This window comes from Pinus tabuliformis, chromosome 4_1 (assembly GCF_031772625.1).
Source record: "Pinus tabuliformis cultivar Carrire ecotype Pingquan chromosome 4_1, CPIR1, whole genome shotgun sequence".
Classification (NCBI taxonomy): Eukaryota; Viridiplantae; Streptophyta; class Pinopsida; order Pinales; family Pinaceae; genus Pinus; species Pinus tabuliformis.
In genome coordinates, this window is record NC_142303.1 from 336385051 (window position 1) to 336864294 (window position 479244).

General features: G+C 39.2%; 1 protein-coding gene and 4 pseudogenes across 3 annotated transcripts; 4 read left to right on the plus strand and 1 right to left on the minus strand.

Moving 5' to 3' along the window:
• Positions 1-26056: 26056 nt before the first annotated feature.
• On the plus strand, positions 26057-26577 carry LOC149175648 (adenylate kinase pseudogene; annotated as a pseudogene).
• Positions 26578-36692: 10115 nt separating this feature from the next.
• On the plus strand, positions 36693-40645 carry LOC149175649 (putative adenylate kinase 6, chloroplastic pseudogene; annotated as a pseudogene).
• Positions 40646-116224: 75579 nt separating this feature from the next.
• LOC149175650 (putative adenylate kinase 6, chloroplastic pseudogene) lies at positions 116225-117386 on the plus strand (annotated as a pseudogene).
• A 28484-nt stretch (positions 117387-145870) lies between these two features.
• On the minus strand, positions 145871-146571 carry LOC149175651 (protein PELOTA 1 pseudogene; annotated as a pseudogene).
• A 16634-nt stretch (positions 146572-163205) lies between these two features.
• LOC149175652 (alpha/beta-Hydrolases superfamily protein) lies at positions 163206-393167 on the plus strand. 3 transcript variants are annotated; one of them, XM_089419730.1, is made up of 10 exons: positions 163210-164352; positions 191641-191917; positions 192057-192242; positions 230512-230670; positions 283674-284201; positions 329021-331917; positions 332024-332179; positions 389784-390018; positions 391299-391615; positions 392367-393167. In XM_089419730.1, the coding sequence occupies exons 1-10, from the start codon at positions 163466-163468 to the stop codon at positions 392677-392679; spliced, it is 5955 nt and encodes a 1984-aa protein (XP_089275856.1). In that variant the 5' UTR covers positions 163210-163465; the 3' UTR covers positions 392680-393167. The 3 variants fall into 3 exon arrangements, 2 of the variants coding, with proteins under 2 accessions (XP_089275856.1, XP_089275857.1); XM_089419731.1 differs by lacking the exon at positions 163210-164352 and adding an exon at positions 168430-169567; XR_016258018.1 differs by lacking the exons at positions 391299-391615; positions 392367-393167 and having other exon boundaries at positions 163206-164352; positions 329021-331925; positions 389784-389877.
• Positions 393168-479244: the final 86077 nt, after the last annotated feature.

A 479244-nucleotide genomic window follows, 5' to 3' on the forward strand; every position in this document is an offset into this window, starting at 1 on the left:
AATTCCATGGATTTCATTACAGGTTTACTGAGGACGTCTAGATAACATGATTCCATTATGGTTGTGGTTGATAGGTTGACAAAGGTAGCTCACTTCATTCCAATGAAGTATAATAATTCATCCAGTGAGGTAGTTCAGGTCTTCATTAGGGAGATAGTGAGGTTGCATGGTATTCTTAGGAAGATTGTATCTGACATAGATGCCAAGTTCACTTAGAGGTTTTGGAAGGAGTTGTTTGTAGGTATAGGGACAACGTTGGATTTCTGTACAACCTATCATCCATAGAAGTATGGAAAAATAGAGAGGTTCAACAAGATTATTGAGGACATGTTAAGGATGTATGTCATGCATCAGCAATAGAAGTAGGAAGAATATCTTCCACTGGTAGAGTTTGCATACAACACTGGATATTAGGAGTCGTTGAAGATTATTCCATTTGAGGCACTTTATTAGTGGAGTTGTAATACTCCTATCAGCTGGAGTGATCTAGTGAACATGTTGTTGATTCGACCGGACATGTTGGCAGAGATGGAACATGAAATTCAAGTTATCAAGAAGAATCTAAAGGAAACACAGGATAGGAAGAGTTATGTAGATTAGCACAAGGCATTTAAGGAGTTTGAGGTTGGGGAACATGTGTACTTGCACATCAAGCCCAAGAGGAGTTCCTTGAGGATTGGATCATGTGCTAAGTTGGAACCTTGATATTGTGGACCTTTCAATATCTTGAGAGGATTGGACCAGTGGCCTATCAACTTGCACTGCTTTCGATAGTGAAAGTCCATGATGTTTTCCATGTGTCATTGCTGAAAAGATATGTGAAGGATGTTGATCATGATTGACTGGTCTATATTGCAAGTGGAACGAGAAGGAAAACTCTAGTCGGAACCTTACTAAATTTTGCAGTGAAAGATGCTCATGCTCCTAAATCGATCAATCGAATAAGTTAAAGGGCAGTGGAAGCACTTTAGGCCCGATGAAGATACATGGGAGATGGTTGATCATATGCAGGTTATGTATCTATCTCTATTCGTTGGTTGAAAAGATGTATTCTAATATATGTGTTTGATGTTGTGTTTCGGTTATGTATATATATATACATATGTATGTAAATATCGCATCAAGCTATGTTATAAAGCTCCAATAAGTGGTATGGTGTCATGTTATGGTGTTCATGGTTTCAGAAGTATGGTATGATGTAAATGTTGCATCAAGTTGTGTTAATAAGCTCCATGGGCAACATGTGTTTTGTTGGTTTATAAGTGTCATTTAACATTGAGGACGGTGTTCCCCCAAGGGGGAGGGGTTGGTAACAACCCCTGGTTGATTTTTCCATGTAAATATAAATAAAACTAAGGTCATGAGACACGTATTCCAAGTTGAATGTTGGGAATAACATAGTGATGGGTATCACTTGTGATTAATTAATGGCTATGGAAATTGGCAAAGGCAAAGAAGCATTAATTGGAACTTATTTATGAAAATAAAGGAAACTAGGAGAACAGGAAGTTGAGAGACACAAATTTGCATGAGAGGGAAATTGAAGGAAAATGAAGGAAAATGGTGAAAGTAGAGGTCTCAATGATAAAAAGGCTTCTAAGGATCAATTGTTAGCCTTTTGACAGTTTTTGGATGGAGCCCTCTTATATTCTCTCATTCTCTCATACTCCTGCACACTTAGATAAATCTTGGAGTATTCTTGGAGTACTTTGGTACACATTGGATTTAGAGAAAGAAGGTAAAGGAAAGCAGGAAAGCATAAGGGAATAAGTGGATCAACGGCTACAGCTGGATTGATTTGCAGGTAATAGGTTGCAAGTATGTTTTCTTTGTTGGTTTATGGATGCATGGTATATGCATGTGATTTTATGTTTATGTGTTGTCATTGGCATGGAGGATTGCCTAGATTGACAGTGGTTTTAGCCATTCCTTTCCATTTCCTAGATATCCATGGTGTTGCATGTTTTACACTTGATTGTTTTCTCATTGGCGCTCATAATTCCTTATGGTTGTGGGTTGGAACAAATGCTCTGGAAGCCATGGAACATCTTGGGTTGAGTTACTAGTCTTGGAGCCTAGGTTGGGACAAACACTCTGTAGCCCTTGGTGGGTTAAGTTACTAGTCCCTAGAGATGGGTTGGAAAAATCATCTAGAGCCCTGGAAGATTATGGTTTGAGTTACAAGTTCATGGAGACTGTTATCACTAGGAACTATAGTTCATGTATATAAGATTGTCCATAAGTTTTTATAAAGTATTGAGGTCTTGTAAATAGGTTTGTTAGTTGATGTCAATTTCAAATTTGAAATTCAAGAGTTGTGGATGAGAATTCGTGTAAAGGCAAGATCATTAGACACCCTCCATCATTGTTAGTTATGTCATGTCATGTCATTGGTACTTTGCGCAGTTTCGCAGCGCGGGTATGATGTCTTTGGTACTTGCGCAGTTTCGCAGCGCGGGTGTGATTGGTCAGTTTTGCTGCGAAATAATGTTTGCGTGTTTTCGTAGCGCTCTGTTTGTCAGCAATTTCGTAGCGCATCCTCTTAAATTTGAACTGCCCGCGCTACGAAATCGGAGTTTCAGGGTTTTTTGCAGCGTTTTTCTCTGAATGTCTAATCCGAGAGTAGTGAGTCACAAATCCGGTCATGATTGTCTTTTCACACCCTTTCTATGTCATGATTAGCCATTATTTTGCCATAAGGTCCGAAGTCATATAGTTGTGTGTCAGTTTGGAGGACGTTATAGGGGGTGGTCATTCCATAATGAGTTCTTCATATCATATGAATGTTTTTGCTCTATGAAAAGCCTGAGCTTTGTTTTAAACGGACTACTGCAAGCGAGCCTGCTCTCTACAGCTAAAGATTGTTTTCGTGCTGCAAACCACCGTCATTCCCTTGTGTAAAAATACTCAAAGAAGCATGGAAAGAAAGGAACACCGTTCGGGTAAATGTGTGAGAACAGAGCCGGAGGGGTTAGATGTAACTCTCAGAGATGAGGAGGTAGCAAAGGCATTTCGAAGTGCTGGCTGTTGGCGATTTTGTGAAAAATTAAAGGGTGGACATGCAGAAGTGACCAAGGCATTTGCATTGAACTTCACTGGACTGAATTCGAAGGTGGCCATGTTGGAGTTTTCGGTGTCCCCTGAAGTCATTTCTACTGTCACAGAAATCCCGAGGGGTGGCCAAGAGTGGTTCAAGAATTTCAAGTTTGACATGGGTCCGTGTAAGGAGTTCTTGAAGGCACCTTATGTAGATGAAGATCTCACTAAAGCTGTCCCAAGGAGCTATCTAAAGGAGAATTATGCTATGCTATTGACATGTATCCAGAAGTACCTGACATGTGAGGGTAGGTACAACAAAGTCTACTCATACCACTTCAAGCTGCTGTTACACTTCACTGGTAAGAGTTCAATAGACATACCTTTTTACGTGTTCAGGAGTATTAGCAAGATGTGTGATAAGATTCAGTTAAAGAAAGATGCTTATGAAACATCTCTTTTTCATCATGGTCTGGTTAAATTGCTGGTGTTGGATAGCCTACATAAAATTGGTAAAGACTGGGATTCATTTGTGTTTATGGCCGGTTTCCCAAGTAAAACGGGCCTCACTCCATTACCTGTAAGAGAAAGAGAAGAAAGGAGTGAGGAAACTACTTTGGCTGAAATTAGGAGAGAAATAACAGACCATAAGAAGCCCAAAGCTAAAACAAAGAAATCAGAGAGGTCTGTAACAGTTAAAGAAACACCTGAAGCATCAATGAAGAAAACTCCTAAGCCAGCAGTTAAAGAGATACTTGAAGCATCAGTAGATAAAACTCCAAAATCATCTAGAGTATCTGAAAAGGAAACACCTCAGTCATCAAAACAGAAGACTCACAAAAGAAAAGATGAAGCTAAATCCAGTGAAGTTGAAAGGGTTTCAAGGGTGAAAACTAGAGGCCAACTAAGCAAAGAAAAAGGAAAGTCAGTCCCTGTGGAAGAAAGTCCTATTTCAAAGGGTAGTTTAAATGACTTACTTGAAGCCATTGAATTGGAACAAGATCATCCAATCCAAATTGAACCACTTGAACTTGAGCAAGATCAATTGGTACCACCAATGCATATTGATCTAACACAATCCTCACCTGAAAGTTCTAAAAGGTCAAGGGCTTCTAAAAGATTAAAGTTTGAAGAACCAAGTGAAGAATATGCCTTTAAACCACGCAGACCAGTGACTAGAAGGCAAATTAAACAAGTAGAGAGAGCTCAGAAAGAGAAAGCACCTTCGGAAATGCCTAGGACAGAGGCACTTGAAATCTTCTCTGAAACAGTCCAAACAGCTAAAAGCAAGAACAAGGATAATAAGGTTGTTATCAGTCAAAGTGGAAATGTGATTGCCATTAAGAAACAAGCTGGAGCAAGTAAGGAAATACCTCAGGTTCAAAATGTTTTTAAAGAAAAGGTAGTAAGATATACAAGCTATAAGAAAGCTGTAATGAAAGGTAAAACAAGTTTGATCAGTCAAGCTAGCTCAGTATCTGATGCCTATGTATGGACAGTGCCAGCTCTGAAGCAGGCAAAGATTATGAAACAAATGAATGCAAGTCTAAGAGCAGAGAACAAGAAGTTGAAGGAAGAAGTCATCAGCCTGAAAGGGAAGCTAGACAAACTAGCTAAATGATCCAAGGAGGAATGTGCTTCCCAAATTTTGATATATTTTGGTTATCATCTTTTTAAAAGCTTTTTGAGACTTTTTGATGTCCTTGCACCTGTATAGAATGACTGAAGAAATCACAGACTTGAGTTATTGTTGTTGTAAGGTTCATGTGTTTAATTTTGATGACCTACAGCAGTTTCGTAGCGTGCTACGAAACTACTGTAGATGACTGGTTATGTTGAAAACTTGAGTTTGAATGCTGAGGTCAGCAAATATTTAAAGAGATGTCTTAATGCCAGCATGGAGGTTATAGAAGGTCAGTCAGATATTTAAAAAAGGATGCCAGGTGTAAATATTCGAAGAAAAGGTGAAGTTTTGTCTTTTGTTGAAAGTTTCACTTTATGTCCGAGTTTTTAGGGTTATGATAAAGCTGCTGAGGTGTTAAGTGATACACTTGTCTAGTTATGGGATGGCCAGATCATGAGTTTTCTTCAGTCACACGGGATTATCCAAGGATTAAATGGCTTGAAACTGGATCATTAATACATGAACACCGATGGGAGGCAGCAACCGTGAATATAGGCTTCATTTTCTTGTTGGTTGATGAATCATCTTTGCATCAGGCATCCGAAGCCGTTCATACATTGAATCTGCTTTCAGTTTGGTTTGGTTATTATTGTAATGCTACAGGTGGCAAGCTCCAAGAACGCAGCAAAGTATACGAGGAGAAAGACTTAAAGTGCCAATGTGATGGAGTCCTCTGTTTTCGTAGCACCATATCTCTTGTAATTAATTAGTTTGTTTATGTTATAGTTAAGGTCATTAATGTCAAAATTCCGAGCTCCCTTCATGCTTGTTGAGGAGTCTCATGCAGTAGTGTTTTGATTGGCTATATATAGGAATAACTTTTATGTAAAAAAGGTTGGATACTTTATAGAAAAACAGTGTTGTTTTGGGCCATTGTAAGACCTTTTTTGACAGTAATAGTAAAACAGAGTTATTCTCTTCTCAAGATTCTCGAAGGATTGCCATGTTCAAATGTAGTGATGGTGTTTTATACTTTATGTTCTTTTATAGTCTTGTTGTAATGCAATCACTCAGAATTCATAATTATATGCTCTGACTTCCTGTGTATTCAGCAAGCTATGTTTTGGTGGAGTATGTTTGACATGTAATGCTAAGAGCCTTGATTTCCATGAGATCACTGTGTTTTCCTTGTTTACTTAATATTATAGACTCCATAGCCCAATGAGAGCCAGTTTGATGTGTTTCCAACCAGTTATGCTTTTATAAGTGAATAAAGAGTTAGCCATCTAGTGTTTGAAGGATTTTATCAAGAGTTGTGAGAGAGCCCTCTCTGGTCAAAGAGGCTAATCTTTGGTCTAAAGATAGGTTGAAATAGTTACATGAAATCTTACTTGGTTGCAGCCCTCAGTAGTGATTTTGTGATAACAGAGCCCTAGAAAGAATTGGTAGAGACTAATTTGGTTGGTGTTAGTGATGTCTGACCATGAGGTGGAATCACTGGTTGAGGGTTGAGGTGGTTTTTCCTCTGGAAGCCCTAGTTTGGTTTTGTTTTGGTTTATTCTATGAGATCCCACATTAATTCTTGGAATGTGGTGCAGGGGTGATTGGATAAAAGAGATATTTGGTTCATCCCAATCTATGGTCAGGTGGTATGTCGAAGTCCCTGAATTGGTTGGTAATTTCATGCATTAATAAGAGTTATTGTTCTATTTTGTTTCACGTATATTTGTAGTGATTATGTTGGTGATATTATGGTTGATTTTCCATGGTTTATACGTTGGTTATTTTCTTATTATATGTTGTTCATATGATGCATATCTTCTATGGATCTTGTCATGAATGATTTAGTTATTGATCAGTTGATTAATGTATGAACTAATAATTGTTGTTGCAACTATGTGAAGAGAGCATAGGGCCTTCTTGGTGATTCTCAGATGAATCTCATACTTTTATGATCATGTATGCATTCATGACTTGTAGCTTACATGTTTGTTGTGTGTTTGACAAAATGCCTAGTATGTTTTGGTCGGTCTAGGTCAAGTTTTTTATTCGAGTTTGAATGTTTTCATGTCAATAATGATTCTTAGAAGTCTCAGAAGTTCTTGGTAGTGGTTTGGAGGCTGACCTAGAATTGTAGCTTAGATCTCTGGACTGCACCCTCTGAACTGGACAATTTGGGTCACAACCGCACTCCGACAGTATTGTGCATCCAATTGGAGGCCTTCAACCGCAACCATGCCTTGTCATGCATGAAGTTGGGGGTCTAGGTTAGTGAAAAGGAGCCCCATATTAGGTTTGGTCACCTGTGGTGGTTCTTTGGCCCCTGAGTGTCTTGTAGCCCTAAGAGATGAACTAGAGCAAGAAGAAAAAAAAAAGTAAAAATTAAAATAAAATAATAAAATTAAAATTAAAATAAATTAAAAAATTAAAAATTAAAAATTAAAATAAAAAATTTGTCAACCAGGAAGAAAAAAAAGATAATCGACATGCACCTTCTAAAGCACCTAAACGATGGTATCATAAGAATCACTCGTCAAAGCATATCATTGGAGATATGAAAGAAGGAATAGAAACTAGAAGAATCCAACAAGTACGAATGCCAAACGAATGACATCTTGCATTGTTATATATAGTTGAGCCTAACAATTTTGGAGAATCTAGCCATGATGAAATTGGATTAAACCATGGACGAAGAACTAAATTAGATGAGAATAATGAGACATAAGATTTGGTTCCAAGGCCTGAGTAAAAGAACGTCATTGGAAAAAAATGGGTTTTCAAAAACACGTTGAATGAAGATGCATAGGTAACCATAACAAGGTGAGATTGGTATGTAAAGGATATGTGCAAGTTGAAGGGATAGATTTTGAAGAAACATTTGCACCAATTTCTATAATGGAAGCAATCAAGATTTTTTTGGCCTATGCTTGCTCAAGAAGGATCAAGGTATACCAGATGGACATAAAATCATTTTTTTTAAATGGAGAGTTAGAAGAAGTCTACATAGAAGAACCATAAGGGTTTCTACGAACTAAAAAGGAATATTATGTCTACATATTGAAGAAATCCCTGTATGGTCTCAAGCAAGCACCTAGAGCCTAGTACACAAGATTGGAAAAGTATTTACAACAACAAGGATTCAGAAGAGGAAGTGCATACAACAATCTCTATAAAAGGTTGATTGAGACATATTGAATATCATTGAAGTATATGTGGATAAAATCATCCTTAAGAGCAAAAATGATAGGTTGAGTTAGAATTTTTCCAAGGATATGAAAAATGAGTTTGAGATGTCCCTTCTTGGAGAGTTGAACTTCTTCTTGGGACATTAGATATCTCAAGAATATGAACGCATATTCATTTCCCAAACTAAGTACATCAAGAAAATGTTGAGAATAGTTCGAATGGAATATTGTAAACTTGTAAACACTCCCATCGTGACCAGTTGCAAGTTCAGCAAGGATGATGAATCTAAGGAAGCATGCCATAGACTCTATAGATCAATGATTGGAAACCTACTATATGTGACAACAAATATCAAATGTGATGCAGGTAGTTGGATAGGTGGAAAGATTCCAAGAAGCACCAAAAGAATCCCATGTTGTAGCAGTAAAAAGGATCTTCAGATATCTCAAAGGAATAACAAAATTTGGATTGTGGTATCTAAAAGGGAATAAATTAACTATGATAGCCTATACATATGTAGATTGGGTAAGTAGTGTTGATGATAGAAAAATCCCCAGTGATGTAGCCTTCTACTTGGGTGATTGTCTCGTATCATGGTTGAGAAAGAAGCAGTGTTCAATATATTTCTTTAAAACATAAGCATAATACATAGTAGCAGTAGCATGATGTACTTAGGTCCTCCGGATGAAGAAAACTCTGCATGATCTTGAAGTGAATTATAATGAGCCCATTCCAATATTCTATGACAACATCAACACCATAAGTCTCTCCGAGAATCATGTCATGTATTCAAAAACCAAACACATTCCTATTAAATACCACTTTCTTTGGGAACATGTTACAAAGAAGACTATCAAGGTAGAGTACATTGGGACAAAGGAACAGATAGCGGACATATTTACCAAGCCCCTTCCATGGGAGACATTTGAGTATATTTGGCAAAAGCTCGAGGTACTCCAAAAATCACATTGATCAACATCCCATTAGGCCAAGAAGACAAGGGAAGAAAGGCATATTGCGGGAATACAGGAAAAGATATTTCATCGGGCGGAGTTATCATTTGCAATTGATTTCAAAGGGGGATAGAAATCAAGGAGGAAGATCAGAAGCATGGAGACAGGGGGAGCAATAATTACAAAGGGAGCATGTGTGTTTCCATCAATGCCAAAGGGGGGTATTGTTGAACATTGGTTGTCATTGATGTCAACCCAAGCAGTACCCAGAAGAATCCCCACTTTCCCCACTCATGTTATGGAATATGACCATGTGTTTCTAGGCAAGACCATCATAAGATGATAGTACTTGCCATGCCTTTTCCAATGGTAGGTGGCACATCATGTAACTCCTCACATTTGAGGAGATATTCCTTCTCAAAGATGAAGCCCCAAATGTGTGATTCTAGTGCCAAAATGAATGATGAAAGGCAACCTTATTATTGGTCAAAATTTGGATTAATATTTGAGAAATCTTGGATAAATTATGTTGACCAAGTCAACCCTCCATAATTGAAAATATTAAATTTGAAATCGACTTCATAAGAGGAAAATAAGGTTGGCCTACAAAACAATTGAATTTAGTGAGTTATAGTATTATGTGAAATAAGGTCGGCTCCATGGGTTAAGGGCAAGTCGCCCCGCCTTCTTAACCCCCTCCTTCAAGTATAAATAAAGGATTCGACTCCTCTCCAAAGGCATCAAATTATCATGCATTATCTCAAGTAATTCATTCTCAATTTGTTCTAAGGCCAGGGTAGTCATGCAATTATGAGGAAGTAGGTTGAGTTTTGAGGATACTTTGGGCTAATAATTTTATCTTTCTATGGTAGTATTTCACTAGAAAAAGGCTTTTTCTATGGCCTATTGTGGACCTTCTTGATGAACCTTTTCAACCCCTTCTTGAGGCTAATTTTTTTCCTCTGAGGTAGGATATATCGAATTCCTACGACCCCCTTTTAGGCCTATTCTGAGACGTCATTTCAACATTTTTTTATCACGACTAGCCTAGTGTTAGGACTAAGTTTGAGGATGAATCTGAAGCAATTTTTGGCCTAAACAAAAGCATTTTCTAAGGTAGATTCCAAGTTTATTTCTAAGGAAATTTTGAGGCAAATCAAATCTCTATTTTGAGGTAGATATGAGGTCCAAGTTTAGGCTTCTCTTATTTTTTTGGGAGCTCGAATTAGATCACAATTCAAGGGAAAATTTTAGAGCTATAATAGGGTTGCATTAGCCCTATGACCAAAGGTTGAATTAGGCCTAAACTTTCCACGAAGAAAGGTCAAATTCAAGTCAATTCTAAGCACAATTGAAAGAAGTAAGACCATTGAGAAGGACTCCATTCAGACGCATGCATAAGGGTTAGTTCTGATTTGATTAAGTCATTCAAATAAGGCCGGATTAGGCCTACTTAGCATCATTGGCATAAGGGCTAGTTTAAGGCTAAATAGCCCACAAGGTATGTAAATTATTGAGTTTGTATTTGAAATACTTAAGTTGATTGTTGAGGAAATATTTTGGATAGAAGACCTACCAAATCAAACTTATCTAAATTCAAGGAGTATATTATATATCAACGGAGGAGGATTTGAAGTGCTTTCGCTTGTGATCAAATTCTATTGTAAGTGGGTCATTGTCCTTGGTATGGGAGCCCATATTTATTTTTATATATCTTTTATTTGAAGGGTGGAAAGGTGGTGCAAGGCGGAGAGTGAAGTATCCTTCAGGTTGGAACCTAAGAATACTTCAGGGTGACAAGGTGATGTTAGGGTAGCAGGGTGGTGTTAGAGTGGCATATTGATGTTGGCAGGGTGTTGGAGCATCCTTCCAGTTGGAGCTGATAAAACTAGGGTTTTGGAGAATCCTTTCAGGTAGTTGGGGCTTCTTAATAAAACATAATTATTTTCTAATTTAGTACTAGGGAGTTGGAGCTTCCCTTCAGTTGGAGCTGATAAATTATTGTGCTCATCACTTATATTAGAAAGCGTTTAGTGTTTTTTCTCACATATGGGTTTCCACCTAAAAAATTATTTTGTGTTGTTCATGTGAAGTGATGTTGATTTATGTTTTGATTTGATGCTAATGATATTTAATGCTTTGTAAGTTCAAAATCAATTAATTGTAGTGAAATAATTATTCACCCCCCTTTCAGTATTTCCAAAAACCATTTATATGTAGAAATCAATTCCAATTGAAAAAGTTTCATGGCCTATGCAATTGTTACAACATTGATTGAGGGCGTTCCTTACACTTGGAACTTGAACATGCAATATTCTCTTACTTCTATTGGAATTCAAGTGACTGAACATAGATGGAATTATTGTTGACAAGAATGTAATCAATCCATCCTATTCATTCCTTCTTGATAGTCATCAAAACTGTATAATACCAACCTAGATCCATCTTAACTCTGGATCTATCAAGTGTCGAGAGGGATCAAATCTATTTTCACTTTAAAAGAGGTTTGCACCTCAAGAGATTTGATCCCTCTTGGCACTTGGTAGATCCGAAGTTAATATGGATCTATGTTGGTTTAATTATTAATAATTTATAATTATAATTATTTATTTATTTTATTATTATTATTATTATTATTTTTTTTTTTTTAATGTAATCTGATTGAGCCAGAATGTTTACATAAATAACACCACTTAACATAACATAACCTTACAACATCTCTTCCATATTGCATTGGAGAGTGCCTATAGGTGCAATCATAGAGCAAAAGTAATTTTAAGGCGATTTCAAGCATTACTTACTTCATAATTTCTAGCATTAAATATTTTAGTAATTTTTTTAAAATTTGACTTCTAAGATAAAGATCATTTACATTCACCTTTACTTTCAATTCAATATAAATTTAAATAAAATACTTTTTACAATGAATTAAAATATCTTGAAAAAATATAAACATCAAATATAATTGATTATATTTGAGACATCATTTTTTGGGATTCAACTATGCTAAGAAAGTCATTCATCTATGACCATTTCCATGAGAGGTAGTGGTAGCTGACTAATTTTTCATGATTTTTGAATAGTTCACTTAGCACTCATTGCATAGCATGATGCTCACAGGGGTGAAGAAGTGGGATTGAAACTAGCGAAATGAATCACATAGCGTCAATCATCACTTTCGGGGCTTGCACCCGTTAACGAGGACTTCCCAGGAGCTCACCCATCTGAGAGCGCCTCTGGCTCAAGCACGCTTAACTGTGGAGTTCTCCCCACAATCAAGCCCACTTAGCTTGATTAAATTAATATTAAGTTAAAAATAAATAAATAAATAATTTATTATATTTCCAATTTAAAAAACTTGAACTACAAAAACACTAAGACTATAACTACTAAAAATAAAAACCACGCTTAAAAATAATATATACTAAACAAGGAGAGTTGTGAAGTAGCAATTCCATGTGAATGTCTCGAATTGGGAATGATCGCTTTAATTGATCAATAGGAAACATAGACATATATTCCAAGGTTGTGCATTTTGATTGTGGCCTACAGTCATTGTTGAGGGGATTTCACTTATAAATTATATATGTCTTGTTAATGCCTTGTGGCTATGGTGTTTGAAAACATGATCAAAGTGGCGTGGCATGGCATGGAAGGTTGCTTGATTCTATCAAAGAATGGGTAGATCGGTTGAGTGTTGGTTTTTTAACTCTTAATATAAACATAATTGTTTGGTTGGCCTCACATACAGGAGACTAGGTTGGCTCTTTTGTTGAGCACTGATCATGAGTACACCATAAGAAAATAAGCAAAGCCTTGAAATCTAGATGTACAAATATATTCATTCATGGCAATGAATTTGTACAAAAATAAGAGAAAATATGATTAGAATTTCTGCAATAAGGTTTTTAATGTTTCTAGAGATTACAAAATTTTAATACAACAAAAAAAAAATCGAATACAACAAAAACCTTGGTTGTAAATGTTCTGACAAGAAGGAATCTTCATTGGTATACTTTGTAGATATCAAACCAGAATGTAAGTTTAACTCGGATGAGCACATGTAGTCCTAATAGTATAATGTGGGTCTGCTCCCAACAAATTGCCCATACAAAACCAAATACTCTAGCCCAACTCCATACTCTATTTCCAGACATTCATAAACTGCTTCTATGTTTGTATAGGTGTGGTGCTTAGTAGGTTGTAAAAAGCAAAAAGCTATATCAAAAACTTGAGCTTCAACTTTATGCAGATAAATCATAAAACAAGTGCAAGTAACAAGAGAAAATAACCATGCTACCATAATCAAGCTATTGAATCACACATGGCATGATAATTATAGTGATTATGCCAGTTGAATCTATCAAGAGGTGCCAAACAGAGTTTTTACAAATTGATTGCAAATGGACAACTATGACAAATTTTAATCTCTAGGCTATTCAGACTCCTTAGGGCATCAAATAGGGTTATTATGAAGACAAGTAAGTTATCGATTTTTAGTGTCCATTAAGCTACCAATAGGTTAGTCCAAAATCAAACAATAGATATATATATATATATATATATATTGAAAACTAGATTAAGCAGAAAAACAGAATCATTTTTCTTGTGAAAATAGCAACAATTAATACATCTTTTGGCACACCCAAAAGACTACTAGAAATTTGTTTAATAGCAAAGAAAGAATGTCCCTGGGGGGCAACTCAATTGGTTAATCCGAGAATTGTGAAATCATTGAAACTCAAAAGACCCAAGTTCAAATCCCCCCTGTTGTTACCCGGGCTAAGGGGAGGAGGACATATCGTAGTCCCCCAGAGGTTTACTGGTAGTTACGTGTGAAGCGGGTTGTTAGGTTCCTCTAGGTCACAAAAAAAAAAAATAGCAAATAAAGCACTGGAATTCTTTACAAACCCAATGATCTTCTTTTTCCTTGAGCCATGAAATTAAAGAATCATTTTTCCCTCAAGATAATCCTTACTGAATACATGTATGCATGGTGCAATCTAAGTGAAAAAAAAAAACACAAAATTCCACCAAAAGTAAAACAGAGGTGCTGCATAAAAGTAAATTATCTTACTAGCGGAAGCTCTATATCCTAAATAATCATAACTGCACAAAAGAAATCCATCATAACAAGCCTTTGAAAACCGATTCAACAGCTCCAATGTATAATAATTTCAAACATCAACATGTTCCCCAAATTCATAAAAATAAAACCAACTTAATAAAATGTATAATAATTTCAAACATGATCAAATAGTCGTTCACACATTCCCTACCAAAAAAACTATAAATAGATGTACACTTGGTAAATACATTTGCATAGCAAAAGGGTGTAAATAAAATTATAAATAAATGAAAGGTATGCATTTGGTTTTTAATTTTCATGTAATATTGGTCAGTGAGTGGAATCGCACTTGTCCTTAGTTGGAAAGAGATCCATGTTGTGTTTTGCATGGGAATACCCATGTTGTCACCTAGTAAATGAGCCCATTAATGCATTTGACTCCTCGTCCTCTCCTGGGAAAATGTTTGATGGCAGGGTTGTTTATTCACATTGATTTTCGGAAACAACCTCCAACCTTTTAATTGTGCATCAAAATATGGTGGATTCTATGAATTTGCTCTCATATACAAGGATAACCTCCAGGGTTTCAACAGAGGATCAAAATCTGGTCACTTCCATGAATTTTATCTCAGTGACAGGAGGTTGTCCAGGTGATGTCAATTGTGCAATACTAGAATCTGGGGGCAGTGAGAGTGTCCAATGTAGATATCATCGGGGTTAAAGCAAGCAAAGCTTTGAACTATACGTGCAAGTGAGAGAGTATTTTTCCAGCTGATCAATTTGCTTAAGTTTTCTTTTCCATCATCCCTAGGCTTCATGAATTCTGCAGCTTTTCTTCGAGCTACTCAGTAGAAAACAAAAGTACAATTGTTGAGGATACTTATTTAGGAATTCTATGAAGTCATGGAAATTGGGGTTGTAGGAGGTGTAGATGAAGGAAGCAGATAGCTCACAAGCCTCCCAAAAAGCTACCCAAAATTTATTCTTGTGCTATTGAAAAATCCATTCCCTCCCCAGTAGCAAGGGCAGAAGAGAACCTGTACTCCTTTGCCTCTTCAGATTACAATTAATATGCTTGGTTTTATGCTTCTTTAATCCAACTACTTCACTACTCTGTCCCTGATTGGAAACCCTGGTTCAGCGTTGGTATGTCTTTAAAGAACAGAAAATTTTATTTAATTTAGCTTTCTGTGGGCAATTATAATTTCTATATTTCTTTTAATTTAGCTTTATGTGGGAAATTATAATTTATGTGGGGAATGTAGAGGAGAAAGACGAGTTTATGTTCAGTAATCTGGTTTTATGAATCTTCTCGTCTTAGGCATTGTCTGAGGATCTAGGGTACCCCATCATCACCGTTGGAGAGGACACTAAAATGACTTTTGTATGCAAAGGTAAGTAGGGGAATAACTTATGCAGGAGAATCTGGCACTCCTCATTAAAGAGGAATCCAAAGCGGACGAAGCAAGGAGGACGTGGACCATCAAGCAAAATAGGGGATAATTCTGTTTAAAATAGAGAAAATGATGGAGCGGATAAAGTCTCTCGAAGACTTAATTCAATGTAATTTTCCACATATGCATGTATGCATACAGGGAGAATTAAGGGTAGTTGAGTAATTGTGGGGAGAAATTGTGCATCTTAAATGATCCACGACTGTTGTAATCTCTTATAAAAAGATAAGCCTCTGTGTGTGATAGAGATAGAGAGTAATAGACAAAAACCTGTGAAAACAGAGTATTCCCAATGTAGTCGAGAGGATAACTGTTACTAAGGTTGAAATGCCTTAGCATGTAACTATGTCGTGTATAATAGAAAGTGTGTGTTTAAGTGTGCATCTGTGTGTTATGTAATTATGCCTTTTTCAATTATGTTATGTATATGTGCGTTGAGAGCTTGAATCCCAGTTGTGAGTGTGTTGATCGACCATTGATCACTGAAGGATCGATGGTGATCCAAAGATATATATTAATGAATGTTGTGTGTGTCGTAGCAGAGCATGGCAGAGAACTGTGTTTAACACAGAAATCCATCAAAAGAAGTGTGAAGGGTTGAAGAATGAATGCACAGGAGTCATATCGCGTCGGTGAAGTCATTTGACATAGTTTTGGTTCCACGAACGTAAATCCAACTTACACTAAGATTTAGCGCAAAACACAGTCGGATTTGGAAATCCGGACTTGAAATTTTATAGACAGGAACCTATACCCTTATCGGGTCCGTAAGGCTTTATCGCATCGGTGAAAGGCCCTGGTTATTAACGGAACCAGCCATGGGGCGATTGCGATGATGTGATAGATCATGAACCATCGGATCGAGATTCAAATCAATGGTCCAGATCTAATCGATAATCGCATATCGAGGCAATCAAGGGACAGTGCAATGGCAGACTATGGAACACCGATAGTGCGATGGCCGAAATAGCGATACCCCGATAGTGATAAAGTGGCGATCAGAGATCAGAGCAATCGCTTATCGGAGGTCGAAGGAGTGGCGCGGTGGAAAGTCTAGTGATGAACGGAACCACCGATATTTATAGAAGCAGATGGATAATATTTGAGATCTGGCTTTGTGTTCTGGAGGAGATTTTCCGTTGTATTTCCTTTTTTCTCGTGTATTCCGATATATGTATTGTCCTGGGGTTTTTAACGTAAAGGAGCAATGTAATGCTCCCGATAGTATAAAAGGCTCCGACATGTTATATGGTCACGGTTTAAAGGCTAAAGGCCTCAATAATGCTTCCAATAGATTTGTGGGCCCATAACCCACAGGTCTAGGATCGATTATTTGTAAATGAAAGGGGATTTTACCTAACCCCAAGATCCCTTCTCATCAATAACCCAATTTCGAGCAAGAATTGAAATGTCGATATCCTGATTTCTGGTCCAAGTTTTGGATTATTGGCCTATGAATGATCTTCTTATCCCAGGCATAGCAGCAACTAACCATGTTGTGATGGATGGGTCTTTGCTATCTGTGAGACCTAGTAGGAATAGGTATGGAATGTGAATCATAGCCCCATGTTTGGGTTGAACCAACGACCGAATATTGAGTTAGTGTGTGTTTATCTTTATGTATTTAAACTTGAATGTGAAAAATACAATTGCACTCTGTCCAATTTTGCGTGCCTTTGTGTTAGCTTCAGAAAGGTTGGTCCGGCTTACCCCATCAGTAGCGAGATGATAATAGCAATGAAAATATCAGTAACAGGAATAGGAAGGGGGGGCAGAAGCACCAGGTAGACTCGTTGCCTACCAAGTAAGGTTGCCCTACCAGCTACCTCATGCCAAGCCATTGTTGAGAAATGGCAACAAGAAATTCCACTTTAATTTGTCCTTGAATTAAACTTTGAATTAAATTCGAATTCTATTCTCATAGCAACTTAAAATAGTTAAATTTACTTAACTTAGGAAATTCGAGTTGGAAGTCTTTTGGAAGTCATGTATATGTTCTTCCTACTTTGTATGAGTCTAGCGTGAGTTAATTATGAGTTGTAAAATATAAGACTCAGTTTCATGAGTCAGTTCAATTAATTAGTTCTCAAACTAATTGACAGAGCTAATAGTGAGTTAACAATCAGTGGTGACACTGATTGTTACACAAAATTTTGTCACTGTCCCTATACTCCCTGTTCCTTGATCCTAGAGGACCTCTACAGTGAACCCTGCATGCTTTGACTTCATCGAGAAACTCCCATTATGTCCCTCTTCATGAGCAGATCATTTCCCTTTTGTACCATTTCCCCTGAAACTTCTGTTTTGCCCAATTTACAAGATCAGTGCTAATGGCCTTTGTCTCCCCCGTACCGATGTGCAGAGATTAGCACTATTCCTTGTGTTGATCGGTGTGACTAAGCTGTGTTCCAATCGCACCAGTCCTGTTATGGAAAGTTTTTAAAATTAGAGCCTAAGCTTCCATCTCTAGAAGCTTCGTAACAGAATTCTGGTAAATGGTTTGGCTGGATGGGGTTGAGGATGATAGTTTAGGCTCCTTTCCCCTATAATTATGGAACTACCTCAAGGGATAAGTCCTTCTCCCATGAGAAGTGGATCCATCTCCCATCCATCTTTCCTATATAAACCTCCCTTCTTCCCAAGCACAAGCTAGTTAGAGTGTTGGTTGAGTGTGAGTATACTATTTTGATTTGACAAGAAAGCTATTACTAGTTGTAGCCATCTAGTTGTGTGAGGGAGAAGTGTGTTTGGTTTGGAGTGAAGCCTAAACGGAAGAGTCTTTAAACTATTGTTGTTTGAAGTCATCATGAAGTGCTAACAGAAGTGTGTGGGAACCTGGTCTTGTCAGAGGAAGGCTACGATGTCAAGACGAACGGTTGTAATCTCTCTTTGATATTAATATATGCAACTATCGATTGATTTCCTACATGTTTTGTAATATTACATATTCATGTCTTGATGCTTCTTGACTCATTAAGTAGGTTGAATTGCAATTTGTCTATTATTATGTTTGTGTGTTGTTGTTGTTTACTTGTTTCAAGAGCTTGAAGAAGGAAGCGAGAGATTGCTGGAGCGAGCAAGTGAGGACATCATCAAGCAGGATAAGCAACCAAGAGGTAGGCCCTCTTGATTGATTCTAACCTAAGGAAATCTTCCATAGAATGTACCTGTTGTGGCTAGACCCATTATCGGGCTAGAGGAATTCGTTCAGGTCCGCACTTATAATTTTACGTCACCACACTAATGAACTCCACCAGTGCTACTCTAGTTAACTGAATATTTACTCATCAGAAACTCATGCATGCCGATTCTAAGAAAGACCTAATTGAGACTAGAGTGCAGGGACAATGTACTATTTGTTTTATATTTTCTGAGTTGCATTGATAGTGCATGTAATCAGGAACTAATCCTTGAAAAGATTGCACAGTGAGGATTTCCCTTTAAATACGGGCTAATTCCCTCAAGAATTGAGCAAAGAATTAGAAGCTTGGAGGCTTGGAAATTTGGCTAAGTATTGGCCAAAGGAAGTCATCAGGCGGAGGATAGGAAATACTTGTGCAGTTTAAGCTCAAGGTTGAGCAGAGCATATTGTATTTATCCAAATTCTTTGACCAAGGTTGCAAGGAAATAGGAGGCTTGGAGAGTAGAGAAGAGGCCTAGATTTGGCTTGAGCTTGCTTGTGAGCTAGAGATTGATTTTACTACGTGCTGAAATTATACGCTGTTGAATGTATACGCTGCTCATGGTATTTTTTTTAATGTTGGCCTGCTCCACATATACACAGTTGACATGGTATACGAAGCTCCTTGGAAAAAGCACCGTACACATGCCATTTTGGGACTTTAAACACTTTATTCAAAGCCAGATAAAGTAATCAGTCCGTTGGGAGGAGGAAGGTCTTTGTAAAACATAGAATCTGCTCCAACCTAAATGAAACATGTGTTAGGTACGATAATGAATGCGTGCCCTATATATTTTTTCCAGAGTGAAAGATAAACACAATGTAGTTGATTTACATTGGCTTGTCAGTGTAGTTTTTGCAGCAGCGACTGTTGTGAGGAGCTATAGGATGAAATGTCGTGCCCGTACTGGGTAAGCAAACAACAAAATTTGGCGTTTTCTTGCTTCCTGTACAGTGGAGAATAGGGTGTGGGAGAGAGATTTAGAACAGAGTTTTGACACTGATGAATGTAAAACAGGGTGCTGATTGGCTTTGCATTATTGTTTAACAATCTGCACTAAGAGTCAAAAGTTTTTAAATTGTAATTTTTTTACCACCAGAAGTACAATTTTACTGTATATTGGCAGAAGTATTTTTCTATCAGCAGAAGTATTTTTACAGTATGCATTCAATCATATCCATAGTGGGCATAGTTCTCACTAGCAAGGAGAACTATCCTGAATGGTCCCGGATGATAAAACACACCCTCATTTTCAATGAGTTGTGGAAAGGAGTGTGTGTCGGAGACGGAGACAATGAACCAATACAACCTACCTCAAATAAAGAGCACATCATTTGGAAAAACAAGAACAGCAAAGCTTATGCATTAATCACAACATCTGTAAATGAAGAGGTGAGTCGCCATATTTTGTCATATTCAACTACCTTTGAAGCCTTACAAAAGCTGAAAGAACTCTATGACTCACATTCTGCACTTGAAGTTGTTCAACTCATGATTAAACTCTTCACTCTTGAACTGAAAAATAATGATCCTCTTGCTCTTGCATCTGAAGTAAATTCTATAATGCATGATATCAAATCCACTAAGGTTGAATTGGATATTCCTCTTATCACTTTTCTCAAGGCACTTTATCCTACTTACTCCAATTATCTTGAGTCATTGCAAGCAAATGGAAATCTCAAAGATATCACCTTTGACTCTCTTGTGAAAAAGTTTGTTGAAAGAGAGAAAGCTTTTGGAAATAAGACAGCCCCTGAATCTTCTGAAGAGGTTGTGTGCCTTGCTCATAAAGAAAAGCATCCTACTCAAGATTCTTCAAGAGGAAGAGGTGGTCGAAGAGGAAGAGGAAGATATTTCAGAGGCAGGGGGGGCAAACATTCTCAAGGAGAAAAGGCATATTTGCACTGCATTCGCTGCAAAAGAAATGGATCACATGATGCCTCTACATGCAAGCTACCATGGGACAAAATTGAGCAGAAAAGAAACCAACAGAAAGGTAAAACTGATGATACAGACAAAGGTAAAGCACCTAAATCCGCTCACTATGTTGTGGAGCAATGTAATATTGGAGTAAATGAAGATTTATTTAATGCTTCACTTGCTTCTTGGAAAAATGATTGGTTGCTTGATTCAGGAGCAACCTGCCACATGACTCATAGAAAATAATTTTTTGAAGAATTTACTGACAATTTTGATGGAGCAGTATACTTTGCAGACCAATCAAAAATCAAGCCATCAGGGCTTGGCACAATCAGGCTTAAACCTCTTGGTCTTCCAGACATTCTTCTGCATCATGTTCTATATCTCCCACAGCTCAAGAGAAACTTGTTGTCCTTAGTCCACATCCGCCAGCAAGGTCACTCCATTCATATGTTTGATGGCAAGCTTGAGGTAAGAAAAGCATCTGACCACTCACTTGTCATGAGGGGAATAGAAGAAGAAAGACTTCTCAAGCTGCAAGGAACCTCTGCTCATGCACAACATTTCTCATACAATTCTCATCATGAAGAAGGTACACTTCCATCAAGTTTATTATGGCATGCTAGATTTGGACATTTGAACTATGACAGCCTCCGCTTGTTGAAGAAAAATGGTGTTGCTGGTTTGCCTACAATTCCTAGGAAATTTAAGCAATGTGATGCTTGTATTCTAGGAAAGCATAGCAAACAGTCTTTTCATGATTCACATTCAAGAGCACATAGAAAACTTGAACTCATTCATTCAGATTTATGTGGTCCAATGCCTATTCCTTTTGCAAATGGAAACAAATATATAATTACATTTATTGTTGACTACACCAGAATGTGTTGGGTTTATTTATTAAAGAACAAATATGATGCTTTTCAAACATCCAAGAACTTTCATAAATGGATTGAAAATGATGCACAATCTCATATTGGGTCTATTCACACTGATAATGGAAAAGAATACACATCAAATGAATTTGAAAACTATCTTCACCAACATGGGATCAAACATCAAACAACTGTGCCTTATAATCCACAACAGAATGGTGTAGCTGAAAGAATGAATAGGACAATCTTAAATATAGTACGATCCATGCTCTTCTGCAAAAATGTAAAGATAATGTTTTGGGCTGATGTTGTTCTATGTGCTACATATATAAAGAATAGATATCCATCTAATGCTATTAGAAACAAGACTGCTTATGAAATGTGGTATGGGCATGTTCCTTCAGTAAAGCATCTCAGGGTCTTTGGTTCCACCTGTTATGCCTTGATACCAAAGGTACATAGAAACAAACTTGGTGCATGAAGTCATAAGTGTATCTTCCTGGGGTATTCAAACACCTCCAAAGCATATCGTCTCTATGATGAAGTAAATAAAAAGTTTGTTGTATCTAGAGATGTAATTTTTCTTGAATCATCCAAAACTGACAATGTTGTTGAGCGGTAACTTGATTGCTTGGATAGATTCGCAAAAGCAAAATCATTTCAAGAATTTGATAATCAGATTCCACATCTTAAAGGGGGGATTCCTATACTAGATCAACATGTGGAATCTTCTTCTGAGGAACACTCTCCCCCGCATGAAACTCCAACAACAGATGATGCTTTAAGTGATGTGATTGATAGAATTGGGAGACTCAATCTTGATTCAGTCCCAACTCAATCAACAGAACAGACTGGACCATCTAAGAAAGGTCCCCCAAAGTGGCTGACAAAGGCACTTGAAAGTGTTCATCCTGATGAGGTTGGAAAGACAGGAACTAGAAATTCAAACCGGAAAAATGGAGGTGATGTAGATAACTCTAATTCACCTGTTGATATGGATGTTTCTTATGATTGTGAATTGAACTTGTCTACAGATTTTGAACCAACTTCCTTCAAAGAAGTTGCTTCTGATGATGAATGGAAAGAAGCGATGCAAAAGGAGTATGATGCCCTCATAAAGAATGGCACTTGGAAGCTGGTTGATCCCCCATTAGGAACCAAACCAATTGGCTGCAAGTGGTTCTACAAGAACAAGTATAAAGTTGATGGCTCACTTGACAAGCACAAAGCTAGGCTTGTGGCAAAAGGTTTTGCATAGAAGGAAGGGGTTGATTATGAGGATACTTTTCCCCCACAGCAAAATGGGCTACCATCCGGACAATCTTTGCACTAGCAGCTCAAAATGGTTGGAAAGTCCAAATGGATATAAAAACTGCTTTCTTAAATGGAGATCTAAAAGAGAATGTTTTTATGTCTCGGCCTGAAGGATTTGTTGTGAAAGGACATGAACATAAATTATGCAAACTTGTGAAGTCCTTATATGGCCTCAAATAAGCACCGCGAGCCTGGTATGAAAAACTAACTGAGCATCTTCTGAAACTCAATTTCAAACATTATGATCTTGATGATGCAACTTTATTTATCAAGAAAGTTGGCAAAACAGTTGTATATCTTGTGGTATATGTAGATGATCTTTTGATGACAGGGAACAATGAAAGCTACACTGCATCTATAAAGAAGGAATTGGAGAAAAGTTTTGAAATGACTGATTTGGGCTATGTTCATTACTATCTTGGCATTGAAGTAACCCAACATCTGAAGTCCATATTTCTTTCTTAAAAGAAATACATTGAAGATCTGTTGAACAGGTTGGCATGACAGAATGCAATCCTCTTACTACTCCAGTGGAACAAAACTTAAAGCTCACATCTATTGAAGGAAAAGAATTTGAGGACACAACAAAGTATAGACATCTTGTGGGAAGTCTCAACTACCTAACTACTACCAGACCGGACATTTCATTTGTTGTTGGAATCCTCTCCAGGTTTATGCAAAATCCTTGTGAGGGACATTGGTCTGCTGCAAAAAGAGTTCTACGGTACTTGAAGGGAACTCAAGACTTTGGAATCATGTATACACAGGTGGACGACTTCAGCTTGATTGGATACTCTAATTCAGACTTCGATGGAGACAAAGAAACTGGGGTATCTACTTCAGGATATGCTATGAGTCTTGGATCAAGAGCTGTCTCCTGGAGATCACGCAAACAATTAGTTCCAGCAAATTCCACAACAGAAGCAGAATACGTGGCAGCAGTTGAAGCAACAAAAGAAATTGTGTGGCTCAAGAAAATTCTTAAAGATTTGCAAGTAAAACAAGTACAATCAACTCCACTCACGATTGACAATACCTCTGCAATAAAGTTGGCCAAGAATCCAAAGTTCCATGATCGAACAAAGCACATCAATACTAAATATCATCTAATTCGACATCATGTTGAGGCCAAAACAATCCATCTCTGTCATTGTTCCACAAATGAGCAAATTGCAGACATCTTCACCAAAGCGCTTGGAAGAGAAAAGCCTGAACGATTCAGAATGATGCTTGGACTCACCAACATCTCTTCGGATTAAGGGGGGGAATGTTGACACCCTATCCTCATGATTAGGTGAATATAATGTAAATAGATAAATAATTAATATGAACAGTCATCGGGAGATGAACTAAACAGTCTCTCCCTCATGTATTTAATGAAGACCTACCTAAAGGAATAAACACGAATCAATTTTTGGTTGAGGAGTTACTTCCTGGTCTGACGGTTCTTGTGAGAACAAGCATTGTATTATCATCTTGGATTTCTGATTAATGCAATACATATAGTGGGGTTTTGAGTTGTGGCTTCCCCAGATACTTATTGTGTTATGTGTCATTGATTTGTCTTCCTCTTGTCAATTATTGTTTTCTTGATCTTTATGTGCTTCCGCTCTAAAGAGTATAAGTAGATTCGTGTCTCTTGTTTTAGTAGATTACATGAGCTTGTGAATCCACAAGATTTTCTACAATGATTGCCACCTACCTAGCTGACCATTGTGTTGTTATGCTTATGGCTTTCCTCAGTCAATAAAGAATCAATTCATTCAGTCTCGTACCTTAGATCTGGGTAGGCAAGAGATATATTATAGTCAGTCATCCAAATATGAACACTGATGTCACTGAAATCGCATGGAAATTTAAAAACAGAGAATATCTTCATGGAAATTTAAAAACAAAACATAGAAATAACATATGTGGTCTAAGAATAAAGAAATTAACAAGAAGTTTGTATACAAATTTTCTAGATCAATTTTTTTTGTATCTTTAATTCTATGTCAAAAAATTCCATCAAATTTGATATATATCAACTAAATTATTATATGACTAGTTCAACTCGACTAGTTTTTATGCAAACATGTGACTGATATAATTCAATTAATTCAACTCAGTTAGTGTTAACACAAAATTGCACTTACTAATAATTTTCTTAGTAGTAGTTTTTTTCTTAAACAAGTCCCTCTGCATAATTATATCTGCAGGAAGTAGGAGACCTTTATCTTAATTCTGACATATTTGTATATGTATGAATTATTTATGTAGGAAGCAGAAGAAACAATGTTGGAAGGGGAATATGAAAGGAAGTAGAATAAACAATGCAAAATGAAGCAAAAGAAGTGTATATCTACAAAAAGTAGAAGCAACCGTGTGGAAGAAGGGTTTTCTTTCTAGAATACAAGTGTCCTCATAAAACAACAAGTGTCTTCCTAATAAAATGAGATATATGATACATATTTTTGAGATATCAATTTTTGAGAATCAAAAGAATTAAACATTAAATATTTCAGAACTAATGCTAGTATTAGTTCTTTAACATCAAACTTCATGATGTGGGATGAAAAGCAATTCCTCATTAGTAGCCAATGGTCATCAATCCATTCAGTAGGGAAATCATGCAAATTGAAGAAGCATAAAGCTTATGCTCATATTGCCGCGAGAACAGAACAACAGGGTCAGCTACCTAGCCAACCCTAGAATTACATGTCGTATTGTTCATTATATTTAGGTAGAGCCCCATTACCTTTTCTTAAAGGTAAAAGTGATGAAGACAACAATGGCTGTTTGGTGGCTGGTTTCGCATGGTCCTTTACGAGTTGGCCCTTGACAAGTCTTTCCCCCCCCCACCTCATGCAAGGAGCTTTACTTCCTCGATCCATAGTAGTGCCGGAACCTCATAGCATTAGTTCTTTAACATCAAACTTCATTTAATGTTTTAAATGGTTCCTAACTATGGCTTCATATCACCTAAATGAGGCCAAATAAGATCTCAAAAAATTTGATAAGATAAAAAAGCTATTTAGCGAGCCATGAAAATTATTAATTTTTTAATATGAAAAACAAAACCAAAAAAAGAAAAAGCCTTCATAGGTTTCAAATTAATATGCGCTTTAAAAAAATGGTTACAAGAGCCCCGCAGCGCGGAAGGGACAGGGACTAATAAGAGAGGGCATGTGAAACCTTTGTAACGGTTGGAACCAAAAATCCATTTGAAGGCACCCTAGTCGGCCCATGATCAAGTCTTGACAATTATAAAACCCCTGTCAATGGTAAAAGGGGCATCGGCGAACAATGAAGGAGCTGACGATTACAAACGTAGAGCAGCATTGAAATTTTCGGAGATTTATTTGGTATTTTTTTAAGTGTTTATGTGGTGTAACTAGCGAATTTCAACCCCAAAATCTGTAGAACAGAAGAATCTAGTAATTTAGGTTTTCTTCTATCTTAACAATGGCGTCAATCAACCACCTGATGAGACCTATTTATCGCATGGGTTATTCCACTTTGGCTTCCCAGAAACCCTCAAATCAATCAAAGGTATGGATCAAAGGTCACGGAGCCAGGCGCTTAAGGGAGATCCCAAAGGAATTGATATGCAGTAGGTTTTTTTGGGTTGCCCCGGTGTTGGTAAAGGAACTTATGCTAGCCGACTTTACCAATTTTTGGGCATTCCTCATATCGCAACAGGGGAGCTTCTAAGAGAGGAGCTTGCCCAGTCTGGGCCTTCTGCAACCGAGCTGGCAAGTATTGTAAATCAAGGGAAACTGGTACCAGATGAGATCATTGTTAATCTATTATCAAGGCATCTTGAAAAAAATGTTGTGAAGGGTGAGCCAGGGTTTATTCTTGATGGGTTTCCAAGAACCAGAAGACAAGCTGAGATTCTAGAAAAAGTAACAGAAATCGATGTGGCTGTCAACCTCAAGCTCTGAGAAGATGTGTTGCTTCAAAGTGTGTTGATTCCCAGCTGAAATAAACCTAACAAGTAAAGACTATGTGTGGAACCAGAAACTCGATTACGAAAGTGTCCTCTTCAGATGTCGATCCTACTTTGAGACAGGGCATCTAGCCAAAAATTGCCCAAAAGCCTCCCAGAAAAATTCTGTTAGAAACAACCACCACAGATCTACATGGTGGGAAGGAGCACCAAAAAAACACTACACTGTCATCAAAGAAGAATACTCTAGAGAAAACTCTAAATCACAAGAAATCGGGCAGGAAAGAAACAACTCTCAAGACAGGTAGGGAGAAATCCCCACCCAACAAATCAACAATTATGAGGATTCGACTGCACAAAATAAATCTTCATTTAACAGCAAAGCAGATCTCCTAGACCAAACTTCTTCTCCGACTATCTTCAAAAGGACGAACATAATAAATCGCGAAGCTAAGACACCAATGTCCCAAGAACAAAAAGAGATGAAGGGGATGCAAGATAAAGGAAGTTGGAAGACCGCAGAGAAAAAAAAGAAAGCTACAGCACCAATCTCGCTAAGAAAGACGAGGAGCCAAATAATTAAAAACTAAGAAAATTATAGGTCTGATAGACCAATTTGATCTCAGTGGACATTAACCATCATCATCATCATCATCAAATACAACCTCAATAGGAGCAGAGCATAAACACTTTCAACTCTATATTGAGATCTAAACATAGGTATATCCTTTCAACTCTATATTGAGGTCTAAGCATAGGTATATCCTAAACATTAATGGCATACTTCGGCCAGTGGCTAGCAGATAATTCAATCAGCGAAAAAGTCAACTGATAAGTCTTGAACTAGCGTAACTCTTGAGTGTTCTAGAATTTTGTTTTTAGGAGGAGTATTTTATCAGTTAACATAATTTTAAAAAGAGCATCCGAATTTTATATCACTACTACTTTGTAGGGCCTTTGACGATAATCTTTACACCTGTAAATTAAAGGTTGCATGTTTGCTAAGAACAGAATATTTTAATAACCTGAGAAGAGCACCATGTTCACAAGTCTCAACAAAAGGATGCAAGGGATACCTTGCTATTTTAACTTTTAGCCATTTATTTAGCCGTAGTCTAACAAGGCGGAGGAGTTGTTCGAAAAGTTATGGAAATTCTGGGTATATTTAGAGAAAATCCAGTAAGGATTTTTGCAAATCCAAGTTATAGTTGTTAAATTTCAAAATTTTAGGTGTCCTAGACATTTTTTATGGTGTTGAATCCATTTTCACCATCAAAAACACAATTCAAGCACTGCTTCTATAAGATTTTTTTGAAATTTTTTTACCCAGATTTCGACCACTTTTCACTGTTCGGGCAATTCCTCTGCTTCTGTAGACGACTCCATTCATTTATATCTCAAGGCCTATTTTCTAAAATATGACTGGCAGTTCATTCATGTCATTCAGTAAAGAAAGATACATTTAGGTTAAAGAGTGGTTAAAAAAGTAATGGCCTTGGCTAATTTTCTTTGGCTAAAATAAGAAATGGGGATACACAGAGACAGGAAAAATGGTAAACTTTTGTTATCACAACAGAAGTATGTGGAAAGAGTACTTGAAAAGTTCGGTATGAACAGTGTGAACCTTGTTAATGTTCCATTAGCCTCCCATTTTAAGTTTTCTTCGGTTTTGAGTCCTAGAACTGATGAAGAAAAGCAGTATATGTCTCATGTACCATATGCAAATATTGTAGGCAACTTAATGTATGTGATGGTATCTACAAGACCTAACATTTCACATGCAATTGGAGTTGGAAAATCTAGGGGAAGAACATTGGCAAGCAGTGAAATGGGTGCTTCGGTATTTAAGAGGCACAAATGACCATTGCATCATCTGTAATTGTAGTGAAGGATCACTCTATGGATATGTGGATGTTGATTATGCAGGTGATTTGGACAAAAGGAGATCTACTACAGGTTATGTCTTTACTCTTGTAGGTGGAGCAATTAGCTAGATGTCAAAGCTTCAAGAAACAGTTGCGGTGTCCACTACCGAAGCAGAGTATATAGTTGCTTTGGATGCTAGTAAAGAAGCAATATGGTTAAAGGGTCTACTTGATGAGATTGGAAGGATGCAGGAGAAAGTGTATGTATTCTGTGACAATCAGAGTGCTATTCATTTGGCTATAAATCCAACTTATCATAGCAAGACCAAGCACATTGATGTAAGGTATCGTTTTCTAAGACATGTGATCAATGGCAGAAAAGTAGCTCTCAAGAAGGTCCACATGCGGGAGAATTGTGCAGACATATTCACGAAGCCAATTACAGTATCGAATCTACGATGGTGTTTGGCTTCTCTTGGCTTGCAAAAGAGATGATGAATGGGCATGGGCAAGGGATTAAGAAAATTGATGTCAAGGTGGAGTTTGTTGAAATGTGACAACAAAAGAAGTAATTATGGGTAAAATCTTATTTTTTTACTGCTAGTTAGTTTTGTAACGAGATTCATAATGAATAACAGTTATGTAATGGAGGAGAAGCCCATATGAAATTGGTGAATGCCTCAGAGGATGTATCATGGAGAATCACTCTTGATTAATAAAGATTTCCAATCCTTTGCCCCGTGGAGGTTTCCTTGACACATTGTCAAGGTTTTACCACGTAAATACATTGTGTTTATTTGTGCATGTTTATTTTTCGAGTTTCCTATTCAGTTTTTATATATTTATTTCTTGTTTAACGAACTCCTGCGACCAACAGAATTATCGTTGCTGTTAGAAGAGGCAAAGGAAATGGAAGAGTATTTCATGGGGTCGGGGTCTCGCTGCCTCGTTTTCTTTGTTTTTCCTGCAATCGTAGATGGGTGAAGGCTCCCCTTGGTACAATAGGGGCAGCAAACCTGGCAGAAATGGCGGGGCTGCAAGAGATCGTACTAAGACCACGTGACAGATGGTACGTTCAGACCACGGAACAGATGGCAGACCAGAGGAAAAATGGAGACAAATATCTAGGCTGACCATTTTAAAAAAGAGAAATCTACGGGCTTAAATATAATATTTAATATTGACATTGAAATATTGTATAGGTTGACAATAACATAGTTTTTGTTATTAATATATTTTTTTCTTAGATATTACATATACACTTGAATAGAGATCCTGTGAGATCAATATTATTATTTTCTTTCGACTATATATTAAATAATGAAGAAATTGCATATATTTTTACTTGCAATTAATTTATATTAATTTATTTCTTTATATAAAATTGATGTAAAATTAAGTTGGAAATTGAAGTATTTTATTTATGGCCAAAATTAATTTTTTTGTTATTACTATTTTTTTAATTTGTTAATGTAAGTGTTATTTATTATTTTTATATGTAATTGTTCTGTAGAGTGCCTCTTGGTGCAATAATCATAACTGGTAGAAGTTTATTTATTTTTAGTTTAATTTTTTTAAATTGAGTATGCCAAATTTTGACAATATTTGACTTTGTTATTGTAAACGTGTGGTAATTAAAATATTGTTGATGTTTAAGCTTAAAACATTTAATCTCTAGAGAAATAAAAAAGTGCCTAGGCTAACTATTAGATGTTTTGAATTTTTCTGATGATATTTTCTAGTAAATTTTGTTTGAAATTCGTACGGATTTTTTGGAATGGTAACTTTGAGCTCTATAATTTGAACTATGTGAGTGTCCCAAAGGAGTTTGAGGGTGTTGAATCAATTTATGTATTTGAAAACTCATTTTAAACAGATGTGTAATTTGAACTATGTGAGTGTCCCAGGGGGGTTTGAGGGTGTTGAACCAATTTATGTATTTGAAAACACATTTTAAATAGTGACCAATCCACAATCTCGCAAACTTTTTCATCATCAAATTCCAACCAAAAAGTTAAAAATGTGTAATAGCTGGATTACTCCTTAAAATGGTGAAATTTGTAACCTCTGCCATCTTAGATATCTCAAATTTATCTCATAATTATTTGAACCAATCCTTGGGCCTACAAGTGCTTTGTATTTGAAGTGGGTTAAAAAATGGACAAACTCGACCTTTTCATGGAGTTTTTGTTTTTATTCATATCAAGCAAATTTTTCACTATGTGGGTCTTGTTAAAATGGGCTAAAACCTACTAGCAAAGTTTCATGGTCAAAATTTGCTTCAATCAAGAGGAAGGATAACTTGTAAATTTTAATTGAATTTGGGAAATAAATTTGAAAGAATAAAGGTTGAGTTTGTCCATTTATTAATTTACTCTATTAAAATTTATCCATTAGTAAAATGTTATCTTTTATCATATTTTAGTGAAAGTATAATATATTTAATATGGTATTGTTCTATTTAGTATAAGTGGTGTAGTAAATTGGTTCAAGCATGATATTAATGGTAGGTAGTTAGATTTTGACTATTGTTATTTATAATTAATAAATGATGAAGTATTTATGTCCCGAAGAAAAAATCAATAGATTTGATATTTCAAAAAGTGAAATCAATATGTACATCAACTAAGTCTCTAGGCTCCTAATTAACATAGATCATTGAGAGTCTTGTTGATATCCTTTTCTAGGACAAGAGTCAACCTCTTAGGGAATTGTTCGAATTCCCTCGCTCTCACACTATGATTTTAAAGATATTTTGCTCATATACATAAGTATAATGTTCGAGACTCCACATCCATGAGTGGACCTGGTAGATAGTAACCTTGCAAACATAAAAAAACATTTGAAAAAGATAGTAACCTTGCAAACATAAATACCCAATTCATCACATCACATTCTTCCATTCATACCATGACAGAAACATATTTGAAGCGATGTAAATATGCATAAATAAAAACAATGGCCTAGATGTTTCAAAAATCTTTCAATGATTCCATTCATTTAAAACCATAAGATGCATAAGATAACATTCACGAGATCTCATGCTTTCAAAAAAGTCTTTGACATTATAAATGTCATGAACCCTTGGAATGACTATCTGCAAGAGTAAAATAACATTACAAATTGATACTTAAATGATAAAAGAAATTCATTTGTCCTAAATAGATTGGGATGGGGCACTCGTGGACCAAATAAAATGGTATAGTAACCTAAAAGAAAAGAGAAATGCATTTAGTGATTGACTTTACAAATGGATACCACACTTAATTTAGTTGGATGATCAAAGATTGGGAAGAAAGACGGGAAACTGGATCAAAAATAAAAATACACTCACAAAATTATTGGAGGGATGATGGATGGAATGATCTCCCCTCAACATTCAAATGTTGGAGTACATATATCATGTGCTTTTGAATGTTCTTGATGTAATTACCTTTAGCAGTTATTCAAGATTAACAATTTCTATTAAGGATATTTTAAGACGATCTTCTATATACTCCTCCACAGGTGGCACTGTAACATCTTGTTTTGCCTTGAATGCAAATATTTCTTCCTCAGTTTCTTTAAAATCTAAGTGTAATTCGTCAATAGTTTCCAATTGTCATCATTATCATTAATAAAAGTACAACTAACCACCTTTTAATCTCCTCCTCTGGAAAATTAGTGAGATTATCATATTCATTAGCCCATGATTTTCTTATTACAATGAACTTTTCTTCTAATTGGTCTTTAGATATTAGTAGGAAATCTCTTAATAGTTGCAGCGCTTAAAGGTCTTCAACAATTTTAATTGCTTGAAATAAAGTATTGTTCTTCTTATCATTGGTCTTAACATAACTAGCAATAAAGTCTTGTGGTATTTTTATTCTAGCAAACCATCCCGCTCTTATTTTATTTATCCTCTAATTCAACGACAACCCTTCTTGACTTCTTTGAAAGTTGTTGAGAGTTGAAACTCATGCAATAAATGTATTCAATTTATTTTCAAAAAAATGTTGATCATGTTCCAAATCTTTATTCAAATATTCAATAAAATAAGAAATCATCTATGAGAGGTTTCTTAAATCTAAAATGATATCCAAACTTTGAAAAATAATGTTTAGTCACTTATTGATGTTTTATGTGACATACATCCTTAATCCACTAAATAATTTGGTTGTTTTCTTTATCTTCCTATATGTATTATGTGTAGTTTGGGGTGTTTGATCAAGCACAACTATGGCTAGTGGAGTTGTAAATAGAGGTCTAAGGCTTAAAGCCTCCTCTAATTCATTTATCTTCCTCTTCAATCTTATATTTGCGAGTTGTAAATAGAGGTCTAAGGCTTAAAGCCTCCTCTAATTCATTTATCTTCATCTTCAATCTTATATTTGCTAGCTCTTGCTCTGGAACAAAATGGACAAGGGTGTTTCTAAGTCATGTGTAGTTTCAAGAGTCCTGTAGGTCTAACTTCTGAAACATCGACCTCTAATCTCCATTTCTTTGTAATTCACAATTTTCTTTTTGCTTTATTTTGCTTGGAATTTTGCATCGTTAAAGATTGTTCTTCAAATACCATTGGCTCTTCATGAGCTAGTTCCTCTACAATCTTCTAACTATCAGCTATGCTCAATGCCACCTAATTAGGTATTGTAGAGCTACCCACTTCCATATCAACAAGGTCTTTAGGTTTTTGTGAATCCCTTTTACTCAAACATTTCTTATTTTTTTTATTGCAAAATGCCATCAACTTTCTCTAGATCAATGTAAGGCAGCTCTTCATCATCATACCTTCAGAGTGGTTTTCATTACTCTCTCCTCTAACTATGTTTATTTATTGTTCTTACGTGTAGAAGAGGAACAATGGTTTCCTCGAGGAGCATATGAAGACAATACATTGTTTGTAATTTTCCCTCTTTGCTTTATCTATGTCTGCTGCTATTGAGAATTTGTACCAATTTTAGTGGCCAAGTCCTCATTCCTTATCACTTTTGTTTTTTTTGTGTGTGTTAGGTTCATTATCTCATATTCCCTCCACAATTCCGATAAATAAATTACCATACCTCATAAATGCTAAATGTTCTAAAATCACCCCTTTCAGATCAAAACTTGTAATCAGTTCAACCATTAGTTTTTGGTAGCTTGAAAGTACTTCTGCATTTGTAGAAGTGAGTGAGCACAATTCACTTTCTGGATACTTTACTTTATCAAGTAGGAAAGTGTACTTTTTATATTAATGACTAAAACTTGTTTTTTATAAAGTGAGGGTGACATTATAAAGTTTGGTCACTTAAGTGATTTAAGTGGGCCCAATGAGAAAATAAGTCATGACCATTAATCTTGAGATTGCCAGACTGGATCTCAGCCATTGAGATCTCTTGAGATTGCCAGACTGGATCTCAGCCATTGAGATCTAGGGTTAGGGATTTTAGTCATTGATGAGAAATAAAAAGGAGAAAAGGAAAAAGAAGATGTACATTCTTTGAGGAGAAAGGAGGAAGAGAAAAGAGCTGAGAAAAATGTGAGCAGGAGGCTGAGAAAGAGGGTGCATTTCCAACAATTAATAGCAACAATGAGTAGCACAAATCCCAAGGAAATTTCCAACATTAAATTACAAGTTTGTAATGCCTCCTCCCATATCTACCCACTTTAACCGGCCTACCTGAGGTAAACATGAGTTGAGGGCTATTATGACATGAATCGGCCTTCTAGGTAACCTCAAGGAAATGGAGCCGAAAAAACAAGACCTTACTAACTTCCCTCAAGTGTTACAGGACCCCTGAGTTAACTTTATTTTTCACTGACCTAGAGCCTCGGTCGCTCCCATGATAAGGCCTCCATGCAACCAGAACCCTTCAGTCACTCCCATGGGCCTACTTCCCAGCGACTGTAGTCCTTTTCACTCAGTTTTTTGCCAGTGACCCCAAGATCTGAGCCACTTTTTCAGGGCTAGGATCCGTACTTCTACCCAGAACTTAATGAAACTCCCATAAATGATAAATAACATAGAGACAAATCCTCTAGCCAAAACTTAATCAAGGACTTGACCTAGCTTGGCCTAACTGTGACAGTCATTCCATCAAACACATTGAGAACATAATATCTATAGGTCGTGAATGCATATCTGAACATAGATATATGAAACTTATCTAAGGTTTACCAAGGACTAATGCCCTCTCACAATAGTTTCAATAACATTCATTAGTTCATGCATTCATTAACCATTCACTCGTCAATCAAACATGATAAGAGAACTAATCTTTCAATGAGATGCAGTAAGTGTGTGACAGGTGGAGTGACACACCACAAATGATATATCTTCGAATATATATATATATATATATATATATATATATATATATATATATATATATATAACCTTGAAAAATTAAATCACTGAATATGACATATAATATTTGACAAAAAATTGAAAAAATGTTATTTGGCATCTAGGTTTTTGAAGGGGTTCTCATGAAATTATCAAGTACCTTTTGGATCCCAATATGGCTAATCCAGTGTATGCCTCGACTTAACCAAAGTTGTTTGAAACATTTCCAAATATGAATATAAAGAAAACATCTGCATCTGGCTTACTTTGAATATAATAAGACAATATTTGATTTGGATCTCTATAACCTGCATGTGGGCAACCAACATCTTATATTATCAACCCAATAACCCTTGAATTAAGTCTGGATTTAAAATAGGCATTTTTCCCTATAATTCTGATATTATGGATCTCTTAACCCACATGTGGGCAACCGACATCTTACATTATCAACCCAATAAACCTTGAATAAGTCTGGATTTAAAATAGGCATTTTCCCCTATAATTCTTGATATTATTCACTTTAAATTGTTGATTAAATGAGTAACTAAGTTTTAAGGAAAAAACATTAAACTAATTAAAAGAAAATTTATAAAATTAACAAAAGTAAGTATAGAAATATAGAAAACAAAGAAAATTTGGAAGGGTCTCGATTACTTTATGAAGAATTCATATCATAATGATGGTAGTTGTATAGACTACAATAGGTAGTCAAAATGAAATGAATTCTTTTAAGAGGAAAATGCACAATTTGAAAGATTTCTTTTACCATTTTATATGTCCTTTTACATAGATATTATTGAATATAGGTTAAATGCACTCGAATGTAGAATAAGCTTTAATAGTTGACCTCTGTGGGCATGTAGAGAAGCTAAGAACCAAGAAGTTCGAATTTATGGATTTGCAACAAGCTTTCTGTTTACCAAATTTTCCATACATGTGTCATGTTTTCAATGTCATGTCTATTAAGTGAGTAGAAATAATGTTAGGTGCAACAAAAGCAATGCAAAGGGAATGTTATTAGTAGCAAACACGACTATCATAGTTGATAGCCTTCACTAACAAGCTAAAGGATTGACATTATTTTTACAGTGGGTTGTGTTTTAAGTGGTGAATGTATCATATTTTTGATAAATTTTATTGATTGTGGTTGATACCCTTTGTAAGCAAAATTCATCCTCTTTTTTGGTTTTACAAGTTTTTTTTTGTATGTAGAATCTAATTCCAATTGAAAAAGTTACATGACCTAAGCAATTGTTACAATATTGATTGAGAGGGTTCCTTACACCTGGACCTTGAACACGGAATATTCTCTTACTTGCACTGGTATTCAAGTGACCAAACATAGATGAAATCATTGTTGGCAAAAATGTAATCATTCCATCATATTCCTTCTTGATAGTCATTAAAATTTCACTCTAAAACACAATAACATTATAGAGCAAAATTAATCTTGAAGCAATTTCAAACATTACTCACTTCATCATTACTAGCTATTAATTTTATTTTATTTTTCAAATTTGACTATTAAAATAAAAATCATTTACATTCACCTTTATTTTCTGTTAAAAAAAATTGATAAAATATTCTTTAATTAATATATTTTTAAAAATATACACATCAAATATACTCAGTTATATTTTTTATCATTAATTAATATTAAGCTAAAATAAATAAATCAATGTTTAATACTCCAACTACCAAATTACTAAGACTTTAACTACTAAAAACAATGTTTATAAATAATAAATAAGAATTAAGCTAAAAATAAATAGATCAATTTGCGGCTTAAAATACTCTAACTACCGAAACACTAAGACTGTAAATACTAAAAAGTTAAAACAACGCTTATAAATATTGGTTGGAGCAAAAATTGGATTTGACGCCGCCCTAACGCCGCCCTAGTCAACTCATGATCGAGCCTTGACAAATATATAAAATTATTTTACATTGTGAAGGGACATCCACCAACTATCAAGGAGCTCACCAGACAATTGCGAAGGCAGAGCAGCACTGAAAATTTCGGAGATTTATTGGGTATTTTTTTAAGAGTTTATGTGGTGTAACTAGCAAATTTCAACTCCAAAAACTGCAGAACAGAAGAATCTGGTAACTGAGGTTTTCTTTTTATCTTAGCAATGGCGGCGATCAACCGCTTCATGAGACCTATTTATCGCATGGGTTATTCCACTTTGGCTTCCCAGAAACCCTCAAATCAATGGGGCGTGGCAGGTATGGATCAAGGGTCACGGAGCCAGGCGCCTGAGGGGGATCCCAAAGGAAGTAATAGGCAGTGGGTTTTTCTGGGTTGCCCTGGTGTTGGTAAAGGAACTTATGCTAGCCGACTTTCCCGATTTTTGGGCATTCCTCATATCGCAACAGGGGACCTTCTGAGAGAGGAGCTTGCCCAGTCTGGGCCTTCTGCAACCGAGCTGGCAAGTATTGTAAATCAAGGGAAACTGGTACCAGATGAGATCATTGTTAATCTATTATCAAGGCGTCTTGAAAAACGTGCTGTGAAGGGTGAGTCAGGGTTTATTCTGGACGGGTTTCCAAGAACAAGAAGACAAGCTGAGATTCTAGAAAAAGTAACAGAAATCGATGTGGCTGTGAACTTCAAGCTTAGAGAAGATGTGTTGCTTCAAAGATGTTTGGGAAGGCGAATCTGCAGCCAATGTGGGAACACTTATAATGTGGCTCCAGTAAATATTGAAGCAAAAGATGGACAACCAGCGATCTACATGCCTGCTCTTCTAGCGCCACCGAGCTGTGAGTCAAAGTTGATAAGCAGGGAGGATGATCGGGAGGAAGTTGTGAAAGAGAGGTTTCGTGTATATCACGATAAGTGCCGACCTGTTGAGGACTTCTATGGCAGCAGAGGAAAGCTACTTGAATTTGAATTGTCAGGGAGCATTCCTGAGTCATGCACAAAACTAGTGGCTGCCTTGAATATTGAAGAAAGTGACAGTAAACATGAATTTGCTGCTGGAGCTTCATTACTAAATCCTGCCCTGAATAATTACGGTTCTTGTAGGTACAACATCCAGCCCAAATAAAAAATTGTCTATTTAACTCTGATATCCAGGTAGGTCGGCTAGGTCGGCTAGGTCGCCTGCTTATCCAGGTTTTGGCTCCGTCAAATTTTTAGGGGTTTATATACTCAAATCAATTTTGACTGTCTTGGCCCACTGGTTTTTTCCAATAACCCATTATTTTTATCTCTGCAACGCATTTTCGGCGCAATCTCTGAGCTTACTTTCTCTCGCTTTCTCTCGCTTTTATTCTTTACTGGGTCTATGAAGTAGATCCAGTAGCTGGGTCTACTATACTCTCGTGACGCTCGGCTGCCACCGTCTCGATATCGAGTTTCCACGTTTTATTGTACCGTGGCCAAGCTGTTCATTGCTTGTTTGCTCTGAGTTTTGAGAAGCAGTTTGTCTGGTGCTGTTCTCTACCCGCGGCTCCACAACGGCATCCTCTCTGCACACTAACGGTAGCCCGCAGCGTTCCACGCACTACAACGGAGGCCCGGATCACTTCCACGCAGGCCGAAAATGCCCATTTCGAATCGCTGTCAGCCGATTTACGCGCAGAAAGACAAACCCGATTCGGAACGCCAAGTCTACACATCTGTAATTTTGGTGACAGCACCGAGATATATGCTCTGGTTCATTTCGAGTTCTCATTGTGAACTTGCAGGTGCGCTGAAAGACGGCAGGGACAACAACAGAGAGCGTCTGTCATTTCTGAAGTCTGTTACTACAGAAGTGTACACAGGATTTTACATCGCCCAGCAGGGGAGCAATGGGGGCTGGGGTTGGATTCTAGGCACCGACTGAAGACAGCAACCGCAGAGGCACAAACCAGGAAAGGAAGAGAGGATGCACGCTATGTGTTTGACGAATTAACTGTATAACAACTGAAGTTACAATCCCTGTTTGTGCAGTATTTTTACAGGACTTTTGATGGACCTAGGCATGGAGGGCAACCAATTTCTTGAAATCTTTACAGAGCCTCCAGCTTCGCCTGAACCCGCAGTTACACTGGCTGAAGGTGAAACTGGGTCCATGAAAAAACCATGGAGTCGAGTTTTTCATTTTGGACAGCCCAAGTAAAACAAATTTTGCAGAAAATGGAATTTTTGGAAACTAAAAACAAGAAGCTCCGTTTAAATACACACTGTTTTTACCAAAGTTTCGGAGGTGGAAGGAGATAATACATCCATTAAGAAGATATTACATGAAAGCAAAGAGTAGGAAAATCTCCATCCTCCAAATGATACGTTTCATGAAAAAATTCTCGACCTTAAAAGCAAGCAGAAAGAAATTTGATCCCAACAGGCCACCTTCAAACAAGAAATTGAGACACACATCAATTCTTGGGCACACGTGGTTCGGGCAAAGAATAAAACTCCTATCCCTCTTGTAGCAGTTGAGGAGGTGGTGCAAGCAAAACTTGTGGAAGAACGCACCAGACGAGCGAGAGAAATGAATCTCAAGGTGAGAGATCATCTCCCCTTACCTCACTCCTCTCCTGATCCTATGGAAGTGGGTGCTAGGTTCCTTCAAGATACCTTTAGCCTCCCTGATATAGCTCTGCACAGAGACTTGGTTGGGCTACGATTCCACTCTCTTCCTCAGGTTTCAGACTACATTTGATTGACTTCGCGCCCTCTGGGCTAAGCAGAAGTTGTTTTCTCTCCCCAGCAGGATTTTCTTGGATGAGTGCCTCACTCGAGCAAAGGTTGCGGAACTTAAACAATCTAGAGAACAGGTTATGGCAGCACAGCAGGCAGGGAAATGGGCAGTGATCAAGAATCTTTGGTCAGTCATTCGACACTCCTTCCCACCTGGGTGAGAACACCGAATTGGAGGTTCCAAATAATGAGCCCGCTTGGGGAGACAACATGTTACAGGCATCTCTATCCGCTGTTGGAATGGCAATGGATCCTTTTGGTCATTGTCGGGAATTTTGTATGACACTCTCAAATCAGCAGATATCCTCTTCGTGACCGAGACTCATGTAAGCCTTGTTTGACCTCTCCTAGATATTGCAGGTTACCATTGGTTCTCAGTTTGGGCACACGTGGTTCGGGCAAAGAATAAAACTCCTACTCCTCTTATAGCAGTTGAGGAGGTTGTGCAAGCAAAAATTGTGGAAGAACGCACCAGACGAGCGAGAGAAATGAATCTCAAGGTGAGAGATCTCCCCTTACCTCACTCCTCTCCAGATCCTATGGAAGTGGGTGCTAGGTTCCTTCAAGATACCCTTAGCCTCCCTGATATAGCTTTGCACTGAGACTTGGTTGGGCTACGATTCCACTCTCTTCCTCAGGTTTTAGACTGCATTTGATCGACTTTGCGCCCTCTAGGCTAAGCAGAAGTTGTTTTCTCTCCCCAGCAGGATTTTCTTGGATGAGGACCTCACTCAAGCAAAGGTTGCGGAACTTAAACAATCTAGAGAACAGGTTATGGCAGCACGGCAGGCAGGGAAATGGGCAGTTATCAGGAATCTTTGGGTAGTCATTCGACAATCCTTCCCACTTGGGTGAGAACACCGAACTGGAGGTTCCAAATAACAAGCCCGCTTGGGGAGACAACATGTTACAGGCATATCTATCCGCTGTTGGAATGGCAATGGATCTTTTTGGTCATTGTCGGGACTTTTGTATGACACTCTCAAATCAGCGGACATCCTCTTTGTGACCGAGACTCATGCAAGCCTTGTTCGACCTCTCCTAGATATTGCAGGTTACCATTGGTTCTCAGTTTGGGCACACGTGGTTCGGGCAAAGAATAAAACTCCTACCCCTCTTGTAGCAGTTGAGGAGGTGGTGCAAGCAAAAATTGTGGAAGAACGCACCAGACGAGCGAGAGAAATGAATCTCAAGGTGAGAGATCTCCCCTTACCTCACTCCTCTCCAGATCCTATGGAAGTGGGTGCTAGTACTGAGACTTGGTTGGGCTACGATTCCACTCTCTTCCTCAGGTTTTAGACTGCATTTGATCGACTTCGCGCCCTCTGGGCTAAGCAGAAGTTGTTTTCTCTCCCCAGCAGGATTTTCTTGGATGAGGACCTCACTCAAGCAAAGGTTGCGGAACTTAAACAATCTAGAGAACAGGTTATGGCAGCACGGCAGGCAGGGAAATGGGCAGTTATCAAGAATCTTTGGGTAGTCATTCGACACTCCTTCCCACTTGGGTGAGAACACCAAACTGGAGGTTCCAAATAACAAGCCCGCTTGGGGAGACAACATGTTACAGGCATCTCTATCCGCTGTTGGAATGGCAATGGATCTTTCTGGTCATTGTCGGGACTTTTGTATGACACTCTCAAATCAGTGGACATCCTCTTTGTGACCGAGACTCATGCAAGCCTTGTTCGACCTCTCCTAGATATTGCAGGTTACCATTGGTTCTTAGTTTGCAGGCAAGAGACGAGGAGCTCGGGAGGGGTCAGAGGATTAGGTGGAGTTGCTTGTTTGGCTAGTGACTCACTCCAGAACAGGGTATCTTTGGTAGCCGAAGACGAGTTTGCCAGGTTTATGTGGATTCAGATTAGCGTCGGAGTCTCTCATCCGAGAGACATCTACATTGCAGTCTGTTACTTTCTCCTAGCCTCTTCACCATTTTCCATCCATAATGGCTCAAATGGGGACCCCTTTATAGACTTGTACACTGGCATCACCCAATACTCTGTTGTTGGGGAAGTCATCCTCCTAGGTGACTTCAATGCTCGTACTAGAGATCTCCAGATCCCTCTCCACGATCGATCAAAGGATGTGTTTTGTACCCAGGGGATAGATCCAGATTCAGTTGGGCTTCACCGGATGTTAGATGATGCTTTGGGGCCCACAACAGTTTATGGTAAGCATCTATTGCAGTTGGGGGAATCACAAGAATTGTTAATTCTAAATGTTTCCTAGACTCTCGCTTTTTCTCGTGTCAGCCATATGGCAGGGGTGCGAGTGTAGTTGATTATGTTCTCGCTAGACAAAACTTGCTCCCTTTTATTCGCCATCTCTCGATCTTCCCCATCCCCCTTGCTGATCACGCACTTCTTTCCTTCTCTCTTAGGTTTGACCCTCCCCTTCCACCCCATCCTTCCCCTCGGGGCCCACCTCGAACCACCTTTTGATTTGACGAAGGTGACCCTGACATCTTCTCCTCTACCTTATGCAAGATGCTCCCATTGGAGACCCAATTCTCCTTGCTCGATTCTACTTCCACTAAATACACCTGTCTTTCATCTGCCATTTGGGAAGCAGCACTCAAATCCTTCCCTCACTCCACTCGTTCCACTTCCACCTCCTGAAAAATTGGATCTTTCCCCATGAACAAATGGTACGATGACAAATGCAAGAAAATACATTGAGAACTTCGATATGCTTTCACCCACTCTCAACCCTTCTACCCTGACCTCAAAACTTCTTACCATCATCTCCTTCGTCGCAAGAAACAACTCTTTGTCTCTCATAGAAGATGAGAACTTTATGCTCTCCTTGCCCACTCACCTAAACAATTTTGGCATACCATCCTTCCCTGACACTCCTCTCTTCCGTTTGACCTCATCCCTACATCCATGTTCTCTCACACTTCCAACCTTTATGATATTCTGATTCAAGGCCAAATTCATGTTACCTCCCCACCCCCTTCCTATTACTTATTCTCAGACAAAGATATTAGAGAGACCATTTGGGTGATGAACAACAGCAAAGCAGTCGATGAGGAAGGCTACCAAGTAGAGTTCTTTAGACCATTTGGGTGATGAAAAACAGCAAAGCAGTGGATGAGGAAGGCTACCAAGTACAGTTCTTTAAACACGGTTTTTGTGTTTTGGTTAGTTACTTGGCTGATCTCTTCAACCATGTAGTCCGTGAAGGTTTTTGATTGGCGTGGTCACACCACATCATCCATCCAATCCACAAATTAGGGTCCAATTCAAATCCCAATAACTACAGAACAATCATGGTGGGCCACATGTTCTCGAAGTTGTATGTCATTGTTCTACATATGAAGCTCTCTAGTGATCTTGAGCAGAGACAACTCAGAGCTAGGGGACAGGCAGGTTTTCGACCAACTCATTAGACCATTGACCACATCTTCACCCTCCGCGTCGTGATTGAGGAGGCATGACATCGCTCTTCGAAACTATATTGTTTCGTAGATTTTCGGAAAGCTTTTGACTTTGTTCTGAGGGAAGCCTTACTCTAGAGACTCAGAGATATTGGCATCTCGGCGACCCTATTGACAGTTATTACGCGCCTATATGAGTCTGTCCTTGGTCGTCTTTGCATGGCTCATGGGATGTCTGATTTCATCCGAAGCACTATCGGGTTAAACAAGGTTGTCCATTGTCCCCTACCCTATTTGGGATCTATATTGATGAGTTGGAGGCTTTTCTACACGAGCATATCCAAGACACCAATCGTTGCCTTCTTCACTAGGTCTTGATCTCTATTCTACTCTTTGTTGACGACGTGGTCCTCCTCTCCTCATCTCCAGAAGGATTACAAAGGCAGATGGATGCCTTAGCTTTGTTTTGCGATCTTCGACAATTGACGGTCAACCTAGGTAAAACCAAGGTTATGATCTTCAATGGGGTGAAGAAAACTTCGGACTTTTACTTCCTATTCAGAGGGGAGAAGGTTGAGATCACCAACACATATACGTACTTTGGGGTGCAATTCTTAGGTCCTTGCTTTAGTTTGCGACCAGTGCTTCACCCTCGGATCAACAAAGGATATCGATCCTTAGCCCTTCTCGAGAGACAGTGCTTTCTACATCTTGTCCAAAATGAGCCTCATGGACACCTTGATCCGTCCCACTGTTCTACATGGCTCATGGATTTGGGAACCGTCTTTACTTGAGTTGGATTGGGCTTCAATTGAGAGAGTCCATACTCTTCTTCTCCACCACATCATTAGATGCAAACAAACAATACCTCAGCACATCATCCTTGCAGAGTTTGGAGCTCAGCACTTTCGGCTTGAGACAATCTTTATATTGGTCTCATCCTTGCATCGTGTCTAGGGATTTGCAGACTCGATAAAGAGTAGGGACCGTTACCCTTACTTGGTATATTGCTCTTCTGAGACTATTGCTCGTTCTACTCCCTCGGGCCAGGCTAGATGTTGGTTTACATGAGTTTCAAATCTCTTAGAGTCAGTGGGCATTCAGTTGGATCGTCTCCCTCTTTTCTGATATTCCTTAGATGCTCTTCGGCACCTTCTACCTCCTAGACAAGAGTTGAACAAGATAATCAGTGAGGACATCTACAAGCAATTTGTCCAGGTCACCTGGGTCAATCCTTCGAGAGGGTTGTGCCCAAAGATGGCCTTCTACGTTGAGCACTTCTTGGAGTTGAAAGACGGGCTCATTATTCGACCCTAGTATACGTTTCACCATTGGATGCATGCTCTTCACATTCCTCTCGCCCAGTTCAGAGTAGGTTCTCATAGACTTCGGATAGAGACAGACCACCGGATTGATAGACCAGATAGAATCTGCTAGGTATGTCACTTACAGGAAGTAGAGACGGAGGTGCACTTCATTTTTGGATGCCCTGTCTACTACAAGATTAGAGGAAGGTTCCATTGCTTGTTCAGAGACTCTCATACCCTCGCAGACTTTTTCAAGTATCCCGATCAGAGATGTTTGGCCCTATATATGCAGAAGGCTCTCAGGTTCCGAGCGCATATTCTTCAGCCTCCCATCAAACCAAACCCTACACAGAGGATCGTGACATTTTTGAGGGTACTACCTTTGGACAGGGGCACAAAGAGAACGATTGATATTGTTTCCTATCCAGACTCTAGACCAGTGAGGATCTATGGGACCTCACCCCGCCACATGAGATCTCAGCAGCAAAATCGTCTCAGATCTGTCCCTGGAAGAGGGACTAAGTCCTCCAGACCTCAGCAGTGTGCGAACTCCCCCAGACAAAGAGTTAGTGGACAGTTTGCACCTCCCACTGGCCCTTCATCAGACCAACAAACTTGATGAAATTTTTTTCAGTGTTCTTCAGTCAACCTTAGATGTTAGGAGAGATGGGTCTAATCCTCAAACCCATTAGCCCCTGGATCTTCTTCGTCAGGGCATTCCATACATTGTGTCGTTTATGTTCTTGCATTGTACTTTTTATATTCATGCATTGTATTTTTTTTTATAAGAAACCATTTGGTTCTCTCACATTTTATGGACATCGTTGTACTCAATAGTCCCTTTGACCTACTTTGTGGTCATTAGTTGGACATAAATATAATTATCTCACTACCTCTTACATTGGATGAAGCAATCATGAAGGAGGAAGAGGAGAGAGAAAAGGAGATTGAGATTGTAAATATTATTTTAATATATTACATGTAATGTATTTAATTGTTTGTTATTTTTATTATATTTAATATTTATATTATAATTTAGTTTTTAACATATAGTATATGTTTATTAAGTATTAAGAGGATCAAATCTTTACAATGTGAATATTTTTTTGAGTGTAAAATTTATATAATTTATATTTAGTTGACATGGAAATATTTTATTTATGATTCACATCTTTTACATTAAAATGTTAAGAATATACATATATATTCACATTAATACATTATACATGTCCTCTCATATTTTAAGATCAAATACATATATTTGTAGAATATACACACAATATATATGTATGTGTTATTAATATTTGTTTATCTTTCCATCTATATATATAATTATTTTTTAAATGTTATATATATGAAAATGTATATTTTTATACGTGTGTGTTATATTAATATCTTTTATCTATCCATTTTGTTTTCAATGAAAAAATTTAAGCGTTGAACCTGAAGGAAAGAGAGAGGTTGCTCATATTAGGTCAACCCATAGTATAGACTCGCTTAATAGTGCAACAAAGTTACTATCCACATGTCAACTTAACTTGAATCTCCGTGGGGAGAATAACAACTATTATTCCCAACTAAATTCAATTGACTTTTTATATATCCATCTATACATATTATTATTTTCATTAATATATATATATATATATATATATATATATATATATATATATGTTTTGTTTAACATGGACAATAAAATATTTTACCGTTTAAAATATTTTTTTTGTTATTAATGTATTTCTATCTTAGATACATATAAATTGGACATAGAATAAATTACACATAACATTACATTTAAAAATAATAATAACAAAAAAAAAAATCTCATACTAGGCCAAGTAAAAAACCATTACAAATTGAAGTTTAAGCGAATAAAGTGTGTGCCTATAATACTATATAAAATGTTCATGATACTTAAATGATAAAGAAAAGTATTCATCTTAAAAGGATTTGGATGGGACACTTGTGGACCAAATAAAATGATATCATAACTTAAAAGAAAAGAGAAATGCAATTCGGGATTGGCTTTAAAAATGGATAACACACTTAATAAAGTTGTATGATCAAAGATTGAGAAGAAAGAAGATAAATAACATCAAAAGTAAAAACACACTCACAAAATTTGCAAAAGAATGATGGATGGAATGATATCCCCTCAGTGTCCAAATGTCCTGTAAAGATTTCTTCCTCAGTTTCTTTAAAATGTTAGCATAATTGGTGAATAGTTTCCAAGTGGTCATCATTATCATTAACAAAAGTAACTAACCACCTTTTAATCTCCTCCTCTGGAAAATTAGTGAGATTATCATATTCATTAGCCCATGATTTTCTAATTACACTCAAGGTCTTCTACAATTTTAATTGCTTTAAATAAAATATTGTTCTTCTTATCATTGATCTTGACACAACTAGCAATAGAGTCTTGTGGTACGAAACCATCCTGCTTTTATTTGCTTTATCTTCTATTTCAATGACAATCCTTGCTAACTTCTTTTAAAGCCATTGAGACTTGAAACTCATGCAATAAATGTATTTAAATAATTTTCAAAAAAATATCAATCATGTTCTAAATCTTTATTCAAATATTCAATAAAAGAAGAAATCCTCAATGAGAGATTTCTTAAATCTAGAGTGATACCCCATGCTTTGAAAATAATGTTTAGTCACTTACATATATTCTTACTCCACTAAATAAATTGACTACTTTATTTAGTAGTCAAACATCCCAAACCACACATCTAAGTGAATGAGCACATTTCACTCCCTTGACACTTTACTTTATAAAGTGATTTTTTTAAGTTGGAAAGCGTACTTTTTATATTAATGATTAGAAAGTGACTTTTTATAGAGTGTGACTTTATAAAACACGGTTACTTAAATAATTTAAGTGGGCTCAATGTGAAATTAAGTCATGACTATTGATCTTGAGATGGTCAGATTGAAGCTCAGCCATTGGATCTACGGTTAAGGATTTCAGTCATTAATGAGAAATAAAAAGGAGATAAGGGAGAAGAAGAGCTATATTCTTTAAGGAGAAAGGAGGAAGAGGAAAGAGTTGAGAAAAATGTGATAAAGAAGCTAAGAAAGAGGGTGCACTTCCCAAGGAAATTCCTAGCAATTAATTGCATCAACAAGTTGCACAAGTCCCAAGGAAATTTCCAACATTAAATTGCAGGTCATACAACAAGAATTTCAACATCGTACAATGCATTTATTGTGTTAGTATTACATCATTGTGGGAACAAAAATCAATATAGGTTTGCACAAATTTTGAGGCAACATTTATTGTTGTAGGAGTTTTGTACAGGCAATACTTTCCAACATTGAATTTGGACAAAAAAATCAAGGCAAATCATAAAATATTTAATGTTGTCACAGACCATACTGTGGTACAAAAATTATGGCACGAATTTTCAAAAGAATTAGTGTCATCTGTCAATTCAATGTACTTGAGTCAAATTCCTACTTGGACTCCTTGAAAAAGATGTAAAATATTTTTTATTTGATTCAAAATAGTCAAATTGTCCTCCACAAGACCAAGTCAGCCCACAGAGACACTTATTCGACCTCTTGGAAGGGTATAAATACATTGCAATTCGACCTCATTTGGAGCATCAACACACACTTTGATTTCGTGCCAAGGAGAGAAAGAAAAGGAGCGAAAAAGTCAAGAGAAAGATAAAGTCAAAGGAGAAAGAGCGAGGGTCTAAGGAGAGATAATTTTATGTCACACGTGTGAATTCTACCCTAGTTTCTGCCACATGTGCAAAGGTACAAGTCTGTTGTAGGGGCCGAGAATTTTAGGAAGAATTGCAGGGCCAAAAATCATAGTTTGACTAGATTTGTTGACCATTGACCAACATTGACTTTGTTGATTTTGACTTGGTTAAGGAAGGTTTAAAAGAGGGGTTGACTTGGGGCTTGTGAAAGGAAATTGTCTCAAGGTTTAGGTGTTAGGTCCTTATGATATGAGTGTAGCCCCCATATTGTTATTTGTGTGCCCCATAGAAGCCCACTACCATTATTATTGTGCCCCATAGAAGCCCATTATTGTTATTGTTGTTCGCTTACATTCTTATTTTTATGTAGGCCCTAACTAAATTGTGGCCCCTTAGACTCCTATATTTACCAAGGAGGTCTTGTCATTTGAATCAACAAAGAACTGTTCATTTTTGTGATGTAAAAGGAGGTTGCCCCCTTGAAGAGACCTATTTTCAAGTCATTGATCTATCATTTCTTCTGTTTTTGTGAACTAGTTACATAACATTTGGTATTAAAGCTTTGGTTCTTAAGGTTTTGCTACGTTAACAGGCCATATTGGTACTTTCACTATAATTTTTTTCTATGAGGTTTTAGAAGCTGAAAATTTTACCACATGGAGTTTAAATCTTGTTGAACTTCATGTAAAAATTTTAGATCTTTGTTCACTATATTTTTAGAGATATAGTCCAAGGAATTTAGGGTTTCTGCATGCTCCAAAATTCTGTCTGAAATCGGTGTCTTGGGGAAAATCATCATAAATTTCATTTTGGGAATCTAAATTGAATTTTGTAAAAAGTGGCTAAAATTGAATGGACTTTGGTTTCTTGGGTACTATTTTGAGGGTTGAAGGTTGAAACAATGACACGTGGAATTCCGTACAAGTTCGCTCTACTGAACTAGTCCATAAGCACGCCATATTAGTAGATTGGGCCTAACTTTACCTTTAAGAATCCAATCTTGGGCTAATTGGTGAGGTGGAAAGAGGAAACAAAGGGCTATGACTAGATGTAATTTTGGATCTTGGGAGGCCAAAATCATATAGATACAACAATTTCAAGATCAACCTAACAACAAGCTCAAAATCAAGCTCTAAAAAGTGTGTAATTTTAATTTTTCACAAAATTCATTTGAAAAACCAATTTGAAGTGATTCAAATAGAATAGTGAAGCATAGATATCGTTAATTAGTTCCTAAAGGCCTCCTAGACAAAAAAAAATCTACACCCATTAAGCCCTTTGAAATCTTACTATGATGCATGAAGAAGAAGAAAGGCAACATGAAATATCAAAATTGCGAGAACAAGTGCAACAATTTTCGCTCTCACTGTAACACCCTCATCCCACATCTACCCAAGTAACCGTTCAACCAAGGTAAATATGTGACGAGAGGCCACTATAATGGGATTCAACCTCCTAAGTGACCTTAAGGAAGCGAAATCAATGGAAACACACCACATAAACCTTCCACGTCGGCAACAAAACTCCCAGGAGCCAACCCAACCACTGAGGTAGCCAACCCGTAAGACCAATTGAAGTTTTATACCATTAAACCCCCAGATTATCCCTTGATATGGAAAAGCATGCATATAGGAGGATCCATACGCTCTCACAGCATGGGTATGCATGCGTCTAGGGAATTTTCTCCTCATACCTGTGCCTGTGACTCCAGGATTTGTACCACTTTTCAGGCCCAGGGCCCAGGTCACTGCCCAGAACTCAATGACACTTTCAAAACTGAAAGATAACAACAGAATAAGGATACAAATGTAATTACTTGAACAAGTACTTGACTGGACCCCTACTAGCCATGATAGAAATTTCATCAAACATATCACAAATATGTTATCTACAAGTTTAAACAACAGCTCTGAGCATAGGGGTCTCATACTTATCTTAGAATTGTTAAGAAACATTGTTCCCTTATATTATTCGTTGCATTATCATCTATTAAGTCATAGATACATTATTCATTCATTTACAAATCAAAACATGAGGAGAGCCATACATCATCATTGTCATAATACATGCTTATAACTAGCATAATAAAAACATAAATATCAAGGATACATCAGCCATAGAATCCATATATAAACCAGTACATTTACACATAAGATACCAAGGAAAGAAATTCTTATTAATGAATGCAAAATCCAACTCGAGATGGGACTACCATGTTCCACCCACCATAGAATGGCTGAGCCAATTCTCTCTTCAGCCATTCATCCCCGTGCCATATTGCAAGCATGAATGTGGCACTCAAACCAAAAGAACCAACTAGGGCATCCCAAGGCTAAACCACCTCACCCTCATCAATTGAAACCAAGCTTTACCATGATCCACACCGGATCACTAGGCCAAAACAATAAACATGTAATAACAAGCTTTACCATGATCTCCACTAGATCACTAGGCAAAAACAAGCATGGATGCCATCGGACTTCTCCACCTACACCGTGAAGAATTCTCCTATCTCCTAATATCTCAGTATTTACCGCAATCCACACCAGATCACTAGGCCCTAAACCGAGACCCACTCTCCAGGCTTTACTGCATATCCCATCTTGGGATTACTAGGCCTGATGGAGAGCACCCACCTCTAGGATTTATTGTATATCCCACCATCCACCAGTTGAGGATTCCTAGGCCTACAAGGCAACAAAAAATCTGGTTTTACCGCAACCCACAATCTGGTTCAAAGGTTACTAGGCCATGTGTTCTATTATTCACATATCCACCTCACTCAGCTTCAAATCCATCTAGCAATCCATCTCAACCAAAACATGAGAACCTCATCACACCATGGCTATCTGGAAATGGCAAGGCTAGGTTGAAAACATTGTCACACCTCATGAAACCCATGCCATAACATCAAAGAACCACATGCAATACCATGCATGCCAAATCTAGAAAGGAAAACACATATGCAAATCAATACCTGCAAAGAATCCTGATGTAGCTACTTGATCCTTCTCTTCCTTGCTTGTTCCTTCCTTCCTCTTGCCTCCTTTGCCTTTCTTCATCCAATGCCAAAGAGATCCAAGAAAACTCTAAGTTTCTAAGAGTGAGAGAGAGAGAGAATAATGAGAGAGATCCAAAACTAAATTGACAAAAGGTACCAACTACCCTCAAAAGTCTTTTTATCAATTAGGCCTTTATTTTCTTCATTTTCCATTATTTTGCTTTATTTTCCTCCTCACTTGCAACCTGTGACCTTTCACCTTCCTTTTCTCCTAATTTCCATTATTTTCATAAATAAATGTGCCAAAAATTCTATTTTGCCTTTCCAAATCCTTTTTCATTACCTTTGCCAATTTCCTTAGCCATAATAAACCAATGAACACCCACACTAGGATGTCTTGCCCAACATTCAGCTTGGAATAAGTGTCCCATCAACCATGGTTATTATTTTGCCTTTATTAACTTTTATTACATGGAATTTTCACTAGGGTTGTTACATAACCCTCCCCCTTGGGAGACACCTTCCACGGTGTTCAACCACACCTATACCTCAGAAAAACTATTGAAAAGCAAACATACTACCCATGGAGCTTTATAACATAGCTTGATGCAACATTTATAATGATCAGCTTGTTGAAAAGAAAACCAACATGACACCCATACCACTTATTGGAACTTTATAACATAGCTCATGGTGGTATTTACATCCATATACATATGTACATATACCAAACATCACCAAAACATGTACCAAAACATATACCAAAGACATATACCAAAACATCGACTCAACCAGTGAATAGGGAAGGATACATAGCCCGCATATGATCCACGATCTCCCATGTAGCTTCATCGGGCCGAATGTTCTTCCACTACACTTTAACCTGCTCAATTGCTCGGTTTTGGAGCATGAACAACTTTCTCTGCAATACACACTGAGGTTCCAACTAGAATTCTCCATTTGGCTCCACCTGCAATACAAACCAGTCAATCACATGATCAACATCTTTAACATACTTCTTAAGCAATGACACGTGGAAAAAATCATGGACTTTTATTGGTGGGTGTAGTGCAAGTCGATAGGCTACTGGCCCAATCCTCTCAATAACCCTAAAAGGTCCACAAAACTGTGGTTCTAGCTTGGCACATGATCCAATCCGCAAGGATATCTTCTTCGGTTTGATGCACAAGTACACACATTCCCCAACCTGGAACTCCTTGAACAATCTATTCCGATCTACATAGTTCTTATGCCTATCCTATGTTTCTTTCAAATTCTTCTTAATTACCTACATTTGCTATTCCATTTCCACCAACATGTCTGGTCCAATCAACACCCTATAAATTGGATCACTCCAACTAATGGGAGTGTTGCAACTCCTCCCATACAATGCCTGAAACGGACTCATCTTTAAATATTCTTGATACCCATTGTTGTTAGTGAACTCTACCAGTGGAAGATGCTCTTCCCACTTTGGTTGTTGATGCATCACGTACATCCTCAACATGTCCTCCAATATTCTGTTGACCCTCTCACTCTATCCATATGTCTGCAGATAATAAGATGTACTGAAGGCCAAATCCGTGCCCAAACCTGCAAATAAATCCTTCCAAAACTTGGAAGTGAACTTTGCATCCCTGTCTGACACAATCTTCTTTAGAATGACCACATCTTTGATGAACACTTGTTCCACATCACTAGCTAAATACGTAGTCTTCATTGGAATGAAGTGTGCAACCTTCGTCAACCTGTCCACCATAACCATGATGGAATCATGTTGTCGTACTTTCCTCGGCAAACCTATGATAAAGTCCATGGAAATGACCTCCCATTTCCATTCTGGAATCACAATCTGCTATAGCAGTCCACCTGGATGCTTACACTCTGCCTTTACTTGCTGACAGTCCAAACATCTAGCCACAAACTTTTCTATGTCTCTCTTCAAATTCGATCAATAATAGAATTTCTTCAATGCAGTCAATGTCTTCTGATAGCTTGGGTGACAGGAATATGGTTTTGCATGAAACTCCCTCAAGATCACCTTCTTGAGCTCACTGTTGTCTGGCACATATATCCTGTCCCTAAATCTAATTAATCCATCTGTCGTGAGACAATAGTCCACTTCCTGTGAACCTGTACCTACACCTACACCTGTACCTTTACCACTAACTATACTTGTACTTGTACATGTATTTTGTTGTAACCTGTGCATAAAATCTCTATAACTGTCATCCTGTTGACTTGCCTGCAAGATCTTATCCTGTAAATCTGTCCCATAGGAACTCATATTTGCTATATGATTTACCTGTATTCGCTGGCTAAGAGCATCTACGACCCTATTCTCTTTTCCCTTGATGTACCTGGTATTGAAGTCAAACTCACTAATCGTGGCCAACCATATAGCTTTCCTACCATTCAGATTCATCTGGTCAAACAGATATCTCAATCCACTATGATCACTCATGACTACAAACCTCCTGCCAAGAAGATAGTGCCTCCACATCTTCAATGCATGTATGATTGCTGCTAGCTCAAGATCATGCGTCAGGTAGTTCTTCTTGTGCTCATTCATTTTCTGTGACTCATAGCATACCACCTGTCCATCTTGCATAAGGACTCCACCAAGTCCTCTCTTGTAAGCATCTATACATACTACAAACTCTTTGTTTGGATTTGCAATTTTTAACACTGGTGCTTGTGTCAACAGTTGCTTGAGCTGCTCAAAATTGGTCACACACTCCTCTGTCCATTCAAACCTCTTACCTTTCCTTTCCAATGATGTGATAGGTTAATAAATCTATGAGAAGTTCCTGATGAACCTCCTAAAGAAACCTGTTAGCCCTATGAAAGATCTCACTCATCCACATTCCTAGGAGCTACCCACTCCATGATAGCTCTTATCTTTGCTGGATCTACTGCTATGCCCTCTTTGGAGACAACATGTCCCAAGTAATTTACCTCGGTCTGAAAGAAATTTCACTTGCTGAGATTAGCATACAATTGATGCTCTCTCAACAACCTCAAAATTGTTTCCAAATCCTCAGCATGCTCTTTTTCATTTTTAGAATATACCAATATGTCATCAATGAACACAATAACAAACTTATCCAAATAGGGACGGAACACAATATTCATCAAACACATAAATGTAGTTGGATAATTACTCAAACTGAGTGGAACCACAACAAAATCATAATGCCCATACCTAGTCCGGAAAGTTGTCTTGTAAATGTCCTCCTCTTTAATGTGTACCTGATGATATCAAGATCTTCGATCAATCTTCTAAAACATTGTTGATACCTTTAGCTGATCAAACAAGTCATCAATCCTCGGCAACGGATACCTATTCTTGATGGTCACTTTGTTCAACTGCATGTAGTCAATGTACAATCTAAGAGTACCATCCTTCTTCTTTCAGCAACAACTTTAACTCTACCAACTCAGGTGTGCTCATCCTATATGGTGCTTTTGATGTTGGTGTTTCCCCTGGTACCAACTCAATATAAAAGTCTACTTCTTTGTGAGGTGGAAACTCTAAAATATCTGTGGGAAACACATCCTGAAACTGTTGTAGAACTGGGTACCTGCCCACTCCATGATAGCTCTTATCTTTGTTGGATCTATTGTTATGCCCTCTTTGGAGACATGTCCCAAGTAATGTACCTCAGTTTGAAAGAAATTTCACTTGTTGAGCTTAGCATAAAATTGATGCTCTCTCAACAACCTCTACATTGTTGCGAAATGCTCGACATGCTCTTCCTCATTTTTAGAATATAACAATATGTCATCAATGAACACAATAACAAAATTATCCAAATAGGGATGCAACACACTATTAATAAAACACATAAATGTAGTTGGAGCATTAGTCAAACCGAAATGGAACTATAATAAACTCATAATGCCCATATTTGGTCCGGAAATTTGTCTTGTAAATGTCCTCCTCTTTAAAATGTACCTAATGATATCTGGATATCAAATCAATCTTCGATAACAATGCTTCTCCTTTCAGCTGATCAAAAAATTCATCAATCTTCAACAATGAATACTTGTTCTTGATGGTCACTTCGTTCAACTACCTATGGTCAATGCAAAATTTGAGAGTACCATCCTTCTTCTTTACAATCAATATCGGTGTGCCCCAAGGTGATACACTTGGCACAATATATCCCTTTTCAAGCATTTCTTTCAACTGCAACTTTAACTCTACCAACTCAGGTGTGCTCATCATGTATGGTGCTTTTGATGTTGGTGATGCCCTTGGTACCAAATCAATAGAAAAGTCTACTTCCCTATGAGGTGGAAAATATGAAATCTCTGCGGGAAACACATCCTAAAATTGATGTAGAACTGGGTACCTACTCAAAACATCCACATCCTCAAGTTCCTTACCTTTGTCACTAGAGATGTGTACTGCAAATAACACACACCCTTTCCTGCGACTACGCTTGGCCTGCGTAGTTGTCACCATCCTAACTGATGTGGCTTTCTTGTTTCCATGTAAGACTCTTGGTTCCCCATTGTCATCCAAGCACTCAATGGCTTTATCATAACAATCCACCTTGGTCCTATGAAGGTACAACCAATTGATGCCCAACAACATAATTTATGATCCCAATGGTAATACATTCAAATGTGTTGTGACAGGCATACCATTAAAATCAAAGGCACAAGCTCTTACTCAATGACAGACTCGCTTCTTTGTACCTGTAGCCAACTGCACTGACCAAGATTCTGCATGTACTTCTTTATTCAAACCACACTTATCCACCAAGTCAGAACTAACATAACTATAATTAGATCAAGGGTCAATAAAAATAGAAACAACTTGATCACAAAGCTTAACGTCCATCTTAATGATATATGCCTGATGGTCTACATGTTTGTTGTCCAACGCTACATATATACGAGGAATGCTCTGTCCAACATCCCCAACATTCTGTGCCTCCTGTTCACTATATATCTTAGGCCTACCACCCTGATTCTGTGGACAGTCTCTCTTAAGGTGTTCCTTACCACATGTCCAACACTCCCACCGTCCAGTACCATCACCTCTATGTTGTTGTTGTGACTCATGACCCTATCTAGCTGCATTGAAATTCTTCTGTGGAGCAACATTTTCTTTCTCTTTTGCATTTTAAGGCCTTGTTCTTTTCGGTTTCCATTTACCTTTACCTTTATCTTTCCCTTTCCATCCTTGTTGGGATTCATTCTTACGCTTTCACTATTCATAGCAATGTTTCAATTTCCCAATAACTTCCTCAAGTGATCGAGGCTCATCATAATCAATCTGATCTCTAAATGCTAATGGAAAACCACTGAAAATTCGTTTAACTCTAGCCTTCTAATCTGTAAGATACAGTACATACCTCAATTTCTCCAGGAACTTAGTCGTGTACTCCTCATCTTTCATTGATCCCATCTTTAGCTCATAGAATTCTTTGGCCTTACTTTCGCAGTACCTTTCTAACAAGTACTTCTTCCTAAAAAGCCTCCTGAACTCATGCCAACTCAAGGCCTTTATCCTGATGTCCCTGACCTGCTTCACATCTTCCCACCAAATGCCTGCTTTACCTCTCAAGTTGAAGATAGCTACTTTGGTCTTCATATTATCTTTGTAATTAGGCAACTCAAAGAACTTATTCAACCCAAGTATCCAAGCCTATGCATCTTCCGGATTCTTCACATCTCCATCAAAAGTAGGTGGCTTTTCTTTCTTAAATTCATCTGGCAAATATCCCCTATCACTCCTCCTATAAGGATGATAACAATGACAATCATAATTCCTATCAGAACCAGAACTAGAGTAGTACATGTGTTCATCACCTCTCCTATCTGGAGTATCCAACAACCTGCCATCTCTCACTATGTCATATTTATCCGACCTATGACCACCATGAGACCTACTGCCATATGCCCCATTTCTTTTTTCCTCCTATCCATGGTTGATACAAAGTGGCCCCTATCATTGCAATTCTAACAAACTCTGAAGGAGTATTGCATTAACCTCTGCTTATTTCTCTTGTGCCTGCATGATTTTGTCATTGTTCTCCTTACAACTCCTTATTTCTTCCTTAAAGCTTCTTAATGTGTCTGCTAAGTCAGAAGAGTGCCCAACACCACACTTATCATCTGATTCATAGGGAGAATCTTTGTAGTCTACCATCTTGCTAGTCATTTCGATCTCTTTCCTGCAAGGCATACTATGTCAACTAAACCAAATCACAATAAACCAACGTACCTTAGCATAGTTTGGGAAGGATATCTCATTTGTAGGATCATCAAATCAGTGTAATACATGTATAACATAACCATTGTAGCCTATATACATATAATACATAAGCATATAACCCTCTAACCATCAGTTTAGCTAGAGTCTTGTCATCAATGCATGACCATATCAACTACACATACCCTAACCACATGCATGACAACAAAAACCATATAGATGTACACTGACAATACGAAAGCATAAAAGACATGTAACCAATCATACACTCATGACGACACACTTCACAACAACAACATCCTCTTTCACATGGCGACATCACTACAACCATGACTGACACCATGCATATGAAACAGGCATATAGACCATAGTATGATTAACACATGTGTAACCGACATGAGTCATGACCAACATACACCACCCATCTAGTCCAAGGGATGAACCATGCTCTGATACCACTTTGTGGTATCATATATCACAAAGGTAGAACAGGAACGAGAAACCACCCAAAAAGAACGGAACCTGCTCGGTTACCACTTTGTAGCACCCTCATCCCACATCTACCCAAGTAACCGGAAAACCGGGGTAAATATGTGATGAGAGGCCACTATAATGGGATTAAATATCCTAGGCGACCTTAAGTAAGTGGAATCGACGAAAACACACCACACAAACCTTCCACATCAACAACAAAAGTCCCAGGAGCCAACCCAACCACTCAGGTAACTAGCCCCTGAGACCAACTCAAGTTTTAGACCATGAAACCCTCAGACACTCCCTTGATATGGAAAATCATGCATCCAGGAGGCTTCAGAGACTCTCACAGCATGGGTATGCATGTGTCTCAGGACTTTTCTCCTCATACATGTGTCTACGACTCTAGGATTTGTGCCACTTTTTCAGGCCTAGAGCCCAGGTCACTTCCCAGAAATCAATGACACTTTCAGAACTAAAAGATAACAATAGAATAAGGATATAAATGCAATTACTTGAACAAGGACTTGACTGGACCCCTACTATCCATGACAAACATTTCGTCAAACATGTCACAAATATGTAATCTACAAGTTTAAGCAATAGATCTGAGCATAGGGGTCTCATACTTATCTTAGTATCCCTAAGAACCATTGTTCCCTTATATCATTAGCTGCACTATCATCTATTAGGTCATTGATACATCATTCATTCATTTACAAATCAAAACATGAGGAAAGTCATACATCATCACTCTCATAATACATGCTTATAACCAGCATAATAACAACAGAAATATCAAGGATACATCAGCCATAAAATCCACATATAAACCAGTGCATTTACACATAAGATACCAAGGAAATAACCTCTTGTTAATGAATCCAAAATCCAACCTGGGATGGGATTACTACGTTCCACCCGACCATAGAATGGTTGAGCTAATTCTCTCTTCAACCATTCACCCCCGTGCCATATTGCAAGAATGAATGTGGGACTCAAACCAAAAGAACCAACCAGGATATCCTGAGGCTGAACCACCTCACCCTCATCAATAGAAACTAGTTTTTACCGTGATCCACATTGGATCACTAGGCCAAAACAATAAACATGTAGTAACATGCTTTACCATGATCTCCACTAGATCACTAGGCCAAAACAAGCATGGATGCCACCGATTTCTCTATCTACACCATGAGGAATTTTCCTATCTCCTAGTCTCTCAATATTTACTACAATCCACACGAAATCACTTGGCCCTAAACTGAGACCCACTCTCCAGGTTTTACCGCATATCCCATCCTTGAATTACTAGGCTTGATGGAGAGCACCCACCTCTAGGCTTTACCATATATCTTGTCATTGACCAGTCGAGGATTCCTAGGCCCACCGAGGAAACACAAAATTCAACTTTACTGCAACCCACAGTCTAGTTTAGGGGTTACTAGGCCATGTGTTCTATTATTCATAGATCCACCTCACTCAACTTTGAATCCATCTAGAAATCCATCTCAGCTAAAACATGAGAACCCCATCACACCATGGTTATCCAAAAATGGCAAAGCTAGCCTGAAAACACTGTCACACTTGGCAAAACCCATGCCATAACAGCAAAGAACCACATGCAATACCATGCATGCCAAATATAGCAAGAAAAACACACATGCAAATCAATACGTGCAAAGATTCCTATTGTAGTTGCTTGATCCTGATCTTCCATGCTTCTCCTTCCTTCCTCTTGCCTCCTTTGCCTTTCTTGATCCAATGCCATAGTGCTCCAAGAAAACTCTAAGTGTCCAAGAGTGAGGGAGAGAAAGAGAAAATAATGAGATACCTCCAAAACTAAACTGACCAAAGGTACCAACTGATCCTCAGAAGTCTTTTTATCAATTAGGCCTCTATTTTCCTCATTTTCCTTTATTTTCCTTCATTTTCCTCCTCACATGCAACATGTGACCTTTCACCTTCCTTTTCTCATCATTTGCATTATTTTCATAAATAAATATGCCAAAAATTCCATCTTTCCTTTTCAAAGCCTTTGCCATTGGCTTTTCCAATTTCCTTACCCATAATAAACCAATGAACACCCACACTAGGATGTCTTGCCCAACATTCAGATTGGAATAATTGTCCCATCAACCGTGGTTATTATTTTTCCTTTATTAACTTTTATTACATGGCATTTTCACTAGGGTTGTTGCACTCACAAAGAGCAACCAAAAACGAATTGGAAGCAATGATGAATGTCAAGATGGATGGTTTAAAATCAGAAATGAAAGGTGACATGGATGGTTGAAAATGTGACATGAACTGTCTACAAGTAGACATGGATGGTTTGAATGAAGGTTTGGAAAAGTTGCTAAAGAAAGGCTTCCTAGTGGTGATAAGGTATTTCATGAAACACATGATGAGAAAAAAGAAAATGTTAATCATGATTTTAGAGCCTCCAACTTTGGTTTGAAGACCAACGATATTCCAAAGATCGATATGAAGAAGTTTGATGGAAAGGATTCAGTAATATGTTTACTACAAATGAAGCAATTCTTTTATCTACATTATGTGAAACACGCACAAAAGGTATGCATTGCATCTTTATATTTAGAACTCAATCAGTTTATGTGGTATCAATGGCTTTGTTCTCATAAAGCACTTTTCACTTGGACAATTTTTACAGAGGAATTCATAGCACATTATGAGGATACAAAGAGTAACACCTTCTTTAGCCAAATTATAAATCTCAAACAAAAGGATTCAATGGCAGAGTACATTGAGGACTTCCATATATTGAATATCAAGGTAACTGATATTCCAAAGGAGCATATTATTGATGTCTTCATAGAGACATTAAAGGATAATATCCAACATGAGGTTCACCTTCGGGAACCTAATTCATTGGAGAAGGAAATCAAGGTGAAAAGAAAAGTTGAAAGAAAAATTATGGCAACAAGGAGGTCTACCACTCATGACTATAAATATGTAAGTGTTGTCGATCCTAGCCTTTCACAACCTACAAGGTTTACACCACAACAACTAGAGGAAAAAAGAGGAAAAGGGATTTGTTACAATTGTGATATAAAATAATCTAAAGGTCATAAGTGTGTTGAGAAGAAATTATTTTACATATATTGTGAAGACAAGGAAGAAAAGGAACAAGAAACATCAAAAGAAAAAGAGATACACCAAGAACCTCTTGAGAAATCTAGGGCAGCTAGAATAGGGTGGTTTCTCAAACTTTGATAACTGCTTGTGATGTTCTTTTAGTTAACTTGATGTACATGTAATTAGATTCTTCTTTCACTTGACTATTATTGCGTTCTTATCATCAAACATCTACCAAAATATGAATATCAATGAGATAAGAGGACACAAAATATAGGCTACTAGCTAGGGCCAAAACCTCCCTTTGAGAGGAAACGCCACACGAATTCCTCTCTTCTTATAAAATATTCAAATGATGAATTCCAAGACCTAAGACCCAAGATAAATCTCCCTCCAAGACCAGGTCAACCTCTCCTTAGATGAAATTTCTTATTCCTAAATTCAACCCAAGTCAACCTGCTTCAGAACTGCTTCAATTTCACAAATTCGGACCTGCAATTCCTTGGTTGGAATTTTGGTATAACTGCAGAAACCCTAACTTTGCACAAGTGAGTAAAGATGGTGAAATATGTCTCCTTTATCCTTAACTTGGGGATCTCCTTTCTCTTTAGTAACTCGACCTTCAGTTTGATTATTCTTTAAACTTGATCTCGGCTCCTTTGATGACTGTAATTTTCCACAACAAATTATGCCCTAGACCCTTCATACGTGTGGGAGAATGTATCACTAAAACAGTCCTTGAAACTTTGATTTTTCTTCTCCTTTTTGTTCTCCTCCTTTCATTGTCTATTAGGCTTCTTTTCTTGGTGATCGAACTTGCTTCTTGCTTCATCAAATGTGTGTTATATAATTGAGGTCGATGGCTTATATATAGGCTTTCCTTAGGGCCGAATTGTCATCATGAGGCCGACTTGTCCTCTCTTGTAGGCCGACTTGTTGATGGCTAGGCTGACTTGACCTTGGATAGTATTTAGACATGATTTTGACTCAATTAAATACTTTTGACTCTATACATGATGCCCAATAGAATCTTTAACATATTACAATGACTCTTAATCTTCTTTGACTCTATGACACAGCCCTAGAAGCACGCAATGGGTGCTTGACTTAATAACAAAATGACCTAGAACATAAAACCCATGCTCAAAATAATAATAATAATAAATTTTATTTTTCCCTTTACATTAAAAACATAAAATCAATAGTACATACAAATGAAGACCAAACCTAGTTACATTTTCCAACACTCCCTTTTAACTAGAGAGGTATTCATAATACATACATGGTACATGGATATTCTCATACTAAATAATTCTCATAAGAATAGTCGGATTGGTAAGCCATCTCATAAGCTATCTTCTCGTTTTATATCAATGCATCTCATCATATCAACCAACGGCTTCATATAGAAATGCCTTGACTAACAACTTTATATATCCACAAGATTAGAGCACAATGTTGGGGAGACAAATGATTTATAGACACCTTCATCATTGCCTCTCAAGGCACATACCCCATCTAGATGTTCACAAGGTATGTCCTTTTAGGACAATTCCTGTATTGGATTTCCACATCCTTAAGGAATTTCCTCTTCAACTACTCTTTCATGTTGGATGCTCTACCTCATCCCAAAAGAGTATCAAAATCAATCTTAGATGTGTTTATCTCTCCCTCTACATCCTCCATTATTTCTTCATAAAATGAAGACAAGAATGATGTGTTTATCTCTCTCTCTCAACTGGGAAGGACCTTACTCATTCATATAAAAGGAATGTACCCAAGCTCACTCTTAAATAGGGACTTGTTTCGAACAACAGTTATCTGCTCTTTGGTGGAGATCATGATACTATCAGCTGCTTGTAGGGCTCCTCTTTTTGCATCATCATGTCATCAATGAAATTTAACTTCTTCATCATGGATCCATCTTCTTCCAAAACTTCTTCATAGGGCATGGGCCATCTTGTACATCATTTCCTTCAACTAAACATTGTATAAAAACAATAGTCATGTTATCCTTCTCTTGTAACATCTCCCTAGTTGATTTTTCCATGTAAATAAAATTAAGACCAAGGTCATGGGACACATATTCCAAGTTCAATGTTGGAAAAAACATAATGATGGGTATCACTTGTGATTAATTAATGGCTATGAAAATTTCCAAAGGCATTGGAAAAGGCAAAAAGGCATTAATTGGCATTTATTTATAAAAATAAAGGAAAATAGGAGAAAATGAAGGTGAAGAGACATAGATTTGCATGAGAGGGAAATTGAAGAAAAATGAAGGAAAATGGAAAAAATAGAGGCATCAATGATAAAAAGGCTTTTGAGGATCAATTGTTAGCCTTTTGATAGTTTTTGGGTGGAGCTCTCTTCTATTCTCTCATACTCTTGAACACTTGAGAAATATTGGAGCATTCTTGGAGTACATTGGCACACATTGGATTTGGAGAAAGAAGGCAAAGGAAAGCAAGAAAGCACAAGGGAACAGGTGGATCAATGACTACAGTTGGACTGCTTTGCAGGTAACAAGTTGCATGTGTGTTTTCCTTGTTGTTTATGGATGGATGGTATATGCATGTGATTTTATGGTTATGTGTTGTCATTAGCATGGAGGATTTCCTGGATTGACAGTGATTTTAGCCTTGCCTTACCATTTCTTGGATAGCCATGGGGTTGCATGTTTTCCACTTAATTGTTTTGTGATTGGTTATCATAATTCCTTATGGTTGTGGTTTGGAACAAACGCTATGGAATCCCTGGAACAACTTGGGTTTAGTTACTAGTCGTGGAGCCTAGGTTGGGACAAATTCTTTGGAGCCCTTGGTCGGTTGAGTTACTAGTCCCTGGAGCCGGATTGGAAAAATTCTCTGGAGCCCTAGAAGGATGTGGGTTGAGTTACTAGTTCCTGGAGCCCTGGACATCTTGGGTAGAGATCAATTTGGTTGGTGTTAATGATGTCTGATTATGAGGTGAAATCATTGGTTGAAGGTTGAGGTGGCTTGGCCTCTGGAAGCCCTAGTTTGGTTTTGTTTTGGTTTATTCCTTGAGATCTCACATTTATGCTTCGAATATGGCACGTGGGTGATTGGCTGAAAGAGAGATTTGACTCATCCCAATCTATGGTCAGGTGGTACATGGAAGTCCCTAACTTGGTGGGAAATTTCATGTGTTAATAAGAATTATTCTTCTATTATGATTATTGTATATTTGTAGCGATTATGTTGGTGATATTATGGCTGAGTTTGCATGGTTTACATGCTGGTTATATGTTGTTCATATGATGTATATCTTCTATGGCTCTTGTCAAGAATGGTTTAGTTACTGATCAATTGATTAATGTATGGAATAATAATTATTATTGCAGATATGTGAAGAGGACATAGGGCCTTCTTGGTGATTTTCAGATGAATCTTGGACTTTTATGATTAGATATGCATTCATGACATGTAGCTTACATGTTTTCCATGTGTTTGATGAAATTCCTAGTATGTTCTAGTCAATCTAGGTCAAGTTTTTTATTCAAGTTTGAATATTTAACCCTGTTATCATGTCAATAATTATTTTGAGAAGTTTCGGGAAGTTTTGAGTAGTGGTCTGGAGGTTGAACTGGAATTTTGGCTTAGATCTTAAGACCTCACCCTCTAAACTAGACAATTTGGGTCACAACCACACTCAAGCAGTGTTGTGCATGTAGTTAGAGGCCTTCAACCACATCCAGGCCTTGTCATGCATGATTTTGGGGTCAAGGTCAGTGAAAAGGAGCCCCAACTCAAGTTTTTGTCACCTGGGGTGGTTCTTTGGACCCTGAGTGTCCTATAGGCCTGAGGGATGAGGTGAGTTGTCATTTCGTGGTCAGTCATCGACCCCACTTCCATAACTAGATCTCGGAGGTTGTGTCATTCCATAGTAACTCTTCGTCTCATGTTGACCCTGGCAGGGTGGTGAAAGCAAGTAAATGTGGGAGGGGTGCTTTGCAGATTGGTATTAGAGCACCCAAGTTCAACACTTGGACTGGATGGGCAGAATGTGTTTGTCATGCATGTATTTCATATTTTCTATGTATTCATTATGCATGCATTGTGTTGGTCATTGTTGTAGTTGTTTCATCATGATGTTGATGTTGAGATGATTGATATGTTGATTTCATTATATATACACATGTTGTGCTAATCCGGATTAATTGTACATACGAGATAACCTCCCCTAAACTTCATTGAGGTATGTTTGATCATGTTTATGTTTGGTTTATCTAACGTGGTATGTTTGCAGGAAGAAGAAGATCAATATGACTAGAAGAACGGTGGAATGCAGTTCATGTGATTCTCCCTACATATTAGATGAACAACATGGTTATGAGTACTCCCCTGACATAGCAGATACATTGAGAAGTTTGAAAGAAGAGATCAGACTTTTTAAGGCGGATAATTAAAGGATCATTTAGTCACAGGAAAGACTTGATAGAGCACATAAAAAGCAAGTGGAAGTTGATGTAGTCATCCTTCAGGTTCTATCAAATTTGTAGAGACAGGGACTGCTTAAGATTAGTCATGGGTAGGAGGAAAGGACCAATGGATCATATGACAATAGGTCTCAATCGGGATATAGGTTTGACAGGGATGACACAATTAGAGCTGGTAGGTTTTTGGATACACCTAACCGGAGCGGTAATGACTATGGGTTATATTCTAGTTCTGGTTCAGAGAGACACCATTGTCATCACTACTGGCATCCATATAGGAGGAGTCAGAAGAAATACTTGCTAGAGTATTTCAAGAAAGCAAATCCTCCTACATTTGATGGAGAAATGAAGAGGTCACAAGATGCAAAATCTTGGCTGATGGGATGAATAATTTTTTTAGGTTGCATTATTATTCAAAAAATATCAAGGCCATGATAGCTACTTCCAGTCTTAAAGGAAAATCATACATTTGGTGGGAAGATGTAAATAATGTCAGAGACATTCGAGAAGAGGAGCTAACTTGAAGTAAGTTCAAGAGACTTTTCAGGAAGAAGTGTCTATTCGAGAGATACTATGATGACAAGGAAAAGGAGTTCTATGAGTTGAAGATGGGATCTATGAATGATGAGGAGTATACTAACAAAGTCTTGGATTTGTTAAGATATGTGTCTTATCTTAAGGAGGAGAAATCAAAGATTCATAGATTCATCAGTGGGTTGTCGCTATCATTCAAAGACGGAATTGAGTTTGATGAGCCTTGATCGTTGGATGAAGCCATCATAAAATTGAAGCACTGTTATGAGAAATTGAAGTGCAAGCCTGAGTATAAGGAGGATTGGAAAGGTACTAAGAAGAATAAAGGAAAGTGGGCTAAGAAGAGAATAAAACCTCATGAAATTGACGACAAGGAGAATGTGATTCTGCATAAGAAGTTCAATAGGAAAGTTGAAGCATTATTATGAGAAATTGAAGCGCAAGAATGAGTCTAAGTAGGATTGAAAAGGCAATGAGAAGAATAAAGGAAAGTGGGCTAATAAGAAAGGAAAACCTTAGGATACAAATGGAAAGGAGAATGTAGTGTTGCACAAGAACTTCAATACAGCTGATAAAGGATAGGGATTTCAAACGAAGGATCAGAACAAGGGTGATGGCTGGAAGTCTTTGCAATGTTGGACTTGTGGCAAGGATCATCATAAGAGAGATTGTCCACAACATCAGGGTGGCAGACCACAAGTTTACAGTGCTCAGGAGGCATAGATAGTTGGGGATGTTGGGAAAATTATTCCTTGGATTTATGCAACATTGGGCACAATGATAATCAAGCATCTATTATCGAAATGGAAGGTAAGCTTTGTGATCAAGGTTTTTCTATTTTGATTAATGCTAGATCTAACTATAGTTATATCAGTCATGACCTGGCGGATAAGTGTTGCTTCAATAAAGAAGTGCATGTAGACTCTTGGTTGGTGTAGTTGGCTACCAGTACCAAGAAAAGATTTCATCATTAGGTAAGATATTGTGCATTTGAGTTGAACAGTATGTCTACATCAACGCATCTAAATGTGCTTTCGTTGGGATCATATAGTATGCTATTTGGTATGGATTAGTTGTACATTCACGGGACTAATGTAGATTGCTATGGTAAGGCTATTGAGTGCTTGGATGATGATAGAGAGAGGAGAATCTTGCAAGTTAAGAAGAAACCTATGTCAATGAGAATGGTTACAACTATGCAGGCAAAGCATAGTAGTAGGAAATGGTTTGTATTGTTTGCAATTCATATTTCCAATGAGAAAGGGAAGGATATTGAGGATGTTGAAGTCTTGAAGAGGTATCTGGTTTTGCAGAAATTTCAGGATGTATTTCCAGCAGAGATTTCAGAGTTACCGCCTAACAGGGAAGTGGACTTTTCTATTGAGTTGATGCCTAGAGAAGCATCGATATCGAAGGCATTGTACATGATGAGCACTCCAGAGTTGGTGGAACTAAAACTACAGTTGAAGGAAATGATTCAAAAGGGATAGATTGGGCCAAGTGTGTGACCTTGGGGTGCACCAGTGTTGTTTGTGAAGAAGAAGGATGGTACTCCCATGTTGTGTATTGACTACAGGTAGTTGAACAAGGTGAAGATCAAGAACAGGTGCCCTTTGCCATGGATTAATGATTTGTTTGATCAATTGAAGGAAGTAGTAGTGTTCTCGAAAATTGATTTGAGATCAGGATATCATCAAGTACGCATCAAAGAAGAGGACATTTACAAGGCATCTTTTCAAACCAGGTATGGGCATTATGAGTTTGTTGTGGTTCCTTTTGGTTTGACTAATGCTCCATCTACTTTCATGTGTTTGATGAATAGTGTGTTGTGTCCTTATCTGGACAAGTTTGTGATAGTATTCATTGATGATATATTGATATATTCTAAGAATGAGGAAGAGCAGGCAGAACATCTAGCAACAATGTTGCAGTTGTTGAGAGAGCATCAGTTGTATGCCAAGATTATCCAATGGAATTTCTTTCGGATAGAAGTTCATTACTTGGGGCATGTTCAAGGAATTCATAATAGTGGACCCGAAAATGATTAGATTTGTCATGGAATGGGAAACTTCTAGGAATGTGGATGAGGTCAGATCATTCATGGGACTAGCATGTTACTACAGGAGGTTCATCAGGAACTTCTCACAGATTTCCTATCATATTACATATTTCCAGTGAAAAGGAAAGAAACTTGAATGTACATAGGAATGTGTAGCTAGTTTTGAGCAGTTGAAGCAGTTGCTTACAAGTGCTCAAGTTCTAAAGATTGAAGACTCAGATAAAGAGTCTGCGGTGTGTACAAATAATTGCAAGAGAGGACTTGGTGGAGTCCTAATGCGGGAAGGATAGGTAGTATGTTATGAGTCGAGGAAAATTAATGAGCACAAGAAAAATTATGTGACTCATGATCTTGAGTTGGAAACTATTATTCTTGCATTGAAGATGTGGAGGAATTATATTCTTGGTAGGAGGTTCATTTTGATGAGCGATCATAGTGGGTTGAAGTATTTGTTTGACCAACCTAATCTAAATTCGAGGCAAGCCAGGTGGTTGGCTATGCTTAGTGAGCTTCAATATCTGGTACATTAAGGGTAAAGAGAACAAGGTTGTAGATGCTCTTAGCAGAAGATTGTAGGTAAATCACATTGGAACTATATGTTCTTATGGGATAGACTTGCAGGAGTGGATCTTGCTGGTGAGAACATGATGACAGGTACCAACAAATTAAGCACAGGTTACAACAGCAGGGTACAGGTGACAAGGATGTGGATTATCATCTCATGGTAGATGGTTTGGTCATATTTAGGGACAGGGTCTATGTGACGAACAATAACGAGCTCAAGAAGCTTATCTTGAGGGAATTTCATGCTAATTTGTATTCAGGTCAACTGTGATATCAAAAGACTTTGAAAAATATGAAGAAGTTATATTATTGGTTAAATTTGAAGAAACAAGTGGCTGAGTTCGTCACTAGGTGTTTGGATTCTCAGCAGGTAAAAGTAAAGTGTGTTAGCACTCCTCAGCGTCCCAAGGCTGAGAAAGGAGACCAATGGAGGTAACCTCAAACCACTTAGGATTTGGCAACTAGCCCTACTAAACCAGAGAGGGCTCTCTCAATGAACTCATGGCCAATGAATGACTGGAGAAGGAAAATATTTTAGGCTAGGTATGTTCAGTTCTAGGGTTTTTGAATTTTAGGCTTTTGCTCGATTAGGAGTAGAGGTTAGGGAACTAGGTCAGGTTTCAAAAGATTTAGTTGCAAGGGATATAGAGGAGAAAAGTAGGTATGTTTTAGTGACACTTTGAGGTGTATCGATGTAGTGTATGGTTGAAAAAGAAAAGGTTCAAAATGAGCGTGAATATCATGAATTCATTTATCATAAGATAGATAACATAAACATGAAATTCCTAACAAAATTGATGATGAGCCCCAAATTTGGTAACATTTTGGGCTCATTTGGCCTAACTACCCTTGCTCAACCCTTCATTTTTCATAACTTATGCATCATTTTTTAGTATATTTATGTCATTTGTACGAATAAGGGCAGTCACTATTCCTAGGTGGCTAACACGTGCTTATTTCAGGTTTTTTGACATTTAATGGAGCAAAACCACGCAGATGAGGGCTAGGAAACAGCCAAGATGGGGTTGAGGATTCGTAGGAGGGTTGTCCACAGCATTAAATGGCCTTCCTCGGGATTTTCACCCCCAACTCCGAGCTCTGACGGCCACCACAACCGGATCTAGAAGGCAGCCAAACAGATTTTGAGGAAGCAGCAGTTCACTCTTAGTTTGGTCAGCCAAGCCCCACTGATTTAGGAGGCCAGCTTGGGGCCTCGAGATGTATAAATGATAGGGCTTTAGCCTTCGAAAAGGACTTTTGAAACATTGTTGCACTTCCTGCATTACGAGCTGCTAGCTTAGTTTTGCTCTTTTGTAGCCATTATTGGCATGCTATGTGACTTATGATTATTATTTTTTAATGGAAGACAGTCGGATTTGATCTCAGTTCTGAGCTTTTAAAGGAGCCATAGCTCTCGGGGTTGGGCCCAACCTGAGAGCCTAAGGCCTACTTCCTCTGTATTGTTATCTTTTTCTTTCAGCATTATGGTTTTTATTTACATGCATTTGACACGCAGTTTGTTGAGTTAGAGTTCTTGGTGTGGTTAAGTAGGTCATTCTCATAGGACAGAATTGCTTTAGCTGTTTAGAATAAATTGAAGAGATTGGAGTTGATAAAAGTTCCAGAAAAGGGTTGCTTGCACACTCATTTTCACCTCTGTCTAGGGGCTGGAATTGCAGACAGTGCTGCCCACCAAAAACATTGGTTTACGTGTTCATGCAATCTTTGATGCAATATTTTTGTTTGTAGAAGTGTCCATGCATTCAGATCTCTTGGAATGTTTCTTTGTTTCAGTACCATGCATGATTCTCCTTAGAAATAACGCTGTTGTTCATTGGTTTTATTAAATAGTTAGAATAGGTTAATAATATTTCGGTTATGTGCAGGACGTGGATGATTTGTTTCGTTTACACTGTGCAGCGCTACTCCCTCACTCTCTTGTCTTTCTAAGCCGTGCCCAGGCCAACTACTCATCTTCCAATTAGGCCCCTTGTCTCTCAGCTACTCTACCACCCACGTTATCCCACTTTCTCGGCCTTCCATTCCCTCTACCCTCCTTTAGACAAACCAGCTTAGCACACCCCCTCATCATCTCATCTCTCTGTCACTAAGCCATTCCAAACCTCTCTCCTACCTCCCTATCCACCCATGCAGCCTCTTCCACTCACCCATCACCCAAAAATCCGATTGTAGAACATCCTGTAGGAATTACTGAACATCCTGTAGAAGTTCTGAAACATCCTGTAGAACCAAGCTCATAAACACGGTTTCTTGGGAGCCAAACTTTGTGAGACTCTCTGGAAGGGTGTTAGGGACCCCTTAGACCCTCTCTGAACTTTCCCAACCTCTTCCAAGCATTTTCCCCCTTGATCTACCCCTGCACAGTAAAGATCCAGTTAGAATCACATGCATAATAATTCCAACAACTTGAACAAAAATACAAAAATATGTTCTCTTCAGATCAAAGTAGTCTAGACACATGCATCTCACCTTCCTAGAAGTAATGGCATCTCTTTCAGTAGTTTTCATTCCCACCTTTGCATCAGTAGGACTAGCTGGTAGAATTAGGGTTTGCTAGGGTTTGTGTTTCTTGTTGGCTTTCAGTTCCTTTCTGCAGTAGGTTAATTTCCTTTGAGTTAGCTTTCGTTCATCGGTTAAAAATCTTCTTCTAAGAGCTCATAGAAGTTGGCTTGAGCCCTAGAGGACTTGTGCCAGCTGACCAAGTGACAGCTGCGGCAAGAGCTAGTACTTGTGCATACAGCACCGTCGCTTCCAAGTTTGTTACGAACTACCGGGTTGATAAAACTAAAGAAGGAAGCTCCAGGAGTTGTAGCATTATTGCTACAATACTGGAGCCCACCATCTTTTTGGCGCCGTTGCCGGGGAAGCGTCAGAGTATTGGTGATTGTTGCTTTTCTTCTACTTTCCTACTCTCGCCTTCTGCTAAGTAGTATTTCATTTCCATTCTGCAAAAGTAGCATAGACATTTCCTGCTTTCATAGATTAACATTTCAATTCCGCAATTTCATTCCTGCAAGCGTAGATTAGCATTTCAATTCTGCAAAGCATAGCTTAGCATTTCATTCCTGCAATTTCATTTGAGCAAAATAGATTAGTTCTTTCATGCTTTCATTTCAATTCGCATTTCCATTTCAGCAAGATAGTTAGTTGCAGTTCAATTTGTTTTAGTTTTGCAGGTACCAGAAAAAACAAAAGCAATCAGAAGTTTTTCATTTCATGCCTCGTAGAAACCGAGATAAAACAGGCAAATTCTTACCCAACACCCCCACCACATCACTAAGTCACCCTTCTCTCTTCTTTGGTGACAGTGATCCAGAAGAACCTATAGGCGAACCTCATGAGATATACGAAGATCCTATAGCAGAAGAAGAGTTAGAGACCACTCCATCTGAAGCTATGGCTGACAATAGGGGAGAAGATGAGAGAATTGAAGGTGCCTTCCCCATCCGAGAGACCAATGGAGACATGAAAATGAAGAACATCAGCCCCTCCGCTTTACCTCACTTCCATGGACTGACTACTGAAGACCCCGATACCTTCCTATTTGAGTTTGTCGTCCTGTGCCGAACCTATGACTATACCGAGGATGAGCAAAAACTGAAACTCTTCCCCTCTACCCTTAAGGATGCAGCACTACGCTGGTTCATGGGCTTACCTGGGAACAGTATCACCACTTGGGCCCAGATGCAGCAAGCTTTCAATACCAAATACCGGGACTACTGTAGGTCCAAGGAAACCAAGGGAGAAATCTTTCGGATGACCATGGGAAATGATGAGTCTTTAGAAGATTACGAGGAAAGGTTCCAACTCAGCTATAAACGGGCCAGGTGCACACTTGACCCTGAATCCCTCAAGTTGGTCCTGCTCCGAGGAGTCCCTGAAGACCTCTTAGATACCCTTCACATGCTAGCTGGAGGAGATATTTACCAACTACCTTATGAGGACATAAAGACTGTGTTTAGAAACCACTCTAGGGCAGCCCGGAAAAGAGGTAGAGGGAACTCCCTCTCAGCTGGTATTCCTTTCTCCAAACATGAGTTTGCAAATCAATTAGAGGATCTCAAGAGTGAGGTGAGACAGACCATCGCCATGCAACTTGATACATTCCGAATCCAGCAGAAGAAGGAGGAAGCTGAGAGGGCTTTGGCTATCTTCTGCCCTAGGTGTACAAGGAAACACCCTAAGAACGAGTGCCCATTGCATTCAGTTGAGGTATGCTTTGTCTGTGAGGAGGACCACCGCACAAACCAATGTCCAACCTTACCTGGGCTTAAAGCCATGTATCAAGGGACAGAAGCGCCCACTGAACCTCTCTATTTCCTCAACCAAAGAAGGCCACATGGACCTAGACCTTACGAACAGGGGATGCAAGGGACACCCCAAACCTATTACAGCCCCAACCAATCTGCTCCTATGCCTTCCTGGGGACCCCCTGTTCATCCTTCCTGGTCTATACCTCCTCCATGGTCTTACCCACCTCAGTACCATACTCAGCCCACTACTCCTTCGTTTCACTCACATGCCCAGCCACAGCCTCAGTGGAATGCACCTCAACCGGGGTGGAGGCCCCAGTACAATACTCCTCCCGCCATTTTGCCTCCACCACCGGCTCAACCACAACCATTACCTCCTGCTCCTCCAAGGCAGCCCCAAATGCCTGCTCAACCGAACCCGAACCCCAACAACAGACAGGCCCAGCAGGTATATACTGGGGAAACATCATGCCCTACCTATGCTGTGGAGATCCAGGAGATCAATCTGCGATCTGGAAAGACTCTTCCGGATCGCCAACCTCCTCCCCCAGAGGACGAGGAAGATAAACAGGAAAGTGAACCAAAGGCTATTCCACCCTTTCCTGAGAGACTAACGGCCACCACACAACCCAACCCAGAGGAGGATGAGCTTCTGGGGGAACTCAAACAGTTGTGTGTGAGAATACCACTTCTCCAAGCCATCAAAGATGTACCGATATACAACAAACTGGTTAAGGAAAAGTGTTTCAGACACCCAGGCAGGCGAAAAAGAGATGCTTCAACCATCAATGTCATAGGACAACTGTCTGATCTTATGTTGGGACAAGTCATCTGCCCAAAGTATTTGGATCCTGGGAGTCCTGTAGTGGATGTCCACATCAATGGCACCATCATACCTCATACGTTGATTGATCTGGGGGCTGCCATTAATGTGATGACCAGAGATACCATGCTCAAACTCAACCTTCAGGGTTCCTTGAGAAAGACCTCGACAGTCCTACAACTAGCAGATCGCTCCACTGTGACTCCCAAAGGGATTGTAGAGGATGTCTTGGTCTCTGTTGACTCTTGGGAGTACCCTGCAGACTTCTTGGTTCTGCAACCAAAGGCAAAGCTTACTGGATACCCTCTCATTTTGGGAAGGCCTTGGTTAGCCACTGCAGATGCTTACATAAGCTGCCGTGCAGGAAACATGACCATAAAAAATGGTCCTATGTCCAAGCAGCTAGTCCTGTACCCTCCTGCCCAACCCTTATTAGAGCATGACTTACCACTTTGGTTGGAGGAAGGAGAAGAAGATGAGGTGTACTCAACACCTTTGTGCACCCTAGACACCACTAGGGGAGGCCTCCCAACAGAGGATGATTTGATTGAGACCTTGATCCAGACTCCACCTCCCAGTGCATTGTCCTTAGAAGAATTGGTGGAGGACGCCCAAGCCAGCACCTTAGTGGACCTTTGTGTGACCGACCCTGTCACTCCCAGAGTCAAAAATGTGGAGTTCGGTCCTGAGAGAACATTAAAGATCAGCTCCTCCCTATCTCCTTCTCAGGAAAAGGAGTTGTGTAGTCTGTTGGCCAGTCATCTAGATGCTTTTGCTTGGAACTATAAGGAGATGAAAGGAGTTCATCCTTCGGTCTGTACCCATCACATCTACATCAAAGAAGACTGTAAACTGGTTAGGCAACCCCAAAGGAGAATGAATCCAGCCCTTAAGGACATCATCAAGGAGGAATTACAAAAACTGTTGGATGCCGGATTCATTTACCCCATCTCGGATAGCGAATGGGTGTCCCCTTTGGTGTTGGTTCCCAAGAAAAACGGGAAGTGGAGAATCTGTGTGGACTACCGAGAACTGAACAAGGCCACCAAAAAAGACCATTTTCCTCTACCCTTCATAGACCAAGTGTTGGATGGACTGGCGGGAAAGAAGTTTTTCTCTTTCCTGGATGGGTTTAGCGGGTATAACCAGATCCAAATCAGCCCGGAAGACCAAGATAAGACCACCTTCACTTGTCCTTGGGGTACCTTTGCTTACCGAGTTCTTCCCTTTGGACTATGCAATGCTCCTGCCACCTTCCAGAGAGCCGTCTTGAGCATCTTTTCTGAGCTGGTCCATGATTCGGTGGAAATCTATATGGATGACTTCACTCCTTATGGGTCCAACTTCCAAGAAGCGTTGTCCAATCTGGGAAAAGTCCTAACCAAGTGCATTGAGATGAACCTGTCCCTTAGTCCTGAAAAGTGTGAATTCCTGATGACTGAAGGGACCGTGCTAGGCCATACCATTTCTTGCCAAGGGTTACAAGTGGATCCTAACAAAATTGCTCTCATCAAGAAGGTTCCACCTCCTCAGAAGGTAAGAGATGTTCGAAGTTTCTTAGGATTAGCAGGGTATTATAGGAGATTCATTAAAGACTTCAGCAAGCTAGCCTCGCCATTGTTTGGCCTCTTGGCAAAAGATGTTGAGTTTAAATGGACTGACGATTGTCAGAAGGCTCTGAATGAATTAAAGGACAAGTTGGTGTCTGCCCCAATCTTGAGAGGTCCAAACTGGGCCCTACCTTTCCACATCCACACTGATGCCTCGAACAAAGCCATAGGGGCAGCCTTAGGACAAGTTGAACAAAAACTTCCATATGCCATCTACTTTGTCAGCAAAAACTTATCCAAGGCAGAACTGAATTACACTGTAACTGAGAAAGAATTCTTGGCCGTGGTCCATGCACTGAACAAATTTCGACATTATATCACTGGATATCAAACATTTGTACATACTGATCATGCTGCAATTAGATATTTAATGAATAAACCGGATGTGAATGCTCGTATTATTAGATGGTTACTTTTGTTGCAGCAGTTTGATTTGACTATTGTTGACAAGCCAGGTAAAGAAAATGTTGTTGCTGACTTTTTGTCTAGATTGGATTTACCTGCAGGAGAGGATGGAACAGTGGATGACCAGATGCCAGATGAACATCTGTTTGCTATCTCAATACTCTCTCCATGGTTTGCTGATATAGCAAACTACCTTGTCTCGGCACAGTTTCCTCCGCACCTATCCTCAAGAGAGAAGAGCAGGATCATACGGAAGAGTGCCTCATTCACTTGGATCGGGGGCAACCTGTTCAAGCTTGGCCCTGATCAGATCTTAAGGCGTTGTGTAAGGGAGGAGGAAGTCTTTGATATCCTCCTCACCTGTCATGACGGGCCTTGTGGAGGACATTTTGCAGCAAAGAGGACTGCCTTCAAAATCCTGCAAGCAGGCTACTATTGGCCCACGCTTCATCAAGATGTCAGAAGGTATATCAGCCAGTGTGACCGGTGCCAGAGGATGGGGAAACCGACTCCAAGGGATGAAATGCCTCTCCAACCTCAAGTGACTCTTGAGCCATTTGAGAAGTGGGGTATGGATTTTGTGGGTCCGATCAATCCTCCTTCGAGGCAAAGGTCTTACATCATTGTGTGCACAGACTACCTGACAAAGTGGGCAGAAACCAAGGCAATCAAAGCAGCAACAGAAGAAAAGGTGGCCGAGTTCCTAAGAGAGAACATCTTCTACAAATTTGGCTACCCAAGAGAGTTAGTCACCGATCAAGGAAGCCAGTTCACCTCCAACTTAATTGAAGACCTACTCGCTCATCACAAAATCAAGCATAGGACTTCCACCCCCTATCATCCTCAAGCAAATGGGCAAGTGGAAGTCACCAATAGAGCATTAGAAGGGATCTTGACTAAGGTGGTGAGCAGCAGCAGGAAAGATTGGGCAGATCGCCTGGTTGAGGCCACATGGGCTTACAACACCACTTGGAAGACCACAACCGGCTTCACACCTTATGAGCTGGTCTATGGGAAGAAAGCTTTGCTGTCAATTGAGTTTGAATACAACACCTTGAGGATGGCAGCTCAGCTGGACCTGGATCTCAGCCATGCCCAACAAGAAAGATTATTGCAGCTGAATGGATTGGACGAGCACCGAATGCAGGCCCTTCTTCACTCAGAAGTGGTTCAACTTCAGAGGAAGGTGTGGCATGACCAACACCTCAATGACAAGCAATTTCAGCCGGGAGATTGGGCATTGTTGTATGATTCCAGGCATAAAGATTTCAAGGGGAAGCTGAGAACCAGATGGCTGGGACCATATGCAGTGGAAAAATGTAATGACAATGGATCTGTTCTTATTCGGACCATTGATGAGGAGGCCATCCCTATGCTTGTCAATGGGCATCGACTAAAGATCTACAGGAAACCTCTCTCAAGACAAGAATTCATCAAAACTGTGGAAAAATCAGTGCTGGTCATAGATCAGGGTTCTGCCTCTGTTTTGGGCATACCTTGAAGATCTTAAAAAAAAAAAAAAAAAAAATAAAGATCCTTGGGTGAAAACCTTTATGAGGCTCCAAGGCAGATGGTAGGGGTGAAAACCTCATTGAGGCGTCCCTACTATCTTTCTGAAAATGGTTGAAAAAAATACCCTTGAGTGAAAACCTCTTTGAGGCGCTCAAGGCAGATGGTAAGGGTGAAAACCTCATGGAGGCACCCTTGCTGTCTTTCAAAAAAAAAAAAAAAAAAACAGGGACAGCAAGTTCACAATGTGGCAATGCATGCAGGTTGCAGGTATTCTATGAAGGAAAAGAGGTCCCTCAACTCAAAGACAAGGGTCCTTACTATGCTACCAGGTGACCTCACCAGCACCCCCTCCGGAAACACTCATCTTCTCCAAGGTCTGGGCACGATTTGATCACAGTTTAGTCTTCTACAGGAAGCTACAGGACTTTCTACAGGAAGTTCTGTATTTCTACAGGAAACTTCCTGTAGAAGTTTTGGACGGCCCAGAACTAATTGTGTGGGGAGATCTAATGCCCGAGGTCCAACACGGAGGCATGCAAGTTAATATTTTCTCCATCACGCACTGCTGTCACCTCCTTCTACCACCCCAGTTGCCATGCAATGGAAATACCTGCACAGTCAAAACAGCACATTGAATTATCAGAGGAAGCGCTTCTCAAATAAATAAAAAAAAAAGTTGCAAAGACACCATGCACTAATTATCAAAGCCATCTGAGGGTCCTGCGATCGTGACTGTGATGCCACCGTCTCCACTGTCTCAGCATGCACCCGAGGAGGAAGAACTGCTACAGTACATCCTACAGGAATCCCGTAGCAGTTCATCCAGCTAGAGTGTACACCATCAAAGCGCCTGCAACACACAGAGCGGGCACATGCACCACCCGCAGCCGAGTCACAAGCTTCGTCATCAGCAGAACTCTGCAAGGAAGGACCCCCGGGCCTGTGCATGAAGCAACAACGAGCAAATCTAATCACCATCGTCCTGAAACCTGAAAATCATGTCGCGGCCACACAGGTAAGTGCCTCGCCCTTTCTTTCGTCAAATTACATGAATACTACTCTAGAATGTTTGCAAGTATGGAAATGAACGGGTTGAGCAGTCGAATGGCCATTCAACTGGCCACGACGACCAGTCAGATGGTCTAGTCGGATTTGGAAAGTGGTGGTCGTGGCAAGCAAAACGGGTAATAGACACGTGAGGAATGTCCAGTCGGGGAGAAGCGGCGATTTAACGGAAATGGCGGCGGCGGATCTGCGGGGAATGATGCGGCAGTCAGGGAGATTTGCAGTGAAATGAGTAGGTGACGTCGTCCAACGGTCCGGCAGGGACAGCTCACCCCCGCGCCACGAATTCCGCAGGGATTCAAATCCACCGGCTAGATCGCCACTCCACTCATTTATCATCAGTCGTTTTGAAGTCGAGTGAGCGTCCGAATTTCTCTGAAGCTCGTTACTCCAAGTCTTCGGCTTGTTCGAACGTCTGGTAGCGGCACAGAAGGCGCAGCACCACTGCCGTGCTCTCCAGAACCCGTGCGCTACTTCTACAGGAAAGCTACGCTACAGGAAGCTCACTGCCACGAGGAAAATTGGTCCCTTCACGTCAAAGGTGGCGAATTGGAAAAGGTAAGCCTGAACCTGTTCCTCCCATGCAATTGGTTTAAAGGGTGGCGAAGTCGACGTCTTCAAAAATGTAAAACTACAGTCTGAGCATAAAATTGCAAGCGTCGTCTTCCTTTTGCATGAATTGTCGTCGAAGTATATGTGGGGTTTTCTACAGGATGTGATTTATAATTGAGCCCCTGTCAAGGCTCATCTGTAGAATGTCTTCACGAATTGTGTGTGTCACAGAGGCGTAGTTCTACGCTCTGTCCCAAAGAAATCTAAAAGGCCATCTTTTGATACGCACCCGCCACCTCCAGCCAACATAGCAGGTTTTCACCATGCCGGGTGGATTCATCAGAAAGGAACCGACAGACTCGAAGAAACTAAGGGAGAACCCTGAGGTGGTGGAATTGTTCACTCGTGCGCAATGGATGTCGTTCTGCGACAAACTTCAAAGTTGTGATGATGAGGTGGCAGAGGAGTTCTTTGCGAGCTCTGAAGCCAAAATCAAAAACACTGGCCACTGTCAATTTCAGGGGTTTGAGTCTCAGACTCACCCCACAGTTCATCAGCAGAGTCACTGAGCTCCCAATGGGGGTACCGTGGGACAAGGAGGAGAGGAAATTAGGCCAAAAGGCTAAAAAGGAGTTCTTCCCACCAGAGGAGCAATTCTCAGAGGATAAGAACGGGGTGCGCAGAGCTAGTTTACAGCCACTTTGGAGTGAGGTCAGCCTCCAAATTATGAAATACATCACATGCGAAGGACGGTTCAGCATTGTATATGGGTACCATTTCCGGCTACTCACAAAATTAAGGCATTAGATGGACCTACCTACAGAAAGCAAACTAAGTATTCCCTACTTCCTCCTGCAGTCTATGACTGAATGTGCCACCAAATTACGAGAGGGCACGCCAGACCAGGTAGCTCATCATGGGCTCATTAAGCTCCTCGTGGAGGATGCACTCCACACATACAAAGTCCCTCTCTCGTGGGAAGCCTTCCGAAATCTGACTAAGGATGGCGATATCAAAATGTTGACCGAGGAGCTCACCTCCTCCAGCAGCGAGGAAAAGGAGTCAGTACGCACAGAGAAGAAAGGGAAAGGCCAAGAACCCACGGCCAAAGCACCGAAGAAAGAGCAAAAAGGGAAACAAGAGAAAAAGGTTGCCGAAGAGAAGGATGACAAATCCACATTGACACCCAGGGAGAAAAGGTTACAAAGTAGGGTGGACAGGACTGAGCAAGTCCACGTCAGTAAAGGCACCTCGACAGCAGCCTCAACCAAGTCAAAAAGCAAAGCACCTGCAGTCAAACAAGCTAAAACGGTGCCACCTGTTTCTACAGGAAAACCGAAACCGGCTTCTACAGGAAGCCAGAAATCAGCTGATACAGGGCCTTCTACAGGAAGCCCTGAGAAAGGAAAACCAAAGGAAAAGAGAGCCGAAATTCTTGCAAGGGAGGCAGCAGCCGTGCTGGCCGCCCTTAGTACACCTCCTAAGCCGAAGGAAAAGCGAAAGAGGGAGATCCCTCTGTATTTTAAAGCCCGGAGAAGTGTGAGAATCAAAACAGGTAGGCCACAGCCCCCATCCAGCAGCCCAATTACTATAGAGGATGCTCCTACCTCGCCAAGGGAGAGGTCCCCCTCAAAGATATCAGTCACTTATGAGAGGGGGAGCCCGAAGACAACTACTTGGAAGGAAAGAATGGACAGGTTGGCTTCAAAAGACCGGCTACAGGATGCTGAGGCCGCTCTACAGGAAACCTTGGCCCGGCTTAAGGAGACAGAGAGGATGGAGGGAGAGGCACCCTCGTCACCACCTAGGGAAGACGAAGTAGAGCCACCAAGAGAAGAAGAGAAAGAGCATATTCTGGAGCCTAGTCCCCAGCCAAGTCTGAGCTCATATTATAACTTCTTAGAAGCTGGAAAAATTATACCACAGAAATTCACTGTGCCACTTTTCTTCGCGTTGGAGGAAGAAAGAGTGAGAACTCACACGTGGATGAAAATAGCTAAATCAAAAGGAGTGGCTGATATAGGCCCCTTGGAGGAACAACTCAAGGAGGCACGAAAAGAATTAGCTATGGCCAAACACGTGGAAAACTGCCAGCGGGTGTTCCTACAGGAAGAGAACGAGAAACTTAGACTGCAGCTACAGGAGCTGAAGAAGGAAAAGGGCACATCCTCAGGGGACACTACAGCAGAACATCAAGGCAGAGAAGGACTGCAAGTCGGTCTTGGGGAGCCAACCTCGCATCTACAGGAAGGGGAACTGCAAGCACAAATCGAGATACAAGCTCTCAAACAGCAGTTGCAGCAAAAAGAGGCACAACTGGCTTGCATGGCCAGTTGGGCCATGGATGCTCTACAATGCAGACAGCTGGCCAAATCCTATGGCCTGTACCTACGAGACCAGTGGCTGCAATTTCAGATAAATGCATTGGCACAGAGGGGTATCTCCCAACTCCAAGACCCCCAACAGTTCACAGCGTTATGTAATAGCAGCTCATCAGAGGATAAGGCCAAACTCTCGGAGTTCTATCTCCATAATTTGGCCCTTCCTAACGTGACTACATGGGATCCCAACACATTTGTAGAGGATATGCAATTGATGGCATTTGCCTCATGGTTGAACCATGAAGAGAAGAGGGCAGCAGAAGTCAAGGAAGTCATGGACCGAGAATTACATGAGCCACTGCTGATCAGAGCAGAGCCAGGGGATCCCACTGCATTGATATCGGCCCACCAACACTTAGCCACCAACCCTCAAACTTTATTGAAATATATGGATCAGCAGGCACAGGCCATAGCACATTTCGAGGATATGGAGCGACTATTAGGGGACAACTGTGTTCATGCTTGCACCCGCCGATGGAACTCATTGTCCCACAGCCTTAAAATCAGAGAATACCATACTCCAACTCGAATGAGGGAAGCTCTAGCACGGGTGCCCCTCTACAAAAAGTCCATACAGAACCTTCAAGCCAGCTGGATTGGCCTCAAGCTAAGCCCACCTCTGCTGTTAGGATTGATGGAAGGCAGCACAGAAAAAGAAGAGAAAAAGCAGTGGGAAGAGGTGGAAAGGAAGGCTGGGTTCCATGCCAGTGAGGAAGAGACCACTTCAGAAGCCTGGGATGTGAGGGTGGCAGTGAAAGCAATGAAGGACGAGGAGCTGGATTAGTTGCTCAAGGATGAGCAATCATTTTAGCTGGGGGGTGATGATGAGCCCCAAATTTGGTAACATTTTGGGCTCATTTGGCCTAACTACCCTTGCTCAACCCTTCATTTTTCATAACTTATGCATCATTTTTTAGTATATTTATGTCATTTGTACGAATAAGGGCAGTCATTATTCCTAGGTGGCTAACACGTGCTTATTTCAGGTTTTTTGACATTTAATGGAGCAAAACCACGCAGATGAGGGCTAGGAGACAGCCAAGATGGGGTTGAGGATTCGTAGGAGGGTTGTCCACAGCATTAAATGGCCTTCCTCGGGATTTTCACCCCCAACTCTGAGCTCTGACAGCCACCACAACCGGATCTAGAAGGCAGCCAAACGGATTTTGAGGAAGCAGCAGTTCACTCTTAGTTTGGTCAGCCAAGCCCCACTGATTTAGGAGGCCAGCTTGGGGCCTCGAGATGTATAAATGATAGGGCTTTAGCCTTCGAAAAGGACTTTTGAAACATTGTTGCACTTCCTGCATTACGAGCTGCTAGCTTAGTTTTGCTCTTTTGTAGCCATTATTGGCATGCTATGTGACTTATGATTATTATTTTTTAATGGAAGACAGTCAGATTTGATCTCAGTTCTGAGCTTTTAAAGGAGCCATAGCTCTCAGGGTTGGGCCCAACCTGAGAGCCTAAGGCCTCCTTCCTCTGTATTGTTATCTTTTTCTTTCAACATTATGGTTTTTATTTACATGCATTTGACACGCAGTTTGTTGAGTTACAGTTCTTGGTGTGGTTAAGTAGGTCATTCTCATAGGACAGAATTGCTTTAGCTGTTTAGAATAAATTGAAGAGATTGGAGTTGATAAAAGTTCCAGAAAAGGGTTGCTTGCACACTCATTTTCACCTCTGTCTAGGGGCTGGAATTGCAGACAGTGCTGCCCACCAAAAACATTGGTTTACGTGTTCATGCAATCTTTGATGCAATATTTTTGTTTGTAGAAGTGTCCATGCGTTCAGATCTCTTGGAATGTTTCTTTGTTTCAGTACCATGCATGATTCTCCTTAGAAATAACGATGCTATTCATTGGTTTTATTAAACAGTTAGAATAGGTTAATAATATTTCAGTTATGTGCAGGACGTGGATGATTTGTTTCGTTTACACTGTGCAGCGCTACTCCCTCACTCTCTTGTCTTTCTAAGCCGTGTCCAGGCCAACTACTCATCTTCCAATTAGGCCCCTTGTCTCTCAGCTACTCTACCACCCACGTTATCCCACTTTCTCGGCCTTCCATTCCCTCTACCCTCCTTTAGACAAACCAGCTTAGCACACCCCCTCATCATCTCATCTCTCTGTCACTAAGCCATTCCAAACCTCTCTCCTACCTCCCTATCCACCCATGCAGCCTCTTCCACTCACCCATCACCCAAAAATCTGATTGTAGAACATCCTGTAGGAATTACTGAACATCCTGTAGAAGTTCTGAAACATCCTGTAGAACCCCTGCAGACTTCCTGTAGAAGCTCATAAACACGGTTTCTTGGGAGCCAAACTTTGTGAGACTCTCTGGAAGGGTGTTAGGGACCCCTTAGACCCTCTCTGAACTTTCCCAACCTCTTCCAAGCATTTTCCCCCTTGATCTACCCCTGCACAGTAAAGATCCAGTTAGAAGCACATGCATAATAATTCCAACAACTTGAACAAAAATACAAAAATATGTTCTCTTCAGATCAAAGTAGTCTAGACACATGCATCTCACCTTCCTAGAAGTAATGGCATCTCTTTCAGTAGTTTGCATTCCCACCTTTGCATCAGTAGGACTAGCTGGTAGAATTAGGGTTTGCTAGAGTTTGTGTTTCTTGTTGGCTTTCAGTTCCTTTCTGCAGTAGGTTAATTTCCTTTGAGTTAGCTTTCGTTCATCGGTTAAAAATCTTTTTCTAAGAGCTCATAGAAGTTGGCTTGAGCCCTAGCGGACTTGTGCCAGCTGACCAAGTGACAGCTGCGGCAAGAGCTAGTACTTGTGCATACAGCACCGTCGCTTCCAAGTTTGTTACGAACTACCGGGTTGATAAAACTAAAGAAGGAAGCTCCAGGAGTTGTAGCATTATTGCTACAATACTGGAGCCCACCAATAGAGCTTAAGCTTAAGAATTCTATCTAAAAACTCATAGGAAGATCACTGAAATCAAAGATATGGAAAGAAGGATAACTAATCATTTATTTAAGTGATTTACAGAAGAAAAACAATGTCAGAAAATCATACCACAAGAATCCTAAATGATAGTTGCAACTGGCCTGTTAATTTCCTGTAAAAAGATGATGAATACAAGCTCCAAAGCCTTTTACTCTCTGATGTCCAACCCTTCCCTTGAGTTTGATTTAGGTAGATATAGACCAAAAAAACTCTTTCCCCCTCTCAGGGGTCAAATCCCTCATGATAGGAATAGTTTACATGATTATCTCTAACCAAACCTAAACCTAGGGAAGTTAAAAACAAACTCCCTAATTAGACCAACTGATTCATTTTGACTTTACAAACATAAGTAAGCATGAATCTACATGAAATTTACATTGTCCACCTCATTTACATTTAATTACATCACATGATTACTCTGGAGGATTAATTTGACCAACATCTTTGACTTTGAAATGAGAAAATTCGAATTCCTATCTTTCTGGGAAAAGAGCAACGAATTATGGGAAAAGCGCAGTGCCAACTTGGAGAACAATTTTGAGTGACTTCTAGTGTTCCAAATTCTGATCTGAATGCATAATTGGAAAATTTAGGACGTCTATTGTTCTGTAGAATCCTTAAGCATGCAAAATGGCCTCTCCAAGGCTGAGAAAAATGGATTCTCCCAAGGTCACTCTAAAAGCACAGCGCCAGGGTGAAAACAGTGGCAGAAAGTGGTTTTTTGGCATGTTTTTGGCATTTTTCTTCCAACCAGAAGGCTGACATGGCACACAAACTACATGGCTGATATGTGTAGATCACAAGCTATCCAGGTATATAAACCTTTTATGATTTGGAGGCCTCAGGGAAAAGTGCAACACTGCTTTTGGCTAACTGAAATTTCCTGTTATAGCCAAAAGTCTCAAAATTTCAAAATTTTCATTTTTTTTTTTTCAAAAATGGTTCTGACTTGCTCTTTTAAGTTGGAAAATGATATTCTAGACAATGAGTGAGGCATCAGCCAACAAATCAAGGCTATCCCTCTTCCTTAGCTTAATTAGGGTTTTCTTGAATTTCCTTTTCAAGTTTTTGACCATGATTTTACTGATCTAGTGCTGAGTGTAGTAATTCATTTCCATGTGCCTCTGTAAGTTGGTGTTCCTATTTTCCTTATTCAGGAGCATTTCCAAGTGATAATTAATGGTGTCAAGCCAATACTCCTTGTTTTCTTCAAAATCTGCTTCAAATGATTTTCCAATGTCTTGCTGACCTAATGGAGGAGATGACTCACTCCCTTGCCCTTCTTGTCTCTGTAAACCTCTAGTCTTTGGTCTTTTGAACTTGACCTGAAACTCTATGTCTTCAATCTGTTCTAGATCAATCATTGCCTTTCCTTTGTCATGCTCTGCCACCACATCAATTTTAGGTTTGTTGAGCAAGAGATGTTTTACCTTTAGCTACATATTTTCCTGTTGTAGGAATGCAATCATATAGTTGGCCTTTTCCAAGTCATCCTTTAGCCCTTTGATTTCTGCCTCTTTCTCTTTGATGATTTTCTCATGTGACTTTTCCTCCTCATGCATTGCTAGATCTTCCATATAGGTGTCAAAGTCTACCTGTTCTTCCTCTTGCAAAGGTGCCTCATGGTGATGTGTTGATGTCTCTTTCTCAATTGAAGTAGGCTTGGCCCTTTCCACACTGCTAGGAGAAAACACAAGCCTCTTTCCTCTGGTATATGTCTTAGTCACCTCATCCCTAGATGTTCTTGTTACAGGTCTGCTTGTAGAACCCACTTCTTGTGGTCTTGGTGATGCCAAAGGTGTAGACTGACTGCTAGATTGAGTTGGAGTAGGCAAAAGAGAGGCTGACTGCATGAATGCCTCCCAAGACAAGTTGACCTATGTAAGCTGATGGCAGACAATGATTTTCACCAAGCCATGATGGAACAAGCTTGCTTGATGGTCTTTCCCTTTGCTATGTACCTTTTCTGCCATTTTGACCAAGCTTCTGTAGAGGTAGTGAGGTAGGTTAAGAGGTTTAACACCTGTGAAATGCATCAGTAATCTAACATGGTACTGATATATCCTTGAAAACCTACCCTCACATGTGAATTATTTCATGATCATCTTCATGAGAGGGGCATACTTATCAAGCAAGTGTCTAAAAGGAAAAATATGCTTTGGAGCAGCTTTGTAAGGAGGCTTCAAAAACATTTTATAATTTTCAATGTCTAGGTCTGTCCTTTTGAACCAAACCTCTCCATGATTTAGGAGCCCAGTGGCTATGGAAATTTTCTCTCCTAAAATGGTAAAAGTGACCCCTGCAATAGTTTCCTTATCCCTCCTTAGACTGGTGGCAAATGTGCTTGTTAATTTATCACTAAAACCTAGTTCTTCAATCTTTTGGCAGAAAACAAGGCAACTTGCATCTTGGAATGACTTCTTGAGAAATGGTGAAGCCATGATATCCTGTACTTTGGTGGGTTAATACCTGATAATATGACCTCCTTTATGCTTCCTTTGATCAGTGGTTTTGGTCTCTATATCCATTGTGAAACCCTAGCTCACTAGGAAGGGGAATTAGGGTTTAGTGTTAGGAAAATAGGGGATTTGGGAAGTTTTGTGAATGGAGGGAGATAAATGGGTTTGAGAGTGTATAAATTCTTGAGGAAATTTTGGGGGCTAGGAATAGATTTTAGGGATTGTAGGGAGGTGAAAAATTGGGAAATGAGTGAGGGGAATGGGCAGGGAAATGAAAAACACAGTCCTAGCCTAGGAAAGTGTAGTGGAGGCTAGGGTTTGTAGGGAAATAAAGGAAATGAGGGAAATGGGTGAGGGGAAGTTTCAAGGAAGGTGTATGGAGGGTGAAGGAGGTTGTTTGAGCATGATATTTAGGGTTTTTCATAGCAAATGAATTAAAAACACTATGAGACCAAAAGCGCATCAAAACCCTAGGAGAGGGTGATTTTTGAGCTTTCAAGAATTAACTGAAGAAAAAGAAAGGTAGAGGAGGGGAAAATGAATCCCACTTACTTGTTACTGATGTGATGGAACCTATGGTTGATGAATAAAACCCCTTGAAAAGTTATATTTTTCACCCTTGAGAAAAAAACGCAGCAATTTGGAGAAAAGTGCAGTGCATCTAACAAAAGTGCAGCGAGGGGGGAAATTTGGCACTTTGTTGGCAATAAATTTATTTTCAGAGGGTGGAAATGCTTCTTGCTGGTGGAGTGATGTATTACGGGGGTGAAATGAGCAAATGGTTTGCTCCTTTGGTCTTCTTATAGGCTGTGGTGTCAATTTTCTCTTAGGTGGTGATGTGGCCCCACCTTGTCTTTTCACAAAATGACATGAAATGCTAGTATATTGCAACTTCAAACCTTATTATACATAATTATATCTTAATAAAGATCAAAATGCACTTTAGAGATCATTATAGAACACTTTTCCCTATTACTATTCCCACGATGATGATCTAGATGATGTCATGACTCTTTTTTGACTTTTTTGATGACTTGACCTAATGATGACATAATGGATTATGAAACTGATTATTTGGACCTTAAAACATGATTGATCATGAGATGATGACTGAGATGGTGATAAAGACACTTCACTGATGACTCATCACAATGAGTGATGGCATGATTGAGATGAAAATTTGACTATGAAATGAAGGGAGTGGCAACATACCTAGACACACTAACCAGTAATCAAAATTTAATTTGAAAACCTATTGAAACTGTAAAAAATTGACCTAGGACCCTATCAACCATATTGAAAAAGTACATTTGATCACTGGTGACTGACAAGACTGACAAGATCCATAGCCCTGTCCATCTCACCACCTTGGTCGACATAGCATTAAATGGTGTCTCGAAGGAGTCACCAACCAACTTGCATGTCTGTGGCACCCTGTGGATATTTTATTAATTACTATTGTCATTTTTATTTTTATTGGTTATTTTACAAACTTAAATAACTTGTGGCTTGGTGAAAGGCCTAACAAACAGTGTGTTTAATAAATGGAATAATTTAAATTTAAAGAAAAAAAGTTTTGTGTTAAAAAAAAAGACTAAAAAACAAACTCTCCAAATAGTTAGGACGGTTACCAAGCTCTCTCGCTTCTTAGAGGAAGGGATCTAAGGATGGCCAGAGAAAGGAGGGCCAAAGGAGAAGAGTAAGAGGATTGGGGAACTGATACCTTGCACAGGACGTTGTGCAGGTGAGCACAACACTACCAAAATTAAGGAGTTATCACTAGTACAAAATAGCTAATTAGTTACTAAAAAAATGACTAAAATTCGCATATATATGACCATTTTTCAATCGGTGACCAATAGTGGCTAATTTACAGTATCTTATATTGCAACCAACTTTTAGTTGATTTTAGCTTAGTCATTAATTGGTTGTCTCAATTTTATCGTCTAGTAGTATATTTAGTCATTAATTTAGTCATTGATTTAGTCATTAGTTGCCACAATTAATGACCAAATACACAACAAAATATACTACTATATGATCACCTGAGAAAATCAATTAATGACCAAAGAAATATGACCAAAATGTTGGTCGCATTATAAGATAGTTCTTGGTCGTGAAGTTGTAATACTCCTATCAGTTGGAGTGATCCAGTGAACATGGTGTTGGTTGGACTAGACATGTAGGTAGAGATGGAACAGGAAATGTAGGTTATCAAGAAGAACCTAAAGGCAACACAGGATAGGCAGAGAGTTATGCAAATCAGCACAAGGCATTTAAGGATTTTGAGGTTGGGGAACAAGTGTACTTGCACATTAAGCCTAAGAGGAGCTCCTTGAGGGTTGGATCATGTGCCAAGTTGGCACCTCGATATTGTAGGATTTTTAAGATCCTTGAGAGGATTGGACCAATGGCCTATCGACTTGCACTGCCTTCGAAAGTGAAAGTCCATGATGTTTTCCATGTGTCATTGCTTAAAAGATATGTGAATGATGTCGATCATGTGATTGACTGGTATGTATTGCAAGTGGAACGAGAAGGAGAATTCTAGCCGAAACCTTAATGCATTTTGTAATGAAAGATGCTCATGTTCCTAAATCGAGCAATCGAGCAACTTAAAGTGCAGTGGAAGCAATTTGGACCCTATTAAGATACATGGGAGATGGTTGATCATATGCGTGCTATGCATATGTCTCTATTTGCTGGTTAAGCAGATGTATTTTGGTATATGTGTTTAATGTTGTGTTTTTTTATGTCTATATATATACATATGTATGTAAATACCGCATCAAGCTATGGTATAAAGCTCTAATAAGTAGTATGGTGTTCATGGTTTTAGAAGTATGGTGTGATGTAAATTTTGAATCGATTTGTGTTAATAAGCTCCATGGGAAACATGTGATTTATTGGTGTATAAGTGTTATTGAACATTGAGGATGGTGTTCCCCTAAGGGGGAGGGTGTTTGTAACAACCCCTAGTTGATTTTTCCATGTAAATAAAAATAAAACCAAGGTCATGGGACATGTATTCCAAGTTGAATGTTGGGAAAACATAGTGATGGATATCACTTGTGATTAATTAATGGCTATGGAAATGGCAAAGGAAAAGAGGCATTAATTGACACTTATTTATGAAAATAAAGGAAAATAGGAGAAAAGGAAGGTGAAGAGACACAAATTTGCATGAGAGGGAAATTGAAGGAAAATGAAGGAAAATGGCAAAAGTAGAGGCCTCGGTGATAAAAAGGCTTCTACGGATCAATTATTAGCCTTTTGACAGTTTCTGGGTGGAGCTCTCTTCTATTCTCTCATTCTCTCGTACTCTTGCACACTTAGATAAATCTTGGAGCATTCTTGCAGTACTTTGGCACACATTGGATTTGGAGAAATAAGGCAAAGGAAAGTAGGAAAACGCAAGGGAACAGGCGGATCGACGGCTATAGGTCGACTTCTTTGCATGTAATAGGTTGCATGTGTGTTTTCCTTGTTGGTTTATGGATGCATGCTATATGCATGTGATTTTCTAGTTATTTGTTGTCATTGGCATGGAGGATTGACTAGATTGATAGTGGTTTTAGCCTTGCCTTGTCATTTCCTGGATAGCCATGGTGTTATGGGTTTTACACTTGATTCTTTTCTGATTGGTGGTCATCATTCCTTATGGTTGTGGTTTGGAACAAGCACTCTAGAATCCATGGAACAACTTGGGTTGAGTTACTAGTCTTGGAGCCTAGGTTGGGACAAATACTCTGGAGCCCTTGGTGGGTTGAGTTACTAGTCCCTAGATATGGGTTGGACAAATTCTCTGGAGCCCTGGAAGGTTGTGGGTCTAGTTACAAGTTCATGGAACCCTAGACAGCTTTGGTAGATATCGATCTGGTTGGTGTTAGTGATGTATGACCGTGAGGTGGAATCATTGGTTGAGGGTTGAGGGGTTTGACCTCTAGAAGCCCTAGTTTGGTTTTGTTTTGGTTTATTCCATGAGATCCAACATTCATGTTTGGAATATGGCACAGGGGTGATTGGCTAAAAGAGAGATTTGGTTCATCCCAATCTATGGTCGGGTGGTACGTGGAAGTCCCTGAATTGGTTGGTAATTTCGTGTGTTAATAAGAGTTATTCTTCAATTTTGATTCAAGTATATTTGTAGCGATTATGTTGGTGATATTATGGTTGATTTTTCATGGTTTATATGTTGATTATTTTCTAATTATATGATGTTCATATGATGCATACCTTCTATGGATTTTGTCATGAATGGTTTAGCTATTGATCGGTTGATTAATGTATGGACTAATAATTGTTTATGCAACTATGTGAAGAGGGCATAGGGACTTCCAAATGAATCTCATGCTTTTATGATCATATATGCATTCATGACCTGTAGCTTACATGTTTCTCGTGTGTTTGACGAAGTGCCTAGTATGTTCTTGTCAGTCTAGGTCACGTTTTTTATTCGAGTTTGAATGCTTTCATGTCAATAATGATTCTGAGAAGTCTCAGGAAGTTTTAGGCAATGGTCTGGAGGTTGACCAGGAATTGTAGCTTAGATCTCAGGACCGCACCCTCTAAACTAAACAATTTGGGTCACAACTGCATTTAGGCAATATTGTGCATGCGATTGGAGGTCTTCAACCGCACCCATGCCTTGTCATGCATGTGATTGGGGGTCTAGGTTAGTGAAAAGGAGCTCCAACTCAAGGTTTGGTCACCTGGGGTGGTTCTTTGGTCCCTGAGTGTCTTTTAGCCCTGAGGGATGAACTAGAGCAAGAATAAATAAAAAGAGAAGAAGAACAATTAGAAAACGAACCAATTGTCAACCAGGAAGAAAAAAGATAATCAGCAGGCACCTTTTAAAGCACCTAAATGAAAATATCATAAGAATCACCCATAAAATCATATCATTGGAAATATGAATGTAGGGATAGAAACCAGAAGAATTCGACAAGCACACATGCCAGATCGGTGACATCTTGCATTGCTCTCTATAGTTGACCCAAGTTGTTTTGAAGAATCTAGCCATGAAGAACATTGGATTAAACCATGGAAGAAGAACTGAATTACATTGAGAACAATGAGACATAGGATTTGGTTCCAAGACCTGAGGAAAAGAATGTCATTGGCAATAAATGGGTTTTCAAAAACATGTTGAATGAAGATGGATAGGTAACCATAACAAGGTGAGATTGGTATGTAAAGGATATGCGCAAGTTGAAGGGATAGATTTTGAAGAAACATTTGCACCAATTTCCATAATGGAAGAAATCAGGATGCTTTTGGCCTATGCTTGCTCAAGAAGGATCAAGGCATACCAGATGGACATAAAATCAGTTTTTTTAAACGGAGAGTTATAAGAAGTCTACATAGAACAACCATAAGGTTTTCTACTAACCGAAAAAGAATATTATGTCTACAGATTAAAGAAATCCCTATATGGTCTCAAGAAAGCACCTAGAGCCTAGTACAGAAGATTGGAGAAGTATTTACAACAACAAAGGATTCAGAAGAGGAAGTGCATACACCAATCTCTATAAAAGGTTGATTGAGGCATCTTCAATATCATTGAAGTATATGTGGATAACATCATCTTTAAGAGTGACAATGATAAGTTGAGTTAGAATTTTTCCAAGGATATGAAAAATGAGTTTGAGATGTCCCTTCTTGGAGAGTTGAAATTCTTCAGATATCTCAAGAAGATGAAGGCATATTCATTTCCCAAACTAAGTACATCAAGAAAATGTTGAGAAGATTTTGAATGGAATATTGTAAACCTGTAATCACTCCCATGGTGACAAGTTGCAAGTTAAGCAAGGATGATGAATCTAAGGAAGCAGACCATAGACTCTATAGATCGATGATTGGAAACCTACTATATGTATTAATAAATATTAGATGTGATGCAGGTAATTGGATAGGTGGAAAGATTCCAAGCAACACCAAAAGAATCACATGTTGTAGCAGTAAAAAGGATCTTCAAATATATCAAAGGAATAACAAAATTTGGGTTGTGGTATCTGAAAGGGAATAAATTAACTATGACAGCCTATACAGATGCAGATTGGGAATGTGGTGTTGATGATACAAAAAGCCCTAGTGGTGCAGCCTTCTACTTCGGTGATTGCCTCATATCATGGTTGAGAAAGAAGTAGTCTTCAGTATATTTGTCTAAAATAGAAGAAGAATACATAGTAGAAGTAGTATGTTGTACTTAGGTCCTATGGATGAAGAAAACTCTGCAAGATCTTGAAGTGAAGTATAATGAGCCCATTCTAATATTCCGTGACAACACCAACACCATAAGTCTCTCCAAGAATCATTTCATGTATTCAAAAACCGAACACATTCCTATAAAATACCAATTTCTTCGGGGACATGTTACAAAGAAGAATATCAAGGTAGAGTACATTGGGACAAAGGATCAGATATTTGACATATCTACCAAGGCCATTCCATGAGACATATTTGAGTATATTTGGCAGAAGCTCGAGGTACTCCCAATATCACATTGATCAACATTCCATCAAGCCAAGAAGACAAGGGGAGAAAGGCATATTGTAAGAAGACAGAGGAAGATATTTCATTAGGCAGAGTTATCATTTGCCATTGATTTCAAAGGGGGAGAGAAATCAAGGAGGAAGATCAGAAGCATGGAGACAGGGGCAGCAATAATTACAAAGGAAGCATGCGTATTTCCATCAATGCCAAAAGGGGGTATTGTTGAATATTGGTTGTCATTGATGTCAACCCCAAGTAGTGGCCAAAAGAAGCCCCACTTTCCCTACTCATGTTATGGCATATGACCATGTGTTTGTAGGTAAGACCATCATAAGATAATAGTACTCGTCATGCATTTTCTAATGGTAAGTGGCACACCATGTAAATCCTCACATTTGAGGAGATATTCCTTCTCAAATATGAAGCCCCAAATGTGTGATTGTGGTGCCCAAATGAATGATTAAAGGCAACCTTATTATTGGTCAAAATCTGGATTAATAATTGAGAAATCTTGGATAAATTATATTGTTAACCAAGTCAACCCTCCATAATTGAAATTATTCAATTTGAAATCAACTTCATAAGAGGAAAATAAGGTTGGCCTACAAAATAATTGAATTTACTAAGTTATAGTATTATGTGAAATAAGGTCAGATCCATGGGTTAAGGGCAAGTCGGCCCCCCTTCTTGACCCCGTCCTTCAAGTATAAATAAAATATTTGACTCCTCTCCAAAGGCATCAAATTATCATGCATTATCTCAAGTAAATCATTCTCAATTTGTTCTAAGGCTAGGGTAGTCATGAAATTATGAGGAAGTAGGCTGAGTTTTGAGGATATTCTAGGCTAATCATTTTATCTTTCTATGGTAGTATTTCACTAGAAAAAGTCTTATTCTATGGCTTATTGCGGACCTTCTCAAGGAACCTTTTCAGCCCCCTCCTAAGGCCAATTTTGGTCCTCTAAGGTAGGAAATATCAAATTCGGGCTAGTTTCAGGGCAAATAGTGCATAAGGAAAGGGTCAGTTCTTTTCCTTAATGAAAGGTTGCAAGGCTCATACTTGTTTTGTACGATAGAAGGAGGGAAAGTATGCCTCTGGAAGTCGCTGCAAGAGAGGGGAATCAAGGTTGCAGACAAGGGCTTGATTATGCCATAGAACCGATCCTATTTCAAGGTCAATATTTAAGGGTAATTTTCTGTGGCTAAAATAAGAAATGGGGAGCCAAAAAAATATGTTATTAAGGGACTAAGTTAAGGCATGATTAGACCACAATGGAAGGACTGCTACAAGAAGTTAATTGCTAATTAGGGGCATCTCCAAGGTCAAAACTCTTGGAAAAATCTAAAGAAATTAGTAGCAGACAATAAACTTATTTTGAGGTATGTAAATTATTCAGTTTGTATTTGAAATACTTAAGTTGATTGTTGAGGAAATATTTTGGATAGAAGACCTAGCAAATCAAACTTATATAAATTCAAGGGTAGATTATATATCAATAGAGGAGGATTTGAAGTGCTTTCGCTTGTGATCAAATTCTATTGTAAGTAGGTCATTGTCCTTGGTATGGGAGCCCACGTTTATTTTTAACTATCTTTTATTTTAAGGGTGGCAGGGTGGTGCAAGGCGGAGAGTGAAGTCTCCTTGAGGTTGGAGCCTAAGAATACTTCAAGGCGATAGGATGATGCTAGGTCAGCAGGGTGGTGTTAGGGCGGCAGATTGATGTTGGTAGGGTGTTGGAGCATCTTCCAGTTGGAGCTGATAAAACTAGGGTGTTGGAGCATCCTTTCACGTAGTTGGGGCTTCCTTATAAAACATAATGATTTTCTAATTTAAGACTAAGGAGTTGGAGCTTCCATTCAGTTGGAGTTGATAAATTATTGTACTTGTCACTTATATTAGAAAGCGTTCAATGGTTTTTCTCACATAAGGGTTTCCACCTAAAAACTTCTTTTGTATTGTTCATGTGAAGTGATGTTGATTTATGTTTTAATTTGATGCTAATTATATGTAATGCTTTGTAAGTTCAAAATTAACTAATTGTAGTGAAATAATTATTCACCCCCCTTTCATTGTTTCTAAAAACCATTTATATGTAGAAGCCAATTCCAATTGAAAAATTTCCATGGCCTATGAAACTATTACAACATTGATTGAGGGTGTTCCTTACACTTGGAACTTGAACATGCAATATTCTCTTACTTCTATTGGAATTCAAGTGACCAAACATAGATGGAATGATTTTTGGCAAGAATGTAACCATTCCATCCTATTCCTTCTTGATAGTCATCAAAATTGTATTATATCAGCCTAGATCCATCTTAACTCTAGATCTACCAAGTGTCGAGAGGGATCAAATCTATTTTCACTCTAAAAGAGGTTTGCACCTCAAGATATTTGATCCCTATCGACACTTGGTAGATCCGAAGTTAAGATGGATCTATGTTGGTCTAATTATTAATAATTGATCATTATAATTATTAATTCTATTAATTTTAATTTATTTTATTTTATTTTTATTGTTATGTAATTTGATTGAACCAAAGTGTTTACATAACATAACCTTACAACATCAGCCTAAATCCATCTTAACTCTACATCTACTAGGAGTCGAGAGCGATCAAATCTCTTTTCACTCTAAAAGAGGTTTACACCTCAAGAGATTTGATCCCTCTCAGCTCTTGGTAGATCCGGAGTTAAGATAGATCTAGGCTGGTTTAATTATAAATATTAATTTAATTTTAATTTTATGTAATTTGACCTATTCAAAATGTTTTAATTAATAATTATAATTCTTTATTTTTTATTTTTTATTTTTTATTTTTTTTAATTGTATTTTAAGTTTATTGTTATTGTTATCTAATTTGACTAAGTCAAAATGTTTATATAACATAACACATAACATAACCTTACAATATCTCTTCCATCTTGCACTGGAGAGCGCCTATAGATGCAATCATAGAACAAAATTTTTCTTAAGGCAATATCAAACATTACTTAGTTCATAATTTCTAGCATTAAATATTTTAGATTTTTTTTCTAAAATTTGACTTTTAAAATAAAGATCATTTACATTCACCTTTACTTTCAATTCAATATCAATTTAAATAAAATATTTGTTTACAATTAATTAAAATATTCTGAAAAATTATAAACATTGAATATAATTGATTATATTTTATTAAATTAATATTAAGTTATAAATAAATAAATTATTATATTTCCAATTTTAAAAACTTGAACTACCAAAACACTAAGGTTGTAACTACTGAAAATAAAAACGAAGCTTAAAAATAATAAAAACTAAACAAGAAAATTTGTGAAGCAGCTAGTCCCTACAAATGTCTCGAATTGGGAATGATCACTTTAATTGATCAATAGGCAACATAGACATATATTCCAAGGTTGTGCATTTTGATTGTGGCCTACAGTCATTGTTGCAGGGATTTCACTTATAAATTATATATGTCTTGTTAATGCCTTGCGGCTATGGTGTTTGAAAACATGACAAAGTGGTGTGGCATGGAAGGTTCTTGATTTTATCAAAGAATGGGTAGATTGGTTGAGTGTTGGTTTTAGAACTCTTAATATAAACATAATTGTTTGGTTGGCCTCACATACAGAAGACTCGTTTGGCTCTTTAGTTGGGCATTGGTCATGAGTACAACATAAGCAAATAACCAAAGCCTTGAAAGCTAGATGAACAAATATATTCATTCATGGCAATGAATTTTTGCAAAATAAGAGAAAATGTTATTAGAATTTTTGTCTAGGGTTTTTAATGTTTTTAGAGATTACAAAATTTCAATACAACAAAAAAAATTTCAATATAACAAAAACCTTGGTTGTAAATGTTTTGGCAAGAAGGAAGCTTCATTGGTATACTTTGTAGATATCAAACCAGAATGTAAGTTTAACTCGGATGAGCACACGTAGTCCTAATAGTATAACATGGGTTTGCTCCCAACAAACTGCCCACACAAAACCAAATGCTTTTGCCCAACACCATACTCTCTCTCCAGACATTCATAAATTGCATCTATGTTCATATAGGTGTAGTGCTTAGTAGGCTGTAAAAAGAAAAAAGATATATCAAAAACTTGAGCTTCACCTTTATCCAGAGAAATTGTAAAACAAGTGCAAGTAACAAGAGAAAAGAACCATGCTACCATAATCAAGGTCTTGAATCATACATGACGTGATAATTATAGTGAGTATGCTAGTTGAATCTATCAAGAGGTGTCAAACAGAGTTTTTATTAATTGATTGCAAATGGATAGCTGTGACATTTAATCTCCAGGATATATATATATATATATATATATATATATATATATATATATATATATATATATTTTTATATTTTATTTTTATAAAACTAGCTTAAGAAAAAAAACATAATCATTTTTCTTTTTGAGGTGAAAATAACAACAATGAATACATATTTTGGCACACCCAAAAGACTAATAGAAATTTGTTTAATAGCAGAGAAAGAACGTACCGAGGGGGCAACTCAATTGGTTAATTCGAGAATTGTGAAATCATTGAAACTCGAAAGACCCAGGTTCAAATCCACCATGTTGTGACACAGGCTATGGGGAGGAGGACATATCGTAGCCACCCAGAGGTTTACTAGTAGTTATGTGTGAGGTGGGTTGCTGGGTTCCTCTAGGTCACAAAAAAATAGAAAAGAAAGCACTGAAATTCTTTTCAAACACAATGATCTTCTTTTTCCTCGAATTATCTTACCAGTGGAAGCTCCATATTCTGAATAATCATAAGTGCACAAAAGAAAGCCATCATAACAAGCCTTTGAAAACCGATTCAACAACTCCAATGTATAATAATTTCAAAGATCAAAAACATGTTTCCCCAAATTCATAAAAATAAAACCAAGTTAATAAAATCTATAATAATTTCAAACATGATCAAATAGTCATTCACACATTCCCTACGAAAAAAAAACTATAAATAAATGTACAGTTGGTAAATACAGTCACAGAGCAAAAAGGTGCAATTAAATTATAAATAAATGAAAGGTATGCATTTTACTTTTAATTTTCCTATAATATTGGTCAGTGAGTGGAATAACAATTGTCCTTATTTTGAAAGAGATCCATGTTGTGTTTTGCATGGGAATATCCATGTTGTCACCTAGTAGATGAGCTCATTAATGCATTTGACACCCCCTCCTCTCCTAGAAAAACGTTTGATGGCAAGGTTGTTTATTCACATTGATTTTCGGGAACAACCTCCAACTTTTCAATTGTGCATCAAAATATGGTGGCTTCCATGAATTTTCTCTCATATACAAGGATAACTGATGGGACCAGCCCGTAGTTCTGCCCAATAATGATTATAAACAACACAATATTACACTAATCACTAATTAAATGATTAAGCAATGATTTTTGAGGACTTAGCAGTTGTGATTAGCGATTAATCTTCAGATGATTCTGGACTTTGTTTGGGTGGCATTTATGACAGTCTTTAATGTTACTACACTGGCGGTCCTTGCCTTGGTTTTCATTTTCCCGGTCCTCGGTCTATGCCAAAACCCTACCTTCTATTGTCACTCTTTCATTTTTGTTGTGCGACTCTGTTGTGCTAAGGGTTTGGTCTGGAAACAAGAATTTCGTGCTGCAAATGTGTGATGTTAAGCCACGACTCTGCGTGCGCCGGCTATGGACTGTGCTGCCTGTGAGTATGGCACCTGCATTTGTCCTGGTGACTTATGGGCTCGGTTCCTTGAGCACAAGGTGATGGTTCTTCTCGCTTGCATAAGAGAATAGCTATAGTATGTTCTGTTCGGTTACTTGACTTGTATTTGCTCCACTGTTATTGTTTTATTGTGGTTATCCTGCTGGTTAGATTTGATTAATGGTGTGCATGCTATAGGTCACAGCTACGGTGGCCTCCTCCTGCTCGCAATTTCGCTCCAGGTAAATTATCCCTCCATGATTTATTTTCCTCCTCGTCTTTCTCCAGTTCTAACAACGTTTGCTCCTCGGTCTCAGGTTGTCACCGTGGATTGTGGCTCACTGGGTTTTCTTTCTTCCCGCAGGGCTAAACCTCCAGGTAATTTTTTTCTTCACTGTGTAAACAGTTCTCTACCCTTCGTTTGCTTTCCTCTGTTGACAGTTGGGCTAACAGTGTTGCCCTGTTTCGATTTTGCAGGTCGGGGGTTTACTCTTTGGCGTGATTGGAGTGAATGCCATGGTCCTTTCCCGGTAGGCTCTGCCACTGTTTCAACTTGTTTTTATGGTTATTCTCTGTTGATTAGGTTGGATTGAGTCCCAGTACTTGTTTTCTCATACGCCTCTGTCGTCGCTATGCGACCTGGGTTAACTTGATACAACCCTTGTCTGTATTTCTCTCTTTTGTAACTATAAAACTGTATTGAAGGGTGGCTGTCCCAAAACCCTCGTCTAGGGTTTTGCTAGTTCGTTGGTTTTTTTTTCACTCGGTCTGATGGGTTAACCCTGGACTGTCATATGTAAACAAATGTATTTCTTTTTCGTTGGAATGAAAAGAAAATTAGGATGGATTGGGTTATACTTGTTACCTCTGTCCTAGATTTGATTACTTAGCGTTTATGTACTCGTACTTGCTCAGACTATTTGTAATGCGCTTGGCTCTTTCGGTCATGGTCTCCATTTCCTGATTGCCAGCCTTCGTATTGGAAACTCTGTTGAGATTGCAACAAGATGATGGAGCTTAGTGAAAAGAGTCGCCTTCACTAAGTGGGCCCGCAGGCTATTTTTGGCGCAAGTCTATTTTTAGACTATGTCTATTTTTAGACATATGGATCATGTCTATGGATTGCAGGTTGCTGTTTATGGATGATTGATCAAGTTGGGAAAAAATAGATGGACTTCTATTTTTTATGAAAGTGTGAGTGATCACAGTGTGAGTGATCAAAGTCTATTTTTAGACTGGCTGTCAAAAATAGAAAAGTCAAATATTATTATCTCACAATAATATTTGGACTATAAACTTAATCTTATTCTCTTGGAGCACTTCAGTTTGAGCTACAGAGGTGGCACATGCAGCTGTCAGAAGGAAATACGCTTTTCTTATGAGTCAGTTGAGTTGTTGCATGCATGACTTCAGTTAGAACTCAATCAGTTGAGTTTGGTGGAGTTGATTGTGGAGTTGATGGAGTTGTGTTCAGTTTAGCTTTGTTAAACTGGTTGTATTTAGTCTAACTGGCAAATAGACTAGAGATGAGTTGGGTGAATTAGTTATTAATTAATTCACAAGTTATTAACTCATAATACAACTAATGAATACATTAGTTAACTCAGTTGCATGTCAGTGCATGTTCAGTTCAACAGGGACAGGTGGTAGAGAATCAGATTGCTATCAGTTGTGACTATAGTTGTGCACCAGATCTTGCACAATCAAGGGATTGAGTATGCCAATGAGTTTGCTCACGTATTTGCCCACATTATAGCTTGTGCTCACGTCCAACAAAGAGTGAGTGACTATTTTGCAGGTGAAAAACGAGTTTGGTGAGCCATTCTCATCAGTTCTTGAGCAGGTATTGAGCAGTGGAGGCAGGCAAGCAGCGGAAGAGATTTGGAGATCAGATCTGAGCTGTATTGTGTGTAACATGTGGAGATAGTACTGAGTACTTGTGAGGAGTATTGTACTATGTATTGTTACATGATTCAATCAATATAATATACAGATAGTTGGGGTTTTTAGCGAGATGCTTTCCCCGGGAAAACACTGTGTTGATATGTTTGATTGATGCTTCTATGTGCGCCTGTGAATGTTTCTGCTTCTGTAAATTGATGATCAACGTAGAGGAGGTTATGTATTATGCATGTTCCGCTTATAAGTGTATAATCAGGATAATCTCTGTGAATATGTGTCATATTATTCAAAATTTCTACATGGTATCAGAGCGAGCTAGATAATTGTAGAAAAAATTTCTACATGGTATCAGAGCTGCTTGATTTGTAGAAGAGTTTTTTACAGGATATCAAGCGAGGATTGATCATCAGATCTACTATTCAGGAAGTGTTTACATTCTATTTCTTCAGGCAGAGTCTGTAATCGGGCCAGGTAGCCTCTGGATTCATCCTTCCTTTGGAAGGTGAGATATCCGGTGAATGCCCATACAGTCAATCTCTGTACGAGAAATATTGTGTTCTCACGAATTCTAGATCGGAAGCAGTTGAGTTGGAGCTGGTGGAAATTCGAATTTGCAGCAGTGTTGTTGAAAATGTCTTTCAACGGATTGCAAATGTTATTCCAAAGCAAGAGCGACCTGGCGCTCAAGGATAAACTCAGAAACAATAAAGGTGAGAATGGATCTTCATCAAAGGTATCTGATGAAGAGAATTGCGCTTTGGCTGCCAAAGCAAAGAAGGGAAAGAACAAGAAAGCTTCTCATTCCGGTGCGAAAGGCAAGAAGCAGGATATGTCCAAGGTGAAGTGTTTTCACTGTCACCAGCATGGACACTATGCCACAAATTGTCCGCAGAAGAAGAAGAACAAGCAAGCTGCTGGATCTGCAGGGGGAAAGGCCTTAGCTTCTCAGTTTGAGCTTGATTTTTCATTGATCGCATGTTTGGTTTCAAGTGTGATGGGATCAGTGTGGTTCTTGGACAATGGTGCGTCTTTTCACATGACGGGAGATAGAGATTTGTTCTCTGATCTGGAGGACAAAGATCTTGGAGTGCACATCGAGATGGGCGATGATGGTAGATACAATGCGACCGGTATCGGTACCATTTCCTTTGAGAGGGAGTCTGGTAAACCCTTTGTATTGAAGGAAGTCATGCATGTTCCAGGATTGAAGAAGAATCTCATCTCAGTGGCGATGTTAGAAGACAAGGGGTATGATGTTGTTTTCAGCGAGGGAAAGGCCTTCCTGCGCAGCAAGACAACTGGTGAGACCCGGAAGATAGGGGTTCGAGTGAGGAACCTTTATCAGTTGCATGTAGATGGATGCGCAGCAATGGCAGGCAAGGAAGAAGGATTGGTGAGCCGGGATGATGGTGAGTTGTGGCACAGGAGATTAGGTCACCTTCACCATGGAGCCTTGAAGATACTGCAGCAGATCACTACAGGGCTTCCTAAAGGCACACTTGCGCAGTCAGATCAGTGCAAGGGGTGTACTTTGGGGAAGTTTGTGAAAGCCACCTTTCACGAGAAGGATAGTCGCGCCACGACGATCCTTGAGAGAATTCACACAGATGTGTGTGGACCTTTCTCAGTTGCTTCGACAGCAAAACACAGGTATTATGTGATTTTTGTTGATGATTTCTCTCGTAAGTGCTGGATCTTCTTCATGCAGAAGAAGAGCGAGACATATTCAAAGTTCTGTGAATTCAAAGCACTGGTCGAGAAGGAGTCGGGGAAGAAGGTGAAGGCTCTTAGGAGCGATAATGGTGGTGAATACATCTCGGACGAGTTCAAGGATTTCTGCAAGACAGAAGGGATTCGTAGAGAGCTCATAGCTCCCCATAACCCACAGCAGAACGGGGTAGCTGAGCGGAAGAACAGAACGATTGTGGGTGTTGCACGGGCAATGTTGCATGATCAGGGCCTACCCCTTCACTTGTGGGCGGAAGCATGCAATACAGCAGTTTATGTGCAGAACCGTTGTCCTCATAGGATACTTGGCATGAGTACACCTGAGGAGACTTATTCTTGTAAGAAGCCTGATCTTTCTCATTTGAGGATTTTTGGTGCTAACGTTTACATGCATGTGACGAAGGATGCCAGGAAGAAGTTGGAGCCGACCGCAGAGGTTGGGATATTTGTGGGGTACACTGATACGCCCCACAACTATCGTGTGTATTTGCCAGACAGTGGTAAAACTGTTGTGCGACGGGATATAAAATTTCAGGAGGAGAAAGCCATGAAGTGTTCGCTTGAGAGGGAGCTACACTTGCATGCAGATGAGGAGCTATTAGTTCCTAAGGATGAGCTTCAGGACGTGGATCAGCCACAGGACGAGGTTCATGGAGTGGAAGAGACCACTCATGCAGCGCCAACCATCAGAGGGCGAAAGCGCTTGACAGAAGCTGAGCGACTGGCTCAAGATGCAGAGAAAGTTGTAGGACCACCTACAGCCCAACGCAGGCAGAGACAGTCACCTGATCGGTACACTGGATACATGGCTCTGATGAGCAAGTGTGTTGTGACTGAGCCATCCTCTTTCGAGGAAGCTGTGGAGGATCCCGCATGGGTAGACGCCATGGTGGAAGAGTATGATTCTATTGTCAGAAACAGTGCATGGGAGATTGTTCCTAGACCGGAAGGGAAATCAGTGGTGGGTTCGAGATGGATCTACAAAGTTAAGCAGGCAGCTGACGGGAGTGTGGAGAAGTACAAGGCAAGATTTGTTGCCCGAGGCTTTTCACAGATTGAGGGGATCGATTATGAGGAGACCTTTGCACCTGTCGCAAGGTATTCTTCCATACGGACGATTCTTGCTCTCTCAGCGCAGATGGGATGGCACATTCATCAGATGGATGTGAAGACTGCGTTCCTCAACGGAGTCATTGAGGAGGAGGTGTACATTGAGCAACCCGAAGGCTTTGAAGTCTTCAGCAGCGAGTCGCATGTGTGCAGGCTCAAGAGAGCGCTGTATGGGTTGAAGCAAGCACCACGTGCTTGGTACACACGGATAGACAGCTATTTCACAGGACTTGGATTCTCCAAGAGCGAGGCGGATCCGAACCTATACCAGATTGTGGTGGAGGGTAAGTTGCTTATCATTGTACTGTATGTTGATGATTTGATTCTAACGGGTGATGAGCTGTTGATACTGTCATGCAAGAAGGATCTTGCTACAGAGTTTGAGATGAAGGATTTGGGCCTCCTTCACTATTTCCTGGGATTGGAAATATGGCAGCGCAGTGGTGGACTGTTTGTTTCTCAGGTCAAGTATGCTCGGGAGATACTGGAGAAGTTCAACATGCATGGCTGCAAGCCTGTTGATACTCCTCTTCCTGGAGGTTGGAGGAAGGAGGATGCCACTTCGGGAGAAGAAGTGGATGCCACTGTTTATCGACAGTTGGTGGGGTCGCTGATGTATTTGGTCAATACACGACCTGATATATGCTATGCAGTTAACCAGCTTTCACAAGCTATGGTTAAGCCTACCAAGCTCTTCTGGAAGGCAGGCAAGCATGTATTGCACTGCATGTGAGGCTATATGGATGAGGAAGATCCTAGTTGGTTTGTTCGGTTCTCATTTGGATCCTACTGTGCTTTACTGTGATAACCAGAGTTGCATTAAACTCTCAGCTAATCCTGTATTTCATGATAGATCTAAACATATTGACATCAGGTACCATCATATCAAAGATTGTGTGCAGCGGAGGATCATGTTACTTTCGTACATTCCAACGAAGGATCAGGATGCTGATATTCTGACGAAGGCTCTCACCAGGAGCAAATTCGAGTACCACCGAGGCAGGATAGGGGTTGCTGATAATCCATATCTTGTCGAGAGGGAGTGTTGAGATTGCAACAAGATTATGGAGCTTAGTGAAAAGAGTCGCCTTCACTAAGTGGGCCCGCAGGCTATTTTTGGCGCAAGTCTATTTTTAGACTATGTCTATTTTTAGACATATGGATCATGTCTATGGATTGCAGGTTGCTGTTTATGGATGATTGATCAAGTTGGGAAAAAATAGATGGACTTCTATTTTTGATGAAAGTGTGAGTGATCACAGTGTGAGTGATCAAAGTCTATTTTTAGACTGGCTGTCAAAAATAGAAAAGTCAAATATTATTATCTCACAATAATATTTGGACTATAAACTTAATCTTATTCTCTTGGAGCACTTCAGTTTGAGCTACAGAGGTGGCACATGCAGCTGTCAGAAGGAAATACGCTTTTCTTATGAGTCAGTTGAGTTGTTGCATGCATGACATCAGTTAGAACTCAATCAGTTGAGTTTGGTGGAGTTGATTGTGGAGTTGATGGAGTTGTGTTCAGTTTAGCTTTGTTAAACTGGTTGTATTTAGTCTAACTGGCAAATAGACTAGAGATGAGTTGGGTGAATTAGTTATTAATTAATTCACAAGTTATTAACTCATAATACAACTAATGAATACATCAGTTAACTCAGTTGCATGTCAGTGCATGTTCAGTTCAACAGGGACAGGTGGTAGAGAATCAGATTGCTATCAGTTGTGACTATAGTTGTGCACCAGATCTTGCACAATCAAGGGATTGAGTATGCCAATGAGTTTGCTCACGTATTTGCCCACATTATAGCTTGTGCTCACGTCCAACAAAGAGTGAGTGACTGTTTTGCAGGTGAAAAACAAGTTTGGTGAGCCATTCTCATCAGTTCTTGAGCAGGTATTGAGCAGTGGAGGCAGGCAAGCAGCGGAAGAGATTTGGAGATCAGATCTGAGCTGTATTGTGTGTAACATGTGGAGATAGTACTGAGTACTTGTGAGGAGTATTGTACTATGTATTGTTACATGATTCAATCAATATAATATACAGATAGTTGGGGTTTTTAGCGAGATGCTTTCCCCGGGAAAACACTGTGTTGATATGTTTGATTGATGCTTCTATGTGCGCCTGTGAATGTTTCTGCTTCTGTAAATTGATGATCAACGTAGAGGAGGTTATGTATTATGCATGTTCCGCTTATAAGTGTATAATCAGGATAATCTCTGTGAATATGTGTTATATTATTCAAAATTTCTACAAACTCGCGTGCAGTTCTTGCTGTCTGCATTCTGTTCTTTAGGAGAGAAAATAAATGAAAGTATATGCATGCACCATATCTACTATTTTGGTTTGTTCAATGATTAGGAAAAAGTAGATAAATGTTACAAGCTGTTACAAATGGACTCAAATGAAAGAAAATTTGTTCTTTGTATTCTATTGCTATTCTTCTATTACTGTACTCGTATGTTGAACCCCTCAGAATGATTTACATTTTGTATTTGTACTTGTTTGTCCACAGTTACCTGAACTGTGCACAGTTACTTTTCAGTTGTTTATTCTATTAGTTACATAACTGTTAATTCATTCGGTTCTTCTTGCACTGCAAGATTTTACATTTGACATGATTGTCTTTTTTTTTTCTAAAATGGAAGAAACAGTTATAAGATAATTATTCACTAAAAGACAGACAATTGTGACAGTGACCCTAACTAACTATATTGTTCCCTAACTAATAATGAAATTAAAAAAAAACAACAAGTCCCTACATTCTGCTTTGACTAATTAAACATAAAGAAACCAAACACTGATAAAACTTTCCACCTTGGCGGAGACCAACACCCGGTCATGGTGCCCTTAGCTAGATGCTCCTGCATCAGGCTCCTAGGGTAAAAAGAAATCATGACTCCGGTCCATGAGCTTCTCGACTGAATAACCCGCCTGCTCTATCTGCTTGGCGTCAAGCCACGAACTGTCCTCAATAGGACAGTTCTTCCACTTGACCAAATATTGCAGATACTCTTTCCGTCGAGTTCGCTTGGCCACCTGAGTGTCGAGGATCCTCTCGATCTCGGGGGGCTGAACATAAGGCATTTGTCTCATCCAAGTCTCACTTCCGTCTTGGGTGTCCCATGTAGGCCATGTGGTACTGTCTTCCTCTGAACCAGCAGTGTATGGAAATAGGTCTGCTACATTAAAGATGGGCGAGATGCATATTCCTGGTGGCAGTTGTATTTCGTAGGCATTCACTAAAAACTTTCAGAGGACTTTGCAGGGGCCTATCTTCTTGTATTTCAGTTTGTTATACACGCCTCTAGGGAAACGCTCCTTGCGCAAATGCATGAGGACTTCATCCCCCACATTAAACTGCACTTCTCTCCGTTTCAAATCTACTCGCTGCTTATATTTTTGACTATTGTCCTGCAACTTGACTTTCACCTACTCGTGCAAATCTTTCATCGCGTTAGCGAAATCTTCCCCATCAGCACTCCGTCTTTCCTGCTATCCTAGATCTTGCAACTCATGCACTCCGCGAGGATGCATGCCATACAGGATCTGAAAAGGATTGTAACCCGTGCTGCGGTTGGGCGAGTCGTTATAAGCGAACTCCACCTGGGCAAGTACTCGATCCCACATTTGCGAATTTTCACCAATCAAACTTCGTAGCAGGTTCCCTAGACTCCTGTTTACCACCTCTATTTTCCCGTCGGTCTGCAGGTGATAAGCAGAGCTAAAACTTAACTGCGTGTCCATCTTTTTCCACAGGGTGTGCCAAAAGTGCCTTGTAAACTTCACGTCCCTGTCAAAGAGAATGGACTTAGGTAGACCATGTAGTCTAACGATCTCTGCAAAGAACAAGTGGGCCACGTGAGTGGCATCGCTGGTCTTTCTGCAAGGGATGAAATGCGCCATCTTCGAAAACTGGTCCACTACTACCATCACCGAATCATAACCATGCTGTGTCCTTGGTAGACCTAAGACGAAGTCCAAGCTGACTGAGTCCCATGGTCTACTTGGAATGGGAAATGGTGTGTAAAGACCCGTATTTTGACTGTGTCCTTTTGCCAACTGACACACTTTACATCTGGTCACAAATCTCTGCACATCCCTTTGCATTTTGGGCCAATAATAAAAATGGTTGAGCTACTCTAATGTTTTGTCTATGCCGAAATGTCCAGCTAGACCTCCACTATGCTTCTCCTGAATGATATTCTCTCTCATTGAGCAATCAGGAATGCATAACTGTCCTCCTCTAAACAACAGCTTCTCCTGCAAATTATAGTCCAACCACGGACTATTGTCTCTCACCAAAGGATTCTGACACACTTCGTAAGCCTCCTTAAAATCCATGTCAGTCTAATACAAATCTTTCAAGTGCTCAAAGCCCAACACTTGTATAGTACTCTCCTGCAAGAGTAAGGCTCTTCTGCTCAATGCATCCGCCACCTTGTTGGCCTGCCCGCTGATGTGTTTCAACACAAAGGTGAAACTCTGCAAATATTCAACCCACTTAGCATGTTTATGATTCAGCTTGTGCTATTGCATCACATACTACAGTGCAGAATTATCTGAGAACAAAACGAACTCATTCCCCAGCAAATAGTGTCTCTAGTGCTTCAATGCTTGGACGACAGCATAAAATTCCTTGTCGTGGGATGAATACTTCTACCTGGTTTTGTTCAACTTCTCGCTAAAAAACGCAACAGGTTTGTCTTCTTGGCTAAGTACAGCTCCAATGGTCGTATCGCTTGCGTCATAGTGAACCTGAAAAAGCTTTTTAAAATCTGGCAATCTCGGGATCGGTCTTTCTATGATCTTCCTCTTCAGTAGCTGAAAACTCCTTTCTGCTGCCTCGGTCCAATGAAAAGGCTGACTTGTCTTCTTTATAATGTCCAACATAGGTGCGCAGATTTCACTGAAATTTCTTATAAATTTTCGGTAAAAACTCACTAGCCCATGAAAACTACGTACCTCAAACAGACTTTTCGGGGATGGCCAGTTGACAATCACTGCAATCTTCTCTGGGTCCATCTTCAACTCATTTTCTACAATCACAAAACCCAGATAAACCAATTCTTTTTGCAAAAAAGTACACTTTTTTCAGATTTATCAGCAGCTTATTTTGCTGCAATTTTTCCAACACTTTTCGAACATGTCGAAAGTGTTCCTCCCTCATCTTGCTGAAAATTAATATGTCGTCCAAGTACACTATTACAAACTTCCCAATGTATTCTTTCAGCATTTCATTCATTAATCGCATAAAGGTACTGGGTGCATTGCTCAATCCGAATGGCATTACCAGCCACTCATACAGTCCCTCATTAGTCTTGAAGGTTGTCTTCCACTCATCCCCTTCTCGAATTCGAATATGATGATACCCACTCTTTAAATCAATCTTGGAAAAATATGCTGCCTCGCTCAGGCAGTCCATCATGTCGTCCATCCATGGCAGTGGAAATCTGTACCGAATGGTGATCTTGTTGATGGCCCTCGAATCTGTGCACATTCGCCATTCTCCTCCTTTCTTGGGATCGAGAACTGTTGGAACTGCGCAGGGGCTCAAACTTTCCCTTATCAGCCCTTTATCTATCAATTCCTGCACCTGTTTTTTGATCTCCTCATTGTCTTTGGGGCTCATCCGATATGTTTCCTTATTCGGTAAACTTGCTTCCGGTATAAAGTCAATATGATGACTTATACTTCTCTTAGGGGGCAGTTTATCTGGCAAGTCATCCACCACTATATCACTAAACTCCTACAGCATCTGCTAAATTTCCGTGGGTAAATCTGACACCTCTGTGTGTAGCAGCACCGTCTTTACTCTTCTTACAATAGCATAGCTTACTTCACTGTCTTCAATCTGCTTTAAAAACTGTTTTCCGCCCATTAACAACACTCTCGTTCCACTTGTTTCTGTTGTCTCTTCCTCCTTGATGGGCACAAGCGTGTGCTTGATCCCACCTTTGACAAACTTATAACAGTTTGTCTTCCCGTCATGTACTACTTTCCTGTCAAACTACCATGGCCTGCCTAGCAGTATGTGACATCCATCGGCATTATGTCACAAATGACCCTATCCTTATATCTGTCGATATGGAATTCCACTTCGCATTGCTCATCTACCAACAGATGATGGCCTTTTTGCAGCCATGATACCTTGTAAGGAGTGGGGTGCTTCAACTGCTTCAACCCCAACTTCTCCACCATCTCTGTGGCTACCAGGTTGTCTGTGCTCCCACTATCGATAATCAGCTTACAACACTTACCGTGTGACTTACAAACTGTCCATAACAAGGCTTTCCTTTGAGTTTGCTCAGCTATTTCCTTGGCTGGTTTTAGCAACACCTTGTTCAAAACTAAGGCTTCCCCTATTTCCAGCACATTTTCTGCTTCTTGGGGAGGTGCCTCTGCTTCTTCTGGCTGTGCGACGTACACACCCCTCTATCCAGCTTGTTCCACCTCAGGACACTCAAAAGATCTGTGCCCCCACTTGTGGCACCTATAACACTGATAGTTAGCTCCTCTACCTCAACCATTTCCCTGCCTCGCTGATATGGCCTGCCACCTCTCGTGTTGTCATCTTTTTTTGCCGTCCCAGAAGCTTTGGAACTACTACCTTCTTCATTACTGCTGGCAGTTCGCCCTCTGCCATAAGACTGTCCTCTTCCTCTGCCGGTTCCCCGTCCTCTCCTAGCATTTTGTTTTCTGGCGATCTTCTCCTCTACTTTCATAGCACTCTGATATGCTTCTTCAATGTTTTTCGAGGAAAGAATACTAATTTCATCTAATATTTCTAACCTCAAACCATTTACATACCTGGTTGTTTTCTCCGGGGTGTCCTTTGTATAACCAGCTCTCAAATTTACCCGGTAGAATTCTTCAGTGTACTCTCTTACTGTCATCCCTTTCTGCTTCAGATTCTGCACTTGCCGATGTAGTGCAATCTGGTAATCCTTAGGCAGAAATCTGCCTTTCAACTTGGCCACCATCCTTGACCATTTCTTGATTGGCAACTTGTTCATCCTCCTTCTCTCTGTTTGGACACTGTCCCACCACAGGGCTGCATGTCCCTTCAGCTTCGTTGCAGCGAACTTAACTCTACGGTCTTCACTGACCTCTTCACACTCAAAATATTTATCCAGCTTGTTGATCCAGTCCAACAGAACCTCTATGGACAAGCTGCCATCATAATTTGGGATTTCTGGTTTAGGCTTGCTGCTCGCCAATAGGACCAACCTCAACAGTCTCATTTCTGGCCCTTCTTCATCCGATCCATCTGTTGTCACTATGGCTTCTTCTTCGCTGTCATCTCCTACCTCTAGATCCCTTCTCCTTCCTACTTCAACTGCCTCCAAACGGGCAGTAAGGATCCTGATCTCCTCTCTCAATCCTTCATCTGCTGCTCTCCGAGCACCTCTTCCACGTCCTCGTCTTCCAACTTCCATTCCTCAAGAAAACACTAAAACCTGCTCTGATACCACTATGATGGGACCAGCCCGTAGTTCTGCCCAATAATGATTATAAACAACACAATATTACACTAATCACTAATTAAATGATTAAGCAATGATTTTTGAGGACTTAGCAGTTGTGATTAGCGATTAATCTTTGGATGATTCTGGACTTTGTTTGGGTGGCATTTATGACAGTCTTTAATGTTACTGCGCTGGCGGTCCTTGCCTTGGTTTTTGTTTTCCCGCTCCTCGGTCTATGCCAAAACCCTACCTTCTATTGTCACTCTTTCATTTTTGTTCTGCGACTCTGCTGTGCTGAGGGTTTGGTCTGGAAACAAGAATTTCATGCTGCAAATGTGTGATGTTAAGCCACGACTCTGCGTAAGCCAACTATGGACTGTGCTACCTGTGAGTATGGCACTTGTGTTTGTCCTGGTGACTTATGGGCTCGGTTCCTTGAGCACAGGGTGATGGTTCTGCTTGCTTGTGTAAGAGAATGGCTACAGTATGTTCTGTTCGGTTACTTGACTTGTATTTGCTCCACTGTTATTGTTTTATTGTGGCTATCCTACTGGTTAGATTTGATTAATGGTTTGCATGCTACAGGTCACAGCTACGGTGGCCTCCTCCTACTCACAATTTCGCTCGAGGTAAATTATCCCTCCATGATTTATTTTCCTCCTCATCTTTCTCCAGTTCTAACAACGTTTGCTCCTCGGTCTCAGGTTGTCACCGTGGATTGTGGCTCACTGGATTTTCTTTCTTCCCACGGGGCTAAACCTCTAGGTAATTTTTTTGCTTTCCTCTATTGACAGTTGGGTTAACAGTGTTGCCCTGTTTCGATTTTGTAGGTCGGGGGTTTACTCTTTGGCGTGATTGGAGTGAACGCCACGGTCCTTTCCTGGTAGGCTCTACCACTGTTTCAACTTGTTTTTATGGTTAGTCTCTATCAATTAGGTTGGATTGAGTCCCAGTACTTGTTTTCTCATACGCCTCTGTCGTCGCTATGCGACCTGGGTTAACTTGATACAACCCTTGTTTATATTTCGCTCTTTTGTAACTGTAAATTTGTATTGAAGGGTGGCCGTCCCAAAACCCTCGTCTAGGGTTTTGCTGGTTCGTTGGTTTTGTTTTCTTTTCACTCTGTCCGGTGGGTTAACCCTGGACTGTCATATGTAAACAAATGTATGCCTTTTTCGTTGGAATGAAAAGAAAATTACGATGGATTGAGTTTATACTTGTTACCTCTGTCTGGGTTTGATTACTTAGCGTTCAGGTTCTCATTCTTGCTCGGACTGTTTGTAATGCACTTGACTCTTTCGATCGTGGGCTTTATTTGCTGATTGCCAACCTTCGTGTTGGAAACTCACGTGCAATTCTTGTTGTCTACGTTTTGTTCTTTAGGAGAGAAAACAAATGAAAGTATATGCATGCACCATATCTGCTATTCTGGTTTATTTAATGATTAGGAAAAAGTAGATAAATGTTACAATATTGTTACAGATGGACTCAAATGAAAGAAAAATTGTTCTCTGTATTCTATTACTATTCTTCTATTACTGTACTCGTATGTTGAACCCCTCAGAATGATTTACATTTTGTATTTGTACTTGTTTGTCCACAGTTACCTGAACTGTGCACAGTTACTTTTCAGTTGTTTATTCTATTAGTTACATAACTGTTAATTCATTCGGTTCTTCTTGCACTACAAGATTTTACATTTGATATGATTGTCTTTTTTTGTTCTAAAATGGAAGAAACAGTTATAAGACAATTATTCACTAAAAGACAGACAATTGTGACAGTAACCCTAACTAGCTATATTGTTCCTTAACTAATACTGAAATTAAAAAGAAACAACAAATCCCTACATTCTGCTTTGACTAATTAAACATAAAGAAACCAAACACTGATAAAACTTTCCACCTTGGTGGAGACCAACACCCGGTCATGGTGCCATTAGCTGGATGCTCCTGCATCAATAACCTCCAGGGTTTCAACAGAGGATCAAAATCTGGTCGCTTCCATGAATTTTCTCTCAATGACATGAAGTTGTCCAGGTGATGTTAGTTGTGCAATACTAAAATTCGGAGGCAGTGGGAGTGCCCAATGTAGACATCGTCGAGGTTAAAGCGGGCAGAGCTATGAACTATACGTGTAAGTGGGCGAGGATTTTTCCCAGCTGATCAATTTTCTTAAGTTGTCTTTTCCATCATCCCTAGGCTTCATGAATTCTGCAGCTTTTCTGCGAGCTACTCAGCAGAAAACGAAAGCACAATTGTTTAGCATACTTATTTAGTAATTCTCCATATCCTGAATAATCATAATTGCACAAAAGAAAGCCATCATAATATAAAACATCAAAAACATGTTTCCCCAAATTCATAAAAATAAAACCAAGTTAATAAAATGTATAATAATTTCAAATATGATCAAATAGTCATTCACACATTCCCTACCAAAAAAACTATAAATAAATGTACACTTGGTAAATACATTCACATAGAAAAAAGGTGTAAATAAAATTATAAATAAATGAAAGGTATGCATTTTATTTTTAATTTTCCTGTAATATTGGTCAGTGAGTGGAATAACAGTTGTCCTTAGTTGGAAAGAGATCCATGTTGTGTTTTTCATGGGAATACCCATGTTGTCACCTAGTAGATGAGCCCATTAATGCATTTGATACCCCCTCCTCCCCTAGCAAAACGTTTGATGGCTGGGTTGTTTATTCACATTGATTTTTGGGAACAACCTCCAACTTTTCAACTGTGCATCAAAATATGGTGGCTTCCATGAATTTTCTCTCATAGACAAGGATAACCTCCAGGGTTTCAACAGAGGATCAAAATCTGGTCGCTTCCATGATTTTTCTAATGGTGATGGGAAGTTGTCCAGGTGATGTCAGTTGTGCAATACTAGAATATGGAGGCAATGGAAGTGTCCAATGTAGACATTGTCGGGGTTAAAGCGAGAAGAGCTATGAACTATACATGTAAGTGGGCGAGGATTTTTTTCCAGCTGATCAATTTGCTTAAGTTGTCTTTTCCATAATCCTTATGCTTCATGAATATTGCAGCTTTTCTTCGAGCTACTTAGCAGAAAATGAAAGTACAATTGTTGAGCATAATTATTTAGGAATTTGATGAAGTCATGGAAATTAGGGTTGTTGGCAGTGTAGATCAAGGAAGCGGATAACTCACAGGCATACTAGAAAGCTACCCAAAATTGAATCTTGTTGTATTGAAAAATTCATTCCCTCCCCAATAGTAGGGGAAGAAGAGAACCTGCACTCCTTAGCCTCTTTAGACTACAATTAAAATGCTTGGTTTTGTGTTTCTTTAATCCAACTACTTCACTACTTTGTGACTGATTGGAAACCTTGGTTCAATGTTGGTATGTCTTTAAAGAACAAAAAAAATCTTTTAATTTAGCTTTATGTGGGCAATTATAATTTTTGAATTTCTTTTAATTGAGCTTTATGTGGGTAATTATAATTTCTAAGGGGAATGTAGAGGGGAAAGACAGGTTTATGTTCAAAAATCTTGTTTTATGAATCTTCCCATCTTGGGCATTGTCTGAGGATCGAGGGTATCCCATTATCACAGCTGGAGAGGACAATGAAATTACTTTTGTATGCAAAGGTAAGTACGGGAATAACCCAATTTCGAGCAAGAATTGAAATGTCGATACCCTGATTTCTGGTCCAAGTTTTGGATTATTGGCCTGTGAATGATTTTCTTATCCCAGGCGTAGCGGCAACTAACCATGTTGTGATGGATGGGTCGTTGCTACCCGTGAGACCTAGTAGGAATAGGTATGAAATGTGAATCGTAGCCCCGTGTTTGGGTCAAACCAACGACCGAATATTGAGTTAGTGTGTGTTTATCTTTATGTATTTAAACTTGAATGTGAAAAATACAATTGCTCTCCGGCCAATTGCATGTGGCTTTGTGTTAGCTTCAGAAAGGTTGGTTCGGCTTGCACCATCAGTAGGGAGACGATAATAACAGTGAAAATATTAGTAGCGGGAACAGGAAGAGGGGGTAGAAGAACTATGTAGACTCTCTGCGTACCTGGGCGAAAAGCCTCGCAACTACCCTGATATCTATGCATACTAGGCTAGGTTGCCCTACTAGCTACCTCATGCCAAGCCATTGCCACCTACCTGGCCAACCATTGTGCTGCTATGCTTATGGCTTTCCTCATTCAATAAAAAATCGATCCATTCAGTCCCTTACCTTAGATCTGGGTAAGCAAGAGATATATTATAGTTAGTCATCAAAAGATGAACACCAATGTCATCGAAATTGCATGGAAATTTTAAATAGAGAATATCTTCATGGAAATTTAAAAACAAAACATAGAAGTAACATATGTGGTTTAAAAATAGAGCAATTAACAAGAAGTTTGTATACAAATTTTCTAGATCAATTTTCTTTTGTATCTCTATTTCTATATCAAAAACTTTCCATCAAATTTGATATATATCAACTAAACTATTATATGACTAGTTCAACTCGACTAGTTTTAATGCAAACATGTGACTTTCAATTAACTCAACTAAATTAGTGTTAACACAAAAATGCACTTACCAATAATTTTCTTAGTAATAGTTTTTCTTAAACAAGTCCCTCTTCATAATTATATATGTAGGAAGTAGGAGACCTTTTGTCTTAATTCCGACATATTTGAATATGTATGAATTATATCTACAGGAAGCAGAAGAAACAATGTGTTGGAAAGAGAATATGAAAGGAAGTAGAATAAGAGGTGCAAAATGAAGCAAAAGAAGTGTATATCTACAAAAAGTAAAAACAATAGTGTAGTAGAATGGTTTTCTATCTAGAATACAAGTGTCCTCATAAAACAACAAGTGTCTTCCCAATAAAACGAGATATATAATACATGTTTTTGAGATATCAATAGAATTAAACACTAAATGTTTCAAAACTAATGCTAGTATTAATTCTTTAACATCGAACTTCATTGAATGCTCTAAAATGTTTTCTAACTATGACTTCATATCGCCTAACTATGACTTCATATGTTTTCTAACTACAACTTCATATCGTCTAACTATGGCTTCATATGTTTTCAAACTATGGCCTTATATTGCTTAACTATGGCCTCATATCGCCTGGATATGATGGCCTCATATCGCCTGGATATGAGGCCAAATAAGATGTCAAAAATTTTAATGGAATAAAAAAGCTATTTAATAAGCAATGAAAATTATTAGTTTTTTAATACGAAAAAAAAAAAAAACACAAAAAAAAAACTTAGTTAAAACGAAAAAGCGGGTTATTACAGGTGGCTTGGTTTTCCTTGATAGCAGTGATGAGTCAAACTGACATTCGCGGATAGCAGCCAGAGATGGCTGTACCTGAGTTTGATAGATTTTGCCACCTTCGGAAAAAAAAAAGTCTTTCACTTGTTTTGGGCTAAAAGTAATATGCATTTTAAAAAACGATTACAAGAGTCCCTGCAGCCCCGAAGGGACAGGGACAAATAAGAGGGCAAAGCATGTGAAACCTTTGTAATGGTTGGAACCAAAAATCCATTTGATGGCGCCCTAGTCGGCCCATGATCAAGCCTTTGACAATTATAAAATCTCTGTCAATGGTTAAAGGGGCATCAACAAACAAACAAGGAGCTGACGATTGCGAAGGCAGAGCAGCACTGAAAATTTCGGAGACTTATCGGGTAACTGGCAAATTTTTTAGGGCTTAAGTGGTGTAAGTAGCAAATTTCAACCCCAAAATCTGTGGAACAGAACAATCTGGTAACTGAGGTTTTCTTTTATCTTAACAATGGCGGCGATCAACCGCCTGATGAGACCTATTTATCGCATGGGTTATTCCACTTTAGCTTCCCAGAAACCCTCAAATCAAGGGGGCGTGGCAGGTATGGATCAAGGGTCACGGAGCCAGACGCTTAAGGGGGATACCAAAGGAAGTAATATGCAGTGGGTTTTTCTGGGTTGCCCCGGTGTTGGTAAAGGAACTTATGCTAGCCGCCTTTCCCGATTTTTGGGCATTCCTCGTATTGCAACAAGGGACCTTCTGAGAGAGGAGCTTGCCCAATCTGGGCCTTCTGCAACCGAGGTGGAAAGTATTGTAAATCAATACCAGATGAGATCATTGTTAATCTATTATCAAGGTGTCTTGAAAAAAGTGGTGTGAAGGGTGAACCAGGATTTATTCTTGACGGGTTTCCAAGAACAAGAAGACAAGCTGAGATTCTAGAAAAAGTAACAGAAATCGATGTGGCTGTCAACATCAAGCTCAGAGAAGATGTGTTGCTTCAAAGATGTTTGGGAAGGCGAATCTGCAGCCAATGTGGGAACACTTATAATGTGGCTCCAGTAAATATTGAGGCAAAATATGGACACCCGGCCATCTACATGCCTGCTCTTCTGGCGCCACCGAGGTGTGAGTCAAAGCTGATAAGCAGGGAGGATGATCGGGAGGAAGTTGTGAAATAGAAGTTTCGTGTATATCACGATAAGGGCCGACCTGTTGAGGTCTTCTATTGCAGCAGAGGAAAGCTACTTGAATTTGAATGGTCAGGGAGCATTCCTGAGTCATGCACAAAACTATTGGCTGCCTTGAATATTGAAGAAAGTGACAGTAAACATGAATTTGCTGTTGGAGCTTCATTACTAAATCCCTCCCTGAATAATTACTCTTCTTGTAGGTACAACAACCAGCCCAAATAAATCAGCATAAATTACTCATAACTTATGATAACTTAATGGTGAAACCAGCAAATGGCTTTTAACGACTAATGCAGCACATGGAATAACTTGCTAGTGTTCTTTTCCGAAGGTGGCAAAACCTATCAAACTCAGGTGTCAAACCAACAGTGAGGACAGCCATCTCTGGCTGCTATCCGCGAATGTCAGTTTGACTCATCACCGTTATCAAGGAAAACCTGAAATAACCCGCTGGTGGTCCGTAAGGGAGCAGGCTTTCACTCCTGCCAGATGCCTCTAGGTCTTGGGCCGTTAACCTGTTTCCTTAAGTCCGAGGAAGACGAGCTCTTATAAGGACAGGGTTTGTATTAAATATTTATTATTATATTTATATTATAATTTAATTTTTAATAGATTTGAGTTAAAATAGATTTATGCTCGTTTTAAGAAACACATTAATAAAAAGTTTTAATTATAATAATTATCAAAAAAAATTACGGGTTTATCTAATATATATTTAATTGACATTAAAATAATTTATTTATGATTCACATTCTTCACATTAAAATATTAGTACATGTTTTCTCTTTTATTATGAAACAGTGGAATATACTCTTTCTCATTATTAATATATATAATGAAATAAATGACATATTTCTCTAAAAATGGAATGTAAAAATAAAAGAAATTTATCTAATTTAAATTATTTTACTTTTCTTGATATAAAATTATATTATATAATATGGACATTGAAATATTTTACAGGTTTTGCTATTTTATGTATTTGTGTAGGTATTTGTATCTTCTTTATATCGCTTGTTTTTACTTGTTTTTCTAAGGTCATTGTTTAATAATCTTTTGATTGGTTTTTTCATCAATTAAGTTTTATCATCTTGATCTTTCTTAGATTTTCTAAGTATTTTTATCATCTTGTTCATTCTTACCTCTTTAAGTATTTATTTTATGGTAGACTTTGTTTATTTTATTGATTTTTCTTGGCTTCTTGAATTATTTGTAGGACCTCAGCCATACTTTATGGTTGACCCTGATTCATTGGTCCTTATTTTGATTATTTTAGTTTGAATTTAGTTATTTACACTATGTGAATATTTTATGATTATGTCATTGTTTTTCATTAAATTGTTTTTATTTATTAATAGGTCTTGACTCCATTATTTATTAAGAGGGCTTTGACTCTTTTTGTTATATTTTTTTTATTTCCGTTATATGAACTAAGGGTCTCTACATTTCTCTCTATTTAAGCGTGTGCCATAATCTGCTTCTTCATCTTGTACTGGCAGTGTGCCATAATCTGTTTCTTCAGCTTGTCTGGTGATGAGTCACTTTGGAGGATGGTTGGAAACGCGTCGTCAAAAATTCTCCTATGTGATTTCTACTAGAAGATTTTTCTTAATAACATATTTTTTGTTATTAATATAATTTTTTCTTAGATATTACATTATACTGAGCATTGAATGAATTATACCTCATGTCACATCAATACTATTATTTACTATCAACTATATATTAAGTAATGAAGAAATTACATATCTCCCTCGTACTAAGGAGTATATGTTTTTACTTCCAATTAATTTATTTCTTTATATAAAGTTGATGTAAAATTAAGGTGGAAATTGAAGTATTTTATTTATGGCCAAACTTAATTTTTTTGTTATTACTATTTTTTAATTTGTTAATGTAAGTGTTATTTTATTATTTTTAGATGTATAAAGTGCCTAGGCTAACTATTAGATGTTTTTGACTTTTTCTAATGATATTTTCTAATAAATTTTGTTTGAAAATCAGTATGGATTTTTTGGAATGGTAAGTCTAACCTCTGTAATTTGAACTATGTGAATGCCCCAAAGGTGTTTGAGTGTGTTGAATCAATTTATGTATTTGAAAACACATTTTAGATAGCTTTGTAATTTGAACTATGTGAGTGCCCCAAGAGGTTTGAGGGTGTTGAATCAATTTATGTATTTGAAAACACATTTTAAAGAGTTACCAATCCACAATCTCCCAAACTTTTTCATCACCAAATTCCAACCAAAAAGTTAAAAATGTTTAATAGTTGGATTACTCCTCAAAATGGTGAAATTTGCAACCTCTATGATCTTAGATATCTCGAATTTATCTCATAACTATTTGAGCTAATCCTTGGGCGATGAGTGCTTTGGATTTGGAGTGAGTTAAAAAGTGGACAAACTCAACATTTTCACGGAGTTTTTATTTTTTATGGATATCAAGCAAAGTTTTCACTATTGGGTCTTGTTAAAATGGGCTAAAGCCTATTAGCAAAGTAAAGAGGAAGGATAACTTCAAATTTTAAATGAATTTGGGAAATAAATTTGAAAGAAGAAAGATTGAGTTTGTCCATTTATTAACTTATTCTATTAAAATTGATCCATTATTAAAATGTATTTATCTTGTGGTATATCTTAGTGAAAGTATAATATATTTAATATGGTATTGTTTATTTAATATAAGTGGTGGAGTAGTAGATTGGTTGAAACGTGATATTAATGGTAGGTAGTTAGATTGTGACTGTTGTTATTTATAATTAATACATGATGAGGTATTTATTTCCCAAATAAAAAATCTATAGATTTGATATTTTAAAAAGTGAAATCAATATGTACATTAACTAAGTCTCCAGCTCCTAATCAATACAGATTATTAAGAGTCTTGTTGATATCCTTTTCTAGGACAAGAGTCAACCTCCTAGGGAATTGTTCAAAGTCCCTTTATGGTGACACTCCTCTTTCACACTATGATTTTAAATATATTTTACTCTTATACATAAGTATAATGTTTGAAACTCCACATCCAGGAGTGGACATGGTGGTCTAATAGAAAGAAAGGTAAATGAAAAAAATATTTGAAGAATATAGTAACCTTGCAAACATAAATACCCAATTCATCCATCACATTCATCCATTCGTACCATGACATAAATATATTTGAAGCAATATAATATGCATAAATTAAAACGATGGCCTAGATGTTTCAAAGATCTTTAAATGATTTCATTTATTTAAAACCATAAGATGCATAAGAGAACATTCACGAGATCTCATGCTTTGAAAAAAGTCTTTGAAACCATAAATGCCATGAACTCTTGGAATGACTATATACAAGAGTAAAATAACACTACATATTGAAGTTTAAGCTCGAATAAAGTGTGTGCCTACAACATTATACAATGTTCTTGATACTTAAATGATAAAAATAAATTCATTTGTCCTAAATGGACTAGGATGGGGCACTTGTGGACCAAATAAAATGGTATAATAACCTAAAAGAAAAGAGAAATGCAATTAGGGATTGGATTTACAAATGGATACTGCACTTAATAAATTTGGATGATTAAAGATTGGGAAGAAAGAAGTGAAACTGCATCAAAAATAAAAATACGCTCACAAAATTTGTAGAGGGATGATGGATGCTATGATCTCCCCACAACATTCAAATGTTGGAGTACATATATCATGGGCTTTCGAATGTTATTGATGTAATTACCTTTGGCATTATTCGAGATTAATAATTTCTATTAAGGATTTTTTAAGACGATCTTCTATATACTCCTCCATAGGTGGCACTATAACATCTTGTTTTACCCTGAATTCAAATATTTCTTCCTCAATTTCTTTTAAATCCAAGCGTAATTGGTCAATAGTTTCTGAGTTGTCATCATTATCATTAATAAAAGTACAACTAACCACCTTTTAATCTCCTCCTCTAGAAAATGCGTGATAATATCATATTCATTAGCCCATGATTTTCTTATTACAATGAGCTTTTCTTCTAATTCATCTTTAGATATTAGTTGGGATCTCTTAATAGTTGCAGCCCTTCAAGGTCTTCGACAATTTTAATTGCTTGAAATAAAGTATTGTTCTTCTTATCATTGGTCTTAACATAACTAGAAATAGAGTATTGTGGTACTTGTATTCTAGCAAACCATCCCGCTTGTATTTTCTTTATCCTCTAATTCAACGGCAACCCTGGTTGACTTCTTTGAAAGTTGTTGAGAGTTGAAACTCATGCAATAAATGAATTCAAATTATTTTCAGTAAAATGTTGATCATGTTCTAAATCTTTATTCAAATTTCAGTAAAAGAAGAAATCCTCTATGAGAGATTTTTTAAATCTAGAATGATATCCCAAACTTTGAAAAATAATGTTTAGTCACTTATTGATGTTTTATACGACATACATAAGTGATGTTTAATGCGACATACACCCTTACCCCACCAAATAACTTGGTTGTTTTTTCATCTTCATAGATGTATTATGTGTAGTTTGGGGTGTTTGATCAAGCACGGATATGCCTAGCGGAATTGTAAATAGAGGTATAAGACTTAAATCCTCCTTTAGTTCATTTATCTTCCTCTTCAATCCTATATTTGCTAGCATTTGCTCTCAAAAAATGGGCAAGAGTGTCTGCTAAGTCATGTGTAGTTTCAGGAATCTTGTAGGTCTAACTTCTAAAACATCCACTTCTAATCTCCATTTCTTTGTAACATTTATATATTTTACAGGAACTTTCATAATTTTCAATTTTCTTTTTGTTTTATTTTGCTTGGCATTTTGCATGGTTAAAGATTGTTCTGCAAAGACCATTGGCTCTTCATGAGCTAGTTCCTCTACAGTCTTCTAACTATCAACTATCCTCAATTCCACCTAATTAGGTATTGTAGAACTACCCACTTCCATATCAACAAGGCCTTTAGGTTGTTGTGAATCCCTTTTGCTCAAACATTTCTTATTTTTTACTGCAAAATGCCATCAACTTTCTCTAGATCAATGTAAGGCAGCTTCTCACCATCATACCTTCAAGAGCAGTTGTCATTACTCTCTCCTCTAACTTTGTTTATTTCTTGTTCTTACATGTAGAAGAGGAACATTGATGTCCTCGAGGAGCGTAGGAAGACAATACATTGTTTGTAATTTTCCCTCTTTGCTTTATCTTAGTCTGTTGTTATTGAGTATTTGTACCAATTCCAGTGGCCAAGTCCTCATTTCCTATCACTTTTGTTTTTTTTGTGTGTTAGGGTCATTATCTCATATTCCCTCCACAATTCTAATAAATAAATTACCATACCTAATAAATGTTAAATGTTCCAAAAGTACCCCTTTTGGATCAAAACTTGTAATCAGTTCAACCATTATTTTTTGGTAGCTAGAAAGTACTTATGCATTGCTAGTGCCTAGCATGTAGAAGTGAGTGAGTACATTTCACTTCCTCAACACTTTACTTTATAAAGTGATTTTATAAAGTTGGAAACTTTACTTTTTATATTAATGACTAAAACATGTTTTTCTTTATAAAGTGAGGGTGACATTATAAAGTTGTGTCACTTAAGTGATTTAAGTGGGCCCAATATGAAATTAAGTCATGACCAATGATCTTGAGATGGCCAGATTGAGACTCAACCATTGAGATCTAGGGTTAGGGATTTTAGTTATTTATGAGAAATAAAAAGGAGAAAAGGCAGAAGAAGTACATTCCTTGAGGAGCAAGGAGGAAGAGAAAAGAGTTGAGAAAAATGTGAGCATGAGGCTGAGAAAGAGGGTGCATTTACCAAGGAAATTTCCAACAATTAATAGTAGCAGTGAGTAGCACGAATCCCAAGGAAATTTCCAGCATTAAATTGCAAGTGTGTAAGGCCTCCTCCCATATCTACCCACTTTAACCGGCCTGCCCGAGGTAAACATGAGTTGAGGGCTAATATGGCATGACTTGACTTCCTAGGTAACCTTAAGGAAATGAAGCTGACAAAACAAGACCTTACTGACTTCCCTCAGGTGCTACAAGACCCCCAGGAGCTAACCAACCACTCCAAGTGCCCAACCTCTAATTTAACTTTCTTTTTCACTAACCTAGAGCCTCATTCACTCCCATGACAAGGCTTCCATGCGATTAGAACCCTTCAATCGCTCCCATTGGCTTACTTCCCAACAACTGCAGTCTTTTTCACTCAATTCTGTGTGAGCGACCCCAAGATCTGAGCCACTTTTTCAAGGCTAGGATCCAAACCTCTACCCATAACTTAATGAAACTCCCAGAAATGATAAATAACACAGAGACAAAGCCTCTAGCACAAAACTTAATCAAGGACTTAACCTAGCTTAGTCTAACTGTGACAGTCATTCTGTCAAACACATTGGGAACATAAGATCTGTAGGTCGTGAATGCATATCTGAACATAGAGATCTAAAACTTATATGAGGTTTACCAAGAAGGACTAATGCCCTCTCACAATAGTTGCAATAACATTCATTAGGTCATGAATTCAATAACCATTCATTTATTAATCCAACATGATAAGAGCCTTAACTTGGATCTGTCATAAAACCATGCTTAGAACCAGCATATAACCAGATATAAAAACCATTAGTATTTTCTATCCTCTACCTAACTAATTGCCTTTGGCCAATACTTAGCCAAATTCCTAGCCTTCCAAGCTTCTACTTCCTTTCCCTTACAAGATCCAAGCACAAACTTGTGCTTCCTATTGCTTGGTCTCACCAACTTGTGCTCACCAAAACATAGATTAAACTTGTGCCTTCATTCCTCCTTTCAAAGGCAATTCGAATGGCTAAAATTAGGAAAGATTTATTTTAGGACTTCTTCTCACTACATGCACCATTGGTTTAATTTAGATGATTTTACAACTGATAGTACATTGTCCCTGAACTCCAATCTCAACTGGTTATTTGTCTGATCTGACATGCATGTGTTAATTATGAGCGAATATTCAGTTTAGTAGTTGAGCAGTGTTGGTTACACCCCAATACTATATCTCCCACTAATTCCTCCATCAGTTGGAACTAGTTTAATTGAATTTAACTAAGTTAAGCTGAAGTAAATAATTACAACTCAAAAGAACTCAACCTAGGCCCCTAAAATTTAGGAACCACTCTACATGACTCTAGATAGACTCCCAACTTGAATTAACTGAGTCAACTAAGTCAAATTAACTTAGTTAACTATTACAATTTGCTATGAGAATTAGAATTACAAGTTAGTTCCCAATTTAATTCAACGACAAATTAAATTAGGATTTTTCTTGATGTTATTTTTAACATTTCTTGTTGTTATTTTCAACACTCCCTCTCAACAAGAAAGGAATTGAACTCTATCTCAATCTGGTACCTTTGCAATGTTTTGCATGCAACTCTTGTCATTGTTATTGTTGCTACTGCAACATCTGCAACCAAAAAGTATCCAAAAAAATTAAACTGAATCAACTGTGTCTACAACTGTCTACTAGGAAAATTATACTGTTATTGACTCTGCTACTAAGCCTCCTGCTCTGCTATCAACTTTGCTCTGTACTTCCTCATTATATTACTAACATTGATCCTCCTGCTACTGAATATTATGGGCCCCCCATAGCAAGGTAATGATCCATGAGACAAAAAACACCTCAATGGACCCTAATTTCTGCACTCTTGGGACTATGGTTTTATATCGCCCCACCTCACACCTGGATGTATGGATGCATGTGCTCCCTTTGCCTACATGGCTTGAAATTTTCCCCTACTGGAGGTCTCTGCTTAAGTGGATGTCTCCACTCGGTCTCCTCTCTGCTTCTCCAATTGTGGTTGCTCCACAACTTGCTGAGGATGCTTCTAAGGTTGCATCTGAGGTTGCATGTTGAGAGGTAATTCATGCTCCCTCTCAACCACCAAGTCTCTAACATTTTCCTTGCTCCTCAAGAATTTTCATGCATCGTGTACCTCAAGTGCATACAGTTTCTTGACTTGCACACCAATCTATTTCACTTGTCCCGTGGCGATGTATCTAAGGAAAACCTTTCCTTCGCTAAAAATCACATCATAGCCATGGTCTTCAAATACCACGATGGAAACAATATTTTTCTTTAGTCCTGGAACATACATCAAATCTGTGAGTCTAAGAAGGGAGTCAGACTCGCTCTGAAAAGTAACAGTACTGATGTTGGTCGCGCTATACCTCCCATCATCTCCAAACTATATGTTATGCTTGAGGTCTTTCCCCTCCAAGTCACTAAAGAGATCTCTATTCCCCATCATATGGAATGAGGCACCACTGTCGAGATACCACATGCTTCCCATTACAGTGCTTGCCATGCATGCTGTTATCACTCCAAAATTTCTTCTAAGTTGTTGAGAAAAAGAAATGATAGAGGTAACCACAAACCAACTTTGGAGATCAGGATCTAGCCTTCCTAATCTCAGAGAGGGATCTCTCTTTTTCATTTAACTTTGTTTTAGTTAATGGATTTTAGGCTAGTTATGATTTTGCTTGGTTTTTTTATTTGAATTGGGTGGTGGGATCACTTACTTAGATGAAAAAGGGTTGTCTTTTACCATTGGGCTATGGGGTCAAATGTCAGACAAACAGGACAGGATTAAGTTCTAAAAACAGTGTCTACAGGGCAAGATAGAGGAGTTAGTATAGATCTCAAAGACTTGATGGTGAAATGGTTTCTAATCAGATCCAAGGAGAAATTAAGGGTTATCTAGGCCGGATTATGAAGAGAATGAAAGAGGTCAACCGGGATGCGAGAGCAATTAAGGGTTCTCAAATCGAGATATCAGAGGAAAACATATAAATTATTAACTGTGCAAAACAAAGTGTACTTAAACAAATTCTAAGTTAAATTTCTAGTTAATTCATTCAAATTTAAAGAACATTTAAGTTTATGAAATACACAAGAAAGTAACAAAATCAGACAAAGAAGATACTTCACTACAAATAGCTCATCTCATGAATCATGTAGTGCAATCTTTTTATTACTTGCTCCAGTATCTTGACTTGAAAATTGGTACAATAACCCTCAGGTTTAAGATCAAAATAACTCTACAAATGTATAGAAATCCACCTTGAATACTTCGAATTATGAAGTATTTATACAAAACAAACTTATGAAATATCTCAAACTGCATTGAGAACTAATCTAGGAAAAGGAAATATCTTCATGCAAGAAGATAGAGACAACTATTGAGCTGTTGTTTGTTGTCCCCGTTATTTAGGTTCTGATGTATTTTAGTCTCTGATGTTTTGCCCTTTAAGTTGCTCGGTTGTTTGGTCTTCACGCTGGATGTCATATTTACTTATGACCTTTCATCTAATACACTTTCATCTGTTTGTTTTTCAACTGTATTTTCTTTATCTGTCTCCTCTGTTTAGTCTTTTACTATGAATACTTTGTCACCTGCTTTTACTTTTACTTTTCACTGTAAATCTTACTCACTCTTTCATGCTTATGTGTTTTTAGTAAAAATGATTTTTACTAAAAGACACATGTAGAATACAAAATGTTTCTTGGAGAGTAGTTTGTAATAATGTCTTGTTGTGTTGGTGAAAATGATTCCATCTCTGTTTTAACCATTATTGTCTCAGTGTAAATGATTTCCTCCTGCTTTATGATAATTGTCTTTTCCTTCTAAATTAAGGATTTTCAATACATTTTGCTTGCGAATATTGAAGTAAACAGGTTTTGGAACTAGTATCAAAACTGTTTATCCAAGTTCCTGTTCTGCTAATCACCTGCAAAATAAAACAATTCGTTAATAAAATCTAGGTTTGAGAGGAGGTGACTGAAGGTTGTATTTGAATTGGGAAGAACTGTGGACAAAGTCTGGAGCGTGTTTGGGAGGTAATCCATGGTGAAATTCGGTCGCAGAGGCTCAGGGTGGTGTAAATGGCTAAGGCAACTTTCACTGAAAAACGAGCAAAAAGAGTGAAAACGAGGGTCTTTAGCGTTTTAACGGGTAACGGCTAGAATTGGCGCGGAATTTCATAATATGAACAGTGAGTGGTTTCGCCTTTAGCGGGGAGGTGGTATTAAGGTTCATCGCACCACTTTTGGCCATTGGGTGGTATTTCCTTGAGAGCACATGAGTTCACTTGGTGCCGCCACGTCGCCAAAAGGGGCCTGAGCAAAACCACGAATCTCGCGTGCTCTCGGGCTGGTAAAGGTCGGACGTCAAGAATGCGCGATATGGATGCGCACCATCAGATCTGGGGTGAAAGATCTAACGACTATCGAGCAGTGAAGTTGCACGGAGGGCAATCAGGCAGAGATTTACGGGGCCGGGGGGGATTAATTACACTTAACTGTAATTAATTAATGAATAAATGGGGGTTAAATATAAGTGGGTTTAATAAAGTGGGACCAGGGTTTAATATGGTGGAGGTTTGTTAACCACACCATGGGGGTGGGTTAAAAGGTTTTATATCGGGAAAATGTGAATTTGTGGAGTTAATTAAAATAAAGCGGGGGGAGACAAAACTTAGGATAAAGGGTTAAAAGGGTTAAAGGGTTTTGTCAGGAAATAGGTGAATGGCGGAGTTAATTGAGTAAATGCGGAGGGGGAAAAAAACTTAGGATAAAGGGGGTTAAAAGGGTTAAAATGGTTTTGTCGGGAAATTGGTGAATGGCGGAGTTAATTGAGTAAATGCGGAGGGGGAAACAAAACTTAGGACAAGGCGGGTTTTATGGGTTTTTATGAGTTTTTAAGGAAATTAATAAGGGGGAAAGTGATTTTTTCAATGGAAAATGGGCTTCACACTAGGGAAAAGGGGTTTTGGGTAGGGAAATGACCTTTGGAGGGTAATTTGCTAGGGAAATGTGTGAAACCAAAGGGTAAGGGTCAAAATGAAGGGAAAAGGGTATTTTCTTAAGAAATTATGGGATAATGGGGAAATTAGTAAGTATGTAATGGGGGGTGAAATGAAATGAGGAGAAGTTAATTAAATTAGCTTGTGAACATCCTTTCAGTTTCATAGCTGCTCCTGCACACTGAAACATTGGATTAAGCATGATAAATGTGCTTATGCTTTGACAACCTTGTATTTTTGCAACCTTTCTTCTACCTACCCTTTACTTACCCTAACATTTTTTCTTCATTTTATTGGGTGCATTTAAGCTAGCAAACCCTTTCTTTCCTTTTTTTTTAACAAGTAAACTATCTAATTCTAACCTTATATCTTCCAATGGCTCAAATTAAGCTTATGAGCACATTTTATTTCTCTACCTAACTACTGATCTGCCAAGATTAAACAATTTGGCTACATCTTTATTCTCTATCTATAAACATGAAATTTAAAACATGAACTAGTCAAGATTAAACAGTTTAACTATCATTGGTTGTGGCATTTATGACAAGCTGCACACAACCATTATTTTGCACAATAAAGTAAAAAGTAGTGGCACTTAGACTTGCACACTTTCATTATCTGTTTTTGTTTGGGGTTCATATTTTTCACTTTTTTTATCTTTTCTTATTCTTTTTGTCCTTTGATATTTATTTTAGGACATACCCTCTTTACGTTTTTTAATTTTTTAATATGGAAAACATTTTGCGGAAAGAAAAAGTATGTACAATATTACAAGGCTAATTATAGTCAATCCAAAATTATGAATCCTATTATTATAAGACCCTAACAGTGGCTCCACATGGGGATGGCATTTCTTGGTGAAATGTCAAGAACTTTAAGATTAGTAGCCTTTGAATTGTGACTACAATTACCCTGTAAACTGTTATTCTGTGATTTCTGCCTTATTCATACTTATGATGGTGAAACCTTCAAATCTCAGGGCCTTCTCTCCGGGCTTCAACTTCAAAATATCACCATCCAATCCAATCTAAACTCTGCAATGTTATGTACAATGATCAAAGTAAAATGAACTATTGTTAATTAGTGGAAAAGTAATGCTTCAACATTCTACCATTAACAGGTCCTCCTGGTAGATCTGATCCGTTTATCTCTCTCAAGAAAAAAACATTATTACCCCTGTAACCATAAATGACATAAGGCCCTTGCCATAAGAAGTCAAATTTGCCATGTTTTCCCTTGTCTTCTCTTCTTGAATCCCACTTAAGAACTTTATCACCTATGTAAAAATCATCAGCTTTGGTCTTTTTATCAAATACCTTTTTTATTTTGTCATGGATTACCTGTGATTTTACATATACTTCTTCTCTGATCTGTTGCACGTGTATGGTCTAATTTATCCTTCTCTGGATATCATTTGGTTCTACCTGCAACTCCTAGATGATCTTCATTACTAGCACTCCCAAAGAGGATGGAAAAATAGCGTCCATCCCATATACTAACTGATAGGGAGATGTGCCAATGGACTTCTTGGTAGTTAGTATGTCTGCCCATAAGGCATTGACCAACTTTTTGTTCCATATCTTTTTGTTGTCTTCCAGTAATTTATTAATGATATTGACCAAGCTTTTGTTAGAGGATTCTGCAAGTCCATTACCTTGAGGGTAATAGGCAGTGGAGTGGCCAAGGGTGATGTGGTATTTGTTACAAAAGTCTATCATTTTCTTGGACTTAAAAGCAGTTGCATTATTAGTAATGAGCTTTTGGGGGCATCCAAATCTTGACAGGATATTATTTTCTAGAATTGAGATAATGACAGTGTCTGTGGCTTGTCTAGAAAGGATGGCTTCTATCCATTTCGCAAATTAATCAGTGGCTGTCAAAATCCACTTATGTTGGGCTGAGGAGGCTGGGTGTATTTCTCCAATGAAGTCTAACCCCCATTGTTGAAATGGAATTTCTATGGAGATTGGTTTAAGTTTCTGTGGAGATTGGTTTAAGAGGTAAGGGTAAAAGTTTTCTCTTTCCCTCAAATATCTGGCACTTATGACAGGAGGTCACGTGTTTCTTAACATTTGCAAAAAGAGTGGGCCAGTAAAAACCAGCCCTCAAAATTTTGTCAGCAGTAGTCTTCCAATACAAGTGTTTTCCACAATCTCCTGCATGAAATTCTTGCATAATTTTATTAGCTTCATCTTTCAGTAAACAATTCAAAAGAATACCACTAATGTCTTTCCAAAACAAAGCATTATCTATGATACAATACTTTAATGACTTCATTTTCAAAAATCTAGCTTTAGTTCTTGTTAAACCAGGGGGAGCTTGTAATTTTAGTAATACAAATATGATATCTGCATACTAGGCGAATCCGTAAAAGGTTCGCTAATCTGTGGAGTCGCCATCTCTTCCTGATCATCAAGGGCACCAATGAAATTAATATCTAGGGCCTGAGAGTTCGATTCAGCCATGAGTTTTGCTAAACCTTAGCCTTTTATAAGTTTAGTAGGATTTATTTCTATGTCATATTCCAATATAGTGGCAATCCATTTGCCTCTTTTTCCTTCAGGCCCATTTTGTGTCAAAATGTCCTTAACTACTAAATTTGGAACATAAGCAATAATGTGAGAATACAGAATATAGACTCTGAAATATTTGATAGCCTTTACTAAAACTAATGCTTGATAGCCTTTACTAAAGCTAATGCTTGTTTTTCCATAATGTTGTATTTGAGTGTGGCATCTCTTAAGGATTTACTGAAAAATGCAATTGGTTGTTCATATCCCTGGTCATTCTTTTGCAACAAGACTGCTACAATGGTGTGTTCTGAAGCAAAAGAAAAAATTATAAAATCTTTCTGAAAATCAGGACTTATAAGGACTGGAGTTTTGGTTAGGGCTTCCTTGATGGCTTCAAAGGACTGTTTGGCCTCCACTGTCCATTTAAGTGTTGAGTCCTTTCTTAACATGTTATTTAGTTCTCTAATTAATTCTGCTAAATTTGAAATGAATCTCCTAAGAAAATTAATTTTGCCTAAAAATGACTGCAATTCTCTGATGTTTCTAGGATGGGTGATGGTCAAAATGGCCTCTATTCTAGCAGGATATATTCTAATTCCATCTTTAGATATGATATGTCCCAATAGCTTTCCTTCTTCTAGACCAAAGAGTGTCTTTTTGGGATTTAAAGAAATACCAAATTTCCTGCATTTAATGAAAAATCTTCTCAAGTGATCCAGGTGTTCATTGTCAGATTTAGAAAAGACTGTGGTGTCATCTTAGTATACTACTAAGAAATCATGGATCTCCTTGGCAAAAGCTATATCCATAGCTCTTTGAAACGTTGCTCTTGCTTTCATTAATCCAAAAGGCATCTTCAAATACATGAAGGTACCCCAAGGAGTACTAAATGTAGTCTTGGCTTGGTCCTCTGGCTGAACTAAGATCTGGTTATATCCAAAAAATCCATCAAGTAGTGAAATTCTGGATGAGCCTACTACCCTCTAAAGGATATGGTCTATTTTTGGTAGAGGATAGTTGTCTTTTAATGATACCTTGTTTAAATTTCTAAAATCAGCACACAATCTGATTTCTCCAGTCTTTTTCCTAGTACTGACTAAGTTTCAAATCCAATTTGAATATCTAATAGGGGCTATGATTTTGGCATCATACATTCTTTTAACTTCTTTCTCAATAGATGGCATAAGAACTGGATTAATTCTCCTAAGTTTTTGTTTAAAAGGCTTATGATCCTCTTTGAGAGGTATTTTGTGTTGAATTATGCTCGTGCCATAAGACTTTAAATCTTCATAACTCCATGCAAATATATCTTGGAACTCTTTAAACAGATTTATGTATTTTACCTTTTCCTCTGGAGGTAAGGCTTTTGATATTTTTAATGAGTTTTGGTTTTCCCTCAGTTCCTATATTACATTCTTCTATGTTTTCTCTCAAAGGTTCCATTTTCGGCTTCCTAGCTACATCGTTTGAGTCAAACAAATCTTCTAAGGGGACTAATCCCTTAGGCAAAAAATTATTTTTAAGATTAAGAATTTCAGGATCATCATTCATTATTTCTTCTATTTCTACATTTCCTAAGTTATCTATTTTTCCATCAGAAGTGGAAGTTTCCTCTTTTATTACGACTCTCTTTTCATTTCTTATTTTGGCTTTCTTGGCTAATAGGTTGGCCTCTACACTAACAACATTACTTTGCATTTGTTCCAATGTTTCAGGGTTTATTTCTCTTAACTGATATGACATGTCAGTGTCAAAACAATCAGGGAATTTGATTAATGCTAGGTCAGGTGGAGGCTTAAGATTAGCAAGGATTGCATTGTAGATGCTATTGAACCTAGTACAATAATCTTGAACTGACTCATTAGGAGCTCTTCTAATGTTATCATATTCAGAAAGTATTTGCAGGGGTTTTTCTTTCTCTCCCATCTATCAATGAATAATCTATGAAAAGCAGCTAAGTCTGCAATATGGTGGGCAGGTAAAGATTTGAACCATTTCTTAACATCCCCAGTTAATGTTTGAGCAAACAACCTCATTTGGACATCTGATTCATCTACCTCATGCAACTCAAAATAGTCAATCATTTTGTTCACATGTTGTTGGGCAGTGTACTAACCAGTAGCATCAAACAAAAAGATTTTGCTTTGATAATCTTGGGGCATGGCATGGAGTTGTGTAGGTAAAACCAGAGGTGCATATCGGTCTGCCATGGCTTGGATTCTAGCTTGACTAGGGGGTAAAGTGCTGGTACTTGAGGAAGGGCTTGAACTGGATGGAGATGAACTAGATGATGATGAGGATGGTTGATGAATAATTGGTTTAGGGGAATGGATTGTGGTGGTTACTATAGGTGAGGTTGTGGTAAATGAAGGTGTATTTACAATGATTGAAGATTGTATAGAAATTTCAGATGCAACAGCAGTAATGGCATCTAGTTCAGCAGATTGTTGAAGGTAAGCATCATCTATATTGCTTATCATTGTAGAGGTTAAAGCTTCTAACTTGTCAAAAGTCTCCAAGACAAATTTATCTAAATCTGGATGGATAATCACCCTTTTTTATTCAATGAGTTGAATAAACTCAGGGTCTAACATTGTTTCATGGATTGCATTCTTAGATTTATTTCTAAATAATGAGAGGTCAAATGAAAAATCAAAAGGAATTTCCTCTAAAGTTGACAAGTCCTCAAGGAGTGAATTTTCTTTGACTAACTGGCTAGTACTTGCCTGAGTTTCTACCTTTTTTGGTTTTCTTAAAATTCTATCTGGGTCATCAACTATGGTAGCAAGGTTTGGATCTGGGTTTGCCCTGGTATAGTGAGTCTTCTTAGGAGCCAGAATTCTAACTTTTTTAACTATTTTTTTTATGAAACTTTTTGAAAAACAACTTATAAAAATGACCCTAAGGGGCTCAAGATGAAATTTAAGGTTTCCTTAAAGTTTTATTAGAATGAGGATCGAAGTCCCCAGTATGGTTGCCAATGATGTTATCACTCTAAAATTTCTTCTAAGTTGTTCAAAAAAAGAAATGATAGAGGTAACCACAAACCAACTTTGGAGATCAGGATCTAGCCTTCCTAATCTCAGGGAGGGCTCTCTCTCTTTTATATAACTTTGTTTTAGTTAATGGATTTTAGGCTATTTATGATTGTGCTTAGGTTTTTTATTTGAATTGGGGTGGTGGGATCACTTACTTAGATGAAAAAGGGTTGTCTTTTACCACTGGGCTATGGGGTCAAATGTCAGACAAACAGGACTGGATTAAGTTCTAAAAACATTGTCTACAGGGCAAGATAGAGGAGTTACTACAGATCTCAAAGACTTGATGGTGAAATGGTTTCCAATTGGATCCAGAGAGCAATTAAGGGTTCCCTAGGCCAGATTACAAAGATAATGAAAGAGGTCAACAGGAATGGGAGAGAAATTAAGGGTTCCCAAATCCAGATATCAGAGGAAAACATATAAATGATTAACTATGCAAAACAGAGTGCACTTAAACAAATTCTGACTTAAATTTCTAGTTGATTCATTCAAATTTAGAGAACATTTAAGTTTATGAAACACATAAGAAAGTAACAAAATTAGAAAAAGAAGATACTTCACTGTAAATAGCTCATCTCATGAATCCTGTAGTGCAATCATTTTATTACTTGCTCCAGTTTGTTGACTTGAAAATTGGTACAATAACCCTTAGGTTTAAGATCAAAATAACTCTACAAATGTATAGCAATCCACCCTGAATACTTCAAATTATGAAGTATTTATACAAAAAGAACTTACAAAATATCTCAAACTACATTGAGAACTAATCTAGGAAAAGGAAATATCTTCATGCAAGAAGATAGAGACAGCCATTGAATTGTTGTTTGATGTCCCTGTTATTTAGGTTTTGTTGTATTTTAGTCTCCGATCTTTTACCCTTTAAGCTGCTTGGTTGTTTGGTCTTCACGCTGGATGTCATATTTACTTATGACCTTTCATCTGATACACTTTCATCTGTTTGTTTTTCAACTGTATTTTCTTTATCTGTCTCATTTGTTTAGTCTTTTACTATGAATGCTCTGTCACTTGCTTTTGCTTTTACCTTTCACTGTAAATCTTACTCACTCTTTCATGCTTCTGTGTTTTTAGTAAAAATGATTTTTACTAAAAGACACATGTAAAATACAAAATGTTTCTTGGAGAATATTTTGTAAGAATGTCTTGTTGTGCTGGTGAAAACGATTCCATCTCTGTTTTAACCATTACTGCCTCAGTGTAAATGATTTCCTCAGGTTTTGGAACTAGTATCAAAACTGTTTATCCAAGCTTCTGTTCTACTAATCACCTGTAAAATAAAACAATTCGTTAATAAAATCCAGGTCTGAGAGGAGGTGACCGAAGGCTATATTTGAATTGGGAAGAACTGTGGACGGAGTCCGGAGCGTGTTTGGGAGGTAATCCATGGTGAAATTCGGTCGCAGAGGCTCAGGGTGGCGTAAATGGCTAAGGTAGTTTTCACTGAAAACCGAGCGAAAAGAGTGAAAACGAGGGTCTTTGGCATTTTAACAAGTAACAGCTAGCATTGGCACGGAATTTCATAATATGAATAGTGAGTGGTTTTGGCTTTAGCGGGGAGGCGGTATTAAGGTTCATCACACCGCTTTTGGCCCTCAAGCGATATTTCCTTAAGAGCACACAAGTTCGTCTGGTGCCGCCACGTAGCCAAAAGGGCCCGAGCAAAACCACGAATCTCGCATGCTCTCGGGCTAGTAAATGTCTAACTTCGGGAGCACGCAATATGGATGTGCGCCATCAGATCTCGGGGTGAAAGATCTAACAACTATCGCGCGGTGAAACTACACGAAGGGCAATCGAGCATAGATTTGAGGGGCCCGGGGGGATTAATTACACTTAATTGTAATTAATTAACGAATAAATGGGGGTTAAATATAAGTGGATTTAATAAAGTGGGACAAGGGTTTAATATGGTGAAGGTTTGTTAACCACACCAAGGGGGTGGGTTAAAAGGTTTTATATCGAGAAAATGTGAATTTGTGGAGTTAATTAAAATAAAGCAGGGGGGGCAAGGGACAAAACTTAGGATAAAGGGATTTATGGGTTAAAAGGGTTTTGTCGGGAAATAGGTGAATGGTGAAGTTGATTGAGTAAATGCAGAGGGGGAAACAAAACGTAGGATAAAAGGGGTTTTAGGGGTTAAAAGGGTTTTGTCGGGAAATAGGTGAATGGCAGAATTAATTGAGTAAATGCGGAGGGGGAAACAAAACTTAGGACAAGGGGGGTTTTATGGGTTTTTAAGGAAATTAAGATGGGGGAAAGTGATTTTTTCAATTGGAAATGGGTTTCACACTAGGGAAAAGGGGTTTTGGTTAAGGAAATGAACTTTATAGGGTAATTTGTTAGGGAAATGTGTGAAACCAAGGGGTAAGGGTCAAAATGAAGGGAAAAGGGTATTTTCTTAAAAAATGATGGGATAATGGGGAAATTAGTAAGTATGCAATAAGGGGTGAAATGAAATGAGGGGAAGTTAATTAAATTAGCTTGTGAACATCCTTTCACTTTCATAACTTCTCCTGCACACTGAAACATTGGATTAAGCATGATAAACGTGCTTATGCTTTAGCAACCTTGTATTTCTGCAACCTTTCTTTTACCTACCTATTGGGTGCATTTAAGCTAGCAGACCCTTTCTTTCCTTTTTCTTTTGACAAGTAAACTATCTAATTCTAACCTTATATCTTCCAATGGCTCAGATTAAGCTTATGAGCACATTTTATTTCTCTACCTAACTACTGATCTGCCAAGATTAAACAGTTTGGCTAGATCTTTATTCTCTATCTATAAACATGAAATTTAAAACATGAACTAGTCAAGATTAAACAGTTTGACTATCATGGGTTGTGGCATTTATGACAAGCTGCACACAACCATTATTTTGCACAGTAAAGTAAAAATTAGTGGCACTTAGACTTGCACACTTTCATGATCTGTTTTTGTTTGGGGTTCATATTTTTTCACTTTTTTGATCTTTTCTTATTCTTTTTGTCCTTTGATATTTCTTTTAGGACATACCCTCTTTACATTTTTTAATTTTTTAATAAGGAAAACATTTTGTGGAAAGCAAAAGTATGTATAATATTACAAGGCTAATTATAGTGAATTCAAAATTATGAATCCTATTATTATAGGACCCTACACATGCAATGAGAGTGAAATCAAATTCGAATTGTGAAGCTAGAGCTTCACCTACTGCTGCTACTGTAGGCTCCTTCTTGTTTGCTTTCTTCTGTGGGCATTTCGTAGCATAGTGCTCGAACTCATGACAGTGAAAACACTTGATGTTCAACAAGTCCTTGCCTTGATACTTCTTTCCCTTAGCTTTATTTTCTTGGCTAACTAATGTAAAGTCCTCTTCCACTTCTTTGGATGAGGTCCCATCTCTAGTGTTCTACCAAATCTCTTATTGCACCATGTCGGACCACAACCTCTCCCACTCTGGTAGCTTCTCCCTCCCATTAACTGATTCATGGTAGCTATGCCAACTCGTGGGAAGGCCTAGAAGTGCTAGGCTCATCATATCATCTTCAACAACTATAACACCGACACTTCCAAGCTCATCCCGACATTGGGTGAACTTGGTCAAGTACTTCGGGATTGTGTCTCCCTTCTCCATCTTGATATTTCTGAGCTTGTCCTTCAGTGCCAGCTTCATGTGGTCACTATTGTTTTGAAATAGGTCTATCAAGGCCTTCCACATTGCAAATGGAGTTTCCTTACCGTGGAGGTTCGAGACAATATGATCTCGAACTCCTTCTAGGATAATCCTTCTCGCCTTTGCCACACACTTTCTCCACTCTGCCAAATCCTAAGCATCAACTGGCTTAGGAATATCTTTGTCTATGAATTCCTTAAGCTCGTTGTCTTCCAACACTGCCTCCATCTTGTCCTTCCAAGAAATATAGTTTGAACTACCCTCAAGGGCATATTCGAGTCTCAATCCATAGAACGACATCTTGCTGGCTCTAAAGTATGATACTGCAAATTCGATTTCTCCTGCAAAAGACAATCTTGTATTTTCCTCCTCTATAGTGATTGCAACTCTGATACCATGTATAAATTCCTTGTAGATTCAAACTGCAAATTGTAATATTCTAAAACAATTAACTTGAATATACTCTACTCACCAACAGAAACAATAAATGATCGAAACCCCAGCTATCCGTATATTGCATTGGTCAAAGAATCTGGATGAATGGAATATGCTCTGCTCAACCTTGAGCTCAACCTCCACAAGTATTTTCTATCCTATACTCGACTCGCTGCCTTTGGCCAATACTTAGGCAAATTCCTAGCCTTCCAAGCTCCTACTTCCTTGCTCTCGCAAGCTCCACGCACAAACTTGTGCTTCCTATTGCTTGGTATCACCAACTCATGCTCACCAAAACAATGATTAAAGGCATTTCAAATGGCTAAAATTAGGAATGATTTATTTTAGCCCTTCTTCTGACTACATGCACCATAGGTTTAATTTAGATGATTTTACAACTGGTAGTACAATGTCCTTGAACTCCAATATCAACTAGGTCTTTCTCTAATCTGACATGCATGAGTTAATTATGAGTGAATCTTTAGTTTACTAGTTGAGAAATGCTAAATACACCCCACTACTGCAGGTTACACCCCGCTACTGGATCTCCCACTAATTCCTCCATCGGTTGGAACTAGTTTAACTGAATTTAATTCTATTAAACTGAATTTAATAATTGCAACTCAAAAGAACTCAACCTAGGTCCCTAAAATTTAGGAATCACTCTACATGACTCTAGATAGACTCCCAACTCGAATTAACTTAGTTAACTATTACAAGTTGCTATGAGAATTAGAATTACAATTTAATTCCTAATATAATTCAAGGACAAATTAAATTAGGATTTTTCTTGATATTATTTTTAACATGTCTTTTTGCTATTTTCAACAATGCGTAGGCATAATCTAATGTAAGAAAGATGGTATGTCAACATTTTAAAATATTGGCCCAATAATGTGATCAAATTATAATCAATTATGTGTGTATATATATATATATATATATATGGTGAAATCTAAATTACTCTTTATAAATTAGGTTTTGATAAAGAGTTAAAAGAGAAGAAAAAATTGTTATATAATTCGACATGATGGTCGGGAATAAACCTTTACATAAGTGGACCTTTAGGATATGTATCTAGTTATTTTTATACTCCATTTTTTTAGATAACTCGTGGGTGGAGGGTTGGATCCTGTGAGATCATAGCACACTGAAGGTAAATTCATGGTGTTAGAAGGCACCACTCGAACAGAAGTGCAAAGGTTTCTGATCCGAGTATGGGAACATGGAGAAGGTGGGAGGGTGTTTGGAGATTCAGGAGAGATGTATGGAGAAGTTGTGCGGTTGTTTCTTTTTCTAGAGAGCTCTATACGTTCACAGAGCTTTTCTTTCGCAACATTTTCTCATCATTCTGTGTGTTACACAATGGCGCAACTATATTTTTATAAGCAGATCCGTGAGAGACACGCCCATGTGTAACACGCAGGTCTCGAATCTATTCAACTCGTCGTGAGGGCAGTGGATTGAAGTTAACAATGGTGTTGGAGACTGAGATTTGATAACCATATTTGCAACAACTGTGGAGATTTGAATGTAGTGAGTTGTTCCACCTGGCTTTTGAAGTCATATTTTTATATACTGAAGTGTTTATCCGTTTAATAAAAAGAATTATAAAATTTAATTAAATTATATATTGAAAATTTAAATTTTATATATTTATTGTAGCCTGAGCTTTAATGTGGATATAATGGTTATGAATATGCATTTTTAGTAGAGTAAAATATGTATTCTTCTTTAATTATTTTATTTTTTTATTTTAGTTTTATTAACATATTATGTTTTTTAATTGTTTTAATTTTTGCTATAAAAAATAAAATATTACAAACTTGCTGATATGAAACTCACCCAAAAAAATCACAATTTCAGTTTTTAAGGTTTTTTTTTTTTTTTTTTTTTTTTTTTTTTTTTTTTAAGATTTACACTTAATCTTATCAATGAGTCTAGATCCATATTGACTTTGGATCTACCAAGCACCCACAGGAATTAAATTTCTTTTCGCTCTAAAAGATATTTGCACCTCGAGAGATTTGATCGCTCTCGGAGCTTGATAGATCCAGAGTTAAGATGGATCTAAGCAGTATATATGCATTTATATTAGAAAAAACAACAGCTAGAGAGGGCTAACACCCATACATAGAATCTCAGTTACATCATGTGCAATTTTATCCAAGTAAACTAAGAGTTTACTTATGAGGGGAGAAGGGGTGCACCAATTTACACAAAATATTTTGCAGCTATAAATCTTACAAAATGTCCCCAATAGCCATATACAATTACAAAAATTCATACTAAAAGGAGAAGTAAAAAAACAAAGCCTGCCACAAAATACTTATGAAGTCTGCGATAATCAACTAACGCTATGACCGCCCTCATCAGGGCCACGGGGATGACAAACTCTTTTTTCACCTAAAGACAAAATACCCACAACTTGCGTGTTATTTGAGCTGCCGCCAACCGCATACGAAGAGACTTCCGAAGTCACCACCCTCTCAATGAGGAAATGTATTTCTTCCTTTATATCATCCAGTGAGTCCTTTGTTTCTATTCGATGAGTAAGAATTTCCATCTCCATGAAAAGTTGAAAATAATTTCTTTGCCACTCCACCATAACTTCAAATCTATCAATGGAGGTTAACATGGCCTCAGTTGCATTGACCATTCTCTCTATTATGTCGGCAAGGTCCATAAATCCCTTGTGTTTGCCCTCCCAACTACGCCAGTGAATGATGATCTCGGGTTGGCTTTCCTTAATTAAGAAGTGACCAGGGTGATAATGCAATAACTTAGAAGGCGACCACATGTCTCCATCCATTAAACACTTGTTACCCAAGATTGATTTATGATACTGAAAAAGGAGAGAGAGGATCTGGGAGGAAGGATCCCGACATCCCACCATGTTAGCAGGTAATACTACTCTTGTCATGTCGGCCTTGAAATACAAATTGATCCTACTTTTCATATTATGGAATTGATATGAAGAAACTCCTTTGGTTCAAATTTATCATTCCTTGAGCCATCAAGGAGCCTTTTTTTGCTAATGTGTCAACCTCCGAGTTCAAGAGTTGAAGGATGTGAAAAGAAAATTACTCCTTCAAACTTGATCCACAAGGAGATGATTCTTTGACTAGTTGGAGCCAGGTCATTGCCGCTTAATGTTTTCCCTCTTGTAAATTTCTAAATGACCAATAACGAGTCTCCAAATACATTTAGCTTAGATATTTTATGATCACATGCAATTTGAGCCCTTTGCATAATGGAAAAAACTCTACTTGGTTGTTGGTTTCTCTACCAAGTCCCCATGCAAATTAAGACACTATTTTTTTGCTAGGATCGAAATGATCCCTCCTGCTCCAGCGTCCTCTGGATTATATTAAATTCAACATAACTTAGTTTCCAATTTCCAATCGGAAAAATCAAACAAATCTTAAACTAAACTAATCTAAAATTAAAATAAATTTATATGTATTTTATTAGTCTCAGTCATAGGCAGCATGGACTATTGTAATTGATATGTGTTGGGATATGAGCCATATGTACGGACTAAAAATGATTTAACCAAATTCTCTTTATATATGTTGTAATTCACCTTTTGTTGAGCCTATTAAACACCGAAATGGTTTCCTGTTAGCGAATCAAACATTCAGAGGTCTTATTTAGCCTCTTCCCAAGGTGAAGAGGCACATATTGTACCAAAAACTTAGCTTAAAAATGCATACTATCAAGTCATTTTTCCATAATCTAGTAATGCTAACATTGGGATAACCTTAAATGTTTTGAGTTTGCACTTGCTGCCATGCTGCCAAGAGTTTGCACTTGTTGCCACGTTCATAATCATGCAATGTTGCCACCTGCACGGAACAAAATATGCAATTGGTTAGCTATTAGAAATCCGAGAAGAGGAGTTCAAAATGGAACATGAGTGTGAGAATCATATTGCAGGTTCTGCAGAACTAGCTACAAGTTACCAAAGGATGCCAGTGGTAACAAAATCAACAAAGATGCATACAAAATTCAGAAATATGCATACAAAATTCAGGTTTAATACTTACTTTTCACCTTAAAATTCTTGGAGCCACATGCATGATCTTACTCTATGAAAGAAACAAGAGAAAATTGTTGAAGATGTTTTTCACTCCGTGTTTGTTTTTGTAATTGAAAGTGCACATGAATAAACAAAAATAAAGGATTGTGGAATAGATTTTATCACCATACATGAAAGTAAGCTAGATCTCTTGCTTTTGGAATTGGTACCACAACTACTAGATTTGATGCTAGATATGCTAGCAGAACTGGAAGGGGAACAGAAAGGGATGTTGCTAGTGTTCAAAATGGAAGGGATGGTGGGAAGGATGTTTGGGGTGTTGAAACCATTGCCTCTAGATCTACATTTGTCTTTGTTCTTGAAAACCTTGTCCAGGTCTGTAACCCCGTTATAGAGTAGGAGACGATTCTATAAGTCCATTGTTGGCCAAATGCAAAGTACAGTGTTGACGGTGTTGGATCTGCCAACATTCAGGGGATATCCCCTATATGAAGTCCCAATTAGACCTCACACCTTTTGGTGTATGAGTCCCATTTGGTATAGAGGTCTGGTTGCCAAATCCTTAAAGATTTTCCTTGGCTCTAGCTGTCAACACAAGAGAGTGATGTAACCGTGTCTTCGACAAGCAAGGGGAGTGTGCCTGGTGAGTGTGCAGTTCAACTATGTCAAGGTTCTTCTACTGCAAATGGGGGGAGACAAAAGTGAGCCTCTAAATGAGAGGTAATAGTACCACCCAGGAAGAGACACACATGAACCAAAAGGGCCCATCTAACATCCAGTGGAATAGTCCACAACGAATGTGACGGTCATTGCAACCAACAAACAAGGAAAGATCTCTCTAGTACCCCTTGGAATATTCCACAGGGATGGGACAATGATAACAACCATTACAACACATTTTCAATAAGATAAGCACTAAAATAACCGAAATAGTTCAACTATCTTAGTACATGAGAAAGAAAACATGAAATACAAACGTCCACAGAATAGTCTTACACACATTCATAGTCCATGCTTGAAAAACTTGTTGGCCTTAAAAGGATTTTGTTATTAAGAAAACGTTCAAAGACACATATTTACAATGTACATCATTAGCCCTAGTAGTGGGAGATTGGAGCCACTCCTTGCTCCTCAAATAACTAGCTGATCTCTCTAATGCCTTACGGGAGGAGCCAAGGTGAAAAGTCATTTTCTCATACAATGAGGGGGTATATATAACCAAGGGGTGATGCTTCTCCCTTGTGACTCTTTGACTACCCTCATGACTGTTCAAATTCCTATGACTTTTCAACTTACATGACTCTTCATATTCATGTGTGTCCTTTGGACTTCCACTTTACAATACATTTGATTACAATATACATGGTCCACAATAGTGATGTGGCATATGACAACTCATTATATGACTTGACATGACACTGCTGACATGGAATGGCTTGATGTGGCAATGTCGAGTCACTGTTGATGTTGAGTGCTAGATGTGTTCTTGGATATGCTTTCTCTTCTCCTCTACATAGCTTGTTGATGCAGGGTCTTCAATGATCTTAAGTATTGGATTGTAGTTGCAAACTTGTGTCCCTTTGATTCCTCTTGATAGATCCACTTTTAAGTTTTGCTACAAGAGAATCTTTAGGCATGCTTCCCTCCTCCTTCTCCTTCTTCATCATCTTACCATGACTTAATAGTGTACGTGTTTTTGCAATTTACTCATGGCAGGACGACATCAATCCGAAAACTCCCTAGTTTAAGATGATGCATTATTATCCATGAACTGAGCCCGAGACAAGTCACGGTCTGGGAGAAAGGGCCTAGTGACTGCGCATTTCGCAGTTCCAGCAAACAGGGAGAGAGCTTGATCCCTGAGACTGCGTAGTGCACAACTTAGGCTTGACTGAGGAACTTTTCTGCACAGTCCTCACTGAGGAGAAAAATTGCACAATGCCCACTGAGGTACAAAATTGCGCAGTTCAAGCAGGCAGTGGCTACTGCAGGATGAGGCCCTGGGAGAAAAAACTACATAGTTTCAAGAGGCAAGGGGGACTGGGCAGCAAAGAGACCTGAAGGGTAGATCTACGCAGTTTCTGAAGGCAATGATCTCTAGCTTAGAGAAGGGCATTGAAGGAAGCATTTATGCAGTTTTGGAGGCCAAGGGAGGTTGGGGTCTATGTATTATGTAGTTCCATCAGGAAATGGAAAAGGTTAAGGGTTGAAGATGTGAAGTGCACAGTTCAAGATAGACTGGGAGGCACAACTACGCAATTCTGGAGGTCAAGGAAAGCTGTTGGACTCTTGAATTGCACAGAACAACAACCCTGGAGGAAAATGACTATGCATTATGTAGTTCCATGCAACAGGGTCACATCCATGAGGGCTAAGACTGCGCAGTGCACAACTTAGTTAGGGCTCGGTGAAGCTAATTTGCTCGGTCGGGAATATTTTCTGAAAATGGCTAAGTGCAGAAAGAGAGATGCACTCATGATGAACTTGAACTATGATCACACACTTATCATACTTTGACAACACGACAACATAGATCATCAAAACACACAAGAAAAAAATTCCCCTCTGTGTGACTGCCTCATGACAAGATGCGACAAGTGTGACACTTAAGATAGACTTTATGATGACCGTGACGACACTTGTGCGACAACGCTCAAGACTTTGTGTATGATTGCAACATATGTGTACATGGTTGGGAAAACTCATATACACAAAGACTAACTTTTGAAACCACTAGAAAAGGCTCGAAAACATGCCAAAAGACAACAATTAATCCAACAAGCAAAAGGGGATAAATAACTTCAAGAAAGCTCATGGAATGAGCTTGAGTGTTTGAAACAATCAAGAAAAATACCAAAGAAGGCTTCGAAATTTGAGTGCAAGCCAAAATTTTGGAGTGTGTTGTAGCAACTACAACACTTGGCGACACACTGGTTGAACTCCAACTTCTCTGTCTTAGTTACTTTCTTATGTGCAGGGCCTTAGTTTCTCAAGGAGTATTGATTCATCGCGCATATTACTTTGGCCTTCCCACTTACCCCATGGGCATACAGGTTCCCCTCTATACCTTCTCAGTTGAACACAACATAATATTAATCATAATCACAAAGTTTTGAGTTGGGAAGGCTAGTTTATTTGTGGTGAAGTAAAATTATAAGTGCGGACACAAACGAATTCCTCTAGCTCGATAATGGGTCTAGCCACAATAGATACATTCTATGGAAGATTTCCTTAGTTTAGAATCAATCAAGAGGGCCTACCTCTTGGTCACTTATCCTGCTTGATGATGTCCTCGCTTTCTCGTTCCAGCAATCTCCCGCTTCCTTCTTCAAGTTCCTGAAATAAGTGAACAACAACAACACACAAACATAATAATAGACAAATTGCAATTCAACCTACTTAACAAGTCAAGAAGTGTTGGACACCTAATCCTCTAAGGGTTGGTGTGGAATCCGAATAGACTAAGGAAGTCCAAGAGGCCTTGGGATGTGGAACCCAACGGTCACACGAATGTACTATAAATGTATATCATTGTCAAATAATAAATGTACTCTCCTGCTTATCTTTAATATTTTGTTGCTGCCATGTGTGTGTTTGACATGGTATCAGAGCGGGTGATCTCCTACCCTGCTCAAGTATGAGCCACTTGTTTATGTGAGCTTGTTTTTCTATGGCTTTTCTATACATGTCAGTCTTGTACCTTTGTTCTAGACTGCCATATCTGTCAAATCTCTGTTGTTGAATGAGTTGGTCGAGAGTTGAACATTATACCATACCTTGAATTTCGTGAACCACCTTAATACGCTTTGAACGTTGCTCTTGACGCTGGGGCCCGAGTGTTACAGTGGTATTACCACGCTGCGTGCATGTACCATGCTACTCATACCTCCGTTCCCACTCCCGTTGTTTAACAGCTGCAGTTTTTAACTACGTTTTTTAATATATATAATTGCCATACTCCGTTGTTTGAAGATCATGAGTCATTTCAAACGTTACAACAGATAATTCATCATGGTTGTTTTCATCGTGCTCAACTCCAACAACAGTAGGGGTGACCTTTGAATTGAATGTTACAATGTTGAAGATTAAAACTAAAAGGTTCAAGCTATGTCGATTCCTTTCCTTTGAAAAAAAAACGCTCCTTCCTGCTCAAACCTACCGTCCCTGATATGTGTGACAGTAAATAACTCTAGTGTAACTCCTCTGAAATTTCTATGTTCCGTTGCTGGGACAAATGGTGGTAGAATTTGGTTGAAATAAGAGAGGGATCTTTAAGTGCTTTTACCTCCTGGGCTGCTTTGGTGTCTTTATCAAAGACATCACATTAGGAGCATCAAGAAGCTCTCCAAAACTATTCTTGTATCCAAAAGAAGCATGTGCAAGAACAATCTGAGACTTGTTCTCTATCATCAATCTTAATTCTCATCTTTCGGCCTCAAGCAACAAATAGCTATAGAATTGATCCTTTGTAAAACCTGGACTTGCAATTACAAGACAACGGACAATACTGAAGTCACAGTGTCTCAAAACTGCCTACAAAATATTCTCAAAAAAATTATTTAAAGCCTTCTCGTAGCCAGCAATAGCTGGACCACGTTTGTGTGGAATTTATGTTTCTATCCTGGCTCTTGTTGTCGTCACACTTTTTCCAACAAGAAGAAGGTTTGCTAGACCTTCTTGCATTAAGATCATTACTAGATCAGTGCTTGCTCCAGGATCACAAGTCTGCTTAAGGGTGTCCAAAGCCATGGAATCCCAAACATCCTTTCTTAACACAAAGGGTCGTTTCACATCAATTTCAAGAGTATTAAATGCTCCAATCTTGACGTGCTCATTCTCAACAACACTTTTGCCATGAATCCTCAATACAGCTCCCACACTCTGATCCATTCCGGGAGAATAATTCAGAGTATTGCTTCCCAAATAGTTATAAGGTCGTTGAAATTTGCATTGATTCTTTGAGGCTTTGAGAGTTTGCTTCGAAATCTTGTATAACCAGGCCTACATCAAGTGAGCCCGAGCGCAGGACTCATGAAGGTTAAAGCTACATGAATATTATCAAAGTCACGTAGTTGAAGCTCCGGTGGTACCCTTACCATGGAGAACATGCTCAAATTTCTACAGTATTCTACTGAGTTACATCAACCCTGCGAATCATAGATGAAGCAATGGTTGTGGTACTTTTTATTGAAGGGGTTTGCGTCCACAATGAGACTGTTATTCATCAATTTCTTGAAAAAAAAAAGAATTAGGCATGTGCTTCCTTGAGTTACAGATTGATGGTGAGCAAGCTAACCGATTTCCCACTGCAACCAAGTGATTCATTAGCTTAATATTCTGTATGTAAGCTTAGTTTCGTGACAGGGAATGCATGGCGACCCTTCGGTGCAGCGTGGTGGTATAAAAGAGGACAGTGGGAAGAGCTTCTTCCTGTGGTTGGTGAGAGGTGGTGCTGAACGTTGGTACGTGATTGAATGTTTCCAGTGAACCTTGTCCAAAGTAATAACTCACTATGCCTCTTGAATTTTGTGTGTTTGGTGTGAGTCTCTTCGTATTCCAGCAAACATAGTCCCTTCATATTTCAGCACGCGTGCCTTTGACATCAAATCTCCTGGTATCTGTAAACTGTGAAGCTATTGCTTTGCCTAAATTCACTTGAACATTTGTATACATAATCCCATTAAAAGTATGGTAACATCATAGTGGAATGTTCTCTTGCTGGAAGTTGATGGACTGTTGGTTATTTTAAGGAGTCTTCAATCAGTAATGGGATTATCCTTCTCTTCAGTGGATTTCCCTCCTATCATTAGGCACATTTTGAAAAATATTGCATTTCTAGTTATCTTCCTTTACAATTACATTTGTGGTCATTTATTGACTTGATTTGTTTGAATAATGACAAAAATTCATGGATTATTGGAGTTATTAGGAACTCTAATCGTGTCCACTGATGAAAACATAGTCAAAATCAACAAAACGACTCTTGTTGACATTCAAACATGTTTGCAACATACCCACGAAAAGGTAGAATTTTTGGAACTTGAATCTCAGCTTCAGCAAGAAGAATTTCAGAAGTGGAGTTAGCATTCTAAACCTGTTTTTGTTCAGAACATTGAAACAGGCTCCCATCAAAAACAAATTGATGAGATCATTAAGGCCCTCGTAGGAGCAGTTGTACATGTAGATGCAGAAATTCAGCCTACACTTCTCAAGTCGGTCATCAGACCTTGGGAAGAGCTTGTCCACAACAAGCACATAACTAGTCTTGGATATGGCAAGGACCTGTCCTTTCATATTCCAAATTACTCAAAGCCCATCTAGTTTCAAAGTGTTGGATTTCTTCATGACAGTTCACCTTCAGTTGTTCCAAATTCTGCTCCTCTTCCAAAACAACAACAAATTGTGAAAGTGAAATGCCAACACTGTGACCAAGTTGGCCGTCTGAAAGATCACTGTTTTGTTCTTCATCCATGTAAACACTGTCATAAAACCAGTCATTCTTCAAACACATGCTTCAGAAACAAATCCATTAAGACATGGATATGTAATATTAAAAAACATGTAGGAAATCAATCAATAGTTTCATATATTAAATATCAAAGAGAGATCACAACCATTCGTCTTGACGTTGCAGTCTTCCTCTGACAAGATCAGGTTCCCACACACTTCTACTAGCATTCCATGATGGTTGCAAACAACAATAGTTTAAAGGCTCTTCCATTTAGGCTTCACTCCAAACCAAACACACGTCTCCCTCACACAACTAGATGGCTACAACTAGTAGTAGCTTGCTTGTTTAATTCGAAATAGTATACTCACACTCAGCCAAAACTGTAACTATGACTAGCTTGTGCTTGGGATGAAGGGAAGTTTATATATGAAATATGGATGGGATATGGATCCTCTTATCATGGGAGAAGGACTTATCCCTTGGGGTAGTTCCATCATTATAGGGGAAAGGAGCCCAAACTGTCATCCTCGACACCATCCGGCCAAACCATTTACCAAACTTCCGTTACGGAGCTTCTAGAGTTGGAATCTTCGGCTCTAATTCAAAAAACTTTCCATAACAGGACCGACACAACTGGAACACAGCTCATTCAGTGCGGTCGGCTCTAGGATTAGTGCTCGGCGCGGGGGAGACAAATGCCATTAGCTTCGGTCTTGTGAACTGGGCAAAACAGAAGTTTCAGGGGAAATGGTGCAAAAGGGAAATGATCTGCTCATGAAGAGGGACATAATGGGAGTTTCTTCATGAAGGCAAAGCATGCAGGGTTCACTGTAGAGGTCCTCCAGGATCAAGGAACAGGGAGTACAGGGACAGTGACAAAATGTTGTGTAACAAGCTACAACACTTGGCGACACACTGGTTGAACTCCAACTTCTCTATCTTAGTTAGTTTCTTATGTGCAGGGCCTTGGTTCCTCAGGGAGTATTGATTCATCGTGCATATTACTTTGGCCTTCCCACTTACCCCATAGGCATACAGGGTCCCCTCTATACCGTCTCAGTTGAACACAACATAAGATTCATCATAATCATGATGTTTCAAGTTGGGAAGGCTAGTTTAGCTTGCGAGGTTAATATTTTCAGAGTATATTTTTTCATATTTGGTGTTGCTCCGCTGTCAGCAAGCCTAGACAGTACCCCGATGGAGTCACGCAGGAACACAAACATTGTTCTACTTCCAGTGAGTCTGGATAGTGCCCCGGTGGAGTTGTTTGCTTCACCTCTCTGCACAGGAATCCTTTCTCTTCTTTCACCTTTATTTATTTATTTAAAGGGAACTATTCATCGATACTTATTTATTTTGGGGCGAAAGAGGGATCTCGACTTATTGAGAATAAAAGAGGTTGTTCCTTTAGAGAATCATATAGATACCTCTGATTTTTGTTTTCTTGTTTAGATTTTTCCCCTTCTCTGATTCTACTAATTGGATAAGCCAAGAACACAAACAAAAAAACCGAGTATAGGCATGAGGTTTTCGGACTAGCCACGGGTTCATATTTGGACCAAAACTCTCCTAACGAATGGATCATATTTTCCGTCAGAACTTCATCGACCAAAATATGTAACCAACACAAGGAAGACAGAAAGAAGGCTAGCCAAATGTTGTAGTGTCACAATACTCTTTAGACTTCAGCCACACACACACACTTAGAAGCCACAACACCATCAAGCACAACACTTATTCACATAACAAAATCAACACAAAAGCAAAGAAACAAATAACAAACAACAAAATACTATGTACATAGTGTGGGCCACAACCCCAAATCTTCATTGAAAATATTATTTTAAGTCTTGTCCATTGACAGGGAGAGATTCAATCTTCTCGTCAAGTGATTGAAGACAATATGTGTGCTGCCCAAGCTTCTCATGTACCGTGTATGATCCAATCCAAAGGGACTAAAACTTAGTGTGTTTGCCTTTGTCCTTGTGGGATTTATCCCACTTTAAGACTAAGTCACCCACACTAAAGTTTTTTCCCCACAGAATTCCTGTCAAACCCCTCTTGATACAACTCTGGTGAAGTGAAAAAATTTCCTTAGCTTTCAACCTTTCTTCCTGTAGCTTGTGCCAAGTGTTCGTCCTATGCTAAACTAAAATACAGGGCTTGCCTTAGGACTCTTGTGACATTTGGAGAGCGTGGAAGTAGATGTTCGATGGGAGGATGGCTTATTTTCTGTACACCACGAAGTAGGGGGAGGTGTTCAGAGAAGGTTTAGGCTTGATTCAGTCAGCCCATAAGGCATTCACCAAAGCAGAGTGCTAGTTTTTTTGTTCAGAGAATATGGTATTTTTGATGATGTGGATAAGGTTCTTATTCGTGGATTCAATAAAACCATTCCCCTGCAGATAAAGTCTTAACAATGAAAAATATGTTGCATTGTAAAAAGCAAGTGACGTAGGAATGTCGAACCTAGAAATGATGTTTTGCTACAGAAAGTTGATGACTTCCTGATCGTTCACTTGTTTTAGCGAAATTGCCTCTGTCCACCATGTGAAATAGTTTGTAGCGGTTAGAATATAGCGACGTTGCTTTGATGAGTGCGAGAAAATTTTCCCAATGATGTCCAAGCCCCATTGTTGAAAAGGTTCTTCCACTGCAACAGGATGCAGCAAGCCTGTTGACTTCTGATTTATGTCGGCACACATTTGACAGACCGAACACTTGCAGGCATAGGCATGAGAATATTTTAGGAATGTAGGCCAGTAAAATCCGACCTGCATAACCTTATGTGATGTAGTGTTTCCTACGAAGTGTCCCCCGACTGGTCCGTCATGGAGATCACACAATACCTTTTCTGAATCGTGCGCCTCCAAACACCTAAGCATTACTCTATTGTGGTGCTTGTTGAACAACTCCCCATGCACCAACTGATATGATAATGCTTTAAGTTAGAGTTCCCTTTTTTCCATGTGGAAAAGTGAGAGGGCATTGTGCCATGCTCAAGGTATTGGCGCATATCTGTGTACCAAGAGTTTATGTCTGTAGTGGGGGAGGCTCACTCAACATTATACATTTAAATTTCTTGCTCCCATTTGATGAGTTCTTCTTCTTCCTCTTTCACGTTTACTGCGTCTATTATTAATTGGAAAAGACCATTACCCTTAATTGTGTGAACTAGCTTGATGTCTAGATCATACTCTTGTAACCCGGTCATCTAGTTCACCCTCCTTTCACCCAAATCTTGTTGAACAAGTAGTGATCTGACTACTGGGTGTGGAATAAATATAACACAATAGTTCTTTAACATATAGGGTCTGAAGTGCTTTACCACCTTGTACACTGCATAAGCTTGATTTCCCACGATGAGGTAATTAAGCTTCGATCCTTCCAAACTTGCACTCATGAAGGAGATATGTCATTCATTGTTCAACTCATACTTTTGAGTAAGTACAACAACAAGAGAGGTATCCGAATTAAAAGTGTAGAGCAAGAAGTCTTTATCAAAGTTTGGGATGTAAAACACTAGTGCTTCTGCTATAGCTTGTTTGATATGGGAAAACTTGTCCTTTTCCCTTTTATCCCATTTGTAAATTGTGTTCTTCTTCACCATCTCTTGTATTGGTTTAACAATTTGGGCATAGTCGGAGATGAAATTGCAGAGGAAGTTGATCTTCCCCAAGAAAGACTACATAGCTTTCTTATTCACTAGGAATGGAATCTACGTGATAGTCCTGACCTTGTTCGGGTCCACCTTGATCCCACTTTTAGCAATGATGTGTTCCAAGAGATTACTCTCGGACACTGCAAAGATACTCTTCTTGGGATTCAGGGATATCCCATTCTTGCTGCATCGCTCAAATATCTTCTTCAAATGGCGCAGGTGGTCTCACCTCTGTTTGGAGAATATTGTCACACCACAAGATATACCACTACGCTCTGTCCAATAAGCCCACGGAAGGCGATGTCCATTGCATGTTGAAATGTTGCAGCAACATTGAGTAGCCCAAACGACATCCGTCAAAACGCGAATGTGCCCCACTTCGTTCTAAATGTAGTTTTAAGTTTGTCAGGATCTTCCACCAAAACTTGCTTATATCGTGAATATTCGTCAAGCAAAGAAAACATTTCGGACCCCGATACTATTTGCAGTATTTTCTCCATAGACAACACGAGGTAGTTATCCTTGTCCGAGGCGCGGTTGAGATTCTAGAAATCTACACACAAGTGGATCTCCCCAGACTTCTTCCTCACAACAACCAAATTTTACACTCGCATCGAGTGTCACACCCTGTATATGATTTGAGCATCCAACAATTTTCTCAACTCCTTTTGTATGAGAGGATCAAGCGTTGGATGAACTTTCCTCAGTTTCTATTGAAATGGATTGGCCCCTTCCTTGATTGGTATTACATGTTGGATGATTTGCGTGTCATATGTTTTGAGTTCATCGTAAGTCCATGCGAAGACATCACGGTACTGCTTGAATAAGTGGATGAAGGCTTGCTGCTCTTGTGGTGTGCACAAGTACCGAGATTGACATATTTCGAATCCTTATCAGTTCCCAAGTTGATTTTCTCATGTGACAGAGTGGAACTGTGGGTCTTGGCATTAACGGGTCCCCAAAAGCAGTTCTGCAGATCATACAACTTCTCCAATGATACCACACCCTTGGGGATGAGGTTCCCTTTACTTGCATTGGCTGCATCCTGTAGTGCCTTTTCATGCTCGTCCTCATCGATCGTTGTGTCTTTTAACACATCAACATTTGTCATAAAATACAGTATCTATTGGTTTTCATAAAAAATGCCTAAATTAGGGATATTATCCTGGACGAAAGGTTTATACAGAATTTCAATAGGAAAGTCGTCCCTCAATGGTGACATTCTAGTAGCAGTGTTTTCCAAGGCATCCGCAGCTGCATTACGCATTCTTGGAATGGAAATAATATTAAAAGATTGGAAATGTGAGATGAGTCACCATACCTCTTGTTGATAAATTTTAAGATGACGCGACACATAATGTATGGTGTTATGTACCTGTCGCACCACGATTTATGAGTCACCTACCACTTTCATAATGGAAATGTTGAGGTCGATGACCTTCTGTCAACCCAATATGAGTGCTTCGTACTTTGTAGTGTTATTTGTGCACTCAAATTCCAAGCGGCTAGAGATTAGATGTTTCCTCTGCAATGGATCTATTAAAACGCAACCAACTCCAGAGCCCTCTTGTGTTTTGGATCCATCGAAATACATAGTCCACATATTGTATGTACGGGGACTGCTAACTATACTAGTACTACTACTACTACTAATTGTACAGAGTTCATTATCACCAGTTGGACAAGGAAGGAGATCCAATTGTGTTTGGCGAGATTAGGATGGCTTTGTAAGATAACACCCCATTTGAGTTTCCAGAAAGTAATTTCCAAATAATAATTCTAGAAAAGCCATTAGCTCATTATGTCTGTTCAAGGGAGTAACCATGTGCTTCATGTATCTCTCTGATTCTACCTGGATCTGATTGTTCCTGCTCCTATACAGAAGCCATAGGTGTGACCAGTATATGGTGAATTACCCTTGAATCTTGCTAGACCAATCTCTGCTCAGTAACACTCTATATGATTTCGAAATTTCCACAATCACTATGTTGATACATTGGTGAACTCATTCATCAGATGATAAATGGATGATGGCATATCTAAGTTCACCAATTGCTTGGACATGAGTTCTGTCCAATTGAATAATATGTGCATCTATCTTTTCTTATTTAGCATTGATTTTCTTGGCAACAGATAATGGCATGACATTCACCAATGCACCCGAATCAACCAAGCAATTGTGTACATTGAAATTGAAAATTTCGAACGTTAACAAGAATGGTGAGAAGAGTGTGTTTGCATCCATCGTGAGTGCATTAAGTACAAATGCAAGAGTATCAGGAGACTTACTAGATCCCTTGTCCGAAGAGGTAGCATTACCTAAAGAGGTTTTCCCAAGTGCCCGTAGAAGGATGTCCCGCTGACTCATGATCTTTGTGAGTTCGAACATGGAGATGTTTGCACGAATCTTCTTCATATCATTGAAAATGTTATAATCCACAGCAAGAATGCTGACCGAGGTGTCCTAGGATGGAACTTGGTTTGTGGTTTCCAGAGGGATGGTTCTGTCTTTACTACATTCGGAAACAATTTTCGTTGAGACTGCTTCCCAAACTTGCTTTGAGTGTTTTGCGCTGAGTTAGTCAGTGGATTAATTTTGATTTTCCTTAATAGGTTTTCTTTGAATTTTTGTTTCGGAAACTCAATTACAGTGGTCAGCCCTTAGCTTCTTAGGTTGTATCGATTGTTCTGCTTCTAGGCCAGACAATCACACAGAGGCTACTTATCGACAATACTCTTTTGGGTCGTGAGAACACAATTAAACATGTTCACTACATGCCCAATAATTGGAGCTTCATCAGTTGTAGTAGCTTCTTCCTTCCCTTCATGAGGCTCAGTATGCTCCTCAGTCATGATTGAATCAAAAAACTGTGAAGCCATCCTGTTCATGAGTTGGTTCCACTTTCGGCATGTATTTTCTGAATGATTCTCTTCATGAAACATGCAATATGAATCCATGCCAATTTTCTCGATGTTCAAGAAACGTTGGAACTCTGCGTAGACTTTGTCAGCTGGTTGTTGCTACTGTTAGAAGCTGAATTCTTTCTAAATAGGTACTTGGGGGGCTTGTTTTTCATGGTAGTCTTTCTTGTCCTTTGTTTGAGTTTTTTCATTTCAGTGCTCAGGGACTTGATGAGACAAGTCAAGCTTTCAAGATCATTTGGTTCTTTCTCCTTAGCCTTGCTCACGGAGCCCTGAGACCTCTTACCCATGTCCTCGAAATCTTTTGTCAATTCATCATCTGAGATGACTCCAATAGCACGCAAGTCCTTCTCAACGGCAATAGCCTCTTCGTAGTTTTTTTTCAATGTTTGTCTCCTTGTTCGCTTTACAAACTATGCAATATTTGTTGGCATGGCAAAAGTGTAGTAATCTATAGTGATGGAGTCATGAGGTTTTGTATTATCAGAAGATTTGTTCAAGATGCGATTGAACCCCTTATTGAGATCTTTCACTTTTCCCTTTTGCTCCATCTTAATATTACCTAGCTCCTTTAATAACATGGCAGGGGTTCAATCGAAATAAGATAAACATTAAAATTACTGAAATAGTTCAACTATCTTAGTACGCGTGAAAGCAAACATGAAATACAAACGTCCACAAAATAATCTTACAAACATTCATAGTCCATGCATGAAGAACATGTTGGCCATAAAAGTCTTATGTTATTAAGCAAAAGCTCCAAGACACATGTTTACAATGTACATCACTAGCCCCAGTAGTGGGAGATTGGAGTCACTCCTTGCTCCTCAAAGAACTAGCCAACCTCTCTAATGCCTTGCAGGAGGAGCCAAGGTGAAAAGTCCTTTTCTCATACAATGAGGGGGTATATATAACCAAGGGGTGATGCTTCCCCCTTGTGACTCTTTAACTACCCTCATGACTATTCAAATTCCTATGACTTTTCAACTTACATGACTCTTCACATTCATGTTTGTCCTTTGGACTTCCACTTTACAATACATTTGATTACAATATACATGGTCCACTATAGAGATGTGGCATATGAAAACTCATGATATGACTTAACATGACATTGTTGACATGGACTGGCTTGACGATGTGGCAATGTCAAGTCATTGTTTTTGTTGAGTGCTAGATGTGTTCTTGGATATGCTTTCTCTTCTCCTCCACATAGCTTGGTGATGCGGGGTCTTCAATGATCTTAAGTCTTGGATGGTAGTTGCAAACTTGTGTCCCTTTGCTTCCTCTTGATAGATCCACTTGTAAGTTTAGCTGCAAGAGAGTCTTTAGGCATGCTTCCCTCCTCCTTCTCCTTCTTCATCATCTCGCCATGACTTGATAGTGTACCTGTTCCTGCAATTCACTCATGACGGGATGACATCAATCCGAAAACTCCCTAGTCTAAGATGATGCATTATTATCCATGAACTGAGCCCGGGACAAATCACAATTTGGGAGAAAGGGCCTATTGACTATGCATTGCGCAGTTTCAGCAGATAGGGAGAGAGCTTGATCCCTCAGATTGCACAGTGCGCAACTCAAGCTTGATTGAGGAACTTTTCAGCACAGTCTTCACTAAGGAGAAAAATTGCGCAATGCCCACTGAGGGAAAAAATTGTGCAGTTCAAGTAGGAAGTGGATGCTACAGGATGAGGTCCTCGGAGGAAAATTGTGCAGTTTCAAGAGGCAAGGGGAACTAGGCAGTGGAGAGGCCTGAAGGGAAGATCTGTGAAGTTTTTGAAAGCAGTGAGCTCCGGTTGAGGGAAGGGCACCGGAGGAAGCATCTACACAATTTTGGAGGCCAAGGGAGGTTGGGCTCTCTGCACATTGCACAATTCCAACAAGCAAGGGAAAATATTGAGGGTTGAAGATGCGAAGTTTGCAGTTCAAGGAAAACTGGGAGGCACAACTGCACAGTTCTAGAGGTCAAGGAAATTCATTGGACTATGGAATTCCGCAAAACAGCATCCCTGGAGGACAATGACTACACACTGCGCAGTTCCAGGCAACAAGGTCATATCCATGAGGGTTGAGACTACGTAGTGTGCAGATCAGTGAGGGCCTGGTGAAGCTAAGTTGCCCAGTCGGGAAGATTTTATGAAAATGTCTAAGTGCGGAAAGAGAGATAGAATTGTGATGAACTTGAACTGTGATCACACACTTAGCATACTTTGACGACACAACAACATAGATCATTGGAACATACAAGCAAAACGTTCCCCTCTGTGTGACTGCCTCTAAACAAGATGCGACAAGTGCGACACTTAAGATAGAATTTAGGATGACCGTGACAACACTTGTGCGACAATGCTCAAGAATTTGTGTGTGAGTGCAACTAATATTTACATGGTTGGGACAACTCATATACACGAAGACCGGCCTTTGAAACAACCAGAAAAGGCTCGCAAACATTATAAAACAGTTAAACATGCCAAAAGACGACAATTAATCCAACAAGAAAAATGATTTGAACTTAAACAGGAACGCAACAACTTACATATATAATCATAAACACATAGATGCAGCAGAAAAACACTTCATTTCATTAATAGAAAAATATTGAACTATGCTTACAAACAAAATGGAAATAAGATAGCTTGAGCAATGGTAGCTTATCTCTGAGAAGAGATGTGGTGGCTACATGCCTCTGAACTATGTTACAATGAGGCTCAAGGGCCTATTTATTATTGGAAAACATGAAAAAACCCTAAACAACCAAAACCCTAACTCCAGGATATGTAACACCAAGAGTTTGTAGGCCTTGTTGGGGTTAGTTGGGCAGCCAACTTCCCGATGTTGTAACTTGGTCATATTATCTATGTTTGGTGTGTATTATGTAACATATTTGTCCATATTTTCCTGATGTTGAATGTGAGTTTAGGGTTGGTTTGTCATTCTCGCTAAATATTCAGTAACAGAAGGCATCATTCAACTATTTTCTTTCTTAATCTCAAATATAGAAGTATGCCTCAGAACATATGAAGATCATTTCTTAATAATGATAAGGATGATATTTCCATCCCTTCAAAAGAGCAAATCATTACTAAGTTATCATTGTATCAAAATACCCCCCTCTTACATCCCCATCCAAGTGAAGAACCTGTAAAGTCATGTTGTGTAAATGATGTTTAGACATTTCATTTGTGGAGTAAAGAAGCTACATATGACAACAATTATTTACAACCTTGCTTGTGAGGCTTGACATCAATAATTTTATAATTCCAATAAGATTTTGGAGGAAAGGCCATGTACAGTTGCAGAGACTAGAGGTTTGCTGACGAGGAACCATGAGCTACCTACTTTTTTGGTATACACTTGGCCATTCTCACCATACAAAAATATATTAATCTAAACTAGTGTTTGGCATACCTATTAATATGCACGGGAAGCTGGAAGAATGAATTTCCCAATCTGCTCTTTTGTAGTGTTTCCTTCCAATTCCTCTATTGGTGTAACGCCAAAAATTATATCTAGTGCTCTTGAACAAATTGAGGAAGGAGCTAGATTCAAGATCAAAATAATCTGGGCAAGAGGACCTAATTGTTGGACAATGGATTTACAGATGACGAGGACACAGATTTAGAAACACGCCTCAAGTACTTTAGCATCACAAATAGTTAAAGAGAGTAGGAACTGGAAAGAACATATGGAACTTGTTCCTCTATTGATCGTGGGGAGGTTAAAGTCTTGTCAAATTAAGGGTGTAAAGTGGTTGATTTCTCTATGGAAAAATGGGCTCAATGGAATTCTGGCAGATCAAATGGGTGGAAAGACAGTGCAAACTATTGGTCTCCTTGCTCATCTGAAGGGGATGAGCATCCATGGGCCCCTTTTAATAGTTTCTCCTCTTTATACTCTCTCAAATTGGGTGAATGAAATCAATAGGTGGGGTTTTAGATCTCTGTGAGTATTGATTTTCTTTTGTCTTGCCCCCGTTCTTATTCTTATGAATGTAAAAATTTTGAGGGTATATTTGCAGGCTTGTTGCAAGCATGAATGCTATGATCTATCATGGATCCAAAATTGAGCGACAAGAGCTAGGGAAAATCGACATGCCTCAAACAGTTTGAGGGTCCAACATTCCCTATTATTGTCACTTCTTAAAGAATTTGAGGGTCCAAAAGTCCCTATTATTGTCACTGCTTAAACAATTTGAGGGTCCAACATTCCCTATTATTGTCACTTCTTATGGGGTTGCTTTGAATGATAATAAGGCAATTGTGTTGTGATTAAGGTGTCTTGTAGCACTTTCTATTTCAAGCTAGTAGCCAACAATGTGTATTACCCTTTTCAACCCTAACTATCAATGTCATATTCAAACCCTTTCCACAATAAAGGATAATCCATGCTCCCCATCTTATATTCTCAAACTAGGCAAGAAAATCATGATGAAATTGGTCATCCTTGAGTGACAAGATATATAAGTAACCAAGAGTACCAACAGAATGGATGCAAAGTGCACAAGAGAGAAAGACCTGTAATAGATTTCCAAACTAATATGTGCACACAGTCATCTCCTTTAGGGAGTTTTGCAAGTCCGAACCCAACATGATTACACAAGAAGGTTTGCAAGATTTGTATCTTTGCATCTTTAACATAATGGGCAGAATTATAGGGCTGGTTATTGTTTCATTTCTAGCGTGATGAAATTTCTGAGCAACTGTATCATACAATGCCTAACCACATAGACTAATGATGATCATTGATGATATGAATTCAAGCCTTCCAAACTGCATGCCTATAAGGATGAACAAGAACCTTCAAGGAAGACTCAACAATGCTTAATTATATTGAATTGATAAGGGCTTGTTTAACTAGTGTACCTTGGAATACTGCCATGCAGGAATCAACACTATTGTTATCTATTATGCCAATACAAAATATGAACCTTTCCGAAATATGGTAGCACCAATAAATATAGCAAGTGGATTCTTTAGGAACTTTGTGTGAAACACCACAAATGAAATAGGATTGTAAAGAATCCTACTGGACATGTAGGAGGAAACTTGGTAGGGAAGGGAAAATATTTGTTTAAAAGTTGTGAGGAACATTGACTGCACCATTTTTTCAAAATTAGGTGCTCTTTTTTTCATTTTTCTTTTTAAAGGACAGGTCATTGAAGGCTGTGGAACATTCATTTATTAAAATGTTAAATTTTCATAGTGATTGGAAAAAAGTGATCAACATATAGTGGATATGGACTTTAAGACAACCTTTAGGACAAAATGGACACTGACATGCCTTTTGACTATTAAATTCAAATCCTGTTTCCATGGTAAACTATTTAATCACTTAAAGTATCTATGACATCTATGAATGAAACATCAAAGTCCATGCTATTTTCTGTAATTTCATCATTAGAATATATTTAGTGTGAGATTTCCAAGCTTGACTCTCCAAGCTCAATTGTTCGCTGAAGCAAATGTTTATTTAGCAGATAACATTTTAAGAAGTGTGCTTTTCAGGGATGAGAATTTTAGCCATTGTATATAACAATAATCAATGTTCCAACTACAATTTTCAAGGCCTCCTCTCACATTAGTTTGCTTCTGATTGGGTATTTTGGTCGCGGTGCTTAATTTACGGTTAATTTGTATTCTTTCTTTTTGTCATTTAGTAAAATTGCTTGACTGGGGAGAAGAGCAATTCCTGAAATTCGAACACTACATGACAATTTTCAGTAGGTTCGAACACTGCATGACAATTTTTAGTAGGTGCTTAGTTTCAGTGTGTTCAATAGTAGTAAGAATTTTTTATGTTATTGTTTTTCACTTTGAGATTGAATTGTCTATGGCCAAGTGTGTAACCAAAATCTGACTGATCCATATACCCCAAAATAGCCCAGTGTTTGTTGATACAAACTTTTAAGAATGTGCCTTGCCATCTTAGGGAGAATTTATGAGATGCATGAATGGGGTATGTATATAAATGCATTGATTGCATTCTTTTATATTGACTTTTCTAATATAGGCATGTTGTGGACTCTTATCATGAGTGAAAATATCTTGGTACATGTGTTCGTGTGGATGGAACAATTGGCGAGTTAGTTGTGTGCTTTCTTTGGGTATTTAAAACTTTCATTTGCAATAGCAGTAAGAACATGATCACCAATCAGAATTCTGAATGCAGTGTGTATTAATTTGTTGTTTGCATATCTACTTTCTTTGCATATACAAGTGGATGACATATGGAGAGGCAGGCACTGCACGAACTGCATTAGGTTCTCGTCTTATTTATCATGGCATTCCAAAAGTAAAGATACTCTCTTTCACTGCATGCAATAATTACTACAAACTTGTTAAATATAGTAGAATAAATTTAAAGGTTGGTTCAATAATCCTTGGAATACGGAGAATGATGGAAATGCTGTGCAAGTATATGCTTGATTTCAAAATGTGATTTTTCCAGAACCATGAACGTATATGTTTTAGTACGATCTATTTTAACATTTTGAAATTATTGATAGCAGACCATAGATACAATTTTCTCCAGTGTAATCTTATATTTGATGTTGGTGGTTATTCATGCATACTGAGTCATTTTCCTGAACTTAGGGAGCTTGCATTGTATTGTACTTAATCAACAAACCTGAATGGATTATTACTGAACATGCATGCTCCTCATATTCTTACATCTCGGTCCCTCTATATGACACTCTTGGTAATTGTCAAACTTTGTAACATCACAAAAGCGCACTCTAAGCATGCCTTTCAATTGGTGTTGCAGTTTTTGGGAGATTCAATGGGTTCCTTAGATATTATAGTGAATCCAAATGGCACTGAAGGTAGCATGGAAGGTCCACCCAATGCTTATTGCGTTGGTATGTCATGGGTAACCTAATTACCTTGGAGTAAGGCTTTCACTACTAATGTGAGGTAATCATCTGAGAATGATAAAGCTCTTCAGAATTATTTATGTTGAGTTTGTTCTTGCTTCTTGAGCGAGATATTATTGTTTCATAGTTTCTAGATTCGTTTTACAGGATCAACATTGCTAAGATATTTGTAGTGCATAAGAATATGTGAAACAAACACACACAAAATGTTTTTCCTTTAAAAGAAAATCATAATTATCTACCTAGAAAAATCATAAGACTGACCATTCATTTATCATTCAAATATAATTTTTTTATGCCTATGGGATCCATGCAGACTCTTTCGACATAATTTAAAAAGCTTTTGGGATATGACCGCATCCTCGAACATATAATTAAAGATTTGAAGTTTGGGAAAAACAAGATAAATTATACAACATCCAAAGATGAGACAAGACCTGGAATAGTAAAGCCATCCTTGGTTTCAGACTTTATCCACTTTCCAATATCAGTGTCAATTTTATATTTATATGAAATTGTCGCACCCCTCAATGTACATATACCCCACGTCCAAATTTCAAAACCAATGCACTTGTACCCACATATGCACCCACACTCTACCAAGTCACCCTTACTATCTAAGCACATAGTTATGTTTGAGCCTCAGTAGCATCTACCAAGTATGTGTTTCAAATTATATTGGAAATTTAAGCTTCAATCTTTACATCATAATTGCCCAGTCCAAAACATATTGATTGTGGAAAGACCCACGACTTAATATATGTCACTTTAGTTACAAAGGCAAAAAGCCAAAGCTTTTTGATTCTATTGATCGAGTTGATGTTGATCCACCAGATGGAAAAGCAGCAGGGGTTGTTATGCCAGCTAAAGACACGGAGCTAGGATCCTTCTGATCAAGCCTAATCCCATATTAAGAAAACCCGAAGTTCCAATATCACCTTCATCATTATCAATCAATTCATTTCCAAGGTTTTGAGTTGTAATCAATCTTACAATAAATTCCGATTAAAAATTAATGTAAAAGTCCTAAAAAGATACACTACTCAACTCAAAGTGTGAGTCAATTTGTTAATATTTCAATTCAATACAATGTTAAGAAATATTCAAAAACTTATATGTCAACAAATATTCAAAACCTCATTGACAAAGACTTGCTGCTTAGCAATCCCCTTGTTAAGTATTAAACCATTTAAATGAATTTATTTAAATAATAAAGGACGGAGAGAACAAAAACATCTGGAAAAAAGGAGAGCAAAGAGGCTCCACCGGAAGAAAGAACGCAAACAAGCCAAGAACAAAGACAGGAAGCGTTGGGCCGTCAGCCACATATGACCTCAAACATAACTATCATCCCTCAATTTCTACCCGTCATTCATCCCTCAAGTCGTACTAAGTATACGTGGCCGGTCAGAATCGATCCAAGTCATCAAATTCCTTAGTGTCGCGACAAAGCACATAACTATCATCCCTCATTTTCTACCCGTCATTCATCCCTCAAGTCGTACTAAGTATACGTGGCCGGTCAGAATCGATCCAATTCATCAAATTCCTCAGTGTCGCGACAAAGCACAACTAGATTTGTCCACTCTTGCGGCAACCTCCGGACGAACGCAAATGGGTTATTCAATCCTCTGCTCTACTGTTAACCATTGGAATTCCGTATCTACCGGCGCATGCAAGCCCCAGCGTCCAAGGTTCGATTCTCACGATCTCGAATTGATTCTTTTTTTGAGCTTCCTGTGCCACTACTTCGTCGTTTCCACTGGGACAGTGGGAACGGAGCCGAGCTGTTGCAGGCAGCTGAGCCTTGAATTTTACTTTAAATAAGTAACTTCATGACTAGCTGAAAATCGATGAAAGGGAGTTAGCCATGGCGTCGATGGATCTCAGGACGTTGCCATTTAGAGCACCATTTTCTCGTAGGAAGAACTTCTGCCATGGCCCGACGAAGGTTTCAGTAAGAATTATTGTCATATCGGCATCCAATTCATATGGCAGGAGACGAAACACTATTTTTCGGCCGCTGAAAGTTTCGAACGCAGGACCGGTCGGTTCGCTGCTCGATACAGGAATTCAGTTGGTCAAGAATTTAAAGATTTCTCCTGAGTCCAAAATTCGGGAGTTGCAGGACTCCTTTTTAGGTGTTAGTGATGATTTCGTATCCAATTTGATGCCCGCTGTAAATTCTTTTGATATATTTGCAGCATCTTTAGGTTTTCTAGCAGGATTGGCAGTTCACGTGTCCCGCTCTCAGAGGCCGCAATTGGCCGAACCCGGAGAAGCAATTACAGGTGACTGGTTTTTGTTCGCAAATCCTACGCCCTTTAATCGGTTCGTGGTGCTGCGTTGTCCGTCGATTGTGTTCGAAGATGGTGCATTCTTGGAGAACGTTGACGAGAAATTAAGGAAAGACAGTAAGCATTTTGTTAATTTATCGGGATATTCGTGGAAAGGAAGGATACCGAATACATATGGGCGAGAGTTTAGGGATAATAATGAAGGGGGAAGTGAATTTATGTATCAGAGAATGTGTCTTAGTGCGGAGGATGGGGGTGTGATCACTCTGGACTGGCCTGCGAGTTTGGACTTGGCGACGGAGCAGGGACCCGATAGCACAGTCTTGCTTGTCCCGGGAACAGCAGAGGGAAGCAATGACGAAGTTGTCCAGGATTTCGTGCGCAAAGCGCTTCAGCAGGGTTATTTTCCTGTTGTTATGAATCCCCGTGGATGCGCAGGCTCGCCTTTGACGACACCGAGGTGTGTTTCCCTGGCTCTTTTTTGCTCATTTGACAAAATGTAATCTTGGTGCTATATCTCACTAATGCACTAAGGTCCTCTTGACACTTCTGTGAACTTCTGAATTTACCGCAAGTCTCTGAACCCTAAAATTAACTGCATTTGTCAAATTTTGCTGGAGCTTGTAGCTAATTGTTTATTTATTTGGTTTTATTGAATCAGTTCTTCAAAGTATTCCCTCAAACTCAGCGAGCTTACCGATAATCAAAATGTCTCTGAATTTTAAACTTACCGAGCTTCCGGGAACTACTTGCCTCACTACTCCACAAAAGACAAGTCTTAGGGCAATGGAGGTTGTCCACTCTCACTGTAGAAGTCTGTCTCCACACAGTGAACTAGGGCTGAATACTGAGCCCTCTTGGCTGCTTCCTTTGTTCCTTCAAGGATCAACCCTGAGCTACAACAATTCTGCCTCTCCAACTAGATTTGATGTCCTTCTCAAATGCTGGACTTAGGGCACGAAAGACACCTTCTAACTACCCTCCAAACAATAGATGTCCACCAAAACTGTCCTAAATTTGGACTCAAACACTTAGCAAAAACATCAACATTGGAAGAATACAAACGTACCTTTGCTCTAGACGATTACTTCTGTCCCCAAATCAACTCAACCTGTGCATCTAAATCTAAAGCTTCGATTCTCTGGTTAGGGCTAGTGATTGTCCACGTCAGCTCCCCTAAACTTGGTCCAAAACTCCCTTAGGAACTTGTGGTTATTCTCCTCCTACAAGCCTTCTATATGCGCTGGACTATAGGACTGTTCTGTCACCTGTTCAGACCTATCAACCCCTCCAAACCAAAGACTACAGGGCTCCACCCTCCTTCTAGAACACAGAAAAATCCATGCTTGTGTAATTGAGAAATCCTCCGGAAAACAACTCATACATCTGCCCTCTACACTGCCTGGAATCTGCCAATCTGCCCTTAACTCAACCCTGTGCAGTCTTCCAAAGTGACACCTCTTGCTCCTTTCTGCACCTGAACTAGCTCATCAAGTGCTTGCGGCTACCTTACACCAAATGCCTCTTCACTATGAGAAATTTTCTCTTGTATGTGCTATCTTTATTATGATCCACACTTTAATACCGCGTAGAAAATCCATGAAATTCTTATCTACTATTGTGAACAATCCGAAAACTAAAAAACTAGTTTCTTTTCACTAAAACACAAAATTTCTCCACTTCAAATTTGCTGCTGCATAATAACATAAATAAAAACACAATTACACAATTTAACGACACATAATTGTGTAGGAAACTCCACTGGGAAAACCTTTTGCTTGTTACTGAGAATTCTATTGAAGAAGGTTGAACAATGGATCTTTTACAATACAATAAAGTTTCATTAGAGAACAACCATGTTCTTTCCATTTACACTTAAATTGAAACACCCTTGCTTGCACCTTGATCCCTGATTCCTAACCCAAGGAACTCGTCCTTCTTCAAACTCGCACAAGCCTCATTTAGGCTCGTTCTCTTTCTACCACAAGCTCCAAGCACAAACTTGTCCTTCCTATTGCTTGGTCTCACCAACTTGTGCTCCCCAAAACAATGATTAAACTTATGGCTTCATTCCTCTTTTTAAAGGCAATTCGAATGGTTAAAATTAGTGAGTTCTATACTATAGGTAAGTCGGATTGGTGGTTCACAAGTTAACAAAGGCTCACTGCCAGTGTTAACTAGTCCTTCCTAAATTTTAGAAGGTTAACTCAAACTCTTCCTCTTGTTCCCAATGCAACTCACACTAGAAGACAAATAACTCGACCTTCTATTTTAACACATGGGTTAACTACTTCATAACTTGTCCTAGACTCTTATTTTTAGGAACTCGAGCATGCTAGAGAAGAAATTAGTTTTGGTTCCTATGATTAAGGCACAAATGAAGGAACCCTTTTTTCACTAATATTATCAACAATGTGAACAAGAAGTAATAAGTAAACCATAACATCACATCAACACATATGGACACCACATATAAGTGGAAACCCATAAAGCAAGAAAACCGTGACTTTGTTATTGTTGTGATGCAAAGGCAAGCTCCTACTCCCTTATTACCTTTGATTTTTTGTAGGCTCCAACCTCTCCAACCTATAGGAGGTTGCTACCTCAATTTTTCTGTTAGCTTCAACATTACTCTAAGAGTCTAAGGATGTGAAAAAAATTTACTCCTTCAAACTTGGTCAACAAAGAGAGGATTCTTTCACTGGTTGGAGTGAGGTCATTGGCCAGTCATGTTTTCCCTTATTTTCTGCAAGCTCCAACATTACTCCAAGAGTCGAAGGATGTGAAAAAAATTTACCACTTGAAACTTGGTCAACAAGGAGAGGATTCTTTCACCGGTTGGAGTGAGGTCATTGGCGAGTAATGTTTTCCCTTTTATAAGTTGCCGGATGACCAATAACGAGTCTTCAAATTTTTAATGTGGTTCACGGAAACTGGGTGGCCGTAGCGGACATCCAAAGGAAAACTGGGTGGCCGCCGCTACATCCAAGGGAAAATCTAGGTAAATCAATCCAAAGGGATCTAATTTTTAATGTGTTTCACAGACACTGGGTGGCTGCCGCTACATCCAAGGGAAAATCTAGGCAAATCAATCCAAAGGGATCTAATTTTTAATGTGGTAATCTAGGCAAATCAATCCAAAGAGATCTAATTTTCAATGTGGTTCACAGACACTGGGTGGCTGCCGCTACATCCAAGGAAAATCCAAGCAAATCAATCCAAAGGGATAACGAGTCTCCAAATTTTTAATGTGGTTCACGGTCACTGGGTGCCCGCAGCTACATCCAAGGGAACACTGGGTGGCCGCTGCTACATCCAAGGGAAAATCCAAGCAAATCAATTCAAAGGGATCTAATTTTAATGTGGTTCGCGGACACTGGGTGGCTGCCGCTACATCCAAGGGAAAATTCAGGGAAATCAATCCAAAGGGATCTACCTGCCAGCCAAGCTAGCAAGGCCTAATCCCGAGGGTATCAAGGAGATTTGATACCATGACCACCCGATTAGCAAGGTGCCAAACTAGCAAGCCCTAACCACAAGGGTATCAAGGAGATTTGATACCATGACCACCCGATTAGCAAGGTGCCAAACTAGCGAGGCCTAACCCCAAGGGTATCAAGGAGATTTGATACCATGACCACCCGATTAGCAAGGTACTTAGCAACGAGAACTCGACCAATTAAGCTATCCCTTGGGGCTTAACGAGTCTACAAATACACTTAGCTTAGACATTTGATGATCACCATAATGGCAAAAACTCTACTTTAGCTTAGACATTTGATGATCACCATAATGGCAAAAACTCTACTTGGTTATTGGTTGCTCTCCCAAGTCTTCACGTAAACTAAAACACCATTTTTCCACCGAAATAAAAAATAATCCCTCTTACTCTTGCGTCCCCAAATTATATTAAACTCAACATAACTTAGTTTCAGGGAGAAAAGTTAAAATTTAAAAAATATAAATCATTTTAATAATATATAAATTGAATAAATAATTTAAAAAAAACTTAAACGAAATCAATCTAAAATTAAAATAAATTTATATGTATTTTATTAACTATTAAACCATTTTAATGAATTTATTTAAAAAATAAAGAAGACAACAAAAACATATAGAAAAATGGAGAGCAAAGAGGCTCCACTCGAACAAACAAGGCAAACATGACAAGAAGAGAGAGAGCGTTGGGCCGAGTTATATATGACCTCAAACAGAACTATCATTCCTCAATTTCTACGCGTCGTTCATCCATCAAGTCGTAATAAGTATACGTGGCCGTTCAGTATCGATCAAGTCATCAAATTCCTCACTCTCGCGGCCACAAAGCACAATTAGATTTGTCCAGTCCAGTCTTGCGGCCGAGTTATATATGACGTCAAACAGAACTATCATTCCTCAATTTCTACGCGTCGTTCATCCATCAAGTCGTAATAAGTATACGTGGCCGTTCAGTATCGATCAAGTCATCAAATTCCTCAGTCTCGCGGCCACAAAGCACAACTAGATTTGTCCAGTCCAGTCTTGCGGCAACCTCTGGACGAAAACAAATGGGTTATTCAATCCTCTGCTCTATCGTTAACCAATGGAATTCCGTATCTAACGGCCCATGCAAGCCCCAGCGTCCAAGGTTCGATTCTCAGAATCTCGAATTGATTCTGTTTTTGAGCTTCTTATGCCACCAGTACGTCGTTTCCACTGGGAACGGAGCCTAGCTGTTGCAGGCAGCTGAGCCTCGAATTTCAGTTAAAGAAGTAACTTCATGACTAGCTGATAATCGATGAAAGGGGGCTAGCGATGGCGTTGATGGATCTCAGGACGTTGCCGTCTAGAGTACCATTTTCTCAAAGGAACAACTTCTGCTATGGCCCGACGAAGGTTTCAGTAAGAATTGTTATCATATCGGCATCCAATTCATATGGCAGGAGACGAAACGCTATTTTTCGGCCGCTGAAAGTTTCGAACGCAGGACCGGTCGGTTCGCTGCTCGATACGGGAATTCAGTTGGTCAAGAATTTAAAGATTTTTCCGGAGTCCAAAATTCGGGCGTCGCAGGATTCCTTTTGCGGGGTTAGTGATGATTTCGTCTCCAATTTGATGCCCGCTGTAAATTCTTTTGATATATTTGCAGCATCTTTAGGTTTTCTAGCAGGATTGGCAGTTCACGTTTCCCGCTCTCAGAGGCCACAATTGGCCGAACCCGGAGGAGCAGTTGCAGGTGACTGGTTTTTGTTCGCAAACCCTACGCCCTTTAACAGGTTCGTGGTGCTGCGTTGTCCGTCGATTGTGTTCGAAGACGGCTTGGAGAACATTAACGAGAAATTAACGAAAGGCAGTAAGCATTTTGTTAACTTATCGGGATATTCGTGTAAAGGAAGGATACCGAATACAGATGGGCGAGAGTTTAGGGATAATAATGAAGAGGGATGTGAATTTATGTATCAGAGAATGTGTCTTAGTGCGGAGGATGGGGGCGTGATCACTCTGGACTGGCCTGCGAGTTTGGACTTGGCGAGGGAGCAGGGGCTCGATAGCACACTCTTGCTTGTTCCGGGAACAGCAGAGGGAAGCAATGACGAAGTTGTCGAGGATTTCGTGCGCAAAGCGCTTCAGCATGGTTATTTTCCTGTTGTTATGAATCCCCGTGGATGCGCAGGCTCGCCTTTGACGACACCGAGGTGTGTTTCCGTGGCTTTTTTTTGCTTATTTGACAAAATGTAACCCTGGTGCTATATCTCACTAATGCACTAAGGTCCTCTTGACACTTCTGTGAACTTTTGAATTTACCATAAGTCCCTGAACCCTAAAATTAACTGCATTTGTCAAATTTTGTTGGAGCTTGTAGCCAATTATTTATTTATTTGGTTATATTGAATCAGTTTTTCAAATGTGTTCCCTCAAACTCAGCGAGCTTATTGACTATCAAAATGTCTCCGAATTTTAAAATTAACTGCATTTGTCAATATTTGCGGAGCTTGTAGCTAGATATTTATGTATTTATTTTTATTAAATTATTACGCCACATGTATCTCCTCAAATTCGCTAACTTACCAATAGTCAAACTGTGTCTGGACTCTGAATCCCCTGCTGTCAAATTTTGGTGGAGCTTGTAGGACACCGACGTATCTTTCTAGCCTTATTTGAGAAAGCAGAATCTGGGCAAACTGTTTAATATTATGTCAATCTCACTAATGATGTAGAAAATCCACGAAATTCTGATCTGCTAATATGAACAATCTGAAATAAAATTTCTTCTCAAATAAACACAGAATTTCTCTACTAGATACAGCCGAATAGGAACGGAGTAGTCTTTAACGCGACTTTTTGAAAGCCTTTCCGGCGATTTTTTCCGGTGAAAATCCGGCAGTAATTTATTGGAATCCAAGTTTGATAGCTAATTTCTTCACAATGAAACCGTCCCAGGGGTTTTTCAGGGTGCTGAATCCGAATATGCAGTTAAAAAACCATTTTAACTGCAACAAATCATGATTTCATCTCAATTTCTTCCGCCGGATTCCGTCACCGGAATCTCAAAAAGTCGCATTATAGACAACTCCATAGGAACAGAAATAAAAACACAATCACACAATTCAACAATACAGAATTGTCTAGGGACCCCAACTGGGAAAACCCTCTGCTTGTTATTGAGAATTCTATTGAAGAAGGTTGAACAATGGATCTTTTACAATACAATAAAGTTTCATTAGAGAACAACCATGTTCTCTCTGTTTACACTAAACTGAAACACCCTTGCTTGCACCTTGATCCCTGCTTCCTAACCCAAGGAACTCGTCCTTCTTCAAACTCCCACAAGCCTCACCTAGGCTCGTTCTCTTTCTCTCACAAGCTCCACACACAAACTTGTGCTTCCTATTGCTTGGTCTCACCAACTCGTGCTCACCAAAACAATGATTAAACTTGTGCCTTCGTTCCTCCTTTTAAAGGCAATTTGAATGGTTAAAATTAGTGAGTTCTATATTAGGTAAGTCAAACTGGTGGTTCACAAGTTAACAAAGGCTCACTGCTAGTGTTAACTCGTCCTTCCTAAATTTTAGGAGGCTAACTCAAACTCTTCTTCTGTTCCCAATACAACTCACACTAGAAGACAAATAACTCAGCCTTCTATTTTAACACATTAGTTAACTGCTTCATAACTTGTCCTGGACTCCTATTTTTTAGGAGCTCGAGCATGCCAAAGAAGAAACTTTCCATAGGAGGGTCTTTCCATGACTGCAAGTCTCTCTCGGAAGGTTAAGAATTTGACCTTTCCCAAATTCTTCGTGAGGATATCTGCGACCTGCTCATTTGTCTTGATGTGCTGGAGCCTTATTGCTCCCCATTGTACCGTGTCTTGGATAAAGTGGCACTTGATATCAATGTGCTTGGAGCGGCGGTGGAACACGAGATTCTCTGAAAGGCGAATCCCACTTTGGTTGTCGCAAAAGATCACGGTGGTATCCAACACATGCTCAAATAGCTCACTGAAAAGCTTCCTCAACCAAACAACTTCACAACAAGCCATGCTAGCAACAATGTATTTGGCCTCGACGATGCTTAAAGCAACCGATTTTCGCTTCCTGCTCATCCAAGATATTGAAGCAAATCCCAATGAGAAGTAACATCCAGACGTGCTCTTACGATCCACCACACTGCCAGCCCAGTCAGCATCTGTATATCCATGCAGACTCAAATTCCTGACAGTGTATCTCAGTCCATAATGGATTGTGCTTTGGACATATCTCAAGATATTCTTAGCAACAATCTAATGAATGCGATGAGGCTCGACCATAAATTGACTCAACGTGTTCACAACGAAGCATATGTCAGGATGGGAGTTTACAAAGAACATCAGGGCCCCCACAAGTTGTCGATACTCTGAAGGGTTCGCTAGTCTGGGCCCAACAACACTTCCACATAGCTTCTTGAAGTTGAGTTCCATCGGAGTAGACACAGACTTGCAAGCCAACATCCAACATCTCTCAAGCAACTTCACAATGTATTTTCCTTGAGAGAGGAAAATCTCATCCGCCTTTTGCCAGACCTCCAGCCCTAGGAAGTAGTGCATCAATCCTAGGTCCTTCATCTTGAATTCGGAAGCGAACTCCCTCTTGCATTGATAAATGAGAGGGTCATCACTTGTCAGAAAGGGATCATCACATAAAGGACTAGAATGAGAGGCTTATCCTTTTCAACCTTGAAGTATAGTTTTGGGTCAACATCGTTCCTTGTAAATCCCAACTTCATAAGATAGCTATCAATCCTCTCATACCAAGCCCTAGGGGCTTGCTTCAACAAATAGAGGGCCAACTTGCATACATGTGTCTTACGATCTTGAACTTCGAACCCCTCAGATTGTTCTACATAGACTTCCTCCTTGAGCGAGCCATGCAAGAAAGCAGTTTTGACATCCATTTGGTGTAGGCTGCATCCTTGAGAGGCAAAAAGGGCTATGATTGAATGAATAGTGGTATATCAGGCAACCGGTGCAAATATCTCATCATAATCTAGTCCTTCCTTTTGAAAGAAGCCTCGAGCAATGAACCTGGCCTTGAACTTTTTATCTCTCCCTTAAGCTCCATGTTTGATTTTGTAAAGCCATTTTGAAGTGACCACTGACTTGTCCTTGGGTCTAGTAACCACATCCCAGACATCATTCTTCATAATTGATTCATATTCCTCATTCATCACATCCTTCCAAACTTGGTGCTTCATGGCTTCTTCGAATGTACATGGCTCAGATTGAATTATGGTATTCATAGCAGCTAAGTACCCTTGGTACTTGTTCTACTTCTTGCTTTCACGAAACGTCTCACTTGGTGCAACATGTCTCTCAGCATCTTCAAGAGTATCTTTGAGCTCGCAAGTCTTGTTCTTGAAGTAGAGGGCTCACTAGGAGGTGGATCCATGGGATCCATCGGACCTTCAACATCGGGCATTGGATCACCTGTCGGAGATTCATCTTGCTTTCCTGCATCTTCGTCATTGTATAGTCATATGCCATCCCTGAATGGTATTTTCACACAAGGAATGTCTCATCAATCTCCAGTCCGTCCACCTGATGAGCGCGAGTGATTCGGGAGACATGACTGAAACCTAGGGGGCATGCACCCTGGTCTGCTTCGGCAGAAAAACTTCGGGTATAGGGTAGGTTTCCGCGAGAGATATATGACTGGACTGTACTCCCGTCCGTGATTGGAAGAGGGGGTTAGACTGGAATAAGATTCTCTCGTCAAAGCTATGTCAGTGGATTGTCTCACCTTTGTCTATTTTGGTAGACATCGCCAAAGAAGTGTTTTGTTTGCGCTGTGAATAGAACAATTGTTGGTAACCTGAAAGAGGTAGACCAAGGCTTCGAATGAGCGAAACCATTTGAACACTTCATCCTTCTTCTTCAAGAAATAGATCCATGTTTTGCGAGAGAAGTCATCCACAAAAATTGCATAGTTCATGTATCCTCCTAAAGATGTTACAGTGAACATACCCGATAGATCAGAATGGATCAATTGAAGAATATCGGTAATTTGACTTTCACTTGAAGGGAATGGTTCCCTTGTATGTTTTCTAGCTGCACAATTCTGACAAACTCCTTCATGATCTAAGTTGAATTCGGGTATACTTGTGATCATCTTCCTTACATCAGGTAAGGTTGTTGGAAATAATACTGAGAGGGGGGGTGAATCAGTATTATCTAGCAATTTACCAAATCTTCCTTATTTGATTCTTTTGAAATATTCTTGTATATCAGTACCATAAAACAATGAGCATGAATAAAGAAAATAGACAGTCACACCAAAGAACACAAGATGTAAGGTGGAAACCCAATGCGGGAGAAAAACCACCTGCTGCAATATGTCTCTATCTTCTTTCAAGAAATTCTTTTTACAATGATTTTGTACTGGTGCAGTCCTTTACCAGCACGCAGGCTGCAACCTGCAGAGAGCTACAACTCTCTCTCGTTTTCCAGACTCTCCTGGAAGGGAGCTACAACCCCCTACTTCTTTTCATGAAGAATCAAATGATCAACAAGTATACAACAGATACAGTCTACGACAGATATCAGATCAGTAATTACAGAAACAACCCAGAACACCTTATGAACAGAAATATACAGTCAACAGATCATCTTAAGACAGGGACGCATATTTTCTTTCTGTGGCCTGCGACTGGACGCAGTGTACCTTATGCTGTTCTGCGTGCAGACGCACTGTTCCTCTTTGCTTTTCTGCGACCGACGCACACAGAAACACTATCGCGCCGCGTCTTTCGCTTCAGAGACGCACCCAATACCACAGTCGCGCCGCGCCCTTTGCCTCAGAGACGCACCTGAGCCTTTACTGTACTGCGTCCCGGCGCACTTTCCCTTCACTGAATCTGCGTCCCTTCAGATATAGAAGATAAGAGGACTTCAGAACCAACCCAAACACTCAGATCCACAGATCTTATCATGCGCCATATAGATCGTAGTCCATTAGAAGATTCGCCCTTATAGATTTGGACTAGATCTCACCAAGAGATATTCAACCAAGATGATGCTTAATCCAAATGAACTCCTTTGCTTTATATAGGCAAGCTTCTCCCCAAAGCGTGGAACAATACCACGAGCCGACACCATAGAAACACAAAAACCGTCGGTTAGATACCACACAAGAAACCCCCACGTGCTTTTCTCTGCCTTGAAATGTGTGCACTGGGCGGACGCACCTCCTGAACGGCTGGCCTGCGTCCCTGGACGCGGGTTCTGTATGGTATACCTGCGGGGACGCACTTGCTGAACATATTTCCTGCGTCCTTCTTGATTTACCACCTGAATGAGTTTGCCATCAAGGACAACACCTGAATCATAATGCCAACAAACTCCCCCTTTGGACTTGATGGCAACCACATAATCTTCAGCGTCATCATTCTCCCCCTTTGACATCAAGGGCAAAGGGTATGCTCCCCCTATGCTCATGCTTCTCCAGATCTGTAACCAGAAATCCATCATGAAGGAGACAGAGACATATTGCAGCTATTTCCAAGATCTCCTTCTCCATAATGCCAACAATGCATTATGTGCTCCCCCTGAGCCTATACCATCAATAGGAAGATGATCAACAGTGAGATGATGCATCAACAACCCCCAGCTTTTGCCTGAGGTATTCAAAAGTGTCCCTGGGCAACGGTTTGGTGAAAATATCAGCAACTTGTTCCTTAGAAGGAACATACTCCAACTTGACCTTCTGTTCAAGTACTTGTTCCCGGAGAAAATGGTACTTGATTGGTATGTGCTTGGTTTTTGAATGCATAACCGGATTCTTTGAGATGCTGATTGCACTTGTGTTGTCACATAAGATAGGAATAGGAGGTGTACAAGTGATTTGATAATCCTGCAAAGTCTGCATCATCCAAAGAAGTTGGGTGCAACAAGATGCGGCAGCAACATATTCCGCTTCAGCTGTAGACAAGGCAATTGAACTCTGTTTCTTGCTGAACCAAGATACCAGTCTGGAACCCATAAAGAATGCACCACCACTTGTGCTTTTCCTGTCATCCACGCTTCCGGCCCAATCTGCATCTGTATAAGCATGAAGAGTGAGATCTGTATCTCTAGGATACCATAGGCCATAATTTTGAGTCCCTTGAAGATATTTGAAGATTCTCTTCACTGCTTGAAGATGAGTCTCCTTTGGATTTGCCTGAAATCTTCCAACTATTCCAACTGCATGCATGATGTCTGGTCGGGTACCTGTCAAATATAGTAGACTTCCAATCATAGATCTGTAGGTTGGTTGATGTACTGCTGCAGATTCATCATTTGCACTGAGACTACATCCTGTGACCATGGGTGTACATACTGGTTTTGCATCTTCCATGCCATATTTCTTCAAAATCTGCTTGAGATACTTGGTTTGAGATAAAAGGATTCCTCCTTTCTTTTGTTGGATTTGCAAACCAAGGAAGTATGTCAGTTCTCCTAGCAAGGACATCTCAAATTCTTTCTGCATGACCGAGGCAAAGCTTTGACTCATAGCTTCTTCATTACTGCCAAAAATAATGTCATCTACATACACAACAAGTATTAGTAATTTGTCATTTTCAACTTTTATATAAATATTGCTATCTGCTGAACCTTTTGAAAAACCTTGTTGATGAAGATATTTGTCCAACCGGTAGTACCAAGCCCTTGGAGCTTGTTTGAGACCATAGAGAGCCTTTTTTAATCGGCATACAAGATTTGGATCGTTTCCAAGAATGAAACCATCTGGCTGTTCAATGTACACTTCTTCATCCAAGTCTCCATTCAGAAAGGCTGATTTCACATCCATTTGAAATACTTTGAAGTTTTGACAACTTGAGAGAGCAAGAAACATTCGAATGGCCTCAAGTCTTGCAACAGGAGCAAAAGTTTCTTCAAAGTCTATTCCTTCTTGCTGTGCATACCCTTTACAAACAAGTCTGGCTTTGTTTCTAATTACTTCTCCATTTTCATTTAATTTATTTTTGAAAACCCATTTTGTTCCGATAACATTCTTATCCTTTGGTCTAGGAACCAGCTCCCAAGTGTTGTTCTTTTCGATTTGCTCAAGTTCTTCATCCATTGCTTTCACCCAACATTCATCTTTGCATGCCTCTTTCACATTTTGTGGTTCAGTAGAGGAGAGTAATGCCAAATAACTTGAAGCTTCTGCAACTGTTCTTCTAGTTTGTATACCTGCTTCTTTTTGTCCCATGATCTGAGATTCTGGATGGTTCTTTTGAACATATCTGGATGGAGTCTTTTCTTCTATTCTTGTTCTTTCTTCTGCTTCTTCGTGAGGTCCGTCTTGAGATTGTTCTTGCGGTTCTTCTTCTTCATCATTCTGTCTTTGAGGGTAGCTTTCATCTTCTTCAATGTCTTCACGATGTATTTGCCTAGGAATGTATCCTTTCTCATCAACCACTACATCAATGCTGTCAACAATTCTGCCAAGTCTTTTATTGTAGCATTTGTATGCTTTGCTATGTGGAGAGTAGCCAAGAAGAATTCCTTCATCTGCTCTAGGATCAAGTTTGCCAAGCTGCTCCTCAGTATTCTTGATATAGCATTTGCTCCCAAAGATTTTGAAGTGCTTTACCGAAGGAGTTTTACCACTCCAGAGCTCATGAGGAGTTTGAGTGCTGTTCACTCGGACATTTGTCTTGTTGAGAATAATAACTGCCGCATGTGCAGCTTCACCCCAGAAGGTTGCAGGAGTTCCTGATTCATCAAGCATAGCACGAGCCATTTGCTGAATTGTTCTGTTCATTCTTTCCACTACTCCATTTTGCTGAGGAGTTCTAGCTGTAGAAAATTCTCTCCTTATCCCATGTTCATCACAGAAATCGAAAAATTCATTTGAAGTAAATTCTCCACCTCTGTCGGATCTGAGGCACTTAATTTTGTGACCTGATTCATTTTCAACCAAAGCTTTGAAGGATTTGAATTTTTCGAAAGCTTCATCTTTGTGCTTCATAAGTCCTAACCAAACAAACCTGGAGAAATCGTCAATAAATAATATCAAGTATTCCTCTCCTCTAGGTGTTCTTTTTTTGAATGGTCCACATACATCTGTATGTACTAGCTCAAGAGGCATGCTGGCTGATCCTTCTTTCTCTGGAAAGTTAGTTTTGGTTTGTTTTCCAAACTGACATGATCTGCATATGGTGTTGTCAGGAATTTTGATATCTGGAAGATCGCGAACTGCCTGATATTTGCAAGCTTTCCTTATTTGTGAGAAGCTTAGATGTCCCAACCTTCGATGCCATAACCAGTGCTCTTCATCCTTGCTTAGATAGCATTGTTGTTGTCCTTCATCAAATATGTATAGATTATTTGGAGTTCTTTTTCCTTTGAGAACTGTTTTACCTGTATCAAGATCACGAACAAGACATCCATTTGATCTGAATATAACCTCGGTTCTTTGATCACACATTTGGCTTACACTTAGAAGATTATGCTTTAGTCCATCAACAAACAAAACATTTCCAGCCTTAACATCTTCTTTTAAAGGAGCAATACCTTTTCCTTTTATAGTTGCAGGAGTATCATTTCCAAAAGAGACTTTCTTTCCCTTTTCTAAATTAGAATAAGATTCAAGTTTTTCTTTATCACCTGTCATATGCTTTGAACATCCACTGTCAATGTACCATAGATTTTCTTGTCCTTCTGCATAGAATGCTATCCCACATCTTTCTGTTTGAGGTTCCTTTATTTTCCATGTTTTGGTGCCTGAGGCTTGTTCTTTTTTTTGTTCTTGTACCTTTCTTTCCGGAAACCTGCTTCTGCATTCAAAGTCTTCATGTCCAAAATTATTGCAAATAGAGCATTCAACTTCATTTTCAAGAGCTGAAAAGTTGTTATAGGTCCTTTTTGTAATCCCTGTCATACTTCTTTGTTTTTGAGCTTCCCTAGTCATGATTGTTTTATACGCAACACATTGAGCTGCTTTGTGACCAAAGTTATGGCAAGAAAAGCATTGTCCATTGAAGAAGCTTCTGCGATTATTGAATCTACCAGCCAACTGATTGTAATTTCTATTTTCATCTATTCTTGAACCAAATTGGGAAGATTTTACCTGTGGCTGGTTGTGGCTTTTGTTCACCCTTAAGCTGGATTGCCCCTGATAGTTTCTGTTTGACGTTTGTCCCTGCTTTACCTGATGATCTTCCTTGTGCTCTTGCTCATTTCTTCTTGCTGCATCAAGATAACTTTTTGAAGTGGATGCTTGAGAAGTTTCTCCATTATAGCCCAGACCTGTCTTATTTAGTGGAGACCGCTGCACACTGATAATCTCATTCAAAGTTTCAGATCCTTTGACAAACTTGAGATTGATAGTTTTTGTTTTCTCAATTTCTTTTCTAAGACCAACAATTTCACCTTCTAATTTTTCAAGATGTTTTTCCTTTTCATCAATTTGAAATTGTAGAGTATCAATAATCATGTTCTTTTCTTCTATACATCTCTTGAGTCTAGTAATTTCATCATAAAGGTTATCCACATCTACAGCATCCTCATAATCATCATCTTCAAATGCCATTAACAATCTGTATTTGTTACCTTGTTCATCTTCATCACTGTTTGATAAGCCATCACTATCTTCATGGGTGTAGTAGCTTTTCTTATTTGCACTCTGTTTCTTGTTCCATCTAACTGGTTCCTTTCCTTTATCCTTATAAGAGCATTTTGTAGCATAATGACCTACTCTTCCACAAGCAAAGCATTTGAAAGGTAGCTTACCTCTGAACCTTCCAGAACCCCTTTGAAGATTTCTGACAAAATTTGATTCTTCTTCCTCTTCTTCTGGAACATGACTTGCTTCATAGTGATCTTCTTTGCCTGATGCTTTAAAAGCAGCTTCCCTTCTGTCTGATGGACCTCCCTTTCTCATTTCATAAGCAGTTAGAATTCCATGTAGCTGAGACATAGTGAGAACACGGAGATTTTCCTTTTCCTCTACTGCAGATACTTTAGATTCAAACTTGGGGGATAAAGATCTTAGAATCTTTTGAACTACTATAGTCTCTTTTATTTCTTCACCCAAATTTTTCATACAATTAACAATCTCATCTACCCGAAGAAAATAATTAGCCACACTTTCATCATTATACATCTTGAGAGTCTCATATTGAATCCTGAGAGTTTGAAGTTTAGCTTCTTTTACCTGTTCATCTCCTTCATAGCTAGTGATCATTTTGTCCCATATCTCTTTTGCTGATTTGAAGTGCATGACCTTCATGAACTCTGTTTGGGATATACTTCCTAATAGAGTACTGACTGCTTTTGCATTTGTTTCATACTGCTTTTTCTCAGCTGGATCTGTAGGAGTAGCTGAAGGAAAGGCATAGCCTGATTCTACAATGTTCCAAACTTCTGTACCAAGAGATTGAAGATATGCAGTAACTCTTACCTTCCAATAATTGAAGTTTGTCCCATCGAAGACGGGTGGCCTGATTGATGCTTCTCTCTCGTAGTTGCTCATGATGAACGATCTACCTTCAAGCGATCAAGCTTTTCAGAAGGACCTGCTCTGATACCAATTGTTGGAAATAATACTGAGAGGGGGGGTGAATCAGTATTATCTAGCAATTTACCAAATCTTCCTTATTTGATTCTTTTGAAATATTCTTGTATATCAGTGCCATAAAACAATGAGCATGAATAAAGAAAATAGACAGTCACACCAAAGAACACAAGATGTAAGGTGGAAACCCAATGCGGGAGAAAAACCACCTGCTGCAATATGTCTCTATCTTCTTTCAAGAAATTCTTTTTACAATGATTTTGTACTGGTGCAGTCCTTTACCAGCACGCAGGCTGCAACCTGCAGAGAGCTACAACTCTCTCTCGTTTTCCAGACTCTCCTGGAAGGGAGCTACAACCCCCTACTTCTTTTCATGAAGAATCAAATGATCAACAAGTATACAACAGATACAGTCTACGACAGATATCAGATCAGTAATTACAGAAACAACCCAGAACACCTTATGAACAGAAATATACAGTCAACAGATCATCTTAAGACAGGGACGCATATTTTCTTTCTGTGGCCTGCGACTGGACGCAGTGTACCTTATGCTGTTCTGCGTGCAGACGCACTGTTCCTCTTTGCTTTTCTGCGACCGACGCACACAGAAACACTATCGCGCCGCGTCTTTCGCTTCAGAGACGCACCCAATACCACAGTCGTGCCGCGCCCTTTGCCTCAGAGACGCACCTGAGCCTTTACTGTACTGCGTCCCGGCGCACTTTCCCTTCACTGAATCTGCGTCCCTTCAGATATAGAAGATAAGAGGACTTCAGAACCAACCCAAACACTCAGATCCACAGATCTTATCATGCGCCATATAGATCGTAGTCCATTAGAAGATTCGCCCTTATAGATTTGGACTAGATCTCACCAAGAGATATTCAACCAAGATGATGCTTAATCCAAATGAACTCCTTTGCTTTATATAGGCAAGCTTCTCCCCAAAGCGTGGAACAATACCACGAGCCGACACCATAGAAACACAAAAACCGTCGGCTAGATACCACACAAGAAACCCCCACGTGCTTTTCTCTGCCTTGAAATGTGTGCACTGGGCGGACGCACCTCCTGAACGGCTGGCCTGCGTCCCTGGACGCGGGTTCTGTATGGTATACCTGCGGGGACGCACTTGCTGAACATATTTCCTGCGTCCTTCTTGATTTACCACCTGAATGAGTTTGCCATCAAGGACAACACCTGAATCATAATGCCAACAAAGGTTTTGTAATGAAGGCGAGCGAATCTTCGATGCCATAATTTAGATCGAAGAGAAGTATCACAAGTCATTGTTCCCAAAGGACTTCCTCCAACTTGATAGAAACCTTCAACCCTAAATCCAAGTGTAAATGCATCTTTTGGGTTCCTTTGGCAAACACCAACCTTCCCATCAATGAAAGTCACCGTGAATCCTTTGTCTTCCATAGTAGAAATAGATATCAGGTTCTTTTTCAGATCAGGTACTTACAGCACTTTTTGTAAATGAAGGGGTTGGCCTTTATTTAAGTGAAGAGTGACAGTCCCAATCCTTTCGTGGGGTAGGTAGTGTTGTCGCATAGAATGTATAGGCACTGCGACAATGGTTTAGATCGGGGGCCGTCACCCTGATCCCCAATCTCTTCGTTTAAATTGTCTCTCCGTTTAAGTTGTCTCCCTACAACAGACTAAGGGGGGTGGACCCTATGGAAATGGAATGAAGGAGGACTAGTTGGGAACCAACCAGTCCGGGAGACACAGTTGGGCGACCAAATACTTGTTTAGATCTAGCAAGACTTAAATGATTCGATTTATACAATTGATACCAGTGTCTTGTGGAGTCAAATATCTTGCTAAGAAATTTAGGACCAAGTACATGATGGACAACTGCTGCTAAGGAAAATGTTATTATGATGAAAAGAGATGCAAGATGCGATTAGCAAAGGGATGAGTGAGTAGTTTTGAGGTAAGATCGTTTAAGACTCAAGTACTTAGTATTGATTAACTTTATGACAAGAAGAGACAATCTTATACAAGACAAAGTGCCAAATATTTCAAGTGCCAATAAGATACACAAGATATATGCTCTTAAAGAAAGATCACTAATACGCCAAAAAATTATAATAACCACAAGCCAATAATGATATTAATGTCAAGAAAGAGAACTAGAGCATTTATCCAATTTATGCTTCAATGACAATTACTTGAAAATTCCAAAACTACTTAAGAGATATTCAAATAGCCCAAGTTTTCTATTAGATCCAAATCGAATGCAAGCCTTTTCAATGATACTTAGCTCAATAGATTTCAAAATATTTACCATTCACCAAACAAGAAAACCTTTGGGCAATTTAAAATATTAGACTTATTTGCTCCAAGTGTGTGAAATGAATTTCCTTTAGGCAATGAGCTTGTGTGTATGTGATTCAGAAACTCAGAAAATAAGAGTTTAAACTTGGATTTTATTGCCAATAATTGTACCAAAATTTTGTTGACCTGAACTTATGCAAACAGTCATCCAAAAGCACTTATTTTCAAAGATTAGATTTATGACAGCAACAAATTCTCTAATGACCATAGTAAAATGAGAATGCCAAACGAAGCCAAACATGTCAAACAAATTCTGAATTGTGTTATGAACTCAAATCACTTGAAATTTCAGAATTCAATCTATGGTAGCCAATATGTTTTAGTGATAAAAAAAGAGTAGCAAAAAAAAAAACTTTATGACAGCAGGGAAATGCTTGCTGCAATCAAGAAGATCACCCTTCTAGATTCTTATGACAGTTAGTTCCACAACGATATTAAAACTCCTAACTTTCAGAGAATTTTTATAGGACAGCAGTGAATTGTTTATGACATCATCAAACAAATGTTATGACAACAACAATATGACAATGAAAACAGTAAGCTATCAATGCTATCTTTAAACCAAAAATTTAGCGAAAATTTTCCAAACTTGCCCACATGAATTATCAAAAAATGTCAGCCGTTATGATGTGATTTCCAAAATTATATCAGATCTGATATACTTATTACAGTCAGCGATTAAAATATGAAATAGGCTTAATGATGGATTCCCAACTCAAGAAATTAATTCCTTAATATATTAGACAACTTAGGAATTGATTTTAGGCTAACCCATATGAAATTTTGCCACCATTAGAAAGATATATGATTACTGTAGCAAACAATGAGGAAAAAGAGGGTTTAGAGATCAAACCCTTAGGCCCTAGGCCTTAAATATCAGTTGTCCAAGTTGCCAAAAAAATTTCCAATACCTGAAACACAAATTTTTACTAATTTTTCTGCAAAAGATCACCAATGATCAACTTCAGAAAATTAAATATTCAGATCAGAGATGGAGCAAGGGGAATTTAAGGCCAATGAGGGCGAGCACTAGGCCCAATAGGGCTAGGAGAAGACAGATCTGGGCTTAGGAGCCCCAAAACTTGAAACTCTTTTTTTGAAAAAATTATTTTGCTTAAGATCTTCAAATTTGTTGCAAAATATTTAATGGCTGACCCTGCAAAAAATATTTGGGACAAGATCTTGCCCTCCAGGGTCTAGATCTCTTTGAAAAAAATCTCAGATTTGAAAATTCCCTTGGATGATTTCTCAGATCTATTTTTGCACAAGTAAATAACAGATCTATAAAAATAATTTACAGATCTATCAGATCTGAGGAGTATGAGTGCAACTCTGCTCCTAGATCTGATAATCTAAGGCTCTTGATAGCCAGATCTATCAAATTTTCCACAAAAAATTAGTTTTGTTGTTGTTGTTGTTGTTGTAAGGCGGTGCTAACTCGAAAACCTCTGTGTATCACCAACAAAATCTTATGATAAGCTCGGAGCTAATTTAGTTGGGCTCTTCAGAAAACACAGATCGGGAGTTGGCTGGTCCAACTGAAAACTTCCCCTAACGCCCGAGGATCTAAAATCAAGATTTCCCTGCAAAACTCAATCTAGCCATAAAAAATAGAGCGAGAAAATAATAATAAAATTCAGACAAATAGAGATACCTACTATTACATTCAAAATTTAAATTATTATTCAAACCCCAATGACTGAGCGAGATACTTGTACTCAGATCACTCTTCAGAAGCTATCATCAATGGCTTTAAAAAAAATTATGCATGAAAACAACACATCTTACAGTATTCCCATGAAGAGTAACATCAATAGAACTTAACCCCAAAGTTCTTCTTTATTATCCAGAAAAAGATTACACAAGAGCTTCTTGCTAAGCACACTATCAAAAGATCGGATCCATCGACTGACAAATGACTTCTTATTTAAAGATAAATCCTCCAACGGCTAGCTCGAGTGATCTTCGTCAAAGCAATTTCAATCGTTTGAGGAAATTTGAACCCAAGAGTAATAGCATCTTTAAAATTTCTTTTCCAAACATGTACCTTTCCATCGATGAATGCCACCTTGTAACCTTTGTCTTCTATTGTCGAAATGGACACCAGGTTCTTCTTGAGATCAGTTACATATAGAACTTCTTGTAAGTGAATCGTGTTACCTTGATTCAATTTAATGGTAACATTTCCTACACCCTTTACGGGATAGGTGGCATTGTCTCCAAGAATAATCTTCAAGTTTGTTTCCTTCTCTATCAGATTAGAGAGAGCTTCCTTGTATCCGGTGAAGTGCCTTGAGGCACCAATATCAATAAACCACTTTCCCAAAGTGTTTGGAGGAGAGGTAGTGGAGAGGGCCGATATAAGATAATACTCCTTTTGCTTATTGTTAACAACATTCGATTCTTCATACCTGGAGTTCCTTGCTTTCTTCGAGGGTCGACCATTTCCTTGATGACCTCCATTCCCTTTTCTTTGCCATTGCACCTGTCATTCCTTCTATCATGGTTGTTGAAGTTGCCCCTGGAATAATTGTGATCATCATCATCTTGTGATGTTCCTTCTATTTGGACACTCCCTTGCATAGTGGCCAAACTTATTGCAAACAAAACACCCACCTTTCCTTCCACCCTTAGATCCGGGCTTTCCATTGAAGTGACCTTTAGACCCTGCATTATTTCTCCTTTTGGCACGAGTGGAGAAAGAAGTAGGGTTACTTCTATTAGAGGGCACCTCTTGCTCCACCATCTTGGTTTCCTCTTGAATGCATCTCGACATCAATTCTTCAAACCCTGGAATTTGATCATTATTGAGAATAGTGGTTCTAAATATATACCACTCAAGTGGGAGTCCTCCAAGGGTAGTGATAGTAAGTTCCCTGTCAGATATGATTTCTCCAATCGATAGAAGATCATTCTTGGTTTTAGTGATCCTTAAGAAGTAGGATTGAATATCCTCGTCCTTGCCCCCCTTAATATCCTTCAACTTATTTTTGAGAAACTTAATTTTATTTGCATCACTAACCTTGAACATGCTTACCAACCTGTCGTAGATCTTCTTGGAGGTATTTAGATCGGAGATGCAGGCCACCAGACGCTTGTCAAGGGAATCTCTGATAATCTTCTTTACTTTGACTTCACCCTTGGTGTACTTGATCTTTGTGGCAGTCGGTGCATTTGATGGAGGCTCAGGGATTTTACCCTTCACATAATCCAACACTTATTGTTCTTCAATGTCAAATCAAAAGACATCTTCCATCCGTGATAGTCAAACTTTTCACGGAGCTTGTCTTCAGCCGGGAAGTGGGATGAGGAACCCATTGAGCCTTTGACCTTGTCCAACTGTTTTCGGTGATTGTTCTTTCACTCTTACTTGGGCTTTGTCTTCACCTCAGCTCTGAAACCATGTTAAATTTTGGTATGTTCTATGCTTAAGAGCAATTTACTTCAATTTTCTTGTTAGCCCAATATCAATGTCTAGTTTAGTAATCACATCAGCATGATAGTAAAATGCAGATAGAACATAAGCATAAACAGTAGAAGACAAGCCAAGACAAGAGGACACAAGATGTGGCACCAATGAGGGACAAACCCCAATGCGGGGAAACCCTTGATCAAATCTTCTTATATTCTTCAATAGTTCAACAGAGAGATATAGTACAAATATACAAAATTGATATTTTATGACAATAGTAGTAAAGCCTTGACCAGAGAAGTCAATGCTGGTCAAACTGGATAGAAATCTTCTTCTAAGTGGCTTGGTCAAACTCAACCTTCAACGATGAGCTCAATGCACCCTACACAACTGGTTCTGCTCCTAGGAAGATCATCCACATGGCAACAAGAGGCTACTGCAATCACGACCCCATCCGGTCAACACTTTGACCCAACACTCCTCCACAAAATGCTACTGTCCTCCACTGTTAGCTTGCTGCTTCTGCAAATCTGGTTTGGGCATAATATGCAACCCTAAACCCTCTACGTTATCAACAAACTAAGTTTCTATGCTGTCTCTTTTAGGCTTCTTTGTGCTTATGTCAATGTGGTTGCTTGGAAGGCTTCCCAAAAGTCGATGTGGGTTCCTCCAAATAATTTCTAATGGCTCCTACAAGTTTCCCATCAAACTGACCCAACACATACAAGATGCACTCCAAAATGTGTCTACTAGCTCACTGATCTAGGGTATCTTGACTGCTGCAATTTTGGACTGGTTAGGGCCCCCAACCATAGTCCCTAACAACCCTCAAACTAACCCAGAATTGCTTCCCCTTGTTGCGGCTGTCCTCCAATAGGGCGCTGCCCTCCATGCTGCTCCTTTAGGGCAGTTTCAAGCCCAATGCACAAACTTGTCTCCCCAAAAATGGCTGTGACATCCTCTTAATAGGACTGTTCACCCTTCAACAAGGCTCTAAGACAATCCTCTCACCCTCGGCCTTCAAGATCAGGACTACGGCCCTCAAGACAACACCTCGGCTTGCCCAAAACAGTCTTCCATTCCTTGTTGTCTTGTCCTTTGCTTGCTATGCATATTAGGGTCTCTTTGCTGCGGAATTAGGGCCTCCTTTTGACAGCGGATGAGGACTTCCTTTGCTGTGTATAAGAGCTTCTCGAGACAGTGGATTGGAGCTCCTCTTGCTGCGAATAAGAGGCTCCTTTAGGCTGTGTATTAGTGCTCCTTAGATCTGCGGCTGGGGCTTCTTTTAGACCTGCGGCTAGGGCTTCTTTTTGGATTTGTGGCTAGGGTTAGATCTCCTCTCTAGGATTGCTGCTAGATCTCCCTCTTGACCTCTCTTGCCACCAAACCCAAACGAGTGGAGATAGATCATGAGAGATGTGTGTAACAAATGACTTGAGGCCTCCTCTATTTAAATGCCATGTTGAGGTTGAGCTGGGGGTAATTTGGTTGTTGGCTGACCTTGACAAATTGTGAAATAATATAAATAAATTCATATCTCCATAAATACATGTTGGAATTGGATGATTTTTAGATCAATCCTACACCTCTCGAAGAGAGGAATCCAAGAAAGATATCAACTGCCATAAATAAGATGACCCACATGGAGTTTGGCCATAGTTGCCAATTTTAACATAGGTGTTGCTTCTGCACTTCCACTATATGCTTGCACTAGATTGTAGTCTTAAGTCACCAAGTCTATGTTCATTTGTTGTACATTAATAAAGTTTATCTCTTTATCTATTTTGCTTTTTTGTATATTATTGGTCGGAGTTGCTTTTGCACTTCCATTATATACTTGCATTTTATTGTACTTGTTGTAACTTATTTTGACACCTTAGAAGTTACAAAATTTTCAAAAATTTATTTGCCACCTTCCTTCAATTTTATCCTGACCTTGACAAATACTTTCCTTTAAATATCATTCCATCTAACCCTTTCCATTGCTAAAGCATGAAGTGTATGAGGTTTTTATAAATGTCTCTGAGTTATTTTTAATAGTTTTTTATTTTAAATAAAATTTAATTTTATATAAAATATATATTATTATATTTTTATAAAATTATTTATTTAAAATATTAAAACTTAGTTTAAAAATAACAAGCCCAATCTCTAAACTATATAAACCACATTTATTATCATATACGTCAACCAAGCCAAAAAGTCAAAATAAGCCTATGACCCACCTCGCACTTAATCATTAAATTTCCCTAATCTTCATGCCTTGAGATATGTAAAAATTTAAATCAATGGTTATTGATGAATTTTTGGGGGGGGGAGCGCTTGCCTATTCGACCTTTAACCTACCCCCCTCTCCGAAAAGTTGTTTTCACCTTTACCGTGTTTTTCAACTGTCAGCGTCTGGTTCATTTTGGACCCCCCCTCGAAAACCATTATTCGTATTGATTTAAAAATTATGAAATATTGCGGGAAAGGAGATAAAGGAAATTTCATATATTTATGAAATGAGTTTACGGATGGGAGGCTAATTAAAAATGACATTGAGGTAAAGGACACTGAAGTAAACTTACAGGTTACAGGTGAAAGTAAAAGGAGGCTGAGTAAAAAAGGGAATTTTACAGAGAGAAAAAAACTTGTTTTTTTCTATGGTATAAAGAGGAGAAATGCACGGGACATAAATTTGGATAAATATTTATCCAAAAACTTTTACAGGAGTAAAAAGGGAAAGTAAAAAATACTTTACCAACCATGGCAAAACAAAACATGGTTTTTAAAATCCATGGGGAGGAAATCAATCAATGGTTTTTATAAATATGTTTATGAATCCATTTATTCATCAATATATTAATTCATGGCAAAACAACACATGGTTTTCAAAACCATAGGAAGGAAATCAATTGATGGTTTTATGAAATATGTTTATGAATTTATTTATTCATAAATATATAAATTCATGGCAAAACAAGATATAAAATTCAAAACAAGACATGGATTTCAAACAATGGGTGGAATTATGGGATGCAATTATTTGAGGAGATATTTTGAGAATTTCATTTATGAAATTCATGAAAAAAGAGAAATATAAATTTACAGGTTTAAGCAAAATATCCCCAAATATTTTACGACAATGGTGAAACATTGTAAAAAGTGACATAAAATCATTGGCTAATTCAAGCATTGGAGATGCAAAGGACACCTAGTAAAAGAGATCAGTCAACCATATTATAGACATGATTTTAGCATTTGAAGGAGGAGGAAGATCAACAGTCATTCTTATTCAGATTTAGAGGCAGAGATATCAACATTCAAAGGACACCTAGCAATAGAAGATCAACAAACTGGGATCAAAGTGTAGTTTTCCAGCAGACAGTTTAAGCAGCTCAAGAGTTCAAGGCAAAAGACTTGCAAACAACTCCAAATTTCCTGTAGTTTTTCAGAGATTCTTTTTATTTTTAGTTTATTGTTCAGATTTTTATTCCAAAAAGCTAGACACAGTTAGCTTAATGTAATGTTTTATATATTGTTTCAATTGTAATGTTCAAGGGGTTGGCTTTTGATGCCAAAACCCTATCACTTTGTAAAACTTTTATTACAGAATTCCTAATTGAAGTATTCTAGCTCTAGTTCTTGACAGAAATTGTTTTTCCTATTGTTTTTCCAGTACTTTCATATCTTATTTCTGCACATGTTCAAAGTACCATAGGAGATCTGGGTAAGAATAGATTGAGTGTCAATCTCTCTGAAATCCCCTGCAAAGTTATAATCATTTAAAGAGATTAATTAACTGAACTGTTTGTCTTGGTTAATTCCTCTACATCTTTTAATTATTGCCTTCTGTCATCTTTTGAATGTGTTTTGTTTGGCTGTAGAAATATTCTATACGCATCCATTATGTCTGGTTGATTAAGTATTCAATATGACTGCTTAATTATCATGAATTCTCTTATATTCTTCTGTCAAATTCTTTAAAAGTCATGTTATTCTGTCAAATTGGATGCTGACACTTTGACCAAGGACTCTGCAAGAGAGGGATTTATTCATGGATAGAGATTGTGTAATCATCAGCAACCACCAACAATAAATTATAGATCTGGCCGTTGTGCTCCGTAGGCTGCTGTCCAGTGCTAGTGAAAAACGTTAAAAAAAGGCCTCGTGACATTCGAGTTGGTTTCTTAGCGTAGTTTTTGTAGCCAAGAACTGCCTATGAGAAACAAGTACAACAATACTCTTAAATCCCTGTTAAATTTTGAATTAACATGTTCTTTGCATAGGTCAATTACTTCATAAGCCCACTATTAATTCCATTAAACATTATCAATCACATTAACCATTGACTTATAACAGTAACTGATGAAAGAACATCCAAAGTAATTGTAGAAGACAAGTCAAGACAAGAGAACACAGGAATTGGCTCAAGCTAGGGAAAAACCCCAAGATGGGGAAAACCCTTTATCAATTCTTCTTTCATTAATATCAAATGTTCAACAGAGAGAGAGAGTACAATAAAGATTTAGATCTAATGACCTTTGTGCATCAACAAGACTGGTTAGGGCACATCAACAACCCTAAACCAATGCTCTAAACATGGTGTATCCTCCTCCCAATGGTCTGCTCCCTTGTTGTCTACTTCTAGACATCCATACACTGATCTAGGGTTTGAGGCTCCTCCTCAATGCACCCTACAACAACCCTGTATCAACAACTATATGAAATAATCCCAAAACCAATGAAGAAGCCCCTGATCTACTGCGCTGTACCTTCTTGTGACTGCGGCTTGAAGGGAAGAGCCTTCCTAGGCCTTATGGCCCCTCAAACAAGTGACCCGATCTACTGTTGTAGCTGTCCCTTTCCTGCAGCCTGAACAGAGATATAAAATATACAAAATTAGCATAGAAGGCCTTCTTACCTCTCCTCTGAACTGCAGCCTGAGTCAGCAAAGGATCCGCTGCCCTAAACAGCATTGAAAATCCCTCCAAGCCTCCTTGCAGGCTACGGCAGGCCTCAGTCAATTGCGGCCTCTCTCCCACAAGGAAACGACACCCAAACAGAAGCAATCCCCTCACAAACTCGGCTCCTTGCTCTTGGATGTCCTAGCCTCAGATCCGCACCCTATTTCAGAAGTATTTTGCACCTTAATGATGTATCAAATGAGGTTGGAAGCACCTCTATATATAGGAATTGTTGGGGTGTCAAGTGACGTGACCATTGGGCTTTATGAGCTTACATAGAGGTGAGGCCGACCTTGATAATGTACATATGAATGGCCATAAATTCAAAAACCCATTTCTCCTCTCCAAATTTTTATGACCTTTAGGTTGATTTTGGTCCTCTCAAAAAGAGGAATTCAATGCCATAGTTATTTTCTTCAAAAGACCTGCCCAAAGTGGAATTTTAACAGTCCCTAAGTCTATGTTCATTTGCTGGACATTAATAAAGTTATCTCATCTATAGAGGTTTTCAAGTTTCTTCTATCCAGATTCACTGGTTTGTTGTTTCACTTCACTTTACGTGCTGATAGGAGACATTATCTTTTCATGGACAGAAGCAAGGTGTTGTCTCTCTTTCCATCTCTTATGCATGCACACAGTTGTACATATATGTTTCTGGACTTACATTCTATTATCTTTCTTTTATTTTTCTGTAAACATGGCAACTGAATGAATAAGTACACACTCAATATCAATGATCTCTTCTTAAATTGTTTTTATTGAAAAGTGTTGCACTAGATTTGGCTTGGTCATAAACATGGAATAGAGAATCATGTAAATTTTTCTTTATTCTCGTCTTTTTACTTATTATGTTTACCAGTTTTTGCACTGTTTTTGAATGAAGGCTTAGTTACAAAACCACATTTTACTATGTAAGCACAGGGTGTTTATTTGCAACTGCTAAGAGTTCCATAATACTTCCATTATAAGAAGGGGAAGTAAAGGTTTGAATCTATGACTGATTGCATTTGTTGGCTATTCAGGTTATTTACAGCAGCTGATAGCGATGATATCTGCATTGCAGTACACTTCATTTCAAGGTTACGGCCATGGTCTACATTGATGGGTGTTGGTTGGGGATATGGAGCGAATATGCTAACCAAGTATCTTGGAGAAGCATCTGAGACAACTCCTCTAACGGCTGCTGTATCTATAGGGAATCCATTTGACCTGGATGAGGCCACCAGATCATTGTCTCATTATTCAGTTCTTGACAGGAAACTTGTAGAGGGAATGAAAGATATTCTTCGGCGTAATAAGGTTTGTGCATTGGTAAAATTCTCTGATATCAGTAAAGTTCTGATTGTTACAATTGCCTTCTCTTATTTTTGGAAGAAGAGTAATTGTTTCTTATCTGGGATTCAACATGCATCATATTTTTTTCACCCTTCAATTATAGGTTATATTTCAAGGGAGGAAGAAAGGATTTAATATTTCAAGAGCATTGTCAGCAACATCTGTTAGAGAGTTTGAAATGGCAATATCAAGAATTGCCCATGGTTGTGATACAATAGAGAACTTCTACGCCAAATCAAGTTCTAGGGAAATAATAAAGAAGGTGAAGGTCCCTGTACTGTTCATACAGGCAAGTTGAAATTGACTTTATTCTCCTGCAATCCATTCTATGGTTGGAAAATGAATGATTTTTTCATGGATGTTGTCAAAAACTATAATTCGTAATTTCCAGTATTGCTGTTGTGCGCTTAACTATAAACTGTATCTTTGTAGCTTTATTGACTTTGAGGTGTGATTTCAAATTGTCCTATTTTAATCTGGTTTTGTTTTAACTTATTATTCATATTTGATGAACTAAGGAGATTGGCCACTTGCAATTGATTCATTGACTTAATGATAGAACTGATCTGTCTTTTATTTACCATTTTTTAATAGAAAAAAATGCATGATAGATTACTTCATGAAATAGAGAGTTATATCACGGAACAAAGAGTTATCAAGTGAGCAACAGAATTACCAGGATTATTTACTAAAGAAATTGTGCTTTGAAGCCTTCCTTCATTTACGCCCGTTGTAAGATGCAAACAAAGGCCCTACTTGGTCAAAAGTCAAAATGTTCTCCTTTATAGCTTAGAATAATCCTTTTGGACTCTCTTGTTACTTGATTCTATAAGGTGCAAATAAAGACCCTTTGTCAAAAGGAAAAATATGCTTTCTAGTTCTTGAATATTTTGAAATAATGATTAATCCTTTTGGGATTGTTGCCGCAAAATCTAGCCGTTCTTGTCTAAGGGTACCCTACAAGGCAATTACTAGACCAAGTGACAACAATAAGGTAGTAGGCCACTATCACCATAGCTACTACCCACTGCTTTTTATGGGTTTTCACCAATCGAAGGAGTCCCAATATATAGGTCACCTAAGAGATTCTAGGTTTATAGGTATGAGGTGACACAAAAGGGATGACACAACTTAGTAACAAAGTTCAAGCAATGAAGAAGAGGCAAATCACATCCTTTGGGGAGGCCACACTAGGGCATGATAGACCTAGGTTTTTAGTAATAACATGGAAAAAGGAATGTCCCAAGGTCAAGGTGTAAAGATAAGGTTTCCAACAATGAGTATTAACACAACAAAGACACATGAAACCTTCAAGAAGCCCGCAAGTTGAAGCTTTAACCAAGCTAAGCTTTTCTATTAGGGAAAACAACTAGGGCAAGAGAAATTATGGATGAGAATGGAAGGAATGGCCACCAAGAGGAATAGTTTTGAAGCAACCACTACAACCCTTGATGTTGAATCTTTCAAAGACCCAAAATTCCCTTTCCATGTCAATTCGCATGAAGCCCTAATTGGGTTGCTTGGCCTTAAGAGGGTCGAGTTAGAGAAGTGTGAGAAAGAAAAATTAAATTTGTGGTCATACGTTGACTTGATCACCAGCAAGTCATGGCCAATGCCTAGTCCTAGGGTTGATGGAGTCTATGGATTCTTAAAATTGGTTAAAACTTGCAAAGGAGTAAGGATATCTTGATGCCCTAGCAACAAAACCCTAGCTATTACCTTTGTAAGGATCAAAATTCACTTGGGAGAGCTAATGTAAGATTCACCAAGGGGATTGTCATTCACATATCATACAATGGGTAATGCATGCAATAACGAGGCCGAACTTCCATACAATTGATATTCAACAAATTAGTGCACATTAGAAAAACCTAGATCATTAATTTATTACATACATTAGACATAAAATCAGAAAAGTTCAATAATAAAGCACTTACAAGACAATACGCATGAACAATCCATTTATTGATCCAAGGCAACTTCTCCAAAGACAAGAATATAGCTCCAATACACAAAATGTTCCATAGATCACCTCTCTCCAAATGTACAAGAAGGTCAAAATTCTCCGAGAGGCCAAATTGTCACAAGTGATGATGAACAACAATGATCCTCTCCTCTATTTATACAGGGAGGGTGAGTTCTAATTATTAGCCTACAAGCCCCTAATAACAAGTAAAATCAGAAAAATGCCTTGGGTTACAAGCTAACCCGCTAGCTTTAGACAAATGCTAAGAAAAATCCACTCGTATGAGCTGTTAGGCCTCTAGTGTTGATGTCATCCATAAAATGAGCTCCAAATTTCAAGCATTGATGCTATTGTTGGAAAATCAAAAAGGCAGAAATATTTTCTCTAGTTGATAACTACTTGTTCATCAAGCATTTACCAAAACTAAGACCTCTTCCTTCAGTGGATTCATATGACAATGAGACAACCAAGACCTTAACCAACGAACCTTCCTCCTCCAAGTCAGCCTTTCAATGAGATACAACAACCTTTAATAGTCTCTTCTTGTCTAGCAACTTCAACGCAACATCAACCCAAAAATTTTGGCCCAACTTCACCAATAACTTCAGAATTTTGGCCTCCCTAGCAACTGCAGAATTTTGGCCCCTCCAACAACTTCATAACTTCGACCTTGATGCAAAAACTTCACAACTTCGACCTTGATGCATCAAATTCACAACTTTGACCTTGATGCCGCTGCTTCACAACTTTGACCTTGATGTAGTAGCTTCACATCTTCGACCTTGATGCAACAACTTTAGAATTTCGTTGCACATGAGAGAGAGAGAGACCCAAAAACTTCGATTCCAACTTCCTTCTTGAGCTTCACACTTTTTTTGCTTCCCAGCTATTGCAATTCGAACTTGTGTGAGATGTCCTCCAAATGAGTAGAGCTGCTGCTTCTATATAGTCATCTTATGTGATCAAATTCTTCTAATGAGGTCGAGTTGGTGGAGGAGGCCTAATTGACCTAATTTACATTAAAATAATTTTCTTTCTTGACAAATAATTCCCAAAAAGGGTTCTTTACATTGTGACATGGACAAAGACACTTGACATAAACCCTAGAAGTTTTCAATGGGGACTTTGACCTAAAAACAATTGACCCAAGCATGAAACCCATGCTTTAATAAGCCAATTTATTTAATAATAAAATTTATTTTTATTTCTTTTGACAAATACATTTCAAGTATAACTATGAAGACCGACACTAGTTACATTCTTCAACACTCCCTCTTAACTAGGGAGGTATTCATAATTACCTATATCTATAGAGGTACATGGAAGATCTCCAAAATGAACTACGAAGAGTTTTGGCACACTCAGTGCCTCGGACTAGATTCCTGACTAGGGTAATCTATCCGGGTGGGACTAAGATGGACTAAAGCTTTCAGCCAGTCTAGGTACCATCAGGCTTACTAACTAACCATCAACCCAAGGATCTAGGTGCGTATCCAAGGTCAGAGCTCCAAGACCAACGACACCCTCCCTCTTCGGGATCTAGACATCAAAGACACAAGGCCGACTAGATGTCCTCCCAAGCATTCACCATTAGATGCTTCAACTCTCTCTAATGAAATAGATATATCCAAGCATGCTTAACAAGTGTTCGTCCTTTTTTATGGAGAGATTTACCTATTCAAACACAATCCCAATCAATAATAAACTTTCAAATATACAAGTAAACACAAACCTTCGGTGTCCTCATTCATTCGGATGCTCTTTGCATCGTCAAGTTATCCATATACAATTTTGTTGGACGCTTTCTTCTTCTTCCATTTTTTAGCAACACCAAATACATTCTCAGTACTTCTTAGGTATTTTTCTCGAACGCTCATCTATATCTTTAATTCAAAGTATTTGCTGTCATAATGTGCCCTCTCTCTCAATTGGGGAGATATACCCTTTCTTCTATCTGGGATCCCTCTTAACTTAGGGAGATCAACTAAATTTTGTCAGAAGCTTTCTTCTTTCATTTCTTCAACAACACCAAATACATTCTCAGTACTTCTCAGGTCTTTTTCTCGAGCATTCATTTATAGTTCTTTAATTCAAAGTATTCACTGTCATAATGTGCCCTCCCTCTCAATTGGGGAGATACACCCTTTCTTCTATCCGGGATCCCTCTTAACTTAGGGAGATCAACTACTTTCTTCTTCAATAACATTGGAGAAGCTTCAACCTTCCACAACTTCATTGAGGTCATCTTGATCTTATAGCTTTTTTCATCATGCTTATACTAACATCATGTGTACCTGCAAAACTTTAATAGCAAGTACAACCCAATATATATATATATATATATATAGAAGCATGGAGTTAACAGTATCAAAGTAATGTCAATATAGTGGAACCATCAAAACAATCAAATACTTTAGACATCAAACACCTAAACCTAGTTAGGTTCATAATCAACAAGACATATGCTTCTAAACTTCAACTTCTTGCTAGGGTTTTGTTACAAACCCTAGACTACAACATAAAGGAACTTAAATCAATCTCATTCTATCTAGGGCCTTACTATTATTTCCAGAGATATATGACAGATTCTACTATGATCCATTACAAACCCTAGATTCTATCTTATAGAAACAAAGCCTTAGATATTAGTAATTCAATCAAATAACAATTCTACTATACATTTTAGACTCTTTTAGGGTTTGTTGCAAACCCTAGATTTAATCATCATATCCTAGAATATCAAACTTCTACTAGGGCTTTGTTACAAACCCTAGAATTTACAAACTATGAGCATCAACAATTAGGTTAGCATATATACATATCTAGCATGTCATAATCATGCACAAGCATAATGCAACAATATCTACTAGGTAAACCCAAGTCACAAATATCAATACATTAAAGTTAGTCATACAACAATTTTGACCAGGCTAGGGTTTATATCAGATAGATGAACATACACCTAGGGCTTCATTCCTAAGATCTTAACTATAGATATTATAAGGGTTTTTCTCATAAACCCTAATTCATCAAATCCTAAAGATCTGGGGATTCAATGCATAACTTTAGATAACAAACCCTGAAGGACTAGGGATTTTATCGTAACAAGACCAAAACATCAAAAGAATAAGAATTCTAGATTTCATTAATAAACCTAAGTAGACTAGGGTTTCCATATTATCATCGACATACACCTAGGTTAGGGTTTTACGGTGAATCGTTTTAGGTTTCCACAAGAATGATGATATAATGAGGGTAGATTCTGTCTAATGATTAATCATCCTAACAAGAATCTTTGTGATTCAAAACCCTAGGCATAACGATGTCAGTAATGTAAAGCAAATTTTTAAAAGAAAGAATGGCTATACCTTTTGCATGAAGAGAACTTTATAACAAAGTTTATAGTTTAAGACATACCTCAAATTTTTCCTTAACAAACCTTGAGTATTCAACAAGCTTTCCTAAACAAGGAAAATATAAAAAGAAAGGTTACTAGTATATAATACAAAGACATCTTGATAAGAGAGGAAACCAAACATAAAAGATAATACAAGGATTAAGATACTTATCTTTGGTAAAATGGTGAGGGCTCCCTCTTAATCCAATCTTGAGGGAAACTTACAACTCATCAAAAATGTTTTAACAAGGCATGTTATACCTACAAGTTCTAAAACATAAAAGAAAAATAATTCAAAACTTAAACAAAAGACTAAGAGGGATAAGAGAGAGAGGACTTAGTAGTGCAAGTCCTTGACTTCCGATTCTTCAGTCTTGCTCTTCTTAGGTGGAGCTTCGTCGATAATATTTGCTTGATCCCTACCTCTCTTCTTATTCATTGGATTCTTTGGACAATGACTTTTGTAGTGACAATTGTAACATTCGATCTTTGATAGGTCAACCTTCTTCTTTGGTCCTTTGTACTTCTTGAAGGCTCCCTTCTTTTGATGAGTGGAATAGGCATTTGAAATTTTCTCCTCCCCATCCTCCTCCTTGTTGCTTATTAACGATCTTCTGGCTTCTTCTTGACTACATGCATCCAGCATTTGTTTAAATGTTGGAGTATCCTTCCAACTGTTGATTCTTGATGTAAAGGCACTCCAAGATGTTGGTAGTCCTAGAAGGGCAGTAAACACAAGCTCTTTTTCTAGTACAATTTCATCTATCGCCTGAGTTCATCTCTGATTCTAGATATCCTTATAAAGAAGGATGCCACAGTTCCGTCTTTTGTCGTCTTCATACTTCTTAATCTTTAAAATTGGAAACTAGGGCAAAATTCCACCTTAGGACAACTCATATGATGGAGATGATTATTGCATTGGATTCCTGTTTTCGAGAGGTCAAATTTTGATATTAAGATCATCTCATTCTGACAAGCAAAAGTGAATTTTTGAATTTATTCTCTCTCATGCACAAACTGTCAAGGTCAGCCTCAGTGAAATGTAGGCTCAAGAAGCCCAATGGATGTGTCTTCTCACCCTCAACGAATTGTATAAATAAGAATGACCTCTCTCCTCATTTGGACATCACTCATCACATCATTCTTCTCTCCCTTGTCTTGATTGGTTCATATAGCTTGGGTAGTCTCTCTCTCTTCCACGTGTGGCATAGAAGGATGAAAATTTCAGAATGAAGTGCATGCCGAAATTTCAGAGAAACATACCAGTGTTGACCAGGGTTTGTTTGACCATCTTTGACTACATTTTTCTAGGAAGAATTCTGATTTCTTGAGGCCACATTCTTTGGCATAGAAACTAAGGCATTTGAGGCAGTTTGACCTACGTTGACCGCAGCACTGTTTGACCGCAATGTTGACTAAAGTTTGATCGAATTCCACTGAGGTTGGGTGGACTATTTTGGGTTGACTTTGACTCTTCTTGAAGGTCGAATTGGATTGCTGTTGACCGACCTGCTTGGAGAAAGTTTTGTTGCTGATTTGACCAACATTGACTTTGGTTAGGGCTGCAGTTGACTACTGTTTTTTGACAACACTATTTTCACTGTGTATTGGGCAAGTAAATTTGATCTATGTACTCTCTCTCTTTGCTGAACTATTGAATAATAATAAGAAGACTTGATCATAGGGTTTTCGCCACATTGGGGTTTTTCCCTGACATCCACCAAATCTTGTGTCCTCTTGTCTTGGCTTCTCCTCTGCACTTGTTTTTATGTTCTATCTGCATTTACTGTCAATGTGATTAAGTTAATGTGATTGCTACTGGAAATAGCTAGAAATTGAACATTGAAGTAAATTGTGCTAAAGCATAGAACATACCATTGTAATCTAAAATTAACATGGAATCAGTGCTCAAGTGAAGACAAAGTAAAAGAAAGATGAGGCCAAAGCTAAAAGAATTATCATAGACTCCATTCAAAAGCATTTGGTTGCCTATATTTCTGATTTGGGAACATATAAGGAGATGTATGACAAGCTGGTTGGGATGTTCAAAGTAAATAATGCAAATCAAGTTCTCTTTCTTAAGAACAAGTTGAAAGACCTAAAGATGGATAGAGGAGAATCCATTCAATCCTATTTCATGAGGATTACTGAAATCAAGAATGATCTCCTACCTCTTGGAGAAGTCATTGGTGACAGGGAGCTCACTCTTATTACACTTGGAGGCCTTACAAGAGAATGGGATGTGTTTAATGTTGGAGATTAGATGCACAACAGATTCAAACATATAAACAACAAGTAAATCATGCACATAAACACAAAGGAATTTAACGTGGTTCACCCAACCAATCTGGGCTACGTCCACCAAACATAGGCATCGACAATTCTTTATTAATCAAACAGGAGATTACAAACTTAAATTAAATTCTCACAAACTCTCACACCCTCATCAAAAACAATCCGTATGGATACCTGTTATATAGCAAAGAGAATCTAACTGCCTCTTAAATCCTCTCAACTCAAATTTAGGATGCATTAACTCCCTCCCAACAAACTGGAGCTAATCTAGGAACTGATTCCTATTGTTGTCATCTACTGAGATTTTGCCTATTTTATGCAAAACAGAAAATCTCAACAATCTCCACCTTGACAACAATTAGCCTGATGCCCTGTTATTATTATTTTATCTTTTTTGCAAGCCAAGAGAAGCCAAACACCAGCGTAGCTTCTCTAACAAAACTGGTTTTGTGAACATGTCTGCACAATTCTCCTTTGTATGCACCTTTTCAAGAGAGACTCCCCTTTCAGTGATAACCTGTCTTACAAAATGGTACTTGATCGGTATATGCTTTGATTTACTATGATAGGCCGGATTCTTAGCCAAATGTATTGCACTTTGACTGTCACAAAATAATTTGATGTTGTCCTGCAACCTACCAAATTCACCAAACAAACCTTTCAACCAAACCGCTTCTTTGCAAGCATGAGAAGCAGCAATGTATTCTGCTTCTGTAGTGGATAAAGCAACAATGTTCTGTAGCTTTGACATCCAGCTTATAGCTCCACCTGCAAGAGTAAAGACATACCCTGAAGTTGACCTTCTCTTATCCAAATCACCTGCAAAATCGGAATCAACATATCCGCAAACAAATTCACTACTCTTATTGTAAGTGATACAATAACTACTTGTGCCTCTCAGATACCGAAGCACCCATTTCACTGCTGGCCAGTGCTCTTTATCCGGATTTGCCATGTACCTGCTGACAACCCCAACAACATGTGAAATATCTGGTCGCATACACACCATCGCATACATTAAACACCCTACTACATTAGCATATGGAATTGGAGACATATAATCCTTTTCTTCATCTGAAATGGGAAGCGAGAGGGACTGACACAGGCTTCACGTTATTCATACCAAACCTCAAAAGTATTTTCTCAATATACTTTTGTTGTGATAGCCATAGCTTACCATTGCTTCTGTCTCTGAAAATCTCCATGCCCAAAATCTGTCTTGCTGCTCCTAGATCTTTCATATCAAATGTCCTTGCCATCTGAGCCTTCAACCTGTTGATTTCTTCTATGCTTTTGCTTGCTAAAAGCATATCGTCAACATACAATACTAAGATAATGAATATGCCATTTTTCAATTGTTTAAAATAAACACAATGATCATATTCACTTCTAACATATTTTTGACTCAACATGAAAGAATCAAACTTCTTATACCACTGCCGAGGGGACTGCTTCAGGCCATATAATGACTTCTTAAGCCTGCAGACAAATTTCTCATTGTGATGCTGAACAAACCCTTCCGGTTGTTCCATATATATTTCCTCATCTAAGTCTCCATGTAGAAATGCAGTCTTAACATCTAATTGCTGCAACTCTAAATAAAGCAAAGCCACTAATGCTAACACAATTCTAATTGAAACAATTTTAACCACTGGTGAAAAGATCTCATGAAAGTCAATACCGGCTTTCTGAGAAAACCCTTTTGCAACCAATCGTGCTTTGTACTTGTCTTCCGTATCATTCACACCCCGTTTCAGCTTGAAAACCCATTTACACCCCACAGTTTTCCTGTCTTTCGGAAGCTCAACCAGATCCCATGTGCCGTTTTTACTCAAGGCCATCATTTCGTCCTTCATGGCTGCTTTCCACTTGTCACTATTTGAACCTTCTATTGCTTCCTGATAGCACAGAGGTTCATCGTCATTAGCAGTAAATGCAATTGAAGTAACATAATCATCATACCTTCTTGGTGGCCGTTTGATTCTTGTCGACCTCCTTAAGGATGTTTCTGGCGCTTCCTCGATTGGCTGACTACCATCTGTAGGAACTTCTTGCCGATTAGTATCTGAGACCTGTTCATAATCTAAACCTGAACCCTGTTCATGTTCTGATTTTGAAACCTGTTCATGACTAGTATCTGAACTATGGTCATCATGACTATCATTAGAAATGCTATCAAACTGAATGTGCTGAAAGTCAGATACATCATCCTGTTTCAATCTACTATCTACATCTAACTGTACAAGAGAGGATTCATTAAACTTTGAATCTCTGTTGATGATGATTTTGCGGGTAGTAGGATCCCACAATCTATATCCCTTTGTTCCAACACCATACTCAACAAAGATATACCTTTTAGACTTTGGATCTTATTTAGTTCGCTGATGTTTAGGCACTAGAGCATATGCATCACAACCAAACACTCTGAGTTTAGAATAGTCACAAGGGTGTCCTTTCCATACCTCTTGCGGAATTTTGCAGTCTATCGCCGTCGATGGAGATCGGTTTATCACATAACAAGCTGTTGCCACTGCTTCCGTCCACAACTCCTTTTGCAACCCGGCGTTACTCAGCATACTCCTTGCTCTCTCTAGAAGAGTCCTGTTCATGCGTTCAGCAACTCCATTTTGCTGAGGAGTATAAACCGTGGTCTTATGTCTCTCGATCCCTGCATCCTTGCAATAGCTGTCAAACTCCTTGGAAGTAAACTCACCACCATTGTCAGTTCTTAAACATTTTATTGTTCTACCAGTGCTGTTTTCTACCAATGCTCTAAACTGCTTGAAAACTGAAAAAACATCAGACTTTCTTTTCAACATGTAGACCCACACCTTCCTAGAAAAGTCATCAATAAATGATACAAAATAAGACGAACCACCATATGAGGTTGTAGGGGCTGGTCCCCAAACATCTGAATGGATATAATCAAGTATGCCTTTACTAGTATGTTTGCCTGTTTTAAACTTTTGTTTACTTTGTTTTCCAAACAGACAATGCTTATAGAAATCTAACTTTCCAGACTTTAGATTTGGAAGTAACTTTCGATCAGCCAAAATTTTCAACCCTCTTTCACTCATATGCCCCAATCTTTGATGCCATAAGTGAATGGAACTACTGTCATGTTCAGACACCGTAGACACAAAATCTGACCCTGTACCACAATATTACATGTTACATCATTACCCATGTACACAACTCCATCATTAATTGATTTATATTCCTTAAACCATTCTTTATGGATACACATGTGGTTTGATGCACCGGAATCTAACAACCAATGTTGACCATGATTTGACACATTAACTGATAATACTTCATCACTCATACCTGAACCTGATGCCGAACCTGTATCTGTCGTATTTGCCTCCTTCTTCTCTGTCGAAGAATCTGCTTTTGAAGTTTGCTGCTGTCGCTTCCAGCAGTCCTTCTTTAAATGCCCTGATTTGCCACAAAACCAGCACTTTAGCTTACTCTTCTTCCCTTTTGACTTTGAACGTGAGTCGCTCGGCTTCCTGGGGCGTCTTTCTTTCGAACGACCTCTAACCATCATAGCTTCTGATGTAGAGGTTTCGGAATGCGACTTCCTCCTTGTTTCTTCCGATAATAAGGATGCAACTACATCATCAAACTCAATAGTTTCTGATGAACTAAGACTTATAGAAGTAACAAAATGATCCCATGACTCGGGCAACGAGCACAATAAATTAATAGCTTTATCCTCGGATGGAATTTTTACTTATATACTTTGTAATTGCACAAGAAGAGTATTAAAAGCATATAAATGATCGGCAATCGATGTACCTTCCTTCATTCGCAAACTGTACAACTGTCGCTTCAGGAGAATCCTATTGGTTAAGGATTTGGTCATGTACAGTTTCTCCAGTTTCGTCCACAAACCAGCAGCTGTTGTCTCCGACACGATATTAAACAGGACATAGTCCGCCAGGCATAATCGAATAGCACTTACTGCTCTTTCATCCATCTCGTCCCACTCATCGCTTGTGATGTTGTAAGGTTGTTTGGATTTACCCATCAATGCCTTTACCACGCCTTGTTGGACAAGCAAGTCATGCATTTTCGCCTTCCAGATCTCAAAATTATTTTTTCCATTAAACTTCTCAATTTCAAACCGGGCACTCTGAGTTTTCGCCATCTTGTATCAACCAAAAAAACACAATAATCTCCAAAAAACCAACTTTAAATAAATGAATTTTGTGTTTAAAAAAAAAGATGCCTTTGCCTTTAAAAAACAAACAAATATCTGCCTTTTGTACTTCACATACAAATTTCTGCCATATGCACTTATATGCCTTTGTTTTGTTTTAAAGTTTCTGCCGTTGTACAATAATGGCGACAAGCATGTGAACAGTGGCGTGGAAATTCTCCGCACTTGCTGCGTTAATATATATGCATTGCCATACACTTTAATGACATTATCATTGTCGTGACAATGTTCAACCATAAGTCATATACCTTCACCCCACCATATGCGTTCACCCACTTTAATATTAATCCACCATGTAACATAAGTGTATAACCCATGTAACATATTAATCCACCATGTAACGTAAGTGTATAATATATGTTTATATCTCAACAACCAAAAATGGCGGACGGGAGTAATAGAGACGTTTATTTTATTGCCTTAATCCAAAACAACAAAAAAAAAATACCTTGAAGCTAAAAAGCTTGGATTGAACACCAATTCGGCAGCGGGACTCACCCTTCGCTCCAAATGATTTCACGCCGAAGACAGCAATGAATTGGACTCCCACGCAGCAATCAAAAAACCATACGCAACACTCCAGGCAGCACTCGATCAATACACAGCAGCAACAATCGATCAATACTCAGCACTACGCAGGTTATAAGATGCTCCACGCAGGTTGGACAACACCCTCCAGGCAGCACCATTCATTGAAACAAATAATCGGAATGTAGAAATCTTTTGCGCATGGAAGAAAGCTGGGAACTCTGAGCGCTGTTCTTCCAAATCAGTTTGTTGATTGCTGCACCTTCAGAACTCCACGCAGCACCAGCAACCAAACCAACTCCACGCAGCCAGCAACCAAACCACGCAGCACCACGCAGCACCAAGCAACACCTCCCCGCTCCAGCGCAACAGCAACGCCTCCACGCAGGTCTCCACGCACTAGCACGCGCTCCACCTCCAACTGCTCTGATACCACTTGTTGGAGATCAGATGCACAGCAGATTCAAACATATAAACAACAAGTAAATCATGCACATAAACACAGAGGAATTTAACGTGGTTCACCCAACCAATCTGGGCTACGTCCACCAAACATAGGCATCGGCAATTCGTTATTAATCAAACAAGAGATTACAAACTTAAATTAAATTCTCACAAACTCTCACACCCTCATAAAAAACAATCCGTATGGATACCTGTTATATAGCAAAGAGAATCTAACTGCCTCATAAATCCTCTCAACTCAAATTTAGGATGCATTAACTCCCTCCCAACAAACTGGAGCTAATCTAGGAACTGATTCCTATTGTTGTCATCTACTGAGATTTTGCCTATCTTATGCAAAACATAAAATCTCAACATTTAACACTACCATCCTCAACAATTATAGGATTCTGGGATTTGATGAATTATTGGCTAGATGCATTCAAGAAGAAATAAGGATGATGGAAAGAGAAAAGCCCTCAAATGGAAACAATCCTACCGCCTTCTCCGCTCATGCTAAGAGGAAGAACAATGTTGGTCCAAGAAGACAAGGTCAAGGGTTCAAGCTGGGATTCAAAGAAGGAAGAAAAGGAAGATGCTTCAATTGCAATAGGTTGGATCTCCGACAGATGAGCCCATGCTCGATGTTGAAGGCCCAATGGATCCCATTGATCCACCTCCTGGTGATCTCTCTACCTCAAGGAAAAGACCTTCGTGGCTCAAAGATACTCTTGAAGATGCTGAAAGACATATCGCTCCAAGAGGAACATTATGTGAAAGTAAGAAGGCAAACATGTATCAAGGGTACTTAGTTGCTATGAGTACTATTGTTCAATTTGAGCCATGTATGTTCGAAGAAGCCGTAAAGCACCAACTCTAGAAGGATGTGACAAATGAGGAATACAAATCAATCATGAAAAATGATGTCTGGGACGTGGTTCCTAGACTTGAGTACAAGTCAGTGGCCACTTCAAAATGGCTCTACAAGATCAAACATGGAGCTGATGGGAGTGCTGAAAAGTTCAATGCCAGACTTGTTGCTCGAGGCTTCTCTCAAAAGGAAGTAGTAGACTACGATGAGATATTTGCACCATTTGCCCGATATATCACCATCCATTCGATCATTGTTGTTGTTGCCTTGCAAGGATGGAGCCTACATCAAATGGATGTCAAAATTGCCTTCTTGCATGGCTCGCTTAAGGAGGAAGTCTATGTAGAACAACCCGAGGGGTTCGAAGTTCATGATCGTAAGACACATGTAGACAGGTTGAAGAAATCCCTCTATGGATTGAAGCAAGCCCCCATGGCTTGGTATGAAAGGATTGATAGCTATATTATGAAGCTGGGATTTACAAGGAGTGATGCTGACCCGAACCTATACTTCAAGGCTGAAAAAGACAAGCCTCTCATTCTGGTCCTTTATGTGGATGATCTCTTTCTAACAGGTGATGACCCTCTCATAATGCAAGGGGGAGTTGGCTTCCAAATTCAAGATGAAGGACCTAGGACTGATGCACTACTTCCTAGGGCTGTAGGTTTGGCAAAAGCCAGGTGAGGTTTTCTATTCTCAAGGAAAATACATTGTGAAGCTACTTGAGAGATGTGGGATGGTGTACTGCAAGTCCTTATCTACTCCGATGGAACTCAACTTCAAGAAGTTATGTGGAAGTGTTGCTTGGCCCGGAATAGCGAACCCTTCCGAGTATTGTCAACTTGTGGGGGCCTTGATGTTCTTGATAAACTCTCGTCCTGACATATGCTTCGCTGTGAACACGTTGAGTCAATTTATGTTCGAGCCTCATCACATTCATGGGATTGCTGCTAAGAATCTCTTGAGATATCTCCGGGCCACAATCTGCTATGGACTGAGATACACTGTTGGGAACTTGAGGCTACATGGATATATTGATGCTGACTGGGTTGGTAGTGTGGTGATCGTAAGAGCACGTCTAGGTGCTGCTTCTCTTTGGGGTTTGCTTCAATATCTTGGATGAGCATGAAGCAAAAATCGGTTGCTTTAAGCACCGCCAAAGCCGAATACATTGTTGCGAGTATGGCCTGTTGCGAAGCTGTTTGGTTGAGGAAGCTCTTTAGTGAGCTATTTGAGCACGTTCTAGATACTAATGTGATCTTTTGCGACAACTAGAGTGGGATTCAACTATTAGAGAATCCCTTCTTCCACGACCGCTCCAAGCACATTGATATCAGGTACCACTTTATTCAGGATATGGTACAATGGGGAGAAATAAGGCTCCAATACATCAGGATTGATGAGCAAGCTGCAAAAATTCTCACAAAGCCTTTGGGGAAGGTCAAATTATTAACCTTCCGAGAGAGACTTGGACTTGTGGAAAGACCCTCCTATGAGGGCCCGTATGTGTTGGACACTGAGCACTGGGAGCTCTTGGGGGCTTGGGGTACTTCTTGGAGCTATGAGCGACTATAGGGTGAGTGGTTCACCTCCCACTAATGGTGCGTTAGATACAGGGTGAGTGGCTCACCTTCCTCTATGATACCCCATATCATGGGGTGTGGTTCACCTTCCCCTATGATTGCGGACACATGTATGTAGGGTGAGTGGTTCACCTTTCCCTACGATTGCAAAAACATGTATGTAGGGTGAGTGGTTCACCTTCCCCTACGATTTTCATATGCATAGGATGAGTGGTTCACCTCCTCCTATGGCATATGAGCAGGATGAGTGGTTCACCTTCTCCTGCCGATGCCTCAACACACATCCTACCCATGGAGTCCGGGACTCATGGAAGTACATCTCATCTGGCCAATGAGTTGGGAAAAGTGGTTAGGACCATAGCACTACCAATGGATGCATTTTGTACTGCCGTACTCCCTATGACTAGGATGCATGGTGTTCAACAACTTGATCTGGGATCAAGGACTGACTTTTGTCAGTGGAGAGTGGTAAGGTGTTGTGTCTCACTCTTGATCACTTCTTTTCCATTGTTACTTCGTGGCTCAGCAAAGTAGAGAAAGGATGACAAAGATGGTACATGATGACAGGATGGCATGATGATGACAGATGGATTGGTAGGTGGAATTCTCCCTAGTTAAGAGGGAGTGTTAAAATTGGCAACTAGGGCCAAATTCCACCTTAAGACAACTCATATGATGGAGATGATTATTGCATTGTATTCCTCTTTTTGAGAGGTCAAATTTTGATGTAAAGATCATCTCATTCTGACAAGTAGAAGTGGAATTTTGAATTTATTCTCTCTCATGCACAAATTGTCAAGGTTGGCCTTAGTCAAATTTAGGCTCAAGAAGCCCAATGGATGTGTCTCTTCACCGTCAACAAATTGTATAAATAGGAGTGACCTCTCTCCTCATTTGGACATCACTCATCACATCATTCTTCTCTTGATTGGTTCGTACAATTTGGGCAGTCTCTCTCTCTCTCTCTCTCCCCCACGTGTGGCATAGAAGGACAAAAATTTCAGAATCAAGTGTGGACCAAAATTTCAGAGAAACAAACCAGCTTTGACTATGTTTTTATGGGCATAATTCTGATTTCTTGAGGACGTATTCTCTGGCATAGAAACTAAGGAATCTGGGGTTGTTTGACTTCCGTTGACCACAAGACTTTTTGACTGCAACGTTGATTGAAGTTTGACCAAGTTTGACTGAGGCTGGATGGACTATTTTGGGTTGACTTTGACCCTTCTTGTAGGCTGAATTGGACTGCTGTTGACCGAGTTGCTCGGAGGAGGTTTTGTTGCCGATTTTACCAGCGTTGAATTTTTGGTTAGGGCTACAGTTGACTGCGGTTTTTTGACAGGGTTTTTTTGACTGTGTATTGGGCAAGTAAATTTGATCTATGTATCCTCTGCGAAATTCCTACACTCTGAAGGAACCCCTACTGCAGCAAATTTGAATCTACTTCACCTACTTAATTTTTAAATTACATTCATCAAGTTATTCTTCTGAATACTGAAGCAAATTACTTCTGCAGCCTACACTAATTAAATATTTGACCTCATGAAACAGAAAACAAAGCAAAGAACAAGATACATAGGGCACACTTATTTTTGGACACAATAGTCCTCGGAAAAACCCAATGCGGGAAAACAGGTGCAATAGCTCTGAGGGTTTTATTATTATGCAAGAGAAATATCTGAATACAAATCTAGGATGCTCATCTAGCAATCCTTTACAGAGAAATTACTGGCGGAAAATCTGAGTGAGTTTTACCTCACTTCTCATTGCAGAATTCTGGTTGATTCGACACAAGACTAGCTAACCCCTACTATGTCTGTGCTGGCTCTGCCTCAACCCTGCGTCACCTCCTCTGCCCTCTGCGTCAGCTCTCCCGGCAATTTCGGCAGTTCTGGGCAGTTCCGACATTCTTGGATTCTGCCTGAGAGACATCGTTTCTGCTCTGTGCTGGCCCTTCTAGCTTTGCGTGGGGCTAGACTAGCCCAATGTCAACTCCCTCGGCTACTGCGCTGCTTCTATGCAAGCTCTCTCTGCCTCTTTGTTATGTATTTTCCGGGAAGTCCTTCTCCCGGATTCTCTTTGCCCCTCAGCTGCAAGATCTCCCCAATTGATTTTCCTCGTGAAAACTTCTCACCTCAGAAAATCGATTTCTCTATCTCTCTGTGTGTATTTTCAATCTCCATTTTATACTTTTCCTGTTGAGTCTTCAACGACCGAGATTAAGTCTCTAATCAATGGCTAAGATTAAAACATGACTTGATCCGCCTTCTAGATCATTCTCACCCATATTTTGATTAATACCCATAAATATTTTAATTTCCCTAAGTTTTAGACTTGGGAACCCCATTAAAAATATTGATTATTTTAATAAAATACAATCCGGGTGGAATTTTATGAAACAATTTCTGGCTTCTTTAGAACTCATGTGCCTTAGGTTCTCCACCAATTTTCAAGGCTAGAGGACTTCCGATCCTATCCACATGTAGTCCTCCTGAGTACAGCTCACTATCGCCCCATCTCCCTCTTGGAGATGCGTGGGCACTCATGGAAAACTCATCCTCGTCAATCTTTGCGGAAGCAGCCTTAAGATCATGTTTTTCATCCTTATCCTTTTTCTTCAAAGGACACTGGGTTGCATAGTGGCCCATATCGCCACAACTGAAACATTTCACCTTCAAAATGTCCTTGCGCTTCGGCTTCTACTGTCCCTTCGATGCTAGAGCTGTGTTCTCCTCCTCCTCCTTCGTCTTTGTGCCACTCCCATTGCTGCCACTAAGGTTGACCTTCACTAGGTCCCTCCTTAACTCCTCTTGTTGAAGAGCCGCCCACATCTCCGCCCATGAAGGTAGTTTTTCCTTGCCCAATATGCTTTGGATGAAAGCTTGCCATTCATCTGAGACCCCATTCAGGGCTATCCTCACCATCGCGGTTGGTTGAGGAGTGGACCCCACTGCAACAAGCTAGTCTCTAGTGTCTTGAAGACATTGAAGATAGAGGTTAACCCCTTCTCCTTTTTGCATCAATGTCCGCTGCAACTTCTGCTCTAAATATATCTTCCCCTGTTCGTAAGAGCCTTCATACAGAGAAGACAAGGCCTCCCACATCTCTCGAGACACTTGGATGCATAGTGGCCCATCTCGCCACAATTGAAACATTTCGCTTTCAAAATGTCCTTTCGCTTCAGCTTCTACTATCCCTTCGATGCTAGAGCTGTGTTCTCCTCCTCCTTTGTCTTTGTGCCACTCACACTGTTGCCACTAAAGTTGACCTTCACTAGGTCCCTCCTTAACTCCTCTTGTTGAAGAGCCGCCCACATCTCCTCCCATGAAGGTAGTTTTTCCCTGCCCAATATGCTTTGGACGAAAAATTTCCATTCATCCGAGACTCCATTCAGAGCTATCCTCACCATCGTGGTTGGCTGACGAGTGGACCCCACTGCAGCAAGTTGGTCTCTAGTGTCCTGAAAACGTTGAAGATAGAGGTTAATCCCTTCTCATTTCTGCTTCAAGGTTCACTGCAACTTTTGCTCTAAATACATCTTCCCCTGTTCGTAAGAGCCTTCATACAGAGAAGACAAGGCCTCCCACATCTCTCGGGTTGTATTCTTGCCTTGCAAGTGTGAGACCACTTGATCTCGAACTCCATCGAGAATGAGCCTCTTTGCCTTCCCCTGCTCGGCCTTGTACTTCTTCTTTTGATCGTTGTCAGCAAGAACAACTACAACACTTTTGACGTAGGCTGCGAGATCATATTCCTTCAGAACAACTAAGATTCTGGTCTTCCATATGACATAGTTGGAGGTTCCGTCCAACCTGTCTTGATCTCTGAGCCCATGTGATGCCATTTCACCCAACTGTCGAACTGACTCCTCTAGTCATTGCTTAGCACTGCTTAGCTGCTCAGCAAGTGAGAAATTCAAACTTTTTGCCGGAAATTTTTGAGGAGAAAATTCCCCTTCTATGTGTCTTCGTTCTTTTCCAGCGGATTTTTGCCACGACAGAAACTGCGCCCTTCAAGCACTGCGTTGAGGCTCCGTGTCACTCCCTCTGCGTCTGTAAACTCACGAACTGGAAATCGTACCTCTCTGTGGTCTCACTCAGAGAGAGATTTCCTCATATCTGCGTCTCGACAAGGACTGCGCAATCCCTTCAAGGGGATTCGAGTTGCTGCCAAGTGCAGCTTTCGGACTCACTGCTTAGCACTAGATCTGCTCTTCCTGTTTCAAAATCAATGCTTTGATACCATGTGAAAATTCCTACACTTTGAAGGAACACCTATTGCAGCAAATCTGAATCTACTTCACCTACTTGATTTTTAAATTACATTAATCAAGTTATTCTTCTGAATATTGAAGCAAATTACTTCTGCAGCCTACACTAATTAAATATTTGATCTCATGAAACAGAAAACAGAGCAAAGAACAAGATACACATGACACTTATTTTTGGACACAATAGTCCCCGGAAAAACCCAATGCAAGAAAACCGGTGCAGCAGCTCTGAGGGTTTTATTATTATGCAGGAGAAATATCTGAATACAAATCTAGGATGCTCATCTAGCAATCCTTTACAGAGAAAATACTAGCGGAAAATCTGAGTGAGTTTTATCTCACTTCACCCGACAGAATTTCGGTCGGTCCGGCACAAGACTGGCTAACCCCGACTATTTCTGCGCTGGTTTTTTGTCAACCCTGCGTCACCTTCTTTGCCCTCTGCGTCAGCTGTTTCGACAGTTCCCTGCAGTTCTCGACAGTTCCGGCAGTCCCGACAGTTCTGGCAGTTCCAGTAGTTCTGGATTCTGCGTGCCAGGCAACTTTTTTGCTCTGCACTGGCCCTTCTGGCTCTGTGTCAGGACTGCATGGGCCTAGACTGGCCGAGCGTCTACTCCCCCGGCTATTGCGCTGCTTCTCTGCAAGCTCTCTCCGCTTCTCTGTTTTGTATTTTCCAGACAATCCTTCTCCCAGATTCTCTCTGCCCCTCAGTTGCAAGATCTCCCCAATTGATTTTCCTCCTGAGAACTTCTCACCTTAGAAAATCGATTTCCTCAATCTCTCTGTGTGTATTTCTAAATGAACCCCCATCTAATCAATGGCTAAGATTAAAACATGACTTGATCCCCCATCTAGATCATTCTCACCCATATTTTGATTAATACCCATTAATATTTTAATTTCGCTAAGTTTACACTTAGGAACCCCATTAAAAATATTAATTATTTTAATAAAATACAATCCCGGTGGAATTTCACCAAACGGTTTCTGGGTTCTTTAGAAGTCACATGCCTTAGCCTCTCCACCAATTTTCAAGGCTAGAGCACTTCCAATACTACCAAAAACTAACACTCTTTCTCTTTGCTAAACAATTGAATAATAATAAGAAGATTTGATTAAAGGGTTTTCGCCACATTGAAGTTTTTCCCTGGCATTGGCCAAATCTTGTGTCCTCTTGTCTTGGCTTGTCTTCTGCATTTGTTTTTATCTTCTATCTGCATTTACTGTCAATGTGATTGCTACTGGAAATAATTGGAAATTGTCATTGGGCTGATAAGGAACATTGAAGTAAATTGTGCTAAAGCATAGAACATACCATTGTTATCTAAAACTAACATTAATTCATTCTTGAGGCCTGCAATTTGACCAATTTTCTTGATTGTGAATAATTTGGATAGAGCCTCAAACATTTCTTGAGCCGAATCTATGTTGGATATATATGGAATGAGGTTGTCCTTTACTCCATTCACTATTAGGTTCATGGCCAATATTTCAGTTTCTCTAAACTTTGCTTTCTCTACTTCAGTTGATTCATCTGTAGGCTTCTTGACATATTCTTCGAACTAGATCCAAAACTTTATTCTTCTTGAGAATGAGATCTATCCTCTTTTTCCATGCCCTGTAGTTGGAGGCTCCTTCTAGTTTGTTTTCTCCCTTCATTGAGTTAGACATAGTTCTTGTAGATAGTAGGCTTATCCCCTTATATGATCCCTTTTCTTGATGACCCTTATTCAACTTCTTAAGATTCCTTATTCTCCTTTCATTAGATCTTCAGGCTTTCTTTTTCTTCCTTTCTTCACCTTAGCTCTAATACCATGTTGGAAAATAAAAATGGTAGAAATATTTTCTCTAGTTGATCATCACTTGTGATTTCCTTGGTTTATTATTATCTTTTTTGTGTTCTTTTTATCTTAGTTCATCAAGCAATTATCAAATCCAAAACATGAAGATCAAGGACACCAAATGTAGGCGCATAGCCAGGGAAAAATCCCTTTATAGGGGAAAACCTAGTCAAGAACTCTTCCTTCAGTAGATTCATATGACAGTGAGAGAACCAAGACCTTAACCAACAGACCCTCCTCCACCAAGTCAACCATTGTTAATTTTTGGTATGTTCTATGCTTAAGAACAATTTACTTCAATTTCCTTATTAGCCCAATATCAATATCCAGTTTAGCAATCACATCAACATGATAGTAAAATGCAGATAGAACATAAACATAAACAGTAGAAGACAAGCCAAGACAAAAGGACACCAGATGTGGCACCAGCCAGGGACAAACCCTAATGCGGGGAAATGCTTGATCAATTCTTCTTATATTCTTCAATAGTTTAGCAGAGAGAGATAGTACAAATTTACAAATCTGATAATTTATGACAGCAGTAGAAAAGCCATAATCATAAAAGTCAACGCTGGTCAAACAGGGCAAAATTCTTCTTCTAAGCAGCTTGGTCAAACCCAGTCAACTTCGGCCTCCAATAACAAATCCAAACAGTCCAAAACAGTTCGAAAATGTCCAGTCAAATCTGGTCAACAGAAGTCAACCCTGCATCCAGCCCTAGGACAATCAATGTAGGGGTCAAACAACCTTGGAATTCATGCCCAGAATTGCAGCCTGCCCAAACAAAATTTCCTCACTCAAATCCGCAGTCAACGCTAGTCAACACAGCCCTAGAAAGCCTCCTTGTAGCTTGGTTAACGCTGGTCAATTCTAGTCAACACAATCAACAGAAAACGTCCTCCTTCGCACGTGTGAGAGAAAGCTGCCAGATTTGCGTACCCAATCAAGTGAGGAGAGAGAGATGTGTTGAGATGAGATGATGAAAGAATGACTCCTCCTTTTATATGTAACGTTGAGGATGAGTTGGGGGTTAAAATACCTGTTTTGTTTGCTGGCCGACCTTGACACTTTGTCAATAATACAAATAAATTCATATCTTCATTTTTACATGTAGGAATCAGATGATCTTTAGATCAATCCTACACCTCTCGGAGAGAGGAATCCAAGAAAAATATCAGCTGCCATAAATAAGATGACCCATGTGGAGTTTGGCCCTAGTTGCTAATTTTAGCACTCCCTCTCAACTAGGGAGAACTCCATACGCTAATCCATCTGCTAGTCGGTACTATCTCTGCCATCAATGCACTGCTCTGCTCTGCTGAACTATAAAGAAGAAGTGATCGAGAATATATCATACCATTCCCTACTGACCCAAAGTCAGTCCCAGATAAAAGAGAGTGTCTCATACCACTCTTACTGACCCGAAGTCAATTCCAGATAAAAGAGTGTCTTATACCACTCTTACTGGCCCGAAGTCAGTTCCAATTGATCCTAGATCAATATCAGTCATCCTAGCATAGGGAGTACATTAGTACACGATGCTTCCATCAGTAGTACTATGGTCTCTATCCTTATTTCCTTACTCATTGGCTAGATGAGAGGTACTTCCCATGAGTCCTAGACTGCATGGGTAGGATGTCTCAGCAGGAGAAGGATGAACCACTCATCCTGCCGACATGTCGCCATGGGGTACCACAGGGGAAGGTTGAACCACTCACCCTGTACACAACAAACCACTAGGGGAAGGCTGAACCACTCACCCTATGGTTGCTCATTGCTCCAAGAAGTACCCCAAGCCCCCAGAGCTCCTAGCGCTCATTGTCCATATCATACAGGACCCTCAGAAGAGGGTCTTTCCACAACTCTAAGTCGTTCTTGAAAGGCTAAGAATTTGACCTTCCCCAGAGGCTTTTGTTAGAATGTCGGCGACTTGCTCATCAGTCCCAATGTGATGGAGCCTTATTGCTCCTCATTGTACCGTGTCCCGGATAAAGTGGTACATGATATCTATGTGCTTGGAGCGATCAGGAAATATGGGATTCTCTAATAATTGGATCCCACTCTGGTTGTCGCAGAGGATCACGGTGGTATCCAACACATGTCCAAACAACTCACTGAAGAGCTTCCTCAACCAGATAGTTTCACAAGAGGCCATACTCACAGTTATCTATTCGGCCTCAATGGTGCTCAAGGCAACTGACTTCTGCTTCCTGCTCATCTAGGATATCGAAGCAGCACCCAAAGAGAAACAACACCCAAAATTGCTCTTGCGATCCACCACACTGCTGGCCCAATCAACATTAGAATAACCATGCAGCCTCACATCTCGGGCAGTGTATCCCAGTCCATGAGTGGTTGTGCCCTGAAGATATCTTAGAAGATTCTTGGCACCAATACAATGTATATGATGAGGCTCAATCATATATTGGCTCAACGTATTAACTGCAAAACATATATCTGGATGGGAGTTCACCAAGAAAATTAGTGCTCCTATGAGTTGACGATACTGAGAAGCATTTCCCAATTCAGGTCTGGCAACAATACCACATAACTTCTTGAAGTCAAGTTCCATCGGGGTAGTCACAGGTTTGCAGTCCACCATCCCAAATCTTTCCAATATCTTCACAACATATTTTCTTTGAGATAGGAAAATTTCTCCTAGCTTTTGCTAGACCTCTAACCCTAGGAAGTAGTGCATCAGTCCTAGGTCCATCTCAAATTCCAAAGTCAACTCCCTCTTACATTTGAGAATGAGAGGGTCTGCACCTTTGAGAAAGAGGTCGTCCACATAAAGTACCATTATGAGGTTTATCATATTCAACCTTAAAGTAAAGGTTTGGATCGGCTTCACTTTTAGTGAATCTCAGCTTCACAGATAGCTATCAATCCTCTCATACCAAGGTCGGGGTGCTTGCTTCAAGTCATAGAGAGCTTTATTCAACCTGCATACATGTGATTCTCGGTCATGAACCTCAGGGTTCCATATAGACTTCCTCTTTAATTGAACCATGCAAGAAAGCAGTCTTGACATCCATCTGATGTAGGTTCCATCCTTGTGAGGTAGCAAGGGCTATGATCGAGCGGATGGTGGTGTATCGGGCAACAGGTGCAAATATCTCATCATAATCTACACCTTCCTTTTGAGAGAAGCCTCGAGCAACAAAGCGAGCCTTGAACTTTTCTACACTTCCATCAACCCATGCTTGATTTTGTAGAGCCACTTGGAGGTGACAACCGATTTGTCCCGGGGTCTAGGAACCACATCCCAGACATCATTCTTCATAATAGACTCGTATTCTTCATTCATAACATCTTTCCATACTTGTTGTTTCATGACTTCTTCAAATGATGAAGGCTCATTTTGAATGATAGTGCTCATGATGGTCAAGTATCCTTGATACCTGTTCGGTTTCTTGCTCTCACAGAAAGTCCCCCTTGGTGCAATATATCTCTTAGCATCTTCGAGAGTCTCCCTAAGCCATGAGGCTCTCATCTTGGAGGAGGAAGGCTCTTGAGGAGGAGGATCAATAGGATCCATAGGTTCATCAACATTAGGCATCGTCTCGTCCTCTTTTTCACCCTGTTTTCCCGTGTCTGCTTCTTTGGCCTTCCTTGGGATAGGAAGGTTGTTGATGTTGCTGAGGGCCATATCTTTATCAAAGGTGACATCATGACTTATTTCAACTTCCCTTTGACCAACCACATAAATTCTATAGCCCTTAGAATTTTCGCTATAGCCCACAAAGATTCCTTTCATTCCCGATGCACTCAATTTGCTTCTTTCCTCTTTTGGCACATGAAAATATACGAGACTTGCAAAATTTCTAAAATGAGAGACATCAAGTTTCTTACAAGTGAATATTTCTTCGGGAATCTTGGGGTCCAATGCTTGATGAGGGCATCGGTTTTGAACATACACGGTGGTATTTGCAGCTTCAGCCCATAGAAGCTTCGGAAGCCCTTGATCATGAAGCATGGCACGAACAACTTCTCCAATAGTATGATTATTCCTTTTAGCCACACCATTCTACTCAGGAGTGTATGGTGTTGTAGTCTCCCTCTTAATGCTAGCTTCTCTACAATAATCATGGAATTCATTTGATTTGTACTCAGTCCCATTATCAATCCTTAATATATTGATTCTCTTCTCGGATTGGTTTTCGATCATGGCTTTGAAGTGACGGAACCAGGTGAACACTTCATCCTTATTTTTGAAGAAGTAGATCCAGGTCTTGCGAGAATAGTCATCTGTAAAGGTGAGATAAGATAAGTATACTTCCAAAGAGTTTACGGGCATCATACCAGATATGTCGGAGTGGATCAACTGCAATATATCTGTGGTCTTGCTATTACTTGAGGGGAATGGTCCCCTTGTAAGTTTTCCTTCGGCACATCTTGGACATACACCTTCATGCTCTACTTTGAACTTGGGCATACCTGTCACCATCTGTCTTACATCGGGAAGAGCCTTATAATGAAGATGGGAAAACCTTCAGTGCCATAGTTCAGATTGTAGAGATGTGTCGCAAGACATGGTTCCCAATGGACTTCCTCCAACTTGATACAAAGTGTCAACCTTGAACCCAAGAGTAAAAGCATCTTTAAAATTCCTTTTCCAAACACGTACCTTTCCATCGATGAATGCCACCTTATATCCTTTTTCTTCCATTGCTGAAATGGACACCAGGATCTTCTTGAGATTAGGTACATATAAAACTTCTTGTAAATGAATCGTGTTACCTTGATTCAATTGAAGGGTAACATTCCTACTCCCTTCACGGGATAGGTGGCATTGTCTCCAAGATTAATTCCAAGTTTGTCTCCGTCTCTATCAGATTAGAGAGAGCTTCCTTGTATCCGGTGAAGTGCCTTGAGGCACCACTATCAATTAGCCAATTCCCCAAAGAGTCCGGAGGAGAGGTAGTGGAGAGGGCCGATATAAGATAGTACTCCTTTTGCTTATTGTTAACAATATTTGATTCTTCATACGTGGAGTTCCTTGCTTTCTTGGAGGGTTGACCATTTCCATGATGTCCCGCATTCCTTTTTCCTTTGCCATTGAACCTACTATTGCTTTGATTGTTGTTGAAGTTGCCCCTGGAATGATTGTGATTATCATCATGTGATGTGTCCCTTCTATTTGGACACTCCCTTGCATAGTGGCCAAACTTATTGCAAACAAAGCACCTGCCCTTCTTTCCACCCTTAGATCCAGGCTTTCCATTGAAATGACCTTTAGACCCTGCATTGTTTCTCCTTTTGGAATGAGCGGAGAAAGCAGTGGGGTTGCTTCTATTAGAAGGCATTTCTTGCTCCACCATTCTTGTTTCTTCTTGAATCCATCTCAACATCAATTCTTCAAACCTCGGAATTTGATCATTATTGAGAATAGTGGTTCTAAATATATACCACTCGGGTGGGAGTCCTCCAAGGGTAGTGATAGTTAGTTCCCTGTCAGGAATGACGTCTCCAATCGAAAGTAGATCATCTTGATCTCAGTGATCCTTAAGAAGTAGGACTCAGTATCCTCGTCCTTGCCCTTCTTAACATCTTTCAACTTATTTTTGAGAAATAAAATTTGATTTGCATCACTAACATTGAACATGTTGACCAACGTGTCATAGATCTCCTTGGAGGTGTTCAAAACGAAGAGATAGGCCAGCAGACGTTTGTCAATGGAATCTTTGATAATCTTCTTCGCTTTGACTTTAGCTTTATTGTATTTGGTTTTCGCAGCAACCGGTGAATTTGAAGAAGGCTTAGGGATTTTCCCCTTCACATAGTCCAACATTTCTTGTTCTTCCAATGTCAGATCAAGAGACATTTTCCATCCATGATAGTCAGAGTTTTCACGAAGCTTGTCTTCAGCTGTGAAGTGGGATGAGGAACCCATTGAGCCTTTTTTCCTTGTCCAACTGTCTTCGATGATTGCTCTTTCACTGTCGCTTGGGCTTTGTCTTCATGTCAGCTCTGATACCATGCTAATTTTTGGTATGTTCTATGCTTAAGAGCAATTTACTTGAATTTCTTTATTAGCCCAATATTAATATCCAATTTAGCAATCAAATCAACATGATAGTAAAATGCAGATAGAACATAAGCGTAAACAGTAGAAGACAAGCCAAGACAAGAGGACACAAGATGTGGCACCAACCAGGGACAAACCCCAATGTGGGGAAACCCTTGATCAATTCTTCTTATATTCTTCAATAATTCAGCAAAGAGAGATAGTACAAATTTACAAATTTGATAATTTATGACAGCAACAGAAAAGCCCTAACCAGAAAAGTCAACGCTGGTCAAACATGGCAGAATTCTTCTTCTAAGCAACGTGGTCAAACCCAATTAACTTTGGTTTCCGAAAGCAAACCCAAACAGACCAAAATAGTTTGAAAATGTCTAGTGAAATCTGGTCAACAAAAGTCAACCTTGCAGCCAACTCTAGGACAGTCAACGCAGGGGTCAAACAACCTTGGAATTCATGCCCAGAATTGCGGCTTGCCCAAACAGAATTTCCTCACTGAAATCCGCAGTCAATGCAACCCTAGAAAGCCTCCCTGCAGCTTGGTCAACGCTAGTCAATGCTGGTCAACGCAGTGAAAAAAAAATGTCCTCCTTCGCAAGTGTGAGAGAAAGCTGCCAGATTTGCGTACCCAATCAAGTGAGGAGAGAGAGATGTGTTGGGATGAGATGATGAAAGAATGACTTGAGGTCTCCTCCTTTTATATGCAACGTTGAGGATGAGTTGGGGGTTAAAATGTGTGTTTTGCTTGCTGGCCAACTTTGACAATTTGTCAATAATACAAATAAATTCATATCTTCATTTTTACATGTCGGAATCGGATGATCATTAGATCAATCCTACACCTCTCAGAGAGAGGAATCCAAGAAAAATATCAACTGCCATAAATAAGATGACCCATGTGGTGTTTGGCCCTAGTTGCCAATTTTAGCAACCTTTCAATGAAATACAACAGCCTCTAATAATCTCTTCTTGTCCAGCAGCATCAGCCTAGCATCAACCTAGAAATTTCGGCCCAACTTCACCAACAACTTTAGAATTTCGGCCTCCCCAACAATTGCAGAATTTCGGCCCCTCTAGCAGCTTCACAACTTCGACCTTGATGCATCAGCTTCACAACTTCGACCTTGATGCATCAGCTTCACAACTTCGACCTTGATGTAGCAGCTTCACAACTTCGTCCTTGATGCAACAACTTCACAACTTCGACCTTGACGCAACAACTTCTGAATTTCGTTGCACATGAGAGAGAGAGGCAGAGACCCAAAAACTTCGATTCCAACTTCCTTCTTGAACTTCACGCTTTTTTTGCTTCCTAGCTACTGCAATTCGAACTTGTGTGGGATGTCCTTCAAATGAGTCGAGACGCTGCTCATTTATAGTCATCTTAGGTGATCGAATTATTCTAATGAATCTGACTTGGTGGAGGAGGCCTAATTGACCTAGTTGTTGGAATTTCTAAGTCTATCTGTTAGAAATCCTTCCTGTACTTTCTGATTTATTTCTTCCTACTTGTTTTGTTAATTAACAAGTTATTTACCATGTAAATACTGAAAATAAATACAAGTACAGTCTCAACACATACAGATCATCAACTGAAGGAAAAACAAGCACACAATTGACACCTTTTTTTTTGGACTAATGTCCTCGGAAAAACCCAATGCGGGAAAACCGGTGTAGCTATCTGAGGGTTTTATTATTAAGCAGTTTCAGAATACAATCTGGGTGGCAGAAATGGCTCACCCAACAGAGAATGCCCTTGGCAGTAGTACCTCTCAATTGGAGACAGATATCAGTCCCAATCTGCCCCACGAAATCTCCCAGTGTCAGCGTCTAGGTCCAGCATCAGCCTCTCTAGGCTGTGTCAGCCTCTAGGCCCAACATCAGCCTCTCTAGCCCAACGTTAGCCCAACTAGCCCAGCGTCAGCCTCTGGAGCCTTTGCATCAGCCTCTAGAGACTAGAGCCTCTGTGTCGCCCACGCTGGCTCTTTCTGGCACTGTGCAACTCCTGGCTGCCTCTGCGTGACCTCTAGCTAGCTCTACGTCAACCCTCTCCTGACTTCTGGGCTGATGCTCTCGGTACCCTCTTTGCCTCTCTGCTTCTATATTCACTGCCCCTCAGCTGCAACTCAGATCACTCCTTCGATTTCCTCAGCAAGCCCTGCCTCAGAACATCGAATTCTTGATCAACTCAGTGTGTTCTCCAAGTGACCCTCAAGCCTCTTATAATTTTCTCGTTGACAATTCAATGGCCGAGATTAAGTCCCTAATCAATGGCTAAGATTAGATCTAGATTGATCCATGACTTTTGGACCGTTCTAACTCAGTTTTATATTAATTCACATTAATATTTTATTTTCCCTAAGTTTAGACTTAAGGACTTCATTAAAAGTATTAATTATTTTAATATCTCCGAAACTAGTTAGATTCTGCCCAAAGCATTTCTGGGTATTGGAGATCTCATGTACTTAAGCCTCTCCACCAGTTTTCATGGTTAGAGCACATCTGATGCTACCCCAAATCAACACTCCCTCTTAGCGAGGCATGTGCTCTAGTAATACTCCTCACTGAGTATCACCATGATCATCTGGCATCAGTCCCTGTGCTGATGCCCAACATCCTCTGCACTGCTGCATCATGTACTGCTACCCATGGCCCTGCCACTGCCATTGATGCACCTATACGGCAGCTCCATGTGCATTCGTGCTGCTGCCCATGGCCCTGCCACTACTGCTGCTGCATCTGCACCAGTGTTGTAGGAAATGCCCCCCCTCCTTGGATCAAAACCTCGATCTGCGATCCGTACAGATGCGTGGGGGAAGCGCCGTTTGAAGCGTGTTTCGCGAAAACTGAAACGTGCTTCGGGCTGATAAACACTCTTCCTGGAAATTTTCAAAGCGTGTGACCGAAACACGTTTCGAATTTTCCGAAACGCTCTTCGTACGATGATTTGGACGTACGAAGCGTCACACTTCGGAGTACGAAACGTACGAATCGCGAGCTTCCTCTGTGTTTTTTTTTGTATGAATTTTTTGAGAGATTCCAGAATGATGATGATCGTGTTGAGATGCCACCCCCATCTGGTCCCTTGGTTCCTAGGTTCCATGGTTCAACACCAACAACAGGGGGTTTGTCTTCATCAGTTTCAGTGCCACAACTTCCACAGGCACCATCTTCTTCATTGCCACCATGTGGAGGCCCTTCGCCATGTTCTGTTTGTGGTGGAAGGAGGAGAGATTAGTAGATATATTCACAATTTACCACTTTTGTCATAGATTAATCATTAGACTTGTAGGCTTGTGAATTTGAACCTTTTTGTCTTGGCGGTGACCAAGTGACCTATTTTGTAAACATTATTATTTGAATTTTGGACATGACAAATGTTGACAGTTGCTCACTTGCTAGATAAATCATAATATGCTTAAATGTTTTATGTTTTTAATATGCTTAAAAATTTGATGTATGTTTGTAATTGCTAGAATATAGATGGTTGATGCTCGAATAATTAATCATTGATGTACATACTAGTAACTACAATGGAATCATGGATGCCATATCTATCTTTATTTATGCAAAAATATGCATGTTTTCATGTCTTCTACAACTAATTTGGTATTTGGGATGTTTGTTTTGAATATAAATGCAAAAAAAATATAAAAAAATAATATATATATATATATATATATAGTAGACGCTTTTGCAGACGCTTCACTTCCTAGATTTTTGGAAAATGACGCTTTTGCATCCTCGCTTCTAAAAAACGTCCCCATTTCGTCCCTGCTTCGTGCAACATTGATCTGCACCATGATGCTTCATTGCGTTGCCCATAGCATTGCCGTTGCTAACTGCTGCACTGCAACTCAGTTACTGAGAAGTAAGTAACTGATCACCCAACTTTGACATCTCTGTCAGGCTAAAAACACTCCCAATGCTGAAGCTCCCTTTGTCATTGACATGTGCTCCCTCTCTAATCTTTGCACTGCTGCAACAACTTTGTGCATCTCACATTGCTGCCTCACGCTGTCCTAGGACTCCTGCACTGTATCTCCCTCTGTTGCTCCATCTGCATTCGTCTCTACCGACATCCGTTAGTCCTACTACTCCTCTTCAGGGCTCTCGTAGCAAGGTATAATTCAAGAGGTTGAGTACCTTGAGGACCCTACCCCTCATCCCCTGTAGTCTGTCTGACTACAGCTCGATGTCTTCCCACTTCCTCTCAAGTGGCTCATGAGCACTCATGGCACACAGAACAGACAGGATCCTGACCTTCCAGATGACAAAGTTGGATGCCTCATCCAGTCTGTCCTGATCTCTCAGCCCATTCATGGCCATCTCTCTGCTCTTCTTTCGACTCTTCCGAGTCTCTCTACTTCCCTCCTGGAAGTTCTCACTGTGACTCCCTCTAAGCCTCAATTTCCTTCCTGGAAACGCTCTGCCAATGTCGAGATGCCCTCACTCTGATCCTTAGTGCAGTGACACCACTGATCTAGATTTCTTGGCTAGAAATCCTCGGCAACAACTCCCTCCTCCTTGGTCTTGCCCTGTTAGGTATTGTTATGACCACAGTACCCCACCAGCTTCACTCTGCAACTTACCCACAACCTCCTATGCCCGAGCAAACTGAAGGTTAGAGCCTCTAGGTTCTGCGCGATCCTGGCACCAACAAAATCCGCACCTCCTGGCCACGGGCGTCAATCCTTCTTGACTGTGAAAGATGACTGCGCACTGCGTAGTTCTGGTCTGATCCTCTCTAACATTGCGCTGATCCTCTTCCCGACTCGAACTAATGACACAGGCACTGCGTCACCCCTTCCTTGCTGCTTTTCCGCTAGGAACAACTTCTGTCACTCGGACAACTATTTCTGCTGCTGCTGCTCTGCTCGGCTGATGCCCTTAGTTATACTGTTATCTGCAACCACCCTCTGATACCATGTTGGAATTTCTAAGTCTATCTGTTACAAATCCCTCCTGTACTTTCTGATTTATTTCTTCCTACTTGTTCTGTTAATTAACAAGTTATTTACCATGTAAATACTGAAAATAAATACAAGTACAGTCTCAACACATACAAATCATCAATTGAAGGAAAAACATGCACACAAGTGACACCGTTATTTTTGGACTAATGTCCCTAGAAAAACCCAATGCGGGAAAACTGGTTCAACTATCTGAGGGTTTTATTATTAAGCAGTTTCAGAATACAATACGGGTGCCAGAAATGGCTCACCCAACAGAGAATGCCCTCAGTAGTAGTACCTCTCAGTCGGAGATAGAAATCAGCCCCACGAAATCTCGCACCATCAGCCTTTAGGGTTTGCATCACCCTCTCTGGCCCAGCGTCAACCCAACAAGACCAACGTCAGCCTCTGGAGCCTCTGCGTCTCCCACGCTGGCTCTTTTTGGCATTACGCAACTCCTAGTTGCCTTTGCGTGGCCTCTGGTTGCCTGTGCGTGGCCTCTCGCTGGCTCTGCATCAACCCTCTCCCGACTTCTGCATTTATATTTCTGATCTCTGCTTCTGTATTCACTTCCCCTCAGTTGCAACTCAGATCACTACTTCGATTTCCTCAGCAAGCCTTGCCCCAGAAAATTGAATTCTTGATCAACTCGGTGTGTTCTCCAAGTGACCCTTAAGTCTCCTCTTATACTTTTCTTGTTGATAATTCAACGACTGAGATTAAGTCCCTAATCAACGACTAAGATTAGATCTGGCTTGATCCATGAATTTTGGACCATTTTAACTCAATTTTATATTAATTCACATTAATATTTTATTTTCTCTAAGTTTAGACTTAGGGACTTCATTAAAAATATTAATTATTTTAATATCTCCCAAACTAGTTCGATTCTGCCCAAACCATCTCTAGGTATTGGAGATCTCATGTGCTTTAGCCTCTCCACCAATTTTCGTGGCTAGAGCACATCTGATGCTACCCCAAATCAACACTAATTTACATTAAAGTAATTTTCTTTGTTGATAAATAATTCCCGAGAAGGGTTCTTTACATTGTGACATGGACAAGGACACGACATAAACCCTAGAAGTCTTCAATGGAGATTTTGACCTAAAAACAGTTGACCCAAGCATGAAACCCATGCTTTAATAAGCCAATTTATTCAATAATAAAATTTCTTTTTCTTTCTTTTGACAAATACATTTCAAATATAATTATGAAGACTGACACTAGTTACATTCTTTAATAGCTACTAGGTTCCAAGTGTGAGGTAGTAGGATCTAAAATTCATGATTTGAGGGTTGGCCCTCAAATCTTCATCAATAGTTCTTTGTGGTCCCAAAATCTAGTTGGGGCACCACAAAGGGGTCTTCATGAGTCTCCAACTGCTCATAATCTCCATCTTTGCTCCAACGATGAGGGCTTTCCAAGTGCTACTAGTCCTCCCAATTCTCTGAAGGCGAGACCATCCTCATTTGGGCCCTTGTTCAGCTACCGTCCCTCATATGGTGCTAAGGCTACCTTGGAGGTAGGTTGGGTCTAGGTTTATCATCTTGAAGAATCATTAAATTTACTCCAAAGAGGTAGAACGTCTTGGGTGCAGGAGGTGCCTAGGGTCATGTAGGATGTACTACTGCTGCTTGGAGGCCCAAGGCTCTCAACGCTTAACCTGTGAGTGCGAAAATACTTATCTAATGGCCTGGGTACCTGCGGGTAAGGTGCCATAGTCTTCACGAGCCAACACATAATAACACGATCGACGCACACACCCAACCTCATTTATTGCCAATTGCGTAGAGCCTATCTGTGAGTAACCCTCCTTGGATATATCCTCAGCTTTCCTGTGGCGGGCTTCCCAACCTTCCGCAAGTATTAGGACATCTTATTTTTCCATAATATTCATCACCGTCGTCACAAAAATTGCAAATACCATCATTGAATTGTGATGACGACATTAGAATTGGTGCATGCCCAGTGTTCGTGCAATAAAATTTGTCTTTCGGACAGGCAGATGTTCTTGCGTGAACTTGGGATTTGGGCGCCATCCAAATAATTTTCTGCCCCTGCTTGCCTTTTCTTTATGTATTGGCCTTGAGACAAGGGTAAAATTCTCAAAACTGATATTGAACTCTCAGACAATGTTGGATGGTGGAGATTAAAAATTCAAAACATTCAGAATCATACCAGGTTGAGAATAGAAAACGATCATGTCTTAAAAGAACATGAAAATTGATTTTTGGTCTTATGAATTTTGAGTCAAGCCTCAATATTTTGCTTCTTCAAAAGTTCACGCTTTAAACAATTCTTGAATAGGTTGAAATTATGAGATCTCTCTTCGAAAACTGCTCATTAGTTTTCTGCTAAGTTGCACTGAAACAGATACGGATACGGATATGGGGTTCGAAACAGATATGACAAATTTTCAAAATATCAGGATACGATATGGCAAGGAAATGACATACATACATATATATATATATATATATATATATATATATATATATATATATCATATTACCATTCATCTTTTAGAATCTAGAATCTATATCTAAACATGCATAGGCATCGTCATGAGTTCAACATAAACAAATCATCATCATCAATTCAGCATAAACATTGTCATCATCATTAATAATGTAATAAAAAATGCTACAACCTTTGTGCTTTCGGGTCCAATTCCTTCAAAGAACGTGTCATGCATGGCAGATAATATCTATCTTCCTTGCATGACAATTAAAAGGCCCATGGGATCATTGGGATATTCCATCAAGACCTATTTGAACATTTCAATCTTCTCAATGTCAATTTGGTCTCATGACTATATGCAGACACAAGATTGGCTAGAGAAGATTTGTTATATTGGAGGGATTTATGAAATCAAGAGCAAAATCAATGACAATTTACAAAACCTTAACCAAAATGAAAATTAATCGCTCAAATAAATCTCTTTATGAAGACATTCATCAAACCCTTTTATTTGCATTTTTGAACATCTATCTTTTTCTTAGTAAGAATCCTTGATATTATATGGAGTGTCGTTGTTTCTAAAGATTTAGAAAAGACTTTATGAGACTCTGTTTATAGTGAGTTTATTTGCAAATCCAATTTCTTCATTTTTATTATTTATTTTTAACATTTTAAGGGTGGATTCTCATCACAATTTTCGTGGATCCGTTTCCGGAAATCCGGAAACGGATCCAAAAAAATTTAAATCCCTTGGAAACGTATCCAATTCCAAATCTAAAGTTTCCGATTTTTTGAAACGACACAAAAACGTTTTTACAACGTTTCGGACAAGAATCGTATCCGTTTATATATCGGAAACGGGGATCCGCGTTTCTGGAAAATTCTTCAGGAGTTCCGGTAACTTAGGTTTTTTGTTGTTCCAATGACTTTCTACTTGGGCTTGAAGTTGTATTGATTATTGTCATAAGGCAAAGTTTGATCATATTTTCTCTAGATGGCTGAGTCAATATTGGTCATAGCGATCCTATAAGAAAATGTGGCCTTTGCAATATTCCTTTGATAAAAAAAATATATGTAAAAAACACTCCATGACACCCAATGATATATATTATAATCTGACTGAATGCTGAATACAAATTACATCAACTTGTTGTTTTACAAGGTTATAATGGGACAAAACTCGCTGTTGTTTTTGTGTGAAGAAGGCTGATTGTAATCCTCTCATGTGAAAGAATTTGCTATAGGTACCCCTGCTAGGAGAAGGGGTAATAGGGTGCATAGCTTAGGAGCCCAAGCTTGATTTTGAGATTTTCTATTTTCCATGTGAGTCAGTTTATTGCTCATTAGGGTGGGGACAATACAAGGGTTCTTTTTATAGATGAAGCTTCACATGCTTGAGGAACTGGGTGATGGCTAATGAGGGGGGTAGAGCTCATGCTAGGCTTTTGTGCATGCGTTAATCAAATGTCCCAACCATCTTTTGCAGTTTATTTTTTTATTTCATGGTGGCTTGCTTATGCTTTTATCTTTCTTTTAGCCACATCAAATTAAGGCATATTTTTTCAGGCCTAGATTCAAGGATGAGGATGAAAAGGTGCCAATCACAATGACCGATGATCACCAGCCCAAAGAATGCAGATAAATAAGGGGCAAGATGGAAAGTGGTATGGAATATCTTGGACATGCTACTTCAGTTAGAGCCTCCCTAGTATTGCCCTTTCTAAAACCCTAAGGCCTTAGAAGAGGTCCCACTAGATTGGAGTCAAAGATGAGCCTCCTAGGTGAAGTGAGGGAACAAGAATATAGTCAAGATCAGTCAATCATCAAGTTTTCCCCTTGATCCATACTAGTATGCCCATAATATTAAGTGAAAGCACATGATTGCAAAATTATTAAAGTACTTGCTGATGGAAGACCCACTTTCCTTTAAGAAGGAATGCCAGATGGGAGAGAGAAATTTGAGAGCAAGAAGTGGAGGATCATGGCATCATATTATTTGCTGATCATATAGGATTCCTGGTTGGCTGGCTGTCCAAGGAGGAGAAAAGTTTTCTCCTATGGGTTACATACTCTTTGGTGGGTAACAATCACCAAATCATTGAATAGGACTAATGAGTCCATTGATTATGCTTATGCATGTATAAGAATGATGGGTATCACGTCAAACCATTTACTTGAGGAAAATGATAGTGCTAGTTAACATAATGTGTCATCAGCTGCTTAGAAATCAAACATGCCACCAGATTCAAAACAACTCATTCATTATAAAAGAAACATCTCATTTCTCGTCACCATGCAATGATTTACAACAGATTTAGGACAAGTTTAGATGAGATTCCATGCATTTAAGCATTTTTCAATTTAGAGACATCAAACCATCATTGGACCACCATGAAACATTGAGTATTGATATATTTAGAGCATGCCCAGTGTGCCAATTGTTAAGTGAAGTTTGCCTTGCCATTATCACTGTTTCATATTAGATTTTGGAATAGTAATTAACTTCTCATTCAACCATCAGCATGGATTCAGTCAATGGATTTAAAACCATAAAATTGTCAACCAAGTGGGGAAAAGGAAGGGTGATCTGGGAAGAGTACAGTAGACAATCACCTTTACAAGGCTAGAAACTGAGTGGTCCCATAAATCATGGGTCCTAATAGATCCACTTCCATGATGCCCACATACCACCTCAGGACATAAAGATGCCCATCAAAGCAGGGAGTTGTCGCCCACCAAAGGGATGTCAGCAGTGCCACAAAACCAAGCACCATTGAAATGAAGCTAACAAGACTAGCCATCTGCCCACACCACTGGGGATCTAGGACACTCTCTCACCCAAGAACATCCCACAGGGCTAATAGATGGCTTTTGACTTGCATTCCTTTGGCTGACAATAGTGCTGCCAGAAAATGAAAGTGCTCATATGTACCCCTGATAAATGAGGGGCAACAGGCTCCAAAGCTTGGGTCCATATAATGTGCTTGGTGCATAGAAAAACCTCCCGCACTAGAGATTCCATAATTTATCATTAATTTGACGGAGAAGGAGAACTGTATTGAGTGTTTCTAGATAGAGCCATTGTGAAAGTGCCCAGATGTTAGGTTTTCTTGCCTCTCGCATCGCTTCTATGGACCTCTGAAGCTACTCCATTTGTCAGCATGGAAGCCCTAATCCAAACAAATCTTCTTATATAGCTTTAAAAATTTGTCCTGAATTATTCATCGCAAAGAATTAGTCGCCGAGGAAGAAAAGTAGTTTTTATGTAACCTCCAATCTTAATTCAGGTTGGAATTTATTATTTTTTTGAAAATGCTTCTTATACTACAGAAGTATCATTGAGTTTGAACAATTAATTCTCACCTTCTATGTAGCATCAATTATCATGAAATAATTCTGACCTTCTCTGTCAGATGAGAAACATTGGAATTTGTTATTGATATTTAATGATAAGAATGTTCAAAATTCTACAGTTTGTATGCTGTGCTGAAGTTTGTATACTAGTATCTGGAAATCAGTTTTCGAATCAGCCATAACTGGTTATAATATATGCTTTTTTGACTCTTGTTTGCAATTTCATTCTAACATCAATAGCCAGTTTATCTTTATTATTTGTATGGTGTTATAATAAAACATATGGCCAATTGCAAACTTTTTAGTCTAATTCGTGACTATAATTTGAATATGATTAACAGAATGATGGCATCATGGCACCAAATTTCTCTGTTCCACGGAATACAATAGAAGAGAATCCATTCACAAGTCTTCTAATATATTCTTCAATTCGAACTGAATATGCCAGTGCAAGTGGGAAGAATGCTACAATACAGTGGTGTGACAATCTTGTGATAGAGGTAATTGATCAATTTCTTGATAGTCTATCTGTCTTGTCCTTTTGTTCTGTTTTAATATATAATTTTGAAAATATTTTAAATTGCATGGAAACAAGCTATTATTTGCAGTTCTCTGAGTTGAGCCTAATTACGTGCAAGGTTTGAATGAATTCTTGAGTTTCAAGTTGAACTGTTTTGTATATGTTATTCTTCGAAGTTCGTCAGTTCCCAGTTTTTGCTGAGTTCTGCGAATTAAAACTGATGCTTATAGGGCTGGATCCTTATGAAATGGTCCTAGATGTCATATCAAGATTTCATAAGATGTAGCTGGCTCTTGTTAATGAACAACTAAGAGAGAGATTAGTAACTGTCCTATTGGGATTATGCTCAACTTTAGTTTTGTGGCTGTTACCCACCATATTGGCTGGGTGCTGTCAAAGGAAGTTTTTTGGCATACTCTGCAAAATTTATGAGACCTCTGGAGAAATTTCTATCATTAGTATGAGTGCAGCTGTGTGTAGGAAGGATTGTGTGGCCCAAGATCTTTTGTTTGGGAAGATAATGTGTGCCCTAACTTTTATCTTCTTTACACCTGTCTGGATGGTTCGTTTTTCATCATCATGTGCCCAGCTAACTGTGGATGGAACCTAGAGATCCAGCAGTGTGGTGATGGTGCTACAGCGTCATTTTAGATGGCTGTAACAGCCCTTACATCAGATATTAGGTGGCAAAATGAGAATGATAAGTGTGGGTCAAGTTAACCATACCCTGAGACAGGAGAATGTAATATAACAGCTTATGCTTCGATCTCATGCCAAATGCCATACAGCAGTAGCTGTGGATGACTCTAGCGAAGCCCATAAGTCTCCTGTTAAATTATGCAACTAGATTCAAATTCCACTTTGGACAGCTCATTTGATGGAGATAATTATTGCATTAAATTCCTCTTTTCGAGAGGACCAAAATTGACCTAAAGATCACTCAAATCGGACAAGGAAAAGTGTGTTTTTGAATTAAAGCCCACACATGTGCAAATTGTCAAGGTTGGCTTCAACATCATGTAGGCTCATGAAGCCCAAATGACATGTCTTTTCACCCTCATCGATTCAGATAAATACAAGAGACCTCAAACCTCATTTGGCACTTCATCACCTCACATCAGAACTTCTCTCTCCTGTTCTTATTGGTTCGTAGTACGTACAGCTCAGAAGTGGAACGTTTTCCTCTCATGTGAAGGACAGGTGGCTGATTCTGACTGGGCCGAATTACAGGACTGTTTCTGGGCATTGACCTTTCTGCAATGGAAGTTTGACCAGCGTTGACCAAGGGTCAAAAGAAGCCTTTTGACTTTGATTTTCTTGGAGAAGCTCTGTCTCATCAGGCTGCATTTTTGGGCACTAAGATCAAGGCTATTTGAGGAGTTTGACTGCTGTTGACCAGAGGTTTGACTGCAGAACAGAGCTGTACTTTTTCTCCCTCCATTGACCAAGTTTGACTGAAGTTTTGGGAGCTGTTTTGACTGATCCTTGACCAGAAAAAGAGGCCACATTGACTGGGCATTGACCGAATTAAATTGGAGCAGATTTGACTGCTGTTGACTTGACTGATTAGGGAAGTCAACTGTTGTTGACTTTTTGCAGATTTGGGAGTTGACCATATTTGACTCTTCCTCGTCATTTTTGACATTGGTATATTGATTTGACATTACATTGTTTTGGTATTGGATATTGACTTTGGATATTGGCTAGTCAAAGTTTGACTTTGACTCTTGGATGATGTACTCTCTTTATTGAACATTCGAAAACAATCTAATAGAAGAAGATTTGCAAGGGTTTTCCCCCTAGTGGGGTTTTTCTTTGGCCATTGACCAAATTTTTGTCTCTTGTCTCTTGGCTGTCTTTCATTCTGTGTTTGTCTAATTATTCTATCTACTATTGCTCTACTGTCATTGGATAATTGAAGAAGTTAATTGTTAAATTGGATGCCACTGGATATCGCTGAAGTGATAGTTGCAACATAGAACAAATTGATGAAAAATTATCATGGTATCAGAGCAGAGGTGAAGACAAGCCCAAGAGACATCGAGCAAGAGCATCCATTTTCTAGCAGCTAACGAAAAAAAGGTAAAACCTTTAATAAAAATGTTTTCCTCTTTCTTCAAGGAGCATGAGAAGTTGGGTGACTCATCTAACTTTGTTGAATGGAAAGTCAGGTTGCAGATCATATCTGACAACAATGATGTTTTGGACTTCATTCAAGGAAGAGTACCTGAGTGTCCGAAGAATGCTTCCGCTGTTGTTAAAAACAAACATAAGAAAGGTGAATTAAAAGCAAAGCAATTTATAGTTGATGGCTTACAAGATAATCTTTACTCGCGTATGTTGGAAATTTGAGAAGGTTTAAGAATGTGTATGATAAGATAGCTGGCATGTATTAAGTTAACAATTTGAATGGAATCATCTCTTTCAAAGATCAACTCAAAGACACGAAGATGAACAAAGGAGAATCTGTGCAATCATACATTATGAGTACATCTCATCTTAGAGATCAATTGCAAAGAATTGGCGAAACCACACCTGACAGGGAATTGGTGATTGTAACTCTTAGAGGGCTTCCTCCCATTTGGGAAACCTTCATTACTACTATAAGTAACAACAATAGCTTCCTGTCATTTGATGAGCTTGTTGGAAAGTTCACTCAAGAAGAATCAAGGATGATATCTAGAGGAAGAATTCAAGGATCAAATGAAGGAGAGCCCACTACCTACGTTGCTCAAGGAAATAAAAATAATGCAAAGAAATGAAAAGGAAAACCATCAAAATCAAGAAGACCTCCTCAATCTAATTGAGATTCTAAGGATTCAAGAAGGCAAGATAGAGATGTTGAGTGCTACAATTGTCATCGAAAGGGTCACTATGCTCGAGATTGTCCCAAAAAGAGAGATGCTCCAAGAAGAAACTCTTCAAGGTCCTACAACAATAATTGTGGCTTCAACAACAATAGGTCATATGAAAGAAGAAACGATAGAAGAAGGAATGAAGAAGAGTTATTATCTTGAAGATAACTATCGTCCTCCAAAGAGGTCAAGGAACTCCAAATATGAAGGAAATGCTACTAATCAATTTGAATAAATTCTTATTTCTGCATTATCTAGTTCATCTCCTCCAAATTCTTGGGATAATTGGTTGGTTGATAGTGGGGCCTCTCATCACTTCTCCGGATATAAGGAGGTTCTCTCTAATTTGGTAGAGAGGGAGACCAATTTGAACATTATTCTTGGTGACAATATCACTCATCCCATAAAGGGCTTTGGGTCTGTCAAATTTCATTTGAGCTTTGGGGTATCTGTCTTGCTTCAAGATGTATTATATGTGCCGAGATTAAAGACAAATTTGGTTTCAATATCTGCTTTGGAGGATAAAGGAATGAGGGTTGCATTCATTAAAGGAAAAGTCCTTACTTGGCCTGCTGAATCTTACAGGAGAAATGCCTTCACATTGGGATCTAGGTTTGAAGGACTCTATAGAATCACTTGAAGACCTCTTCTAGCTATGGTCCATAATACGAATCTTCAAAGCGAGCTCTGGCACCAAAGGCTGGCCCATCTACATTATGATGCTCTTCCAAAACTGAAAAATTTGGTCTTCGGGATCCCCATTGTTCAAGCTCAATATGATGAAGTATGCCCTGGGTGTGCTAGTGGAAAGAAGGTGTTGTCGCGCGGATTGACACGACAACGCTCGGATCGGGGGCTGTCACTCTGATCCCCGATCCCTCCGTTTAAGCCTATCTCCTACTGGCTAAGGGGGGTAGTCCCTGGAAAAGATTGAGGCCAACTGCCAAGCAGTTGGGCCAGGAGACGAAAAGCACTAAAATGACTTGACGAATTGAGCAGACCAGTGCCTTAAAAGATCTAAATGATTACTAGCTAGATGATCGAAGAACATGAACCACGACCAGCAATCATCAGGAAAAGAGAGCAATGCTTTAAATATTTAGTAAAACCACAACGCTCTTCAAATAACGATATCCAGCAAACTAAAAGAAATAAATTGCTTCAAACAACAGAGAAACCAGATATCAATTTCGTGTTCAGATCTCAGCGTGAAAGATACAGCATGCATAAAAAAAAAAAAGCTGAAACTGGCAGGATAAATTTTCCACAAATTTTATAATTTTTTTTTTTTTTTTTTTTTTAAAATAAAAATAAAAAAATTCTAATTTAAAATCTAAGTTAAATTTAAAAGACCCTAAAAAAAAATAAAAAAAAAAATATAAAATCTAAAACCTAAATTAAAATCTGAGAAATTTAAACTAAAATTTATCTAAAACAAAAGGTTAAAACTAAGCCCTAAAGCTAACTAAAATAAAACATTTAAATCAAATTACTAAAAATCAAATTAAAATCCTTTTTTTTTTTTTTATATGATTAAATCTAAAACAAATGAAACTATAAACTAACTTAAATTTTAAAGCTAAAATCTAAAATATAACTATATGCTATCCGCTACAATAATAACCTAGCCAAAAACATTAAAAAAAAAAAAAAAAAAAAAAAAAAAAACAAAACAAAAGAATACAAAGGCCGCACCCTAAAATAACCTAACTAACCATCCGACTATGGTAAAGGCAGCGGATTCAACTCATTCGAAGCCACAACCACAGCTTGCAAACGAAACAAAAACCCGACGCTGAACACTTAGCCCGACCCAAACATGTCAATGCATATGCGATATGGAGTGATACAAAGCGGGAGAGAGGGCGTGACAGAATTCGAAGGGGAACGAGGTCTGGAAGAGGCCAACGTTGAGACGGCAGAGACGGCAGAGAAGAAGTGACCGTCTAACAGCTGAACGCGTGACCCTTTTGATATATGCACAGTCAAATAAACCGTGATTGCAGGTATGACTATAAACCAGCACGACAAGAAAACGCATCAGATTTTCGTGACAGGGTTCCCAGCATATGTGACGGCGAATGAAGGAAAAACGAACCAGTTTTGAAACTTAACCGTGATAGATGCACAGGTCTATGAACCCAAAAGCAAGGTGAATACGATTTTTCGAAATTCGTTTGACACACAGAAATTTGCTTGAGGATGGATGACGCAGCAGCAAACTGATTTTCCTTAGATTTCCAAATAAATTATTGAGGAAAATCAAATGCGATTCATGACAGCAGGTCCTTAGCTTCTGAGAGGAGAAATCGATGCATAAATGAGAGAAAAAGACAGCCTTTTGGAGCAAATCGATTTAAGCTTGCTTGGTTTGATGAAATTGCTGAATAAGTTCCACCAGAAATCAAATCATAAGACACTCAAATCTGAAACCTAAACTGTGTATACATTCACACTTCCATTTTGTTTCATAACTTTCTCTGTCATTGTTCAGTGTTGTGCTTGCAGTTTTAAAAGAACAGCAGGGTTTTGTAAATACCTGGGATGGTTTGGAACCTGCAGAACGCACCTTTTCACGCTTGACTTTCACTCTGGCGCAATGTGTTTTCAGCAGCAGCATGGGCCTTTGAAACCCTGGAAAACAGATAAAACAAGAGCCTAGCAGGGATATGCAAAATTTTCAGCGTAAAACCTTCAAAATTTACCCACAGTTACAGAAATTCTACAGCTCTTAGAACAGCCAGATTTAACCATGATTACAGTAACATTTTCAAGATATCAAACATTTGAACTTTACTGTGAAATAAAGAAAATCCCTCATGTAAAACAGGAAATAAACCCTAAAAGATTAACCCAGGGCAAAAACAGCTGGGCTCTGCACAGAACAGCTTGTGGGAGTCGGCTGGTTCAGCCCAGAACTTCCCCAAACGCCCACAAATAACCTTCACCTAAAAGTTTCCTGCACACCTCAAGCAAGCATCAGCAAAAGAGGGCAAGAAATGCTGCTAGATTTCAAGAGAAAATGGAGATACCTGCCATTTTCCAGAAACCCTACAACATTCAGACCCTAACACATGAGCAAGATACCTGTACTCACAATGCTCTGAAAAAAATCAGCTATTTTAACTGTTGAAAACTGAAATATGCAGAAAAAACAAACACCTCACAGCGATTCCAGAGAGTAACACCAGCCAGTTTGAACCCCAAAGTCTTTTTATTAATCAGAAATCAGTTTACAAGAGAGCTTTCAGTACAGACTCACAGATCAGATCCACTAAAAATGACCCCCTAAGACCCTACATAAAGGAAATGATCCCAACGGCTAGTTTTGGGTGATCCACAAAAATATTATTATTTTATTGCTTAGGGTTTTTGCTTTATGCTTTTATTTTTTATTATTTTAAATTTTTATTTTTTTATTTTTTTATATATGAATTTATTATTTTTATTCATTAAAAAAAATTTAAATTTATTTTAAAATGGATCATCAAACCCAGCCGTTGGAACCATCACCTAGCACCTAGGACCTAGGACTCGTGAGGGGATTTACAACATTTTCAACCCTCAAGACACATTTCATCATGATTTTTTACAATTTTTACAATTTACATCTCAAAGGGATGAATCCACTTTAACATAGACCCTCATAGACCACCCAGATCTGCGACACAACTATAATCTAGCAGAGTAACACGCTAGGATTCTCCTAAAGTCCTAATGACGAAATGCATCCCGGCTTTGAGGTCGGGTTTGAAGGAAAACTCTGCTGATCCATGGATCGGTGAGACTAAAAACCTCCCGGGACGCAGATTTTCATTAGAAAGTTAGGTCCACCTAGGCAACTTTACATACATGACTCTGATCTGCTTAGATTATTTACAATTCAAACGTGCAGACTGGGTTTACAACAACAATGATCAAGCTGTCGATGACTGTAGGCTGGCACGGACATGTTGCTCAGGAGCTACCCTTCTCTGCCAACAGGAAGGAGGTGTACTGCATGGGTAGTTGACCAATAGTGGTCAACATCTGGCTCTACTTGGGGACACGTTGCTGCACTGGTAGGAATGTGAGAATCCAGAATCTGCATCCATACAACACACAAATAAAAATAAGTAGCGTCCATTCCCAAATCATCATATGCATTAAGTACAGGAAAGATAAAAGCTCTTCATTTATTGACTAACTAATAACATGAAAAGTAAATCTAATCCTAAAAACAGAAATGAAATGCTGAAAAGACAAGGAGTAGGGATAGAAATACAATACAAAAGATGCCCCATGGCATCAGATATCATCTCTGAAGAACAGCTTGAGCATTTGGCCGTTCACTGGTAGATGAAGTGATTCACCATCCAATCTGCTCAAGTGGAATGAGTTTGGTCCAGCTATGTCTCTAATGATGTACGGTCCCAACCACAAGCTGTCAAACTTTTTATGCTTTCCTGGTTTTTCATTTTTGCGATCCCAAAGTAAAACCATATCTCCAACCTGCAAAGATCTAGATCTAGAGCATTTATCAAAGCTTTTCTTAATATTAGATTGATTTTTACATGCAGTTTCAAAAGCTGTCCGACGAGTCTCATCTAACTCCACAATCTGATCTATCCTATTCTGAACAACATCTTTATCAGTGGAAAATTTTTGGAGAAGCTGATAGGCTGGCAATTTTAGGTGCACAAGTAAGGTAACATCCAAGCCATAAACCAATTCAAAGGGAGATTTACCAGTAGATTTCTTCTTAGTAATTCTGTCTGCCCACAAAGCATACTTGATTTTGCTGTCCCAAGACTTCTTGTTATCTCCTACTATTTTCTTGATAATGGTTATGAGATTTTTATTACTTGATTCAGCCAAACCATTACCCTGAGGATAGTAATTCGACGAATGAGATAAGACAATGCCATATTTGAAACAAAAAGATGTAAACTCTGAAGAACTGAAAGCCTTGGCATTGTCAGTAGTGATCTTAGCGGGGACACCAAATCTAGTAATGATATTATTCTCAATGAAATCCATAATCACCTTTTCAGTGGCATTCTTAGCAGGAATGGCTTCGACCCATTTAGTGAAATAATCAGTAGCAGTCAAAATCCAAGAGTAGCCATTGCTAGAATTTTCATGGAACTTCCCTATGAAGTCCAGACCCCAATGCTGAAAAGGTGCCTCTACAATAACAGGTTGTAGAGGAAGGGCAGCAAGCTTCTGTTTCCCAGTGAACAGTTGACAGGCTTGACACGTTCTAACATACTTGTGCACATCAGAAAAAATCGAAGGCCAATAATAGCCAGCTCTCAGGATTTTGTGGGCAGTAGTTCTAGCGGCATAATGACCACCACAAAATCCTGAATGAAATTCGGAGATTAATCTTTTGGACTCAATATCGTCAACACACCTAAGCACTATGCCCTCAGGATTTCTCCATCCAAGGCCATCCTTCATAAGGCAATACTTAGTGGCCTTTAGTCTAAGAGCCCTTCTCTTATGAGCGACTAAATGGTTAGGACACGCAAGATTTGTCAAGTAGTAAACTATGTCCTTATACCATTCATGCTCAGCTAACCTTCTTAATTCAGGTGAAGAAAGATCGTCAAGGCAAAACAGACCAAGAGTCTTTTCATTACTTTCAGCTAACATTTGAGCTAAACCTTGGCCTTTGATTAGCTTAGTGGGTCTAATCTCTAAATCATACTCCTGTATCTTAGTAACGCACCTAGCACGAGTCCCTAAGCAATCAGTTTGAGTTAATATGTCTTTAACAGCAGAATGTGGGACGAAAGCGATGATCTTAGAATAACCCACATAAGTTTTAAAATGCTTAAGAGACTTGACTAGGGCATAGGCCTGCTTTTCCATGGTATTGTACTTCAATTCGGAATTTTGAAGTGCTCTACTCATGAAAGCGATAGGCTGCTCGTGACCCTCTCTATTCTTTTGAAGTAAGACACCGGCAATGGTATCCTCAGAAGCGAAAGAAAAAATCATGAAATCTTTGGAGTAATCAGGACTAACAAGGACAGGAGCCTTCGCGATAGCAGACTTGATTTCTTGGAAAGCCCTTTTGCCCTCTTCTTGCCAGACAAATTTCACATCCTTCTTCACAAGACTTTGAATGGGCTTAGCTATTTCCGCATAATTCGGGATAAATCTTCTAATAAAATTTATCTTTCCAAGGAAAGACTGAAGGGACTTGAGGTTATGCGGGAGAGGAATCTTTTGAATTGCTTCAACTCGTTCAGGATCGACCCTGACTCCTTCCTTAGAGATGATATGACCCAGGAGTTTCCCTTCAGTTACCCCAAAGACAGATTTAGCCGGATTCAAAGAAATTCCATATTCTCTACATCTATCGAAAACTTGCCTAAGATGATCTATATGACTGATACCATCTTTAGAGAAAACAGTAAGATCATCTTGATATATTTCGATAATTTTCCCGATCAATCCTTTGAAGGCATAGTCCATGGCCCTCTGGAAAGTAGCTCCAGCGTTTGTTAACCCAAATGGCATTCTGATGTATTCAAAAGTGCCCCATGGTGTTGTGAACGTGGTCTTGTGTCGATCTTCCTTTTTAACCCAAACTTGATTATACCCAGAAAAACCGTCTAGCAATGACATCATTCCAGACCCAGTTACTCTTTGCAACAAAGTTTCCATTTTTGGCAAAGGGTAATTATCCTTCTTGCACGCTAGATTAAGGTTTCTAAAATCGACACAAAGTCTTATTGTACCATTCTTCTTCCTGACAATCACCAAATTCGAACACCATGTCGAATGCCTAGTTTGAGCGATGATTCCTGCTGCAAGCATCTTCGCAAGCTCTTTTTGGACCAGGGGGGCTAACTTAGGATTAATCTGCCTAAGTTTTTGCCGAAAAGGTTTAGCATTTTCGTCTTTTAAGGGAATAGTATGCTCCATAATATCTTCCCTATAGCCCTTCAACTCATCATAGGAAAAAGCCAAAACATCTCGATATTCACGAAGTAAATCAATCAACTTTTTCCTTTCCTCCAGACTAGTACCTTTACCGATTTTAACCATTTTCGGATTTTCAAAAGTACCAATGTTAACTTCAAGGTACTCGCCTGGGTCCGACTTGTCTTCTTCTCTCAGCTTCGTGGCATCATGCCGATCAAAATATTGCTCTAAGGCAACTACATTTCTGGGAGTAGGATTTATGATATGTCCTTGATCTAAAGACCCATCCTCGCCAGAAACTAACCGGAAATCCTCAAACTCATCTAAACTATTGAGAAAACGAACGACTTGCTTTTCATCATTAAAAATTTGCCAATGCTCTGAGTTGTCTGGAACAGATGGTCTGAATATTATCTCCATTTTAATTTTATCGTTGATTAACTCATCAGACAACTGGAAAGTGCTAGCAGCTACGGCAAGTTCATCTGCCGAACTATTTAGCTCTCTAGGAATTGCTTCAAGGTTAAGGGCATCGAAGTGCTCCATAGTATCCCACACAGCATTTCGATAGTTTCTTAATCTCTGATTTCTACATGTGAATTTGTTCTTAAGCTGCATGATAACCAGATCGGAATCCCCCTTTATGTTAAGCAATTTAATCTTCAAAGCTTTGGCCAATTCAAGGCCCAACAATATGGCTTCATACTCAGCGACATTGTTGGTTGCTTCAAATTCTAGACGATAGGCAAACTTGAATACGTGACCAAGGGGAGACTTAAGCACAATCCCAGCACCCTTACCATGACTAGAGAAAGCACCATCGAAATACATATACCAGACTTCATCCTTAAGATCTTTAATCTCATCATCGGGAGGAATTATGAAATTGGACATGATAGCATAGTTCCCGATGTCAGATTTTTCTTTAATTATCTCGTTACGAGGCTTTTTAGGATTTTCAACATGAAATTTCCTCTCAGGCTCTCTATTTAGTCTAACAAAACCGTCACCGCTAGGAGAAGGAATCATAGCATATGACCAATTCATCTGAATGCTTCCCCTAGATCAGAGGCCCACTTCCTAGATAACAGCATACCCCAAGCATCAGGTACATCAACGACAACAATATCCATAACAACCATGATGTCTGGGTAGACCGAAAGATGAACTTGCAAATCCTTGATTAAACCATGTACCTCGATCTTCTTAGAATCCATGGCGCATATATTATAGTAGGGTCTGGAAACTCTTAAGTTAAGCTGTTCCATAACCCTTTTAGTCATAACACAAGCAGATGCGCCTGAATCCAACATGCAGTTATTCAATTTATACCCATTGACTAATAAGGTGATAAAGAAGGGTTGATGATCCTTGTTATCAGCATCTACGCTTTGCAGATAAATAGGAGCATCATGATAGTCAACCTCACGAATCTTCTGCTGAGAAGTGTTGACTTGAGGACCCTGAATTGCTTTTAGTAACTTGTCCCTTTGGGAAGGGATTTTAGCGATCTCAGAGACGGGAACCCAGATTTTAGCATTATTAAACCAACTCCCCAAATCGACATCTATTCCCGAATTTATACCAGGGTTTAAAGTTCGAGGAGGAATTTGATTCCCGCTCTGATCCTTATCCCTTCTCTGGTATGTCAAACCCTTATCTCTAGCAATTTCCAGAATTTTCTCAGGAGAAGGTTTCTCACCATATAACCTAGCCAAAATGTCATCTTCGTCTTCAAGGTTATTTATGCTAAAAGCGGATTGAGGATTCACAACATCATAGCTCCTTTCCTTAACCTCTATCCAATCATTCATGGGCAAAGGAAACTTGCTCCCTACCACGTTTATTTGCTCACCTGTCCCAAACATTCCATTATCAAAAAGTCTTTTGATAACGGGACAAGAGGATTCTTCGTGAAAATCAGCACAAGCACGACAGTAGGGAGGAGCATCATCCACCAGATTGGTAAGCGGATTAGGGGGCCTCTGCTCACTAGTTTGACCCTTTCTTTGCCAGTTACTATTTCTGTTATTATTATTTCGAGGCTGAAAATTTTGCGGTTGCGCTCTTTCCATTTGAATTAACCTATTCTGCAAAGTGTTTATCTCCTTATTATGATTGATTTCCATGGTTTCAATTTTCTGAAGCAATTTGAGAACAAGTTCATTTTCAGGCTCTTGGACTGCTTTTCCCTTAGGTTCCTTTAGTTTCGTAGCAGCCCTATCAAAGCCTGGGATTTCAGATTTCCCAGACGCTGCCTTGTCCTTTTCAAGTTCTACAGCTAAGGCTTGGCAATCACGATAATCAGTAAGTTTAGCACGCCTTAACTCATAAGATGGTTCGGGACCAAAGGCATCGATATAAAAATTTTGGAGAGTTTTATCTGAAGGTTTATAGTCTTGAGGTAATTCTCTAATAATACCATTAAACCTTCTGTTAAATTCTTCAACAGTTTCGTCTTCTCTCTTTTTCATCAGAGTAAGAGCTCTTACAAGATGTCTTCCCTCTCTCTTATCTCCAAATTTTTCTCTAAATGCAGTAATGAGTGATTGTAGAGAGTCAAAAGTATTAGGAGGTTTTTCTGTATACCAATCATGAGCATCACCTCCTAGAGTCAAGACAAAAAGGGTCATCCTGACATCTTCATGATCAAAATCAGGAGATCTAGCATACTTAGCCATCCATATGTTGAAATCTCGTAAATGGGAATTAACAGTAATGGCATTATCTCCATGAAAGCTAGGCAATTTGTCTATCCCAACAGATGGAATATCATTGGGGGCTCCAGGAATGTTAGAAAAATTACAAGGGGCAAACAGACTCATGGTGCTGCGCTTAACTTGACCTTTAAAGAGCAAATGAATATCGGAGAGGGCTTCTTGTCCAAGATTTCCAAGAAGTGTACGAGAAGCGAGTTTGTGTGATCGCACCCTATAAACCTTTTCAGGATCAGGAGTAGGATTGCACAGACTGCTCGGATGTCTTCTAGTGTACACTCTTGCAGATAATATAGGAAGTGGAGTCGCCACTTGAACAAGAAGTTAAGCACAGGAAAGCTTGCAAAGCAAGAACCAAGGACAGAAAAACTCTATCCCCGGCAACGGCGCCAAAAAATGTTGTCGCGCGGATTGACACGACAACGCTCGGATCGGGGGCTGTCACTCTGATCCCCGATCCCTCCGTTTAAGCCTATCTCCTACTGGCTAAGGGGGGTAGTCCCTGGAAAAGATTGAGGCCAACTGCCAAGCAGTTGGGCCAGGAGACGAAAAGCACTAAAATGACTTGACGAATTGAGCAGACCAGTGCCTTAAAAGATCTAAATGATTACTAGCTAGATGATCGAAGAACATGAACCACGACCAGCAATCATCAGGAAAAGAGAGCAATGCTTTAAATATTCAGTAAAACCACAACGCTCTTCAAACAACGATATCCAGCAAACTAAAAGAAATAAATTGCTTCAAACAACAGAGAAACCAGATATCAATTTCGTGCTCAAATCTCAGCGTGAAAGATACAGCATGCATAAAAAAAAAAAAGCTGAAACTGGCAGGATAAATTTTCCACAAATTTTATAATTTTTTTTTTTTTTTTTTTTTTTAAATAAAAATAAAAAAATTCTAATTTAAAATCTAAGTTAAATTTAAAAGACCCTAAAAAAATATATATATATATATATATATATATATATATATATATATATATATATATATATATATATATATATATATATAAAATCTAAAACCTAAATTAAAATCTGAGAAATTTAAACTAAAATTTATCTAAAACAAAAGGTTAAAACTAAGCCCTAAAGCTAACTAAAATAAAACATTTAAATCAAATTACTAAAAATCAAATTAAAATCCTTTTTTTTTTTTTTATATGATTAAATCTAAAACAAATGAAACTATAAACTAACTTAAATTTTAAAGCTAAAATCTAAAATATAACTATATGCTATCCGCTACAATAATAACCTAGCCAAAAACATAAAAAAAAAAAAAAAAAAAAAAAAAAAAAAAACAAAAGAATACAAAGGCCGCACCCTAAAATAACCTAACTAACCATCCGACTATGGTAAAGGCAGCGGATTCAACTCATTCGAAGCCACAACCACAGCTTGCAAACGAAACAAAAACCCGACGCTGAACACTTAGCCCGACCCAAACATGTCAATGCATATGCGATATGGAGTGATACAAAGCGGGAGAGAGGGCGTGACAGAATTCGAAGGGGAATGAGGTCTGGAAGAGGCCAACGTTGAGACGGCAGAGACGGCAGAGAAGAAGTGACCGTCTAACAGCTGAACGCGTGACCCTTTTGATATATGCACAGTCAAATAAACCGTGATTGCAGGTATGACTATAAACCAGCACGACAAGAAAACGCATCAGATTTTCGTGACAGGGTTCCCAGCATATGTGACGGCGAATGAAGGAAAAACGAACCAGTTTTGAAACTTAACCGTGATAGATGCACAGGTCTATGAACCCAAAAGCAAGGTGAATACGATTTTTCGAAATTCGTTTGACACACAGAAATTTGCTTGAGGATGGATGACGCAGCAGCAAACTGATTTTCCTTAGATTTCCCAATAAATTATTGAGGAAAATCAAATGCGATTCATGACAGCAGGTCCTTAGCTTCTGAGAGGAGAAATCGATGCATAAATGAGAGAAAAAGACAGCCTTTTGGAGCAAATCGATTTAAGCTTGCTTAGTTTGATGAAATTGCTGAATAAGTTCCACCAGAAATCAAATCATAAGACACTCAAATCTGAAACCTAAACTGTGTATACATTCACACTTCCATTTTGTTTCATAACTTTCTCTGTCATTGTTCAGTGTTGTGCTTGCAGTTTTAAAAGAACAGCAGGTTTTTTGTAAATACCTGGGATGGTTTGGAACCTGCAGAACGCACCTTTTCACGCTTGACTTTCACTCTGGCGCAATGTATTTTCAGCAGCAGCATGGGCCTTTGAAACCCTGGAAAACAGATAAAACAAGAGCCTAGCAGGGATATGCAAAATTTTCGGCGTAAAACCTTCAAAATTTACCCACAGTTACAGAAATTCTACAGCTCTTAGAACAGCCAGATTTAACCATGATTACAGTAACATTTTCAAGATATCAAACATTTGAACTTTACTGTGAAATAAAGAAAATCCCTCATGTAAAACAGGAAATAAACGCTAAAAGATTAACCCAGGGCAAAAACAGCTGGGCTCTGCACAGAACAGCTTGTGGGAGTCGGCTGGTTCAACCCAGAACTTCCCCAAACGCCCACAAATAACCTTCACCTAAAAGTTTCCTGCACACCTCAAGCAAGCATCAGCAAAAGAGGGCAAGAAATGCTGCTAGATTTCAAGAGAAAATGGAGATACCTGCCATTTTCCAGAAACCCTACAACATTCAGACCCTAGCACGTGAGCAAGATACCTGTACTCACAATGCTCTGAAAAAAATCAGCTATTTTAACTGTTGAAAACTGAAATATGCAGAAAAAACAAACACCTCACAGCGATTCCAGAGAGTAACACCAGCCAGTTTGAACCCCAAAGTCTTTTTATTAATCAGAAATCAGTTTACAAGAGAGCTTTCAGTACAGACTCACAGATCAGATCAACTAAAAATGACCCCCTAAGACCCTACATAAAGGAAATGATCCCAACGGCTAGTTTTGGGTGATCCACAAAAATATTATTATTTTATTGCTTAGGGTTTTTGCTTTATGCTTTTTATTTTTTATTATTTTAAATTTTTTTTTATTTTTTTTTTTATTTTTTTTTTTTATATATGAATTTATTATTTTTATTCATTAAAAAAAATTTAAATTTATTTTAAAATGGATCATCAAACCCAGCCGTTGGAATCATCACCTAGCACCTAGGACCTAGGACTCATGAGGGGATTTACAACATTTTCAACCCTCAAGACACATTTCATCATGATTTTTTACAATTTTTACAATTTACATCTCAAAGGGATGAATCCACTTTAACATAGACCCTCATAGACCACCCAGATCTGCGACACAACTATAATCTAGCAGAGTAACACGCTAGGATTCTCCTAAAGTCCTAATGACGAAATGCATCCCGGCTTTGGGGTCGGGTTTGAAGGAAAACTCTGCCGATCCATGGATCGGTGAGACTAAAAACCTCCCGGGACGCAGATTTTCATTAGAAAGTTAGGTCCACCTAGGCAACTTTACATACATGACTCTGATCTGCTTAGATTATTTACAATTCAAACGTGCAGACTGGGTTTACAACAACAATGATCAAGCTGTCGATGACTGTAGGCTGGCACGGACATGTTGCTCAGGAGCTACCCTTCTCTGCCAACAGGAAGGAGGTGTACTGCATGGGTAGTTGACCAATAGTGGTCAACAGAAGGCAAGGGGACCATTCCCCTCTAGTGAAAACAAGTTGGAAGACATCCTTCATCTTATTCATTCTGATATATATGGTCTAATGCCCGTGCATTTTCTTGGGGGTCATCTTTATTATATCACCTTCATCAACGATTTCTCAAGGAAGACATGGATATACTATTTGAAGCACAAGGATGAGGCATTTAAAATATTCAAAGAGTTCAAGGCTTTGGTTGAAAATCATACAGGGAAGAAAACTAAGTTGCACGAAACGAGGAAACGGGTACGAGTTTCCGAAACGGGAAGCGATACGAAACGTGTCCTCCCCAAATTTTGGAAACGGGGAAACACGAATATATATATATATATATATATATATGTGCAATCATAAAGCACAAGTGATACATTATAATTTATTACACATAAACATTAAGATTTAATTTACATCACATTTACTCATGAATGATCACATAATGAAAATAAAAATATCGGAATATCCAAAAGCAACCTTTATTATATATCCAAATCTCAAAATCAGCCTTTATTTATATTAATATATGAGGCTGCAAGTACAATAAAGACTTTAAGGCTACAAGAGAGAGATCCAAATCAGGGTTTTCTGCATCCACATCCCATTCTTTAGAAGGACCACTGTTGTATTGGGAGTCTCCTCCTACATAGTCGAACGACCTTAGTGCTCTTGATTAAATACAAGTTTCATACCCTTGTACCCTACATGATCTTGATTATTGGGAGTTTCCCCTGCATAGAGGGCTTGGTTCTCTTGATTAAATACAAGTTCCATACCCTAGTACATAATAAAATCCAATGGAAACATTGCAATCCCCCCAATCCTGAAATCCTGAAAAACAGATAAGTCCGCTGGATTTTGAGTCAGATCTAAAATTCTACTTTCTCCGTATGAAATCCAATGAGGGCGAAACCACTCTCAAACATCTTGAGTCATTTCATGGTAATGCTAAAAATTTAAGTAAAAGGATGAAAATGAAAAATAAAGGAGAATATCACTTTTACTTTAAGAATTTAACTATGTTGCCAGCAAACGTGGGTGCGGGGACGGGGACGGGGACGGCATTTTTGGAAACAGGGTGCGTGGGTTCGTCGGGTAATATAATAATATTAAATTTTAATAATTATATTTTATAAATTATAAATTTATAATTAATAATATATATGAAATTTGAATTTGTATATTTTTTCAACTTTAAACAATAAAAGTTTAATGATAATCATTTAAATGGGACAGATTTTGTCACACACAGCTGACTGAGATACACTAGCCAAGTTTCTTACAAACTCAGGAGTACGCTCAAAAATCCTAAAGTATTCTGAGTTCTCAAAGACTCAACATTTTAAACTTTATTTTATTGGGCTGCCTTGTGTGTTTGGTGGGACAGCAGTGAAATATATGCTACCAGCAACCATAATTTATACTTTAATGTAGCCACAAGCCTAAAAAAAAACCACAGAATTTATATGTTAATGACAAATGTAATGATTCAATTTTTCAAAAATTAAAATATATATACTATGAACTGTTTTTCCTGAACAAATTCTGAACCATTTAATTGGATTTTGTTGATCCATGGTGAAATTACATTGCAAGGGCAAGCAACACCATTGTTAGAGGGTAGATAATGAACTGGCTTGAATGTTGTGTAGATGATTGAGTTGAAAATTTGAAATACATTCTCACTGAACGGTTTATATTGTAAAGAATAGCACAGAGCTATATTCAGTGTATGAATGCAATTATGTAATGCCATTCATTAATGCAAAAAATGATGAAGATTTTCTGCGCTTTATTAATCTAATTGCAACTATTTCAGGTTAAAAGAACTGAAACGTATACTTCTCATATTATAGTATATAATATAAAAAATTAAAAATTTAACAAGTTTGGGCTGAGTAGAGGTAAGTTTGTGGCATTGTCATCTCTGTTTAGGGCTTCGGTTGGGTATAGGAGTCTGCATAGGGAGGCCGAGGTCTGTTCCTTAGTGAACAGTGAGCTGTTTTGTGTAAACAGTGGCATGAATCAAGCCCTACAGCTCAGCGTTTGACAACAACAAGGAGGAGGGACTATGCCGCAGCTGTAGGAGGCAAATTGAGTGTATAAAAGTGGACTGACAGTTGTGGCTCATGTTGCAGACAGTCCGAAACAGCAAGAAATTGTGACATTCATTCCGACAATTCTGCTTAATGTAGTTGAGCCCCTGTGGGTGTTCACTGTTCAAATGTGTAATATAATGCACCTATATTTTTCACACGCAGGTCTTGTGAAACTTTTTCATGGGATAATAAAATTGAAAACGAAAACTTGTAAATACCACTGCCGCTGAAGCTGCTCTATCCACTGCCGCTAAAGCTGCCCATTGCTGCTGAAGTTGCCCACTGCTGCTGGAAATGGTAAACGGGGACGGCTCAAGCCTCAACCAAATGGAAAAAACTTAAAAGTTAAATGAAATTAGTAATCACGTATCAGATATTTTCTTGTGTGCGTTCATAAAGAGTTAAAGTCTTAAAGATTTAGGGTTTTTAAAGTTTTTTACCTTTGTTATAAGTTATTTTTTAAATTTCAATAAAAAAAATTATTTGAAAATTAAATTTTTAATATAGTTTTTTTTTATGAAGAACCCAAAGAACCCAACCTGAAGAACCCGAAGAACCCAAGAACCCGCTAAAGGAAAAGAACCCAATTTTTTTTTTTTGAAGAACCCGGTTCTTCATGGAAGAACCCGGTTCTTCTGGGTTCGTCTGGGAAGAACCCGTACTGGAATTCGGTACTTGGGTGCGGGAACCCGGGACGGGTTCGAGAACCCCACCCCCGGGTGCGGGTACCCGTGCAACATAGGAATTTAACATTACCATGAACTGCATATCAACACTAGGGCAAAAATTCACTTTTATAACTTTAGACACGCATCTAGAAGTCACTAACATACCCTAAAAAAAAGTTAATGAGGAAATGTGGGTCGTACGGCCGTGCAACGCGTTTCCAGCTGTATTGGCCATGTTTCCGTTTCGGGAAACGTGGCAGTACGGCCAGACACACGTTTCACGGCCGTACCAAACGCGTTTCCGCGTTTCGTACCAGTTTCCGTACGGAAACAGACCTCTGTACCACGTTTCCTGCAACATAGGAAGAAAATAAAGATCGTTAGGTCCGACAATAGCGGGGAATACATCTCAAATGAATTTATAGACTTTTGCAAGATGGAAGGAATTAAGAAGGAGACCATTGTGCCCTACACTCCTGAGAAAAATGGAGTGGTTGAGAGAAAGAATAGGTCCATTGTAGTGGCTGCCTGAGTCATGCTCCATGATCAAAAGCTGCCAAAGTTCCTTTGGGCTAAAGCAACAAACACAACAATATATGTTCAAAACAGGTTGCCTCATCAAGCTTTGGACAATAAGACTCCCGAGGAAGTATTCACAGGTGTCAAGCCCGATATTGGTCATCTTCAAATTTTTGGTTGCCCCGTATACTTCCATGTGCCAAAGGACAAAAGAAACAAGCTAGAAGCTACAGGAAGGAAAGGTACGTTTGTTGGATATAGTGAAGATTCTAAAGCATTTAGAATATATATTTCTAGTCAAAGGAAGGTTGAAGTTAGCAGGGATGTAACATTTGATGAAGATGTTGCACTTAGAAAAGCAAGGGACCTCCCTTTGCCTCCTCCTCCTAAAGACAAGAGTGATGATATGGATATTCTAGAAGGTCCTTCTGTGCCTGAATCCGAGGTACCAAGCATATGTTGTAGCTATGTTGTAGGTACCAAGAAGACATGCAGGTACCAAGCATATGTTGTAGCTATGAGCAATATGATTCAAGATGAACCTAGTACCTTTGAAGAAGCCATGAAGGAACAAGTCTGGAAGGATGCAATTGCCGAAGAATATGAGTCTATTATGAAAAATGACATGGGATATTGTGCCGAGACTGAAGGGAAGATCTGTGGTAACCTCCAAATGGCTCTATAAGATCAATCATTGGGCTGATGGAAGCATCGAAAGATACAAGGCAAGGTTCATAGCCCGTGGATTCTCTCAAAAAGAGGGAGAAGATTATGATGATATATTTGCTCTAGCGGCCCGATATACAACCATTCGTTTGATAGTAGCCCTTGCTGCAAGTCAAGGATGGACTCTCCATCAAATGGATGTGAAGACCACTTTCTTACATTGTTTGCTTCAAGAAGAAGTGTACGTTGAACAACCTCTAGGATTTGAAGTTCATGACAGGAAGACCCATGTATGTGGATTGAAGAAAGCTCTCTATGGATTGAAGCAAGCCCCTCGTGCTTGGTATGCTCGTATCGATAGTTACTTGATAAAGCTGGGATTCACAAGGAGCAATGCTTATCTAAACTTGTACTTCAAAACAATCCAAGTTATGTGTCTCATTTTGGTATTATATGTCGATGACTTATTCATGACAGGTGCAGACCCCTCATTCTAGAATGTAAGAGGAAGTTGGCTTCCGAATTCGAGATGAAAGACCTTGGTTTGATGCACTATTTTCTGGGACTTAGAAGTATTGCAAAAGTCAAGCGAGATTTTCCTTTCAAGGAAAATATGTTGTCAAACTTCTAGAAAGATTTGGCATGGTTGAGTGCATGTCCTTGCCTACAGTTATAGAGGAAATTCAAGAATTTGTGTGGAGAAGTTGCTGGACCGGACCTAGCAAATGTTAGTTTTTGCAGCATCAGATGTGTTGTAGCCACAAAATTTGGTGGAGAGGCTAGAATGCATGAGATCTCCAAAACCCAGAAATCGTTTCTGGAAATTCCACCTAGAGATGACTTAATTAGATTATTAACCTATTTTTTAATGTTTCCTAAGTCTAAACTTAGGAAAACTGGTTAATTAATCATAATTAATTAAGTCAAGGTGAGAATAGTCTAGAAACTCACACAGATCGACTTCAAGATGATCCTAGCCCTTGATTAAGTTTTAATGTTGGCCATTTGTGCTCCAACAGAGGGTTGTAAGAAGAAGTTGATGGGCACTTGGAGAATACACTTCAATAGTTCGATTTCCTTGGCAGATCGATTTCCAGAGAGCAACAACAATTGTCGGAGAGCCAGAGATCGAAGCAGAGATAGTGAGGCTGGAGGAAGCATTCTAGATCCAAAGAGTGTATTGTAGAGAGGCATAGATAGCCACAGTGAGGCTGACACAGGGGCTGCACAGAAGCCTCTAATAGGCAGTTCGATTTGCAGATTCGGGAAGTCGTTTCAGAGATCTAAAGGCAGAAGAATTTCGCAGAGGTCGGGAGAAACGTTTCCAGAGTTAGTGGCAAGCATAAGAGGCAACTCAGTGTTAGATCCAGGATGTACGGATTAGTGCCTGCTAAAGCCCATGCAAAGGGTGACGTAGGGCAATTTGTAGAGGGGTTTCAGAGGTCAGTCATTAGTGCCAGATTGCTTGTGGCGTGAGGAAAATTCCTCACAAGATTTTTGCCAGTATTTTCTCTGCAGGATTGCCAATTTTCAGCATCTAGATTGTACTAAGAATTTCTCACTGTTGCATAATAATAAAATCCCTCAGCTGCTGCACTAGTTTTCCCAAGTTGGGTTTTCCAGGGACTTTTGTCCAGAAATAATTATCTTAAATTTTATGTATGTGCTAGTATTTTCTTTGTTTCCAATGCTATTATTTCCATAGTTTTATTTGTGAAAATAAAAGTGTGAATTATTTGATATTTTCCGTTGTAGACAACATATAAATTGTTAAATAAATTAACAATTAGAAAAATAATTTCCAGTTGTTGTGATAGTTTGAAAATTTCACAGCGAGCCCTTCTGAGTATAGAAAATTGGTTGGTGCTATGATGTTTCTCGTGAATACTCGCCCTGACATATGTTTTGTAGTTAACACCTTGAGCCAGGTTATGACCGGGCCTCACCATGTACATTGGGTTGCTACCAAGCAAATGTTGAGATATGTACATGGGACTATTAACCTTGGATTGAGATATGCCGCTAGAGACATTAGACTACATGGATATATAGATGCGGATTGGGCTGGCAATGTTGTCTATAGAAAGAGTACTTCTGGATGCTGTTTTAGTCTGGGATCTGCCATGATATCATGGACGATCCAGAAACAAAAATCTGTAGCCCTTAGCACTGCTAAGGCTGAGTATATTGCAGCTAGCCTTGCGAGTTGTGAAGTAGTTTTGCTAAGGAAGCTCTTTGGAGAGCTATTTGAGTAGTTTTCTGGACACAACAATTATCTATTGCGACAACAAGAGTGGGATTCATTTGTCAGAGAATCCTTTTTTTCCACGACAAGTCCAGGCATACAGAGATCAAATAACATTTTATTCAAGACATGGTGCAGAGAGGAGCCGTGAGACTCCACATTTTGATAGATGAGCAGATAGATGATACCCTCACCAAGGCTTTGTTGAAAGGGAAGTTCTTGGTCTTTAGAGAGCAGCTTGGACTGGTTGATATGAACCTTTCAAATAAGGGTTCGGGCTGATCAAGAACACTGAGCAATGCTCTTCCCCCCTAGTTGAGCTCCCAGGGTGAGGAATGGAGCTATAAGGATACTGGGGATGAGAGATCTCTAACCGATAGGATGTTGAGACCTGGGATATCCCCTAGTCAGAGTATGCCGCAGTTAGCGTCCCGCCCACTTTGTGGGATAACCTCTCCCATCTGGCCAATGGGTTGAGGGACTTGGGATAGAGTGTGATCCCAACCCTTTGCAGTAGGTGGATCTCGCCCAAGTTGGTGGATGCATGTGTTCAACCATCTAACTCTTCAGGGTTAAGATGGATGATCAGGGATAATAGGGTAGAGTGTGATCCTTATGTTGATCTTGTTAGAGTCGGTCTTTATATCTCTCCGTCAGAGATCAAACTCTTTTTTGCATTTCATTTTTAGGTATCTCGCTCGATTCACTCAGTTGCATTCCGCTAGGGGCATGCCATGATCTGACGGAAGGGCCTTGTTACTCATTCCCCTCATGCCTTATCCTGTTGGTTTAGGCCTGTTTGTCGAATCAATTTTAAGGTCATTTACAGTCCTGTTTGATGATTAGATCAGCAGAGGCATTTCAGTCACTAAGTCTAGGGTTTGGTCTTCAGAGTGTCAAATAATGCCAGCAGGCCAGAGGGAGGATCAGAATAAGTTTTTATCACAAAATTTCGTTGTCACACTGATTGATCATGACTTTTCTTCAAAACTCTGTTTTGAAGAAAAAGTCATCTTTTCGCCTTTTGAAATAATTGCCATGTATATTTTCAAAGTTTTTCAGTTGAAGATGTTCACACGCAGCCTCTCCTGATCCTTTGCCGAAATCCAATGTCATCATCCCTGCACAAAATTGAAAGAAGCCATCATTTAAGCTCAGAAAATCAGTATGGAAGCAAGCAGAACAGATGGAAGCGAGAATTAAAATCCTTTTGATACATAAGATGTTTCCACAATTGTCAATTCGTTTGCATGCCAAAGACATCAGAGAAGCCAAAGTGAAACGTGGAGGAGCGAAATTGAGTTGGAGAGCCGAAATTGTGGTGAAGACAGTGTGCGTAGCGCATAGAGCAGGTGGTGCGGCGCACTGGAGGAGCGCGGTGCATTGGGTGCCTCTGCACAGTGTAAATTTACTCCTGCGTGGCGCACACAACCTGCGCGGCGCACACAACCTGCGCGGCGCACACAACCTGCGCGGCGCACAGAGCTAGAACCAAATTTTTGCCACTATTTATGAAATCACAAATCGACTTAACGTCATATGATTCAAAAAAATTTTGTGAGCCCTTACAATTGCTTGTGAAAAGTGTCGGTGTGGTTCGAGAGGAGGCATTGAGTTCCCTCACTTTCGTTTATTCATTCTTGTCCCTCAACAAAAGAAAGCAAAGCATACCAGCAACTCGAGAGTTTGGTTGTCGTTCCTCTTTCCCTTGCATTTTCAAACGATCTGGGCGCCACCTTAACAATAACATATCAGTTTATGCTTTACCTATAGATTTTCAAAGCTCTAGAAATTTGTATGGCGCAAATCTGAACCTTGGCCGTGGAAAATCCACAGAGCTCCGGCAGAAAACAGAGGAGGCGGCCTTGAAATGCTTATGAACAGGCTTGGATTGCCATACTGACTGGTGTATAGCTAAGTTGCACGAAACGGGGAAAAGGGTACGAGTTTCCGAAACGGGAAGCGATACGAAACGCGACCTCCCCAAATTTTGGAAACGGGGAAACGCGAATATATATATATATATATATATATATATATATATATATATTGAAAGCATTTAAATATATATATGTGCAATCATAAAGCATAAATGATACATTATAATCTATTACACTTAAACATTAAGATTTAATTTACATCACATTTACTCATGAAAGATCAAAATGAAAATAAAAATATCGGAATATCCAAAAGCAACCTTTATTATATATCCAAATCTCAAAATCAGCTTTTATTTATATTAATATATGAGGATGCAAGTACAATAAAGACTATAAGGCTGCAAGAGAGAGATCCAAATCATGATTTTCTGCATCCACATCCCATTCTTTAGAAGGACCACAGTTGTATTGGGAGTCTCCTCCTACATAGTCGAACGACCTTAGTGCTCTTGTTAAATACACGTTTCATACCCTAGTGCCTTACATGATCTTGATTATTGGGAATTTCCCCTGCATAGAGGGCTTGGTTCTCTTGATTAAATACAAGTTCCATACTCCAATGGAAACATTGCAATCCCTCCAATCCTGAAATCCTGAAAAACAAATAAGTCTGTTGGATTTTGAGTGAGATCTAAAATTCTACTTTCTCCATATGAAATCCAATGAGGGCGAAACCACTCTCAAACATCCTGAGTCATTTCATGGTAATGTTAAAAATTTAAGTAAAAGGATGAAAATGAAAAATAAAGGAGAATATCACTTTTACTTTAAGAATTTAACATTACCATGAACTGCATATCCCTCAAACTTCCTGATGAACTGCATATCAACACTAGGGCAAAAATTCACTTTTGCCCTAGTGTATAGCTAAGTTGCACGAAACGGGGAAAAGGGTACGAGTTTCCGAAACGGGAAGCGATACGAAACGCGACCTCCCCAAATTTTGGAAACGGGGAAACGCGAATAGATATATATATATATATATATATATATATATATATATATATATATATATATGTGCAATCATAAAGCATAAATGATACATTATAATCTATTACACTTAAACATTAAGATTTAATTTACATCACATTTACTCATGAAAGATCAAAATGAAAATAAAAATATCGGAATATCCAAAAGCAACCTTTATTATATATCCAAATCTCAAAATCAGCTTTTATTTATATTAATATATGAGGATGCAAGTACAATAAAGACTATAAGGCTGCAAGAGAGAGATCCAAATCAGGATTTTCTGCATCCACATCCCATTCTTTAGAAGGACCACAGTTGTATTGGGAGTCTCCTCCTACATAGTCGAACAACCTTAGTGCTCTTGTTAAATACACGTTTCATACCCTAGTGCCTTACATGATCTTGATTATTGGGAATTTCCCCTGCATAGAGGGCTTGGTTCTCTTGATTAAATACAAGTTCCATACTCCAATGGAAACATTGCAATCCTTCCAATCCTGAAATCCTGAAAAACAAATAAGTCTGCTGGATTTTGAGTGAGATCTAAAATTCTACTTTCTCCATATGAAATCCAATGAGGGCGAAACCACTCTCAAACATTCTGAGTCATTTCATGGTAATGTTAAAAATTTAAGTAAAAGGATGAAAATGAAAAATAAAGGAGAATATCACTTTTACTTTAAGAATTTAACATTACCATGAACTGCATATCCCTCAAACTTCCTGATGAACTGCATATCAACACTAGGGCAAAAATTCACTTTTATAACTTTAGACACGCATCTAGAAGCAACAAGAAGTCACTAACATACCCTAAAAGTAAATTAAAAAACAAAATAAAAAAAAAATAAAAAAAAAACACAAGTTAATGAGGAAACGTGGGTCGTACAGCCCTGAAACGCGTTTCCGGCCATACTGGCCACGTTTCCGTTTCGGGAAACGCGGTAGTACGGCCGGAAATGCGTTTCACGACCGTACCAAACGCGTTTCTGCGTTTCGTACCCGTTTCCGTATGGAAACAGACCTCTATACCACGTTTCCTGCAACATAGGTGTATAGGCAAGGAGGAATTCTGGATCCTGCACTTAGAAGGTTTCCGTCTTTTGTTACACTTTAATTTTCACCAGAAGGATTAATCACCTGCGAGGTGCATTTCACCCTCTTTTGGTTGGAAACATTTATGGGATAAATTGTGGCGTGTAAATGGTGACACAACTAATTTCTTCAAATTGAAAACACGTGTTGAGCTTGGCAAATGCGCAGTTGGGACTGTCCATTTACAATGCGTTTTTCCTTCATTAAAGGACAAATCTTTGTTCAAAGCTATTTTTGTTAAAAAGTTGGTTTTCATTCAAACGGCAAAAGTGAAACGTCCAAGACCGAAAGCCTAAATATAAAGCGAAGATATCTACAACAGCAGGAAGATAGGTTGGATTGCCTATGTTTGTCTTTAGTTACGAGATCTACGCTACAGGTGTTGCCTCCTCGTGGGTTATCAAACAGATTTCAAGTGTAACGCAACTCTTCCTTTTGAAGATTATTTGGCTTTTGTTCTCTATCTTTAGTTTTCAGTTCTTGAGCTGTTGTAACAGCTCCTCTGTCTGTCGATCTATATTCTGACAAATTGGTCCTATTTATGGTATTGTAAATCATTTGTAAAGGGTCTGAGTTCTGGGAGTAGTGTGGAGGAAAAACCCAATGCTTTCACTGTACAGTTTTGGTAGGAGAATTAATGACATGATGCAGCTCTGATTCATGAGATCCCTATGGTGTGAGTTTAGCAATATGTTTCTTCTCTGTTTCATATGTATCTTGTTATGTTTTACAGTTCATTCATAATCATTTCCAGTTGAATGTTTTTAAGTAAGAAAGGTAGAATTCAGTTCATTGCTCTGCCTTGGAAAGCATTCATCCTCTGTGTGTCTTCTTCTGTCTGAAAAGGATTCATTATACATGCCCTTTTCAGCCTCTCAACAGTCTTTCCACTCCATATTACTGCAATTTGATTGCTAAACTTCCTGCCTATCTTGCCTCATGAAACACTCTGTGTCTTTGATTTAATTTCTCAGCTCACGCTATTCTTTGTTCCATACAGCCTTGAAAACTCAGTCATTTATTAAACTACCTCTTTCAGATCTATTGACTAGCCTAAAATCAGTTCCCATTTTAAGTCATCTCAAGCCCCATTGAAAAATTTTTCGCTGAGATTGACCCGGAGAGAGCCCTCTCCTGTCCTCGTAGGGCTAGCTACGAGGCTGAGCGTGGTTTGATGTGGACCTAGAACCTTGCCTTTCAGCCTGAGGCAAATCTAGGCTCTAACAGATCTCATCTATTGTCAGGGACTTTGGGATAGAGTGTGATCCCTACGCTTGTGGTAGGTTGGTCTCGCTCATTGTCTTTGATTCCGGTTGGTAGCCATGGCTCCCCGGCGACGATGATGTTGATGATTCCGAGTGGTAGTTTAGTCTCCCCGATGGTGATAGAGACAGGGTGGTAGCTGAAACTCCCCTGCAACATTTCTTCTTCTTTAGATTTGAGAATGTTCAACATGAGATGAGTGGAGACAAGCGGAGATGGTACATGATGACAGGATGACATGATGATCGATAGACAAATATTGACCTGTGGAATTCTCCTTAGTTGAGAGGGGGTGTTAAATTATGCAACTAGAGTCAAATTCCACTTTGGACAACTCATTTGATGGAGTTAATTATTGCATTAAATTCCTCTTTTTGAGAGGACCAAAATCGACCTAAAGATCACTCAAATTGGAAAAGGAAAAGTGTGTTTTTGAATTAATGTCCTCACATATGCAAATTGTCAGGGTCAGCTTCAACATCATGTAGGCTCATGAAGCCCAAACGACGTGTCTTTTCACCCTTCTCAGGGACTTTGGGATAGAGTGTGATCCCTACGCTTGGGGTAGGTTGGTCTCACCCATTGTCTTTGATTCTGGGTGGTAACCATGGCTCCTCGACGACGATGATGCTGATGATTTCGAGTGGTAGCTTAGTCTTCCCGATGGTGATAGAGACAGGGTGGTAGCTGAAACTCCCCTGCAACATTTCTTCTTCTTTAGATTCGAGAATGTTCAACATGAGATGAGTGGAGACAAGCGGAGATGGTACATGATGACAGGATGACATGATGATCGACAGACAAATATTGACATTTGGAATTCTCACTAATTGAGAGGGAGTGTTAAATTATGCAACTAGAGTCAAATTCCACTTTGGACAACTCATTTGATGGAGTTAATTATTGCATTAAATTCCTCTTTGAGACGACCAAAATCGGCCTAAAGATCAGTCAAATCGGAAAAGGAAAAGTTTGTTTTTGAATTAATGTCCACACGTGCAAATTGTCAGGGTCGGCTTCAACATCATGTAGGCTCATGAAGCCCAAACGACATGTCTGTTCACCCTCATCGATTCGTATAAATACAAGAGACCTCAAACCTCATTTGGCATTTCATCACTACACATCACATCTTCTCGCTCCTATTCTTATTGGTTCGTACAACTCAGAGGTGGAAGGTTTTTCCATGATGACAGGATGACATGATGATCGACAGACAAATATTGACATCTGGAATTCTCCCTAGTTGAGAGGGAGTGTTAAATTATGCAACTAGATTCAAATTGCACTTTGGACAACTCATTTGATGGAGTTAATTATTGCATTAAATTCCTCTTTTTGAGAGGACCAAAATCGACCTAAAGATCAGTCAAATTGGAAAAGGAAAAGTGTGTTTTTGAATTAATGTCCACACATGTGCAAATTGTCAGGGTCGGTTTCAACATCATGTAGGCTCATGAAGCCCAAACGACATGTCTTTTCACCCTCATCGATTCCTATAAATACAAGAGACCTCAAACCTCATTTGGCACTTCATCACTACACATCACATCTTCTCTCTCCTATTCTTATTGGTTTGTACAACTTAGAAGTGGAAGGTTTTTCTCTCTCATATGAAGGACAAATGGCTGGTTCTGACAGGGCCGAACTATAGGACTGTTTCTAGGCGTTGACCTTGCTGTAGTGGAAGTTTGACTAGCATTGACCAAGGGTCAAAAGAAGCCTTTTGTCTTCGATTTTCTTGGAGAAGGTCTGTCTCGTCATGCTGAATTTTGGGCACTAAGATTGAGGAGTTTGACTGATGTTGACCACAAAACAAAGCTATATTTTTTCTCCCTCCACTGACCAAGTTTGACCGAAGTTTTGGGAGCTGTTTTAACTGATCCTTGACTAGCAAAAGAGGTCGCATTGATTGGGCATTGACCGAATTAAATTGGAGCAGATTTGACCTTGATTTGACTATTGTTGACTTGACTGGTTGAGGAGTCAACTGTTGTTGACTTTTTGCAGATTTGACAGTTGACCAGATTTGATTCTTCCTCATCGTCGTTGACGTTGGTATATTGATTCGACATTACATTGCTTGGATATTGGATATTGACATTGGATATTGGCTAGCCAAAGTTTGACTTTGACTCTTGGATGGTGTACTTTCTCTGTTGAGCATTTGATGACAATTTAATAGAAGAAGATTTGCAAGGGTTTTCGCCCTAGTGGGGTTTTTCCTTGGTCATTGACCAAATTTGTGTCTCTTGTCTCTTGGCTGTCTTTCATTGTGCATTTGTCTAATTGTTCTATCTACTATTGCTCTACTGTCATTGGATAATTGAAGAAGTAAATTCTTAAATTGGATGCTACTGGATAATGCTGAAGTGATAGTGGCAACATAGAACAAATTGATGAAAAACTAACATCTCCTACAGAGCTGGAAGATGATGCAAAAGATAGTGAGATGCAACAATCAAACAAGCTAGAATTTTCTGCCGTGACTTTCTCTTCTGTTGAGGTTCCTTCAAGAGGTGATGACTGTTAGTTTTTGTAGCATCAGATGTGTTCTAGCCTTGAAATTTTGTGGAGAGGCTAGAATACATGAGATCTCCAAAACCCAAAAATCGTTCTGGAAGTTCCTCCTAGAAATGACTTAATTAGATTATTAACTAGTTTTTAAATATTTCCTAAGTCTTAAACTTAGGGGAATATGGTTAATTAATCAGGATTAATTAAGTCAAGGTGTGAATGATCTAGAAACTCACACAAATCGACTCCAAGATGATCCCAACCATTGATTATGTTTTAATCTTGGCCATTGGTGCTCCAACAGAGGATTATAAGAAGAAGTCGGTGTGGTGATGGAGAACACACTTGAGTAGTTCGATTTCATGAGAAAATCGATTTCCTGAGTAGCAACAATTAGTAGTGGTAGAGAGAGCTTGAGATCAAAGCAATGAGAGAGGCGCAGAGATATTGAAGTAGGAGGAAGGTTTCCAGATCCGGTGAGTGCTTTTGCAGAGAGGCAAGAGATCCACAGAGAGACTGACATTGGGGAAGCGCAATAACCTCTAAAGGCAAAGTCGATTTGCTGGGAGAGATTGACGTTTTCAAGTCCAGAGGCTTGGAAGGAGTCCCAGAGTGCTGGAGAAGCGTCTTTTTGGTCAACAGAAGGCATAACAACTTCATCAGAGTCTAGTCCGAGGCTAGATGTCCAACCAACTATGTAGAGCAGCGCAAAGGCTGATGCAGAGGCTCAGAGGGCCGAAATTCTGAAGGCAAGTCATGTTGGGAGATTGCCTGTGGGGTGAGAAAAATTCCTCTCCATATTTTTGCGAGTATTTCTTTGTAGGATTGTCAATTTTGGCATCCAATTGTACTCAGATTATTTCACAGCTGCTTAATAATAAAACCCTCAGCTGCTGCATTGGTTTTCCCAAGTTGGGTTTTTCCGAGGACTTTTGTCCAAAAATTACTGTGTTATTTTATGTGTGTGTGCTAGTATTTCTTCCAACGTTTATTCTTCCGCAGTTTTATTTTTGTAGGTTGCAGTGTGATTTATTAAATATTTGCTGTAGCAAACAGTAAAGAAATTGTTAAATTAAATTAACAATCAGGAGAATAATGTCTAGTTGCTGCAATAGGATACTAGTTTGGAATTTTCACATGGTATCAGAGCGCAGCTGATCAGCCACAGAGCTCAGAGGCGGGGAGAGAAGGAATTTCGTTGTTCAGTGTGAGTAGTAGATCGAAATTCCCAGGGGCAGCGCAGTCACTTGGCCAAGAGGTCAAGTTACTTGAGGAGATTTGATTTTTTTGTGTGGGGTAGAAAAATTCGATCTCTTCAGATCAATTGATTCCAAAGTCAAAGGGAGCAACTCAATACTTTTCGTGGCGCCGATCTCTAGCTGGACTCAGTCGTTTTGCAACAGTTTTCTAGAGTAGAGCTAGTGTCGGGCGGAAGGAAGAAGAGCACACATTGAGGGAAAATTTTCCTCTGGGAACTTCTTGTCTCAAGAAGTTCAATTTTTCCTTGCAGATCAACAGTCGTTGTGAGAAACTCCTCTCACTCCGGAAGGGAGTGTGAATAACAGAGCAACAACTAAGCAGAAGGAAAGAGGAGATTTTCGACATTTTGTTGAGATGGCCAAGGTTGGGTTGAGAGATCGAGATACGTTGGATGGCTCCTCCAACTATGTCATCTACAGTGTTGCGGGGGAGCGCGCCCCCCCCAATCTCTCTCCCAATCTGCGCTTTGGGCGGGAGCGACTAGGGAGCGGGTCAAGAATGCGCTCACGAAAAAAAAATTCAGCTCCCTGCCTATTGCCGGAGCGAAGTAGGGAGTGATCGCTCTCGTCGCTCCGGGAGCGGTCGGGGAGCGATCGCTCCCGATCGCTCCCGGGCTATAAAAAACGCTCCCGGTTGGTGAGCGACAAAAAAAATTCGCGCGTGGAAAAAAATAAAGCGTCGCCGATTTTGGGGATAAAGAGGGAGGGAAGGGAGGCAGGGAGGGAATATAAATAAACCCTCCCTCCAATCAATTTCATTATTTTAGAAGAGAGTGAGAGTGAGAGCAAGAGGAGAGTAAGAGAGGGTGAGGAGCAAGAGAGAGTGAGGGGCAAGAGAGAGCAAGTGAGAGTGAGAGCAAGGAGCAAGGTGCAAGGAGAGAGCAAGTGCCAAGGAGCAAGGAGCAAGAGAAAGCAAGGAGGGGAGATTGGAGGCCAAAGAGGTAGGTTCTAGCAATTTGTTTTTAATGTTCATGAATCATTACTAAATAAAATTATAAATAAATAATTTTTTTTCTCCCATTCCCATTCCCATTCCATTTTTTTGCAGATTCAAACATCATGGTTATATTTCTTGGCATTTTCTTCTTCTTGGTTCCTTTTTTGGTTATTATGGTGTTGGAGAGTAGAAAAAAGAGGGTTGAAAATGAAGAAGGGGGTCATAGTGGATTTGATGAAAACCCCGGTGAGGAGGAGCTGGAGGAGAGTGAACATGAGTCAGCTAAAAAAACTAAACAAGACCAAACTCCATTGTGGAAATATGTTAATAGGTCTGAAGTAGGGAAAGGGGGTGGAACCACTAAATTTCATTGCCTCCATTGCAACAATAATTACACAGCTTCATACACTCGTGCCAGAAAGCACCTCTCCGGGAAAAGGCCATGGGATGGAGATGAACAAATAGGAATCAAAACTTGTTCAGGTGTGTCAGCAGCAGATAGAGCCAAATACATAAGGGAAGAGGAGGAAGCCCAATACAAATCTAAAAAATCAAAGGGTTTCTTTGAACCAAGCTCACAATCACATGCACAAAGAACTCCTTCAGCATCCTCCCAAGGCAGTGGATATGGAGTCACAGGGTCAGCAGGTTTAAGGCGTAGAAGCATATCATATTTCCTTGATGAAGGGTGTAGGAATGATGTGGATTTAAAAGTTTACCGGTTTCTCTATGCATGTGGGATACCATTCAATGTTATTCGCTCACCTTATTGGCACGAAATGGTTTTTGCCATAAATGATGCCCCTAAAGGATACAAGAGCCCTGGGTATGACAAGGCAAGAACTGTCGGATTTGCTCATGAAAAAGCAAAAAATATCACATTCTTTGAATAGAATGACAAGTTCTTGCACTGACCATGGGGTGTCCATTGTATCTGATGGATGGACAAATGTTAAAGGAAAGCCATTGATAAATGCTCTTGCTGTGTCTGTTAGTGGTGCCATCTTTCTTTCAGCATATGATTACTTAGACAAGTTCAAGACCGACATCAACATTGCAGAACCATTACTTGAAATAATTGAGCGTATTGGGCCATACAATGTCATCCAAGTCATCATTGATAATGCTCCTAATTGTAAGGCAGCGAGAGCAATTATTGAGGATAAATACCCCAACATATTTTGGTCTGGGTGTTTGGTTCACACAATGAACCTTTTGATGCATAATATTGTTAAGAACAAAAACGAACAATACAAATGGATTGGTGATTTGTACAAGAGGCAAAGAAATGATAAAATTTATTACAAATCATAGCAATACCCATGGCCTTTTCCACAGTCACTCAAGATTGGAGTTGTTGAAGATTTCGAGGACTAGATTTGGTAGCTAGTACCTCACCTTCAGGCGCCTTTTGAAGGTAAGAGAGTCATTGGCTAGCATGGTATTAAAGGAAAGGGCTACAAATGCAGCTGACAGGCAAGGTTTTGAACAGGTGGAGGAGGCCGCTCTTGATGGTATGTTTTGGGCACGTGTGAGGCAAGTATTGGATTTTACCAAGCTCGTTTATCACATGATTCGGTTTGTAGATACAGATAAACCAATGATTGGCGAGGTGTATGAGCAGATGGATACCATGTTGGGGCAAATAAAAGATATTGTTCATAACAATGATCCCAACTTGTGTACAACGATTTTGTGTGTATACAGTGGGATAAACTTAATGTTGCACTACATTGCTTGCCAATATCCTTATGCCAAAATGCTACCCTGCATCTTGGTTGGGCCAACCTGCACCAGGGGGTGGGGTTAGGGTCAAACCCCATATAGATGAAGAGGTATCTACAAGATATTTGCAGGCATTAGAAAAGTTGATACCTGACAGGGAGGAAGGTGCTAGTGTGCGTCTTGAATTAGGCAGATACTTCAGTTGCATTGGTTTGTTTGGTACCTTTCATACAATGGAAGATAGAGACAGATTTGATGCTCTCACATGGTGGGAATCATATGGTGGCTAGGGACTTTTGCCAAAATTGTCAAAAAAAGTTCTCTCACAGGTTGTTAATACTTCTTTTGCAGAGAGGTGTTGGAGCACCTACAACGTCATACATAATGTGAAAAGAAATAGACTCAATGAAAATCGGGCAGAAAGCTTGGTTTATGTGCACTACAACTTGAGGTTGTTGAGTCATTATTGTAATTGGGCTTATGAGGATCCAACATATAAAATTTGGGACAACCACCTAGAGGATGGTAATTTGGAGGATGGCACTATACATCTTGAAGAACTGGAAGTGGAACTTATGAGAGAGGAAGATGAAGCAATAACCATGCCACCTCCACCATCCAGTAGTAGTGCATGAGTTCCGAGTCTTGTTCCTTTCCTATCGCCGCCTCCATCTACACCCTCACGTGGAGGGCATGTGCCTTCTAGTTCTGGTTGTTGGTCTATGCGAGAGGAGTCTCCTAGAAGACCACCACGGCCTGCTCATACATCAGACACTTCTCGTGGCAAGGGCCACATGAAGTAGTAGATAATAGATTACAGTTTACTTGTCTTTTCTAGTTTCTATTAGTTTTCATAATTGTTGAGTCTTGACTCTTTCATATCATAATGATATTTTTTGTAAACAATATATGACTGTGACAATTTAAGTTTGAAGTTGGCAATTATAACTCATTTGTAATGATTTTGAATTATGAATATGATGCTTCGTGAAAGTTGTTTCATTTCATTTCATAATTCATTTTATAACATTTCATTTCATGTTAGATATTATTTCTTGTAATCGTTAAACTTAGCTTACAAGTACAACTTTCGTGATCAATGATGATAAATGTTATATATTGAATTTTCAATTTTGAAAGCTTGAAGTTGAAACTTTAAGATTGATGAATCATGATTCATGAGACTCAATATGTTGTATGTTACTAACTTGTGGACGTGGTTGATGAAGATTATAACTTCTAGATGATTGATGTTATATGGTTCAATGATCAATCTATGTAATTTTATGTTTTTTATAACTAATTCATCATTCTACATGTTTTTGTTGACATATATGTATCAAAATATAAAAAATATATATATTATATAAAAATCGCTCCGGGATTTGCTCCCAAACCAGGAGCTTTTGAAAATGTCGCTTCCGCACCCGTTTTCGCTCCCACTCCCCACTTTCGCTCCCGCTCCCAAGTGACACTGGTCATCTAGAAGGCCAGGATGTCCTTCCTATTGTATGAATATGGCATGAAGCTCTATATAGACAACGTTGTGGTAGTTCCCTCAGATGCAGATCAGCTGAAGGAGTATAGAAAGACCATATGGTCTCACACATAGCTGGGAAGGATACTACCAAAGAGATGTGGGATGCTCTCGCTATGCTATATCAGGGCACTTTCGAGTAGCGAAAGATGTACTTAGAGGAGGAGCTGACATGCATTAGGATACAGAAGGGCAAAGGCATAGACCCCTTCCTCACCAGTATTCAGGAGGTCCGAGACCAGTTGTCAGCAGTTGGGGCAGTGCCTCAACCCACTAAGCTTGTGAGATTGGCACTTAATAGCGTCTTCGAGGATTGACAAGTCTTTGTCCAAAGCATATTGGGCAAAGACAAGCTACTAGATTGGGACAGGATGTGGGTTGACTTGTAGTAGGAGGAATTGAGGTGAGCTCTTCTAAAAATCTCTATCAGTGACAGCAGCAACGGACAAAAGCAAGTGAAGGAGGAGGAGAATGTGGCCCTCGCATTGAAGGGGCCCAGTCAGGGACAGGGGGAGCAACGGAAAAATAAGGAACTGTCAAAGGTCAAGTGCTTAGATGTGGTGAGTTTGGTCACTACAATACCCAGTGTCCTCTCAGGAAGAAGGATAAGGAGGAGAAGCAAGACTAGCAGGCAGCATCTACTGAGATTGATAGGCTGTCCTCCAGGCTGGAGGAAGACCTCGCCATGTTTGCTGATGTACCCCCAGGAGTGAAGTGGGGTGACTTGGTGCTGTAGCTCCAGAGTGCTACAAATGGGCAAGATCCTTGAGGAGTCCACCTCTTGGAGCAATACCTTGCTACTGGGGCCCACAATTTTTAGTAGCAAGATGGATTAGTGACAGTTGATGCAGTCAGATGCCAGAGTGATAGTTGCATAGATTAGTAGAATTCATATGTTGGGGAGCATAGTGAAGAGTTGGTAGCAGTGCAAAGTTAGCAACAACGCAGATTCTTTAGTGACAGTGCAAAAACTATCAACAGTTACGGACTCAGGTGACAAATGCATCATACTCATCACAGTTGATTCAGTATTTTGGATGCTTTTTAGTTGCAACAACAACAAATGAAGAGGGAGTTGCAGTGCAGATGCAACGTTGGCAACAGTTCAGCAGAGTCAGCAGCGACACAGATGCAACATATATCAGAGTTGCGCAGTTGTTATGAATAAAAATATATATAAAATAATATAAATGATGTAAAACTATAATAATAATAAATAATGATTAATTAGTAACTAGTTAATGAAAAGGTATGTCCCTAAGGACATAACCGTTGGTGAAATTGTACATGCCTAGGGTATATAAGGAGGCCCTCTATATTATTGTCCTATCATTGATGTTTATATATTTCAAATCTTCTGAAGTAGTCCGCCGTGTATACGACTTTTGGTTGTTACATTGGTATCAGAGCCACGTTGGCAGACTCCGGCCTTTGGCCATCAACTTGTGTCACAACTAAAGCGTTTCACTACACGAGTTGGAGTTTCTCCATTTTTGATCAGGCCCTTGGCCACTAACCAAAAATTTAAAAAATATAAAAGAAAAGGAGCTAAAAAAAGAATTGGAAAATGGATTTTAAAAGAAAAGAGTTAATATATATATATATATATATATATATATATTATTTCAGGGTTTCTAGGGAGCGCCCCCCCCCCCCCCCCTCACGATCCCGCTCCCAATTCGCGCTCCAGGCGGGGGCGACTCGAGAGTGCGCTCCCGACAAAAAAATTTCGCTCCTTGGTTTTTTCGTGAGCGAAGTCGGGGGCGCTACTCCTGCCACTTAGGGAGAGATTTTTTTAATGGGGGAGTGGTGGGGAGAAATCGCTACCAAATGCTCCCCCATTGAAAAAATCGCTCCCGGCGGGCGGAAAGGAAAGCCCGTGTGACCGAGAGGGAGGTCGGCGACGACTTAGAGAGAGGGGGAAAGGGAGGGAAATTGGGAGATGAGAGAGGGAAGGGGAGGATGGAAAAATAAATAGACCTTCTCCCCTCCCATTATTCACTTCATCCCATTGAGAGAGCAAGAGAGTTTGGAACAAGAGAGAGTCTGAAGCAAGGAGAGGAGCTTAGTGAGAGAGGAGCTTGCAAGGGGAGATTGGAGCTTGATATTCGAGGCCAAAGAGGTAGGATCTACACTCTAATCTAGTATTTTCTTTTTATGTTCATTGCTAAATAAATAAATAAAAAATTCTCTATTTCCTGTTCCCATTCATCTATTTTTTTGCAGATTCAAAACTTCAAATTTCAAACATCATGGTTATATGGCTTGGCATTTTCTTCTTCTTGGTTCCTTTTTTGGTTATTATGGTGTTGGACAGTAGAAAAAGGAGGGTTGAACATGAAGAAGAGTTAGAATGGCCCAATGAGCCACTAGACCCACCTAGGGTCACTGCTCTAGAATCCAAGAAGAGGCCATCATGGCTTAGAAGCACATTAGAGGAAGCAAAGGGGCATGCTCCCCATGGTACTTTCAAAGAAAGCAAATGCCTTATGAAGTACTCAGTATATGCAATATTGATCCATAACATTCTTAATTTTGAGCCATCCAACTATGAAGAGACAACAAACCGGCAAGTTTGGAAGGATGCAATGTTGGAATAATATCAGCCCATCATGAAAAATGGTGTGGGAGATTGTGCTGAGACCTGAGAGGAAGTCAATGGTGACTTCCAAGTGGATATACAAGATCAAGCATGTGGTTGATGGTAGCATAGACAAGTACAAAGCGAGATTCGTGGCAAGAGGGTTCTGCTAGAAAGAGGGAGAGGACTATGAAGACACTTTTGCTCTAGTTGCCAGGTACACTTATATTAGATCTATTATTTCCATTGCTTCTATTATGGGTTGGAAATTACATTAGATGGATGTGAAGACAACTTTCCTCAATAGAGTGATTGAGGAAGAAGTGTATATTGAACAACCTCAAGGCTTTGACGTACATGAGAGGGGGGCTCATGTTTGCAGACTAAAGAAGGCTTTGTACAGACTCAAGAAGACACCTCGGGCTCGGTATTCTTAGATTGATGGATACTTGATGAGTCTTGGTTTCACCAAGAATGATGCTGATCCAAATCTATACTTCAAAGTTGTTAGAGGCGAGTGTTGAATTTTGGTTGTCATTGATGTCAACCCAAGTAGTAGCTAGAAGAAGCCCCACTTTCAATGACAAAAATGACAATGAAGATAAGAATTCTTGGGCTCAAGATCATTGTCATTTGATGGCCTCATCGTGCCGATTCCAATGGTAGGTGGCACGTCACATAACTCCTCATAGTTGAGGAGACATGTCTAGTCAAAGTTTGTGCCCCAAAAATTGGTCAAAGTACCCAAAATAAGATGATAACGGCATATTGTGATGGTTTTGTCATTGGCATTGTTAATTTAATATGTTGGGGAATATCCTAGTAAATTTGGAGAATATATATCAAATAATATTTGAAATTCAAATCAGCCTCCAAGGGAAAATATTTTGGCTCCAAAATATTGAAATTTGAATTTCAAACTTAAATTTTTTAAGGTTAGTTTCCCTCCATTTTGATCAAGTCGGCCCCTTCCTAGAAGCCTCCACAACCTCTATAAAAGGGAGCTTGTTTTCCCTTCATTTGCAATGATCTCTCACGCATTAGATTAGTAATATCTATGCAGTGGTTTTGGCCTTGTGCAATCACACGAAGCTTAAGGGGAGGTTAGACATTGAAGAAGGTTTTGGGTTTATTTTATGCTTTGGTTATGGTTCTTTGTTGAGTTTTTTTTTGAGCACCTTCTGAGGCCATTCAGCGCTATTCTGAAACAGATCTGGTGTATTCTCTAAGGTATTCACACATATCATCTAAGGTGTATTCTTTGGTGTATTAACACATATCATTTGAAGCATTTTCGTGGTTTCAAGGAGTTTTGTGCACTGGTTCAACCTCTCTTTCGGCAAAATTTCGACCTTCCAAAGTAGTCATTTCTTGGATTATTTTGGTCACTAAACAGAAAATTTTGAGGCTAATTCGAATTATTTTTGAGGTCTGTTGTGGGTTACTCCAGGTCTACCACACGCACATTTGAAGGTTGTTTAAGCATACCCTTTTGTGTTATTGTTAATAAGGTAAATTTGGACTCCATATGGACATATTATGAAGCTTCGTTTTGATATTTGGCACCATACATTTTTGAAGTACTATGATCTATTTGAGACTCAACCCTAAGGGCTATTCCGTGGTTATTTTGATGCCAATGTTGAGGTGTTATTTCAAGATTTTTTGTTGCACCAACAAAGGATTATTGTAGCCGAAGTATAGTGTTGATTTGGGTTAGCATCGGATGTGCTCTAGCCATGAAAATTGGTGGAGAGGCTAAAGGACATGAGATCTCCAAGACCCAGAAATGGTTTGGGCAGATTCTACCCGGTGAAGGAGATATTAAAATAATTAATATTTTTAATGGGTTACTAAGTCTAAACTTAGGAAAAGTAAAAATATTAATGGGTATTAATATAAAACTGGGTTAGAAGGTTCTAAATGACATGGATCAAGCCAAATCTAATCTTAGCCGTTGATTAGAGATGTAATCTCGGCCGTTGAACGACCAACAGGAAAATTAGAAGAGGAGGCTTGAGGATCAGTTTGAGAACACACCAGAGTGATCAGTCATTCGATTTTCTAGAGCAGGGTTTTCTAAGAGAAATTGAATAAGTGATCAAAGTTGCAGCGAGGGGTAGTGAGTATGAGGCAGATAGGCAGAGATAGTGCCGGAAGACCAGCACAGAGGTAGAGAGGCAGACACAGAGCCAGAGGGAGTGACACAGAGGCTAGCAGGGATTGCGCAAAGGCCAAAAGGGCTTGCATCATCCATGTAGAGGCTGCAGGAGTGACGCAGAGAGCCAGAGAGGCTGCGCAGAGCCTCAGAGGGCTGATGCAGAGGGTTTCAGGCTGACGCAGAGGCTAGGAGGGCCGACGTGTTGGAAATACTGAGAGGGGGGTGAATCAGTATTTCTTTTTCTCACTATTGTTTTACTAGTTAAAACATATATGTTTAGAACACAAAATGAACAGCATGAATAAATGCTTTTATTAATATAACTGTGCAGTAAAATAAATACAATAAATAGATTGTCACAATTGGTTGCCAAGCTCCAACTTGGACTTTGGTGAGGCTCCAACCTCCTGAGCACCAACTCTATTTTGCCAAGACACCAATCTTGGACTTAGGAGCACCAACTCCCAAGGACTTCAATCCTGTTCAATTCTGAGGCTCCAACCTCTTTGGTATACACTGGTGTGCTGCTGCGCTCTTTTCAGCTTCCACTGCTTCTGCTGCCCCCTTTTCTTCTGCTGCTTTCACTATCTCATGCTCAGGTTATACCGTTCACGAACAACCACTACAGTTCTCTGTTTTTGCTGCTTTTATATGCTCCATGCCCCTGTCCATTCGTTTCCTCTTACATGCTGGCTCTTTGGCTTCCTCCTCACTTGATCGCTTGACACTTCGGCTTCCATTCCTTTGCTTCTTCTGTCTATACAAGTGTTCCAAAATCTGAGTAGAAAAACCCAAACTCCCCTTTCTTAAATAAAACTCGGCCCTTGACCTGTGGTTAATACCTTACAGGCTTTATCGGAGGCGTTTAATCACCCATCGGAAGCCACCACCCAAGCGTTTTAATCAACCATCGGAAGCCACCACCCGAGCGTTTTAATCACCCATCGGAAGCCACCACCCGAGCGTTTTATCAACCATCGGAAGCCACCAACCGAGCCTTTAATCAACCATCACCGAGCGCTTTAATCAACCATCACCGAGCGCTTTAATCAACCATCACCGAGCGCTTTAATCGACCATCGGAAGCCACCTTTTATTCGGCGCTTTCTATCAATAATCAACCATCACACAGGTTTTAATATATACCTTAACCCCGTGGCCATGTATCATATAATACACGGAAAACATTATAAACCCCCGCTCTAATTCAAATGCCGGACTTCAATTATTATGCACCCGCATTTACAATTATCGGCGGGTCCGGATTTCGGCGGTTGCAATAACTCTTAAGCCCAGACCTCCGATGAGGTGCGGACCCGATATGGCTTTAGACTCCCTTTAATATTGTTTCGGGTCCGATGAACATCGGCGTTCTCTGTAAACAATAGACCCATTCCTCCGATGTAACGCGGACCCGATGCCTCCTTACATTTCTTCCTAAACTGAATTCGGATCCGTCATATCGGCGGATTCCTTATTGGCGAGTCTTGATGGGTTGCGGACCCGATCTCCTTTAGGCTGCTCCAAATATAATTTTGGCTCCGGATGATTTCGGCGATCGCTACCTCCGCTGCTCCGATGCGATACAAGAGTTCTGCGGACCCGATATGATTTTACACTTCACTTGATAATAGTTTCGGCTCCGGATTTCGCTGATGCGATAAGGATTCTCTGCTTTGCGGACCCGATATGCTTTCTATTTTGCTTGATAAGAGTTTCGGCTCCAGATTTCGGAGCTTGCACCTTGAACAGTTCCGACATTCTGGATGCGATATATTATAGACTGTTTTTAATAAGTCCATCGGGTCCATGCCTCTATCGCAATCGACAGATTATAGCGCCATCCCTTATGACTTGCGATCACTGCGGATGCGATATGATATTAAGCCACAGTCTATATTCCCGTCGGGTCCACAACCGTATATCGCAATCGGGGGTTTCGGGAGTGACAGCCCTTTGAGACCAGCGACATAGCGGATGCGATATTACATTTAGCCAGTTTATAATGGAGCCGCGGGTCCATGTTATTATATCGCCTCTCTCTCTCTCTCTATATATATATATATATATACTCCTCAGTACTCCCGATAGTTCTTCCTTTGGCATTGTTGTTTGTAATATGTGCCCGCCGATAGTGTTAAGGCATATATATATGGGTTTTCTCCTCCGATGGCCCTATTTGCTTGTAATATATATATGGCTCCTCTTGCTCCATCTGCTCCTCTCGGTCCATTTTCTCCATTTGCTCCATATATATTGCTCCTCTTGGCTCCTCTTGCTCCATCTGCTCCTCTTGGTCCACTTTCTCCATTTGCTCCTGTAGCTCCTCTGATGGCTCCTCTTGCTCTGACACTCCTTCGATATGGCTCCTCTTGCTCTGGCACTCCTCCAATATATGTGGCTCCTCTGGCTTGGTCCGCTCCTCTTGGCTCCTTTTGCTCCTCTTGGCTCCGATATGCTCTGTCTCCTCCTCTTGAATATTGCCATATTGACATCAATGACAATCTGTGTCCAACAATTTCCCCCTTTGTTATTGATTGCAATATTCTTCTGCGTTCTCCCCCTTTGACATCAATGGCAAAGGAATGCGTACGAACTCCCCCTGTCGAACTGCTCCCCCTGTCCTGCTGCATCTTTATGAATGAACTTGAGTGATGATAAAGAAATAACCCCCATCTTTTGTCGCAGATGTTCGAATGCTTCCCGAGGAAGAGGTTTTGTGAAAATATCAGCTATCTGCTCCTTAGTACTGATATATTCCAGAGCGATGTTTTGTTCAGCTACTTGCTCACGGAGGAAATGATACTTGATTGGTATGTGTTTGGTTCTTGAGTGCATCACTGGATTTTTGCTGAGACTGATAGCACTAGTGTTGTCACAATAGACGATAATCGGTTGATTTGTACATATGTCGAGATCTTTTAGCGCTTCCTTCATCCAAAGTATCTGAGAGCAACAGTCTGCTGCAGCAATATACTCTGCTTTGGTTGTGGATAATGATATGGATGACTGTTTTTTTGCTGAGCCAGGATACCAAACAGTCTCCTAGGAAGAATGCATTCCCACTAGTACTTTTCCGATCATCTATGTTTCCAGCCCAATCGGCATCGGTGTATGCAGTTACAGTCAATGTTGAACTCTTTGGGTACCAGAGACCAAAATCAGAAGTTCCCTTCAAATATCTGAGAATTCTTTTTACAGCTAATAAATGAGATTGTTTGGGAGCCGATTGAAATCTTCCCACCATTCCTACTGCTTGCATTATGTCTGGTCGTGTGGCTGTTAAGTATAGAAGGGCTCCAATCATTGACTTGTAATGAGTTGCATCTACTAGAGGGGAGTCATCATCTTTGCTCAGTTTGCAGTTTGTGGTCATGGGAGTGCTCATGGGTGCACAGTCCCCCATTCCATATTTTTTGAGCATGTCTTTTAGATATTTGGCTTGAGATATACACAATCTTGCTCTGGTTTGAGATACTTGAAGTCCAAGGAAGTGGGACAGTTCACCTATCATTGACATCTCAAATTCTTTTGCCATGCTTTGAGAAAATTCATGGCTCATTTCATCATTATTACTAGCAAAAATCAGATCATCGACATAAACAAGAGCAACTAGTGACTTACCTTGATCTGTCTTTATGTATAGATTGCTTCCAGCCACTCCCTTTTTGAAGCCTTTTTGTTGGAGATAGTTATCCAGTCTTGCATACCAAGCTCTAGGAGCTTGTTTCAACCCATACAAAGCCTTTTTCAACTTACAGACTAGGTCCTTTCCTGTTGTCAGATCAAAACCTTCTGGCTGCTCCATGTAGACTTCCTCCTTGAGTTCCCCATTTAGAAATGCTGATTTCACGTCCATTTGATAGATTTTGAATCCTTTCGAGCAAGCAAATGCTAAAAACATCCTGATAGCTTCCATACAGGCCATTGGTGCAAACGTCTCTTCAAAGTCAACTCCTTCAATTTGCGAATAGCCTTTGCAAACAAGTCTTGCCTTGTTTCTGATAACCTTTCCTTCCTCATTCATTTTATTTTTGAACACCCATTTGGTTCCTATTATGTTTTTGTCCTTCGGACGAGGTACCAGCTCCCATGTCTTGTACAGCTTTGATGTTGCTGATATTGACTAGATTTTCGAAGCTGGTATGTCCAAGTCTCTTGTGCCACAACCAACTCTCATCTGCCTGACTCAAGTAGCATTTGTTTTCCTGAATTTTGTTCAGAACGTAAATATTGTCTGGTGTTCTTACTCCTTTTGCCACAAGTTTCCTTGAGGCAGAGTTCCTTATTTCACAGTCTTTGGTGCTGAAAACAACCTTATGTCTTTGATCACAAATTTGGCTGACACTCAGAAGGTTGTGTTTGAGTCCGTCAACCAGCAGAGCATCTTGAGCTTTTCCTTTTCCATTGATCAGAGTAACTGTTCCTCTTCCTGCAATTTTGCCAGTTCCGCTTCCAAAGGACACATTCCCTTCGTTTTTGCTCAGTGACATAAATTTCCTTCTGTCTCCTGTCATGTGTCTGGAGCACCCACTATCCACAAACCACTGGTTTCCATTATTTTGCGCAAATAGAGCCAGGCCGCATTTGTCCATTGTAGAGATCTTGCTGCTCGTCTTTCTTCCTTTGAGTGGGCAATTTTGTTCATAGTGTCCATTATTGTAGCAAAAAGAGCAAGTCAGATCAAATTTAGTCAAGGGATCGAATGAATTGAAGGTTTTGATTTGTCCCTGTCTTTTGGGAGCATATGAGTTGATTACTCGGTCCTTTTGCGTTGTCTTCTCACTTCTGCGAGCCATACAGTGTCTAGCTTGGTGACCGAAGTTTTTACAGTGAAAACAGTGTCCAAGAAATATGGTTTTGAAGTAACCACGGTTTAATTCGCTTTCCTTTCTGAGAATTACTCCTCCCTCGTCCTTTGGATTTTTGATGGGCCCTTGGTGGGGTACAGATTTGTATTTGCTGTAGTGTCCATGATTCGACTCCACATTCTTCTTTGGAGTAACTCTTTCTTTATTCTTGGAATCTGGGATGCACTTTTGATAAGATACTTTTTCATCTTTTGGGTTGCAGGAAAGTGCATCGGCATAGCTTTTCGCACTATTCTTAGTGCTTGAGGATTCTCCCTTGAAACCTATTCCAAACTTATCATGTTGAGGTTTTTGATTTTTCATAATAGTATCAAGTATTTGAGAGCTTTTACAACCCTTTTTAATTTGCTCCAACTCCTTTCTCAGAGATACTACTAAGGCCTCACGTTCTTCACAAGTCTCTTCTTTTTCCTTAAGCTATGTTTCCAAGAGATCTTCTCTCCTTCTTATTTCCTCGTTTTCCACTTTGAGAGAGATAATTTTGTTCCGCAGTTTCTCGTTCTCTTCAATGGCACTTATTAACAGTTCATCCATATTTCCTTCTGGCCCCGAGTCATCATCATCTGTGAGTGCCATGAATAATGCTTCTTGGCTTTCATCATGATTGCTTTCCTCATCTGATTTCTTTTTGATGACCATAAACTCATCCTCATCAGACTCACCTTGCTTGGAGAGAAGGTTTTTCTTATTGAACCCTTTTTTTTTGTATGTCATTCTTTTAGAATTTCTTTCATCATCACTGTCTTGTTTATGAGGACATTTTGCTACATAATGACCTATTTTACCACATTTAAAATAGATAAGAGGATACTTGCCTTTAAGCTTAGATCCTCTCTTCAGCTTTCGTACATATTGAGCCAATTCGGATTCCACATCTGACTCATCACTACAGTCATTCCTTTCTTTCCCTTTCTTTGACTTTGAGGCCTTGAATGCTGCATCTTTGGAGCTAGGTCCACCTTTCCTCATTTCATAGGCAGTGAGAATTCCATGGAGTTCATCCATTTTGAGGGTGTCAAGATCCTTTGATTCTTCTATAACACTTATTTTGGAGTCAAATCTGTCTGGAAGGGACCTTAATACCTTTTGTACAATAGTACTTTCTTCAACCTTTTCGTCCAATCCTTTCAGGGAATTTACCACTTCAGCTACTCAGAGGAGGTATGCTGCAATATCTTCTTCCTCTTCCATCTTCAAACTTTCAAATTGTCTTCTGTGAGTTTGAAGCTTTGCCTTTTTGACTTTTGAGTCTCCATCGTACAAGCTAACTAGCTTCTCCCACATTTCTCTGGCAGAGTTACAGTGCATGATTTTTGTAAACTCGGAATCAGTGATTCCACTGGTGATAGAGTTCATGGCTTTTGCATTTGCAATGTAGGCTTTCCTCTCGTCTTGGTCTGTTGGAAGAGTGGAAGTCGCTCGGTATTCAGTTTGACAAAAATGCCAGACTTCAGGTCCAAGGGACATTAAATAGTAAGTCATTCTTTTCTTCCGAAACCCAACGTTAGTGCCATGAAACAGAGGAGGTTTTCCTGATGCTTCATGATTTCTCATCATGGTTGCTGATCCTTCTTCAAGCTGTTAGGCTAGAATGAAGAAGCCGACTCTGATACCAATTGTTGGAAATACTGAGAGGGGGGTGAATCAGTATTTCTTTTTCTCACTATTGTTTTACTAGTTAAAACATATATGTTCAGAACACAAAATGAACAGCAGGAATAATTGCTTTTATTAATATAACTGTGCAGTAAAATAATACAATAAATAGATTGTCACAATTGGTTGCCAAGCTCCAACTTGGACTTTGGTGAGGCTCCAACCTCCTGAGCACCAACTCTATTTTGCCAAGACACCAATCTTGGACTTAGGAGCACCAACTCCCAAGGACTTCAATCCTGTTCAATTCTGAGGCTCCAACCTCTTTGGTATACACTGGTGTGCTGCTGCGCTCTTTTCAACTTCCACTGCTTCTGCTGCCCCCTTTTCTTTTGCTGCTTTCACTATCTCATGCTCAGGTTATACCGTTCACGAACAACCACTACAGTTCTCTGTTTTTGCTGCTTTTATATGCTCCATGCCCCTGTCCATTCGTTTCCTCTTACATGCTGGCTCTTTGGCTTCCTCCTCACTTGATCGCTTGACACTTCGGCTTCCATTCCTTTGCTTCTTCTGTCTATACAAGTGTTCCAAAATCTGAGTAGAAAAACCCAAACTCCCCTTTCTTAAATAAAACTCGGCCCTTGACCTGTGGTTAATACCTTACAAGCTTTATTGGAGGCGTTTAATCACCCATCGGAAGCCACCACCCGAGCGTTTTAATCAACCATCCGAAGCCACCACCCGAGCGTTTTAATCACCCATTGGAAGCCACCACCCGAGCGTTTTATCAACCATCGGAAGCCACCAATCGAGCCTTTAATCAACCATCACCGAGCGCTTTAATCGACCATCGGAAACCACCTTTTATTCGGCGCTTTCTATCAATAATCAACCATCACACAGGTTTTAATATATACCTTAACCCCGCGGCCATGTATCATATAATACACGAAAAACATTATAAACCCCCGCTCTAATTCAAATGCCGGACTTCAATTATTATGCACCCGCATTTACAATTATCGGCGGGTCCGGATTTCGGCGGTTGCAATAACTCTTAAGCCCAGACCTCCGATGAGGTGCGGACCCGATATGGCTTTAGACTCCCTTTACTATTGTTTCGGGTCCGATGAACATCGGCGTTCTCTGTAAACAATAGACCCATTCCTCCGATGTAACGCGGACCCGATGCCTCCTTACATTTCTTCCTAAACTGAATTCGGATCCGTCATATCGGCAGATTCCTTATTGGCGAGTCTTGATGGGTTGCGGACCCGATCTCCTTTAGGCTGCTCCAAATATAATTTCGGCTCCGGATGATTTCGACGATCGCTACCTCCGTTGCTCCGATGCGATACAAGAGTTCTGCGGACCCGATATGATTTTACACTTCACTTGATAATAGTTTCGGCTCCGGATTTCGCTGATGCGATAAGGATTCTCTGCTTCGCGGACCCGATATGCTTTCTATTTTGCTTGATAAGAGTTTCGGCTCCAGATTTCGGAGCTTGCACCTTGAACAGTTCCGACATTCTGGATGCGATATATTATAGACTGTTTTTAATAAGTCCATCGGGTCCATGCCTCTATCGCAATCGACAGATTATAGCGCCATCCCTTATGACTTGCGATCACTGCGGATGCGATATGATATTAAGCCACAGTCTATATTCCCGTCGGGTCCACAACCGTATATTGCAATCGGGGGTTTCGAGAGTGACAGCCCTTTGAGACCAGCGACATAGCGGATGCGATATTACATTTAGCCAGTTTATAATGGAGCCGCGGGTCCGTGTTATTATATCGCCTCTCTCTCTCTCTCTATATATATATATATATATATATATTCCTCAGTACTCCCGATAGTTCTTCCTTTGGCATTGTTGTTTGTAATATGTGCCCGCCGATAGTGTTAAGGCATATATATATGGGTTTTCTCCTCCGATGGCCCTATTTGCTTGTAATATATATATGGCTCCTCTTGGCTCCTCTTGCTCCATCTGCTCCTCTCGGTCCATTTTCTCCATTTGCTCCATATATATTGCTCCTCTTGGCGCCTCTTGCTCCATCTGCTCCTCTTGGTCCACTTTCTCCATTTGCTCCTGTAGCTCCTCCGATGGCTCCTCTTGCTCTGACACTCCTTCGATATGGCTCCTCTTGCTCTGGCACTCCTCCGATATATGTGGCTCCTCTGGCTTGGTCCGCTCCTCTTGGCTCCGATATGCTCTGTCTCCTCCTCTTGAATATTGCCATATTGACATCAATGACAATCTGTGTCCAACACGACGTAGTGCTTCAGATTGTGCCGGAGAGGGTTTTGTGGGGCAGACTTTTTGAATATCTGCTTCCGAAGAGAAGTAATATATCCAGATTTTGTATTTTTGTCGGGTGAGCAAGTTTGGGACCCAGTGTACTTAGAAAAGATGCTTAATAATAAAAAGCTTTAGAAATGCTGCACCAGTTTTCCCAAGTTGGGTTTTTCTGAGGATGATTGTCCAAAAATAAAGGTGTCACTTGTGTGTTTGTCTATTTCTTTCAGCTGTCGATCCGTAGATGGTTGAGACTGTGTTGTGTTCATTTCAGTGTTTATATGGTTAAATAACTTGCTAGTAATTAAACAAATAGGCGAAATAAACCAGAGAATACAGATAAAATTTCTAACAGGTAATACTTAGAAATTTCAACATATAGCAGATCTGTGGGACGATCTTACTAAAGCTCCTCATGATAAAGACTAGCAAAATTGATTCGAGTCTATCTGAAGAAGTCTTTCTAAGGCATACTATAATTGTGAAGGCACCATTGGAGGCTTAGTCCCGAGTATCATATTTTTGGACATTAAAGGGGCTTATTTGGGTCATCTTTTGTGCTGGACTAGTTTGAAGTATGGCTGCTTGGAGCAGTGGAAACTTTGTTAGTTTGAGGCACAATAATAACACAAGATAGGTAAACCAACAAAGGTTAGATCAGTGGTGCTGGAAGACATCCTCAGGCATATCCCTAACAACCAACAAATTTGAAGGCATACATGAATTGTTCAGATTAATAATTGAAGAGAAGGCTATTGTTATTCAGTTACATTGTTGTATCATCTAGAAGCAGTTCTGAAGTTTGTGAAGAAGTTTGATTCTCCATTACATATCTAAAGCACATATTAGCAGAAAGGGTTTCATTGGATATCTTTGTAAGAGGGTCATTGCCCTTGGTACAGGAGCCCACAAATTGTTTCCCTATTTTTAAGTGTGGTTGGGTGGCACAGGGAAGGGGAGTGAAGTCTCCTTCAGGTTGGAGCCTAAAAATGCAAGGCATCAAGGTGGTGCTAGGGCAAGTTGGAGCTTGCAATGTGTTGAAGCATCCAATTAGTTGTAGCTGATAAAACGAGGGCGTTGGAGTGTCCTTCCAGTTGGATATGGTAAAAGCGGGGTGTAGGAGCATCCTTTCAGGAGTTGGAGCTTCTTGATAAATTGAATGTTTTTCTAGAGTACTAGGAATTTAGAGCTTTCCCTTCAGTTGGGGTTGAATTTTTTTTTGTACTCGTAAATTATTAGAAAAGCGTTTGGTGGTTTTTCTTCTGGAAGGGTTTCCACCTAAAAATTTGTTGTGTATTGCTCTTGTGATGTTTTGATGATTATTGTTCTATTGGTTATGGTCTAAAATTTTATAATTAACTAATTGTAAGTGAAATTCTGATTCACCCCCTTCTCAGTATTTCCAACAGTAAGCCTCTGATCTTATTGCTATATGTTGATGACTTGTTTTTGACTGGAGCAAAGAATCTCATTGATCTGTGTAAGAGGGAGGTGGCCTCTCATTTCAAGATGAAGGATCTAGGTTTGACACATTACTACTTGGGATTAGAAGTATGGCAGAAGCCGGGTGAAATCTTCCTTGGTCAAGGTAAATATATTATTAAGATACTTCAAAAATTTGTGATGATGGATTGCAATTCCATGGCCACTCCCATGATGACCAACTTGAAGAAGTTGAGAGAATTTGAGTCATGTATCTAGTTAATACTAGATCTGACATTTGCTCTGCAGTAAACACTTTGAGTCAGTTCTAGGTGGAATCGGGGCATGATCATTGTATTGCAACAAAACATGTATTGAGATATCTACATGGTATAGTCAGTTATGGATTGAGATGTCTCAAATGATGAAGTACAACTTTAGGGATTCACAGATTCCGATTGGGCAAGAAGTACTGATGACAGGAAAAGCGCATTGGGATGATGTTTTAGTTTGGTTTCTGCTATGATCTCTTGGATGCGCTAGAAGCAAACATCTGTCAAACTCAACATTGCCAATGATGAGTATACTGTAGCTAGCTTGGCAAGTTATGAAGTAGTGTGGCTTCAGAAGCTACTTGCAGGATTGTTTGATTAGGTGCTGGAACCGACTATGATACATTGTGACAATCAAGTGAAGCTTTAAGAAAATCCAGTTTTCCATGACAGGTCAAAGAACATTGAGATTAAGTACCACTACTTCCGGAACATGGTGCAAAAGGGACTACTGATGAGCAAGTTGCTGACATTCTCACAAAGTCTCTGCCGAGGACGATGTTTGTGAGAGGGAGTGTGGATGTTGTAGCATCAAAGGGGAAAATATTCTCCCTAGGTAAAGGTTATTGACCAAGGGCCATGTAATGTGGCTAGGGAGATTGGCCCAGAGAGCATCAAGGCCTAGAGTGCTCCCCCGGTCAGGGGTTACATGACCATATTGCTGAGGGTTACTTGGCTAGTGGGTTGAGTTAGAGCCTCATAGCATTAGACACATATTTTACCATTCAATAACATGTGACGACATGTGGGAATGGTAATTGGCCTAGGCTTTTGCCATTGGTCACGGGGGGTACCAGACATGACTCCAAGTGATGGCTTGGTAGGTTGGTGGCCGAAGGACTAGTTTTGTTTTCACTTCGGTCGAGGGGTTACCTAACCATATCGCTAAAGGTTGTTTGAGTAGTGGGTGACTAGTTCCTTTATGTGATGCTAATGCAAGATGCTTTATGGTTCTGGAATAGAACATGAGGTTGATGGATTCATCAACATAGCCGAGCCATTTCAACCTTTTCTTGGGATGGAGAAATTTTTCAACAAAGAGGACATACGAAGAAGTCAGAGAATACCTCCTTGGCTAAGAGGGAGTGCTGAATTTTGGTAGCTGTGGTTAGTATTCTTCAATTATATTAACCCACATAAATAAAAACCGGGTTTTCTGACGAAGAAGTTCTTCTGTGGCAGCCGAGTTTATCCACCTTTTAACCTGTGTTGACCTCGCATTTGCAGATGCAGCAGCAGACTGTTTGAACGGAATTCTTCTGGGCAAGTTCTGGGAAGTAGACCAAGGTTTCTGGGCAGCAGCAGGAGGCCAAAATTCGGCCTGTTTCCTGGAAGTTGACTGCAGGTTGACCGAGGCTATTTTTGCGCAGTTTGACCAGGTTTGAACTGTGCTAGTTTGCTGGTCTCGTTTGACCTAATTTGACTGGCAAAACAAATTGTATCTCTTGTTGAATTGAACAATTTCCCCTAAGAAAGGGTTGCTGTTTTTTCCCTAGTTAGGGTTATTCCAGGGTAAATTTCTGGTGTTTAATGTTCATTGTTTTTCCACTGTGATCTTTACTGTCCTACTGCATTTATGGTTGAATTTTCTAAAGTATAGTTGCTTAATGATAATCTGGAATGTGCTAAAGTAATATCAATATCATTGGAAGTAATTATCAGTAGCAGAAATTGTGCTTGTCTATATTGCACTTGAAAAATCAACAAATACAACGTGCTTGCATTCGCGTTGTAGGAAATAGATGTAGATTTTGTACTGTTGTTCTTTTCTTGAAAATGCATCTCATATTTTGTTAATGAACAAAGAGAGACATTGTACAAATTACATTATCAGGCCAAACGCTGGGTATGAAAGCTGTCTCTCCTCAGATAGGCGAGGACTGCAGCATGTCTACTTTGGCTTCAATGTCATGATAATCTGTTGATGGCTGACTTTTCTTAAAGAATTTCTGCATAAATACTAACTTAGAGCTGCTTGAAGTAGAATACTCTAAACCTTTCAGTCAAATGCTTAACATCATTATCACTTGAAGGAGTGATAAATTGTTTGTAAACCAGCTTACAGTACTTTTTCTATGCAGTGGCTTGTGGCAGTAGAGCTTGCTCTTTTGAAGGGACGGCACCCTCTTTTGAAAGATATTGACGTTACAATCAAGCCTACAAATGGTTCAATCATTAAAAGGCGCTTACCAGAAGCTGAAAGAACAAATGGGCATGGGGCACAGAACCATGTTATTGATTCAGCACTTGCCTCCAGTTTAGACAAATTTCTGGGTTCTAATGACAGGGAGGCATTTGATGTTTTCAATGAAATGTATGTCAATGGTAAAGATGGAGCCCATAAATCTCAAGTGAAAAAGAAATCAACTAGTCTAAATATGGTTCGGCAAAAAGAACAGGAAGAGATCACAAATACAGAACTTGAAAAGAGAAAGTTCACAGGCTTGTCCGAAAATGGACACTCAACAGGGACAACAGCTACAGTTGAAGAATCACAGAGTGCCCAAGAAGAAGTCGAAAGAGGTCAAGTTCTACAAACAGCAGAAACTATCATGAAGATGCTTGATGTAACCATGCCTGGTACTGTAGATGATGAACAGAGACAACAGGTATTTTTTAATCACCTATTTGCTTTTTAAGGTTGCTGAGAAACAAAATCTGAAAAAGGATCCTAGTTTGGTTGATTACTAGAGCTCTGCTGCTTTGATTTTTACAAACTAATTTGACAAAGCTTTCAATTCTGAGTTGCATGTAGCTTTTCTGCAGCAATGTTTACGAGAATGTTTTGTTTCTTGAATTTTGTTTATGATGTCTTCTTTATGATCTGTATCTTTACTGTGTTGATGTTTGAAATTACAAGTTAGACATGTGCGGAAATTTTTGGACATATTTCAGGAGAGAATAAATGCCTATATGTTGATTGCATTTTACAAAGAAAATCTGGGTTCAATTTTTAAAATGAATAGTTTGCAGAAGTTACTAATGCTATTGTTTTTATTCCTGGTTTTTCTAAAAAACATGCTTTTGTCATTCTCCTTATTTTAAATATCTATAGGGGCTTTGAATGACGTGGAATCAATCCACTCGTGAGCAGAGTTCTACACCAAAGTGCGAGATACAGTCTCTGACTGATTTTCATTAAGAAAACATAGGCTTATATAGATTTACACGAAAAGAACTAACTTAACAAACTAAGAGAGGAAATCTCAACAAGATCCTAAAGGCTAGCAACTAAGTACAAGTGTGCAGTGAAGTCAATCACTATGTGTGGGACATGTTGCCACAAAATCTAGCAGGTGTTGTAGAGGGGTGCTCTACAGGGCAAGCACTAGACTAAGTGGCAACAATGTGGCGTGGCCCAATGTCGCCACAGCCACTACCCTGCTGTTTATGGACTTTCACCAATGGGAGGCTTCTTGGTAAATTGGTCACCTATAAGAGATATTCTAGGCTTAAAGCTTTAAGGTGACACAAAAGGCTTCTAAAAGATGGCTCTACTTGTGTACAAGGATCAAACAATGAGAATAATTCAATTTGCATCCCTTCGAGAGGCCTAATTAGGGCACGCTAGACCTAGGGCTTGATAAATAGCAAGCTAGGTGGAATGTCCTAAGTTCAATGTGCCAAGGAATAGGTTTTCAACAATGAATATTAGTAGGCCAATGCCATTTGAAACCTTCAAGAAGTCCTCAAATTGAATCTTAGCCAACCTAAGGTTTTCAACTTTTCCTAGGGCAAATGAGCTAGGGAAAGAGAAATCAAGACGTAAAATGGATAGATTGGCCACCAAGGAGGTTGATTTTGAGGCAACCAAGTATACCCTTGATGTTGAATCCTTCCACCACCAAAAAATTCCTCTTCTAAGCAAATTTTCTCCAAGCCCTAGTTTAGGTTGTGTTGTTGCAAAATCTATTTGGCTTTGGAGAGGGAAACCCTACAAGGTATAAACTAGAGAATGGGAAAACAATGGGGTAGAGGCCCAATGTCACCTTAGCCAAAACCCCCTGCTCTTTATAGACTTTCGCCTATGTGAGGAGTCTCGATTGGAGGGAGATCACTCAAAAATAGATATGCAAGGTAGAAGGTACAAAGTGATCTAGCTAGATCCCATTCAAGAGAGAGACTCAATAATGGTTCGAGGCCTTAAATAAGCAAAACACTCTCAAAGAAAAGCCCTAGAAAACAAGGTTCAAGACCTAGGGTTTTGAGATTTTCAGTGAAAAAAAGTGTTCTCAAGGTCAAGATTGGAAGGAAAGGGTTTCTAACAATGAAAATCAGCTATTCCAAGGCTCATGAAGCCCTCAAGAAAGTCCTTAAGTTGAGAGAATGAAAGCTAGTGTTTTCCTCTTAGGGAAAGAGAATTTATGGACAAAATTTGAGTGGATGCCCACCAAATTGAGAGATTTTGTGACAAATCAAGTCAACTTGATGTTTAGGCTCTCAAATCTCAAAAAATATTCTCTCCTAGGAATTCACACCAAGCCCTAATTTCTCCTCTATCCTTGAAAGGATTGAATTTTTAAAGAGAGAAAAAAATGGATAAAATTTTAGAATGATCACGAAAGAATTGGACTATTGCTTTGTCTGTTGCATATATGAGTTATGGATGTCAAAGATTGGCCAATCTTGCTCTTAAGGAGGCTGAAAATTGATGCCCTAGATCAATTTCCAAGCTTTTACCCACTCAAGGAATAATGGAATTTTATGGGAAGAGCTTCCAAGAGTTTCACCACTAGGATAATTCTTATAATGTCATGTATGAATAATGCATGCAATTTTCTTCTAACTAGCATTCAATAGAGACATATCACCAGTTAGGGCATTATTTTAGCATAGATTAGAACTACTTATTCTGTACATTGCACATGAAAAATAAAGTTTTCAACAATATAGCACTTACAAGACAATTTAGCAAGAAAGTCCATCCATTATGCCAAGAATAGCTCCGAAAGATGTCCAAAATTCAACTCCAAATATCAAAATGCATGCAATCATCCAATAACCCAAGAAAAGATCAAGTGCGAGTCTCTCTAACGAGGCTGAAATCCCAAGTGATGTGATGATGAGAGATCAAATGAATGATCTCTGATATATATGAGTCATAACAAATATATTTTAGCTTACAAGCCCCTAAAGCCATAAAATAATGGGCAATAAAAGCCTCTAGGTCACAATTCACCCTAGTAACCAATGTACAAATGAAAAATACATCTCCAAAAGAGGTTCAAAATGCTAATGTCATGCAGTTGTAGGCCTCTGGAGGGCATTCGTTAAGTCTTTATTGTGTCCAGTAAATCATGATTGAGGGGTTGGCCCCTCTGGCTCGATGAATATCATCCTATGGACCCCCAAATATGGTTTGGGGCACAAACTGAGTCTCATGGGTCTCCATATGGCTGAATCTTTATCTTTGCTATTGAGTAGCAGGTGGTAGAGCCTAGAGGGGTAGAGACAGTGAGTCCGGAGGAAGTTTTCCAGTTCTGGAGGGTTAGCTACAGGAGGGCCGAGTTTCCTCAGTGAGGTTGCACAGGGTTTATGCAGAAGCTTCATAGGCAGAGTTTGATTTGGCTAGACTAAGGGTCGATTAAGTTGTTGGAGGCTGAGAGAATTTCTAGAGGGGCTAGCGAATCATTCTCAGAGGTTGAGTTGGGCAATAAGGCTTGATCAGAGCAGCTTCCAGGCAGAGCGTGAGAGAGTTTGTGCTACATTGGCTTAGAGGCTGATGCAGGGGTTCGAGCAGCCCAGTTTGTGCTCGTGTTTGGAGCTGGATTAGTGTTGGGTGAGGCAAGATTTAGCTCACTAATTTTTGTGGCCAGATTATCTTGTAGAGGATTGCTAGTTTTGGGCATCCAGTTGTACTCGGAATTTCTCACTACTGCGTGATAATAAAACCCTCATCTGCTGCACCAATTTTCCCACATTTGGTTTTTCCAGGGATAATTGTCCAAAAATAACGATGTCAATTTGTGTGTGTGATTGCTCTAAATTTTTCAGTTCTGCATATTTTATTTCCGCAGCATAATTTTTATTTGTGAAGAATTGCAGTGTAATTATTCGTTGTTCGTCGTAGTAAATAAACTGCTTAATAATTAACTAGTTAGAAGAATAATTTCCAGTTGTTGCATTTCAAGGAATTTTCATATGGTATCACAAGGATTTTGATTGGATTTGTAGCTCAGAGATGAAGGAGGAGAAATTTGTTGTTCAGAGGGAGAAACAAGACAATTTCCCTAGGGTCTGTGTAGGACCTTGCCAAGTAGTGCGAGTAGTAGAGTAGAAGTTCGATTTCTAGTTGTAGAGTAGTAGGAAAAATTTGAATTGCTCAAAGCAGAGCTCCAGTTGGTAAAGGTAAAGCTGGAAAGTAATTCCAGAGAGAAGCGCAACAAAATCGTTGAGCAGATTCGAGTAGAAGAGGAAGAGAAATAGCACATGGAATTATACTCGGGATGTCTTCAATAGATTTCTTATATTTCTCCAATATGGCCGTAAACAAATTTGATATTCAGGGAGCTACAGAATTGTCTTCCAGACTGGAAGACGAAGTTGCTCAGATAGCTTGCTTGTCTAACATAACTTCACAAGGTGTTTGGTATATGGACAGTGGAGCATCAACTCACATGATAGGGGTTAGAGAATATTTCTCTAGCTACAATGCAGACCAGATGGAATTCCAGATAATGATGGGAAACAGGACCAAGTGTACTCCAATGGGGAGAGGTACCATCGATCTTCAGAGGGAGTCAGGAGGAGTTACCAATGTTACAGATGTACTACATGTGTCAAGATTGGGTATGAATCTGATTTCAATATCCCAGCTACAGGATAAGGGATATGAAGTCCACTTCGTAGGGAAGAAGGTGTTCATCAAACACCGAAATGGAAGAGGGTGAAACAAATTGGAGTTCGAAGCAACAGGTTGTACAAGTTTCAACTCAATTCTTCACTTGCACTAGTAGGTAGCAACAATAACAGTGGGAAAGACCTGAATGAGCTAGGCATAGGAGGATTGGACATTTACCCCATAGGGCAGTAAGAATGCTCAGGGAGATAGTGATAGGTGTTCCTAAACTTGGCACAAAACATGATGTGTGCAGAGGGTGCATCCTTGTGAAATATGCTAAGCAACATTCCCTAGAAGTGACAACAAAGCATACAATGTGTTGAAACTTATACACTTAGACATTTGTGGCCCTATGTCCACTAGAGCTCTTAGTGGGGCCGAGTACTTGTCACCTTTATTGATGAAAATTATAGGAAAACCTGGATCTACTTCTTGAAGACCAAGGATGAAGTCTTTAGTCACTTCAGGGAGTTTAAGGCTCTAGTAGAGACTGCAACAGGGAAGAAGATCAAGGTGTTTCACTGAGATAATGGTGGAGAGTACACACATAGGGATTTCATAGATTTCTGTGCGAAGGAAGGCATCAAAAGAGAGTGGACAACTCCATACAATCCACAATAGAATGGGGTAGCAGAGTAGAAAATAGATCTATAGTTGGGGCTACAAAAGCGATGTTATTTGTCCATGATATGCCCAAGTTCCTGTGGGCAGAGGTGTGTAACTCAACAATGTATATTCAGAACAAGGTTTCTCATAGGGCATTGTGAAAGATAATGCCAGAAGAGGTCTTCTCAGGAAAGAAGCCAAAAGTTAGTCACTTTAGGATCTTTGGCAACATAGCTTATTGCCCTGTGCTAGATGAGAAGCGCACCAAATCAGATCAGACTGTAGAGAAGGGGTTCCTCTTTGGATATAATGAATGGTCAAAGGCATACAAGATCTACATTCCTAGCAATAAGAAGATTGTAGTAAGACGGGACGCAAAGTTCATGGAGGACAGAGCCTTTAGTAGATCTTGCAGGATGCCTGTAAGTGATCAGAATCAACCAGTAGAAGCTCCATTGGTCCAGCCATAGGGATAGCCATAGGTGCATCCACAGGGACAACAACTACAAGGACAATCATAGGGATCTAGTATTGTTACTAGTACCAACATATCCTCAGGTGCAGGAGATCGAGTTAGTTCACAACAAATGGAGCAGCAGAGGCCGGATGAGGAGTTGGTTGAGCCTCCCACCACTAGTGCTCGAACCAACATGGAAGTTTTTTAGATATTGAGAGATGCACAATAGTTTATTGGAGCTCCTAGGACGAACAAGAGAGAACACAGATAGCGAGACATGTGCCAAGCATTGGTGGCACAGGTTGAAGAGCCTTCCAGCTATCAGGAGGCCGCATAACATCAGGTGTGGATAGATGCCATGGTAGAAGAGTATAGTCCTATCATGACCATGATGTTTGGAAGGTAGTGCCGAGGCTTGAGGATAGGTCAGTAGTGGGCTCTCGATAAATCTATAAGATCAAATATGCTGCAGATGGCAGTGTGGAGAAGTACAAGGCTAGGTTCGTGGCAAAGGGGTATGCGTAGAAGGAAGGTATATATTACGAGGAGACCTTCACCCTAGTTGCCAAATACACTTCTATCCGGTTAGTTATGTTGAAATTTCCAAGTCTGACACATCAGAAATCCCTACTGCATTATCTGGTTTATTATCTCCTACTTGTTCTTTCCATTAACACGCTATTTATAAATATAAATACTGAAACAAATACAAATGCAACCTTAACATATATACAGATCAGCAACTGAAATAACTGAGACAATCACACAAGGGACACTGTTATTTTTGGACAATCGTCCCCGAAAAAACCCAATGCGGGAAAACCGGTGCAACAGAAATGAGGATTTTATTATTATGTAGTTTTCTGAATACAACTAGGGTGCCAGAAATGGCTCAACCTTAAGAGAATTTCCTAGGCAGAAGTACCTCTCCTCGGAGATAGATATTCCAGCTGACGGCTGATCAACAACCAATGAACAACTTCGACAGTTCCTTAGCTGGACAAGGAAAGCTGCTCCAAGCTTCTCTCTAGAACTATGTCACCCTCCTGGGACTGCTCACCCTTTTTTGCTCTGCGTTTGCCTCTCAGCTCCCAGTCTGACCCATGGAAGTTCCTTAGCGCTGCCTCTTTAGCCCAGCGTTAGCTCTGCTAGCCTCTACGCAGCCTCTACTACCTCTGCGTCACCGGCACTGACCTTCTTAGCCTCTGTGTCAGTCCTGGCTACCTCTGCACTGTCTCTCTGACACATTGTCTGCCTCTTTGATATGAATTCTCGGCCTTCTGCCAAACAACCCCTCGCTGCAATAGATCACTGGTTCGATTCTCTCGGCAAACCTCACCCCAGAAAATCGAACTGACTAATCAACTTGATGTATCTCCAACTGACCCTCAAGCCTCCTCTTATATTTCTTCTTTTGAAGATTCAACGACCGAGATTAAGTCCCTAATCAACGACTAAAGATTAGATTTGGCTTGATCCTCGTCATTTAGAACTTTCTCACCCATCTTATATTAATACACATTAATATTTTAATTTTCCTAAGTTTAGACTTAGGGTCTCATTAAAAATATTAATTATTTTAATATCTCTCCATCCGGGTGGAATTTCCCCTAACTATTTTTGGGTCTTGGAGATCTCATGTGCGTTAGCCTTTCCACCAATTTTCATGGCTAGAGCGCATCCGATTCTACCACAAATCAACACTCCCTATTAGCGAGGAATGTGCTCTAGTAATGCTCCACCACTGAAACATCACACTGATCTTCCACATCGGTACCTGTGGTGATGCTTGGCCTGCTGCATTACATCTCTTACACTGATGCTTCCTGTATTGCTACCCATGACACTGCCACTGCCACTGCTACATATGTACTGCAACTCCCTCTCAACATGTTGCCTCATGCTGCCCATAACACTGCCACTACTAACTGCTGCACTACAACTCAGTTACCGAGAAGTAAGTAACTGACTTCACCCAAACACTGACATCTCGGTCAGTCTGGAAGGCTCGTGATGCTGAAGCTACCTTTGTTGCCACTGCGCTGCTGCATACACCTCTGTGCCTCTCACATTGCTGCAACTTCCACTATGCTGCCTCAAATTTATGCACTTAAGCACTGCCTTGCTGCTCCACCACACTTTGCTCCACCAGACACCTGTCATCGTGCTACTGTCGTTAAGTGCCCCCGTAGTCAGATGTGATCCAAGAGGTTGGGTACCTCAAGGATCCTGCCCCTAGTATGTAGTCCACCTGACTACAACTCGATGTCTCCCCACCTCTTCTCTAGAGGTGCATGAGCACTCATGGCACAATCGTCATCAGTCTCGACCTCTTTCTCCGCCTTAGCTGGAGCTATCTTTGAATCGAAAGCCTCTCCCTTATTTTTCTTCCTGGGACACTGGGATGAATAATGTCCCAACTCCCCACAATGGAAGCACTTAGCTTGGAGATGTCCTTCTTCTTCCTCTTCCCTTGTTGTCTCGCAGATGCTAGAGCCACATCCTCCTCCTCCCCTTTCTTGATTCGACCTCCCTTGCCATTACTCCCTGCCTTGGTCATCCTCCTGATATCTTCCGGTCGAAGAGCTGCCCACATCTCCTCCCAACCGGGAAGAGTAGCCTTGCCCAAAATACTTTGGACAAATGTCTCCCACTCCTCGGAGACTGCATTCAGGGCAGTCCTGACCATAAATTCTAGATCTGGTGTAGACCCCACGGAAGTAAGCTGGTTGTGAATCTCCTACAACCTAAGAAGGAATGGATCTATCTGCTCTCCCTTATGCATCTGATATGACTGTAACTGATTCTCCAACAACATCTTTTGTTGCACGAAAGAGCCCTGGTATAAGGTGGTCAGGGTGTCCCACATCTCCTTTGCTGTGTTCTTCTCAACAATATGTGGTATGACATGATCTTTGACCTCGTCTAGGATCATGCACTTTGCCCTTGCCATTGCATCCTCATACTTCTCGTTCTCAGCTGGGTCAACTAGGATAGCCACGGTTTTCAAGGCAAAGTCCTTGATGTGATGTCGATCCAGGACTGCCAGGATCTTGGCCTTCCAGATGACAGAGTTGGAAGCCTCGTCCAACCTCTCCTGATCCTTTAGTCCGTTCACTGCCATTTCGGCTCCTCTTTTGGACTCCCTCTGAGTTTCGACTCCCCTCCTGGAAATCTCCCTCTAAGTCTTGATTTCCCTTTGGAAATCCTCTGGCCAACTGTCGAACCGCTCCTCTCTAATCCTCATTGCAACTGCAACTCAGATTTGGATTGCTTGGCTAGAAATCCGCGAGGTAGTGACTCCCTCTACCTTGGTCCCGCCTCCTTAAACACTATTTTTCTTCGACAGAAACAACATCCCACCAACTCAAATCACAATCTGCCCACGGCTCCCCAAGTCCCGACAACTAAAGAAATTCAGCCCTTAAGGCTATGTGAAATCTTGGCAAAGGCTGAATTTGCTCCTCTTGGCCACAACATCGATCCTTCCTCGCTGAGAAAGATGACCGAGCACTGTGTAGGTCTGATCTGCCCCTCTTTACCTCTGCGCTAGCCTTCCTCCTAGCTCGAAATGTAGACGCAGGCTCTGCATCACTTCTTCTCTTGCTACTTCTGCTATGGAACAACGTTGTCTCTCAGGACAACTACTACTCCTGCAAATTTAAGATTTCTGTTGGTGCCTTCAGTTTTCCTGTGATCTGCAATGCTTTGATACCATTTTGAAATTTCTAAGTCTGACACATCAGAAATACCTACTGCATTATCTGGTTTATTATCTCCAACTTGTTCTTTCCATTAACAAGTTATTTATAAATATAAATATCGAAATAAACACAAATGCAACCTTAACACATATATAGATCATCAACTGAAATAACCGAGACAAACACACAAGGGACACCGTTATTTTTGGACAATCATCCTCGGAAAAACCCAATGCAGGAAAACAGGTGCAACAGATATGAGGGTTTTATTATTATGCAGTTTTCTGAATACAATGAGGGTGCCAGAAACGGCTCACCCTTCAGAGAATTTCCTTGGTAGAAGTACCTCTCCTCGGAGACAGATATTCTGGCTGATCAACAACTAGATGATTGATCCCACAGTAACTTCGGCAGTTCCTTAGCTAGACAGTGCAAGCTGCTCCAAGCTTCTCTCTGGAACTGTGTCACTCTTTTTTGCTCTACCTCTGCCTCTCAGCTCCCAGTCTACCCCACTAAAGTTCCTCAACTCTGCCTCTTTAGCCCAACGTCAGCTCTGCTAGCCTTTGCGCAACCTCTGCTGCTTCTGTGTCAGCGTCTTGGCCCTTTGCGTCACCTGCGGTGGCCTTCTCAGCCTCTGCGTCAGTCTTGGTTGCCTTTGTGTCAACCTTCCAAGGCTCTGCGCTGTCTCTCTGACACTTTCTCTGCCTCTCTAATATGTATTCTCATCCTTTTGCCGAACTGCCCCTCACTGCAACTGATCACTGGTTCGATTCTCTTAGCAAACCTCGCCCCAGAAAATCGAACTGACTGATCAACTTGGTGTATCTCCAACTAACCCTCAAGCCTCCTCTTATACTTTTCCTGTTGACAATTCAATGACCGAGATTAAGTCCCTAATCAACAACTAAGCTTAGATTTGGCTTGATCCTCGTCATTTAGAACTTTCTCACCCTTTTTATATTAATACACATTAATATTGTAATTTTCCTAAGTTTAGACTTAGGGTCTCATTAAAAATATTAATTATTTTAATATCTCTCCATCCAGGTGGAATTTCCCCAAACAATTTCTTGGTCTTGGAGATCTCATGTGCCTTAGGCTCTCCACCAATTTTCATGGCATATCTGATGCTACCACAAATCAACAAGTTATATCCCTAGCAGCACAGATGGGATGGCAGATGCACCAGATGGATGTCAAGACAACATTCTTGAATGGGGTGATAGAGGATGAAGTATATATCGAGCAGCCAGAGGGTTTCGAGACTCCGGAGAGGCACACACGTGTGCAAGCTGAAGAAAGCTTTATATGGGCTCAAGTAGGCTCCCAGGTCTTGGTATGTGTTGATTTTTGTAGCTTGGGAGGTACTCCAAGCCTTGAGAATCGAGGATTTGGAGGAAGGAGCTTCACAAGTGGCCTTGTTGGTTTGAAACCCAAGCATGGGGTTTTGCACCCATTGATGTTTGGCCCAAAACCGTGACGAGACTTTGACATGTGATGAAGGGAGATGATAGAGGATGTCGAGACAAATCTAACGCATCAAGAATCATCTAATTTCAAGTTGTTAAAGTGGAGTTATGAATTTTTTTGTGTGGGATTGCACATGAAGAGTTCAAGTTGGCGTAGTGTTAAGAAGGTCTAATGATAGTTGTTCAAGCCCTAAATGGTAGACACTGGAGCCACATGAGTTAGTATAAAATGAGCTCATGTGTGGAGTCATTTGATTATCTAAGAGAGCAACATAAAAGTGAGCGAAGATGGGAAGAAGGAGCTCGCATAAGAGGGATGACATTTCTATTTTGGGCCGTAGGTAAAGGAGTAGCCAAGTGCAGGAGGAGAGGCCTATGCATATGGCTTCTCCATGACTATTTTGGTGCTAAGATTACCTTGCAGAAGGGTCGAGGTGCTTGAGGCATAGTCTGGGCTTGTTTGTAGCAGTATTCCTTCAAAAACTAGGTGCCGAAGTCTTGTTTGATTGTAGGTAGGGACCGATGTCTATGATGGTAAGTTTTGGGAGATGGGAAGCTTGTTTGCTGGTCTAATCAAGCTGCCTCATATCAAGACAAGGAACCGAGCATTAAGGAAGGCTAGACGACCTATTAGGAAGGAACAACAAACTAATTTGAGGTGAGTTGGAGGGCTATTGTAGTGGCAAAGGGTGCCCTAACCAGGCCGAGACAGTTAGGAAGTAGACCAAGGCTAGCAGAAGTAATTTCTGGGTTGTATTGTGTGTGGACAACCTCATAAAAGGGAGCCGCAAACCTATAGTCTGTTTGGGAGGAGGTCTGAGGTTTTGTAGTGGGCTGGAAGGCCTAAACAAATACTGGATTCCCCCAAAAGGAGCAGTGTATGATAAGAGCAACCTAAGGAAGGCAAGCTGCAGCTGCAAGAGGATGTTGGAGCTGGAGGAGAGGGCCTACAAGTGACTGTAGTGTGCCCTAACCAGACCACATGCACAACAACAATAATCATCAGCCTAAGAAAGGTATGTTGAGGTGTCTTTACTTCGAGTATTTATGGGAAGAAAGAAGCTACTCCATTCTAGGATTTATGGTCACTATTGAAGAAACCAGACTGAAGGAAAAAATTGATGTAGGATCTACTGAGTTAAATCAAGCATATGCTGCTATGGCAAAGAAGAGAAGAAAGAAAGGAAAATTTGGTCCTTAGGAAAAGAAGAACCTGGCTAAGGTTCGATGCTATGGATGTCAATAATATGGGCATTACAAAAGAGATTGTCCTAAGCTCAAGAAGGACAATAACAAGAGAGGTAGAGAAAAATCCCATATCACACAAGAAGTGGAGGAAGTTGAAAAGAAGAAGTCCAAGAAAGAGGAAGTAAGAGATATCTACTATGATTGAGATAGTCTTCCACACCTAGTTCTTTTCAAGTTCTTGTTTTCAAGGTTTCCTGTTGTAAGATATGGCTATCATGATTCACTAAGGAAAATGATAGGATGCATCATGGCATCATAAAAGCATTAAAAGCAAGAGCTCGTGAACATAGAGAAAAATAGTTGAAATAGAGTCTATGATAGTCACCCTTGGAAGGATATAGCTCTTGGTAACCTCATTAAAAGCATAAATGACACTTATGGGAAAAAGAAAAAGTCATCTAGTACAAAATCTCATCGTACATCAGTTAAAAAGAAACTTTTGTTGGATGAGGACACTCAAGATCCTCTATTGGAATCTTCATCGAAAGGCTGACCAATCAAAAGGAAGCAAGTGTTTCATCAAGAATTCCAACTTGTGGGAATTCATGGGATGATGGTATGATGACAAAAGAGGTAAAGCAGATCAAGGGATTGAAGTTCTTTCAATCAAGGAAGCTGCTGAAGGAATTTTGGATGAAATAAAGGAAAATGAGGTATGTATGCTTGTATTTGATTTTGTAGAGTCATGTCATATGGTTGCAGGTAACATGGATAAATGCTCTATCTCGAGAGCATGATCAAAAGAAAGGATCTCCTCCCTTGAAAGGATGCAGGAAAGCATGTCTCTCACATTGTTTAGATGAAATCAACATATTATGTCCTCATTGTTGAAAATAGTGTAATAGGTTCGGTCTTCATTATGTCAAATTTTGCAACAATGTATTTTTGTATCAAAGAATTATTTTTTTTGCTCTAATTAAGAGCCTAAGACGAGTCATGTAAAATAAAGACAGTCATGTATTATTGTTCATGTAATGAATGTAAGTCCTTCTAGATCATCAATGAAATACTCCTACGTGTACCCATAGACTTATTGCAAGGAAACTGCTCAAAGAAAAACTATGGAAGCCTTCTATATTCACGTCGGCCTAATTAAGTAATCAAAGGACATGTCGGCCTAATCTAGGCTCACGTCGGCTCAATGGATGAAAGGGAAAGCCTATATATAGGCTACATTTGGCTCCTCCTAAAACGCAATTCATTCACTCTCACTCACGAAGAGGAGCAACAGCAATAAGGTCGAAGGAAGGAAGGGTAGCCGCAGCAAGTGAGGAGGTTTGTTCCCTCATGCGAAGACATCAACGAGTCTGCTCTCCCTCACGGCATTCAGATCTGGATTAGGGTCTTGCGTTTCATAACTGTATGGTTGGTTTGAAGGGTTGTTCTAGCTGCAAATACAAGAAGGAGATTGCTGTTGAAAGGTGCGAGGGTATCGTAGGGCTAGGAGAGCCCTAACTCTATTCTCATATGTGCATTCGCTCTGAAATCAAAGGCTTCTACCCTCGCTGTTCTGGACAGTCAATATCGTTGCCTTTCGAAGACCTATAATCAAGCCCTAATCATCGCTCTAACAAAGTATGAGGGATCTACATGAAATGCGAGGCTGGAAGAGCCTATCCGAATTGGTTGGTGCAGACTGTCATGCTCATTCACTGCAGAAACATACACGTTTGGAGGTATTGTCATTTGATGTTGAAGGCATTTCTGAGTCAAAGTTTGGGTCATGTAACTAACTTCTCAATTCTATAAGAAAGAGTTCAAAGGGTTTTTCCTCTCAGATGAGGTTTTTGCCCTGGCATGGTGCCAAAATATTGTGTACTTGTGTATTTTGATCTTCTTGTTTCTGGGAACTGTTTGAAGATAATAATAGATAAGAAGCAAAATCTAAAGAAGTAATATCTCAAGCAGCTATCATAATTAAGAGAAGTTGAATAATTCAGATTGCCCTTAATTTCTCAACATGGTATCAGAGGATAGGTTCTGCAAAGGGCATGAAGAAGATCAGAACTTCGCACTTTTTGTCTGAAATTTTGTGTGAAGGTACATGCAATCTAGAAGGGAGAGATCTCGCATAAGAAAGATAGATCTTGCATATCTCTGAAATCTGGTATTGAGCAGATTCGCATTGAAAAAGGTTCAAGTATCTGTCTGCACCTTTGATGGGTATAAGGGCAGACAGACTAGGTCTTTGATTTCATGAAGAAAGATGGAAAGGCGTGAAGATTGTCTCGGAGTTTATTCCAGACCGCAGTCATGAAATAGCATCACACATTGGCTGCCAAAATGGATTGGTTTTGGTGATGTTGAGAGGTAAGTTGCTCCATAAAATACACCTCCCCATGACTCTATCTGCTTCTTGCTTCTCCTTTTTTTTAACAAGCGATTTTATGCCAAGTTGTGCTCCATGTCCTGTTCGTGGAACAAAAAATGATGACCTCGCACTAGCAGTAGCAGGTGATGATGTGCCAGCTGTGGAGTCCCTCCCACTACCCTCAACATCAAAATCAGGAGAAGATATCCCGAAAGATCTACCTGCACGTTCAACCTTGTTTCTTTCTGTCTCTTCCTTCTTTCTGTCTTTTTCATCAATTGCCTCAAGAGCTTTTTGTATAAGCTCCAGACTAGAAACTGTACAAATCCCAACATCATCTCCACTGAGTCAAGCCAGATGGTATTTCAGTCGTGTAACACCACCTGTCATCCTGGTCCCACATAATTTGCATGTAAGATATGTACGATTTGTTCCACCATCAAGATTCCCATACTCCCAAAATGGGTCCAAGGCTTTTGGCATATTTGTATTTTGTAGTGGGCTAACTCAAACCTGGGGCACCAAAAAAATTTGGAATTAATAACTTAATAAGTAATAACCACATCATTTTACAAAACAGTTTTTTTGCTACATTATTTGCAATTTTGCAATGTGAATTCAATGAAAAACCATAAATGACAATAAGAGGGTGTATTTGAAAGTTAAAAAAGAAAAATGGAGTTTGCTCTCCAAATATGGAGAAAAGTTAAAAACTTAAAACCCTTGCATTTGCTCATCGGCATGAAAATCTTTTCAAATGGAAAAAAAACAAGCAAAATGATTGATCCTAAAACTAACAAAAAATTCATTAACATAGGGGTTTATTTGAACATACCTGTTAATGGAAGAAATGAAATTGTCTCACTATTCTTCAAGCTTAGATCAACGAAATCTTCGTTGTTGGTGGCGATAATAGCTATGCAACACTCAAACCCTCCTTGGCAGTAAGCACATAGCTCTCCCCTTCCTTCTCCAGCGATCAGAAATGAAAATGATTGAAAAAAAACCAAAATCAGACTTTTGTAAGCTGCGCAGAATTTTTTTACTGTCTCCGGGCGATCTTTTCAATCGTCGCGCGATATTTTGAAAATATCGTGATATTTTCTCGGAGATATTTCGGCTCGCCGAAAATATCGCGATATTTCGACGATATTATCAACACTGGTAACTCTGCAATCTCAGGTGAACAAAGGAATACAACCTATACATATAGTCTCGGTGGACATTACAGTATGAAGATCTGTCTCCTTGTGATCTCGATATATATATATATATATATATCTCAGTACATCGTTGCTATAGCCTTGGCGTACCTGTAGGTGTAGTCAAGAAGGATCTCTGAATGGATAGACAGTCTCGGCATAGAGATGTCTCTGCTCTTTCGAAGGTATAGTCTTGGCATATTGAAGAACCGCAGTAACAACAGTGACAAAAATGATCAGAATCATGACGGTGAAAGAGGGTAACAGTGTCGGCATAATGAGAAGGAGTAAACATAACGATCTCAGCATGATTGCGACAAGCAAAAGACTCGGATCTAACACCTCGGTTGATTCACGTAATATCTCTGTTGCAATCTCAATGAACAACAGTGATAAGGGTTTCAAGAAGTAAGTCTTCGGTCTTGGCATAACTATGATTGTCTCATTCTTAAGATAAAAGGATCACAAGGATCTACCTTCTCGGCATACTCTTAGTAATGACATTGTAGACGCAGCACATGATGATTACTGTATAATGGAATATAATTACAGTCTTAACATATGAATGATCAAGAAGGATCTCTGTGATATATACAAAACCTTATCTCTAGCATAGATAGAATATGGGATCATGATTTTAGATATCTCAGTGATTTCATTGTTCCGAGAATGTATATCAATAATGATCCTATGCAAGAAGAAGAACAAGTGAAGATGCAACAACAATGTGATGACAACGTCATGGTAGCAGAGAAGATGATGATCTCAGTAAGGACAAGCGATCTCAAGAAGCAATAATGAAGATCTCAGTGATGCAGCAGAAATCTTAGTGTTAAAGTTATGGTTTCGGTAAAAGCACAGAGATGATCTAGTAAAAGAACAGTAAAGTTCTTAGTGAAGATGTGACATTAAAAATATGTTAAAACTGGCAACTACGGCCAAACTCCATGTGGGTCATCTTATTAATGGCAGCTGATATTTTTCTTGGATCCCTCTCATCGAGAGGTGTAGGATTGATCTAAAGATCATCCGATTCCGATAAGTATTCATGGAGATATGAATTTATTTGTGTTATGGGACAATTCGTCAAGGTCGGCCAACAACCAAATAAACCCCACATGTGCTCAACGTTTTAGTATAAATAGAGGTGCCTTGAAAGTCATTTGGACACACTCACTTGGGATCTCTTCCTCTCCACTTGTCTATGGGTTTTGGTGGGAGGAGAGATCCTAAGGGACAACGCTGCCCTAATGGAGAAAGACTCTTCGCTATCAAAGGAGATGCCCTAGAAGGCTCTACGCTGTCATGGAGGACAGCCCTTATCTCAGCCACAAGGAAGCCCTAACGCTGCCCTATGGAGAAGCCCTACGCTGGCCATAATGATGCCCTAACGCTGCCATAAAGAGCCCTAGACGTGGAGAAGGAAAAGGTCTTTTAAGAAGCACCTACGCTGCCCTATTACAGTCAATGAAGCCAGCCCTATGGACGCTGTCCTAGAGGAGAATTATCTCATCAAAGAGAAGCACCTACGCTGCCCTAAAAGGAGGCTCCTAGCCGCAGAGGAAGAAGGGTTCTATTCACAGCTAGCCGCTGTCCTAAAGGGAGATCCTAGCCGCAGTAAGGATGTGCCTTAGCCGCAGAGATCAGGCCGCTATCCTAGAGAAGAACCCTTGCCCTAAACGTTGTCTAAGGGAGCTGCAATGCACAGCCTAAAAGGGTCCCTTAATCTGCTGTCAAGTCAAGATCTAAAGGAGCCCTAAATGCAGGTATGTACATCACCTTAATCCCCTGTCAAGTCAAGATCTAAAGGAGCCTTAAACGCAGGTCTATACATCACCTTATATCCGTTGTCAAGGAATCCTAAAGCTGTATGTAGGAGGCTCTACTGAGACCTAGAAAGGAGCCCTAATCCGCATCTATTAATGATACTAATATGCTGTTATATATAGTTCAGATGAAGCCCTAAAATGTTGTTAATGGAGGCCCTTATGTTCAGCCTGAAGTAGTCCTAAAGAAGCACTCATTAAGAGATATGTTCACAGCAAAGGTGGCTGAAATTATCACAGCATTAATACATGTGTGCTGTAGGTGACAACATGGAAATCTATGTGTGCTGTAGGTGTTACAGTGGGACAGCAGTATAGTTGTACATGATGCAATACATGGACAGCAAGTACATGAAACAGTACATGGAGCAGCAAGGTACAGCATGTCTAGATGGGACAACTAGTACATGGAGCAGCAAGGTACAGCATGTCTAGATGCAATAGCTAGTACATGGTGCAACAAAGTGCCGCAATGGTGCTTGGGACAGCAGTATGACAAACATGGAATGGCAATGTCACTAACATTGGGACAACAGTGCAGCATAAGGTACAACAGTTTGAATTGTACAACATGGTCATGGGGTCCAGAATGGTGCAGCACGGTGAGGTGCAGCATGATGATGAGATGCAACACGATGATAGGTGAAGGAGTCACTTTGGAGAATCAATTAAAGCACCTTGTCTTCAACTGATCTCATGTATCATCTTCTTAGAGATGATCTATGCTCTTATCTAGATAAGTCAAAGTGTTGGCTTCTGTTGCAATGTTCCATGAAGCGCCCCCCCCCCCAACAGTTCCAAGCCCCGAAGCGCATCCCATACGGAAGCGCCTAGGAAGCTTGGCCGGAAGTGCCGCTTCCGAATTTTTTGCCGCTTCCTGGAAATTTGGAAGCGTGGTACGGAAGCGCCGCTTCCGAAGCACCGAAGCACGCTTCGTATGGCGCTTCAGGCGTCAGAAGCGTGGCGCTTCAAAGGAGGAAGCGTACGCTTCCCGTACGCTTCTGGAAAAGCTTTCGGAAAAGTGTTTAGAAAATCATTTGTTTTCATTTTTTTTTTAATTTTAGGTGAGTTTGCTTGTTGTGGGTGGGTCCACCTCTGGTTAGGGTGACGAATGAAGGCAAAAAAAAAATATAAATATAGCAGATGCTCCCTCATGGTAATGTTAAATTCTTAAAGTAAAAGTGACATTCTCATTTATTTTTCATTTTCATCCTTTTACTTAAATTTTTAACATTACCATGAAATGACTCAGGATGTTTGAGAGTGGTTCCAGCCTCATTGGACTTCATATGGAGAAAATAGAATTTCATATCCTGTTCAAAATTCAGCAGACTTAATAGTTTTCAGGGATTTAGGATCAATGGGATTGTGGCATTTCATTAGATTATATCAAGTATGAAGGTATGTGATTAGCATTTAATCAAGAGCACCAAGCCCTATATGTACCCTAGTGTTGGTGGTGTTAATTGTTGAACTCCTTTGTCATGCGGCACACCCTTAGCAAAAAATTACCTTTCAATCAAGTCAAAATCATCGATCAAGCATGTTAAGCTTTTTCTACCATATTTTAAGTCTTGAATTAGGTAGTTTGATCAAAATTGGGCAATGCCGACTAATATCCCTAGACAATCGAGGTAGAGGCAAAGGCTAGACAAGAGGAGAAGAATCTAGATTCTAGATGGTTGATGCATGTAAATGGTTGATGCTCGAATAATTAATCATTAATGTACAATGGATATTATATCTATCTTGATTTATGCAAAAATATGCATGTTTTCATGTCTTCTACAATTAATTTGCTATTTGGGATGTTTGTTTTGAGTATAAATGCAAAAAAATATAACTATATATATATATATATATAGCAGACGCTTCCGCGGATGCTTCGCTTCCTAGATTTTTGGAAAATGACGCTTCCACGTCCCTGCTTCCAAAAAACGCTTCCGCTTCGCCCCCGCTTCGTGCAACATTGTTCTATTGTAAATTTACTATCTCTCTTTCTCTCTCTCTCTATGTTGAACTATTGAAGAACATATAAGAAGAATTGATCAAGGGTTTCCCCACATAGGGGTTTGTCCCTGGCTAGCGCCACATCTTGTGTCCTCTTGTCTTGGTTTGTCTTCTGTGATTTATGTTTATGTTCTATCTGCAATTTACTTTAATGCTGATGTGATTGCTATTTTGGAAAAGATATTGAGCTAACTGTGAAAATTGAAATAAATTGCTCTAAGCATAGAACATACCTAAAATTAACATGGTATTAGAGTTGAGGTGAAGACAAAGCCCAAGCAAGAGTGAAATAGCAATCACCGAAGACAGTTGGGAAAGAACAAAAGGATCAGTGGATTCCTCATCCCTCTTCAAATTCATCGAGGGTGAAGTCGAAGCATAGAATATTATTAGAATGGTGTAGCGGTCACTTCAATGGGAAGTCCGGATCTAAGGGTGGAAGGAAAGGCAGATGCCTTGGTTGTAATAAGTTCAACCATTATGCAAAGGAGTATCCGAGGTAGGGAAACACACTTGATGATGATAACAATCATTCCAGGGACATCTTCAATGATCAGAGTTATGACAGGTAATGCAGGTTATCAAGGAAATGGTCGACTCTTCAGAGAAAGCAAGGAACCCCAGGTATGAAGATTCAAATGTTGTTTCTGAAAAGATAAATAAGCGTTATCTTGTTTTGGCCTAATCCTTCAGATTCTTTGGGAATCTGGCTTATTGATTGTAGTGCTTCAAGGCACCTCATCGGATAGAAGGGTGCTCTCTCGAATTTGGTAGAGATGGAAACAACCATGGGATTATACTTGGAGTCGATGCCACCTATCTCGGAAAGGGTGTAGGGAATGTTGCTCCTCAATTGAATAAGGGTAACTTGATTCGTATACTAGAATCTCTTTTATGTACCTGATCGCAAAAAGAACTTGGTGTCCATTTCGGCAATGGAAGTCAAAGGTTTCAGGGTGGCATTCATCGATGGAAAGGTACGTGTTTGAAAATAGAATTTTCAAAGATGCTTTTACTCATGGGTTGAGGGTTGGCAATTTGTATCAAGTTGCAGGAAGTCCATAGAGGACCATGTCAGTGGACACAGAGCACCGGAGGTCTGTGAGTCAGATGATGACAGGGATGACTGAATTCAAAAGGAGCATGAAGGTACATGTCTGAGATGTATTGAAGGAAAATATTACAAGGGGACCATTCCCCTCATGTAGCAGGTCCACAGATTTGGAATAACTTGAGGGGTTTGAGATTCATGATCGAGAATCTCATGTGTGCAAATGAAAGAAAGCCCTCTATGGCTTGAAGCAAAAACACCTCGGGTTTGATATGAGAGGATTGATAACTGTCAGATGAAGCTGAGATTCACTAAGAGTGAAGCCCATCCAAACCATTGTTTGAAGGTTGTGGATGATAGACCTCTCATACCGGCACCTTCTGAGGACGACCTATTTTTGACAGGTGCAGACCCTCTCACTTGCAGAAGTAAGAGGGAGTTGGATTCCAGATGTGGAATGGTAAACTGCAAGCCCGTGACTACCTCGAGGATCTTAACTTTCAGAAGTTATATGGTGGTGATGCCGGACCAGATTTGGGAAATGCCTCTGAATTTTATAAACTCATTTGCATTAATGTTCTTGGTGAACTTCTGTCTGGATATATGTCTTGCAATTAGCATGGTGAGATCATATTTGGTTGAGCCTCACTAGATTGGTGCCAAAAATCTTCTAAGATATCTTCGGGGCACAATCTCTTATGGATTGAGATACACTGCCGGAAATATGAAGCTGCATGATTATTCGAATACTGACTGGGTAGGCAGTATGGACTATGGAGGATCACTAGAGCACGTCTTAGTGCTGGTCCTCCTTGGGTTCTGCTTCAATATCATGGATGAGCAGGAAGCAGAAGTCGGTTGCTATAAGCACTGCCGAGACCAAATACATAACTACGAGTATGATCTCGTATGACGTTGCCTATTTGTGGAAGCTCTTCAGTGAGCTGTTTGTACACATGATGAATACCACCGTGATCCTTTGTGACAACCAGGGGGGATTTGATTGTTGAGGAATCCTGTATTCGATGATTGCTCCAGCAGACATACATCAGATACTACCTTATCTCGGATATGGTACATCGATGAGCGAGGAGGCTTTATCACATTGAGACTGATGTACAGGTCGCAGACATTTTTTCAAAGCGCCGAGGAAAGGTCAAATCTGTGACTTTCACAAACGACTTGGAGTCATGGAGAGACCCTCCTATAAGGGTCTTGCATATTGCATGCATTGAGCTCTGGGAGCTCTGGGGGCTTTGGGTACTTACTAGAGCAACACACGACCATAGGGTGACTCACCCTCCCCTAATGGTGCGATGTGTACAGGGTGAATGGCTCAACCTTCCCCTGTGATACCCCGAGGCAACTTAGGGACAAGATGAATAGTTCTCCTGTCGAGGCATCCTAACCATGTAGTCTGAGACTCATGGGAAGTACCTCTCATCTGATCAATGAGCAGGGAAATGGGGTTAAGGACCATAGTAGTACTATCGATGGATGCATCGTTGTATCTACCGTACTCCCTATGCTTGGATGACCTCCATTGATCTGGATCAATGAAACTGATCTGGGATCAATATGAGTGGTTTGAGACACTCTCTTGTGATATTGATCTGGGATTAATAAAATTGACTTTGGGTCAGTAGAGAATGGTATAAGACATTCCCAATCAATTCTTCTTCTTCAAGGTTCAGTAGAGCAGAACAGAGCAGAGCAGAGTTCAGTAGAGCAGAACAGAGCAGAACAGAGTAGAGCAGAGCAATGCAAGGCACTGATGGCAGAGATAGTACAGTTGGACATATGGACCAGCAGATGGAGTTCTCCCTGGTTGAGATTGAGTGTTAAAATTGGCAACTAGGGCCAAACTCCATGTGGGTCATCTTATTAATGGCAACTGATATTTTTCTTGGATCCCTCTCATTTAGAGGTGCAGGATTGATCTAATGATCATTCGATTCTGATTTTTATTCATGGAGATATGAATTTATTTGTGTCATGGGACAATTCGTCAAGGTCAGCCAGCAACCAAATAAACCCCACATGTGCTCAACGTTTTAGTATAAATAGAGGTGCCTTGAAAGTCATTTGGACACACTCACTTTGGATCTCTTCCTCTCCACTTGTCTATGGGTTTTGGTGGGAGGAGAGATCCTAAGGGACAACACTTCCCTAATGGAGAAAGACTCTTTGCTATGAAAGGAGATCCCCTAGAAGGCTCTACGTTGTCATGGAGGAAAACCCTTATCTCAGCGACAAGGAAGGCCTAATGCTGCCCTATGGAGAAGCCCTACGTTGGCCATAATGATGCCCTAACACTGCCATAAAGATCTCTAGACGTGGAGAAGGAAAAGGTCTTTTAAGAAGCACCTACGCTGCCCTAAAAGGAGGCTCCTAGCCATAGAGGAAGAAGGGTTCTATTCACAGCTAGCCACTGTCCTAAAGGGAGATCCTAGCCGCAGTAAGGATGTGCGTTAGCGGTGGAGATCAGGACACTATCCTAGAGAAGAACCCTTGCCCTAAACGTTGTCTAAGGGTGCTGCAATGCACAACCTAAAAGGGTCCCTTAATCCGTTGTCAAGTCAAGCTCTAAAGGAGACCTAAACACAGGTCTATACCTCACCTTAATCCGCTGTCAGGTGAAGATCCAAAGGAGCCCTAAATGCAGGTTTGTACATCACCTTATGTCCATTGTCAAGGAATCCTGAAGTTGTATGTAGGAGGCTCTACTGAGACCTAGAAAGGAGCCCTAATCCGCATTTATTAATGATACTAATCTGCTATTATATATAGTTCAGATGAAGCCCTAAAATGCTGTTAATGGAGGCCCTTATGTTTAGCTTTAAGTAGTCCTAAAGAAGCACTCATCAAGAGATATGTTCACAACAAAGTTGGCTGAAATTATCACATCATTAATGCATTTGTGCTGTAGGTGACATCATGGAAATCTATGTGTGCTGTAGGTGTTACAGTGGGACAACAATATAGTTGTACATGATGCAATACATGGACAACAAGTACATGAAACAGTGCATGGAGCAGCAAGGTACAACATGTCTAGATGGGACAACTAGTACATGGAGCAACAAGGTACAACATGTCTAGATGGGACAGCTAGTACATGGAGCAGCAAGGTACAACATGTCTAGATGGGACAGCTAGTACATGGTGCAACAAAGTGCCGCAATGGTACTTGGGACAATAGTATGGCAAACATGGAATGGCAATGTCACTAACACTGGGACAACAGTGCAACATAAGGTACAACAGTTTGAAGTGTACAACATGGTCATGGGGTCCAACATTGTGATGATGGGTGTAGCATGATGACGAGATGCAACACGATGAGGTGAAGGAGTCACCTTGGAGAATCAGTTGAAGCAGCTTGTCTTCAACTGATCTCATGTATCATCTTCTTAGATATGATCTATGCTCTTATCTAGATAAGTCAAAGTGTTGAATTTTGTTGTAAATGTACTCTCTCTCTCTCTCTACTGAACTATTGAAGAACATATAAGAAGAATTGATCAAGAGTTTCCCCACATTGGGGTTTGTCCTTGGCTAGTGCCACATCTCGTGTCCTCTTGTCTTGGCTTGTCTTCTGTGATTTATGTTTATGTTCTATCTATAGTTTACTTTAATGCTGATGTGATTGCTAATCTGGAAAAGGTATTGAGCTAACTGTGAAAACTGAAATAAATTGCTCTAAGCATAGAACATACCTAAACTTAACAAAATAGCAGTCATGATCTTGTTCTTTTATGAAGACAAGGTCATGGGCATGATCTCGGCTATGATGAAGTCAAGGTCTTGATCCCTATCTCGGTGTAGCTATCATAAAGACCTCGTTGTTATGATCTCAATAAAGGTACAACAATGATGATCTTGGTGAAGGAGCAACAAGGATGATTGCAGTCATGGTGCGACAGTGACCTAATTGAAATGCTAGAAGGCGTACTCTATGAAATGTAGTAAAGAAGGTCATCTTCATGAGATCTCAATTGGTCGTTCTGAGAAAGATGATAAGTAGACAATCATCTATTTTTTCTTAATAAGCAAGATGTCAAGTGTCCTTGGGACAAGGAAGCTTCCTCATCTAACAACTTATGGTACCTGTGCAAAATGGAAAAAGGATAAGTTGTGGACAAAAGTGCTGAAGGTTAAAAGACTAAAGCATGAGAAGGGAAGTTTGGTCCTCAAACAAGACAGTTTAGTATAGCTAAAGCCTAAGATTCAATGCTATGGGAAGATTATGGAGAAGATTTCATATCATCTGAAGGATGGAGGAAGCTAAAGGAAAGAGGGAGTAATAGATCTCCAGTATGAATGAGATGGTATTCGTCTCAAAAGGATCTTATCAGAAGTCCTTGCAGATATGATCATAGTAAGAAGATGCATCATGGCATCATATGGGAATCATGAAGGACATAGTTCTTGAGACATTAAAGGAAAGGAAGAAGTCATCCAAGACAAAGGAAGTATTTTCTAGATGGGGATATACAAGATCTTGAAGATTCTCTAATGGAAACCTTAGCGGAGGATCACCCAGTTAGGAAAGGCAACAAGTGTTTCATCAGAAAATCCAACTTTTGGAATTTATGAGATGATGGTCCGATGACATGAGAAATGAAGCAGATCAAGAGATTGAAGATCTTTTCAATCAAGGAAGCTACTGGAAGTAGCAAAGGTAAAACAAGGTGTGTATGCTTATGTTTATATTTAATATTGTAATATCATGTCATATGGTTGTAGGTAACATAGATCAAGCATGATCAAAAGGAAAAATGATCTCCTCCTCTGAAAGGATGCAAAAGGACATAAGTCACATTAGATGACTTCAACATAATATCCTCATATGAAGTATGAGGTGGTTGACTACGATTGTAGAACTTTGATTGAAAGCTCCTGGGATGGAAGATGTGAGGATGGAAGAGATCATGAAGTATGCAACCATGATGAAAATTCGACTCTTCTTATGAAAATTCTTCAGATTGAGAATATCCAAGTACCTTGTATGGATTATGAATACCTCCCTAGTTAAGAGGGAGTGTTGAAAAGTGTAACTAGGTTCGGTCTTCATAATGACATGTGTAATTATGATTTTATGTAATTGATGTAAAGAAGAAAAATAAAATTATTTTTGTAATGCTTGAATCATGGGTTTCATGACCAAGAAATTTTACTTTTAGTTAGGGCTCCCATTGCGAGCCTTTAGGATGAGTCATCATGTCATAAAAGTTTATTGGGTCAATGTCATGTATGGAAGACCCTTCTTGGGCATGTTACATATGTATGTGAGTCATTGAAAGAGTCAAAAGACCCTCCAAGACCAAGCTCAAGCACCTCCAACAAGTCGACCTTAAGATGGAGTAATAAACCTACACCAAATGACATGTCGGCTTAGGACTCTCTCAAGTTGGCTTATTTACATGGGCAACTTGGCCTTCATTTGTACACAAGGATTTTCGGTCAAGATCTGAAGTGAGAAAGGAAGTGTGAGAATCATAGAAGAAGAGCCTCCATCCAAGCGAAGAAGAAAGAACAAGAAGTCGAGTTATTTTGGATTTGTTTTAGGGCTATTATCTGTCACACGTGCGAAGAAGAGAGGTATCATCTGTTGGAAGAAAGGCCGAGAGTATTGCAGGAATCCAAATTAGGGAAGAGGACAAGTCAAGAAGGAAGTCGAGTTGAAGTAAAAGAAGTCTCCATCTTAAGCGAAGAATACAAGGGCACAAATCTAGGTGGTGGCCCTTCCCACATGTTGCAATTAGGGCTTATAAAATAAGTTGAGAATTGCAGAAAGCCAAAATCTGAAGAGTAGCCGAGAAGGAGAAAGAGGTTAGCAGTTTGACCATCGTTGACTCAAAAAAGAAGAGGTTAAGCCAAGAAGGCTTGTGACTTGGTTTTGGAGAGGTTAATAGGTCAAGGGTCTTGGTCATGGTCTTGGTATTCGTCAATTGAAGTCTCTATAAGAAGAAGAATTCATTTGGGTTTTCCTTTCAAGTTGGAGAGGTTTTGGCCTTGGCTGCTTGCCTATATTCTGTGCCTCTTGTCTCTTTATTGTTTATGCTTTGGTAGCTATTTGATGAAGAAGAGTACTATAATAATCTAACTAAAGAGAAGATCCTAATCTAAAGCAGTAAAAAACATTCACAAGTAGTTATCATTAGAATAGAAATCACCTAATTGCTATGCCTTAGATTTTTCAACATAGAGGACATGGGAAAAATTTATTGCGTCAAGGAAATTGTTGAGTGAGCTAGGAGTGTCTGTCGTGCTATCAATTGTTTCGCGGCTAGCTTCATTTGTCTTCAATCAATTCACAATTCTGCGTTGGATTTGCAGAGGATATTTTTATTAGATGAGTGGAATGTTTGTGTCTATGGCACTAAAGTGGATGGGCAAGCCATAGTGCAATTTGTGAGAGAATCAGAGTTTTTGAATGGGAGTGGAGTTGTGTGATATCACTGAACCTTTTGGAAAGGTTCTTCTCGTGGTAGATGGTGAGAATCTCACAATGGGATACTTGTATGAGACTATGGATAAGGTGAAGGAAGCTATCCATCAATACTATGAGGACAAGGGGGAAGAGGGATTCACTAGTCGAGACAAGATATGGGTTGTGATTGATGAGCAATGGAAAACACTATCCATCATTTGGTTAATGTGGTAAGGCTCTACCTCAACTTTGCATACTCTTATGCATGTGGATTTAGGTTTGATGCAAAGGTTATCAATGGATTTTTCTAGTTTGTTTAGAGGATTTTGTTGACTTCCGTTTTAGAGATTTCCAAACAAATTGAGATATATAAGTTGAGTGTTGGGACATTTAGGTATCAGGGTTGCGGGGGAGCGCCCCCCCCCCCCGAATCCACTCCCAATTCATGCTCCACTCGGGAGCGAGTAGGGAGCTACCTGGGAGCGCGCTCCCTTTAAAAAAAATTGCTCCCTATTTTTGAGGGAGTGATTAGGGTAGTGGTCAGGAGCGATCGCTCCTTGACCGCTCCCCTTCGCTCGAGCGTTTTTTCAAGAGGGGGGAGCGGTCGGGGACCGATCACTCATGACCGCTCCCCCTCTTAAGAAAGTGCTCCTGTCGGCGCCAAAAAAAGGTCGCACGGCGGAGAGGGAGGTAACGACTGATAGACGAAGAGGGAGAGGAAAGGGAGGGAAGGGGAGCGGGGAAAAGGTTAAAAGGCCCTCTCCCCTCCCATTATTCAACCATTTGTCAAGTTGGAGAGCAAGAGAGAGGAGCTTGCAAGGGAGATTGGAGCTTGGGATTGAAGGCCAAAGAGGTAGGATCTACACTCTAATTTATCATCTTTTTTTATATGTTCATTGCTAAAAAAAAAAAAAAAAAATTCTCTATTTCCCATTCCCATTCCCATTCGTCCATTTTTTTTGTAGACTCAAAACTTCAAGCATCATGGCTATATGGCTTGGCATTTTCTTGTTGTTGGTTCCTTTTTTGGTTATTATGGTGTTGGAGAGTTGGAGGAGGGTTGATCACAATGTTAAAAAATATTGGTATCGGCAAAATAGTGGCGAGGGTCCAAAAAATATCTTATCGACAATATCGGCAAAATATTGGCAAAATATCGGCAAATATCGGCAAGCATAAAAAATGCATAATATATTCTTTTTTTTCTTCAGATTTTTAAACATATAAAGCAATAACGACATGAAATAAACACATTGGCACATAAATATGAAGAAAGCGTTGATATATATGATGTCAAATAGAAATGATACATCAAAGGTGATACCAAATCTTGCTAATCCCTGATAATTGTCCAATCAAGGACTCAAATGTGAAGAACCAATACAAAATAACATCACATATATAAAAGTATCTCATCATCATGAGTTATATGTAGCAAAACAAATAAAACTAGTAGCTATCTATCTGAAATCACTCCCCTCTCCCCCTTTTACGGGAAAACATGATGGGCTGTTTGGCAGACCTACCCCTAGTAGTAGAAGGCCGTGGCCCTATCTCTGCACCTAATGTCAAATAATGAGTGCTAGGTATGGAGCTGTGCTCTCCTATATCTATAGCAGATGGTGTTGATGCTGATGCTCCCATAGTGTCCTCCTGCTCCTCCTCCTGCTCCTCCTCCTACTCCTCCTCCTCCGAGTCCTCCTCCTCTTGCTGCCCCTGTTCTAATGGATCATCTGGCTTTAACCATGAAGGTGACTCCTTCCAAGATGGGCTCCTCAGACTCCACCTTCCACTGAGACAGTACATCAATATTGTCTAAGAAAATGGCATATGGATCCATTGGTGCTTCTGTTTGCCTCACTCGAAGTCGGATGTTGTAATGCACATACACTAAATCATTGAGGCGTGCGAACTCCAACTTGTAAGAGTGTAAAAAAAAACTAATGAGTCTTGACTCTCGACGCTTGACACTTGAAGGTCATAAATTAAAAATTACAATAAGTGTAATTGCTCAACTAAAGGATGGAGCTCAAAGTTATACCTGTTGCGCTTTTTCTCGTGTATTTTCTCAAATACACACCAATTGTGCTCATACCCTGAAGAGCTACATGTTTGACTCAAGATTCTTATGGCCAATTTCTGCAAATTTGGTACCCTTGCACCATAGCTTCGCCACCAAATTTCTACAACAAAATAAAGAAATAAAAAATTCAAAAACTTAAAACATAACTAATATTTCAAATAAAAGTTACATAATTGAATTTAAAAAAAATAGAATTATTTATTTATTTATTTTTTATTTTTTTTCTGAATCAGTCTATTTCTATTATAGTACAAAAAAGTCAAAAGTTACATCAGAGTTACAACAAGGCCGTGGCCTTGTAAATCTTGCCATGAGATTGACAGTTTGCCCAGAATTACACATGCCAAAATTGAACACAGTCAAAAATTGGGTGACTTCCTTCTGTTGCGTCTTCTCCTAAGACTCTAAACAGTGCATAACAGAGACATGCTGAGGCAGACAATCATAACGATGATGAACACCGCTTAAACATGGACTTACAAACATACTGACCCATATTGCCGACACAAAGACTTTGAGACCCAGACTACAGCCGAACACATACAGAAAAACAAGATTCGAAGACAGAGTAAAACGCCTACTTCCGAGGCTGCCGAGAGCGGAATGCCTGACCGGATCAATCATCGTCCGTGGTGTATGGTTCTTCCTCTGCCCTGCACCCAAATTGCAGGGAGTCTTCCGAATCTGAGAGTGGGACCACCGAGCTGGTTGGTACTCCCTGAGCAGGCTCGCAACAAGAGGAAATTCTCTGGAGGTTGCTCATTAGATTGTTAATTTTAGGTATGTTCTATGCTTAGAGCAATTTATTTCAGTTTTCACAGTTAGCTCAATACCTTTTCCAGATTAGCAATCACATCAACATTAAAGTAAACTATAGATAGAACATAAACATAAATCACAGAAGACAAGCCAAGACAAGAGGACACGAGATGTGGCGCTAGCCAAGGACAAACCCCAATGTGGGGAAACTCTTGATCAATTCTTCTTATATGTTCTTCAATAGTTCAGCAGAGAGAGAGAGAGAGTACATTTACAACAGAATTCAACACTTTGACTTATCTAGATAAGAGCATAGATCATATCTAAGAAGATGATACATGAAGAATTTGGTATTCTTTTCCCCCTCTTTTAGCGACCTGATTCTCGATTTTTGACGCCAGAGAATTTCCTCTTGTTGCCTGCGTTCTTCAATTTGATTCCAAAGGATCTGCTCCTGATGTGTCTGTTCATCTGTTCTGCCTTCTAGGATGAAAGTTTGTTGAAGCGCTTTCATTTGCTGTTCCAGCCTCTTGCGATTCTCCTGTATGTTGCCAAAATGTGTGCGATTCCAGACTTTGAGTACTTGTTTTAAGTTTTTCAACTTTTGTTGGAATTGATACATTTTGGCACCCTCTGGCGGGATAAAAGATTTCCATGCCTTACTTACCACTGTCTTGAAGTTTGGACTTGTGAGCCAGAAGGCTTCGAATCGGAAGGGTCTATTGCTACGAGTGCCTGGCCGGGACCATTGTAACATAATTGGCCAGTGGTCGGATCCTCCTTGGGGTATGATGGAAGCGTGGAAGTCCCCTCCCAGATGTATTGCATTGTCCGAAATGAGGAACCTGTCGAGCCTAGAGGCTATGTGATGAATGCCCCTACGCTTATTGGTCCAAGTAAAGATTCCATTGGAGGTTGGAATATCCATGAGTTGATTGTTCTGAATGAATTCTCTGAGGCCATTGCTGTCACTGTCTAACCTGATTCTGCCTCCTTTTTTCTCCTCCATTGATTTTATGATGTTGAAGTCTCCTCCGCCGATCCAGAGGGGGAACTGCCTGTTCTCATTTAGAATAGAGATTGTTTCCAAAAGATCTAGTTTTTGCTGAATAGACTGCGGAAAATACACATTTGAGAGATGCCCATGGATGTTGGTACCAATGAGGTGGAAGGACGCTTGGATGAGGTGATGGGTAGCATGGAAATCATATAGTGAAAGAGTCTGCGGATTCCATAGAATGGCAAGTCCGCCTGAAGCCCCTGAGGCGTCAACTGAAATTGAGCAGCTACCTGCCCAGATCTTGTTTCGAATTCTTTCTATAGCTGTGTTGCTGCTTTTTGTCTCTTGCAGAAAAACTATGGATGGTTTTTCTTGTTGAATCAGGTTTTTTATCATCCGGTGTTTTGAGGGGCTGTTGAGTCCTCTCACATTCCATGAGATGAGCTTCATGGATACTGAGGTTTGGGTTTATAGAACTTTGTCAACTTAGGGAATCGCCCCGATTCCATAAGTATTTCTCCTACTATTATGGTCCGCTGAAGGTCTGTCTTGCGTCCCCTTTTCTTGGTTTCTTTGAGAGTTTTTTTTCCGTCCCAGGGGCTTCCTCCTTGTATACCAAGACTTTTGTTGTGCTGCACTTTGGTCAAGACACCTTCAAGCCTGTCGATTTGCCAAGGGGGAATTGAGTTATATTCTTTTTGTTTGCAGGCCGTTTCAAGTTTGAAGATATCAAGACCATCTAGGCTGACATGCTCCGGATCTTCCTCCATGATGATAGGGGAGCTCTGGTCTTCCTCATCTGCGTCTTCCTGTAGACTGAGTGCAAGAGCTGCATCTAGGTCCATGGCCGAGGCCTGCTGTTTGAAATCTAGAACAGATTTCCCCTGGGAAGAGGGGAAAGGGCTGAGATCTGAAACCATTTTATTTTTATCCGAAAGAGGATTAGGAGAGGGGCGAGAAGAGACTGGATCTGAGGACTGCATGGGGGCTAAGGGGTTAAGGGAAGAAGAAGGCAAAGAAATATTCTCCTTGGGTTCAGAGCTTGGTATATCCTGCGGATCTTGAGTAGCAAGCAGAGTGAATCTGTTCTGGGTATCTGATTTGATGGCGTTATCAGGGGCTACCTGGGTTTTCTTGGCATGCCTACGGCGGTTAGGAACTTTGGTGAATCCATCCGAGTCTTTATTGGCTTCATTGGAGGCGGCTTTTGACTGCGAGTTCAGAGGACAGTCTCGGAAGAGGTGGCCATGCTCATGGCATTTACGGCAGCGAAAGGGGATATGCTCATAATCTAAAGGCTGTGTCCATTCAAAGTCATCGTGAAAGAGACTTACCGAGTCAGCTAAAGCCTTGGTCAGGTGCATCTGAACACAGATCCTGGCGTACGAGGTGTATTTGCGGGTTTTTGTTTCCGCCGCAACTTTGATGAAGGTCCCTAGTTTGTTGCCAATATCTGCTAGCGTTTCTTCCTTCCAGTATTCCACTGGGAGGGAATACATTCGTATCCATACTGGAGCCCAGCTGAAATCTTCTTTATCAGGGTTAAATCTTGGCTTCCACTCCGTGAGATAAAGTCCTGAGGAGTTAAAGAAATATGGGCCGCCTTCGAATACCCGCAATTTGTCCTCCACACAATGGAAGATGGCTGTGAAGAAGCCTTTCGGTCCAAGCTGCAGGGTGACCTGTCCTTTGGGCTTCCATTTTGAAGCTATCCAACCCTGCAATGCCTTTTCAGTAGGCCAGAATCCAAGAAACTTTCCTATTAGCGCATGATCCTGCATGTATTGGATCTCACCGTTAATGCGATGGCTTGGAAGATCAACCTTAATGCGCTCTGCAGCCTTCGGGATACAGGTGGCCGAGGTCGCCTTTGGCTGTGACGAAGAGGCTTTCTGGTGCGCATCTTTTTCCATGTCCACCGCATCGCTCTGAGCTGCGGGTATCTCTTTTCCATTCGTCCTTTGTCCTCCCTGCTCAGATTCAGGGACAGCGCCAGAAGGGGTCAGAGGAGTCGCGTGCTGATTCGTGTCAGAGGCTGGAGGGACGAGAGGAGGGGGGGAGGAGCCCTCCCCTCCTGCAGTCTTAGCCATTGAAGGCCGTCAGAAGGAGTCCGGCAGCGCGAGCTTGAACCGTCAGAGGAGATCTGTGATTAGGGTTCTCAGAAGTTTTGCAGGCGGGATGATCTCTGCATCTCAACTCCCTTCGTACTAATTCACTCCTTTAGAACCATAAATTAGTGAACATGAAACGAAAGCTCAAAAAAAAAAAAAAATAGAATTATAAGTAAGGAAATTCTAAATTGCAAATTCTAATTTCTAATGAGTGATGACTTGTCACTTATGTGGCATGAAGAGGGTCCTTTCCCTAATAGCATCATCAAAGCCAAATAGGTCAACACAATCCCAATAAAACTATATCTCTCAATTGATTTTACTACGAAGCTCAAGATCAGGTACCATCTTATGAATACAGGAATGGAGCACTTCCATCACCTCGCCATCAAAATCAAAGCCGCATTACAAATGCGGGGTTGAGGAAGAGTGATGCTGCATGAATGGGTTGAAGAAGCATCCCTGTCCATCGACTATCGATCACATCTGTCATTAGCCATCTAAGAATTGAATGTTAACTGAAAGTGCGGAAATCGAGGTAAACTGCTTGAGCAAAACACTTTACGACAACTGATTAAACATGAAATCGATGCATAATAGAAGTGCAAATAGTAAAAACACAGTTATACCAAACAACAAAATTGATTATGGAGTTCGTCCTTGATGGACTACATCTTCATGTCCGCTTTCAAGATGGGCGACCATTTTATTAGGAATGAGAAGAAAGGAGTCTATTACACGGTGATTTAGACAGACTGAACTTGCACACAGGCAATTCTGACCTCTGACATCAGATAACTCTCTAAACCAGATTTCCAATGCTGCTTACGGTTTCTTCCGACTCCTGATGCTCCTGTTACACTGAAAACAAAAACAACCTCTAACCTTTAGAATCTGCATACAAAAAACCAAAACCACCAATCTATTCTTCAATGAGCTAAACTGCCTCTTATAGATTTGCAAGTACATTCAGACCTCCCTGACTGCATTTGAGGTGAATGAGCTGACTTTAGGGTTTGAATGTGTTTGGTTTTGTCATGATTTGCCACCTTGGTTCATTAGGCCATGGTCTTCGAATTAGTTGAAAACAAACTAAACAATAATAACCCAAAAATGACTTTGGATTAACCCTGAAACCGCTAGCTGGTAGCTAACCACGTGGAGGAAAGGTGACAGATCATGTGAGCACTGGACAATCCCTGCGGTCAGTGCGCCGGTGGTTTCGCTGACAGTTCCAGTTGGTGGTTATCTGGGTGGTGAATTACTTGCGTTCACATGCCACCTGGTTCCGCTACGATTTGAAAGCGGTTAACTGTAAACTCCGACGCGGTGACATATCCTCTGGCTGTTAGTTTGTTCACATGTCCCGTGGTTCCGATACGGTTTTCTGCGCGGTCAAGACAGATGTTAACTCCGAAGCGTACACATTGTAGCTTATCCATTCACATGACACAGTTCCGACGCGGCTAATCGCTGCGGTTCACGGTCTTGACGTGGCTAATCGCTGCGTTTAGGGACCTGTCATATGGTTATTTGTAATGTTTTACATTGTTTACAAAGGCCGAGGGTGTTTATAACATAGTTTTGAATGTTGTAATGTATTTTTTTTTAATACATAGTTTTTGATAGGTTAGGTTCTTACGTCTTTAGGTTTTTAAATGTTGATTTTAATACAATGGTATTGTATTTTTGTTTTTCAACTTAGTTTAGATTTTGATGTAGCCTTATGGTGGTAGAATTTAGGCATAGATCTAGGATTTAATACATAGATTAGGGTTTACATGTAGTTTTAGAAACCCATATGCAAAATATTGTCACAATGTGACGTTCGCGACATTCGACATTTGTCACATGATGACAATAAACCCATGCCTATCGTCGACAAACGATGATATCAATCCTCTGCCACGACGACACCTACGTTGAACCCAAATCTTGCTTGTCGAATGACAAAACACATGTTGTCGACCATTCCTAGCGGAACTGTCGATGAATTCAAGTCGACAGCCAAGTACAACCCATATCAACTGAATGCCATGAACACTATGAACATTACCTGAACAACTTGATCATAACCAACACTGTCGACGCTGAACTGAAGTGACGACACTTGAACACTGATGATGACACTTGAATATCTGTGCAATTTGAATCAATGGATCCTCCTGGATCATTCCTATCCATTTGAAAGCTTTTGGACCACAAAAGTTTGACTAAACAAATAGCCGATGAGGGTTGAACTCCCTCTCTTTCCACCTTGACCTGACAATGTACCAATACATTCGATTAATCACCTGCAAGTGATGACCTTGATGACGCTGACCATGGTACCTTTTGAGTTGGTGACTTGTTTCTTCCATCCGCAGTATGAACAACTTGCGACGATGGGCAAACAACCTGTTATCAACATGGCAATTGAATTCTTTCCACGAAGAATCATGAGTTAGTGATTCAAAAACATCTTTGAAAACAGTGTTTGTAGAACTTTGTTCAATACATCTGATGGGTATTAACAATCTACTTTCCGGAATAACTAAAATATTCAAAGACTCCTTTGATTTTGACTTCATATCAATTACTTGACTTGATTTACTTTCCTGTTGACTGATTACTAAGTGAACTTGCTGCACAGAACTCATCCCGCTGTGATGTAAAAACTGCATCTCTATCATAAAGATAAGGACTTCCTAAGACAACTCCACATATGTCTACTGGGACCACATCTAACTCAACTTCATCAATGTACTTAGATGTAATTGCAAATTTTAACTGACACTGCTTTGTGACATGTATCTGAGTTGATTTATTAATCCAACCTAATGGGTATGGTCTTGGATGATTCTATGTCTCCAAACCCAATTGATTAACTATATGTTCAGATATTAAATTTGCTTGCGCAATCTTTGTATGCTTAGAAGTTATCCTTATGTGGAAGAGTTCAACTCTTTTATCCTCATGCGAAGGATTTATGTTAGAAGAAGATACATTAGTTTTCGAACTTGAACCAGTATCAGAAGTTTTGCCTGTCGTAACACTGGTGGTTATCCTCCTTTCATCACCTGAATCTGAAACTAGATCTTGCTGGACTGTTGCAATGGCCTTCTTTTCATCCTTCGCCTTAAGGAACTTTTTGGGCTTAAGTTATGGATGAAGTTTCCAGCACTTCGATTCATCATGACCGATTCTCTGGCAATGAGAACAAGTAGGTCTTTCCTTCTGAACGATCGCTGATTTCTTTCTCTTCGAAATGTTCTTCCCCCTACTGTAATTGGAATCTCTGGTTTCCAACTCTTTGGATGACTGAGATGAAAACTTGAATTGTTTGCCACCCGATTCAATATGTATGGCTTGAACACACACCTCATCAAAATCATCAGGATTAAACATCAATAAAGTATGCTGCAAATATGAATGTAAACTGCCGATGTATTTTAACAAAGTTTCACGTGTATCCAATGAAATACCAAGCGCCAATGCTTTCTTTCTGAACTCCTGAGTAAACTCTTGAACACTGTGCCCTTTACCTTGCCTCAGATGCTTCCAATCAATAACAACTTGCTGCATGTATCCTAAAGGATAGACTTGTTTCCCAAGAGCTTTTAAAAACTTAGACCATGAAGAGATGACTTTTCCTTTATGCTTTACATCTAGCTGAGTTTTACTTTCACACCAGATTAAAGCTATTCCCCCCATTCTAAGTGTAGCTAACTGAATTTTAGTTTTATCGCTAGAAATGTTCTGAATGCAACAATACACTTCTAACTGCTTTATCTAGTTATTTAACTTTTCAGGACTCATTTTGATTTCGCCATCATAAACAGGTAACTCAAATTTAACATCAAGTTTCAAAAGAGATGTTTTCTTAGGTTTCTTTTCCGTTTCAGATTCTGCATTGGAAGAAGAAGAAGAAGAGGATGATGGAGATGATAGAGGTGAAGGTGGTTTATCAGCCTTTCCTTTACCTTTGTCCTTCTTCGATGTCTTTGAAGAAGAAGCATCTCTCGCCTTCTTGTCTTCATACAATTCTCCCAACATTTGCTACATGGTTAAGAATGCCTGCTGAAATTGTTCTTCACTCACATTAGTATCAGTGTTTTCACCTGCATCAGGTCTTGACATGGTCGATTTTTGAACGACTTGTCGCTTTCCAATCTCTGGATCGATCTGCTCAAGGATTCCTTCTCCTCGTTGCGACTTTGACCTGGTTAATATTTAATGGCACATTCTACAAACACAACATGCTCTGATACCAAATTATATGATCTGAAATGACCATATACTAAAAACTGATGTAGAAGTGATTAGCCATCTAAGAATTGAATGTTCACTGATAGTGCGGAAATCGAGGTAAATTGCTTGAGCAGAACACTTTACGACAACTGATTAAACATGAAATCGATGCATAACAAAAGTGTAAATAGTAAAAACATAGTTATGTCAGACAACAAAATTGATTACGGAGTTTGTCCCTGATGGACTACGTCTCCGGGTCCGCTTTCAAGATGGGCGACCGTTTTATTAGGAATGAGAAGAAAGGAGTCGATTACACAATCATTTAGACAGACTGAACTTGCACACAGGCAATTCTGGCTTCTGACATCAAATAGCTCTCTGAACCAGCTTTCCAACGCCGCTTACGGTTTCCAATTCTGACTCCCAATGCTCCTGTTACACTGAAAACAGAAACAACCTCTAACCTCCAGAATCTACATACAAAAACCCAAAACCACCAATTTATTCTTCAATGAGTAAAACTGCCTCTTATAGGCCTGCAAGTACATTCAAATCTCCTTGACTGCATTTGAGGTGAATGCACTGACTTTAGGGTTTGAATGTGTTTGGTTTTGTCATGATTTGCCACCTTGCCACCTTGGTTCATTAGGCCATGCTCTTCGAATTATTTGAAAACAACTATAAACAATAATAACCCAAAAATGACTTTGGATTACCCCGAAACCGCTAGTTGGCAGCGAACAATGTGGAGGAAAAGTGACAGCTCATGTGAGCGTTGGACAATCCTTGTGGTCAGCGTGCCGGTGGTTTCGGTGACAGTTCCAGCTGGCGGTTATCTGTGTGTCACTGTGGTGAATTACTTGCGTTCACATGCCACCCGGTTCCGCTACGGTTTGAAAGTGGTTAACTGTAAACTCTGATGCGGTGACATATCCTTCCACTGTCAGTTTGTTCACATGTCCCATGGTTCCGATACGGTTTTCTGCGCGGTCAAGATAGCTGTTAACTCCAAAGCTTACACATCGTAGCTTATCCATTCACATGACACGGTCCCGACGCGGCTAACCGCTGTGGTTAGGGACCTGTCATATGGTTATTTGTAATGTTTTACATTGTTTACAAAGGCTGAGGGTGTTTATAACATAGTTTTGAATGCTGTAATGTATTTTTTTTTAATACATAGTTTTTGATAGGTTAGGTTCTTAGGTCTTTAGGTTTTGAATGTTGATTTTAATACAATGGTATTGTATTTTGGTTTTTCAACTTAGTTTAGGTTTTTATGTAGCATTATGGTGGTAGAACTTAGGCATAGGTCTAGGATTGAATACATAGATTAGGGTTTACATGTAGTTTTAGAAACCCATATGCAAAATATTGTCACAATGTGACGTTCGCGACATTTGTCACGTGATGTAAACCCATGCCTATCATCGACAAATGACGATATCGATCCTCTGCCACGACGACACTCATGTCAAACCCAAATCTTGCTTGTTGAACGACAAAACACATGTCGTCGACCATTCCTGGCGGAACTGTCGATGAATTCAAGTCGACAGTGAGGTACAACCCATATCAACTAAATGCGATGAACACTATGAACACTACCTGAACAACTTGATCATAACCAACACTGTCGAAGCTAAACTGAAGTGACGACACTTGAACACTGATGACGACACTTGAATATCTGTGCAATTTGAATCAACGGATCCTCTTGGATCATCTCATAACATCATATGCCTATCAAGGCCAGTAGAACCCTTGTATGCATAATAAGAACGAATGGCCTCCTTGGCCCTATCCATGGCCTCATACAAATAAGCCATTGCGGGCTTCTCCACATCTACTACCAATCTGAGAACCTTTACTATAGGTTCACTCACTGAGCATGCTTCTTCTACTCCACGCCAAAATGTCTTAGAGTACACCATTTTTGCAATGGCTTTCCCGTCTTGTCTCTTGCTGTATCTACAATTACGCCAGTCATCAGACACAAACATTTGCTTCAACTTGAACTGACATCGAAGCAAAGACTAAAGAGTAATAAAGTTTGTGGCAAAACGTGTGATCGGAGGACGCTGCAACTCCTTGTTTCTAGTGAACTTCCTCATGAGGCTAAGAACAAAAGCATGGTTATAAATAAACTTGGGGACGCTCCTAGCCATATCAACCACCTCCTTGATGAAGGAGAGTTTCCCCATATCCTTAAGCAGCAAATCGTGACAATGTGCTGCACACGGAGTTCAGAACAATGTGCGATGCCTCTCCATAAGCATCTTGCCAGTAGACACATAATTAGCTACATTGTCTGTTATGACTTGCACCACATTCTGCACACCAATCTCCCTAATGAACCCATCTAACAACTCACATATCGTTGCTGCATCTTTGATATGTTCTGATGCATCCACTGATTTAATAAACATGGTACCTTTAGGACAATGTACCAAGAAATTTAGAAGGGTTCTACCTTCCTATCTATCCAATTATCAGACATCACAGTGCATCCAATAACTTCCCATGTTTTTTTCAACTCCGCCAATCTAGAGTTGATGTCCTGCTTTTCTACTTGAAGAATTGGCCCCCACAACTCCTCATATGTAGCACTTTTGTACCCTAGGCCCACAACAACAATAGCATCACACATTTGCTGCCAAAATGGATTGGTTTTGGTGATGCTGAGAGGTAAGTCGCTCCAGAAAAGACACCTCCCCATGACTCTATTTGCTTCTTGCTTCTCCTTTTTTTTAACAAGTGATTTTATGCCTGGTTGTGATCCATGTCCTGTTCGTGGAACAAAAAATGATGACCTTGCACTAGCAGTGGCAGGGGATGTTGTGGAGCCCCTCCCATTACCCTTAACATCAAAATTAGGAGATGATATCCCGAAAGATCTACCTGCATGTTCAGCCTTGTTTCTTTCTGTCTCTTCCTTTTTTCCGTCTTTTTCATCAATTGCCTCTAGAGATTTTTGTATAAGCTCTGGACTAGAAACTATACAAATCGCAACATCATGTCTAGTGAGTCTAGCCAGATGGTATTTCAATTGTGTAACCCCTCTTGTCATCCTAGTCCCACACAATTTGCATGTAAGATATGCCTGATTTGTCCCACCATCAGGCTCCCCATACTCCCAAAATGGGTCCAAGGCTTTTGGCATATTTGAATTTTGTAGTGAGCTAACTCAAACCTAGGAAACCAAAAAAAAGTTTGGAATTAATAAGTAATAACCACCTCATTTTACAAAATAATTTTTTTGCTACATTATTTGCAATGTGAAATTCAATGAAAAACCATAAATGACAATAAGAGGGTGCATTTGAAAGTTAAAAAAAAAATGGAGTTTGCTGTCCAAATATGGAGAAAACCCTTGCATTTGCTCATGGGCATGAAAATCATAGCAAATGGAAAAAAAAACAAGCAAAATGTTTTTAGGCAAATAGGCAAGCAAGAATAATCTTAAAACTATCAAAAAATTCATTAACATAGCGGTTTATTTGAACATAGCTGTTAATGGAAGAAATGAAATTGTCTCACTGTTCTTCAATCTTAGATCAACAAAATCTTCGTTGTTGGTGGCAATAATGGCTATTCAACACTCAAATCCTCCTTGGCAGCAAGCACATAGCTCTCCCCTTCCTTCTCTAGCAATTAGAAGTGAAAATGAATGAAAAAAAACAAAATCGGCCTTTTCTAGTCACGATGGCAATTTTTTTCCATGCCTTGGCGATATTTTCATGAGATATCGCTGATATTTCGGAAATATTACGATATTTTCGGGGAGACAAAATATCACGATATTTCCTCTGCGATATCTAGTCTCCCCTAAAATATCGCGATATTTGCGAATATCGACGATATCTCGGTGCTATTGTCAACACTGGTTGATCATGATGAAGAAGAGGATGAAGAAGTGGATTATAATGGATTTGATGAAAACCCCTGAGAGGAGTACCTTGGTGAGGAGGAAGAGAGTGGACATGATGAGGCCCCAAAAACTAAACAAGACCAAACCCCATTATGGAAATATGTTACTAGGTCTAAAGCAGTGAAAGGGGGTGGAACCACTAAATTTACATGCAACTATTGCAAAAACATTTACACAGGTTCATACACCCGTGCTAGAAGGTACCTCTACGGGAAAAGGCCATGGGATGGAGATAAACCAATCGGAATCAAAGCTTGTGAAAGTGTCTCAACATCAGAAAGAGCCAAATACATAAGGGTAGAGGAGGAAGCCCAATACAAATCTAGAAAAGAAAAGGGTTTCTTTGAACATAGCTCACAATCACATGCACAAAGAACTCCATTAACATCCTCCCATGGCAGTGGATATGGAGGCACATGAACAAACATCTCTTTACGGCGTAGAACCATATCAGATTTTCTTGACGAAGGGTGTAGTAATGATGTGGATTAAAAAATTTAACGGTTTCTCTATACATGTGGGATACCATTCAATGTTCTTCGATCACCTTATTGGCATGAAATGGTTTCTGCCATAAATGATGCCCCCAAAGGATACAAGAGCCCTGGGTGTGTCAAGGCTAGAACTGTTGGACTTGATCATGAAAAAGCAAAAATATCACATTCTTTGAGTAAAATGACAAATTCTTGGACTGAGCATGAGGTGTCCATTGTATCTGATGGATGGACAAATATAAAAGGCAAGCCATTGATAAGTGTTGTTGTTGTGCCTATTAGTGGTGCCATCTTCCTTTCAAAATATGATTACTTAGAAAAGTTCAAGACCGACATCAACATTGCAGAACCATTACATGAAACAATTGAACGTATTGGGCCATACAATGTCATCCAAGTCATCCTGATAATGCTACTAATTGTAAGGCAATGTGAGCAATTATTGAGGATAAATACCCCAACATATTTTGGTTTGGGTGCTTGGTTCACACAATGAACCTTTTGATGCATGATATTATTAAGAACAAAAACCAACAATACAAATGGATTGGTGATTTGTACAAGAGAGGCAAACAAATGATAAAATTTATTACAAATCATAGCAATACCCATGGGCTTTTCCGCAGTCACTCAAGATTGGAGCTGTTGCAGATTGCAAAGACTAGATTTGCTAGCTATTACCTCACCTTCAGGCGCCTTTTGAAGATAAGAGAGTCATTGGCTAGCATGGTATCAAGTCAACACTGGCAAGTATTAAAGGACAGGGCTACAAATACAGCTGACCAACAAGGTTTCGAACAGGTGCAGGAGAGGAAGATAAGAAAATTACCTAACACAGATGCTAATTTTTTGGATGTGCTTGACAACATGAGCCCGTGGAGGGCGTAGACTAAGGGGCCTGTCATGGGGGAGGCACTTAAGTGGTTGGAAAAAGATGTTGAGGAGTTAGAGGAAGAGGATGTTCCACTTCTAGGAGAGACAAATTTGCAGAAGGCGAGGACATTGAAAGTGTGCTGTAGCCAATGCCACCACCGCCAAGGAGATTAACAACTAGAGGAAGAGGCAAAAGACATTCCACTTCATCTTCCACTGTTTCCCCAAGTGTTGCACCTTCCACGTCAGGCTCAGCGTCAACAAATCCACCTATCGCTTCTAGAGGAGGAATGGCACTGGTGATCTTTGTCCATAAAATGGGTAGAGGAAATCATTGATATCTTAGTGCATTATGATTGGCCTTGTAGTATCTAGATGCCTCATGATGATTATCTCATTAGAGACATTTATTTTTGTTTTGATGTGATTTTCTATTATCCATTCACGACTTATGACTCAGGACAACTATAATATTTCAATATTGATGCTTGATGTACTACTTGACATCTTATACATTTTATATTGCAATTATATCTTCTTATTTATGTGACAATGTGTTTGTTTGGTGTTGATGTTGCTTTAGAAGTTTTAAAAATTGCAAAACTGATTATTTTTGTAAATTTCGAAGTTTCCCAATAATTCTGAGTTTTTCTGAGATGTTGCCAATAATTTAAATTTTGAACCCCTGGCAATAAATTGTTGACAACGATAAATATGGCATAGTTATAGATATAGATAACGTGTCTTATGTGTCTTGTGTTCATGTGTCATGTGTCATGTAACTTAGCTACACATTAACATCTGTTGGAATTTCTAAGTCTAACTGTTAGAAATCCTTCCTATACTTTCTGATTTATTTCTTCCTACTTGTTTTGTTAATTAACAAGCTCTTTACCATGTAAATACTAAAAATAAATACAAGTACAGTCTCAACACATACAGATCATCAACTAGAGGAAAAACAAGCACACAAGTGACATCGTTATTTTTGGACTAATGTCCCTGGAAAAACCCAATGCGGAAAACTGGTGCAGCTATCTAAGGGTTTTATTATTAAGTAGTTTCAGAATACAATCTGGGTGTCAGAAATGGCTCACCCAACAGAGAATACCCTCGACAGTAGTACCTCTTAGTCAGAGACAAATATCAGCCCCAATCTGCCCCACGAAATCTCCTAGCATCAACCTCTAGGGTATGCGTCAGCCTCTCTAGCCTAGCGTCAGCCTTTCTGGCTCAGCGTCAGCCTCTTGGGGCTCTGCGTCAACCTCTGGAGCCTCTGCGTTTCCCACACTGGCCCTCCTCAGGCTCGGCGTAGCTCCTGGCTACCTCTGCGTGGCCTCTAGCTGGCTCTGCGTCAACCCTCTCCTGACTTTTGCGCTGATGCTCCCAGTACTATCTCTGCCTCTCTGCTACTGCATTCACTGCTCCTCAGCTGCAACTCTGATCACTCCTCCAATTTCCTCAGCAAGCCCTGCCCTAGAAAATCAAATTCTTGATCAACCTCGTGTGTTCTCCAAGTGACCCTCAAGCCTCCTCTTATGCTTTTCTCGTTGACAATTCAACGGCCGAGATTAAGTCCCTAAACAATGGCTAAGATTAGATCTGGCTTGATCCATGACTTTTGGACCATTCTAACTCAGTTTTATATTAATTCACGTTAATATTTTATTTTCCCTAAGTTCAGACTTAGGGATTTCATTAAAAATATTAATTAATTTAATATCTCCCAAACTGGTTAGACTCTGCCCAAACCATTTATGGGTATTGGAGATCTCGTGTGCTTTAGCCTCTCCACCAATTTTCGTGGCTAGAGCACATCCGATGCTATCCCAAATCAACAATATCCTTAGATTCGGCAATTTAGAACAATAAGGAGAGGGTGCACTTAGCTTGTACATTTCAGCTATATTGTGTTTTTTTTATCGTTAGGATAGCCTCCTTTTTGAGATATGATTTGACCCATGCACCCAATGGATAAGACGCTAATCTTCTATCCACCATCCAGTTCTTTTCCTTGACTTTTATAGACCTGTTTTTTTGGAATTTACTCTTCATCTCACCTCTGCACCTATCGTCTAAAATTCCAGCAATCTTGTCACCGGGAAGCCTCGCTTGAGCCAATGGAGAGCTGACCTAAAGTGTGAAGAAGGTTGCTGAGATGACAGTCACCTTCCCTTTTTTTTCCTCCGAATCCTTGAGCTTTTAGGACTTTATAAGTGAGGATTTGTGTGGTAACTTGTTCAAAATATAACCATTATCTCCTACACTATTTGTAGTTATTAGAAATGAACTTCATTTTGTCATGTTACTATATTGAAATTGATAACCCTTCTGTTAAATTTCATTATTGTTGTTTTCTTCATCGAATTTTTTTGAGTCTATTCATAATGAATATGAAATTCATTACATATGATAGAATAGAGTAATGTAGATGTGGTTATATAATTGTATGGGTCATCTATAGGTATGCTAATTATAATTACCACATGGCATGTATTTATAAACACATGCACATTGCAGATTGTACTTCTCATTTAAATCATTGATCTTTTACCTTTATTTGAAAATTTTCCATCTGTGATTTTTGCACATCTATGCTTGTCTCTTACATATTTTACATGGCATAAGCTGTGAACTGCTCTAAGCCTTTTTGAAATCCATTTTGTTTTGTCTGGCACCTAAGAATGTGTACTTGATTCTTCATGTTATGTATAGGAACTAAAGACCATGGGAAATCTCCCTAGCTTAATTTGCCAATGATGGTGGTCTTTCTTAAATTTCAGGTATTAAATGCTGTGGGACAAGGAGAGACACTTATTACAGCATTGCAAGGTGCAGTGCCTGGAGAAGTCTTTGGAAAGCTGAGGACTGCTGTTTCTGGAGCAGTCCAGTCTCAGGGAATAAATCTGAAACTAACTGGGCTTGGTTCTCCAATTTCAAGTTTACCAAAGGATATGAAGTCAAATATCCAGGAAAAGTCTGTGGAATATAATGCAAACGTAGAAGGCAATGACATTAACAATTTTCCTGGTCTTGAAGATAAAGCTTCTGAAGGAGCAAATGTGACAGATGCTGACACTACAAGGCAACAAGAAATGGTTGATAGCAAGTCTAACAGTGAAGGTTTCAGTGTGCATCAAAATGAAGAAGTGCTCCAAAATGCACACACGAAGACAAAGACTGAAGAAAATAGTTCTCATTTAGAATCTTATGGTGTTGATCCTCAAACAGGAGTTAAGTTAGAGCCTATGACAGAATTAGATACCCGTAAAGTGGATTCTAATATTGAGCAAGTTGGTGGGAATTCCACACTGGGTAAGAAGATACAAGACATGCAAGAGAACCCTTTGAGAAATGGAGTGCAAGAGAAATCAACTGAAGACAATGAAAGCATTGATAATCAATATCAGCAACAAAAGACCGAAAGTTCAGATGGAAGTGGACTGCATGCAGATGAACAGGACAAAGGGAAGGAAAACACTGTGGAAATGGATGGAAAATATGCTTCTGAGCAGCAACTAAAAAGAGAGTCAACTCCTGATTCAAAGAATGATGACAAGAGCATGAGCAGTCCTGGAGATCAGGGTAAGCAAAACTCTGAAGCCAAACTTGATGACCTGTCTCATCAAGTTGGTACAGGTGCATATGAGCAGAATAAAGGGAAAGAAAACACAGAACTGGATGCAAAATCTGTAGTTGAGCAGACGTCAAAAAGAGAAGGGATTTCTGATCAAAAAAATGATGAAAAGAGCATGAATAGTCAAGGAGATCAGAATAAGCAAAGTTCCGATGCTAAAATTGATGACTCAACACCCCAAAGTGGTCCATCTTCTGTTCAGCCTCCTACAATTATTGTTAAAGAAGCTTTTGAAGCATTAACTGGGTTGGATGATTCAACTCAAATGGCGGTAACAAATGTGTTTGGTGTAATAGAAAATATGATTGAACACTTGGAGAAAGAAAATCAACATAAGCCAGAAGACAAGAAACCCATTAGAAATCAGAACCAAGATCAGGACCATTCACCACCTCAAGAGGGATCTCCTGAGAGTGATAAAGGAAATGGATTAGGAAAGCAGGAACAAGTTCCAACTGTTTCTTCAAATTTGTTTGTTAGTTCAGTTAACACACCGAAATTTATTGATGTTGCTGAGAAATCAGATGACACCGGAAAAAACAAGCATTCTTTCAGCTTAAATCAAGTGCAGCAGCAAATAGATGGAACTCAAGTTTCTCACAAGGCAAATTATAATCCATCTAAGATGAGAGATGGTGTTATACACGGTATGGAAAACCAAATTGCTAATGCTGTAAGACAAGATAGTAAGGACTCACAGATGATTTCAGTAAGTCCTAACACAATCAAGCACAGGGACAATTTTCCATGGCAAGCAAATGTCAATGACTTGGAGACATTCTTATGCCCCTCTGTAAAATACTCTCCTCTGACGAATTCTAAACTTGACTATACAAATGATGAATCTACAAATGATCTTTTTCTTGAATATGTTCCAGAGGAAGACCAGTGGAAGCTTTTGGATCAAACTGGAAGTATTCCAGATTCTACAAGTGTTGCATCACAACATGATTCAACGAAAGTAAATGGTCTAAAGCAGCATAGACATTCTCGAAAGGATATGGAAATGGATATAATTGAGCCCTCATATATTATCTTAGATACACAAATTGCTTCTGATGAATTGATAAAAGAAAGTAGTTTGCAGAAGAGTCTTCTTCAGGAAGTTGAACAAGAGACAGAACAAGCAGAGGATTTATCAAATTTGATCAAAGAACTGATTGTCAATGCACTTAGGCTAGAAGTCAGTAGAAAATTGGGGATATCCCATATCAAGGCATTGCAGCTTGATCTGGAGGAAGACTTGTCAAAAGTGGCTGATGCAGTTGCATTAGCAGTAAAGCAAGATATTCAGAGGTCTGGTAAAGCAAGGCCACATGAAACAGAAAATCTCAAAGACCTGAAAAATTGTGCAGAGAATGAAAGAAGTAAGTTTACTATTCTGCATGGAGAGCATGTTGTGAGTGCTATCTCCTCTATTTTAAGAGACACTTCTGTATTGGGTAAACTTATCCCAGTTGGAGTTGTTGTTGGTACCACTTTAACAGCTTTGCAGCCAGTTTTCTTTATGGTCACTGGGGAGAAGGATTTGTTCGATGCTGGAAATGATGTGGACCAGTCAGTGCCTCGTTCTGAATATAAAACAGGCAAAGCAAAAGGAATTTTGAGTAGAAAAGAGATTGGATATAAGTTTGATGATCCGAGAGAGACTTACAAACAACAGGAACCAATGCATGATGAAAAGCACCAAAATAAACATGCCAGAAGTATTGAGAAAAACAGGGAATTTGATGGTCGAGCCATGGTGGGAGCAATGACAGCTGCGTTTGGTGCAACAGCAGCACTTGCAAGCCACAAGATGAAGCAAAATGGCTTGTTTAAAGGGACTGAGCATGTTGAAGCTTCTATTGACTCTGGCCTTGACTGCAGAAATGGAGGCCAACTAGAGGACACTAATAGGAGTGTTGACAATACTATTGACACTGATGAAACTGGAAATGAAAAGACGAAGTCAAATATAGTAAGCAGTCTTGCAGAGAAAGCAATGTCTGTTGCTGCCCCTGTAGTTCCTACCAAAAAGGATGGTGAATTGGACCATGAAAGGCAAGAACGTAATGTCTCTTTCTGTATGTTGGGCTTGCTATTTTCCTTTGCGTTGTTTCTTGCACTAATTGCTAATTGTTTTTGTGCTTAATGTTTTGGGGGACAGGTTGGTTGCCGTATTGGCAGATTTGGGGCAAAAAGGCGGTGTATTACGGCTATTTGGTAAAGCTGCTTTGCTTTGGGGAGGTTTGCGTGGTGCTATGAGCTTAACTGATAGGCTTCTAATGTTCCTTCGCATTGCTGAACGGCCTTTGCACCAGAGGTAATAAAATGAGTGACTTGGTTGTGCATGTTTCTGCTGTTTTGAATTATGTGACCTTTATTATGTGGTTTTCCATTGCATTGTCTTTGAATTATATTATTCCCTTATTTGTAGAGTACTAAAATTAATTGAAAATAGAGTTGAGTGAGTCGATCAGAGGAATTTTAACATGGTAATGTGTTGTCATCATTCCAAAAAGTGGCATACAAAGATAGGATCTGGCCCCACCCTCACAGGCCCACTTCCCCACAATAGGACAAATGGCTGTCTATGGCTTGCTTCTACAAATCTATCAGTGTCTAAATATGATAATTCATTGTTTTCCATATCTAAGTAAGGTGAATGAAATAAATCATATCATCTTGGTTACAAAATCTGTGTATATTGCTATGATCTAAGCACATGACATGATAACACAGGGCACAAAGGACACAAAAATACGAGTGTCTGACACATGACATAGCGACCCTGGAAGCAGGTTACTGTTTATATATATATATATATATATATATGAAGAATACAAATTACACATTTAAAAATGGAATATAGACAAAGATTAATTAATTAATTAATTAATTTATTTTAGAATTCAGAAACTATAACATTTACATGATACAAATTCAATCATACATCTAGTTAGTACTTATACTACAACAATGATGATCAAATGACAAACACACAATAAATTAGAATTTAGAACCATATACTACAGTTTTCTCATTAAGTCATCCCAATAGATATTGAGTGACTGCTACTATAGGTGGGAATGCCAATGGCAATTACAAAATATGGTAGATATTAGAACCAAAGATGGAAGAATCTCAAAGTTTGTGACTGTCAGTAGTCCTCCATGTCAAAATCATTAAAATCAGCATCACTTCCGCTAATCTCTCCTCCATCCCCCCCTCCCTCCTCTTTCTCTATGTCCAATCCAATCAATGCATTGGTTGGTGTGGACGATAACCCCTCAAGAGGATCACCATTGGCAAAAGTGATTGGCTCTAGCGCTGGTTCATTAAGATCCAAGTTGCTAATGCCGACTTAACATTGTTGTCCAAACCCATATCATCAACACATTTGACACCTCTATCTTTCCCGTCAACCTCTCTTCCCTCTGCTTGTAAATAAGATGGAAGTTAGTGTGCACATACGCCATTGTGTAGCACTTGGCATCCCTTCAAGTTCAAATCTGCACTATAACCCTCAGTTACACTCCAAAACACCATAGAGCTCCAACCTACAAAATGAAATGAGGAAAAAAGATAAACAATACACTATTTTTAGATCCATATGCCACTTTTTGATAGAACACATGTCCTAAACTTGGTACATATGTAGGGCATGTTTCATACTAGAGTTTAGTATGTGTCTTGTTCACAAGACACATGCCAAACTCGTGTCCTGACGAATCCATGTCCAACACATTGGATTCGTGACATGTGACCTGCTAGGAGCATGTTCGGTGACTTAGGTTATTATGAACATTTTGATGTAAATAAAACTAGGACAATTGATTATGTTGATGGAGTCCACATTCCACATTTTTTTTTGGTGTGTTACGCACCATTTTGTGGGTGGTATCCCTAGGAGAATTTTTCTCCAAGATGGTCCTTAGCTAGCAGCCAACAGCCTCTTGCAGCCACCAACTAGCTCATTGTGCCATTTCTCCGCCACCTGAGCAAGCTATGTGGTCCCTTACCCATCTGCCATGATCGCATGTTTGAAGGTGTCATGTCCCTTCTCAAACACATTTGTAACAGGGTGTTGCTACACAATTTTACATAGTTTTGACTAAGGAAGAGGACCCCACACTTTTGACTTAGGGACTTAGGAGGCAAACCGACTTTATTTGGCTGTTAGTGGAATGTGGGGGCCACCCACATGGGAGTTCAAATTAGCCCATTCGAATAGCTTGGAGGGAAAGTCGAATGGGTGGATGGAGGGGCCCACATGAGGCTAAGGAGGCCCAAGGAGTTATAAGGAGGGAGCAACTCTCATTTTGGTTTCATCTTTGACATTTGCAAACAAACTACTCAACTGTTCACTCTGCTGTTTAGCTGAGTCAACCGACTGTTTAGCCACGAGTCTCTCAAGCGGGAGATTCAACCTCTACTTCGGGGGACCATCCGTGCCTGCCCTAGGGAGGCAGTTCCACAAGGATTTCAGGAGTTCCAGGGCAGTGACATAGCACCATTAACCAGCGCAGAGCAGGGAGTGCGTATTTCTGGGAAGCCAGAGAATACACAGAAGGAGATAGAGGCCAGTAGAGATCAAATTGTTTGCCAGGGAGTTAGAGAGCTGAGGTAGCAGCAATAGAGCAACATTATTGCTAGGTTTTACAGCCAGCTGAGCTGTTAAAATTGGCAACTAGGGCCAAACTCCATGTGGGTCATCTTATTAATGGCAGCTAATATTTTTCTTGGATCCCTCTCATCGAGAGGTGTAGGATTTGATCTAAATATCATCCGATTCGGATAAGTATTCATGGAGATATGAATTTATTAGTGTTATGGGATAATTCGTCAAGGTCGGCCAGCAACCAAATAACCCACACATGTGCTCAATGTTTTAGTGTAAAAGGAGATGACTTGAAAGTTGAGAGTCATTTTACACACACTTCAGTCTTGATTTCTCTCCACATGTTTTGGGTTTTAATGTGAGAGAAATCTAGGAGGAAGTAGCCCTAAGACGCAGGAGGAAAGGAGGGTTACAATCTGCCCTAGCCACAGCCCTAGCACAACCCTAGCAAGAGTCAAGAAGAAGATATACGCTGTCTTAACCTAGAGGACGCAGTCATGAAGAGATGCTCTAATCCTCCATGCTGTCTTAAGGGTAACCTAGCCGCAGTCAAGAAGAGGATATATGTTGTCCTAAATATAAGTATGATGCCCTAACCGCAGTCTAGACTAGGATCCAAGCCATGCACTTATCCGCAATCAAAGAAGGGCTAATGCTGCGTTAAACGAAGTCTTACAAGAAGGGTTATAACCGCAGCTTTTGGAGGAACCATAGTTGGAGTAAAACATGCCCTAGCCACAGAGAATAGAAGGTATAATGCAGCCCTTAGACACAGCTAACAGCAAGGCAGTTTAAGGACCATTCTAGGGCTCATTGAAGGATATCCAAACTATGGTTAGAAGGCTGAAGTGTTAAGGGCTAAACGTTGTTGTGTTGAGCATAACCAAAAGCCAATTGTTGTTGTGCTAGGCCTCAGGCCATAGCACCACAGCTGGGCTTGCGTTGAGCTGTTAAGAGCTGTCATATACCCTATGGCAGCAACCTAGCAAGGAAGGAGTTCACCTTCAACAAGCCACAGTCTTTCAAGGTTTGTTTGGGGTAGATTGGAGAACATTAAGGTTACTGCAATATGCACTAACAAATAGGGTTGGAGCAGCATGCCAAAGTGTGAAGACTGTTGATGATAAAGGCTGCCCAGAATACATGGAATAGTATGACAACAATATGGCAAACATGGAATAGCAATGACAGTGGGACAACAACAATGGCATAGTGCAATGATGGCACAACGGGACAACAACAACAACAAAGTGACCCATGAAGTTTGAATTCATACTAATGTGATAGTACAACAAGATGCATAGGTAGCATAATAGCACCGATGACATGTGGCAGCAAAAGCACATTGGGACATTTGTACAGCAGCATGGTGCTGCAAGGGACATCAACATGGTAAGTGGTACAACAAGGACATGGTGCTTGCATAGGACAACAAGCAATCATGGTGCAGCATTATGATTCATGCAACATGGTAATGAGGTCCAGCATAGTGATGATGGGTGTAGCACAATCCAACACAGTGAGGTGCAACATGATGACAAGGTGCAACACTATGAAGTCACCTAGGAGAATCAGTTGAAGCAACATGTCTTCAACTAAGTTCAACTACCTCATGATCATCTACTTAGAGATAATCTATGCTCTTATTTAAGATAAGCCAAAAGTGTTGACTTCTGTTGTAAATGTACTATCTCTCTCTCTCTCTGTTGAACTATTGAAGAACATATAAGAAGAATTGATCAAGGGTTTCCCCACATTGGGGTTTGTCCTTGGCTAGTGCCACATCTTGTGTCCTCTTGTCTTGGCTTGTCTTCTACGATTTATGTTTATGTTCTATCTGCAATTTACTCTAATGTTGATGTGATTGTTAATTTGGAAAGATATGTGAAAATTGAAATAAATTGCTCTAAGCATAGAACATACCTAAATTTAACATGAGCCAACCTTCCAGCAGTTCGAATTGCTGGGCTGAGGGACAACGCAGAGACCACTCAACAGTTTTTCGTGGAGATGGGGAGCAGGTGATTTTGGCCAAGAACTCATTTGGGAAGTCAGAGATTAGATAGCAAGGGTGAACCCAACACTTTGGGGGTATTTTCGGGAGGACTGACAAGCAGCTTCCAGCAAGCCAAGTTTTGCACCTGCAGCTGAAGTGGGGCTCCATGGGGGTCGAATTTCAGAAGTCTAAACTAGCCAAAATCCCTTCTGGGTTTAGTCCAAGGAGTCCGGGGTTAAAAGCACATAATTTTCTGGGCATTATAAGTGCACTTTCTAGCCATTCGAACTTTAGTAGAGAGGCAGTTTTCTGGGCAATGCAGTGCAGATTGGTGCAACGGTTGGGCAACCTTCAACTCAGACATTTTCCCACCTGGGTTTGGTCATGCTTGTCCATTGAGAGAAGCCTAGGTGCACCATTTTGTTATCTATTGCATTTTGCCTTAAGAAACTTAATAAAATGGCTCAACAGTTCCCTATTTACAGCTTTTCTGTGGATGCTAAATGTGTATTTCGTTTTTATAAATTGTTGCATAGATTATCTGCTTGTTATCACATGTATTCTTATTTAGGATCATTATAGAAGGTGGGCCTCCTGAACCTAAAGGTATGCCTTGTCATTTGGTCATTGAGTATTGTATTTTGTTTATCATGGACATTTCTGGGCATGGATTAATGGGGGGATTTGGCGGAAATGATGGGCTAGGTCTATGCTCTTGTCCCCTAGATCCCTTTTGGATATTAACCTTGGATTCTAGTCTCATGAGATCTCTTTTATTGACCTTTTGGCTTGAGGGATGGTATTTCATGGGAAACCCTAATTTTGGTTGCATGCTCCCACTCCCTCATCCACATATATAGCCCCCTTCCCACTCATTATAACCCAATTCATCATTTTTCCCCCCTGGGTCCACATTCCTCCACTGGGTCCACATAGGCTAGTTCTCCCCTTCCCCTTGCCCACACCTTGGGTTGCAGGAAAAATTTTAAGAACCCTCCTAAATTTATATATATAATAAATGTGTAAATCCCCATGACACATAGGTTAAATGGAAGGTGATTTTATCAATAGTATAATATGTATATATAAATTTTTTGGCGAATCTCTCACTAAATTATATTATCTTGTAAAATCATGGCGAATATTTCATTGGATTATAAAATCTTGTAAGATCTTGGCGAATATTTCACTGAATAATAAAGGCTTTGTAAAGGGCTAACAAAGTTCATAATGAGTATTTCTTGTAATGGCTTGAAGCCTTGCTAATCAATCCATCAAGAACCAAAACAAGTATATTCCTTATATGGAATATAAAGATATTTCTCATGGAAAGTCAATTAGGTTTAGCGCAGGTGGTAGGGAGAAATCCTACATGTGACAATGTGTTGGACTCATAATGAGTATTTCTTGTAATGACTATGAGCCTTGTTTTCTAAGCAATCCCTCGAGGATTGAAATATGTATATTACTCATATGGAATATAAATATATTTCTCATGTATTGGAATATAAATATATGAGTGAGGAGTGGGAAATGAGCCACAATAAGTCCTTAGAAAATTGACATGAAGAAGATAAGTGCAAAAATTAGAAAAGGTGAAAATGGAAGAATTGAGAAGAAATACAAGGGAAAAATGGTGAAACAACAAATTAATAATCCATGGGAGGAACAATGATTAGAGATAGTGAGGGAAGATGTTCCCTTAGCGTAGGGGTAACAAAGGTAGACATTAGAACTCTCACTTATGCAAGTGTAGGGAGGAAATCTGGGAAAGAAATGTGAGAACAAGAATTTAAATGGAACAAAGCATTGGGATTACAATCCTTGCTCGTTGAGTTTGGGTACTTCCTTTGAGGCCTATTGAAAAATTAGGAATGATCTATCTATGTATCTTGTTATATAATTAGTATGTAAAATAGTTGCCAAGTAGCTATGTTAGAGCATGGATTTTGTGAAATGTTTTTTACTTATCCTACCTATCTTTAGGTGGATATGAACAAATATGAGTATTGGAGATAGAATTCTCCCATTTTTTTGTTGTAACAAATTGTACAGGTATAGCCATGTCCATCATTAAGTATGCCCCAACTGTATCGACAATATTCCCAAACCAAAAACTTTTTAGTACTAAAAAGCATAAAAACTCCAACATTACATACTAAAAGAACATATTAATAAAATCTACATGGTGAAAATCAGCACGAAAGGTTATAGCGCATAAAGGTTTGCAATAGAAATCAGCCTTAAAACTCCTATGGCCAAGCAAAACAATGATAATAAGCTCGCGTCTCCCTTGGAATTTTGTGTATCAAGATGAAACCCCAAAACACAAAGCCCTAACCGAAAATAAGTAAGAACCCCTCTCATCAGTCAAAGAAGAGGTTTCTGCCCTGCAAAAATGCTCAACATTTCAAAGCGACATCCTCAAAATGTAGAGCCATACATATATTCACAAGAGCTAAGAAGGAAGATGAGATTTTATTATTTGCGAGCAGGTAAATACCTGATCATGATTTAAGTAATGTTTTGTTAAATTTCGAGGGTTGCGGCTTGCAATTCAACTCAAAAATGTTATAATGTAATTAATTTATTTATTCTTTATCTTACAGTATTTTTTGAATTGCCAGTTTTTACATCTTAGTATATCATCCTCCCAGCAATCTGAGCACAAAAAAGCCTATCATGTGGCAATGATTCTTTTTTTCTACTAGGGTTTTGGATTTTAGACCATCATTGGAAAACTTGGCTCGGTTTGAATAAAAATAAGTTTTGAATATTTAGTTTTTAAATATGTACTAATTAAAAAAGATTTTATATAACATTTGAAACTAAGGAGAGATTTAGTTTTCAGTTTTGAATATTTATTTTTTAAATGTATATTAATTACAAAAGTCTAGGGAGATGTAGTTTTGAGAGAGATTAGTAGATAGGTGTTGTTATGATTTTGCTTAGTGAATTTCAGTTTTAAAATTGTCTATATTGATAAGAATTATTACAAAATATGTAAATTTTAAAATGAATATACATGGTCACCTTAGGTACTATGATTGTTTCCTTAACATGATAAAAAATGAACTAGCTAGAATCTAACATCACTTTAGGATACCTCTAAGGACACATATAAAATAATAATTATAGTTATCATATTAAAATAATAATTTATGTTTTAATTTAACGGAGTCTAACATAATATTATATTGCATGATGGTTAATTTTCATATATATATATATAAAAATTAGACAAACCCTTGTAACTTGAAATGACCTCTTTAGTTTTGGAATTAAATAATATATATATTTTGTTATTATGTTTTTTGAGTGACCTCCTTGTGGAAAAATATCATGTTTGAGTGATGATTATATAAATAAACCATTACAAATTTAATTATATCTCAATTCAGAAATTGAAAGTGAAGATAATCATTCACTCACAAATTTGGACAACTTGTAATTATAATTATCAAATCACTTTCCCTTTATATAATATTATCTCATCAATAATTTTTATATCAAATTAATTAATTATAATTTAAATGAATTTGAAAAAATTAACCATTAAGATAGAAAGTGATTAAGTTGTTAATATACCATATTTTACTGTACACAAACTATAAAATATAAAGCAACAAAAAAAACATGTTTCTCATGATATTAGAAAACTTGAAATCTCCCAACAACTACTAGTGCTTCTAGCTTTATTTCAGCCCCATAATTGATATTTTTCATATTATTGATTTTTATTTTTATTTAAAATGAAAAAAAAAGATTACTTAAGTGGATAGATGTCTTTGTTTTGGAATAGGGTTTCACAATCATGATCAACCTATGCAAACCTCCCAAGTGATATGTAGAATATGGGAACTTAATAGGCAAGGGTCATTGATGCTTCACGTGATCAAAACCATAATCAAAAGTAAACCATATCCTTATAGAAAAAAACCTTACATTTTGCAAATCAAAGTATACTACTTTAAGAATTCACAATATACCTCTCTTTTGATACACACCAACCTAGATCCATCCTTAGTTAAGGTGAATGGGAAATGAGAATCAAAACCTAGTGAGTGGGAAATGAGAATCAAAACCGAGGGTTTCGAGGGATACCCAGAGGAAGAAGGAGAAAATGGATCTAGACTAGTTTATGAGAATCAAAACCTAGCGAGTGGAAAATGAGAATCAAAACTAATGGTTTCGACGCATAGGAAGAGGAAAAGGGAGAAGATGGATCTAGGCTAGTTTAATTCCCCCTTTAAAAAGACTATATTCCACATGAATATCATGTGAAATACCATGGGTTCTCATAAACCTGGAGCTCAAAAACCACTGGTAACTTCACAAAACAAGACAACATCCTTGGATGCAATAAAAAAAACCTCCCAAATGATAGCTAGAATATGGGCACTTAATAGACAAGGGTCATAGATGCTTCACCTGATCAAAACAAGAATATAGACACTTAATATGAAAGGGTCATAGACGTTGCACCTGATCAAAACCATAATCAAAACTCATCAAAACCAGAATATGGGCACTTAATAGGCAAGACCATAATCAAAAGTAAATGATATCCCTATGTAAAAAAAATATTACATTTTGCAAATCCAAGTATACTACTTTAAGATATCCCTATGTAAAAAAATCTTACATTTTGGAGATCCAAGTATAGTACTTTAAGAATTCATAGCATACCTCTCTTTAGATATACACGAGCCAAGATCCATCCCTCTCTAAGCTTGAGAGATCAACAAATCTTGAGAGATCGACAGTTAAGGCTAATGCGAAATGTGAATCAAAATTGAGGGGGAGAGAGAGAAAGAGGGAGAATGAGAAGATGGATTTAGGATGGTATAATTCCCCCCTTTAAATAGACTATATTCCACATGAATACCATGGGTTCTTATAAACCTTGAGCTCAAAAACCAGTGATGGACAAAACGATATCTCTTGATATAATAAAAAAATAATAATGTAGAATTTTCATTTTTACAGAGTTATTTTTATTTTTATTTCAAATTTGCTTTTACTCAACAAAAATTGATTAAAAAAAATAATAACCTAAAATTTTTACATAAAATAATAACGTAGACTTTTCATTTTAACATAGGGTTATTAATTATCAAATCTCTAGATAGATCCAAAGTTAAAATGGATCTAGGTTTGTTTAATTATAAATTTTATTTTTTTAATGTAATTTCTATTTTTATGTAATTTCATTGAGTCAAAATATTTTAATTTTTAATTAACTAATTAATCAATTAATCATTTTTTTTTAAATTTAATTGAGTCATAATGTTTAGATAACATAACATGACATTACAATATCTTTTCCATACCAAAAATGTAATAACATTAAATTAAAAAAAACTATAAAATATTTTGATTATAAAATCAGAGATGGTTTTTGGGCATGTGGTATTGATAAGTCATGGTATTGTAACAAAGCATGTTCACAACTTAATAATGTCCATGGTAAAGTGGGGGTGAATATCCATGGTTAAAAAAGTTGTTATATTATAAGTATTAAATTTTTATGTGCTTATTAATAAAGTTTAAATATGGTTCCCCGGATGCGGGTGTTTATAGTGGATGAACGGCAGGTGGCTTGTCACATGGGCAGCTGACAGCCCGGACAAGCCACCATCCATCAAAGTGTCGAGGTAATAAATGTGAGGACGGGTATAACCACAGGGAGGATCAGTTCAGCTCACGCGATATTCATTGCGGAGAGGTTTTTTCTTGGGAAATCCATTCCGGTTCAGGCGCCAAGGGTGGAAGCCATGGGGAGGCTTAGTTCGGCTCAAGTGACATTCATGGCAGAGGGGATTTTTCTTGGGATTTCCATTACGGTCCAGGCGCCATTCAATGCGCAGCTCAGGACAAAGCATATGGCGATCAATAAATTCGGACTCCATGATACTTTCCTGCATTCTTCCAAGCGGTTTTAGCAATCTCTGGCAAAGTGTAAGCTCTCCTCAGGGAATTCAGTTAAGGAAGGACGTTGTGGGATGCCGATTGAAAGACTCAGGTTGGGCAGTCGTCGTGGGGGAACAAGGGGTCGCCCTGCTTCTCAGAGGCCCGCTGCTTCACCCACCGCCTCTGTGGACAATTCTTCTGGGCAGAACAGAAGCCTGAGCGGCACTGTTAGCCATAACATTGAGCGAGAGAGGGGTGAAATTCTGGACTGTGGACACAGGGAGCATCCAGCAGTCAGATATCGCATCCCCTGTACGCTGGAGAACAACACACTCATTGTTTCAGTCACTGTGGAGCACTGCAGCGACCTCCGGAGGCCTGGGGACAATCTGACAGTTTCAAGGGTGGATATGCAGGTTCCCAGAGTGGATATGAGGCGACCCATGCAAGTAGACGAAGCTGGACCCAGTGAGCCAGTTCCGAAACTGACGCGCCAAGATGCAGAGGATGATAAGAAACTCAAGGGCTTGGCAACGGATGAGCCCTACCTCACTGATGAGGATTAGTTCTGAAGCCGCTGTCCCCATAGCCAGGAATGCTGCTCTCCATCCATTTCCTTCTGTTTTCTGCGTTTGTTTGTTTGGTATGAAGTCAATGTCTGTCGCGAAGGATTGCGTGTCCACTGTGCTAGTTTACGTGTCAAATGTGTTCAGTTATGTGTTCATCGTGTCAAGTCATAAGTCCGCTGTGTTGGCTCAAACGCCCGTTGTGTCGATAATATGCTGGTTATGTTGGAGGAAAGAAACAGGTCCTTTTTGCCTGCTGCTTAGATTGGTCTATCTTGGGAAATTCTCTTCAGAGATGCAAGGCTTCGGCCCTTTGTAATTTTGGATGTAATTTTGATTTTTGTAATATAAATTAGTGCAGTTTTACGTAGAAAAAAAAAATAAAGTTTAAATATGGTTACAAAATTATTAGACTTACTTATATGGTAAAATGGATCTTAATTTATAACTATTATTTATATCCCATATATTTGAATGTGATAAGGGATTTAGATATATCTTAAAAGTAATTATAATATTTTTGCTTTTAGATTTAATTAAAAAATGTTATAAAATTAAATTCAAATAAAATATTTATAAATATTTTGATTGTGAAATGAGAGATGGTTTTTGGGCATGTGGTATTGGCCCATGGTATTAAAAAAAATTGCGCACAATGTAAGGTATTAAATCATTTTAATCTCCCAAACCAGGGGCAAATATCAAAGTTCAACGATTTTAAGGGAATACGATTTCCCAAAATCACTGAATTGGGGCAAATGAAGGTTCGGTTAGTTTATCCACCCATTTTTTTATTTTGGGTTAAAATTAAAAAATTAATTATTTTTTAAGTAAAATTGGGGCTAACTATATGAAAAGGGTTTTTAATAAAAAATTTGCCCTCGTAAAATGTAAAAATCCTCAAATTTCGCCTTTGGGCTATAATTCGCCCCTAATATTTACCATGTTGGGTTGTGTCTGGAATGATGTCCCGGAGATTGATTCAGCAAAAAAAGAAAAAGTAAAAGCAAAATTGCCACACTCAACAGGAAATGTACCACAAAATACAAAAGATGGTCAGGACAAACACATTTAGCACGTGGGAAAAAGCCAATACATGACCTCTACCCCATCATCATGGCCATCACCTTGGTTCTTATAGGTTCTATGAGCCTCCTTCATCATATAGGAACCCATGATTGTCCCAACCCCTAGTGGGTAATGAACCACCTTGCCTTAAAAGCGGGTATCCGTTGCTATATTTTACACATCATGCTCTTACCCCTTGAGCCCCGAGCATTTAATTAAAGAAAAATCATAAAAGGAAAAATGTATATAAAGAAGGGTGGAAAAATCAAGGCTGGGGCACCTCATGTACCACGATTGCTCGCTTCGATACATTATATACCCAAGTGTGGGTTTCCTTTTTACTAACTACCCTTGTACCCCAACATGTGGCTTAGGCCTGTCCCTTTTCATTCCCTACTTCATTCATCTCTTTACCACATGACACCACCTTTTAAAGGATGTACCTTGGACATATTATCCCCTTTAGAAGTAGAAACCACTTAATGGGATACTTGGTTAACCCTATTTGGAGCTTGGAGACATTAGCACATGCCAAAGGCCATCATGGAAGGGCAAGCCATTATGAAGTCCCCACTTGTGGTCCATGGTTTGTAAGCTTTGTTACTCAATTTCCTTGATGACTTGTTGTACTGGAAGACTAGGGACGTATTAGATCTTATGCATGATTGCAGGTGGTCTCCATTTTAGGTTTGGTCTCTCTATATGGGGTCCTAATCCTCCAGAGGGCTACGTTGGCACATGTAGGGTGTGTGTTGAGAGCCATGGTCCTCCACAATAGTAGACAAAATTGCATGGATACCCAGATATGTTCACAGATTGCTCAAGATTTACCTATTAGACGAGGAAGATGTGTTTGGTTCACCTTTTCCCAGCCAACCCCACAGTTATACCATGCACTTGGCAGATGACCCGAAAAACCCAATGCGGGAAAATCGATACAACACAAATGACAGTTATTTTTGGACAAATGTCCTCGGAAAAACCCAATGCGGGAAAACCGATACAACAGATCTGAGAGTTTTTATTATTAAGCAGAATTTATTCTTGAATACAAACTTTGGATGCCTTGCAGACAATCCAGTACAAAGAATATTTCTCGACAGAAGAAATTAGTGAGATTACCTCACTCTACATTGCAAGTCTCAGCTGATCCGACAGCTGAACCAACGAGTCCTTGGCTTCTTCTGCGCTGCCCCTACGTAGTCACTGCGTGGGCTTGCATCACCTCTTGCTAAATCTATTTTCCCTCAGAAGCTGACTCCATCCCTCTCGGCTCAGAACGTCAAACCCACAACAAATCTCGGACTTCTGTGTGAAGGCTCTGCGCTGCTCTGTGTGAGCCCTTCGTGGCTCTGCGTCACGCTCTCTGGGTACTGCGCTGCCTCCTCAGTCTGTCTCTCTGCCTCTTTGCTGAGTATTCTTGCCCCGGAGAGGATTCTCCAACCAAAACTCTCTCCGCCCCTCTGCGCGATCCCTACAAAATCACTATGTTGCCTCTAACTTCAGCAATTTGATTTGACTGATCAACTCTTTATGTGTCCTCCAAATGACCCTCAAGCCTCCTTAAATAATCTTCTCGTTGACATTCAACGACCCAGATTAGAAGCTAATCAATGGCTAAGATCATTTCTACTTGATCTCCGTCTTATTCTAGAATTTACACCCACAGTTAGATTAATACCCATTAATTATTTTAATTTCCTAAGTTTAGACTTAGGTTCCCATTAAAAAAAAGTAATTATTTTAATAAAACCGTCTTCGGGTGAAATTTCCCAAAACACTTTCTGGGTTCTTTGGAATACATGTGCCCAATTCTCCCTGCAAAATTTGAGACTTAGAGCACATCCGATGCTACCAGAAATCAACACTCCTTAGCGAGGAATGTGCTCTAACAATGCATTCAACTGAAGCATCACCCTGACTTCATATCATAGTCCTCTATGTTGCTGATATTTGACATGCTATCAAACAACTACTGCGTTGCTGCTGACGCTGCCACTGTCAACATTGCGTCCATACTACAACTCTCTCTGAATTTCTGCATCCGTGCTACTACTGGCACTGGCACTGCCAACTGCTCCTGCACTGCAAACTGCTGCTGCTACTACATTAGCAACGGAGAAACATCCCAAATTATTGAACAAGTGTTCAACATAGATGCATCTCGATGCTAAAGATCGGAATGTTGCTAGTCCCACGCTATCCCTTTGAAGCCACTGCGCTGTTGCTGCTACTGCACTGTGTCTCCCTGCATTGCTGCAACTCTGCACTGCGTTTCTCAAACTTGGCGTTCTAGCCACCACATTTGTTGCTCCAACACTCCTCTGCACCAACTGACACTTAGTCCATCCTGCTACTACTGATCTGGGCTCCCATAGAAAGGTATTGATCCGAGAGGTGGACTCCTGAAGGATCCTGCCCATCTGTAGCGCTTTTGAACTACAGCACCAAATCAATGCACCTCCCTACTGGAGGTATCTCGACTGTCGTGGCAAACTCCTCATCCTCGATCTTCGCGGGTGCAACCTTCGGATCATGCTTCTCACTTTTGTCCTTCTTCTTGAGAGGACACTGTGTTGCGTAATGATCCATTTCACCACACTTGAAGCATTTGATCTTCGAGACGTCCTTCTTCCGCCCTTGTTGTTCCTGCTGCCCCTTGGATACAAGGGTTGCATTTTCTTCCTCCTCCTTGGGCTTCGACCCACTACTACTGCTTCCGTCAAGATTGCACTTGACTAGATCTATCCTCAACTCTTCCTCCTTGAGAGCTACCCACATACTATCCCAGTCTGACAAAGCTGTTATATACCTAGGGGGGATAATATGGGGTACCAAGGGGGGTACCCAAGGTAATAATGTAATAATGGGATGGGCCATAGTAATAAATAAGGTGGTTAACCCATATCATGTAAGGGACCACAAGTAGTTAGTAATAATGTAATGGGCCCATGGTATTAGTCGATGGTATGAGGGAACCATGGTAATGATCCATGGTATTGTATATATGAGGCCTATATAGAGGCTAGAGACTCCACATGGAAGATAGTCAAGGAATTGTGTCAAGGATTATTGTATGAATAGACATATGGCTTGTGGAGTGTTCTCCTTCCTTAAGGAGTGAATGTATGGTGTTGCCCTACCTTAAGGGTTTGATCAATAAAGAATCATTTCATATTATTTCTGGGTTTATTTGCATTGTCTTATACTTTCATATCATATCTATAATATTTTTGGATCAGATCTATAACAAATGGTATCAGAGCATTTTCTTGGGCAAAAAAGTGGAGAATTTTTTTTTTTTGGCAGGATTTCGGGGGCGGCGAGTTTGTTGATCAGATCTGTACGTTTTGGTGTAAGATCTTCAAAATATAATTATATATCTAGATTCTATGTGAAAAATACCCAATTTTAAAAAATAATCGGTCGAATCGAAGTCCAGATGAAGGAGATATCGCTGATTTAAAAATCAGTGGGGTTGCAGACAATTTTTCGGGGCAGCAAATTTGCGGCGCAGATCTGGACGTCTTGGTGCAAGATCTGCAAAATTTAATTGTAGATCTGGATTCTTTGTGAAAAAATACTCAATTTAAAAAAAAAATCAGTCGAATCGGAGTTCGGATGAGGAAGATATCGCTGATTTAAAATCAACCTTTTTTTTTTAGAAATTTTGGTGACGGCGGGAGAGTAGCAGCGCAGATCTGAAATTCTAGTGCCTGGATTAGGATTTCTATCATATGGGCAGATGCAGAATGGTTGTTCCATTTCCAAAAACAGGTTATAATAGAGATTCTGAGCAATATTGACGGAATTGTGACCATTTCAAATTTTCGCCAATTTTTTTTGTGATGGCAGGCCCAGATCAGAATTTGAGGGACTTGTATAAATTTGATGGCTCTCATCTAGCCAAATGGCTAGCACGAATGGAGAAATTTTTTAGATTGCATTACATCATGGATGATGAGACTCAGCTGAGTGTGGGAACAATGTACTTGGACAATGAAAGACGACAATGGTGGCAATGGCATCAACGTTACTATCGAAGGCCCTTGACTTGGGACATATTCACAAAAGCTCTTATGGACCACTTTGACCGTAAAACTAATCTTGTGGATAAGCTCACACAGACAAACACACATCCTAGCAAAGATTTTATTTTTACAGGAAAGAAGGAAACCAAGGAACCAAAAGGGTTATTTTCAGTTGGTATCTCCTTATTGGAGGTTCATGGATTGATTCAGAAGGAGAAAATCATTGTGTCTATAAATCCGAGTTGCAAGCAAAATCTCATAAATGTCAACTTGGCAAAAAAATTGCAAGTTCCAGCAAAACACATTGAAAATACACAGGTTGATGATGAGGATGTTCAAATTTATAAGGATTTGAAGCTTTCTATGGATAAGTATGTGTTGCATGGTGATTTTTATGCTTCAGATATGGATAACATGGATGTTGTTTTGGGATACCCTTGGATGGAATCAGTGGGTACTATCAATTCTAATGTGCAGAAGAATTTCCTGAAGCTCTGGTATAAAAGGAAGAAAATTACATTACAGGATATTTCCATCAATAAACAGGTAGAGTACATGGAGGCTGAAGCAGAAGATGTTCCAGAGACTGACATATCAGATGATGAGCTTTTGATGATCAACAATCAAACACAAACAGAGGCTGAAGCAGAAAAGGTTACAGGTACATTAGATGAGGGCTCAGTGGTTGAAGTCATATTGGAAAAGAAGACACCACGATAGGCACCACAACAGGGTGAATTAAAGAAAAAGACACCGTGGGTTAAAACTTCAACATATCATCACCCACATCACCCCGCAAGACAACCATCAAGATGATAACCAATTAGCCACATGGACAACAAGCCCCGCATGACAGACAGAGAGGAGCGAAGATCCACCTACTACACATCCACACAGAAGAGCTACCACGGTCAACTTCCATCTCAAGCGAGCGAGGCACCAGCGAGACCAAGGGTTCACCTCTCTCTTGGATGGCTAGATGCACGTGCATAGTACCAATGGACTACTCTTTTGAGTAGATCTTATTATTTGTGTTCTTCCCATGTTTCGGGGACGAAGCATGTTAAGGGGGGTGGAATGTTATATATCTAGGGATGATAATATGGGGTACCAAGGGAGGTACCCAAGGTAATAATGTAATAATGGGATGGGCCATAGTAATAAATAAGGTGGTTAACCCATATCATGTAAGGGACCACAAGTAGTTAGTAATAATATAATGGGCCCATGGTATTAGTTTGATGGTATGAGGGAACCATGGTAATGACCCATGGTATTGTATGTATGAGGCCTATATAGAGGCTAGAGACTCCACATCAAGAGTGTCAAGGATTATTGTATGAATAGGCATATGGCTTGTGGAGTGTTCTCCTTCCTTAAGGAGTGAATGTATGGTGTTGCCCTACCTTAAGGGTTTGATATCAATAAAGAATCATTTCATATTATTTTTGGGTTTATTTGCATTATCTTATATTTTCATATCAGATCTATAATATTTCCGGGTTAGATCTATAACAAGTGGTATCAGAGCTATAACAAAAGCTGCCCTGCCCAAGATGCTCTGGACAAAGACTTGCCACTCTTCTGAGACTAATAGATTAATTGGTATAGATTAATGGGCTTTATTAATACCCATTAATATTTTTATTTTCCTAAGTTTAGACTTAGGAACCCTATTAAAAATATTAATTATTTTAATAACTCATCTTTCGGGTGGAATTTCTCCAAACGATTTATGGGTTTTGGAGATATCATGAATATTAGCCCCTCCACAAAATTTCGAAGCTATATAACATCCGATGCTACCCAAAATCAACATGAAAAACATGCTGCCCCGTGGCGTTGATCTTTGACATGTGTAGATAACAGGTCTACGATGGCCAAGAGATTGGAGTTCTCACGACCTCCCGATCGAGCAGCCTTGTCCACTTTTCGAGAGATCACGTCCTAGGTTGAGCCAGATGTTACCCACCACTTCGTGGGTGATATTCTTAGGAGAAGTTTTCCTCCATGATCAACCTCAGCTAGCAATCCCTTGTAGCCTCCTACTAGCTCGTTGTGCCATTTCTCTGCCCCCTGAGCCAGCCAAGTGGTCCCTCACCCACCTGTATTGATCGTATGTTTGAAGGTGGGCCTCTTAAATCTAAAGGCATGTCTTGTCATTTGGTAATTGAGTATTGGGTTTACTTATCATGGATACTTCTGGGTATGGATTGATGGGGGGATTTGACAGAAAGGGTGGGCTTAGTTTGTGCTCTTGTCCCCTCGATCTCTTTTGGATGCTACCCTTGGATCTTAGTCCCATGGGATATCCTTTATTGACCATTTGGTTCTAGGGTGTTACTACTTGTGAAACCCCGACTTTGGGTGTGTGGTCCCGCTCCTTTATCCACATATATTACTCCCTTTCCACTCACAATACCCCATTCATCATTTCTCCCGTCCGAGTCCACATTTCCATTCTGGATCCACATAGCACCAATCTCCCTATCCCCTTGGCCCCACCTTGGGTTAGGACTGGAGTGATGCCCTGGAGGTTGAAGCAACTAAAAGAAAAAGAAAAAAACATAATAGGCTACATTTAACAGTAAATTGTACAAAAAGATGCAAAAGATGGCTGGGACAAAATAATTAGCATGTGGGTAAAAGCCAATACATGATCTCTACCCCAATCGATGGTCATCACCCTAGTTCCATAGGCCCTAGATGAGCCTTCTTTATCATTCAGGAACCCATGATTGTCCCATCCCCTGGAGGGCAATGAACCACCCTACCTAAAAATGGGTAATCACTGCTATATCTTACACATCCTGCTCTTGTCCTTTGAGCCTCGAGCAGTTAATTCAAAAAAATTCATAAAAGGCAAAAGGCATTTAAAGAAGGGTGGAAAAATCAAGGCCGGCGCACCTCACGTACCATGATTGCTCCCCCTACACATTACATACTCAGGTGTGGGTTTCCCCTCATCCAACTACCCCTATGCCCCAATATGTGGCCCAGGATTGCCCTTCTCATTCCCTACTCCATTCCACTTATGTATCACTTGCCATCCCCATTAGAGGGATGTACCTTGGACATACTATCCCCTTTAAGGGTTGAAACCATCTAATAAGGTACTTGGTTAACCCCCTTTGGAGCTTGGAGACACTAGCACATGTCAAAGCCCATTACGGAAGGGCATGCCATTATGAAGTGCCCAATTTGTTATCCATGGTTTGTAAACTCTTTTACACGATTATTTTTAGTGACTTGTTGTACTGGAAGCCTAGGGAACACATTGGATCTTATGCAGAATTACAGGGGGTTTCCATTTGGGTTTGGTCTCCCTATACGAGACCCTAATACATTAACACATATAGGGTGTGCATAGAGAGCCATTGGCCTCCACAGCAGCAGACAACACTCCATGGATCTTCATCAATGCTTAGAGGCTACTAGTCTTCCATTTTTGGGATGATGGTGATATGCTTGGTACATTATGCCCAGCAGGCCTCCATAGGATCCCCACACTCTTGGCAGGTGTCCCAGGACTTGTACGACGTCATGAAAACGTTCATTCCACCACTCGGACCCTTGTAGAGGATTGACAGGCATCTCCGATTCATATGGAGACCCACGGGGTCAGTTATGTGCCCTCAGACTCACTGGGAGCACCACAGGTCTACTACTTGGAGAATAAGAGACCACCCCCTTGTCCATTGTATTCTGAGGAATTTATTCCTCAGTATGGCACTTCAGGACATTATTAGGCCTTTGGAGGGCCCCATGACATGTACATATTATTATTTGGCCCCTTGTTAGGCGTATTTTTCCACTTGTGAGTTAGTTTGGTGGCTTGTCACCAATAAGGGTTTTATTTGCACATTATTTTATCATTAGGGACTAGTGTAGGCCCATAGGCTAATTCGAACTCCTTAGGAGGCTATATATTGATGTTAGATACATTCATTTGGATCATTACTTGACTTGGGATCTCTCTAATCATAGAGAACTTCACATTTTTTCCCTGGAGGATATTTTTGGAGATGGATGAATTTTGATGTATGGATTTGGGCTATTTTTCTTGTCTTGGAGCTTTGTCTTGCAAACGAAATGCTGGTTGGATATACTCTATAACGTTGTAAGTAAATTTTAACGTTGTTATTTTTGTTGTTGCATACTACTAAAATTAGGGCTAGTTGTTGCATAATTGAAATGTGGAATTAGGCATACTTTAGCTAAGTTAATGTATGGGGCAATGTTATATCAACGAAATGTCCTAGAGATTATTTGTCTCGATAAGCTTGCATCATTTTCTTTGAAGTATAAATGCTTGAAGGTCACTTTTCTTTTCTTTCTCTCAACATTGGATGAAGCTGACTTTCTAGGCCTCCTTGATCAAGAAACCAAGTTCTTACTCATCATCATCCTTGACTCCATATCCCCAAGTGAATTAGGCACTGATCCCTAAAAAGGGTGGTCATCTCCTTCACCTTTTTCACCTTTTACCACTTTTTCCCAGGTCTAGCCCTCAAAGGTCACCTAGGGCATCAATTTCTCGGGAATTGACCCAAGGAAAAAATTCGATCTTCTACAGGCTACTACACTGGTGGGTCCCCTCCCACTCCCAAGCCCTAGCTCTATGATCGAATTTTTCCAGGGCATCCCCAAGGCTAGACCTCAACAAGATCGATTCAACCTTTTGAAGTAAATATTCTTGTTTGTCCTTTCCCTTCACCTTTTTCCAGAATAGGAACATCATTGGTTGTTGCATTCCATCCCCGAGCCTAAGTTGGATCCACTTGGCCCCGTGTGGTCCCACTTCTCAATAAAGATTATTTGTCAAGGACCATTTGGGAATCCAAATTTCCCAAAGATTATATGGATTGAGAACCTTGTCTATAAGCCTATAACTTCTCCCTCAACCCTCCAATCCTCACCCCTTACGCCTGGAGGACCAAGTCCCTTGCTTAAAGAGCAAGCAAGTTCCATTGTTCACTCCATCCTTTGGAAAGGGTTTCCAGGGTCACTTTCCACATATCCGTTGACATATACTTTACAAGTGATCCCTACACTAACGAGACTCCTCCCATCGGTGAAAGTCCGTAAAGAGCAGGGAGACTTGGCTGTGGTGACAGTGGACTATGTTAGTTTTTGGTAACATCGGAAGTGCTCTAGCCTTGAAAATTGGTCGAAAGGCTAAGGCACATGAGTTCTAAAGAACCCAAAAACCGTTTGGTGAAATTCCACCCGGATTGTATTTTATTAAAATAATTAATATTTTTAATGTAGTTCCTAGGTCTAAACTTAGGGAAATTAAAATATTAATGGGTATAGATCAAAATATGGGTGAGAATGATCTAGAAGCCGGATCAAGTCATGTTTTAATCTTAGCCGTTGATTAGAGACTTAATCTCGGCCGTTGAAGACTCAACAGGAAAAGTATAAAATGGAGGCTTGGGGTTCATTTGGAAAACACACAGAGAGATTGAGGAAATCGATTTTCTGAGGTGAGAAGTTCTCAAGAGGAAAATCGATTGGGGAGATCTTGCAGCTGAGGGGCAGAGAGAATCCGGGAGAAGGACTTTCCGGAAAATACAGAACAAAGAGGCGGAGAGAGCTTGCAGAGAAGCAGTGCAATAGTTGAGAGAGTTGACGCAGAAAAGATGCCTGTCACGCAGAATCCAAAACTGTTGGAACAGCTGAAACTGTTGGAATTGCCAGGAACTGCCGGGAACAACCGAAATTGCCAGGAACTGTCAAAACAGCCAAGAAAGTTGACGCAAAGGGCAAAAGTCGGAACTGTCGGGAACTGCCAGAACAGCTAGGAAAGTTGACACAATAATAATAAAACCCTCAGAACTGTTGCAATAGTTTGCCTGCATTGGGTTTTTTCGGGGAATATTGTGTCCAAAAATAAGTGTGTCGTATGTATCTTGTTCTTTGCTTTGTTTTCTGTTTCATGAGATCAAATTTTTAATTAGTGTAGACTGCAGAAGTCATTTGCTTCAGTGTTTAGAAGAATAACTTGACGAATGTAATTTTAAAAAAAATCAAGTAGGCGAAGTAGATTCAGATTTGCTGCAGCAGGGGTTCCTTGGACTAGGTATTTTCTCAAGCCTCCACCGTTTCCCTTAACCTAGCAATGGCTCCCTTAGGAACCCCTTTTAGGTCGCCTGCTACTTTGAGTGGTAATAATATCCTTGAGAAAAGTAAGGTCAGCCTCAAATTTACTTTCCATAACCTCATCATCCCCAATACACGTGTTTTCGAAATCATCCTATTCATCATGTGGACCCAATAAGGACTTGTCTTCTTGCTCATCAGCTAGATCCTCAAGGGTATCTTCATCTTGGTTAGTTGACAAGTGGGACTTCTCTTCTTCCCTCTTCTTTTGAAGAACAATAGCTAAGGTATTTGTTACATGATTTTGGTAGTATGCTTCTAGGAGAAGAGCATTAGTGGGGTTCTCTTGATATTCACATTTCACCTTATGAAGCTTCACCTCTTCTTCGTGCAAATGGAAGAATACTTCATTAGAGTTACATTTCCATACTAACTACCTGCATGACCTACATTCATCCATTTTTTCTTGCTTGATTTGGAGGCTTACAGGATCCAACTCTTCGTCATCATCGGAGGAGATGTTTTCCTTCTTATTACCATTGTCTTCCAATTCTATTTGCTCATCATCCTTGCTTACACTTGAGCTTTCTTCAATGTCATCTTGACCATCCAATTGATTACCCTTTGTAGGACTTTGTACTTGTTTATAATATTTGTCATTGATAAGGTTATCCAGAATATTCAAAGCACAGGTTATGTGAGTAAGGTCAAGGAGACGACTAGGATCCTTTTCATAGGCACACCTCACTGTGTCGAGTTGCGCTTGTTGCGACCTATAAAACCTGAGCATGAATTCCATATCCATACCTTCCAATATATTTTGATAAGATTTTGCATATTCACCCACATTCTTTTGCAACTCCTAGGTCTCTTGGTCATTGAGTTTTGCAAATGTAGGACCAAGACGAATCTCCATTTTCTATGATTTTGCATATTAGGATTAAAATGGAGTCACCATGGTGCATTAAAGTGCCTTGATAGATGCTTGCATCACCCTACAAACATTAACTTTCAAGCTCGGTGAAGAACTAGGGCTTTGTTCTTCCAATGGAGTCACAAATAATAATATGTCAATAAGTCGTATGGGGAACAACACACTTTTCGTATCCCTGGCAACGACACCAAAATGTTACCGCTCAAACTAGCAAGGGTCCGAAAAGGGGATCCTAGAGAACAACTGTTAGGTCAAGGGCAACAATGGAGCTTTAGCCCACTGTCACCTCTGCTAAGGCTCCCTACTCTTTACGGACTTTCACTAATGGGAGGAGACCTAGTATGTAAGGAATCACCTATGAAGAGTAGATCAATGAAATGGATAGGAAGTGATTCCAATAAACCTTTCCTAGGAGAAACTCAAAATTAGGGCTTGCTTGCTTTGTAAGCAAGACGTAGGGTTCTTTAAGAGAGGCTAATGAGGATTTGAGGGCTAGTTTTAGGGAATATGACTTGTAATGGAGTTTCCTAATCGTCAGAATCCTTATGGAACTTGGTTTCCCAAGTGATATTTGAAGAATTATCTTCAAAAGGTTGTGGGACCACACAGGACCAAGAGGACCCAGAATTAGTTCTAGGAGATGGAATTTGTCAACCAGGTTGTGCTTGACCTAGTTGAGGGGGAGAAAGGGATTAAAGGATAAATTTTCTTTGAATTTGATGCAATAATCCCAATGAGGTCATTGGCCAAGGGAAATCTAGGGCAAGAAACGGTCCTCGAGCTAGGGCTTGTAATATCTCAAGATCCCGCTGTTGGATTTGCCTCAAATTTGAAGGGCGTCTAGAGAAAACTCCAGCGCAGTTGTGGACCAAAAATCAAATTAACTGGATGGATGGCTTGTGAGATAAGTGATGCCCTAGGTGACCTATGTAGGCTAAGCCTAGAAAAAGAGAGAAGGTGAAGAAAAATATTCTTTAAAGTGATCACAAATGGAAGACCAGTGCCTTTCTCTTTAGGAGAGATGGAGTCATGGATAAATTATGGTTGGGCTTGATTTCTACTTGTCAAGGAGGCCTAAAAGAAAACTTCATTGGGTATTAAGGCCTAATGGAAGTAGCTTCAAGGACATTTATAATTCATTCAACAATATTTGGTGACTTATCGAAACAAGGATCTCTCTAGGAACATTCATTCATTCAAACATGGCCCAATCATGATACAACGCTATTTGGAGATTCAATTTCCACAATTTCGTTCCAAGAAAAGCAACAAATTAACCCTATAATAGCAAAAATCCCATAATCATGAATGCAACAATATAAATAATAAAACTAACATTAACATAGTACTTACATGTAAGAAGAATATATCCAAACACCAAGATATGCCAATCATAGAAGCTCCAAGACAAAGAAGAATAACCAAACATCAGAACTCATCCATTCATCTAAAAATCTTCTCCAAAGAAATGCAAATTTCTCACAAGAGAAAATGATCAATCCAAGTGATGATGAATGAGAGAGAATGCCTCTCTTCTATTTATACAATCCTCTAAGGGATTCGAATGGCCTAATTTGGACAAAAAATGCCCCTAGAATAAAATAATGTGCATGATAACAATACTTTTGGTGACAAGCCCACCAAACTAGCTCAAAATCAAAAGAGTGAGTCTCTCAAGAGGTCAAATGATCAATAATACATCTCGTTGGGCCTTAGAGGAGGCTTAATGAAATCCATAGGTGCCATAATGTGAAATAGGACTCCCAAAAGCAATGGACAAGGTGTTGGCCTCTTGTTCTCCAAGTAATAAACCTGTGGTGCTCCCAAGTGGGTGTGGCGGCACACAAGTGTCCTCATGGGTCTCCAAACAAATCAAAGATGTCTGTAGGCCTTCTACAAGGACTCAGATGATGGTATAAATGATCCCATATCATCATATACGTCCTGGATCACCTGCCAAGTGTATGGTGCAAGTGTGGAGCCGACTGAACATGGTGAACTAGTTGCATCTTTCTCGTCCAATAAGTGAACAATAAGCAATCTATGAATGGTTGTGGGGATCCATGGAATGTTTTTTGTTGTTGTGGAGACCCATGTCTCTCTACACACACCCTACATGTGCCAATGTAGTCCTCTGGGGGCCAGGACCCTGTATAGGGAGACCAAACCCAAATGGAGACCATCTGCAATTTTGCATAAGATCCAATGCATCCCTATGCCTTCCAACATACCAAGTTATTAAATAAATCACGTAAAAGAGTTTACAAACCATGGAAAACAAGTGGACACTTCATAATGGCATGCCCTTGCATAGTGGGCTTTGGCATGTGCTAATGTCTCCAAGCTCCAAGTGGGGTTAACCAAGCATCCTATTAGGTGGTTTTTGTTTCTGAAGGGGGTGGTATGTTCATGGTACATCCTTCAAATGGTGGTGGTATGTGGCATAATGATGGAATGGAGTAGGGGATGAAAGGGGGCAACCTGGATCACATGCCACAGTGCAAGGATAACTAATAAAAGGGAAGCCCATGCTTGGGTAAATAATGTGGAGGAGGGAGCAATTGTGGTACATGAATTACCTTGGCCTTGATTTGTCCACCCTTCTTCATATGCCTTTTGCCTTTTATGGTTTTTATTTGGTTAACTGCTCAGGGCTCTAGGTAATGAGAGCATGATGTGTAAATTATAGCAGTGAATACCCCCTTTTATGGTGGGGCAGTTCATCGCCCACCAAGGGTTGAGACAATCATGGGTTCCTAAGTGATAAAGGAGGCTCATCTAGGGCCATATAAGAACCAGTGTGATGGCCATGGAATGGGGTAGAGCTCGTGTCATGGCTTTTTCCCACGTGCTAAATGTTTTTGTCCCGACCATCTTTTGCATTTTGTGGTACAATTTCCTATTAAATGTGGCCAATTATGCTTTTCTTTTTCTTTTAGCTGCATCAAACTCCGAGAATCATTCCAGGCCTGACCCAAGGTGTAGGCAAAGGGGAGTGGGTGGCTGACCCTTTGTGGACCCAGGTGGGAGGAGTGATGAATAGGGTTGTAATGAGCGGAAAGGGAGTGATATATGTGGATCAGGGAGTGGGACCACAACCAAAATCATAATTTCCCATGTAGTACCATTCCTAAAGCCCAATGGTCAGTAAAAGGGATCCCACGGGACTAGGGTCGAAGGTTAATATCTAAAAGAGACCTAGGGGACAAGAGCACAGACCTAGCCCATGATAAATAAACTAGAGTACTCAATTACCAAATGACAAGGCATACCTTTAGGTTTTGGGAGGCCCACTTCAAACATACGATCATGACAGATGGCGGAGGGACCACATGGCTGGCTCAGGTGGCGGAGAAATGGCACAACGAGCTAGTTGGTGGCTGTAAGGGGTTGCCGACTGAGGACCATCATGGAGAAAAAAATTCTCCTTGGGATATCACCCACAAAATGGTGGGTAACCGTCTTCATATACATTTAATTTGGTAATTTCTTGATGAAAAATAAGCTATTAAAGAAGTAAAATAAGCCAACATAACTCACAAGTCACAAGTAATTATCAAGAAAGAGGAATCAAACCCTAATTCCTATAAGCATAGATTTCTCAACAATAATCACATTGAAAATCTTACCACAATCCTATGAGCACTTCATGAAAACTCTCAACATTACATCCACATGTTGACCTGAAGGTTGATGAGATGTGCAATAAGCTCCTACAGCGAGACAAGTGAAAGCAACAATTTGGGAGAAATAGCGAGAGAACCACTATTGAACAAACATTTACTACCAAAGACAAAGGCAAAGGCAAAGACAAGTCCTTTTAATAAAAAAACAAGGAAAATCTGAGGAGAGCTCTAAGAAGTCTATCACATGTCATTATTGTGGTAACGAAAGGAAAAAAATATACGATTATATATATATATATATATATATAATAGATAAAAATGAAAATAAAAATTTAGAAAAACAAAGAGTTCAAAAAAATATATTAAAATAAAAATCACTTTGGCCGTCAGCTGCAGCCCACGGAGCCACCAATAGAGCCGCCACCGACGACGACACCTGTTCGTGGTGGTAGCCGCCACTGCCATGCAGTCTGACACCGCCAGCCCTTCATCGCTTTATTCAAACTACCTGTGCCACCGCTTCTCGTGGCAGCCACCACGCCATTCCATTGCCTATGCAGCGATTGAACACAACGACCACAGTCATCGCTACCCACCTTGCAACACCACGAATGAGCTATTCACTGCCAACACCATAAACTTTGTTCATTGCCCACCATAACTACTCGTTGCCACATCCGCTACATTGTTTTTTCTTGACAACGTCCACTGCCCCTGTAACAGAGGTTATACTTCTTGTTGTCCTTACTACCCGACTAATCATGTAAACTTATTGAATAAAAAATTTAATCAATGGAAAGCTCATGTTTGCACTGTGTGAGAATATCTTTTGGGAAATTAGAGTTATATAAGTATTTATTAGGATTGTATATATTTTAAAATAAAATTATTTAAAAACAAAAATAAAAAAAGGGATTAAAAGAAAGGTTATTGAAGAATTTTGATATTAAGATATTGTTTATTGCAATTATATATCAAATATATTGAAGAAGTGGGTCTCTCTTACAAAAAATATATAAACTCCCTAGTCAAAGTATCATTGATGAAATTATCGACGAACACAAATAGAGTCAATCATTGAAGAAAAAAGGATGGATTTTATCCCAGAAACAAAGGAAGGAAGATTTTCCTAAAATGGTCTTCCTATCACAAATCTCAGACTATTTATATTAAAAGGGAGTATCCAATGGAAAGAGATTAATATTGTTATCAGCACAAGCGACAAGGAAAATCACATCACTATTAATTTGGCAAATCAACTATCAATTCCAGAGCCAAATATAGGTGAAAGAGAAGATATCTTTGGCAAGAAAGAATATGAAATTAATGATTTACAAGTGGCAGTTGATCATTATGAATGTATATCTCAATTCAGAGTCAGAAATATGTATGAAAAAGAAATTGACATAATTCTTGGTTTACCCTGGTTCAAAAGACTAGGTACTTTCTTATTAAACACAAAAAGAAGTTTTTAACTGTTCTCAATAAAAATAAGGTAACATTTTAGGACATTACAGTAGAGTCCAATTCGATAATCCCTTTATCCCAGGACCTGAATGATATATCAAATATAGTCAGTAAGGATAGTCAACAATCAATATCCAAGATGGAACAATATTTTAATGAGGTCAATACAAATAAAAATGAAGAAATTTCTTGCTTAAAAAGTCACAGTTAGAAACTACATGCACAGGTCAAGAAGGCCAAAGCTACAAGGAAAAACTTAGAACAAGAAAATGAATGTCTCGAGAAAAAATTCAATGAGAATCTATCTGAGAAGGAAGAAAAAAATTTGCACTTAAAAGACCTTAGTCAAAGATTATTAGAATAAATCAAGTGTTTAAAATATGAGAAGCTTCAATGTCAAAATAAAGTTGACTCAGAAAATGAAGAACTCTTGCGTCTTAGAAATCACTATCAAAATCTACTCTTTCAAATTAAGAAACCTAAAAATGATAAGAAATCATTCGAGAACAAATTAGAAAAACTTTATGACAAAATCAAAGAGTTTTGACAAAACAACCCAAGTTGAAGAAAAGGGAACAAACCTAAGTTGAACGATATGGGGAAACGATTACGAGTACAAAATGTGATCCCCTCAAATTTTGGAAACGAGGAAACGCGATATATATATATATATATATGTTGGGTGTGGAGCCTGATTATCTTCATGATTCAGAGGTCTTGTTTTATCTGCGTTTGGATCCCACTCCCTGATGAGGGGGTGTGGGGGACTTGATCCCCCACTAGTATTGCTAGGGGGAAGATCTGATGGTAGAAGTTACGTTAATTTAGGTTTTTTGCATGTGAGTTTTTTTTATAACTTGTGGGAGACATCTAGAAACATCCACAAATTAATTTAATTGCAAAATGAAAAAGTGAAAAGAGAAAGAAGAAAAAACAAAAAAATGCTTTTTTAAAGTGGAAATGTGCCCATATGGGCCTGAAAGGTGTTTCAGATTGTACAAACTGTGTTTCCGCCTTTGGAAACACGCTCGTACGACCTGAAATGTGTTTCAGGCCCATAACTGGGACAAAATGCCCCCCTGTGCACAATTCCTGCGACATAAGAACAAACCCAGATCCAGATAATATCACGATTTAGAATGATCACAAACTAGTTGAAGTAAAAGCATATTTAGATGTTGCAATTCAAATGAGAAAGATTTCAAGTGAATATTCGACGATTAATCAAGCGACTTCTATACCTAAAGAAGATCAGGCACCTCAAGTAAATCACGAAATCGCCACAAATAGTGTAATGGAAATTCAAATCACAAGAACTCCTTATTAACGCCCAAAACATAAAAGAAGACATTTCAACCAATGTGCAAATCTGTTACATTTAGACCAAAGACAAGTGACTTATGTTCCAAACCAAGTTGCACGATATGGGGAAATAGGTATGAATTTCTGAAATGGGTACGGGTACGAAATCTGACCCCCCCAAATTTTGGAAACGGGGAAAATCGATATATATATATATATATATATATATAGATATTGGTGTGGAGCTTGATTATCTTCTTGATTCAGAGGTCTTGTTTTCGCTGCGTTTGGATCCTAGTCCCTAACTGGGGGGTGTGAGGGGGTTTGCCCTCCCCACTAGTGCTGCCAAGGGGAAGATTTGATTGTAGAAGTTATGTTAATTTAGGGTTTTTTCCCCAGAGGGAATGAGGTGAGAGTCTTTTTATATCTTGCAAGAGACATGTAAAAACATCCACAAATTAGTTTAATAAGAAAATAAAAAAGTTAAAAGAGAAAAAAAGAAAATGGTTTTTTGAGCAGAAATGTGCCCATATGGGCTTGAAATGCGTTTCAGGTCGTGTTTCCACGTCGGGGCCATATGGAACGCGTTTCATCATTTCAAGCCCAAAACTGGAACAAATTGCCCCCCTGGCCCACGTTTCCTGCAACATAGGTTCCAAATAATATCGATGTTATCACAATTCAATCTTATGATAAAAATTCATCCCAAGTATCCAGTAACCACAAGATTCTGCAGAAGATTGATTTAGGATGGTCAGATCTCTTCTCAGTTTGACAATTTTTTTTATCACTCAAAAGATCCTATCATCATGTATTATCAAAAATGACAACTCGAAGAATTTTGAAAAAACATGAATAGATTACAAGATAGAGAAACAGATGACACACCTTATCAGCGATAAGCTTTGAAGACAAAACTTTTGTGAAGAGGAAGGCAATGTTATGAATATAATATATATAAAAATAATATAGATAAAAGTAATAATCATAATATTATTACTGAAGAGGCATGTCTTAAAGGACATGACCATTCATGAAGGGGCACTTGCTTAGGTATATAAGGGGGGCCTCATTTGTATATCATATCCCATATCTTCTATACACTCAACAATTCTTATATAAAAACACTACTTATCTTATTATGGATACTTCTATATCCATAATATTCTGAATATTTCGCTACGTATATGAATCTTGTTCATTAGAGGTTCTTAACTTAATTAGCAGAAGCAAAAGTTACATTAGGCAATGTCAATCACAATGACACAAACAAATTCTGCCCATTCAACAACTCTTTATTAAAATATCAGAACTTGATGTTGAGAAGTTCCTCTGGAATATTGTGTGAACTGATTGAGGTGTTTGACGTTTTGGGCAAACACTTACCCATCTTCAGGGACATAAAGCTCAGATTGATGTTATGAAAAGTGTCAGACCAAGAATATATAGAGAAAGTATATGACCGCTAGGGAATGTGAAGAGGATAAAAACATTTATTAATAATTATTAATTTTGGAAGGATGAGGTTAATTTAGAGTAAATAAAATTAATTAAAATAGAATGAAGGATAATAAAATAACAGGTTTTGGTCAAAATGAAATTAATAATAAATAGTTAAGGGTTAATTATTTATATTGAAATAAAATAATAGATTTTCGTCAAATTGATATTAATACTAAAGAGATGAGGTCAATTACTTATATTAAAATATTAAATAGAATTAAAATAATATTAAATTAAATTAGGTTAACGAAGTATAAAAACAGATTAATTTAGAATTGGATTAAGAAAGAATAAAAATAGATTAAGAAAATATAAAATAAAATTAATAATATTAATTAGAAGAATTTGGGGACGGGAAGGTTTAACGGTAAATTGGATTGAAGGATTAAATTAAATTAAATAATGATAATAAAATAACAAAATAACAAATTCTGGTCAAAATGATATTAATACTAAAGTGATGAGGGATAATGATTAATATTAAATTATTAAATAGTATTAAAATAATATTGAATTCTTTGGTTAAAGAAGTATAAAATAGTTTAAATTAGAATTAGATTAAGAACGAATAATATAAAACGGATTAAGAAAATAAAATACATTTAAGAAAGTATAAAATAAAATAAATAATATTAATACTAAAGCAAAGAGGGTTAATTATTTTTATTAAATAGTAATAAGATATTAAACTAAATTATTTGTTTAAAGAAGAATAAAATAGTTTAAACTAGAATTAGATTGAGAAAGCATAAAATAAAAGTGGATTAAGAAAATAAGATAGATTAAGTATAAAATAAATATTAGATTATATTAGAGTAAATTAGGAGTAAAATCATATTATAGAAATGGAATTAATTAGGATTAGAGAAGAATTAAAATAGAGTAAAAAAATTTAGTAATTGGGAAAAGGGGGGTTAAGGAGAATAGAAAAGATAGGATTAGATTGAAATAGGAGGTGGTAAAAAAGGTAACAAGGAGGACAGATGAGGATCAAGTGATAAGGAGAACAAATGAGGATCAGGTGAAAGGTGAAGGGGGAGGCTTATTGACATTAGTGTTAGGGGAATAATGTTTAGAGGTCAGAATATGGACAGCGGATTTCTGAGAATGGCTCAACTAATACCCATCTACCCATTTAAAGTTGTTAGGGTGCTTTTTGATTTATAGAGCTTCCCTAATGACACGGTTCGGGTGGAAGGGGGTAGAGGCTAATATTTTGGTTTTATCAAAACATATTAAATGTTTGGTATCATGGGAGTCTTCAACGATATTTTGTGATTCGGTTATGTTAGGTGTTAGCCATGTATTCTGTTGGACACCTAATCCTCAATGGGTTAGTGTGGAAGTCGAATGGACAAAAGCAGTCCAAGAGACCTTGGGATCTGAAACCCAAGTCACATAATGTACTATAAATGTATATCTCATGTTAATAAAAAATGAATTGCATGTTTTATCTTTCATATCTTTCTTGCTGTCCATGTGTGTTTAACATGGTATCAGAGCTGGTACGTTCATAACCTTCTCAATATTGTGTAAGCCACTTGTTTTTTGTGGCCTGTGTAAACCAACGATTCTATGTCTTAATGAGTTTTTTATGGTCCATCTCTGCAAATTAGTTGGAAGTCGTTGAACTCGTATATGTTTGGAAGTTTTTATGGTATATAAAAATCATTAAGTGGCGTATTGTGTTGAGAGTGGAACCGTATACAGTGCATGTTTCCTGTGCATTAAAAACTGAAACTTGAAGGGGTTGTATTCCTTTATTTGGGCCGGCATGCATTATGTCATAAATAATTAGTTCTGAAATTTCTGATCTGTGTCAGAAGCGTTTCAACGTTGTTGCGCTACTGTGTTATAATTGATTTCTTCGCCTCCCAACGCTCCTTGTAACTGCTCTTTGCCTTGACAGAAAACATGTCTTTGATTCCTTGCAATGTGCACCTACTCTAATGCTTTGAATTCTGTCTGAAAACCTTGGCACCCCTCAAAACTTTATTTTTAGTATGCTATCCCTATGCATTCGCTGCTCTGTCCTGTCAGATAACAATTCACGCCTTTGAAACAGTCTATCGGCCAACCCATGATTGACATATACAAATTCCCGCAACAACTCCTTGGTTCATATGCGTTGGTTGAATGCTACTAATATGCTGGTCAAAGCATTCAGGTGGACTGGTTAAGCATTTCTTCTTGCGTCCGGTCGGCTCCCTTTACGGGACTAGTTAAGAAGTTGTTACATGACAGTTGCATCCTCCCTGGGCATATTCAAGTTGCTGTAAACTTACTCTAGACAATGTGCCATTTCAAGACCAAGTATGGGTGATATTGCTGGTGTATAAAGGCTGCATTTATAAAAGGAAGCATTGAAGAACTGGGCTAATAGACCAGGTTCCAATTTTATATTTTCCTTGTATCTTTGTCTGCTATTAAACAGTAAGGGACTGTGTATTTCGCAAAAAAAAAAAACCAATCTAGTTGCTGGTCAAGTTATCATCATTATGGGTCGATTTTCCTTGTTGAAAGAAGGTCGCGCCATCACTCATTCACCTTGGGCAAGTTCTGTGGCAGTGGAGTTGAGTGTTGACTGAGGGGACGAGATTCTGGTTACACTTGCTGTGTGTTACATCAAAGATCCATATCTGGGCGCTCCGGGCTGATGGCAAGGTCACAACGTTTGAATGCGCAGTCGTATTAACACTTGAATGTTGAATGCGCAGTGATATTATCATTTTGAACTTTGAATGTGTTTTAAACGTGCATGTTCCACCTACCAAGAAGCTTTCCATTGATCCATCGTCTACCGAGTAGATTATTACTGTACTTTAGGGTCATCAGTAGCAGTTAATCCAAGCTCTGAAGCACATGCAGAATCAATTGGAATGCTTGTGTGCTAGCATATCGATGGTTACTTTATTACATCTGTCATTGTTCGAGTTATTTTGGTTCCCAACAATAATGGCTTGACCCAAAAGAGATGTGTTGTATGCAACTGGCGAAGTCCTTTTTAGGGGTGAACATGGTATGTTGAATGCAAAATTGAATAGTTGAACACAATATGCTGGTTATATGGTGTGAATACCTGCATTGAATGATCAAACCTGCTCTTTTAATCTATGTACATTGGTCGTTGAGTATGTATGTTAGTTTGGCATAAGCGTTGGTTGGAGAAATATTAGTGGACATGCAGGCATAGTTTTTCTCAGAATTTGTTATCTTGGATTCGAATTCTCTATTCTCTCTGAGCATGAATACGTAGCGTCCATAACGCATTGAACCGTTGGCTCCCAGTGCTGTTCGAAGAATGATGGTTTAATTCATTTGATATACAAACCCTTATCTTCGATGGATTGATATTGAGCCGGTCTCCAAGATTTGTCATAAAAATGGTGTATTGGTTTGTATAGATTGTACTTTTGCAACGCCTGTTAACCAGAAAGCGTTAGCACTCTGCGCCCATTCGGTAACTAAATATATTGCAGGTCATAATGATGTTCTTGCAGGCAGTTTGAGTGGTTCAAACAAGGTTATTGGCACAGTACGTGCTTTGCACAATGTCTTGGGAGGTGTATTAAGTCCAAATGGAGCGTACTTGTTTCTTCGTGGCATAAAGACCCTGCATCTTCGTGTACATTGTTGCTGTAGGGCTACACGAAGTTCTTAAAATGATACACTCCTTTTTAAAACGCTGCTCTTAAACATCTATTTTTTGGATTTGCGTTCGTGGTATCAAACTGCATTTGCGCTGTTTTAAAGTGATATATATATGGTGATATATATTGGTAGCATGGTTATATACAGTGATATATATTGAATGCGTTGTTTTAATATTGAATGTGCGGTGTTTTAAATATTGAATGCGCGCTGTCCAGTGGTATTTGAAACTATCATATGATCCTGCCATTAGTAGTTTTTCTTCTCGACTTTTGCACATTTGCCAAGCACTTGGGTGTGTATAGACTATACATATCATTGTCAGCGTTAGTAGAGGAGGAAAAGCGATATCTACCCATGCCTTCCACAAGGATTTTGGAGAGACTACTTTACTTATAAATGGCGTTTGAAATGAATAATATGCAGTTTGGCACACAGGCAGTTTTTTGAGGACCCACAGAGTTTTTTGGATGCGTGGATCTATAATATCCTTGGAGGAGTATGCCGATTGTATTGTTTGATGCAAGGAGTGTTGTTGACTGTTTGCATTAAACAGAGATTAGATTTAGAGATTTGATATGACAGTATTGACACATTATTCTTTGTAAATGCCTATGATAAAGCATCTATTGAGTTGGTACTGTTGACATTGTTGATCTATAGACATGTATTGATGAAGTGGAGTATGATTTCACATTCTAGGGTTTCAGAGATAAGTCTTGCATTACCAAGTATTATTGACTGAATACGCTGATGGATAGACTCTGATGATGATGTTGAATTGACGGGCTAAGTGTTATGTCACAGAGCTTGACATTCCTTGATTCCACTGCTGTATAAAGAGTTTGGTGAGCTGATTGTAATTTTTTATGTTGCATGCTCCTCATTTGCTCACATTTATAAAGGATATTGCAATGACATTGAATTGTGAGTGATTGTTGCTGGTTGATAGTCGTGATCAGTTTCTTTAATGTATAAGATGATGAAGGAAATGACCAGACTTGAAGATGCATTAAAGTTACTGAATATCCTAATTCATTCCACTCTTGATGGGACAGTCAAAATCAGTAAGGATTTTCTCTCAGAAATTCAGACATGTCTACAAAATGCACAGGAAAAGATTGATTTTTTGCAGCGTGAATCACAGCTACAGCAGGAAGAGCTACATCAAAATAGACATCATTCTGAACCTGTTCAGAACATTGATACAACCACCCATCAGCAGCAAGACAATAATGTTACTGTTCATTCCAATAAAGCAGTAGTTGTACATGCAGATGCAGAAACTCAGTCTGCACTTCCCAAGCCCATCATCAGACCTTGGGAACAGCTTGTCCACAACAAGCACAAAACTGGTCTTGGATATGACAAGGACTTGTCCTTTCATATTCCAGACTACGCCAAGCCCATTCAGTTTCAAAGTGTTGGATATATTCATGACAGTTCACCTCCAGCTGTTCCAGATTTTGCCCCTCTTCCACAGCAACAACAACAACAAAAACAACAGATCGTGAAATGCCAACACTGTGACCGAGTTGGCCATTTGAAAGATCACTGTTTTGATCTTCATCCATGTAAGCACTGTCATAAAACTAGCCATTCTTCACACAGATGCTTCAGAAACAAACGTCCTGCAAGAACAAAGATTCATCTTGGATGGATCGCTTCTTGGCAATGGGCATCAACAGCCAAGAAGATATTCCAAACACATGACAGAACTTCTTCCAGAATATTGAACAGTCTTGCAGTTGAGTTTTCTCCATCTTCTCACCTTGTACCTGACAGGGGGGGAAATGATGGTCATCTACAAGCTTCAAAGTCACATCAAGCGAGCCTGAGCCACAACTTGCCACACCAGTTTCAGAGTTGTAGCCAGAAACAAAGATGCCCGTGAACATGCCTTCAGTTGGCGATCTGGGACACTTCCTCTAGCAGAAGACTTCAGCTTCTTGCCAGTTTTGGAAGAGTTTCAGGATCACAATTGAGAACACTTCCTCTAGCAGAAGACTCCAGCTTCTTGCCAGTTTTGGAAGAGTTCTAGGAATTGCATTAAGCATTCCAGAGTTGTTGGTTATCCTTAAACCATCACAGGTTGAGACTTCCCTTTTTTAGGTTGAAGTTTTACCTTTTATGCGGGGTGAGACCTCCCTTTTATGGTTGAAGGTTTCCCTCTTTAAAACAATAGGATCACTTCCTCTAGCAGAAAACTTCAGTTTCTTGCCAGTTTTGGAAGAGTTCCGGGAACTGCACTAAGCGTTCCAGTGTTGGTGGTCATCCTTAAACCACTGCCCTTTATACCAACATTTCATAGAGCACATTCAGCCTAGTGTTGCCATGCATTTTTTGCACATTTTGTATTACAGCTCTCTTCTTGGACTCATACATAACCCTTCAGATTAAGGGGGGGAATGTTGGACGCCTAATCCTCAATGGTTAGTGTGGAAGTCGAATGGACAAAAGCAGTCCAAGAGACCTTGGGATCTGAAACCCAAGAGTCACATAATATACTATAAATGTATATCTCATGTTAATAAAAAATGAATTGCATGTTTTATCTTTCATATCTCTCTTGCTGTCCATGTGTGTTTAACATATTCTTTGAAGCAGGCTTTGAAGGATCCCCGTGTTTGTCTTATGTAAGACATTCCACAGAAGCAAGGGTATTTATAGACTTCGGGGCCAAGCATAGGGCCGTTCTGGTCTTTGGCTGACCTGACGAGCCGGCTAAGGGTAGCGGGTTTAAACAACGTTTTGATGTTCTTCTTTTGAAAGGATTAGAGAAGAATTAAAATAAATATTAGATTATATTAGAGTAAATTAGGATTAAAGTCATATTGTTAAGGATAAAATAGAAATAGAATTTAATTAGCATTGGAAAAGAATTAAAATTGAATAAAATTTGTTAGTAATCAAGAAAAGGGGTTTAAGGAGAATGGAAAAGATAGGCTTATATTGAAATAGGAGGAGGAATGTTAAAATTGGTAACTGGGGCCAAACTCCATGTGGGTCATCTTATTTATGGCAGCTGATATTTTTCTTCGATTCCTCTATTCAAGAGGTGTAGGATTGATCTAAAGGTATCCGATTTCGACATGTATTTACGGAGATATGAATTTATTTGTATTATTTACAATTTGTCAAGGTTCGTGGGAGTCTTCAACGATATTTTGTGATTCGGTTATGTTAGGTGTTAGCCATGTATTCTGTAAAGCGGGCTTTGAAGGATCCCTGTGTTTGTCTTATGTAAGACATTCCACAGAAGCAAGGGAATTTATGGACTTCGGGGCCAAGCATAGGGTCGTTTTGGTCGTTGGCTGACCTGAAGAGCCGGATAAGGGTAGTTTCGGGTTTAAACAAGGTTTTGATGTTCTTCTTTTGAAAGGAACCCCCTTTTCTTGATTACTAACAAATTTTATTCAATTTTAATTCTTTTCCAATGCTAATTAAATTCCATTTCTATTTTATCCTTAACAATATGACTTTAATCCTTATTTACTCTAATATAATCTAATATTTATTTTAATTCTTCTCTAATCCTTTCAAAAGAACATCAAAACCTTGTTTAAACCCGAAACTACCCTTAGCCGACTCTTCAGGTCAGCCAAAGACCAAAACGACCCTATGCTTGGCCCCGAAGTCTATAAATTCCCTTGCTTCTGTGGAATGTCCTACATAAGACAAACACAGGGATCCTTCAAAGCCTGCTTTAAAGAATACATGGCTAACACCTAACATAACCGAATCATAAAATATCGTTGAAGACTCCCACGATACCAAACATTTAATATGTTTTGATAAAACCAAAATATTAGCCTCTACCCTTCCACCCGAACCGTGTCATTAGGGAAGCTCTATAAATCAAAAAGCACCCTAACAACTTTAAACGGGAAGATGGGTATCAGTTGAGCCATTCTGACATTAGTGTTAGGGGAATAATGTTTAGAGGTCAGAATGGCTCAACTGATACCCATCTTCCCATTTAAAGTTGTTAGGGTGCTTTTTGATTTATAGAGCTTCCCTAATCACACAGTTCGGGTGGAAGGGGGTAGAGGCTAATATTTTGGTTTTATCAAAACATATTAAATGTTTGGTATCATGGGAGTCTTCAACGATATTTTGTGATTCGGTTATGTTAGGTGTTAGCCATGTATTCTTTAAAGCGGGCTTTGAAGGATCCCTGTGTTTGTCTTATTTAAGACATTCCACAAAAGCAAGGGAATTTATAGACTTCGGGGCCAAGCATAGGGTCGTTCTGGTCTTTGGCTGACCTGAAGAGCCGGCTAAGGGTAGTTTCGGGTTTAAACAAGGTTTTGATGTTCTTCTTTTGAAAGGATTAGAGAAGAATTAAAATAAATATTAGATTATATTAGAGTAAATTAATATTAAAGTCATATTGTTAAGGATAAAATAGAAATGGAATTTAATTAGCATTGGAAAAGAATTAAAATTGAATAAAATTTGTGTTGTTGCACAGATTGTCATGATAGCGCTCAGACTAGGGGCTGTCACCTTGATCCCCGATCTCTCCGTTTAAGCCTGTCTCCCGCGGCTAAGGGAGGTAGACCCTATGGGACAATGGATGACCAACTGTGGACCAGTTGGGTTGGGAGACAGGAGGGGAAACAAGCACTTAATTGATTTTATTAAGTTAATAGACAAGTGCCTTATGGAGTTAATGACTGAATGATTATCTATCAAATACTTGCAGAAATATGAACTCATTAACAATCATTTACCATCAAATAACTCAAACAAAGATTAAATTTTATCAAATGCGAGATAATTGATAAATGCTCAGTGGCTTAACAATATTCCAGCAATTAAAATTCGAAAGATTAAATGCTTTAAATAACCACGTAATTTTAAATGCTAACCAGTTATCACCTTCATATAGCTAATCTTTAGATGAACATTTAAGCATGTTTAACCACACAAAAAAAATGATAAATATTAATCCCACATCAAAATTTTAGGCTCAGCAGAAAAGATATATCGCAAACATGACAGATCCTTGAGCCAAGACTGAATCTGGCAAAATATTTCCAAGTTTTTTTTTTTTTTTTTTGCCCTTGTTAAATTGTTTTTCCTGTATTTTTATATGTCCAAATAAAACAAAACTAGGCTAAGCGAAAACTAGAAGCTAAATAAATGAAACTTAAATCTAAAAAAAATCTAAAAGCCTAAAGTTTATTTTATATGCTTTTTGGGATTTTTATATCCTTTTTTTTTAAATCTAATTTAAATTAAATGAGAAATTTTTATGGTTTTTTTTTTTTTTTTTTTTTTTTTTTTTATTTTTTGTAATTTTAAAATTATTAAACAAAACTAACAAAATTAAACGAAATTAAAAGATAAACCAAAATAAAACCTAAATCTACTTCTATATCTAATATGAAGTTTAAAACTAAACAAAAATTAAAAAAAAAAGGAAAATCTAAATTATATATATATATATATATATATTATTTTTAAAACTTTAAAATCATTTAAACTAAACTAAAGCTAATTCTAAGCTTAAAACAAATCAAAAGTAAAAAGTCTGAATCTAAAACTATGTAACAAAGTGAAAATCGAATATCAAAATTTGAGAACCCAACCCTAAGTAAACTAACGCATAAAAAAAAAGGAATTTCAAAACGGTGTATATCGTATTGTTTCTGCAGGTCGAAGAGTTTGACGGCGGCAGGGATGGCAAGAGGAGCTTGAGCGAGGAGGCAGCGACAATGCTGCAGGTTCGATGAGGCAGCGAGATCGCAGGAGAAAGAAGCGGACAACAAATGGAAAACACAGGTCAGGCAGTGAGAGGAAGAATTGCAGGGTCAGCAAGGGTTTGCAGGTGGATTGGCTGCGCGTGGGAGGAAGACAATGGCTGCAAACGACTGGAAATGGACGCAACGTGGAGAGGAAACGGTTTTGCAAGGATAGAAGGCTGCATGGGGCTGTAAGATGATGCTGGAGAGCTGCGGGAATGAGTGCCCAACACTTTCAGCAATTGTGAAGGCTACGTAGATCAGGCTTGCAATGAAGCTGGGCAGCAAAATGCGTTTTCCAGGCTTGGAGAATGGAGGCCAAAGGGAAAATGTGATTGCAGCAGCGTTGAGGATTTGACAGATATGCTGGCAGCAGGATAGTTTCCACACCGGTTTTGAAGAAAGATTGATGGCAGGGGAACGATGATGAAGAGGGAACAGCCTGGAACTGCTTCAGAAATCTAAAAAAAAATCTTCCTTTGCTTCTGATGAAAACTCTGAAATAAATTTCCAGATTATAGCTATATTTGAAATTTGGAAATAGAACCCTCAAAGACTTCTGAATAAAATTTATATGTTCTGCTTCAGAAACCCATGTAAGATCACCTCCAGATGAACAAAATTTAAAACCTTGGATTGCAAAACAATGCACCTGCAAAGGCTAGTTTCTGGGCCAGATCTGGCTTCCCACAAAAAGAAAAATTTCTTTTCAGACCTGCAACCTGCAACGGAAAAACAAACACCTAGAGAATATATATGCAAGGATTAAAACTAAAACCCTACAAACCAGCTACAATATTTACAGTTTTATGACTCCAACAGCCAGATTTGTCAGTGAATATTTTCAGAAATTTCAGATTTTACTATGAGATACTTCAGAAATCTCTCATGCATTCAAAAATAAATTTAAATGATAAACCCAGGATCCAAACTGGCTGGGCTCTACAAGAGAATGCTTTTCGGGAGTTGGCTGGTTCAGCCGAGAACTTCCCCAAACACCCGTTGATCCTTACAATCTAAATTTTCCTGCACAACTCACTTCAACTATCAATAAAGAGGAAAAAAACAGTAGTAAATTCCAAATCAAATGGAGATACCTGCCATTATTTCCAGAAATTCTACTACCATTAAAACCCTAGTGAGTAAACAAGATACTTGTGTTCAACATCACTCTTCATCAAGCTATTACTAATGGCTGAAAATAAAATTATGCAGAAAATAAAGTAGCTTACAGCACTTCAGGAGAGTAACACCAGCAAGATTTCAACCCCAAAGTCTTTCTTTATTGCTAAAAAAAGGTTTACAAGAGTGCTTTCTTCAACATAAGACTCACAGATCGAATGATCTCAAATGACCCCTAGCACCCTATTTAAAGGAAAATTTCCCAACGGCTAGTTCGAGTGATCCATGTCAAAATGATCTTGATCGTCGATGAGGATCAAGATATCTTTTAGTCTCATCCGTCGAAATTTTAATAAATTAAAAGTTAAAATTTTGCATTTGTTTTCTCAAAATTTCGACTTATTTTATCATTTTATTTTATTTTATTATTATTATTATTTATTTTTTTATTATTTTTATCTATTATTTGATTTTTTAATTTTTTGTAATTTTAAAAATTTTTAATTGTTATTTTTGGATCCTCGAACTTAGACTTTGGAAAAATCACCTAGGACCTAGGACTTACGACTTATGAGGGGATTAAAACATTTTCTAACCCTCAAGACACTTTACATCATGACTTTTACAATTTTACATCTCAAGGGAGAAAACCCATTTGACATAGACCCTCATAGACCACTTAGTTCTGCGACCCAATATAATCTTGCAGATCAACACACTAGGATTCCCCTAAGGTTCTAATGACAAAATTCATTCCGGCTTTGGGGTTAGGCTGAAGGAAAACTCTGCGGATCATGGATCGGTGAGACAAAAAACCTTCCGGAACCTAGGTTATCACTAGAAAATTAGGTCCACCTAGGCAATTTACATACATGACTCGTATCTGCTAAGATTATTTACAATTTACACATGTAGACTGGGTTTACAACATAACACGATCAGGTTGATGATGGAAGTCAAATGGCACAGACACAGCGATCAAGCGCTATCCCTTTTGTGAAAAAGGGGGTGTGCTGCTATGGGTAGTTGACGCGTAGTGGTCAACAGGGTGGAAGGGGGTAGAGGTTATTATTTTGGTTTTATCAAAACATATTAAATGTTTGGTATCGTGGGAGTCTGCAATTATATTTTGTGATTTGGTTATGTTAGGTGTTAGCCATGTATTCTTTAAAGCGAGCTTTGAAGGATCCCCATGTTTGTCTTATGTAAGACATTCTACAGAAGCAAGGGAATTTATAGACTTTGGGGCCAAGCATAGGGTCGTTCTGGTCTTTGGCTGACCTGAAGAGCCAGCTAAGGGTAGTTTCGGGTTTAAACAAGGTTTCGATGTTCTTCTTTTGAAAGGATTAGAGAAGAATTAAAATAAATATTAATATTAGAGTAAATTAGGATTAAAGTCATATTGTCAAGGATAAAATAGAAATGGAATTTAATTAGCATTGGAAAAGAATTAAAATTGAATAAAATTTGTTAGTAATCAAGAAAAGGGGGTTAAGGAGAATGGAAAAGATAGGCTTATATTGAAATAGGAGGAAGAATGTTAAAATTGGTAACTAGGGCCAAACTCCATGTGGGTCATCTTATTTATGGCAGCTGATATTTTTCTTCGATTCCTCTCTTCAAGAGGTGTAGGATTGATCTAAAGGTCATCCGATTTCGACATGTATTTACAGAGATATGAATTTATTTGTATTATTGACAATTTGTCAAGGTCGGCCAACAACTAAATTACCCCAACTTATCCTCAACGTTGCATTATAAATAGGAGAGGTCTTCAAGTCATTTGACACACTCATCTCTCTTGATCTCTCCTCTCCACTCGTTTGGGTTGTCCTCTCTCAAGGAGGATGTAGTGGAAAGGGTCTTCTAAGAGAGCCCTAGCCACAGTCTTATGAGATCTATACGCAGGTAAGAGGAGACCTATATGCAGCTCAAAGAAGCCCCTATACGCTGTCAATAGGGAGTCATATTCACAGCTCAAGGAGGAAGTCTAGTCGCTTTCCAAAGAGGGAGATCTAGCCACATTGAAGGAGGCCTACACAGCTGAAGGAGAGGCCCTAATACGCTGTGTGGCAGTCCCTAGTGCCCTAATCGTAGGCCTTATTCCGCGGAAAAAGAAGGTCTAGATGCAACCCTATATCCGCAGTTGAAGGAGGCTCCTATACACTGTCTAGAGGAAGCCTAGTCATGAAGCCCTAACAGCAGTGAGGAGGTTTGGCTGCAGGCTAAAAAGAGACCTATTAGCTGTTAAGGGAATTGATGTTAAAGGAGACCCTAAGCCGTTTTTTAAAGAGCCTAATCCACAAATCAAAGTATGTCACTCATCTGCAGCAAGGAAGGGCTATTAGGGTCACTAAGTCGCAGCCAAAGGAAGCCCCAACACAACAAGAAGAAGCATGCCCAGATTGTTGTAGGTGATAGCTCATTGTTGGAGATGACAACACTGTGATAGAGATTGTTCCAAGTATGAAACTGCTTGCAGGAGTGAAAGCCACAGTGATAAGGTGAAACTGTGTGATGAAGAAGTCTGCCCTCAAACTTAGATCAGACCTTGTAGGGCTGGCTTCATATGTAGATTGAGTGCTAATATACTAATGCATTGATGATGGTTGTATAATTGTTTTGAGGACATGTACTTCTGTGTTGCTCTGTGCTAGGCCACAAGCCATAGCACCATAGCAAGGGTTACTTTGGAGCTACTCTCTTAAGACTATTTGAATATTATGAAGGGAGTTTAGGACAACTTTAGGTGCCCTTATCAGATCAGCCATTCATCACAGTCAAGGGAGTTTAGGGATGCGTATTTTGCTTGGACCAGAATGGTTGGAGTAGCTAGCAATTTGAGGAATGCTACATCAGGATATGCTTCAACACTCTTGATTGAAAACTGTCATAATGATGTACTTTCTACTGTTGTCATAAAATCTCAAATTTGTGTATTTGTACTATCTCTCTCTGTGCTAAACTATTGAAGAATATAAGAAGAATTGATCAAGGGTTTCCCCACATTGGGGTTTGTCCCTGGCTGTTGCCACGTCTTGTGTCCTCTTGTCTTGGCTTGTCTTCTACTGTTTATGTTTATGTTTATGTTGTATCTGCACTTTACTACAATGTTCCACCAAGACTCCGGTACAGGGAGACGCATAGGGGGGACGTGTGGGAGTACCCTCAAATTTTAGGGAAATTTCGGGGGTGCGGGGAGTCGTCGAGGTATATATATATATATATAATTCAAGTTCATATTCATTGTTTACTGTTCAATAATGAAAGCATAAAAATATAAAATAGACAATTGAAATTTGAATCATTGATCCATCCTCATCATTCATTTTGATACATACATGATACATCATTCATATGACATACTCAAGTGACAAGTCTCATTATTGAATTAATTATTATTCATACATACCATGAGCATTGAGATTTGAAAGAAAAAAAAATCAGTAATAAAATATTCAAATACTGAAATACATTGATCGATATCATTCATCATTCATTGATTCAATGGTTCATCATTCTACAATCTAGTAATCTACATTGATTTAAAAACTAAATTCATCATTCATCATTCTATAATCTAAATTGAAAGCAAAACATACTAGTATATACTATATAGTATATACTATATTTTCAAAGTTTGAACACTAAATTTATATAACTCAAACTTCAAAGTTTCAAAGTTCAAACTCAAAAATAGTTAAGAGTGAAGAGTCAAGTCATCAATATCTAGTGTCGCAACTCAAAAATGAAAAATGCATAGTCAGCACTGAAAATAAAATGATAAATCAGCATCAAGGACTCAATCTCAATGATTGGTCCTCTACATCTATCTGCTGCATGAAGTCATCAGGACCATCAATGGGAATGTCAGTATCCGAGTCAGAGTCACTCTCTTCAGTAACCAATGAAACTCCAACCAAACCATGTCGCAGCTCATCTGGTCCATCCTCGTCATCTATCTGTGCACTATCCTCTGGATCCACATCCCATCGTGTTGTCGGTCCCTTCCGATACTCTGGTGTCTTCCTATGTGCAAGACGTAGAGAACTGTGCACTGCAACTAGCTTCTCTGCTCTCCTAGAGGAAAGTCTATTCCTCTTGATAGAGTGGATGAAGCTATATGTGGACCAATTCCTCTCTGCTGCAGAGGAACTAGCAATCTGAGACAATAAGCGAATAGCAAGGTGTTGGATCTCTGGAGCATCATCCCCATGCATGGTCCACCAACCAATGGGGTCAGTCTGGCCTAAATCATTGCGATCTTCCCTTGCATCATGCTTGTTGAAGGGACCACTGAGACTTGCAAATTGCATCCACTGTCTCCTAATTGTTCTCCCTTCTTCTGAACTATACATCTTTGTAATGGCAACTCGAAATCCCTTTTTGACCTCTGGATCTTCAATGGGAAGAATTCTACCAGTCCTTGCCACATACCATTTTGGGTTGAGTGCATATGCTGCCATGTGCAAAGGTGTATTCATTCGATCCCACCTACGCTGTATAATGGGTCGAATTTGGGTCGTATAGAACTCTAAGGAAGGATCTTTCTCACGAATGGCCACCCTTACTTGATCCAACATAGTATCAAAAGTCTCATATATTTCTCCAAGAGTAGGAGAATCTGTGTCAGTGTAGCGAATGACCTCAACTACAGGACGTAAAAGTGACACCAAATAACCACAATCTGTCCACCAATCATTATCCAATATCTGAATCTTGATTTTCTTTCCTTCCTCTGTCTTGGATTCTGCCCATCTGTTCCAATCTGGAGTTACAACCATGGCCTGCAATGCTGACTGCACCTCCAACATCCTCTCTAATAAAAGAAAATAACTAGCATATCTGGTGTCAGTAGGCTTGAGGAATTCCTTCCTCGCATGAGACCTGTACATGGCTAAAGAGGTATGGTGATTGCAAATAAACATTTGCACATTTCTTGCAGCTATCACCAAGTTAGATACCCACTCAATTTTGCCAATGTCTTTCAATGCATTATTGAGCGCATGCACACAACAAGGGGTCCAGAAAATATGCCTGTATTTACTTTGAATCATTAATCCTGCTGATCTACACACTGCTGTTGCATCTGTCACAACCTGTACAACATTTGTAGATCCAACCTCCTCTATAGCATCACGAAGAAGCTCAAATTGGAAAGTTGCATCTTTGCGCTTTCCAGAACAATCAATAGCTCTAAGAAAGAAAGGCCCCTCTCGGCAAGTAACTATGATGTTGATAAGTGGACGTTTGGCAATGTCTGTCCACCCATCCATAACGATAGAACAACCTTCCCTCACCCATGTCTGCCTCATATTTTCCTTTTGCACATTAATATTGGCCACTTGCCTTTCTAATATCACTGTCCTCAACTTATGTTCACCTGGGGGCACATATGAGGGTCCTGCTGCTGCAATTGCCTTCACCATCTCCTTGTAGTAAGGAGAACGACTAACATGGAAAGGAATGCCATTGGCAAAAAGAAATTTTCCAATGGCATCATCTGTATCATTACGGTTCAACTTACCATACATTCCTGTAAGAGTTGGTCCCACTGCACAAGAACGAGAACCTGGTGGAGGCATATTTTTCATTTTTTTTTTGGAGCTTGTGGCTTCATCAATATTTTCATTTTGGTGAGCTTGGGCCATGGCATTTTTACTTGAGAAGTTGCCCTTTGCATCTGCTGCCATTTGCATCCTCAAGAGCTCTGATTTTTGCAATATGGTTAATTTTGAACATATATGAACCCCTTTGCCACCTACACCCAAAAGATGCATCTTGATCCGACTATAACTCCCAACCCAAGAATGACCACAAACATTGCATTTCCAATGGCGTGTCCCACCTCTTTGTTTTCCGGGTTTTGGTTGAGTTGAAGAGTCAGCCATTTTGGCAACATATAACAAAAGAGGTTTGATTGGATTAAACGTCCCTTTTGCATATTCAGCCAATGCCTTTGACGGGGTTGCAGTTGCAGTTGCACTGGGAGAAACACTCGCTGCACTGCTGCCATGGGTTTCATTCATTGTTGATGGGATTTCAGATCCAAGAGGACTTTCTGTTTGAACATCATAATCACTATCAGTATCACGATCAATGTCACTGTGGCTGCTCATGTTGTAATCAACGATTTTAGTATTTACACTTGCAGGCTTGCAGCTTGTTGTGTCACTGTTTTACTTTATTTTGCAAATATTTTTTTTGTTTTTCTGCCCTGCAGAAAGAGTTAAAAAAAATAAAAAATTCATCATGTAAATTAAAATTTACAATGCAAATATAGTAGAATTAAATATAAATTATTAAAATTTAAAAACAAAAACATAAACAAAAAATAAAAATTAAATTTGAGTGACTGTCCACTGTCCACTGTCTTTAGCTATTGTCTTTAGTGTCCACTGTCCACACATTTGGTATTAAAATTTAAATTATTTTGAAGACATAATTGAAGACCTATGGCCAAAGGACAATTCAGATATGTGGCTTATGTGACAAGGTTAAAAACACGAAGCAGACCTGAAGTAATTTAAAAATTTTGGGAAGCCTGTGGAGAACCCTCTTTGGAAGCAGCGGTTGAAGTACTGGCTGGAGCAGCCTCAATGGGTCGACTTATGAACTTATAGTACAGCCCTCGTGAAGTCCTATTGGAGACAACATTGAAGACTTGTTTGAAGCATCTTGAAGTCCTTGTTAAAGCAGACTTTCAAAGCCCTTTATACTATAAAATTAAAAATACTAAACAGCAGAAAGCTATGGCGAGAAAAGAACAGAAAATGAAAGATAAAACTAAAAGTCTCTACATATTGATTTAACGAAAAAAAACTTTGACGAGAAGAAATGGGTCAGCTCAATGATTCTGCTCATTTGGGGAAAAGACCTCCAAGAAATGGCTCTCAATCTGGAACCTCAGAATGAATAGAATTGAAAGAAGAGTTAAAAAATATTCCCAAAATCTGTTAAGTGTTTCACTGTTTTGGAATGGAGTGAATCTAAAATTTAATGAAGGTGGTCAGCTAACATCATAAAGGAACTCAAGGTAACGACAGGCTATTTGAGACAAAGAGACATGCAATGTTTCCATAATATCGAAAATAAAAACCAAAAAACAAGTCAGCGTTGAGGTTTATATAAAGTTTAGACATCCTTGTGATGCATTGTTGAAGATCCCTTGAAGTTCACTGTGCAGACCTATTGAAGAGCATTCAAACACCTTGGAGAATATCTTTGGAGAAGCTTATCAATCCTTCCCTGTAGCAGAGAAGCACAAATCTTTGGCTCTGTGGCTCATCTTTAGTAGATTTTTGGATATTGGTTGGAAGTTAAAATATTCTATCGGCCAACCCGATAGCTACCACTCTTAGATGGACGAGACTGATAGCAAAACGGAAATTAAATTTTTTTATCATTGCAGGCTTTAACGTCTACCTGGAGGTGGAGCCGCACAGCGTAGGGAGTCGGGACAGAGGGTTGACAGCAAAACACTGGAGCTCCGAGGATGCTGCGCTGCGGCTCAAACTTGAAAGCCGTGGTCGAACTTTTAAAGCCGCTGGAGCAACTGCCAACAACAAACTTGCAAAGGGACGCAGCACGCTCTCTCAACACTGAACAGCAATGACTCGGCTCACCATGGTCTGTCCCTCAGTTCAGCGTTTCAACGTTCAGGCAAAGTCGGCGCTGGAGCAATGCAAGGCCACTAATGAAATGAGCGTTTTGCCTTTCATGACATGACTTTTAGGTTTAGGCTTTTAGTTTTAATTTTAATTTAAAAAAAAATTTAATATTTTTGATTTTTAATTTTTAATTTTTAAGTCTTATTAGACAAATCTAAAGGGGGGACGCCCAGGCACACCCTTTTTGGGGAGTCTAGACTCCCACACTGAAGGGGGACGCCTAGAAGCACCCTTTTTGGGGAGTCTAGACTCCCACACTGGGGAAACGCACCCCCTTGCATCTCCCCGAGACTCCCCAAAAAGGGTGCGTGGGGAAACGCACCCCAAGAGACTCCCCGTCTCGGGTGCGTGGGGTGCGAGGGGTGCGCGCACCCGACCCTAGGGGATGTGTCCCCGTGGAACACTGCTTTACTATCATGCTGATGTGAATGTTAATATGAATATTGACATTGGGCTAATATGAAAAATTGAAGTAAATTGCTTTAGCATATAACATACCTAAATTTAACAAGTAAACAAGGTAACAAGGAGGACAGATGAGGATCAGGAATTAAGGTGGACAAATGAGGATCAGGTGAAAGGTGAAGGGGGAGGGTTACTGACATCAGTGTTAGGGGAATAAGGTTTAGACTCTAGAGGTTAGAAAATGGATAGTGGGTTTCCAAGAATGGCTCAATTGATGCCCATCTTTGCGTTTAATGTTTTTAGGGTGCTTTTCGAGTTCTAGAGCTTCCCTAATGACACGGTTCGAGTGGAAGTGGGTAGAGGCTAAGATTTTGGTTTTATCAAAACATATTAAATGTTTGGTCTCATGGGAGTCTTCAACGATGTTTAGTGATTCAGTTGTGTAAGGTGCCAACCATGTATTCTTTAAAGCAAGCTTTGAAGGATCTTCTATTTTGTCTTATGTAAGACATTCCATAGGAGCAAGGGAATGGAAAGACTTAAATTTAAAGTTTTTTTAATAGAGTATAACAATTCGTAGTATCATAATTTATCGGTTTGATGTTGAGTACCTACCTGGGGTTTCTGTGGTTGAAGATGCTTTGATTTGCTCCCGCTCCCTCTCCTGTTACCAAAACAATCAAAACCTCCTTGCCAAATTGAGCACAACTTCAGTACCCAGCTCCAAAGTACTTCAAATTCGAGGTACTCTAGCCCCCATGCCCAAAATTTCAAGAACAACTGAGCTTAGACTCCCTTCTATTAGTGGCATAGAATTTTCTCCTCTCTGTAATTTCCCTTTCTGTAATTCTTTCTCTTTGTAAACCACACCCCCCCCCCCCCCCACTCAATCTCTGAGTGCTCGGATTAATACTTGTCCTCAGGCGGTCGCCGCCTTCTTCCACCGCCCTCATCTGATTTTCTGCCTTAGTCATCTATTTTACATGTTACCTCAGGGTGAGGTACTTTAATGTATAAAGGTTGATAAGTTTAATTTTTTTATTCTTTGTAATATTTAAACAAAATGTAATTTAATACATAACTTTATTTTATAATATTAAAATAAATGAACAATTATCCATATAATTATATTAAGTGTTTAATATTTAAAAAAATGAATATTTGCACATATTTACATTAAGGGGATTGAAAGTGTTAATTTTATTTAATAACCTTATAATTATGAAATATTTAATATGTATCTTTTGAGAGTGTCAAATTTTTAGGTAATACTTCCCTTCTTAAATAATTTAGGTACTTGAACATCTTTCATAATTATTTAATAAGTATACTAGTGCAAGGCATGCAACGTATGCATATGTAGCTATCATATGCATACATCGTACACATGCTAATACTCTTTTGCCTATAAACCAAAATGGGTCATTACAGGGAATTTATATACTCCAGGGCCAAGCATGTGGAAATTCCAATACTAGAATCCTATTGCAGCAACTCCTATTATTTCTCCTAATTGTTAATTAGTTAACAATTTATCTGCGACGACAAATATTGAAATAAATACACTGCAACCTTTACAAATAAAACTGCGGAAAAATAATGCACTAGAAACTGAGAAATGCTAGCACACACATAAAAAATAACACAATAATCTTTGGACAAAAGTCCCTGAACAAACCCAACTTGAGAAAACTGTTGCAGCAGTTGAGGGTTTTATTATTATGCAGCAGTGAGAAATTTTGAGTACAATAGGATGTCGAAATCTGGCAATCCTACAGAGAAAAATACTAGCAAAAATCTAGTTTGAAAATTTCCTCACCCCATAGGCAAACTCCTAGCACGACTTGCCTTCAAGAATTCGGCCCTTTGACCCTCTGCGTCAGCCTCTGCGCTGCTCTGTGCAACCTGCTGGACGTCTAGCTTCAGACTGGTCTCTGATGAAGTCATTCTGCCTTCTGCTGACTGGAAAGATGCTTCTTCGGCACTCTGGGATTCCTTCCCGGCCTCTACAACTGAAGACGCCTTTCCCTCATAGCAAATGGATCTTGCCTCTAGAGGCTATTGCGTTGCCTCAACATCAACCTCTATGTGGCTCTTCTACCTCTCTGCAAATGCACTCACCGGATCTGGAATGCCCCCTCCAGCCTCACTGTCTCTGACCCTTTCTCACTGCTTAGATCTCCAGCTCTCTCTCTGACAACTAACTACTGCTACTCAAGAAATCGATTGCGAAGAAATCGAACTGCTGAAGTGTTTTCTCCATCACCACATCGACCTCCTCTTATAATCCTTTGTTGGAGCACCAACGGCCAAGATTAAAACATAATCGATGGCTAGGATCATCTCTGGATCGATCCGTGTGAGTTTCTAGATGATTCTCGCCTTGACTTAATTAATACTGATTAATTAACCATATTCCCTAAGTTTAGACTTAGGAAATATTTAAAAACTGGTTAATAATCTAATTAAGTCATTTCTAGGCAGAATTTCCAGAAACGATTTATGGGTTTTGGAGATCTCATGTATTCTAGCCTCTCCACAAAATTTCAAGGCTAGAACACATCTGATGCTACAAAAACTAACACTCCTTCAACGAGGAATGTGTTCTAGTGCTGCACGCCCTGTCTCTGCATCATCTCCTTTCACGCTGTTGATGTCTGGCACACTACTCGCCAACCACTGCGCAACTCTGATATATGTTACACTTGTACTGCTATTGACACTGCCATACTGCGGGCAACACTGCATCTGCACTGCAACTACCTCTCATTTGTTGTTGCTGCAATTGCAGCATCTACAACTGAAAAGCATCCAAAATACTGAATCAATTGTGATCAGTATAATGCATTTGTCACCTGAGTCTTTGACTGCTACTAGCATTTGCACTGTCATTGAAGAGTCTGCGCTGCTCTTGACTCTTCTTTGTGCCAACTGCACTGCTACCAACTCTACACTGCTACTAGTCTCTGCAACTGTAAGTCTAGCATCTGATCTGACTGCATCAATTGCCATTGGTCCACCCTGTTATTGAATACTATGGGCCCCTGTAGCAAGGTATTGATCCATGATGTGGGCTCCTCAAGGATCCTACCCATCTGTAGCGCTCTAGGGCTACAACACCAAATCTCCCCACCTCACTCCTGGAGGTATATCAGCAAACATGGCGAAGTCTTCGTCTTGCCTAGAGGAAAGCCTATTGATCTCTGTTGAAGTTGCCTGTTGGTCCTGCTTCTCATCCTTGTCCTTTTCCTAAGAGGACATTGGGTATTGTAATGACCAAGCTCACCACATCTGAAGCACCTGACCTTCGACAAGTCCTTCTTCTTCTTCCTCTTCTTGCCTTGTATCTGACTGGGACCCTTAGATGCGAGGGCCACATTCTCCTCCTCCTTCACCGTCTTCAATCTGTTGCTTTCGCTGCCACTGATGGAGCTCTCTAGAAGAGCTCGCCTCAATTCCTCCTGCTATAAGTCAGCCCACATCCTGTCCCACTCTAGTAACTTTTCTCTACCCAATATGCTTTGGACAAAGACCTGCTTGTCCTCGAAGACATTATTGAGTGCCAATCTCACTAGCTCTATGGGTTGAGGCAATGCCCCAACAATGAACAACTGGTCTCGGACCTCCTGAATCCTGGTGAGGAAAGGGTCTATGCCAGCCTCAACTTCTCCTCGAGGTACATCTTTTGCTGCTCGGAAGTACCCTGATATAACGTGGTGGGAGCATCCCCACATCTTTTTGGCAGTATCTTTGCTAGCTGTATGCGAGACTATATGATCTCGGACTCCGTCTAGGATCAACCGCTTCACCCGTGCCATCTCCTTCTTCTATTCTTTTTGTTGATCTTCATCTTGGGGAACTGCTACCACTGCGTCAATATAGGCTTTAAGGCCATATTCACCCAGAAGGAAGGACATCATTTCCCTACCAGATGACGTAGTTGGAAGCTCCATCCAACCTTTCCTAATCACGAAGCCCAATAGTGGTCGTCTCAACAAACTTTCGAAAATCTTCTCTTTCCTTCTGCTTGGCTGTTGCTCTGCTATTCACACTCCCTTCTGGAGTGAGAAGATCTACTCACAACGACTGTTGATCTGCAAGGAAAAATCGAACTTCTTGAGACTAGAAGTTCCCTAAGGAAAATTTTCCCTCTGTGTGTGCTCTTCTTCCTTCCACCCGACGTTGGCTCTGCTCTAGCGAACTGTTGCAAAAACCTCTACGTTTAGCTAGAGATTTGCTCAACGAAAAATATGAGCTGCTCCCTCTGCCTCTGGAATCATTCGATCTGGAAGGATCAAATTTTTTTGACCCTCTTAGAAAAAATTGGTCTTCCTCAAGCAACTCGGCTTCTCTGGCAAAAGACTGTGTTGCCCTTGGGAATTTCGGCGTGTTGCCCTTACTGAGCAGCGAAATTCCTTTCCTTCCTTTTCCTGAGCTCTTTCGCTGATCAACTGCGATCTGATACCATGTGGAAATTCCAATACTGGAATCCTATTGCAGCAGCTGATATTATTTCTCCTAATTGTTAATTAATTAACAATTTATCTGCTACGACAAATATTGAAATAAATACACTGCAACCTTCACAAATAAAACTGCGGAAAATAAATGTGCTGAAAACTAAGAAATGCTAGCGCACATAAAAAATAACACAATTATATTTGGACAAAAGTCCCTGGGAAACCCAACTTGGGAAAACCGGTGCAGTAGTTGAGGGTTTTATTATTATGCAATAGTGAGAAATTCCGAATACAACTAGATGCCGAAATCTGGCAATCCTACAAGGAAAAATATTGGCAAAAATCTAGTGAGGAATTTTCCTCACCCCATAGGAAAACTCCTGGCACGACTTGCCTTCAGAAATTCAGCTCTCTGACCCTCTGCGCAGCCTACTGGACGTCTAGCCTCAGACTGGTCTCTAATGAAGTCGTTTTTCCTTCTGCTGATTGGAAAGATGCTTCTTCGGCACTTTGAGACTCCTTCCTAGCATATGGAACAAAAGGCGTCTCTCCCTCTTAGCAAATTGATCTTGCCTTCAGAGGCTACTGCATTGCCTCAGCGTCAGCCTCTCTGTGGCTCTTCCGCCTCTCTGCAAATGCACTCGCTAGATCTAGAATGCCTCCTCTAGCCTCACTATCTATGCCCCTCTTTTACTGCTTCGGTCTCTATCTCTCTCTTCGAAAACCGAGTGCTGCTACTCTAGAAATCGATCTGCCAAGAAATCGAACTACTGAAGTGTCTTCTCCATCACCACATTGACCTCCTCATATAATCTTGTGTTGGAGCACCAACGACCAAGATTAAAACATAATCGATGGCTAGGATCATCTCTGGATCTATCCGTGTGAGTTTCTAGATGATTCTCGACTTGAATTAGTTAATACTGATTAATTAACCATATTCCCTAAGTTTAGACTTAGGAAATATTTAAAAACTAGTTAATAATCTAATTAAGTCATTTCTATGCAGAATTTCTAGAAATGATTTTTGGGTTTTGGAGAGCTCATGTTTTCTAGTCTCTCCACAAAATTTCAAGGCTAGAACACATCCAATGCTACAAAAACTAACAAAACATAAGGTCGCTCTTGTCTTTGGCTGACCTGAAGAGCTCACTAAGGGTAGTTTGGGGTTTGAACAAGGTTTTGATGTTCTTATTTTTAAAGGATTAGAGAAGAATTAAAATAAATATTAGATTATATTAGAGGAAATTAGGGATAAAGTCATATTATTAAGGATAGAATAGAAATGGAATTTAATTAGGATTAGATTAAAATAGAATAAAAAATTTCAGTACTCAAGAAAAAGGGGGTTAAGGAGAATAGAAAAGATAGGATTAGATTGAATAGGAGGAGGAAAACAAGGTAACAAAGAGGACAAATGAGGATTGGGTAATAGGGAGGACAAATGAGGATCAGGGGAAAGGTGAATGGGGAGGGTTACTGACATTAGTGTTAGGGGAATAAGGTTTAGAGGTCAAAAAATGGATAGTGGGTTTCCAAGAATGGCTCAATTGATATCCATCTTCCCGTTTAAAGTTGTTATTGTGTTTTTTGATTTCTAGAGCTTCCCTAATGACACAGTTCGAGTGGAAGGGGACATAGGCTAAGATTTGGTTTTATCAAAACAAGTTGAATGTTTGGTATCATGAGAGTCTTCAATGATGTTTATCAATTCAATTATGTTAGGTTTCAACCATGCGTTCTTTAAGGTAGGCTTTGTAGGATCTCCTAGTTTGTCTTATGTAAGGCATTCCATAGGAGCAATGGAATTTATAGACTTTGGGACAAAGCATAGGGTCCTTATTGTCTTTGGCTGACCTGAAGAGCTGGCTAAGGGTAGTTTAGGGTTTGAACAAGGTTTTGATGTTCTTTTTTGAAAGGATTTTGGAAATATGATTGGTAACTCCCTGAATGTAGGGAAGGGAGATTTTGGCTAAGGGTGGATTGATGGAAGGGTTTTTAGGATTAGGGTGGACAGCGGAGTGGAAAGCCTTTTTAATCTGGGATGAGGAGTAACCATTGGCTTTAAGGGCTTTGCTGAGATGGGCTTTTTCATTGGAAAAAGATTGAAAGGAAGAGACATGAATGGCACAAGTAACAAGGGTTTTTAGTACGCAGATTTTTGAAAAGGATGATGGTGAGAGTTGGCATGGAGGTAACTATTAGTATGAGGCTTCTTCCGATAGGCTTGGCGAGTAAGGGAGCCATTATGGAGGTGAGAGACAAGGTAGATTACAAAATACCTTGGATTTGATCCAGCGAATCAAACCCTAGATCGGTCCTTGATCTCCTTGGCTGATCTAGATCTCCAAGCTCTCCTTCTACACTTCCTCAGACCCAACACACTAGATTATCACACTCCTCAGTGAGATGCCTCTCTCAATCTTGTGCTGTTGTAAAATTTGTCTTCTCCCTCTCTTTAGCCTTGCTTTTATAACTTTACATTGAGCTAAATTCCCAACCTAATCTCCAAAGTGATTGATGGCCAAGATTAGATCTCACCTCACCTGAGATCAAGGGCTGTAATTGAAACATAATCACTAAAATGAATATTTCATTTTTCCTAAGTTTACTTTAGCTCAATTAGCAAACATAATAATTATGTGTTTTTCCTAAGCCAAAACTTAGGATAAGTTACAAAAGCAATTTGCTCACGCTAGAGCAAGTGTATAAGGAGATATTGGACAACTTCTGCATGCCTAGACACTTAAGGTCTGTGCACTAGTACCTAGCCGAGCTACAAACACCAATAGTCTATTCATATGGGTTTTTGAAAATCAGGATCAAAGGGAAAACATTAAGCATCCAACTCTCTCCCATTGATTGGCTGTCCAGAATTGGTCAGAACCAACCATTACCAAGTCTGGGCAAGCAATGAATGGGAGATAGTTGTCTGCTTAATGTGTTGCTTTTTTATCCTAGACTTCAAAAGTTCATATGAGTAGGTCATACAAAAGCACTTTTATGCCAATCTTCTGGTTGTTAATCTAGAGTTATGTTGTCATATTATTGGACAACGTATTTTTTAACTGTTGCAGACCTGTAGGAGAGTGTCTAGTCTAACATCCAGGTTCCAACCATCCTCAGTCATTTTTCTTTGCATAGGCATTGACAGGTATTTTGAATTTTTCAGTATTATAATATGAGAAAAACTGGAAGTAGTATGAAGCAAAACTCGATTCTGTGAGAATAGTCAATAGCTTCTTCCAGGTTGTATTTAAGGTATCCAATTTTCTCTTTGGAAAGCTTCTAGATAGCCACTATTATTTTACAGAAGATTTGTTATTTTCTTTTTATATAGATACATACTTTAGAGAAGAATTTTGTAAACACCGTTGCCTTGTAAACAAAGGAAACACTCATTCTGGCATTTTTTAATGTTGGTTAAACTGTTTTCGCCCATGAACTCATAACCCTTTGCTACAAACCTATTTGATTTGTCACATGTTTTTTCTCCAGTGTTTTTTAGTCGAGCCAATTCCTTCCCAAGGTGCATTTATAGTAGAATTGTAGAGTGCTTGTTTCAACCTTTCTCATTAATGTTCGATCTTGTTGTGAATGTTTATGTTGGGTACAAGCTCTTTGCATATGCTCACAAGTGTTTATATGTTAATATTGCCATGCAAACAAGTGAGTAGTTCTTTCAGTGACATATCAAAGTTTGGTTGAATAATATCTGTCTATGATTTGTATTTCAGGCTTCTTGGATTCTTTTGTATGGTACTGTTGCTATGGTCTCCAGTTGTCGTACCTCTGCTTCCCACACTTCTGCAGCTTTGGACTTTGCACATATCTCTTGGTGTTGCAGGCTTGGCTTCTATAATAGGTCTCTATGGAGCAGTTGTTATACTTATTACAATTTGGGGAAAAAGGATTCGAGGTTATGAGCAACCATTGGAGCAGTATGGGCTTTCTATCTCTTCAGTCTCTAAGGTATTTCATGATTTTTTAATTAGTGGAGGACTTATTGTAAAATTCAGTATGATCAAATTATGTATTGAACAATCAGTGGATTTAACTTGTATATGGCCCAATAGTACCTCTCCCATGGCATCCTCACAGGCATAATAATAGTCATATTAACATGATATATTATTTTCTTCAATTGAGACCAATATTCCTTTTGTTCTGGTATAAAAGAAGGAAAGTGTGTTATCTAGTAAAACGGCAGCTAACACACGGAATATTTTGAGTTTGAATGCTTCTAAGTTCTAATCCTATTGTTTTTTGGATTACTTCAATCTTGAGATGCATAAATTTCCGTTCTGTCATTTCTCTGGTTTCGATCTTTTTGATTTATCAATTTGCCTAAAGTAATAGCAATGAATGGTGCAAAATACATCTTTTCTAATCATGATAAATTTCAATTGAGTTCATTTTTCAACGAAATGCTGCATACTTTAATTTTTATAGATTTCAAAATATCGAGCTTTTCTTCTTGAAATTCTTCTGTTATATATCAAAGAATCAGATTTAAATTAACCAATATGCAATGAAGCCTGGGACATAGTTCCAACATCCAAAATAGTCTACATATTTCCTAAAAGAAGCAATCCTTGCTGACTTCTGTGCTGATATGTCAGCCTTAAATTCTGTAAGTCCCATTGAACAGAATCTGTTAGGTTCCCTAAAGAATGTTATCTAGCTGCTATGCTTGCACTGGAAACCAAGACCAGTGAGATGAATATTACCCTGATCCCTTCTACTATGAAATCTGATCATCCATTTGTCCCCTTGGATTGCTCCTTCCAATTTTAGTGGGCCCACAAAAAACGTTGCATACTTTGCTGCAACATTATGTCAAAGAGCTCAAGACAAATCGCAACTTCATAACACATGCTTCATTGATTCTCTCTCCTATAGACAGTATATAACTGTTGAGTGAAGCCTACCTTTTACTGCTATGTTTTGGAGTACCGGCCATCCGAATACGTGGGATTTAAAAGCTACTCTGGTCTTTCAGACTGGCATCTCTGGAGTCTGGACCCAACAATCTTCCATTCAATCTGTCTAAGATTTTGAACTTGGTCAAGAAAACATCGTGACACAAATCTGTTGAAGCTATTTTTGGCTGGAATAAGTAGTGTTAAGCTTTACAAATTGAGATTATTATTTAATACTTTTAAAACGGTCAATATCAGTAATAAGTTCTCAGCATTGTTTGTGTCTAATTGGTGGATTTTTCATCACATTTAATTCTCCTTGTTTTGCAGATCCTGAATTTAAGCAGCGGTATGATGATTGGGTCAGTGCTCGTCATATCACTGTATTCAGCATACATTTTCCTGGGTTATGCCACATTCACCCTAAAGCCTGAATTCACATTTTCATCATCTAAGGATTTTTTTTCTGTGATCAAAACATGCTGGAGAATATCAACATTGGTTATACGTTCTTTTGGTATGGGATTGGCAATCTCTACAATAGAAGAACTACTTTTCAGGTCATGGCTACATGAAGAAATAGCTGGTGATCTTGGGTTCCACAAAGCTGTTATTCTTTCGGGCATTGTATTTTCATCTCTACACTGGTACGACACCCTCATATGCTACCATTTTCTTTATCATGTTTTTATTTTCTTAATAACCGACCAACCAAATGATTTTATTTTTTTTACTTTTAATCACCTAAACCAAAGAACTTTGTACAGTACTTGCTCTAGGCTTTAGAAATGTAAAGCTAATCAATTAATAACCAGTTCTGGCATGAATATAAATATATTTTATCATTGGAGATGAGGCACTTTCAAAATTTTAAATTGTATTTTTATCTTTTCTAGAACTAGATTTATGCTTTTAGAAAAAGATGGGACATTTCTTGATCCAGTGTAAGACATTTCAGAGGATTCGGTGGACATCTTTGGCATGACTTTGTCTAGGATAGAATCAATACAGATGAAAACAGGATACACTATTATTCTAAATGATGGGTTAGCTTCAGTTGTAAGTGATAAGTGAAATACCGGGTTTTACCTCAAGAAATGTGGGGTTGGATCATCAGATGTTTAGATTGTTTCTTCTAATGATGTTTTTCTTCTTTCTTCTAAGTTTCCTCATTTTTAATGGCAAGGGAACCTCTCATTCAACGACAAGAAGCTGTTCCATTGAGGGGAGTAAAATAAGATTCTAATTTTGTAACTGATACACTCTGTGGCTATTTTGCTCAGGATGCTTCTAAGATGGGTTGTAAATATCTTTTATAATTGATTAAAATATTTTATTCAGCTTGAAGTTTACTTGCTTGTTGATTTTTGAGCCTGATAAATTTCCCCTGTTTTGCAGGTCTCTTCCAGTTATGCCTGGTTTATGGTTGTTATCTGTTGCATTATCAGGGGCTAGGGCAAAAGGCAATGGGGACCTTTCTCTGCCAATTGGTTTGCATGCAGCTTTAATTACTGGAAACTTTATTATGCAGACTGGTGGCTTTATTAAGTACAATTCCAATGCCCCTGCGTGGCTGACAGGTTCATATGTTGGGCATCCATTTGGCGGAGCTTTAGGTTTGGTTTTTGTCGCCATCTTAGCTTTACTTCTCTATCCATGGAATGGAGATGGAGAAGTTTCAAACTTTCAAAAAGAAGCATACATTTCCTAAGCAGTGTATGGAAATATAGTTTGGAATATAAACAGGAAGGCCAGGTACTCTGTGCGACTCATAATCTAGGAAACAAAGTCGCAGAGACTCAAGCTGGAGTAAAATACAGAAAAATGAACAGGATCCCATTTTATTATACAGGATATTTCATCATCGGATCAAGAACTTGAGCACTTGCATGTTCTCGAGTGATTCTCTCATGCAAGACGTGCAGACACAATTTGAAGGCTCAAGAGTTTAGTTCACATCACCATTTACGAAGAATCATCAGGAAGCTGAGACGTTCTGGCATCAATCCGTTTCAACTCAAATCTCTTTATTCTCATTTCAGAATGTGTCAGATATTCATTAAATTCTGCCTTATGTAATAATAGTACGGTATAACATGCATGATTGAAAGAAGTCGAGGTAACATGTCTGGGAACCAATGATGCCAATTTGTATAATTTCTTCTCTAATTCATTTACATGTCAGAATTTTGTTGGTTTTTCAAGCCCATAAAAAATAAGAAAGAAATGTACAATAAACAGAAACTGAACACACAACATAAAAAATAAGAAAGAAATGTACAATAAACAGAAACTGAACACACAACAAGAGACACAAAGAATTACGTGGTAAAACCTTGACAGTGTGTCTCCACCAAGAAGGGGTTGGAATTCTTATTGCTCCAATCCAGAAATGACTCTCCAAACATTACATCAAGTCTCTCGGGCACTCATCAATTTAATATGGACTATTTCGTTACGTAATTTCCTACAGCTACAAAATTGACTGAATGGTAACTCTCTTTTACTAATTATATCAATGCATTTAATGATAATTTGTTGTCATTTCTAACAATCTCCACCTTGATAACAATTTTCTTAATCCCTTGCCCATGCCCATTCATCATCCCTTCTGCAAGTCAAGAAAAGCCAAACACCATTGCAACTTCCCTACTAAAACTAGCTTTGTGAACATGTCTGCACGATTCTCCTGTGTATGGACCTTCTTGAGAGCTACTTTACTGCCATCGATCATGTCTTACAAAATGGTACCTTACTTTTCAAGCCCATAAAAAATAAGAAAGAAATGTACAATAAACAGAAACTGAACACACAACAAGAGACACAAAGAAATTACGTGGTAAAACCTTGACAGTGTGTCTCCACCAGGAAGGGGTTGGAATTCTTATTGCTCCAATCCAGAAATGACTCTCCAAACATTACATCAAGTCTCTCGGGCACTCATCAATTTAATATGGACTATTTCGTTACGTAATTTCCTACAGTTACAAAATTGACTGAATGGTAACTCTCTTTTATTAATTATATCAATACATTTAATGATAATTTGTTGTCATTTCTAACAATCTCCACCTTGACAACAATTTTCTTAATCCCTTGCCCATGCCCATTTATCATCCCTTCTGCAAGTCAAGAAAAGCCAAACACCATTGCAACTTCCCTACTAAAACTAGCTTTGTGAACATGTCTGCACGATTCTCCTGTGTATGGACCTTCTTGAGAGCTACTTTACCGCCATCGATCATATGTCTTACAAAATGGTACCTTACATCAATGTGCTTAGTTTTGCTGTGATAGCACTCTGACTATCACATAATACATTCACTTTCTCCTACGTCCTTCTAATCTCATCAAATAGACCTTTCAACCAGATTGTCTCTTTACAAGCATCTAAAGCAGCTATATATTTTGCTTCAGTAGTGGACAAAGAAATTGTTTTTTGAAGCTTTGACATCCAGTGAATTGCTCCACCTACAAGAGCAAAGACATACTCTATAATAGATATCCTCTTTGTTGAAAAATGTAACTAGGTTCGGTCTTCATAATGACATGTAATTGTGATTTATGTAAATGATGAAAAGAATAAAATAAAATTATTATTATGCCTTGCTTCATGGGTTTCATGAGCGAGAGGTTTTGTTTTAAATGGCTCCCATTAAGAGCCTTTAGGATTTGTCATATAAGTCATATAGAGTCAATGTCATGTATGAAGAATATCTATAAAAGTGTCTAGAAGCCCTCCAACGAAAAGCACTAAGTCATCCTCTTGAAGTTGGCCTCAAAACAAGAGAGTATAAGCTCATGTCGGCTCACCTTATGAAAGACACACCTATTCGAAATATAGGCCTACTTATTTGTGGGGCTAAATACGTGGCTAGGATCTCCACATTTACACAGTTCAGAAGTTCGATATCTCTGAGTTTTTCGAATCACAATCACAGAGTTCAAATAAGAGTATAGAAGGAGCTCAGACTTGGGAATAGAAGTAAAAATTGGGTATTGTCAAGGGAATTCAGATCCCTCTGAAGTTTGTATCACAAGTTTGTATCACTGTGGCAGCAAAAAGGGATAAAAGACAAGTTCGGATAGCATTACAGTGATGAATTTCGTTGCTATGAAGGAAGCCTCAGATTCGGTGTTATCTCAGAAAACATGTTTCAGTCCTCACAGTGATTATAGGTTCGGTACTATCTCAGTCTTGATGATTACAGTATTACAGTGTTAAGGGTTCCATATACTTACAGTAAGAAGGATAGATGGATCCATCTCAATTCAAAGGATGACCATCACAAAAGTAAGTTCTCGAGAATGTGATAGCGAGAAGGCCTAATAGTAAAGGAGATCTCGATGTGGAGACAGTGATAAGATCTCAGTGATAACTATGTCTTGATGCAAAGAAGGTCGAAGCAGGGGGAGTCGAGAAGAAGAGAAGACAGTCTAGAGAACTAGTGTCTTGGTCTTGGAGTGGCTAATAGGTGAAGGGTTTTGGTCTTGGTATTCGTTAATGGCAATCTCTATAAGAATAATTTGTGCGGGTTTTCCTCTCAAAGAGTGAGAGGTTTTGGCCTTGGCTCATAGCCTACATCATGTGTCTCTTGTCTATTTATGTTTATACATTGGTAGTTGTTTGATGAAAAAGAACACTAATAACTTAAGCAAAGAGAAGATCCTAATCTAATGTAAAAGATACTCACAAGCAATTACTAATCAAGAGAAATCACTTAATTCATGATGCCCTAGATTTCTCAACACTCTTGTCCAACTCACCCGCATAATCAACGTCCACATATCCGCACACTGAACCTTCTCTACCATTTAAGATGATACAATGGTCACTTGTGCCTCTCAAATACCAAAGCACCCATTTCATTGCTCGCCAATGTTCTCCTGGATTTTCCATGAACCTGCTAACAACTCCAACTGCATGTGAAATGTTGGGTCTTGTAGATACCATAGCATACATTAAGTTGCATAACGCATTTTCATATGGTACACATGCCATATACTTCTTTTCTTCATCAGTTCTAGGACTCAAACCCGAAGAAATCTTAAAATGGGAAGCTAAAAGAACAGTAACAGGTTTCACATTGTCCACCAAACTTTGCAAGTACTTTTTCCACATACTTTTGTTGTGATAACTAGAGCTTTCTATTTTTTCGGTCTTTGTGTATCTCCATGCCGAAGATATGTTTTGCAGCTCTAAAATCCTTCATATCAAACATTCTAGAAAGTTGAGTCTTTAGCATGTTGATCTCTTCCATGTTTTTGCTTGCAATAAGCATATCATCAAACATATAAGACCAAGATAATGAATATGCCATTGAAACTCTTAGAGTACACACAATGATCATACTCACTTTTAGTGAAGTTTTGGCTCACCATGAAGGATTCAAACTTCTTGTACAACTGCCCGGGAGATTTCCTCAGGCCATACAATGATTTCTTGAGCTTGCAAACTAATCTTTTGTTGCGACCTTATACAAAACCTTCTAGTTGTTCCATATAAATCTCTTCATCCAAATCTCCAAGAAGAAAGGTTGTTTTAACATCTAATTGTTCTAACTCAAGATCAAGTAATGTTGTTAGTGTTAACACAGTGCGAATAGAAACAAGTTTTACAACTGGTGAAAAAATCTCATGAAAGTCAATACCTTCTACTTGAGAATACCCTTTTGTTACTAACCTTGCCTTATATATTCCAATACTTCCATCAACATTTCACTGCAATTTGAAGACCCATTTTCATCCGACAACACTTCTCCCATTAGGAAGTTCTACAAAATATGAAGTTTTGTTCTTAGCTAAAGAATCCATTTTTTCGTCCATAAACCTCTTCCATTTTTCACTATATGCATCATCCATTGCTTCCTGATAACAAGGCTCCCCATTTTCAGTAACTAATTCAATAGCTAAAGCAGAATCTTCATACCTTTTTGGCGTTCTTCTTTCCCTTGTAGACCTCCTTAAAGTCACTGGTTGTTGAACTGGTTCCTTAGTTTCTTTTAAATCTTCTTCACCTTTTTCTTCATAAGTCTCTTCTTCCTTTTGACTTTCCAAAAAAGGTTGACTCTCCAACATAATTTTTTTATTTGGTGATACCTGTTCTTGTTCAACTTTTCCAACATCATATTTTAGAAGAGAAGATTTATTAAATGTTATATCTCTACTAATTACTATCTTACGCGAAGAAGGATCCCACAACCTGTATCCTTTCACCGCATAATCATAGCCAACAAATACATAACAATTTTCTTTTGGGTTTAACTTAGAACGTTGATTCTTTGGAATAAGAGCATAGGGCACCAAAAACCCTTAAATGTGAATAATCACAAGACTGACCCAACCAAATTTCTTCAGGAAATTTACAATTAATGACAACTGAAGGTGATATGTTTACTAAATAACAAGGATTAGATATTGCTTCTACCCACAACTCCTTCTGCGGGTTAGCATTGTTGATCAGGCTTCTGACTCTTTCCATAAGAGTTTTATTCATATGTTGAGAAACGCCATTTTGTTGAGGAGTATAGACAACAGTTTTATGTCTAACAATCCCTTCATCCTTGCAATATTGTTCAAATTCTAAGGAAGTAAATTCACCATCATTGTTAGTTCTTAAACATTTAGTTGATTTGTTTGTTTTTTTTTCCACCATAGCTTTAAATTGTTTAAAAACATTAAATACATCAACTTTTCTTTTCAACATATAGACCCATACTTTCTTGAAGTAATCATCAATAAATGTTAAGAAGTATAATGCACCTCCATAAGAGGCAAAGACAATTTACCCTATAGCGAAAGCAAAGGCAAGGGTAGCTGGAGCCATAGCCCGCAGATCAAGATCAAGACAGAATTGAAGCACAGTAGGAGATGGTCCCGAAAGATCATAATGAATATATTCCAAAATTTCTTTACTATTATGACTTCCGGTTTTAAATTTCCGTTTACATTGTTTTCCATATACACAATGTTTGCAAAAATCCAAACTCAAGGATTTCAAATTAGGAAGCAATTTGTAATTCATCGGTACTTGAAGGCCATTTTCGCTCCTTTGGCCCAACCGTTGATCCCATATGCAAATATCTTCTTCTACCTTTGCAGATATAGTCGCTGCCTCACTGACCTGAGTACTTCCTTTGAGTTTGTAAAGGTTTCTGATCTTCTCTTCCTTCATAACAACCTGATCGCCTTTTGAAACTTTCAACACTCCACCTTGACCTTTAAACTTATAACCTTTTGAGTCGAATGCTCCCAAAGAAATCAAATTCTTTCTCAACTCAAGTTCATGTCTAATATCAATTAATGTTCTAACTGTATCATCATACATTTTTAATTTTGGCATTTCCCATCCCAATAATCTGACAAGATACATTATTACCCATAAACACAAAACTACCATTCACAGCTTGATATGAGTGAACTAATTTCTGTGTGGACACGTGATAAGAAGCCCCAGAATCTAACAACCAATTTTCATAATGTTGATAAACATTGCAAACAGGAATAACTTCATCTACCATACCTAATTCAGCAGATAAAACTTCGTCAAACATACCTGGCTCAACTTGATTTGCTTCCTTCGTTGGGTTTTCAATGGACACTTTTTTTTCCAACAATCTTTCTTGAGATGTCTTATTTTGTTGCAGTGCAAACATTTGGCTTTACACTTCTTGCCTTTCGACTTTGATCTGGAAGAACTTCTTGGTTTTTCTTCTCTTTCCTTGGATCGACCTTTAGTTACCATGGCTTCTAGGGTGGAAGTTTCAATGATGGACTTCCTCCTTTCTTTTTCAGATAATAGAGCTCCCACAACATAATCAAATGCTAAAGATTCAGTTGTGCTCAAACTGATAGAAGTCACAAAGTGATCCCAAGACTCGGGCAAGGAACACAAGAAGGTAATAGCTTTATCTTCTTCTTCAAATTTAACATCCATATTTGACAATTGGCAAATAAGTGTATTAAATACATTTAAGTGTTCTGCAATTTTAGTACACTCCTTCATCCGAAGGCTATACAGTTGCATCTTCAAATAACTTTTGTTGGTTAAAGATTTGGTCATATACAGTGTTTCCAACTCCCCCCACAAACCTATTGCTGAGGTTTCTTCAACAATGTTGAAGAGAACTTCATCTGTAAGACACAACCTGATAGCACTGAGAGTTCAGGTATCCAAGTCCTCCCAATCCAAATCTATCATGCCTGCATGTTTCTTCCTAACCCCATCTAATGCTTTGTGCAACCCTTGTTGCACCAACAAATCTCTTACTTTGAATTTTCACAATGCAAACTTGTTCTTACCAGTGAACTTCTCTACTTCAAACTTAGCATTTGTCATTTTAGCCATTTCTTCCTACACAGGTTCTGAATTCTTTTTAGAAAATCCTCCTACCAAGTTTTCCTTCTTTTCGCTGGGCTTTTTCTGTAATAAAATTCCTGCTAATAGAGAATCTTTCAGCTAGGATTTTCTCTAAATTTCTTTCTTTTGGTTTCTTTCATAAACTCTACTACTAGGGTTAACAATTAATAAAAAAATTCTGAATTTTGTTCCCTTTAAAAAAATTCCAGAATATCCAAAAAATTGTTTTTATCTTCTTCAAACAAAGAAACCATGTTTACCTCTCTTTCCAGCAATTTCCCCAACAACACCTCAAAAAAGTATTTACTCTTAAAAAAAGAAAAATATTCATTAAATTAATTTCGAATCTCTGTAGTTAACCCGACAACCAACAGACGGTCTCTTGAAATCCTCAGTCATTGGTTCTGTGTTGGACTTCTGCATGTTTGCACTTGGCTCAACGTGGCAGTTTAACAACCCCTGCCTCCTTGACTCTCAAAAAAAATAAAAATCTTTGTGGCTCTACAATTGGCTATTCGAAAATGGTTGATGGCGGCTCAACAATCGACTTCCGGCTACTCTATCAAAGTGCGCGATTCCTGTCTGGTTAAAAAAAAAAAAATCATTGTGATGGTGGTTTTGCTTACTTGTCTCCATGCACTAGATTTGCAGCTCTACTTACTCGTGATAGCAGCTCCGCTCACTCATGATACCGGCTCTGCTCAAGCTCCAGACAGGCAATGGCTCTGCGTACTCGAAGAATGCAGCGGACTTAATCCTCATGTAGACTCTGCGGGCTCCAAACAGGATTTCACAGTGACCTCCTCTGCTCCTTACTCTCTGTCGTGAATGACTCTTCACTGTTCAAGTGACTCTGTATTTTGATAGAGCAAGAAAATGGTGACTCTATGGTGTTGGGTTGTGTTATTCTTTCGACAACTAGCCCACGTAGTGAACCAGGGGGTTAGAGGGGGGATGGAGCCCCCTTTTTGTTGCGGCAATTGTGCAGTAGGGGTTTTGAGGGGGGCGGGTAGCCCCCCTCTATGGTGTCCGGGGCAACGCCCCGAGAAAAATGTTTTTGGGCCTTATATTAGGTTGGGCAGACTTACCTATGGTTTTGTGCATGATTTTCGCACATGGTTTTGGACGCGATTGTTTTCGGTCCATGGTTTGGACGCGAGGATTTTCAGTCCATGGTATTGGATGCTTCGACATGTATAAATATGTATTGTAACATTGAAAGAAATATAATGAAAAATCAAGCTGGTAGTTTCGGTTTGGGATCTAGGGGAAAATCTTTATGTATATGTGTTTTATGTGTTATGTTCTTGCATTGTTTATTTTCTATGTTTTAGAATTTGTATGTAGGTAATCTCTGTATGAGGTTAAAACCTACATTTGGTATCAGAACTGTTTTGGCTTCAAGGGGACATTTTTTGTTGCTGAGGGGTTTCACTCAGGCATGTGGTAGACCCCGTTCAATGGGAGATCTACGAGATCGATTCTGGTGGTGAAAGAAGATGGCGAACAGTGGAAAGATAGAGATCGAGAAATTTAATGGTTAAAGTTTTGAGTTGTGGAAACTCAAGATAGAGGATCTATTGGTGGATAAAGATCAGTGGATCGCGGTAGATCCGGATACTAAACCAACGAGAGTATCTGATGAAGAATGGAAGAAGTTGGATCAGAAGGCAAAGAGCACAATACGATTGTGTGTTTCAGATTCAGTATTGTTGAATGTATCAGGGGAAGCTACAGTGAAGGCTTTGTGGGACAAGTTAGGGACTTTGTACTAATATAAGTCTTTGGTGAATAAACTGTTCCTACGGAGAACGCTGTATAACTTGAGGATAAAAGATGGAGACTCGATGACAGAGCATCTGAATGCGTTTAATACTGTGGTAAGTCAGTTATTGTCTGTTGATATCAAAATTTCAGATGAAGATAAATGCATTAGTTTGTTGTGTTCTCTACCAGATTCGTGAGATAGTTTGGTTATTGCAATAGGTAGCAATGCAACTGCCTTGTAGTTTGATGAAATAGTCTCATCCTTGCTGATGGAGAAGATGAGATGGAAAAATATGGAAAACTAGAATGGTGATGCCTTGTCTGTATGAGGACGGTCCAAGAACAGAGAAAAAAAGATAAGTCATCGAGTGGGAGATCTAAATCTCCAAGAAAACCTGTAAAGGTGGTGTGCTGTAAATGTAGAAAGGAAGGGCACTACAAAAGGGACTGTAAATCTAAAGCTCCTGACAAAAGAAAGGGATCTAATGTTGCTCCTTCTGCAGAAGTGAAAACCACCTCAAATGAAGGTGGGGATGTGTACTTGGCTTCTTCAAGTACACATGTAGATCATGAGGCATAATTGATTGACTGAGGTGCATCCTTTCACTTCACTCCCCATAGAGAGTGGTTCTGCGAGTATGAGAAATATGATGGTGGTGGTGTCTTCTTAGGGGATCTTAGGGGATAATAGGAAGGCTAGAATCGTTGGTCGCGGAAAAGTAAAGTTGAAGTTGCAAGGTGGAAGGGTTGGAACACTTTCGGGTGTTCAACATATTCCTGCATCCAAAAATCTGATTTTGGTAAGCAAGCTGGATGATGCATGTGTAAAAACAATGTTTGAGAAGGATACCTGCAAGATGGTTCGGGGAGCACTGGTATTGATGCAGGGAGTTTGGATTGGAACTTTGTACAAGCTGCAAGGTAGCACTATCGTTGATGGGTGCAACAGTTTTGTGATTCCTGAAAGTGGAACAGAAAATCTAGGTCTCTAGAGAGAAGACCATGTTGTGGCATCAAAGGCTTGGACATATTGGAGAGAAGGGCCTTCGAATACTTCATGGTAAAAGTATGGTAGAAGATATGAGTAATAACTCTCTGGATTTTGATTTCTGTGAAAATTGTGTATATGGGAAGCAGAATCGAGTGAGTTTCCCCTTTGGTGGTAAGATGGCAAAACAGATATTAGAGCTTGTACACAGTGATGTGCTTGGATCTCTGAATGTTCAATCATTGGGTAAGTCTGTGTACTATGTATCATTTATAGATGACTTCTCAAGGAATAAATGGATATATATCCTGAAGAAGAAATCTGAAGTCTTTGACAGGTTTAAAGAATTTAAGGCTCCAGTGGAAAATCAGACAAAGAAGAAGATAAAGGTGTTGAGGACAGACAATGGTGGAGAGTTTTGTTGTAAGAAATTTGTTGAAATTTGGTACCGGAGGACAGGTGGTTCCCTTAGGCTTTGATCTTTGGCCTAGGGAAAAGTGTCCAAAAGAATTTAATTTTTCTCCTAAAGTGAGTTTATAATTTTATAAAGTTAAATCTAATTTAAAAGTGACTTTAAGTGATAAGGTTACTAAGTCTAATTTTAAAGTGACTTTTATAAAGTCAATGAAAAATTAGAAAGGAAAAGTGACTTTGGAAATAAATGACTAAGTGGGTCTTTATTAAAGTGGGGTGAATTAAAAAATAAGAAGTGAGATTTAAATGAGCATTTAATCTCAGCCTTAGATCTCAATCTATTTCAGCCATTGGATTTAGAGATCACCCAAAAGTCACTTGGATCACCCAAAAGTCACTTGGAGTTAGATTAAAGGAGGAAAAGGTCATTCAGTTCTTTCATGAGCAGATTGAGAGAAAGAGAACAAGAGAGCAAGAGATTATTTCTGCACAGCGAGTTGCGGAGTTTTAGCAGCGGAGTTTCAGCAGGGCGGAATTTCAACAAGTCTGTACAGTGGAGTTTCAGCAGGGCGGAGTTTCAGCAAGTCTGTACAGCGGAGTTTCAGAAGGGCAAAGTTTCAGCAAGGCGGAGTTTCAGCAAGGCTGAGATAAGTTGTAAAAGTTTGCTTGCTGATTTTTGCTGAATATTTCTCTTACTGTAAAAAGGCATTTTCCAGAAATAAAGAAGAGCTCTCAAACTGGTTTTCCCCAAGAGTTGTAGGGGGTTTTTCCAGGGTCACATTGACCAAAAATCTCAGTGTTTAAATGTGTTTTAATGGTTGTTTATTACTGTTGATTTTTGTTTCTGCAATTTCCAGCATTCTGTAAAATTTCTAGAATTTGTGTTTTCAACAAATTCATTTTTTCTAGTTTGTTAAATGTATGGTTATGGGAAAGAGAATTTAACTATATGGGAGAAATAAGGAGAAACTGAAAAACGGGGTGGGAAATGAGAAATTTCTACATGGTATCAGAACTTGAGCGCTGAAGGACAGTTTGGAACAGCAAAAGGAAAAATTACAGCTGCTGATTTTTCACTCAGAAAATTCCAGCAAGCTGATTTTTTCATAAACAGCAGTTTTATCTTTACTACAATAGTGTTATTTTTCAGTTTTAGGACAGCAGGATGTCATTGGGATTGAGGGTGGAGGATAGGCTGGATGGGCATACAAATTACAGCGTTTGGAATGAGAGAATGTAGAGTATCTTTAAGGAGGCAGAAGTCTGGGATATCATGGTGCATACCACACAGAACCCTGTTGTTGTGCCTACTGATCCTACTCAGTTGACAACTTATAATAAAAAGAACAACAAGGGTAAGAGGCTGATTCTAGACGGAATCAAAGACCATTGCATTCCTCATGTGAGAGGAAAGAGCAATGCCCATGAGATGTGGACAACATTGTTCAATCTCTATCAGAGTACCAATGAGAAGCGGAAGATGGTCCTGAAGGAGAAGTTGAAGAACATTAAGATGGGTAATGATAGTGCAGCTGGATATCTCACAAAGATTACTAATGTGAGAGATGAGTTGGAGCGATTGGAGAGGCCATTCCACCCATTGAGTTGGTGTGGATTGCAGTGAATGGCATCCCCCGTTCATGGTTGAACTTTGCTGATGGGGTTTGTGCACGTGAGATACTTCCCACATGGGAGAGGTTTTGGGATGATTGCATTCAGACAGAGATCAGGAAAGGTCAGCTTGGGGCAGCCAAGCCAGTTGAGCAGGATGAGGATGTAGCACTGGTGGCAGGAGGCAAGAAAGGCAAAGGGAAGAAGCAGGCTTTCACAAGCAGTGGTGGGGGCAAAGGCAAAGGTAAAGGTAAACAGGGGAACACATAGAAGGACTATTCCAAGGTGAAGTGTTGGAATTGTCAAAAGATGGGACACTATGCAGTTGTGTGTCCGGAGAAAGAAGAAGAAGAAGGGGAAAAACCAGGCCGTGGCAGCTTCAGCAGAGATTGAGGACTTTGCAGGTCGTTTTGACCGGGAGTTTGCGTTCACTACGTGTGAGTCCTCTAGTGCAGGATCACCTGCCACAAAGGTTCAGAGGGAGCATGATTTTCCTTCGATTAGCAGAGCATCTTCAGGTATTTGGTATGTGGACAATGTGGCTTCACGTCACATGACAGGAGTCCGTGAGTACTTTTCAGAGCTTTCAGAGAGTGGCACTGATATAGAGGTAGTACTCGTTGATGACAGAGTTGTTAGAGCAGTCGGGGTGGGGACACTGACATTTCAGAGGGAGTCCAAACCTCCCTTGAAGGTGTCAGATGTTTTTTACGTGCCAGGGATGAGGAAGAACCTCATATCCGTCTCAGCGTTGGAGGATAGAGGATATGAGGTACTGTTCAGGGGAGGACAAGTTTTGATGTATCCCAGGGGCACTCCAGCTGATTCAGCTAGAGTGATGGGTGTACACCATGCAAAGGTGTACAAGTTTGCATTCCAGCCCCTTTTGGCATTGAGTAGTAGTACCGACAGCAGAGCTAGCAGTTCTGAGCTGTGTGATATTTGGCACCACAGGATGGGACATATGTATCATGGAGCCTTAAGGACATTGCGAGAGATCACTACAGGTGTGCCAGATTTCAGTACTGATCACTTTGATACTTGCAGAGGTTGTGCGATGGGCAAGTTTGCCAAATCCCCTTTTCCCAGTAGTGACAGCAGAGCGACTGGGATACTTGATTTGATTCATTCCGATGTGAGCGGTCGGATGTCTCATGTTTCCTTGAGTGGATATGAGTACTATGTTTTATTCATTGATGATCACTCCAGGAGGACCTGGATTTATTTTTTGAAGACCAAGAGTGAGGTCTTCAAGCGGTTTTAGGAGTTCAGAGCTCTTGTGGAGACACAGACAGGTCGAAAGATCAAGTCCCTGAGGTCGGACAATGGAGGAGAGTACACCTTTGGAGAGTTTGTTGACTATTGTGCGGAGGTAGGCATTAGGAGGGAGTTCACTGTTCCTTACAACCCCCAGCAGAACGGGGTTGCAGAGAGGAAGAACAAATCCATCATAGGGGCTGCCAAAGCCATGTTACATGATCAGGGGTTGCCATTGTTCTTGTGGGCAGAGGCCTGCAACACAGTTGTTTACTTGCAGAACAGGAGTCTGCATCGTGCCTTGGGGCACATGACTCCGGAGGAGGCTTTCTCTGGGAAGAAGCCTGATATTGGTCATCTTCATATCTTTGGATGCATTACATACTCCTATATACCCAAGGAGAAGAGGACCAAACTAGAGCCCACCACAGAGAAGGGTATCTTTGTGGGCTACAGTGAGACCTCAAAGGCCTTTCGGATTTACATTCCTGCACAGAGGAGAGTTGTTGTCAGACGGGATGTGAAGTTCGAGGAGGACAGGGCCTTTAGGAGGTCACGAGAGTTAGAGTATCTAGATCAGCCAGACCCTCAACAACAATTGAGTCAGTCGCAGGGATCCAGTGGGCAGGGATCAGGAGGATCAGGAGGTATATCTATGAGGATGTCAGGTCCATCAGTGAGCAGTGGCTCACCGAGCCAGAGGGGTGGTGCTCCGGGCAGCATGCAAAGCAGTTCATAGAGCAGTTCACTAGGGAGTCCACTGATGGACAGTTCACATGGTACCTCAGCTTCTACAGGTTTAGGTGCAAGCAGGAGGACTTCAGACAAACAGTCAGGAGTTCAGGCTCCTGATGATGATGAGGAGGAGTTTCATTCTCCGGTGGGAGAAGTGCGCTCAGGGAAGAGGAAGCCCAAGTGGCTTCAGAACACCTTGAGAGATGCCTCATCTGTTGCTGAGCCGAAGAGGCCAGTCAGAGAGAGTAGACCACCTGAGAGGTTTTGTAGCTATATGGCGATGGTTACCAGCATCCTTGACTGTGAGCCTTCTAGCTATGAGGAGGCAGCTAGCCAGCAAGTTTGGAGAGAGGCCATGCAGGAGGAGTATTCTTCTATCATGAAGAATGATGTTTGGGAGGTGGTGCCGAGGCCTGAGGGAAAATTCGTGGTTACTTCCAGATGGCTTTACAAGGTAAAGCATGCTGTAGATGGCAGCATTAAGAAATTCAAAGCAAGGTTTGTGGCTAGAGGCTAGAGGGTTCTCCCAGGTCGAGGGAGTTGATTATGAGGAGACCTTCGCTCCCGTGGCTCGATATACTTCGATCCGCTCCATTATATCGATAGCAGCAGAGATGGGTTGGAAGATCCACCAGATGGATGTGAAGACTGCATTTCTCAATGGCATCATACAGGAGGAGGTGTACATTGAGCAGCCACAGGGCTTTGAGGTGCATGGGAAGGAGTCCCATGTGTGCAGACTGAAGAAGGCCCTTTATGGCCTGAAGCAAGCTCCCAGAGCTTGGTACTCCAGGATAGATACATATTTGCAGGGGATGGGTTTCACAAAGAGTGAGGCAAATCCGAACCTTTACTTTATTGTGATTGGTGAGGAGCCTCTCATTTTGGTACTGTATGTGGATGACTTGGTCATTACAGGTGCAGAGAGACTCATAGAGCACTGCAAGAGAGATCTTGCGACAAAGTTTGAGATGAAGGACATCGGCTTGATGCATTACTTTTTGGGCTTGGAGGTGTGGCAGGAGGAGGGGCATTTCTTCCTGGGGCAGGGGAAGTATATTGTGGACATCCTTAGCAGATTCCACATGGAGGATTGTAAACCCATGTCGACACCGATGATCGCCAACTGGAAGAAGCTTCATGCTTCGGATTCCGAGTTGGTGGATCCCACATTGTACAAGCAGCTGATTGGTTCCTTGATGTATTTGGTCAACACTAGACCAGATATCTGTTTTGTAGTCAACACGATGAGTCAGTTTATGTGTGAGCCTAGGAAGGTTCACTGGGTGGCTGCAAAACACATTTTGCGGTACTTGCAGGGAACAGTGGATTATGGTCTGGACTACAGGCAGGGAGATGGAGTGAGATTGGCAGGATACACTGATTCTGATTGGGTAGGTTGTGCTTCTGATAGGAAGAGCACTTCAGGGTGCTGTTTTGGGTTGGGTTCAGCAGTAGTGTCATGGTTCAGCCGGAAGCGACAGTCAGTAGCACTGAGTTCAGCGGAAGCAGAGTATATGGCAGTTAGTCTAGCTAGTTGTGAGGCTATCTGGCTTCGCAAGATGTTGTTTGGCTTATTTGGTCAGCCGTTGAAACCTTCAGTGATTTACTGTGATAATCAGAGTCGCATTAAACTCACGGAGAATCCAGTATTTTATGACAGGTCAAAGCATATCGGGATCAGATATCATTTCATCAGAGACTATGTTCAGAAGGGAGATGTGAAGCTTGAATATATTTCCACTGATGAGCAGGTTGCAGATATTCTTACCAAAGCCTTACCACGGGGCAAGCATGTCTACTTCAGAGACAAGATGGGTGTGGTGAGGAACACCTTCCTCGGTAAGAGGGAGTGTTGAAATTTGGTACCGGAGAACAAGTGGTTCCCTTAGGCTTTGATCTTTGGCCTAGGGAAAAGTGTCCAAAAGAATTTAATTTTTTTCCTAAAGTGACTATAATTTTATAAAGTTAAATCTAATTTAAAAGTGACTTTAAGTGATAAAGTTACTAAGTCTAATTTTAAAGTGACTTTTATAAAGTCAATGAAAAATTAGAAAGGAAAAGTGACTTTGGAATTAAATGACTAAGTGGGTCTTTATTAAAGTGGGGTGAATTAAAAAATAAAAAGTGAGATTTAAATGAGCATTTAATCTCAGCCTTAGATCTCAATCTATTTCAGCCATTGGATTTAGGGATCACCCAAAAGTCACTTGGACCCACCCAAAAGTCACTTGGGGTTAGATTAAAGGAGGAAAATGAGGAAAAGGTCATTCAATTCTTTCATGAGCAGATTGAGAGAAGGAGAGCAAGAGAGATTTCTAGACAGTGAGCTGCGGAGTTTCAGCAACGGAGTTTCAGCAAGTCTGTACAGCGGAGTTTCAGCAGGGCGGAGTTTCAACAAACCTGAGTTTCAACAAGTCTGTACAACGGAGTTTCAGCAGGGCAGAGTTTCAGCAAGGCGGAGTTTTAGCAAGGCTGAGATAAGTTGTAAAAGTTTGCTTGCTGATTTTTGCTGAATATTTCTCTTACTGTAAAAAGGCATTTTCCAGAAATAAAGAAGATCTCTCAAACTGGTTTTCCCCAAGAGTTGTAGGGGGTTTTTCCAGGGTCACATTGACCAAAAATCTCAATGTTTAAATGTGTTTTAATGGCTGTTTATTATTGCTGATTTTTATTTCTGCAATTTCCAGCATTCTGTAAAATTTCCAAAATTTGTGTTTTCAGCAAATTTATTTTTTCTAGCTTGTTAAATGTATGGTTATGGGAAATGGCATTTAACTATATGGGAGAAATAAGGAGAAACTGAAAACCGGGATGGGAAATGAGAAATTTCTACAAAATTTGAAGAATTTTATAAGAAGTGTGGTATAGCACAGCAGAAGACTACTCCATATACACCTCAGCAAAATGAAGTTACAGAAAGAATGAACAAGACGTTGATGGAAAGGACAAGAAGCATGCTCAGTGGTGCCGGTTAGGACAGAAATTCTGGGTAGAGGCGACAGAGACAACATGTTACCTGGTCAACAAATCACCTTCATCAGCGTTGGAGGATAAGACTCCACAAGAGGTATGGACTGGTAAGAAACCCTCTTTTTCACATCTGAGGGTATTTGGATGTGATGCATATGTACATCTTCCAAAGAAGAAACGAACCAAGTTAGATAGTAAATATGAAAAGTGCATCTTTATTGGATATAAAGATGGTTTAAAGGGCTATAAGCTTTGGAACCCAGTAACAAGGAAGGTTGTGTACAACCGAGATGTGGTGTTCAAAGAGGTAAAAGATGTTATTAAACATGAAGTCCAACCAAAGGAACTTGAGAAGATAAAGTTTGAGCTTAAAGAGGAAGAATCAGATTCTACAACAGAGGAGGAATCAGAAGATGAAGAGCCACAAGCTCCGGGTGTGAGAAGATAAGTTCGAGAAAGAAGATAGCTAGAAAGGTATAGTCCACTGCTTTCTGTTCAAATTTTGCTTTATCTATTACTGACGATGATCCCAGAATTGTGAAGGAAGCAATAGATTTAGAGGATGGCAAACTCTAGAAAGAGGCCATGGTTGATGAAATGGTATCTTTGCACAAAAATGAGGCTTGGGATCTGGTGGAGTTGCCGGCTGGAAGGAAACCCATTGGCAGCAAATGGGTGTTCAAGAAGAAGACAATTGCAGAAGGAAAGGTGGAGAAATACAAAGTTCGGTTGGTAGCAAAAGGTTATTCCCACGTGCCGGGAATTGAGTTTGGTGATTTTTTTTCTCCTGTTGCCAAAGTAACTTCTATTAGATTACTTTTATCTGTTGCTACTGCTTTTGATTTTGAGGTAGAACAGATGGATGTGAAGACAACATTTCTTCACGGGGATCTGGAAGAGAAATCTACATGAAGCAACCTGAAGGCTTTGCGGTAAAGGGTAAGAAAAAATTGGTATGCAGGTTAAAGAAATCTTTGTATAGGTTAAAACAGTCACCAAAGATGTCGTATCAAAAATTTGATACATTTATACAGGGACTTGGCTTCACTAGAAGCAAAGCAGATCATTGTGTGTATTTTAAATTAATTGGTAATCGTGTTATTTATATGGTCTTGTATGTGGCTGATATGTTGCTGGTTGGAAATGACATAAACTATCAAGGATTTTAAGACCCAATTGTCCTCCAAATTCGACATGAAAGATCTTGGTGTTGCAAACTATATTCTGGGCATGGAAATTAAAAGAGATCGAGCAAAGAGAAAGCTCTGGTTAAATCAGAAGAAGTATGTTGAGACAATATTGCAAAGGTTTAATATGCAGGATAATAAACCGGTGAATGTTTCTATTCATGTAGGTGTAAAGTTATCTGTTGAACAGTGTCCCAAGACACAAGAAGTAGAACAGGATATGTCCCATGTTCCTTATGCAAGTGCAATTAGTAGCCTGATGTATGTGATGCTCTGTACTAGACCATACATTGCACATGCAATGGGAGTATTGAGCAGGTTTATGTCAAAACCAGGGAAGGAGCATTGGACAACAGTGAAACAGGTTTTCAGGTATTTGCATGGCACTCATGGTTATGGTTTGTGCTACCAAGGAAGATCAGGATTGGACAAAGTGTTGGATATTCGTGGCTTTGTTGATGCAGACTGGGCTAGAGATCTGGATCAGAGAAGATCTACAAGTGGGTATGTGTTTAACTTATTTGGAGGTGTAGTCAGTGGAATGAGTAAGAAACAATCTGTAGTGGCACTATCAACTGTAGAGGCAGAATACATGGTAGCAACTCATGCAAGCAAAGAAGCAGTTTGGTTGCAGAGGTTGTGTTCAAGTATGGGGTTAGTACAGGGAGCTATAAGGATAGACTATGATAGCCAAAGTGCAATTTTCTTGGCAAAGAACCCTGCATATTATTCAAATACAAAGCACATTGATGTTCAGTATCACTTTGTGAGGGATATGATAGAAGACAAAAAGGTGTTGTTGGTAAAGGTGGACACTTTGAAGAATACTGCAGATGCATTGGCAAAATATGTGAACTCTGAGAAGTTCTCTTGGTGTAGAGAAACAATGGGCGTTGCAGGGCTGGATAAATGAGTAATCTCTATTGTGGCCCCCTGTGGAAAGAAAACAACAAGTGGGAGAATGTTGGGTTGTGTTGTTCTTTTGACGACTAGCCCACGTAGTGAACCAGGGCGTTAGAGGGGGGGCTTCGGCCCCCCTTCATTGCGTTGATTACACAGCGGGGGGTTTGAGGTGGGAGGGTAGCCCCCCTCTACGGGGTCCAGGGTAGCGCCCCGAGAAATTTTTCTGAGACCCTATATTAAGTTGGGCGGACCTACCTATGGTTTTGTGCATAATTTTTGCACATGGTTTTGGACGCGATGGTTTTCAATCCATGGTTTTGGACGCGATAGTTTTCGGTCCATGGTATTGGATGCTTCAGCATGTATAAATATGTATTGTAACATTGAAATAAATATAATGGAAAATCAAGCTGGTAGTCCCGGTTTTGGGATCCAGGGGAAAATTTCTGTGTATATGTGTTTTATGTGTTATGCTCTCACATTGTTTATTTTCTGTGTTTTAGAATTCGTATGCAGGTAATTTTATGTACGGGGTTAAAACCTACATGTGGGTGGATGCAGCTTTAAAAAATAAATTGAATTCACAACCCTTAAGCTCTAATACCACTTGTTGGTTTTTCAAGCTTGTAAAAAATAAGAAAGAAATGTACAATAAATAGAAACTAAACAGATAACAAGAGATACAAAGAAAATTACGTGGTAAAACCCTGACACTGTGTCAAGGAAGCCTCCATGGGGCAAGGGATTGGAATTCTTAATGCTCTAGGTCAAAAATGACTCTCCAAACATTACATCAAGTCTCTCGGGCAATCACTAATTTAATATGGACTATTTAGTTATGTAACTTCCTATAGTTACAAAACTGATTGAACGATAACTTATTTTTAGTAATTACATTAATACATTTAATGATAATTTGTTTTCATTTCTAACAAATGTGAGAGTAAGTTGCCATTTGCGAATTTTTGCCTACCCTTGTAATGAACTGTTCCTAAGAATACATTTTGAAATTAAGAGAGATTTCACAAAAGTCGTAGACAGAAGAGCTTACTGATCAAACAAAGTTATTCCTTTAGAAAAACATTGGCAATATCGATAAAGCGCCAAATATCCTTTTGTCTAGAGTAATAGGATTAGTTATAATGGTCGGTGGATTGGGATTTTCTTCTCCGGTTATAGAACTTAACAAAGGCAAAGTAGAGTTGAATGTTCAAAAATAGATTTGTTCACTTGATACGTTATATGTTTTGACTTATGTTGCGGTACTCTCGCTTACACTTTTATTTTCCATAATCATGAGACCTGCCCGTATTGGGATTGGGAAATAAAGGTATTTTCTCAAGTAAAAAGAATTTATAAAGATAGATTTTATAAATGTTAATTAACAAATGGACGTTATAATTGGTCGTCCTATAAACTATATCTAGTCTTGTGAACGTTAAAATTTCATTTGAATTTTTTAAGTCAAATCGACAACAGCTGCAAAAATTTGATGAAATTGAGATTTTATGAGCGTCCACTAATAACCAAACTAAGTCAATGAGATTCAAAGAGAGAAAATAACAAAATAAATATTATGTAGGGTCCACTTGAACAAAGAAAAAAAGTAAATGGCATAGGAACAAAAATAAAACAAGGGTTGAACTTAGAATGGATAAATCGCATCATTGCAAACATCATGACAAAATCAACAAATCGCAATTTATTCGTGATGTCGATTTTTTCGACTGAAACTGATAAAATTGTGAAAATATCAGAAAAATCATGCCACGAACCAAAAAATTGCTCATGCACACCTATGACCCGATTTAATTCATTTTTTGTTTTTGTTTTTGTTTTTATTTGGTCCCTTTTCAACACACAGTGAGTACGGTTTGGTGAGCAATAAGGAGGAGAACATGGTTTCTTGAGAAAAATAGCAGAAAAACATTTCTCTTAGCTATCACCGTGAGGGATCAATTTCCCTTAAAAGTGAGTGCATTTGCAAGTATGTGCATCAATTGCCATCTTTCTTCTTTTCAGCAAACAATGAGTATGGTTTGGAGAGAAAATAAGGAGAACATGGTTTCTTGAGAAAAATAGCAGAGGAACATTTATCTTAGCTATCACAGTGAGGGATCAATTTCCCTTAATAGTGAGTGCAATTGCAAGTATGTGCATCAATTGCCATCTTGCTTTTTGGCTTTTTTGTATTTTTTAAAGATTTCTTTTGGGGTTTTAGTCACCCATGGTTTTCATGATTATGCTAAGTGCGAGAGTGTGTTTTTTAATTAAATAATATTTTGGTTAATTTAATACAATTATCAATGTATTTAGTGGAGAGGGTTTTCCAACTAGTGGTCGACTTCCCACAGCGCCTGGTGTCTGTCATTTGGCAATTTGCAATTTGTAGGTATGTTGCTCTATTATTGCAATTTTTTTTGTTATTAAATTTTCTTTTTCTATGCAATTTTTATTTTTTTTAATGTTGATTTTTATTTTTCTTAATTCTTTTGTGCTCTAGGTTCAATCATTATATTCAAGATTAAAATGCTAAGAAATTTGGGGCCTATGTGGGAATATGGTGAACCAAAGGGGGTAATTGGAAATAATCCAAGTTCAAAAAGAAATGTTAAAAAAAGAAGCAAAAGGCCCTAATTCAAATCAAAAGTTCCAATCACAAGTATTAAGGGAATTTTAAACGAAAAATGAGCTCCATAAATAAGTCAACTTTTTGGACTAAATGTCCATTTTGTCTAAACGAAATTGGATATACATATATTTGAAAAAGTTGCAAATTAAGTTGTCCGGCGTGTGGAAGATTATTTAGTATAGAAAAAACGTCAAGATAATGAGGAGATGCAAATGAAAAAACTAAAGGAAAAACTCACAAAACTACAACAAAAGAATGAAGCATCCGAAAATAAATATAAAGATCTCAAAAATTAGTTCTATAAAAAATCAATAGAAAATAACAACGAAATTTGGCATCTAAGGGACCATAATAAAAAATTGTTTGAGAAGGTGAAGAAGTCCAAAGATACTAGAAAAAAATTAGAGGAAGAAAATGAATGTCTCGAGAAGAAATTCAACAAGAATCTATGAGAAAAGGTAGCAGAACTATAACAAAAGGAATAACTCACAAAACTACAACAAAAGAATGAAGCATCCGAAAATAAATATAAAGATCTCAAAGATCAGTTTTATAAAGAATCAATAGAAAATAACAATGAAATTTGGCATCTAAGGGACCATAATAAAAAATTGTTTGAGAAGTTGAAGAAGTCCAACGATACTAGAAAAAAATTAGAGGAAGAAATGAATGTCTCGAGAAGAAATTCAACAAGAATCTATGAGAAAAGGTAGAAGAAAACTTGCGTTTAAAAACCCTTCATCAAAAGTTATTAGAACAAATAAAAAATTTAAAAGATGAGAAAGAGACTCTAAGAATAAAGTCAACAATCCAAAAAGTGGATCTTTTACGTCTAAGGAATCATAACCAACCCCTACTTATGCAAATAAAGAAGCTTAAAAGTGACAAGAAGTCACTAAATGACGAGTTAGAACAACTTCAAGAAGTATTGAAGTCTTCAGTTGTTTCAACTTTCAGTCCAAGTTGAAGATAAATAAATAAAATCAATCCAATCAATATCACAACTGAAGAAGAAAAAAAACCTATAGAAGTTAGAACGAATTTAGATATTGCAGTTCAAACAATGAAAATTTCAAGTGATGATTCAGTGACCAACTCAACAACGACAACACCAGAACTAAATCAAGAAATTGTCACACACATGATAAAGGAAAGTCAAACATCAAGAATTCCTTATTAACATCTGAATCACAAGACCATACAATTAAGTCAGCCTACATATTTGAACCATTCAGAATGGAAACAACATATCTATGTTCCAAGGAATTCTGAAGAATGCAGATTCCAATCCCATGATAACAATTGACTACAAATTTCCAGTCACCAAAAAGCTTCACAGAAGATTAATCATAGATGGTCATATCCGTTCTCAGTATGACAATTTTGTTTATCACTCGGAGGATCATATCATCTTGTATCAACGAAGATGAAATTTCTAAGATGAGAAGATATCTAAAACGGGAAAAAAGATCCAACCTTTTCATCAGAAAGCTTTGAGGGCAAAGCTTTTTGAAGGGAGGGACAATGTTATGAAAATAATTCATATAAAAATAATAAATGTAAACATAAATATAATAATAATCACTAATAATTAATTATAATAGTTAGTTAGTTAGTAATGAAGAGGCATTTCTTAGAGATGCGACTATTCATGATATGGCATCTGCCTAGGTATATAAGTGGACACTCATTGTAATCATTTCACACATATTTTATACATTCAACAACTCTTATATACAATTACTACTTGTCCTACGATGGATACTTACATATTTCATTTCTTCCGAATTATTTTGTTGTGTATACGAACTTTGTATGTTACAGAGGCTATTGATATTGTTGGCCTAGGGAACAAAGTTTTTTCCTATGATGAGTTGAGAGGGCCTATTCTTGAAAATGAAAAAGGCGATTGCATTACTATATTGAAGGATTTTAAGGCATCATGGAAATATGTTGGATGCACTATGATGTCAGATGGTTGGATTGAAATAAGGGTAGAACCCTTATTAACTTTTTGATTAATTGTCCCAAGTGGATTGTTACCCAGTAAAAAGTGGGTAACCCTATAAGAGAAAAAATTTCTCCTGCTTTGGACAACCATTCAACCACCAACCTTACATTACTCAGTTATGATGATATGCCACATTCATTTGCCATTTTCACTGATTAAACGCCTCTCACCATCTAACATTCATCTTAAAGGAAGGTGTATCACCATTCAGCATGTACTTTAGCCATTTTGTAATAGTGTGATTTTATTTAATGTTTTGGAAATTCTAACATGGATTAAGGGGTGATATGGATGATTGATCAATCTTTACTGTAAACTTGTTCTCTCACCTTACTAAGGGCTTTAGTTTTTTATCCTACTCCAGTGAGACATCCTTTGAGGCCTTAGGATTATAAGAGGGGCACTACTTGAGAAACTTGGATTGAAATAACTTGTAGATAACCTTTCCATACTTAACACTTTTTACTATTCCTTTGATTTCATGTCCATCCTTTAGGTTTTTTATAATTGGTTCATTAGGATTAGCATCCTCATATCCTCATCCTTGAGTTTGGTTAAAAACTTTGTCTCGGAGGTTGATGCAGCTACAAGAAAGGTAAAAGCATAAAGTAGCCACACTAAAAGAAAATTAAAAGTTAAAATGAAAAATATGGTTCAGATATTAATTAGTGTGGGAAGAAGCCTAAGATGAGCTCTACCCCCCTCATTAGCCATCACCCAGTTCCTAAGCACGTGGTGCTCCATCACATAATAAGGAAACCCTTGCATGTCCCAACCACGATGAGAAATAAATCGGCTCATCATTAAAGGGTAAATAAACGTTATAACATTTAGAACAAGCTTGGACACCTAATTTATGCTTCCTATCAATCCATTATCCAAAAGAAGTAAAAGGCACGCCAGAGGGGTGGAAACAACAGGGAGAGGAAGAGATAATGCACGCCTCCATAATTTATCCCTTCATACATCTATACACTTAGGATGATGGGCCTCCATCAACTGGTCTCATGACAATAGTACCTTGCCATGAAGCATGTGTTGAGAATCAATAGGGCAACAATTAGGGTGATTTATCTTTACATGATAATTGTTTGTGAAGATATGTTGGCTTCTTATTACTTTTATTATGTTATTTTATTCAAACAATTACCAAAACCATAAACCATGAAGATCACAAAAGGACAATGAACACAAGATATAGGCTCCAAGCAAGGGGAAAACCGCATAGGGGGGAAAACTCAGTGAAATATTCTCTTCTTATAAAAATAGATCAAAGTGAGAAATCCAAGACCAAGACCTCCCACAAGACCCAAGTCAGCCCTCCTTCCAAGCTTTTCCAACAAGTCAAATTCAACTCAAGTCAACTATTGTCAAAGCCTTCCAAATTTGATCAAACTTCTGATTTTTAGCCCCTGTAACAGAATTTCGGCCCTCCAATAAATCTGTGATTTTTTGCCCTTGCAATTTCGCATGTGTGACGTAAATTAGGGCAGAAAACTTTGCATGTGTGGAATATTTTCTCTCTCCTTTGACCAATCTCTCTCCTTTGACTTTAGCTCTTCTTCTCTTATCCTTCATTGGTTTTTCTCTCTTTTCTTGGCACATAAATCGAACTTGCTTGATGGTCTTCAAATGAGGTCGAATTGCAATATATATATATATATATATAGACAACATCCAAGATATTGAACTGTACTGTATATATACACATCCAGGAGATTGAGATGCACTGTATATATACACATCCAATAGGTCGAATGAGTCCCTTCCAGGGCCAAATTGGTTTTATGGGGACAAAATTCACAATTTTGACTCAAACAAAATTAATTTTCTTCCTTCTTTTAAAAGTCCAAATAGGACTTGACTCCAGTACAATAAATTGACTCATGACAAATATTCTTTTGACTCAATAAACCCTAGAAGCATGAAGAACATGCTTGCACTAAATAATGATTTGTCTTGATCATGAAACCCATGCTTGAAAAATCAAATTTATTTTTCTTCTTTTGTGTTTTACATGAAATATACAATGACAAAAGTACAATGATAATTATGAAGACCGAACCTAGTTACATTTTCTAACAGCATGTCCCCTCTGTTGCCACATTATCACAAACATATATGAATTGAAGGGTTGAAGCATCTAATAGGGTTGACCGTCTAAGATTCCCTAACATAGGTAAGGAACACTTTTATGATACTTGTTCTATTTAGATATTTGAAGGTGATCCTAGTTTGAGGCATTATTATGCACTTAACAATTAAGTATGGTTCAGTATGATGCATTTACAGTCATTGTCCCCAATGATTGATAAATTTCATGTGATTTTGAGATGGTATTTTCAGGTGGTGTTTCACACAACAATAGAGGCATCGAGGGCCCACTTCATGCCTCCACCACACATCATGCTTAGACCATATAAACTTCCAAAGAGTAGTGATGACCTTGCAGATGCATTATTGTGTCTCCATAACAGAGAATTGGAAACTTTGATGGCTCTAATAGATGATTGACACCTCAAAGCACCCCTAGATGCTGAAACATTGAACTCCTTTTCCATGGTGTTGGAGAATCTTGATGATGTACCCAATGGACCCAACATGCCCCCAAGCTAGCCTTAACACTATTTGATTGGCATGATTTGATGCAGAGACCAGGTGATGATTTTCATCCTCAGTATGACAAGGGAGAGCTTGCATTATCACTTGGAGCCACAACGTTGGAGAGAGATTGTGTTGCAACCTACTTCTAGCCCCTTTAACGGTGATAAAGAGCACCCAAAAAATTGTGACCCTTAGAGGCATTTTGAGGCACTTATTGAGGGCTTCCCCTTAAGGATGGAATTAATTATGATGATGGGACATCCCCCGAGCCCATTTCATGCACTTTCACAACATTTATTGCCCAAAAAGTGCATGATGTCATGTTTTTGAAGATTTTCGACTCGCATTTGTGAGATTTCGTGTGCATATTTTTGTTATTATGAGTTATTGGGTTGACTTATAACCCACTATCTTGACTCATACTCAAAATAAAACTTGTTGTAGGTATTTTAGGGTAATATTAGTGAGTGATAGACCTTATATATAGAGGACCACTCTCGGCATTTTTTATCGTCACACTTGGATTTTATCCCCTTCTTGAGAGCTCGACTTAGCCTTTGCGTAACTTGCTACATGTAGAAATGTGATTTTTATGGTGCTATTGCTATTGGAGATTGGCCTATGTCTTGGAGATGGGTTTTTGGGATTGAAAGAAGGTTTTTCAATGGAACAATTGTAAGTTTATTGCAATTTTTTCATTTTTTTGCATGGAATTAATTATTGCTAGGTTTTTTTTTGTTCCATGCCTAAATGAAAATTATTTATGGAAAAACTTGGTTAATTTTTGCATTTTGAATATAACTTCCATAAAATCGATAGGAGGCTTCCTAGGGTGTTTCTCCTATTTGATTTCTCCTCTCACAAGAAAGATAGTTAGGGTTTCTTTAAGTGGAAATAAGAGCTTCTCCCCTTACTCCATGCATTTGTCCTTTATCTCTTGAAGTTACCCCAAAGACTGCATCACCCAAGTAGGATTAGGCACTAACAATGTTTGTGTTGATCAAAACCTTGAAAAACTAAACATTTTTCTTCTTTTCTATTTTTCTAAGCCTTTTAAGACAAGCCATTAGGGCATTTAGCTAGGACGAAATTGATTTAGGACACTTGTGAATGAATGTTTATGGTATTAAAACCCAAGGTTTATGTTGGTGATCCTTTTAAACCAATTAACCTTTTGCATGGTAACACTTTCCCTTGGAGGTCTGACATCATTCTTCCCTATATATTTTTTGTGCCCTAGAAACCCTATCCCTAGTGCTTCAAATTGAAGCTTAATTGAGGAATTGATTTGTTGTTTTGTTGATATTACCTTTTTAGTAAACCCTTTCCTTGACTCATATGTGCTTGTACTCCTTTGTTGCTACATATCAAGAAGCCCTAGGTGATATAAACCTTTGCTATTCTTGGTGCATGACATGTTATTCCTTATTAAAGAGTTTTGGGCATTTGTCCATCATGGAAGTATCTCCAGCTAGCCTATGCTTTTATCACCTTGAACCATATAACAAAGAATATCCTCTCAGGTAATATTTGGGAAGTGCTCTTATGGTGAAATTCCACTAAAGAGCATGAGGAAGATTGCCGAGGTGACAATGGCAATATATCTCATTGTTGCATCAAGGTTTGACCCTAGTCTTGTGAGTCTTATCACAAGACCTGCTAAATTTTGAGTCAACATTTCTAATGTCGTTGCTAGGGAGGAGTTGTGTCAACCTCCTTAGAATCAAAAGTCTAATATTCAATTAAATTTTGGCGATAATAGCTAATAAACAACGTAGATTATCTCATGCCGACTCCAAAATTTGATCCATCCATTCCCCTAGTAGTTATTTTGCAAAGACATAGGTCCAAGAAAGAAAATAAATACCTGCAAGAGGACTGTTATTGATACTTTCACTTCTCCCATAGTTCCAAAATCTCTTATGGTTAGGAGACGCTTCGCCACTTCATCCACCCTTGACAGCATGGATAGACCATGGCTCATTGTTACATTTAAACCATTGGATGTGAGTGGCTCCTCTAACGTCGCTTACAAATTTCCTGATAAGTATGATGAATGATTACCCAAATTCAATGGAACGGATGCTATCATAGCCAAAAAACATATGCACGAATTTTATTGGGTTGTGGGTGTAAGGTTGATAGAAGAGGAAGATGTTGTAATGATGTTGTTTTCCTTGTCCTTATAAGGAAGTTTTAGGGATTGGTACCTATATTTACTCGAATGAAGTCTTAAAAACTAGGATGTTTTCCATCAAGCATTCAACAAAAGATGGAACATGGTCACATAAGGCATACAACTTCTAGATATGTTCTAAGGAGCCCAGGAAACCAAGAATGAAATTGTCAAGGAGTTTACACAAAGGTTTGATAAGTTAGTTAAGGAAGTCCCTCCCCTCTATAAGCCAACTAATTAGACTATCCTTGAAGGATACATAGAAGCTTTCCCTAGACACTTGTCCTATGCTTTAAAAGACGAGGGACCTAAAACCTTAGAAAAACCAAGGTCCTAGTTGTGAAAATTGAGCATAATCTAAGCTCATCCAAGATTGATTTGTTTCCTTACCCATGGGTTAAAGTTGAAGTTAAGGCTAAGCCTCGTTCCCAAGTTTACCTTGTTAGTTTTTGAGTTTGGGATAGAAATAGGCAAGTGTTCTAGTCTCTATGATGTCTAAGACGCTAAGGAACATGGGATCTCCAAAACCCTGAAAATGTTTTGCGAGAAAAGACTTGGAAACACCTTAATTAAATTAATTAGCCAATAGTTAAAAAGTTCCTAACTCTAACCTAGGAAAATTGGTTAATTAAAGTGAATTAATTAAGGAAGTTCGATTTTGCTTTAGAGATTTCTATTGATGAAGTCAAGGTGATCTTAGCCATCGATCAAGATGTAATTGTGGCCATTAAGACTCCAACATGGGATTATAAGAGAAATTTGAAGAGCTTGGAGAAGGCATCAGTTGTGAGTTGAGCAATTTGACTATGTAGTTGTGGGCATTCATGGTTGAATTTGTAACTATGGTGAGTCTTCATAATGTACTTTTGGTCACTTGATGTAATTGTATTTATCATTGTAAAGCATATTTATAAATTCTTGAGTCAAAGAAAATATTATCTTGAGTTAAAATCCCATTGCGACTTTTAAAGACGTAAATTTGAATTCTTGAAATGTAATTTTGATCTAGGGGATCAAAAATATGTTCAAAAATCAAAGTGCTCAAAATATTCTGAAACCAGTGTCAAATTGTAGATCTTGTTGTTATGATTCCAATGACACTTGAATCACCTCAATCTGACATTGTATGTGAAAGTTATCGTGTTATGAATTTTTGGGCAAATAGTTAAAAAGTCAACTTGCAGGGTTGACTAGGCAGTTCATAACGAAGACGTCATGCTGACTAGGAGGTACAGTGGTTGGACGAGCCAATCTGGGATTGAAAAGTGGTGTGATGTGATTGGTTGAAGGAGATTTGGTTTGGGCCAATCCCAAGCCACCACGTGGGCCAATCAAAGTGTGCTACATGGCCTTGAGAAATATGCCAAAATTTGGTTATTGCACTGACATGCCCCCACTGGGTTCGATCGCATGACCTCACAGTTACAAACTAACCACTGAACCATTACACCATCAGATGTGCTCGTTATAACTATTGGGCAAATTTTTATTTAAATTTTAAATGTTTCGGTGTTGGCGGTAAGGGGTTGGGCATGTGGCCCCAGCTCCGAGTCACATAGGTCATAATATAACTGTGGTGCAAAGCAAGGAGGGGTAGGGAGTTAGCACCATCCCCGGTTCATATTACCCCAACGTAAATGTCAGCGGAACCAACAAAGTAGGGCTAGCCCATGATGCCCAGCCCGAGACCACATGGCCCATCATATGACCAAGAGCGTGGAGCTCAGAGGTGCATGGCCTCTAGCCCGTGCCCCTGGCCACATTGAGCGCCACGTGACCAACAAAAAGGGCTGAAGCTTAGGGCGTAGGTGCCCAGTTAAATGTCTGACAAATTGCACCAATTTCGGTGTAATTTTCGTCGTTCTCATGTGAGATTGTTGCTTGGAAATTCTGCGAAAAGAGGGATTTGTTGTTATTTTTGCCAGTTTGGTCATTTTGTAAGACAGACAGCAAAAAAAAGGAGGAGGAGGCCTTACTCGGCCATTTTTCATCCTTTTTGAGCTTAAGAAGAGCCTACTCAAGGGTTTTTGGGTGTTTTGGACACAATGGTAGCATTATTTTTGTAATTTGAGCATTGTATGTTGATGTAATTGACATTTTAAGAATATAATTTAAAGGGTGAACATTGGAAGATGGACCTAGAGATGTAGCCTAGGAGGGATGAACTCCGTCATCAAATTGTTGTTTTGTGATGTTATATGTTGTCTATTTTTCACTATTAAAATTTGCAAAACTTAGCTAAGTTTAATAATTTATATGTTTTTGCAATTTCGATCCATTGTCCACAAGATATAAACTAACTTGCAAACTTTTTCAATAAACCTTCAACTTTTAATTACAGATCAGTTTGGTATTAAAGCATTGTTATTTGTAAGGTTTGACAATTTTTGCATATATTTTCTTGAATGATTACAAGGTCTAAGTTGAGAAGAGGAGGAGTGCTTGAAGAACCAAACCCTCAAATTGGTTCAAGGAGGTCACAAACTCAAAAAACTCCACCAGTCATGGCACATGAAGAAGGACAGGAGCTGATGTCTGAGGATGAGAGATATTTCAAAAAGGATTTCTATGATATGTATGAGATGGTGAACGTGTTGTATGAAGAGAGAACAACAAGGATGCAAGGAGAAAGTTCTAATCAATAAAAAAGAAATGGTGGTGATGGGAGCAAGCCTCCACCTCCACCTCCTCCTTCACCTCCATCTTCACCTCCATCCTCACCTCCTTCAACACCTAGACATACTCATCCTAGATCTCCAAAAGGACATGCTAAGTCTCCTTTGCTTAAGCTTGATGTCAAGTTTGAATTTCCTATGTACAATGGGGAAGTAAATGCTAAAAATCTGGATAACTGGGTTCATCAAAGTGAAGTCTATTGCAAGGTTCAAAATATTTATGATGACGTTACTAAGATCCAACTTGCTTTTATTCTTTTGGAAAGTGCAACACTCATCTGGTGGGAGGCCAGAACTCAAGAATATTTGAAGAAAAGTGGTAAAATTATCTCTTCTTGAAATAATTTTATAGCTTCATTAAGAAAGCAATTATGGATTGGAAAATTTTTAGAAAAGCTAAAGGTTGGAGTGTCCAAAGTTACACACAAAAATTTAGAAAAATAGCTTTAATCTTGGGTGTTGATTTTTCTTCACAAGATACTCTCCTTAAATATATAGGTGGATTACATAGTTATTTGATACATATTATACTTATGTTTAATCCCACCAATCTAGATGAAGTATGTGTTGAGGAAACAAATTTAGAATCAAGAGGCAAGAATGCTCTTCAAGAGACTAGCAAAAAACCTTCCAAATCTAGAGACAAAGGAAAGGGGAAGTGTAAATGCAATGGAAAAAATAATGTTATTGTCAAGAAAGAGGGAGAGAAACTTACGTGTAAACATTGTTCAAAATAATGCCATGATGATGATCATTGTTGGAAACTACACCCAGAAATGAGACCAAAGAAGTTCAATAACAAGGGGAAACAAAAGACTACTGCTACAACTCAACAAGATCTAGGATCTGATTCAGGTGATGAAACCAAAATCAAATCCATGGGAATAAAAGGTAAAGCTTCTAATGTACCTACTAGTTCTTCTAGTAAGCCTATCGAGTCTTAAAATGATAAAGAAAGAAGTGAGATTTTTCATATTAGAGTAATTGGAAAACATACCAAAGTTGATACATTGTTTGATAGTGGACCCCAAGTCAATCTCATCTCTGAAGAAATTGTCAAGAAACTAAATCTAGAAACAACACCTCATACTAAACCTTACCCTTTGGGTTTGGTATGTGATGATGCCAAATTATAAGTGAGAAGAAAATGTAAACTCAAATTCGCCATCACTTGAAACTTTATAGATGAGGTAGAGCTTGATGTTGTACCATTTGACATATGTGGGATTGCTTTAGGAAGTGTGTATGACCAAAAAGCCATATTCTATCATCATGAGAACAAATATCCTCTTTTTAAATAAGGATTTAAGTATATTGTTAAATCTCATCGCAAGAATATGAAATTATCTCTTGTAAGTGTTGGTCAGATGAAAAGGCTTGTAAATGTTAGTAAGAATTTTGTGTTGTTGATGATTAAAGCTAAAGATATTGTTGAATCTAAAGCTTTCACATGATGTGATTCAAAAATCAAGCATGAATTGGTTGAAGTTGTTAACACTTATGATAAGATGTTTTAGGAACCTGAAGGGTTGCCTCTTAGAAAAGGAATCCAACATGAGATTCACTTGCAGCAGGATGCTCCTCTTCCAAACATTGGCATGTATAGAATGTCAGTTTTGGAGAATGCAAAAATCAAGAAGAAAATTGAAGAGTTGATTGAAAAAGGAGTCATCAGGCCTAGTACATATCCTTGTGGGTATCCTACTATCTTGGTTCCAAAGAAATACGTTACATGGTGCATGTGTGTGGATTTTAGAGCTTTGAACATGATCACGATAAAGAATCACTATCCTCTTCCTCGGATTGATGATTTACTCTATCAGTTAAAGGTTGTTGTTTACTTTACTAAGTTAGATTTGAGAAATGATTATCATCATATAAGGATTGTTGAAGATGAAATTTGGAAAACTACTTTCAAGGAAAAACAAGGTTTTCTTGAATTGTTAGTTATGTCATTTGGCCTTTGCAATGCACCTGCAACATTCATGAGGGTTATGAATGATATGTTGAGACCATTCCTTGATGATTTTGTCTTAGTCTACTTAGATGATATTCTTATTTTCAGTAAGACTCATGAAGAGCATGTCAAGCATGTGAAACAAGTTTTAGATGTCTTGAAAAAAGAGAAGTTGTATTTGAAGATGTCTAAGTGTCAATTTGGGAAGCCTCTTTGGTTTATTTGGGTCATATTGTAGGAGGGGGGTGAATTGAAGATTGATCCCTCAAAAGTTGAATTCATTGTAAATTGGCCTAAACCCAACAATGTAATAGAAGTCAGGAGGTTTTTGGGAGCAACGCAATATTGGAGGAAATTTATAGCTAACTTATCACTCATTGCAGCACCATTACATGATTTGACGAGTGTAAAACAGGTCTTTCAGTGGGGAGGCAAGTAGCAGAAATCATTTGACACATTGAAAGAGAAAATAATTACAACACTAATTCTAGCACTTTCAAATCTTAAGCAGTTATTTGAGATTCAAACCAATGCAAACGATTATGCTATGGAAGCAGTTTTGATGCAGCATGGTAAGACTATTTGTTATCATTCTGAAACCTTTACCAATGTAGTAATTAACCATCCAACTTATGATAAAGAGTTGTATGCTTTGGTACAAAGTGTGAAGAAAAGGAAGCATTATTTGATGGGTAAAGAAATGATTATACATACTGACCATCAACCTTTGTAATATTTACAATTGCAAACCAAGCTACAACAAGCTAGACATTTTAGGTGGATGGGATTCCTACAACAATTTCATTCGGTAATCAGGTACAAGAAAGGTGTATATAACAAACTTCTTGTTATGTTATCAAAGCCTGTTGTTAATGCATCTGTTATTCTTAAGCATAACTCAATCATGCACTAAATCTATATTGAACAGTATGTTCAAGATGACGATTTTAAATATGTTTATGCAACTTTGAGGCGAGGCAATCATGTTGAAGAGTTAGATTATCATGTTCATAATAAGTTATTTTATCATCTTGGCAAGTTATGTGTTCTACAGGGTGAAAGAATCAATGTCATAAGGGAAGTCCACACTTCTCTTATTGTTGGTCACTTTGGTGTAGGCAAAATAGTTGTTCAAATTCAGAGGTATTGTTATTGGCTTCGCGTGAATTAAACTATTTCAAGATATGTAAGAGGATTTTCCATGTGTGCTACTAGCAAGCCTAGCCATAGGAAATTGGGTTTGTACACTCCACTTCCTATTCCTTCTCATCCTTCAGAAAGTATTTCTATGGATTTTGTAGGAGGACTACCAATGTTTAGGAAAGGTCATGATTATCTATATGTTGTTGTGGATCGTTTCAAAAAAATGTATGTGTTGATACCATGCAAGAAACAAATTACATATGAACAAACCACAAATATGTTCTTCCAAAATGTATGGGTTCACTTTGGGTTTCCCACTTCTATTATTTCTTATCGAGATTCTCGATTTGTCGAGAAGTTTTGGTCAAGTTTATGGGAACTCATGGACACAAAGTTGAAGAAGAGCACTGCATTTCATCTACAAACCGACGATAAAAAAGAATTAGTGAACACAATAGTAGTGCATCTCCTTCGAGGATATTGTGGTAAGCATCCTAAACTTTGGGATGAGAATTTTCATTACATCCAGCTTGGCTACAAACGTACCAAGCACTCATCTACACAAGTATCTCCATTTGAAGCTTGTTTGGGTTATTTGTCAAAATCTCCTTTGAATTTCATCTTTGGTAAAGATATTGTAGTAGATGGACATAGTGATGTGGGAAAAGCCAAGCGTTTCATTAAACAAATCCAACTAGTGCATCAAAGAGTACAAGAGTAGCTAGAGAAAATCATAGCCAAGAACAAAGCAAAACATGACAAGCACTAGGTTGATCATGATTTCAAAGCGGGAGATCAAGTTTGGTTTCATATCAGCAAGGAAAGACTTAAAAGTGAAGGTAAAAAGCTCTAGTCAATCAGATACGGTCCTTTCAAAATCTTGGAGAAGATTGGTAACAATGTTTTCCGATTAGATTTGCCACCTTATATGCAAATTTATTTTGTTGTGAATGTGGAAAACTTGAGATTGTATGAGATCAATTGATTTATGATCATGAAGAGAATGTTTAGGTTCCATCTATAGAATTTTGCCCCTGAATATTTGAATGAGTTGCAGGAAGACTCAATTCTTAACAAGAGAATCAAGAATTCACGCAGAGGCAATCTGGAGTATCTTCGAGTGGGGCTCAAAGGTACCAATCCAAGTAAAGCAAGGTGGATTGAGACTAGGAAGACTGGGAAAGTGAGGGAGTTGTACCCTCACTTACTTTTTGAGTAAAAATAGAATTTTGGTGGTCCAAAAGCTTTCAGTGGAGAAGAATGATCTAGGGGATAAAAAATATGCTAAAAAATCAAAGTATTCAAAATTTTCTGAAACCAGTGCCAAATCGTAGCTCTCATGTTCTTATTCCAATGACACTTGAATTGTCTCAATCTAAAACCGTATGTGAAAGTTATCGCATGCTGAAGTTTTTGGCAAACAACTAAAAAGTCAACTTGCAAGGTTGAATGGGCACTCCGCACAATGACATCATGTTGATGTTAGCATACTAACTAGGTGATACGGTGGTCGAAAGAGCCAATTCGGGATTGACAAGTGGTACAATGTGATTGGTTGAAGGAGATTTGTTTTAGGCCAATCCTGGTCCAATTAGAGGGCGCCCCGTAGCCCAATGAAAGGTCTCCACGTGGCCTCGAGAAATGTGCAAAAATTTGGTTATTGGGCCGACAAGCCTCCACCAGGTTCAATCACATGACCTCAAACTTACAAACCAACCACCAAACCATTACACCACTAGGCAAGCTCGTTATAACTACCAGGCAGATTTGTATTTAAATTTTAAATGTTTCAATGTCAGAGGTAGGCGGTGAGGCACATGGCCCCAGCCTCGAGTCGTATTACCCCAACGTAATTGTCAACGGAACCAACGGAGCAGGGCTGGCGCGTGGCACCCATCCCGTGGCCACATGGCCCATCATATGACCAAGAGTGCGATGCTGGAGGGTGCATGGCCTCTGGCCCACACCCCTAGCCACATTGAGCCCCACGTGACTAACAGAAAAGGAAAAAACTTGGGGCATGGGTGTTTGGTTAAATGTCTGACAAATTGCACTGATTTTAGTGGAATTTTCGTCATTCCTGTGCCATATTGTCGCTTGGTGGTTCTACCAAAGGAGGAATTCGTTGCCAGTTTGGTTATTTTGTAGGACAGATAACAGATAAATGGAGGAGGCCTAACTTGGCCATTTTTCAGTCTTTTTGAACCCAAGAAGAGCCTACACAGGGGTTTTTTGGTGTTCTATACACATTGGCAACATTATTTTTGTGATTTGAACATTGTATGTTGATGTTAATGAAATTTTGAGCATATAATTTAAAGGGCCAACATTGGAAGTTGAACCTGGAGATGTAGCCTAGGAAGGGTGAACTCTGTCATCAAATTGTTATTTTGTGATGCTGCATGTTGTCTATTTTTCACTGTTAAAATTTGCAAAACTTAACTAAGTTTAATAATTTTATGTTCTTTTGCAATTTCGATTCATTGCCCACAAGAGATAAGCTAGCTTGCAACCTTTCTCAAGTAACCTTTACTTTTTAATTACAAATCAAAATTTTGGCTCCAAAAAGTGACAAGTTGGATTCCCTCCAAGTCAAGTCGTCTCTGACCAAGAGACGTGTCTATTCACCTTAGACAGACTACTATATAAAGGCAGGCCGAGCTCCTCATTTGGAAGATTCACATTCTTATCTCAAGACAGCTTTTGGGCAAGCAAAGGAGGTCAATAAGGATAAATAATGACAACGAAATAAGGTCGAGTTTCTCTCTCTCCTCTCTCATCAACTTCCACGTGTGGATATAAGTCTCTCTTTGTAATTCACATATTTCTCAGGAAACAATTTTAGGAAGGCCGAAATTTTCTAAGTCATTGGGCAATTTCACAGGGTCGAAATTCTGAGCTACTGGATAGCTGTTGGGAGGCTGACATTTTTGGATCAGGCATGCAGAACGAAGTGCAAGATCAATTTGGGTGACTTGAATTGGAGGAGAAGACCAGGTTTGACCATAGGTCTAGGTGTGTCTATTATTGAACAAATATAATTTTTCTATTGAAAAGATTGTTGGGTTTTTCCCTATAGTTGGTTTTCCTAAGGTAAATCTTGTCTCTCTTTTGTGCATTGTGATCTCTATTGTTCTACTATTGAATTTCTGAAGTATAATTACTAAATGATATATTGAAATAAGATAAAATAATATCTACATCAAAAGTAATTATCATAATTTCAGAAATATTGTGCTAACCCCAATTTCACTAGAAAATCAACATGGTTTCAAGGCTTTGGTAATCAAAGGAAGGTATATTGTGATCACTTTTGTAGAAACCCTAGAGAGAGCATCTTACTAAAGTCCTTGTATATTGGCTCATATGGCTTCCTCCATGAAATTCGAAAACAAGCTAGAGGGAGCATCAAACTTTAGAGCCTCGAAGGTCATAATAGATCTTATACTTGCCAAGAACAAAGTATTGGATATTATGACAAGAAAGACTACTGAACCATCTGATGTAGTTGGAAAGGAAAAGTTCAAGGAGGATGATATCACTTCCATGAGTCTAATAGTAGACTCCATTAGAGATCATCTCATTGCCTACACTGCAAAGCATGACACCTCCAAGAAGATGTATGATGCACTAATAAATATCTACGCTATCAAGAATGTTGGTCAATCCATGAGTTTGAAGAATGAGCTTTGAAATACAAGGATGACTAATGACAATACTATGGCTTCATACTTCCTAAGGATTTCGCAAATCATATATCAAATTTCAGCTATTGGAGAAACCATCTTTGATCAAGAACTTGTAACTACAACACTCAATGATCTCCCTATATCATGGGATGCATTTACAACAATCATAAGCTGTTGGAAAGAAGCTCCTTCATTTGAGAAATTATGGACATTGTGTGCTCAAGAAGAAGCAAGATTGATGTCTAGAGATCATCAAGATGAAGAAGTTCAAGCCCTTGTAGCTCGCTTCAAGAACAAGGAAAGAAGAAGTTTGGACCTCAACATAAGAAGTTAGGAAAAGTGTCTTCTTCTTCTAAAAAGAAGAAAGACTTATCTAAGATACAATGTTATGCCTGTCAAGAATATGGACATTTCAAGAGAGATTGTCCTAATATGACTAACAAGAAAAGAAAAGGGAAGCAACATGCTTCCATAGCAAAAGTTGAAGAAGACAAAAACCAAAGAGATCCAAGGGTGACAAAGTTTTCTTCTAATTTCTTCTTTGATAGACACCTGACTAGAGAACATATAGACACCTGACTGTTGTGTGTGGAGCATGATTGTTCAGAGGTCTTTGTTTCAGCCGGATGTATACCCCAGGAAGTTTGTACACCCCTCCACGCGGGGGGTGCAGGGGGGACTTGTCCCCCCCGCGGGGGTCCGGGGGGGCCGATCCCCCCCGACTGGGGGGTCTGGGGGCCAGCAGTCCCCCGGCGGGGGCTCGGCGGCAGCGCCCCCGAAGCTAAAAACAAATGTAAAATTGCCTTGTAAAAGTATAGTAATCTCTAGTCAGTCTGGGTCATTCATTAGGCGGATGATCTGACGGTAGAACTTATGTTTAGTTTAGGGGTTTTTTCCCTAGAAGGCAACCCCTCTCTTTTTATGAGGGTATTGTATTTGAGGCTGTGAAATAGATGTGTATTCGGTGAGCGAGAAACAGAGAGGTGAGACTGTGAGAGAAAATAGAGGATATTACAGCGGATTTGTTGTAGGTTGTGTCTCTTCATTTTGCTGGATAATAGAAAGGAAGGACTGGCTATTCAGGGTGGACGTAGCCCAAACTGGGTGAACCACGTATATCTGTGTCTCTCTTGTTTTGTGCGTTTTCTGTGTTTATATTTCTGCAATATTTTATGTGTTCCATTGCTGTGTAATATATAATTTTCTAACACTGACTAGAGAACATAGGAATCTTTCAAGCATGACAGAAAAGAAGTTGTCTAAAAGGGTTGAATTGGGAGACAACAACAACTATGCAGTAAAAGGAATTGGGAAGGCATCCATAGAGTTGGAATCTGGTAACAACGTTCATCTCAGCAATGTCCTTTATGTACTAGGTTTGAAAAATAATCTTGTCTTTGTTTCTTGTTTAGAAGATAGAGGAGATCAGATTTCTTTTGCGGATCGAAAAGTACTTGTTTGGTCAAAGGGATCTAGTATAGATTATGCTAGGTTTATTGGGATTCATGATGGTAGACTGTATAGATTTGTGACTAAACCAGATCTAGCATTAATATATGAAAAAATAGATCCAAGTGAGCTATGTTATCGAAGGTATGGACATCTTCATTTTAGATCATTACCTGAATTAAGTGAAATAGTGTCAGGAGTTCCTAAAGTACATGTAAAGAATGATAATGTATGCAAAGGTTGTGCTCTTGGGAAGAACATCAATAAACCATTTCCAAATAGTGACAACATATCTAAGGAAGTTTTGGACTTGGTTCATTCTGATGTGTGTGGTCCGATGCCCATAAAATCACTTGGTGTTTTGTTGTTGTTAAAATTGGCAACCAGGGAAAAACTTCATGTGGGTCATCTTATTCATGGCTGATAATATTTTTATTAGATTTCTCTCGTCGAGAGGTGTAGGATTGATATAAATATCATACGATTCTGATAAGTATTCATGGAGATATGAATTTATTTTGATTATGGAATTATTATCAAGTCGACCTACAACTCATGTAGGCTCAAAAGCCCAATAGTCGCATCTATTCAAACACCAACGTTGTGTATAAATATAAGAGGAATTTTCCTCATTTTCACTCACTCTTATCATCACATCTCTCTCTCTCTACTGCGCAGAAATGAGTCTCTTCTCTACTGCGCAGAAATAGGTCTCTCTCTCACACATGCGAAGTCGGAAGTTATTGAACCTGAAGCTGCAAATGCAGAAGAAAATATTGACCTGTGTGGCCAAGAATATCTCCTCTTTGGAACTACGCTATAGGTCCATCTGGATCTCCTCTGAAAGCCACAACTTTTGGTGGTGGAATGAAGTCAATCCGACGAACGGTTTGCAAGATATCGACTGCCCTAGTTTGAAGCCGGAAACTGCTGAAACTGAAGCTGTAACTGCAGAAGCAAAGATTGACCTGCGTGGCCTAGAAGATCTCCTCTTTGGAACTGCACTGTAGGTCCATCTAGATCTCCTCTGAAAGCCGCAACTTTTGGTGGTGGAATTAAGTCAATCCGACGAACGGTTTGCAAGATATCGACTACCCTAGCTTGAAGCCGGAAACTGCTGAAACTAAAGCTGCAACTGCAGAAGTAAAGATTGACCTACGTGGCCTAGAAGATCTCCTCATCTGAACTGCGTTGTAGGTTCATCTGAACCTCCTCTAGAAGCTGCAAATTTTGGTGGTGGAATGAAGTCAATCCGACGGTCGGTTTGTGAGATATCGTTTGCCCTTGTTTGATAATGAAGCCGCTAATGCTAATGCTGCTGATCTAGGGTTTGCTACTGCTGATATGAATCAAATTTATTGTACTATTTCTCTCTACTGAATTATTGAAGATAAAAGAAGATTTGATCAAAGGGTTTGTCCCTAGCTAGCCACCACAACTTATGTCTCTTGTCTTGGCTTGTTTTCTGTCGATCGTTAATGTTCTATCTGCACTTTACTTTATGTACATGTGATTGCTAATCTGTGGAATATAATAAGAAAAATAAGTAAACTGTTATAAGCATAGAACATACCATAACTTAACAGTTGTACTATGTAACATTTATTGATGACTTCTCTCACAAGATGTGGATATATCTCTTGTAGACCAAAGATGAAGTATTTGAAAAGTTCCATGAATTCGAAGTTGAAGTGGAAAACTTGACAAGTAAAAAGATCAAGATATTGAGATCTAACAATGGAGGAGAATTCACCTCAAAGGAACTTGTTTCTTTCTGCAAGTTGGCTAGGATTAAGAGGGATCTAATTGTTCCTTATAATCCACAACAGAATGGTGTAGCATAATTCAAGGAATATATCCATTGAAGAATATGTCAAGGCCATGATGCATGATTTGGACATGTTGTTGTTCTTATGGGGCGAAGCATCACAAACAACTATGTACATTCAAAATCGAAGTCCTCATAGAGATCTGGAAGGTATGACTCATGAAGAAGCCTTGTCCAAAAGGAAGCCATAGGTTGGGAACATTAAACTTATTCAATTCCCCTTTGACCTTTGACTTGACCAAGGTGATGATACCATATGGTCACCCTCAGGGGTGTTTTCCCAGAAGTTGGGGGCTTCAACTTTAAATGAGGATATCTCTCAAACCAAGAGGCTTCTCGGGGTGTGCCTCATACTACCAAAATATTCTTTATGAGGAGAATCCATTGGTGAGGATCTCCATGACAAATTCCATGATTTTCTTTTTCAAAAACCTTGAACAAGTTTGGGGTATGTCCATTGACTAGGACATTCAAACTCTAGAGCTAGGATTTTCAACCATCCAACAGTAGAGCTTCCAACTTGATGTAATTCAAACAAATATTAAGAGAATTCATTTACAATTTGACATAAATGACAAGTGTTTAGTCAAAGTCAAACTCCATGGTTGACATCAATGGCAACACCATTCAATAATCTCCCCCTTTGTCATTGATGGAAGCACACATACTCCTTCTACGAGTAAAAATCCCCCTAACCTCATGCCTTGATCTTCTTCTCCTGATTCCTCTCCCCCTTCAACATCAATGGAAAAGGATGACTCCCCATAACAATCTGCCTACTTCGTGTGGACCTGTAACCTGCCTTTTATTCCTCGTCTTTCCAAACTGAAAGAGATCAAAGTGGACTTATAATATACCTGTGTTCGCCTTGACGAAGTACCTTCTCTGTCTTCTTGCAAGATGCCTATTTGTTTGGAAAATCTGTTCCTCAATTATTATTGCAACAACTTGTATCCCCCTAACATATTCTGTGTTATATGGATTGCCACTGCTGAATTTTTTCCCTTCACAACTTTTCATGACCTTCTACAATTCTACATTGCTAACCTGCTTTTCAATGTTGATGATTCCTTGACTTCTACTAATGACCTGTCAATTTCTAAAGAGATTACGATTATTGTGGACCTGTATTCCTTTAAATGTTCTTCTCCCCCTGTACCTATTATAATCTCATGAACTTGAAACATCTGACTTGAAGTTGTTATTCTTCCCATAACACTACATATTTTTCAACTGTCAACCTACCAATAGATAGATCTTCAAAATGTGAAAATATTGCTACATAGACTCCCCCTCTTCAAAATTTAGGAGTCAACAAACCATATTTTTCAAAATAATTTATCACCCAAATCTTCAGCTAGATCCTCGTGAACCTTCTCATCGTCCAATGCACCTGTTGATTCATCATGACTTTTTACCTTTACGAACCCTGAAAGCATGGTTGTTGAGACTTTCTCATTTGCTTTTTCTTCTTACCTTTGCTTTCTTCTCCAAATATTTGTGTACCTGATGTTAGGATTTCCATTCATGATAGATTCCATTTTGTACTTACAATCGTGATCTATGTGCCCATAATCATTGCATTTGTAACATTCAATGTTGGGCCTGAATAATGGAGCAAATAACACATACTCCCTGTTGTCAAATTCATTGTGGAACATGCCTCGTGATCGTACAAACTTGCTTCTAGGGTTTTGATGATGCCTTTGATAATTGTACCTATCATAATATTTACAATTCCTAGCCATATGTCCAAATTTAGTACATGAAAAATAATAACCATTAAACAAATCAACATGCTTGGATGAGTTATCTTTTTGGATTTTCTTTTGTATTCATTCTTCTTCGGAGTTAGTGGTGCAATCCTTTGTTGACCTTTTTCCTTGATTGCTTCATGTTAATTTTAGGTATGTTCTATGCTGAGAGCAATTTACTTCAATTTTTCACATTAACTCGATATCAATTCCAGATTAGCAATCACATTTAGCATGATAGTAAAATGCAGATAGAACATAAACATAAATCGCAAAAGACAAGCCAAGACAAGAGGACACAAGATGTGGCGCTAGCGAAGGACAAACCCCAATGTGGGGAAACCCTTGATCAATTCTTCTTATCTTCTTCAATAGTTCAGCAGAGAGAGAGATAGTACATATACATCAGAAGTCAACATTTTGACTTATCAAAACAAGAGCAGAGATGTTCACTAGGAAGATAAAACATGAGGTATCTGACCTAAACTCAGATAAAGGCATACTGCTTCAACTAATCCTCCAAGGTGACTCCATCACCATGCTGGACCCATAATTGTGTTGCAACTCATCGTCATGTTGTACCCGATATTGTGTTTCACTCATCATACCATGTCCATCATCACTGTGCTACACCATCACCATGTCCATTATCACTGTGTTGCACCATGCTGCACCATGTTGCACCATCACACACTCAATGCATACTGCAATACATCATTATCATGTTGCTCTAATACATCATGTTGTTGCATCCATCACATCACGCTGCACCTCATTACATCATGTTGCACCTCAGTATGTCATGCTGCACCTTATTACATTATGTTGCACCTTATTACATCATGTTGTCTTCAAACTAAGACAACAACCCCAAGGTAGTCCTAGCTATGGTGTTATGGCCTGCAGCCTAGCACATAGCAATGAAGAGAATGTCTTCGAAACATATAAAGATTGTGACTTTACTTTCATCAAACCATGAAAGAGTACAAACACACATATATATATTATACCAAGGCTATTTACTGAGTTGTTGTGATATCACTGATATACATTGCAAGGAGGCAGATCCATATACTGTAATACAATGTCCTCGTCTGAAGTCATTCCTCTGAGAGATCACAAGGATACTGCTCCTTGTCATGCGAGGCTAACATGGATAACAAGAAGACAAATCCATTCCAAGAATGTATGAGTCCATACTTTTACTCCTTGTTGCGGCTAGGTGTCTTTTGAACTGCATATAGGTTTGTTGTAGATAACACCCTTAGGACAACATATAGGCTTCCTTTTGACAGCGTCTTAAGGTCTCTTATTAGACCTTCTTTTAGGGCACATGGACAGCGTTAGATAGGCTGTATATATGTCTCCTCTTTTCTGCTAATAGATCTTCTCACAAGCCTGCGGCTAGGGCACATTGTGACAACAGATTTAGGGCCTCATAGATCAGCGTCATAGGGTCTCTTAGACCTGCGTTATAGATGCCTTCTCTACTGCGTTAAAGCCTTCTTCACCATGACTGTGTTAGAGTCTAGGGCATCCTTACATGACAACATATTAGATTTCTTCATTAGGCCAGCGGTTAGGGCTTCTCCATACCAGCATTAAGGTTCTCTATGGCAGCGTAGAGCTAGGGCATCTTCTTCTTAGGGAAGTGTATACTCTTAGGATCTCTCCTCCCACCAAAACCCAAAGACAAGTGGAGAGGAAGAGATCACAAGAAGGGTGTGTGTCCAAATGACTAGCAAGCCACCTCTTTTTATACTAAAACGTTGAGCACAAGTGGGGGAAATTTGGTTGCTAGCCAACCTTGACGAATTGTCCCATAACACAATTAAATTCATATCTCCATGAATACATATCGGAATCGGATGATCTTTAGATCAATCCTACACCTCTCGACCAGAGGAATCTAAGAAAAATATCATATGTCATGAATAAGTAGACCCACATGGATTTTGGCCCTAGTTTCCAATTTTAACACTCCTTCTCAACTTGGGAGAACTTCATCTGCTAATCCACCTGCCAAACTATATTATCTCTGCCATCAATGCCCTGCACTACTCTGCTTTTCTGAACTATAAAGAAGAATAAGTGATCAAGAATGTATCATACCATCCTCTACTGACCCGAAGTCAATCCCATATAAAAAAGAGTGTCTCATACCACTCTTACTGACCTGAAGTCAATTCCAAAAAAGAGAGTGTGTCATACCGCTCTTACTGATCTGAAATCAATTCCAAATAAAGAGAGTGTATCATACCACTCTCACTGATCCGAAATCAGTTCCAAAAGAGAGTGAGTTATATCACCCTTACTGACCCGAAGTTAGTTCCAATTGATCTAAGATCAATATCATCCTAGCGTAGGGAGTATGGTAGTAACACGATTCGTCCATCGATACTACTATGGTTCCTATTGACCGCTACGTGTCAACTACCAATAGAAGTACACCCCCTTTTTTCGCAAAAGGGATAGCGCTTAATCGACATGTCCGTGCCATTTGACAGTCATCGTCGACCCGATCATGTTGTGTTGTAAACCCAGTCTACATATGTAAATTGTAAATAATCTTAGCAGATCTGAGTCATGTATGTAAACTGCCAAGGAAAACCTAAATTTCTAGTGATAATCTATGTTCCAGAAGGTTTTTTGTCTCACCGATCCATGATCAACAGATTTTTCCTTCAGCCTAACCCTAAAGCCGGAATGAATTTTGTCATTAGAATCTTAGGGGAATCCTAGTGTGCTTCGAGTCTATGTAAAAGTAATTTGGAAATAATTCTAACTATTTGGTTAGGTTATTATAAATTGCTTGATCTGCTAGATTATATTGTGTCGCAGAACTGGGTGGTCTATGAGGGTCTATGTCAAATGGGTTGTCCCCCCTTGAGATGTAAAATTGTAAAAGTCATGATGTAAAGTGTCTTGAGGGTTAGAAAATGTTTTAATCCCCTCATAAGTCCTAAGTCCTAGGTCCTAGGTGATTTTTCCAAAGGCTAAGTTCGAGGATCCAAAAATAAGAATAATAAAAAATAAAAGATATAAATAATAAAATTAAATTAAAAAAAAATAACTAAAATAATAAAATAAGTCAAAATTTTGAGAAAATAAATGCACAATTTTAATTTTTAAAATATTAAAATGCATTTAAAATTTCGACGGATGAGATTGAAAGGGATTTTGATCTTCATTGATGATCGAGATTAGTTTGACATGGATCACTTGAACTAGCCGTTGGGAATTTTTCCTTTAAATAGGGTGTTAGGGGTCATTTGAGATCATTCGATCTGTGAGTCTTGTGCTGAAGAAAGCTCTCTTGTAATCTTTTTCTTGTGCAATAAAGAAAGACTTTGGGGTTGAAATCTTGCTGGTGTTACTCTTCTAAAATGTTGTAAGTTGTTTCATTTTCTGCATAAATTTATTTTCAGCCATTGGTAATAGCTTGATGAAGAGTGATGTTGAACACAGGTATCTTGTTTACTCACTAGGGTTTGAATGGTAATAGAATTTCTGAAAATAATGGTAGGTATCTCCATTGGATTTGGATTTTACTACTGTTTTTTTCCCTCTTTATTGATAGTTGAAGTGAGTTGTGCAGAAAAATCTAGATTGTAAAGACCAACAGGCGTTTGGGGAAGTTCTCAGCTGAACCAGCCAACTCCCAAAAAGCATTTTCTAGAAGAGCCCAGCGAGTTTTGATCCCGGATTTATCATTTAAGTTTATCTTTTGAATGCATGAGAGGTTTTCTGAAGTATCTCATAGTAAATCTGAAATTCTAAAAAATATTACTGTGGATTATTGATAAATCTGGCTGCTTAGAGTCATTATTTTGTGAATACTGTAATTATTTAGTTAAATTTTGGGTTATTTCCTTGCATATTTTGTCTCTAGGTTTTTTGTTTGCAGGTTGCAGGAAGAGTTTCTTGTTGGAAGCCAGATCTAGGCCCTGGAGGGTAAGATCTGGCCTCACAACCAGTTTTTACAGGGACACTGTTTTGTTGTCCAAGGGTTTCAAATTCAGTCACTTTTAGATCTAGAAATTTGTTGCAGGGTTTCCATCAGAAGCAAAGGGAGTTAAAAATTTTAAGATTTCAGAAGAAGTTCCAAACTCCATATTCCTCCATCAAAACCTCACACAGGTTGTCGCTGCCTCATTCCCTTCACGCAAACCCATCTTCCACCGAGCTGCCTGTCCACCACTGCCAGAAAACCTTAAACCCTCTACCTGTGCGTGCCACTCCTATTCCACTGCAAATCTCCCTCACGCAGCTCTCTGCCTGCGTCTTCCTTCCCGTTCCTCCTTATTGCGTCCATTTCCACGCATTCTCATTCCCTCCACACTCCTTTTTCCTTCACATCCAGCTCCATCGCAGCTTCCATTCTCCCATCGCTTCCCTCTGTCTGTCATCGAAGTGCTCTTCTGCAGCCCATACCCATCACGTTCCTCTTCACATTGCTCGGCCACCTGTGTGTTGATCCTCACCTACAATACATTTTTTTTTCTGTCTTGCTCTTCCCATCCAATCTTCGTGGACCTGCACACGCCCACGCACAACGCAAAAAACACTGATACGTATACGACGTGGGTAAGAATTGGGGGTTTTCCATATGCGTTGGTTAGATTTTTGTTTAATTTAGATTCAGATCTAAGTCATTTTGGTTAGGTTTCGATTTTAAATTAAAGTTTAGTTTTATCTTTGGTTTAGCCGTTAGTTCATTTAAATTTTAGATTTATTTCTTTTGTTTTAGTTTTTAGATTTAGATTTCTTTAAATTTAGATTTAATTTTTTACAATTTGATTTAAAAAATAATAATAATAATAATAATAATAAAAAAAGGCGTAAAGAATTTTTTTTTTCTTTTATTTAGTTTTAGAATTAAATTTTAGATTTAGATTAGTTTAATATTTGAGTTTTAAGTTAGGTATTAGTTTTAGTTTATTTGCTTTTTCACTTGGTTTAGTTTAGTGTTAATAATTTTTAAGTTTTATTTACTCTAATTTTTGCTTAGCTCATTTTTTTTTAATTATAAAAAGGGTACCAAAAAAGTTCCTTTATGGTTTAGGATTTAAATTTAGATTAGATTAATATTTAAGATTTTGAGTTATTTTGTTTAGTTTTTATTTTAATTAAAAAAATTAAAAATATATAAAAATTTTGAAATATTTTTGTGTCGCATTTAGTCTTAGCATATTTTGTCACGTTTCCAAATTTTGGTGTATTTCGCTAAGGCTAATAGATTTTTGATGTGGGATTAATATTTATCATTTTTATGTGGTTAAACATGCTTAAATGTTCATTTGAAGATTAGCTATATGAAAGTGATAACTGGTTAGCATTTAAAATTGTGTGGTTATTTAAAGCATTTAATCTTTTAAATTTTAATTGTTGGAATATTGTTAAGGCATTGAGCATTTATCGATTACCTCGCATTTGGTAAAATTAATCTTTGTTTGGGTTATTTGATGATAAATGATTGTTAATGGTGGAATTACAAAGTTCATATTTCTGCAGCATTTGATAAACAATTATTTAATCATTAACTCCATAAGGCACTGGTACATTAACTTCTAAAATCAATCAGGTGCTAATTTGCCTTGTTGTGTCTCCCAACCCAACTGGTCCACAGTTGGTCATCCTTTATCCCATAGGGTCTACCCCCCTTAACCTCGAGAGACGGCTTAAACGGAGAGATCGGGGATTAGGGTGACAGCCTCCGATCTGAGCGTTGTCGTGACAATCTGTGCGACAACATTTTTTGGCGTCGTTGCTGGGGATAGAGTTTTTTCAGTCCTTGGTTCCTTCAACATCTCATTTCTTTCCTCTCCCCTTAGCTCTTTCCTTTCAAGCTTTTCCGCATTTCACTTCCTGTCCGGGTGGCGACTCCACTTCATATATCATCTGCAAGAGTGTATACTAGAATACATCCAAACAGTTTGTGCAATCCTGCTCCTGATCCTAAAAAGGCTCTCAGGGTACGATTACACAAACTCTCTTCTCGTACACTTCTTGTTAACCTCGGACAAGAAGCCCTCTCTGATATCCACTCTCTTTTTACTAGCTCGGTTGGGCACGACATCATGGATATATATTCCCCTTGCGATTTTTCTAACATTCAAGGTTATCCCAATGATCTTCCAACACTTGGGATAAATAAGTTGCCTAGCTTTCATGAAGATAGCGTGATTAGTGCTAACTCACATCTGAGAGCTTTTAGTATATGGATGGCTAAGTACACAAGATCTGCTGATTTCGATCATGAAGATGCTAGAATGACTCTTTTTATTATAACTTTGGAGGGCGATGCTCATGAGTGGTTTTCAAAAAAGCCTTGGAATTCATTTAATTCCTTATAATCGATCATTGATGCCTTTAAGGAAAAGTATGGGGATAAGAGAGAAGGAAGACACCTCATGAAAGCTATTAGCATAATAAAGAAGATAGAAAATGAAACCATTGAAGAATTTAACAAAAGGTTTAATGATATTATTAAAGAACTACCTCAAGATTATAAACCTACCGACAAATCTCTTCAAGAGTTTTACATTGATGCCTTCAGTTCTAAGCCCTCTTAGGAATTTAGGCGTGCTAGACTTAATGATTATAGAGATTGCCAAGCCTTAGCAATAGAGCTTGAAAAGGACAAGGTGGCATCTGGGAAGTCTGAGATCCCAGGTTTCGATAGGGCTGCTACGAAACTAAAAGAACCTAAAGGAAAAGCAGTTCAAAAGCCTGAAAGTGAGCTTGTTCAGAAATTGTTCCAAAAGATCGAAAGCATGGAAATTAATCATAATAAGGAGATAGCTACTTTGCAGAATAGGTTGGTCCAAATGGAAAGAGCACAAACACAAAATTTCCAACCTAGAAATAATAATAACAGAAATAACAATTGGCAAAAGAAGGGTCAATCTAGTGAGCAGAGACCTCCTAATTCACTTACTAATTTGGTCGATAATGCTCCGCCTTACTGTCGAGTTTGTGATGCTCTTCAAGAAGAGGCCACTTGTCCCATCGTTAGAAGAATTTTAGATAATGGAATGTTTGGGGCAGGTGATCAAATAAATGTAGTGGGTAACAAGTTTCCTTTGTCTATGGATGATTGGATGGAGGTCAAGGAAAATAGTCGTGACGTTATGAATCCCTCGTCAGCTTTTAGTATAAATAACCTTGAAAATGAAGATGACATTTTGGCTAAGTTATATGGTGAAAAACCCTCTCCATAGCAAATCATGGAAATTGCTAGAGATAAAGGTTTAACCTGTTATAGATCTAATACCACTTGTTATAGCTCTGATACCACTTGTTATAGAACTAACCTGCAAATATATCAAAACGTACCAATATACCCAAGAATAACAAGATAGAAATAGATAGGAATGCTTCACTTTATTGATCAAACCCTTAAGGTAGGGCAACACCATATGTTCACTCCTTAAGGAAGGAGAACACTCCACAAGCCATATGTATGTTCATACAATATTCCTTGACATCTCTCAATGGGGAGTCTCTAGCCTCTATATAGGCCTCATACATACAATACCATGGTTCCCTCAATACCATCTATCTAATACCATGGGTTTATTACATTATTGCTAACTACTTATGGTCCCTTACATGATACGGGTTAACCACCTTATTTATTACTATGGCCCATCCCATTATTACATTATTCCCTTGGGTACCTCCCTTTGTACCCCATATTATCCCCCCTAGGTATACTACTTTCCACCCCCCCTTAACATGTTTCATCCCTGAAACATGGGAAGAACAGAAATAATAAGATCTACTCAAAAGAGTAGTCCATTGGTACCATGCATGTGCATCTAGCCATCCAAGAGAGAGGTGAACTCTCGATCTAGCTGGTGCCTCGCTCGCTTGAGATGGAAGTTGATCCTCGTAGCTCTTCTGTGTTGATGTATAGTAGGTGGATCGTCGCCCCTCTCTATATGCCATGCCAGGGCTGTTGTCTTTGTAGCTAATTTTTTTCCATCTTGTTGGTTGTTTTCTTGCTAGGTGATGTGGGTGGTGATATGCTGAAGTTTTAACCAACAGTGTATCTTTCTTTAATTTACCACCTAATAGAGCCTTATTGTTATCTGGTACATGTTGTGGTGCTTTTTGTGGTTTCTTATCTTCCAATATTATTTCAACCACTGAGTCCTCATCTGATGTATCAGTACCTATAACCTTTTCTGCTTCAGCCTCTGTTTGTGTTTGATTGTCGACCATCAAAGGCTCATCATCTAATGTGTAAGTGTCATTAGAGCTTTGTGCTTCTGCTTCCATAGTCTCTGCTTGGCTCTTAATCGAAATATCCTGCAATGTAATTTTCTTCTTTTTATACCAGAGCTTCAGGAATTTCTTCTGCACATTGATATTGACAGTACCCACAGATTCCATCTAAGAATATCCCAAAACAACATCCATGTTATCCATATTTGAAGTATAAAAGTCACAATGCAACACATACTTATCCATAGAAAGCTTCAAATCTTTATAAACTTGAACATCCTCATTATCAGCATGTATGTTTTCAATGTGTTTTGCTAGAACTTGCAATTTTTTTGCCAAATTAACATTGATAAAATTATGCTTACAACTAGGATTTATAGACACAATGATCTTCTTCTTCTGAATCAATCCATGAACCTGCAATAAGGAGATACTAGCCGAAAATAACCCTTTAAGTTTCTTGGTTTCCTTCTTTCCTATACCAATAAAATCTTTGCTAGGTTTTCTGGTTTTCTCCTTTCTAGTATGAGACCATTCGTTCAAAAGTAGTTCTTCTATTACATCAGCGCTACATAACCTCAGAAACTCACTATCAAGTGATTCCCGCCATATAACGGCGTCATTTCTCAAATAAGACCCTATTTTGTCCTTCCAACACCCTGGACAGTCCAACTTATGATATGCTATAAAATTTTCAATAGAAGTCCAATCATCTTTTCCTTTAAATAACTTACTGTTATAAGCCATGAAGAGGGTTTGTAAAACAAATCGCTTACTTGGCGAAAATTTGAAATGGCCACAATTCCGTCAATATTGCTCAGAATCTCTATTATGATCTGTTTTCAGAAATGGAACAACCATTTTGCATCTTCCTATGTGGTAGAAATCCCGATCTAGGCACTGGAATGTCAGATCTGCGCTGCAACTGTCCCACCGTCACCAAAAAAATTCTGAAAAAAAGCGTTGATTTTAAATCAGCGATATCTCCCTCATCCAGACTCCGATTCGACTGATTTTTTTTATTTTTTTTAATTTGGGTATTTTTTCACAAACAATCTAGATCTAGAATTAGATTCTGTAGATTTTGCACCAGAACGTATAGATCTGCGCCGCAAAATCGCTGCCCCGAAAAAATATCTGCAACACCACTGATTTTTAAATCAGCTATATCTCCTCCATCCATACTTCGATTCGACCAATTTTTTTTTGAAATTGGGTATTTTTTCACAAACCATCTAAATCTACAATTAGATTCTGTATATTTTGCACTAGAATGTACAGATTTGATCTACAAAATCGCCGCCCAAAAAATTCCTGCAAAAAAAAAAAAATTCTCCACTTTGCCCAGGAAAGTGCTCTGATACCACTTATTATAGCTCTAATACCACTTGTTATAGCTCTTATACCACTTGTTATAGATCTAACTTACAAATATATGAAAACATACCAATATACCCAAGAATAACAAGATAGATATAGATAAGAATGCTTCACTTTATTGATCAAACCCTTAAGGTAGGGCAACACCATACATTCACTCCTTAAGGAAGGAGAACACTCCACAAGCCATATGCCTGTTCATACAATATTCCTTGACATCTCTAAATGGGGAGTCTCTAGCCTCTATATCGGCCTCATACATACAATACCATGGGCCATTACCATGGTTCCCTCAATACCATCTATCTAATACCATGGGCGTGTTACATTATTGCTAACTACTTGTGGTCCCTTACATGATACGGGTTAACCACCTTATTTATTACTATGGCCCATCCCATTATTACATTATTTCCTTGGGTACCTCCCTTTGTACCCCATATTATTCCCGTTGGGTATACTACATAACCTATCAAAAAAGGGATACAGATCAGAGCAGGGATCAAATTTCCCCTCGAACTTTTAACCCTGGTTTAAACTCTGGATTAGATGTCGATTTGGGAAGTTGGTTTAACAATGCGAAAATCTGGGTTCCTATCTCCGAGATTGCTAAAATCCCTTCCCAAAGAAATAGGTTACTAAAATCTATTCAAGGTCCTCAAGTAAATATTTCTCAACAGAAGACCCAGGAAGTTGACTATCACGATGCTCCCATATATTTGCAAAGCTTGGATGCGGATAACAAAGATCACCAGCATTTCTTTATCACCTTGTTGGTTAATGGATATAAATTGGATAATTGCATGTTGGATTCTGGTGCATCAGCTTGTGTCATGACCAAAAGAGTCATGGAACAGCTTAACTTAAGAGTTCCTAGACCCTACTATAATATATGTGCCATGGATTCTAAGAAGATTGAAGTGCATGGTTTGATCAAAGATTTACAAGTTCATCTGTCAGTTTACCCAGACATCGTGATTGTTATGGATATTGTTGTTGTTGATGTGCCTGATGCCTGGGGTATGCTTTTATCCAGAAAGTGGGCCTCTAATCTAGGAGGAAGTATTCAAATGAATTGGTCATATGCTATGATTCCTTCTCCTAGAGGTGATGGTTTTGTAAGACTTAATAGAGAGCCCGAAAGAAAATTCCATGTTGAAGATCCTAAGAGACCTCACAACGAGATAATTAAAGAACAATCTGACATTGGGAATTACGCTATCATGTCTAATTTCATAATTCCTCCTGATGATAAGATTAAGGATCTCAATGATAAAGTTTGGTACATGTATTTTGATGGTGCATCGTCTAGGCATGGTAAAGGTGTGGGAATAGTGCTTAAATCTCCCCTTGGTCACATTTTCAAGTTTTCCTATCGATTATAATTTGAAGCAACCAACAATTTCGTTGAATATGAGGCTTTATTGTTGGGTCTTGAATTGGCAAAATCTTTGAGAATTAAGTTGCTTAGCATTACGGGGGATTTTGATTTAATTATCATGCAGCTTAAAAATAAATTTACATGTAAAAATAAGGATTAAGGAATTATCGAAATGCTGTGTGGGATACTTTGGAACACTTTGATGCCCTTGACCTTGAAGCTATCCCAAGAGAGCATAATAGTTTGGCGGATGAACTTTCCGTAGCTACTACTACCTTCTAGTTATCTGATGAGCTAATTAAGGATAAGATCAAAATGGAAGTTATATTTATACCGCCTGTTCCAGATAACTCAGAGCATTGGCAAGTATTTAATGATGAAAAGCAAGTGATTCGTTTTCTTGATAGTCTGGATGAGTTTGAAGATTTTCGGATAGATTCTGAGGAGGATGGATCTGTTGATGATGAGCATTTCATAAATCCTACTCCTAGGAATGTGGTTGCTTAGAGCAACACTTTGATCTTCATGATGCCATGAAGTTGATAGAGGAAAATAAAATGGACCCAGGTGAATACCTCGAGATAAACATTGGTACTCTTGCGAACCCAAAGATTGTTAAAATTGGTAAAGGTACTAGTGTGGAGGAAAGAAAAAAGTTAACTAATTTACTTTGTGAGTATTGAGATGTTTTAGCATTCTCCTATGATGAGTTAAAGGGCTATAGGGAAGACGTCATGGAACATACTATCCCCTTAAAAGATGAAAATGCTAAACCCTTTCACCAAAAGCTTAGGGAAATTAATCCTAAGTTAGCCCCTTTGGTTCAGAAAGAGCTTTCAAAAATGCTTGCGGTAGGAATTATCGCTCAAACAAGGCATTCAACATGGTGTTCCAATCTGGTGATTGTTAGGAAAAAGAACAGTACGATAAGGTTTTGTGTCGATTTTCGAAATCTTAATCTAGCATGCAAGAAAGATAATTACCCTTTGCCAAACATGGAGACTTTGTTGCAAAGAGTAACCGGCTCTGGAATGATGTCGTTGCTAGATGGCTTTTCTGGGTATAATCAGGTATGGGTTAAAAAGGAAGATCATCACAAAACCACATTCACCACACCATGGGGTAGTTTTGAATACATTAGAATGCTGTTTGGATTAACCAATGCTGGGGCTACATTTCAAAGGGCTATGGATTATCCCTTCAAGGGGTTAATTGGGAAATTTATTGAAATTTACCAAGATGATCTTACTGTATTTTCTAAAGATGGAATCAGTCATTTAAATCATCCTAGGCAGGTTTTCGATAGATGTAGAGAATACGGGATTTCCTTGAATCTAGCTAAGTCTGTTTTTGGAGTAACCGAAGGGAATTACTTGGCCATATCATTTCTAAAGATGGAAACAAGATTGATCCTGAAAGAATTGAAGCAATCCAAAAGATTCCTCTTCCTCATAATCTTGAATCCCTTCAGTCATTCCTTGGAAAAACAGATTTTCTTAGAAGGTTTATTCCAAATTACGCAGAAGTAGCTAAGCCTATTCAAAGTCTTCTGAAGAAAGATGTAAAATTTGTTTGGCAAGAAGACAGCAAAAAGGCTTTTCAAGAAATCAAATGCGCTATTGCAAGAGCTCCTGTCTTAGTTAGTCCCGATTACTCCAAGGATTTCATGATTTTTTCTTTCACTTCCGAAGATACCATTGCTGGTGTCCTTTTACAGAAGAATAAAGATTGTCACGAGCATCCTATTGCTTTCATGAGTAGAGCACTTCAAAATTCCGAATTAAAGTACAATACCATGGAAAAGAAAGCTTATGCCCTAGTCAAGTCTTTTAAGAATTTCAAAACTTATGTGGGTTATTCTAAAATCATTGCTTTCATCCCACATTCTGTTGTTAAAGATATATTAACTCAAACCGATTACTTAGGGACTCGCGCTAGGTGGGTTACTAAAATACAAGAATATGATTTGGAGATCAGACCCACCAAGCTAGTCAAAGGCCAAGGCTTGGCTAAAATGTTGACCGAAGGTAACGAAAAGACTCTTGGTTTGTTATGTCTTAGTGATCTATCTTTGCCTGAGTTGAAAAGATTAGGAGAGCATGAGTGGTACAAGGACATTGTTTATTACTTGATGAATCTTACATGTCCTAACCATTTAGTTGCTCATAAGAGAAGGGCTCTTAGACTAAAAGCCACTAAGTATTGCCTTATGAAGGATGGCCTTGGATGGAGAAATCCTGAGGGCATAGTACTTAGGTGTGTTGATGAAATTGAGTCCAAGAAATTAATTTCTGAGTTTCATTCAGGATTTTCTGGGGGTCATTATGCTGCTAGAACTACCGCCCACAAAATTCTGAGAGCTGGTTATTATTGGCCTTCACTTTTTTCTGATGTGCATAGGTTTGTTAGAACTTGTCAAGCCTGTCAGCTATTCACTGGGAAACAGAGGCTTGTTGCCCTACCCCTACAACCTGTCATTGTAGAGGCACCTTTTCAGCATTGGGGTCTGGACTTCATCGGGAAGTTCCATGAAAATTCTAGCAATGGCTACTCATGGATTTTGACTGCTACTGATTATTTCACTAAATGTGTTGAAGCCATTCCTGCTAAGAATTCCACTGAAAAGGTTATTATGGACTTCATTGAAAATAATATCATTACTAGATTTGGTGTCCCTGCTAAGATCACTACTGACAATGCCAAAGCTTTTAGTTCCTCAAAGTTTTCGTCTCTCTGTTTCAAATATGGCATTGTCTTATCTCATTCATCGATTTATTATTCTCAGGGTAATGGTCTGGCTGAATCAAGTAACAAGAATCTCATAACCATTATCAAGAAGATAGTAGGAGATAATAAGTGATCATGGGATAGCAAAAGCAAGTATGATTTATGGGCAGATAGGATCACTAAAAAGAAAGCTATTGGTAAATCTCCCTTTGAATTGGTTTATGGCTTGGATGTAAGCTTTCTTGTGCACTTGAAATTGCCAGCTTATTAACTCCTTCAACATTTTTCTACTAATAAAGATGTTGCTCAAAATAGAATAGATCAAATTGTGGAGTTAGATGAAGCTCGTAGGACAGTTTTTGATGCTATATGTAAAAATCAATCTAACATTAAGAAAATCTTTAATAAATCCTCTCAATCTAGATCTTTGCAGGTTGGAGATATGGTACTTTTTTGGGATCGCAAGAGTGAAAAACCAGGAAAACATAAGAAGTTCGACAATTTGTGGCTGGGACCGTACATCATCCGAGACATTGTTGGGCCAAACTCATTCCACTTGAGCAAATTGGATGGCGAACCACTTGACTTACCTGCAAATGGCCAAATGCTCAATCTGTTCTTCAAAGATGATATCTGATGCCATGGGGCATCCTCTGTATTGTATTTCTAACCTCACTCCTTGTCATTTCATCATTTTATTTTTGTTTTAGGATTAGATTTACTTTCCTTGTTACTAGATAGTTAATAAATGGAGAGCTTATATCTTTCATTTGCTTAATGTTATATGATGATTTTTGGATGGACGCTACTTATTTTTTATTGTGTTTTGCGTGGATGCAGATTCTGGATTCTCACATTCCTACAGTGCAGCAATGTGTCCGCAAGTAAAGCCAGATGTTGACCACTACGTGTCAACTACCTATAGCAGTACACCTCCTTTTTTTCGCAAAAGAGATAGCACTTAATCGACATGTTCGTGCCATTCGACAATCATCGTCGACCCGATCATGTTGTGTTGTAAACCTAGTCTGCATGTGTAAATTGTAGATAATTTTAGTAGATCTGAGTCATGTATGTAAACTACCTAGGCAAACCTAGTTTTCTAGTGATAATCTACGTTCCGGAAGGTTTTTTGTCTCACCGATCCATGATTGGCAGAGTTTTTATTCAGTCTAACCCCATAGCTGGAATGAATTTTGTCATTAGAATATTAGGGGAATCCTAGTGTGCTTCAAGTCTATGTAAAAGTAATTTGGAAATAATTCTAACTATTTGGTTAGGTTATTACAAATTGCTTGATCTTCTAGATTATATTTGTGTCGCAGAACTGGATGGTCTATGACGGTCTATGTCAAATGGGTTTCCCCCTTGAGATGTAAAATTGTAAAAGTCATGATGTAAAGTGTCTTGAGGGTTAGAGAATGTTTTAATCCCCTCATAAGTCCTAAGTCGTAAGTCCTAGGTCTTAGGTGATTTTTCTAAAGGCTAATCGAGGATCCAAAAATAAAAAATAAAAAATAAAAACAATAAAAAATAAAAGATATAAGACAGTTCCTCCGGGGTTTTTCCCAAGAACCAACGGTAGACGCAGCACAAATCTGAGCTCGAAACCCTCGCACTCATGGAAGCCGCCGCCGACGTTCAGATCGGCTTGGTTTTTTGCGCAGATCTCAGGCAGGGGAACTGCAACGCAGGTTCTCTCGTGCCCATCTCCCCCTCTTCCCATGTCGTGGACCTGGTAGGATGGAGTTTCGATGCCAGTGATTCTTTGCGGGCATCACACGATTTGCCTGTAAATCCCGCTCAGAGTTTCCAGCCCTCTCTAGTTAATGAAGTCAGTGAGCCCCTGAGAAGAATCGGGACTCAGAACTTCACGCAGAATCACCCTTCCGTTCAACAGAATAATCTCTACGGCGAGCCTGCTCCTCAAGGAAGAGTCGACAGAAAGGAGCCAACTCGCGGATATTTGCCCGACGAAATGGATGACTTGAAGGAGGAATCAGATGAGAACGCACAACCCAAGGCATTGGTCTCCCCTAGGGCGGATCTCAGGATCTCTGTCTCATCCTCATTCCATTTTCGCGGCCAGATTGCCCCAGATCTCCTCTCTGCCAGAAGCAAGCAGCGAATCTGCTCCTCATTCTCGCCAGATTTGCTTGCAGAGGTTCCTCTTTTGATTCAGCCAGATCTGTTGGAAGAATCTCAGGAATTTCAAATCCAAGTCAAACTACTGGGCAAGACAAGGATGCATTGGGTTCGAGCAACAGATCTAGTCCAGGATCTTCTGCAAAAACTCGAATGCCGGCTGGGGATCCCCTCCTCCTTCCTCAGATTGTTATATAAGGGTAAGCAACTAATGAATCCCCTTCCTCTCTCTTTTTACAGCATTCATAAGGACGCCTCTATCGGGGTTTCTTTTCCATGGGAATGAGTCTTTCGCATTTATTTCACCTTGGGAATATCTATTTTCTCCAAAAAATTGTTTTTCCACTCGGAGAGAATTTTATTCTCTCAAGTTTAATTTTTTGACCTTTTTACGGCTAGATTTTTGCCATTTTTTGCAAGAAAATAAAAAATAAAAATAATTTGAGGGGAAAGGAATAATTGCAACCCTCAAAAGGTGTCTAACACAAAGTTGAGGTGAAAAGGTTCTAATTATGAGTACTCTACCCCCTTCAACTTTTACAAACACTTGATTTTACATTTTCATCCAAATAATTATTAAATTTTCGACTAGTTGGAAATTTTAACAATTAAAATAGACACTTATACTTAATCAAATTCTACGAGACTCAAGACATGATCTATTATGATAATTATACATAGACTCGATACACTAGGACTCACTTAAAAAATCGCCATCAAGCCCTACCCTAGCTTTGGGGTATGTTTGTGAGAAAAAGTCTACTAATTATTCGTGTTTAGAAACACAAATAATTAGGGAGCTTAAAAAACTCCTTGAGGTGAAACGCTTTGCTGGAAATTCTTAGGCTTACCTAGGTGTGTTACATGGCTTCATAGTCATACAAGAATCATTTTTATAATGAAATCCCACAGGGTTGTAGAATTTGGGATTACAATGTTGAAAGATGATGATGATCCTTGATGGCTTGAACGTGATAGAGTGTTTTCAAAAAATGCATGTTGTTATAGGGTGGTTGACACAGAGTGGTCAAAAGATACCAATTGTTGGAAATATTAAGAGGGGGGTGAACCAATATTTCCCTTCAATTAGTTAACTTTAACTTTACAGAGCATTAATTATCATTAGCATCAGATAAACATAAACAATCATCAACACCATTCAACAATACACAACAATAAAGACAGTGCACCAAATATTTTTATGGAAACCCTTCTGGGGGGAAACCATTGAATGCTTCTTAATATTTGTCTTCAGTAATTTACATCAATATGAAGCTCCAACTTCCAAGATTCTCAACATCAACTGAAGGAGGCTCTAACCCCCTAGTTTGCAGGCTCCAACCTGAAGGACGCTTTAACACCCTATTTTACCAACTCCAATAGGAAGGACGCTCCAATGCTCTGGCTTTATCAGCTCCAACTAAAAGGATGCTCCCTGGCTTTACCAAATCCTACTGGAAGGATGCTCTAATGCCCTGCGTAGGCTCCAACTTGTCCTAACACCACCTTGTCGCCTTGAAGTGTTCTCAGGCTCCAATTTAAAGGAGACTCCAATCTCTACCTTGCACTACCTTGCCACCCTTAAGATAGAAGATAACTAAATAAGATTCATCGTTGTCTATGTCATTGTATCAACCTGGAATCATCATTGTCTATTCCATACAATATCACTGCCACTGCAATATGAAAATATTGATACTATAATTACTACCACAACAAACACTTCCACATCCTGCAAATATTGTTTTCACTACAAAGACAATCAAATCATATCAATCTATCACTAGTTGTCATACTACTATCCATACTCTACTCCAACCTATTTTTCTTCATATATCTATAAACACTGCCTTCAAAAAACATGCAATAAGGATTATGGTCATCAAATATTTGTCGACAGGGCTCTCCAATCCTATAGCACCATTCACCTCAAGCTCTGATCATCATGCTTCTTGTGGATTTCAATTTGGACCAGTATTGACCCTAGAAACCCATTTAAAAAACCATCCAAAACTATATATTAAATTAAATTTTCCACAATTTGCGTCTTTCCAGGCACACTTATACAAAATGGGCCATTCTAGTGTCGGTGCTACAAAATTCCCATTGGAAGTTTGTTTAATGATTCAACAAAATAAACCTATGAGCAGAAAAATTAAATTAAATAAGATTATCCAAACTTCTAACCCAACACATTAAAGCCGAGACCTCGGGCAAGTCACGAGAATGTCTTGCTAGTCCTACTAGTCAATGTTGCTTGGCATGTTGTATTCTAAAATCAGTTTTGATGTAAAGGATGAGAGATGGTGGCTCGAATCCATGCCATGACTTATGTAATGTCGTTATTCAACAACTAATCATTGCACCAATTGACAATGTATCAAACCTAGCAATATTACGTGGCAAGGTATATTCATCGTGATACTCCAAAACCCTGCATCACCTCAAGTTAATGTCACTTACCTAATTGAATAACATCCTTAGCTTGGTCTTAATATTCTAACATGTCGTGCCAATAATTCTTTGTATAATCACATGGTTGGTGCACATCGAATCCCTACAAAATGATTCAGCTTATCTCCATCTCACATTTACATCCACGCAGTAACACCATGATATTATCATCTGATTTGACATATGGGTGACCTTGCTTACATGCCATATGTTTATTGATCCATCCAATGTGCCACAACTTCTATCTTGAATTACACCTCTGCCACATTTTTGTTCACCAAATCAAGCTTTAATAGATATCCTAACATTGCCAACGAATTGAACGTCTCATGCCACATGTTGTCACTCACTGCATTATGAGTTATCAGTTGCCTAGAGTGCAAAAGAGAATTTAATTTTGAATCCATTTCCCAAACCACAGAAGCTCCCAGTGCTTAATCGGGCCCTCTTCATTGCATAGTGTTCGAAACAAGCTTTCCAATGGTATATGGAAGTCCAAAAATGGACTACTAGATTAGAAGTTAGAGTAGATTAAAGATGCCCTTTCCAAGCCAGAAAACAAAGAGGGAAAGACTAAAGGTAAAGGCTCATCGCAATCGGCGTTTTTCTAAAGTAGCAACAAGGGGAGAGCAGATCAAATGTGTGATCAGTGATCACAAAAGTCAAAAGCCCGCACATATTGCATATTGGCGATCGGAGGCTCATGGTGCGTAGAGTATCAGCGGTTCACGAGGCAGAGCGCCAATATCGCATATCGACGATCGCAGATGCAAAAGGGTGCACACAAGCACCTGGCCATGAAAATCGCCAAAAATTGGGCTTTAATGTTAAAGCGCTGGGAGGGGCTGATTTTATTTAACAAAGGTATTCAAGGAAAAACAAAGGACGGATGGGCCCTTTTCTCTCTCCTCTAGGGGGGCCATGTGGCAGAATCTTATTGGTCCTAAGAATCCACGTGGCAACTAACGTTAGCATGACATGGTGGTACAGAGGACATGTGGCATGCTGATGTGGCATTTTCAAGGTCCTATGGAGGCATATCCGGGTGACACATGTCACCACTCAAGAAGTGCCAGCTGGCATTGATGACGTCATCAATCCTGCAGATCGGCGATCAGCGAAGGTAAAAGGTCGCAACTCCAGTTACAAGTATGTGATTGCGATTTGCAGTAAAAAGGGCTCCGATAAGGGGGTTGGCCCACGATCAAACGGAGGTCCGAAGAACCAAGGGCCGAGCACTAAAGGGGCCAATCTCGCGGATAGGCGATTGCACAAATGAAATCCATCCTCCGCCAAAGTCCTTCCTGGCTTGCAATTGCGATATGCAAGAACTTCCCGGACGCGATATTTTATACAATGGAGTTAAAGGGTTGTCGGGTCCTTCCCTTTCAAAGGTCACAAGCTCATTCAACACCCCCCATCTTTGAATGGCCCAGATTAACTCCGCCTAGATCGATGGTTCCCAGGCCTTTTCAGCCCCCCGCCATGTTTCCCTTTATCGGCGAAGTCCGAAAAGCAGTTTCCACGCCAGTCCCCGCTGACACGTGTCCCTCTCATATCATTTCACACGCCCCCCTCACTTACCACTTACCACTCTTTCCCCGTCCGAAAACCACTTATCCTCACACCCTCTCATGTATTGCGATTGTGATACCTTTGGTGGGCCCAACCCCACAGATCGACGATCTCAAGGGTCAAGGGGAGGCATCAAAGGCGAAGCATGATAAATCACCGGTGTGCGGGATTCTACGTAACAAAGGAAAAAGACCCTGGAGGGAAGTCCAAAGGCCCTAGCACTCGAGGATTAAGCACTTGATCATAGCCCCCGGTCACATGAAAAGAAAGGCAGAATGAGGGCTAAACCAAAGGGGGCCAAAAGGCGATTGGGACACGCTGTTTTGTGACGCCTTTTAGTGCAAAATGTTCTGATACAACGAGGCCACGGGAGCGAGGTACATAGATTTAAAGACAAATGGGTCGACATCTGATGTATTGAATAGAGGTATGGACCAGTGGCAAATTGATATGGGCTGGTCCTGTAGAAGCCCCTGCACCAAGAAACCAAGGACTACAAGGGCTGCAGAAATGGATTCGACTGCTTCACTGCACGACTGCTGTGAGTAAATGATAGTATGGAAGGCTCAGGAAGACTTAATGCCCTAGCATGGAGCCCCTCTCAGTTGTAAATGTGAAGTACCACCCCGGGTCCTCTGCTTCTGTACTACGGTGTGAAACTGATAGTTTCCACTGATCTGATAATCACCCTGTGGGTGTTATCAGTTAAAGATTTAATGAACAAAGGTATTATAGACTCATGTGTTGGTGTGTGTTCTGTGGTATTGAAGCAATGAATCGATCAGATTTCCAATACATAGACAATTAAATGGAAATACAACAGAGAAATACAGTAAGAAAATACAAGAACACAAGAAATTAATAAGGAGTTCACCCTATCCTCCAGGGCTACATCTCTGATCCAACTTTCAGTGGTGGCCTTGTTTTATTGTGTCTTAAGTAGAGAATTACAATATAGGGACTCAATGTGAGTTCTCCTGAAGTAGGTTTGCTTGGCAGGGTGGTTCCTGGATTCCCTAAGCCACTGGAGTGCACAGACTCTGTTTGCCTACCAGCTCTGTGACCCTCTGGTCTATAGTGGAAAGAGCCCAATGTGGTGTCATCCGGACAGATCCTCTAGGGAATCTCTCAAGCTCTCTGGTGCTCAATGTTGCCTTTGGTCAGCTCGGCCCTCTGTCTTCTGCTGCTTTTGCTTCACTCCCTTCTTTCTTTGTGTCCCGTCCTCCTCTCAGGATTCTGGTTCCTCTGTCTCTCTGTCTTCGTCCTCCTCTCAGGATTCTGACTGACTCCAACTGTGTATTCTATCTCTGTTCATGGCTTTTAGGCCATTCGTTCCAAGACTGTTCGATTCCTCTTCCGCCTTTGTCGATTCACCTTCTGCAGCTACGCTTGCAGTTCCTTATTCGACGTCATCATCAGCTCGCAGGGAGTGGCCACATGTCCTCCTGCAACGCGCTAGCCTACTTTGTCGGTTCATTTCTTCAGTTAAATTGTGGAATGAGTTCTTCCTCCACCATGGCGGTCAAAACGGACTCCAAATCTTTCTAAAACGCGGCTTATTCCTTCGTCAATTTTGCTTCCTCCATCGGGCTTAATCTCAGTCGTCCAATCTGGGTCCCCCAGATCCAACGCCATATGCACATTTTGCGTAGTTGACTTGCTCGACCATTAGCACGCGATCAACGGTGGTTTTCTCTCACCTATGCTTGCCATGCGTCGATCGTTGAATGGGATCGCTCCAATTTCTCCGAAACCGCTTACCGTTTGAGGGTGCCCCGATCAATACTGCCGGTTTCCAGAGCGCGGGTCCTGCCTTTGTCCTTTTAGCGCTTTTCGCTTTTTTTCGTCACAGTTCTCCAGCTCCCCATGCGTCCGAATGCTCGGGCTTCCTCCATTTTGGCCCGGTTCGCCTAGCACTTCAAAAACCTCCTTATTTTCCCAATCCGAGGCTCCCAGGGGCTAATTCGGCCTCCCGCATAGTCTTCATGGGCCTCGGTTAGCGCGCTTTAACCGAGGTCCTCATCGTTCCATGCTGGCTGCCATTGCCACTGGTTCAGGGTGTTTTTGATCACTATTTTGGAATTTTTAGAAGTTTGTCCTGACCTAATACAGTCATGGTTCTTTGACAGTTCTTCATGGATCCAATTCGGATCACGGCCTTCCCACTGAAAAAGATTTTGGACCACCAAAATTTGGTTTTCAAGCATCGACTAAGTGAGGGTATTGCTTTCTCACTTGTCCAATCTCAATCCACTTTGCACTGCTCGGCTTTGAACCTTTGAGCCCAATCCTGAGGTACTCCACATCTCCCCTGCACGTTGTCCTCACCTTCCTGTCCAACACTGTGTCTTCCTGCAACTCATTAAGATATTCAGGTAGCAAGTCATCAATAAAAGGCAATTGACTCTGCTCGTCAGGGTCCTCAATCATTGAAGGTTCAAACAATCTCAAGCAATTTGCATTACAACTAAGTAGATGTGCATGTAAGCTAGTAAATCAAGGCGAAAATCATTTTCACCAATCTTCTCAAGTATCCTAAAGGGTCCATACCTAATAGGTTTTAGATTTTTACCTTCACCTTGCATCCTTTCCTTGTTGATGTACAGCCAGACTTGGTCTCCAACTTGAAGACTATGCTCCATCCGATGCTTGTCATGCCTAGCCTTGTACTTGGCTTGGCTCTTTTCCAGTTGTTCATGTACTGCCTGGTGGATCTCCTGGATCTGTTCAATGAACCTAGTTGCCTTGTCTACATCATTGTGTCCATCAACCATGGTATCTTTACCAAAGACAAAATCCAAATGAGACCTTGGTGTGAAACCAAAACAGGTCTCAAAAGGAGATCTCTGTGTAGAAGAGTGCTTTGCTTTGTTGTTAGCATGCTGCACATAACACAAGTGTTCATCCCAAAGCTTAGGATGTTTGCTGCAATATCCTCTCAGTAACTGGATCACTGTCTTGTTTACTACTTCTGTCTGGCCATCTATTTGTGGATGAAAAGTTGTGCTTTTCTTCAGTTTGGTGTCCATCAGTTCCCACAGACTGGACCAAAACTTCCCCACAAATCAGGTGTCTCGATCAGATAATATAGAAGTGGGTAATCCAAAATGAACCCATACATGTTCAAAGAACAATTTTGCAGTCTGTTCAGCTGTAATCTATTTATTACAAGGTATCAAAATACACATTTTTGAACCTATCCACAACAACATACAAATAATCATGACCTTTCCTAGATTTAGGTAGTCCTCCAACAAAATCCATGGAAACACTTTCCCAAGGGTGAGAGGGAACTGACAATGGAGTGTACAAGCCTAGTTTTCTATTACTGGGCTTGCTTTTAACACACATAGCACACCCTCTTACATATCTAGAAACTGTCTCATTCATTTTCGGCCAATAGCAGAACCTTTGCAGCTGTGCAACTGTTTTACTTACCCCAAAGTGACCTAATATCAGAGAAGTGTGTACTTCCCTAGTTATATTTACTCTCTCAGTTTGTGGAATGCAGAGTTTCCCACAATGATATAAGAGTCGGTCCTTCACATGATAGTCCAATTCTTCTACTCTTTTGCCTTGACTCAAAGTTACATATACATCTTTAAAGTCCATATCCTGAGCATATTGTTCTATGTAGCTTTCATGTAGTACAGAATTATGCTTAAAAATGGTAGATGCATTTATAATGGGTCTAGATAACATGTATGCAACCTTGTTATGTATGCCCTTTTTATATCTGATGACCAAATGAAACTGTTGTAGAAAACCCATCTATCTGTAATGTCTTGATTGCTGCAACTTAGTTTGGGAGTGTAGATATTAAAGTGGTTGATGATCAATATGTATCACTGTCTCTTTGCCCATTAAGTAATGTTTCCACTTTTTCACACTCTGAACTAATGCATACAATTCTTTATCATATGTAGGATAGTTAACTACTGCAGGATTAAAAGTCTCAGAATGATAACATATGGGTTTACCGTGCTGTGTCAACACTGCTCCCATGGCATAGTCACTGGCATCAGTTTGGATCTCAAATGGTCTTTATAGATCTGGCAGTGCTAGTATAGGTGTTGTACTAATATTTTCTTTCAAGGTGTCGAAGGCTTTCGATGTTTGCCTCCCCACTGAAACACCTTATTCAATCCTGTTAAAGCATGTAAGGGAGATGCACTTGAGGAAAAGTTAGAAATGAACTTCCTCCAATATTGTGCTGCTCCTAAGAAGCTTCTCACTTCTGTAGCAGACTTGGGTTTAGGCCAGTTCACAATCACTGCCACTTTAGAGGGATCTATTTTCAATTCACCTCCCCCTACTGTATGACCCAAGTAGTTTAGAGATATTTTGCCAAATTCACATTTTGAGATTTTAACATAAAGTTTTTCTCTTTTCAAAACATCTAATGTCTGCTTAACATGCTTTAAATTTTCTTCCCACGTTTTACTAAAAATCAGAATGTCATCCAGATACACAATAACAAAATCATCAAGAAAAGGTCTGAGTACATCATTCATTAATCTCATGAAAGTAGTAGGAGCATTAGTTAAGCCAAAAGGCATAACCAGGCATTCATACAATCCCTGCTTTGTTTTGAAAGTAGTCTTCCATGCATCTTGCTCTGCAACTCTGACTTGATGGTATCCACTGTGCAAATCCAGCTTGGTGAAATAAACAGCGTCTTTCAATTGATCTAAAAGATCATCTATGCAAGGAAGGGGATAACGATTTTTGATTGTTATCTTATTCAGTGCTCGGTAATCAATGCACATTCTCCACGAGCCATCTTTCTTTCTCACCAAAACGTTTGGTGACCCACATGGTGATGTGCTAGGCCTGATGAATCCTTTCTCGAGCAACTCCGACACCTACTTCTTGATTTCAGCATTCTCTAAAGCAGACAACCTGTACATCCCAATGTTAGGCAATGGAACATCTCGCTGCAAAATAATATCATATACTATTCCCTTTTTGGGTGGCAGACCTTTAGGTTCTTGAAATAAGACATCATACTCTGAAACAACCTTTTCTATATCAGCTTGATGTTCAGCATTACAGCCCTCAAATACATTGGTTTTATCAGGTTTCTTTTCCTTTACAACCATCAGTAAGAATTGTTTGCATGAATTTATCATTCTTTTCATCTGCCCTGAGTTTATGAGAGTATAATTATTCTTGAGATTATGAGCTCTTACAAAGTATTCGATTCCATCTTTGACAAGTAGATACTTGTTCTCTGCTCTATAAAAAATAGCCTTTCTATCATACAAGTAAGGACTTCCTAAAATAATTCCACATATATCCAAAGGAATTATGTCTAACTCAACCTCATCTACAAATGCTGACCCAAAAGAAAACTTGAGTTTGCACTATCTAGTCACTTGCAGTTGTGCTTTATCATTCAACCATCCTAATGGGTATGGTTTCTTGTGAGGTTTAGTTGCTAATCCCAATTTCTTTACAATTGCTTCAGAAATTAGATTTACTTGTGAGCCACTATCAAACAAAGTATCAATCTTTTGATTTTTGGAAATAACTCGAATATGGAAAAGCTCATGTCTTTTTCTCTCATTTTCTTCATCAATAACAGATTAAGCAGAATTACTAGTAGATGCTTTAGAATTCTTACCTTTTATACCTGTTGCTACAATAGTTGTTTCATCTCCTGAGTCTGAGCCCAAATATTTCTGAATAGCTGCAACAATCTTCTTCTTCTTGCCCTCGGACTTCTTAGGTCTCAGCTTTGGATGTAGAATCCAACAATGTTCATCATCATGCCCATCCTTTTTACAGTGAATGCATGAAGCTTTGCTTTTCTGTGTAGTGTTAGCCTTCCTTGCTTTCCACTTCTGCTTTCTTTTCTCCTTGTTGTTGCTTATAGTGGGTTGGGATAGTCCCCCAACTTCTGGATTTCCATTCTTTCCTCTAGCTTCTAGATGAGTAGCTTGTACAAATACCTCATCTATACTAGTGGGATTAAACATGAGGATGGTATGCCTCATGTAGCTGTGTAGACCACCAATGTACTTCAAAAGAGTCTCTTGTGAGTCTAATGAGATACCCAACATCAATGCTCTTTTTCTAAATTCTTGAGTATACCCTTGCACACTTTGCCCTTTCAACTATCGAAGAGTTTGCCAACTCATCATGGCTTGTTGCATGTAGGCCAATGGATAGAACTATTTTTTTTATTGCAGCAACAAATTCAATCCAGACAGATATGGTCTTACCATGTCTTTTTATATCAGCTTGGGTTCTACCTTCCCACCAAACCAAGGCAGTGCCTCCTAGGCGTAGGCTTGCCAGCTAAATCTTACTCTTGTCTGAGTCTATGTTCTGTACCCTGCAATACACATCAATTTGTCTAATCCAATTGTCCAACTTTTCAGCATTTAGCTCTCCATCATATATACGCAAACCAAATTTAACATCTAACTTGATAAAATATGCTTTCTTATTATGCACATGGCTATTAGGAGGTGTGAGAAAGCTTTCCTCTTTCCCCTTTCCTTTGGAGTGGTCATGGAAGTGAGACTCATCTTCTTCCTTATCTTGTTTAGAACCTGATGAATCTTCAACCTTATGCTTTCTAAAGTCCTTATACATTTCTTCTACCATAGACTTTATAGCTAGGAAACTTTCTATGAATTGAGGGTCTGGCCCCACAGAACCTTCCTCTAACATTGTCTTCCAAGGATAGACTATCCCAATTTCAGGATTAGTTTCCACCAACTCTCCTTCCCCTAATTTAAGCTTCGATCTAGTGAGCATTCACAGCTAAACCAACACAAACTTGTCTAACCTTACAGCCTAGAGCTCTGATACCACTTGATCTGATAATCACCCTATGGGTGTTATCAGTTAAAGATTTAATGAACAAAGGTATTATAGACTCATGTGCTGGTGTGTGTTCTATGTTATTGAAGCAACAGATCGATCAGATTGCCAATACACAGACAATTAAATGGAAATACAAGAGACAAATACAGTAAGCAAATACAAGAACACAAGAAATTAATAAGGAGTTTACCCTATCCTCCAGGGCTACATCTCCGGTCCAACTTTTAGTGGTGGCCTTCTTTTCTTGTGTCTTAAGCAGAGAATTACAATGCAGGGACTCAATGTGAGTTCTCTTGAAGCAGGTTTGCTTGGCAGGGTGGTTCTTGGATTTCCCAAGCCACTAGAGTGCACAGACTCTGTTTGCCTACCAGCTCTGTGACCTTCTGGTCTACAGTGGAAAGAGCCTAATGTGGTGCTCAGTCTGGATAGATCCTCTGGGGAATGGCTTGAATCTCTCAAGCTCTTTGGTGCTCGATGTTGCCTTTAGTCAACTCGTCCCTCTGTCTTTTGCTGCTTTTGCTTCACTGCCTTCTTTCTCTGTGTCCCGTCCTCCTCTCGGGATTCTGGTTCCTCTGTCTCTCTGTCTTCGTCCTCCTCTCAGGATTCTGACTGACTCCAACTGTGTATTCTGTCTTTGTTCATGGATTTTAGGCCATTCGTTCCAAGACTGTTCGGTTTCTCTTCTGCCTTTGTCGATTCACCTTCTGCAGCTGCGCTTGGAGTTCCCTGTTCGACGTCATCATTAGCTCGCAGGGAGTGGCCACATGTCCTCCTGTAACGCGCTAGCCTACTTCGTTAGTTCATTTCTTCAGTTACATCGTGGAATGAATTCTTCCTCCACCGTGGCAGTCAAAATGGACTCCAAATCTTTCTAAAACGCGGCTTATTCCTTCATCGATTTTGCTTCCTCCATCGAGCTTAATCTCAGCTGTCTGATCTGGGTCCCCCGGATCCAACGCCATATGCACGTTTCACGCGATTGACTTGCTCGACCGTTAGCGCGCAATCAACGATGGTTTTCTCTCACCTCCGCTTGCCACGCGTCGATCGTTGAATGGGATCGCTCCAATTTCTTCGAAACCGCTTACCGTTTGAGGGCGCCCCGATCAATACTGCCGGTTTCAGAGCGCGAGTCCCAACTTTGTCCTTTTAGCGCTTTTCGCTTTTTTCGTCGTGGTTCTTCGGTTCCCCATGCGTCCGAGTGCTCGGGCTTCCTCCATTTCAGTCATGTTCTCCCAACGATGCACGATTAGTGCTAATTGCGTATCAAAAACCTCCTTATTTTCCTAATCCGTGGCTCCCAAGGGCTAATTTGGCCTCTTGCGCAATCTCCATGGGCCTCGGTTAGCGCACTTTGACTGAGGTCCTCGTCATTCCACACTGGCTGCCATTTCCACTGGTTCAGGATGTTTTTGATCGGTGTTTTGGAATTTTTAGAAGTTTGTCCCGACCTGATACAGTCATGGTTCTTTGACAATTCTTCATGGATCCAATTCAGATCACCCACTCCCAACTCCAAAGAATGAGCAAGCCAAACAGTTAAGACCAAAAGCGATAGGTGAACTGGCTGGCACATCATGGCAGAGACATGGCTTGATCAAAGGCCTTCACAGGAACAACAGAGGGATAAATCGTCCATCATCCTTCAGTTTTCTTGATTTCTGTTTATTATGTAATTTATGATTATTTCCAAGAAGGGATCAAATCCCGATGGTAATCCTTTTGGGCAGTAGAGCCTTACACGTCGAGACAGCTAGTCTAGCAGACAGCGGGAGATCAGGCAAAGATATGTTTGTAAACTATTGTTTCAAAGCCCCCCTGTATAAATAAGGGGGAGAAACACTTAGTAAAGGTTTCAGAATTCTGCACCTATGGGTCTGATTTCTATAATTCCATTGTTTGGTTCTAAGTTGCCTATTCATGAGGGACTTGACTGATACATTCTTGAATGTAATGGACTGGTATTTGGACCCTTCAAGTATTATGAAACTCCCTGGTGATTCCAAGCAGATCAATGTGCATTATGTTTTCTCTTCTATAATCTAATTTCATATATGTTTTTCATTCTCCTCCCAAGGAAGAGAATGATAACTGGGATATTTTGGATGGTATGTTCGTGCCTGAGTCTGATATGGTTGATGATCCCATAGAGCCTATGGATCCTCCATCTAGGAAGAGACCACTTTGGCTCCATGATACTTTATAGGATACTAAAATAAATTTCCCCATTCATAGATCATTCAAAGAAAGAAACCATGAGGTACTAGGGATATGTTGTTGCTATGAGTACTATGATTCAACTCGAACCGTCCTCATTCAAAGAAGTTGTAAAAGAACAAGTTTGGAAGGATGCTATGGCTGAAGAATATGAATCGATTATGAAAATTGATGTATGGGATGTTGTACCTAGACCGAAAGGGAAATTTGTTGTGACTTCAAAAAGGCTATTCAAGATCAAACATGGAATTGATGGCAGCATTGAGAAATATAAAGCAAGGTTCGTAGCTCGAGGCTTCTCTTAGAAAGAGGGAGAAGATTATGATGACATATTTTCTCTTGTGGTTCGATATACAACCATCCATTCTATAGTTTCCCTTGCTGCAAGTCAAGGATGGACTCTTCATTAGATGGATGTAAAAACCACATTTCTTCATGGCATGTTACAAGAAGAATATATGTTGAACAACCACATGGATTTGAAGTGGAAGATCGAAGAACACATGTATGCAAGTTGAAGAAGGCATTGTATGGTTTGAAACAAGCTCCCTGAGCTTAGTACGCACGCATTGACAGTTACTTAGTGAAGATGGGATTCACAAGAAGCAATGTCGATCCTAACCTCTACTTCAAGATAGTCCAAGGTATGCCATTGATTTTGGTTTTATATGTTGACGATTTATTCTTAACAGGTAGTGAGCCTCTAATGATCGAATGTAAGAGGAAGCTAGCCTCTGAATTTGAGATGAAAGACCTTGGTCTCATGCACTACTTTTTGGGCCTTGAGGTGTGGCAAAATCCTGGTGAGATTTTCCTTTCACAAGGAAAATACGTTGTAAAGTTACTGGAAAGATTTGGAATGACTGAATGTAAATCCATGGTTACACCAATGGAAATGAACTTCAAGAAGTTATGTGGAGATGCTGCAGGACTAAACTTAGAAAATCCATCTCAGTATAGACAACTGATTGGGGCTCTGATGTTTCTTGTGAAAAACCATCTAGACATATGTTGTAAACACATTGAGTCAATTCATGACCGAACCACACCACACACATTGGATAGCTGCCAGACACATATTGAGATATTTGCATGGGTCGATCACAATTGGCCTAAGATATTTTGCAGGAAATCTTCAACTTCATGAGTACATTGATGCTGATTTGCCCAGAAATGTTATCGACAGGAAAAGTAAATCTGGATGTTGCTTTAGCCTTGGATCTGCCATGATATCCTAGATGAGCAGGAAACAAAAGTATGTAGCATTGAGCACCGCCAAAGCATAATACATTGTTGATAGCATGGCTAGTTGCGAAGAAGTTTGGTTGAGTATGCTCTTTGGAGAGAAATTTGAGCAGGTCCTAGATACTATAGTGATATATTGCGACAACAAGAGTGGAATCCATTTGGCTGAGAATCCTATGTTCCATGACAAGTCCAAGCATATTGTAATTCGATATCACTTTATTCGAGACATGGTGCAAAGAGGAGCTATCAGGCTCTATCACATATTGATAGAAAAACAGATTGCAAATATTCTCACAAAGTCATTACCAAAGAGAAAGTTATTACTTTTCAAAGAGCAGCTTGCACTGATGGATGTAGCCCCTCCGAATGAGGGGCATTGCTGATCGAGAACACTAAACCAACTCTTCATACCCTATTTGAGCTCCCAGGGTGAGGAATGGAGATAGAGGGCTCCTGGGGTTGAGGTAACTCTAGAGAATAGGGCGTTACCCCTATCTATTACCCATAGGGTTGATGGTTTTACTCCCATGTCTGGTCTTTGCAGAGTATACTCCAGTTGGCATCATACTCACAAGCCGAGCTTGTTGGGAATACCGCTCCTCGTCCGGCCAAAGAGTTCAGGGCATACTTGGGGGTGTACAACCCAAGTCAATTATGATGCATGTGTTCTACCACATGACTACTAAGAGTCATTGCTAGGAAGATCGATATGCAATAAGATTTCGGGTTGAGGGTAAAGCTCTCCAGTGAGACTCCAAGGTCGAGGGTTTACTCCCCTGTATGATGAGTTATCCTATTGCTAGATATGGGTGGAAGCTATTTCTCCCTGATTCTTCTTCTAGATCCGAGAAAGTTTCAGCATATAGAGTTGAGTAGAGATAGACAAAGCATTACAACAACTTGACAGGTTGATCAATTGACAAATATTGGCAGGTGGAATTCTTCCTAGTTGAGAGGGAGTGTTAATTTTTGCAACTAGGGTCAAATTCCACATTGGACAACTCAAATGACCAAGATGATGCTTGCATTAAATTCCTCTTTTCGAGAGGACAAAAATCGACCTAAAGATCACCTAATTTGGTTAAGCAGAAGTTAAGTTTTGAATTATTTTATTCATACATACATTATGGAATGGGTCAACCCTAACCACATGGGTAACTGCTTGGGTCAATCTTAACCCCAATTTAACCCTCAGGAAAGCCTATAAATAGAAGCGACCTCAAGTTCATTTCAACACATCAAGTCATCTTTGTATTCTTCTATTTTTTCTTGGCTCGCATAGGTTTGACGGAAGGAGTTCGCACAGGGTTCGAAATCATAGGTGAAAGGTTCGCTCTGAGTTAGGGTTTTCTAAATATCAGTCCCTGGCAAAAAACAAGGCATTTTGGTCCTTGGTCGCTGGCACAAAGTGGGCAAGAGAGCGACTAAGGCTCTTTGGTTGCTCGAAGACAGTCTTGTGAGAGTGACTCTGGGATCAGAAGTAGATTGGAAGGTTTAGGTTCCCGGACGCTCGCACAGAGTAGTCGTGAGAACATCCAGGACATCTTGGTTGCTCGCATAACAATTGTAAGGGAGTGACTCTAGGTTTTAGATGTATTTCACCTTGGTTGCATGCATAGAGACTTCTTGAGAGCGATCGTGCAATCGCAGTCGTCGGCATACACTGACCAAGAGAGGGACCAGGGAGTTCCAGTTGCACACAAATAGTTTTGATGAGTGTGACCAGAGTTCAGATCTAGAGTTTGACATATTGGCTTCAGTGGACTTCAGTGATCTGGTAGATCTGGGTTTTCTCTGCTATTATACAGATATATAGATCTGATTTGTGATTATCCACTACAATCATATGTATTAGGCTCATTGTACTCTCTGCTGAAATACTTTTATGACAATATACTAAAGAAGAAGATTTGAAAGGGTTTCCCTCTAGAGGGGTTTTTCCATGGTCTTGGACCAATCTATTGTCTCTTATGGTTGTATTGTTGTCTTATTTATCACTGCATATATTGTTCTTTCTTCAATTACGTTTATGATTGATTGCACTGCTAATAATTGGATGTATTGTTAATCAAAATATAAATTGGGCTAAAGTAACTCATACAACATAGAACAATTAGAAAATTTAGCACGTGAAAGGATGGAAATATGTTCCTCTTAATGCAAAGGGACCTCATCCAATTCCAATGTGACAAGAGATGCACGATGAAGAGGCCATTGTTTCACTTGATCATGATCGAGTCTCTGATCTTTTAAGGGAAGGTATGTGGCCTGTCTATCATTAACGATTTCGTATAGAAATTGAAATCTTGAATGTATTTAACTAATATATATTTTGTATTTTGGTTGTAGGTGATGTTTTTGTTGTCACTACCCCCTCAGGAAACGAAGAGAACGTGGCCTACTATTTGATGTGATGCACACAGGTGAAAAGTAGGTTGGTGAGATCGTATGAATATGGACAATTCACATATCAAATTGATGACATGGTTGTGATGGGCCATTTTTTTGAAAAGGTCAAAAAACAAGTTGATCACATCATTTATAGAGATTTTATGCTTGAATATATATCTTGCCAATACAGTCATCTAGTCATAACAAGTCATATCAATCTCTTATAAATCAAAACAAAGGAAGGTGAACCAAAGAGATGGAATATGACAAAATCAAACCATGAATGTATTATAGATACTTACATTCCTATGAGCCATTGGTCAGATGAATAGATGATGAAAATGACAAGCCCTAAATCCGAGTCCATAACAGTCAAGCGTAATCTAATCTAGTATAAGAGATCAACATATGAATTTTGTAATTTATAAATGTGACAGTTGAATACTCTTGTAATTTTGAATAGAGAAATGTTTCCCTATGGTCTAGGATGAATTCATAATGGTGTACATATATGTTATATAACCTTTAGTTTTCATGAGGTGCTTAAGTTTCTAAAGTTTTCCAAATTTCAAGGAGGTTTTATTTTTAGGGATAGGATCCTTATGTGAACCCCATATATTTAAAATTTAATTTAAATATAGAATCAATAAGGATTTAGATTTAGATTTAATTAAATTTTTTGATATTAAATTTTTTTAAATGTCATGTATATTATTCATATTGAGCATGGGCGAAATATTATGGATCTATATACATGTCATACATTTGGTTTCTAGGAAACCCATTTCAGTATCTAACAACCAAGTCGATATAATATTATTTTACTTAAAATAGAAATTCAACTATCTAGGTGATGAACAACATTTAAATATTTCTTTTGTTATTAATAAATGTCATGTGTCGGTTTGATATAAAACATGGAAAGAGTTACACACATATGATTCATATTGGATTGTAAAAAGTGCAACAAATAGGATTGTAAAATTAATTAAAACTTATTGTAGTTTACATCTTTTAAAATCATTGTAATTTAACATGCATTGATTGTGCGCTAAAAGACACTTTCTACAAGCCAATATGACAACTAAAATTGTTATTTTGTAAAATTTTACTTCTTGAATGTTCTTAATTCAAGGTTTTAATATAAGGAATTGATTGAAATACTTGGATAGACAAGTAAATTTAGGAAAATTCATAAAATTATAGAAACATATCATTAATTGTTTAAATTAACATACATTGATTGCACTAAAAGGCACATTTTACAAGTTCAATATTAAATTAATGTACATAATCGTATTTTAGTTCATTTTAAGTATCAAAGTGACTTGCATCATAGTAAGATTGCACTTATTTCCTTAGTCTATGAAATTAGAAATCAAAATTGTTATTTTGTAAAATTTTACTTCTTGAATGTTCTTAATTGAAGGTCTTAAGATAAGGAATTGATTGAAATATTTGGATAGCCAAGTAAATTTAAGAAAGTTCATAAAATTATATAAAATTATCTAAAAACATATCATTAATTGTTTTTTATGACTTATATCATGTTATAACTAAGCTTCTGTAGATGACCTCAAAAGAAATAAAATTGAATAAAACTTATTTGTTGTTTATTGGTTGAAGACATCTTTTAAAATTGAATTTAAAACTTATTTCAATCCTATTTGTGTTTTTTAATTGAACCATGATATATTTTAGTTCATTTTAAGTATCAAAGTGACTTGCATCATAGTCTAAGATTGTACTTATTTTCTTAGTCTATGAAGCGAGAAGTCAAAATTGTTATCTTTTTTAATAAAAATTATACTACTAAAACTATTTTAAACTAGTGAAATAATTAACAAATCCATAAACTAAAATTTAATGAAAATCCATAAGCAAGATTGATAAACATCCATAAACTAAAATTTAATGAAAATCCATAAACAAGATTAATAAACATCCATAAACTAAAATAATGAATGTATGATAATAAACTGTCCATATGAAAATATATACAAATTACATTGTACATGAACATCCATAAACTAAAATAATGTTCATGCATCCATAAACTGTCCACGTATAAAAATATACAAAGTATGTATCACATGTGGATGTGCCCTATACAACGGGCCTGAAAATACGCAAATTATCTATGATCAACTCTAGAAAGTATCACTTATAGAACACTTATGTGTGTTCCACTATGCAAAATAAGTGTCCATAATCTGGTACTACAATATAGCACATTTAAATTCTAATTAGAAGGTTATTTGTACCAAATAAACAATCTGGAAATAAATGATTTTGAATTGTGCATTTAATTAGTACCCTACATGTGGCTCAATCGAGTGCAAATGGAAGTTAGGTGGGATGGGGGTCTGATCAATCTGGGTTTGATGCTCCCTTACCTGTGGCTCAATGCCTCCATACCCAACATCCCACTCATGCATCCACACAACTGCAACATCGACACCACTCTGCATATGAGGCTGTGTACAAAATGGAAAATAAAAATTATAATTAGTCTATGAATTAATTAACATGCATACATGTAACTTAAAAAAAATGTTTAAATCTTAGGAATAAAAAAAATTCACCTCAACTACTGGTCCATGTGGCTATACATTGTGACTATCCTTCACATGAGTGTTGTGAGGTGGAGGTGGAGGTGGAAGAGACTGGGCCATGGAAACATGCACTACAGGAGGCCGCTCTGGCTAATCAACTGCACCCTCAAATGACCTGAGAAGCTCATCCAAGTAGTTGGTTTGTGTGTTGATTTGTGGTAGAATTGGATGTGATATATCCATGAAAATTGGTGGAGAGGCTAAGGAACATAAGATCTCCAAGACCTAGAAATGGTTTGGGGAAATTCTACCTAGTTGGAGAGATATTAAAATAATTAATATTTTTAATGGGGTTCCTAAGTCTAAATATAGGAAAATTAAAATATTAATGGGGTTCCTAAGTCTAAATATAGGAAAATTAAAATATTAATGGGTATTAATATAAAACTGGGTGAGAATGCTCTAAATGACATGGATCAAGCCAAATCTAATCTTAGCCATTGATTAGAGACTTAATCTCGGTTGTTGAAGACTCAACAAGAAAAGTATAAGAGGAGACTTGAGGGTCAGTTGGAGCAAGGGGAAGTGAGGGTCGATTTTTTGGAGCAGGGCTTGCTGAGAAAATTTGAGCTAGTGGTCTGTTGCAGTGAGGGAAAGTGAGTACATAGCAAAGAGGCAGGGATAGTGCCAGAGGGTCAGCGCAGTGACCGAAGAGGCTGACGCAGAGGCAGCTAGAGCTACGCAGAGGCAGCAGGAGCCACGCAGAGGCAGCTGGGGACTGCATAGAGACTGAGGGGCTTGCATGGCTAACACAAAAGGCTAGAGAAAATGATGCAGAGAGTCAGAAGGTTGACGCAGAGGGTTCAATAGCTATGTTGAGGCTAGCAAGGCTGACACAGAGCCTAGGAGAAGCACCGAAAGGATTTTTGTGGGTCAAACTAGTTGAATATTTGTCTCCGAGAAGAGGTATTACTTCCATGTAACAATCTCTATTGGGTGAGCCAGTTCGACACCCTAGTTGTACTAAATAAATCTGCATAATAATAAAACCCTCAAAATTGTTGCATCGTTTTTCCCGCATTGGGTTTTTCAGGGGATGATTATCCAAAAATAACGGTGTCCCTTGTGTGTTTGTCTAGTATTTTGGTTGATGATCTGTATATGAGTTAAGGTTGCTTTTGTGTTTATTTTCAGTATTTATATGTATAAATAACTTGTTAATGGAATAAGCAAGTAGGTGAAATAAACCAAATAATGCAGTAGGGATTCCTAACGTATCAAACTTAGAAATTTCAACATGGTATCAAAGGGTTGCAGATCACAAGAGGACTGAAGGCATTAGCGATATCAGAAATTTGCAGCGGTAGCAACCGTCCTGAGAGGCAAAGTTGCTCCTAAGCAGAAGGTAGCAAAGAAGGAGTGACACAAAGGGCCTGTGTCATCATTTTGAGCCAGAGAGAGGGTTAGCGCAAAGGCAGAGAGAGGCATAAGAGGCTCATGAAGAGCCATGTCATCCTACTCAACCAGGTGGGCTTGACGCAGTTGGCCAGAGGAGCGATTTGGCCTTTGCTAGGATTGCACAAAGCTAGAAGGCTTAATTTCTTGTCGGGGCCTAGGGAGTTGTGGGCAGATTGTGGATCGGAAAGCTGGTGGGGTGTTGTTTTTCGGAATTTCTAAGACTAACAATTAGAAATCCTTCTTGTACTTTCTGATTTATTTCTTCCTACTTGTTCTGTTAATTAACAAGTTATTTACCATGTAAATACTGAAAATAAATACAAGTACAGTCTCAACACATACAGATCATCAACTGAAGGAAAAACAAGCACACAAGTGACACCGTTATTTTTGGACTAATGTCCCAGGAAAAACCCAATGCAGGAAAACTGATGCAACTATCTGAGGGTTTTATTATTAAGCAATTTCAGAATACAATCTGGGTGCCAAAAATGGCTCACCCAACAGAGAATGCCCTCGGCAATAGTAGCTCTCAGTCGGAGACAGATATTAACCCCAATCTGCCCCATGAACTTTCCCAGCATCAACCTCTAGGGTCCGTCAGCCTCTCTGGCCCAACGTCAGCCTCTCTTGGCTTTACGTTAGCCTCTAGAGCCTCTGCGTCTCTGACGTTGGCCCTCCTCAAGATCTGCGCAACTACTGGTTGCCTTTGTGTGGCCTCTGACTGCTTCTTCGTGACCTCTAGCTAGCTTTGCGTCAACCCTCTCCTGACTTCTGCGTTGATGCTCCCCATACTATCTCTACCTCTCTACTACTCCATTCACTGCCCCTCAACTGCAACTCTGATCACTCCTTCGATTTTCTCAGTAAGCCCTTCCCCAGAAAATCGAATTCTTAATCAACTCGGTGTGTTCTCCAAGTGACCCTCAAGCCTCGTCTTATACTTTTCTCGTTAACAATTCAACAGACGAGATTAAGTCCCTAATCAATGACTAAGATTAGATCTGGCTCGATCCATGACTTTTGGACCATTCTAACTCAGTTTTATATTAATTCACATTAATATTTTATTTTCCCTAAGTTTAGACTTAGGGACTTCATTAAAAATATTAATTATTTTAATATCTCCCAATCTGGTTAGATTCTGCCCAAACCTTTTCTAGGTATTGGAGATCTCATGTGATTTAGCCTCTCCACCAATTTTCATGGCTAGAGCACATCGAATGCTACCCCAAATCAACACTTCCTCTTATCGAGGATTGTGCTCCAATAATACTCCTCACTAAGCATCACCCTGATCATTTGGCATTGGTCCCTGTGATGATGCTAGGCTTGCTACCCAAAATTCTCTGTACAGTTGCATCATGTACTTCTACCCATGGCCCTGCCACTGCCACTGTTGCATCTGCACTGCAACCCCTCTCATCATGCTGCCCATAACGCTGCCACTGCTAACTGCTGTGCTGCAACTCAGTTACTGAGAAGTAAGTAACTGATCTCCCAACTCTGACATCTTCGTCAAGCTAAAAACACTCTCGAAGTTGAAGCTCCCTCTATCACTGATAAGTGCTCCCTCTCTAACCTCTGCGCTGCTACAGCAACTCTGTGCATCTCGCACTGCTACCTCATGATGTCCTAGGACTCCTGCACTGTAGCTCCCTCTATCGCTCCAACCACATCGGTCAGTCCTGTTACTCCTCTTCGGGGCTCTTGTAGCAAGGTATAATCCAAGAGGTTGGGTACCTCGAGGATCCTGCCCCTAATCACCTGTAGTTTGTCTGACTACAACTTGATGTCTCCCCACTTCCTCTCTAGTGGCACATGAGCACTCATGGCACATTCATCAACTGTCTCCACTTCTTTCTCCGCCCTTGTTAGCACAGTTGTGGTCTCAGAAGCCTCTCCCTTACTCTTCTTCCTCAGACACTAGCTCGCATAGTGACCCAGTTCCCCCCAATGGAAGCATTTGACCTTGAGAGGTCCTTCTACTTCTGTTTCTCTTGCTTTCCCTCAGATGCTAGGGCAGCATCCTCCTCTTCCTCCTTCTTGATTCTGACCCCCTTGCTGCTGCTTCCCGCCTTGGTTAGCCTTCTTATCTCTTCTTGACGAAGAGATGCCGATAGTTCCTCCCAATCTGGAAGGGTCGACCTGCCCAGTATGCTCTGGACAAATACCTCCCAATCCTCTAAGACTGCGTTCAATTCAGTCCTCACCAACATCTCCTTATTTGGCGTAGGCCCTATGGAAGTCAAATCATCCCGGATCTCCTTCAATCAACCGAGGAAGGTCTTTATCTGTTCTCCCTTCTACATATGGTATGACCACAATTGATTTTCTAGTAGCATCTTCCTCTGCATGGAAGTATGTTGATACAATTTCGTCAGGGCCTCCCACATCGCATTGGCCGTGTCCTTTTTGTCAATATGTGGTACTACATGGTCCTTGACCTTGTCAAGGATGATGCTCTTGGCCCTCACCATTGCCTCCTTGTACTATTCGTTCTCATCAAGGTCAACTGGGATCGTTATTGTGTTCAAGACGAAGTTATTGAGACGATTCCTGTCTAGAATGGACAAGATCTTGGCCTTCCAGACTACGAAGTTTGAGCCTCCGTCCAATCTATCCTGATCTCTTACCCCATTCACTACCATTTTTCTACTCCTCTTTCGACTCTTCCTTGTCTCTCTACTTCCCTCCTAGAAGTTCTCAGTGTGACTCCCTCTTGGAAACCCCTCTGTCAATGTCAAGATACCCCCACTCCGATCGTTAGTGCAATTGCACCACTGATCCAGATTTCTTGGCTAGAAATCCTCGGGAAGCAACTCCCTCCTCCTGGGTCTTGCCCTGTTAGGTATTGTTCTGACCACAGTACCCCACCAGCTTCACTCCACAACTTACCCACATCCTCTTGTGCCCCATCAAACTGAAGGTTAGAGCCTTTAAGCTCTGTGCAATCCCGGCACCAGCAAAATTCGCACCTCCTCGCCATAGGTGTCAATCCTTCCTGACTGAGAAAGATGACTGGTCACTGCGTAGGTTAGGTCTGCTCCTCTCTTCCACTACACTGATCCTCTTCCTGGCTCGAACTGATGATGCAGGCACTGCGTCACCCCTTCCTTACTGCTTTTCTGCTAGGAACAACTTCTGTCATTTGGGACAGTTGTTTCTGTTGTTGTTGCTCTGCTCGGCTGATGCCCTCAATTATCCTGTGATTTGCAACCACGCTCTGATACCATGTCAGAATTTCTAAGTCTAATTGTTAGAAATCCTTCCTGTACTTTCTGATTTATTTTTTCCTACTTGTTTTGTTAATTAACAAGTTATTTACCATGTAAATACTAAAAATAAATACAAGTACAGTCTCAACACATATAGATCATCAACTGAAGGAAAAACAAGCACACAAGTGATACCGTTATTTTTGGACTAATGTGCCCGGAAAAACCCAATGCGGGAAAACCGATGCAGCTATTTGAGGGTTTTATTATTAAGTAGTTTCATAATACAATCTGGGTGCTAGAAATGTCTCACCCAATAGAGAATGCCCTTGGTAGTAGTACCTCTCAGTCGGAGACAGATATCAGCCCCAATCAGCCCCACAAACTTTCCCAGTGTCAACCTCTAGGGTCTGCGTCACCCTCTCTGGCCCAACGTCATCCTCTCTAGGCTCTGCGTTAGCCTCTTGAGCCTTTGCGTCTCTGATGCTGGCCCTCCTCAGGCTCTGCACAACTACTGGCTACCTCTGCGTGGCCTCTGGCTGCTTCTGCGTGGCCTCTAGCTGGCTCTGCGTCAACCCTCTCCTGACTTCTATGCTAATGCTCTCGATATTATCTCTACCTCTCTGCTACTGCATTCACTGACCCTCAGCTACAACTCTGATCACTCCTTCAATTTCCTCAGCAAGCCCTGCCCCAGAAAATCGAATTCTTGATCAACTCGGTGTGTTCTCCAAGTGACCCTCAAGCCTCCTCTTATAATTTTCTCGTTGACAATTCAATGGCCAAGATTAAGTCCCTAATCAACGACTAAGATTAGATATGGCTCGATCCATGACTTTTGGACCATTCTAACTCAGTTTTATATTAATTCACATTAATATTTTATTTTCCCTAAGTTTAGACTTAGGGACTTCATTAAAAATATTAATTATTTTAATCTCTCCCAAACTGGTTAGATTATGCCCAAACCATTTCTAGGTATTGGAGATCTCATGTGCTTTAGCCTCTCCACCAATTTTCATGGCTAGAGCACATCCGATGCTACACCAAATCAACATTGTTTCTATCGAAGAAGAACAGTACCTAACGAGACAGACCAAGGTAGAGGGAGTCGCTACCTTGATGGATTTCTAGCCAAGAAATCCAAATCCGAGTTGCAGTTGCAAAGAGGATTGGAGAGGAGTGGTTCGACATTTGGCACGAAGATTTCTAGTAGGGAAATTAGGACTTAGAGGGAGATTTCCAGGAGGGAAGTCGAAACTCAAAGGGAGTCCAGAAGAGGAGCGAAGATGGCAGTGAACGGACTCAGGGATCAGGACAGGTTGGATGGGGCTTCCAACTTTGTCATCTGGAAGGCCAAGATCCTAGCAGTCCTAGATAGGCATCACATCAAGGGCTTCGCCTTGAGAACCGTGGCTATCCCAGTAGACCTAGCTTATAACAAGAAGTATGAGGATGCAATAGAGAGGGCAAAGTGCATAATCCTTGATGGGGCCAAGGATCATGTCGTACCACATATTGCTGAAAAGAACACAACAAAGGAGATGTGGGATACTTTGACGAAATTGCATCAGGGCACTTCCGTGCAACGGAAGATGCTATTGGAGAATCAACTACGGTCGTATCAGATGCAGAAGGGGGAGCAGATATATCTATACCTCCTTAGATTGTAGGAGATTCGTGACCAACTTACTTCCATAGGGGCCACGCCGGATTAGGAGTTCATGGTGAGAAATGCCCTGAATACAGTCTCCGAGGAATGGGAGACATTTGTCCAAGGCATTTTGGATAGAGCTAATCTTCCAGGATGAGAAGAGATGTGAGCAGCTCTTCGCCAAGAAGATATCAAACGGTTGACCAAGGCGGGGAGTAGTGGGAAGGGAAGTCGAATCAAGAAAGAGGAGGAGGAGGAGGAGGATGCAACTCTAGCATCTGCTTGGACAACAAGGGAAGAGGAAGAAGAAGGACATCTCTAAGGTGAGGTGCTTCCATTGTGGGGAGCTGGGTCATTATGCGTCCCAGTGTCCCAAGAAGAAGAACAAGGGAGAGGCTTCTGACTCCAAGGCAACTCTGGCTACGGCGGAGAAAGAAGTCGAGACTGATGATGATTGTGCCATGAGTGCTCATGCACCTCTAGAGAAGAGGTGCGGAGACATTGAGTTGTAGTCAAGAGGACTACATACTAGGGGTACGATCCTTGAGGTTCCCAAACTCTTGGATCATATATGGCTACAGGAGCCCTTAACAATAGTAGAAGGATTACAGATGTTGGGTAGAAGCAAGATGCGATGGAGTGACAAGGCAGTGCTAGAGTGCAGAGGTTTGTAGCAGCACAATAGGGGTTGCAGCAGTGCGAGAGGCACAAAGGTGGTTGCAGCAGTGTGAGAGGCACAAAGGTGTTTGCAGCAGTGTGAGAGGCACAAAGGTGTTGCAACAACGCAGAGGCAGCAAAGGGAGCACATGATAGTAGTAGAGGTAGCTTCAACATCAGGAGGCTTCCGAACTAACAAGGATGTTAGTATTTGGGTAGATCATTTACTTACTTCTTAGTAACTAAGTTGCAGTGCAGTAGTTAGCAGTGACAATGCTATGGGCAGCATGGGCAACATGTTGAGAGGGAGTTGTAGTACAGATGTAGCAGTGGCATTGGCAGTGTCATGGGCAGTAGTGCAGGAAGAAGCAGTGCAGTGGTTGTTGGGAAACATGCCAAGTATCAACACAGGTACCAGTGCAGAAGGATCAGTGTGATGTTCAGTGGTGGAGAATTACTAGAGCACATTCCTCGCTAAGAGGGAGTGTTGATTTGTGGTAGCATCGTATGTGCTCTAGCCATGAAAATTAGTGGAGAGGCTAAGGCACATAAGGTCTCCAAGACTCAGAAATGGTTTGGGGAAATTCCACCCGGTTAGAGAGATATTAAAATAATTAATATTTTTAATGGGGTTCCTATGTCTAAACTTAGGAAAATTAAAATATTAATGGGTATTAATATAAAACTGGATGAGAATGTTCTAAATGACATGGATCAAGCCAAATATAATCATAGTTGTTTATTAGAGACTTAATCTCGGTCTTGAAGACTCAACGGGAAAAGTATAAGAGGAGGCTTGAGGGTCAGTTGGAGATATGCCAAGATTGATCAGCCAGTTCAATTTTTTGGAGTGAGATTTGCTGAGAAAATTTGAACAAGTGATCTATTGCAGCAAGGGGCATTGAGTACATAGCATAGAGGCAGAGATAGTGCCTGAGGGTCAGCTCTATGACTGAAGAGGCTGACACAGAGGTAGCAGGAGCCACACAAAGGCAGCTAGAGACTGCGTAGAGGCTGAGGGGCCTACTTGGGTGACGCATAAGGCAAGAGAGATGACGCAGAGAGTCAGAAGGTTGACGAAGAGGGTTTAGGAGCTACGCTAAGGCTAGAAGGGTTGACGCAGATCCTAGGAGAAGCGTCGAAAGGATTTTCGTGGGGCAGACTAGATGAATACCTGTCTCCGAGAAGAGGTATTACTGCCGTGTAACAATCTTTGTTGGGTGAGCCAGTTTGACAACGTAGTTGTACTCAAGGAATCTGCATAATAATAAAACCATCAGAACTGTTGCACTGGTTTTCCCGCATTGGGTTTTTCCGGGGATGATTGTCCAAAAATAACGGTGTCCCTTGTGTGTTTGTCTATTATTTCAGTTGTTGATATGTATATGAGTTAAGGCTGCATTTGTGTTTATTTTTAGTATTTATATGTATAAATAACTTGTTAATGGAATACACAAGTAGGTGAAATAAACCATATAATGCAGTAGGGATTTCTAACATGTCAGACTTAGAAATTTCAACATTGTGTATGCATGTTATCATGAATTTATTTTTACAAATGCAATATGATATGAACTTATTAATATAAATAATGTATAATTTGACGATAAGATTCAAAAGTTTCATATATATGTACCTGGTTTGTGTCATGTGGGTCGTGCACCCTCCAAGTGCCAAGGATTGTATCACGACACATATGTGCATATGGAAAAATTTGGTCACATCCTTTAATCTTGAGATATGAATCATCATGTAATGGAACTGGTGGGTCATGAGGCAACATAGGTGGTTTTCTCATCTCTCCACGTAATGTGACATGTGTAATGACCAATGTCCTCTGCATGTTATTTCCGATGGTATACTTGGTCTCAACTTCGATTTGCGACGATTTCTCTAGCCTCGTTGGCAATACCATGCTTCAAGATGGTCGTGGAAACAAGCTCAGAGGTGGTGCTACATGCTCAGGGTCCCTACGAGCGTCCATAAAACTTAGATCCGGTGCTGGTGTAATTTGGCCTCATATGTAACACCAACT

Coding starts and splice junctions, on each gene's coding strand:
- LOC149175652 (XM_089419730.1), top strand. CDS start 163,466: ATGGCGTCGATGGATCTCAGGACGTTGCCATTTAGAGCACCATTTTCT. Junction 284,202..329,020: donor ATGATGAACAGAGACAACAG/GTATTTTTTAAT, acceptor CTTAAATTTCAG/GTATTAAATGCTGTGGGACA. Junction 391,616..392,366: donor GTATTTTCATCTCTACACTG/GTACGACACCCT, acceptor CCTGTTTTGCAG/GTCTCTTCCAGTTATGCCTG.